Source organism: Zalophus californianus, chromosome 6, assembly GCF_009762305.2.
Source record: "Zalophus californianus isolate mZalCal1 chromosome 6, mZalCal1.pri.v2, whole genome shotgun sequence".
NCBI lineage: Eukaryota > Metazoa > Chordata > Mammalia > Carnivora > Otariidae > Zalophus > Zalophus californianus.
The window spans coordinates 142,304,297-142,795,712 of NC_045600.1; the positions used below are offsets into that span (position 1 = coordinate 142,304,297).

Here is a 491,416-nt window from a genome sequence, read left to right on the forward strand (position 1 = left end):
ATAAAGGCAATAAGAAAACTGGCAAAGTTGTCAGAATCAACTTTTCAGAACCCTGGAAATTAACCAAGGGACTGAAGCAAGCTGGAGAGTTTTTATCAAGAAAAATGGCTAAATCTCAGTAAGAACAGTGAGTTTTGTGGCAATTAAACTTGTTCTATTTCCATCCCCTCTTACCAGCTCTGAGACGCTCTTGGGAACCAATAGTTCCCGTCACAGCCTGGCAGACAATGGGGCAGGATGTGGGAAGAAGTTTGGGGTTTGAGGTCCTTAAAACCTTCATTTGCATAGAACTGTCATTTGTGACCTGTCTGGTGGCATCTTTAAAACTCCACTTGCAAGGCTGTCTTTGTTTTACTAGACTTGGAGTTCATCCAATGTGAAAAAGCTCTTCTCTGGGAGTACTGGTATGAATCTTCAGATTCATACCCTTGTGGATAGACTAAAACCACTATATGGTTGACCCTTGAACCATGGGAGGGTTAGGGGTGCCAACCCTCCATGAAATCGAGAATCCACATATAACCCTTAACTCCCCCCAAAACTTGACTTATTGCCTACTGCCAACTGGAAGCCTTAACTGATAACATCAACAGTCAGTTAACACGTTTTATATGTATATGTATTGTATATATTGTATTCTTACAATAAAGCAAGCTAGAGAAAATATTAAGACAATCCTAAGAAAATACATTTTCAGTTCTGTATGGTAAAAGATCTGCATATAAGGGAACCCACACTGTTCAAACCTGTGTTGTAAATACAAAATGTATTTACACTTTAAAAGGGCACATTTTATGGTATCTGCATTATGTCTCCATTAAAAAAAAAAAAAAGATGTTGTGTCGGGGTGCAGTCAGCCAAAAGCCTGACTGGGGCTGGAGGGTGCACTTCCAAGATGACTTTTTTTCACATTGCTCTACCAGGATGCCTCAGCTCCTCACCAGATGGACCCTCTCAAAACACTGCTCAAGTGTCTTAGCAACAGAGCAGTTGGCTTCTATCAGAACCAGTAATTTGAGAGAGAAAGGAGAAAGTCACAAAGTATTTTTATGACTTTGGCTTAGAAGTTATGATGGTCACTTATGTCAGGTTCTAGGAGTTCTAAGTGAGCCACCAAGTCCAGTCCATTCTCAAGGAGAAGGAAGCAATCTCCAGCTCTTAAAGGGGGTATGACATAATGCATGGACACGCTTTCAAACCCACGACACATATGTAACATCTCCAGGATACACAAGAAACTGACAACAGGGCTCCTCCATGTGGAAAGGGGAACCAGGGGCTCAAAGTCAGGAGCTGGATGGAGGGCAGGCACACACCGTAAACTCATTTGCACGGTTGGAATGGTGAACCATGCGAATGTGCTGCCTGTCCGAATGATTCAAAACAACTTTTGAAAGCTAAAAACAAGAAGTAAATTTGTATTCCTTTAAGAAGGAAAATGGTTTTAATCTGTAATGTGCTTTACTAGCTGAATTTGTTAGGTGAAAGTCCTAAATTGTACTTAATACATAAAAGTTTTAAATATTTATATTCATCCATCCATACACACTTTCTCACTCAGCTCTTAGCCAAATTTTTTTTAAGATTTTATTTATTTATTTGACAGAGACACAGCGAGAGAGGGAACACAAGCAGGGGGAGTGGGAGAGGGAGAAGCAGGCTTCCCACTGAGCAGGGAGCCTGATGTGGGGCTTGATCCCAGGACCCTGGAATCATGACCTGAGCCGAAGGCAGATGCTTAACGACAGCCACCCAGGCGCCCCCTAACAGCCAATTTTTAACAAAAGAAAAAAACTGTACTCTTCTTTGGGCTCTAAAATCTGTTTTTGTATATTCTTATGTACCCATTATGCTTTAGTTTCAAGGTTTGTGATAGAAAATTACAAAAATACCCCAAACTCTAGCAAGCATGAAAATTAAGGAGAGATCACAAATTGTATCACCGAGTAAACAGATTCAGTACTAAGCTCCCCAGTCTCCTTTCTTGGACCTGATGTTTCCTACAGCTGTTAAATCTCCTTGTAACTTCCGGGGGAGAACATCATTTCATCATTAAGTTTCATTGACAAAATCTGTCCACTAGATTCCTGCATCCTAAATGCAAAACCACTTTGTCTTTTCTTTGACTGTTATTTGCTGCTGAAAGTTTCTGATCCGCTCCACCTTAGAGGCAATAGTGCCCATGGGTTAAGCAGGGGCTGGAAGTTTGGCTCAATTCAAACACCGATTATATGGCAACGTAGGAAAACCCTGAACTCACCTCCTGCATGGACACACCAAATCTACACTTACAGAGCAATTTCTCCTGAAGAACTGTGGGCTGATGGAACAGCTTCTGTACAACAGAGAGACCACACAGAGAATGGCAAGAGAGACAGACACGGTAACAAAGGGAACCCCACTTCTGACACCATCAGCTGCAGTGGGAGGGATGGAGCTGAGGGACTGTGAGCAGTTTCATCCGTCCTGAGGCACAGAAAAAAAGCTATGGTTTAAAAGAATTAGAAGGCACCTGGGTGGCTCAGTCAGTTAAGTGTCTGCCTTCAGCTCAGATCATGATCTCAGGGTCCTGGGATCGAGCCCCGCATCAGGCTCCCAGCTCAGCAGGGAGTCTGCTTCTTCCTCGGCCCCACTCCCTCTTGTGTGCTCTCTCACTAATAAATAAATAAAATCCTTAAAAAAATAAATAAAAGAACTGGGATATAAATAATCAAACTTCAATATTCCACCAAATGGCCAGGGAGCTCCTCGAACTATCCCCTGGTTGGAGGGGCTGGTGAGCACCATGGTTTATGTCCCCCTCCACCTTGACAGCACAGACAGGAGCAGGGTCTGGGAACCCTAACTGGCTTACTGCCTCAGTGAGCCCCAGACACCTAGCCCACACCACCCCCAGCACTGTACACAACAGGAAATCCCTGGTCAGGGCTCACTCCAACATATCTCACCAAGGTCACACAGCACAAGCACCCCAGAACATGCCAGGCCCACACTACTTCAGCTCCAGATGACTTGCCAGAGACCCCCAAGGCAGAGAATCCTGGAATAACCCACTTCAGCTTCAGCTGGCCTGCCAGGGTGCCCTCTGTATGGAGAGCCCTGGAATCAACCTGGACCATGCCCACCTTCAGCTCCTGCTGTCCCACCAGGCAGCCCCAGCACAGAATTCCCTGGGACTTCCAGTCTGTACCAGCTACAGCATTAGCAAGCCAGCCAAAGTCACCTGGCACACACAGCCCATACAGGGGACAACCTTATCTTCAAGTTTAGGGGAAGTAGCTGTTCTGCCTAATTCATAGACACAATACAGAAAATCAAGCAAAATGAGGAGACAGAGGAATATGTTCCAAACAAAAGAACATGACAAAACCTCAGAGAAAGACTACATGAGATGGAGATAAGCAATCTACGTGATAAAGAATTCAAAATCATGGTCATTAAGATGCTCACTGGAGACAAGAGTGGATGAACTCAGTAAGAACTTCAACAAAGAGCAGATATTTTTAAAAAGAGTAGAAGAAATGAAAAATACACTAGAGGGAAACGACAATAGATTAGAGGACACAGAAGAACAGACCAGCAATATGAAGGAGAGGATAATGAAAAGCACCCAAGCTGAAAAGCCAAAATTAAAAAGAAATTTAAAATGAGAATAGGTTAAGAGATCTTTTTGACCACATAAAGAAGCAAATATTCAGAGAGGAGTGAGGGGACAGAAAAATTATTCGAAAAATTAATAGCTGAAAATTTCCCCACCCTGGGGAAGGAAACAGACATCCAGATCCAGATCCAAGAAGCACAGAGAGCTCCAAACAAGATGAACCCAAGGAGGTCTCGCCATGACACCTAATAATTAAACTGCCAAATATTAAAGATAAAAGAGAATTTTAAAAGCACCAGGAGAGGGCGCCTGGGTGGCTCAGTTGGTTGGGCGACTGCCTTCGGCTCAGGTCATGATCCTGGAGTCCCGGGATCGCGTCCCGTATCGGGCTCCCTGCTCAGCGGGGAGTCTACTTCTCCCTCTGACCCTCCCCCGTCTCATGCTCTATCTCATTCTCTCTCTCAAATAAGTAAATAAAAAATCTTAAAAAAAAAAAAAAAAAAACGCACCAGGAGAGAACAACTAGTTATATACAGGGGAAACTGCATAAGGTCATCAGCTGATTTTTCAACACAAACTTTGCAGGCCAGACAGAAGTGGCATGACATATTCAAGGTGCTGAAAGGAAAAAACCTACAACCAAGAATACTCTACCTGACAAGGCTATCAATCAGAACAGAAGGAGAGATAAAGAGCTTCCCAGACAAAAGTTAAAAGAGTTCATCACCATTAAGCCAGCCTTGTAAGAAATGTGAAAGTGGCTTCTTTAAAAGGAAAAGAAAAGGCCATAATTAGATGAAAATTATGAAAGGAAAATACTTTGTGAGTAAAAGCAAACATATGGTAAAGGGAGCAGACCAATCACTTATAAAGCTAAAGGAAAGGATAAAATACAAAAGCAGTAAAATTATATCCAAAACCTTAGTTACGGGGCCTCAAGGTAAAAAGATGTAAATTATGAGAACATATGCATAAAATGTGGAGGGGAGGTTAAAATGTAGTTCCTTTACAATGTGTTCAAATTTAAATGACCATCAACTTAATATAGACTGCTATATACTTAGGATGTTATATGTGAACCTCATGGGAACCACAAGCCAAAAACCTATAATAGAAACACAAAAAAAGAGAGAAAGTAAGCCAAGCACAACACTAAAGAAAGTCATCAATCACAAGGAAAGAAAGAGAAGGAACAGAGAAAAGCTACAAAAACAACCAAAAAACAACAAAATAGCAATAGATGCATACCATTCAATCATTACTTTAAATGTAAATCATCTAAATGCTCCAATCAAAATATAGGGTAACTGAATGGATTAAAAACAAGAACATAACACCAATCTGTATGTTGCATACAAGAGACTCATTTCAGACCTAAAGACATGTATAGACTCAAAGTGAAGGCATGGAGAAAGATATTCCATGCAAATGGAAGTGGAAAAAAAAAAGCCTTGGTAGCCATACTTATATCCAACAATATCTACTTTAAAACAGACTGTAGCAAGAAACAGAGAAGGGCACTAGATAATGATGAAGGGATCAACCCAAAAGAGGGTATAACAATTGCAAATAGCTATGCACCCAACATAGGAGCATCTAAATACATAAAAGTAAATATTAACAAACATAAAATGAGAAAATGACAGTAATACAATAATAGTAGGAGAATTTAATGCCACACATGCATCAAGGGAGAAATCATCCAAACAAAAATCATAAAAAAGAGAGAAAATAGTGGCTTTGAGGGCATGTGGGTGACTCAGTCAGTTAAGCATCTGATTCTTGGTTTCAGCTCAGGTAATGACCTCAGGGTCATGGGATCCAGCCCTGCATTGGCTCAGGCTGAGCACAGAGTCTGCTTGGGATTCTTTCCCTCTTCCTCTCCTTCCCCTCTGCCTCTCCCTCACCCCCACCCCCGACTTGCACATGCACATGCAATCTCTCTCTCCCTAATAAATGAATAAAAACTTAAAAAAGATATAGTCGCTTTGAATGACACGTTAGATCAGATGGTAAATCACGTTAGGCCACAAAACAAGACTCAGTAACTACAACTGATAAACCTTCAGCAAGATTTGTCAAGAAAAAGAGAGAGGATCTAAATAAAATCTGAAATTAAAGAGAAGTAACCACAAATACCACAGAAATACAAAGGATTAAAAGAGACTACTATGAAAACTTATATGCCAACAAATTGGACAACCTAGAAGAAACAGGTAACTTCCTAGAAACATACACTCTCCCAAAACTGAATAAAAAATAGAAATTCTGAACATTCATCCGTCAATCAATGGATACTTGGGCTGCTTCCATAATTTGGCTATTGTAGATAATTCTACCATAAATGTAGGGGTGCATGTATCCTTTTGAATTAGTGTTTTTGTATTCTTTGGGTAATACCCACTGTGAATGCTGGATCCTAGGGTAGTGCGATATTTAACTTTTTGAGGAACCTCCGTACTGTTTTGCACAGTGACTGCACAGTTTGCATTCCCACCAACAGTGTAGGAGGGTTCCCCTTTCTCCACATCCTTGCCAGCACCTGTTGTTTCTTGTATTTTGATTTTAGCCATTCTGACAGGTGTGAGGTGATATCTACCAAACATTTAAAGAAGAGTTAATAGCTATTCTTCTCAAACTATTCCAAAAATAGAAGGAAAACTTCCAAATACATTCTATGAGATCAGCATCACCCTGATACCAAAACCAAAGGCAGCACAGTATAGACAATTACTGGTCAATATCTCTGATGAACATAGATGCGAAAATCCTCAAGAAAAGCAAGCTGAATTCAACAGTATGTTAAAAAGTCATTCTCAGGGTGCCTGACTGGCTCAGTGGTAGAACATGTGACTCTTGATCTTGGGATTGTGAGTTCGAGCCCCACACTGGGCATCAAAACTACATACATACATAAAACAAAAAATAAAAACCATGATCATCTCAATAGATGCAGAATAAGCACTGGACAAAATTCAACATCTGTTCATGATGAAAACTCTCAACAAAGTGAATCTAGAGGAAACACACCTCAATATGATAAAGACCATATATAAAAACCCACAGCTACCATCATACTCAGTGGTGAAAAAAAATTTTTCCTCTAAGAATAGGAACAAAACAAGAATGTTCATTCTTACCACTTTTATTCAACTTGTACTGGAAGTCCTAGCCACAGAAATCAGTCAAGAAAAAGAAAAGGCAGGGACACCTGGGTGGCTCATTTGGTGAAGCGTCTGCCTTTGGCTCAGGTCATGATCCCAGGGTCCTGGGATCGAGTCCTGCATCGGGCTTCCTGCTCATCAGAGAGCTTGCTTCTCCCTCTGCCTGCAGCTCCCCATGCTTGTGCTCTTTCTCTCTCTGACAAATAAATAAAAATCTTAAAAAAGAAAAAGAAAAGGCATCCAAATTGGTAAGAAAGAAGTAAAACTGTCACTATTTGCAGAAGATATGATACTAGAAATCCTAAAGACTCCACCAAAAAAACTAAAAGAACTAATAAGTGAATTCCGTAAAGCGGCTGGATATGAAATTAATATGCAGAAATTTGTTGCATTTCTATACATTAATAACAAAGTAGCAGAAAGAGAAATTAAGAAATCAATCCCATTTATAGTTGCATCAAAAAGAATATCTAGAATAAACTTAACCAAGGATGTAATAAACTTGTACTCTAAAATATATAAAACAGGCGCGCCTGGGTAGCTCAGTGGTTGTGTCTGCCTTCGGCTCAGGTCAAGATCCCAGGGTCCTGGGATCGAGCCCCGCATCGGGCTCCCTGCTCGGCGGGAAGCCTGCTTCTCCCTCTCCCACTTCCCCTGCTTGTGTTCCCTCTCTCACTGTGTCTCTCTCTGTCAAATAAATAAAATCTTTAAAAAAATATATAAAACATTGATGAAAGAAATTAAAGATGACACAAACAAATGGAAAGATAAATCACGATAATAGATCAAAACAGTACAGTGCTGGCACAAAAATATAGATCAGTGGAGAATAGAGAGCCCAGAAATAAACCATGCTTATAAGGTCAATTAGTCCATGACAAAGAAAGAATATATAATGAGGAAAAGACACGCTCTTCAATACATGGTGTTGGGAAAACTGGACAGCTACCTGCAAAATGAGACTGGACTACTTTCTTACACCATACACAAAAATAAACTCAAAATGGATGAAAGATCTAAATGTTGAGACCTGAAACCATAAAACTTCTAAAAAAAAAAAAAAAAGCAAAAACAAAAACCAAAAAACATAGGCAGTAATTTCTTTGACATCAGCCTTAGCAACATATTTATGGATATGTCTCAGACATATCAGACAAGGGAAAAAAAAAGCAAAAATAAATTATTGGGGCTACATCAAAATAAGAAGTTTTTCACAGTGAAGAAAACTATCAACAAAATGAAAAGACAACCTACTGAATGGGAGAAGATATGTGTAAATGATATATCTGATAAGGGGTTAATATCTAATATATATAAAGAACGTATACAACTCAACACCAAAAAACAAATAATCTAATTAAAAATGGGCAGAGGACCTGAATAGACATTTTCCCAAAGCAGACAGACCACCAACAGACACATCAAAAGATGCTCATCATTCATCATCAGGGAAATGCAAATCAAAACTACAATGAGATATCACCTCACACCTGTCAGAATGGCTAGAATCATAAACACAAGAAACAACAAGTGTTGGTGAGGATGTGGAGAAAAGGCAACCCCCGTGCACTGTTGGTGGGAGTCTAAGTTGGTGCAGCCATTGTGGCAAACAGTATGGAGGCCCCTCTAAAAATTAAAAAGAACACAATTCAGTAATTCTGGTACTGGGCATTTATTTACCCAAAGAAATCAAAAACACCAATTTGAAAAGATATATGCACCTTTATGTTTACTGCAGCATCATTTACAACAGCCAAGATATGGAAGCAATCTGAGTGTCCATCAATAGTTGAATGGATAAAGAAAACGTGGTGTATATATACAGTGAAATTTTCTCAGCCATGATGAGATCTTGACATTTGCAACAACATGGATGGACCTAGAGAGTATTATGCTAAGTGAGAGAAGTCAGACAGAGAAAGACAAATACCGTATGATTTCACTTATATGTGGAATCTAAAGAAACAAAATAAATGAACACAGAAAGAAAAGAAACAAAGAAAAATAAATACAGAGAACAAACTGGGGGTTGCCAGAGGAAAGGGAGGAGGGGGAGAGCAAATGGGTGAAGGGGAGTGGGAGGTCCAGGCTTGCAGGTGTGGGATGAGTACATCACGGGATGGACGGGACAGCAGAGGGACTACAGTCAAGGGTACTGGCATGGTGTTGCGTGGTGACAGATGGTGGCTACACTTGTGGTGATCACAGTGTCACACACACACTTGTGGAATCACTATGTTGTGCACCTGAAACTAATGTAACACTGTGTGTCAACTATACTTCAATAAATAATAAATACTCATAGGTTTGTTGTGAGGATCAGATGAAATGAGGTGCAGAGCTCACAGTAGCATGCCCAGCACATGGTACACACTCAAATACATGCTCATCGTCATCAGTCAGACTGTATTCCCAGGGTCTTGTACTTAAGAAACAAGAGCTGAAGGAATCATCACAGCTTTAGGTAAAATGAAAACATTGTCATTGGAGAGGCCCGCCTTTGGCTGAGATGTGATGAGCCCCCAGGCCAATGCAGAGTCCTACCTGCGAAGTCAGACACCCCTGAGAAACGGGCCTTTGACTCAGTCTCCCAGTAAATCTCCAGAAAAGTATTAGGGGTTGTGGAGTGAAAGAGATCCCTGGAGGGGAGTGAGCAACAAGGAGAGCTTCACTCATCAGGCACCTGGGTGTGCTCAGCTGCTCTGGCCCTTGCATCCCGTGTGACAATCTGTGTGGCCAGTTCCCTGGCCCTTTAGCTACATTAAAAGGCCCATGTTCCCTTCGCTGTGTGTACTACAGTCTTTCAGGCAATCACTCCTGCTTGAGGACCACCCCACAGCTGACTTTCTGAAAACACCGTCAGCGCTGATGCAGATGAAAACAACACAAATCTGGAAGGTGCGGAGATGCTGTGAGGCCTCTGCTGCACAGGAAGATCATGGGGTCCAAGGACAGTAGGCAGAAAGGAACACTTTGCAAAGATCTATCAACCCAAAGAAACACTGCACCCTGGAAGCTAGAATTTCAAAAAAACTAGTTACTCTCCTCCTCCAAATGAGAACTTGCTGGCTACAATGAACAGAGAAAGAAAAAAATCTATTTTGAGCTAACCCCAACAGATTACATGTCATTATTTAATTATTCATACAGAATGAAGAAACTTTAACTTCTGTTTACAAAGTATTCATCGTGTTTAGATTGTATTTAAAATATTTAAACCATAGGTCCTGAAACCTAAAGAGTGCCCCAGAGGTTTTCAACTGAAAATAAAATTATTAAAATAAACAAGAGAAGGGCACATGGGTGGCTCAGTTGTGGTTAACCACCTGCCTTTGGCTCAGATCATGATCCTGGGGTCCTGGGACCAAGTCCCTGCTTAGCAGGGAGTCTACTTCTTCCTCTTCCTCTGTCCCTCTCCCCACTCATTTTTTTCTCTCTCTCAAATAAATGAATAAAATCTTAAAAAAAAAGATTGAAAAATTTTCCTATAATTTCACAAATGAGACAAGAATGCCTGCTTTTGGGCACGTAGATGGGTCAGTTGGTGAACCATCTGCCTTCAGCTCAGGTCATGATCCCAGGGTCCTGGGATTGAGTCCCGCACTGGACTCCCTGCTCATTGGGAGCCTGATTCTCTCTCTGCTCTTCCTCCCCCCACCCCGCTCGTGTTCTCTCTCTCTCTCTCTCTCGCATGCGTGCATCCATGTAAAAATAAATAAAAATACTTAAAAAAAAAAAAAAAAGAATCCCTGCTTTCACCACTGCTATTTAACATAGCATGGTGTTCTAGCCAGAAGAGCTGGACAAGAAATAGAAGGCATCCAAACTGGAAATAAAAAAGGAAAAATATCTCTATTTGCTGGTGACATAATCCTATACATAGAAAATCCCAAGGAATGCACAAGAAAGCTATGAGAGCTAATAAATTCAGGAAAATTGTGGAGTAAAAGATCATCACACAAAATCAGTTGTATTTCTATACACCATTTATGAACAGTTTTTTAAAAGAAATTAAAGAAGCAATTCCATTTACAGTAACATCCATGGATGAGTTTTCCACACTAACCAATTCTCCAATTCCCCACAGGTAACAACTGGGTGTTGTACAATTTAATTCAATCCTCACACGAACCACTCAGAATTAGCACGGACACCACAGGTGACCAGCTCAGTCCCACAAGGTTTCCCCGACTTCAGATGCCAATCACAAGTAGCAGGGCCCCAGGTTACCCACACTTCTGTCCGACTTGGCTATAAACTGGGGCATCCCATGATCCCCTCCTTAGGTTTAATAATTTGACATAATGATTCATATAACTGGGGAGAAAAACCTTTACTATTATTGTTTTATTATAAAGGATACAAATGAACAGCCAGATGAAGAGGTACATATGGTAAGGTCTGGTAGCGTCCTGAGTACAGCACTTTCTGTTCTGTAGTTTGTTATGTGCCACCCTCCCAGCACATATTCACCAAGCTCTTCCAACCACATCAGTTAGTTTCTGTGGACATTCAATTATGTAGGCACAGTTGATCAAATCATTGACTGTTGGTGATGAACACAATCTCTAGTCCCTCTCCCCTCCCCAGGGGTGGGGCTGAAAGCTCCAATTTCCAAATCACATGATTGGTTCCTCCAGCAACCAGCCCGCAAACTACCTATGAGCCCAAGGGTGACTTCATTAGCATAAACTCAGGTAAGGTTGAAAGAGGCTTATAATGAATAACAAACGATGGTCCTCCCACCCCTAACACTCAGGAAATTTCAAAGATTTTAGAAACTTTTGTGCCAAGAACTGAGGACAAAAACCAAATATATATTTATTACATCACAATATCACAATCTAAAATACCTGGGAATAAATTTAATCAATGAGTAAAAGATTTATCATCTGAAAATTAAAAACATTTCTGAAAAAATTTAAAGACTTAAATAAATGGAAAGACATCCCATGCTCATTGATTGGAAGACTTAATGTCAGTACTACCCAAAGCTATCTACAAATTCAGTGCAACTCCTATTAAAATTCCAATGGCAATTTTTTTTTCCCCAGAAATAGAAAAGCTGATCCTCAAACTCATATGGAATTGCATATGGTCCATGTCTTGGGCTCAACTGTATTCCCCAGAGTTCATATGTTGAAGTCGTGAATGCCCAGTACCTCAAAATGGGACCATATTTGGAGATAGGGTGTTTAAAAAGGTAATTAAGGGGCACCAGGGTGGCTCAGTCAATTCAGCATCTGCCTTCGGCTCAGGTCATGATCACAGGGTCCTGGGATTGAGTCCCACGGCAGGCTCTCTGCTCAGTGGGGAGCCTGCTTCTCCCTCTGCCTCTACCCCTCCCCCTCTGCTTGTGCGCTCTCGCTCTCCCTCTCTCTCTCATGCTCTCAAATAAATTACTTAAAAATAATTTTAAAAAGGTAATTAAGTTACAATGAGGCCATTAGGGTGGGCCCTAGTCTACTCAGACTGGTGTCCTTATAAGAAGAGGTTTGGACACATGCCAGGACACCAGGGATGCACATGCTCAGAGGAAGACTGTGTGAGAACTGTCCTCTGCAAGCCAAGGAGAGAGGTCTTAGGAGAAACCAAACCTGCTAACACTTGGATCTTGGACTTCCAGCCCCTAGATATGCAAGGAAATAAGTATCTGTTTAACCAACCCCTCCCCGGTCTTCGGTATTTTGTTATGGCAGCCCTAGCAAAGTAATACAGCCCAAGCAGCCAAAACAAAACAAACAAAACAAAACAAAACAAAAAAACTAAAAAAGAACAAAGCTGGAAGACTCATACTTCAAAACTTACTACAAGGCTGTGGTAATCAAAATACCGTGGTACTGGCCTAAGGACAGACTTATAGACCAATGGAATAGAACTGAGAGTTCCAAAATAAACCCATACATTTATGGCCAAATGATTTTTGACAAGAGTGCCAACCCCATTCAATGGGGAAAGCATAGTGTCTTCAACAGATGATGCTGGCACAACTAGGTTTCCACACGTAAAAGAATTAAATTGACCCCCTACCTCATATACAAAAATTAACACCAAATGACCAAAGACCAAAATATAAGAGCTAAAAACCATCAAACTCCTGAAAGAAAACATAGGGATGATTCTTCATGACCTTGGATTTGGCAAAGGATTCTTAGGTGTGACACCAAAAGCACAGGTGACAAAAGGAAAAAATAAACTGGACTTCAGTGAAATTTAAAACTTTTGTGTGTTCAAGGACACAATCAACTGAGAGAAAAAGCCACCCACAGAATGGGTGAAAATATTTGTAAATCATATCTGATAAAGGACTAATAACCAGAATATACAAACAACTCCTATAACAAAAAAACCAACAATCCAGTTTTAAAAAAAGGGAAAAGACATGAACAGATGTTTCTCCAAAGAAGATACACAAATGGACAATAGACACATAAAAAGATGTTTGACATCACTAATCAGAGAAATGCAAATCAAAATATAATGAGGAGCACCTGGGTGGCTCAGTCAGTTGAGCAGCCCACTCTTGATTTCAGCTCAGGTCATGATCTCAGGGTCCTGGGATCCAGCCCTGCATCAGGCTCCCCACTTAGAGAGTCTGCTGGAGATTCTCTCTCTCCCTCTGCCCTTCCCCTGGCTTGCTCTCTCTCAAATAAATCTTAAAAAAACACCAAAACACTATAATGAGATACCACTTCACACCCACAAGGATGGTTATTATAAAAACAACAACAGCAACAACACAGAAAATCACAAGTATTGGCAAGGACGTGGAGAAATTAGAACTCATATGCATTGCTGGTGAGAATGTAAAATGAAGGAGTGGCTGCAGAAAACAGTCATGCATTTCCTCAACAGATTAAACATAGAATTACCATATGATCTAGCAATTCCAATCTTTGGTAAATACTCAAAAGAATTGAAAGCAGGTGTTTAAACAGATATCTGTACACCCACGTTCACAGTAGCATTATTCACAATAACCAAAAAACAGAAGCAACCCAACTGTCCATCAATAGATTAAAAAATACATATACACATTCTGTTTATCTGTATAAATATAAAATATCATTTAGTCATAAAAAGGAATGTAATTTCATATATGCTACAACATGGATGGACCATCGATTGATGAATGGATAAAGATGATGTGGTGTATATATACAATGGAATATTACTGAGCCATAAAAAATGAAATCTTGCCATTTGCAACATGGATGGATCTAGCGAGTATAATGCTAAGTGAAATTAGAGACAGATAAATACTCTATGATTTCACTCCTATGTGGACTTTAAGAAACAAAACAAACAAGCAGAAGGAAAGAAAAGACAAACCAAAAATCAGACTCTTAACTCTAGAGAACAAACTGATGATGACCAGAGGGGAGGTGGGTGGGGGAGGGGGGAAATAGGGGATGCAGATGAAGGGGGGCACTTGTCATGATGAGCACCGGGTGAGGTGTGGAAGTGTTGAATCACTATAGTGCTCACCTGAAACTAATATAACACTGTATGTGAACTAACTGGAATTAAAAACTTAAAAAAAAAAAAAAAAAACCTGCCAAAAGGCTTTCGTAATTGAGGATTCACTCCTTTTGGTAGGTTCCTCCTTACCTGGTTAGGGATAAAAGTAAATGAGTCTATGATCAGGAACTTCTCCTTAATTCCTAGTTACTGCCTAATCTGTTGCTTTGACTCTCCAGCCAAAGCTGTTTTGGAGAATAGAACGGTTCTTGCTCAATCCTTTAGCTGTGTAAGGAGGCATCTGTGCTGTGGCTGACACCACCTGCTGTATCTGGATTAACACTTCCAGGGACGTTGAAACTCAATTATATAAGATTACAAAACCAGCCGCTTGGCTTGAAAAAGGCGACTCCTTCCACATGGACTTTCTTTGACTTATTTGATTTTGACTGATTTGGGTCTTGGGGAGCGTGGCTTCAAAGTGCGCTCCAAACACTGGACATTATTCTGTTTAGACTAATCATAATAAGCTCCCCGCTGCCTTATAGTCTCTCAAAATCTTTAAATGCATGTTTGTAGCCGCTAAGTACCAGGCAAACAATCTCTATAAGCCTGGAGCACCAAAAAGGGAACAAAGAGGGTGACCGCCGTAACCTGTAAATACCACCGAGCGGATGACCTGCGGGGCCGCCTGGGGGGTTCAGTCGTGAAGCATCTGCCTTGGGCTCAGGTCATGATGCCAGGGTCCTGGGATCGAGCTCCGCATCGGGCTCCCTGCTCCGCGGGAAGCCTGCTTCTTTCTCCCTCTCCCGCTCCCCCTGCTTGTGTTCCCTCTCTTGCTGTCTTTCTCTGATAGATAGATAAATAAATAAATAAAAATAAATAAATAAATAAATAAATAAAAGCATGACCTGCGGCCGCCATGCAGAGAATCGGCACAAGCTGCAACAGCCAGACTGTTCACCTTGCAGGCTGCAACCACAGAACCTAAGAAGGCAGAGAAAATTTCAGCAGAGAAAATTTCATCTCCCCCACAGTTATCGTGAGGAGGATAGGGTATTGCTGGCTGGGACACCCTGCTCACTTAGGAGGCTGCAGCTGAGATCTTGGGGACACTGGAAAAAAGCCAGGGAAAGGTTCCTAAGACACAGGCCCTCTCTACATGGAGGCAGAGCACCTATGAACAAGCCCTATTCACCAGTCCCTCTATCACTGGGGGTGGGGGTGGGAATGGGCTCCATCCCATGAAGCGAATCATGACTTGAGCCGAAACCAAGAGCAGGATGCTCAACTGACAGAGCCACCCAGGCGCCCCTGATTGCTTTTACTTACAGAGAGAGAGAGAGAGAGAGAGAGAGAGAGAGAGAGAGAGAAAACGAGTGAGCAGGGGGAGGGGCAGAGGGAGAAGCGGACTCCCTGCGGAGCAAGGAGCCTGATGTGGGGCTTGATCCCCAGGATCCTGGGATCATGACCCAAGCCGACGGCAGACAACCGACTGAGTTACCCAGGCACCCTTGACGGCTCTTTTAGACAAAATCCCAGGAAAATGTAACCGTTCTACCATAGTTTCCCCACTTGACCCACTGAAGGCATACTCTGCATCCACCGTAATATCAGCCCAAGCCACTGAACCCACAGCTTCCACGAGAGTTTGCACATTGGCAAAAGGGAACAGTGCCCCCATTTACAACGACGCCAGGTATGCCTTTGGAGTCTACCACATTGTTGGCACAATCTGGAAATCCTGTGGATTTTTTTTTTAAGACTTTATTTATTCATTTGAGACAGAGATACAGAGGGAGAGCAAGAGCATGAGCAGGGGAGAGGCAGAGGGCGAGGGAGAAGCAGGCTCCCCACCGAGCCAGGAGCCAGACGTGGGGCTCAATCCCAGGACCCTGGGATCATGACCCGAGCCGAAGGCAGACACTCAACCATCTGAGCCACCCAGGAGCCCCAAATCCTGTGGATTCTTAACCTCTCTTGATGCTGCTATTGCTGATGAACATCTGATTGTTACTCTCTTACAGTCCATTCATCTTGCTACCAAATTACTATTGCTCATGGTCCAGCCCATACTAAGGAGACTGATACTATATCGCTGGGAACAGGACTGATAACTGCTCAGCTCGAAATGGGTCCACTATCCTTTCTCTACTAATTTATAAACCTGCTTTTATCCCCGATGATGTTATTGACTATCAGGCAAATATCCTGCAATCTGAAAAAGACAAAGTGATATAAAAGAGTGTTATGTACCAGATAGAGTGTGCACTGGGCCAAATGGACATCCTGTACCCCCTCTTCACTTGTTCTTACCTCCCATCAATCAGATGGGACATCTGTACAGATGAGAGAACATTAAGGAACCCGAAGACAGTTTGTCCTCCGAGGCTCACCCTGGACCCAGCAGCACTCCAAGTGGATTTTAAGATTTCCCACCAGCTTCAGGCTGTTTTTCTGTGTGGTTATTGTCTGCATGATTAGTGAATGGATGGAATGCTATCCAATTAGGCATCCTGATGCCACAACATTGGTAAAGAAATTAATAACCTTTTTTTGTCTTAGCCTTCCTTTATGGACTAAATCAGACCACAGAACTCGTTTTATAGCAGAAACTACTTGCTTACAAGAACTCTGAGGCACTCATTGCAATTTCATACCTCACAACATTCTCAGTCATAAAGGCAAGTATAATGTAAAAATCTAGGGCGTTAGAAAAATCTGTGAAGGACTTAAATGGTCAGAAGCATGACCTCTGTCCTCTGTCAAAATCCAGAATACTCTCAATAGGAGACATGGATTAACCCCTTTTGAAATATTTTTCATCATCCTATGCCTACTGGTATCTCTAAAATTTCTGTTCCTAGAATGAGGGAACATCATAGGGACAATTTAATGCTGTGATTAGCTATATGTAAGAGCTAAAAAGTCATCAACAGGTAAAAAAAAAAAAAAAAAAAGACATGGCCTCCACTGACAAGCTTTCCTACCCCTTTCAACTGGGAGACTGGGTATACATGAAGATTTTTAGAAGCATGATCTGTCCCCATACTGGGAAAGAACTTGCAAAATACTTGCTGACCTACCCTGCCATCAAAATTAAAGGAAAATCTGGGGTTCATGTGAGCCACCCCAAGCAAGACCCAGATCACTCCTCTCAGGACAAGTAGATGATCTCAAAGTAAGGATTTCCAGAGCCAATTCCCAGTCCCTGGAAGAAGCACTGCAAAATAGATACATCCCAAGATCACGTCTCGAAAACCTTTGCCTCCACCTACATTTTCCTCCTTTTAAGTGTCTGTTCTCCCTGAAGGGGGAAAAATCATTTAAATTAACCTCACCTTTCTTGCTGTTTACTGAATGACTGCTGGTTATGTCAACGCCTCAATAGCATTGAAGAACCTGAGCTAGTATTTATTGTTGCCAATGTGAACACCTGGTGGACGAGCAGACGGATGAAAGCATAGGATATATCCATGACCGGAAGAACAAGTTCATTCTACTTCTCCTTGAAATGAGTCCACTGGGCTCAGAGAAACCTTTATGGAAACTCAAGGACTGTCCCTTGCTCAGGTAAAGATATCGGGAGAAAACAGAGCTAGCTCTCATTAGCCATACCTAGGTGACGTACCGAAACAACACTGCAATCAAACCCTGTGGTTTGATCCTCAGACCCTTCGCAGAGGTCGTGTTTCAAGCACAGCCTTTTAAGGGACAAACATTTGCCAAATCATCAAATGTTTCAGCTGGTTCACAGGCCATCCTCAAAAAACAACAACAAAAGCAGCATGGGTAGACCATGCTTAGTACAATAAGCCAGTCACCGAAAAGACAAATACTATATGAATCTGCTTATGTGAGGCACCTAGAATACGCAAATTCATAGAGACGGAAAGCAGAATAAAGGTTACCAGGGGCTGGGGTTCGGAAAATGGGAAGTTATTGTTTAATGGGTAGAATTCTTGTTAGAATCGATGAAAAAATTTAGACAGTGATGGTGGTCAAGGTAACATTGCAAAAGTATTTATGCCACTGATTTGTACACTTACGAGTGGTTAAAATGATAAATATTATCTATGTGTTACCATAATTCAAAACAAAATTCATGGAACTGAATGATGGTTAAGTCTGAGAGCAAATGAAATGTATTGTTAACAGTACTGGTTCAAGTACTGTGAGATACTTTCTGCAAAATACCTACTGATGAATAAGGTTTTAAACATTTTAAACATGCAAGCTTTGAAATTTGTCCAAAGAAGCCTTTTTCTGCCCCATATAGATTTCTACCACCACCAGTTGTAACATTAGCTCAGGTTATATTGAATTAGTTACTTCTCATCCTTAAAAGTATTCTCACCTGTAGTCCTTCTAAGTGGACTATTCAGAGGCTAATTCCTCAGTCTCTTCAAACTCAGCATCAACTCCTGCATAAACACCTGAGTGGTATTGATAACATTTTCTGACTCATCAAGATCCAAGGAAAACCATTCAAAATCATTTGCCTTGTTTTTAAATTCTCTGTCACGCCCGCTGTTCTCACCTCTTCAAGCTACCATTTGCAACTCAAAGGCTAATAGTCTTAAAAAGTAAGTTTATATTCTCTGGACGTATTTCCTCCAGAGAAATTCACTCACCATTGATAAGCTTTCCTTGCTTGGCTCACGAATGAGCTACTCCTACCTTGAAAGTACAACACTCAAAGCCCAGTTTTCTCTTTTCAAGGTTGAGTATGCACTAATAATTTTCAGAAAATAAGATGTCTCAGCATGGTGATTAGGTATGACCCTTGGAACACTATTGAGTTATAAACATGTAACTGCGATTTGTTGTGCGAAGTGATGAGTGTCCCGTACTGTGTTGCAACAATTTCAATTCAGCCGTTATAGCAGGGAAATAGGCATATGTAATATGTAAAGGAACGTGGCTGTGTCCCAGTAAAACGTACGGACACATGAATTTCATACAGTTTTCACAGCTCACATTATTGTCCTCCTGTGGTTCTTTTAAGCCACTTCGAAATGTAAAAACCGCTCCTAGCCATTCTAGGCTCACACACAGGCCGCCAGCCACAGTTTGCTGACCCCTGCTGTGGAAAAAGAGAAAATGAGCTTTGGTTACATCCTTCACAACTGAATCGGGTTGTTTTTCTCCAATATCTAATGAGAACAGAGGCACCTCAGATAAAGTAGAAGGGTAAAACTTCAAGTGCTGGTTTTTCGAAACGATAAAATAGTCAAACATCTGACAAGTTTAACTTAGCAAAGAAAGAAAACACAACATTTAAAAAGTAACAGATGGAGGTTTTTCTAATTTTGAGAGAAAACTACGGACTATATACTAATGAAGCGGAAAATCCTGATGGCAGAGACGATACAGAACAACTATGAATTTTCAGAAAGAGAGGGGAAATTTGTTTGAATGCACAGCCACGGATTGTGAGGAGCAATAACCCTTTGGCTTCTGCTTGGGGTTCCAGAGCCGCTGCCCTCCCCCTTCCTGGCCCTGCTACTTACAGCTCTGTAACTTGCAAATACCTGAGAGCAAGCCAAGAATCCTTATCTATAGACGTGCAAATACATAAATTCTGTTGGGTAGGAAGTCAGTTGACTTCACTCCTGTGGAAAAAGTCAGTTTGGTGTCCATTTATAATTCAACATTCCTTGACTCCACATTCGTCCTTCTGTGACTTCTCCTTTGAACTGATAGTGACATGTTCAGTTCCCTCAGAGTTAAAAAAAAAAAAACTTACCTTGTGTTCATTTGATATCTGTAGGAGAGTCATTTCCCTTTTTTTGTGTGTGTTGTAAATTATCCTTTAACACAAATAACCAAGGATGATACAGAAAAATAGGAAAAAATTACCTTTAAATGTTTCTGGAGGGCGCCTGGGTGGCTCAGTTGATTAAGCGACTGCCTTCGGCTCAGGTCATGATCCTGGAGTCCCGGGATCGAGTCCCACATCGGGCTCCCTGCTCAGCAGGGAGTCTGCTTCTCCCTCTGACCCTCTTCCCTCTCGTGCTCTCTATCTCTCATTCTCTCTCTCAAATAAATAAATAAAATCTTAAAAAAAAAAAAAAAAGGTTTCTGGAGCACTGTCCAATCGCGAAGGAGCAGAGTCTCCCTGACACGGGAGGCGAAAGTCTGTCCAGTGCGTTTATGCCGGCTGCATCGTCGGACCCAAGCCCCGAAGAGACCCCGGGCCAACTTGGCTCCCGCCGCCCCCGGAGCTCGCGGGATGCACCTGCGTCGGCCCCGCCCACCTCCGGAAGCGCCAATCCCAGCCCCCGGGGGCGGGGCCTGACCACCTGTTTCCGACAGACGCCGCACGAAGTTGGGAGGAGCACCTGTCCTCCCCTACAGAGGGAGGTACTGAGGCCTAGAGAAGCTCCTCCGCGCGGCGGGAGCCTAAAGCAGCTTCTGCGGGCCGCCCAGCTCCGGTACGTGAGCCCCGACCTACAGTTACCTAGCCTGGTCCCAGGCCAGGAGCAACGGCACCTCAAACGTCACTGGGAGCTGCCCCGCTAACCCGCTTCCCGTTGGGCCCTTCCCTTAACCACCCCCCACACAGAGCCCAACCCTTTCCTCCCCGCGGACCAAAACCCAGGTCGTGTTTAGAAGGCAAGAGTATTTGCTGGGAACGCCAGACCCCACACCAAAAGATGGAAACAAGTTTGCTGTGAGACAAAGCTTCCTCATGGAGTTAAAATAACATTAATCTCCCCACAAGCTTATAATTACAAAGTGGAAAAGTTCACAATGGAGAAACTTGACAGGTGTGCCTTAATTCAAGAGCTCGAAGTAAACATCACAAATGTGACAAGCTGATTCTGCGCCTCTCAATTCGATGCGCCAAGAACAGTATCACTTCTGGGGTCTTCCTACAGTAAAAGGTAAATTAAATCTCACTAAGGAAACATGAAACCACCCAAACTGAAGGACACTCTACAATGTCGGACAATACTTTTCAAAGATGTCATGAAAACACACGGAAAGGAGGCTGGAGGGACATGAACACTAGGTGCAGTCAGTGATTCCGGGTCGGATTCTGGACCAGGGAAAAAGAACTACGAGACATTGGGAAATCGGCAAAAATTGGTATGGTTGCATCAATGTTAAATTTCCTGATTTTGAACATTGTACCGTGGTTTTGTAAAAGAATATCCTTGTTCCTAGGAAAGACTGAAATATTTGGGGCAAGAGGACATGCCTCTAACTTACCTCAATAGACCAGAAAAAAATGCCTATGAACATGCGCGCGCGCACGCACACAGTATAAAGCCACGGGCAAAATTAACAATTGGTAGATCTGAGGATTTGAGTCTGAGTATTTGCAACCTTCCTCCAAGTCTGAAATCCTATCAAAATTGTTACGCATTTTTACATTGTTTGCTGTATCTATCTGGGGCTCTGCCACCTCCTTGCAGAGATCTCGACACCCACGCTTGCAAACATGCCCAGCTTTACCCTGGACAGAAAAGCAGATAAATGTGTGGATCACCAACTGAACAACAGCTCCTTCTCCTCGCTACTCAAGAGCAGGTACCAGCCCTGCCCTGTCTTTGACCCACAGCCTCAGCAGACCCCTGAACTCAGAGCGACTATTGAGGATCCTCCCAGCGAGCATCCCAGTTATACTGACCCACCTCCACTCCCACTTGCATCTCCTACGTGCCAGGTACTAGGCAGACACCACCCATCCTATCTCCCACCTGCAAAGCCCAACCCTCAAACGTGTGAGGACTGTTACCCTTTCAGGGCAGGTTCATTAGCCCAGATTCTATGTTATCTGGGGGAGGCCGAGGATCAAACGCTCAGGGCATGCGGGGCGAGGAGGAAAGCATCTCCTGATTTCCACCTGAAGCCAAGGTTAGTGCTCAGCGCCTGCCAGGACGAGGCAGGGTGGCTCAGGTGTCCAACACACCCACTGTATGGGCACTGCCCAAAGGCCACTTACAGATGCTCCCACTGCAGAGCGCTCTTCAGGATTTCTCCCTGAGAGAGAACTCCTGCCCTTAGCACTGCTGGCACCCAACCCACACAGGACACAGGCAAGGTTGTTGTCCAAGGTTTATTGAAGATATTACAGCACAGCAGAAAGATTCAAACGGCTCCACGTGGTGTTTTGAAATTCATCCCAACTGTAGGCTGAGTGACCTGCAGGTTGGACAGACTGCCAAAGTCCTGGAAAAACAACAAAATAGGTTCAGTGTGGCTATATTGGTGAGATCTGTGCTGAAAGTCCCGGGAGCACTGCCAGGCCATGCCTGTCTGCCTCCCCTAGCTTGGGGTCAGGTTGGCAGGACCCTGCAGAAACACAACAGAGGCCTTCTCCCTGCCCCAGAGCAATAAACTCACAAGGGAGCCTACTTAAGATCTGAAGGCACATACACCCCAACACCCAGACAAGGGTGCTGTCCTGTACACTGTAGGATTTTTAGCAGCATCCCTGGCCTCTATCCATTAATGTCTGCTAGTATTCCAAGCTCTGACAACCAAACGTGTCCGGACATTACCAAATGTCCTGAAGGTCAAAATCTTGTCCTTTGAGAATCACTGCTCTAAGGTCACATACAGTTCCATTTCCTTTCCAGGGCCTGACACAAGTAGGAAGCATCACTAATGCAACTGCCAAGGGCCTGCCACATACCTGGAACTTAACGTCCCTCCCATTTTATCCTCAAAAACCAATTTTATAGTTGAAACTAAAAAGTTGCATTGAAGACTGATTATTTCTGGAGAAAATTATCCACAACAGACTTCAGCTATGCTGGTAATGTTTTTCTTAAACTGGCCGGTGAGTACATTGAAGTTCATTGTTCATTACCTCTCACATTTCATGGTCATAAAGAAGAAAAAATGAAGTTGCTTCAAGTCACTGTGTACTGGACTCTGAAGCCATGCTGCCTTCACCAAACTATGTACCACTGCAGAGAGAAGCCCCATGAAGACAGCTCAACTATCTGGGAAGTATGGGGAAAGCAGAGCACAGTTCTTTGGAGTGGTCAGCATATAGACGCACAAGGAGTGAAGTCCCCGAGTGAAGGCATGAAGAGTGAAATGAAAAGACAATCAGAGCTGGAACCGGGGAGGCAAATGTGAGGAGCAGCCACAGAGGCAGGAAGCAAACAGGAGAGAAGGGAGGAAGGTTGTCCTGGAAGTCATGGGGGAATGGTCATGGCTTCCGGAACTCTCTTCCTGTGGAGGGCCATCTCCACCTTCAACTAGCTAACCCCATTTTGGAGGCAGCCTGTCCAGTGGTTAGCAGTGTAGACGGAATTCCCAACCCTGCCACCCATTAATCTTCAAGTTACATTTCCTCAGGTAGGAAAAGTAGGTAACAGGATGTGCCTCTCGGGACACAGTGAGGACAAAGGAAATGTATGAAGAACGTAGCTCCTGTTACTACAGACAGGAGAAAACTACAGATGGTCCTCGACCAGAGATAAAGTCCTCCTTTAGGAACTCAGGCAACACTTACCAAGAGTTTCAACATTTCCTTAGTGTCAGGGTCTACTTCAATGATCTCCTGATCCAGGGCTGAGACCTAGAAGGAACAGGGCAGGCCCCCAAACAATCGGTGGGTCATCTCTCACTCTCTGCACGCTTCTCCAAGATTCTTCAACGAGAGATAACGGGGTGGCGGCCGACATCCCCCAAGGTGAGCAGTCTGCTTAAGAATTCCAGGTCCCGGGGCGCCTGGGTGGCTCAGTTGGTTAAGCGACTGCCTTCAGCTCAGGTCATGATCCTGGAATCCCGGGATCGAGTCCCGCATCGGGCTCCCTGCTCGGCGGGGAGTCTGCTTCTCCCTCTGACCCTCTTCCCTCTCGTGCTCTCTGTCTCTCATTCTCTCTCTCTCAAATAAATAAATAAAATCTTAAAAAAAAAAAAAAAAAAAAGAATTCCAGGTCCCAGGGATCTGCTCTTCTGCTTCTACCTCTGTAATTCCCTCGTTTACACCCAACCAGTCTGCACAAAACCTCCGCAGGAGGCGAACAACTCAGGAATGCTATGCTAAGGCAAACCATGAAACGCACAGCATCAAGGGCTCCGCTGGGAAGAACCAGAAGGGACCTCAAGGGCCCCAGCAGGGCAGAAGGGTCGATCACACAGGCAGATGAGTTTGGGCACTACAGCTGGCGGGGGCGGGGTGCTCTATGCATAAGAGACCCCCTTCCTCAGACTCGCCAGAGGGACCTCTCAAGGCTCTCAGCACCCTGCTGCTCCACCTTTGAGGATGAGCCAGACCCCGCAAGTTTACCTCGGGCACGTAATTATCCCTCCTTTCTCTCTCCTCCTCCTGCAGCTTGATGGAGATGCCTCGCACCGGGCCCCTCTGAATCCGCTTCATCAGGTGTGTGACATAGCTGCAAAGGACACACGGCCACGAGCACCGTGAGGCCGCGGACGCCGCAGGGACAAGGGCCGGGGCTCCGCCCGGGCGCACAGAGCGGCTCACCGCAGCCCGCCCAAGCCGCGAACCCTCCCACCCCGCCCGGCCGCCTCCCCAAGCCCCCGACGCGGCCGCGCAGGGAAGCCCGCAGCGCGCCCCTCCCGCGCCCCTCTCCGCCAGGCCCGCCAGCTCACCCTGCGATCTTGTTGCGGAGCTTCTTGCTGGGGATGATGGCGATCTCCTCGCACACGCGCTTGTTGGTGTGGAAGTCGTTGCCCAGGCGCGTGTAGTACTTCTCAATGATGACCCGGGCCGCCTTCTTCACGGTTTTGGTGCGGACGCGGCCCTGCGGGTGGGAGAACACAGCGTCACCCGCGAGCCGGGACAGCCCTCCGACGGCGGCGGGGTTCGCGGGCTGTGGCTGAGCCCGGGACGGGAGGAGGGCCGGCCGGGCAGCGCCGGAGCGCGGGGCTCAGCGCGGAGGCCAGCGGCCCGCGGAGGCCGGGGGCGCGGGGCTGCCGCGCCCCTCCTCGAGGGCTGGAGGCCGCGGAAAGCAGAGGATGGAGGACGATTGTAGGAGACCGAGGCCTCGGGCCAAGATACCTACCATGTTGGCGGGTATAGTAAAAGAGGAAACAGGAAACACAAGCGAGGCCTATAAAGCGCGGCCAGAAAGGCGCTTCCGGCTAACCCGGGACAAGCAGAGCCGAAGCGGGTGCTCCACAGCGACCCCTGGCGCGGCGGGGCGGAAGTGCAGGGGGGCCTGCCGTCACCTGGCGGGCGGGGCGAATTCCTGGCCCGCCTCCGCGCCCCCCCCCCCGCCCCCGCCCTGGGCGCAGCTCCCGCTCCCCGCCTCTCCTAGCGTTCTGTCGGCCCGCTTCTTCTGCTTCTTGGTTCTGAGACAGGATCATTCGATGTGCCCTAGACTAGAAGGGATGCACGGAGGGAGGCTTTAGAGTCCTTGGGACGGCGATTCGGGAACGAGGAAAGGTAAGGAGGTAGATGGTGCCCCGCCCAGGACCCCCAGCCTCAGGGACTTGCTTTTCTAGCCTGGGGGAGAAGGGCGCCACTGGGAGACGCTTATCCCGTTTCTTCCAAGTCTTTGCTCCAGCGTCACCTTAGAGGGGCTTTCCCTTCTATCCTTTTTAAGCTGCTTGTCATGGTGACTTGCCTTAGTTTCCTCAACTAAGGGTGAGCTCTACCACAGGAAGGGCCGTTTTGCTTCGCTAGTCCCCCGTGCCCCCGACAAAGCAAGCTCTCAAACGTGGAAGCAGAGGGCCCAGTTCGCCTGCAGCGCTCCCAACCCAGTACTGGGGCACCTCCTCCAGCCAGTACAGGCTTCAGGCTGTTGCTGCCGCACCCATCCCCAAGCCAGGCCTTCTGAAGCCCAGGCTGGACTGGCCACGTTGCAGGGGTTCAGGGGCACAGGGCTGGGCCTCATCCAACTCACTCTGGTCACCTTGGCCAGGGCCATCAGACTTTGAACTGACTGGGAATGGAAGGAGGACAGGAAGCCCTCTACCTGAAAGTGGCCCCTGGACAAGATGGGGACGGAGGGGAGGAGAGACGCCTCTGCAGGAAAAAGGAGAAAAAGCGGAGACCAAAAGGGACGCTCACGCTCCTCTGAGGGAGTTGCAGGAACTTATTTTATCAGCAAACTTCCTGTCCAGCATCTGCCAGCCAGACCTCGAGTAAAAAGATGAGTGAGGCCTCTCCGTCTTGGCTGAAGGACTCCCCCACCCCCTCCAACAGGAGTTCTTACCCCTCTCACCAGAGGGATGCTTTGCTGTGCCACGTTCCCTCTACCTCAGACTCAAGTGGAATCCAAAGGCTCAGTCCGGGCACTGGGCCCAGGCACAACCTACCTGGAAAGAGCATCGTCGGACCCTCTCACAAATCCTGGGAGCCTGTGACAGAATCCAAATTAACAGGGCTCTCTGAAGAGCAGCAAGTAAATTTCTCCCTTAGAAAGGAACTGGCTCAAGCACAGGTGAGTCCAAGGCAATGGAAAGCCTTCCGAGAAAGCTTGGGAGAGCTTGAGAACAAGTGGCCTGAGGAGCTGTGCCTCCAGTTTCTCCAAGCTGCGTCTGGAGCTTTGAGAAGTGTAAGCATGATGGCTTTTTATGCCTGGAGCAAAGCTACCCACCCGCCAGAGAGGCGTCTCTGAGGTGCATTTGACCACAGAAGTGACCAAGAAGTACTGACAGGGGCAGATCTCCCCACGGCCCCACCATCAACCTGGGCTGGAATCCCATCACAGAAAATCCAAGGAAACATGAATTTTTACTCTCAAGTCTTATTACCCTACTGCCCCTTGGCTCCCACACCACAGAGAGAGAGACAGACGACAACTCTGCTGCAACGTGTTTATTATGTGCCAAAAAAACTACACCACAGCTTACTCCACACATCTGTAGGAGAGTGCAGTCTTGCCTGCATATACTACAATGAGGTAGAGACTTCACACACAGCTTCACAAAACCCACAGAGTAGCTGGGATATGCAACAATGCAACGTCAGCTCAGCAGGAGGGAGGGGGGGTTATGACACTGGTTCTTTGGCACACAGCTTCCCAAAGAGGGGCAAGTAGGCTTTTTGTTTTCTTTTTTTTAAAAAAAGAAGAAAGAAAAAGTCAAGTTTTCAAATTCCAGTAGCATTTCAGTGACTGCAACTGTTGCTTCATACACTTCTCAAATGAAAGAAATAAGGGAAGGGTACTTGTCCCCTCTGAGAGAAAGGGCTCCTGTGAGCCTTCATCTGCCCCCACCAAAAAGCAGCCCTTTTTTAGCTCAGTTACAAAAGAAAAAAAAGTCCTGTGACTTTGTGATTAAAAACTTCTATCAACCCTCCCCCCCACATAAGTGCAACTTAAGAAGGTGCAATAAACCATTTAAAACTATATACAGCAGCCGCTCAAATACCGTTTATCCGGTCCAGTTTCAAATCCAAAAAAATTTTTTTATTCTTGGTTGCAAATGCCTTGATTTGCAACTGTGAGAAACAGTGACCAGCAGTCCCCCAGACACAAATTTGCTATAATGTTAAAAGCTGCCAGGAAAGAAAAAAAAATCTCTTGTTCCAAACGACTTAAAAACTGTTTTAAGGAGTGTAAAAAGGAACCGGTAAAAACCCTCGAGCGTAAAATATGAAATATGATTTTGGTTTAAATGAAGAGCAAAGTCTCCTTGTTGTTTACAGTAAAAAACACCAGCTGAACACTCAGTTTATGCCGTTCAGGTGGGGGTTAAATAAATGGAAAGGCACTGTATGGCAACTGCAAGAATGAAACCAACGAGACCTGCGCATCACCACCATCAGTATTGCAAGGAATGTAAAAAAGCGCTTTTAATAAATAAACCTAGATGTAGGCATCGTGTCAATACCTTCTGGACACGTAGTTCTTTTTTGCTTTTCATCGGCAAAATGAGGAACTAAAATCTGGGAAAACTACAGAGTCGCTTGGAGGGTGAGCCAGAGGGTCCTTGCCCTGGCGCACCCCCTGAAAACAAAACCCGACAGAACTCATTGTGCATTAATTAGTGCAGAAACAAAGACAGATTCAGCAAGTGCAAAGGTGACTACGATTTTCCCTTGTCCTTGGGAAGCCAGCTCCCTGGTCGCCAGGGGCAGGAGGGTGCAGGCGGCTGCCTGACCTGCCAGCCTTGGGCGCCACAGGCCACTGGGCACGGCCTGCCCCTCTAGCTGGCGTCTCGGTTCTTCTGGTTCCGCATCAGGGGGCTGTGGTGGCGCAGGCCCTCCATGCTGTGCCGCCAGTGCCAGCAGCTCCGGCAGAAGTATTTGAAGCACACCTGGTTGGGGGAGGAGGAGGAGAGAAGCCATATCCGCGTCAGACCGGAGGGGAGGGGGGCCTGCATGAGCTGCCTGCTCTGCTGGAGAGGGAGCAGGGGTTCCCGGCGGCCTCCGTGCAGTCAGAAGGCATGGTCTTGGGGAACGTCCTCCCTGCTGACAGAGGCCTGACCAGCCGTGGCAAACCCACTATGTGCCCAACTCAAGCAAACGTGAGGGGTTCCTACTGTGCAGAGACGGAGCCAGCTGCCCGCACGCTCTCCTACCACCAGGGCTGCTCGTAGGTCCTGGCTCTTCTCACCTCCTACAGAGCAGCTGCATCAGATGGCTGCTAATTTAGGAGACCATTCAAAGATAGCGGCTACACGTCCTAATGCTGGGCAACACGCCTTCATCTTCACACTAAGTGAGGAGAGGCAATGGGGTATGCCCCACAGTCTGGTCCTACCTCTGGCTGGCCGTGCAACCTCAGCCAGCCCACCAGCCTTTGAACAACTGCCTGAACATGGGGTTCATCTGTGAACAATAGGGACACACAGAAGTCTGCTAGAAGAGGCTCAGCAGAGAGATACCTGTTCTGGGCTTTGCCCAACAACCCAAATTTACTCACACCCTCCCTTTGGAGCCTCCGGTTTAACTTTTACCTACCTGGAGCCTCTGACCCTGAGCAATAAGCACCACTGCAAAAAAAACCAAGCATGGTTGACTGCTAGTGTCTGAACAGGCCCCAAACCTCCCCTAACTCTTGTCCAAGTGTACCAGGCCAGCCACTTGGACACCACTTGGAAACTTGTCAGAAATAAGGAATCTCAGGTTCCACTCCAAACCCACGGAGTCAGAATCTGCATTTAAACATCCTCAAATGTGTGTTTTAACATATGAGAAACACTGCCCAAACACACCCAGAGCCCTGCTCCCACCACCCAGGAACATTCAACAGAAAGCTGCCCACTTCTGACAACTGTGGATAGAAACCAGGTAAAAATATCAAGAGTCCAGAGGCTCACAAGTGAAGAAGAGGTCCTTGAGTAGGGCAAGATCAATGGGGAAAGGCCTGAGTTAGAACTACTGTGCCTGGCTCAGAGGTGCTGCTGACCATACCCACCCAGGTTCCTTCCGTCCACAAAGACATCCTGTTGGCGGTCGTGCCACAAGCAAGGGGAAGGCCAAGGTATCAAGACTTAACAGGCTTTCCCAAGGGCTTGTTTCCCCTGGTCTGACCATCAGGGAACATGACTGCTGCCTCCTTTGTGCTTTCTTAGACAACCCCAAGAGCACCAACCTAGAGACAAATGTGGCATGACAATTTTTAATTGAGGGCGGGGACTTCCTAGACATCTGAAGTGCCCAGGGGACTTACCTGATCTCGACAGAAGAAAGGACCAGGCTGAGAACTGCAGATATGACACAGAGAATCTTCCAGGTAGGGGTCAATCTGAACCTACACAAAGGGAAAAACGAGAGAATGAGTGGCTCTTCCCGCCAGGAGGCCAAATGGGCCAGAAGAGAAGGGACATTACTGAGATATACACAGGAGTGCAGGACATCTCACTGTGAAGAAGATACGGGCAGAGTACAGAGCCCCGAGGGCAGATGCACACACCACGCAAGGCCAGACTGGCAGGCAACAACACACATCACTGCATCTGCATGGGTTTCTCAGCAAATTAGATGCCAGCATTCGATCACCCAGCAAAAGGTAAGTGTTCAGAGGATGCAGGTCAGGTTGGAGAATGGGAATCCAGGGTGCCCAAGCAACGCTGGTCAAACACCCAGTGAGCAGACACCTCACATACTGAAGAGGCTCCACGGTCCCAGCTCCCCTCCACCTCCTTCCTGAGCCTGCCACAGCCAGGCCACGCCCAACCCCAACCTCACTTGGCCCACAAACGGCTCCAACCTCAGGCCCCCCCTGGCTAGTGAAGACCCAGAGTAAGGGTACAGACCAGCGCACTCACCTTCTTGGTGAACTTGGTGGTTTTGATCTCCACAAAAGCAGCGCTAACTGCTTTCAGGTAACTACGTTGGTTATTGAAAGTCACACGACCAGACCCTGGGAACAAGAGAACAAACTTACCCTCTAGCCAAATTCTCCCAAATGCTACTGTCAACACTCAGGAAACTCTGTTTCTAGACCAGGGCTGTCAGATAGAAATGTCATGTGAGATACTTATGTAATTTTAAGTCTTCAAGTAGCCACATTTAAGTGAAAAGAAAGTGGTGGAATTTTTATAATATAATTTACTTAACCCAATATATCCCAATATTACCATTTGAACACATGGCACTAGCCATGTTTTAAGCATTCCGCCGCCCCATTTATTAAACGATGTAGTTATGCAAACTGCGGTGGCACAGACCACTCAGGAGCGGGGGAAGGATTTGCGGAGTGAGATGGGGGCAGGCAGACTCCTCTGGTGCACAGGCAGGGTTAAGAGTGGGAACTAAGATGCACAGAGAACCCCTCTCTGAAGGGAGGGCAGCAGGCAAACCCCTCCTGGCCTGGAGGCACTCCGGAGATCTAGCAGAGAAGCCAAAAGACGACTCATCCTGCCAAACGCTACCTCTGCCCCCCAGCCTCCAGTCCCTGTTCCCAGCCTGCCGTGGAGCACCGATGAGCACATGGTGCTCCTTCCCAACCAGATTCAGTGTGGGTGGGCAGAGTAAGCATTTGGGGAGGTCGGTTAGCCATGCCTTGATCACACAGTTCAGGCTTTGCTCCACCTCCAAACCCCACCACCAAGATTATTCTGCTATGGCTGAGGAATGAACCTTCATTCTCGGGGGGGGGGGGGCGGGGGCTGACCAAAAAGCCCAGCAGTTAGGGCTGCTGACTCCCCTCAGCAAGGATGAGGGCACAGGCCATGACCACACTCTGCTGCCAGAGTCACCTGGCGTCATCCTTCAGCCTAACCTGGTCTCTGGCCCTAGACAGGGCCACTTTTCAAGAACTCTTAATTAGACAACAGGCAAGTTCAGGGAGGTCCTGGCCTTTTAATGAAGTATTATCTGTTGTCATTGGAGACTGGTTTGGCTACAAACTCTGAGCTTCCAACCAAAGTTCTGGTCTCACTTTCACCTCCTATCGCTTCCCATGATCTCCTGTCACTTCCTCCCCCTTCGTGGGAGGTGGTGGGAGAGGGGTGGGTGCAAGGCGCAGTACCAATGGCTTATCTAGAAAACGATGCTATGCTGCTGGTAGATGCTGATCTGCAGACCTGGGTCAGGCCTCCCTCTCCACTCCCGTGGGAAGTATTACAGTCTCGGTCTAGCAAGGTCCCAGGGGCCACCAAGCTTTCCCACAGAAGTGGGACACTTACCAATGGGATACTTGTGCTTATCTGTGTCAATCCCCGCGTACACCACTCCACCAAATAGGTCGTTCAAGATGGCTGCCAGGGCCTCGGCGTTGAGCATCCCGTGCAGAGCACCGACAAACACCGTCCTGCTGGGGTCGAGTCTCTGAGATGGGCTCCGGACAAAGTTGCTGTCAGCCAAGACCCAGGGGATCACCTGCACCTGGAAACCACCCAAAGGTGTGTGAGCCCTGGCAGGGAGCCAGAGAGAGCCAGGCTCTTGTACCGCGAGGCACATGCTCGGGAGGCGCTCCAACTGGGGATACCAAGGCCCATCCAGTGGGGGCATGGGTGTATTGCCCAGTGCCAGGCACACAGGTACTCAGCAGCCACCTCACCCCAACCAGAGCTGGGTTTCACTGAGTCTGTGTAACTGAAATGGGGAAAACAAGTCGAACAGCAGACTCTCCTCCTGGAGAGCAAGTGAAACAGTCCTGACTGTCACACTCAGGAAGCTAGCACTCTACAACCGTCAGCTGGGCTGTTCCAGCAGAGGACCACAGAGCCACAGAGACCATGGCGTCCCTGGGGCAGGAAGGACTCAGAACCTGAAGGGTAAGAACTGGAAGGACAGAGGGTGGGGTTGCTCGAGGTCCCCCAGTGAGACCGTTACTGACCCAGTGTGCGCACGAGTGGGCGTGTGCCAGGGACAGTGGTAGTAACTGGAGACACGCAGGGCGGATGGCTCACAGGGCAGGGGCTCACCATGTCTTTTGCCTCTGAGTCCCCTGAGCCTACAACCAAATCTGGCATAACAGGCAGAAGACTCCACGAGGAAGTGAGCTGACAGATGCCTGGTGTTTTTGGAAAGTTAATCTGTGAAGATCCAGCAACAATGACGACAACAGCAAAAAGTCTCGAAGCAGGAAGAGATCTGAGGCAGAGGCCACAGCTGAGAGGACAGGTGATGAGGACCTGGAGGTCCAGGTGGCGCTGGGCACAGAACAGGCCAAGACCAAGAAGATTCTTCGACAGAGGAGGCTGCACAAGTTAGACCACCTAGGCCTGGCGGGAGAATGAAGAGTCGGGGCTGAGGGGGTCCAGGCCTAGAAGACCCTGGGATGAGCGCCTGATGGCAGTTACCAAAAAAACTCATTTCACGGGAAGATGAAAAAGTCCATTTTGCTTTTCCACCCCCATGGGGAGAATTACCACCATCTTGGTCTACATCCCAGGGGCCAGCAAGCTTTCCAAGCTTTCTCTTACACTAAGCTCAAGAGTCCAGGATGACAGGACATCCCCACAGGAAGGTGGGGCTCAAGGAGGACATGAAGCTGGAGAGGGGAGTGTGGGTCTGAAAGTGAGAGCAGAGCCACAGGAGTGAGTGGCCGAAGTGACGGGGAGAGAAGAGTCCAACACTGATGGCATGGTGGCAGGGAGGGGACACACACAGAAGAGTCTGAGAGGGAGGTCACAACCAGGAGAGCCCAGAGTCAGCGCACCAGAGACAGGCGGGGAATCCCTGCAGGGTGACGGGCTGGGGACAGGAGACAGGGAGGTGCCGGCAGGGGGCACTGAGGAGGGCCAGGGGTCTGGGGTATGGCCGTGGCAGCCTCTCACCACGAAAGCAGGGGACAGGGCGATGGAGCAGGTTAACCAAGTCCTGGAGTGTAATGAGGTGGGAGAGCCACATGAGCCCCACACAGTGAGAAAGGGCAGCCGTGAGGCCGACTTATCCTGCCACTAAGACCGAATGTGAATTAACACCAGGAAACATCTATACAATAAAGAGCCAGCTTTGTTACTTGGATTATTTATTTTATTTTAAATCCAATGTGACCATCTCAGTTTTTTTTCCCCTTTACCCTACAGATTTTAACTGACTTTACTTACTAGAGCAGTTTTAAGTTCACAGAGAAACTGAGCCGCCAGCACCGAGCTCCCACCTTTTCCCTGCTCCAGTGCACACACGGCCTCCCCCACTATGAGCAGCCCTGACCAGAGCGGGGCCTGCGCTGCAATCAGGGAACCTACGCCAGACATCATCAGCACCCGGAGTCCGTGGTTCACTTTAGGGTTTAATCCTGGTGTCTGTTGTACATTCTGTGAGTTTTGACAAATGTGTAATGGCATGATCCCACCACTGGAGCATCACACAGAGTAGTTTCTCAGCCCTAGAAATCCCTTGCTCCACCTATGCATCCCTCCCTCCTCCATAACCCCTGGCAACTGCTGATCTTTTTACTACAATATGCATTGCAAGTCCCCATTTTATAGATGAGGAAACGAAGGTTCAGATATATTAAGTATCTAGTCCAGTATCACAGAAGTGATGTTCTCTGGAACCAGATTTTTAAAAAAACACTGATTCCTGAGCACAAAACTTCCTTTTGACAATTGGTTCTCAGACATCACCCTCCAGGACCATTTGTGGAGCTTGGTCCAAAGCGGAGGTTCTGACGCTCCTCCCAAACTGACTCAGTAAGTCTGAGACAGGACCCAGGAAGGGCCCTGGCAGCCCCAGCAGTGAGGGTCACAGGTGGAGTGACACTGCTAGAGACCCATGATGCTGAGGGCACAGGCACACAAGGCCATGAGCAGAAAAGGCGTAAACACAGAGAAGCATATGGAGGAACGCACATCACTGACGAAGCCCTGGATGGGAGCCAAGAGGTACTCGGTGGACGGTATGGGCTAAGGAAGGATTTACCCACCACAGACTGGGGGGTTGGGAGGCACAACCTGAGGGCAGGACTAGGGAGAAACAGCTGTAGATTGTCAGTTAATTCCAAGTAGAGAAAGCTGCTGTTTTCAATTTCATTTCTGTTTGGGACAGAGGCGTTGGCTAGAATAAGGGCTGGGACATAGTCCGATCTTCACAGGCAGGAGCACACATATACCAGTAAGGCCCCACGGTTTTTTGTTTTTCTACCCTAACTGAGTATTTTGTTGTCCTTACTGTTAACATGGGAGGCGCAGCCTTCTCGTCTCAGGAGGAATGTTCGCCCAAAGCCCGCGTATTCACCCACCCCAGGAAACCCACTGCCTCATGCACCAAGCACCCTGACCCAGAGAGGACATCGTATTAACCCACCTCCTTGCAGCGCATCCTTCGGCTGGACATCTTGAAATAATATTCACTCAAACCATCTGGGCTCAGCGGGTCATGAGAGCAAGCCTGAAGCAAGGCCCGGACAGACTTCTCTAGTTCGAAGACCAGATACACATACCCTATTTCCAGATAAAAGGAGATACAGCATTAACATCCCTGGGGTGGTTACTCCTCAGCCTTGGTTTTGCAGTAGGGAGTTTCTTCCAAGAAAAATGGCCTCGTGTAAGATAAGATACATGTCTGTTCTACTCCTGGAATGTCTTTCTGAACGTAAGCACCTGCCAGGTCAGATGGCTGGGCCAAGCAAGGGAGAAGCATACCATCTCCCACCCAAGGGAGGGAAAGGACAAGGTGGGACACAGGATCCCATCCTAACCACACGGCTCTTCATCCCAGAACACACAGCATGTTCTGGGCAGCAGAGCCAGGCTGTTGTGGGGCAGGGAGGACGGCAGGCCTGTGGCCGGTCTGCTGGGGCACGGAGGTATTGCTTTAAAAGCCTAGTTAGACCACTGGTTCAGTTCATCGGAACATTTTCAGTGAAGATGGGGCAGAGTGAAAATAGCACCTGCTCCTTTCTACAGGGAGGGGATCTCATTTCAGACCAGTGAGGAATCAGATGCTTGGTCCTCATTCCTGCCAACTCCAAAGGGATCTCAGAATTAGGTCAGGCAACAATATAACTGGGCAAGAAAGGCAGGCAAAGGAAAGCTTTCTGAACGCCTCATTTCGAGAGGAAAGTAGCTGCCGGGGTTTGGGTTTGGAGGGAAGTGCACAAGGAAGTTGCACACAGCAAGATTCACAGGCAGCTGACTGCAGTGTAAGTGTGGACAGAAGGAACATTAGCTCAAGGAAGCAGAGGGATGTGCTGGGTTGGAGAGGAGTGCCGACAGCTCAAAGTTCTGTGCTCTGGAGTGCCCAAACCACATTACCAGCATGCAGCTGGGACAGCCCAGCATCCCTCAGTGCAATTATGTACTAGGGAGGGGAAAAAAAAAGCTCCTACCATGTCTGTATTACCTTTAGGCATATTACCTTTGGGAGGACACCGGGGGTGCTTGCCATCCTTACCAGGCCACTCCACACTCAGAGAGCCAAAAACACGGAAGGTGTTAACCAATCCAGCTGCAGGAAGATGGAAAAGAATGGTGGAAACTGAGGGACGTCCCCTGCCCAGAAAGGCGCAAGCACAGAACCACTCTTCTCCCAGACTTCTTTCACCTTGACAAACCACTCAGAATTGACCTTGGGTCTAGTGACAAGCGTCAGCACCAGTCACAGAAGCAATATGGGCGTTTATGAAATGCACCCCTGCCCCCACTCCTGTAACACCCTGTGCCTGGGCCCAGCCTCAGCCCTGGCTTCAAGTCCAAGTTTAATGCTCTTGAGAGACACGCCCACTTTCAGTGCTCAAAGCAGCAGGTCTCAGAGGCAGCTCACCTTCCGTAATATCCCAAGGAACACCTCCTAGGAACACCTTGCAAGAGTAGATAGGATTCTTGTAGTTCCGGGGAGGAAGCTGGCCACTCCAGGTACAGGTGGCTTCATTCACAGCTTTGGTGGACGACAAAGAGAGAAATGGGTCAGAGGATCAACAAAGTCACTGATCTTTTCTGGGATGAACTTATCCAGGAAGAACTAGACAGGACATGGCCCCAGCCTGGCTGCCCGGGAGGACATCCATGAGTATTCTGAAAGGCAAGAAACCTTACCCTTCAACAAACCAGTCAGCCCAGTGTGGCAATTCTAAATCACTAATTCTGCCTCCACTAAAACAGAGAAAAAGAGCAGAGCAGATGTGTAGGGTAAAAATGATCACAACCCAAGCCTTTTTCAAACAGGTGATTGATAAGCTAACCACAAAGCAGCTTTACCTAGTCATGGCTTACAATACTAATTAATTTAAATTTCTAATTACTTTTAAATCAACAAAGCAATTTTGTATACAATGTCCTACAGGCTTTCTGGCCCAAACTGGCCTTCTCCCCAAATGTTCCAATGAGGAACATTCTACTGTTTTCTGGTCTCCACTCTGAACTCAGTCTCAGAAGTCAGAACACTGCCAGCAAGAACCAGCAGGAGCAACCCAACAAGACAAGAATGTCTCCACCGTTCCCCTACTCAGAACCACGTCCCATCACTGCCAGAGCTAGCTTCATAGCACCTGAACAGACACTGGGCCTTCCTTGATGCCAACCCTGTTAAGAGAACAGATTTCCCCGCAACCACCCTGCTTCCTATTTATACCAAATGCAAGTTTGTCTAAACCTACTGTGAAGTTTCTCTGACTCAAACACCTCATTAGGAAACCCTTTCTGCTGTACAGAGTAGAAACCATCTTCTGTTTGGCCATTCTGAAAACTTCTAGAGGCCTCTCTGTTCTTGGCGTCCAGTTTGGCCTTCGGCCCATCTCATCAGTCTGTGCCTTTCCCGATCAGTGGGGACTGACTAGTCCTTGCCCATTTTAGTCCTTCAGCACTGGGGCAGAGAGCCAACGAAACCAACCATCACGTCCATCCAGGACAATGACGTGGAAGCTCATTCCTTAAAAGGCACAGGCCCAATGTATTGCTGTGCCAAGAACTTGGGTACCATCAGCAATATTTTGCGAACAAAAACATAAATCAATATAAGGGCCTCATCCAAAAGCAAGGTAATGTCATTTCTTAGGCAAACAATGGCACTAGTACAAACATGAGTTGCCAAAACCATTAAGTGAACAGGGTGTCAGAAATATCAGGAGAATGAGATCAGGTTCAGCTCTATGATGGGAAAGATAGACAAACTGAAGCCTACAAAAACAAACGGATGGAGAAACTGAACATTCACTTAGTCATCAACTCCAGAACCTTGGAAGAGCAGGCAGTGAGCATCTCCCTGAAGCTTCGGTGTCCCAACTTACTAGTAAGACTCCTTTACTTCCAGGTACCGGTATAAGATGAGGAACAGATTCAATACGTGTTTAGGAGAACTTAAATGACAGAACCTAAGGGTTCCTGAGAGACCAGGACATCCCTTACCTTATAGGCTGACACAGAGACCACCTACCCCACAGCGCATCCCTGAGTAGACCAATCAGAAAGCCTCGGGGAAGAAAGCTCCAGCATGGGTTATGTCTGACAGGTCTCTGAATTAGAAAGGGGAGAGGTAGACAAAATCCTGGGCATCACTTCTAGGGTTTCTCCTGAATACACCCACCCGTGAAAGAACCAAAAGCAACACTCATACACAGCCGACTTCCACGGAAGAGCACAACAGAGAGGTGGGCCCGACCCCGTACGGGCACAGCCTCTTTCCTCTCTGCTCAGCCGCAGAGAAGTTCCTGAGTTTGTCCCATTAGCACACAGAACGGACCACAGACTTCACCACACAACCAACTCCCCTTCTGGACAGTTCACCAGTCTGTGAACTAAAGTCACTTACTCCCTGTGCCCAGAAGGAGGCCTCAGGCCCCAGGCATGGCCACGGCCACACTCACCTGCAGCTTGCCGGTGCAGCCTGGCCTCTCTCTCGATGCTGAAGGGGTCCTTGGGAGCTTCGAGGAGGTCCCAAGATGGCCACACAGAAGCTCCTGGCCATCTCTTGGATGCACTGGTTGGGGAGGGGCTGACCGCAGCAAGAGCAGCTTGCTCTTGGTCCATCCGGGACCCAACCCCCATCTTTAAAGGGTCTCTGGGACCACCCCCCGTCAGAGACAGGAAGGGCAGGGGAGGGGAAATGCGAAGGCTGGACTAGGGGAGGAAAAAGGAAGATACAGGTTTTTAAATGACAGTTTTGTTATAAAAGTAATAATCACATTCTATATAGAAATTATACCATTTAGCTCTGATATTCTTTTATGTATTTTCTTCCTATGCATTTTTATTAGCTGTCCTTATACTAAAATTTAAACAAATCCTTTCCTCCTGAACTCAACATTTTTTTTCATATTTCCCAGTCTTCATGATCATTTTTAATTAATTTATGATAATCTATTTAGGGAACAGGCTACATTTCACTAACCTATTCCCCTACTGTTAAACATTTAGACACATTTCAAGTTTTCAGGATTATAAATACAAACTGTAAGGTATAGCTTTTTCTTACTTTGTGTGGGTTTTTTTGGGTCCAATTCCTAGATGTAAAACACCAAAATGCTTTCTAGGAGGGTTCTGCTTTCTATCAGAAATGTAGGAGAGTGTAGCTTTCGCTATAAGCTTATGTCAAAGCTCTAAATTTTTACTAACTTAGGTGGGTAAAAATGATTCCACATTATCAAAAAAACACAAACTAGTTAGTCAGAATATTTCCTATAAGTTCAAATACTGCCTCTATTTCCCTCTTCTGTGAGCTGTCTACCCTTGGGGTTGGGTACCTAAGAAAATTCTTTCAACAAAATCCCAAAATATCAAAGCTAGTTATGAGGTAAATTTCCAAGACTGAGCCCCATCTGAGTAACATAAGTAGGACCAGAAGCATTTTAGTAAACTGAAGTCCGGAGAATCAAAGGGACCTGCTTGTGGTCCCCCTTCTGGAAACGTGGCCGAAACAGATAAAACCAACAAGCAGTGGGAACACCAACGCCAGGTTTCGTATTCTAGGACAGGCTGACAGGAGACCAGGTGGGTCCTAAAAGGTCATGCAATGGATGAGAAACGAACCACATCCAACGCTACCAGTCCTGGATACAGAAGAGAGGAGGGTAGGAAAAGCTGCCATCGTATTCACTCAGCAGGCGGCTGAGGGGGTTTAGCAGTAGAGAAAGTCAAACCTGAAATTGTATTTTATCTCAGGATGATTTCTCACTGCCATTCCCATGTATTTACTTCTCCTGTCCCCGATCCCTCATCTATTCTAATCCACCCACCAATTCTACTTAGCGCAGGTGCCGCTCCTGTCACACATGGCTGTGGAGAAGGAGCATGTGGCACATAAATTAACTGAGTTCATACATTCATCATGGCCTCACATGGAGAGGTGGCATGGGTCAGTAAAGAGACTAGAGGAGCTACAGTCAGTCTGATCTGGATTAAAATCCTAGCTTTAATAATGACTAACATGTGATTTTTACTTCACTTAGAAATCTTGAGATAACATATGCAGAGGTACATGAACAGTACTGTTTCAAGGCTCAAGAAAACAACCAAACAGATCAAGAAAGAGAACAATGCAGGACTCCCATATTAACTTTTGAAATTATTTCTCAAAGCCCTTGAAGTAACTTGTAAGAGGAGAGTCCGCTGCCTGAGTCCTGAAAGGTACTGCTCAGTGAGTATATAAGGCATCATCTCCTCTATGGTAGGTGAAGGTTCTCTATACCGATTCCGTCATTCCACCTCCCACCGGCACTCTGATGGACACGCTTCCCACGGCACGCTCCCTCACCCTGCCCACCTCACTCCCCGACAAGTTACATACAATCAAATCTGAGAGATGATCCGATCCAGAACTGAAGCCACTGGTGTCCGAGTCAGAGGGGCTGCTAGAACGGGAGTCCAAGATGGGCCGGGTGTCCAGGCGGGATCCTCTAACTGAGGGTGCTGGAAACTTGTCCACCAAGTCAGATCCAAGGGGGTCCAGAGGCAGGAAGCTCAAGGGGGGTTTCCCCAGGACATTGCCCAGTGGGTTGTGAAGCATGCTCAGTACTAGGAAGAAAAAAAAAAAAGAACGAAGTCTCACGACCTCTTCGTTTTCTTCCCAAACAACAGTCCTTCCCTTTCCTCCCACAGCTGCCCGAGAAGATACACAAAGGCACAACCACCGAAGCACAACAGAACCACAGGGAGGGTGTAACGAGGAGACGTCCAACACCGCCCGTGGCCAACTAGGGCCCGTTAGAGGCAGTTCCAGGACGGCTTTCTGAAGACCAGAGTTCTTGCTGCAACAGCAGAACAGCTCTCCGCCACCCAAACTTAAGGGTCAGTGCCAGTATTTGGGGAAACTGTGCCAGCAGGAACGCTGGTCACAGCTACTATCAATGTCTGGATACACACGTCCTGCTGCCTTAGGAGACACCTTCAGCACAATTAGGAAGCCCAAACCACACTCCTTCCTTACTGCCTGCCAACATATTTATTCAAAGAATTCCCACCTTTCTAACACTATCTAGAGCTCCAGGACAGAATTTCATGCCACGCCCCACAAGTCTGATTCAACACAAGCACGCCATCTCCTCTGCAAAGCTCCCTCACACAAAGTGCTTGCAGGTACAGACTCTCTGCTATTCACTCCTGAACTTCAGACACTGAGGGTGGAAGGACAGTGTGGTTAAGCCCACTCTGGCTTAAGACGAACCTGGGCTGGAACCCTAGGTCCGACACCACCTCTCTGTGGCTGTGTGCCCTGCAAAGCTTGTGGAGTCCTCATTTTCTCATAAGGTCTCGAGTGGAATAGCAACTATTTCATAGCTTCATCGGCAGGGTTCAGTAACGAAGACAGCAGATGGACAGTGCTCAGCAGAGCAGTGCCCAGCACACAAATATTTAAATACCAAACATCAAAAAAGAATGAAGCAAAGGGGACGCCTGGCAGGTCATGATCCCAGGATCCTGGGATGGAGCCCCGCATTGGGCTCCCTGCACAGTGGGGAGCCTGCTTCTCCCTCTGCCTCTGCTCTGCCACTCCCCCTGCTTGTGCTCTCTGTCAAATAAATAAAATCTTAAAAAAAAAAAAAAAAAGAGTGAAGCAAAGGCCAGAAGACGTAAGGGAGGTAAAGTGGAAGAAAGGGACATCTTTCCACCCTTGGCCTTGAAGACATAAGGAATCCAAAGGAAAACATGCCTTTCCTCCATGAGGATGAAGAATAAAAGGGCTTTGCCATGCAGCATGGCAGCACAAGGGCTAGGGAAGAAGCGTTCACCTGATAATGTTTTCATCGGAAGACAGGGGAAAATGTCCACCTCAATGGCTGTGAGGTGAAACCAATGTACTGTGCAAAGTACTGTGCGTGTGTGTCTCTGTGCGTGTGCGTCTTTGTGTGTGCGTGTGCAGGTGTGCGTGTGTGCGCACGTGCACAGGTGCTCAGTAAGCAGTGGCCATACCTGGCCCCCCTCCCCAGGTCACTGAGTGACACACAGGTAGTCAGAGCTGGCTTCCTCTCAGGTCCTTCGTCGGTCCGAACGCCAGCTGGGGGCTGTGCTCGGTCCAAAGTGGCAGGAACGAACCCCTCCAGGCCTCCCATGCAGTCACAGTGAAAGCACGCTTCGCAGGGCACACACACACGCCATTTGCGACAGAGCGCATGTGCCAGAGGAGACCAGCCTGTCTCCTGTGACCCAAAGATGAAGAGAGGGTGGGTGTACCTTTAACTTTTTAAGTGCAGGGGATATTGTGGATGTGTGTGTTTATTTTATTCTGGTACATATATCCTGGATTCTTAAAGAAACGGTCACACCGGTTTCCCAAGGGGATGTACCACTTTACATTCCTACTGGCACTGAAGAGAGTCTCCGTCCCCTCCACATCCTGGCCCCCAGCTGGTACGCTCAGTCTTTTTCATTCTAGCCAGTCTGATATGCATGTGTGCTGGGGGGCGGGGGGGGGGGGGGGGGGGCGCTGAACCACCTACGGCAAAGGAGTCTGCTAGTTTATTACTTTGCTTTTTAAGAAAACATTCTTTTCACTGGGGCTTTGAAAGCAATTTTCTAAGCATGGGCCCATAACCCTATGCTCAAAGTAAGCGTCTCTCAATGCTTGGATTCTGACATCCACCAGAAATAATCCTTGTCAAACTTCTCAAATACTCTTTGACAAGCCACTGCCTCAGTGAAGCACAAAATCCAAGGCCCTGAGCTCGTGCTCTGAGAAGGCAGGAGGTGTGAAGATTTATTCAAGGCTTCTTCTTGGTGCTGCAAAACCTGGCATAAAAGTGCTGTGAAAATTAGTGGATCATACATATTGGCCTTAAAATGGTACTAATGCCCTAGAGGGCCTCATCTTCCTTCACATTTTACAGAAGTGTAGGGTGCCGAATAACAAGGTATACAGAGCTTTGAAAATCAAGTTTGGGCGTGCAGACTTCACCGTGAAGGTACTAGGCAGACACCGAAGATCTGCTGTGGGGGTGGCTGAGGCGGCTGACAGGAAGGCCCCCCTGCACCCAGGGCCCAGCTGAGAGACTGTGTCTACGCTCGATGGGCCACTCTCTCCACCGGGACCCACACAGGGCTGTGAAGGAGGAAGTGCGTGTGCGTGACAAGAGCTGACGGGAACAGCCGCAGGGCAGGGGAAGGACAGAAACGGGTCATGCAGTGGACGCAGACGCAAACCAGCCATTTCAGCGTGCTGAGAGCTGCAAGTGGGGTGAGGGACAGACAGAAGAAACGGGAGGTGGCGGGACGGTGAACACTGAGCTCTGAGGATGGCAAGAAGCAGGACTGTGACCAGGAGTGGGCCGACGTGGAATGTATGAGAGGCTGGACAGGACATCCATAAGGAGATGAACGGGACCCATGTAACTGGGCCTGTGGTTAAAACCAACAAACACTGAGATCCTCGGAGAGGGAAAGAACCGAGAAATTGGAAGGAACAAAAGGAATGGCCCTGAGGTAAGTGGTAGATGAGGCCACCTCATCTCCCTCTTGACAAAGCAGCACCATTGGAGAGAAGCCCCCAGCAAGCGCACAAGCCAGAGGGGGCCGCTCCCCAGGAAAAGACAAGACACAGGGCTGTGTGTCAGTCCTAGGAAAAGGTACAGCACTGTAGGGAGCCGAGTTCTCAAGGGAAACAGCATAAAGCAGCAGAAAAAAGCTCAAGAGAGGATGGCTGGCCCAAAGGGCTTGTGTCTGGGGGGCGCCAAAGACAGTAAATATGGGCTACAGTAACTGTCTTCACCCAAGGTTTTGAAAAAAAGTGTATTTGGAAGAGTCAAAAAGCAACTTGGGTGCCACTGCAGACTACTTTTCTCATTCCCATCAGTTTCTGTTCACCACCGTTATTGGTACTTCTGTCTACCAGCCACAAATCCATCCACTTCAACTAACATGCAATTTTTTTTTTTTTTTACCATGCCCACAAAGATATCTTGAGGCTCTGTCAAATTCCTGTGTCAAAGTGAGGAATTATGTCTACAGCACTCCTCTCAATGTGATAATAAGCCTGTCTAAAAAGAAAATGGCATGACAACCCACATTGGCCACTAATGAACTCACTTCCTTAAGTGCCCATGGTTCATGGTCAATCATCTGTTCTACAGTCTGGACCAGGTTCAACCAAGCTCCTACCATTCACTAAGACCAACTTCCACTTACTGCACATAGAGCATGTGCCAGATGCTTTGTCAGAAGCACTTTAGGTAAGTAATCTTCACTAAATCCTAAGCAGTGAGTCCTATTACCCCATCTTAACAAAAGAGAACCCAAGGCTCAAAGGGCAAGCATTGGTATAAGTAACAGCTAGTGAGTGACAGGATGGGACCCAATTCTTTCTGATTCTGAGCTGTATCTTCTGAAACCCACCTTTCCTGGCTACTTTTATTTTTTCCTAATACTCAGGACTTTACATCTTTTTGCCTTCCTGTTCTCAACACCTCTCTTTTGTTCAGATTCCTTTAAGACCATCAGCTACTGACTGACAAAGCTCTTGAGCCTACCAAAGGTCAGTGCCTTGGGATCTAAATCATCCAGGCCTTGAAACTTCTCTAGGGCCTTGCCACTGTAGGAACTCATTAAAAATGCATTATGGGCCCCACTCCAGACCTAGTGCATCAGAACCTGCATTTTGAACAAGATCCCCAGGGGGTTTGTGTGCACATTAAAGTTTGAGAAGCACTCATCTAGAAAAACCTCAGGCTTGCTACATCAAACTTCTCATCAGTTCCCCTCACCACACCCCAAAAACCTTTCATGTCATTATTTCCCTTGACTTAAAAACTGCAGGTTAAACACAGCTCTAGTACAGCATAATAGCAACTAATACCTAAAATAACAAAAGCACGGTGGCTATATAGGACATTTTCCAAAGAGTCCGATGTCTGAAAACATTGGTGGGGTGCGCAGAGGGGAGTGGGGTGGAGAGAGGGAGGGTGATAGTAACAAGGAGCAAAGAATATATAAGATTGGTACAGACTGGGGCGCCCGGGTGGCTCAGTCGTTAAGCGTCTGCCTTTGGCTCAGGTCATGGATGGAGCCCCGGGTCCGGCTCCCTGCTCCACAGGAAGCCTGCTTCTCCCTCTCCCACTCCCCCTGCTTGTGTTCCCTCTCTCGCTGTCTCTGTCAAATAAATAAATTTTAAAAAAATCTTAAAAAAAATGGTACAGACTGTGGTAACAGTTTTGGGAAAAATGTTGACCGGAGCAAGCTGAATGTTGCGAAAAATATTCAAGACAACCAAAAAAAGACTTTGTAAGCTCATACTGGGCAAAAACAAAGGGAGCTAGGACCTACTGCTTGGAGCAGACACCTGTTAAGAGAGAAGGAGAAGCACCACGAAGGACACTGCTGGGTCAGGTGACAAAACTGGACTACGAACAAGTTTAATGAAAAGTATTATATCAACTTTATGTTGACTGGAATTGAGAACGGCTTTGTTATGTAAGAACATCTCTATTCTCAGTGGTTCAGGAAGAACTTATGTAGAGACAGAGAGAAAGAGAACATGCAATTGATAAAGATGAATGTCAACAATAGGAGAATCTGGACAAAAGAAATACAAGCATTCCTTGTATAACTTTATAACTTTAGTAAATCTGAAATTATTCCCAAACAGAAAGTTTCTTTTTAAATGACACGAAGGAAAACTAGTCAATTCCCACTGGACTTTCTCCGCCTCTTTAAAGGTAACTGGATCTAGCCTGAAAAGGAGAATCAAGTACAAGTAATAGGGCCTAGAATCCCCAGCGGGGGTGACAGGGGAGGGGAGGGGGATGATAATAAAGTACCTTTCGAGCCTCTGCCTAGAAGAAGAAATAATCTTCTTTTAAACAAGCTTTTTAAAACCTCAAAAACATTTGTATATCTGCAGGCACACATGTGGACAAAGTTCTGCCTTCTCAACCAAGCATGCCAACCCACTCCAACAGTAATTAGCTCAACATCTGGCAGAGAGCAGGGGATCAGTATCTGCTAAATAGTACTGGAAGGAAGGAGACATCACATCCCTTACAGCCAGTATGCTCACTGAGGCTACACCCTTTCCATCAAGGTTATTCAACTTAAGGACACAATACTTGACTTAGAGGCAACTCGGAACAGGGGGAAAAAATTTCAGTTCATCCCAACCCAGCCCATCACCAAAACAGAGGTTGAGAGAAGTGGTTACTTGCCACATCCAATTTGTGACAATACTCCTTCCGCTGGTTTCCAATACTTTCTTCAAAGAGAACTAAACATATATAGGTACAGGTGGAACACAGCTACTCTGCTTGAGGAAGGGCAAGATGAAAGAGGCACCTCCCTGCCATCTGTTGGGATCCTTGCAGCCATGGATACACACTTCTGTGTTCAAGTACGAAGAGCAGGAAAGAACGCTTCGCTGAACACCATCCCAGCCACATAGAAGAACAGGGGAAAGGCTGTTCTGATGGCTCAGAAAGGGACAATGCCATCTAGCAGACATAAGGTCTGAGTGCCCCGGGATTAATACCACCTGGGTCACATCAGCACCTCCATGCAGTTTCCTGCAAATATTACAGTGGAAGGGGCCAAGAATACAGTAGGAGTTGGACTAGAAGATACAGGGAAGAAAACCTAGTATAAACAGGTCTAGGATTTTCCAGGTATTTTTATATTTCCTTCAACCCACAGAAGGAGCCAGGTTTCTGGAAACTGCCACCCGTGGTCAGATGCCCCGGAATGACCTGACTGCCCCTAAATTGTCAACTCACACAGGGCCTGGCCAGGCAGTTCTTTGAATGTCTACAGACCAAAGGAAAAGCTTCTGGGGAAAGTGGCACCTCATTTCAAGAGATGGAACCTGTCTTGCTCTCGGCTCAGACCCTGAGACCACACTTCCCTTGACGTAAGGTTGCTGGGGGGCCAGCACTGATCCTTAGCAGCTGAGAATCAGGAGGGAAGGAGCCAAAAAGCTAGAATTGATAGGTTTCCCTCTTCCTAACTTGAAGTAGGAAGTGTATTTACTGGAAAAGCTTCATAACCTAAAACAGTGGAAGTGATAGGTCACTTACGCTGCAGGCCAGTAACTTATCTCGAAGTCCACTTCCCATCACAGGGCACAGAGCTTCACCAAGGCCAGATGTCAAGTATTAACCCAGATGGCTTGGGGGGTGGGAAGTGTGGGAGAGAAGTCCATAGTCACCCTTCAATGGGAGCCAAGGCCCTAACCTCTGCGCTCTATTCCTGAACTCCACAACTCGGGGACCATAGGAAGTCTGAGATTTACCAAGTCCCTCCAGCCCCGGTGGCCAAGCGCATGGCACTTGTATCTTCCAAAAGTGACTAAGAAAAGCAGTGTGCTCTTCCTGGGGCAGAGGCACTCATCCCCACTCATATGCTGGCAAGAATCAGCATCAGCTACAGACAGCTCTCAGGGAAGTCACGGAGCGGGGAGGGGAGAGGACCTGGCAGAGGGTTCCATCTCATTAATGCTACCTCAGAGGGTACAGGAGACCAAATCAGCAGTAATATTTTTAGACTGATTGTTAACTTTCTCCACTTTCACCCTTCTATGCCAGCTCCTGTGGGTTTTACAGCTGAGTCACTGTTCGAATTTTCTGAAGCCTTCCCCAAGAGTACAAAGTCACCCAGAGTCTGATGGTGGCAGCAATAATGGCAGCAAGAGCTTGGCACTGGATGTGGGTATTGCAAGACACTGTCTGAGTTTGAGCTCAGCTTGGGGAGAGACTAGGCCCAAGACATCAGAGTCAGATGCCTGCTAGCTACTGGGAGTAGTCATGGAAAAAACCCAAACCAGGGGCCATTATTTCTAGCCTGAGATTTAGGGCCACATACCTGGAACCCTTCCTTCCCTCTCCCAACCCTTGGTTCTAGGCTGTGTGCTCAAAATCCATCTGAAGGCATAGAGGTAGGAAGGGGGAGGGAAGCACTCACTCCAGGTACAACAGACTGCTCTTTGCCTAGAACTCCAACACTGCAACTCTCCACCGCACCCCAACTCCCCACACCCCAACTCTGCACCCTACCCCAGCTCTCCACCGCACCCCAACTCTGCACCCTACCCCAGCTCTCCACCGCACCCCAACTCTGCACCCTACCCCAGCTCTCCACCGCACCCCAACTCTGCACCCTACCCCAGCTCTCCACCACACCCCAACTCTGCACCCTACCTCAACTCTCCACGGCACCCCAACTCTCCACCATACCCTGACTCTCCACCGTACCTCGACTCTCCACCGTACCTCGACTCTCCACCATACCTCGACTCTCCACCATACCTCGACTCTCCACCGTACCTCGACTCTCCACCATACCTCGACTCTCCACCGTACCTCGACTCAGGTGGCAGTCTTCTGAGTGTCAACTGCCTCCACCGACCGTGGATCCCACAGGTCCAAGGTGGTACCCAATATAGCCCTTCTCCCCTGTCTTGCTCACTGGACAAATTTCCTTACCTGAAGAAATGACATAGCCAAGTCCTATGTAAGGTCGGCACACATGCTCTCCTACCCAACTTACTTCTCACCTAGGAGGCACCCTATTGTTTAATGCTTCCCAGGCCCTCCCTCCTCTCTGCACGGAAAGCTATCCCTCAGTAGACTACCTGACTCCATGACAGAATTCACGTTCCAGTGTATGACAAAATTTTCTGTAAATGCGTCTTCATGCCTTAGAAGCTATGGAGGTTCAGAGATACTGATTTTTGAAGAAATCTATCCATCCAGCTGATCAAAACAAGTAGGAGGCAGAAGAATAAGAGAGACCTTGACAGAATTCTACAGTTAAAACTACCCAGGATTAACAACACGGGGGCTTGGCATTCATCGTTCATTCAACAGATCCTTATAAAAAGCCATGAGCCAGGCACTGTGCTGCATGCTGGGGATAAGAGCAGGACAACCTGGATAATGGAGTCAGATCTGCACAACTTGGTTGGGTCTAGGAAGTAAGTCCATGTCCTACAGACAAGAGCCCAACTGTGTTTTGAATGTCACCTCAGAAAGGCTGTTTGGAAGGGCAGCAGTAGCAGAAGCAAAAGCTGATCCAGCCTGCCCACCAACGGGGAGCCTGCAAGTAACACATAACCTGACTGGTTGGTTGGCAGTCAGGGAACAAACCAGAGAAGGTTGACAGGTTAATCCCTGAGGAACTTCTATAGGACAGTGGGAGAAAACAAGACATGGCCTCTGGCATACTCAGACTGAGCATCTGGTCTACCCGCTGGGCTTCAGTACAAGTCATTCATTAGGAGTCCCTGGCTTCCAGGCCCCCCCCAGAGTAGATTCTCAGTCACCCCCCCTTCCTGCTGAATAATGCTGTATGCAAGAGTCCCCAGGGTGGGTCAGGAAGACCGACCCATCCGGTGGTGCTGCTGATGAGCAGACTCAGGTGGAGGGGAGTCAGAACAGTCCACTGCATGCCCTGGCCTTGAGGGGCCTCAGCAAGGGAACACACCACCTCTGGTCGGACAGCCCCAGGGCTGTATGTGGAGACACCTTAACAGAAGTGTTCTTCAACATGTTAGAGTTCCGCTTACAGGAACACAGATGTAACAGAAAGCACAAGAGTTTTGGAACCAAAGAGACCTGGGTAGAATTCTGGCAGTTGTGAGATTTCTGGTACTTCACAACGTTTGTGAGTTTATCTCCTCATCTTTACAACAAAAGTAATGCCTGTACACACTTCACAGGACTGTGGAAGCATTAAAATCACGTGATGGACTTCACGTAGGAAGCAGTCAGTAACTAGTGGTTTTTAGTCATTCCATCCCCCATCCTGAGCTATTGAGGACAGCTTTCAGAGCCCTGCTGTTCCATTACAGGACGTAAGACACTGCCAGGAAGACAAAGGTAGTGCTGGACACAAGACTTGGGGTCTAAGGGAAACACCCACTTCTAACAGTAAAAGGCTTCCTTCCCAGCAAGAGGTGAGGCCTCAGGGTAGGCAGAGTCTAGAGAGCGGGACCCCACAAAGTACCATATCCAAACGAATACTGGCCTTGTGGGCACAAATCTCAAAACCAAATTCCACTCCAGGGTCTTCAAGCAGGCCTCTGAGGCCAATGGAACCCATGCAGCAGAAGGACTCTAGTCCCTTCAGAAAGGTCTCCATGTACCAGCCTCACGCTGAGAACCTGATGAAAGGCTGTCCCTACGCCAAAACAAACAAACAAAAACAAACAAACAAAAAATCCCAAAACCCTTAGGGGAGAAAATGGAAGTATCCATCATAGCAACTATCATGCTGCATTTGATATGCCTTCTCACCTCTTTTCCCTTGATAGCCATGGGGATTTTATTCACTGATGAATCACCTAGTACGTACCTGGCACACAGCTAGGGCTCAATGACTGATAGTCTTGGCTAAATTTATTCAAGCAAAAGCCCTGCTATCTCTACCCTTGCCCCCAACATTGCTAAATACTTAAAAGTGGCAGAAGATGGTCAAACGTAAAGCTATAGCTGCCTGGGGAAATATATCACCAAACAGAGCCCAAGGAACAAGCGTGCACCTTGCGCTCCGCACAGACAGCCCAGTGCCATGCTGTAAGGATAACTCCCAGACTGTACAGAGCTGTTGAAATAGCTCCTCCCCCTGAAGAGAGTGAGCTAGTTGGTCTTCAGATGGGAAGGCAGTGTAGGCATTGGAATGTGGGCTGCATGTTCCCGCATTGCTGGCAGGGGTGCCCAATCTGGCACCGCAGCTGGCTGGTGGGAGGGCTACACCCTACCCCAGTAGGCAGTACCCTCATGTGCGCTTTCCGAGAAGGCCCCGAGCTCAGAGAAAGACGACGGATGGCCATCACCAAAGCTTCAACATTCAAGGACATCATGGATGTTAGGGATGAGTGTGTCCTTAACCCTCAGAAGGGAAGACAGAGCCACACCAACCCTGCCCATAGCCAGATCATACCACTGGGGCAGCCCTCTGGTCCCTGCGAATGCTAGGGCCACAGACTGCAGTCCCTCCCTGATCCACAGAATCATGTAATATTTATCACGAAAGTGCCTGAGATGAAAGGTGGAGAAATAAATCAATCCCCACTTTGGAGACAAATAGCCGTAAGCACAGGACATTCGGTAGCAGGGAAGCCAGAGAAATTTTGGTTGTGTCCAAGCTATTTTTTATAGCCCAATTTCACAGTAACTTTCAGGCCATGTTCTCCAAGGCCCAAGTTGGGTCCTCCTGCAATTCTATGTGCTGTAATACTTTTCAAAAGGACCCCTGTAGCTAAGACAGACCAGAGCCAAAGAAGGGCCACGCCCCAACCTGGTGTCAGTGAAATAGTGCCTTAGTCCAACAGGGATCACACAGACAGGTGCCCACCTCCTCTGTGAGCTCTTCTGTCTTTTGCTCAGATACCCTGGGACTGAGGACAAGGCCAGCTTCACAGGCTATCCAGGTCGACCTCAGAGTACCACGTAAGAGAAGTGACCACGGCCTCCAAGCCAAGATCTCCAGGCACAGGATACACGCTTGCCCAGGGGAACAAGGCACCTACCAACATTTCTGGACAAACCTGAGTCAGCTCAAGGCCAGTACTTCAAGAAATTCTACCTTAACCAGAGGTAGTTACTTAGGGCAAAGCTGTTCCCCATCCTCAATCAAATAAAAAAAAAAATCCAGCCCCCTACCCCCAATCAAATGGGATTTTGCTGAAACAACTGGCCATTAAAATGCCAACAGACACAACAGTCCCAGGCTCTGCAAAGCATTCTAAAAAAAGACCTGCGCCAAACAGGGTGGAGGCCAGAGAAATCAACAAGACAGCACCTTGCTGCCTTGACTGTCAGTTTCTGGAGCAGGGGAGGCGAGGGAAGGATGGCAGGCTCAGTGCATCCCATGGTCAGCACCAACAGCAAATGGCTGCCCCACCCCCACTACCTTTCCATCTTCCCAAAGTATCTGCTGCTGATACTCTCTTTATTAAGACACAATTCACATAAAGAAAAATACATGGATTTTAAGTTCCCTGTCATATTTCCTAAGTTCCCAATTCTTCCCGAATACTCCAAGACTTGGGTCCGGCCAACCCTACACACCACCACCCCCGCCCCGCCATGTACCACAAGAGGGAAATAAACAGGCACTGGGAAGGTCTCATCAGAAGCAGCTCAAGGGGTTGCCAAGAAGCCCCTTCAATCTGTCCCCACCAAATCCTCCCAAGGCAACAAGGAGTCCTAAAGGGGAGTGGCTCTTCATCCATTTGGTTACCCTTCACACAAAGAAAAACAAAGCCTCCGCAGCTTAGAGTTACTCCACCCCAATGACCCTGCCTACCCCTTGCCAGGGTTCAATGCTCTTACCCATATGTTAAGCCAATTCCAATAATCCTAATGTCACCCAGCCTCACCTGAGGTTAAAATTATTCCCTTGCCATGTTTCAGGGACCACCCATCCTCATATACAGGTCCCTAGTTTTAAAAACCACTGAGAAACAGAATCTGGACATCCAGTGATCAGCCCCTTAGGTCCCCTCCCCCACCTAAAAGTGTTTTGCTTCATCATCTCCAAGACAGGCCTGGGCGCTAGGGGGTTAGCTGGATCTTTTCTGCATAAGACTGTCACCTTGGGGACCCTTCTCAGGGCCACCCCAGGTGCAGACTAACAACTCCAGGGAATTTATCAGGGTAAGTGGAAAAGCCATGCCTGCCTTTACAAGCAACCATCTGTCCTGCCACACTAACAGCCAGCATTTCCATCTCTTGCAAAACAGCTCCATGTTGTATTGGGGTGGGGGGGGTGATGCAAAGGGGAAGAGAACAACTGTTGCTGTGGGTGTCTTCGGTCGCCACCCCACGCGTCCCCCTCCCCCAGCCAACTCGTTGCCTGGCACTCACCCGAGTGTGTGCTGCTCTGGGCTGAGGAATCTGAGTCCTGGGTGCTCCAGGGTCGGTCCCAGCCTGTGAGACTGAGGGACTGCAGGCCAAGGCACAAGTCATTTGCATCTGGGAGGCCCCGGGAAGAATCTTGCGCAGAGGTGGGGAAAAGCATCCTGCTTGCAACTGTTTCTTCAGAGTCCTGGAAGTCTGCTTTGGACAGGACGACAGCAGAAACCCCAGAGTTAAGGGCTGTTTTCCCCAGTATCATCGACAATAAGTATTATTAATAGTAGTTTCCCCAAGCCCAAGAAACAGACATCCAAGCTGGCTGGACGCTGCGGCCGCTGCCTCTGCACTTTTGGGGGCGTTAGAGCGAGAGCAGTTGCCATACAGCCCCCCTCCCCACATACACACCCCTATCCCGTCTGCATTACAGACTGGGCCAGCATGTGATCAGGCTGCTGATGCTTCCCGCTGCCAGTGACATCAGCCGGCTGAGCCGTGCAATAGAGAGCGGCATCATCCCTCACAGAATGGGGGAGGAGCAGGAGGGGACGACAGGGAGGAGACTTGCCTCCCCGGGAAAAGATAGCACAACAGCTACTTGGAACAGTCCGGGTGCAGTGCCGGTAAGTCAGGGTTCCGAGGCAGCGCCCTCCGGTCTCCAGCAATGGTGGCCAAGCGGCCCTCAGGCACGACTGAAGTCCTCTCTGCTGACAGCAAAGCCAAAGCAGCCGACTGCCTGCTTGTGGAGCTCTGCCCTCCTGCCCCTCCCTTCCCCTCCCTCTGCTCTCCACCCCCAAACCCAAAAACACTCTAGTCCTGGACTCTCTCCAGCTGCTTGCTCAAGCCCTGGTTTTGCAGCCCAATGCAAAGCTTCACAATCCTGCTAGCAAAAATCTATGTGCTCCAAGTGGCCCTGAGCAGCACCCTGACACAGCAGTGTTTACCACGGAGGAAGAGAATCACCTTCAGAAAAACACGGCACACTGGGACCCTGGGGAACACCACCTGGTGCTCCAGGCTTGTCTGGAGCAGTTTATCACAGAGAAAAGGGGTCAGCTGTGGCAGATGGAAGGGACTCTGTGTTGCTCAGGGGTGTCTCACAGCCCACACGCCCGGGTAAGCTCTGCCCTGACCAGGACAATCCCCGTCCCCAACAGGATGGGCAGTGAGTCATGAGCAGAAAGGTCAGGTCCAGCTCCCCTACCCTCTGGCAACCACAGGGACAGACTGGGGCGACACTGCTAGAACACTGTCAGAGAGACGGAAAGAGGAGAAACGGTCCCAGTTGTAATCTGCCTCGTCAGAGATCAGGAGCTTCCCCCACCCCGCTCTGTTGACACTCTTTCTCCGGCCTTCCAAGAGCACTCAGAGCTACGCTGGCCAGCCGGGTAGTGAGCCGGATGCCTCACTCAGGGGTGCTGCCCGGGACCCAGGCCCTACTTCTGTGACCACTCACAGCTCCAGCAACAAAGTCCAGCTCTGCGCAGAGATTGTGGAACCGCCACCATTTCCTCTTTCCCAACGTGCTCTCCCCCCCCATCAGTCCTTTTCCATCATGACCTGTAGTCACAAGGCTCCCCCCTCAGAAAAGAAGGCAGAGCCAAGTCCCAGTCCCGGCAGGCAGGCCACTCACACCTAGACCAGGCTGGAAGCACGCCACCTTGCTTGCTCTCCTGTGTTCCACGAGCAGTAACCAGATACAGGAAGCAGGCCCACCTGGGACTGCCCGTGACAGGGTCCCAGGCGGGCAGAGGTGGGGATAGTGCTGTTCGCCACAGGAGAAGCTACAGAGCCACCTGCACTATGTCCCCTCGTGTCCTGAGGCACGCGGGCATAGCCGAGAGGGGAGACATGACCAGTCCGTGGGAGGGACTCCTCCCCTTGGAGGTGGTTTTTTTTTTTTTTTTTTTTTTTTTTTTTTTTTTTTTTTTTTAAAGATTTTATTTATTTATTTGAGAGAGAGAGAGAATGAGAGATAGAAAGCACGAGAGGGGAGAGGGTCAGAGGGAGAAGCAGACTCCCTGCTGAGCAGGGAGCCCGATGCGGGACTCGATCCCGGGACTCCAGGATCACGACCTGAGCCGAAGGCAGTCGCTTAACCAACTGAGCCACCCAGGCGCCCGGAGGTGGTTTTTTCTTTTTCTTTTCTTTTTTCTTTTCCCCAGAGCTTTGCTGCTGTGTCATCCAACCACGTTATTCCTGTCTGGCTGTAGGTACTCTGCTCTCTGTCTGTGTTTGTTAAAGCCCTGCTCACCACTGCACCATGCTGTGCTGTCCTCACCCCAGAACACTCCCTCCTGCTTCTCTATGTCTCCACTTCACACAAGCTAAGGGTATACTTTAAAAATAATCTGCATATACTAATTACAAAAATGTAATGCTACCTTTAAAAACATCCATATTTAAGTACCCATTCCCCCCCAAACCACCTTTCCATATAGTCTCTGCTACCCACCGTGAGGCCACCTACGCCTAGAAGCCACTGTCCCTCCCCAACCTCTAAAATGAGGGTTTTGTGTACATGACTACCCCCATGACCCTGACAAAGAGAACCTAATCACTAACCCTACTCTTGCTGCCCAAAGTCCAACGTGGCTTGGGCCACTGGGAGTTTGTTACAAATGCAGAATCTCAGGCCCCCCTGAGACCTACAGAAATGATCTACATTTTAACAGGATTCCCAGTTGCTGTGTAGGCACATGAAAGTTTGAGCGATGTGTCTATACAACTTCCACCACCTTCCCACCCCAAGCTGACTGATCCAGGCCCAAGCAGCAGGGTTGTTTAAGGACACTGATGGCTACGTGCACCCAGAAGCTCCGCGATCTAAACACAACCTGACCTCCACCCCCAGAGTCCCCACTACAGGCATCACCTCCGCTCTTATCCAGATCTTCTCCATTCCACGGGTTCTTCCAGAAAAAGGCTTTCACTACCACTGCAGGATTCCTTCACTAGATCCTAAAAATCAATGGAGCCCATACCCGTTAAATGCTTAATGTAGCGGGTTGGGAAAAATTAAATAGCTTTAAAAGTCTGATAGATCTTGCTTTGCCCACCAGGTCGGCCACTGTCTGATCTCAGACAAGTTACTCAGCCTTCCTGAGCATCTTTTTATCTGTAGGGTGGGAACTGCAGCTACCTTTCAGGATCACATAAAGTGTCTCATACGCTGCCTGACACAAAGTATTTCATCAGTGTTTCACTTTCAGTAGGGTGACCATATAATTTATCATCCAAACCAAGGCATTTTTGAGAGAGAAAGGGGGCAAATTTTAATAATCATACCAGAACAAACATCCGGCTTTAAAGTCAGTCAGTCACAGAGACAAAAAGTACAACATTGGATAAATAGTTAATAATGTTGTAGTAACATATGGGGACAGATGGTGACATTATTTACTGTGCAATGAGTAACAGAACTGTCCAATCGCTAGGCTGTACACCTGAAACTAACGTCACGCTCTATGTTAATGATACTTCAATTAAAACAAAATCGTACCAGGACAGCCAGCTTAAACAGAGACCGGAGGCGAACTGGTAGGCACCGTCACTCTATCCACAGCCAGCTGTGTTCAGAAACATTTCACTCAAGGAACAGACTTTTTTTTTTTTTTTTTTTTTTTAAGTAATCCCTATACCCAATGTGGAGCTCAAACTCACGACCCCGAGATCAAGAGTCACACACTCTACTGACTGTACCAGCCAGGTGCCCCTCCAGAAACCTTTTACTCAAAAAGCCTCTTTTCCAATGGCTGCCTAATCCTCTCTCTCCAAATTTACCATTCTGCTCCACCTCCTTCCTCTGTACTGAAAGAAAGTTTGAGGAGCACACTGTCAACCAGGCCAACATGCAGTGAGGGAAGAGGTCTGAAAGGCAAAGGGTAATTTCACTGAGCAAAAGCTTTTCTTTGCTTCTCAAACTCACCGCGGATGCTGGACAGGAACCTGCCCCTTTTTACTGGACACTATTCATCATCTGTTGCCAAGCACCAACTAAGCACTCTGAAGTACTAAAGCTGGTAACCAGCGCAAGATGAAGTGAAAAATCTCATTCAAAGGCAGTCTATTGAACAATGACTCTCTTAAATGCTTTTTCCTACAACTTTCCTTTATCCATACCTATACAAATACCTATACAAAGCTTCTGATTTAAGTTTCTTAATTTGGTTCAAAATTTTAAAATCATTTCCCTTTGAAAAAATATCAGTTATCTTCTTTACAGTTAATCTCCCAAATTCCTTAGTAGCCATACAACTCAGGGAGATAAGTAAACTGACCCAAAGTTCAAAGTTTGCCACAATCTAAGATACAGCATCCCCTGGCAGACTCAAAATGCAGAGGTGAACCAGGGACCCTGGCTCAGGGGCTTGGAGTGTGGCCTCAACTCTGATCTTTTCCATCTTCTTAGGAACCTGTCCGCCCTCTGATGACTCCTCTGCTGGCAGAACTTAGCACAAAACTGCTCGGGGTCCACTGCAGCCGCCATTCCTGAGCATCTGGGGGGTAGGGGAAGTAAGATGAGAGGAGTGCCAGGAGGCCGTCACCTGTGAAACCATGAAGGCATTCTACAAAGGCAGATGGTGATTGCAAAGTCGGTTGGCTTCACAGAACGGATATATCACAAGGTGATTCTAGGAAAAAGGAGACCTGATTTTGAGGAGGTTACAGGGAAGAAGGTAAGCAAGGTGTGTTTGCATGAGCCCAACCACGGGCCCAAGATGGACCAGACATCAGCCAGGGAGGCCAGGGATGAGAGGGAGACGAGGAGGAAGAAGCTGCAGAGGAGGAAAATGCACTAAATGGCACGAGCAGACTACAAAGTTGCATCTACACCATGAATAGAACAATGTGATGATTCGGTGCGCTGACAGAAATTTTGGTAAAGGAACAGAAGAATACGAACAGTGTATGTGTGAGGTTAGCAGGCTGCTGACGGATGTTCCTTTAGTAACCACATAATTATAACAATACAAAAGTAAGATCTCTCCTCTCCTTCCTTTTCCCTCTTTTGACCTTAAAGCAGCACACTATTAGTTTGTTTAGCAACCACACTTGAGCTCTTTTACAAAAATCTCAACTTCATCCCCAGATTCTGGTCCCTGGGAAAAGCAAAGAAGGACATTGGATCGTTTGTCCCCATTAGATTCTTTCAAATGACTAACTTTATAGTCAGCCGAGTCTACTTAGTCAATGACTTATGGTTCTTAAGGTTTTAACAAGCCTATAAAGCAGCATTTCTAATAATGTATTTCTAAAAAGACTGTCTGAAAGAATCTTCTCCAAAAATCCAGAAAACCAAAATGATGGTTTTGAAAATCCATTTTGGCAACTCTGAACAAATGTGCAAGGAGTCAGACATCTGTCAGGATCATGGCAACTCCTCTGTTTGCACTATGGCCCTTAACCGCTCAAGCCAGGGAGACTGCACGCTTCTCCAGAGCAGGACTCCTCAAACTTTAATGGGCATACAGATGAGCAGGCAATCTTTCTGAATCATGGATTCAGATTCGGTGGGTCTGGGTCAAGCCCAGAACTTGCAATCCTAACAAACCCCCAAATGATGTCAACACTCCCGGGATGCTGGCCACGCTCTGAGGAGTACAAGTTTAAAAGGGTTGTTCTACCCCAGACTGTCTCTTCCAGGTAACTCACCCCAGTCTTAATCAGCACTACTTTCTTCATGGTGTTCGCTCCGCTAAACCAGTACCTTCAACAGCTCCCTGTCGCCTCTCAGATCAAAGCCAATCTCCAGGCCCTGGCTCACTTATTAACTTTCTCTTACACTAGTCACCAAACATTAAAGGTTAAGCTTGAGTTAATCACAACTCCGCAGAAGTTCACACTCTAGAGAATAATTTGTTAACCTGCATGCTAACAAGTGAAACAACAGTTTAGGTGAGCATGCATACACGACGGCTAAGACATTCAGGGAAAGCTTACATATGATTTTGTTATATGTCACTATATATCACGTTACAGATTAAGGTAGGAGAGACAACAACTGATTTACTTTCTATGTCCCACCATAAAAATGGGATCCTTGGCTTATTTTAGCCTTGACACTTTTAAATAATCTTCAAATAAAGTCCACAAATTATTTCCATGATAATAAAAAGTGATTTTTATAAGATATTTCTTAAATGAGTATTAACAATGTTTAGTTTTTAAAGTGTCATGTACCACGTTCACATACTGAAAGATTAAATATTGTTAAAAAGTTAATTCCCACTCAATTGAGCCATGTGGTCAATGCAAGCCCAATAATAAACGTGGTCGTTGAGTAATTCAGTGGGGACAGACCCTTTAACACATGCTGCTGGAACCACCACATATCCACATGGGGAAAAAATGCACCCTGAGCTCACACCATATACAAACATTAATTCAATATGGATCAAAGAGAACTTAAAAAGTTAAAACTAAAGTTTCTCTAAGAAAACAGACTCTCTGTGACTTGGGGTGGGGGAATGGACAGACACAAAGGTTTCCTACGGAGGACAGAGAAAGTAATCATCATTGGAAAAAACTTTGGGGGCACCTGGCTCAGTCAGTTAAGCATCTGCCTTCAGCTCAGGTCATGATCCCAGGGTCCTGGGATTGAGTCCCTGCATCGGGCTCCCTGCTCAGTGGAAAGTCGGCTTCTCCCTCTGCCCCATTCCCCATTCGTGCTCTCTCTCAAGTCAATAAAATCTTTAAAAAATATTGAAGAAAAAACTTTTGATAAACGGAACTCATCAAAGTTAAAAACTTCTGTTTATCAGGACACCATTGAGAAAATAATCGGGACAGCTACAAAGTGGGAGAAAATACCCGCAACCATATTTGATAAATGGCTAGTATGTAAAATGTATAAAGAAACCTTAACTCAAAAGAAAAAAAGTACTTTTCAAAAGAGCACAAAATATTGAAAAGATATTTCACAAAGATATATAATTGGTCAGTAAGCACTTGAAAAAGTGCTCAACATCATTAGTCAAAGAAATGTGAACTGGACCACAAGGAACTACATACACACCCACAAGACAGCTAAAATTAGAAAGACTGGCTCCACATTTTGCCAACATTTAGCGCTGCCCATCAGAACTTCTATGCATTATTATGTGCGGTATGATCACTTTTGCAAAAGTCTGCAGATTTCTTATACAACTAAACAGAACACTATCCTATGACCCACCAATCCCACTCCTCAGTACTCAACCAGGAGGAATGAAAGTATGGGTTTACAAACAGGGCTGTACGTGAATGGCGACAGGAGCTTTATTCATGATCACCAAATTCTGGAGACAGCCCAAGTGACCATCAACGGAGGAATAAAATATGGCATATGTATTGACTGGAATATGACTCAGCAGTCAAAAGGAATAAATGGACAGAGGCAACATGGAGCAATCTTAGAGTAATTACAAAAAGAAGCTTTACATAAATGAAATCATATATATATATAATATATATGCACTCTCGTTTGAAGTTCTAGAAACAGTCAAAACTAATTATGTGGTGAAATCTGGTGGTTGCCTCTGCAGGAGAGGGGGTGGGGAGTGGAGGGAGCTAACCGGAAGAGGCAGGAGGAACCTTTATGAGGGGATGGTAATACGCTACATTCTGATGGGAACTGGGGTTGGGTGTGTGCATTTGTCAGGACGCATCTAGTGATCCATATAGGATTTGTGCATTTCACTGTGTAGAAATTCTACCTCAAAAAATTGTAAACAAATACTGAACATTAGTTAATGACATGCATACTGAAGTATTTAGGAGTGAATTATATCCACGTCTGCAACTTACCTTGAAGTGTGTTATGCAAGTAAGATGTACTTCTAAATGGTTAAGGGGATATATAAATGGGTACATGGTAAAGCAACCTGACCAAAAGGTACTGTAGAATCTAGGTGGTGGGTATGATGGGTGTCCTCTTCATAATTCATTCAGCTTTTCTGTATGTTGGAAAACGTTCATAATAAAATGTTGGGGAAAATTAAGTCTGACTTTTCTGACAAAAGCAAGTCTGATTGAACTAATTGGTTTGACAGTAAGAACTGACTTCATGAGCTTTTATAGCTGACATTTTCCATAAGTACAGCAAGTTAGAATCTAGAGACCCAAGGTTTTGACAGTACATACTTAAAAGTGTAAGATAAAAAGCATTTTAAGATACTTTCTTGGCAAAGATGTATTTTCAAATTGACAGTAATTTTCTCAACCCTTTAGGTAAACAGAGGTAAGCAAGGTCTCTAAGTCAAAGAATGATAAACATAGTAGTTATCTAAAACCTTGATAAAGCACTCTTGATATACTTTCAAAAAAACTGATAAATTCAGTAACTGATGACTTAGATAACAAATCTTTTCACAAATTAGATGGTTTCCAGTTCCTTCTTCATCACAAATATGAAGGAGTGAATGGAACTGTCAACAAGTACAAGACTAAAAATAATGACAGATGTCTGATTTTTTTGCATAGAACTCGAGTTCAAACAACTGAGAGACACTGCTCTAACAACTCCTTCACTTCCCATCTATTTATTTATGTGAATAAGTTTAGTCAGAGCACAGACCTATAAAAACAAAAAATAGGAATATATTTGGTGTTGAAAACCCTGTGTCATTCCAGCAATAAGTGAGTCATCAAAATTACATGGGTTTTTTAAATGTCTCATCTCATTAAGAAGCACTTCCAATAAACAATTATTAAAGAAAATTTTATGAAAATTTGTAACATTGAGATTGTCTTAAACCAACTGTCCTAGCGATCAAAGGCCACAGCAATCCAGAACACTTACGGCCTTTTAGTCACAGAAAATAATTTAAAACTTCAATTTATGTACTGTTTTTGTTGCTGAGAAGTATAACATATCAAGACCCATAACTGTAAAATATTACATGAGGATAAAATTCCATGGGAGAAGTAGACTAGAAATATGAGGAAAGGAGAAGAAGAACAATGAAAAATGTCCTACTGTTAAAGAATGGGTTTATAGGGGCGTCTGGGTGGCTCAGTCGGTTAAGCAGTTGCCTTTGGCTCAGGTCATGATCCCAGAGTCCTGGGATCGAGCCCTGCATCTGGCTCCCTGCTCAGCGGGGAGCCTGCTTCTCCCTCTCCCTCTGCCTGCCACTCTGCCTACTTGTGCTATCTCTCTGTCAAACAGATAAATAAAATCTTTAAAAAAAAAAAAAAAAGAATGGGTTTACATATTTTTCAAATAGATAATAGGTATCAAATAGGTCTATTTTTATTCCACTGGATACATTTTCACTTATGATTAGATATCAAATTACATATGCAAGAAGTACGTTGTATTTTTTAAAATTTTTATTGTGGTAAACTATACATAAAACTTTACCATTCTGGCCATTTTTAAATATATAATACAGAGGCATTAAGTACATTTACATTTTTGTGTGCCTCTTGCCACTGTGTATTGCCAGAACTTTCTCAAATTGAAACACTGTGCCTATTTAAACACTAACTCCCCACAAGCCCCATCTCCAGTCCCTGGTAACCACTTTCTGTCTCTATGGATTCAACTACTTCAGGAACCTCATAGAAGTGAAATCATACATTATCTGTCCTTTGTGTCCAAGGTTCCAGGTTCATCCATGTTGTAGCGTGTACTGGAATGTCCTTCCTAAGGCTGAATAATATTCCAGTGTATTCACCACATTTTGTTTATCCACTCAACTGTCAATGGACATTTGGGTTATTTCTACCTGTTGGCTATTGTGAATAGTACTGCTGTGAACACTGGTGTACAAATATGGGTTCAATTCCTTTGCATATATACCTAGAAATGGAACTGATGGTAATTCTACATTTAATGTTTTATTTTTGGGAAACACCACACAGCTTTCCACAGTGGCAGCACCATTTTACATTCAGCAATGCACACGTGTTCCAAATCCTCCACATTATCACCCACACGGCCTTTCTATTGTTTTGACAATGACCATCCTAATGGGTGTGAACTGACACCTTGGTGGTTGTTTTTTTGATCAATGAGATGTATACAAACAGATGTTTGAAGACTGCTGCTGCCTCATTCATTAATCTCCTAGACCATGTTTTTATAAATCTCCCACACACCAGGATTTTGTTTGAACTATTTTTCTTCCTGTGGCATCCAAGTCGTCCTAAAGGCAAATGCCATCTTCCCATAGGATTCTGCTTCCCTGATCACAGTGACGGTCCACAGGTGAACATGTGACCCAACGTGAGCCACAATAACCCATTCCTAGGACTAGAGAGACCAGTCCAGGTATGGGCACAATTCACAGCAAGCTAACTGGGAGTCCTTTTTGGGATTTTTCTAATTAGATATAGCAGAGGAGGAACAATTTCCTCGCTTCATGATGCTAGAGAATGTGAACATATCTCCTTCCACAGATAATAGGGCAACTGTGCAAAAGGAGAAAATGAAACCCACACTTGGGGAGAGGCTGCAAAGAGACAAGATCTTGACACAATTGAAGGCCTTGGATTCAGCATCCTTGCTTAGTTTTCTAGCCATTTCTTCCTGTTCTGTGAGGTATATACCAAGAGCCTTCCAACACATCTCACATTTTGGTAAGATTAGTTCTAATCAGTGTTTGATCAGTTGCCAATAAGAGTGTTCTGCATAATTCGGGCCCTTTAAGCAGGGATTGACCAAACAAGTAATCACTACCGGAAGAGAATCTCTGGGACCAAAGTCCCTAATGCCCCGCCACCAGATGAGTGTCAGCCACAAAGAAAAGCAGGAAAGGATCCAAAAGACCACTTGGTTAAATCTTTTCACCCCCACTAGAGAGCAAACAAGGCCCAGAGAGGGCCAAAGCGACAAAGCTACCAGGTGGCAGAGGTGGGATCCAAATCCAGGGACCAAGCTATTCTGCCTCTCTCCTACCCTGGGGCACTTTCTCAGGCCAGGTCTGCCTCATACATGTCCCAACTCAGGGTTGTTTTATCTGTAAATTATTAGTGGATTCTCTTTTTTCCACTTAGGTCCCCATGCAGCATTGTACTGAAACCAACCCATCAGGAGTTCAATTCTTTTTTTTTTTTTTTAAGATTTTATGTATTTATTTGAGAGAGAGAGAGAGAGTGAGAGCACAAGCAGGGGGAGTGGCAGGCAGAGGGAGAAGCAGGCTCCCCACGGAGCAGGGAGCCCGACATGGGGCTCAATCCCAGGACCCTGGGATCATGACCCGAGCCGAAGGCAGACGGTTAACAGACTGAGCCACCCGGGCGCCCCAACAGTTCAATTTTTAACACTCACTTCTCTCCCCTCTTATTACCCTCCCCCCAATCTCCCACTTCTTCAGCAAAATGTGAAATTCATATTCTGGGGTTTCCAAGACTCCACTGCCATGTGCGTGCATTATTTTTGAAAGTGACCATTTAACTTCTTCCCCATGGAACTCAAGAGAGGACTTATGATTCAAGTCCAGCTCCACATGATCTATGGCTCCTGGCGTGGCAGCATCTGGAACAGAAGTTCTTGAAGACTCTGGTCCAGGGTCCTGGACTATGATATACTGCCAGAGGCTGAGCCTGAGTTGCATGTAAAACTAGTGTGATCTAAACACAATGACGTGTGATGCTCTACTGTTCAAATTCGGGGTTTGCACAAGTTCCTTAAACATGACACCAAACTGGAGACTCCTTACAGTGCCAAACCACAGCAGATCTAGAGAATATAAAAGCCAGTGATTTTTAAAAGGACTCGGTGCTTTCATATCCTATGGAAAGATGAATCTTGTATGTGTCTGGAAGGTAATCTGACATGTCCATCACTCAAAGCTTTGAAAGATACTTATTTGATAGAGTTTTACTTCAGGAGATTTATTCTATATCTAAATAACCACGTATGTAGCCAAAAGTTTTAACTTTAGGTACTTTCTACTAGTGTTTAAAACAGACACATATGTAAGCAAATGATATCCAATAGTTTGAAATTCTTAACTTTTTAAACCATGAACAATTTGGCAGTCTGCTAAAGCATATTGATACCTTCTAAGAATAATGTTGTTAAATATGTAAAATAGTAATAATTTGGGTTTTTTTTTTTAAAGATTTTATTTGAGAGAGAGCATGTGACTTGGGGCAGGGGGGTGGTGCAGAGAGGGAGAAGCAGCTCCCCGCTGAGCAGGGAGCCTAATGTGTGACTCCATCCCAGGACCCCAGGATCATGACCTGAGCTGAAGGCAGTCGCTTAACCAACTGAGCCACCCAGGTACCCCAGTGATAATTTTGAAGTAAAGATGAGTATAGACAACATTTCAAAATATGTGCAATGACTGTAAAGAAATCAGATACAAAATGTCTGACCATCCTACTGACGATGAGGATTACTGCCAAAGTTATTAGACCCTGCGATTATTGTCATTTGTTGCCAACATTTACAATAGAAAGAAATGCTACATTTCAGGTAGACATTGGTAAAAATAAGGATCTATTCACCTGTCCAAGTTCCTAGACTCCCTGAATTCTATCCATGGATCTGGGTTAAGAATCCCATATTGTGTCTATTTACACAGTAAAATGCTATGTAACTTTGACAGAGACACAGAAAACCAATGACTCTAAAAGATAAAAGGAAGACAAAGAGGCACATCGCTACATAGTGTGTTCAGAAAGCTTCCGCTTTAATAAATATGTGTGTGTGTGTGTGTATATATATATATATATATATATATATATATATATATATGTGTTAGAAAAATACTGGATATGCTAAAACGTTAGTTATCCCTGAGTAGTGGGACTACATAAGATTCTTTTCCTTTTGTCTGTTTTACAATGAACATATTGAAACAAGAAAAACATACAGGTTATTAAACAGGGTAAGGTAACTAAGATTTAATATCCCCTAAATAAACTCAAAAAAATTTCTAAAAATTTTTACAAAGAAAAATCCGTATTAAAAGATTTTAAATTTGACATTAGGAGTTCAATAACAATACAAAATTAGGATTATAATTTAAATACAATAAACCACAGAATATTAAAAATAGAAGGGACTTTATGGGGCCCCTGGGTGGCTCAACGGTTAAGCATCTGCCTTCGGCTCAGGTCATGATCCCAGGGTCCTGGGATCGAGCCCCGCATCGGGCTCCCTGCTCCGCGGGGAGCCTGCTTCTCCCTCTCCCACTCCCCCTGCTTGTGTTCCCTCTCTCGCTGTGTCTCTGTCAAATAAATAAAATCTTTAAAAAAAAAAAAATAGGAGGGACTTTGGAGTCCACTTAGTCCAGGCCCCTCACTTATGGATTCCGGCTTTAACCCTTGACCTCTGCACAGTTGCCTCTCTTCCCATAATTGTACTCATTTCTTCTTTAGTCAAAAATAAAAACACTTACGTTCAGAAGCTGGAAGGCGCACACTGCAGTGGGAGTAACACTACCTGTGATCAAAACACCATCAAGCCTTAGCTTTGAGTGGCAAAGCCCCGACATTCCAGCAGATGGGGATGGTACCACACAGATCAAGGATTTTAGAAATTAAACATCACAGTCCCTGCTTTATAAAGCAAGAAAAAGAGCAGAGTCCTTGGACAGGCTCTGGAACAATCTGCTAAGATGCATTTCCTTTCACAGACTGGAGTCTCAGGGTTGGTCCCCCTCCCACTTTCTACCACAGCCCCTCTATACTGTACTCTCCTCAAGTCCAAGTGTTCTCTGTCCCCCTCTCTACAGACAACCTCATATGGAGCTGGGCTGAGAAAGCCAAAGAGCATGAGGTCAGCAGAGTCGGACACAGTGAGGGACAGACACAAAGATGCTGGCATCCAGCTTCGTGCTTGCTCTCCTGCACTCCACATCTGTGATTCCACCCTATAACAGGCCCCGGAGACAAGAGCAAGCCCAGACCCACCTCCGGGGGCAGTGGCAACAGCTTTCTACCGATCATCCACCGGCTCCCCCTGCAGGCCTGACGCTAGCAGCCAGATCGGTCTCGCCTAGAGTGCCCTGTGAGCCCCGACTGTCCACCTACACCAGTACTTCAAGAGGGCTGTTGAGTGATGCTTCCGTGACCTTTCACCTCCCCACCCAACCCCCCGCCAACAATGTAATCTAAGTCCCATAATATCTAAGTCCTCTAATAAGTTCTCAGAGTCCATAATAACCATCGTGGTTCTGCTTCCTGGTCAAACTCTGAGACTGTCTCATAAGGGGACAGCATATGGAGCAACGAAATCATCCCCACGGTAAACAGGACAGCCAGAAATTTCACTTCGAGAGCCAAGGACATAAGCAAATTTGGATTAGCTGCCAGGCTCAAGAATCCTAAGGTGAACCAGAGAGGACGGATGCCACCCCCTGGCAGGCTCAAGAATCCTAAGGTGAACCAGAGAGGACGGATGCCACCCCCTGGCCTGCCGTACTGTGTCCCACATTCCTTTGGGACTGCCGTGTCCCATTCAGAACACACTAGCTACATGGGGCCACTGGGCACTTAAAAAGTAGCTATTCCAACTAGGGAAGTGAATTAACATTTGAATTAAAAAATGGCAACTGGGGTCTGTTATTGGAACACTTTTAGTATGGTTCAGAACAATGTGAATCTACATTTTCAACTTTATATTTTATAAGATTTAAATACATAAACTATTTTGGATGAAAATTTACAGTTCAAATCAAGATAGGCTGTGAATGTGAAATATAATGTAGGTCATTAGAATAAACTGCATATAATCTTGCAATAAATTCATGTATCAAATCATGTTATACACCTAATACTAACACAATGTTATACGTCAAGTGTATCTCAGTGAAAAATTTTAAACTATGTATTCACTGCATTTTGAAGACTTAGTATGAAAAAAACAATAAAATACCTCCTGTTTATATAAATCACATGTTGAATATTTTGGAATAAAATTATTAAAAATGAAAAAGATAAGAACACACGGAGAAGGCATTAGATCCATTTTGTTAAGTGTTGACACCGAAGCTCAAACGAGGTGAAGCCATGTGACCAAGGTGGCTGGGCTGGCTTAGATGTCAAAGTGACACACCAGCACTCGGGGTGGACGTACACTTTACGTCAAAGACAAAAAAGGTAGTACCTCAAGACAATACACAAGGACAGGGTAAAGTAAACCTCACTTTCATTCCTGCAACACTGCTCATCCTCACTTCTAATCTCCTCTAATAGTTTAAAATAGATTTCTCTTATATCATTTTCTATGCATTTGTGAACACCTTTACCAACACTGGTGTTATCCAACTCTAAGTTCTGCCAATGTGTTAGGTTTAAAAAAAGTACTGAAGTGAGATTCTTATGTGTCAGGCAGCAGCTAATATGATAAGGGAAGAAAAAACAGCTATAGCTCTTGCCTTTAGAGATTTGCAAGTCAGTGACTCCAGTGTGCAGCCGTCCAAAGAATCACACCGATGATGAGCTGCCATGTGAGTGAAGACACAAACTGACAGCACAGTACATAAAGGAAGTTCTTGGCCCTGGGGCACCTGGCTGGCTCAGTCAGTGGAGTATGCTGCTCCTGATCTCGCGGTTGTGAGTTCGAGTGCCACGCTGGCTATAGAGACTACTTAAAAATGAATGTTTAAAAAAAAAAAAAAAAGAGGTTCCTGGCCCCATGGGGGAAGGTAGGTTAGGATTTCCCTGAGGAAGTCTGCTTTCCAAATATCTTGTCTGATTTACAACATCTTTGGTTATTAGATAGTTGAAGCATTTTTTTCCTAACAGAAGAATTAAAAACAGCCAGTAGCTATCAATTTTCAGTTCATAACCCCTGCCCTACTTTCTGTGAGGATGAGATCAGGTGGCCTTTCCATCAATAAGATGGTATTATTTTCTTCTACAAGGTTAAAATAAAAAAAAAAACAATGGGGCGCCTGGGTGGCTCAGTTGTTAAGCATCTGCCTTTGGCTCAGGTCATGGTCCCAGGGTCCTGGGATCGAGCCCTGCATCGGGCTCCCTGCTCAGCGGGAAGCCTGCTTCTCCCTCTCACTCCCCCTGCTTGTGTTCCCTCTCTCGCTGTGTCTCTGTCAAATAAATAAATACAATCTTTTAAAAAAAACAACAACCCAGTTGAGTGTAAGATTTGCCCTTTCTAACAATAAATGTTAGAATAACATAAAATAACAATGAATAAAACAAATAAATCTCTAAAAATTTCTGACTACATTTTCCTAAGCATTTGGTTAAGATTTAAAGCACTTTAAACTATAGCACTGTTTGTAGAGACCCCTACTTTTAAAAATTAATTTCCTTTTAAAAAAAGAAAGGCATGTTAAACAAATTTGATCTCTCTCCTGCTCTCTGAATTTTGGTCAGAACAAAAAGTTACCTAAGTTATATTTCGTCTGAAACAGATGGATTGCTGGTAAAAACCAGAAACTCAACTGATGTGCCTAAGAATGAACACTTAAAAGTTAGTCCGTATCCCGTATTCACTGGGAAAGAATCGAAGGACAGAGGTTCAAGGTGGAGTCACAGCTATTCCAAATCTGGATTCACACCTGCGCGCGCACACGCACACGCACGCACACACACACACACACCCCTTCCTCCACAGGGACACAGAGCTACACAGGTGTGACTCAGGACAAGCCCTATTCCTGGCCATCATTAACATCCCAAAGAGTCAAAACTGCCTGTGAGGAGTGTTTGCCCGTCTAAGCCGATTTTAACACATTTTCCTCACAGGATGTTATTCACAGGAACTAGGTAACAATGAATTAAAAAGCTACATATTTTCTTTTAACTTCACAACAAAGGAAGGAATACAATGGTCTTTCAGGCAGTTTGGTTTTTCCAGAGGGTCTGGTGGCGTTTCCAATCAGAGAGAGAGAGAAGGTCAGTAGGAAATTCAACAAGGGAAAAGATAAAACACTAATGCTGTTAAAAAAAAAAAAAAAAAAAGTTGTTCCACTTTAAAACAAATGGGAATTCAACTAAGAATTCTGCTTACCAAACCAGAAAAATTAAAGGTATAATATGCAGTGGTGAGGAATTATTTTGATAATTTTCTTCTCTGCCTAATACATAAGACAAGCACTCTCAAATTGCTGGAGGGACCATAAAAGGACAGCATTTCCATAAATCATAAGGAGCTTAAAAAATTAAAGCCGTTCAACTCAGTAATTGTACTGCTAAGAATCTCTAAGTAAATACTCATAAATGCAGAGAAATGCCTACCTATAGAGATGTTTGTCACAAAGCTATTAATGGTGAGAAGCTGAAAATAACTATTTTGCTCATTAAGAGGTAGGAACTTAGCCATTAATAATATTCCTGTCTCCACACATGATGGAGGAGAATGCTTAAGTACCTGGGGAAGGAGAATAAACCCTGGAAAGCAGGATTACAACTGCATGAAAATGTCCAGACGTACACAGAAAGGGACTAACAGTCTTCCAAACAACCGAAGTAGACTACAGGCAGGAGGACATATAAATTGGTACTGAATTTTCCAATTCATCTATAGCAAACATAAATCACAAAAAAAATTCAGAAAATGGTTTTAAGAATTTAAAATCTGGGTAAGCTCTCCGACAAAGGAATTTATGGTATTTTAAAATTTATTTTGAGAGAGAGCGCGCGCACACATGCACGGGGCAGAGGCAGAGAGAGAGGGAGAGAATCTTAAGCAGACTCCACAACCAGTGCAGAGCCCGTGTGGGGCTCGATCGCACAACCCTGAGATCATAACCTGAGCTGAAATCAAGAGTCGATGCTCAACCGACTGACCCACCCAGGCACCCTGGAACTCATGATATATTAAAAAACAGTATATTTAAATAAAAATGAGCGGTCTTTTAAGAAAAGAACTTGGTAAACCTTCTGGGATGTTCTTGGTCATAGGTATCGAGTCTCTTTGTGCTTATATCCTGTACAGATGTTAGCAGTCCAGTATTTCTAGAATTCTATCATGAGAATGAGACATGGTCAAAGACTGTCCTCCAGGGAGGTTCACTGCCACATTCAGAGTTAGTGACAGTAGTGTGCACAACTTCCCTTGATCTTAGCCAAAAGGCCAAGAAGTGATGTGCATGACTTCAAATAGGAAAGGAAAATAAAAGTGAGAATTATCTCCTTCCTCAAATTCCCCAGCCTGGAGGTACCTTTAGAAGATTCTTTCATGTGCACAAAGCACGTAAATGCATAGCTTTTAAAAAAAACATACACAAAGGGTCAAATGTAATATTTCACATCTTTTTTCAAATACTGTATTTTGGAGTCAGTTTTGTGACAGTATGGTAGTCCATCCCGTGAGCTTTTGTCACATTTTCACTGATGGACATTCAGGTCTTTCCTAGTAGTTATTTCTTCTTCTACAAACAGTAAGGCAATATACATTCCTCTACATTTACTTTCACTTTCTTAGGGGAACATTCTTGACAAGTGCATATTTCTCATGATCCAGTATGTTTAAAGCTGATAGATGTTGGCCAAAATTGTCCCAAGAGTAATTTCAGTCTGAATTCCCAACTATATGTGGACTATTTCTCCACACCCTTACCAAATTTTACTTTGCATGAATCTAATAGGTAAAACTAGAATCCAGTTGTTTAAATCTGTGGTAAAAATCTTGGACTGAATGGCAAGGGTCTACTTAATGTCTTTACCTTTTATAAGAGTTAGCATTCTTTCATAGCATTCTTTCACTTCCACAGAGTTAACTGTCCCCTTTTTCCTCCTGGTATTCAGAAAATGGATCCACCTAAGTTTGCCAGACAAATTTGATTCTACTCTCCCTCAACCACCACAATCAGCAAGTCCTGTTAAACCTACTTCTGAAATCCACACTGAATCTGTCCACTTACCTACCATACAGTCCAAGCCAACACACTCCTCACCTGGACTACTGAAATCACTTCCTTTTAACTCTGCTTCACCACTTACCACCCTTCCCACCCCTCAACTATACTAATTTCAGACCCATCCCACCTCCCTCAGGACGTTCCTGTTTGTTTTGCCCTGGTATTAAATCACTTCCTCCCTATGGCTGGCTCCTCTTCCCTGGGATCTTCAGCATAAATGCCACTTCTTCAGAGAGAGGATCTCCCTTACCAGTATGTGGGGAAATCATTCATGCAATCACAAACCCTCCCCACACTGCCATTCTCTGCCACGCTCCCTCAGTTCAGATGTTTCCATGTAACTTAGCATAACTGAACTATGTGTCCCTGTTCCCCACAACACTCCTGTAGTTACATGCATACAGTTCACAGCTCTTCTCTACATCTTCTCTACAGAGACACATCTGTTCACATCTGTATTCCCAGCACCGACAGCAGTTTATTGTATGATGACTCAAAGAATAGTCTCTTCATGTGTGTTCAATTTTTTAAAACAGGGTTTAGTCTAATTCATAAGAACACTCTAATTTGAGAAAGTTAATCCTCTGTTACATACTGCAAATATTCCTTTCTCCTTAGTCACATATTCACCCACTAAAAACATGCAGTTCAATGGTTTTTGTATTTCCAGAGTTGTACAATCATGATCACAACCAATTTTAGAATATTCCATCACTGCAAAAAGAAATGAGTACCCTTTAGCACTCAACCACCATTTCCCTCCAACTTTTCCCAGTCCAAAGAAATCCAGTAACTGGGGCGCCTGGGTGGCTCAGTCAGTTAGGTGTCCAACTCTTGGTTTTGGCTCTGGTCATGATTTCAGGGTCATGGGATAGAAACCCGTGTCAGGCTCTGTGCTCAGCAGGGAGTCTGCTTAAGGTTCTCTCTCCCCCTCCCCTTTTGCCCCTCCCCACTGCACGCACACTCTCTCTCTAAATCTTAAAAAAAAAGAGAAGAAGAAGAAGCCCAATAATCCTTCTATAACTACATTATTTGCTCATTCTGGGCATTTCATAGAAATGATGTAACACGGGGTCTTTGGCTTTTCTCACTTTAGCATTTGTTTTCAAAGTTCATCGGTATTTTAGCATGAATTAGGCCTTCATTCCTGTCTATTGCCAAATGATATTTCACTGTATGAATATAACACACACCAGTTTATCCACTCATCAGTTGACATCTGAATCGTTTCCATGTTTGGGATATTATGAATAATAAGTTATAAAGGGTCATATTCAAGTTTTTGTGGGGACACGTTTCCATTTCTCTTAGGTCGACACCCAGGAGCACATTTCTAAGTCATATAGTAAACTCTATGTTTATCCTTCAAAACTGTTAAACTGTTTACAAATCAGCTGTAATATTTTGCAGTAGCAATTTCTGAGGGGTCTGGTTTTTCTACAACTGTTATTGCCTGTTTTTTTTTTTTCTTCTTATAGCCACCCTACTGGGTGTGAGAGCTCAACTGTTCAAAGATTGGACAATCTGAACAAAAACAGATAACTGCAGTGGATCAAGACACATCAAACACATCACATCCATGAGCTCACAATGATAGTGGAAAACAATATACTGGTCAGCTTCTGAGAATGCTAGAGACTCAGCTCAATATTATGAAAAAAAGTAAATGAAAAAAATAATCAAGCATTTATGTGGCTTTACTAAGTGTTTTATTCTTCCACTTAAATAGTTGATGAGTGAAGTTACTTTTATAAAAATCTATGAGCTAATAAAAATAAATGAAAAGTTGTCTTTGGCAGCCCCTAATGCATTACTGCATCCAGGTAAAGAGAAAAGTGGCTGCTACGGCCACTTTCTAGCAGTGCTCACTATCACCTCTGAAGTGCTCTCCCATCCTGAGGGGAGGCTGTAATAAACTTAGATGGTATGTGCACACCCACCTTTCAGGCAATCTCAAATACAATTTGAGATTTAAATTTAAAATGGCTCAAAGGCCATTTTAAAATACAAGTTACAACCAATATTGACCAAATATTTTCAGAAGACCAACAGAATCATGAGGCAGCAAGCTTAACATGAAACCTACACCTAAGGAAATAAAGGCTAATAAAGCCAAGAACAAGCAATTTTGAAATAAATATTCCCAGAAACTACAAAATCCACAGGAAACCTTGAAAGTTAAAATCTGATTACGTAACTAAAACCAATGAATGGTCTGGTTGGTAAAAAGAGCTAAAAAAAAAAAAAACAAAACACTTAAGTGGAAAGACAAAGTAGTTTTCCAAGAATTATATGAAGCAGGAGGACAAAAAAATGTTGAAAAATGAAAGAAAATTGGAAAAATTACTCACTACCATGCAATGGATGCATGCTAGGCTCTTTACATGTGCCATCTCTTATACATTTCTTTACAGCAACCGTTCCCAGTAGGTACCCGTACTAGAGAAGAATTAAAACAAAGGTTAGGGACACCTGGGTGGCTCAGTCGTTAAGCGGCTGCCTTCGGCTCAGGTCATGATCCCAGGGTCCCGGGATCGAGCCCCACGTCGGGCTCCCTGCTCAGTGGGAAGCCTGCTTCTCCCTCTCCCTCTACCTACCGCTCTGCCTACATGTGCTCTCTGTCTCTCTGTTGAATAAATAAAATCTTAAAAAAAAATAAAAATAAAACAAAGGTTAAATCAAAATTTAAAACCATTCAAGTTTCATTTCCAGTTGTGGCTGACAAGGTTATTCAGACTAACTTTCCAGAAAATAAAAAAATGGTGATAAAGACAGACATTATCTGAAAAGCATCTGAGATCATAGAAGACAGTAGAGAACTACAGGTCAGTTCTGAAAGAAAGCAGGAACCCAGAAGAGAAAGCCAAACACGAGAGCACCCAAGTCACTGACCGTCTGATGGTATCTGCACTGCTCAGAGACACTGGGGTTTGGGTCTAAAACCTGGAGGAACAAAGGGAAAGAGGTTACAATGACCCTGCCCAGCAGGGAGTCTAACAGGACACCCTGTCCGCTAGGCTAGGACCCCAAGGGCACCTCAGGGTAAAAATGAACCAGAATGAAGCCAGAGACCAAAACCGCTCACCAAAATACCAGAAATTGGAAACTCCTCAGATAGAGCTTAACAGTAAATGAAGTACAGTACAGGACAAGAAGTGACTAGAACACAGGGCCAAAATGTCCAAAACAAGGTGGAGAGGGGGGAAAAAAAAAGAAAATACTAGAAAGAGGATGAGAGACCAAGGATCAAATGAGTAACTGGAGTCGACGTTTAACTGCAGTCACAGGGAAAAGAGAAAAATGAAGCAGAGGCCATATGTGAATAGACAATGACTGTGAACTGAACAGAGAAAACACCCATCCATACATATAAGAAGCCCAAGAACCCACAAGCAAGAAAAATTTAAAAAAATATATATATCATACACAGACTCAGAGTGAAACACCAGAGAAAACATGGGGACAATGAAAACAAATTGCAAGACATTAAATAACAAGAGATTTCAAAAAAGAGCAACAGATTTCTCAACAAAACCTTAAAAGCCTAAAGATAATGAACATATGTGGAGTGGAATGATAAATGGCAACCAGGAATTCTATAACCAATAAGAATGTCCTAAGAAATGAAAGTTAAATAAAGACATTTTCAGGGAAAATTTTTAAAAAATTGATTGCTGGTAGACTCACACTGAAGAGAACACTGAAGATGTTCCTCTGGCAGCAGAAAAGTGAACCCACATATATTCAGAAAAGAAAAAAAGAGTACATGTGAGCTAAACTAAGTAAATAATAGTTATATAAAGTAATTCTCGAGTTTAAAAATATATATACACGTAGTTAAAATGCATAGTAACAATACCACAGAAACTGCGGGGACAGGGTAATCAGAGTTCTAGCAATTTCCGGCATTTTCCGGGAAGGGATGAAAAAACTAGGGTAGAACAGTAGAAGAATGTTTAATCAAACAACAGAAAAGGGAAGTCTGAATAAAGAATACCTGATTAATCTAAAAGACAGTCACACAGGACATGAAGGACAAAGAGAAGATCCAATAAAGTTGACAGATTAAAGCCTAAGTATATTAACAGATGTTTAAAAACCCCAAAACTGCAATTAAAACACTTATTGGAAGAACTGATTTAAAAAAAAATTCAAAATTTCCACCATCTGCTACTTAACAGAATCAGTTCTTAAAAATATAAGGTCAACAACAGGCTGAAATACACAGTATGAGGCAGGCCATGCCAAAGCTAAGGAAAGAAAGCTGGTATAACTAAACTACTATCAAACTAAACTTTTTTTTAAGATTTTATTTATTTGAGAGAAAGAGAGGTAGACACGACGAGGTGGAGGGAGGGGCAGGCAGGGGGAGAGAGAAAAGCAGATTCCTCCCGCTGAGCAGGGAGCCTGATGTGGAGCTCTATCCCAGGACTCTGAGACCATGACCTGAGCCAAAAGCAGCCGCTAAACCAACTGAGCAGTCCAGGCACCCCTCAAAGCTAACTTTAAGGCAAAAATAAGAGATAAAAAACAGGACATTTCATAAGTATAAAGAAATCAATCCATAAGGAGGCTATAATTCTAAAATTTGATTTACAAAAATCCGTAACAACAAAAAATACATTTCTCTTGGAAACTGGTCAGATAAGCAGACCAAAAATAAAAAAATATAGAAGATGTGAAATGTAAAATCAACAAACCAGACCTTCCAGACATAAAAAGAACAAGGCATGAACATGTGCCCCACACAATTTCTTTACAATGTACACAGAACATTTAACAAACTAGGGCATATGCTAGACCATAAAGAAAGCCTCAACAAATTTCAAGACTGAAATCATATGGAAGATTTTCATCTTCATTCCATTATGATTATAGAACTCCATTACAAAAAGACAACAAGTCCCCAATATTTTGAAGATAAACCACACACTTCTTCAGGGGTTAACAAGACATCCAATGGAAATTAGAAAAGATTTTTAAGTGATAATTAAAAAGACACCACAAGTCATAGAATGCACTAAAACCCATATTTGGAAGGAAACTTACAGCCTTTGATGCACATATTAGAAATAAAAAAAAAAACTGATGATCAGGATGATGTCAGGTAAATGGCCAAGTAAGTACCTCCAAAAATTTTTTCCTCTATAAAAGCAGTGAAAACACTGGCAAAAAACTGTTAGAATGAACTTTTTCAGAGCTCTGGAAATGAAACAAAGGCTTACAGTAATTGGGGAACATCAGCTGGATCCTGGTAAAAACAGTATGCTTTATGGCCTTTTAACTTACAATATTCCATCTCCTCCTCCTTAGCTCTGCAGTCACCCTGAAAATAAACAGCCCACAATCACAGTGAAAATTAGCAGCCTGGCAGCCACTGTAACGGACAGAACAAGGTCAAAACTCAAATCCCATCCTCAGAGATTGTCATTACTTGACCTTTCTGGTCGTTCCCTGCAAGTTCTCATTTCTATTAAGGCTGTCTTTGCTTGACCTGCCCCAGATCTCATCTAGTATTAATAGCCTTTCTCCAGGGGAAGTCTGTCCAACAATCAAAGGCAACTGTGAAACATCTGGTGCCTCAAGTAGTAAATAATAATTTGGGCAAACAACAGATTGCCAAAAAATTCTTATAAGGAAAAGCTAGGGAATGAGATATCTATAGGCGGGTTTAAAAAGCTCAACATAGTTCTGGGCATCTAGAGGGCCACATGCATGCTAAGCCCTAAGAGAGCCCTGAGAGCTCACTTCTGGTTAAGGTTAAGGCTCTGCACAAGCAGTCAACTGAAGGCTACAATACTGTCATAAGCTATATGGCTCAGAATGGAAGGTATGCTGAGCCCCTTAGCAAAGGCTGGAGACTTATTGGTTCCAAGCATGTAAGGAAATCTCTTTGTAGTCATTAGGTGACCAATAAGATAACTAAGTAGAGATTCTACAGAAGAAGTTGAGGAAAGCCCCTGAACAACAAACAGAAAGAACAACAAGCCCTGGGAAGAGGGAAAATCTGATTTCTAGACTTTTCATATTAAATAAGTATCTGCTTTTCAACAAAATGTTTACAAGATCTACAAAGAAACAAGAAAATATGGTCCATCCACAGGGGAAAAAAGGAAATCAAAAGAAATTACCTTACAAAGACTAGACATTCCAAGCACTAGACAAAGACTTCATTCAGCAATTTAAGTATGTTTACATAGCTAAAAGGAAACCACATCTAAGAGATTAAAAGCAAGTATGAGAACAATGTCTCACCAAACAATAAAGAGTTAATATTATAAGAAGGAACCAATTAGAAATTCTGTGGCTGAAAAGTACAATAACAAATGAAAAATTCAGTACAGCATCTCAGGATTTAAATAGAAGAAAGAATGAGCAAACCAAGACATAGGTACATTAAGGTTATCCAGTTTGAGGAAGAAAAAGAAAAAATAACAAAGTAAAGTGAAGGGAGTCTTGGATACCCATGGGATAAATTAAGTGTACTGACAGACATACATTAAAAGTTCCAGAAGGAGAGAAAAAAGAAGAGAGATTATATAAAGAAAAAAATGACAAAAACTTCCCAAATTTGATTAAAAATATCAATCTACACCCTCAAGAAACTCAACAAAGTCTAAGTAGAATTAATACAAAGAAAGTCACACAGAGACATCAGAATCAAACTGTCAAAGCCAGAAGTAAAAAGAATCTTGGAATGTGCGAGTCAAAAGCAACTCTTCACAAGTCATGTACAAGGGATCCTCAAAAAGATTAAGGCAGTGCTGGGGCACCTGGGTGGCTCAGTCAGTTGAGCACCTGCCTTTGGCTCAGGTCGTGGTCTCAGGGTCCTGGGACTGAGCCCCACATCGGGCTCCCTGCTCAGCGGGGGGGGGGGGGGGGGCTGCTTTTCTCTCTCCCTCTTCCTGCCTGTCTGCCTATTTGTGATCTCTCTCTCTCAAATACGTAAGTAAAAATCTTAAAAAAAAAAAAAAAAAAAAAAAAAGATTAAGGCAGTGCTTATTTCTTATCAGCAACCCCATGGAAACCAGAAAGCAATGCGATGAAACATTCAGGGTTTCATCTGGGTTCAAAGAAATAACTCTACCAAGAATTCTATGGACAAGAAAACAATCCTTCAAAAATGGAAGAATTTGGGGCGCCTGGGTGGCTCAGTCGTTAAGCATCTGCCTTGGGCTCAGGTCATGGTCCTGGGGTCCTGGGATCGAGCCCCATATCGGGCTCCCTGCTCGGCAGGAAGCCTGCTTCTCCCTCTCCTACTCCCCCTGCCTGTGTTCCCTCTCTCGCTCTGTCTCTGTCAAATAAATAAAAAATCTTAAAAAAGAAAAATGGAAGAATTTAAGACATTCCCAAATTAAACAAAAACTAAGCATTTATCGTTAGCATACCTGCCCTACATAAATACGAAAGGTAGTCCTTCAGGCTAAAACAAAAGGACACTGAACAGTTACTTTAATACACACAAAGTAACAAAGACACCAAAAAAGTACACAGGTAAATAAAATAGACTATAAATGTGTCTTTGTTTACATTTTTTCTACCTTATTAAAAGATAACTGAATAAAAGCAGTAATTATAAATCTGGATTGATAAGCATACAATGTATAAAGATGTATTCTGTATGACACTATCAGTACAAAAGAGGGAGGGAATTGCAGCAATACTGGAGCCAAGTTTATGTATACTACTGAAATTACATTGGTATTAATATGAACTACATTGTTATAAATTAAAATGCTTTTTGTAACCTCCAGGGCAGCCATCAACAAACTCAAAAAATACAGTAAAAGAAGACAAGGAAATTAAAATGGTACAATAAATATATACTTGACACAAAAGAAGGCAATTAATGAACAAAAAAGGACATAAGAAATATGGTAAATAATAAAATGACAGACGTATATTCTACCTTACCAGTAATTACATTAAATGTAAATGTACTAAATTCTCCAACTAAAAAGGCAGAGATTGGCAAAATGGATTTTTAAGACCCACGAACCAAACATACACTATATAAAAGATACACTTAAGATACAAAGACACAAATAGGTTGAAAGTAAAAAAATATAAGAAGATATACCCTGAAAGCAGTAATCAAAAGAGATGGAGTGGCTATACTAAAATCAGATGAAATAAATCTTAAAACAAAAATTGTCCATGCTAAGGCACCTGGGTGGCTCAGTTGGTTCAGCGTCCGACTCTTAATTTTGGCTCAGATCATGATCTCAGGGTTGTGAGATCAAGCCCTGCATAGGGCACACCCAGTGTAGAGCCTGCTTAAGATTCTCTCTCCCCCCCCCCTCCTTGCCCCTCCCCCCTCTAAAAAATGTGCCTAGAGACAAAGGGAGTTTTATAATGAAAAAAGATTAATACATGAAGCAGATGTAACAATTATAAACATAGGTGAATCTAAGAAAAAAGTACTAAAATATATTAAGTAAAAAATAATTGATGGGATAAAACATATTTCAACAATAGTTGGAAACATAAATACTTCATTTTCGATAATGGACAAAACAAGACAGAAGACCAACAAAACAGAAGATTTGAACATTATCAGCCAACTGGAATTAAAGATATCTGTAGAACACTCTATCCAACAAAAGCAGAATACACAATCTTAAGTGCGTACTGAATATTCTACAAGCCAGAACATATGTAATGCCACAAAGTAAGTCTAAATAAATTTGAAAAGACTGAAATCAAAGTATGTTCTCTGACCATGATGCAATCAGCAATCAATACAAAAGAAAAACTGGAAAATTCACAAATATGTGGAAATGAAGTAAAATAATCAATGGATCAAAGAAGAAATCACACAAGAATTCAAAAATACTTTGAGATGAATGAAAATACATCTACAGCCATACCACCCTGAACATGCCTGATGTCATCTGATGTTGAAATTAGGTAAGCACGGTTGGGCCTGGTTAGTACTTGGATGGGAGATGAAGGAAAAGACAACATACTAAAATATATCACAGGCAGTGAAGGCAGTACTTGGAAGGAAAATTACAGCTGTATTAAAAAAGACCTTAAATCAATAACCTAAGCATTCTGCCTTAAGGAACTAGAAAAAAAGCCAAAACAAAAACCAGGAAAAAGTAAAAAAGATTAAAGGAGAAATAAATGAAATAAAAACTAGAAAAACCATACAGAAAAAAACAACAACGGGGCCCCTGAGTGGTGCAGTCGGTTGAGCATCCAGCTCCTAATTTCAGCTCAGGTCATGGTCTCAGGGTCCTGGGATCGAGCCCCACATGGGGCTCCCTGCTCAGCGGGGAGCTTGCTTCGGATTCTCCTTCCCTCTCTCTCTGCCCCTCCTGCTTGTGCTTTCTCTCAAATAAATCTTAAAAAAAAAAAAAAAAAAATCAACAAAACCCAAAGCTGGTTCTTTGAAAAACATCTGCAAAATTAACAAATCTTGAACTAGACTGACCACAAAAAAGATCACTCAAATTACTAAAATCAGAAATGAAACTGTGGACATTACTACTACCAACCCTACAGAAATAAAAAGGGGAAAACTGCCTACAAATTAGAAAACTTAGGTGAAATGAACAAATTCCTACAAAAACAAACTGTCAAAACTGACACAAAAGAACAATCTGAGTAGATGTATAATGAGGAAAGAACCTGAACTAGTGATCAAAAACTTCCCACAAAGAAAGTCCATGACCAGATGGCTTCACCGGTAAATTCCACCAAAGGCTTAAAAAAGGAAATTATACCAATTCTTCATAAAGTCCTACAAAAAAATGCAAGAGACAACACTTTACAACTCAGTCATAAGGCCAGTACTGCCCTGATACCAAAAGCAGACAAAGACATCACAAGAAAATCATAGGCCTATAGACCTTATCAATATAAATGAAAATCCTCAACAAAATACTAGCAAACCGAATGCAATGGTGCATAAAAAGAATTGCACACACCATGACCAAATGAGACTTTTCCCAAGAATGCAAGGTTGGTTCAACATATAAAACTCGGGCACCTGGGTGGCTCAGTCGTTAAGCATCTGCCTTCGGCTCAGGCCATGATCCCAGGGTCCTGGGATCGAGCCCCACATTGGGCTCCCTGCTCAGCAGGAAGCCCGCTTCTCCCTCTCCCACTCCCCTGCTTGTGTTCCTGCTCTCTGTCATTCTCTCTGTGTCAAATAAATAAATAAATAAAATAAAATAAAATAAACAAAACAGAAAACTCAATTAGTGAAATACACCATATTAATAAAGAACAAAATTTACACGATTATCTTAACAGACACATAAAAAGTATTTGACAAAACTGAACACCCTTTCACGATCAAAATAAAATTTAATAAACTAGCAACAGAAGGGAACAACCTCAACCTGATAAAGGGTTTCTACAAAACCCCATAGCTAACAGGTCATGATTGGTCAAACAATGGTCAAAGACTGAAAGCTTTCCCCATAAGGCTGGAACAAGACAAGAATGTCTACTCTTGTCACTTTTACTCAAAACTGTACAAAGATAGCCAGGGAAACTAGCAGGAAAAAGAAACAAAAACATCAGATTGAAAAGAAAAAAATGCTACTCAAGGAAGACATGATCTTGGACATAAAAAAATCCTAAGGAATCCACACACACAAAACAATTAGGGCTAAAGGAGTTCAGTAAAGTGGCAGGGTACAAGATCAACAAACAAAAATCAATGATATTTTTATACACTAGCAAAGAATAATCTGAAAATGAAATTAACAATTTACAACAGAATCAAGAAAGAATAAACATACTTACAAATACAGGGCAAGATTTGTACAAAGAAAACTACAAAACATTTTTGAAAGAAACGAGACACCTCATATTCACGGATTCAAAGACTTAATATTAAGATGGCAATAGTTTCTAAATTAATCTATAGATTCAAAGGCCCAACTGTCTTCTTTGCATAAACCAACAAGCCGATCTTAAAATTCATATGGAATTGCGAGTGACCAAGAATACCTAAAATGATTTGTGTTAGAAGACTCACACTCCCTAATTTCAAGACTTACTACACAAAGCTACAATAATCAAGGCTGTGTGGTACAGGCTAAAGGACAAACATAGATCAATGGAACAGAACTGAATTCAGAAATAAATCATTACATTTACGGCCAACTGATTTTCTATAAGGATGTTAAGACCATTCAAGGAGAATATAATACTCTTTTCAACAAATAGTTCTTGGACAACTGAATATCTACATGCAAAAAAAAAAAAAAGAATTTAAACCCATACCTGACACCATATGCAAAAATTAATTCAAAATTAATATTAGAGCTAAATGTAATAACTGAAGCAAGAAAGCAAGAAAACCCTGTGCTACAGGGAGAACACTATCAAAAAAGCTGAGACAACCCACAGAATGTACAAAATATTTGCAAATCATATTATCTGATAAGGGTCTAACATGTAGAATATATAAAAAGAACTCATAGTTCAACTTTAAAAGAAAAAAAATTTCCCAATTTTTAGATGAGCAAAGGATTTAAAGAGACATTTGTCCAAAGAAAATATACATGGCCAAAAGTTAATCATCATTAGAGAAATTAAAACCACAATGAAATACAACTTTACTAGCCACTAGTTTGGCTATCATCTAAAAAAATAAAAAGTACTGGGCGCCTGGGTGGCTCAGTTGGTTAAGCGACTGCCTTCGGCTCAGGTCATGATCCCGGAGTCCCGGGATCGAGTCCTGCATCGGACTTCCTGCTCAGCAGGGAGTCTGCTTCTCCCTCTGATCCTCCCCCCTCTTGTGCTCTATCTCATTCTCTCTCTCAAATAAATTCTTTAAAAAAAAAAAAGATTCTCTCAACCTTTTCAAAAAAAAATAAAAATAAAAAATAAAAAGTACTGATAAGAATATGGAAAAAATCCAAACCCTCATACATTGCTGGTGGCAATGTAATATGGTTGCAGCTGCTTTGGAAAACAGTTCCGCAATTTCTCAAGAAGTTAAAACACATGATCCAAAAATTCATTCCTAGGTATATAACTTCCATAATAAATGTTCTTAAAAGTATTATTCATAATAGCCAAGAAAATGTAAACAACCCAAATGTCCACCAACTGATGAATGGATAAAGAATATGTGACATAACTATATAATGGAATATTATTCAGCCAGAAAAAGGAATTATGCACTGATTCATGGTAAATATGGATGCATGTTGAAAATACTATGCTAAGTGAAGAAAGCCAAACATAAAAGACTGCATATTACATCATTCCACTTACATGAAATATCTAAAGTAGGCAAATCCATAGAGACCAAAAGATTAGTAACTGCCAGGGAATGGGGAAATAGTGGCAGGGAGTCATGACTAATGGGTTGTTTTCTTTTTGTGATGATGAAAAGATTCTGGAATTAGTGGTGATGCTTTCACAATTTTGTGAATATACTGAAATCACTAAATTGTAAAAGTTTTAAATGATGGATCTATTATATACAAATTTTATCTCCAAAAAAATTATCAAAGCACTTCTATTTCAAGAAGTTAGAAAAAGAACTGTATATTAAACCAAATAAAACTATAGCAAGAAAAAAAATCAACGACATATAAAAGCAAAGTATAATAGAGTGGGGGGGGAATAATCAAAGTCAAAAGTTCATCTTTTAAAAAAATTAATAAACCTGAAAAAGAACAAGCACAAAATACCAATGTCAAGAGATGTCAATAATTCTATCAACAAAATGAAAAGGCAACCTATTAAATGGGAGAAAGTATTTGAAAATTGTGTATCTGTAAGGGATTAATATCCAAAATATATAAGAACTTGTACAACTCAATAGCAAAAAACCAAATAATCCAATTAAAAACAGGCAGAGGATATGAACAGGTATTTAAAAAAAAAAAAAGACATACAGATGGCCAACAGATCATGAAAAAGATACCTGACCATCACTAAATCATTGGGAAAATGCAAATCAAAACCACAATCAGATTATCTAACCCCATTCAAACTCCATAGCAGTTAGAATGGCTATTGTCAAAAAAAAAAAAAAAAAAAAAAAAAAAAAGAAAGAAAGAAAGAAAGAAAGAAAGAAAAAGAAATAACAATTGCTAGCAAGAATGTGAAGAAAAGGGAACCCCCGTGCACTGTTGGTGGGAGTGCAAACTGATGCAGCCACTATGGAAAATGCAATGAAAGCTCCTCAAAAAATTAAAGGTCGAAATACCGTATGATCCAGCAATTCCACTTGTGGGTATTTACCTGAAGAAAAGGAAAACACTAACTCAAAAAGATATATGCTCCCGGCCCGGACACGGAGCGAGAGGCTGAGAGAGTCGGAGACGCTATCCGCTTCCATCCGTCGCGCAGACCCTGCCGGAGCCGCTGCCGCTATGGATGATCGGGAGGATCTGGTGTACCAGGCGAAGCTGGCCGAGCAGGCTGAGCGATACGACGAAATGGTGGAATCAATGAAGAAAGTAGCAGGGATGGATGTGGAGTTGACAGTTGAAGAAAGAAACCTCCTATCTGTTGCATATAAAAATGTGATTGGAGCCAGAAGAGCTTCCTGGAGAATAATCAGCAGCATTGAACAGAAAGAAGAAAACAAGGGAGGAGAAGACAAACTAAAAATGATTCGGGAATATCGGCAAATGGTTGAGACTGAGCTAAAGTTAATCTGTTGTGACATTCTGGATGTACTGGACAAACACCTCATTCCAGCAGCTAACACTGGCGAGTCCAAGGTTTTCTATTATAAAATGAAAGGGGACTACCACAGGTATCTGGCTGAATTTGCCACAGGAAATGACAGGAAGGAGGCTGCAGAGAACAGCCTAGTGGCTTATAAAGCTGCTAGTGATATTGCAATGACAGAACTTCCACCAACGCATCCAATTCGCTTAGGTCTTGCTCTCAACTTTTCCGTATTCTACTATGAAATTCTTAATTCCCCCGACCGTGCCTGCAGGTTGGCAAAAGCAGCTTTTGATGATGCAATTGCAGAACTGGATACGCTGAGTGAAGAAAGCTATAAGGACTCTACACTTATCATGCAGTTGTTACGTGATAATCTGACACTATGGACTTCAGACATGCAGGGTGATGGTGAAGAGCAGAATAAAGAAGCGCTGCAGGATGTGGAAGATGAAAATCAGTGAGACATAAAAGCCAACAAGAGAAACCATCTCTGACCACCCCATTCCTTCCCATCCCACTCCCATTGGAAATTCCCCCCCATTGTCACTGAGAACCACCAAATCTGACTTTTACATTTGGTCTCAGAATTTAGGTTCCTGCCCTGTTGGTTTTTTTTTTTTTTTAAAACAGTTTTCAAAAGTTCTTAAAGGCAAGAGTGAATTTCTGTGGATTTTACTGGTCCCAGCTTTTAGGTTCTTTAAGACACTAACAGGACTGCGTAGAGGCTTTTTCAGCATTACTGTATTGTCTCCTGCCAGATGTGGCAAGATCACCATTAGAAATGGAAATTACATTCGAAAGCCATTAAACTTCTAGGTGATGCAAGCATCTAAGAGAGGTTAATCACACTATAGAGGCATTGTGGTATCATTTTTCCTTTTTCTAATTGTTTAAATCGAATTTTATACCAATGTTTAAAATTAATTGGGTGTTAGCTTGAAGTGGTTAAAGATTGTTTGGAGAGTTGTTGTAATGGTTTTGCTGTAAAAAGTGTTTCAAACTCTGCTGAAATGTTGCTGAAAAGCATGGTGCTGGTAACAGTTCAACAATCCGTGGCTGCTCATTCTTGCCTACTTTTACTCTCCCTCTAAAGCAGGTTAGCATTGAAGGTGGTATGGAAAAGCCTGCATGCGTGTTCAATTCTTTGTTTCTTCTCCTTCCCTTTCCCCCAGGGCCCCCCCCCCCTTCGCTCGCTCAACCTCTTTTGTTCAGTATGTGTAACTTGAAGCTAATTTGTACTACTGGATATCTGACTGGAGCCACAGATACAGAATCTGTATTGTTCTTACTGAAACACAGCATGGAATTAACATTAAACTTAAATAAAACAAACCTAAATTAAAAATGCCAAATATTAAAAAAAAAAAAAAAAAAAAAAAAAAGATATATGCTCCCATGTTCACTGCAGCACTATCTACAATAGCCAGGACATGGAAACAACCTAAGTGTCCATCAGCGGATGAAGGGATAAAGAACACAGGCTACACAAATATAATGGAGTGTTATCTAGCCATTAAAAGTAACGAAATCTTGCTATTTGCAATAACCTGGACAGAACGTGAGAACATTATGCCAAGTAAGTGAGAGAAAGACAAATACTGTGTGATCTCACTTATGTGTCAAATCTAAGAAAGAAAAACAAAAACAAAACAAAACTCATAAATTTAGAGAACAGTGGTTGCCAGAGGTGGCAGAAAGCGTTAAATGGGTGAAGGGAGTCCAAAGGTACCAACTTCCAGTTATAAAACAACTAAGTCATGGGGATGTAATGTACAGCATAATGACTAGAGTTAATACTGTATTGCAGGGGCGCCTGGGTGGCTCAGTGGTTAAGCGTCTGCCTTTGGCTCACGTCATGGTCCCAGGGTCCTGGGATCAAGCCCCGCATCAGGTTCCCTGCTCTGCTCTCCCACTCCCCCTGCCTGTGTTCCTTCTCTCGCTGTCAAATAAATAAAATCTTTAAAAAAAATTAAAAAATACTGTATTGCACAATTGAAAGTTGCTGAGTAAATCTTAAAAATTCTCTTCACTAGAAAAAAATTCTGTATGTATGGTAATGGAGGTTAACTAGACTTACTGTGATCATTTTGCAGTATGTTCAAATACCAAATCATTATGTTGTATGCCTGACACTAGTATGCTGTACATCAATTGCATCTCAATAGAAAAAGAAAGAATATTGATAATTCTAAAACATTGAGAGGCTATTATACATAAGTTTATGCCAACGAATTTCAAATTTTAAATGAAAATGGAGAAATTCTTAGAAAAACTCAAAAAAAACAAAGTATGAATAATTCTGTATCTGTTAAAGAAACTAAATTCATAATTTAAACCCTTTCCTCAAAAAACAAAACAATACAAACACTTCAAGCCCAGGTGGCTTAACTACTAAATTATACCAAAATTTAAGGAGGCCCACTGTACATTTTATACAAGCTCTTCCAAAGAAAAGGAAAAAAAAAAAAAAAAAACAACTTCCCAGTTTCAAGAGGTTACCATAACCTTGTTACCAAGCATATTTTAAGGAAGGAAAACTACAAACTAATCTCTTACCTGCATGGATACAAAAACCCTAAAGGAAACATTTGCAAACCAAATTCAGCAACATACTAAATGAAATATATTATGACCAAATTGGGTTTATTCTGGGAATGTCAAGTTGGTTTTATGTTGGTATTCTTTCCTGAATGTTCTCCCCATGTTTATATAATAAATGAGAAAAGTCCAATGAATACTGAAGAAAACTAAATTTAAGATCCATTCATGATTTCACACACACACACACACACACACACACACACAGATATCCTCTACCAACTCTGAAATTTCCATCATCAGATAAAAAATAAGTCTCAAAAATGTCTCAAAAATTTCAGATAAAACAATGAAATGCTGAAGATTTCCATTCCTGTAACCCCTTCCACAGAACTAGCAATAATACACACAGGCTTGTTATTATCATTTCTATTCAATACTCTTCTGTGTAATCTAAACCACTGAAATAAGTTATGGGAAAGAAAAGTAGGACTGGAAAGAAAGAACAAAACATTCATAATCTGCAGACAACTGCGTATGCAGAAAATCTACAGGACTCTAAAATGACTAGTATTTTAAAGTAAATTCAGCAAGGTCCATGAATACATTATCAATATACAAAAAGCTATTCTTTCTATGTGCTAGCAAATGATTAATAAAAATTAAAAAAGAAAAATTTATAATTGTTTGATATTATCCACAAATATCAACCAAGACAGCTTCTCAAAGATAACACAAAAAATATCATTTCCTCAAAGAAGATTTCTTAAATACAGCATGAAAATGCTGACAGTAAAGAAAAATCTCAATAAATTGGAACTATCTTAAAATGAAGAACTTACGTTCATCAAAAGACAACACTAGAAGACTAAAACAAAAGCCAGAAAGTTGGAGAGATTAGCAGTGCACAGATCTGACAAAGGACTCCAATGCACAATAAATAATGCCCTACAAATCTGATTCTACCACCCGAAAATAGGTACAAATACCTGCACAAGCACGGTGCAGAATAATATTCAAAATCGCCAATAAAGATCTTGAAAATGCTGAACACCTCAATGAAATCAAGAAGACACAAAAGTTAAAACCACCTGAGCTATTACACTCGGTAGGTAAGAAAACTCCGTGGAAAAGAGTGACAGTATCAATAGTTCATAGGGTGTGAAGGAGCTGCACGGATACATTCTCTGCTGGTGGGGAAGTAAACTGGTACAACCTCTTTGGGAAAGGCTGAGCATTGCTTATTAATTTTGAAGATACTCATTCTTAAATATTAGAGAATCTGTGTACCAGGACTCACCCACAAGAACGTTCAGCAACAACACAAATGTTGAACATCAGAAATGATAAGTTATGAGATTTTTATAATGCTATATATATCCATCAATTTTAACTACAGTTGCACACAACATAGATTAGTTTCATAAACAAGGCTGTCATAAAAGAATACAGTATGGAATAAAGTTCAAAATGTAAATACTTTTTAGGGATATATGCATGGGGATGAAAAACTAGAGAAAAATCACAGGAAGACAATGGTTCTATCTGGGGAAATGGAGATATGATCATTAAAACATGGGGGGCGCCTGGGTGGCTCAGTCGTTAAGCGTCTGCCTTCGGCTCAGGTCATGATCCCAGGGTCCTGGGACCGAGCCCTGCATCAGGCTCCCTGCTCAGCGGGAAGCCTTCTTCTCCCTCTCCCAATTCCCTTGCTTGTGGTTCCCTCTCTCTCTCTCTCTCTGTCAAAAAAATAAAATCTTTAAAAAAAAATAAAACATGGGGAACTTCTGGAGTATTGATAATGTTCTGTTTTTTAAGGATTTATTTATTAGAGAGAGAGAGAGAGAGAATGCAAAGGAGAGCACTCAAGCAAGCAAGGGGAGAGGCAGAGGGAGAGCCCTCAAGAAGAACAGACTTCCCTGCTGAGCACAGAGCCTGACATAGGGCTCGATCCCGGGACCCTGAAATCATGACCCAAATTGAAATTGAGAGTCAGCTGCTTAACCAACTGAGCCACCCAGGCGCCCCAATAACGCTCTATTTCTTGACCTAGGTAAGGGCTATGTGGGTGTTTACTGTATAATTTATTAGAGTAAAACAATGGTTTTAGCAATTTCCTATGTTATGTATGTTATGCTTAATGATTTGAAAAGTCAAGAAAACTAGCCCAAAAATGAACAGTAATCTAAGAAACCAGTAAAAATAAAGTCAAAATAAGTGATGATGTGTAAACATACAAAACTAAAACCCTAGATGCTAGAAAGATTTTCAGAAGATGGAGGTATAGAAAGCACCATTATTTATACTAACACAATCCGTATGATGTAATTTTTCATTTTTTAAATTTTTACTTTTTTTTGAGAGAGAGAGAGAATACATGTGCGTACTGGGGGGGGGGGCAGCACGGAGAGGAAGAGAGAGAATCTTGAGCAGGTTCCACACCTAGCCAAGAGCCAAACTTGGGGCTTGATTTCACGACCCTCAGATCATGATCTGAGCCAAAACCAAGAGTCAGCCGCTTAACTGACTGAGCCACCCAGGCCCCTATGTAACTATTTCACAACTCTGGAGTCTGATGAAGCCTTACAACTTCCAAGGGAAAACCTGAGGGTAAACTGCCTCAATTTGGATCAATTTCAGCTCCCAGCACAGCAGCTACACTCACCCCAGCCACCAGCTATCTGTGCACATGTTCCTGGAGCAGCCTGTATATGGTCTGGAAGAGTTAAGGCAGGCAAAAAGGACCGGTCATCCAAATACTGGGGATATGTGCTCTGAACACTGATCACAGAGGTGCCGACACAGAGACAGTCAGCCATTGCTCCTGCCCCTCCCCCAGCATTGCAAGCCCTAGCCCCTCTCCCTCCAGCTGAAATAGCTTCCAGGGGATTTAAAGGGCAGGTGCCATTTTCCCCCTTCATTTTCCACTTTTTCCCCCTACAGGAGCCAGACACTGGCTAGGACACTCTAAGATAACCACCTATATGGAGAAAATTACAAAGTGCTTGCACATGTCCAGGTAAAGGCTTAGGAAAGACCTGAGAAAACACCTAAGTATAAACATGCCTCAGGCTGATCCTCAACACAGAGACTGCCTACAACAACCAAAAAAACAAAAACGAAAACAATAAAACCACAAACCACAGAACAAAAACTGAACCCAGCAAAAACAGTAACAAGAGAAAACAAAAAACAAAAACAAAAGAAAACGCTGGGAAAGGCAAAGAGTCTGTTTTCCAGAGTTACCATGTTATAATCCAGTGTTCAACAAACAAATCGAAAGGCACACAAAGAAACTAGTATGGCCTATTCAAAGGAAAAGAAAGATCAACAAGACTGTCCCTGAAAAGACCCTGGAAAATATGTTACACAAAGACTTTAAAACAGTGGTTTTAAAGATGATAAAGGAATAAAAGGAAGATGTGGAGTAAGTCAAGAAAACAATGTGTAAACAAAATGGAAATGTCAATAAAGAGACAGAAAACCTACAAAGAAACAAACAAAAAAAAATCTGGAACTGAATAGTCCAATACCTGAAATTGAAGATTTCGCTAAAGAGATTCAAGCAGGCAGAAGAAAGAATCAGTGAACTTTAAGACAGGACAGTGGAAATGATCGAGGCTGAAGAAAGAAATAAAGATTTCAGAGAACAGCTCCTCAGGGACTGACGTGGGACACCATCAGGGAGACTAACATATGCATCATGGGAGTCCCAGGAGAACAGAGTAAAAGGGGCAGAGAGAATATCTGAAGAAATAATGGCCTAAAACTTCTGAAATGTGATGAAAATGAGCATGAACCCTGAAGCAGCACAAAATAACCCCAAGTCAGATGAATTCAGAGACCCACACTGAGGTACGGTATAATCATACTTTCAAAAGACAAAGAGAGGGGCACCTGGGTGGCTCGGCTGGTTAAGCGTCTGCCTTCAGCTCAGGTCATAATCCCAGGGTCCTGGGATTGAGTCCTGTGTGGGGTTCCCTGCTCAGCAGAGAGTCTGCTTCTCCCTCCCCCTCTGCCTGCTGCTCCCCCTGCTTGTGCTCTGTCAAATAAAAAAAAAAAATCTTAAAAAAAAAAAAAAGACAAAGAGAATCTTGAAAGTGGCAGAGAGAAGCCAATCACCATATTCAAGATTGCTCAGTAGGACTGTCAGCAGTGTCTCATCAAAAACTTTTGAGGCCAGAAAACTTGGGCCCATAAGTTCAAAGTGCTAAGAGGAAAAAAAAATACCAACTAAGAATCCTATATCCACAAACAGTGTCCTTCAAAAGTGAGGGAGAAATTAAGACATGTCCAGACAAACAAAAGCTGAGGAAGTTCATGACCATTAAGTATGATCTGCAAACATGCTCAAGGGTGTTCTGCACGGTGAAACGAAAGGACACTCAACTATAACCTGAAGCTTCGTGGAGAAGTGAACATCTCCACAAGAGTAATCATGTGGGCAATTACAAAAGTGTCATTGCAATGGAATACTACTCAGCCATAAGAAAGAATGAAATCTTGCCATTTGCAATGACATGGATGGAACTAGAGAGTATAATGCAAAAGAAGTCAGAGAAAGACAAATACCCTATGATTCCACTCATATGTGGAACTTAAGAAACAATGGAAAAAAAGACTAACAAGAAAACAGACATTTAACCCCAGAGTTACCTCCCATTGGTTTGCCAATGGGAGGTAGTGGGAAAATGGAAGAGATAAAAGGGGACTAATACCACCTTTATCATGATGAGTTCTGAGTAATGCATGGAAGTGCTAAATCACTATACTGTACACCTGAAACTACTATAATACTGTAGGTTAACTATATTGGAATTTTTTAAACAGCAGGGATCACTGTAATAATGGTTTATAACCTTTTTCCATGTGATTTCAAAGACTACCACATTTAAAGAAACAAAATAATTACTGGAAAAGTTAGTATGACTAACTTTGGTTTGTAATTTGAAATCTTGTTTTCTACATAAAGATGTAATCTTGTCACAACAACTGAAAGGGACGAGTAAAGACTTGTAAAGGAGCAAAGGTTTTGTATGTTATTGAAAAATGCTAGTATAAATCCGTATTAGAGTGTTATAACTTTATGATGTCAAATGTAACCACCCCAGAGTAACCAAAAAGAAAAAAGCTATAGGATACACACAAAAGGAAACAAGAGATTTAAACATTTCACCAAAAAAAAAAAATCAACTAAACATAAAAGAAGACATTAATATAAGAAATAAGAAGCAAAAAGAAGCTGTAAGGCATATAGAAAACAATACAATGACAAAAGTCCCTCCTTATAATTAAATGTAAATAGATTAAACTCTCTGATCAAAAGACAGATTGGGGGTTCCTGAGTGGCTCAGTCAGTTAGGTATCCAACTCCTGATCTCAGCTCAGGTCTTGATCCTAGGGTTGTGAGTTCAAGCCCCATGCTGGGCTCCACACTGCACATGGAGCCTACTTAGAAAAAGAGACAGCGACACTGGCAGAATGGATAAAAAAACATGACCCACCTACATGATGTCTACAAAAGACTCAAGATCCAAAGACACAAAGACAGTTTGAAAGTGAAATGACAGAAAAAATGTATCCATGCAAATAGTAATCAAAAGAGAGCAGGGTGGCTATATTAATACCAGATGAAACAGGTTTAAGCCAAAAAAGGTTATAAAAAACAAAAGAAGAATGTTATATATTAATATAAGGTTCAATATATCAAAATACAAAAATTATAAACATTTACATACCTAATGACAGACCATCAAAATGTATGAAACAAATACTGACAGGATTGAGGAGAAATGGTCTACAAGAGTTCAACACTTCAATACCCCAATTCACAATAACAGAGAAAAACCAAAAAGAAGAATTTAAAGAAGGAAATACAAGACTTAACACAATAAACCAACTAGATGTGACAGATATATACAGAACATTCTACCCAACAACAAATACACATTCTCCTCAAGTGCACATAGGACATTTTCTTTGACAGACCATATGTTAGACCACAAATCAAGCCTCAATAGATTTAAAAAGATATATATCATACAAAGTATCTTCTGACTACAACAAATGGTGCTAGAAGTCAATAATAAAAGTAAAACTGGGAAATTCACTATACTGTGGAAATTAAACCTATTTTTTTAAACATGTTTTAAACAACCAATGGATCAAAGTAGAAATCACAAAGAAATTAGAAAATACTTAAGAGACAAATGAAAATGAAAGCACAACATACCCAAACTATGGGACACAGCAAAAGTGGTGCTAAGAGGGAAATTTACAGCTATAAATGCTTTCATCAAAAAAACAAATCTCAAATCAACAACCTAACTTTACAAGGTAAGGAACTAGAAGAATAAACTAAGCCCAAAGCTAGCAGAAGAAGGGAAATAAGAGCAGAGATAAACATAAAAGACAAAAAATAAAAAAAGGAAAAAAATAAAATCAATAAAACCAGAAGTTGGTTCTTTGAAAAGATCAACAAAATGGACAAATCTTTAACTAAATGAACTAAAAGAGAGAATACTGAATTACTAACATCAATAACATATGTGGGGACAGTACTACCTACCCTACAGAAATAGAAAGGATTGTAGGAGAGTACTATGAGCTGTACTTCAAAAATTGAATAATCTAGATGAAATGGGCAAATTCCTAGAAACACAAAACTTACCAAGACTAAATCACAAAGAAATAGACAATCTGAATAGATCTATAACTAGTAAGGATATTGAATCAATAAATAAAAATCTCCCAACAAAGGAAAGCCCTGGATCTGATGGCTTCACTGGTGAACTCTATCAAACATTTAAAGAACTAATACCAACCCTTCTCAAACTTTCCAAAAAAACTGAAGAGCAGAGAACACTTCTCAACTCATTCTGTGAAAGCAGCATAATCCTGATACCAAAGACACTACAAGCAAACTACAGACCAACATCCTTTGTGAACACTGATCAAAACCAAAAATTGGACAAAAACACTCAACAAATACTAGCAAACAGAATTCCACAGTGTGCTGAAAGGATTACACACTGTGTCCAAAGGGGATTTGTTCCTGGAATGTAAGGATGGTTCAACATGCAAAAAAACCTATATGCTCCATCAACAAAAAGAATGGGGGGGGAAAAAACCCAACCATGTTGGTGTTGTACTGTGTTTGTGCTTAGAAAATCTGCATAGTATAATTAAAAGTAAAATACAGTGGAAAAAAAAAAAAAACCGACCACATGACCATTTCACTTGATGCAGAGAAAGTACCTGAGAAGATACTTTCACGATAAAAGCACTCAACAAAATAGGAATAAAAGGAAACATACCTTCACATAATAAAAGCCTTATATTAAAAAAAACCCATAGCAAATATAATACTCAATGGTGGAAGACTAAAAGCTTTTCCTTTAAGATCAGGAAAAAAAAAATAAGGATGCCCACTTTTACCACTTCTATTCGACATAATGAAAGTTCTATCAAGAGTATTTAGTCAAGGAAAATAAAAGGCATCCAAACTGGAAAGGAAGAAGTACAATTATCCCTATTTGTAAATGATATGATTATTATGTTGAAACCCCTAAGGAGTACACAAAAAACTATTAGAATAAATTCAGCTAAGTATCAGGATACAAAGTCAACACAAAAAAATCAGTTGCATTTCTAGACACAATGAACAATCTGAAAAGGAAATTACAAAAACTATTCCATCTACAATAGCATCAAAAAGAATAAAATACTTAGGAACTGACTTAACCAAGAAAGTGAAAGACTTGTGCAATGAAAACTAAGAAACAGTGATAAAATAAGTTAAAGACAACATAAATAAATGGTAACACATCCCATGTCCATTACATGGATAAGAAGACTTAATGCTTTTAAAATGTCAGTACTACCCAAAGCAAACTACAGATTCAATGCAATTCATATCAAAATCCCAATGACAGTGTTGCAGAAATAGAAGAAACCCTGATACCAAAAGCAAAAATAAACACATGGGAATACATTACTAAAACCTTCTAACTATCAACAAAATGAAAAGGTAACCTACCAAATGGGAGAATATTTGAAAATCATGCCTGATAAGGAATTAATAACCAAAATACATAAAGAAAAATCCATCCTAAAATTCATACGGAATCTCAGGTACCCTAAATAACCAAAGCATCTTGGAAAAAAAAAACAACAAAGTTGGAAGACTCATACTTCCTGATTTCAAAACCAATTATAAAGCTACAGTAACCAAAACAGTGTGTTATTGGCATAAAGACAGACATAAACTAATGGAAAATAGAAAGCCCAGAAATAAATTCTTACATATATGTTCAAATGATTTTTTGACAAGGCTGACAGGACTATTCAATGGGGAAAAGGACAGTCTCTTCAACAAATGGTGCTGGGAAAACTGGATATACACATGCAAATAAAGTTGAATGTTTATCTAAAACCACATACAAAAATTAACTCAAAAATGGATTAAGGACCTAAACATAAGATCTTAGAAGAAAACACAGGATAAAAGCTTCATGACACTGGATTTGGCAATGTTTTCTTGGATATGATACCAAAAGTACAAGTAAACAAAAAAATAGGCAAATTAGATCTCATTAAAATTTTAAAGTCCTGTACATCAAAAGGCACTCTCCTGAGTAAAAAGGCAGCCCACAGGGGTGTCTGGGTGGCTCAGTTGGTTAAGTGGCTCCCTTTGGCTCAGGTCATGGTCTCAAGGTCTTGGGATTGAGCCCTGCATCGGGCTCCCGGCTCAGTGGGGAGTCAGTCTGTTTCTACCTCTCCTTCTCCCTCTGCCCCTCCTCCTGCTCATACTCTCTCTCTCAAATAAACAAAGTCTTAAAAAAAAATAAAGTTGTGGGCGCCTGGGTGGCTCAGATGGTTAAGCGTCTGCCTTCGGCTCAGGTCATGATCCCGGGGTCCTGGGATCGAGTCCCGCATCGGGCTCCCTGCTCCTTGGGAGCCTGCTTCTCCCTCTGCTTCTCTCTCTCTCTCCCTCTCTCTCTCTGTCTCTCATGAATAAATAAATAAAATCTTTAAAAAAAAATAAAAAAATAAAAAAATAAAAAAAATAAAGTTGTTAAAAAGGCATCCCACAGTGCTCGCTTCGGCAGCACATATACTAAAAAGGCATCCCACAGAATAGGAGAAAGTCTGTAAATCATGTATTGGATGAGGCATTAATATCTAGAACATAGAGAGAACAGCTAAAATTCAGCAACAAGAACAAAAAACCTGATTAAAAAATGTACAAAGGAATTTGAGTAGATGTTTCTCCAAAGATGATACACAAATAGGCAATAAGCATGTGAAAAGGTGCTAAACATCTCAAATCATTAGGGAAACACAAATCAAAACTAGGATACCACCTCATGCCTATTGGGATGGTACTATCAACAACAAGGTTTGTGAGGGTATGGAGAAACTGGAACCCTTGTGCACTCTTGGTGGGAATGTAAATGGTGCAACTACTGTGGAAAACAGTATGGTGATTCCTCAAAAAATTAAGAATAGAACAGCAATTACCTCTCGATATATACCTGAAAGAAGCAAAAGCACGGTCTTGAAAAGATTTGTACATGCATGTTTATAGTAGCATTATTCAAACTGCTAAAATGTGGAAGCAACCAAGTATCCATCAATGTATGACTGGATAAACAAAATGAGATATATACAGTAACAGAATATTATTCAGACTTAAAATTCTGACAAATGCTACAACATGGACGAACCTTGAGGACATCATGCAAAAGGGAGGGACATAAGCCAGTCACAAATGACAAATACTGTATGCCTCCACTTACATGAGGTACTTAGAATAGTCAGAATCATGAAGACCTAAGGTGTAATGGCGAGTGGCAGGGGGTGGCGGGGAGGGAAGAATGGGGGAGTTGTTGTTCAACATGTACAGGGTTTCAGCTTTACAGGATGAAGAATTATAGGGATGAATGGTGGTAATGGTTGCTCAACTATGTGCATGTATTAAATGTCACTGAACTGCGCATTTAAAAGTGGTTAAGACGGTAAACTTATTTTACCACAATAAAAAAGAAGAAAAATCCTAGACACTAATCAATATAGAATGTGGGGAGAGAACTTATTTGAACATAAAATTAGGGCCTCCTTCAGCTTCAGTACCCAGTTTGTGAGAATGTATATATACATCAATCGTGTAAGGACACCCACCCTGTGCCAGACGCAGTACTGAGGGTCAGGGAACCCAAGGGTGTTTAACACCTGGTCCTTGACAGTCTAAACCAGAAACCAGGAATTCAACTTTCCAACATCATGACCCTACATAAAGCTCTCTCACAACTGCACTGTCTATATCCACACCGTCACAATCAGTACCACCACAGTGTGTATAAGTGCAGTTATGGGCTTTATTCTACAAATTCAACACACATCGCTTATTCAAGCTCCCCCAAAAGCTTGTATATGGGTATGGCTATGACTCCTGTGTTACAGTTCAGGAAACGTAAACTCAGAGTTAGCCATGATTAGAGCAAGTAAGCAGCACAACCAGGGTCTGTTCTCAAGTTAATCTGCATCCAGAGCCTGCACTTTTGTGCAGGTTTATTATGACATGGGCAAACTGAATATGCTTCTTCAAGACTATACCTCATCTTCCCTGTTTTGAGACCACATATATTTACATTTAGAACACCACACAGTGGGGTCAATGAACAGTCTGAAATAGCCAAGAATGATCTCATCACATCTAACAGAGAGAGGCAGGGGAATGTGAGAAAAAGTTCTCAGAGGTGATAACAAAGCTGTTCTTGAAAATGAGAAGGATTTTTCTAGGCAGAGAACATTAAATTTAGTATTCTGCTCAACAGTTCGGCTTTGTAGCAGAACAGCATTTCCTGCATGATTTCATCTAAGCCAGTGATTTTTAATTATGTATAATGGAATCTCAAGAAACACACCAGCATAAAGGAAAAGAACACTGAGGTCCAGTTCTAAAGATCTTTCCTGGGTTGATGCCAGATCATACATGCTACCTGTATTCTTTTAACTGCAAAAAATATTTCTCAATATAGACAAAAACAAAAATAAGTAAGCTTTACACCCAAGGCTGCCTGAAATTTTGAATTATGACAATAAGTGGGTCTACAAAGATGTAGGAAAAAAACTCTCATGAAATTCTGGCAGGATTGTAAACGGATAAATTCACTTTAAGAAAGAAGTTAGCAACTTAACAGTTTGAAGATGGTATATACCCAATCACTCTGCAATTCCCTTCTAGGTATGTAGGCTAGAGAAGTGCTTGTTACATGCACACAAGGAGATATATACAAGGATGTTCACCAAAATACTCTTTATAACAGCAAAAATCACTTACCAATAGAGGATCAGATAAATATTGTAGATATTTACGTAGATTACTATTAAACAGCAATTAAAACATACTGATTTGACTTAAAAATATCAATATGGACACACTGTAAATATGATACATAGAAAAAGGCAAATACAGGCATACCTTGTTTTATTGCGTTTTGCAGATATTGATTTTTAATAAATTGAAGATTTATGGTAACCCCATCTAGCAAGTCTATCAGTGCCATTTTTCCAACAGCATTTGCTCACTTCGTGTCTCTGAGTCACATTTTGGTAATTCTTGCAATATTTTCCAACCTTTTCATTATTATCGTATTTGTTATGATGATCTGTGATCTTTGATGTTACCACTGTTATTGTTTTGGGGCGGCACAAACCATGCCCACACAAGATGGCAAACTTAATTGCTAAATATTGTGTGTGTGCGGACTGTTCCACCAACTAGCTATTCCCCTTCTGTTCCCCCCCTCTCCTTGGGCCTCCCCATTCCCGGAGATACAGTAATATCAAAATTAGGCCAATCAATAACCCGACAATATCCTTTAAGTATCTAAGTGTCCAAGTGAAAGGAAGAGTCACACATCTCTCATTTCAAAAGCTAGAAATGATTAGGCTCAGTGAGAGGAAGGTGTGTTGAAAGTCTAGATAAGCCGAAAGCCAGGCCGCTTGCCCCAAACAGACAAGTTGTGAATGCAAAGGAAGAGTTCTGGAAGGACATTACAAGTGCTATGCCAGTGAACCCACAAATGATAACAAAGTGAAACAGCCTTACTGCTGATATGGACAAAGTTTTAGTGGTCTCGACAGAAGCTCCAACAGCCACAACATTCCCTTAAGCCAAAGCCTAATCCGGAGCAAGGCCTCACTCTCTTCAGTTCTGTGAAGGCAGAGAGAGGGGATGAAGCTGCAGAAGACAAGTCTGAAGCTAGCAGAGTTGGTTCGTGAGGTTTAAGGAAAGACGCCGTCTCCACAACATCAAACTGCAAGGTGAAGCAGCAAGGGCTGATGGAGAAGCAGCAGCGAGGTCTCCGGAAGCTCTAGCGGAGATCATTCATGAAGGTGGTTCCACAACACAACGGATTTTCAGTGTGGACCAACTAGCCTTCTGTCAGAAGATGATGCCATCTAGGACTTTCACAGCCCGAGAGGGAGGGTCAGGGCCTGGCTACAAAGCTTCAAAGGTTGGGCTGACTCTATCGTTAGGGGCTAATGCAGACGCTGACTTTAAGCTGAAGCCTGTGCTCATGTACCGTTCTGAAAATCCTGGGGACCCGAAGAATTATGCTAAATCCACTCTGCCTGGGCTCTGTCAATGGAACAACAAAACCCGGACAGTACGTATGTTTACAACATGGTACACTAAATATTTCAAGCTCACTGTTGAGGCCTACTGCTCAGAAGATTCCTGTCAAGATATTACTGCTCATTGACAATGCACCTGGTCCCCCAGGAGCTCTGACGGAGATGTACGAGGAGACTGATGTTCTTTGCACACCTGCTGATACAACGTTCTGCAGCCCATGGGTCTAGAAGTAATTTCGACTTTCAAGTCTTATTACTGAATAAATTTCATAAGACTATAGCTGCCATAGATAGTGATTCCTCTGCTGGATCTGGACAGAGTAAACCGAAGACCTTCTGGAAGGGATTCACCATTCTGGATGCCATTAAGAACATTCGCGATTTATAGGAAGAGGTCAAAATATCAATATATCAATATTAAGAGAGTTTGGAAGAAGCTGATTCCAACCCTCGTGGATGACTTTGAGGGGTTCATGACGTCTGTGGAGGAAGTCACTGCAGATGTGGTGGAAACAGCAAGAGAACTAGAATTACTAGTGGAGCCTCAGGGTGGGACTGAACTGCTGTGATCTCACGGTCAAACTCGAACGGAGGAGGAGCTGCTTCTTGTGGACGAGCAAAGAAAGTGGTTTCTTGAGATGGGGTCGACTCCTGGTGGAGGCTGTGGGATGATTGTTGGGATGGCAACAAAGGATTTAGAATATTACACACAGTTGCCAATAGGGCAGCGGCAGGGTCTGAGAGGACAGACTCCGATTTTTTTCCACTGTATTTATATTTTTATATTAATTTTATATGTCTCAAAACTGAGAATGTGTGTATATATGGATTAGTATTCTATCTTAATTTCATGCTATATTATGAAGATTTTTATGTAACTGAACATGTAGAAAGCTACTATTCTCGAAAGGTATTATTCTAATAACTACAAAATACTCCATCACTTTAATATACAAACAAATATTTTCCTCTTAGGAGACACTCAGGTTTTTTTGGGTTTTTTTCTTTCCCAAATTTTTAACCACCATAATGATGCTCTAAGTATCCTTCTACATAAATCCTTATTTGCACTGATTATTACTCCTTAGGAGAGAGTCTCAGATCTGGACATAATGAGTCAAAAGAGCATGATGATTTTTAAAGCAAAAAAAGTGATCACTGAGGCCAAGTTGTAAAGAGGCTGCACTGGCAAATACAGGAGCAATGCTAGGAACCTTTCCCAAGCACAAAAAAAAAAAAAAACAACAACAAAAAAAACGATGAGTCGACACTCATTTTCTCCATCATGAGGTGTGGCTTCCATTCTGTCCTCCACCTTTTTGTTGGAGACATGGGTAATCAAGTTTGGAGCACAAACCACTCCTTTAATATCACTGGCCACGGACCTCCAACAACTCTCACAGGAACATCCAGGGGCTTTGTGCAGCCCACGGTACCCGCCCACTCAAGCCCCCCGCCACCCCTGCAGCCATTGTGCGGGACTCCCCCTTCCCTACTCTTCCTTCAGTGCCTCAAACCTGCCAAGCCCTTTCAAAAGCCTTAGTCCAAACTTTTCTGTCTGAAATGTTTCCCTACACTCTTTATGTGATCTAGTGCTTTCTCTTCCTTTAGGACTCCATTTTTAAACATACCTCCTCAGAGTTCCTGCCTAGGTCACTCAAAATGTTATTACTTCATAGTACCTACTAAAACTTGCAATTATTTTATTTCTGTTTATTTCCTTCTGTCTCCCATCCATGATGGGAGAGCAGGTTCTGAGGATACCACATAAAGTCAGGAATCCTTGGAGCCTAACAACAGTGATTGGCATGAAGTAGGCATTCCCTATTTGCTGTTGAATTTCTGGTGAATTTGGCCAACTGTGGCAGGGGGACCAAGTGTAGTAAGAGATATGGAATCTAAAGCCAGATTTTGCAGGGATGGACCTGAACTATAGGTCCAAGGTTGAGTTGATCTGCATTACTTGATGAGGTAGCTGAATGAGGTCTCCAAAGATGTCCCTGTCTTCATCCCTGGAACCTGTGAATGTCTCAGAATGAAATACTGATGTATGTTTGGCCCAAAAGCCAACCAAGGCATCCCAAGGCTGGGGCAGTGTGATCTGGGTGCAAAGGCCAGGGCTCTATGTAGGAAGCACCTGGCTCAGCGGAAATCTGACCTCCAGTAGTCACAGCATCCACTGGAGCCCAAATAAAATCAAGACCGGAACGGACACAGAAGTCGAAGCTGGATGTACACCTGCATACACCTGAAGATGCTCTGTCAGTGGGAGCCGAGAGCTAGGAAGTGGCCTGGTGCCAAACAACGTGCACTGTGACAGCAGACTCTGGTCTGAGTCTGAGATTAGCCACTTCCTGACTAGCTACGTAGCCTCACACAAGTCCTCCAGCTCAGAGGAAATTTGGTTTCCTCATCTGTAACACAGGATTGACTCCCAATTTTGAAAGAAGTTCTACTGTGAGTAAAATGCTATCAAGTCACATTGGCCACTACAGAGAAGTCATTCCGGAAAGAGTTGATCGATGCAGCAAACTTCACTGTTGTCTCATTTTAACAAACTGCCACAGCCACCCCACCTTCAGCAACCACCACCCTCAACAGTCAGCAGCCAGCAGCATCAAGACAAGACCCTCCACCAGTGAAAAGACTAGGGCTTGCTGAAAGTTCATATGATGGCTAGCATTTTTTAGCAATCAAGTATGTTTTAACTGAAGTATGTACCATTTTTCAGACACGCTATTGCACACTTAACAGACTACAGTACGATGTAATAAGCATAACTTTCATATGCACTGGGAAACCAAAAAATTCCTTTGACTCGCTTCATTGCAATATCCACCTTGCTGCGGCGGTTTGGGAGCCAACCCATAATTTCTCCGAGGTGTGCCTGAGTAAGTTCCCAGCATGTCTGAGGCAACCCAGTGAGATTTAAGCCATCGTTGATTGTCATTCATATTGGAATAAAATTCATGCAGTTTTCTCAAAGAAAAACAGAACACGTACGTTGAACCAAGCAGATTTTCTGAGTTTTTAAAAACCTGGCATAAGCTAAAGAACAATCAGGGTTATTAGTTCATGACATACACCAACTAAGAGGAAATCATACACATGTACTTTCTTGGAAGTTTGAGGAGACAAGCCCGACCAGCATTCCTAGCTCCCCTATGCCCTTCTGCCATTTGCCCTGTAGTTAGAAAAACTTAATAGAAATAAATTCTACAGTTACAAGTCAGTCTTGTTTGTAATGAAATCTCTCCTTCAGACGTTTAGCTACTTTATGTTCACATAGACCTGCATCTTTATGGGAATTATTTCCAATGTCAAGGTCAGAAGTAAATCAAAGAATTTATGATGAAAAAACAGCAATTACCGGTCCTTGTTCTGCAAACCCCACTACTGCCAAATTTATCTCAAGGCACATTTAAAAAATTAAAAACATGTTCACTTTCAACTAAAGTAACTCAAACAAGAAACATTCCATCAACATTCTTACAACATGTTGCAACTTCCACAGAAGATTATGAAACACATTTTAGGACTTCCAAGCCTCCTTGTGAAGTACCATCTTCGGGTATGCTATCCTCTCCCCTCCTCTATCCTATGGGAGAGCCTACATATCATCAGAACTAAATGCTTGTTGACTTGCATTCATGGTTAAAAGCGATTAAAATATCCAAGAGATGCACTGTCCAATATAGCAACCACTAGTCACGTGGCCACCAAGCTCCTGAAATGCAGCTAGTTCCAACTGAGCTGCACTGTAAATGTGAAATACACTCACAAAAGAATACGATATCTCATTAACGGTTTCTATATTGACTCTACGGTTACCATACTTTCTATATGTTAGGTTACATAAAATATTAATATCCCTTTTTTAAAAAAAACGTTTTAAATGTGACTACCAGAAAACCTGTAATTACATATGACTCACATCATAATTCTCTATATAAGTAGTCCCGCTACCTCTGACCTATCCTTTTTTATCCAGTCTTTTTATAGGTCATAAAATAGATTTGTACATTATAAATCGAAGGCAGTCTTCATCCAGAGGGAAACCTAGTCCACAAAGTAAGCTACAAAAAGGGGCTAGTATTACCAAAGAGTCAGGGTCATTTTTCGTAGGCCTCACAAGAAAGCTGCCTAGAAACAGGTCTACATACATACATAGTGTATGTACGAAAACATACACTAAAGGTTTCAAATCTAAGTCACCTGGCAAATGATCATGAATTCCTCGGTTTATGGGTGTAGTGCAGACTCTACTGAAATCCAGAGAATTATCCAATATGGCATTTATCCTTCGAAAGATATTGGCATTGCTACACGTGGAGAGCGCAGGTGCTTCCTGGTTGTCCCAGCAATCTTTTATCCTCCCGGCTTCTTCTTCCTAGACATAGAAAAAAGATATTTAGGTTTTCGTCCTAGGAAAGAAAAAAAAAAGATACTTAGGTTTTTCTACAGTCCTTCATGATAAATAACCCCCCTTCTCCCAATCCAACGCTGTGAGTTAGATAAAGTAACAAGGACTTGAATTTCTTGCCTATATATGAAAATACTTGATGAGTCCTATTATGAGCAGGGTTTCCTGAAAGAACGGTAAGAGGGAAAAAGAAAAACACAGAAATACAAGATATTGCCCCAAGAACCTTCTAATCTAATGAGACATGTATAAGAATTCACATGGTGTGGCAGCAGCAGTTTTAGAACCAGAAATCCCTGATTCAAAGTTTGGAGGTAGATCTATGTAACAGGATATTATCGGGAAATTTAAAAAATGAGGCACTCGGGGCGTGTGGGTGGCCCCTTGGTTGAGTGTCTGACTCTTGGTTTTGGTTCAGGTTGTGACCTCAGGGTCCTGGGATCAAGCCCCACATAGGGCTCCCCACTCAGCAGGGAGCCTGCTTCTCACTCTCCCTCTGCCCCTCCCCCCTGCTCTCTCTCTCTCTTAGATAAATCTTTTTTTTTTTTTAAATGAAGCACTGATACGTGCCTCAAGTGGATAAACCTCAAGTACTTGATGCTAAGTGAAAGAAGCCAGTCACAAAAGACCACCTATTATGAGCCCATTTATAGGAAATGCCCAAAACAGACAAATCTAATCTAAATTAGATGAGTTGCCTTCATCCGGGGGTGGAGAGAGACGAAGGTTTGGAGATGGTGGCTAACGAGTACAGGGTTCCTTTCTGAGATAATGAAAATATTCTAAAATTAGATTATGGTGATGATCGCAAAACTATACACTAAAAATCACTGAATTTTATAGAAATGTGAATTATAGCTCTATAGAGTTGTTTAGAAAGTTTGGTTCTGCCCTTTATTGTCAGTTACTCAACCTCTTTGCCTCAGTTTCCCCATCTGTGAAATGGGAAGCGTACCTACCACCCTTTTGACAAGATGTAATAAAGCACTTAACATGGTGCCCGCCATACAGTGGCTGCTATTTCTACAGCGGAAGGCACACTTACAGCAGAACACATGGTAAGCACCGAGAGCGGTACAACACCACCCAAAGGAATTGTTCCAGTGGTACAACTCAACATAGTCATTAGAAGTACAGACAACTCGTCTAAGATCTGAACTTGCACTGCCAGATATACAATCATGAACTGACCCCCCCCCATCAGATCGATTCTCTTGGTATTCTCTAGCTCAGTAGACACCACCACCATCCACCAGGTGTCCAGAAAGAAATCTGGTACCATTCTTCACTCTCCCTCACTCAGCCTGAGTGGTTGCTTACTGTGCCTGACACAGTAAGCAAGGACACAGCGGCTGACAGAGTCATTTCTAAGGGGAGTCTGACTCATCAGCTCTACAATTCCCAATTACCTTGAGGAAAAGAAAGAAAAATCACACCAAGTAAGGAAACTAGCACCTAGGATCTTCCAGCTGGTCACTTCAAAACAAAATTTTAAAAAGCTGGGTGCCTATGTTTAGCCTATTAAAATTCAGGTAAGCATGAGAATGACCAGAAGCACTTGCAGTTTTATCAGCTCTGCAGGATGGCCTTAAAGGAACAAACCTGAGTCCCATATCATTCTCAAGCTCTTGAAAAGACTGGTATCCTCTGCAAGCTGTGAGGAGGACCAGAATACACAGTCCTGCAAGGTCGTTTTCCCAAGCCCTCCAGAGAGCCACCATTGAGAGCAGTTAAACCCACACACACAAGGCCCTTTTCACAACTGTAGATTTCTAAGATGATGCTCAACCTCACTAAGGCAACATCACAAAGGCTAAGATGCAAGCATTTACAATCAAACTGCAGATCTTAAGGCTGCATGCTTCCTCACTCATTCGCTGCCCAATCAACATTAACCAACTGCCTGCTATGTACAGTGAGCACCCAAAGGGTAGGCAGATGAGACAGACTCAACCAAAAGAGATTTCTGAAGTCCAGAAAGGGAACTAAGATCTGATCATGCTGTAAACAGCCACCACACAAGCTACGGTTTGCTGTGATCATACATTGTCCTCTCAGCCAAGGGGGCTCAGAGGAAGACAATGTACCCGAAAGTAACGGTAGGAAGAAAGTCTGACGCACAAAGAGAACAGAGGGGCATTATCAAAAGTGGTCCAATGTGCAGGGCACGGGGTACAAGAGAGCAAACTGGAAAGAAGGCTTCATGCTAGGTTAAGGAGTTAGAATTATCTCCTACATCAGAGGTTTCCAAATTTTAAAAGGCCCCTCTTAATACACAAATACTAATTTGATTTTTATTTACTAGTACAGATGTGCTATAGATCTATGGATTCCCAGATCCTGGCAAGGAGGTAAATACTGTATGTGAGTCTCAGGAGACCTCAAGCAACCATGAAAGAGCACAGGAAGAACCACTGAGGGAAGTGTCACAGACATCCAGGGAAGACACAGGCCCAGAAGCCCTCTGAGAGAAACCTGCTTCCCCAGGAGAAGGGCAAGGTCTAAGAATCTTACCATCTCAAGCAGCCTGAAAAAAACCCAATTTAGAAAAGAATGAAGGGGAGTAAGTCAGAGGGGGAGACGAACCAGGAGAGATGATGGACTCTGAAAAACAAACTGAGGTTTCTGGAGGGGAGGAGGGTGGGGGGATGGGTTAGCCTGGTGATGGGTATTAAAGAGGGCACATTCTGCGTGGAGCACTGGGTGTTATGCACAAACAATGAATCATGGAACACTACATCCAAAACAAATTATGTAATATATGGTGATTAACATAACAATTAAAAAATTAAAAAAATAAAATAAGAAAAAAAAAATACACCTGGCCAATGCTATCCCACTGCAAATCCCATTAGGAACACATACCACAACCTGGGACCTCAAGGCAAATGCAATCTAGAATGCCTCCCTCCCTCCCTCCCTCCCTCCCTTTCAGGTATACCAAACCAGTTATCCAGACGACTCCGGGTAATTAGAACAAAAGGAAATGGAGTGTTTGATTAATATTCCAAACTGCTTAATCACATAAGTACCAATTGTTTGCCTTGAATAACCAATTTGGAAGGTGGGGGGGGGATCAAAGCTAGCGATGCCCGAGGGGAAACAGATCTACCACTTTGCTTACGTGCACGATAGGGACAAAAGTAATACCACGGCCTCATATGGCTTTTTGTGAATTAACACACGTACCATGCTTGGCACAGTCCCTGGCACATAATCACACGCTGAGCAGGTGAATGATGGCTATGGTAGGATCATTACTATTGCAGCAAGGGGTCAGAGGTTACCACAAGGATCCCTGAAGAAAAGACTATTTGCTCATGAAAGGAGAAAACGTACTGAGGACACAAGCCAACTATTCTTTTGAAGACCCCAGGCCCTTCCATGCTGAATTTTCCTAATCCTTTCATTTAGAAAGCTTAATTAAAAGGACTAAAGAGAGGATACAAATTGAACTACCTAAAACGTGTAAATAACAACACAACTTAGTGATCCTTCAAACTCTCCAGCTAAATGAATTCAGTTTCTCATTTTCAAAACACAGACCTTTTATCCACACCCATTACTCTATATTCTATCTTAACTGATCAATGTATAGGTGTGAGTTCATATGTTTCACTATAAAGAAAAAGTCCCCACCCCCTTGGTTATACCACTGTTGTCTGATAATTTTCATGGTTATTTTTGGCATATTTTGCCTTAAAGTGAGATCATTTGCAGGTTTTTATTTAAACCTTTATTTGGTCTTTCACAATGGACAGGAAAGGAGGCTTTAAGAGGATCAGAGACTTGGAATGCAAATCATAATACTATTGAGAACCATGGATCAAAAGAGCAAATTAATTGGCAATGCTAGAAAAGAGAAACAGTAATTCTTACTGTCACTGGCTAAAAATGGTGTCGAGATCAAACTAGTTGTACCAGGGCACGTGGGTGGCTCAGTCATTTAGTGTCTGCCTTCGGCTCAGGTCATGATCCCAGGGTCCTGGGATCGAGCCCCTCATCGAGCTCCCTGCCCGGCGGGAGGCCTGCTTCTCCCTCTCCCACTCCCCCTGCTTGTGTTCCCTCTCTGTCAAATAAACAAATAAAATCTTAAAAAAAAAAACCCACTAGTTGTACCTCCTTATTGTCAGAAAGAACAGTTCATGAGGAATCTCTGCTAATACAAGCTATTTTATAGCAGGTCTCAATGTTCTCCTCTTCAACAGGTAAAAGTTGACATTCCCATCATGACACACTGGTCTCCTACAGCAATAATTCTCAGCTGGGAGGGAGAGGGAGACAACAGTCAGAAAAGAAGCGTTTCCTTTTTCCACAAGGGAAGAATCTTTCCCAAAACTGAATCACTGTTTCACAAAGCAGAATCAACAGAGGCCTTGGAGTATAAATACTAACTCTACCGTTTAAGCATCTTCTATGAGCCTTGGTTGCCTTGGGTATAAAATGGAGTACCATCCACTTTGCAGACTTTGTAGTAATGAGAAATCTATAAAGTGCATGGATAGGCTCATCCCAGTCAATTTCACCAAGAAGCTCATTCACTTGTTTAGCACTTCTAACTGGAGGTTTTTCTGCATTTGTGATTTGAAACGATCACTCTGAACTCTAAAAATCTGAACCCATACCACCTAGCTCTGTTTTCTACTTAAAGACTAAGATCCCCAAATTTTATACTTATTTGTATGCTAGAATTGCCTAATTTGGAAACTCTGGCAAGGCCTTCAGAGACCATACAACCCAGCAACAACATGGTGATGGGATGGCCATTCTTTAGGTCAAAATCCTGGTCTGGGAATATTTAATGGTCATAAATGAATGCCAACTCTACAACCTCTAGGTTGATTATAATTCAGTTTGCCATTAATCAAAAATACAATACCTAGATCACAGGCCCCTTCAAGACTATTCCTGCTAATCATTTACTATGGCTTCATGAAAAGCCAGTTGAGAGATTTATGGAAGACTGTCTGAAAGACACACAGTTTATTCTTCCAGATGGGAGTTTTAACCTGGGTTACATAGACTGGAATTTACTAAGCCTCCAGCAAAACAGTGTTCACACTAAAAAATTTTCTTAGAATAAGATTTTCTAATTAGAAGTTTTTTAGATGAAAGCATTAATCTTGAACATTTAGATTTTTTTTTTAGTTAAGACACACCAACAGTGGGGCATCTGGCTAGCTCAGTTAGGAGAGCATTTGACTCTTGATCTTGGGGTTGTGAGTTTAAGCCCTACCCTGGGTGTAGAGATTACACACACACACACAAAAAAAAAAAAAAAAAAGAAAAGAAAAGAAAAGACAAGACACATCAAGAGAAAGCAATACACTTAGATGCCCCCAAAGAACTGGTTTTGGAGGTGTACTTTGGCAATTTGCTTTTTATAGTAAGTAATAAAGCTGAACAAAACGTCTATAGCATTTATACTCATGATTTTGAAAATACTACTTAACTACAACTTTGAACAGCCCTTCTATGAACATGCACTTAGAAAAATGTCATTCAGACCAAAGACTAGGAAATGCTACAGTTTCACCTGAGGAACTGGTAGGTTTTCTTTACGGAAGAATGTAAATCATCTAGCCAAATTCCCGTGTGTCACCTGGTCATTCAAAGTCAGTTTGTGGTTGGCACTTTACTGACTCCACAAATGTTAAGAAATGCTTCTCTATTTAATTTTCTCCTTGACCCTTACTTGACCATTCTGAACTGAACTTCCACCTCAAGTCTTCTGCACAACACTGTAAGAATTTAAAACTTATTAGGTTGGTCCATACAAAACTGTCAACATTCTACATGTTGCAACCAACAGCAATTTCACACAGTTCAATCTAATATTTCATAAATACTAAAAACCTGTTAGGTTAGATGTTGAGATTACAGATAGATAAAACATAATCTTTGACCTAAGGAGAATTAGTCAAGCAGGAGAAGGAAATCTAGTTAGGTAAGTGGAGATCAAGTAAGTACAAAATGCTACATATAGAAGAGAGAAGTAAATTAAAGTATCTGGAATGGCTTGACAACTCAGACTTTTAAGCTAGAGAAATGAAAAGTCAGAATTTCTCTAAGTGTGGGAAAGGACAGACAAGCAGAGAACATGCACAGATTGGACACAGAACACAGTAAACTCAAAAAAAGGAAGTGGCAGAACAGGGGTGGACAGGGAAGGTCACCAGGAATAAAGGAGAAATGGCTACAGACAAAGTGAATCCGTCACCAGATACAAGACTCAAGATGCCACCCCTTCTTTTTCTTCCTTCATGATCTGACCTTCCTCTTTCCTCTCCACTGGTTCCTTCCCATCAGTCTGTAAGTATGCCCAAGGCACTCTCACCCTAAAAACATAAACACACCTTTCTTGACTTACAACTCCTCCCGAGCCACTGCCTTCTTTCTCTTGGTCTACTACCAGCCTTCTAGAAAATATGCTATACTTACTTCTTAACCTCCTGGGGTCCTCTAAACCCATGATATCCTGCTAGCATGACCCCCTCCCCCCCCACACCCCAAAACCCACTACAGAACTGCTGCTCAATTAATGACTTCACAATTGCCAAACCCAAACAATATTTCAGGTTTATCTTACTTGGTATCTTTGGGGATCTGATCCTTAACTATTCTTCACTCACTGAATTCAGGAACCCCCCTCTCATGGATCTCTCTTTACTTTTCTGGTTAGTTTTCAGTTTCTACAGGGTACATCCAATGCAATACAGACAGACAGACAGACAGACACACACACACACACACACACACACACACACACACACACTCTCTCTCTCTGTCTGGAAAAGGAACTACTACAGTTTCCAAGACAGGTTTATGAGAACATTAAGGGAATATTTAATACCTTGACTGCTCAATATCCAGAACACATGGTCACTGTAACTTAGCTCCTGTCACACTTACCTGTCAAACTGTTAGCTATATGCGCTGTTAGCTCTGTGTCTGATAAATGGTAAGGTCCTCCAAGATCTTTACCTAAGCAGCACTCAGCGTACTACCTGCGGCATTTGCAGGGACTCAATACAGACACCACAGGAGAGACAAACCCGTATCACACCGCTTTCATGGGTATGTTTTACCTCCTCAATCACAACCTCCACCAACGGCAGTGACTCCTTTCTTCAATGCTAAGATCAAAATCAATATTCAGTCACCAAGTCTCTCTCTTCTGCCAAAGCTTTAAGCCACTCACAGTCATTTCAGGATTTGGGCTTTTAAACCCTTGGACCAGACAATTCACATGAACAATAGACAAAGAACTCATAAACAACATAACCTGGTGATCGCAGACCCAAAGGTTATAATTACACTTACTAACTGTATTTGCATCATATGCCAGGAGCCATTCTGGAGACAGAGGGTAAGTAAGACAATCCCTGAATCCCAGGAGTGAGTCTAATGGGAACACAAGCACATAAACAAGCATATGCTGTCCTATAAGCCCAACAATAGAGAAATAACAAGAGTAGTAGGAAGGTGAGAAGATTAAAAGGTTTTGCCAAACAGTCACAGTAGGAGTGGGGAGGGCATTCTAGGCAAAAAGAACAACATGTACAAAAGGCAAGGAGGTATGAAACAGGGATGCTTTTAGGCAACTAGAAGTACACTACTGCTAGGATCTTAAGTGCAAAGGACACTATCCTATGACCCAGCATTGCTCCTGCATATGCAAGAGAAAAGATGGGGCTATAAAAAGGCACGTACAAGAACAGTCACAGCAGATTTGGTTATACTCAAACTCTGAAGACAAACAAAAACCATGCCCATTGTGTTAGTGGTCCCCAAGACCACCCCCGGGTTTGACGATTCACTCGGAGGAATCACAGGACTCAGCACATAGTTGTACTGAGCGCATGTGGCTAACATTTATCACAGCCAGAAGATACGGAGGAAAACCAGCAAAGGGAAAAGGTATATGGGACAAAGTGTGGGGGAAACCAGGTACAAACTTCCAAGGGTCCTCTTCCAAGGGAGTCACACAAGATAAGCTTTATTGCTTAGCTCCCCCAGCAATAAGCTGGGACTACACACAGGAATGGCTGCCAACCAGGGAAGCTTGCTAGAGACTTGGCACCCGGGGTTTTTATGGAGGGGTGGTCACACAGGCAGCCTCTGCCTGGAATATGCCCAAATTCCAAACTCCAGGAGGACAGCAGGTGTTCAGCCTCAATCACACTGTTTGCACAGTTTAGGCGTAAGTCACTCTATTGGTTCTGGGAATGGCGGGACTACAGCAATAAACTTGGACTTCACTGCAACTTCTAGAAATCTCAGATACTAAATTAAGTTGGGGGGAAAAGTCAGACTCCGAAGAGTACATGCTACGGATTTCATTTTAGGTTCAAAAATAGGCAAAACCAACTGAGGACAACAGAAGTCAGTAGGAGTTAATCCCTGGTGGGAGGGAAGGGGGGGGCGGGCAGAGATACTGAGTGAGAAAGGGCACAAGGGAACCTTAGTGAGTACTGGAAATGTCCTGTATCTTCACCAGTGTGGTAGTTACTTAGGTGTATAAAAATAATATAAATATGTAAAAACTGACCACGTTATACACTTAAAATTAGTGCCTTTTACTATATGGATTTACTGTATTTTTATGGTTTTTTTTTTTTTAAGATTTTATTTGAGAGAGAGAGAGCGCGAGCGAGCGCAGGAGCAGGGTGGGGGCAGAGGCAGAAGCAGACTCCCGCTGAGTGGGGAGCCCGATGTGGGACTCGATCCCAGCACCCTGGGATCCTGACCCAAGCCAAAGGCAGATGCTCAACCGATTGGAGCCACGCAGGCGCCCCCCCTCTCAATTTTAAAAAAGTTCAAAGAGGAGACCAGTAGGGATTAAACTCAGCCACTAAACTGAAGCCAGATCCTGATGGGCTTCATGTGCTACCACTAAGGGACCTGGCCTTTACTGTGTGGTGGTAGTTCTCCAGGGAGGTGTTGTGGACCCACGAAGGTCTGCGAGACCATTCCAGAGGTCCACAAAGCCAAAACTACTACCATAATTTTAGACACCAATTTCTTTTCTCACTATGCTGACATTTGCAATGATAGTACAAAAATAATGAGTGGGTAAAACTGGCACCTTAGCAGGAATCAAGGCAATGCCAATCAACTATAGTAAGCAATTACTGTACTCTCTTCATGCTCTGCAATCCCAGGAACAGCCAGGTTCTCTTGCCAAGGTCCTTGAGAAAGCGGTAAAAACATATTTACATCTTGACCCTTGAGTACAGGCCTTCGATATTCTGTGAGACAAACGGGAAGTTAGCATGAAGCCCATCTGCTGCATACTGAAGTATAATAGTTGTCTCAAGAGAAAGTGTTTATGTGACTGAGTTTCAGAAAGAATTAGCCTCTTTTTTTTTTTTTTTTGAAACATCTTTTTTACTTGAAAGAACTGATCTACTATGGTTATCAAACTTTGGGTATTTGGCAAACACTCTCTTGAAAACAAGGTAAGCTAGATGCTTCAAATAAACTACTAACAGTATTTGTTGCCATATATTAAAATTTGAGCTTTGAAGGAAAAAACAGAACTCTGGGAAACCTTCATCTGCCCCTTTCCTCAATACTTTAAGACTTTTCTGATGAGACTGGTGGTGTTATTAACTAGCCTGTCAGCATAGTGTGATGTGTACATATAACACATCACACTATGCAATATTGCACAACAGTGAACCAGTATTTGTCAAATGACTAAAGTATAGTGTTACAAAATCAGGCATGGGGCAATGATCTATCCCAAGTACAAGAGGGATCAATGTGTTTTAATGTAACAGTAAGAACAGTACACCCACATGGCTTCAGATTCCATGTTGCAACTGACCTTTAAGAAGTTAACACTTGTCAAGTTTTGGTGTAGTATCAAAGAGGCATAGCCACAATTAAATGAAAAGGCTATTCAAATATTCCTCCTCTTTCCAACTACATATCCATGCGAGGCCATATTTTCTTCATATATTTCAACAGAAACAACATGCGGCAACAGATTAAATATAGGAACAGACGGAAAAGCCAGCTATCTTCTAATAAATCCGATACTAAAGAGATTTGCAAAAATGTGAAAGAATGCTCTTATTTTCCTGTTTTCAAAAAAATCTAATTGTGTTAATATGTAATGGATTTGTAACTTTAAATGATTAATTTATTTTTCCAGTTTTAATTTCTAACAGATTAGAATTTTTTTTTTTAAAGATTTTATTTATTTATTCATGAGAGACAGAGGGAGAGAGAGAGAGAAGCAGAGGGAGAAGCAGGCTCCCAAGAAGCAGGGAGCCCAATGCGGGACTCGATCCCAGGACCCTGGGATCATGACCTGAACTGAAGGCAGACGCTTAACCATTTGAGCCACCCAGGCGCCCTAGAATTAATTTCTAACAAACTTCTAAGCAAATACCGATAGATACGGTCCACATACACTAAAGCTCTTGCGGTCCTCAGTAACGGAGTCCTGAGATGAATATGTCTGAGAACCTCTGCCCTATGGAGGTGATCAAACTGGCACTTTTCAAAGATCTTACAGGAACATCCAGGCAGAAATGCAAACATCCTGAAAGACTGAAGAAATGCTCCTCAGGGCACAGTGAACTTGGGAAAAAAGAGTCTCAGAAATGCACGTGTGAGAAGGGAGAGGAGCTCTGATGTCAGATCTCAAGGATTTAAGAGATGAGCAAAGGGTGGGCCAGTCCGTATGGGGAGGGAGCCACTCTGTACAAAAGCTTGATGAGAAAAAGCTAAGCAAAGCCAGTGAGGCTGGCTGCCTGAGGGGAGTGCTATACTAAGGTAAGGTCTAAGCACGGGAGAGATGTGATCGTGTTTACGGACAGAGGTGAAAGGTGTGGCAGGAACAACGCACCACAAGGTCCTGAGGGTGTGAGAAAGATGGGCTCCAACGCACAAAACTGTTCTCTGAGTAGGGAGGAGGCCGCTCCTGCAAAAGCCGAAAATAAAGAATGTAATTGGAGCCAAGTCCAATTGGAGAGGGAAAGAACAGGACCTAGATGACCAACTGTGCAGAACCCAGAGGAGCTTTTGGTCCGCACAAGAATATATGAGCCTATGTCAGTCTCACATTCCAAAGAAAAAGATATACTTTGAGAAACTGAAAATCTTGCTCAAAAATCAACCAGTTAACAGAGCACAAGGACTCAAATCAGGATCCCAGACTCCACATCTCTCCTCTGCCTCTGCCTCAAGGCAGCATGAGAAATAGCAGGAGAAGGGATAGAGCAAGACGGCGAACTGCTCTGTGGCAACTCTGAAACCGTATGGGAGGCTCTCACAAGGACAGGGAAATATGGTTTTGTTTCACCTGAAACGTCTGGAAGCCTTGGCACTGAGTGACCTCCCCAAACTCAGGTAGGGCAACATGTGCAGGAAAAGCAGTATGACGGTGGAACAAACATAACCTCCTGACCAGCAGAGCTAAATTCAGCTTTGTGAAGTCCAAAATCCAAGGCAAGCTTGAGTTTCATCTTAAAACTCCTAGACTAACAGGCACCTGGTTGGCTCAGTCAGCTGAGCATCTGACTCTTGATCTCGGCTCAGGTCTTGATCTCACCATCATGAGTTTGAGACCCACGCTGGGCTCTGCGCTGGGCATGAAGCCTACTTAAAAAACAAAACCAAAACCTCCTGGGCTTAAGCAACACCCTCAGTAGTGATTTCTGGAGGCAAGGGGCACAGAGGGATGAGCTAGGGAGACGCACCCAACCAAGGACCAAGGATGAGAAGGACAGATCTGGGCAACAACAGGACCATTACTAGGACAGAGCTCTGCACAGAGTAATAGCTGTGAACAGGCAAAACGACTGAGGAAGAAGGTAGAAAGAGCAGACTGAACACACTCCTCCAAGGGAGACCTCACATAGCGGCAGCATTGTAAAAAAGAGGCAGTGAAAGGATGCAGGGGCCAACGGAGACACACAAAACCATACCAAGGCTTTATAGTTACAGATATTGCGAAGAGGTTTCAAAAGAAAAGCTACAAGTATGCATTCACCTAGCGTCCTTCTGTACTGGGGCCTCCAGTGACTGAAAAAATAAAAAAATAAAAACCGAAACACCCCAAACACAGCTCTTTCCCCCAAGAGAACACTATAGTTGGGGAAAAAAGACTAATTGGGTGGAGGGGATAGAATTAGATTAGCCTCAGGAAATGAGTAGAGGGAAGAAATTGGTTCTGTGTTTAAACCTGCTGGGTTTAACATGCCGCCAACAGACAGAACTCCTTCAGTAGGCCAGTCAGAACCATGGGTTCTGAGAATAAGCAGGGCTAGAGCTCAACCTAAAACTCGGTCCCAGAGAGAGAGAACTAGTGCAGCAGGAATACACAGGCCCTCTGTATAAGGGGAAAGAGGAGCCAACAGAATGAACCACAGGGAATGTGGCATTCTGGGGGAGGAGGCCTGTAAGTACCAGGACAAGAAAGACCTATCAGACAGGAGGAGGGGGGAGCTATAGAGTCTTTCGAGACAAGTGGAAATTTTAAGTAGAAGTAGATAATCCGAGACCAATATAGCAAAGGATGAGGTACATGAATTCTACAAATACCAGTCTGGAAATGAAGAGATCTGTGTTCCAGTTCTGGCTCTACCATCCACTCACTGTATTAAAACAGTCACTTCTCATGCTAAGCTTAGTTCTCTTGTCTGAGAAAAAAAACATCAGAATCTGCGTTTGTTGTCAATTCTGAGTTGTATCTGGGAGACGGGTCTCTGATAGCTTTCGAGCTTCATAACAATTCCAAAATTACAGCTTAAAAAAAGAAAAAGAAAAGAAAGTCTCAAGAGAAAGGACAGACTCAGGAGACCGATGGTATCAGAGCCAGAAGCCAGGAACACAAAGCCAGAATGCAGAGAACACAGGTGTTAAGTAGTAAGAGATTAAGTGTTCTGTCAAAAGACAAAAAAACCCAACCAGCCGTTCAAGGTAACTGCTTTCCCCCAACAGAGAGCTACTCCCACACCTTTATCCAAGGAGACTCTGGACCATGATGCTAAATCGTCAGAATGGTACATATATCTGCATATAATGCTGGCCAAGAATAAAGAAACCAGTAACACTATTATAGTTAAATTACTCCCAGAATCAACAGCTAGGTGCAACTGTGACCCATTTTTCAAGCACAAATCAATCTTTAGACCTGTCCTCTGGGGAGTCTACAATTACCTCAAGGCAAGTCATCACAAAATGCCTTCAAAAAAATCAAAACAAAAGAGTATTAACTCACTGTAATCTAAAGGGTGCTCCAACCATACAGGAATACTAAAAACAAAGTGGAAATCAAAGGTTGTCCGTGCCTAAATGTTCTTCTGTACTACTGGACGCAAAGCTCAACCCCATTTAGTCAGGAATTTTCCCCCCACGCCTGTGTTATTTAAAAATACTCCCGTCATACATTAAAGCAGCAAAATAATCCCTTACAGGAGACTTTTTAAATGCCAATAACAAAACTTAGTGAACATTATGTTTACAATGCAAAATTTGGATACTGATTTTTTATGGAAAGTCAGATAATTTTCCCATGAAAAATACAAAATATTACAAACATGATGTATCTTTTCATTCCATACTTTCAGCAGTTTACTGTAACTGAGATATGCCTTGTTTTCGGGGTCCTATCTTGAACATAAAAACCTTCAGCACTTGGAATCTGTTGTTACAGAAGGGGATGAGCTCTCATGAGCAGGTATAACCAAACCAGGCAGCAACAAAGGCAGGAAACAAAGAGCATTTCCAAAGCTGCAACGTGGGGGGCCAATGAGGCGGGGTCGGCAGTACCCAAAAGACTTAATAAACACTGAAAGGGTGCAATCAATACTTCTTGGCTTTAAACCAAATAACAGAAGCAAAAATTCTTTAACCTCCTCTACTCCAACCTCTGGATAGCCCTTCCTACTCCTCACCCTCTGTCCCCAGGCTTTCTGGCAAGCTCTCCCCAGAGTCAATACAGCTTAGATACTGCCTAGGAAAAGCAGATTTGCAGAACAGGATGGGATTAGCACAGCTCTTCCATAGGAAAGAAAATAATTTGTCATTTGATCCTAGGATTCTTTTACTGACTCCACCACTAGCTACTGAAGACAACAGCCTGCACATTAATATCCAGGTTTGGGATGCCTTCCTGTCCCAAACTTCAAGCCAGAAGTACTAACCCACTAATTAATTTCCACTTTAAACAAGCACATTACTCTAAGGAATGGTCATTTAGCCAAGGGACCTGAAACCAATGAAGAGAAAGTCTACTCAGATATTGCCTACCACGTAAACACTAAAATACCAGCAAGAGGCGCTTTAGTCACTTCACCCTTCCTCCCTACCACCAAATTCACAAATACTTAACTCATAACTGAGTGCTTGAACTAAAAACGTTTGCTAGATAAGCAGCTGGAGACCAGGTAACATTCTAAAGTTTGCATCTTTCCAAAAACTTCCCAGGCCAGAGATTTATTTAAAAAAAAAAAAAAATTATCTAGTTTGTATGTTGAGTCTGCATTTTCACAGAAAAATCCCTTTGGCAAAGGCTCTGAATATGGTTTTGCTGCTTTATGCTTTAAGTCTTTTGGGATAAAATACAGAAATAAAGGTACATAACCCTTTACATCTGCAAGTCAGGCTCTGTACACTGCTGTGAGTCTAAGTTTCTTTTACCCAGAATGAAAACCCAGTCTCTCATTCCTGGCATAGGGCTATTTTAGGTCCTGGAAGCTTATTCCAGAAGATCTTAGCACATACTGCTAAAACCCTTATTAATTCTTCCTGGAAATCTAAGAGGCATGATTATGGGAATTTTAGCTAAGAGAGAAAAGGTGAGATTTAATAAGCCACATTCTACTTTGAGAGGTCTTAAAACAATTATGTAATTTCAAATTTGCCTAAATCTCAGAAGGAGAAAGTTATTGAAATTTTAACTGTCCTGAAAAAGGAAAGGCTTCTGTGCAGAGTTGGGAGGGTCACCCCCCCACACAGTGGGAGGAGCCTGACTTCTCCAGACCTCTGGCTCTCAGGATCAGCTAACTGCTCTGACACACATCGAGGAATGATAGACACAGCACATTCCTCCTGACATCAACACTGCTGCACTAACGCTCAGAAGACCCACGCTGACTTCCACAACAACCAGAGATCCCCTCCAATACAGTTAAGGTGCCTATAAATGGGACAGGCCATAAAGCATTGCATTTCCTAGACAATGTACATCACCAATAACTCCTTGGCCCCTCTGACCTACCAGAACACATGCAATATCATACCTTGAGCTATGGCACCGGAAAGACCTAGGTTTACAATGGGTTTTAACCCTTAACAGCCTTGATAACTTCATTTCTGAGCCGGGTCTCCTCATTTGCAAAATAGGGGGAAAATCTAAAAGGATGAGTTGAAGACTGAGATGCCAAACTAGCCCTCAGCTTGACTCTCATCTTCAGAGACGTGTTACCTTTGATCCTTAAACTGTTCACAATTTTTTAAGCACTACATTTATAAGAGAGACTGGTAGCTTAACTAGGAAAAAAGTCAAAGATCCATCAACTCTGGGCCCACATCTTGGTGTGGCAACAACCAGCTCCTTGCGGCTCCCTTTAGACACAAACTCTATAGCTCAGTAGGCACTACTCTTCTCTCCCCGCTTCCCTCATTTATGTCACTTCAGTTCCCTGCAGAGATCTGAGCACACAACCAGTTTTAAGGATTAAAAACAAAATAAATAGCTTGATGACTCACAAAAATACTTAGTGAGACAGCTAGTATCACGAGCTTACTTGCTAACCAGCGTGCTGTGAAGCCTGGAGTCTTCCTACTTTCACCATCTTCCTCTGCTTTCTGCCTCAAGATCGCTGCCACGGGAGGCGTACCACGGTACAGACCCACCCCTGTATCAGGTGCCTATGGCCCAACCCCAACTGCAAATGTTTCCATGATCGCTGACCACCTGCACCGGCTCTGGCTGTGCAGAGAAGCCCTGCCAGGGGGGAACGCAAGCATTTTTATGTTACCGTGACTGACTTACATGCAGGGTAGCCAACTTCCAAATTCTAGTCCTACAAACTGAATGTGCACGGCCAGGCCACTCAAGTTTCAATTCAATCACTGTGACAAACACCAAACTCTACAGCAATGTGCTCTGGGGACACAGGGCAGCTCAAAGCCAGCTCCACCAGGAACCACAGAAGACCAGGGGTGAGCCCCTCGGCATAATAATGCCGCAGCCCAGAGCTCCCCTGAGCTCCAGAAGCAGAACCTCCTTCACTCCTCTCCTACCTACGACAAAAACCAACCAAGCAAAGAAACAATCACCAACCTGAGGTTTCCAGGGTTTTGTGCTGTTTGGATTTACTCTTATTTTTAACCCAGCGTGCGTCCCCAGGATCAAACGGAGCCTGAGGGTGCAAACTATCCTCAGCAGCCGCACTTGCAGCTGGCACGCTCGGTCACCGGCGGGGGCGGGGGCAGATGAGAGGCCGGCGGCACACCTGGGCCTCCCAGAGAGCCAACTGGCCCACTTGCCCCTTGCCCCGACAGATGACGCAGAGCAGCAGTTTACTCAGGTGCCAGAACAGGGAGAGAGGCGGCGGAGCGGTAGCCAGGGAGACCAGAGACAGTTGCCAGAGAAATGCGGCGCGGAGCGCCGAGGCTGCGGGGTGGAAGGGGGTGCGCGTGGGGGAGGGGAAGAGCCCCCGCTGGGCTTCCAGAAGCGCCCCCCCTGGCTTCCCAGCGCTGTCACGGAGGCCGCGGTGCTGCGGGCCTGCTGCACCATCGCCACGCGGCTGGAGGCACGTGCAGAGGGCCGAGGCCCGCAAGGTGCACCTGGCCAGCCGCCAGCGCCAGGTGTGCTCGCCTCCCGCAGGGCCCTGGGCAGCACTGGGCCCCCTCACGAGGCCTCTGGCCTGGCCCGGGGGACCCCCTGCGACGCGGCTCCAAAGTCAGGGCCGCCTGAACGACAGAGGACACCCGCTCCAGGGAGCGACCCGAGTGACGCAGCCAAAGGTGAGTGACCTGTCCTTGGTCCGGGTCCCCACCACCCCAGCGGAGCGCAGGACCGGCCCAGGCCTTTCTGGCCAGCTGCCCCCTAGCTGCAGCTCCGCCAAACCTGAAGCCGGAGCAAAGTCCGCACCCCTTCCTCCCAAGTTGGTGCACCTGGCCAGGAGCTGGACTGACGAGAGAATGACAAAACCAGGGCCACATGCACGACTGTCCTCTCGCCAGGCCGCAGGGTCAGGAAAGCAAAGGCAGGTGCGGGCTCCCCTCCCTCCACGGCTGCGCAGCCCCCACGTCTGCACGTCCGCCCGCCAGGGTCCGCAGGACCCACCTCAGAGCCGCTGCCTCAGGCCTCCCCCGTGCGAAGCCCTGGTGCACGTGCCCGGGGACCCACCCGCGGGCGACCCGACCTAGCCGACCCCGCCCCCAGAACGCGGCTCCAGCACAGTCGAACGTGTGAAGCCACGTGACCTCCAGGGCAGGGCAAGCAGGGCAGGGCAAGCACGGCCCCCCGCACGAGGGGCCTGATCCCTCCGCCTTAAAGGAGCCGCGCCCGGTGCCGTCGTGGCTCGCTCCACGCAACTTAGCCCCGGCGCGGGGGTCTCCGCCGCCCGGAGCCCCGCCCCGCCCGGGCCACCCACCCCCCCCGCCCACTGGATACGAACGCGACTCGCGGAGGGCGCTGCGAAGCGCGTGAGCTCCCTGCGCCGGCGGCTTCGGGTCTCACGTGCGACGGCTGCGGGAGAAGGAAGTATTCCCGGCGCCAAGGCGCCCCTCCGTCCGGTAGGCTCCCGTCTGGACATACACTCGAGGCCACTGGAGTCAGCAGCGCAACCTGGAGGCCCCACCGGCCGCCCCCGGAGGGCCGCGGCGCCTTTAAGCCCAAAGGCCCTGAGTCACGAGGAGGCTCCCTGCCCCCCTCGCCACACGCCCCTCCACGAGGCCCCACGCCCGCGGGCACGTGACCCGCGCCCCGCCCGAGACTCGCGCTCACGGAGGGGGGGGCGGGGAGGAGGGGACCGCCGAGCCGGCCGAGGCTGCGCGCGGACCGTTAGCTGCCGCTGCCGGGACCGCGCCCCGCCCAGCCCCGCCCCAGCGGGCGGCAGGCGGCGGGCGGCGGGCGGCTCTTACCAGCGGGAGCGCCATGGGGCCGGCGTGGCCCTGCGGGACGGACGGGTCGGCCGGCGGGCGGCGGACCGGCACAGGGAGGAACGCACAGACACGTGGGCACTATTTTTGCAGCGAGCCGCGCACAGCGCTGCGCCCCTGGCCGCTTATAAAGCCCCCGCGGAGCCGTTCCCCCCCCCCCTCCCGCTCGCCCGCCCGCCCGCCCGCCTGCCTGCCTGCCTGCCCCGGCCGGATGCGAAGCACCTGTGTCGGCCCCGCCCGGGCCCCCGCCCCCTCCCGCCCCGCCCCTCCCGGCTGGCCCGGCAGAGGGCTCGGCCGCCCACCCGGAGCTGGGCTCCGGGACGGGGGCGGCTGCAGCCAGCGCCTGGGAGGCCAGAGGCCCACGCCCGAGCGCGCTGCTCAGCTAGTGACCCTGCTCAAGTCACTTATCTCCTCGGGGCCTCACTTTCCCCGCCCCGTACGCCTAGGGCGCGACTTACAAGCCCTTGCGACGCGGCGGCGAGGTGCTTTGTCAGTAGAGCCCCGTGTCCATGCTCCTGTTCTTCCAAGGACCCCTCCAGGGCGGGAGCCAGCCCTGCGCGCCGGTGCCCTAGCCCCTGCTCCTGCCCCGGGGACTCCTAGATCCGCTGCTCCGTATGCTGGAAAGGGGGACGCCCGGGGGATTCCGGAAAGTTCCAAAGACACCAGCGGTCCTCTTTGCACCGCAGTTTCCTGGGGAAACCGCTTCCGACGCTCCTGCCGTACTGTAATAGAAAGCTTCAGGGAGAAGGGACAGGGCGGGGGCCACGGGACAAGAAAGGCCACCGTGGTCCTGGCTGTTGTCAGGAAAGGCGACCTGGGCTGGCTGGTGCAGGAGCGGACCGGAAGCCCCAGGCAAGCGCAGAGGCGGGGATGGCATTCCAGGCGGCAGACCAAGCAAAGGCGGGGAGGGAGGATCGAACAGAGCGGCTCAATCTGACCAGGACGAGGATAATGTGTGCTGATACCACAGGAGGGAAGCCTGGGCCCAGTTTGTGAAGGGCCTTTATATTGCAGACAGCAGGAACTATTAAGAATTGTAAACAGGAGAATGGCAGTATCAGGTCTCATAAGACGTTACTGGAGACTTAGTAGAGGCTGAGAAGAAGCAAGGGACCGGAGCAAGGAAAGGGACCAGCGTTTGTAGAGCATTACTAAGTGTTTTGCATGCGTTAGCTCATCATCATAACACTACTTATAAAGCATTTATTATGCACAAGGCTCGTCCTGGCAGTCGGGAGAACAGGACTGCTGCCTTCCTGGCAGGCCGGTGAGGCTGGCCTGGATCTAATGGCTAGTGCGGGAGTGGGCAGGTAACTGCAGGTTTCTGTGGAAGGAGAGGAAGTCAGTGATCTAACCTACTGTTTCAGGAGGATTAAGAGGAGAAGGTGGCCAGGGAAAGAACGGATGGGAGTAGAAGTCCGTAGGAGGACTCAAAGTGATAATGAAAGTTGGCCGGTCTCCATTCGCAGGTATGTCCTCATGCAGGGAGCTTCCTTGGGTTGCTGGGGTCATGGGCAGAGAGGGTGATGGCTGCAGGGACAGGGCAAAAGGGGGTCCTGGCACCCCCTACCCATCAACTATTCCACCCTCTTCCTGTCTAGCCATCTGCTCCCGTCCTCATGCTGGCTTATTCCAGCCATCCAGAAAACCGTACCTCATGGTTTGTCTTCCCCGGGGACCCTCCTCCAGGGAGTCCTTCCTGGGGCCCTTCCTTCTTGGGGAGCAGCCCACCCCAAGGCCTACTCTGGCCCACAGACAGCATGGGAGAGCTGCCCTGATGTGGTGTATCTTGCTTGTCTTCTTGGATACCGACAGCACAGGAGCCCGGTGAGGGTGAGAGCACAGAGAAGGCCCGGGTGCGTGGAAAAGGGCCATTAGCAGATACAGACCATGCCCACACGAGGCCGCAGTCCAGCCAGATCTTTCACCACAACCTGGGTTGTCTTGGGTTTATTAAAATGTGAAATCTTCCTCATTTTAAATTTGGTCACTAATTCAAATTAAAAGAGCAAAGCCCAGTATATCCAGGGGCCCATGCTGCTCTCTTGCTGCCAACTTGTGTACATCCTTCCTCCTCTTTGATCCAAAGCTGAGCAAGGTAAGAATCTGAAACCTGGAATAGTGCCCAGGGGAGTGGGTATCCGGGAACTCTTCCATATTTTAAAACTTCTAGCCATAAGAAAATGAAGGCATCTTTCAGGTGATTTGGAACAGAAATTGCTGCTGCCTAAAATCCCTCTTCCTTCCCTTCTTGCTCTCACAGTAGTAATGGCTGACCTTCACTGAGCACTTACTACGTGCTTGGCACAGTTCTGAGTGTTTTACCTGTGCTGGATGAGAAAACTGAAGCTCAAAAAAAGTGAAGTACCAAGCCCAGGGTTCCCAGCTAGAAATGGAAGAGTGGGAACTCAAACCCAGACAGTCTTCTTGCTTTGGAGCCTTAACCAGATAAGAACGGAACTTCCAGCACACTTATGTGTGCAGTTACTTCAGACTGACCCCAGAGCTCAATGCAGATGGTGAAGGAAGGAGTGGCTGAGTCAAAATACAGTCATGGCCTCAGGTGTGGTCATGCCCCTTTGCTCCCTGCCCTCACTTGGCCATGCCTGCAGATAGAGCAGGAAGAACAGTACCTCTGACTGGAAGGTGTCCACAGTCCACAGGGTACGGTGTGGAAAGCAGCAGAGGTGGAGATATTAAATGACTCGGTCAAGTCCCCACAGCTGGTCACTGGCAGAAGTAGCAGGAACAAATAGGCAGTATTATCCATTCTGAGTCAACAAACAGCCTTTGAGCCCAGCTATGCCTGGCACCGTCTCTGCAGTCAAGCTCCAGATTTACAATACAGGTTTTAAGTGTAAGGGTAATTGGCTGGACTAAGTTTTAGTCCATGTTTAGCATGTGCTAGGAGGACAGGAGGAACCCTGTAGTCGTTTATATTAAGCTCAGGTGTTCAGGGCTTCCACAGCAGGCAGAGAGCCGAAAAAAGAAAAGACAGTGTGGGGAGGAAGTAATTTTCGTGGTTGAAAAAGATCAGAAGGGGAATTCACTTAGGAACTCAACAAGGTAAAGAAGGCACACAGTCTCTGCTAGACTTTTCCCAAGCTCTGTGCAGAAGAAACCATGTTCTTTGTTTTTTTTTTTTAATGTTTTTTAAAGTGGGATTTAAAAACGTGAATCAGCCCCACCTTTCATCATACACAAATGTAAATTTAAAGTGCATTAAAGATATAAATATGAAAGGCATTACTTGGAAGTGTTTTAGAAGAAAATATCTAAAATATTTTATTACCTCAGAGTATGGGTGAATTTTGTAAATCAGAAACAAAAAGCACAGGACATAAAGGAAGACTGATAAATTTGGCCAAATTGAAATTTAAAACTTCAATTTAACAAAAGATTTTTAAAATTTGAAAAAAACAAGTCATAAACTGGAAGAAGATATTTGCAATGTGAGATCTATAAAGGACTAGTTTCCAGAATACATAAGAACTGCAACCAATGAGGAAAAAGAGACAACCCTATAAAAAAATGGGCAAAAGATGGGAACAGGCAATTGACAGAAACTGAAAACCCAAATGGCCAACAAACATATCACTAGATGTGTACCCTCAGCAATAACCAGGGAAATGCAAATGAAACCATAGGAGAGACAATTCATAACTCTCACACAGACAAAATGAAAAAGATCCAATAGCAGGATCACTGCCAATGAGGGTATAAATTGGCTCCCCCATTTTAGTTTTTTGCTTTTCTACATTTTTTTAATTGAGGGATAACACATATAGTATGGAATGCAAAAATCTTAAGTGTTCAGCTTGATAGCTTGTTACTTATATATATATATCCAGGTAACTCTCACTTACATCAAGGCATAGAACCTTCAGAACCCCATAGGATTCCATCATGCCTCTTCCCACTTTATACCTCCTTCCTTGAGTTAACTATTATTCTTACTCATTTCTGACATTCATTCTGTGTATTGTAGAACTTCATATAAACATTTGGCCTCTTTCATTCAATATGATATCTGTGAAACCCACCCATGTTGTTGCACGTGGCAACAGTTCAGTCCTCTTTCTTGTTAAGTAGTATTCCGTTGTGTGGATGTACCGAATTTGTTTCTCCATTCTCCTGTTGATTGGTATTTGAATTGTTTCCAGTTTGGGGACTCTTGTGAACAAAGGTACTATGAACATTCTTGGTGGGAACTGCAGCTACTCCGGCGATGCCGTTAAGTTGCAGGTGTTTATGCTCTATGACCCGGCAATTCTACTCTTAGGGTAACATGTTAGAGAAACTTTTGCATACGTTAAAGGAGGCCTGAGTAAAAATGCCAATAGCTGTATTATCCACAGTTGCAAAAATAAAATAACAACCTTAAATATCCACCAGCAGGAGAGTGCATTAATAAATTGTGGTATAGTCATACAATGGATACTATATATAAATAAAAGTAAATGAAATAAAGCCAAATTCTATCAACATAGGTGACTCAGAAATAATATTGACTGAAAAAAGCAGGAGGTAGGAGAAGACATACTTAATGACGTCATATATATAAAAATTTAAAACGTGCAGTACACTGCTATCACAAAGTACCAAATTATACACTGTTTAGGGACATATCCATGTTTGGTAAAAGTACAAAAAAAAAAAGATGCATGGCATTGATCAATGGAAAATTCCGAATAGTGATTTACTTCAGGTGAGGCGGGAAGAGCTTGTGAAATGACTACAAAAGGTATTGCCTGAATCGATTAAGTGTTTTAGTCCTTAAGCCTGGGAATCAGCACACTAGTCGTGGTTATGTGATATTCTTTATCACAGTTTTTTAAAGAAATAAGGGACGGAGATCACTAGAGGCAGTGGTGTGCCGGCAGATGTCTGACAATGAGCTGTGGGAAGGGGAGTGATCTGCAGTATTCACCGATTTCTGTGGCGTAAACCCTCCCACCACAGCTGATTGCCAACTACCAGTGTGACTCTACCTGGCCCACAGAATTCCTGGAAGCACGGCCGTGGGCGATCGGCGGTCGGTGCTCTGAGCCAGCGCGAGCCCGCTCCCGCACACCGTTTGCCACTGAATGTGGGAGCCAAGTGCTTGCAAGGCCAGAGCCCGGCGCCCAGGCCCCCTCTGAGGACTTTCCCGCACCGCCCTAGGAGTTGGGTCCAGGGCTGGATTGTATTAATTTGTTGCTGTAACGCTAACCGCAAACTAAACAGCTCGAAACAACACCGCATATCGTCTCGCACAATCTCTGCGAGTCAGGAATCCAAGAAAGACTTTGCTGGGTGGCTCTGGCTTGGGATCCCTCCTGAGGTTGCAGATGGGCTGTGGACCAGAACTGCAGTCATTGGAAGCTTTGCCTGGAGCTGCAGATCTGCTTCTTAGCTCACTCAAGTGGCTCCTGGCAAATCCTCAGTTCTTTGTCCCATGGACCTCTCCATAGGGCTGCTGGCTTTAGCTCAAGACGTGGCACCCGGCCCTCTCCAGAGCAAAAAGATGGAGAAAGAAAGAGACTGGGGTGGAGGTACAGTGACTTTTATAACATCTCAGAAAGCACATCCTGTCACTTCTGCAGTATCCCATTGTTCACGCCCATCAAGCCTGATGAACCGTAGGAGGGGGCCACCCAATGGCGCAAATGGGAAGAAGCAGGGATCCCTGTGTGCGTCCTGGAGGTCAGCTGCCACACTGATCACAATCGAAGCTGAGGGCCGATTGTCCTGAGATGCTGGTAAATGGGTTAGAGATGCCTGGAGCTTCAGCACGAGAACTCAGGAGGCCATGGCCTTTTGTTTCCAGTGAAGGAAACCGACATGTTTCGGAATTTACTTGAGAGAATGCAGCTACTCTTGTCAGGATCCTGGGTCTCAGTCTTGCCTCGTCCTAGGGAGAGCCCCCTCTCCCAACCCCACCTCTCCCTGCCTTCCCTCCGCAGGTGCAGATACTGGGGTTCTGGCCCACAAAAGCCTAGATCAGGGTCACCTTGCCCAGGCCCTCAAGAGTTCCTTCTTCCCCAGAGCTGCTCCCTCACACTCTCCCTCAGTTAAAACAAGAAGACAACCCTGCTTATTTCCACGCACCCCGCCTCTGCTGCAGGGGTTGCTGGTGCCCTAGTGGCCCCAGACAGCAGCACATCCCACCGTGTCCCCATCAGCAGACACAGATCCCACTACCAGTTGGAGTTGGGTGTCAGATGGTTTCAGAGCTCCATGAACTCTGAGCGAAATAAAACACTGCCTCAGACTGGAAGGAAGCAAGAGGGCGGTGTGTCGTCACACTCAGTTTCTTGTTTACGTGGGTGGTTCATGCTATGAAAACTCATCAAGTTGCATACTTGTGATTTGTACAATTTTCTATACGAATATTATACTTTTTTAAATAGTATTTTTTAAAGTCTTATTTTTTTTTAAGATTTTATTTATTTATTTATTTATCTGAGAGAGAGAGCACGAGTGGGGGGCAGGGAGGTTTGCGACTGCGAAGCCCACAGCCTGGGACACGCTCCAGGGAAAGCAGCACAGGGCCGGGACCGAGGTTCCAGCCCCTGGGATTCTCGCCCCCAGGGTTGTAGATCCCAGTGCCCTTTATGAGGGGCTGTGGGAATCTGGGCTGTGAGCAACTTGAGGGAGGTTAGGGGAGATGCCTTACACACTTGTGGTTCCAACAGAGTCCGTTCTGGGGCCTTTGTTGCAAAGTACGGGTTGGCCAAGAATTCTCCGATGGTCCGTGTTCAATGCCTTGGAAAACTGCCCTCACCTTCTTACGCCGCGGGCACTGCTGATTCAGAGACGGGAGTGGGAGCAAGTTGACCACTCCGTCTGCCCTTGACTGGCCGAGCAGTCCCATTGCCCAACCTGCAGTGACAAAAACAGTGATCCCAGGGAGACCACGGGGCTCCAGGGCTCCCCAAGAAACAGCACCTCCAGCTGCTCTCTGGTGCCACGGAGCCCAGCCCGTCCCCAGAGACGAAGGTAGGGATGTCCCCTGACACTGCCTGTGTCCTCCCCCCCTGGGAGGAGGGCACACCTGCTGCACTGTCTCTCCCCTGCGGAGACCTGCTCAGGGACGCCTCAGTAGCAGGGCTGTGGAGAGCTATGGCCAAGGGTCTAGAGTCTCAGTCACGGAGGATAGGAGGCTGAGGCATCACGTCTCCAAACCATCATTTGAGTGTGTTCCTTGTAACCCAGGCAATCAACATGTTCTGGCGGGGGGGGGGAGAGTGGTCCAAAGTCAAAACCAGGTTTGGGTAACACTGTTCCAGCCCCTTAGGGGCAGGGATAGGTCACAATGCAAATTGGCATAGTAAAGGCTCTGAGAAGGCCTGTGGGAAATAAACCTGTTTCATTTAAATCCTTTATTCCTAAACTTGTTGATCATAGACTCTCTCTCGCTTTTTTTTTTTTTTTTTGGTAGAACACATGCTAACGTGTTACTTTTTACACCTTATGGAACCCCTGCTCACTCAGGCTCTTTCCTCATGGGGAAAGGCATCAAGGAGGGCCCTAACCCTCACTGCCACGTCCAGAAGGCTTGTCGCAGCTGCAGAGGCCCTCCTTCGCCACTGCTCAAGGGTGTCCACAGAGCAACAGCATCCGCCACTGGGACTTTGTGAGAAATGCAGGGTCCCAGGCCCCACTGCGGACACTGACTGCAGTTTGCAGGGTAGTAAAATCCCCAGCTGATCTGAGGCGGGGCTGAGAACACTGTTCTACCTCTCCTGTTCTCCCCCCTCCACGATGGCTGGTTGGGTCATCTCCCCAGCCAGCCGGGGGCTCCACTGACGACATATTCTGAACCTCACACCTATGCTGGGGAGTCCCCCACATTAGGGTCTTTCCTGAAGGCCCATGAGGGAAATCAGGGGGACGGATAGTGACCGAAGAGGACTTGCTTTTGCAGAGCCTCATGACAAGGACCAGGGAGCTCTTCGGGTTGGCCTCCCCATCCCTGCCCAGATGGCTCTTCCACAGACAGGCCTGGAGACTCGGGGAGGGTCACCTTGGCATCCAACCAGAGTCACCTACGAGAGTGAGTCACAGCCTTCCCCAAAAAGGCAGCAATGATCATTCACAAGGGTCACACGGTCACTCTGAGCAGCTCCCTCCGGCCCCCGTCAGAACCCCAGAAGGAAGGAAAGCTGAGCCAGCATGTAGGGAGAAGACATTTTATTGGGATTTTGCTACACAAATAGCTGCAGAAGGCTGGGAAGACAGGGGCACAGCTGCCGGCAACCTCTGCACCGGTCACTGTGGAACCCATGGGGAGGGGGTTGTGGGGGGAGCCTGGTAATGACCAGAGGGCAACAGGCCGCCCCCCCCCCGCCCCCAGATGCTATCTGGCATGAGGAATCCGCTAGGAGAGAGAGAAAGAGAAAAGAGAGAGAAAAGGGCGGGGCGGGGGCGGGCTAACAGCCCAGATGCCAGGAAGGAGAGACAAGCGGGGGTCAAAGAGGTCACAGCCCCGGGGGGTCACTGGGTCAGAGCCTGCACCACATCCTTCACCAGCATGGTGCCGATCACCATCTTCTCGCTGTTGATGGTCAGCTGGGCAGCTCCCGTGGGCCGGGCGTCCAGAGTCAGCAGGACCAGGCTCCCGCTGGTCAGCGTCCTGCCCGCAAATCTGAGGTGAGGGCAGAGGCAGGGGCTCAGCCTCGGGGCACGGGACCCTGCTGCAGAGCAGGCCTCCCCATGGCCCATCTCTTCCCCTCTGCTGCTGGCCGATACCTGTACTCATCAGATGCCCCACAAGGGACACGACCCAGGTTGGCAATGGTAGTCACTTTCTGCACCACAATGTGGTCACTCCGACAGGTGTCTGGCAGCGTGAGCTTCTCTGTGACCTCGCTCATGCCTGTCAGCTTTCCTGGGGGCAGAGGTCACGATGAGGGCAGAGGCCATGTTGGGTCCAGAGGCTGGCACCTGAGTCTGTCCACGGAGCATCCTCCACCAAGGTCCCCTCAGGCTGGACAGGTCTCATGCTGAGAGCGGGTCTGAATCTCTCGGGCTTAAGGAGGGGCTACTTCTGTCCTGGACTACACCCTTCTTCAGGAAGCCAGCCTCCCCACCCTACCCCACCCCCCCACCCCGAGCTCTACCCACGCTGTTGACCGAAGGCGGATCGGGCCCTTCCCCACTGTCAGACTTCTGGGCTACCGCCCCTCGGGAGAGAGGGACCAGGGCCCATGGTGGCCAGTCAGCTCAAAGCGGCGTCCTCCACCCCAGCCCCCACACACTCTGGTCTTTCCTGGCTGGCCCTCCAACCCAAGTTCAAATCCCTCCCAGCTCCTGGAAGCTGAGTCCTCACAAACACATCCCTGGCGGCTCTCGGACTCCTGGTCAGGGCACCGGTCCTCACCAGACAGGCCGGAGTGCGGCGGACACAGGAGGCTCTCAGAGGTGGATCTCCCGTTTCACCTGTGGCCTGAGCTGGCCGGGGCTCCTGAAGCCCCCTGGACATTCCCAGCACCCCCACGACCCCTCATGCTGCAGGCCTGAGCTCTCCTCTCCACTCTCACACTCAGGGCCAGCCAGACATCCTCCGTCCGCCCTCCTGCCCCCTTCCCTGCAGCCCCTCCATCCTCCCCCTGCTGCTTCCCCCGTTCTTCTCCTTTTGAGAACAGGCCTCCCTCCCCTGCTGCCCCCATCCCCTTCCCTCCTGACTGGTGACATTTCCTTGCCCCTGTACCTTTACTCTCCCCATGGCCAAGTCTCCAAGTCCTTAAAAAGTCCCCTCTCTCACGCTATTGCCGTGTCTCCCGCCCCAGAGGGCTCCACTGCCTCAAGCCCTGGTCTCCTCCCAACCACTGCGGTTGGCCTCTGTGCCCCCTTTGCAATGACCTGCTCTCCGACGTGGGCAGCCACCTCCTACCTGCTGGAGCAGAAGGTCTTGGGTCACCCTGGCCTAGCGACCCCACCCCAGGGCAGTCTTCTGCCCTCTCTTCTCCCCGGGGTCTCCCTCCGCCTCTCACTCTGTTCATTCTCTTATCCCTCCCCTCTTTCTCTGCAGGCTTTCCTCAAGGACGCTCCCTGGCCTCACCTTCCCACCCGTCTCTCTCCCAAGAGCATCTGACTCATTCACAGCTCCAGCTCTCACGTCCGTGCTCATGACTCCAGCCTAGAGGTGTTTCCGGGGCACAGACCTGCATCTGCAGTTGCTTACTGAAGGCCTCCTCCTGAACTTCCCACATGCACCTCACAATCAGCTGATCTGAAGCCAACCATGATCTTCCCTGCTCCCCGGCCTAGCCCATTCCTCCTTCCGCATCAGGGGTTTGGCAAATTATGGGCTGCAAGCCAAATCCAGCCTACTGGCTGTATGGCCCGCAACACATTTTATATTTTTTAAGTGTCGGGGGGAAAAAATCAAAAGATTAATGTTTCATGACATATGAAAATCACATGAAATTCCAATTACAGTGTCCATAAATAGAATTTTATTGGAACATAACCACACTCATTCATTTATACGTTTATCTGTGACGTATTCAATTGTCGCAGAGACAACATGGCCCACAAAGCCTAAAACATCTGTTTTCTGGCCCATTACAGGAAAAGGCTGCCGACTCACAGAACTGGGTAGAACTGGAAGAACTGCCGTTCTCCCCGCCACCCTGCCATCCTCGAACACCTCTCTCTCCTCCTCCTCAGGGCAGCAAGCGGCCCCCGGCTGCCCCCTTCTCAACACCACGACCCGCCCCAGCCCTGCAATGCCTTTGTTGAGGCGCTCAGCCCAGTCCTCACCATCTCTCACCAGATCTACTGCAATAGCCTTATCCACAGTCACAGGATTTAGGCCAAGGTCACACACCAAGTGAGTGGCAGGGTCAGAATTTCGAGCCAGGACTCACGAAGCCCCGTGCTTCTGCCACCTAAGCTGTCCTGCCTCCTTGCCTGCTGCAGCCTCTCCCATTGTGGTCTTAGCTGCGGGTGCTGCCGGATTGCCCTTGCCGAAGCCGAGGTCTGAACCCGGCCCCTTCCTCAGACACCTTCACGGACCGCTCCGCTGCTAGGAAAATGATAATCTCCCTCACAGTGTTGGTGGGCCGGATAACTCTGGTGACCCCTTCCAGCTCTCAAATTCTGAGATTGAAATCCTTTAGCACAGCAATCAAGGCTTCCAGAAACTAGACCAGACATCTCATTTTCAGCTTTGTTCTGACTACCCCTCTGTGCTGCAGACTCCCGAGCTCCAAACCAAACTCCCCTCTCTTGCTGGAAACTTTCACCGACGCGTGCACATGTTATTTCCCCAAGCTGGAATGCTGGCCTAGAATTTTCTGCCTGGCTGAGTCCCACTCCCTCCAAAGCCTCACTGAAGTGTCCCACCCTCTGTGAAGCCTCTGCTGGAGGCACAAGCTACGAGGCCTCCCTCTGCCTGAAGATGGCGAGGCTCCTCCAGCATGACGGCACTGTGAGCTGACTGAGCCCCAGCGGATGGTGCCGAGCCCCCTCCCTGTCGACCCCAGGAAGCACTCACCCTGTTCCTTCTTGAACTCATTCTCACTCATGAACACGGGAGCCATCAGCTCCCCAACGGGGGGCTGAATGGAGACATAGAACTGCCGGGTTTGGGTACTAGAAAGGGTGGGAGGAGACAGAGGGAGAGGAAATGAGGCCAGCATCTTGCCCCTCACCTCCCACTTTGCCTGGAGGCAACAAGAGTGCAAGAGAAAAGATCTGAGGGCCTGGGATGGCTTTCCGGACCCAGCAGCTCATGATGTATCCCTGCCATTCTGCTCCCTCCTCTCCCCAGCCCCCCACCCCCACCCCACCAGGAACTGGATACACACCACAGCTGGAAGTTGGCCGCCTGGGTTGAGTCACAGAAATTAATGCCCATTACAGCAGTGACAGATTCTCCAGGTGCCAGCGACTCTGTGGGTATGAGGCAGGGAGGGGGGGGGACACCATCACCCAATAGGTCTGGAACCCACCACTGCCAGAGCTGACCACCCCTCCATGCGTTCCTGGCTTTCTGGGCCTTTGGAGATGGTTCCTGGTTTTCTCCTTAAATCTAAACACCCTCCTCCCGCGGTCCCTCACCCCACTGAAGTCCGTCCTGAAATCACCAAGGCCTCAAGCACCTTCTGCCCTGACACGGACTTGCTTGTTTCCTAGTCCATCTTGTCTACCAGGGCGTGATCATATCAGACGCCCTCTCTGTACCCGCACAGCCTGGCCCAGCACAGAGCGGGCATCAGCAGCCACAGAAAGACTGACTGTGCCCAGGAGCCTGCTTCTCCACCATGTCCACGGCCCTCCATACCGATTTCAGGGAATTCCTGGATGCTGATGCCGGCGGGCAGTTTGGGGGTGCCCACGTGCAGGCCCTTGATGGGGGTATCAGAGCTGTTGGAGAAGTGGATGTGCACAGATACCATGTGGGGGTCCCCCGAGAAAGGCTGGCGGCTGAAGGTGTAGTCCACAGCCAGCCCCTCGCCAGCTACACGGTGCAACAGTTCCTGCCTCCCAACACCTGACACTGGACTCAGCAGCTGGAGGGGAGGAGGAGGAGGGCCAGTATGGAAATGAACAAGGAGAGAGCCTGTCCCCGCCTTGTCCTCACCTAGGGTCATCGAGCAATGGGGACTCAATGCTATCCCCCACATCACACCCCCCCACACACACACAAATCCACACTATAGGATGCTCTACAGAGACGTGTCCCTGCCCCGGAAGTCCTGCATCCCACTTACCGAGGGCACCAGTGGGGAGTCTGTGAGCGTCAGGCCCTCCAGGTCAGTAGCCAGACTGGTGGACACAATCGTGGAGGGAGACACAGGCTGGACACTGGGCGGGGTGACTGTGGGAGTAGATGAGGAAGGCTACGATGACGGAGGGGCAACGTGGAGTTGGCTTGGGTTGAGCAGGAAGCCCAGAGCTCAGGGAAGCACACCGTTCAGCACCATGGACAGCGAAGCACAAGGCCGCCTGGGGACTCCAGGCGGGTTTTGCTCCTTGATCCCAACCCCACACCTGGGGAGATTGTCTTGCTGCCCTCTCAACCCAGAAGCGTGTTCTGTCTGCTCCCCCTACCCGGAGTCCTGGGGAACCTAATCCAAGAGCGCCCATGGACCTTCTTACACCCTCCCGAGGTCTCCTGCCCCCTGTGACTTCTACCCCAAACTCACAGTCCTCTAGGTCAAGCAGGGAGATCTCCTTGGCTACCGGGGCACTTTTGCCACTGGGAGGCTGAAAGAGAAAATGGGATGCAGGTGCGGGAGGAGGGCACCTGGCCTGTTTTGGGTTGGGTAGATGATACAATGGTCTATTCCAGATGGTGGGGAGATGACTGGGCCTGGCCTATGAGCCCAGCACCCCCCTCCTGCCCCAAGGCTCTCACTGTTTTTTTCCTCCAAGAAGCAGGTTCCATCTGCTCCCCCTCTGTCTCTGATGTCCTCTCCGACTCCGATGAGCTACTGCTGGAACCACTGCCCTCATCTGAGGATGAACCTTGTCCCTCGGCCACCTTCTTCCTCTTCTTCATCTTCCTCTTCCCACCTTCCTCCTCACTCTGTTCACTGGAGGAGAGGGGCCAAATGGGGCTCAGGCCCAGCCTGGACACCTCTCCTTGCCTCACAGAAGAGCAGAAGCCCAGGAAAGCGAGCCGGAGGAGAGCGGGTCCGAGCCAGAGGAGCCCACACGTGGGCCCCTATGCCTGGGCCCCTGGCCCCAGACTGCTTCTCCACGCTGCCCCCATGAGGGGGCCGGCCCAGCAGAGGCCCCTTGCAGCCAGCCAAAGCAGCCGTCATGGGAGTGCCCTGGGGGTCTGCAGGCCCCATCAGATCAGGAGGAAGCACGGGGGCTCTTAGGAGAGGGGCTAAGGCTGAGCATTCCCCCTTCTTTTCCAGAGGAGACCCCTGAGCGCCCCCCTGGGGTTGGCTGGCTCCACTCTTACCTCTCACTGCTCCCTCCTTTCTCCTCCTCCTGGTCTTCACTCTCAGACTCACTGCTGGACTCCTCGGAGCCACTCTGGTCGCTGCTCTTACTGTCCGAGGCGCTCTCAGACCCGGGGTCTGCGGAGGAACAGTTTCAGGGCCCCTCCCTGTGTGCAGACCTCCTTGGGTCCAGAGCAGGTGCCCGGGGATCCCGCCTTGACTCAGCACTGAAGCTGCACCCCCCTGAGCTGCCCCAGGCCCCAGATGCCACCCGGACCAACCAGGACACAGATGGACTCGTATGGGACGTGCAATCGCTCGGGCCCACCCCCACACGAACAGGTCCACACAAGCAGGTGAGCAACCCCGTGCACACGTGAAACCATGTGAAACAACATGTGGGCAGGGCCACAGAGTCCCCAGCTCTGCTGATCGCCTCACCGCTGTCTGCAGACTCTGTGGGGCCTGACTCCCCCTCAGAGTCCGAGTAGAAGGGTTTCTCCTTCTCCTTCCTTTTCTCTCGATTCGAGCACTTGGTCCATTCAGGTACCTGGAAATGCGGGTGGGGCAAGAGGAGCACTGAATCATGGTTGAGGCAGAGGAAGGAAAGCACGGGGCTTCTACCCTGCACCCTGCCCTACTTGGTCCAGTCTCCAAGGGAGAATAATGGGGGGAGGGGATGCTGCTGACGCAGGAAGCACTGCTAACCAAAGAAGCAGCAGGGCGCAGCACACAAGGGGAAGGGGAGGGGGAGCACGGGGTGGGGGGAGAGAGCACGGCACACGGGCAGGGGGACCTCCGCGTATTCGCCCAGCAGGCCCACGTGGGTCTCGATAAGGGAGAGATCTTCTTCCTGCATGTGGGGAGGGTGTCAGGAGGGCCGGGCCGGCACTGCCCGGGCTCTCTGCTATCTGCCCCCCCACTCTCCCCCCCACACACACACAGCTCAACCCTTCACCCCCGCTGACCTCCACGTTTCGCACAGATGGGTCTGGAGCTTCCTCTGGCCAGTCTGGGAGCTCCTGGTAGCCTGTGGCCTTGGCATTGAGCAGGTGGGACAGTGAGCCCAGCTGGAAGTGGTCCCGGTCTGGGGGCGGGGTTAGAGGCCAGGCCAGGAGGAGGTGTTAGGAACTGCCCTGGGAGAGTTACCTCCCAGATGGGGTGGAGACTCTGGCTGGGACCCCCCCATCCAGGCAGATGAAGGCGGCAGCTGTGCCCTGTTAGGGTTCTCCCACCCTGAAGGCACCCTCAGGGCCACGTGCCGAAGGTAAGGTGGTCTGGCCTGACTAGAGCACGGGCTGAGGGGTGGGGGCAGGTAGGACTGCGGAGGGGGGCTCCAGGCCCAGAGACGCTGCTGGCCCTTCTGCTTGGTTCCGCCCGAAGGGGAGGCAGACCTGGGAGAGTGGCTTCTCTTCCGAGGCAGTGGGGCTGTGTGCCTCGGCCAGGCTGGGGAAGGAGGCCTGGTTGGTATGAGAATAGGGACTGTGAGGAAGAGGCTGACCAGTCTGGGCCAAGTCGGGGAGACATGCCTGGTCAGGCTCTGGACCCCGTGGAGAGGAGTGTGCAGTCTGAATGAGTGGGAAGGCGGCAGGGCCAGAGGTCTAGCCTGTGGTAGCGGAGGGTAACACAGAGTGCGGAGGGTTTCAGGGAGGAGAAAGGGACTTCCTCCTTCCTGGGAGATTTTCAGATCTGTCCCATCCCTCAGAATCTCCCTATTCCTGAGGTCCAGGGAAGAGAAAAAGTAGAACAGAAAGACACCCAGGAAAACCGAGCTTTGTGAAGGCAGCTCCCCTCCTGTGTAGATTCTGAGGTCCAGAGAGCCAGCTGGAGGACCCTCCCCTCCCGGCCTCTCTCCAGGCCCCTGTCACAGGGGATGAGCCCAAGGACAGAGGCAAGGCTGAGGGCCCAGCACCTGGGCTGAGCTCCAGTGACAGCCCCAAGCGCTGGCAACTTCTTCCTCAGGACCCTTACAAACATACACCTCTCCTCTGCACGCTATTTGATTTCCTGCCTTCCTGGGCCCTTGGTATTTAAATCTTGATATAAAGTGACGGCTCAGGGAGGGAGGTGGATGGGGGAGCGGGACAGGAGAGGAGCCAGGAGCCCATGCTGGCTGGGAGGGCAGGGGCTCAGGCAAGAGGATGCTGGTGCTGGTTGTGGGTGAGCAGGTGAGTAAGCCCCAGGTGCTGCAGGACGGGCAGAAGGGGTGGGCTGGGGGTGGGGGGCGGCATTTCTCCAGAAGCACTCCTGATGTCTGGCTAAGACTGGGACCTCAGGGGCATGGCCTGGGGTCCTGGCTAATTCCTCCCCCACCCCCGGGGGGCACCCTTGATTTCAGCTCCCACCTTTGAAGGATGACTCCAAGACGGGGGCTGGTTTGGGTGCCAGGAAGAGCTTCTTGGCATGGCGGCTGAGGGCACCCCCCTGCTCTGACGGGACGATCAGCTGCCGGGTGAAGCGTGCTCGGTCACGGATGTCATAGTTCTGGTCGTACTTGGCCAGACTCAGCACGTACTGGGTGAGCAGCTTAGTCTGGGGGACGAGAGGCGGGACATGGGGGGCGGGGGTCCGTCGCCGACTCGGTAAGCGGACACCTGCCGGCCAGCTGCGTCCACCACTCCCTCCCTCACCTGCTGTTGTACCGCTCTGCATTTCCCCTCACGTCCCTGGCCCCGCGCCTGACCCCGGCTCCAACAACAGCGGTGCCTCGCAGAAGAGGTAGCCCTTTTGGAATCTCCTCCCTCTGGGCGGTGGGCTCCATTCTTCCTCAGGCTGGGGTCCCTGCCGTCCCAGGCCCAGCCCCTACCCCGCCTACTCCAGGCCCCGCCAGCCTCTTTACTGTGGGGTGCCAGGGTGAGTGGAGGTCTGGAACATTCTACTGAAAATCTCACAGTTCCCAGCCTCCACTAGACAGAGGAAACGTAGACAGCAGAAGGTGGGAGAGGACAGGGGGATCCCCCTGGCAGGGGCTGTCCTCATGCCTTGTTGACTCACATGGTACATTCTGAGCAGCCCAGAGTCTCAGAGGCCATGACCTCCCCTAGAAGGTTCTAATGAGATCAGAGCAAACTGCAGCTGCCTATGGGTTTGCTGGAGTCTTGTGGGATCCACTGTCTACAACGGAGGCAGCCACATCCCAGGACCCCAAATCTTGATTGCTGCCTTGATTCTGGCCTACTCTGCCCCTGCGTTCATAGCATGACAGGCAGCAGACGTCATTCATGGAGGCCTTCTAGCACCGTGCGCTGTGTAAGGTGCTTCAACGATCTCATGTCACGTCACAGCCCCTCTGCGAGGTAGGGGCTACTGCCCCCACTTCCAGAGGAGAAGCGGAGTCAGAAGTGACTTCTCTCAGGTTAAGGAGTCAGTCAGCGCTGCTTCTAGGCCTGGGCCTGCCAGCGCCGGCCACCCACCAGCTCCCCCGCACCGCCTCCTGCTGACATAAGGCGGCTGCCCCCACCCAGTTCTCCACCTCTTAGGAGCAAGACAGTCAGAACCACCAAGTACACAGATCTCATGTCCCCACAGCCAGAGTGCCTGGGGCAGCAGGAGCCAGCGGAGGGAGTCCGGAACCCACCCTGGTCTTCCTGCGGTTTAGGGACATCCAGCCGAGGGCGTGGCTGACTCAGGTAACCTAGTGGGAGCGTCAGGAAGATGTCCATGAGGGACAGAGCCCCAGAAGCTGGCCAAGAATCAGAGCTGCTGCCGCGGCGAAGCTAGAGAGCCACTGTGACTCTCTCGTACCCGTGACACAGCCCACAGGGACGTCGGTGGACTCAGCTTCAACTCAGTCCCTTCCAGCAGAAGCAGTGCCTACAACATCGTTACCATCACAGATGAGTACTCTCAGCATCATAAGCCCCCAGGGCACCTTGCAGTGGACTTCATCACAGACCTTCCCCTCCCTGGGCCAGACATCATTTGACTGGGCACGGCTGGTGGATGCCCTTATCAACATGGTCCATTGCGAAGATGCTGCTGATTCCCTTCTACAGACTTCCCAGCTGGCTGATCAGACTCTCTCCCTCCTGCAAGTCCTTGACTAGTTCTGGAAAGAAGTGTTAAGGATTTGGATCCATCTGTCCACAGCCTTAACTGCATAACCACAGCCAACATAGGAAGGGGCTGGTTCACCCTCCTTGTCACTGCAGGATTTGCTTATAACAATTCCTTACGCTTCTCCATCCCAAGGACTCATTCACCAGAAATCCTAGCATCCAGTCTGTACCACCAAGACCCTCACCTCACTCAGCCAGGATGTGCAGGGTTTACGGGCAGCTCAAGAGGGCCTAAGAGACCCGCTTCAGTGCACCAAGAACGGAACAAGGTTCCCACGAACCAGTGGGCTCCAGCTTCCAGGGGGGACTTTTAAGTGGGGAACATGGACTCCTTTTCACGAACCCATGTCAACATACCCACTACCTTGCAGCCACCTGTCAAATCACACTGGGACGCCGGCGCTTCAAAAAGCGAAAACAAAATGCATCCTGACCTCACATATAAAAATAGGCTCCAGATCCGTGTGGCACACAGATTTTAAGGTCCTCCCCCACAATCCTTGCCTCCTGGTGCTTACGCCTTTATGTAATCCTCTTTCTGTGAGTGTGGGCCAGACCTGAAACTCGCTTCTCACCAACAGGCTATGGCAAAGGTGATGGGCTTGTAACATAATCCCGTGATTCAGTTTCATTATGTAAGACTTGCTCTAGAGACATTTTTCCTGGTGGCTTTGAAGAAATAAGCGGTCTCTCGAACTGAGGGCAGACCCCAGCTGACAGCCAGCAAGAAGCCAGGGTCTCAGTCCTATGATCCCAAGGAACTGCATCAAAGCACCCACCATGCCAACTTGGAAGTGAACACTTCCCTGCAGTGCCCCAGATGGGAACACAGCCTTCACCAACATCTCAATGGTAGCCTTGCATACGACCCAAAAAAGCCACGCCTTGACTCTCAACTCACAGAAATTGTGAGAAAATAAGCACATTAAGTCCCTACGTTTATGGCAACTTGTTACACATCAAGAGAAAACTACTACCATGGATTAAAAAATACAAAAATAGAAATCTAGAGGAAATTATAGGTGAAATTTTTAATTGATCTGTTAATGGGGAAACAACTTTCTAAATATGAAGGCTTTGGAGGGAAACAGAAATGAAAAAGTTAAAATATTGAACAAGACACCGATGTGCAACTTTTGGATGACTAAATAGGCACCGGAAATGTTCTGTTTTGTTTTGTTTTTTTCAAAACTAAGGAAATATAAGATTAACAGTGATCTTTTCTAAGTGGTAGACCTATGGCTAATTTAAATTTTTAATTCTTATTTTTCTAGGTTTTCTAAATGTGTTATGATGATCATGCATGACCTTTATGATATTAAAAAAAAGTTACTTTTTTTTTAAATTCTGCAGAACTCTATCAAAATCTTCCATCCGCTGCAGAGACCAGATTTTAGCTCCCACCATGCTCCTAGCAGACCCTCCTCCTACACATCTCACCAGGCATACCAAAAGCAAACTCACTGCTGAAATTCTTCCCAGGTGTCCGACCCCAGGTGCTGTAAGGACCACCTTCACTGCTGCCATCACCCCAAGCCCTCCGTCAGTACATCTATTACCAGGGCTTTTGTGGCCTCTGGCCTGGAACCTGATTATCTGCTGAGCCTTAGCAGGCAGAGCTATGGTCACCCCTCGGCCCGGGCCCGGATCTGGCTTGTGCTGGGGGCCAGTAAGTTAGGAATGGCTGGGATTGCTGTTTTGCATGCACATCCATATGCACATCAAAACCTCCTCCCTCCCGGAATCACTGGATTCCCTTTTCCCCACTACTCTGAGAACAGGCTGGGAAGAAAAAGAAATGGAAAAAGGGAGGGGCAGAGGGAGGAGAAAAGCTCTCTTTATTGACTCAAAGAACCATCCTAAAGGGCCTGTGCCTGGGACCCAGGTTCAGGTGAAGGGCGCTGGAGGTCAGTGTCCGTTTGCCTGAACAGCCTATGCCGGCTGCCGTGATGGGGGCAGGCCCCCCCTGTCCTGTCTGGGAGAGGGAGGGGTTCGGCTGGTCGTACCCACACTCTCTGCGCCAACCCTACTCCAGTTCTTATTGCTGTGTCTTCTACTGCTTCCCCTACTTGGCTGTGAGCATTTGGAGGCCAGTAAACATGTCTCGGTCACTGTCACTATCCCAGGACGTACCACAGCGCCAGGCACTGTGAACACTCGGGAAATCTGTGTTAAATGAAGCAATGAGCAAATGCACGTGTAGCTAACAGTGACAGCTTGGGGCAATGCCGTGGGGACACACCCAGGCTTATGACAACAACCTGACATCACACATCACCGTCCGGGTGCTCAGGAGTCCCGCTGGGTCCTCAGCCCATCTGGGTGGCTCCCCACCCACATAGCTTCATCTTTTCAAATGTTCTTCCCACCTGTTCTTTCCTCCCCTCTGAACAAAGGAGGTCCATAAATATTTGTTCGGTGAGTGCTCTAACTTCTCCCACAGTGCTGACACTCACAGACCCCGTCCGCCCCTCCTGGCTCCCATGCGTGACCGTTGCCTGTTCCAACTCCCGACGAGTGTCCCAGCCCGATGGCCCTGCCTCCCCCCCTTAAGTCCCTGGGGCCCACCAGAGCCACCAGGGATCAAAGGAGCCACTGAAGAAACACAATTGCACCATCCAAGACTTGATGGGATGGCAAGGAGGCCACCTGCAGGCGGGCAGGGACGTCACCACCTCCAGGGTGCAGCCATGCTGCTGACCCCAGCCGCCCGCCCAGATACTCGGCTCTATAGCTCGCCAAACTTTTTCTAGAAGGGGCAGAAATTAACTATTGTAGGCTCTGTGGGCCATATGGGCTCTCACAACTAGTCATCTCTGCTGTTGTAGCACAAAATCATCCATATAACATAACAATAAACATATACTATAAACAAATGAATGAACAGAAAGCTTTATTTACAAACACAGGCAGCAGGCCGATTTGGTCCCCTACCTCACCTAACTGAGAGGGGCAGTGAGTGTGGGAAGTGTCCTAGTGCTTGGCCTCTCCAACACCTTGAAAAGTGCACGTTACACCTCATTCTTAGGAGAATCTCCTGGGACCCCCTCACGGGTTGCTGGACACTCAACAATATCCTAGTTGAGCCATGCCCTTGGCTATGGTATCTCTCATGACCTTTAACCTTGAGAACGACAATGGACTCCAGTACCATCCCAGACCGAGCAGAGACTTGCCCTCATAATCCCTGGCACAGACTGGCCAACCACCGCTAAGCTTTGGGAGGAAGGACAGACCTCCTGTCCTAGGATACACGTCCTCACCCCCCCAGTGCCCGTCATCACGGGCCCCTCCCTCAGCCCTACTCCACTGTGGTTCTTTATGGCCCTAGTGTCCCAAAGGCAGCAGGTAGGGACACTCACGTAGGCAGACTGGAGGTCACAGCCCCACAGGAGGGCCTCTAACCTCGGCCACCATCCCTACCGGCCCTTGGGTCCTCAGAGTAGCTGTGGACACTGGGGGGACACCAGTTACCGAGATACACTAGACACTTGCCCTGAACTCTCTCTTCAGAAAGAGAGGCTGGAGTCCACACCCACCTGGTGAGGACCCACAGCTTACCGCCTGCCCCAATCCCGAGGCCTAGCACGTGTCAGGGGGCATCTCTCAATCCTCACCTGCTTAGAGTTGGTCAGGTAGAGCTTGGCTGCCAGATTGATGACCTGCAGCTTGACAATGTCCTCCTCTGCTGTGAAAGACTTGGCCATTTTCCTCAGGACGTCAGGGGCAATCTTGGGGACATGCTCACAGTACTCGCCGATGAGCCACAGGATGCTGGCTCGGGCCATGGGCACCTGCGGGTGTGCGAGAGGGGTCAGGACTGTGGTACGTGCGGACATGTGGGTGGGCATGTGGCCTGCCAGGGAAATGGCATTCCTCCCATCTGTGCTGGCCCATGAACTGTGGGGTTCTCTGCAAATGGGCCAGGGGGTTGGTGGGAGAGAGATTAAAAGGTGAGCATTTCCTGGGCAGCGTCTCCCTTCTTCCCTAGGGGTTCACTAGCATGGGCAGAACTTTCAAGCCCCAAAGTTAGTTCTGGTTTGGTTTACAAGACTGATTTTCTAGCGTTTTACTTCCAGGTTATTCTTCCTGAATCTTCAAGGAATGCCTTATTTGAATGTTTCAGCTTAGCAGTGCGACAGAAACACACGAGGTTTGTCAATCGGCCGGGCTCAGCCAGAGCTTCAGAGAAAACATGAGTGGTAGTACAGGCCCTGGAGTGCAGCGAGGGACCCTCAAGGGGAAAGTGAATCTTGGGCAACACGTGAGGGTCACCTGATCCCCCCCCTTTCCACCAGCAGACCTCTCAGAGCCAGTATGGAAGGTACGGAAGTTGATTTTATTAAGGCTAGAGTGTTTAATCACAGGGTTTTTAAAATCACAGGGAGGATGCTGGGATGGGAGGGAGAGCCAGGTTACTCCCTCACCTGGATGTTGTCTGTGAGCTTCGCCAGGTGTTTGATGATCTCTCCGTGCTGGGCGGGCTGCATCTGCAGCAGCTTCTTGATGACAACCACGGACTCTGCCACCACAAGCTCTGTGGGGAATGAGCGTGTGGGCCCCGCGGCGGTCAGATGGCCATGCACAGGGGACGCACACACCCACAATGCCCCCAGGCCCTCGGCTCTCTTCCACAGCGCCCCCGCACTTCTCCAGTGGCCCCCAGAGACGTAGCAACACTCAGACGCTAACTGAGGTGGACGGACCGATGACCGTGCATTGTGCCCAGACAGACAGGCAGACGCCCTCGGCTCATCAAAGCTGGACACGCAGACAAACACTGACCGTCACGGTTGGACAGCAGCTGCACCAGGCCGTTGAGGCAGGTGTCACGGACTCGGCCTATGTTAGTTGCACAGCGTCCGATGGCCTGGATCGTGGCTGCTACAAAGTCCTTGTCCATGCTGCGGATGTAGGTCTGTGGGACACAACAGAGTGACCCCCTGCTGGCACTGACCCTCCGTGATTCTGCAGGCTTGGCAGGTGACCTTCCGGGAAGGCTGTCTCCCCTCATTCAATGACCTGTCATGCCAGAAACTAAACTCTGGGAGAGGGAGCAACACCCTTACCCATCATGCAGTGATTCCCTGGCCCAAAGCCAGCAGAAGGCCCTGGGAGGGGGTCTAAGACAACCGTTTCTCTGCTTCCGGCTCTTAAGAGAAGGGTGGCCCATCAGGACGACTGTCACTGAGCACAAGGAGCTGCAGGGCAACTCTCTTGGGTCCCTCTCCTGGAAGCTGGGCCCTGGCCCGTACCTGGAATTCCCGTAGGACAGTAGGGATGTTGGTCTCATTGGCCAGGTTGGTCAACACTTCCAGCTGCAGGGAGGCAGAAAATGGGCAGGGTGGCCAGTGGGCTTTCTGTGCTCTCATAACCCCTCATTCCAAACACACTTCACAGACCGGAAAACAATCCTACACACAGTCCTGAATCATCTTTAAACTGATGAAGAAAATGACAGATTGCGAAGCTTGTCCAAAATGCAGGAGGACCAGTTTGCCGCTTAAGTGGATTCCCTGACAGAGTGCGCTTATAGACAGCATGAGCATGTCACCTCTCCACCTCCACTGAAAACAAAGCCTCCTATTGCTATTAGGATAAAGAGCAACATCCTTACCATGGTCTATAAACCCGCGTATGAGCCGACCCCTGTCTACCTCTGTTCTCACACTGCTCTCCCCCTTGCTCTCCTGCCCCAGTCATACTGGCCTTTTGTCAGACCTCTTCCTGCCTCAGGGCCTTTGCATATACTGTTCCTTCTGTGTGAAGCAGTTCCTGCCATTCCTGTCCCTGCATTTGTCTAGACAATTCACGTTCATTTCTCAGGCCTCAGCTCAAGCCTCACCTCCTGGAGAAAAGCTTCCCTGGTCCCCGACCAGATCAGGGCCTCCTACTCTATGCTCTGACAGTGCTCTGCACTTCTTTTTCTTACCTTATTTCTCAAGTGGGTTTTTACATTTGTTTTGTGATTAGCTCCTCAGTGTCTCCTCCTCATCCCGCTAAACTGTAAGCTCCAAAGGGCAAGGTGTCTGATGAGTTTGCCATCTCTCGTACCCCTAGATCTAGCTGTGACTGATGCATAGTAGATGTTCAGAGTCAGGATTGACTGCTGCTGAATGAAATTACTCAGTAATGAGGAGGCAGAGCAGGAATGGAATGTGGGTAGGGGCTCCTGACACTTCTTCTGTGGGCGTATGTTTGCCTGAAAGCCTGAGGGGGTAGATGTATGGGGAAAAGAACATTGTGGGTGGAAGACAGGAGACCACAGTGGGGGTAAAGGAGGAATTCTGGAGTCAGCAGGACTGACTCTGGGCTAGGGCCTTGGGTCTACATTTTTATAAAATGGAGATAATGTGCGCTTCCTGAGTTTATTATGAAAATCGGGTTACTTCACATGTGAAAAGCGGCAGACGCCCAACACGTTTGAGAAGCCGAGGGCAGTTCCCTTCCCACTCTCACTGGCCCGGCTTCCTGAGCCACAGTGGCCACTGGGGGTATCCGAGGGTCGGGGGGGGGGGCGGTGGGGTGAGGTGGAAGGGCGGCCTGCACGTCTGTCCATCACTCACCTTCAGGATCTTGATCTGGGTCGGGTCGGTTGATCTGATGTAGAAGCTCTTCAGGTAGGGCTCGAACATACCCTGGCAGGAGAGAGGCAGCCCCAGGGAGCTCCATCGCAGCCCTAGACCTGCCTCGTTTCCAGAGGGGCCCCAGCTCTCCTGACGCCAGGCGCAGAATCCTGCCGCAGCGCTGTGCTCCCGCCTCCCTCCCAGAGCTGACCGCGTCTTTCTTCACCGGGTTTTCCTCCCTCAGCGGCCCTCAGGATCCAGGCCCTGCTCATCCCCCTGCGCTTCGGGTACCCCTTTGCCACGCTCTGCGCAGCGAAGGCATTCCCCGCCCTGCCTTTCCCCGGGGCCGCCCACACCCACAGGCGCCGCTCCTCCGACTGCGAGCGCAGGACGTGCTCACCCGGCGCTTGATGGACATGGTGGCCACGTTCTGGAGCACCACGTACTGCACCTCACTACGGAGAGGACAGGTCAGAGGTACCTGGGCCCCTCCACCGGGGCAAGCGGCAGCCAGTGGAGGGAAGGGACGTGGACCAAATAGGAGGGAGGGGAGGGCACCAGTCCGGGGAGGGCAAGAATGGGGTCGGTACGGCGTGGGGGAGGGGGGAGTAGGTGTGGCACAGGATGTGTGCCCCCGAGGTCGGAGAAAAGCGGGGAGGGCCTGCCCACCCCTCCCGAAGTGGGCAGCACCCACTTCGGAGGCAGGTCAGCCCCCCAAGTGTGCGGGCCCGGTCAGCACACCCACCCCTCCCCGTGTGGGCGGGACGGGGAGCCCCCGTGTGAGCAGGGCGGGGCGGGGCAATGCCCCCGTGTGGGCGGGGCGGGGCGGGGCAATGCCCCCCTGTGGGCGGGGCGGGGCGGACGCGCACCTGTGGCTGCGCAGCAGGCGCACCAGCGCCTTGGCGATGACACCCACTTCCGCCTTGGGCGCCAGGTGGAAGTAGAGCTGTGCCACCGCCATGACCACGGCGGCGCTGCGGCTCTGCAGCAGCGGCTTCGTGTTGCGCAGCAGCAGCCGGTGGTCGGGGTCCATGACGTAGGGCTTGCGGGCGGGCAGCGCTGTGGTGGCCGCCTCCTCTGAGCCCGGGCCCTTGGCCTCATCCTCTTCCGAGCCGTAGAAGGCTTTCTCCGGGTTCTCCTCCAGCAGAGATTCCTAGGTGGAGATGGGGAGGTGAGGGGAGGCAGTGGGCGCCTCCGCCCGGCAGCCCTCCCACCCACGCTGCTAGGGCCCGGGCCCACTCACGTTCTGGGTGGGGCTCAGGAACTGCGTGCGCGCGTAGCGGGTGAGCATGCTGATGATGACCACCTGGCCCCACTCCTCCACGTCGATGAGCAGGTTGCAGAGTTTCCGGTAGTTCTTGTGAATCAGGTCGATGCGCTCAGGGCAGACCTCCTCGAAGGCCATCACCACGCTGCCCGCCACCAGCTGGGGAAGGGGCAGTGGCAAGAGAGGGTGAACAGGAAGGGCAGAGGGTCTCTGTGCCGCTCCTTTCCACCACCCATCCGTGTGTGCCCATGTACACACCGTGGTCTTGTCGGCCAGAAGCTTCTCAATGACCTCGATCAGCTGGTCCTTCTGGTCAGAATCCAAACTGAAGTAGAAACGGTTGAGAGGGATTTGCCCCTCCCCCCATCTCCAGCCTTCCCAATATCTGCCCAAACTGTGCTCACCACCCCCACCCCAACCTTATTGGTAAAGAGGTGTGAGCGGCCACCACCACTGTCCTCCATGTCTGTCAGTTCCCCAACCCATCTTAAACCATCCAAAGTATAAAAGAAGGAGGGCAATCTGCAAGACTTAGGTGGGCTGGGGGCTTGGGCACCACCCCCCCGGAGGAGCGAAGGGCTGGGTTGGGGCATACCTGTAGAGTTTAGGGATGGCATGAGCAGCTGTTTTCCGTACGTAGGGTGACATGTCCGAGGCAGCTTCCTTGATGGCCAGCATCATGATGGGAACGATGATGGGCACCCGGATGCTAGAGAGGACGCGCAGGGCACTGGCACGAATCAGCTGGTTGGGGTCCTAGGATCAGAGGTGAAGGCAGAGCCCTGAGAGAGAGCACAGTGGCCTGATGGGAAAGGCCACGCCTACGGAACTTACTGTCTCTAGCTACCAGCAGTTCTTGCCTCCCTGACTCCCTGAACCGTGTGTGAGTGCTAGGGACCTGGGAGGGTCCACTTGAGGGAACTGACTCTTGCCCCCGCCCCCCGCCGCAGAAATCGGACACCGGAACAGTTGTGGCAATGGGTTGCTTCACTTTCAGGAAGAGTAAAAATCTTATAGAATACCTAAAGTTCCTGAAACACCTCTTGGTCCTTGGCGGGGGGGGGGGGGAGTTGGCAGAAGGGGTGTCTTTGTATTCATGCCAGAGGTGACTGCCCGCAAATTCAAACTGGCCTCCTTTCCAGAGTTCATTGTTAACACTCCTTTCCCCAGCAACCTCCCGGAAGTTGCTCTTCTTCCTCTTCCTCCAGTGTTTAGAATAGAGAGGTGCAGAGGCCCCTTCTCTTTGCTCCCGTTGCATCCAATACACATCCAAGAAGAGCCTTAGACACAGTACGTTGCAATCATGGGAGAGCACCAGCACCAGCTGTAAATTGCTGTGAATTTTAGAGAATGGTGGACAACGGGAGAGGTGCTGGCACAAATAACGTGTAGATGACTCCCTGATGTTCTAAAACGGGGAAAGAAGATCCACGAAATGACAGGGCACGATGATGGTAATCCCTGTCCAAATTCTAGAACTGATTTTTAAACACATGGTTTAGAAGCACTTATTTAAAAAGCAGGAGTCTGTGTTTGTTTAGAGTCAAATCATATCCTAGCTACTGCTCTAACCTATTTTTCCCCTTTTATTTGGAAACAATTATGGATTCACAGGAAGTTACTAAAAAACCATTTTCCTTTTTGATAGGGTAACTAGACTGGTCGATATTAACACTGTGGATCTCGATTTCAGCAAGGCATTGGTGAGAGTCTCGTAGCGTTTCCTGGCTGGCCATTTTTGATGCAGGCTTTTTGTTTCACTTAATAGGTAAGCATTTTAAGAGCAGAACTCATGTCCAGTTTGTCTCTGTATCTCCAGAGCCCTTTGCACATGAAAGGTGTTAAGAAATTTTTCTGCTATTGAATAAGATCCTTTCTAACAAGATAAGAAAATGCCAGCTGACTGTATAGTTAGGTTGATCCACAACTTGGTAAAACAGTGTACTTGGGGAAGGTTTATTAGCAGATTGGCATCAGCCTAGAAACATGATACACCATGGGACTCAGTCTGCTGCCCTGGTCTGTGTAGCTTATCAACATTTTGGAGGAAGACACAAAATCAAGAAGATAAGAATTAAAATTTAGAATCACCCGGAGTTGGACGCTGGGCTAAACGAATAAAATGAACTGTAATAGGGTTTCATAGGGGATTCAAGGGACCAACTGCATTAAGACAGCATGGAGGGAGACCTAGATTATCTGACTGCCCACTGGAGGTTTGTCTGAATTGAGGCAACCACATATGTGGGCTGCTAAGAAAGCAAACACAGTCTCAGCCTGGGCTGATAAAAAGGGAGAATCCTTGGTGGAAATGAATGGTTCTCGTGTATAAGCGAGCCCAGAGTCATTAACAATAGAAGGAAAATGAGTTTTAGAGGAACACATATATCATCTGATACCATTTACAAAACAATATTGTATATTATTTAGGAATGCATAAATGAGTAGTAGGAGAATAAATGCATGCACATGAATGATAAACAGGAGAAGATACACAGGGGGCTTTGGCTGTTGATAAATTTTTCATTTCTTATGCTTGGCATATAGATATTCACTATATTGTTCTTTGTGCCTTTTGTGAGTCCAAAATAAATTTTTAAAAATTATAGATATGCAGGTTTTGATAGACTACAATGCGATTGTTGCTAATAGAATATGATGGTTTCAAAAAGAAGTAGTTGCAGCGAAGGAGTGACATCTTGGTCACTGGGGATGGTGGGTCAGATATGTTCTAGAGCAAAGGTTGGGATGCTACAGCCCTCAGGCCAAATCTGTCTCCTGCCTTTTTTTACCAATAAAAACTTACTGGAACCCAGCCAGGCCCACTCATTTATGGTTTCTTACACACTTCAAGGGCAAAGTTGAGTGGTTGCAGGGTTGAGGCTATGTGGCCTACAAAGCCTAAATTAGTGTCTGGCAGTACATAGGAAAAGGTTGCTGACCACTGTTCTAGAGAAATCATTGCATTGATTGGACTAAGGGGGCTCTGGTTTTCTAAAAGGGGAAAAGGGACAGACTGTAAAGACTGCAGGTACATGTGCAAAACTCCTAGAATGATTCTTATAAAATGATTTAACCCTGCTTCAAATCAAAAGATCAGTTGCCCATCTAGATAGATCAATCCTATGGTTTTGACTTTAAAAAATTAGCCTAGCATGATACGCAGCACAGAGATACCCAGGTGTTGCGGGTGTTTGCCAGTGGCCGTGCTTGCTACCCCGTCTCAGAGGAGCAGACCTTGTCGGCTTCTCCTGCTGGCCACAGCACAGTGACCCAGGGCTGAGCCCGGATCTGGGCAGTCAGTTCTCAGGCTGCTCAGCAACGTCCAGAACCAGCTGGACATGACAAGGTGAGCTGGACCCTTTAGGGACGCTCTCACAGGAATGTGAACTAACCATGTGGAAAGACTAGGGGAGTTAATGGTTGTAATCTGTGCTGAGAATGCTGAAAGGAGAGAGAACAGAATGGCAGTGATATTGGCTTCTGCATCCTTGAGATAGACCAGCCAGAAAAGCGCGTGGTGGAGACCAGCACGCATGCATGTCATTTGCAAAACAAAAGGTGACAATATTCAGTTTAAATAGTATGAGGGGATTCAGCCCCTGCCCCATTCTTACTGCCCCTTCCCTTAGGTGACTTCTTTTCTTTTTTTTTTCCCTAGGGAGGGGGAGAAATGGTGGGGGAGGGACAGAGGCAGATGGAGAGAGAGAATCCCAAGCAGGTTCTCCGCTGAGTGCGGAGCCCGACGACGTGGGGCTTGATCTCATGACCTGAAATCACGAGCTGAGCTGAAACCAAGAGTCAGAAGCTCAACTGACTGAGCCACCTAGGCGCCCCTAGGTGACTTCAGTTTCTACATGCCTCCCAGAGCCTTTCAGTACAACAGACGTGATCCAGTCTCTAAGAGTGGGTATTTTGCATTCACTGGGGCATCTAAGACAAGTCAACTACTTCTGGTGCTAAACCGAGGAACTATCAACCTTGGGGCGCCTGGGTGGCACAGTAGGTTAAGCCTCGGACTCTTGGTTTCTGCTCAGATCATAATCAGGGTCCTGGAATCAAGCCCCGCATTGGGCTCCCTGCTCAGCAGGGAGTCTGCTGGAGATGCCCTCTCCTTCTCCCTCCGCCCCTCCCGCTCATGCTCTCTCTCTCTCTAAAAAATAAATAAATCTTAAAAAGAGAAGAAAGGAGAACGATCACCTTGTTTCAACTCTAGAGGAATGACCTGTTGTACTGAACTCCCTGGAAATGGACAGTCATGTGTTTATGGCGTCTGCGCTGACTTTTGAACCCAAACCCCGTGTCTGAGGCAGCTCTCCTACCGGGTAAACTTTGTTGTTTTCCTCTGGGTAGAGCTCATTTGTTTTCAACAAACCCTTTTGTCCTCCGTACCAAGTTCCAAAGTCATTGTTCTCCACAGAAACCCAGACTAGGAGCCCCAGCCGGTGCCAAGGCTGTGACCCGCAGAGGCAAGGAACCAGGTCAGCCGTGCCCTCACAGAGTGCTGTCTTAAGGAGGTGGACTTCTGCCTGGTTGTGGGCCACAATTCCTTTACACCAGTGGGCAAGGGAGCCCAGGGCTCTCCACGTTCAGGGGCTCAAGTGGTTCCTGTTTGCGGCAGCCATTGCCACAGGCTCCTCAGAGGAGGAGGGACATGGTCTCCGGGCCCCCACTCCCTGTCTCATGCCCCTTCTGAGCTGGCCTCCCCCCTCTGAGGGTCCCGCTGGTGCTCTTCTCGACGCGGGCAGACCCTCCCCACTCTAGGCAGGTAGGAACGGGCCTCCAGGCTGTTCCCCCAGGCACCGGCCTCTCCCTGGGCCTGCGGCTCCAACACGCGTCCACAAGCCCCAGGCGCCAGGGAGGCAAACTGCGACCTCTGACCTTGAGGCCTCGTTGGAAGGTGGAGATGGACAGCAGGGCCAGGTCCTGTTGCTCTTCGGCGTAGCGCACCAGGTACACGTAGACAAGCTTCTTCACCTGCGGAGAGCGGCTTTCTCAGCGGGATTGGTGCCCCCCCCATGAGATGAGGTCGCCTGGCTGGCTGTGGTCGCGCGGACGGATGCTTCCAGTGCGGGGAGAGCGTTCCCAGTGTGCCCCGGGTCCTGCACTCAGACCCACGTCTGGTTCAGGGACATACGGTGTTTTCTCCAGAACGGAGGGCATTCTGGGCAAGTCAGGCCCCCGGGGGCTGGACTGTTCTCTTCCTCACCCCAAGCAGCGGGAGTTTATTCCCGATGGAGGTGGGCGTGAGAGATCCCTCCCCGGGGGGTGCTCACCTCTATGTTCTTGCAGGCCACGTTCTTCACCACAGCAGGAAACAGGTCTGAGGCATTCTTTCCCCGGGCGATCATCTGGGTGATGGGGTCGAGGGAGGGGGAGGAAAAAGGAGGAGGCCCACACTTATTAGGGGAAGGTCCACAGGGAGCCAAGGAGAGCTGCTCTTTGACCCCTGCCCACCAGCCCTCCACCCCGAGGACCCCCTTCCCCACTCACCGCCACAATCCTCTTCATGGCCTCCAGCTTGAGGGAATCTTTGTTGGTGTCTAGCATCTCCTTCAGGTCGTCATGCCTGGTGGGTGGGGGAGACAGAGGAGGTCAGCAGAGGGTACGAGCGTGGGGGTGGGGGTATCCATCAGGAGGAGCCAGGCAGAAAACAGTGACATGGGCAGGGGACTTGGGGTCGGGAGAAACGTGGGCCAGCCCATGGTACGGGTTGAACTGGGTCCCCCTCAAAAAAGATAACGTTGAAGTCCTAACCCCTAGGACCTCAGAATGTGACCCTCTTTGGAAACTGAGTTGCGGCAGTTGTAATTAGGAGGAAGTCACCCTGGAGTATGGCTGACATAGTATTTCTGGTGTTCTTCTAAGAAGACAGCCATGCGGAGAGAGAGACACAGGGAGAATGCCAGGTGAAGACGGAGGATTGGAGTGATCCACCTACAAGTCAAGGAACACCAGGGATTGCCAGGAAAACGTCAGAAGCCAGGAAGGGTTGAGGAAGGATCCCCCTACAGGTTGCAGAGGGAGCATGGCCCTGCCGACACCTTGATTTTGGACTTCTAGCCTCTGGCTCTGTGAGACAATACATTTGTCGTCCTAAACCACCCGCTCTGTGGTACTTTGTTACAGCAGCCCTAGGAAACCCGTACAGCTGGGGACCTAGAGCCAGAAGACATGAGGAAAGGTTTGGGATGGGAAAGGTACAGACCCCGCCCAGAAAATGGCCAGTTGGAGAGATGGGAAGGATCTGGATCCAGTGGAAAGGTGTTGGTGTCCAAACAGGAGCAGAATGTCCTTGCCCCAGCCCAGGTGTGTTCCCAGGCCTGGACTCCACAGACTGATCTAACTCCAAGGACTGGGGGGGTCCCAGGCGCTCCAGAATCGACTGAGATGGCCTCACCACAAAAGCCAGAGCTATATCACTCAACATTCAACAGTGACTCCAGGAAGTTGTAAAACCCTCCTGGGAGAAATAAATGAAGATTTGAATACATGACCCCTTGCACACAGCTGAAGGGAACAGAGGTAGTCCTCAGGCCAATACATAAATTTCATGCAATGTCCAATGAAATTTCAATGAAGGCATTTTGTCAGACTTCCTAAAGTGGCAGCAAAATTTGCCTGGAGAAAAAAAAAAAATGAATAGGTTAAGAATTCCAGAGAATAGTTTGGGGAAAGAAGAGAACAATGGAGCAATGACAGACAACTTACCCTCTAGGAGCTCCAAACACCAAACAGACAATGACAAAAACACCCTGATACCAGGTTAAAAATAGAAAGTCAAAGGTCACAGGAGGCAATTTCATAAATGGATCTAAACTGATACATTAGGAACAAGTAACTCGCTAGTGGAAGGAAGAACCCTTTCTTAGAAGGAAGAACCCTTTCTTCCCGTACATAAACGTGGCTGGGACACCTCCTCTGCAGCAAAGGATTGAACTTGTCCACGTGTCTCGGACCAAAATAAACCCCACATCTGCAATTAATCGTGAAATGATTTTTAAATACGGAAGTGGAAGGGGAAATTTTTATTTTCAAGGTCATAAAATTATCAGTAACCACATGGCTAAGGTTTAATTTTTTTTTTAACTTTGGTATATAAAACTAAATTTAAAAAAGAAACAAATAGGGCAACTGTATTTGTTTGCTAGGGCTGCCATAACAAAGTACCACACATCGGGTGGCTTAAACAACCCAAATTTATTTTCTCACAATTTTAGAGGCTAGAAGTCTGAGATGGTGTCAGTGGGCATGGTTTCTTCTAGGGCCTCTGTCCTTGGCTTGTAGAGGGCTGTCTTCCTCTGTCTGCACATGGTCATCCTGTGTCCAAATTTCCTCTTCTTATAAGAACACCAATCAGACTGCTTTAGGGCCCTAATGACCTCATTTTAACATAATCACCTCTTTAAAGACCTCTTCTCCAAATACAATCATATTCTGAGGTACTGGGGATTAGGACTTCCACATAGGAATTTGAAGGGGACACAATCCAACCATAATAGCAACAGAAAGGAAAATATTGGGGATATGGCAAATAAAAATTTAATATTCAAAATAAAGTACTGATATCAACTTAGGGTTTATATCCAGCATTCACTGTCAGGGCTGCTGCAAGCATATCCACCATCTGCTTGCCCCTCCAAGTAGACATAGCCCTGAGCTGTTGCTCCCCATTCCATGAGTGGAGTATAGTCTGGTATTCTTTGGCCAGGTACCCTTGTGCAGTGAACAACCTGCCCAACCATACTCAGAGGTCTAAGGGCTGGTGGTCAAAGAAGTGAACAGAGAACTGTGAATAAACTCATAGAAAAAACGTGTCTATACACAGCTGATACAGCTGTGGGACAACTACAACTGATGTGCTCATGTGTTGCCAAAATGGTTCCAAAATGTGGTGAGCAGCTGTGTGTGGGGTCCTGCACAGTTCTCTCATCTCCCAGATAATACTCTGATAACCCACAGCTTTTGCCCCAGGCAGGAGAACCCAGTCTAGAAAGGTATCACCAATGGTAGAAATTAAAAAGCAGTGAAATGGGGCGCCTGGGTGGCTCAGTCGTTAAGCGTCTGCCTTCGGCTCAGGTCCTGATCCCAGGGTCCTGGGATCGAGCCCCGCATCAGGCTCCCCGCTCTGCGGGAGGCCTGCTTCTCCCTCTCCCACTCCCCCTGCTTGTGTTCCCTGTCTTGCTGTGTCTCTCTCTGTCAAATAAATAAAATCTTTAAAAAATAAAAAATAAATAAAAAATAAAAAAATAAAAAGCAGTGAAACATTTAGAAACAATAGAAAATCAGAAATCAGAGGGAGCAGTGATAGCAGGGATGAGCGTGATGGTGGTCACAGACGGGCAAATGTGAGGCTGATGCTGAGAGATGAGTAAGTGACGAAAGCTCGGAGGAAGAGAAAAACCAACACGGTACACGCCTAGTTCTCGGGCTGCATCCTGCAGAAATGCCCGACACGGTACACGCCTAGTCCTCGGGCTGCATCCTGCAGAAATGCCCGACACGGTACACGCCTAGTCCTCGGGCTGCATCCTGCAGAAAGGCCCGACACGGTACACGCCTAGTCCTCGGGCTGCATCCTGCAGAAATGCCCGACACGGTACACGCCTAGTCCTCGGGCTGCATCCTGCAGAAAGGCCCGACACGGTACACGCCTAGTCCTCGGGCTGCATCCTGCAGAAATGCCCGACACGGTACACGCCTAGTCCTCGGGCTGCATCCTGCAGAAAGGCCCGACACGGTACACGCCTAGTCCTCGGGCTGCATCCTGCAGAAAGGCCCGACACGGTACACGCCTAGTCCTCGGGCTGCATCCTGCAGAAAGGCCCGACACGGTACAAGCCTAGTCCTCGGGCTGCATCCTGCAGAAAGGCCCGAGTGCCTACGTACATTCAGAAAGGACGGGCGCGGTGCCAAGAAATGGATGTTCCAAGGGATTTAGGAAGTGTCTTTCCTGAACAGATTTTCTGATGGAAAGCGAAGTAGAAAGATGATGTTTTCCAGAACGCAGAGGGCTTGCTAGCTGTCACGTGAAGGCAGACGATGTCCAGCCCCAGCCATGTTGATCTAAAATTCTCTCACTTGGGGGATGCCCCCCCAAATCAGAGGATCCTCTCACTCTCCCAAACACAAATCAGGTGGTCAATTCCTAAGGGGCAGAGCTCAGGACAGCGGGGGTATAGAAAGAGGGACAGACCATGCAGCCGGGCCTGGGCAGCACCGGGGCTGCGAGGAGAATGAAGGCCAGGCACCACCATCCCCAGTGGACAAATGCACACCACTGAACTGCCAGGTTCCTCCACACATACACCTCACAGTCAACTCACCTACACACCCCAACACCCCCACCAACACCAGCACCATCCACACGTACCACAGACACTCCCATATCTCCCCCACAGACACACCTGCACTCCAGAGACATCCTCACACCCCCACAGACACACCTGCACCCCAGACATCCTCAGATCCCCACAAACCCACACCCTCACAGATACACCCCATAGATATATCCACCACCCCAGACACATTTGCACCCCCAGACACATACAATCCATATATAAACCCACATATGCCCACAAAAAACCCCTGCAGACACACACCCACAGCCCCCAGAGAAACCAACAGTCACAGACACATACCTCACATTCAGACACTTCCCACAAAAACACTCTCCACACGTAAGCCCACATATCCACCAACACACACCTCATCTACACATCCCTAGACACCCGCAAACCCACACACATCCCCACAAGACCTCTCCGTTCTCCCCCACGCCTTCATCTGGACACGCACAACCCATGCAATGCACCCCCCACACGCACACTCCCCCCCAACACACACCACGTACCCAGATACCCTTTGGACTAAACTGGCACTCTGGTCTCATCCCCCAGTGTCCAATGGACTCCTAGCTGAGATTCTGGAGGATGAATTTAGGCTTCTAGGATCAAATACACGCAGCCTCATGGATCCTCCGGCCTCCTTCTGAGGGGTCTGCCTGCGGTGACCTCACCGGGAGCAGTCGGAGTTTGCCTGTCCTCTTTAACTCTGGGCGTTCTCTAAAGCACACTTCCTCACACCCGGGTGTCCTCACTGCTCCTAGAAATGCCACAGGCCCCTGTCAAATGCACACGCGCCGGGGCGTCGCGGCAGCGCCCGCACTACCCCCACCCTCCCGGCCTGGCGCCTACTCTCCAGGCCCTGCAGGCTCTGGGCCCCGGCACAGCGGAGATGAGAGAGCAGGTGGACTGTGGGGGAACAGTACACAGAGCCCAGGCAGGGTTGTTAAATGCCGCCCCGGGTCCCACGTCTTCACGGCACCAGCTTGTGTGCCCAAGAGCGAGAGGAAGCAGGGGACACACAGTGACGCCCCAAAGCCAGGAAACACTAGCCTCCCGTGGTCAGATCGCCTTACACCGCATTCACTCTGACCCCTGGCCTGGCTGAGGGCCTCTCCAGCAGGCCAGCCAGGGCACGCAACGCGGCACTGAGGCCAGACGTGCTCACCTCCCCCAATCCACACCTTCCTCCCTCTCCTCGCCACCGAATCCCGAACTCTGAGCCTTCGCCCGTCTCCAAACCTCCCCCAGAGCCCACTTACCCAGGACCCGGGAGGCGGATAGGCCAAGATGGGGCCACAACACTATTGTCCTCCCCAGGGAGCTGCTGGAGTTAAGCCCACCCCCCCCATGCCTTCAGCCCCCACACTGTGCCCCGACCTGCCCCCCGGAACCCTAAATCCCAGCCTTGTCCTCCTGAGGAGCTGGGACTTGGAAGAGCCTGAGCTGAGGGCAGCCACTGCCCACTGCTTGTCTTCCCGGCGTTGGGGTGAGGGTCCCTGGGAGCTCCTCTGTACCTTAGCGGCTGGCTCTGGCTCTGGCTCTGGCCAGGCTCTGAGCAAGGTCCTTCCAGAGACGCTTCCGGGGATGTGTCTTCCTCAGGGGCCTGCAGCCACCGCAGCTCCTCCGGCTGCAAGGCCTGGTACCAGGGCGGGGGCCCGCCTTCAGGGGCCAGCACGGGGCTGGTGGCCTCCTGGTCAGCCCCACAGGCCCCTCTGCCCCCTGGCCTCCCCACGGCCCCCGGGAGCTGCAGGAATCTCTGCATGGGGCACCAGGTCCTGCTCTGAGATGAGACTGAGCTGACCGGGGAGCTGGGGATGCCTGTCGCTGTCCTAGATGGCCCGCCCCCGAAACTCAGAAACCAGACACTGGCAGGGAAGGAGGCTCTGGTTTCCTTTGCACTGCTCAGAAACAGGACTCAAGAGGGGATGGAAGGTAGAGACTGGGGACTAAGCCACCCCAATCTCTGGCCAGCGGGCGAGGGGGTCAGGGGAGAGCCGATCCAGACAGAGGTGAGGGACGCCCTCCTCACCTCCACTCTCCGGCCACATCTAGATCTCTGCCTCCCCAGAACTGCTCTTCCTCAGAAATCCGGTACACCTCCTGCCCACTCTGACCCGAACCCAGAGCCAGTTCCTCGATTCCTTCCTTCCTATCAGCCTTCTCTGATCTCTACTTCCTCCCTCCCTGGCCCAGGTCCCCCTGGCCCATCCCTCCAGCCGCTCTCTTACTCACACCTCTGGCCCTACTATCCAGGTTGCCGCTACCCTGCCAGGAGTCGTTGGCTCTATTCGCTGCATTTCAGACCCCCTCCCTGTGCCTCAAATCCCCACCCACAGCCTTGCTCTCCTGCTCTTAGAACTTGGCCACCTGCTTCTCACAGAAAATGAAAGGCCTCAGACAAAATCCCCTGCAGCTCCCAAACACCTGCCTCCCCTCTCCTCCTGCCCTCCACCCCCTGGGCAGCGATCCTCCTCAAAGCCGGCTTGGTCTTCCCACCCAGCTCCATACACCTCCGCCTCCGCCTCCGCCTCCGCCTCCGCCTCCGCCTCCACCTCCGCCTCCGCCTCCGCCTCATCACCCAGGGGGCCCTGCGCCTTCAGTTCCCTTCAGCCTCCCCCACACTGCTGGCTCCTTCCCACCAGCAGGTAGACTTGCTCTTCCATCCTGATAAACAAAAATAACAACACAAATAACACAAACCTTCCTGAACTAATCATCTCCTCCAGCAACTCTTCTTTTATTCTCTCGCCTTTACAAACTTTCGGAAAGCAAATTTCCCATTCGCTGTGTTTTATTTATTCACCTCTTATTTGCTCCTCTACTCACTTTCACCTGGTTTTAGACGCTGATAAGAATTGAGGGCTGAGGGGCCATGATGTCCGCAACTTACATGGTTCAGCCAAAACTATTTATGGCTAGAGGCTTATATAAAACAAATATGGCACAATGTCAACAGTGGTTGGATCTAGGTGGAGGGTATTCATGTATTCCTTGTAGCACACACCCAATTTTTCTGTATGTTTAACACTGTTCATAATAGAATGTTGGGGAAAAATAATCTAGCTCCCCGTCTTCTGACTTTGCCAGACTTGTCCCCCAGGACAGGAGGTGGGGAGTAGAGCAGGGTGGGGTTGACCTGCTCTTTGTCAAACCAACGGTCATGATTTCTTTCCCTTGTTTGAGTTGACCTTGCTGATCACTTCCTCCTTCTCGAAACCACATTTTGTTTTCCTTCTCTCTTTGGTTTACTTTTTTCAGTCACCTCGAAACACTTTCCCTCTGCGTTCTGGTCATCCCTAATGTCTGTGTCTTTAGGGTTCATCTCTGTGAGCTGTCTGAACTCATTTCATACACTCTCCCTGGGTTACCTTAACTTCCTTCTGTGGCTTTGATTAATACACATATGTTAATAATCTCTCCTGGAACCCAAATCCTAAGATCCAGCTACCTCCCAGGCTTGAATATCCCTCAGAGTTTATAATTTCAGCCTGTCAAAAGCAGGGCTCCACATTATTTTCACCAATTTTCTTGTAACCCCTTTATTTCCAATCACTCTGTATGGTGCTACCACCTATCCAGTTACAAGAAATAGTAACCTGAGTATTATCCTTATCTTCTCCCCCCAGGTAATCATCAGGTCTGTGACTTCTACCGCCTCGACCGTCCTCACATCCTCTGCCCCTCCCACGGGCTAAACCACCCCCATGTCTCCCTCCCCCAACTTCAACAACCCCTCCCTTGTCTCCTGCTCAAACCAGCACACCCCCAGTCTCTTCTCCACAATCCAGCCTAGAATCCTTCTAAAATGCAAATCTGCTATCACCTGCTCAGGACCCTTCAGCTCCTTGGCATCTTCCCACCCTCATTTCTGGTCGCTCCAGGGGCTTGCACAGCGATCCGGGCCATATTGTATTATTAGCACCTACAAAACCTGTGACCTGGCTCTCCATCTCCCCACCTCCCTACACGCTCCTTCCTCTTCCTGGAACACCCTCCCTCTCCCCTCTCGCTGGCCTCCAGGACCAGGGACCAGCTGCTCACATTCCTCCGACGCTCCCACAACATGGATTCTCCCTCTGTGCTCCCCTCTAGAGCAACTAGAAGACGAGGACCAAGGGCCGTCTCAGATGCACGCCTGTATTCAGTCACTAGGATGAGAACGGACACAGCAGCCCCTTACAAATGCTTGTTTCAGGATTTACCAATAAACGAAAGGACCAACGAGTGAGCCAAAGGTGGGGGGGGGGTGGGGTGGGGAGAGTGGGAAGTCCAGGTGGGGCTAAACTCCAGGGGCAAGGAGGGAAGCGGGAGTGTGTGAGCGCCGGCCGGATGGGAGATGGGGGCGCGAGCGTGGGGCCAGAATGAGGGAAATGGATTTGTAGGAGGGGCCGGGCCTGGGAGGTTCCGAGGGCACACGCAGGGCCGGCCTTCCCAGACAGGCCCCAGGCTCCAGCTCACCGACGCTGACCCCTCCCCCGCGATCTTCTGGAGCCCGCTCGCCCCGCGCGAAAAAGGCGGGGAACCTGTAGTGCAAACCCACGAACTGCAGGCACGCCCGGGACGGGAGGGTCGCCCCCCCCTCCCCCGCCGGCCTGCAGCCCCTCCCCGGGTCCCGGCTGGGCCCCGGCGCGGGGGACGGGGGAGCCCCGGCCCGGCCGCCGCGGGAGGGGGGGGGGGCAGGGCGGGCTTCCGGTCCGCGAGGCCGGGGCGCTGTCCATGGTGCCGGCGCGCCGCGGCCTCCCTCACCGCTTGTAGTCGGAGGAGAAGATGCCGCCGCTCGCCGGGTCGTGGCCGTACTCGGGCTCCCCGGGGCCGGCGGAGCCGCCCTTGTCCTCGCCGTAGGCGGGGGCGGCCGACATGGGGCGGCCGGGGAGAGCGCTTCGCCGGGCCGGAGGCTGGGGCCGAGGAAGCGAGCGCAGGCCGGGCTCCGCAGAGGCCGCAACCTGCGCGAGCGGAGGCAGGGCGCGGATTTATCAATCAGGGCTGCGTGGAGAGGCTCTTAAAGGCACCGGCGCCTGCGGAGCGGAGGGCGTGTCCGCGGAGGGGGCGGGGCTGCGCTCCAGGGTCTGGCCCCGCCCGCGTCCCTCGGAAATCCCCGCCCCCTGCCCCCTCCCCGTGAGGGATCCTCCTGCCCTTCAGAGGGACCCAGACTCCGGGTCCGGGGGTGGGTGAAGGCCTCTGGACTGAGGGTGGGACAGCCTCCCGGGAGAGGCAGAGCGCCTTTCCTCACCCTCCCGACCACAGGGTCTCAGTGGAAGGGCCTCTAGGGGCACCGCTCGTTCCAGACACAGCCACGGATGCTCCCCCGAGCGGTGGAAGGAAAGCCGGGGACTGAAGAGGGGGCTGTGTTACAGTGCTGGGGGTCCTAGAGCGGGAAGGAGGCACAGCACCCCGGAGACCCGCTTCAGAGACCAAAGACGCTCTCTCTCCCAGCTCCATCTTTCCTACAAAGTCTGGGCCCCTTGGATGATGTCTTGGTTTCTCACCAGGAAGCCAGGGGCCTTCCTGGACGTGACAGAATTTAAGGAGGTTTGGTCCATGGGAGGAGCTTGCAGCAGGCTGCAGGCAGAGAAATGGAGACTGAATAGAAGGGACAGTGAACCCCGAATTCATCTTTACAAAACAGTTTAATGACCATTTCTGAAGCCCCCATGCACACCCAGGAGGACCTAAGATCACACCTAGTCCACAGTCAAATTCACGTCCACCGACACCTAGGGAAGGAAGGGAGAGAGGGAAGAGGCTGGGTTAAGGTCTGGTGTGACAGCCAGGACTCCTGGATCATGTGAGGCCTCCAGCTCAGTTTCCAAGGCCCGAAGTACCCCCAAGGAAAGACGGCCTGGATCTAGAGAGAAAGTCGTGACCAGGTTTTGGGAAAGGGGTGAGATCTAGTTGGGCCCGAGTTTGGGGCATCGGGTTGGATGGCTGCAGTCTTGGCTGGGCTTGGAGGAGGAGGGGAGGAGGGCTTGACTTGGAGAGCCAGAGTTCATAGGCCTGAGAACTGATCTATAGACTAGGATCCCAATGCCTCCAGAACCAGAATTGTTGGGCCTGGGTAAATGGACAGGGCCCAGAAAGATGGCTCCATAGGTAGGTTCCAGTGGGGGAAAGGAATGGGGGTTAACAAGCACCAGGGCAGCGCCTGGGTTTGGAAGTTGGTAGACCGAAGGAAATAGATGTGCCCAAGACCTGTGAACAGGGGCCTTCCTGGAGTGGGCCCAAAAGAGTTTCAGAGAAGTGGAACGTCGAAGAGTTGGCAGGCCTAGTTTGCTTCTGGGTGCTTTGGGTCTGGCAGAGTGAAATGGATCCAGAGTTTGAGGAACAAGGCCTGGGCGGGAAGGGAAAGTATGAATTTTGCAGCACATTGGTTAGCTGCATTTGTTAACTGGCTCCGGAGGCGGAGGCGGAGGCGGGGTGGGAGGTGGGGTGGGGTCGCACATGGGTAACTGAGCCGCACCGAGCTAATAGGACTGCCATCCATTTGCAGGGGGTCCAGGGTGGGCCCGGGGCGGAGCAGACGCAGCGCAAAGTGCACGCAGTTGCTGCGCGTGGGGTGATAGGGGGCGGGTCCGCGTCCATGGCCTCGCGCGCACGGCGCTCCTGAGCCGCGCGGTCAACGCCGCCACCACGTCTACGCAGCAAGACGTGAACGCAGCGAGCGACAGCGCGGCAGCAGGCGCTGCCCCTGTTTGGATACAGTGCCTTCGCAGGAGCACTGAAACGCGCGAGGTCCTTGGCCGGCGACGTTCCTGCCTGCAGGGATGGCCCCAGCGGGTGCAGATCAGAGCCGGGTTAGGTCCTGTGACCCCAGCCCCGTGATCCTGCTTCCCAAATCTCCCAGGACCTGGGAGATGGTGCCCAAGCGCCCTTCTTCAGAGACCCGCACCTCCAGCCTGGGACCTGCAGTTTTCATTCTCTTGTGCCGCACCCACTGGTGGCGCAGGGCTGGGATGGGCAGCCTCTCTTCGCAGATGAGGGCGGGAGTCTCAGCTGGAGATGCTCACCTTCAAAGTGGATGATCTCCCCGTGGCCGCAGTCCAGGCCTACGTGGGCCCTGCACCGGCGTCCAATGGGGCGACAACAGCCTGAACAGGAAGAGGTCTCCTGGCTCAGGCTCCTTGCCCTCCAACTCCACCGCCTCGGAAGTGCTGACCCAGGAACGCCTCAGAGAGGAGGAACTTAATGGTGCTGACTGCCCCCGTCAGGGCCTAAGGGGAAACAGGGACCCGACCCCTGGGCGTTTGCGCAGGCCGGGACGAAGGGGGAGCCAGTTCCTTCCCCTGGGCATCGGGTCAGCTGGGCCTCCCGGGGCTCAAGGAGCCCTGGCCTGGGGCCAGGCTTCACTAGCCCACCCGCGCCTCCGTGTGCTGAACTCCAGAGGCCTGGACATCACGGATAAACCCCGCCTGAGCCACCACTAAGAACCCCTCAGTTCCCAGCAACTGGGACCCCCTTCTCAGCCAACGTTTTCTTCTCATCCTGAATTCCAGCCTTCCCATTCTCTTCCCCTCACCCCCAGCACCCCTTCCTGAACCATCTCCCATCTTGCCATTCCCTGGAGGCAACACCAGGGACTTGCGTGTACCCGAGTTGAGCAGAGTCCTGAAGAAACAGAAACATGAGTGACATCTGGACCCAAGGCAAGCATCTCCTCCCAAGACTGAGTGGACTAAGTCCCCTCCAACAGCCTCGGCAGCAAACATCTATTGAGCAGAGGCTCATGTGATGCTTAATACAATTCTACAAGAGAGGTACAGTATCCCTGTTTGCAGGTTAAGGAAACTGAGGCTGAGGTTCTCCCTTGCCAGAGTGCATGCAGCTCTGGGTCTGGCCACCTTTACCTCCCTTTCCTCTATAAGGAAGCAAGAAGCCCCTTTAGTTCAGGTTTGTACTGTCACTGGGAACAGAGCGCTCTGGGGACTTGGAAAGATGGCCTCCTGGGCCGTGCCGGAGATGTGGTCGGAGACAGTGCCCGGGAAAGAAGGTGAAAATAGGGCCTGTTGAGCACTGACCAACCCCAGGCTGGCAGAGGACCTGGGAGAAAGAAGCGGCCCACGCCCCCCCCCGGGTCTCTGGGTATCTTTGTTGGAAGGGAGGGGCTTGACTCCAGCGGATTTGACAGCAGATGTGCACATGAGGAGCGGGGCTGCCCAAGCCCGAGCGGCAGAGTGCTAACCACTGGGTGCCTGCATCCCTCCCCATCCCTGACACTCGTGTGGCCTTCCTGGCCTTCATCTACAGTCTCCTCTACTTACTCCTGGTGAGTCTTATTTTCCCAGACTGGAAGCTGTGGGAGACTCAGGTGAGTCTCACAGTTTGCCTGGAACTTTCCGGGTTTTAAAATTGAAAGTTGCACATCCTGAACCCAGGAAAGCCTGGATGGTCACCCCCTTCCACGTCCTTCGACGTCAGGAGACCACAGTCATGTGCACAGCCCTTTGGCCTTTGGTCATGCTCTCTGGCAATGCACCAAGTAGGGAGGGCACCTTGCTTCCTGCTTCCTCCCCCCCCCCCCCACTTTATCATTAGGCCAAGTCGTGGTCACAGCTGTACCCTGGGCCTGTTGGGGCAGCAAGCATCCCACCTGGGGAGAAAAGACAAGCTGAGGACTTCTGCTCGTTACCTGGGACGGGAGCTCATCTAGAGAGAAAAGAAACCACAAACCAGCAATCACCACCTGGCTGCTGAGGGGGCAGCGTTCTAGCCCTCGCCCTTCCACCTGTATTGCCCCGGGCTGTGTGCTCTGTGGTGGGGGGGGGGGGGGGGGGGGCTGTCGATGCATGGCTGTGAATTTGTTTGCCCCTGAGTCCGCAGTCCTGAACACAGGACTGGGAGACCGAATCCTGGCTGAGTCACTTCCCTACATGGGAAATCACATAACACCACTTCCTCCCTGTGGCCCTCAACTTCCTCATTTGTGAACTGGGGCCAGTACGCTCCGAAGGCTGGCCATCACAGGCCCGTTGTGAGACACTGAGAGCTCTTTGTGAGCGGGGCAAGGAGAGACGGGCAGTGTTTGTTGCTCTTTGGTCTCTCCTGCATGCAGTTAGGCATCAGGGGAAGAGGGGTGGGGAGAAGGCCTCTTGCCCAGCTCAGAGGAGGAGAACAATGGGCCCTCAGAGGCTGGCTGCCTCCCTGTGACCCCTGCCCCAGAGCTCTGTGGGAATCACCCAGCTGGAAAGGCCCTGGTGAGCAGGACCCCACCCGACTCTTCCTCTGAAAGTTCCCAGTGGTGGTGGGAGTCATGGGGCACTTTGGCCGCCATCAGCCGGGCCCAGGAATTTGAGTCAGGGTCTGGATGAGGTGTCCCTTCGGATAGAGGATCTAGGTCTACATGAGGCGCTCCATCCATAATTATATCTTTTGCCAAAAAACTGTGCTGGAGTCCCATTTGGTGCTGTTATCGTTCCCATTTTACAGACAGGGGAACCAAGGCTTGGAGAGATTACCAAGGTTACAAGCTCGTAGGTGGAGAAATCAGGATTCAACCCCAGGCGGCCTGGTCTAGTGCCCTTGACCTTAACCACTGTACAGTACTGCCTCTCTCATGCTGCTAGCACACGAGTGTCCCCCCTCCCCTGGACCCCACCACCAGGAAGTACGGACCCCTTGTGTCCTTCCTGACCTGGAGAAACAGCCGCCCTTCCCTTTGGCTTTCATTGAACCAAGCCACCATTTTCTTTGTAAGAAAGGAAAAGCTGTGAGCAGCACAGGACACAAAGCACCTGTCTCTTGTCACTGTCCTGCCTACTCTACTCCCCTGGGGCCCTGTCTTGAGCATTAAGGCTCAGAACAGTTTGAGAGCCGCACTCCCTCCTAGCAGCTCTGGGGGTAGGTGGCAGCCAGTGACTGAGGCTGGGGTCCAGGGTGGGTGATTGGTGCCTCCCACCCTCTCTCTCCTTCCTCCTGTTCCGCCCCTACCCCCACAGCTGTGCTTGCTCTCTGAATCCATACTTATGCCCTCACCGGCCCTCTATAGGGTCCCCAAGTGCCTCATCCCCACCCTACTGTGGTCTGAGAAACTCTGTATTCCCTTTAAACGTATTGAGACTTGCTTTATCAACTAACATGTGGTCTTTTTGGGTGAATATACTAAGTGCATTTAAAAATATTTATTTTGCACATTTGTGGTATTCTAGAAATATCAATTGGGTCAACGTGGTTGATAATATTCAGATCATCTATGTCTTTACTGATTTTTTTTGTGTAGTTTTTCTATCAGTTGTTAAGAGAGGAGTATTAAAACTTCCAACGATGATTGAGAGATGGTCTATTTCTCCCTTTCACTTTTTTGAGTTTTGCTCTGTGGATTTTGAAATGGTATTATTAGATACATAAACATTTTATGAGTGTGATGTCTTTCTGATGAGTTGACCTTGTATCGTTATGAAAATGTGCTTCCTTATCTCTGCTACTACATTTTGCATTGAGGTCTATTTCAACTGATGTTCTGCTCCCTTTTGTCACGTTCTTTTACCGTCCTATTCCTTTCAGTCTGTCTCTTTATATTTAAAGTGCAGCTCTTGTAGACAGAATATAGTTAAGTCTTGTTTTATTCATTTTGGCAATCTCTGCCCTTAAGTTAAACTGTTTAGCCTATAGATATTTAATATGATAATTGATATGGTTGGACTTAGGTCTACCATTTTTTTAAAATTCTCCTTTCGATTTTTATTCCTTTGTTCTCCCTTTCCTGTCTTCTTTGAACACATTCAAGTATTTTTTTAAGAATTTCATTCTGTCTACTGATAGTTAGCTCTACCTCTGTCTTAATTTTGAGTAGTGTCTCTAAGTATTGCAATATACCTACTAAACTTTTCAGTTTACTTAGAGATAATATCATACAACTTCACGTAAAATGTAGAAGACTTGTAAACATACGGGCCCATTTACCACTCGCCCCTGCTCTATCCTTTATGCTGTATTTGTTATATATAACTACATACTTTATAAACCACCAGGTAACGTTATAATTTTTGCTTTAAAGGGTCCTATCTTTTAGAGAAAGAAGACAAAAATAGTCTGTTTACCATTTCTGAGCCTCTTCATTTTTTAAAACTGAAGCATGCTTAACATACCATGCTATCTTAGTTTCAGGTGTACAATAAAATGATTTCACAATTCTGTGCATTTCTCAGTGCTCATCAAGGTAAGTGTGCTCTTAATACCCTTCATCTACTCCATCCATCGCTCCAACCCCCTCTTCTCTGGCAATCACCCGTTTGTCGTCTGTATTTTTTTGTTTGTCCTCTGCACTCATTCATGAAGGTCTGATTTTCTCTGATATAATTTCCCCTTAGCCTGAAGAATTTCCTTCAGCATTTCTTGTGCAGGTCTGCTGGCAATAAATTCTTAGATGATTTTTTTATCTGAAAATATCTGTATTTCATCTTCATTCATCCTATTGGATGTAGAATTCTATATTAATGATTTTTTTCTTTCAACACTTTAAAGACACCCCTCCCCCCCGCCAATATCATCTAACTGTCATGGTTTCAGGTGAAAAGTCAATGAAAATGCCAATCATTGTTCTCCAGCATGTCATTTGTTTGTCATCTTTGGCTGCTTTCAATATTTTCTCTTTCTCTCTTTCCAGCAGTTTGATTGTGATGTGCCTCAGAGTGGTTTTGTTCACATTTATCTTCTTGTGGTTCCCCGAGATTTTTAATCTGAATTTTGTCTTTACAAAAGGTAGGGATTTTTGTTGTTGTTGTTGTTGTTGCCATTAATTAATCACATTTTCCTACCCTGTTTTCTCTCTCCTCTCCTTCTGGAACTCCAATTAATGCCATCACCTGAATATTGTTTGATAGGTCATTTTTTTCAATATTTTTTCTCAGTCCCTTGACTGAGATGTCTCTTGATATTTGATTTCACTGACCCTTTGTTTGGACAACATCAATTTGCTGTTAAGCTCACTCACTGAATTTTTTTATTTTCAGTTCTAGAATTTCTACTTTTTAAAATAATTTTCTTTCCTCTGTTAGGATTCCTCATTCATGTATCCATTATAACTTTTTCTTAAACTCTTTTGTAGATATTTATAATAGCTGCTTCAAATTCTCTCCCCACCCCCAACATCTGGGTGGTCTTGGTATTTACTGCCATTGTCTGACTTTTCTATTAATACTGAGTTACATTTGGGGGTGGGGCATGTCTATGATTTTAAAAAATTCTATAATGGATATTGGGGATGACACATTATACAGATTCTGGATTCTTTTATCTTCTGAAGAATGTTGATTTTTGTATTAGCAGGCAGTCAAATTGATAGCTTGAACTTGACCTTGTATTTGTGTAGTTTTGGTTCAACCATTGTTAAGGTGAGTTTAAGTTTCCCCATTATTATTAGAGTGAATGCCTCAGTCCCGGTGTATGGTCTTCCAAGACATGGCCCCTGTGGGATTTCAGTGGACAGTCTAAGACATTTACCAAGCCCCTCTGAGTCTGTGAAAATCAAACTACAAATCCCATCTGTCTTGGAGCAGGCAGCAGCTGAAATATCTCCCCTTTGCTTCCTGCCTTTGAGCTGTTGCTTTCTACTGGACTCCTTGGAGTCTCACCCAGTAGATGTGCATTAAGGGGTCATCCAAGGATTTGAAGGGATTTCATATGCAGATTTAGGGGATTTCCTCTCTGCAGAGGCCTCCTTTCTGGGTATTCTCCTTCAATATCCAACTGCTCCGGCAACACTGAACTTTATCCACTGATAACTTTTTTTTTTTAAAAAAAACTATAGTTACCATGATGTATATTATATTCCCAGGACTTATTTATAACTGGGAGTTTGTGCCTTTTGACCACCTTTGCCCATTTTTCCCACTCTCCCACTAAAATCCACTGCTGTCTTAAGCCAAGAAGTCTGTGGCTTTCTGCATGAGTTCTAGCCACCTACGCTGTGCAGACTGAGGAGTGTCCTAGGGAGAAAGCTTTGTAAAGATAGGTCTCATCCAGTGCAGTTTGCTTCTTTCAAGGATCAAATCTCCAGGTTCTACTGATTCTTAGTTACTCTCCAATTCCTCCAAATCATTTAAAATGTTTATTTTTTTAATTAACATTCAGTAAAATTAACTATTTTTGTTGTACATTTCTATGAATTTTAACACATGTATAGATTAATCATGATCAAGATGCAGAACAGTTTCACGATCCCTAAAAACTAACCCTTTTAAACATATTAGTATGGTCCACTTGGGACAATTAAGGAACCAAAATTGACACATTATTTTTTTTTAAAAGATTTTTTTATTTGAGAGAGAGAGAGCACTAGAGAGAGCACAAGCACAAGCTGGGGGCAGAGGGAGGGGGAGAAGCAGGCTCCCCACTGAGCAGGGAGCCCAACATGGGGCTTGAACCCAGGACCTTGAGATCATGACCTGAGCTGAAGGCAGACCTTAACTGACTGAGCCACCCAGGTGCCCCAACACATTATTATTAACTAAGGTCTATACTTCGTTCAGATTTTCTTACTTTTTTGCTAAGGTCCTTTTCCTGTTTCAGGATTCTATCCCAGATGCCATTAACATTTAGTCATCATATCTCTCTAGGTTCCTATTCTCACAATGGTTTTACTTTGCATTTCCTTAATACATTGAACATATTTTCATGTGCACACTTTTCATCTATATAATCTTGTTGAGGTTCACAATTTTAAAATATACAATTTAGTGGGTTTTAGATTTTCATAAATATGCATAACAATCACCACTACCTAATTGCAGAACATTTCCATCACCCTCAAAAAACACCCCACATCCGTGAAGCACTCATTTTTTTTTTTTTAAGATTTTATTTATTTATTTGACAGAGAGAGACACAGTGAGAGCAGGAACACAAGCAGGGGGAGTGGAAGAGGGAGCAGCAGGCTTCCCGCTGAGCAGGGAGCCCGATGCGGGGCTCGATGAGGGGCTGGATCCCAGGACGCTGGGATCATGACCTGAGCTGAAGGCAGGCGCTTAACGAATGAGCCACCCAGGCGCCCTGAAGCAGTCACTCCTGATCCCCCTCTTTCCCCAATTCCTAGTTACCACTAATCTTTTTGTCTCTATGGATTTGCCTATTCTGGACATTTCATATGAATGGAATTATATAATCCATGACCTTTTGTGTCTGGCTTCTTTCACTTGGCACAACGTTTTCAAGATTCATCCATGCGTAGCATTGGTTTTTATGGTCAAATAATATTGCATTGTATGAATATACCATATTTTGTTTATCCATGCATCAGTTGACGGGCATTTGGGTTGTTCCCACTGTTTGAGTATTATGAGTAACTGTTATGTATATTCATGTACCAGTTTTTGTTGGAACTTATATTTTCAGTTCTCTTGAATATATATCTAGGAGTGGAACTGCTGGGTCATATGGTATTTCTATGTTTAACTTTGTGAGGAACCATCCAACCGCTTTCCAAAGCAAATGCACCATATTACATTCTTATCAGCAATGTTCCAGTTTCTCCACATTCTTACACTTGTATTATCTGTCTTTTTTATTACAGCAATCCTAGTGGGTGTGAAGTTGTATCTCATTGTGGTTTTGATTTGCATTTTCCTAATGACTAGTGATGTTGAGTATCTTTTCATGTGCTTATTGGCCATTAGTATGTCTTCACTGAAGAAATGTCTATTTAATACCTTTGTCCATTTTTAATTTTTTTTTATTTTTAGGTTATAAGAATTCTTTATATGTTCTGGCTACTAGACCTTTATGAAATTAGAGTCTATAAATATTTTCTCCCACTCTCTGGATTGTCTTTTCACTCTTTTGATGTATACATACAAAAAATATATATATACAAAAGTTTTTCACTTTGGTATAGTTCAAATTATCTATTTTTTATTTTGTTGCACAATTGCTGGAAAGTCTTTTCCCCACTGAATAATCTTGGGACTTCTGTTGAAAATCCTTTGGCCATAGTTGTATGAGTTTATTTCTGGACTTTTAACTCTATTCCATTGACCTATATGTTCACCCTTATGCTAGCACCACACTATCTTGATTATTGTAGATTTGCAGTAGGCTTGAAATAGGGAAATGGGAGTCCTCCACCTTTGTTGTTTTTTTTTTTTTTTAAGACTGTTTTGGTTATTTAAGGTCTCTTGCAATTCCATATGAATTTTAGAATCAGCTTGTCCACTTCTTTTTTTTTTTAAAAAAAAAGGCAGTTGGGATTTTGATTGGGATTGTGTTGAACTTGTAGATCAATTTGGGGGAGTACTGCCATCTTGTCTTCCAATCCATGAAAATGGGATGTCTTTCCATTTATTTAAGTCTTCCTTAATTCCTTCCAACAATGTTTTGTGGTTTTCAGTGTACAAGTCATGCACTTCTCTGTAAAAAATAATTCCTAAGTATTCCTTTTTATACTCTTGTAAATGAAACGGTTTTCTAAATTCATTTTCAGGTTGCCCATTGTTAATGTACAGAAATACAACTGATTTTTATGCATTGATCTTATCTTCTGAAACCATCCTGAACTTATTAGCTCTGCTACATTTGTGTGTATTCTTTAGGATGTCCTATATATAAGATCATGTTATCTTTAAATAGAGGCAATTTTATTTTTTCCTTTCCAATCTGGATGCCTTTTACTTTTCTTTCATAATTGCCCTGCCTAGAACCTCCAGTACAATATTGAACAGGGATGGTAAGAACAAACATCCTTGTTTTATTCCTAATCATAAGAGGAAAGCTTTCAGTCTTTCATCATTAAGCATGATGTTAGCTGTGGGTTTGGTTTTTGTGTGTGTGTGGTAAAACATAACACAGAATTTACCATTTTAACCACTAAGCATTAAGTACAATCATAGTGTTGTGCACCCATCACCACCATCCATCTCCAGAACATTTTCATCATCCCAAACTGAAACAACCAACAATCTCTGTCATAGTTCCCACCTTATTTTATGAGGCTATTGTAACAATATAAAAAGCAAAGACAGTCTAATAACAATAACAACAAATGTTATAGGCCAATCTTTCTTATGAACAAAGATGCAGAAACGATCTAAAATATTAGCAGACTGAATATAGAAATGTATTAAAAATCATGATAATTCAGGTTTATTCTGAAAATTCAGGCATGGACTAAAATGGAAAAGCTATTAGAATAAACCACCCACTATCAGATTAAAGAAAAGCCATATATTAAATCTCATTAGGTATATAAAAACATTGAATAAAGGTTAACATCTAAGGAAACAGCTTTTAAGCAAGCTGGAAATGGAAAAGATTTCACTTAATAAAGGTTATCGTGGCAAACACATTTAATAGCAAAGTGTCAGAGCTTCTCATGAGTTGAATTGTGTCCCACAAAAATTATTATGTTGAAGTCCTAACCAGTATCTCAGAATGTGACCTTATTTGGAAATGGGGTCAGTGTAGATGTAATTAGTTAATATGAGGCCATTAGGGTGAGTCCTAATCCAATATAACTGGTATCCTTACAAAGAGAGGAAACGTGGACACAGAGGCAGAACACACACAGTGAAAGCACCATATGAACATGACGGCAGAGGTCAGGGTGATGTGTCTACAGCCTAGTAACACCAAAGGTTGCCAGTAAACCACCAGAAGCTACAGGGGAGGCATGGAACAGTTTCCCCACACGATCTCAGAAGGAACCAATCCTGCTGACACTTTGATCTTGGACTTTTAGCCTCCAGAACTGTGAGACAATAAATTTCTACTATTTAAGCCACCCAATTTGTGGGACTCCATTATAGCAGCCTAGCGAATTAATAGAACTTCCTTTCAAAGTTAGAACAAGACCAGAATGTCTGCTATCACTGCTTCTAGTCAACACTGTACTGAAAATGTTAGTGTAAGGGAAGAAAAAATTCTCCTCTACCCTCTTAGGGTCTCTGGCTGGACCAAAGAATTAAATTGATGGAAGATTAGCAGGAGAAAAGCATAAAAATGTAATTACCTTTCTACATGTACATGGAGTGGGGGTGGGGGCTTCACAAAAGAACGAAGACCTGAAAAAGTGACCAGAGAAGGAAGCCTTTACACCTTTTAGACAAAGAAATACTAAGTTGGCAAGAATTAACAAAAGAGGGATTTGAGCGAAGTGCAGTAAGTGGTGAATGTGAGGATAGAAAAGATATATCCTGGTCTCCGTCCCTGGTTCCTGACACAGCACTCCTAAAATTCTAAATTCCTAATGATAAGAGCACTAGAAGCATCTTTGTTTTAATATTTGGCCTTTGACCTTTTTTTTTCTTTTAAGATTTTACTTATTTATTTGACAGAGAGGCACAGCGAGAGAGGGAACACAAGTAGGGAGAGTGGGAGAGGGAGAAGCAGGCTTCCCGCGGATCGGGGAGCCCGATGCGGGGCTTGATCCCAGGACCCTGGGATCACGACCTGAGCCGAAGGCAGACGCTTAACAGCTGAGCCACCCAGGCGCCCCTTGACCCAGGTTTTGAACAGAGCTCCTAAATCCCTCGGATTCCTTCATAGGTGATAGCAATGTTTTTTGTTCTAATGAAGTTACTCTTCTGTGGGGGCTGGTCACCAGGAAGACCAAGCCATGGTTAGAAGCTTGGAATTTTCAGCCCCATCTCTCATTCTCCACAGAGAGGAAAGGGGCTATAAATGGAGATAATTTTATATATATGAAAAATTTTATATACATAAAATTTTAAAAATATTTATGTTTAATTTAGTCTACATATTTATAATTATTTATAACATTACTATTATATAAATCATACTAGATATATTAAATCCTATGTGTCAGGCATTATACAAACTGAGTGCTTTTAACTGCCTGGGAGGTAGATTGGAAGAAGCCTTATATATCATGGAGAGAATGTGATCCATCTTGTAGTCCCCTAAGGAGGTATGGGAAAAGGAATTTGGCAATTAAATAAATTCTAGAGAATAACTGGTGGCCAGTGTGAAAGATAATGGAAACTGGGAAAGCAGGTTTTTGGGGAGGCCTAGATGAGGGCAAATGAAGTAAGAGATGAATGTGCTAACTAAGGCCATGGGAGGCACAATAAAAAGACAGGGACATAAAGGAGAGATTGAGGTGACTGACACTTGAGAATCCTTTTAATTGGGTTGTGTCCAGACATCCTTTCAAATCTCCCTTCCTAAACAAAGTAGGTTAAGGGTTAAAGTTTCTTCTACTCTAGCTCTTGATTCATGTCCACTGGTAAATAATACCACTTTATACTCTTTCAAAGTGCTAGAACACTAACTTACTTGATTCTTTCAAAGTGGAGACAAGCATGTTAGAGAGAATGATTTTAAAGGGTCTTTTCCAAGGTTCAAAGGACACAACCAGGATGAAACCCCAGACATTCTGGCAGCTGAAGCCCACGGGTAACAACGCAGAGCAGCTACAGTGTCTTTGGCTGATAGGGCTGTTGAGAGAGCAGAACGTACATCCTCATGAGGTTTCAGTCCTGGCTTGTTACAGCTAAAGCTTCATGTCCATCTGTATCCAGGATCATTGCAAGAGAATACATTTAAAGGTCTTCAGATCAGGAAGATCACCACCAATATCTTCCTTGCCTTTCATAATCATATCAGTCTTCCTCAACAGAAGTCAGAGACTTATAGCGTCCAAAGAAAACTGTAGGGTTTGCTTTTGGTTTTTGCTTTTACCAACTGACCCTTCTCACAGCCTAGAAGCAGCACCGAGGATCTATCCCCTGATCTTGATTATGTTACTCTCCTCACCCGACAGTTGGTCCCTCCCTCCAGTGGAATGCCGGGAACACCCCACTGCCCAGCCAAGGAACAGGCTAATGCAACTAAGAACCATTTTTCCTGTAAAACAGTGTTTTATCACAGATAACTGCCATCATCTGGTCTCTTCAAAAGAGCACGAGTTTTTACATGTAACCATGAATGTATGTGAATCCGAATAGACTGACTCATCTGTGTTGAACTTGGGAAAACCTTTAGGGTGCTTCTGTGGAATTCCTGCATTTGCTTTTCCTTGTGGTTCTGAGGTACCCGGAGGAGAGAGAACTCATTACCATCCTCGATCTACCTGCACACATGTATGAGAGCATCTGAAGGCTCAAATTTTGAATATTTAGGATGTGAGTGAAAGGAATAAGGATCCTGGAGTCTGAGAGGTATGTTTTATATTTCTTTAATAAGTTGGTCTCATCTACTTATGGCTCATTAACTATTTATTATCCGCCAGGCTTTACTGGTCAAGCTATTGGAGGGAGGAACAACAGGAGGGGAGTGACCCACTGCAATCCCCAGAGGACAGAGTCGGCATGATTTGTTGATCCAACAGACTCCGACCACCTTTTCACTGGAGACATTCTACACAGGAAACAGTTGGGTCTTACCTGAGCGTGCGTCGGTTACACTCTGGGTGATTCAAAGATTTTACAACTGCGCCACCCCATCATGCTCCAATGTATTTTGGGCCACGTTTATATTTGTCAGATTCTTCTTTGTGATGAAGAACAGACGCAAAATCGTCACAACAATCAGAAGTTGAAAACACCCCTCAAACATACAATGAAGACACAGATAGGTGAGAAATGACCCAAACTAAAAATTTTGAAAGTAACCAGAAAAACCATGTGAATCTGAAATTGAGAACCCTGTAAAAATCTTGAAAGAGACAAGCTTAAGATAAATAAAGAAGCTTATGGGCCACATACACTATTTATTTGAACCGAAGAAGTAGTTTAAGCAGAAATGTTTGCCCCAATCTTATTTGAGGATTATACAACTCACAAATCACAAATTCACCTTTATTTTGCAGAAACTGTCAGACTCTAAAATGTGTATAGAGGAGCAACGAGCCAAGAGCAGCTAAGACACTCTTAAAGAATAAGGTGGGAAGACTCATCCTACCAGACATCAAGTCTTACTATAAAGCTATAGTAATTAAGACAGTGTGGTACTGGTACAAGATTAGACAAAATGACTAACAGAACAGACTGGTGGTCCCAGAAACACTGGTGAACCAATATTTTAAAGTTTGTATTCTAGATAACGTGTCCATTTCATAATTACAGAAAAAGTTAGCTAAAACAATGAAATAAGATTAAGAAAATAAATGTGCCTCCCACCACTATTTATACTCCAGGTCCGGGAAGGGGTGGATATCACCAACAAACTGGTGGCTAAAGTCACAGAAATGATTTTCGAGATGTTTTTGTTCAGTTAAGGAGGTGATGATACCACAGGATGCAATGATCCATATCTTATTCCAAGGAGAAACCAGGAAAAATCGTATCTTAACTCTACCAGTTTTGTAGTGTCGTAAGAACAGCCTGGCTCTTTCTAAATGACAGGTCGTTTTGTTGGAGGGAAAAAAAAAATGCCCATGTAGTTGTCATTGCTGGTGCTCTTCTTTTCTCCAGTAGATCAAGGTTTCCACCTGTTGCTATTTTCCTTGTGCCTGAATGACTTCCTTTAATATTTCTTGTAGGGAGGGGATGCTGCTGATGAATTTTCAGCTTTAATATGTCTGAAAGTCTTTATTTCACCTGTTTTTGAAATAAGGGATAGAATTGGTACAGCATTCTCACCTGACAGGTTTTTTTTTTCTTAGTGTTTAAAGACGTTGCTCTAATACTTCTTACTTGCAATGTTTCCACCAAGTTATCTGCCATCATCTTTACTTTTGTTCTTATGTAATATCTCCTCCTACCGCACCCCCCCCACCCATACGGTTGGTTTTAGATTTTTTTCACTGGTTTAAAAAATTTTGAGTATGATGTGCCTGGTATATTTCTTTCTTATTTCCTGTTCTTGGGTGTTCATTGAGCTTCAGTCTGTAGATCTATAGTATTCATCCATTTGGGAAAATCTTGACCATTATTTCTTCAAATATATCCTCCTCTCTTATCTTTTTTTGGGATTCAAATTACAAGTACATTAGGCCACTTGAAGTTATCTGATAGGTCACTGATACTGTTCATTTGAAAACAAAATTTCTGTATTTCATGTTGGATAGTTTCTATTACTATGTTTCAAAGTCACTAATTTTCTGCAATGTCTAATCTGCTATGAATCCAACCCAGTTTCTCATTTCAGATGCTGTACTTTTCATCTCAAAAAGTTAAACTCGGATTTTAGATCTTCCGTTTCTCTACTTAACTTTTTGAATCTATGGCATACGGTTCTTACAACTTTTAATGTCCTTCTCTGCTAATTCTAGTATCTTTGTTCTGGGTTGGTTTCAATGATTATTCACGCCATTTGGATTGCACTTTTTTTCTTTTTTGCATGCCTGGTATAATCATTGATTAGATGCTAGACATTGTGAATTTTACATTGTTAACTGCTGGCTATTTTTGTATTCCTACAACATTTTTGGAGTGTTGATGTAGCTCTAAGATGTAATTATTTGGAATCTGGCCCTTTCTGGTCTTATTTTTAAGATTTCTTTGGTGGAATGGATATATGACATATATGATTTACTTTTAACCCATATAATAACTACCAATAAAGGTCAATTTCTTTTTCTTAGTAAAAAAAAAAAAAGATTTGTTTGGTGGGATAGAACTATATTTAGGCTAGGGATAACTATTCCCCACTAATGAAGCAGGACTTTTTTTAGTATTCTCCCCAATGTCTAATGAATTATGAGTTTTTCCAGTCTTGGTCTTGGGAATAGGCACTACTTTTGGTGTAAAATTCTTCCAGGTGGTTCTTTTGCTGACAGCAGGTTTCCTCACACAGGAGCTGATCAGTACTCTGGTGAATAGTCCATGTGAACCCAATTTCTATATTGACCTATCCAGCTCTCTCCTCAATGGTACACTGTCCTGTAAACTCTAGCTGCGCCTTGGTCTCCCTGGACTGTCACCTCCATGTCTTCAATTGAGTGAGTCCACTGAAGTACCCCCCCGTACATATTTTACATTGCTTTTATTTCTCCTATCAATACTTTAGTTTGATACAATAGTAGATAGATCTATTGACTTTTATATGAGGAAATTATCTCCCAACTTTTGTGCACCTCTTTTATCCTAATTGGTTCCATTACACAGTTTAGTCATTGTTTCTGTATTTTACACACAGATTCTAAAATTTCAAAGTGAGTATATAGCACTTACAAGATTATATTTCTATAAATATCATTCACTGCGGGACCAAGGAATAAGATTATATTCAAAGAGCAAGAAATGTACTTCTATCACCAGACTTGTGCCACTTCAAGGGTCAAGGTCAAATCCTTTTACACTCTGGTAGTTGCTTACAATCATGCTACATTTTAGTTTTTGCACTTGGACTACCATGTTCTTATAAAACTTTGCTTTCCCTGGCATTTCCAATAACTGCTTTTATTTGACAAAATGAAGCATATACCATTACTTCTTTTGGTGATGATCAGCCCCTTAATTATCCTGTTTAAAAGGAATCTTCTTTTTCTTTCAAGGAATTCTTCTGATCCTTTGGCATCCTGTCTAATGTAGACCCATTATTTTTCAGGCTTGCTGCATAGCTAACATTCTAGGATTTTTTTTTTTTTTTTGGTCTCATTGCATTCCTAGGTTGTAATCTTTTTTACTAGATATTTTATTCTCTCCAAAGAATACTAGATAATTTCATAAAAATGTAGATATGAAGTACAAGTAAATTCTTCCGTAACTGAAATACCTATTTCCATTTTCTATTTAATTGTTTGGGTACAGAATTCTGTATTCAAAAACCTTTCTATTCAGACTTTTGAAGGTCTGCTTCAGTATCTTCTAACATACATTTTTGCTGATGACAAAACAGATGCCAATCTAATTCTCATTTCTCCTTAGGTAACTTCTGTTTTCCTTCTCTGGAAGCTTTTAGGCTATTATCTTTAGTATTCAAAAATCTTTCAAGGGTTTGTAGCGTGTGTGTGAGAAGACACTGTTTAAATTCACTATGCTTAGTATTTTTTCGATAAAAAGACATGTACCTCTGAGTTACCTGAACTATCATTCTTCTTTTATTTTTTTCCTTCTTAAATTCTTTTAGGTATTTAGATTTTTCTAGACTAACGCTGTATCTTTTTTCTAATTATCTTTTTAGGGAAAATGTATTTTTTTATTCCAGTACTATTAAATTTTTATTTTGACAATCATTTTAATTTCTAAGAACTTTCTCATTCTCTCATTCCTTTTCCATGCTAGCCTATTTTTGATTTATGATGCAGAATCTTCAAATCTTTCCATAGACACTAAAATTTTCAGTTACCCTCTCAGGCCAGCTATTTGCTCCTAAGGGGTTTTCTTAACCTGCTGTTGGTTTTCTTCACAAGTAGTAAATCTTCACTGAACCCTTAAGAAAATTTACATAAAAACAAAGGAGCTGGCCTCTGGGTGGCTGGCTGAGTTTCCTCTGCTGCTGGGAGTTCGAATTCTCCAGCTGGCCTCTTTGTGGAATGGGAGGGACAATGTGAACTCTGCACACACAGAGGGCGTGTCAAGTGGGAAACTTCATTTTAGGGCACACAGGCAGAGGGCAGCAAAGAGGACCCTTCCAAACGCCCAAGTGAGAAGGGCTTTCCCACACTGGAAGTGGGAGCCTCCCGAAGCCGAAACAGTTCTCTAGCTTTTGTTTCCAGGTTAGTGATGGCTACAGCTAACCCAGTCACTTCATGCAGGGTTGAGGAGAGCCGCCGCATGAACAGGGGTCGTCTGTCCTGTCAGTTAACCCCTTTGCTGTTAGTCCTATTTCCACTCTCCATTTTCTGCTCTCAGCCTGCAGCCTCCTGGGGGTACTCCTGGGAAGAAAGCCTCCATGCCTGCTAAGTCCTCACTTGTAAACATTCCGGGCTATCGTTTTCTTTACTCTGGTTTATCTGCTAATAAGTTCTCGGCTCATTACCACTGTGGGATAAACAATCAGTCCAGGAGGCAGTGAAGCATCCCGGTGAACATCTCAGGGAGCAGGGGGAAGGAGACCTCAAGGGTCTCTAATCAACAGTCTTCGTAACAAGTGTGTTCATATGTTGCAGTTTTACGGCCTATGTTTAAAATCACCCAACTCCTTCCCTGTTATAAGTAAATGATCATCTAGTTACCCAAAGTTCCAGGTAGATTTTCCTTCCAGAAGAAAATGACTTTAATCACAAATCCCTACATACCAAATGCCAATTCCAAATCTACTCTCCCTTCTATTTACATTCATTTATATTCTAAACTTTTCATGCCTCTCTTGCCAAATTTTTTCATTAAAATCAATTTCTCAAAATCCCCTCTAAAGACTGTAAACCTTGAGCTAATTAGCCTAAATCGAAGGCTGGACCTTACAACTTCGGTGGACAAACCATATCCTCTCTTGGGCCATGGTCTGAGTGGTCAGACTGGCATCCACTGGCCATACATACTGCATATTACCAACACCCTTTCAGAGATAATGTGGTTTTATAGACTATTATATGGATATTTTAAATGAATAGCAATATTGAAATGAGTCATTGAAATAATATTAAGTGAATAAACAAGTGTACAAAATTATTCACATATAGAATAAACAAATAAACCTTAAAGTAGTTGGTATTAACTTAATGAAGTTGTGGGTTGAAATATTTTAATTCCTTTCACAATACCCTAATACCAATTTAGTAACAACAACAAAACAAGCATTTTTTACACAAAAAGAAAACTCTTAAGAATCAGTGGAACTTTGGGGAAGAAAAACTTGTATTATAATGATTATAATGAAGACAAAAGACTTATTCAGAACTCCATTAGAAAAAAAATGAGTCAGGGGCGCCTGGGTGGCTCAGTTCTTGGGCATCTGCCTTCGGCTCGGGTCATGATCCCAGGGTTCTGGGATCGAGTCCCGCATCGGGCTCCCTGCTCCACGGGAGGCCTGCTTCTCCCTCTCCCACTCCCCCTGCTTGTGTTCCTGCTCTCGCTGTGTCTCTCTCTGTCAAATAAATATATAAAATCTTTAAAAAAAAAAAAGAGTCATTTACAATTCAACTTTTCCTTAATAGATACAGGTTCCAGTATTTTCATCCATAACCAGAATCCCTACATACCAAATGCCATATAGAAGGAAAGCTGCAGAACACAGTCTGCATTATATTCTGCATTTTATAGTTAGAATGACTCAAGGCCTCCCACAGAAACTTCATTCCATAATCTTCCACAAAATTAGCCCTTAAATTCAGGTGAATCAAGGTCTTGTTGCTTGGGAAAACAGTTACCAGTTCACTGCTACTCTGTCTTCCCATGATAAACAGTCTAGACAGTAAACAGATATAAGCAAGCATGCATGTCAGTTACTATGTATTCTGTACTTCTACCTGCATCCAAACCCGTCTCATAGTCTATATTCACTGTTCCCCTTTTATTTCTCACCTAGGATTTATTTCTCACCTAGGACTCCGGGCCCCATGCTCAATAACAAAACTGTATGTGTTTTTTTTTTTTTTTTTTTAAGATTTATTTGACAGAGAGAGAGAGAGAGAGAGAGTGCACAAGCAGGGGGAGTGGCAGGCAGAGGGAGAGAAGCATGCTCCCACTGAGCAGGGAGCCTGATGCAGGGCTCGATCCCAGGACCCTGGGATCATGACCTGAACCGAAGGCAGACGCTTGACTGGGCCACCCAGGTGCCGCAAAACTGTATGTTTTAATCAGCTCAGGCTGCCAAAACAAAATACTAATGAACTGTTGGCTTCTCACGGTTCTGCAGTTTGTAAGTCTTAAGATCAGAGTGCCAGCATAGTTGAGTTTTGCTGAAGGGTCTCTTCCTGGCTTGCAGACAGCTGCCTTCTTGCTGGGGAGCAAGAAGGTGGGGAGGAGAGAGTTCTGGTGTTTCTTCTTATAAAGGCACTAATCCCATCAAAAGGTCCCCGTTCTCCTGACCTCATTTAAACCTAAATATCTCCCAAAGGTCCCATCTCCAAATACGATCACATTCAGGGTTAGGGCTTAAAATATAATTTTTTTTTTTTTTTTACAACATATACATTTTTTTTACAGAGGAAGTGAATCACTATGTTGTACACCTGAGGCCAATGTAGAATTGTCAACTATACTCAAATAAAAAAAATTTTTTTAAAACATACACATTTTCAGGGGAGAGGGCACATTTCAGTCCACAGCATTGTACCTACTCAGGAGTGTCCCTTCTTATGATAGTAATGATCAAACTCATAAACAATTTGAGAATTTGTTAAGTGTCACACGCTTATATGGGTAGGTGCACTTATTATATAGGTGAGGGAACTGGGTCTAGCTCATTAACTAGACTCTGGTTACAGCTAGTAAGCTGTCGTAGAGCTAAGATTTTTAGCTCAGGCAGTTTAACTGTAAAGCTCAAACTCCTAATTCTCTCCCTATACTGCCTTAACTGGAGGAAAAATCATTTTGAGATCTGAGGAACCGAGTTCAGGAATTTACTATTTTAGTTGTTACACTTTTGGAACTGGGTAGAGAAGAGTTCCAAACATCAAAGTGATTCTTTTGATAACTACTTATAAGAAAATAAACCAGACCAAAAAAAAAAAAAGGCTGACAACAGAAAGAGCTAAGAGAAAAGCACAACTTTGGAGAGTATACAAACACCAGTTCGAAGGGGGTGACTCTCTGAGTGCCAATCCAATGAGACACACCTTGCAGAAAGCACCTGGAAGTGATGACCCATCCAACTTGCCACGCAGGAACCGAGTAATGATGGATCACTCCCTGGCTCAAGTGAGGGCCTAGGGAACCAGCACTGATTCAGATACTGCTGGTGAGTGTATATCTGCATTCCTCCTGGAGAGGAAATTTGAAAATACCTATTTAAAGCTTCATATGATGTTCTCTTCACCAAATAAATGTAGGTACTTAAAAAGTCAAGATGTACACAAAAGTTATGTGCAAGGACAGTCATGATATTATTTCACAAGTCAATTTAAATATATTCTGGTTATTAAAAACATGCTAATTTTTAAAAAGTTCAGAAGATACAGAGATGTTTAAGGAAACTGAAACAAAGAACTTTGGATATTACCTCTCAGATTTAACCGCTGTTATAATTGGGCTCTCCCCTCAGTCACATGTATGAATCTAGTTTATACTTTTATAACTCGTTGCTTTTTAACTTTTTAAAAACATACTCATCTTGGAGAGTTACTGATGCCAAAAATAGATTCATATCACTTTTAATGAATGCCTAGTATTTGTTGCATGAATAAAGCATCATTTAATCAACTCTTGGTGGACTTTTATTTGTTTTTAATGGTGGAAATCAGAAAGCAGTGGCACCTGGCTGGCTCAGTCAGTAGAGCGTGTGACTCGGGGTCGTGAGTTTGAGCCCCACGCTGCGTGTAAAGATTACTAAATAAAAAACTTAAAAAAAAAAGGAAAATCAGAAAGCAGTGACACAGAATTATTATATTTGCAAGACTGAAAACACTGACTTATCTCACCCTCCTAGAATTTCATTAAAACAGTACTTAAGAGATAAAAAGAGACATAAAGATCAAGACAAGAGAATGGAAAAAAAGGACCATCAGTGGATCAGAGATTTCAAAATACTTGCGAAGACAGGAAGCTGATGAGGAATGAAAACAGCCAGGGGGAAGTAGTAGAAACTGTGGAGGGTGAGATAAAACCAAGGAAGAAACCAATGTGCTCTACAGATTGCTAGAAGGGTCCAGAACCAGGAACCACTGAGTGCGGGGATGAGAGGCAGGGCCAAGAAACCGCATATGAAATAGGTGTCCCTCTCTCCAACCCAGCACAGAATGCCTCACAGCCACATCTACCCCCAGGATGGGAGAAGGAACGGAGAACACTCAGAAATTCTCAACCCACAGATACACAGAAAACACTGAAACGTTATTCTGTACATACATTTAATGGCTCCATAGAAAATACCCTGCATTCAGCCACTTAGGACAAAATGCCAGCACTCCTGCCCCATCATCTTAGAAGCTGACAAGTCTCTCCTGAGTACAGAGAGGTGATAATCCATTCATTACCTCATTCTTAAATATGAACAATCAAGACCCTCAGATATTTGAGGAGGTTTCCAGGATGAAAAGATGGAAGTATCATCTTCCAGTAGAAAGATTAAAAAATAAATAAATAAACAAGAAACCACCCTGATTGTGAAGGGAAGAATTAATTCAGGGAACAGGGGAAAACAGACACATGGAAGAAATTTCACCCTTAAGCCAGTAACAGGATGCTACAAAGGAGTCACAAAGAACAAAAACTCCTGAAAGGTCAAAGTAGGGCTGAAATGAAGTCAATAGAAGGGCATGAAGATAAAAACTGATGCGATCTTCAACTAAATAGCTGAACACGCAAATGGAGAGAGAGACAAGAGACAGAAAATTAACCTGGAACTTCAACCCTGAATTAATAGACATTCCAGGAAGAACGTAAATAATAAAGTGAGGAAATTAGAGAATTTCTCACAATTGAAGGGCAAGAGCCTTCAGGCTGAAAGGCCTTACTGATCACTCAGGACCTGGTGCTGGGGAGAGGGGACCCCTGTGCATGCCGGGGGGGCAGCCGCAGAACAAGCTGGGCGGGTCCCTCCAAAGGTTAAACATACAACTACCACAGGCCCCGTCAACACCACTCCCAGGTATTGTCCCAAAAGGACTGAAGCAGGCATTCGAATGAAAACTTGTACACAAATGTTCACAGCAGCACTATCCACAATAGCCAAAAGGTAGAAAGGACTTGAATGGCTATCAACTGATAGACATGTCCATATAATGGAGCATCAATTGGCCATAAAAAGGAATGAAGTACCTGATAGATGCTAGCACATGAGTGAACCCTGAAAAAACTGTCCTAAGAAGCCAGTGACACAAGAACACTCCATGTACACAAAATGTCCAGAAGATGCAGATCTCCAGCAACAGAATCTTTTGTCTACAAAGTATTCCGATCAGTGGTTGCTTAGGTTGTGAGGAAAGGGGATGACAGCTAAAGGGTAGGGAGCTTCTCTTTGTGGAGATGAAAATGTTCTAAAATAGGCAGTGGTAATTGTTGTGTGCATCTGTGAATACACTGAAAACCACTGAATCGTACACTTTAAGTGGGTAAGTTGTATGGTTGTTAATTATATCTCAATAAAGTTTTTTTAAAGAGAGGGATTAATCACTTCAAATGCCTGAAAGAAATCTAGAGGTAAGTATTCTTTGGATGGGGCTCAGAAGACAAGGTGAGGAAACAAAGTCCAATGAGGATGAGAAGGAGAGGTGGGGCATCGGAGCCCAGAAGAACAAGCGAGTCCCAGATGGGAGAAGACCTCTTCCCTCTGATAGGGTGGAGGTAAGGGTGTGTGCTGAAGCAGTGTAGACAGCAGTGCTCTCCTGAAAACGGAGAGGAGGCAGAGGCTGCCTCTCGCGGTTAGGTGAGGGTGGAGGGGGCGCTTGCAGGGAATCACACGTTCTTCAACATCGCTGGAACACAGCACCCAGCATTTAAGTGACTTGCCTGAGCGCTCTCCCAATGCACTGGCAGCAAGCACCTGCTGTCAGACTGGGTCTCCCTTCTCTCGTCTCCCCTGTTTATGCAAGTTATCTTGAATTCATTTACAAAACATCTTCACACACCAAGCATCCAGGCGTTGTCCCCAGTATTCCTCACACAGAAAACCTGTTTTTACCACCTTTAATCATCCAGGCATCACTCTCGTTCTGAGATTCAACTTCGCATTGAGAGAAATCAGAGTCCGAACACTGATTTAAAATTTACAGGTCACGGATTATGGGAACGCTTTCCACAAAGTTCACACAGTCACAGGGTAGAGGTCATTCTGCTTCTGCTCTGCTGCCTATAAAGCAAGTCTTCCAACCTTGATGCCAAGGCTTCTTTCACAACTCCAAGTCTATCGGCTACAGAGGAGGAAGAAAGGGAGGTGTATCACAGGAACTCAAATCTGACCGTATGATTAGGGAAGGAGGCAGGGCAGTGGAAAGAGAAAAGCGGGGGAAACGAGGTAAGCACCACTGGTCCTAACCTGGAGCCTCTTCAGTGGGAAATTGAGGGAAACTGTGGACAAGGGCCCGTGTGCTTTTGGCCCCAGAACTCCCATCTCCCAACTGGCTGTTGTTGGGAGGACCCAGGGACTAACATGAACGGAGGTGATTTGCTTCCTGTTTTCAAGCCTTCCTGTGTTCACCCTCTCCCCTCTGCGCTTGGAGTAAAAAGAACACCTTTCTCCCCTCCACTGCAAGAGCGCTAGCAGGACCTCTGACCATATTAGCTTCTGATAACTCAGAACTAGTTGGGCAGCGTCGAGGCAGGACGTGAGGACGCAGGCTGATTTCTGGCAGGACAAAAAAAGCGAAAGCAAGGAGGTAGTGGGTCTGGGTTTTAGTCACCTCAGAACCTTTCCAGGACAAATACTTATAAAAGGAAAATAATCTTTACTAATGCAAAGTCTAATCCATAACTTCCTGCAAATCTGCTTGTGATTCCTTAGAATAAAATTAATGACAACTGACAATGGTGATACCACAGTATTGGGAACTACTGTTTCACATCACATAACATTAAGGGTTTTTTTTTTTTTTTTTGCAACATAAAACTATCCAAGCTCTAGGCCTCCATGCATCTGCAGATCCCCTCAGCACGACAGCTGGCTTTCTGCATGGTTACTGCTAAACTTTCCAGGTGAAAAACTAAACCCAGATTGCTCATTTGTTGTATCTATAATTTCTTCTTTTATTAGAAATGAAACTTAAAGTAATATAACAGATTTAAAATAAAGAGGTGAGCTATAAGAAACCAGAGAGGTAAACAAAATAAGGAATGGTAACATTAACATCAGATAAGGGGATATTGGTTAGACGTAAGTTAAAAGCATTAAACAGGATAAAAAGGAACTTAAAAGAAGACAAGGGATAGTCTTTTTTTTTTATGTTATGTTAATCCCCATACTTTACATCATTAGTTTTTGATGCAGTGTTCCATGATTCACTGTTTGCATATAACACCCAGTGCTCCACGCAGAACGTGCCCTCTTTAATACCCATCACCAGGCTAACCCATCCTCCTACCCCCCCTCCCCTCTAGAACCCTCAGTTTGTTTTTCAGAGTCCATCGTCTCTCATGGTCGTCTCCCCCTCCGATTTGCTCTCCTTCATTCTTCCCCACCTGCTATCTTTTTTTTTTCTTAACATATATTGCATTATTTGTTTCAGAAGTACAGATCTGTGATTCAACAGTCTTGCACAATTCACAGCGCTCACCATAGCACATACCCTCCCCAATGTCTATCACCCAGCCACCCCAATCCCTCCCACCCCTCACCACTCCAGCAACCCTCAGTTTGTTTCCTGAGATTAAGAATTCCTCATATCAGTGAGGTCATATGATACATGAAAGAAGACAAGGAATAGTCTTGTGTGAACCACTGACACAGCAGTTAAATATATAAAGGAAACCTTTCAGAAATTCAAGAAAAACTTGTTTAAAAATGGTGGAAATTTTAATCACACCTCTTCTAGAATTAGACTGATCTAGGAAATATATCAGAGAATTGGAACTCTAAAATCAATAAACGTGAATACTAAAACCAGTAAACCTGATGGAACAGAGGCATAGAACTTTTTAATTCCAAGAAGAAAATATACATATTTTAATACCCACGGAATGTGTAATCATTGATTATGTACTTGCCAAAGAGGAAATGCTTAGTTAAAACATATGGAATCTAATTCTCTGATCACAATAAAACTGGAAAATAATACAAACATGATCACCATCATGCAGTGCACTTGACCTTGCAGAGTGATGTATGTCAATACATCTAATCTCTCAATAAAACTGAGAAAAGAAAATGATTGAAAAACTTAACTATTTAAAAAAAATGATATCCAATCCTGAATAACTCTTGGATCACATGAAAAAAAAAATGACAAAATTACAACATATGTAAAAAGCAATGAAAAAGAGAACACTTTATACCAAAAACTATGCAACATAAATACAAGTTGTATTCAGAGGCAAATTACTGCCTTAAGAAGTCTTCATCAAAAATGAAAGATTAAAAATAAAAGAACTTAAAAAAATAAAGGCTCTTAGGTTAATATTAAGAAATTGGAAAAGAACACAAGAGAGTAGGAAGAGGGGAAAACAGAAAACAGTAAGAGCAGAAAACGCCAAAGCCGATTCTCTGAAGCACTCAACAAAAGAGAAAAATCCTCTGTGAGTCTGATTCAAGAAAAAAGAAAACAAAAATATGTAAGGTTAGGAATGAGGAAGTGAACAACTCACGTGCAGAACAGATTTTAAGAATCACAGTAGAATTTCATACACAATACAGTGGACAACTAATTTGGAAAACCTATTGAAAATGGAAGACTTCCAAGCAAAATATAAATTACAGTTGATCCCCCACAAAAGAGAGGAGTTGACTTTTTAAATGATCATAGAGGAGTGTGGACACATCATTTGAAATCCAACATGTAATACTGCATCACATAACAAGAGTTTCACAATTGATTTCTCTCCTTGGCTTTAAAAGAGCAAATAATTCTGAAGTTGCTTAAATTATTTCAGATCATTACCATATAGACCAAAGTAAAATATGAAATGATCCCTACAGTTATTTTAAGGGATCCAGTATAATTTTAAATACCAACATGTGATTAACACAGTACCAAAAAAGCTCCCCTATATATCAGTCTGACTAGTAAGACACACATTCTAAATAAAATACCAATAAATGGCACCCAAGAGTGTATCAAAATATACTCTGACCAAAGAGAATTACTTGGAGATCCCATCAGTATTTTAGTAGGCACTGTATCAAAACCGTTTCTTAATTTATGATAAACTGATATATTTAAAACACTGAATTTCCCATACTGGAACATGGAATCTCCATTTGCCTGTCTTTAATGTCTTTTCATAATTCTTCATATTTCTCATAAAAAGTCTCTTTTGTGCAGTGTCTTCATATTGGGTTCCATTTTTCCCCTGTTTTATAAGTGGTATATAAGAAAAACTTAAGTGTCTGTATGTAATTTATTTAACCACTTTGCTGAACCATTTAATTAGTTCTAATAATTTGTAATTTCATTCTTTTCCATTTTCTAGAAATAAAATCTCATCATCTAAAAATAGTATCTTCACTTCTTTTCTAACATTTTTGTCCTTTACTTGTTTTGGCTAGAAAAGCTAGCACCATGTTGAATATTAGTAGTGAAGGTAAATATTCCATTTCTTTCTGAGTTTAGTGAAATGTTTCTACTGTTTTATCATTAAGTATGAAATTCACTATCAGTTTAAGTGCTTTTATCAAGTTGCTATTTGTCTATTCCCATTTTAAGTGTTTTCGATCAAAGGAGGTATTGAATATTTTCAAAAAACACTTTATCAATTGAGACGATCGTATAGATTTAAACCTCATACAGATTTAAGCTACAATACAGTGATTTATAGAAACAGGCTTTCTAATGTTAAATCATTTCCGGGATAAAACCTTTTTTGTTCCAGATGGAGGGCACGACTGAATTTGCTAATATCTTATTTTAGGGCTTTGTATTTATGGGGGTTTGGTAGTTTTTTCTTCTTGTGCTACCTTTGTCAGGTTTTGGCATTACTGGGATGCAAACATAAAATGATCTGAACTCTCCTTGATGGCAGCACTCCAGAAATAAGGGACAGCATGAGCAGAGACACTAGGATGAAAAATAACAGGGTATGCTCAGAGAATAGGATTTAAGACTTCTTAAAATGGACTAAGTAACACAAAGCAGGTTTGACTCAAGTTGCTAGTTAATCTTCAAAGCACAACTCCTCTGGCAAAACACTTTGATTTACTGCTCATTTTACATACAGAATAGAGTCCAAACTCTTTAGCTTATATTCAAGATCCCTCCTGCTTTACTTCACATTTCAACCTGTGTTTTCTTGTCTGTGATGTTTGTTTGCCTAGAATGCTGGGTATGAGCTATGATGGCACATCCAAATCCTACCCACCTATCAAGGGAATAGCTCAAATGTCCACGAAAACTTCTTGGGTCCAACTGAACTCCGTTTGAATTCCTACGTACTACAGCAAATTCTCAGCTTTTGGCTTGCCAACTTCTTAAGCTCTTTGACAGCTATATGAGGTTGGCCAGTGTCACCCCCGCCCCCCCGCCCCAATTCATGTCCTTCCCAGAACCTTAGAATGCGACTTGATCTGGAAACTGTCATTGCAAATGTAATTACTTAAGATCAGGTTATACTGGAGTAGGGTGGTCCTTTGTCCCGGAGGACTTCGTCCTTTTAAAGAGAGAGAGAGACACACAGAGAAAACACCCTATTGGAGTTAAGAGATCCGAGTGATGCAGCTACAAGCCAAACAACTCCTAGGATGGCTGGACACCACCGGAAACTAGGAAAGGCAAGGAAGCCTTTTTTTACCTAGAGTTTCAGGGGAAGCATGATCCTGCCGACATTTTCATTTCCGACTTCTTGGTTCCAGAACTTTAAGAGAATAAACACGTTGTTTTAAGCCACCCAACTTGGGATACTTCGTTACGACAGCCCTTGGAAACTAAAACAAGGGCAATTTTAATTTGTAATTTCTCTTCCTAACCCCAACAGCGCTATGTCCCTAGTCCAGGTGAGAACTATGGAGATAACTCAAGCACTTGCATGAGTGGACAACAGCAGTAGTCAGGAATTACCAGACGCTCATGAGCTCCTGCTCTGTAAACCACGAACAGCTAATGCTCACTAAGCGGTAACCATTATGACTGCAAGGTATGCGGCTACGCAGATAAACGGAAGGCAGAAATTAAGTAAAATACCGGGCAGCTGGCGGGGGGAAGGACCTCCATCCCCCGAAGGACGCTCAGGAGGGAGTTCTTGAGGAGACGGGAGTCTCCAAGCCGCTCTCCCAGGCCCCGCTGAACAGCTCAGCCCTCTCCCCACTCCCTCCCCCCCCCCCCCCCCCCCCGGGAGCCCAGCAGCAGCGACCTCAGGCCAGGAGTCGCTCCTACCCACCCCCGCCGCCACTGACTCGCATCCGCGCGCTGCCGCGACGGCGCGTCCCGCTGTGATATGCTGTTGCGTGGGGGCGGGACTTCCTCCCCACGCCCGGAAACCGGAAAGGGCTCTTCCACCGGAAGGAGAGAGGAGGAGTCGCCGCGATTAGACGCGGGAGGGCTGGCCTAGGCTGTGGCGTGAAGTGAGGCTACTGTCTGGCCACCGGCGGGGCGGGCGACGGCAGCGTCCTAGTAGGCAGGCTGGCTGGTGTGTCGGGTTTCCGGGAGTATGGCGGGGAACCGGCGTAGAGGTGAGAGGTCGACGTATCTGTCGCGGGGTCCGCATCACCAGCGAGCTGGGTCTTGTTCCTAACTCGTGCTCAGCTTTCTCGTCTAAAAAAACCCAGTTCGCTGGTTCACGGAGCTGTGGTGGGGATATATGTGGAAGGGAGAAATACACGCCCAGAGTAAGGTTTAAGGAAAAATCATGCTGTAGGTGAATTTCACATAAGTGGTGGCCTGTGTCGCTTAAGGGATGTGACGCGAGGGCCTGTACGGAACCAGACGGTTTGAATCGGTGACTCCTGCTTGAGGCAGCAGCACCTGTTGCATTAATTTGAAAACATAAACGCACGGCCGGTCGTTTTTAAGCTTCCTCAATCCGCCGGGAACGTCATTTGGTGTCGGAGGAGGAACTGGGTCATCGCCCCTTGGTTCAGTTTAAATTGAAGCATAGAGGAGGCAGGCTGAAAGTCACCTAGCTCATTAGTGACAGAGCCAGGCCTAGGAGCGAGATTTCTTCATTTCCAGCCTAGCATCCTGTCCTCCAGGTCTTAACTTTTTTGGGGGGTTGCTAAGCCGTCTTTTTCAGGGAGTGAGGACGGTGGGGATGCCCGTTTAGGTGCAGTATGAATCCAACAAAGGCAAAGTCAATATGTGTCAGGAGTTAGAACTGTGTCATTTATTTACGTTCTATTTTTTAAAAGATTTATTTATTTATTTTAGAGGGTGCAGAGGGAGAGAGAAAAATCTCAAGCGGACTTCCCATGGAGCCAGACAAGGGGCTCGATCTCATTCATGGCTTGAGCCGAAATCAAGAGTCAGACGCTCAACCCACTCAGCCACCCAGGCACTCCCATTTATTTACATTTTAGATGCTGTGTAGACGGAGAGGAGTCCGACATGTCCCTTCTGTCACTTCCTATTCAGCATTGTATGTGTAGTAACAAAAGGAAGATGGAACTTGAGGACCTGTTACATACCTTTGCACAGAGAGGCCTGAGTTTGATGGATATGTGCTCACCCTGCAAGACTTGCAGCTAACTATTGTCAGAGTTCTCACTGTGAACACTTGCTGTCACAGCCTGTGGAAATGTTTACCTAGAACGCTATCTGAATCAAACCAGCCACAATGGACTTGTCAGTTCGCCACAAGTCCAGGTGAGATGCTGTAGGGTACCCTGCAGTCAAACCTCCGCTGTCTTAGGTAACACTGCATTTGGTGCTCATGCTGTTTAAATGTATTGTGCATTGTCTCTGTCATCGCTCTCATGTTTGTGAATGGAAATGTCTTGTAAGAAAGCGCATAAGCCTTAGAGGTCTACCAAACAACTTGTACATTAGCAAGTATTGAAAAACGTAGGCGAACTCTTACTACTGAGAAACTCATTCAACTAGATTTTCATTGTGGTGAAGCAATGAATGCTCTGTATATTAAGAACTTTCAAACTTTTTGGCCTCAGGACCCTCCTATAAAATTATTGAGGATTCCAAAGAGCTTTTGTTTATGTGGGATTATACATAAAATCGGTATTTTTAGTGTTAGAGGTTAAAACTGAGAAATGTTCTAAACACAAGAATATACAAGCACACGCTGTTGTCAGTGATGAATGTCTGGTTTAACTCTGTTCTGTACGTTCATGGAATAAGAGTGAAAGGGACAAGTAATGTCTCAGTATTATTATGAAAGTAGTTTTGACCTGACTAACCCTCTGAAAGGGTCAGGGGCCCCCGCAAGAGCCACACCCTGAGAACAACTGCTCTGTGCAAAGGTTCCAAAGAAACTTGAGACGATAAAGACATGATTGCTGTTGCAAGTGATGGTGACATGAGCAGAAGTATTACCTTAAAAATGCAGTAACGAGCACAGTCTTTTATTTCCAGGACACGTATAATTCCAGGCACAAGGAACACATCTTCCATTTCGTTTTCCTTTCCTCCTTTTGATTTGTATAGCGCTTCAGACAGCGGTTCAGACTAACTCCTAGAGAGTCCAGGCTAAGGAGAGCAGACCAGCTGTTGAGTGGATCTGGACACGGACAGGCTGTAGGCCGTTTCTGTTCCCCTCACTCCCCTGGCCATTTCACCCTTGCTCACCTTCTCCACCAGCCACCACAGCAGGTCACAGTCTGCATCCCCCTTCTCTCACTTCCAGAACTCGAGACTTTTCAGTGGATTGGTAATGGCACAGAAACGTACCCACTACTGAGTTCATAATGATTACATAAGTAGGTAATCGGTGTTTAAAATACCCTACAGAAATCCTTGGTAGACAGTTATGTGTGGTTATTTTGGGGAGATTGGCTTGAGATTCTTTGAAGGGCTGGGAACAAAGATTTTTATTTATTTATTTTTGGAGAGAGAGAGAGAGAGAGAGCCCAGGGGGAGAGGGAGAAGCAGACTCCTCACTGAGCAGGGGGCCCGACATGGGTCTCGATCCCACAACCTGGAAATCATGACCTGAGCCCTTAACCGACTGAGCCACCCAGGTGCCCCCAGAGTTTTCCAATTTAAAATAATGAAACCTAGGATCTGAAAATTCCATCACTTTTTAGGAAAGGATGAGATTTCAAGAATAAGAGATGCCTCCATATATGTAGGATTTTCACCCTATGTCTGAAATGTAAGTTTGGCTACAATTTTGGAGGAATGAGGAAGTCTCTCCCATAAAATGATTTTTAAAAGACACTTGACATTTGAGGAGGTATCACCTGTGGTCTTTATATTGCCCTGGGGTTGTTGTTACCTTTACAGCATGTCATTTCTCCATGAAAGTCTTAGATTCTCAGACCAGCAGAGAGTCGTGGTGTGGTGTGCTATCAGATCGGGCTCTGTCAGGGCCTTCACTTCCACTCATCAGCCTCCAAACATACAAACCGAATTGATGTTTCAGAGCTTTTAAAATAAGGGCTCTCTTGGGCGCCTGGGTGGCTCAGTTGGTTAAGCGACTGCCTTCGGCTCAGGTCATGATCCTGGAGTCCCTGGATCGAGTCCCGCATCGGGCTCCCTGCTCAGCAGGGAGTCTGCTTCTCCCTCTGACCCTCCCCCCATCTCATGTGCTTTCTCTCTCATTCTCTCTGTCTCTCAAATAAATAAATAAAAAATCTTTAAAAAAAAAAATAAGGGCTCTCTTAAGAATAGTCAAAACTGCAATAAATATTAAACCTGAGTGTTAGAGATCTCTGGCAGTGATGGGAAGGAAGCATTCTAAACATCTTCCTCACACATCAGATTCTGGTAAGCCCCCTCCCACTCCCTCCAGGTCAGAAGGGGCTCTCACTAATGGGATTATGTGGTAGATCCTTCAGGTGTACTGGGACAGCAGAAAGGCTAAGAATCACACTCTATTTTTTATCTCCCTCTCTTCACCCAACACCTAATTTAAAAGTGCTTTGCTTTCTGATGAAGAGATTTAATTTGGAAGACAATTTGATGTCCCTTACCTCTTTTCAGGTAAATGAGCTCTTGGAAAGCAGCCTGCCGTTGCTTCCGTGTTGTGACATTCAGAGATGAGGAGATGCAGTTCCTGCCCCTGGTTTGCATACAGCCAGGAGGTGCAGGCGTAGGTCGGTAGTTGCTGTGTGCCACTCCAAAAGAGGTGAGTGTGTGGCACCGAACTCAGCCTGGGAGAGGGAGGTATTAGGAAGTGCTTCCAGGAAGTGACCTTTGAGCTCTACAGTCATTAGGTGGACAAGAAAGTGTAGGTCCATTCCAGGTGCCTAGGGATCTGGGGCTTGTTTATCAGGTATCTTCTACCTTTCTTCAGAGGTCTGTCCTCAGGCACTTCTCTTGTTTTCCTTCTCTCTCCCTGTCCGTTTCCCCCTTCATTGGGTGGGTGTTTGGGATATAAAAGAAGTCAGAGGGTAGGAAACTTCCTGAGCGGCAGAATAAGATGACAGGTTTACCAAGAAGCAGTGTATGGACTCTGGAAATCCATCTCTAAAAACTAAGTTCCTGCTTTGTTAAAATGCATAGCGGGGAAACCTCAGTTTTGTTGATTGAGTGCTTTCCTAGCGAATGGATTATATTCTTATCTCCAGTCCCTTCTTCTTGAATTTAAGGGCATCTCTTAAGCCATCTAAGCCTAGGAATGGGCATGGGGGAGACAGCAAAATGAGAATCCAAGTTCCTACTACAAAAGCATTTTTATTGGCTCTGTGTACATGACTGCATGTTGTTTGAGCTCCATGCTGTGTCGCTGAATTGTCATCATTCAGATCAGGGATAGTTTAATTCCACCAGGATTTGAGTAAGGTGAAAACAGAGCAGAAAAACCTGATACTGTCCAAGTCTGGGAGAATGAAGAAAAAGCAATCCCATCAGTGAATGGGGCTTAATTTTTTCCTGGGGTTGGGGGTAGCAGAAGACAAGCAGGGAAGTAGTAGAACATGATCTATGTGACAAGAAATAGCACCTGTGCCGTAGCTGCTCTAAAATAACTACTGCCTTGGGGCATCATGCCCAGCTCATTGTCATGCGCCTTCTAGGAGACTTGCTGACTGGCTGGAGTCTTCTTCCCAAAGCATTGACTCTGATTTTGCATTTAGATTCCTTAACTATTGATTGCAGTGAAGAAAAATCTCTGAAAACTTCATTAAAACTTTATTAAAACAGTTACCTAAAAGTGCTCAATTACCATTCCTTTCGTGTCTTGACACCCTAGAGGACAGTGCTTCAAAAGCTGGACTTGGTCTTCTGGAGACTAAGAAAACAGAGTCCTTGAAGTCAAGCCGACTCTGCTGTTAGCCTCCTAAAGGAAAAGGTAGATAGAACAGGTCTTGTTTGCAAAATAAATTCAAGACCTACTTATCTACCAACAGCAAGTACACACTCTGAGTTGTCTTACTGTGGAAAATAGGAAGAGTAAATTAAGAGATTAGAAAGGGCGGGAGAAGGTAGTGGACCCACGAAACTCTTACTGTACTAACTGATAGGAGGGTGGCTAGAAATTGGAGAAGTTGTTTAGGAAAGTTGAGGAAGACAGGACCTCCTGTGGTGCAGCCTGCAGGGGGTCCAGCAAGTTTTCTGGGAGCTGAGCCTCCTGGGGCAGAGACCAGCACAGACTCAGTTACAGAATGCCGTGGCAGAGTGACTTGTGACTTGTGCTGCGGGCGGCTACCAATGTGTGAGCCATGTGAGCTTCTGCTTCTGACAAATACTGGAGGATGGGAAGTAGTGAGGAAAAGGCCTCGGTGCCCATGTAATGGCTCTGCTTCATACTGACCACCAAGCACGTGCTTCTGAAATATTTTATTGAATGTGTATAAGTGATTGCATATCATTGTCTGAACCAGCAGGAAGTCAATTATTAAACATACACGTTTCCAAATAAAAGGCAATTTAATTTTACCAGAAACCAATGTCATTTTATATCCCAAGTCTTTCACCGACTTTCTAGTCCCATCTCAGGGTGCCTTCACATTGGACTGTTCTGAATTACTAAGCCCATGGTAGTTTACACTCAGATTCTGTGGTTATTTCACATATTTACATACTCCCCTTTGTTGAGGGAAGCCAAAGCTTGTGTTCGTAACTTGCTTAAGGGTTACACAGTGAGACAGGTGAAGCTAGGAAAAGAACAGACTGACATGTTCTGTTTTAACTGCACTGAGTCAGGGATTGTGGCTACAATCGTCTGACTTTTTAAAAATCTTTTTCTTTGTTTTGTTTTTTAACAGATTTATCAGCAGGTTGCAGGTGAACATGGCCTTGAGGTAAATCCTGCCCCTTGCTGAAATGTAGTTTCAGCAGACTATTCATGATATTTTAGGAACTGGAATATTTTACAGAAAAAAATGTTTTGTTCGGTTCTGTTCTAGACTTATTTTTTCTTCTTGTAGAAGAAATATGTTTAAACAAAAGTTCCTTATGCTGAATAATTGTGATGCTTTAAGCTGGTCTTCTGCTTTAAGTGGATTTTAAATGTCAGTGGTCAATGCCAATTGTAGATGTTTTTTTCTTGGTCAAATAAAAATTTCACTCAAACCTTATAGGTGTCGAGTTTTTATCATTTTATCCATGTTCGTATTGCATGTGAAATATTCCATAAAACCTGTTAGAATCCGGAATTCAGACTTGCCTTATCTGTGATGCCCTACTTCCCACCTGGCAGTTTCTGTCTCAGTAGCTGAACAGTGTCGAATACACACATGTGTCTATTTTGTCTATAACATGAACCCTGTCTGTGCTCAAACTGGCTGTACCTTCCTGTTTCAGACCAGTGATCCAGCTTGGCAGAACAGGCATGCGCGCACATGTGTGTGTGTGTAAGGAGCTGGAAGACTGTCAAGGTGAGTTGTTAATTCAGGAATCTGAGCTGCTGTTCATATCAACAGGCAGAGTTTGGAGACAGAGGAGGTGTTCATCGTGTGAGACTTTGAGTGTGCTGGAAAACAAGTTGCGGAGCTTTCACTTCACCCAAAACCTTAGGTGAGGAGATGAGGATCATGTCTGCTTAGAGAGGCATCCACAGGGCAGAATACTAAATTGTCTCTGAGAATTGCTTCGCAGATGGAGTCATTGACTCTGCATCTTGCATCTTAACTTACACGCCGGAAGATGCTGTGTGCAGAGCTTTAAGCGACAACCAGACACCTGGGCTGGAGAACCAAGAATGCAGCCGGTGGGGCCGGGTCCTGTGGTCGCAGGATGGGCAAAGGCATCCAGGCAGGAAGTCCCGGAGTTGCTGGTGAGGAGACCGCTTTGCCCACCAGTGCTCAGCTTGGGTCTTCGTGGGCTGGTGTCTTCTTTTCAGAAACCGCGGTGCATTTGCTGCTCTTGCGTTCATCATTAAATCTCCCAGTCCTATGAAATGGGTACTATTTTTTCTTTGTTTAAGGGAAACAGGAGCTCTTGAAGATAGTGGGACTTTTCTAGGGTTGAAGGCAAAGCAGCTACAGAGTAGTGATCAAGCGTAGGCCTTCTGATTTCAAATCTGATTTTCCTTATGGGACTGTTCTAGGATCAGCTGCCACTAATGTCTGTTTTTTCCCTGCTTACCCCCCCCCTCCCCTCGCCGATGCAGTTAAAGTACCACACTGATGTGGAGGCTGCTGTGTGACACGAAGCATGCAGCGGTGCGGAGGGCTCCATTTCCCCAGTCTTGCCATCAAGCTGCAGGGGCCCTTCTGGGCCTTTATACTGCCTCCCCTCCACGCTGTCTCCATCTCCTGGCCGCGCGTTCTTTGCTGCGCTGTGAAAGAGCCCTGCCATCCCTGACCCCGAGAGCAGGGAGAGCCCAGGAGCAGTGGTGGGGTGAAGAAGATACTAATTTATTCTATATGTGCTGTGTACCACCTGTTCGTTATGTGTTAGCCCTTAGCAGCTGGATGATGAACAAGACAGACACTGTCCCTGCGTTCACGGAATTAGGCGTGGGAACGGGGTGTCACAGAGTGCTCAGCCGGAGATCCCCTCATCACAGTGCCGATAACCGCTGGGAAAACAGGAGAGGGCAAGGCCCTTGGCTTCCCTGCTTCTCTTTGTGGACGGCCCCTCGCCTTCTCAGTTCTGTCCTGGCTGCTGGCGACACGTCACTTAGCATCCCTTCCTTTCCTGTGCCTCTCAGCCCAAGCTCTGCAGGCCTTGGAGATTCAGATACTTTGCCTATAAAGCAATAGACCAGTACAGTCTGACCACTTGAAAGACTTCTGAGTTCATGTTGGCCGAGCCCTCCCGTGACAGCCGGGCCCGGTAATGACTAACCTAACGTCACACGGGCGGCAGTGCGCAGGACTAGACTCCAGGTCCGGTGAAATGAGTGTCAAGCATGCCAGTCGGCCAGAGGTGAACATGAGCCAGAACTGTGCCAGGTGCATGGTGCCTGAATGCCCAGCCCTGCCGGCTGAGAAGTGAGTGGCTTACAGGAGTGGGTACGGGAGAGAGGAAGCCGGGCATCGGAATGGTCTAATAGAAAGAGACGTGCTTTGGCATTGCAATGCCATTCCGTATCTTCAGACAGCCAGGCTTTTCCAAAGAAAAACAGGGATGCACAAATCCGTGGAGCTGACAGCTGAACGTGTAAAGGTGCTGAGAAATGTCCACGTTGAAAAATGACAATTTTGAATTTTCATAGTCTAATAGAACACCAATCTTCCTTGGGGACACTGTTATTCTTATATCTGGAGTCGTCTCGTTGTGCAGGAACTCATACTTATGCCTGAAAATTAAATGTTGATACAACAAAGCTTCGGAAATTCTGTAGATGGGTTATTTACAGAACATCTCATATTCATTTTATTCAAATACTCCTATGGTGGTGGTATTTTTTTTTTATTAACTACCAAAACAGGCCATTTCCAAAATTATATGTCTCTTTTCTAAAATTTGTCCTAAGAGACATATTTTTAAACTCCATTTGTTTTTGAGCAGTCTCTTAACCTAAAAAACTTAAATACAGTAATATAAACCATTGCATCGAAATTTGTGTAGAAATAGATGTTTTAAAACCTTGGATTTTAAGGATCAGACGTATAAAGCCTTTGATTACAAAGACATTTGAAACAGGCAGCCTCGTGATGTTTCATGTAATAAAATGGGCCTTTTGGGAGAGTACTGTGCACGAGTACTCAGGCACAATTCTTAAACCTTCAGCCTTAGCAGGGCCACCTGGGAGCCTGTCACCGTTCACTGCAGTGTAAGCCCAGCACCCTCTCGCCATGCTCTGTAGCTTGTGTGCTTTGAAAAATGGCTGGAACCAAAACCAGCCACAGGGACTTCCTCCCCCTGCTACCCAGACATTTGCAGAGCTCAGTGCCCACACGCTGGTCCGCACACCCGGGAGGAGCACTTGGAATAGTCCCCGAGTGTGGAAGAAAGCCAGCCCGTCTCACCTCGTCTTCCCCTCAGCTCCTTTTCTTAGCTAAGCAGCCCCCAGAAACTTCCCTTCCCTCCACCTTCCTCCCACCACAGCAGAGGAGGCAAGACTAAAGCAAGAAACGTGAGTCAGCTAGGGTACCCAACCCTCGTCCTCCACTCCTAACTCTGTCTCTCGCTCACACATCCTTCCAAGACGGGACTGCACGAGACTGCTCCAGCCCTGGTTCCTGGCTTCTGGCCTGCCTTTTTCATGCTGTCTGTCTGCTGACCTCCCACAGATCCCTACTCCCCCTTCATTCTCCTCTTTCTCTGCCCTTCGTTTCTACCTTTCTAGGAGAGGACGCTGTGATCATTAGTCTGTCTTCAGGCAGAAACCACATAAACTATCTGGCTCAGTGCCCAGTATTTCTTGTATTCCTCAAACTGGGTCTGAGGTATAGTAGAGTCAGTTCTAGTCCAAGTATCTTACAGGGGGAAAGCTGGTCTTCCCACATACGTGCGGGCATGACAGATAGTGTTTAACCATGACAGAGGCTCCCGAGCAGAGAACACTGGATCGAACATTAATAGGATTCAGCAAGCCAGTGAGGGTCAGAGGCCCCAGAGTACAAGAGGTGCTGGGAAAATGGTGTGAAGTTTTACAATTTTTGAAGTGAAGGGAGGTTGCAACAATGGCTTTCCAAGTCTGACAATGTCCACTGGCCTGGGGGCCTCATGGGATTTTCCCAGCTTTTTAGAACCAGTCCATGCGTAGAGGATAGAGTGCTTAGCAGCAGAAGCAAACCAGAGTGAGCCATAACTGTTAAGCCTCTGCCCACTTACAAAGACATAACTGGGGCTTCAAACCAAACTGCATCCATTGAATAACACAAGTTGAACACGAAAAACCAATCACTTAGTGGTGAAGAATGCAGTCTTTGGAGCCAGACTGCCTGGATTTGATTCCAAGCTCTAAAAACCCATGTTGGATGGATTATCCAACTGCTGTGAGGCATAGCTTTCTTATTTTTAAAATGGTATAATAGAATTGTGAGGAGTAAATGGGATAGTTCATCTAAGAGTGTGGAACAGTGCTTGGTGCAGAACAAGCTCTTTGTGAAGTTTAGCTATTTTTATCCCAAAGCTGCTGTTTCTCCTCATCTGGACTTTAGGGAAAAGGGCTAGAAAAGAGCCCTGAAATACCCTAAAATACTTCGTAAGACATACTGTAGGCCTTAATTATTGCTAGCGAAACCTCCTGATCTCTTCTTTCAAAGCAAATTTTAACGCTGGCTGTCTGGATGTTACTTTACCTCGATGATGCAAATCTGTGCCTCATGCACCAAGATAGGCAGTTTGCTCCCAGGTCCTCCTGTTTAGGGACATCTTCAAAGGCCACACCCACCATATAGTCGGCACGCTCGTCCACCTCCACCTCCCAGTAGTGGCGCCCTCGGATTGGAATTAGGTTCCCCATGACGGCAACACACCTGGGTTTAGAAAGAGGGAGCACGTGTGATTTGGGGGTGACGCCAGCCTGGCTGTGACACTGAGTGACACCAGCTGTTGGGGCTGGTCAGCAGGGGGCCGATAAATATGGGGGGAGGGCTTCCGACCGCCTCCCTCGTGAAGCGGCAGCCCTCGGCTCACAAAGCCCGCCTGACCGATGCTGAAATCACAAGAGAATTGTTACCCTGCTGGTAGAAAAGGCTCCGTTTGCGTTTTTAAATGATTGGCCTTTTGAGTAACAAAGGTTTGGTTCACTTGTCGATAAAAAAAAAAAAAAAGAAAGGGACTGAAACCTCACGGGACTCAGCATCGTCGGAAGAACCGTGTGCTCGAGGTTCCGAACCAGCTCGAGGGTCTTCGAGGTGATGCCCACCATGGGGCGGCCCACAAGCAGCAGCCGGGGAGTCGCATCACTGGCGCAGACCCAAGAAGAGCGAAGAGCAAATTCCTCACAGATGATCCGACTCTACCTCCAAGATGCCACCAGGAACAATTACACTTACAAAGGTCAGGGTTAACGTTTTGTTTTACAACAATGCAGCATTCTCCAGAGAAAGGTTCTCGTTGGAAATTGGACCACATCAGTATCTCCAAAATGAATATTCTACCTCTGGCAGGAAATTCCTACATTAGCCAAATTCAAGGTGGCTCCCCAAATCCCTAGGCAGATTTGTTTAGCTGTCATTAACACATGATCTCTACTCTCAAACCCCAAGTTCTCATTTATTTATTTATGTGTTTATTTCTTTGTTTAAAGGCAGACGGCCACATGCAGGGCCTCCTTTGGAGTCTTGGAAGCTTGACTACATACGTTCTCCTACAAATGGACCTTCAGAGCTTGTTTGGAGGTTCTAGAGGGGAGCGCAGCTACTCCTATACCCTTGACCTAAGAACGGTCCTCCTCTATCCAGGAAGGTCGTCCTCTTTGACCCAGTGTGCAGCTTTGGGAGGGACGTGCATGGAGCGGTGAGGGAGGAAGGGGACCGCTGCCCAGCCAGCCAGATCAGCCACATCAACCCCGGCGATCCATGGGGTGACAGATGTCACAGCCAGATCACCCTCACGTTCTCACAGCCCGAGTTCTGAAGGCCACGCAAAGCTTTGGGAAGCAGACTGCGCATGAAGTCACCCCTTCTCTGTAAAACGAAGCCATCTCTACTCCAGGCTCCAGACCCACATGCCCACCCACCTGCTGTCTCTCCTTCAGAATGTCCCAAACAGAACTTACACCTTCCTACCTCTCCCGCCGACCAAACTGTGTTTTGCTTGGGGTGGGGAGGGGTATTTACCCCTCATTTTCTCTCCATTTCCATTAACAGACTTAACTATCTACCTAATAACCCAAGGCAGCAAACTAAGACAGGAGTAATGTAGTGGTTACAAGCTCAGCTTCCGGTTGAATTCTGACCCGAACCCTTACTAGCAGTGTGCTGGTGGGCAAATTCCTTTACTTCTCTGTGCCTCAATTTTCTCATTTGTCAAATTGGACTGATGATGGTTTGGCCCTCACAGGCTGTTGTGATGATTCAATGAGATCATCCACGTAAAGCACCTGGAACGTGTCTGGCACTTGATCAGCACTCCATAGAATTACAGCCCCTGACCCGTCCTGCCCCTGCCCGCCCCTTAACCGGTTGGCCGCTCTCCTCTGGTCTCCTTGTCACCCCCCCCCCACCCCCCCACAACACACACACTTCCCTAGCTCACACTTCTTGGCCAGTGTGATCCTTTTGGAATGTAAATCTGACCCTGTCCCTTACCCTACTTAAATTCTCCACAACCGGAAGGGTAAGATCCAAACCTGTTTTGCACTAGAATGAGTCCATCTCCTGCCTCCTCCCGTTACGGACCCTACGCCCCTGAGACACACAACTGCTCGTGGTTCTCCAAACAGACGGCCTCTCTGGCTTTTGCTGTTTGTACAGGCAGAAGGCACTCAATGTGCCGTCGGCCTGGAGGATTCCCATTCATCCTTCCGGCCCTTGCCCCTGCGGGAAGCCTTCCTCCTTGGGGCTCCTACAATGCTTGTCCATACTCCTAAAAACTTATTTCATAGGTGCGTCTTTGACATCTGCATCTCCCCGACTTGCCAGTCTGAGTCAGGGGGGCAGGGACAGTATCTGTGTCTCTTACCCCCAGCACCCAGTATGGTGTTTTCACAGGGCAACAGATAGACTGGTAACGATACTGAAATGGGGACTAACTCAGCTTGGCTGGGCCCCCAGAAGCCACGAACAGAACACTAAATGGGGAGCTCTCCCGTATTTCCGGGTGAGGTGCTAGACCACCTATGCAGGACTCGGTGGCCAAAAACTGTTTTGCAACTTTGAGTGCAACACCAAAGGGCTGGAGCTGGAGATGCTTGAGGCTCTGTCTGCCGGCAGGGAGCTTTCCTGTGGTTCACACAGAGTGAAGGAGCACCGGCCTGGTCAGAGGTGGGTGCGTTCAGGGGACCTGGCGTGAATGGAATCCACTGCAGGAAAGCTGTCTTCGTTTTGTTCTTGAGAGGATCCTGTCCAAGAGAACTTCCTGGGAGGGCCCAGGAGACCTCGGCAGACCTCGAGCTGTATAACTGGGTGCTGGGGTTGGTGGGTTGGGAGGGGCCGCCACGGGGAGAGGCCTACCTGGGAACTGCCCGAGAGAGACACATCACACTGGTACCAGCCAGGTACCAAACGGGTTGAAAACAGGACAACAGGCCCAAAATGGAGTCCATCATGCTAAGCCCCATGTCACCAAACCGAAACAACCCAGTTACAGTGACAGTTCTCTCAGATCTGGAATCTGAAACTGGTCAACCAGTCATCGCCTGATGAGCACTAGTGAGGTGACGTGCTTGAGAGACCCCGCTGTCCCCTGAAGGAGTTTAGCCTGTCACAACCACCTGCTGCCTACTGTAAGGTCCTTGCTCCTGCTCACTCCGCCCATGGAAGTCTTTCATCTTCTACAGTTCCCTGGAGCTCCTGCCCAGTTCGTACATCAGTGAATAAAGCCAATACGATCTTTAAAATCTACTCCGTTGAATTTTTTTTTAAAACACAAGTAAGACCTTTATCACTTCCTACCCCTCTCCATGCCCCCCAACCCTGGGCTGCCCGGGCAGAGGTGGGCAAGGATAAAGTCATTTTTCCATCGTACCCTGTGCATGCTAACACACATAGTAGGTGCTTAATACACACACAGTAGATACGCCAGCAGGGAGCCAACATCAGAGGAGGAGCCAGCCCCGGGAGAGTTGAGGACCCCAGCAGGGAGGCTGGATACTGTTTGTGTCAGTGGCCCTTGCGGCCCCCATAGGAGAGCCCCTCTTCCTCCTTAGAAGATCCTCCCGACTCTAAATCCAACCCACCACCACCTCTTCTTTTCCTGACTGCCGGGAAGCTGAGAGCCACCCTTCAGTGTAATCCTGGAAATGGAATTCGCTCTAAAACGTAACCTATCTGTTCTTTCTCTCCCATTGCTTTGACTTTTCTGTTTCAGTAGTGCGTATTTGCTCCTGAGTGCAAGTCTGCTTTAAGTATTGGGAAAGAAGGAAGGCATAAAGAAATGGTTTCAACGTGAATGGAGCGCCAAGGTCTGGAAACAGCGACAGAGGTAGACAGACGGCGCCCACCTTTGGGGGACCCCCCCCCTCAGCTCAGGCACTGACGCAATCCCCATCTTCCCCGCCGACTCTGTCTCAGGCTCCATTGTGGGTTTTCATCAGGAGTTTTAAAATAAGGTTTTCGCGGTGCTGGGTGCGGGGCCCAGCCCCGGGACGCCTCCGTCCAGCTCTCCTGCTGCCTGCTGGCGTGACCCCCGGCCTGGCTTCGTGGTCCGACTCCTCCTGCCTGGGACCCGACCTCCGCGGCCACATGTGTCTTCAGCCCGCACCAGCCAGACCCTTTCCCTCCACCTCCCCAGCCTCCCTTCCCCACCAGGCCCCTCGGCCCTCATCCATTTCTGGGACCTCTTTCCCTCTTCAAGACGGCATCTGTCATCACCCACTTCCACCTGCACAACAGCGAGCATTAGGGAGGTTCACAGAATGTTCCAGTGAGAGGCTGATAAAAAGTACCTGGTAAACTGGGTGTTGCCAGGAAGCGGCTCCTTCGCGGGGGTTTTCCTTTCGCTTCGCATGACCGTAAACCCGTCTTCAGAAATGGTCAGCCAGGGAGGGCAGGTGTGCTGGTTCAGGGGAAAGCAGCTGCCTGCGAAGGTGGAAATAGCCCATCACTGCTGCCCCCTCCTCTCGGCAGCCTGGGCCTCGTGGGGTCCTGCCCCTCCTGTTCGTAATGACGGGGGTGGGGGGCAGTTACCCCGCACCAGGGTCCCTGTGCCTAGCTCCCAGGAGCGGTTTGCAAGTCTTCACTCGTTCAGTCTTCACCAACTACCCTTAGAAACAGCGGTTATTATTTTCCCTTGTAGCGGAGAACACTGAGGCACGGGTGGTTAAAAAAAAAAAACAACCGACAAATGACAGAACTCAAATCTGAACCCCCAAGCCCTTCTGATTCCAGAGGCTTTGCTCTCTGAACCGGGAGGCTGTAAACGCCGGCACGGGGACAGGAACCTCTAACCCACCTGCCAGGGGAAGCAGGAATTGAGGAGATTCTTACTGATCCATCTGACAAAGGGAAATGAAATTTAACATTTCAATTAGGGCCGTGGGGGAGAGGGAAGGAGATGACAGCCCTCCCCAAATCATGGTTAAAACAAAGCTCATCACAAAGTGGTACGGAATAGATTGAAGAACAAATTATTTAGTAAAAAAAAAAAAAATCCGTCATTTGAAAGCACAATGACTCATTCTCCACTTCTGTGTCTTATAGCCAAGTTCTGTTTTGCTCAAGTTCCTATCCCTGTTCTCTTCATCTCAAACCTGGGTTCGGGCAGCACCATCTCCGCTCAGGACCCTCAGCTCAACACCTGAGCTGAGATCAAGAGTCCGATGCTTAACCAACTGAGTCGCCCAGGTGCCCCTTTCATAAATACACTCTTAAAAAAATGTATATGAACAAACTAAGTCAGAAATGACTGAATAATCAAGGGCTGGCTGTACCTTTTGCTCTGTTCTCTCTCACTGAAACAGCCTGAATCTGACATTTCAAAACACCAGGTTGGCACAGAAAACGAGGAGGACCAGCCAAGTAAAGGCAGGCCCCGGGCCAACAGAACAGAAAACCCTGAGTCCTAATCCCAGCACGAGCCCGCACCAGCTCTGGGGCTTTCCGTGGCCCCTCAGCTGGTTTTCCCCATCTGTGTGGAAGCAACAGGGTGAGAATTAATCACACAGCTCTCCTGGTGTTGGAAAGGAGGGCAGAATGACACAACGTCCCTCAGGCAACGACCCCAGTCAGAGCCCGGGCTCCGGCTCCCTGCTTCTGCTTCCTACCTGCCTGCTGCCCCGTCGGCCGGCCTGCGCGGGACCGGCTCTGTGAGGGGTCGAAGAGCCGCTGGACCCCAGGGCACGGCGACGAAGCTCAGAGCCCGCAGCTAAGCAGTGCTGGGAGAGCAGAGCTGGGGGATGTTGCTAGCGATGTCTCTGCATGCCCAAGATCTGGGCTTGTGTGACAGGAGGACAGCAAGTGAGAAGGGGCTGGGGCTGGGCTTGGGGGTGCGGCACCCACCAGGGCCAGACAGGGCCTAGGAAGAGGCTGAGCAGCCAGGTCCAAGCTGGGTCTGTGGGTGGGTGGGAGATTCTGGGGCTGACAGCAGAAACAGGAGACCCGCCAAGGCCAAAAGCCCCTGCTGGGAATAACGATGCCATCCCAAGGGTGGTGTGTGGCCTGTGTGAGTGATGAAGTGTCTGGGCCACCCAGGTCCCGGGTGACAAGCCTCTGGCCGACCTGAGGGCATGGAGAAAGACCCCTGGGTTCCCACCAAACTGCTCTATGACTTGGGCCTCCAGTCCCCTGTCTATAAAATGGGACCCCAGGGCCTTGACATCCCCGAACACCTTCCTGGCCTGACTTGCCATATTTTCCAGCGAAGTCATGCAGCTCTGGTCAGCCACAGGGCGGCTCCCTTAGGTCTCTGGGAGTGTGTGGCCCGGGCACTTACCTGTGGTGTGCACTGTCACGGGCTCGCTCCTTGCACTGGGGCCCCCCACGTTGAGGGCTCGTACGTAGATTGTGTAGGTCTGCCTGGGCTGCAGCTGCACCAGGCACTCACAGGATGGGATGCCCACAACCGACCTGCACAAAGACGCAGAGCGGCGGTCACCGCGCGGTGGGGCCAGGCGGCCAGGCCCTGGCACCAGGCCTCCCCTTCAAAGCTGGGACTTTAAACCCAGCCTCGCACCCCCGTCCTCTGACCAACAGCGGCACAGCCAGGAGCGTGTCCTCCCACAGTCCACTTTCCTCGTTCCTTTGTGGCTCCTGGTGTGGGTGGCCCTCTTCCCTCCGGGGTCCCCGCCCTGGGGGCCTGGGCACCTAGCCCCACGCCTGGCATCTAATGCTGTGTCAGTGGAGGTACGCATGCAGTGGGATGAGGTGCGCCCGCCGCTGGCTGACCGGGACTGAGGACCACCTACCTGAGCCCAGCGCCGGGCCCCTAGCAGGCCTCCATCTGTGTTGATGGACAAACAGAAGCCGCCTGGGAAAAACCCAATTTATTTAAATTCTACTGGACACGAATACAGGCTCATAACTGCCATTATCTAGTCCTGCAACTGCTAAAACCCATTTCAGCCCAGGGGAAAAGAGAAGCCTTCGGGGTGATGCCCGCTTCCGGATACCACACCCTCACCTGATGAGGCCTGGGTGTCCAGGTCGTCCTGAAGGCTGCAGCTTCAGGCCAGAGAGGCACATTCCCACATCCTTCAATAAATATTAACCAGGCACCTTAGGTTCCGGGCACTGTAGACGGAGGCTCTGGGGAAAACTAATGTAGTCCCTGGCCTCACAGACCTCACAGTCTGGATGGGTAGCGAGGCACTCCTCAAGCCACCACTGGAGGAAATGTGAGGTGGTGACCATGACATGGTGACGATGTACTACAGAGTGCCTGATGCTGCAGAGGGGACTTTTGAGCTGAGCTCTGAAGAATGACTTGGAAGTCACTGGACGAAACGGGGCAGGAGTCTCCTCCATAGAACAGGCATGTGGCGGGAAGTAGGAGAACTAAATGTAACAGTGTGGCCGGAGCCAGACAGGGAAGAGAAGCTGGTATGGGATGAGCTAGCAGGAAAGGACTAGTGTGTGAGGGATTTTGTCTTTTCTTCAAGATGATTAGACTGGTACTAGGAGAGCGGGTGCTACCCCAGATCACCCAGGTCACCGACCACCCATCGTTGTGGGCTGGTGCTAGATGTCAGGTGCTCCTAAGGTATCAGCACAAGTTGCAAAGGAAATCTGGATCATTCAGGTGGCCAGAGCCATCAGACCACCCCTGCCCCACTCCTGAGTATTTCTAGAATAACCAAGGTCAGCCCTGATATGGCTGTGGACACATGGATTTTACCTGAACAGAGGGTGTGTGGGACAGATGGCCAGGCTCCACCCCGGCATTCAGCAGAGAGGAACCCGTCTTCCCTAAGAGTTGACACCAGCCCCTGCCTCCTCCATTTCTCCAGAGCCAGGTGGATGCACTCTGTGCTCCACAGCTGGGCATCCCCTGGACGTGCTGGCTGTCCTGGGCTGCCTGGCTGGTTCATCCCTCTTCTGTAAACTCTGGGACTGCCTAGTTGTAGGCCAGAGGTGTACCCATGTGTCCTCCACTGCACACAGCTACACACTCGTGGGACCCGCGGGCCCCTGGGGCAGCTGACCCCAGCCTCATGCACTTGTGAACACCTTCAGCTCGGCCAGCCAAGCGTGGGCGTGAGCCTCCAGGCAGCCTCCCGCCACGGACACAAAGTTCTTTGTGGGTGGGGCTCTAACCTCTTTTGTTTTGCCTCAAGATGCTCTCCCTCCCCTTTCAATTCCAGCCAGGTGGGTCTCTCAGTTCCTCCAGCACCTTATGCGTTTGTTTTCTTGTTTTCCGTTTGCCCCCACTTGCCAGTCAGCTCCGTAGGGGAGGAAATTTTTCTGTCTAGTCTCCCAGAGCCTAGGCACAGGACTCGGCACCATCGAGGCCCGCAATACTTGCTGAATGAATGAACGGCAAACCGTTGTCGGGCTGAGAAAGCCAACGCGAGGTTTAAACCATTTATTCACTCATCATGCGCTTTCAGTAATACCATTCCAGCAACTTCTCATGAAAACAAAGTAGCCCCAAATTAAGGTTCCCATGTGTCCCCAACTCTGACTTTCCCTCCGGACCCCATGCATTTCCTGAGCTGTGTCACTGCGTCAGGCATCAAGGCCTCTTGTGCCCAGCAAACAGCCCCGGCGCTCACTCGGTTACGCCCGATGCTTCAGGTGTTTCCGCCTGGGTCAGCTCCACCGTGTACGAGTCCACGGGATTCAGGTTTCCAGACTCCCAGCAGATGAGCGCAGCCTCTTCGCAGCTCCGTATCTCTTTGCTTTTTATGATGGGAGGGGAAGGCGCTGGGCGCAGGACAAAGGGAGAGATGAACAGTCATCCTGCTCACACCCAGCCAGTGTGCCCGGAGCCTGGCCAGACAGCACAAGCACTGTCCTTGCACAAAAGAGATTTGGTGCAAGAAAAAGCAAACCAGGTGCAACAGACGGAGTACCTGTGTCCCCCCGACAACCCTCCCCCCGGCCGAATTCATGTGTTGAAACCTATTCCCCAATGTGATGGTCTGTGGGGTCTCTGGGAGATGAGAAGGAGGATGTCTCTTATAAAAGAGAACCCAAAGAGCTCTCTAGCCCCTTTGTGCTGTGTGAGGACTCAGCCGGAACAGAGCCCGGCGTGCTGAACCAGGAAGGCTTCTCACCAGACACTGAATATACTGGCACTGTGATCTTGGACCCTCCAGGCTCCACAACCATGAGCAATAAATGTCTGTCGTTTATGACTCCCTCGGTCTGGGCTGTTCTGTTACGGCCACCCGGATGGACCAAGACACGGGGCATCCCTTTCCCACGTTCCCGGAGCAGAAGGGGGTTGGAAAGTGCTACAGCACTGTGATTGTGAGCAGGCTTTTTGGTATTCTGAGACCAACTCTGAGCAAATGTCCCTTCCTTTCTAGGAATTCAGATTTGGTGCATTCAGTGAAAGAAGAAGATACAGCTTTTCCTGCCCTGCCAAGTGAAATCGATGGTCCTGCCACATCTAGGAAGCCGTGACTCCTGCATCCCCTGGGGGGAAGGGCCTGCTCCAGACACAAGTGGGCCCCATTACCTGTCATGTACACCGCACGCTCACTGGCGGGGCTGGTGCCCGCCCTGTTCTGAGCTGTGACCCAAAATTCATACTGGGTATTTGGCACAAGATTTGTCACTGAGCAGTAGGTTTCTTTGACAGTCATTGTAAACTCTGAAAAAAAAAAAAAAAAGACAAGACTTCAACCCTAAAAATAGGCCAAGTAGCTCCAAATTAGTTGTGCTGAATCTCCCTGTAGTGGATTACAAAACCGGCCACAGATTCCTCCCAGCCCTGTAGGGGCACTCCTCTGCAATGTGGCTCGGTTTTTCCTGCCATCCCTTGATGGGCTCAGCCGTGGGACTTGCCGTGGCCAATGGGAGAGCAGCAAGCAAGATGCTGTCAGAGGCTCGGGAAATGCCGGCGCACAGAGGCCTGTCTTCTTGCTGCTGGGAACACATCCGTTTCCGTGTGAACAAGCCCGACCCAGCCTCCTGGACAATGAGACCAGGTGCCGTCCGAGTCATCCCATCCGTCACAGCCATGTCCCCAGATCTGTAAGGGAGGCCATCCCAGACCATCCAGCCCGACCCTAGCCGGCCCAGACCAGAAGAATATCTAGCCAACTCACAGAATTATACGAAATAATAAATGTTTGTCATTTTAAGCGACAAGTTGTGTATATATGTGTGGAGTAGGGTGCGGTAGGGTATTGTTACACGGCAAAAGCTAACTGATACACCTCCAAACCTCCCCAAACTCTTGGAAGGCAGTGAAAACTCATGAACCCAGCCTCTGATATCAGTTCCTTTATCACAAAGTGGTCCATTTAAAAAATCTTCACAGATTGCCAGGAACAGCCCCCACACACTGGCTTCTTCTGTGCATATGCCGGGGGTATCAACAGACTGGATTCACGACGAGAGCTGGGCTTACTCAGGTCTGGCTTCCTGGTCCCAGACCTCCCTTCTGAAGCCTTCCTCCTTCCTCTCCCACTGTGCGCTCTTAAGTCTTTGCTCAGACCACCCTCACCATCTGCTCACCTTATTCTGACCTCCCTCAGCATCACTTAAACTTACTTTTCTTAAGAATTCCCCTTCCTGGTATGATGCTAAGTGAAATAAGTCAATCAGAGAAAGATAATTATCATACGATCTCACTTTTATGTGGAATTTAAGAAACAAAACAGGGTCACAGGGAGGGAAAAATAAGACAAAATTAGAGATGGACACAAACCATAAGAGACTCTTAACTCTATGAAACAAACTGAGGGTCGCTGGAGGGGAGGTGGGTGGGGGGATGGGGTCACTGGGGGATGGGCATTAAGGGGGGCCCGTGATGGAATGAGCACTGGGTGTTATATGCAACTGATCAAACACTGAATTCTGCCTCTGAAACTAATAATACACTATATGTTAATTAACTGAATTTAAATTTTTAAAAAAAATCCCCTTGCTTCCTGGTCCCTGGTCAGAAAAACCATCCTCACTTTCGGCACCTAGAACCCTCCACCTGCCTGGCCTGGTACAAGGAACAGAGCTCTGTGCAGGAAGCCTGCAGACTTGACTCTTGCCCTGATTCTGCCATCACCCAGTGTACCCCCACGGACAGCTCATTCCTCCCGGGGTCTCAGGCTCTGCGTCCATAAAGTGGAAATCCCCAAGGCCCTCTCCCCCAACCCCGCTCTGCTTCCATGCACACAGGACAGGCCCTGCTGGCTAGCCTTGGTCCCCCGATTCCTCCAGGGGCTCAGCTGGGGCTCCTCTACTGTCTGATCTGCTCTTCTCAACAGGTAAATGGCTTATCTGTTACGTGGGGTGGGGGGAGGCAGCTACCCCAGACCTAGCCCCACACCAGCCAGCTCCATTTCCCTGGGAAGAGGATGGGCTGCCTACAGTGAGGCTAGGGTCCATTCCCAGGAGCTTGCTTAGCCTGGGAACATGGGTCTGAGCAGCAGTGGCCTGTCCAAGTTGCAGAGGCCCTGCTCAGCCCTCATGAGGGTCTGTGGGCTACCCTTCCGGTCTCTACCAACACAGGGTTGCTCTGAGAAGAGCCAGCCTACCCTCCCTTCACGTGCTAGGCCCATTTGAACCCAGACAGCCCAGCTGGGCCTCCTCAAGGAGGGGTGTCTCCACCCTTCCTGCACACGGTGCAGCCAGGGGCTCATCCCAAGGGCAACTCTGACCTGACAGCTCTATCTACACTCCAGACACCTTAGCCTGGCCTTGTGACTCTCCCCAGACAACCTGCTTTTCTCACCCTTTCTGCCATGCTCACCTGTCTGCATCCCGTCCTCTGGGCAGTTTCTAGATCACGACAGCTCCAAGGAGCTGGATGCACAGATTCATCCCACCTCCGCCCTTCTGATCGCTAGGAAGGCAGGGCCCTGGCCTCTGAGGGCCCTTAGCCATTGAAGAACATGAGTGTGTTCTTGGCAGAGCCTCACCTGCTTGGTCCTTCCCAGGCGAGCTGTCCTGCACTGGCCGGTAGGACAGCTGATAGCTCTCCACGGTGTCATCAGAATATAGGCTCCAGCACACTCGGACGGAGGACCCCGTGGCAGAGTTGGGGGCCTGTGGGTTTATCACTGGAGCAGAAGGAGCTGGACAAGGAAAAGGGAGAAAAACAAACAAGTGAGGAGCCTTACGTAGAGGTGGGATGGCAGTGGCCCCGGGCATAGGACTACTGGTCCCCTGACCCATCTACGGGCTTTGGCAGTGGAAGCAGCGGCCCAGACTGGACAAGGTCAGGAAGGCCAACCCTCCCAACCTTGAGCCTGCGAGCAACAACCAGCATGTCCGTTCCTGCTCTGACAAACCCACACAAGTGTGGGGCGACGGCTCCGTGACAAGGACTCGGGCTGGGGCGTGGTTTGCCAGACCTGCCCTAGGTACGGGTCCTTTGACCCCTTCCACGCCATCCAAAGAGGCAAGACAGCCAGGACCGCAGCGGTGTGGCCGCAACCCTGAAGTGAGCCACGGAGGGATAGAAGTCTTCAACAGGGACACTCTGCTTTCTTTGGGGACCCGTCCAACAGCTATGTCTTCGTTGTAATGAGAGAAGACTGGGTTGGGTGCCATTGTGCTTTTGAGAACCACCATCCTTAGAATCCATCTACTGAGTCAATTCGTTAAATCTCTGTAGGTTAATACTTCTGCCTCCCCACTCCCCTGACTCACACGTAACTAGGAAACACTCCTGGTTTTTCCTCCATGATTCTTCTCCCATGCCAGGACTTCCCTCCAACCCAGGCTTGGTTCAACAACCTTAGCTTCCGATTTTGACAGTGCTCAGGCCAGGCAGGAGCACCACCAAACCCCTCTGGCCAGGGCCCGGGAGGTCCTGACATGACAAAGGAGGGGAGGAAGAGAAAGACCCCCGTATCCCCAACTGACAAAGTCTGGGAGGGACAGCGGGTGTCCTGCTATACCCTGCAAGGAACAGCCCCACAGCAAGAAGAGCAGGAGATGCGGTGAGAAGAGAGATGGCCTGGGGGTTGGAAACCCGCTCAGGAGGCTGCAGATGTGGGCAGGAGGGGGTGGTCTGCACAGGACCTGGACTCAGCGGGGTGAGGTGTCCATGTGTCTCAAGCACTGACTTGGGTGATAGCGCTTTTCTTTCCAAATGCTGGGGCCTGATTATTTGGGCAGCACCATCCCTAGAAGGGGAAAGGATCATCCGATGGACATCATAGCTCAGTGAAATCACCCCTCGAGCCATGAGTCTAAGAATGGCCTCCAAGATTTATAATTAAGGATGTCCATTACAGTGTGGTTTCTAATGGGGAAAAACTAGAAACATCCCAGCATCCAATCCAGCTGAAGATTAAGTAAAGAAATCAAGATATATACTCATTAAAATGATATTAAAGACGAACTTATCAGTGCAAGAAAATATTAATCATAATTTTTTTGATAAAAAAGCAGGTTACAAAAGAAAATAATTCCCTTCTTATTTCAAAATATCTATGTAAAGGGAAAACCTAAAATGATATATACGACATTTTTACAATGTAGTTGGGGATTGGTGAGAAAGAGAAGGTGAGCAGTCAAAAAAAAAAAAAGCTGAATTACAATATTATTCTTAGAAATCAGTAATCACAATAATATTTTTAAGAGCTATCTGGTACCATGTGACATACTATACATATATCACCTCATATGATTGTCACCATATCCCCAGGAGGCATTATTACATCCATTTTGCAGACAAGGAAAGACTCAGAGAAGGTAGTTAAGTTGTCCAGAGTCACATAGCTAGGAAGTGGCAGGCCTGGGATTCTCACCAGCTCCACGGGATCTCAAAGCTCATCTCCTAGCCCCTGTGCTGGTCAAGTAAATAAAATTCGGGCTACTTACTTGGAGTAACTCAGGCAGGTGAACAGGTGTTTGTGAATCTGGGCAAGCTATAAACAAAAAGTATTTCAAGGCTGCCGGGGGCCTGATGTTGGCTCCCTGGAAAGTGAGGTAGGCACCTACCCCGGGGGAGGTCAGCCACTGTTCTCCCCCTTACGAGCCATAGAGACATGAAATTAGAATGAAAGAATACTTGTTTCTAAATCTTTATGATTTTCTTAGCCATCAAAATGTCTAACTCTTGATTAACATAACAATAAAAAATTTAAAAAAATGTCTAACTCGAAGCTCAGGAAACTGGAACTTTGTGGGAAGTGCGCACACAGGTGAAATACGCACCTGGGATGGTGTTAATGGAGCCCATGAGCTCCTCCACGTCAGAGAAGTCCAGAGTCTGGTCTTCAAAGTCAGGCTGTGTAGAGATCTCCACGTCTGTTTCTGTATTCAGGAATCTTCCAAGTCTGTTGGCATAAAAAGATTTGCTAATGAGAATGAAGAGGCATGCTCCTTAGGGTGTGTCTACTGTGCTGGGTCACTAGTAATACACGAGAGGGGCTTCTTTGCTGAATTTTTACTTCTTTATTTTAATATGCTCCTGGCTGCCTTCTGCCATCTGCTTTGGTGACTGACCCAGGGGGTCTCCAGTGGGGTCTCCAATGGGGAAAGGTGGGACTGATCTGTGCATTTGAGGGGAGGGAAGGGGGTCAGCTGGGGGGCATGCACAGGTTTTGATCTGGAAGCTCCCATCCCCACACGCCCCCCCAGGCCCCAAGATGTACAGACTGGGGGCTTCTTCTCCATGGGGCCAAGCGCACTCAACCTGCTGAGGGCGGACAGGGGCTCTGGGCGTCCCTGCCTCCTGGCAGTCAGGGGTTTGTGAGTGGCAGGGGCAGAATTCGAAACCAGGGCTGTCCTTTGCCAGAACCTGTTCTCTTAACCCTTATGTTATCAAGCTTCAGCATTCATGTTGCTTTACAGATGCTGTCTCATTTAATGCCCATAAAACTGTTCTTGTCTGCAGATCAGGAAGGTGGGTCCTAGGCTGGCTGGACTTGCCCAGGGTCCTGGGGGGAGCAGCATTCGAACTCCTGTCTGACTCCACGATGTGCATACTTTCTGCGGTGCTTAGTCTGGGTCCTGGCACAGCTGGGGGATGCTGGGGACACTGGATCCTGGTCCCTCCTGGTGAAAGGAGGGGCTCACGAAGGAGATCCAACCACAGGCTTGCTGGCTGGGCCTGGCCACACACTCCTTTCCAGCCCTGGGATCCTGAGAGTCAGTGCTAGCGGGTCCTTGTGACCCCATCTTCCGTCCAAAGCCAGTGCTATTTGATCTTAGGGGCAGACACAAAACCTGAAACTGGGACCATACACCCAAGGGGAACTACGTCTATTAGAGGAACAGAAAACGAACAGAAGAAGAAAACGTGTTTCAGAACAAAAGTGTTACCTGTCAGCCATGGCCACAGCATCCTAAAGAGGAGGAGGAAAGGGAGAAAATATCAAACTGATTTTGCAAATACATTTCTTTTTCGAACTATATAATGATACAGACACATTTTAAGACTTGGAAATGAGGAAAAAGAAAGGCAGCCGCCATACCGCCCACTCTAACAAGACCACCCCGCCGAGGACCGCGCTCTGGCCCTGAATTGGACGCACTGCGTGAGTGCTCCATGGTATAGATATTCTTCTGTTCCGCCAATCTGAGACTGCACAACAGTTCACTGGAGGGGAACCCCGTTGTTTATGTAGCCATTCCTCTGTTAATGGACGTTTTGGCTATTGCTAAGGTGTCATCATTAGAAACATCGGTGAGAACGCTTTCGCACATACCACGTTCTGCCCATTCGGGGTTACGTCTCTGAGATACAGCGATACTGTGAGACCAGTGGTTCACGAGGTCTGCATACTGGGGGCCCTCATGGAGCCTGCCAACTTGCTTTCCAGCTTCTGTTGCAGGTCCCTTGCCCCGCGGAGGAGTAGGGCAGGAAGGAAGTGCTGCTGGGCTTGGAGGGATCGCCACGGGCCCGGGGGTCAGTGGGGAGGCCCGGGGTCAGTGTGGAGGCTGTATTTGGCAATTGGGAAGCTCTGGTGGCTGAGGGCCCCTCCCTCCCATCCCGGACACCACAACCGCCCAGATTCCTGTGGGATCTTGTGAAGAAAGAGACCCCACCTCTGACTGAGATCGAAATTCCCACAGCCCGGCGGAATGGGGCCTTGAGGTCAGATTTAACTGGATTTCAAGGAAATTAAAAAATGGATTTTTTTTTTTTATGTTTGAGTTTATAAAGATTTAAAATTGGTGCCCTTGTAACTGGAGAGTTGGAGGTGCCTTTTTAGCTCAGACAACCTCCTCCCTGGGGCTCAAAGGGGCCACCTGAGGTGACGAGAAAACTGTCAGAGCACTGATGTTGCTCAGCTCCCGGTGAGGGGACGGGTCTCTAAGAGAGAGAAACTGAGGCTGCTGGAGTCCTGAGCAACAGTGGAGGGAAGGGGTCAGCCGTGTACAGGTCTGCTCAGCCTCTCACGGCAAAGCTGAACAGAGACGTGCGGTGACCTCTTCACCATCGTGAACATCCAGGAACCAAACGGAGGCTGACCACAGTGGTCAACAGCAACACCTCCAGGCAGAGAGGGACACCCTAACCTGCCCAGCCATACTGTCACTTGGGTTCGTGATCTCATGTCACCTCATGACTGACCTTGATGAAGTCAACCTTCTCCTCATGGCACATCTCCTCTATGGTTTCCATGAGTTCCTTACAGGTGTCGAGGTTTTCCCCACAGCTGACCAGCTGTCCGTACAAGGCTTCCAACTTCGCTCTCTTTTTCTCCCCTAGAGCTTGTATTTTTTCTTCATACTTTTGAGCGAGGGTTTCCAAGATCTCGTTGTAATGTGACTCAAAGTTTTGTTCTTGTCTTCCGAAGTTCTCCTGTAAGACAGTTGACCTCAGCACCATCACAGTGGATGTGGTATGTTGGCCATAGAACCACTGGGGGCATGGAAATGTATCCGCCCAGAGATGTTTTAGTCACCTCCCCTGGGTCTTATTACCTCTTGCCAGGATGCTGGGGTGGGCGCAGTGGGAGCTAGGACCAGGAGTCTGTGGCTAGAACCCCTAGGATTATCTCTCTCCTGGCAGCATCTTGCACCCCTCCCCCTGCCCCCCCCCCAGGATGCCCCACCTCCACTGTGCCCACTGCATTCTTGGAGGGTGGTCAGTGAGGAGTCAGCCTGCCACCGCATCCTTGGACCTTAACACGGAGATGTTTGCCCTGGGATACGCCCACTAGCTTTGCCTCCTGAGCCCCCAACATCTCACGACACTCGCCTCCACTCCCTGACACTCGCATCTCACGAACACCAGGATCACACAGACTCTCACATCAACTAAGAGAACGATGACGGGGAAGGGGAGGAAGGGTTGTGGCCAGGTGGTGCGGCCTAGTAGGTGAGGAAGCGCAGGAGGGCAGAGGGAGGCTTGCGGCCGTACTTAATCGTGGGGCACAGCCTGTCAACTACTGGTCCTCTCACTTGGGGTGGAGGCCAAGAGAGCTCTGTGGGTTCTGACTGATGCCAGCCTCAGCAGACACCAGACACACTTCCAAAGAAGAGGCCCTTATGAATGACTCACAGAGTATTTGCCGAGCATCTTCTAGGAGCACAAGGCTTGCTCACAATGGTGCTGGTGTGAGAGGGAAAACTCAGAGCCCTCACTGGGGGGTGACTGGCTTTGATCTGACAGTGAGCTGCCAACGTGAGTGTAGGGAGTTCTGTCCAGGGGGCTGCACACTTCTCTCTCCTACCACTACCTTACGTTCATGCCTTCCCTGTGCCCTGCAGAGGGGATTAGTGCGATGGTCCTCTTCCCGCTTAAGACCGGGGGTGAAGAAGTTCCAGCTTCATGGGAGAGAGGCCTGCGGCTGAGCTAATTCATATGAGGTGCTCCTGTGGACCCAGTCCGAAGCTGTATTATTAACAGAAGCAGAGCATTCGCAGGAAGAGAAGAGAGGTGGAGAGTCTCCTGATCCTCAGTCCTGGTGCACCTGATCTGGATGGCGAGGCTGAGTGCTGGCAACACTGTGGTGTCTTATATACCTGATATCACACTGGGGACTGTGACATGTTTACTGACAGGCACAGATGATGTGTATTGATCTTAGGAGACACAGATAACAGCTGGGGACACGAACAAGGAACGATGGGTGTCTTGCAATGCCTGGTCAAGGCTGGGCCATGAAAGAGCCCCACCTTGCAGCAGGGCTGAGGCTAAAGACAGAGGAGAGCTTCTGTGCAGGAGGGAACGCAGACAGGTCACGGGCTCCATGAGCTACATCCCCGAGGCCCCCTGGGAGACGGGGGGGGGGGGGGGGGGGGGGGGGAGGGGCGGGGAAGTCGGGGCAGAATCTCCCACCCCCAGCCGCAGCCACGGAGCCGGCCACCTGGGGCAGCAGTGTGCGTCTGACGGGTTCACCACGCCTGCTCTTACCTCCACCGTGATGAAAACCTCCTCCAAGTGATTTGCAAAATTCTCCATCTGGATAATCTGCTTTTCCAATTTGAACATGTTTTTGTGAATTTCATCCTAGCGAACAGAGGATCACAAGGAGACGTTAGCGCTTTCTCTCTTCCGTAGAAGGCCTTTGACATTGGTTCGCAGCCTGCCTGCTTGAGACACGCACGCACGATCCACAGCACGGACCGAGGCCACCTGCTTACCTTGGCGCTCTCCAGCGCCTTGCTGAGCGGGGTCACCTCATGCTGTCTGTGTTCGTCCGAAACCTCCACCGCCCTTACCGGAGCTCTGCAGGTGACGCAGAAGACCAGGGCGGCTTCGTCTTCGTCCTCCTCGGGGATGACGTAGCACTCGTACTCCTCGCTGGCTCGGCCGTGTGCGTACCTGTAGGCTTCTCGCAGGTCCCGGCTGGAGCCCGCGGCGCCCCAGCCCGCAAAGACACGGTCCCCGGCCTCGGCCTCCGCCCCCAGTCGCCAGTCCCTCTGCACCCCGTGCAGCCGATGGTCCAAAACCTCCATGTGGGACGCGCTTCCGTCGGCGAGCTCGGCGCCCCACTCGCCAGCACCTCCGAGTGCGGACGAATGGACAAGCTCATCCACATCCTCCTCCAGGTCTCTCTGGGCCTTACCTGGTGCTGCCCCCCCGGGCTCGCCGGCCATTTCGGCGTGGACTTCTCTTCCCGTCCGCGTGGGTTCTTCTGGGAAGAGGTGCAGCCGGTCTTCGGAGTCATACAGATCCATGGGGTAGAAGTGGAAGTCCGGGGAAGCCCCCGCAGCCTCCCCCTCCATGGCGCCTCTGCACCTGCGAGGCTCCTGCCCCGCGGCTCCTAGTGGGCGTCCCGGGGCCTAGGGCACAGGAAGGAGGAGGAACCCCGTTGATGAGAAGTCCATCCCAGTAAATGGTCATTAGATTGGGCTCCACTCACTCACAATTTTTTAAAAAAATCGTCTGAGGAGCTCAGCTATGGTTTTACTTTGAACCATCTGCAGAGCGGTTTACTTTCTCCAGGAAGGAGGGGCTTTCTAAGCTTAAAGGGGACCAGAAATTACCAGAGAAATGTCAATAGGTTCCTCTCCATTAAAACAAACAGAGGCCAAATAATGGGAAGTGTCTCAGGCAAGTATTACTAAATATATAAATTGATAGAAAAAATTAAGATCTCAATAAATTCGTGTGAAGAACAATTCACAAAGTAATCACTTGTGCAAAAACATTTGGGAAATGGTCCATCCTTATGAGTAACAGGGAACAAATAAGTCAGATGCCTTTTTTTTTTTTTTTTTTTTTGCCTTTCCAGCAAGCAAATATTTGAAAATATAAGAAGGTTCCCCAAGGCTGGGTAGGGTACAGTGAAGTGAGTGCTCTCACATGCTGCGGGTTGGGGCATACACTAGCTCCACCTTTCTGGAGGGTAAACTGGCTAACATGGATCAGGAGCCTTACAAATGTTTCCCACTCCTTAAGCTAGTAATCCTCATCAGGACCCTGAAGGGAAATATCCAATACAGAGGGAAAATGTTTCTATATAAAAATATCTATCACAAATACTGGGGGGAGGGAGGGGCAGAGGGAGAGGGCAAGAAAGACTCTTAAGCAGGTTCATGCCCAGGGCAGAGCCCAACACAGGGCTTGATCTCATGACCCTGAGATCATGACCTGAGCCAAAATCAAGAGTCAGATACTCAACCGACTGAGCCACCCAGGTGCCCACAAAAATTTGTATGACAGCGAAAAAAAAAAATTGTAAAGCCCTAATGATTAGGAGAATGGTTAAGTAAGCTAGGATATGCATACTCTATAGAATATAATGCAGACTTTAAAATATTAGGGAGAGCAAATGATCACTTGGAAAAAACTTACAGTATGATATTAAGTAAAACAAACAGATACTCATTACACAGAGACTATGATGTTTACTCTTTAATGGAGGTACATAAAATCTAGAAAGAAATAATAAATGGTAGAAGTAATAAATACCACATCAGGAGCAGCTACTACTTACTGAGCACTTAGTGTGTGCTTTTTCTGTGCTCGGCAGTTTATAGGCATACCCCTGTGTGGTAGGCACTGCTATTATCCCCATTTTACAGATGACAAAACTGTGGCTCAGGGTATCTGGAGCAAGGTCCTACGGTGAGGAAGTTGTTGAGCTGGGATTTGAACCGTAAGTCTGTGCGGCGGCACTGAGACTGTGCCTGACAGATGTCCAGCTACAGGGAGCTCAGGTGACCGGCTGCTCGGTCTGAAACCCATCATCACCTTGCATGGAGGACACACTTCCCATGGGCATCTCCATCCAATGACAGAGTGGATACTAAGGCAGATCCATTTCTGTTTGGCACGAAACCCCTCTGATGGCAGATTTTGGCTGGAGGACTCCTTGACAGCCTTGCCAAACCTTTCTTAGGGTGCAAGGCAGACTGGGGTGACTCCTCCAAACCCTCCTTCCCTCCCTCACTCGGGGCTGGACTTACATCCTGGGCTGATAGCTCTCCCAGCCTTCCCCATCTTCCTCCCCATCTTCTCTCAGACAAGGGTTTCCCTACAGATCCTCGTGTATCAAATCCCGTTTGGTGCCTGCTTCTGGGAGGACCCGGATTACAGAGACTGCCGGACTCCAAAGTCCCAGTCTTCCTCTTGGCTCATAATGGCCATGATTTTAGATTACTTTTTGTAATAGTTTTACGGATACAGAATTCATATACCACGCAGTTCTCCTGTCAGAAATGTATACTTCAAGGGTTTTTAGTCTATTCCCGAAAACAAGCAGCAATTACCACAGTCCATTTTAGACCATTTTCATCCTGTCACAAAGAAACTCTGCGCTCTTTAGCTATCACCACCCACATTCTCTCATTTCTACCAGCCCTAAGCAACCATTAATCTACTTTCTGTCTCTACTGATTTATAAATGGAATCATATAATATCCTGGATTCATATAATGGAATGATATAAATGGGATCATATAATATACTGTGTTTTGTGACTGGCTTCTTTCATAGCATAATGTTTTCAAGATTTGCCCATGTTATAGCATGTGTCAGTACTCAGTGCTTTTTAGAGCTAGATAATATTCCATTGTATGGGTATACCGTATTTTATTTATCCATTCATCAGCTTATTTGCATATTTCCCTTTTTTAAGATTTATTTGAGAGAAAGAGAAAGAGACTGTGCAGGAAGGGGCAGAGGGAGAGGGAGAGAGAAACTTAAGCAGACTCCCCACTGAGCGTGGAGCCCAATGCGGGGCTTGATCTCACAACCCTTAGATCATGACCTGAGCCGAAACCAAGAGTCGGACGCTCAACCGACAGCACCACCCTGGCACCCCTGCATGTTTCTCTGTTCATTTGGGTTGTTTTCGCCTTTTGACTATTATAAGTAATGCTGCTAAAATGTTTGTGTTCAAGTTTTTATATGGATATGTGTTTTCATCTCTCTGGAAGTGAGGTTGCTGGATCATAGGATAACTCTATGTTTAAATTTCTGAGGAACTACCTGACTGTTTTCCAAAGTGGCTGCATCATTTGACATTCCTACCAGCAGTGTATGAAGGCTCTGGTTTCACCACATCCCTGTCAACACTTGTTATTATCTGACTTTTTGATTAGAGCCATCCTGGCAGGTGTGAAATAGTACATCATTGTGGTTTTGATTTGCATATCCCTGATGAATACTGATGTCAGGTACTTTTTCATGCATTTATTGGCCATTTGTATATCTTCTTTGGAGAAATGTCTATTCAAATAGTCTGCCATTTTAACTGGGTTATTTGTAAGATTTCTTTACATATTCTAGAGCCTAGTCCATTATCAGATACCTAATATGCAAATATTTTCTCCCATCTTGTAGGTTGTCTTTCCACTTTGTTATTATTATTGTTAAAGATTTTATTTATTTATTTGACAGAGAGAGAGAGCACAAGCAGGTGGAGTAGCAGGCAGAGGGAGAGGGAGAAGCAGACTCCCCGCTGAGCAAGGAGCCCAATGTGGGGCTCAATCCCAGGACCCCAGGATCATGACCTGAGCCAAAGGTAGACGCTTAACCAACTAAGCCACCCAGGCACCCCCTTTGCAAAAGTTTTTTTTTTTTTTTATTTAAGTAGGCTCCACACTCAACATGGGGCTCGAACTTGTGATCCTGAGATCAAGAATCACACACTCTTTATTAATGGTGTCCTTTGAAGCACAAAAGTTTTTAATTTTGATGAAGTCTAATTGATTTTTTCTTTTGTTACTTGTGGTTTTGGTGTCATATCTAAGAACTTGCCGCCAACTCTGAGGTTAAGCCAAACTTGCATTCCTGGGATAAATCCCACGTGGTCATGGTGTTTAGTTTTTTTATATATACTACTGGGTTCAGTTTGCTGGTATTTTTTGAGGAATTCTGCATTCATATTCCTAAGAAATATTAGCCTGTAGCTTTCTTTTCTTGTAATGTATTTGTCTGGTTTTGGTGTCAGGAAGATACTGGCCTCACAGAATTAAGTTGGGAAATATGCCTTCTCTTCTATTTTTTGGAGGAACTTGTGAAGGACTGGCATTAATTCTTCTTTAAATGTTTGGTAACTCACTAGTGAAGCTACCTGGGCTTTTCTTCATGAATTTTCTCCCCCCTATTATTAATTCAGTCTATTTTTTATAGGCCTATTCACATTGTCAATTTCTTCTTGAGTCTTTTGGTAGTTTGTGTCTTTCCAAAAATTTGTCCATTTCATTTATCTAATTTATTGGGATACAATTGTTCATGGTATACTTTTTAATTCTTTTATTTCTGTAAGGCTGGTAATAATGTTCCTCTCTTTCATTTCTGATTCTAGTGATGTGAGTCTTCTTTTTCTCTTGGACAGTCTAAGTAAAAGCTTGTCAGTTTTGCTGATCTCTTTAAGGAAGCAGCTCTTGGTTTTCTTGGATTTTCTCTATTGTTTTTCTATTCCCTTCTTCATTAATTTCCACTATAACCTTTAGTTTTCCTTCCTTTTGCTTGCTTTATTCAGTTTGCTGTTCTTTCTCCAGTGTTTTAAATGGCAGGTTAGGTTGTTGATTTAAGATCTTCTCTTTAAATACAGACATTTATGGCTATAAATTTCCCTCTAAGCACCACTTTTGCTGCATCCCAATAATGTGGCAAAAACTTCTGGTATGTTTTATCTTTATTTTTATTCATCCGGAACTATTTTCTAATTTCCCTTTTGCTTTCTTCTTCAATACGTTGGTTATTTAGGAATGTATTTTTAATTTCCACATATTTGTGGCTCCCCAAATTTCTCTGTTATTGATTTCTGACCCACTGTGGTCAGAGAACATATTTTTGTATTATTTCTAGCCTGTTAATTTATGGAGGTTTGTTTTAGCATTTGATTTATCCTGGAGAATGTTCTATATGCCTTGAGAAGCATGTGTATTCTGCTGTTGTTGGGTGGAGTGTTCTCTAGATGTCTGTGAAGTCCAGCTGCTTTATAGTACTGAGTGCCCTATTTCCTTGTTGATCTTCTTAGTTCTGTTATTGAAAGTAGAGTACGGAGGTCTCCAACTTATATTGTTGAGTTGTCTCTTTTTCCACTTACATCACTTTTTGCTTTATGTATTTTGGTGCCCTTTTTTTTAGGTGCATATACATTTATTTATTTTTTAAAAAGATTCATTTATTTATTTTAGAGAGAGAGAGAGATGGGGGAGAGGAGCTGAGGGAGAAGGAGAGAAAGTCTTAAGCAGATTCTTTGCTGAGCATGGAACCTGACATGGGGCTTGATCTCATGACCCTGAGATCATGACCTGAGCTGAAACCAAGAATCAGATGCTCACTTGTGGCACCCAGGCGCCCTACATATACATTTATAATTGTTATGTATTCTTGGTGGATTGGCCCCTTTTATCATTATAAAATGCTCCTCTTTATCTCTACTAACATTGATACCAACAGTTCAAATTGTCCTTCCACTTAGCCCACTGGAGGTTTTTATTTTTTTAAAGAGAGAGAGAGAGCCCGAGAGTTGGGGGAAGGGCAGAGGGAGAGAGAGAGAGAGAATCCCGAGCAGGCTTATGGGGGCTCGACCCAGGACCTTGAGATCATGATCTGAGCCAGAACCTAAAGTTGAACGCTTGACCAACTGAGTTGCCCAGATGCCCCCCACTGCAGGTTTTTATATTCCAAGGCCAGGAAATCTTACAGGGCAGTGTAATATTCAGAAGTGAGAGGAGCAGTTTTACTTTTGTAACAGAGGAAGGGATAGTGTGAACACAGAACCTGCATGAAGCCTCAACAGCTGGCCCATTTCAAGAGAGAGAGCTACTCTGGGAAAGATTAAATATTATGTTAAGCCTCTGGAATTTAATACTGTTAAAGTTAACCCTGTCCATGTATCCCTTGGAAACTCTTTATGTACAAATGCTGTAGTCTGAAGATCCATGGTGTAAATGCTACCCCTTGAAGGAGCCCAAATGTGAAAAAAGGAGTGGGAGGGAATGGGAGCAGGAGGGGATGGCCAGGTGGAAAGAAGGAACAGTGTATTATTTGCTGCACAACAAATAACTATTTATCATCTTGCATGGTTTGCGAGGGTCAGGAGAGCAGCTAAGGGATGGATAAGAAACATTCTTTGCAAGCTAGGTGGTTTCCAATTCTTAGCTTTCAGCAAAACTGAAGGAGGATCTAATCAAGTGACATGTGACTAAAAATGATTTTTCACAATAGATCACTGTGTAATTTTTTGCATACATTTCAGAGAGTTCAGAGTTGAACGATATTGCTATAATAATATGATTCATAATATATAATAATTCATACATGAAAACATGAGTTAACTTTTTTAAAAAGAAAAGCCCCATCCAGCTTATCAAGAGATGCATTTCCATTTCACGTTTATTTAATAATTAATAATTATTTGTCAAAATTAGTAACATATGTTGTTTTGCTCACATATGACTACAAATTGTATTGATAAATTAATCCAGAAGAAAGAAGAGGTTACCATTTAGGGTCTTATAGTTCCAGGAAAATAAAAAAATTTAAATCATATGCATATATGTGTGTTTTTTTTTTGTAGAGAAGTCTCATAGATGATCAATAAAAGACTTTCTAAGTATAGAGAAACAATACATTAGGACAAAACTCTTCTGAGAAGTTAAATGTAAACACAAGCTCAAGGAGAAAAAAAGAACAAGGTAAAATTTCTAATGTTATAAAAGAGGATTTTTTAAGATTTATATATTTATTTGAGAGAGAGAGAGAGAATATAAGTGGGAGGGGCAGATGGAAAGGGAGAGAGAATCCCAAGTCGACTCCATGCTGAGCATGGAGCCTGATGCAGGGTTTGATCTCACAACCCTGAGATTACGGCCTGAGCTGAACCAAGAGTTGGATGCTCAACCAACTGAGCCACCCAGGCACCCCGTAAGAATTTTTGTTGCATTTTTTAGCACACTCAGTGAAGGGCATCAAACTGCAATAGTATTTAGAAGTCCATTAAATAAACTTAGGAGTTATAAAATAGTTTTATTTGGAAACATAAACATTTATAATGCCTTTTTTTAAAAGATTTATTTATTTATTTATCTGACACAGAGAGAGCGAGCTAGAGAGGGAACACAAGCAGGGGGAGCGGGAGAGGGAGAAGCAGGCTCCTGGCTGAGGAGGAAGCCCGATGCGGGGCTCGATCCCAGGAGCGACCGGAGCCGAAGGCAGACGCTTAACGACTGAGCCACCCAGGTGCCCCGGAAACGGAAACATTTATAGCATGCCGGAAAGTGTATCTTTTGAAACTATTTGTACTTTTTAAAATAACAGCTTTATTAAGATATAATTTACACACCATAAGGTTCAGCTTTTAAAGTGTACAATTTAGGGGTGCCTGGATGGCTCAGTTGGTTAAGTGTCAGACTCTTGGTTTTGGCTCAGGTCACGATCTCAGGGTTGTGAAATTGAGCCCAGCACTGGGCCTGTGCTGAGCAGAGAGTTTGCTTGAGGTTCTCTCCCTCTATCCTTCTCCCCACTTGTGTGCTCCCTCTCTCTCTCTCAAATAAATATTTTTTAAAAAGTGTACAATTTAGTATTTTCAATAAACTGAAGTTATGGGCTCATCATTGCTATCCAATTCCAGAACACTCATCGCCCCCCAAAAAAACACATACTCATTGGCAGTCACTCCCCATAACCTGCTCCCCCAGCCCCTGATAACTGCCATCTACTTTTTGTCTCTATTTGCCCATTCTGGACATTTCATATAAATGGATGCATACAACATGTGGTCTTTGGTGTTTAGCTTTTTGCCATTGAACATAATATTTTCAAGGTTCATCCATGTTGTACAACGTATCCTTTTTACAGCTGAATAATATTCCAAGGGTAGGAATATAACATAATTTATGTTACAGATAACATATCCATTACAGATAACATATCTGGTTGATGGATATCTGGGTTGTTTCCACTTTTTGACTATTACGAAGAATGCTGCTGTGAATGTTCATGTACAAGTTTCTGTGTGGACATATGTCCTCATTTCCCTTGGGTATATTCTGATGAATGGACTTGCTGGGCCATGTGGTAACTATGTTTAAACTTTTGAGCAACTGCCAAACTCTTTTCCAAAGTGGCTGCACCATTTTGCATTCTCACTGGTTGAGTAGGAGGGTCCCAATTTCTCCATGTCCCAGTCAACACTTGTTATTGTCCATCTTTTTGACTGGAGCCATCCTAGTAGATGTGAGGTGATACCTCATCGCGGTTTTGATTTGCATTTTCCATATGGATAATGATGTCTGCATCTTTTCATGCACTTATTGGCACTTGTTTACTATCTTTGAAGAAATGTTTATTCAAATCCTTTGGCCATTATGATGGTTAATTTTATGTGTCACTTTGGCTGGGCCACGGCGTTCAAGTATCTAGTCAAATATTATTTCGAATGTTTCTGTGAGGGTGTTATTTGGATGAGATTGACTTTTAAGTTGGTGGACTTTGAAGAAATCAGATTGCCCTCCATACTGTGATTGGGTCCTATCTAATCAGTTGTAGAGCTTAACAGAACAAAGGTAGCTCTTTCTCAAGCAAGAAGGAATTCTACCAGCCGATGGCCTTCAGACTTGAACTGCAATGCTGGCTCTTGCCTGGGTCTCCAGACGGCCAGCCCACCCTGCAGATTTTGCACTTGCCAGCATCCATAACTGCATGAGCCCATTCCTTAAGATAAATGTCTCTCTCACATTCTTTATACATGTACATGTACCACCCCCCAAGTGGATTCAGTTTCTCTGGAGAACCTTAATACACCCATTTTCAAATTGGGTTATCCATCTATTTATTGTTGAGTTTTTTTTTTTTTTTTTATTTACTTGAGAGCGAGCGAGAGTGAGCATGACCGGGGGGAAGGGGCAGATGGAGAGGGAGAAGCAGGCTCCATGCTGAGTGGGGAGCCTGACGCAGGGCTTGATCCCAGGACCCTGGGATCATGATCCCAGCCAAAGGCAGGTGTTTGACTGACTGAGCCACCCAGGGGCCCCTATTTATTGTTGAATTATAAGAGTTCTTTACATATTCTGGATACAAGTCCTTTATCAGATGTATGATTTGCAAATATTTTCTCCCACTCTGTAAATTATCTTTTCACTTTCTTGAAGGTGTCCTTTGAAACACAAAAGTTTTTAATTTGGATATAGTCCAATTTATCTATGTTTTCCTTTTAGCTTGTATTTCTGGTATCATGTCTGAGAAACCATCACCTAATACAAGGTTATTTACACTTTTGATAAAAATGTTCAGATAACGTAAATGTTCTGAGGGAGGTCATGAGCAAAAAAAAAAAAAAAAAAAAAAAAATTGAAGACCACTAATCCACACACAAAAAAGAATGACCTCTTTTTTGTTTTAAAGATTTATTTATTATAGAGAGAGCGTGCATGAGCAGGGGGAGGGGCAGAGGGAGAAGGAGAGAGACAGAATCTCAAGGAGACTCCCCACTGAGTGCAGATCCTGATGCAGAGCTTGCTCCCAGAACCCCGAGATCATGACCTGAGTGAAATCAAGAGTCAGACATCCAACTGAATGAGCCACCCAGGCATCCCTTAGAATGACCTTTTTGGTTTAGAGAACCAGTTTTTTGTTTTGGTTTTATTTATTTTTTTTCATTTAACTGTACAAGTCCCAAGCAGGTACAGTTGATGTCCAAATATTGGCTGAAATTTCTAACCACTGAAATGTTCTACCATTCTAATTAATCTATACAAGCACTTTATCAACAACTCATTCCCACATAACACCAGGAATTCTGTGAGCTGCTTAGCTTACTCACTAATCTATTTTGAAAACAAATTTATTGAAATATAATTTACATACCATAAAAATCACCTGTTTTAAGTGCATGATTCAATGGTTTTTAGTAAATTTCTCAAGTTGTATAACCATCCCCACAATCCAGTTCCTAATGCCCCCTGTAACAATAAATTGTGGTAAACCTAATGCCTTTAAAAAAAAAAACTACTATTGGGGCGCCTGGGTGGCTCAGACATTAAGCATCTGCCTTCGGCTCAGGTCATGATCCCAGGGTCCTGGGATCGAGCCCCACGTCGGGCTCCCTGCTCCGCGGGAAGCCTGTTTCTCCCTCTCCCACCCCCCCCCCCACTTGTGTTCCTTCTTTAACTGTGTCTCTCTCTGTCAAATAAATAAAATCTTAAAAAAAAAAAAACTATTATTATGGGGGTGCCTGGGTGGCTCAGTCAGTTAAAGCGTCTGCCTTCGGCTCAGGTCATGATCCTAGGGTCCTGGGATAGAGCCCTGCGTCATCAGGCTCTCTGCTCAGCGGGGAGTCTGCTTGTCCCCCTCCCTTTGCTCGTGTGCACTCTCTGTCTCTCTCTCTCTCTCAAATAAATAAATAAAATCTTTAAAAAAATTAAAATAAGAAAACTACTATCACTAAACTATTCCAACATGGTATATATGCAATACATTTTGGAGGAAAATAACAAAATAAAAAAAAAAACCCTAAAGATACAGGTTAGCACTCCCCCACCATCATAACGTTTATTATGATCCAAACAGCCCCCCTTAATTTCCACTATGGGATCAGAGTCAGTGGGCAGCTGTTTGTCTAACCCCTTGCTCTGCAGGTGCACCTAGGAATCAGGTTCAGCAGCCTCCCCAACCTGCAGTGCTGGTCTTTCTGCAGTGAGGGACTCTGTGACCTCTGCTGACAGACTGTCCTTTTAATAACCACCGTAAAACTATAGGAAAAAATGCCATTCATTGTTCTTTCCATCTTCTCTGGTTTTGATTGCCTTTTTAAAAATACAGTGTTTTCTGCTGGCCTCATTGTGAAATCCATGGACACTGGCCCATGCTCTGCTGGCTGCTCGGTGACATTCGATCCCGTTGACCCCGCTCAGCCTGCCGTCTCCTCTTGGGACGGCCGAACCCTTTCTGAGTCCGCCTGCTGGGCTGCTCCTCACGCCGGCCTTCCCCGGGCTTCCGGCCCTGTTCCCCTCCTCCCTCTCCACTTGCCCCAGGTGACCTCGCCCACCCTCGCGCCTCCATGCCCCCCTCTCTGCCAGGAGCTCCAGATTCTTGTCTCTGGCCCTGACCCCTGCTTCAAGCAGAGGCAGAGGTTTAGAGAAGCCCTAGCCTTCCTGACCACTCCCCTTCTCCCCACACTCGACACCGCCAGGTGGAGCTCACTGCCTCTCACCTTCTCCACTTTGATGTGTGGTGTGACAACACGCGTCCTGTCTCCCGAGCCACAAGCCCGTGATCACCCCCCCACAGGCCACACTGGCAGATGCTTGAAGTCCCAGGGACTTGGCACCCTTCTGGAGAACCCACTCTTCAACCTCTCTGTGCTCTGCCTTTAACGCCTGTGACGTGCTGAACTAACTGTCTGGGTCCTGATCCCCTTCCTGCATACTCCTGCTATATGCCTTCAGCTTCATCTCTGTTCCTCCGCTCTGTCTACAGAGACCAGGGATCACTCAGCTTTTCTACCCACTCTCTCAGGGAAAAGAACTTGGCCCGTGTTCAAGGCTGGTCAGAGAGGACCCTTTGCCCTCGTAAGCCCAGACCTCCCTGCTCACTCCAGGAGACAGCCGCCAGGCTCCTCTTGCTGCCTGCCCCGCCCCCAGGTCTGTCCTGTGAGCCCGGGTAAAGGCTACGGCGGGGTGATGAAGAGCACAGAGGACTGACCCAGTCCCCCACCTGGCCTTACTTCAGGAAGACTCATAGGAGATTCTGGATCCCAGGGATAGAGACCTGCTCTGCCCTTAACCCGGGGAAGCCCCCAGCCATCTCTCTTCATCTGGGCTCTGTCCCAAACGTCACTCTTCCAACTTAATCGGGGCAATAACCCTCCTTGGAGGTCCCTCACACATCCCCCATGGGCTCATCTCAGCTTTGTGCTGATGGCAAGACAAAACACAGCAGCCGATTGGCCTTCTTTGAGCGCGGGGGACAGTGGGGATGGACACACAGGTTCTGCCCTGGTGAGCACCTGGGCATCTTGCCTCTACGCTGCCCCGCTCTGAAGTTCCATATAGGATGCTCTTGTTTCACTTCCTCCGTCAGCACCAGCCAGAGGGGCAGACTTCCAGCAACCGTGAGCGACAAAGACAATGCTCTCTCACCACATACATGCATGCAACTGGTTTCTGGGGTCTGGATCCACATAAGGAAACTTTACTCCCTGGACTCCAGGACCGGGCACGTCACATTAGGGTTCAGGAAAGCTTCAGTCCTGTTCTCGAATGCTCTGTAACTCTTACACAGAAGACAGCGGTGAGCATCAGTAATGTGTGCTGAGGTTGAGGACCATGACAACACAGGACTGAGGCATGAGGTACTAGCTCCACAGTGTCCTGGACCACCAACAGGTCCGCAGGGACCTGGTCTACCCCCTGGGTAGGGGGAGGGGATGAATGAAGGTTGCCCCCAGAGGAAGCATCACAAAGCAAGAGGCTTTGGGGCCAGTAGTTTGCCTCCCTAGCATCTGTGACTTATGAGGATCCCAGAGCCTGGATGTTCTTTGGGGTTACTCATAAGAACCCTGCCCACCTTAGACTCTGGCTGGGGCAGTCCTGGCATCTCCTCACAACATAGCTTGTTTTAGGGATGGGGAAGTGTGGCTTCATGTCAAGTAGGACACAGCTCCCTATGATAGGTCTGCATCCCAGCAAAACTAGCATTGAGATGGACAAAGAATCCTTCCTCTACACCCACACACTCGTGCCAGACCCAAAGACACTCCTGAGTAGCACGTGCATCACCCCTACTTTAGCTCACGTCTCTCTTCTGTGGCTCCCAAGGCCAAAGGGGCCATCCAGCTGTGGAAATGCCACTTTGCCTTCTCCCCTGTCCTGATCCATCCTATGACCCCACATCCCTTACTGGGCAACAAAACAAAACTGGCCTTCTATCCTAAGAGGCTCTGAATACTGCCTTTGCTCTCCCGCAAGTCTGGCCCCCTAGCTAATCAGAATTACCCTGTTGTGGGAAAGGACAGTCTCTTCAGTAAATAGTGCTGGGAAAACTGGATAATCACAAGCAAAAAAAATAAAATTGGACCCCTATTTTATACCACTTACCAAAATTAACTCAAAATATAGATAAAAGGCTTAAATGTAAGATGTGAAACCATAAAACTCCTAGAAGAAAACAAGGGGAAAAGGTCCTCGACATCAGTCTTGGAAACAATTTTTTTGGATGTGACACCAAAAGCACAAGCAACAAGAGCAAGAATAAACAAGCAGGATGGTATCAAACTAAAAATAACTTCCACTGCAAAAGAAACAATCAACAAAATGAGAAGGCAACCTATGGAATAGGAGAAAATAGTTGCAAACTATTTACATGATAGTTGATATCCAAAATATGTAAGGAACTCATACAACTCAATAGCAACCCCCCCATAATCTGATTAAAAATGGACAGAAGATATAAGTAAACATTTTTCTCAAGAAGACATCCAGATGACCAACAGACATGAAAAAATGGTCAACATCACTCATCATCATCAATCATCAAATCAAAACCACAGTGACGGGACGCCTGGGTCACTCAGTTGGTTAAGAACCAACTCTTGATCTCAGTTCAGGTTTCAATCTCAGGGTCGTGGATTCAAGCCCTGTGTTGGGCTCCACGCTGGGTGTGGAGCCTACCTAAAAACAAAACAACAACAACAACAAAAAACCCCAAACCCACAATGAGATAGCACCTCACACCTTGTTAGCATGGCAGTCCCAGAAAGACAGGAGGTAACAAGTGTTGGCAAGGATTTGGGGAAAGGGAACTCTTGTTCACTGTTGGTAGGAATATAAATTGGTACAGCCATTATGAAAAACAGTATGGAAGTTCTTCAAAAAATTGAGAACAGAACTACCATATGCTCTAGCAATCCCCCTTCTGGGTATACATCCAAAGGAAATGAAATCAGAATCTCAAAGAGAGATCTCTACTCCTATGTTCATTGCAGCATTATTCACAGTAGCCAAGACAGAGAAACAACTGAAGTGCCCATCAACAAATGAATGGATAAAGAAGATAAACAATGGAATATTATTCAGCCATAATAAGAAGGAAATCCTGCCATTTCCAACAACCTGGATGGACTTTGAGGGCATTATGCTAAGCGAGATGAGTCAGCAGAGAAAGACCGAGACTGTGATCTCACTCAGGGACGTGGAAGCCAAACAAGCTGAACTCATAGAAACAGAGGCTGGAAGGGTGGTTGCAGGGCCGGCGAGTGGGGGACATGGGGGGACGCTGGTCAAACGTTACAGACTTCCAGTGATAAGATGAGTAAGTTCACAGCGTGGTGACTATGGTTAACAAGACTGCATTGTATACTAAATGTTCTCAGCACACGCCATATAAAGGTAATTCTGTGAGGTGAGGGACCCTACGGCGAACAACCTTGTTGTGGTCACCATCTCACGGTGTAGCCGTGTATCACATCGTCACAGGGTAGACCTTACACCTGCCCGGTGTCAGACGTCAATTATATCTCAGTAAAGCTGCAGAAACATGGGAAATGCCCGTTGCTGCTGCAGGACACCGAGATCTGGGGGGTGTCTGATACGTAGCCTCACTAAAGCAGAAACTGAACGAGTAAAGGCGCAGCCCAGCTCCTGGCACGGGAAGCGCTTGAAGGCGGGGATGGAGGCAGCGTGGCGCAAAGAAGAGCATGGCTTCCGGGGTCAATGCCGTTCTCGCCATATGACCTTGACCACTGAGCCAAGCCAGCTTCTTCATCTGTAAGGGGAGGGCATTTGTTGCGAGGATTAAATAAGCTGATACTGCTACAGCGCTCGGGGCCACACCTGAGTGTCACCTTGTAGGCAGAGATTTCTTAACACCATCTTGTTTCTACAGTCTGCTGGGCGTGTGCCCCACAAGCCCCTTGTGAGCATCCCTGTCCAGAGTACAGCACAGATTCATGTCGCTCTGATTTGGCAGAAGTGATAAGTCCAAATGTCCTGCGTTCTGAGGGCTCCATTACTGGCAAGTCTCAATCGACTCCCCTCCAACGACCATCAGGTACCCTCATGCCCTGGTGGCACCTCCCCAAACAGCCTCACCCCCAGTGGACACCACTGTTCTTTCTGACCAAGCCCAGTGCTCTCTCCCATGCCAAGTCTGACCCTCAAGAGGGCCACTGCATTCTTAACATTCATTAATAACAGCATGACACCCACTCCCTTCAGCACCCAAACCAGAGACCGGGAGCTCACCCTTGACATCACCCAGGTGACTGATGCCCAATTAAGGGTGATTCTGGTTCTATCAATTCAATCTCCAGATAACAGCCCCACCCCACCCTTCACCCCTCTCTGAGGCCACTGCCCTCTGGATTCAGAAAGCTCTATGTTTGCATTCTGTTTCAGCTACTTCTTAGTGGTGTAGCCTTGGGAAAATCACCTCTCTGGGCCTTACTTTCATGAGCCCACGAGATGGGCTTGTTGCTAGTTCCTGCCTCATGAAGTCAGCATTTAGATGAAATAACATAATGTATGTAAAATTTTTTGGATGAAATAATACAATGTTGTGTAAAATGCTTAGCATAGCATGTGGCTCAAAGTCAGTCCTCGGTCTGTGTCAGCTGCTGTCATGAATGTGGGGGTGGCTGCTAGCATCATTATCGGGACCTCGGCCTCTCCCACTGGGGCACTCATGAAGGGTGAGGACCAGGGCCACAAAGTGAAGACTCACAGTGGCCATCATGGGGTGGAGCCACCCGTGGCCACTGTGGGATCATTCTGTCCCTTGAAAACAACTGAAGACAGGAGAAGGCACCAGAGCAGAACAGCCTCACATGCAGGCACAGACATCGGCTGTGAGGTCACTGGTCCTCATGGCAAGGGCTTCCAGGGGGCCCAGGCAGAGGTGTGGAACTCTAGGGATGGAAGGGCCCTTGGACAGCATCTCATTAACGTCCTGATTTTAGGATGGCAAAATGGAGTTTCTGTGAGAAGACAGGGCTTGCCATGCCCAATTTCGTTTAACCAGGGGCAATCTGGGGCTACTCTGTGTCCAGCCCAGTGCTGCATGCTGGACATACAGCCCAGCAGGTAAAGAGTTGGATCCAGACCCAATTTTCCACGAAACCGTACCACCTACAGACCCCGGAGCAGCCTGCTAAAAACAACACACTTCTGTGTGCTACCAAAAGGGAGAAAACCAGAATTCTGTATTACCAATAAATCATGCTGACCAATGCTTTCAGCTGGAAGGTGGAGAGTGAAACACCAAATTGAACTGTTACACAATCAAGAAGACTGGAAAACATTAAGGACAAATCCAATGAGCACAAATTCTTCCATGCCTGCATTTCGCCTTTGGACAGACAAACAAACTGGTCTGGGCGCTCGGCACCGAAGTAGGAGGTTTGCAACACACGCACATAGCTGCTGTGCACTTTCCTCCTCAATGCCCAGACTCCTTCAGTGTCTCACCAAAGTATTCAGAACTGGGGGAGAAAAGGACATTAACAATAAATCGTCATTTTATAAGTGATGAAACTGAACCTTAGAGAAATAAGTAGGTCACAGCCTATAAAGAATACTGTGGCACCTGGGTGGCTCAGTTGGTTAAGCAGCTGCCTCCTGCTCAGGTCGTGATCTCAGGGTCCTGGGATCGAGCCCCACGTCGGGCTCCCTACTCAGTCAGGAGCCTGCTTCTCCCTCTCCCTCTGCCTGCCGCTCTGCCTACTTGTGCTTTCTCTCGCTCTCTGTCAAATAAATAAAATCTTAAAAAAAAAAGAATACAGTAGCTAGATAACTTCTACTCTAGGCCATAGGGCTGCAGAAAAAAAGAAGACTTGCTTAACTGTTATATGAGAAGTATGTGCATTAGTTAGAAAAGTCTCCCACAAAATGATTTTTAGCCTTCTATGGGGCATGAGCACCTCTGGGAATCTACTGAAAGCTGTGAATTCTCTAGCCCATAAGCACACAAACATAGTTTTGCCTGTAATTTCAGAAGCTCACCCATGTAGCCTTTTGCAATTCCTGAGCCACAAATAAAGAAACTTGCTTTAAAGTGTTGGCTGTATAGTGACGCAAAATAGCTCAAATCACCTTTACAAAGTCCAAACCTGAAAGCTTTCTGTGGGAGGAGGGGTTTGTATAACAGGTGAAAAATGCCTATAATCCTGTTTTTCCATATTTCAATCAAAACATGAAATTATGATTTGTCAGGACACACATGCAGATTAAAATAAAATGTGTTTATCAGCCCGCCACCGCAGCCAGAGGATAACACTATATAGGGTTCCAAACAGTTCTAGCAATTGGGCCCCTGCACTAAAAATACTCTAAGGGCGCATTGCGAGAAATCGTCAGCCAGCCTCTCTCGATCTGCCGGGAGGCTTTCATACTCTGTACCAACACCACATTCAGTCAAGGCGAGTCCACGCTACGGGAAAGCACAGAAAGCATCCCCACTGTTGACTGCCATTTACAAGTCCACAATTTAAGATGATATCTCTTTCCCTAAAGGAACGATATTGCATTAACATTGTGGCATTAAGTAACTGAGTTTCTAGTAATACCCTTTGCATTAGAATAGGATTACCCAAAAACTTGCCTGCTGATTTAAGGGTCCACAGGTTCTTCTTTTACCTCCGAGGCCTCTGGAGAAGGGCTAGGAAACAGAGGATTTCCTTCCGGGCTACCTGTGCGAGGCCCAAAGGCTGCCCCTGCCTGGCTTACAGCAGGGGCTCTGCCCCTGGGGCGCGGAAGGTGATGGTAACATGAGCCGGCTCCCGCTGCAAATAGCAACAGGCCTGCCATGTGTGAAAGCCCAAATATAGACCTGCCTAGGCTGTCTTGCACTTCTTACTGCTCAAGTGTCACCAGGAGGGGTCACATGCTGTCCCCAGAGTTTCTTCATTTACTTGGATTTGAGGCCCGTAGCTCCACGGCGCTGCGCGGAGGGCCAGTCGTGTGCAGAGGGCTGGAGGCCATGCAGCCCATGCAGAGAGTGAAGGCATCTGAGAGTCCCCGAGCTGGACAGCTTCCACCTACGCCCATGGTCTTTTCTCAAATTGTTTTGAACAAGCACAGCTCGAAAAGTAATCAAATGCAACTTCATTTGTTTTTTTTCTTCCACCATTCCTTTCACATGTACTCACTGTGGGAATCATTCCCCTCTCTGGATAAAAAAAAAAAAAAAAAAGAAAAGAAAAAGAAAACCAACACACCCATGACTTTCTGCTCCCTCTTAGGTGACATTCAATCCTAGGGTCATTTGAAGGCATAGTCTCCATTCAGTAACTGAAGGTACTGTCCAGAATATTAACGCAAAAGTCAAACTTAGCTTAGCCAGTATCAAAATCTTCTCCCCTACCCAGCCTGGGCCTCTTTAGCTGGAAGTCTGCCCTGGGAAAGGAGGAATGAGGTTGGTCTCTTCTCCCCACACCTCCTCCCTGAGCTGCTGGTGGAATGCCAGGGCGGGAGGCACCAAGGTGATAAGACAGCTCCTAATGGAGTTGATGCCACAGTGGGTGCTAGCTTCAGGCTCTGGGCTGGTAGGTGCTTAGAGCTCTCTATCGTGCACCCTCCTTCCCTCTTTGTCTCTCTCCTTCTCTCCTGGGGAGTTTTTGTACATCTCTGGCATTTCCCATTATGGAGACCTTTCCCTTGAGTTCCCACAAGGCTGAGAACCTTTCTCTTCCAGGGGGTCCCTCGCATTCCCCTTCTAGGCCCTGCTGGACCACCTTCACAATCACTCAAATGAGGTCTCCTTACCCATGCTGTTGACTCTCTTAGGCAGGCTCTGACAATTCCTTGCTGACTCTGTCATTCTGCTGGCTCAGGAGGCAGACCCATTCTTGGTCCCTGCAAACTCTGGGAGACAGGCAGACCCAATGCAGCCACCTCCCCTGGCTCTGCCATCAAAGCAGCCAATCCACTCGCCTCAGGCCACCATTGGCCCATCTGCAGGAGATACAGCAAGCTCTCTGAAGAAGGGTCCCTTTGAAGATCCCTCACTGGGCTTGGGGGTAGAGGACAGGACTTCCAACCATCCCCGTACCCAACGAGTGTTCTCCAGAGAAACTGCTCCACCACTTTCCCTCCTGAGAGCATGAATTGGGTTCTGGACCGTTCCCTTGAAAAGTTTGCTTGTGGTGATTTGATCTCAGAGTTTTACATCCATTGCTTTTTAAATCTCAATCAAAATGTCGTTTGAAAAATATCATTGCTGCCAGGTATCTATAAAATAAAAATATTAGAGGCACAATAAAATATCAAAAGCAAAAAAATTGTAAGAAAAAATTTATGCAAAGAGGTATGTACAAGAATGTTCACCACAGCATTATGTATGTTTGCAGAAAATAGAGATTAATCTATGTCTATCGATATAGAATTTGTTAAATCACAATACAGTCAACTCAATATTGGCAAGTATTAAAATAATCATGTAGATGTCTATCTTTTATGTGGAAAAGACCAACGACATTATCTCTAAGTAGAAAAAGAGTGTAAGGGGCGCCTGGGTGCCTCAGTTGTTAAGCGTCTGCCTTCAGCTCAGGTCATGATCCCCAGGGTCCTGGGATGGAGCCCCGCATCGGGCTCCCTGCTCTGTGGGAAGCCTGCTTCTCCCTCTCCCACTCCCCCTGCTTGTGTTCCTTCTCTCGCTGTGTCTCTCTCTGTCAAATAAATAAATAAAATCTTAAAAAAAAAAGAGTGTAAAATATCATTACAGCATAATCATATATATGTTAGAAACTAAATACATAATATAGGTATATAAACATATTGTATATAACATAATATACAATATAAACATAAAATATATAGTATAATGTATAATACAAATATACAATAATATATGATATTGTATATAATAGTACACATAAAGTGAGAGCAGTTTAACTCTTTTGAGTTATTTTACTTTTTTCTTTACATCTTTGATGGTACCTATTTTAATAACAATTATATATACACCTCTTATTAATTTTTAAAAATATTTTTATTGAAAAATAATATATGGTATTTGGCTTAGAAAAAGGCCAATATTACCCAAGAACCATAAAGTGAATATAAAGCAGGCATGTATGCTGGTAACAACAATTATTAGGTTTGGTGGGTCCTTGCCCTTATTTTTTTCTAAGAATGTACAAACATCCTTCCCTCACACAAAAATAGAAATTACTTTTATAATTAGAAAGCCTGCTAGTGTCATTGTTTAAAAAAGATTTTATTTATTTATTTGTCAGAGAGAGAGAGTGCATGAGCACAAGCAGGGGAGGGGCTGAGGGAGAAGCAGGCTCCAGCTGAGCAAGGAACCCAGTGCAGGACTGGATCCCAGGCCCTTGACATCACCACCTGAGCCAAAGACAGACCCTTCACCAACTGAGCCACCCAGGCGCCCCAGCTAGTGTCATTTTGATAAGGCAAATAAGTTAGAAAGACTACTAAAAAGGATAAAATAATACAAAACAAATACAGTAAAAAGACACACTATAAAAAATATACAAAAAAGATATTAAAACAGACTTAAAGAATTATCAGTAAATCACATGAGTTAAGATAATATATTAAAAATGGTTCAAGGAAAAATAAATCCCTTCAACTAACAGGTTCTCTCTCCAAGAGGACTGCCAAGGGCAGCAGTTCTGAGTCCAAGGCCCCATAGCCCCACACAGGCATTAAAGGGGGTGGGGGGAGCCGAGACAAGCAACTTTAGATCTCAAAGCTACATTCCACAGAGGTTTCTAGATACCCAGGGATCATCTTCAGTGGAGACAGATGCCCTAAGCATTGCACCAGGCTGGCCCTGGTTTCTTGTTGTTTTCCTTTGGGCGGAACAGCAACGGCGAAGCTGATTTCCGGCTTCCCCAGTTCCAAACCTTCAAAAGCTTTCACCGGTTCCTGAATCTAACCCTCTGGAGCCCAGACTCGGGGAAGGGCTCCTCCTCCGGGCTTTCGGGGCATCTCCCCCCACCTCCCTTTCCTGGACAGCCTCCCCACCCCATGCACTCACAGGACAGAAGCTGACCTGCACTGTGTTTCCGGGTGCGCACGGTGCCTTTCCCGCACACAGACCACGGCTGTCTTAGTAACCCTCTAAGTCACATCCCACCCCCACGTGCAAATTAGATTTCCCCATCTCCTTCAACAGGTCTTGGGGAGCCATGTGGTCTTCTTAGCCTGCGTGCGTATGTTAGGACAAGGTTCTTTGTGGGTCTCCGTCTGCTTGGCTGTAAAAAGAAGGGTAGGAACACACTGTATGTAAACATCCGGTCTGGGACCTGGGATGCTTTGAGGACAGAGAGACATCTTTTATGTACGCCCCCAGACCTGGACACAGTAGACACTCCACGAAAGCTTGCTGAATCGGTAACAACAGATGCGTGGCTTTTACCCAGTGGTTGGCGCTTAGAGGCCCTCAGCCAATAACTCCTACGTTTGATTTAACGTTTGGTCTCCAGCTAGTTTGCACCGTCCCTGGGCGCAGGAACCCTCCGGTATCCACGGGCGCCCTAGTGAGCAAGGACCGAATCAGCCGGCCCCGGTTCTCAGGAGTTTCGCAGTTTAGCGCAGGAGGCTAAGACGATAACTCGTTCATGTAAGGAACACTTTTCCTACGTCAGTAGGTACAAAGGTGGAAGAGGTGAGGCAAGAGTGGAAGTTCTCCGGCTCAGGGACAGGGTTGCGACAAGGACTGCTTCCCAGGGCCCGGACGGAGACAGACTTCTGACGTTCTCATTGGCTGCCGAGAACCCGCCCACGCGCTGACAGCCAATCAGAGGCGCCGGGGGGCGGGGGTGAGCCCGACGGGCTCTGACGCGAGCGCAGTCCAGCCAGAATGTCGCGGTCCGCCACCCGCCCCTGGGGGTGCGGAGAGGCCAGGCGCGCGCGAGCCAGGTCCGCGGGCCGCTGAGCCGCAGGCCATGGAGGACGAGCAGCCCGACAGCTTGGAGGGCTGGGTGCCGGTCCGCGAGGACCTCTTCGCCGAGCCCGAGCGGCACCAGCTGCGCTTCCTCGTGGCCTGGAACGACGCGGAGGGCAAGTTCGCGGTGACCTGTCACGACCGCACGGCGCAGCGGCGGCGGCGCGAGGGGAGCCGGCCCGAGCCCGAGCCGGCCGCGTCCCCTCCCAGCTGGGCGGGCCTGCTCTCTGCCGCCGGGCTCCGCGGCGCTCACCGGCAGCTGGCGGCGCTGTGGCCGCCGCTGGAGAGCTGCTTCCCGCCGCTGCCGCCGGAGCTGGACGCACGCGCCGGCGGGGCCTGGGGCCTGGGGCTCGGGCTGTGGGCGCTGGTGTGGCCGGCGCGCACGGGCCTCGGGGACGCGGCGCTGCAGGAGCTGTGCGGGCGCCTGGAGCGCTACCTGGGCGACGCTGCGAGCGGCTGCGGCGGCGCAGCGGTGCGCGACGCGCTCTTCCCCGCCGACGGCGGCGCGCCCGACTGCGAGAGCCTGCGCGACTTCCGGGAGAGGGCCCTGCGCGCGCGGTGGACCGCGGCGGGCGCGCGGCTGCGCCAGGTACGCGCCGGCCCCCTTCCGCCTGGCTGGGCCCGGGCCGCCGCAATGGTGCGGGCGCTATGTGGGTGGGTGGGTGTGCAGTGTTTCCGAGAGCCCGGCTGCCGGCCGGCCGGGCGGCGGTGGGCGTGGACAGGGCAGGGCGCGCGCAGGTGCACAGGTGCCTGTCACCTGTGGGGGAGCTGGGGACGGAGCGGGGGGGCGTGCTCAGGCGGGTCGGCGTGCCTTCTCCGTCTGGAGCCTGCCCCCGACCCCGTTCTCTGAAGACGCTGGCAGAGCCGGCTGTCCTAACAGGATTTGCGAGAGAATAGCGAAAGCAGAACCGGAAACAGCTGTAATACAGGTGGGAAACACCACCACAGACTAGATGTAAACACTTCCCGGTTCTGCGCATGCGGGGACGGGAACAGTGGCGACCACTGCTTTAGAAGATGAAGGGGCCTCTAGGAGACAGGTTTGGAAAGGTAACGCAGACTCGGTCAGATGGAAAGCCGACGGGGTGGAGCTTTATTTATCGATTTGGAATAGCAACAGGAGTGCAATTTTAAGCTTAAAAGAGGTCATGGGGGACGCCGAACAATTCATTCTTTGAGTGATAAACTTACAGAATTTAAGGGGAGGGGGAACGCAAGTTCACAGAAGGGTTTGGGAGAAAAAATACGGCGTGTGTATCCACAATTTACGACGGGTGGCCAAGCTTTAGTGCTCTAACACCCTGGACATGTCTTCTAGCTTGCTCATTCTCATTGTAGGCCCTTCTTAATCTGGATGATTTTTCTGTGCATTCTTTTGAGGAAGGAGAGGGGGGGTGTGGGAGAAGAATTCAGCCACATTTCAAAATCTTAATTACATCGTCTTAAGCTGCATATAGAATGAGCTTTATAAATTACAATGGCTTTATAAAAGGAGTTTGTTAGGGGTGTCACACCATTGAATGATTACAGCAATAACATTCTACCATGGATATAGCATGATTTAATTTAACCATTCTTGTTTTACTGAGCCTTTTGGTTGGAGGACAATAGCATTTTTAAATTTAATCAGTATTTTAAATATTAAAGTTTAGGGCATTAAAGTTTCTTTAGTTTTATTTGTTTGGTATGATCTTATAAATCTGTCCTTACTTGAGCTATACTTACATTCTGTCTTCTAGGTTCTTCAGGGGCACGATAAAGCCCACACCATGGTAGCACTAATGAATGTTTATCGAGAGGAAGATGAAGCATACCAGGAATTAGTTACTGGGGCAACTATGTTCTTCCAGTATCTGCTGAAGCCATTTAGGGATATGAGAGAAGTTGCAACTTTATGTAAGCTTGGTATTTTGGTATGTTTTCTTTATATTTTTTATTTTATCAAATTTATTTGTCACATATTATTTCTTTAGTCCCATTTAAGATTTGGTCTGTTTGCACCTTGGGTTCATCCTTCTGTTTAGATGGTAGGATATATATACTGAATTTATTTTTAAAAACTCATTTTAAAATGAAGGCATTTTACATTGGGCATCTGAATACATCAAGATTTCTGCAGCTTTTCAAGGGTTAAACACGTTCTTTGCTGATGACTTGTTTTTGATGTGATGCTTATTTACTTTAGCCTATCTTCAGCCTCTAAGGACATATGCAGATTTCTAAGAAACAGGATGAAAATATAAATAGCAAGGCCCTGGATCATAATTCAGTAATTTAAGCTTTAGTAAATGTTGCCATCGCTCTTATTTCCTTGAGCTATGGAATAACCCAGTGACCCTAGTTAGAGTAGGCATTCTCCTGTCAGTGTTACAAAGGAACCTAGAGCCCAGAGAGGTTAAATAGCTTTCCCTGGGTCTCAACCAGCTGGAATCAGAAGACATTAGAGAGATCTCTGCCCCCCTGCACTGGGCCAGCCTTCCACACATGTACTCATGGCCCCTGCCAAGCTATCCTACTGTAGAAATTGTGTCCTGTTTGCCACTTAAATTTCCAGAGAAAGTTGTTCTGCTCGTTATTCTGAAAGTTTATTATTTGGATAGTCTTTTCTTCCTATATATATATTTTTCTTTAACAGCTTCACTGAGATATAATTCACAGACCATGCCATTCACTTGTTTAAGGTGTACAATTCAGTGGTTTTTAGTATATTCATTTGAGCAACTATCACCACTCTCTAGCTCCAGAACGTTTTCATCACCCCCAAAAGAAACCCCATGCCCATTAGCAGTCACTCCCCATTCCCCCTCCGACCCTAGGCGACCACCAGTCTACTTTCTGCTTCTGAGCATTTCATCTTGTATGGGATCATACAAGATGTGGCCCTTTGTGTCTGGCTCTTTTCATGTCGCATAATGTTTTCAGGGTCCCTCCATGCTGTAGCATGTACCACAACTCCCTTCCTTTCTATGGTCTTATAGTATTCACTATATGGATATCGCACATTTTACTTAACCACTTAGCAGCTGATGGACATTTGGGTTGTTTCATGGACATTTAGGTTGTTTTCACTTTCTGATTATTAGGAATAATGCTGCTGTGAACATCTGTGTACAAGTTTCTGTGTGGACATATGTTTTCATTTCTCTTGGATATATACCTAGTAGCGGAATTGCTGGGTCATATGATAACTATATGTAGCCCTTCCAAAGAACTGTCAGACTGTTTTCCAGTGCAAACGTGCCATTTTACGTTCCTACCAGCAGTAAATGAGGGTTCCTGTTTGTCCACATTATTGTCAACACTTGTTATTGTCTTTTTGGTTTTAGCCATCCTAGTGGGTGTGAAGTGGCATCCTATAGTTTTGATTTACATTTTCCTGATGGCTAACCTGTAGGTATTTCTTATATTAATAGCTTTGTAGAAGAATTGGATGCTAAATGACTACTAGCATATGTTGTAATTATATGTATAGATTTTACTATCTTTTAGGTTATTGTATTATTTTTGCCCTTCAGAGAAGAATTATTGTATTGAAAAAGTTTCCTGCCACATGCCTAAAAGAAACTAGCAACAGCTAACCCTTGAATGCCGTGTACCAGGCCCTGTGCTAAACGTTCAATGGCACGGGTGTCATTTAAACAATTGCGGGTTTTTTCTAAATTTTTATATATATATTTTTTAAAGATTTTATTTGAGAGAGAGAATGAGAGATAGAGAGCGTGAGAGGGAAGAGGGTCAGAGGGAGAAGCAGACTCCCTGCTGAGCAGGGAGCCCGATGTGGGACTCGATCCCGGGACTCCAGGATCATGACCTGAGCTGAAGGCAGTCGCTTAACCAACTGAGCCACCCAGGCGCCCTAAATTTTTATATTTTTAACATAATCTCTACACCCAACATGGGGCTTGAACTCACAACCCCAAGATCAAGAGTCTCACACTCCACCAGCTGAGCCAGCCAGGTGCCCCTAAACAATTATGTATTAATAGAGAAACATAACTTGAGAGCATTCCTGTCTAGAAAATGTTATTCTAGTAATGCAAAGTAAAAGTAGATTTTTATTTTTCTTCATGCCCCAGAGTATTCCTTTGTCTTCCAGGTGGTGCGTAGCTTAGAGCCTCATTCATACTCAGTAAGGAATTGCTGAATGAATGAAATTTAATTAACTGAGGAGTAGTAATAAAAGTAGTTGAGGTGTGCCTGGGTGGCTCAGTCAGTCAGCTGCCTTCGGCTCAGGTCATGATCCTGGAGTCCCGGGATCAAGTCCTGCATCAGGCTCCCTGCTCAGCAGGGAGTCTGCTTCTCTCTCTCACCCTTTCCCCTCTCGTGCTCTCTCCTCTCTGTCTCTCAAATAAATAAAATCTTAAAAATAAAAGTAGTTGAAATAATCCATGTAACCAATTTCCTTTCAATTTCCTGTGGCTCTGCATTACTGTTCTCTCTTACTAATACAATTTTCCCTTCTTTTGTAGAAATCCTTGGATGAGGATGATTTGGGTCCTAAGAGGATAGTTGCCTTGCAGAAGGAAGCCAAAGAATGGACCAGACAGGCTGAAGAAGCTATAGTCTCTATTCAGGACATTACAGTGAATTATTTTAAAGAAACAGTAAAAGCATTAGCAGGTAACAAATTAAAATTCTATACTAAGATGTGCGTTATTTTCATTTTATACAACAAACATTTGAGTGCCTCTTGACCACGAGGCACTGTGTTTCCTAGGAGCTGAAGATTCAGTGTGAGGATAAGCATTGACAGACACTGTACGGTCTCGTGAGGGGAGAGAGATCTTATGTATTCCTTCAAACACATGAAAGATGGCAGTAGCAGCCGGCCACATGGAGAAGAGAAGTAGGGGGCTCTGAGAGCCACCGAGAGGCCTGAGGCTCCTTCACTAGGTTAGTGAAGGCCTCTGGGAAGTGGCGCCTGCCCGATCTCTGAAGGGTCAGTGGGAGTTGAGAGAGCATCAAAGTGAGGGAAGAGTGTCCCAGGCAGAAGAAACGGCACTCACCAAGTTCCATGGCTGGAGGGAGCTTGGTGAGTGTGAGGAACTTAAAGAAGGGGTGGGGGCTGCAGACAGAAGGGGAAGGGGCACGGGGTGTGAGAGAATGCCGCAGACAGGCAGGGGTGAGTGGGGCCAGCGAAGGACTTCTGTCTGATGGAGTAAGTAAGTCATGGTAGATGATGACCCCAAACAGGAAACCTAATGTCTGTCAGTTAGGTTCCATTCATAAAGTGAAACATCATGTGGCTATGAAGTGTGATTCTCTGTATCTGTTTTTATAAATGGTGAGAGTTCCACAATACATTAAGTGAAATAAATAAGCTACAAAGAAGAATGATGATCTTGTGGGTTTTTTTTTTTAAGATTTTATTCATCTATTTGAGCAAGAGCACAAGCAGGGAGAGGGGCAGAGGGAGAAGCACACTCCCTGCTGAGCAGGGAGTACAACATGGAACTCGATACCCAGGACCCCGGGATCGTGACCCGAGCTGAAGGCAGACACTCAACCAACTGGGCCACCCAGGTGCCCCTTACGGGGTTTTTTGTTTATCTTTTGTTTTTGGTTCAAACTCTCTGTCTAGCTTGACGTAGAAACAGTCTCAATGTATATGCACCAAAATGTAAGAAACATCGCCTCAAGTAGATGAGATTCATGATTATTTTTTTAAATGAAGTATCTAAAATTTTTTGTAAAGATTTTAAGTATTCTCTACACCCAACGTGGGGCTCGAACTCACAACCCCAAGATCAAGTTTCCCACGCTCCACCGACTGAGCCAGCCAGGTTCCCCAAAGTATCTAAAATTTTTATACTGATGTCCATGTAGTTTTTTTGCGACAATAAAAAATCATTAAAATAAAAGTTTTTCTTTTAGAAAGGATGTTTTGCAAGTAACGTGGAAGGCAGTAAACAAATAATTAGCTCGGGATAAATTTTTTCCCTTTTCAATGAGTTGTAAGTATGTTTTATTTTATTAATTACAATCCAACAGGAATGCAGAAACAAATGGAACAGGACAAGAAGAGATTTGGCCAGGCTGCCTGGGCCACAGCAACTCCCAGGTTAGAAAAACTCAAGCTGATGTTAGCCCGAGAGACTCTGCAGCTCACGAGAGCCAGAGAGTTGTGTTTAAATCACAAAAGAGCTGAAATTCAGAGAAAGGTAAGACAAAGATAAATGAAACTTGGATAAAAAAAACACACACACACACTTTTAGGGCACATGGGTGGCTCAGTCGGTTGAGTGTCTGATTCTTGATTTTGGCTCAGTTTGTGATCTCAGTCTTGGGATCAAGCCCCGTGTCAGGCTCCACGCTGGTCGTGGAGCCTGCTTAAGATTCCTTCTCCCTCTGCTTCCTACCCCCCAACTCACGCGCATGCATGTGCACACACACACACACACACACACACACACACACACACACACACACACGAGAGGGAGAGAGAGAGAAAGAGAGAAGAAAGGGAGGGAGGGAGGGAGGGAGGGAGGGAAAACCCTACATCTGTAGGTAGCACCTTTCTTTCCAAGCACAGTTAACAGACCTTTCTTGCTTTACTCATTCCAACATCTTTTACTAGCTGAGAATTTAGACTGTGGAAGGTTGGCCATAAAGCTTCCTTTTGGTCAAGATGCTTTTGAAACATTCTCTTGTAAAATGTTCCTGGTAATAACACTGAGCTCAGTACTGAAGTGGGTAATACACTTAATCAAGCAGTGTTTCAGCACAACTCGAGAGTAATACAAAGGTCCTTCATCCTAGGATCACAGCCACTTAAATTTCTTCCTGTAATGTTACGAGTTTGAAGCAGGAAACACTGCAAATGCCTCACTGGCATTGATTTTTCTCTAAACCTAAATGTTTTCAGATGTTTCAAGGGTAAGTTAAAGTATATGTAACAAGCGTTGAATAAGGCATTTTTGTTTTGTTACTTAAAATGGCAAAATGCTTCTTTTCTGTCTCTTTCTATTTGGTCCTAAGCAGAGAATAGAAAATTGTCCAAAGTGTACTACTTACTTTAACTTGCTCTTATTTTTTTCATGAAAACAAGATGGAAGATCTTCCAGAACAAGAAAAAAATATAGATGTTGTAGATGAATTAGAAATACAATATTATGAAGTCCAGTTAGAGCTGTATGAGGTTAAATTCGAGATATTAAAATATGAAGAAATACTACTTATAACGCAGTTGGACTCAATTAAAAGGCTTATAAAAGGTAAGATTTATATTTAAATGTATACGTTAAAATGTCTAAATCACACCTCCAAGGAGATAGAGGCCACGTTATTCTTATAAGTTGGCTAAAACATCTACTGAAATTTCCTAAAGTTTCCTTTTAGCATTTTTGTTATTCCAGTGATATATTCATAGTTAAACATACAGCAAAACAAAGAGAGGAAAACGGTTATTCCCAGTTCCATCACCTACAGATATGGAGGGAGAACAGTGTGCTGGGGAGCCTCGTTTGTATACTGATGCACATTAAGTAAATACCAATTTTTAAATCAAAACTCTATATCCTGTCTAGTAACCTCATTTAATACATAATAACCACCTTTCCGTTTAAGTAAGAAAAACATCAGACATTTTAATGGCTTCACAGTATTCGATTATACAGATATACCATGATTTCGAGTCTTTCACTATTGCAAACGACAGTGTGGTGAAGAACCTTCCTTTACACACCCTTGCGTGTAGGAGAGATTTTTTTTTTTAATTTTATTTATTTATTTGAGAGAGAGCGTGAGAAAGAGCACAAGCAAGGGGAGTAGCAGGCAGAGGGAGAGGGAGAAGCAGACTCCCCGCTGAGCAGGAAGCCTGATCCCAGGACCCTGGGATCATGACCTGAGCTGGAGGCAGACACTTAACCGACTGAGCCACCCAGGCGCCCAAGATTATTTACTTGGAATAAATTTCCAAAGGTGGAATCGTTGGGTCAGGGACAGTGCAGACTTTGCATGTTGACACATACCTGCTAACACTACAATAATCATCCAATGCACATTTTTTCCTCACCTCTGTTATCTTCTGATTTCCAAATTCCGTACCACATAACGGCCTTCTAGACTGAGGTTGTGCAAAAAGTCACGGCAGATGATGAAAATAGCTGTTTCCCCACACTTATGCCATTCTTTTAAGTTCTTGCCTACTTGATTGAAAACAATGACATCTTGTACTTTTCATGTATTTAATCACAAGCATGGCAGGCACGATTTTGCATGTTTACTGGCCGTCTATATTTATTAACTGTCTGTCCGTGGTCTTTGCCCATTTTTCTTTGGAACGTTCCCTTTCCATACTAAGGCTATTACTCTTATTATCTGTCCTGGGTTGCAAAGAATTTCTCCCCGTCATTTGCTTTTTCTTGCCTTGCAGAAATACTTCATTTTTAGGAAGTCCTATCTGCTTTCTGTGTTTGTTGTTACACCTGGCAAAGGGCTCCTCATCCCCAAACTTATCAATATTTTACTGATATTTTTAGTATGTTTGTGATTAAAAAAAAAAACACCAAACACTTAGCTCTTTAATCCAGGTTAAATTAATTTTGATGTGAGGTAGGAATCTAACCTACCCTCCAAATTGCTAGGTAGTCCCAGTCACTGATTTTGAAAACATTTTCCCCAAGTGCTTTGACTGGCTTCCTGTCTCATATCCAGAATTATTACATTTATTTTTATCTAATTATGCATTATTCTTTTCGCTAGTTCGTGAGTGGCTTCCGGTGCTGGTCCCATATGTTCTTATCACTGTCCTTGGATGTACATTTGAGTGTCTGGACAACAAGCACCTCCCTCAGTACTCTGCTTTTCCTGAGGTTTTCTGACTCTTCTCACTCCTGTATTCTTCCAGACGAACTTTAGAATCATTTTGGCAAGTTCCAAACCAAAAAAAAAAAACACCAAAAAACAAAACAAACCCCCCAAAAAACCAGAACTCCTTGGAATTTTTATTGGGATTATGCTTAAAATTAGAGATTAATTGGGGAGTCATCTTTGCAATTTTGAGTCTTCCCATCCAAGAACATGGTATCCTTTGACTCAAGGCTTTTTTTCCCCCTTCAGGTTTCTCCAAGCATAATGATTTTCTTCATACTGAATCAAAACATTTAATTTAATCCTAGGTATTCAGAAAACTTTACAGTAACTTCAGGTTATAAGTATTTTACATATTTAGGGGAAAATCCTATTTAAAAAGTTAATCTGGGAAGATGCATGCAAAATTGTTCATAATGTTTTCCTCCAGGAATGGGATTCCAAAGGTTTGGGAAAGGAAGAAGAAAATTTCACTTTCTATTTTAATTCAGTTCTGTAGGGCTGGGATGTGTTACAAGCAGCATGTATTTTTAAAAATATGTAATCAAGATTTAGTATCTTTAAGGCATCTTAATGCCACACTGTTGGTAGAATGTAGGTTGCCTTTCTGGAGGGCCACTGAATGCTGATTATCAAGAGCCCTGACATTCATCATCTTCTAAAGAAGTAATAAAAATGTACGCAGAGGGGGCGCCTGGGTGGCTCAGTCGTTAAGCGTCTGCCTTCGGCTCAGGTCATCGTCCCAGGGTCCTGGGATCGAGCCCCGCATCCCTGCTTGGTGGGGGTCTGCTTCTCCCTCTACCCCTCCCTCTGTTTGTGTTCCCTCTCTCGCTGTGTCTCTGTCAAATAAATGAAAATCTTAAAAAAAAAAAATGTACGCAGATTTTATGTTCAGATGTTCATCACCGTGAAATTGATAATAATGGAACCCTGGAATATTCTAACAATGCAGAATGCTCAAATTAAAGAATACTGTGTTGCCATTAAAATTCTATTTCCATCACATGGAAAATGTCTTCTTAGTACTGTGTTATTGATGTGTGTGGCTCTGTGTGTGTGTAGCTGCGTGTACGTGTACACACACATTAATAGTGGCTCTCCCTGGGTGGAATGGTTACAAGTCATCTTTACTTTTTTACATTTAAAGTATTTTTATGTGTTTTTTTTTTTATACCCAACGATGTTTTAAAAACGTCATCAATATGTTTCTAGATAAAGAGGAGGAAGTTGTCTACTACGACCCATGTGAAAGTCCAGAGGAGCTGGGAGCCCTGGATGGCGTGCCAGGGCTGCCGGGGGACAGGGGCGTGCAGGTGAGAGAGCTGAGCCGGCGGTACCAGCGTCTGGAGTCCCAGCGGGGCAGGGTCTGCGCCCGGAGAGCCCGCCTCAGGAACAGACAGGTAGGCGGGCGGGCGGGCGGGCCGGCCTCTCTCTTTCCTTCCCCATCCAGGACAACTCCTATGGAAAATAAAGTATTGAAAATACTTGTATTTTTCAGTACAAGTATTGAAAGGCAGGCTTTCTACCAATACGGTGATTAATTTCTTGTGTGTTTATATGGCTATCAGTGGCTACAAATATATTTACATTTTTTAAAAAAGGATTCTGTTTCTTTTGGGGTCTAAGCATTTACCATAATCTCTAGATTTTGATTAATCCATTCAGCAACTGTTTTGTCGAATGCCTGTTACATACACACGTATTTTAAAGATCATGGTAGGTAGAAACTTCTAATAATCAGCTATAGTACATTCTAAAATTTATTCTATTGTAAATTATTGATTATAGAATATTAGAAATAACGAGGCGCCTGGCTGGCTCAGTCAGTGGAGCGTGCAACTCTTGATCTTGGTGTTGTGAGTTTGAGGCCCATGTTGGGTGTAGAGAGGGCTTAAAAAATTTTTTTAAATCTAAAAAAAGAATATTCAACTCATATCAATCCTTATATTTGGGAGTGATTTTTTCTTAATTTTTAAAAACTCCATGATTACATAAAAGGTAATATACCAAGAATGATTCAGCACGGTTAAAATATAGTTTTTTTTTTTTTTTTTAAGATTTTTATTTATTTATTTGACAGAGAGACACAGCAAGAGAGGGAACACAAGCAGGGGGAGTGGGAGAGGGAGAAGCAGGCTCCCCGCGGAGCAGGGAGCCCGATGTGGGGCTCGATCCCAGGACCCTGGGACCATGACCTGAGCCGAAGGCAGACACTAAACGACTGAGCCACCCAGGCGCCCTAAAATACAGTTTTTAATATAATTTTCTAGGTATTTGTGGGTTGGATATGGTTGTATAGGTATGTTCGGAAATGTAATTACTGTTGTAATATTATGGGGAGATGTGTTTAAAACAATCACATGGAAACAGGTTCCTAGGACACATGCCATTTCAGCACAGGGGATGCCTGTGTGTCCCCTCATTTCCACTTGGGGGCTTCGCTTTTCCATTTTTCACGGCACTGAATCAGCTGTGGTCCTTACCACTGGGTGCCGTCGATCCCCATAAATAGCCTGTCAGCACGGGCCCCGTGACTGAGGGGAGGCAGAACCCTGGAGCCACGCCAGAAACTCCTGAGAATGAATGCCTCACACGACAGCACACAGTGCCTCCTTCTGCTGAACTGCTCTGCTAGAGCCCACGGTAACACTGACAACGTGCAGGTGACTTGTCTTGTTCTCCCAGGATCAGTGCAAAGAGAATCATCGGCTCCGACTGCAGTTGGCTGAAGAAAGTAGGAAACATTTTCATCAGCATCATAGTATCCAGGCGGTAAGTGGTTGAAAAGAACATGTCTTATGTTTGCATCACGTGACACACTGGCTTAAATCTGGACAGTGGAACTCCTCTGCCCTGGATGGGGGCATGCTTGATCCTGGGGAGCCTGCAGCCTGGGGAGGGGGTGCGGGAGTCGGGCTAAGTTGGGGGGCCAGCGTCAGGTCACAGACCCTTTCTTTCTCAAGACTTCTACTTTGAGAAATGTACAAACATATGATTCTTTAAATATAGAAAAGAGACAAAATGAAAGAAGAGGAGCAAAAGAAGAGAGAATGGATAAACCAGGAACGCAAAAAAACGCTCCAGCGGTTGAGAGCATTTAAAGAGGTAAGTTCTAGAAATAGTCACCTCACCTGCATTTTCTGGAGAAATAAATGAAGATCACCCATGCTGGGAGAAGAGTGTCAAGTATTATGAACAGATCATTTGGAACACAAAATGTTCCCCAAACGCCATTATTTTTAGTGTAGGAATAAAAAACAAAAATATGAGAATATTTTTTAAAAGATTTTATTTATTTGAGAGAGAGCGAGTGAGTGCACACGCACAATTGGAGGGAGGGGCAGAGGGAGAGGGTGGAGCGGCCCCCGCTGAGCAGGGAGCCAGTCGTGGGGCTTGATCCCAGGACCCTGAGATCACGACCTGAGCCGAAGGCAGACGCTTAACCGACTGAGCCACCCAGGTGCCCAAAAATCTTAGAAGATTAAGTTTTTGACACTGCTGTGCACCAGGGTTCTTGCTCTCCCCTCCTGCCCCAGTGGTGCTGACTCTGCCCGCCGTGGTGTTGCCCAGCCAGAAAAATTGGGAACAGTTAAACTGGCCTCAACTTTAGCTCGCTTTTTCCTTCCTTGTAACAAAGAATTCTCTCAAATGCAGTTGAGAGCACAGTGACACAGTATGGTTAAGTGCCCTGTGAAAAGTTGAATAGGTTTAAAAAGAAAGTAAATAGCTACTTATTTAAAAACAATGTTAAACATGGTTTAATATAAAAGGCTGACACATAAATTGTTTTCATCACACACCTACAACACACACCTTCACAAAGACCCAAGTCTGTAGCTGCCCCCAAAGGGAGAGCTCACCTGCGCCCAGACAAAATTCTCGAATAAGGTACTGAAGGTGTGCCGTGATTCCAACAAGAAAGGGGACCACTGGGGACCACTGGAGTGATAAATCAGGACACACTGACTGCAGCTTGCTTTCTGATGTGCTTACTACTCTGATCATTAATGAATACCTACTGTATACCGGCCCGGTGCTAACATGTACATTCGTTCTTGTTTACTTCTTAACCCTGCGGCCCCGAACGGCTACACTTAGCTTAAGCTTATATGCCTTCTCCTGCCCGGGCAGCACATCAGAATCAGCTGGGGAGCTTCTGAAAGTCACGAATGCCCAGACCCCACCTCTGGAAGTGGGAAGACCGAGTAGGAGGGATGCCATGTAAAAACCAGATGAAAACCAAGCGACTGTGTGTAGGACAACCAGTCGGTCAGCTCTTACTGGAGGGTGCTGGTGAATGGAGTGCAGTCGGGATGGAGGACGGATCTGGGGGTGCAAGGCTGGCTCTTTAGCCTCGAACTGGCTGATCAGTGACCACTTTTCACACGTGGAGATGGGAGGCATAGACTGATGGAGGGTGACAGAACCAGGCCACCTACGCTCTCAACAGACTGGAACAGGGAGTGAAAATATCAAACCCACTGACCTCACATTCGTCTAAAGTGCAGGTGTTTTTGGTCCTTGGAGGTGTATCCTTCTCCAGAGGGTGGTGGACAGGGGTGCAGAGTGCGTGGGGTCTCAACGCAGGGGAAAGAAGCTTGAGCATTTAGTTTCCTTCAGCCTTCCACCGGTCACTTGTGGTGAAGCTGCAGGAAAGCCTGTGCATTTGTAAGATGCACAAACAGAAGCAGCTCCTGGAGAACAAGGGGGTCCCGTGTTTGCCAAGAAGCGCCACCCTCAAAGGGGACAAAGCCAATTTGACCACATTTGGAAGGAAGGAAGTAGGAGCAGAAGACCGGAAGTGAATCATGTGATACGTGATACTTGTTGAGCCCAGACAGGTTGTTTTTAAATATCTGAGGGGCTGCTAGGAGGTCAAGGGCTGAATTTGTCTTGGGTGAGCCCTGGGGAGACAGACTTCTCAGCAACCTAAGGCAGAACTCAACAGGCCAGAGTCACAGCGACTTGCAGCCGCAGGGATGCCGAGGAAGGGGTCCTGGGGGGTTGGGCATCCCTGCCATCAGGATGGTTGGACGACCCCTGGAGTCTGGCCTGGAGTTCTGTCTATGTCACATAGTCACTACTGACTAGCGACTGCATTGGTGAGGTCTGGGTCTTGCTGCCAGCGCTTTCCTGTTTGCTGTGGGAAGACTTAGAAAAACGTGGGTGGGAGACTGTGCAGGGGTCAGACCACCCCAGGAAAGCGAGGCAAGTGAAGTTTTTGGTGTCCTAGTGCATATAAAAGTGATGTTTATACTATACTGTCATCTGTTAAGTGTGCAATAGCACGATGTCTACAAAAAATGTTCATACCGTCATTTAAAAATACTTCACTGCTCAAAATGCAATCGTCTGAGCCTTCAGCTAGTGGTAGTCTTTCTGCTGGTGGAGGGTCTTGCCCCCATGTCACTGGCTGTTGGCGGCTCAGGGTGGTGGCCACTGAAGGTGGGCTGGGGCCGTTTCCTAGAATAAGACAATGATGAAGTTGACTGTCTTACATGGGCACAGTTTGGGTGCCCCAAAACAGTTGTTCATTGTTAAAGATTGTATTTATTTGGAGAGAGCACGAGAGCACAAGCTGTGGAGACGGAGAAGCAGACTCCCCGCTGAGCAGGGAGCCCGATGCGGGACTCCATCCCAGGACCCTAAGATCACGACCTGAGCCTAAGGCAGACGCTTAACCAACTGAGCCACCCAGGCGCCCCTCCCAAAACAAATGTAATAGTAACATCAAAGATCACTGATCACATATCACCATAACAAACGTAATGATGAAAACATGTGAAATATTGCAAGAATTGCCAAAATGTGATACAGAGACATGAAGTGAGCAAATGCTGTTGGAAAAATGGCCCCGACAGACTTGTCTGACACAGGGTTGCCACATACCTTCAATTTATTAAAAAAAAATGCAATATTTGCAAAGTAAAATAAAGCAAAGTACAGTAAGATGAGGTATGCCTGACTCTTTATCATGAATTACACCTTTGGTATATTACTACTAAGTGTACATTAGTGTTATCACATTACATACAGTCTCTGCCAGTTTTTTTCCACCTTAAATTACATTTTTGAAATGTGTTCATGTTTATATATTATAAATCTAGTTCATTCTAATGGCTACATAGTATTTACATTTTATGTGTTTCATTGGCTAGTTAATGCCTTCATTAGGGACCACCCTCCCACCACTCAAGATTCTTTTTTTTGGTAAGGTTATGTTTTTCTTTATCAAAATAATACCCGAGAGACCAGAATGTTTTAAATTTATATTTTTAGGGGCACCTGTGTGGCTCAGTCAGTTAAGCGTCTGCCTTCAGCTCAGGTCATGATCCTGGGGTGCTGGGATCCCTGCGTTGGGCTCTCTGCTCAGCGGGGAACCTGTTTCTCCCTCTGTCGCTCCCCCTGCTGTGCTCTCTAGATCTCTCGAATAAATAAAATTTAAAAAAATAAATTTACATTTTTAAATTATAAAATCTACTCTAAACCTAAAAACAAGAGACATGTTACACCTGTCACTTTGAGGTCCACTCTGGGGGAATTTTTCATACAGCTGTTGTTTTACAGGGTTATAAATGTAACACTGTACCATCTGTATTTTTTAAGAATGTTTCATCAACTTTGTGTACTGTTTGATTTTTCGCTGCTGTCTAATATTTTAAATAGATTCACCATCATTTTCTCAGCTAACTTCCTATTGTTATTTCGAGTCTTATTTTTGTACTAAAACTATGAATGTTTTCATATATGCATATACTTTCATGTATTTATTTTATTGCAGAGGAAGCATTATATATCAAAGGAATACTTATTCCTTAGAAATTGATTTAGTAGCAAGGGCTGCTGTCCAGAGTGAGAAGGAGCCACGTTGCAAATGAGAACCATCCATGCAGAGATGGGTTGGCGTTTACGTACAGCACATTTCCGCATTCTGACAGTTTGCACTGTGGCAAGTTTCTCACAGCAGTGTTTCCTTTTCAGAGATGTCCAGGTGGGTCTGTACTAAAGACCCCTTGCTCAGAACCTGCAGCTCCACGCCTGCCACGTGGGCCTTCCCCGCAGACCTCTCCGCTGGCCGCCAGAAGCCATCTGTCCTCTGGGGAGGCCCGAAGCGTGCCCCTCTCTGAAGTCAGTAATGCGCAAACCCCCGAGGAGCCACATGGCTCTGGAAATACTGTCCAGAGCTCTGTTGCTGTTGGTGACCAAACACACTGCAGATCCAGCGAGGAGCTGTCACCGCCGCCTCCCCCTCCCCCACCCCCACCCCCTCCCCCGCCCCCTCCCCCACTGCCCCTCTCTGCTCTGCCCTTTTCTTTTTCTCCGTCCACAAATCACCAGAACTTACACTTGAGGACGCTACTAACAGCCGATGAGCCACGTCCCCTGGTGTGCGAATCGTCCGAGCCGTCCGCTGGAAGAGCGCGTTATTCCTCAGCTGGTTTCGCAGGCCCAGGTAACTGCTGGGGTTCTTTGCCCGCTCAGTTCTTGAGTGGCTGGCTGGAGCATTCTCGCTGTAGGAGCAGTCACCTTCAAATCAAAATCTTTTGCAGAATTCTCTATAGTCTTACAGTTCTCCAGCATAGGCTGCCTTAAGTTATCGCTCTCTCATTGCAAAGTTAGCACAGCCTGAATCTGAGTCTGCTAACCGCTAACCCTAACTCATCTGGAGGAAACGATCTCCGTACACTTAATGGTCCCATGACTTGGGGTCGCTGTTAAAGAATCCCCCATTTCAGGTTCTTAAGACACGAGTATGCATTTGATTTCTGCCACTGGAATTTTTCTCAGTATTGCTTAAGCCTACTGTTGCATCTCTGAGTCATTTACAGAATTTAATTGTTGCATCTTAAGCTGAATATTGGTTGGGAATTATTGTCGAGGAACATTAGAATACAGAAGGCTGTTCTGACAGACTGGTGGACTGAGAAACCATATTTTGGAAGATCTTTCTAAAATGAAGTGATCAAAAAAACCAGCAGACCCCGTTTTGCCTTTGCAAGTACAATACACTGAATACACATGAATGAATATTCTTTGTTGAACAGGGCTGTCACTCTGACTTGTAGTTCTAATTATGGCTGATACATTGACTCTTGGGGAGACTGGCTTAAATCCTTCTGCCCAGACTCAGAGCCTGCTGCTTTGGGCAGCAGGGGAGGGGTCAGATAAATCCCAGAAGAATTCTGTGTACATTTGTTACAAAGACTGTGTCCGAGCCCCTCCACCTAGGATGGGCAAGGCTGCTGCCGTAGGCAATGTGAGCCATATAAACAGAACCGTTCCAAACTGTGGTTCCAGTGATTCTGAATTCACAGTCTCCCGTACCCAGAAGCAGGTACAAATGAAAATGTCCACACTCTTACATGTAGATCAACCGGCCCATCTGCACGGGGTTTGCAACAACACAGTGTGAACGAAGAGCAAGAGCACGCACGCCTCGGCCTGCGGTTTGGGTGTGGGCAGACCTCTGGGCGGCGCTCATCCCAGCTCAGGGCTAACGCACACGCGGTGTCGGGAGGCCCTACTCAGCACATGCACAGCGCCTCATTTCACCGCAAAGAATCAGAAGATGTGAGTTAGCCCCCTGAAAATGCCCCAGAGTGTGACACTCTGTCTTCTTACTCCTGGAAGGAAACTATTGTGGATTTAAATCTAAAGTGAAATAGTATTTTGTCAGTCCTAGCCTGGCTTCTCATCCCAAACCAGAAACAACTCCTCCTGCAGGCCACCCCCCCGCCACCACCAGACTCTACATTAGGGGCCACAGCCCCACCCCGTCTCCAGCAGGCGGTCACGGATTTTACCCCCTCGGGGGTCTCAAGGTGCCTGAGTAAAAATGGCTTCTCCTCACCAAGGCCTTGAGACTCTGATCTCATTTGTGTTTTGCCAGCATTTCTCACGCTCCCAGGTAGGAGCTGCGCGTTGGCTCAGGTAACTCCCGTGGGTGGAATGAAGGCGGTGCGTGCAGAGAGGTCCCAGCGCCGCCGCCTCCAGGCTCACTGTCATGGATGAGCTTCCTTTCAGCCTCTGTGTGCAAAGCTCCTCCTGTCACTGTCACAGAACGAGTCACCACTGACATACCCAAGAGTGAAGTCAGAGAAACACGGCGGGTGCACGGGAGGAAAAGATTTTCTTAGAGTAGGAAGCAAACCGGAGGAGATACAATTTCCAGAACCTGTGGCTGCTGTCCCACACACTGGGTCAGATTATCTGTAGCCCAGGCATTCCCCCGGGCTTCGGGATCACACAAAGATAAGCTCCGTGTCTTGAAAAGCAGCCGTTGCGAGGACAGGTGTGCGTGACCGTGCCTCTGAGCCGCCGCGGCTTCGAGGACGGGGCGGCCAGGGGGAGGCAGGAGTGATGACCCTGCGGCCACAGGGTCAACCGACCTTCCTGGCCGGTAACCGAAGCACCTGTGTAACGGAACGCTGATGTGCTCAAGTGGCGTTATTGACTGGTGTGTGACCGAACGTCCTGGCCTCTGGGGCGGAGACGGTATGGTTTCCTGATCGTCCCTGCTCTGTCTGCTCCGTTTCAGGGTCCATGGACGAAGTGCTGGCCTCCCTAAGGGGTGGCACTAGCCCTCTGCGGCGGGTGGACGCGCCCGCTCTGACCCCTCCCCACGCCGCCTTCGACGAGCAGCTTCTGGCTGCCATACGGCGGGGGGTCCAGCTGAAGAAGGTGCGCTCTGGCCTCGGCCTGAGCGCCAGCAGCAAGCCGACCAGCGACCTGGAGGGAAGTATCAAGGCGGCGCTCCAAAGAATCAAGAGAGTGTCCGCCGACTCGGAGGACGAGGACGGCGAGGAGCCGGGCCCCGACGACGAGTGGGACCGCTGAGCCCTCTCCACCGCCGCGGGCTCCCTGCGCTTGAATGAGGTGCCGCAGGCCGAGACCTGGGCTTGAAAAGCCTGTGAACGGGGCTGTCAGCCACGGGACAGCCCGAGAGCCGAGCAGGGCTCGGCGTGAGGTGTGCAACTTTTCTGGAAGGCCGTGGCTCTTGCCATCGGGGCAGGAGGTCGAGGGGTGGTGACTTCCACACGCCAAACTGGAGTTGGGATCTAGGAACCCGCTGTACTGCTGGCGTAAGAGAGTAGCAGTGATGTTTCACCAAGGATTATCTAGAATCATCCCCTTATTCCGAAAAGAAGTTGCTAGCACTATGCTGAGTGGTGCCGTTCCGCCACCGACCGCGTCTTCCTGTTTGTATGCAGTAGCGGCCCCTCCCGTCGGAGTGTGAACACGATTTTAGCGAGAAGCAGAATAAGCTGCTTATAGCCGGAAATAGTTTAACTATTTTAAATAAAATATATTTTATGTATCGAGCGCTATATAAACTCATAATAAAGAACTATTTATAATGCGTCAGCGTCACTCATGAGGACAGGAAACGTTAATACGCGAACACAGCTGTCCCTGCCTGGCGGGGGGCAGGGGTGGTTTAAAGTTTTTAATGAGATTTCAGGCATTTGTTTAAGCAGTTACTAAGGGTGAGGGAGTAATGTTTCCCTCAGGAACCGAAGTCTCATGTTGGGGCCTTTCCTCCTTGCTTTGCGTGGAATTCAGGAAGGGGAAGGGGTCAGCACAAGGCAGTCCGCTCATTCCTCGGACTGTCCGGAGTGTCCCCACTAACCTCAGAAGCTCACCCTTGCCCTGGCCGTCCTGGGTCTCCACAGAACGAGGTGCACTGACCTTCCTCTGTTTCCAAAGAAAAGTTATTTATCAAAACCCTTCCCGCTTCCAGATTCTTCTTAACTAACTCCCTCCTCACAGAGTCAGGCCTGAGGGGCCTCAGCTGGGAGGGACTGGGCACCTTCTTCGGCAGCTGCAGCCTCGACCTCCACGTGTGGCCGCTGTCAGGTCGCCCGCAGGTCTGCCCCGTGTCCTGCCTTCCCCGACCTCAAGGGGGGCCAACCCGAATCCAGCTCCAGTGCGTGAACACGTGCGCTCTGCACCCGGAGCCCAGGCTCCGCTGCCCCCGCTGCCGCCACACGGCTCCCGCACGGGCCCCCGGGGGCGCCGCACAGGGACACCGGCCGCCAGCCACCCGCTGGCCCTCAGCCCCGAACCCGGGGCAAAGCCTCAGGCCTCCTGCCCCAGCACACACAGGCCAGGCTTAGCACGTTTCTGTGGAAAGAACCTGGTATTTAAAAAAATGGCAGAGCCAAAGCTTTGTTGGACTTCCCTACACTTACTCTGCAGTTTGGTATTGTTTTTATTTTAATCATTGTAATTTCAGTATCTTGAGACTTACCCAAGCATGGATAATTCTCAGAATTTGCTTTGTAAGGGCTGCCAAAGACAAGAAGCCCTTGGAAATTGGATCCTTTTCCAGAGAGTTCTCCCAGTTAAACCTCCTCACCAGACTATGCTCTGTGTGCCCCTTCTCTGGAGCCTCCTCCCCCTCATTTCCCCCTTCGCCCCCTGCTTCCAGCCAAGCGTTGAATTCAGCCCAGACTCTGGCCTCAGGGACGAGCGTCCCCTCCCACTGCCCAACTTCCAACCGCCCAGCCTGCTCTCCCTGCGCCCCCGTCACTCTCCACCCGCCTTCCCAGCTCCCCAGCCCCTCAGCGGCCCGCAGGGGACCGGGGGACCGAGTCCTCGAGTCCTCAGGGACCTCGCTGCTGTCCCCGGGGCAGCCGTGCCCCTCCCGCAGTTTGTACTCGGCACCAAGTTGCCCCAGCTGAAGCCCAAGTGCCTGGGATGCCCCCTGCCTCCACGTCCCGGCAAAGGCACACCCATCCTTCAGTGTCAGCCCCATGGGTCTCCCTGGCCCTCCCCTCGGGCCACGGCGCCTCGTCCCTGACACCACTCACGCTGCCTCCCCACCCGCAGCCCTGGCCCACAAGCGCAGCCCACCGAGGCCATGTTTTCTACCTGGGATGGGCCCTCTGGCCAAGGCTGGTCCACGATAGCAGTCCACACGGGCAGCATCCTTGGGGGTGTCCTGCAGGGGAAAAAAGAGGAGCTGAGCCAATCGGGCTTACCTGTTCACGCGTTCGTTCGCTCCCTCTCCAGACTCTGAGCAGGGGGCTCAAGCACGCGGTAGCTGGTGCTAGGATCGAGGGGTCTTCCGTTCACGACCACCCACACGAAACCGCGTAGGCGACTGAACTTACACAGCAGAGCCTCGCGATTCTTAACCACGTAAACTCACGGGAGGAGTGTATTGGTTTTCTGCTGCGGCCGTAACAAACCGCCACAAACCCGGAGACTTCACACGGATGGTCTTACCGTTCTGTAGGTCCCAAGTCCGCGCGGGCCCCACGGCGCTGACCTCAGGGTGTCAGCGGGGCCGTGGTCCTTTCCGGAGGCTCGAGAGGAGAGGCCGTTTCCCTGCCTCTTCCCGTTTCTAGAGGCCACCTGCGTTCACTGGCGGGGGTCTTCGTTTCTCTCCGAAGCCAGCGGTCACTCATCTCTCGGGCTCTCCTTCCACCATCGTGTCTCTTTCTGACCCCAGCCAGGAAAGTGCTCTGTGTTGAAGAACTCATGTGATTAGACTGGGACCCCCCCCCCGCCCAGATAATCCAGGATCATCTCCCCACCTGGAGTTCTGTAACCTGAGTCCCAGCTGCAAGGTTCCTGCTGCCACATAAGGTCATGAATTCCCAGGTTCCAGGAATTGGGACGTGGGCAGCTTTGGGGAGCCACCGTCCTGTCCAGCACAAGGAGCTTGCTAGAATGCACACGGCCAGGCCCAGTCTGCAGGTGCTAATCCGGGAAGTTTTTCTGGGATGGCCTGGAAACCCCAGGTAGCCCCGAAGCATCTGGTCTGCAGACCCCCCCTTTGAAGGCCACCGGCACATCCAGGCAGACCCCAACCTTGGGGCTGTGGTGAGGGAAGCATGAGGCAGGCATACTTAGGGTCACTGCGGGCTCCTTCCCAGGGCAGGGGCCCTGAAGCCTGACGTCTCACAGGTCTGAGGATCTTCCGAGTGGCCTGGGGTCCCCCAGTTGTGGAGAAGCTGGCTGTGCTCTGGCCCCCCGTTCTGGGACCCACAGACTCCCCATCAGCTGCCTTCCATTAGCACCGGAACATACCGTCTCACCTCGCCCCTGGAGGTGCACACCTGTGGAAGCTCTGGGAATCTCACCTTTGCGTTCCCAGGCCGGCAGAGCGGAAGGGTTCCATCCAGGGGAGGTTGAGCAGCAGGAGAACAGCAAGGCCGGGCAGGTGGGGAGGGGCCCTGGGAGGCCTTGTGGGAGTGGGGGGGCGCGGCTAGAACCTGCGGTGTCCGGCCTTGGGAAGAGGCCTCCGGGCAGCTTCACATAAGAGGAACCAGAGGGTGGAGGAGCTCCGGGACAATGGACGCCAGGAGCAGGCAGGGTTGGTCTATCTGCCGAGTGTGGCAGGGGTGAAGAGACTGGACAGCCCGAGGGAGGACCCCGACATCACGAGTCGCTGCACAGGCAGCAAAGATGGGCCAGTGTGGGGGAGAGGGCGGCGGCACCGGAGGATGGGAGCTGAACTGCGGGGGGGGGGGGGCATTGAGACCCAAGCTGGGGGCACGGGCAGCTGCTGATGGAATCAACCGTGGAGGTCCTGAGACAGTTGGGGGACAGAGTGTCAAGGGAAGGTGGCCCAGGCCGGATCCTTGGAGACTCCAACACTCCAAAGCAGGAGAGGAGTGGAGGGGTAGTCAGAGGTAAGACAGGACTGGGAAGGAAAACTTCAGAGTCTTGGGAGGATTATTTCAAGGGCCAGGTCAACATGGCCAAATGCCCTGGAGAGGGAAAGGCAGGACCCGATGTGGTGTGAGGAGGCCCCTCGGGGAGGTGGCTCTCGAAGTGGGCAGGGTCACAGGCTAACCCACAAGGTGGCTGAGGGCCTGCAGCCAACAAGCAGGCATTGGCGGCCACAGAACCGCTTTCACGCTGCAGTGAGCTCCTGCGCCAACGCAGCTGGCCTATCCAGCAGTCCCTTCAAGTTCAGTCACCCTCCACCTGAAACCTTTGCTGTCAAACAGGACGGCCGCAGAGAGATCTCCGGAGCACAGGAACATCTGAGAAGTTCTCGTACTCCCAAGCACGCGAGCAGGACACAGAGGGAGTGGAGTGGGAGACAGAGCAGGGCAGGGGCAGGAACAGAGGACACCTCGGCAGGCACTAGACCTCTCCTCCCAAGACCTTGAAAGATACGTAAACCCCCCCAGAACCTCTGAAGACTCACACTGCAGAGAACGGGGTCCCAGAATTGACCAAGACCAAATTGCATGGGCCCGGAAGAATGGGAACTCGAAACAGAAATTAACTTGAATGAGGGGTAAAGAGAGAAGGTCTTATTTCTTCCACTCCTGAGCCGTGGGTTGAGATTCACACCTCCTATATGTGTTTGGGAAGAGGTGGTTCTCTGCCTGACGCACTTTGTCATGTGAGTATCTGTTCAAACAGCTCTGGAAAAATCTTTTCTCGTAGAATGAGTCTCTGAGATTAACTTTCCCCACAACAGCCAGGAACACAAGCATATACTCTGCTGCCTTCTGCTTAGAACGTTAGACCTGCAGAAGAAACATGCCTCTTGGGTTGAGAATAGCTCTGGTATTGGCCCCATCAAGGCAAAATGTCACCAGCTGAAGGGCAGGTGTTCCCTAAGCATACCCAAGCATGGGGTTGCCTCAAAGCAGGAACTGGAAATGTTGGCATACTCAAAAACTCTCATTCTGTTCCACCAAAAGCACATGGACCTCAACCCACACCGCCATCCTTCCCTCGGCTCAGGAAGCGACCCCAGAGTACGTTAACCTACCCTTGGGGAGATCAAGAGCTTCCAAAATACCTTAAGACACAAAGGATTTTTGAAATCCTGAAAGATTTTTGTTGACTTAAAAATAGACACAAACATTTTACTGAACTATATATTTCTACATAAACAACTGTTACAACAAAATCAGGTAACATTCACAAAGGTATACAAGTCTTCAAAGGGACATATTTTTGCCTTAAATATAAAAAGATAATTTGCCAAATAACACCATACTAAAACACATAAAGCAAAAACCATTAGAAACACAAGAGAAACAGACAGAAATTCAACAGTAGTGGGAGACTCACACACTTTCCTTAGTCTTTAATGGATCAAATAAGTAAAAATTAATGGTCCATAATATTGTAATTAATAAGGTCAAATTAATACAGAGAGACTGAATTTTGTTCCCTTCAGAGAATATATCTTTTTTTCCAGTTTCCTGGGAATACTTTTTTTTTTTCTTTTTAGGCGTTGTAGCAATGCATATCCTGGGAATATTTATTAAAATTGACAAGTTGTTAGGTCCCAAGAAGCTAGCGGTAAGCTCCAAAATGCAGAAAGTGTACAGGCCATACCCTCTTTGACAGCAAAGCAGTTAAGCTCAAAATGTGTAACAAATGTTAAAAACAATAGCAAATATCAAAATATCTGGAAATTTTAAAAAATAATTTCAAATAACTCTCCAGTGAAAATGAAGTTAAATCTGAAATTACAAATTATTTATAACTTCGATCAATCTACTTAAAAATCTGAGGGATATGGACAAAGAAGTATTCAGAAGAGAAGTCACAGCCTTACAATTGCTAGTAACTGCATCCATCATTAAATAAGTAAAACTTAAAATGGCATTCACCTCGAGCAGGTGAAAAAAAATTAAAGAAATACTAAAAACTAACAAAAAAATCATAAAACGGTGAAAGAGTAAATTAGGATTTAAGTTCTTTGAAAAGACTGATAAAATAGACTAATTCTGGGAAAACTAATCAGAATAAAGGGAAAGCACAGGCACACAGCGTTATGAATGAGAAAGGAGAAAACTCTACGCTGGCAAATCTGAAAATCTTCACAGAATCTTTATTAATAAACTTAAATGGCTCCAAACTCACAGAACAGGAAGAAAGCTTGAGGAGACCAATGAGCCTAGAAAACATTTTAAAAAGGTGTCAAAGAATTATTTCCTAAAAAGGCACTAGACTTGGACAGTTTTACACAGATTATAGAAACTTGAAGGAGCAAAAAATTCTATATATTATTTATTATGTTTCCAGGGCATAGAAAAAAAGAGAGCAAGAGCTCCCCAAGTTTTTGTCTTTTTTTTTTTTTTTTTAAAGACGTTAACATAAACCCAACACCAGTACCTGACAAAGCGGGACAAAAAATTACGCAACGATCCATCTTAACATATGAAAAATTCTAAGATATGAGCAAGCCAAATTCAGAATATTTTTCTTATTTTAAAGCTCTTATTATACAAGTAATACACGAGACTTGTGGAAAAATCAGAAAATACAGATAAAAACACAAAATAAAAATCTACCATAAACTAACCCACCATAAATAACCACTGTTAACATTGAGTGGAGATCTATATTAGAAGAATACTATACTGTGACTCAACCAGGTTTTTCTAGAAATGCAGAGGGGGCTTAGACATTAGCAAGTCTATGAAAGTGATTCATCTTAGGTCATGATAAAAAGCATTTGATCATCTTGACAGATGTGAAAAAAGGAATTTAATAAAATTCTAACATCTATTACTGATAAAGCTTTCAGCAAACTAGAAAGACATCATTTTAACATATAAATTGAAATATTAAGAATATCTTACACTAAGAGTAAAATTTATACTTTTAGAGAAACACTAGAAGTATTCTTGCTAAGTAAAAAATACATATATAAAGAATGTACAAGACTGGCACAATTATATGTGTGTTACTTAACATTCTTCCAAAAGTGGCCACTGTGATAAGGAAGTAAAATAAGATCATTAAAAATATGGAGGTAAAAAAAATATGGAGGTAAAATTATCATTACCACCCAGAACCACTGTCTACCTGAGAGAGGCAAAAGAATTAATAACAACAAAACCATTAGAAGAAAAGAAAATTCAGTAATTGGCTAGTTACAAAATGAACCAATTGCCATGTTAAATAAATCAGTTACACACACACTGCTCTCTATGCAGAGTTAAGAATGAGGTAGATTGACGTGTACTGACCCAGGAAGACGCCCGAGATCTATTACCAAATAAAAAATGCAAGTACTGGAGGAGCTGTGGCATATGGTCAGAAGGATAAAAGGGAAAAACATTTTTAGGAAAACAAACGTGAGGAATACGCACCAACTGTTGACTATCTTAGGGCAGAGGGATTTTCATTATGGGGCACTTTCAGTCTCTATGTTTTCCCCTAACATGTACATTTACTCAACTCTTATATAATACTTTAAATAAAAATCAGTGAGTCTAATTTTCACTTAGAAAAAAAGTGCTTTATATGAACAATAAACAGTTGGAAAATACAATAAACAAGAGAGCTCATTTACAATAGGAAGCACAGCTACTAGAAAAAATATACTGGGGAACCTAATATTTTATAAATTTACTGAAATCAAAGTTGAAATATTATAAAGATGTTACTTCTCTCTGAAGAATTATAGGAGTAAGCTATACATTTTTACATGATCCAATTTCCAATTCTTCTAAACATTACAAAATGATCCCAAATTTCTTTTAGAAATCGTAATATACAAAAAGTACTAAAATTTTTTTGAAAACGTTTAATTAATGGAGACGTGTAGTCTAAATGTGTGACAGCTAACAGTGTGGAACAGTGTGGCAGGGCATGCCCCACAGAGAGCTCAGAAGCACACTTAATGATATAGAAGGCTTGGGTATACAGTAAAAATGGAATTTCATATCTGTAGAGAAAGGACAGATTTCCCAATTTAGAAAAAAATTCCAGATGGATCATAGATTTAACATTTTTTTCATTTTATTTTTATTATTTATTTATTGGCCTGTTTATTTTTTAAATTCCAGTATAATTAATACAGTGTGATGTTAGCTTCAGGTGTACAATAGAGTGGTCAAACAATCCTACATCTCACCCAGTGCTCATCATGGTACGTGTGCTCTTAATCCCCGTCGGCTCTTTCACCCAACCCCTACTCACCATAGATTTAACTGCTGAAAAACAAAGTGTAAGGATAAAATCCCGGGGACTATTTATACAATACTGGAATTAGAATCCAAAAGATCTTCATAAGCCAGCAAAGGTAGCAGGCATGAAGGAAAAGATAGATTTGGATAAAAAGAAAAAAAGATGTTTAAATGTCTAAACATTTTAAAAAGCGATACATAATTTTTTTTAAGGTATTTATGGGGAAAGGAAGAACTTCTTAGAAATAAGAGACAGCTACACATCTTATGAGAAAAGTGGTCAGAGGAGATGAATAGGTAAATTACAAAAGAATATTGTCCAATCAATATTTTTTGTTAGTGAGGGTCACACTTGAATCAAACAATGCATACCAAAACTAGCCCCCAGCCCCCACGGTAACACCAGGATTAAAGGCGGAGTAGTACATTCTCACACATTGCTGGTGGGAGTATAATTTGGAATCATCTTGCTGGAAGGCAATTTGAGGCAATATATATTAAAAGTCCTAAAAATATGTGTACCCTTTTCTGTTAGTCAGAATAGGACATGTTACACTGCAGTGACAAACTAACCCTGAAATCCCAGTGACGTGATGTCTGAGGCTTACTGTTTACCCCACACTCCATGTCTGTGCAGGTGGGGAGGGGGGGTGGGTGTCGTGAGGGGAGAAGGGGTTCTTCTGCCGTCCCTCAAGGACCCCAGCTGACAGAAGCCCCCAGGCCGGGACATCACCCCATGCGGAGGCAAGCGTGCAAAAGCCTGGAGAACGGGGTCATGGGTATCTCACAGTCTCGGCCTGGGAGTTTCTCAGGTCTCTTCTGCTCTGGTTTCATTGGCCCGAATGTCACGGGACCCTGCAGAACTTCAAATGAGAGGGCTGGAGCGGAGTCTCCCGTGTGCCCAGGAAGGACAGAAGGAGACATCCACGGAGTAGCATGTGCATTACCCACCACACTTCTGACCTAGCAAGTCCAATTTTAGAAGTGATCGTCAGTAAATCTTCTGAAAAGTTTAAAAAGATGTTAGAACAAAGGATTTCATCATATCCTTGACCATGACCATAAAAAATCGGGAACCATCCAAGTATCCACAGGACAACCTATACAGAGGTTAAAAATGGTAGAATTCACATCTTGAGTGATATATAATCATGATATAATGTCACAAGGGAAAAAAGTTATAAAACAGTTATGTGTAACATAATTGTATTTCATGAAAAAGTAATGAAATGAATACAGATGCATAGGAAAGAGTCTGAAAAAATATATATTAAAATGTTAACAGTGGTTATAATCAGATGGTCTAATAGCAGGTGATTTTTTTCTTTTCACTCATCTGTAGTTTTTTTTTGAAAAATGTGTAAGTTATTTAGGAACTAAAAATGCATTCAAAAAGGGAAAAAAAAACACATCCTAGATCTCCTGGGACAGTCCACTTGACCACCTTGCACTAATCATTAAACTCTTACATTTGATATAAGAAATGCCTAATGGGCTATTATATCACAGGACATTGCTACAACAATTTATCTGAAGTCAGGACTTTATATTCAAAGCGGTACAAGAGGCATGAAGGAAAAACAGTAAAACTGTAAAAACAGTAACACATTCCCCACAGCTGTATATCATCAGACCTGTCAATCATCTGCCAAAATGTCCCACAGTCCGGCCTCCTGCCAGGTGCACCAGGGGTCTGTGTGGCCTGGGGGACCACTTTTCACAAGGCTCTGCATCATCAAAAAGAGTAGGGCACTGTACAATTCCACTCGAAACAAAAGACCCACAAACTTATCTCCTCAGAAACAGATTCCAGAACATATAGCACCACCACCAGGATTATTAAAGACTGCTCTTAGGTATATATATTTTTTATTTAAAACCGTTCCTTATAGTTTCTCCCACTTTTTCCAACACACACACACACACACACACACACACACACACACACAGGTGCACACACGCACACTCCTAAGTTCACTAGAACATTCCATACAGTTGCCAAATTATTACCAAAGTCTCCTTCTTGCCTGACTGGTGTTTAAAGAGGAAAAGCCCATCTCCTTGAGACAGGTGTATGGAAAAGACATGTAAAGAACACACATTTCTGTACAGGATTCCCTCTCCATGATGCCACCCCCACCACCCCCCAAACATGTTTCTTTTGGAGAAACCATGTACTCAGAATTAGGCTCCTTTTAAACCATGCATATCATTTAAAAATATATACGGACATTGATTTGCAAGCTTCTAGTTTATTGATTTGCAAGCTTCTAGTTTAAATTGTCAGCGCTTCAAAAATCTAGTGGCATTTCAAGGAAATAAAAGAGTCGTAACTTTTAGAAGGACCAATGGCACAAGCAACCCAGTTTCAGTGATGAGCAGAGAGCATGGCTGTCTCCATCTTAAAGGGCAGCCCCTTTTGAACACCTATGCTAAAGCCTCCTCACGGCTGCTTTCCTTCTAAGGGTGCACCTGGTGACGTGGGAGGGGCCCCAGTACGGTCCCTGGCATGCCCGGTGGCTGGTTCTCATCCAACATTGCCCCTAACTTCTAGAGAGAAGTAGTCCTTTAGAATGGGCAGACGGCAGTGTTTCCAGGGAGCACCTGAACTATATTCTGTTCTACCCGTGCCTCGATGCTTCATGCCAAATACAGTACATGACCGTCGGGCACCACCATCCTCAAGGCGGAGCTCGTGGGCTGCCCGAGTCTGGAGAAGTCCACGGGGAGCCTGCAGGCTGGAGACCACTGCCCACCTGGACAGTCCTCCTGGGGGTCAAGTCAGGTCCCACTCAACCTGCTCTAACCACAGGGCTGGCCTGCTCCTTCCCCAGGGCTGGCTCCGGTCTGGGCAGGGGGTGGGCAGCGGTCAGACAACCTCCCAGCCGGAACTCGGCTTACCACTCTGCCATCTCAGTTTGTCTTTGGACAAACCGCCACTAAAGCAAGCCATCAACGAAGAACTTGCAACGGTTGTGTTTCGTGGATCTGGCCTCTCAGAGCACGGACAGCATTTTAACCAACACACTCTCAGAAAGGTCCTTGCAAAGCTGGAGACATTCAAAAATGGAGCCTACTGTCTGTAATGACCGTAATGTAATTCTAGTTCGCGCATTTATAAATCACCACCCGCTGTGGACACATATTAAAATAATATAACTGCAGTGTGCTCTCAACAGGATCCCAGAGAACTTTCATCTTGGCACACAAAGGTCACAAAGGGAGAGCAGTGGCATGGCTCCCAGAATGACCCCGGACCGAAGTCCGGAAGAGCCGGATGGGGAGCCCATGAGGCTGCTGGGTGATGGGCATGTCACTGTCTCTGCTTCCTGTCTGCAAAGTGGGGAATGACTCTGCCCAATGCTCTCGCCCACCTGAGTCTAATGTGACAGCACACAGGACCGTGTGCGACTCACGGGCCACCCAAGCTCCAGGTCTCTGTGGATGCTGGCTCGCTCTCCCTTCAAGGCGTGACCACACTGTCCCAACCTGTCACTTGGGGGTTACATTCCCTGGGCACTAGCGAGAATTCTCCCCTCATCCCTCTCAATTTTGTGATGCACCCAGTTGGGTCTTTACTTAGAAGGAACATTATTATGTTTAAAGATTTATTTACTTGAGAGAGACAGTGAGCACGCATGAGCAGGGGGAGGGGCAGAGGCAGAGGGAGAAGCAGACTCCCTACTAAACGGGGAGCCCGCTGCGGGGCTCGATCCCAGGACCCTGAGATCATGACCTGAGCCGAAATCAAGAGTCGGCCACCTAATTGACTGAGCCACCCAGGCACCCCAGAAGGAACATTATTTGTAAGGCCCATTATGATAAAGGGGTTCCACGGTTCACCTCACCTCCTTTGGGCCCCAGTTTCACAGATGCAGGAAAAAAGCTAATCCCTGTTCAGGCGGCCAGCCCCAGACATGTCAGCATCAGGAGACATGACCCGGCAAGGAAGCGGTCCTGGCTCTAGCCGGTCCAGCAGCACGGCCTGGCCGGCGGGTACACGAGTGCCAGGCAGATGTGCTGCCCACGCTCGCGTCGATGCGGACAACCGAAGGACGTCGGTGCGGCTGGCGGTCCCCGTAAGTGAGGGCATGAAACTGGCTCAGGCGGAAAGCGGGATGAACGCACTGGGTCATTTTCATTCTGTGGAGCCCACCCCCACGGTGCCAGGGGCTGCCAGATGGGGTAGTCTCTTCACAGACCCTCCAGCTTGCCCCCGGGCCAATTTTTCTTTTTTTTTTTAAACAAAGTCCATGAAGAAGCACTAAGATCTTCAGAGAAAAGCAGAAGGAAGTGAAAGGCCAGTGCTTTCCTACAGCTATGGTGCTTTCCCCGCTGAACCCATCCTCCCTTAGGAGCGCCCCTCCTGCTCTTGGCTCCTGGGCCGCAACACCCGACGCCACACCGTGCATCCTACCCCCTGGCAAGGTGCTGGCCAAACCCCCCAGGGACGGGTGAGCAGGGATCATGGGTCCTGACCACAGAGGGACACGGCAGCCCACCAGTCATGGCACTACCTCTGCAATGTTTCCCAGTGCCCCAGCTGCGGAACTCACAAACGGCTGTGGCCGCTCTACCTTCCTCTGTGTATGCCACCTGAGTGTGCTCCAGTCGGTCAAGAAGGCTCCTTCCAGATCCGTAAGTCACCCAACACACAGGGGTGGCAGGCATCAGAAGACCCAAGCGGAGGTCTTGGAATCCCAGGAGGCACTGCTCCCAGGCAGCCCCAGGCCCCACCTGAGGGACAGGTGGTCTCACCTGGCCTGAGAAGAACCCCCTCGAGCCACTGCTGGGCCACGGGGCCGAATCGTGGCCAGCCCAGCTCTCTGCTCTCCCGATTGCCCTGAGAGCTATCCGGGGGGTTCTGGGGAAAGGGCGGGCCAACAGCACCCTATCTCAAGTCACCAAGAGGGCTGCCCATGCTTTCCACTTTGTCTGCCACGAGCCCAGTATGCTCAAGCAGAGCCACCCCCCTCAGCCTGCAGGACCCCCGTGCCCCCGTCCCCGCCCCTGCCACAAGGTGCCTTGGTGCTCCAGACGACTGACCTTCCCTCCCTCATCCCAATAAGAGCTCTCTGCTCAGAGACATGGTCCCAATAGCAGGATTCATCCCAGGGCCCGGGCCACATCTGTGTGTGTCCCACCTGCCTCCTCAGGCTGTTTTATTGTTCATCCAAATTCCCCAGGGAGAAATTCTAGAAACTCTTTCTAGAAGGAGATGTTCTCTTGGTGGTTCCCAAAGCAGGCAAGGGGAGTAAGGAGGCACCAAATCCTCCACCACCCCGAAAGGCATTTAGAGATGCCCGTGGCCAGGGATTCAAACCATCTTGCCACATGCAGGGTGCCCAGACCTTCCCTGGCCCCGCTGAGAAACTCAGTAAGAGAGGAGAGCTTTATGGCTCTGGTCCTTTCCTTAGCAGGCACGGAGAGAGGCCAGAGGTGCTAAGGCCACGGCTCAGCCAGTATGACTGGCCTCTCCCTCATGGGCCTGTGTGATTTCTTTCTTAGTTGTCCAGTCCCAACATAGGGTCCTCTCCTAGATCCCCACCCTAGAGAAGAAGGGTGGTCCCAGTTCAAAGGCACTCAGGGGCCGAGCGCCGTGGATGGGCTATGAGCGGCCTCAGACCAGCTCCTGCTGCCTCCAAGTCACCCAGTCCTGCCCCGGGGGCCCCTGGAGCCCACCCAGAGCTTGACCACACACAGTCAGTCGAATTCCTGTCCAGCACAGCAAGATGATGGGCCGTCCAACAGGGTCCAATGGACTCTGCTGGGGGGTTGATTAAAACACTAAGTGCTGTAAGTTTAATTGAACAAATATTTATTAAGCACCTACTTTGTGCCAGGCACCCTCACTGCGCTCTGCCCCCACAGCACAGCAACCTGCTCAGAAATGAAAGCCCAGGAAAGGAACGTTGTGGCAACCCTACAAACTGGAGGTGGGAGGAAGCGGGCAGAGCGGATGCAGGCCATCCCCGTGCGCCCACCAGAGACCTGTTCTCTTTCTCTGGACGAGTCTCTACTCAGACCGCTTGAAAGCATCTTGGTTCTGACGGCGAGGGAAGCTGTCCCCCCCCACCCCGCCCCGGGACCCCCACACTGGTGCCCGGCGGACGCTCAAATACTCTGACCGCTCTTACGAAAAAGGAGGTGTAAAGGGTGTTTGTATCTGGATTAGAAAACGCTTTGTCCGGTTGGTGTGGTTGCAACAGCCCTTGAGAAAGATACAAACATCCCTGCCCTGACTGCGTAAACGCGTAAGGGGGAGCTGGCGCGGGGTTCCTGAGTCGGCGGCGTCCCGGGGTCCGCAGCCTGGCCAGGCGGGGAGGTGAGGTTGGACGGCGCCACCGGTGCGCAAACACGACCGACCGCACGCGCGCGGAGGGGAGCGACGCCCACGGGAGGCCGCCCCCGCTCCATCCCCCTCCCCCTGCAGCCCACCCCCCACCCCCCGCGGCCCCTAGTTGTCAGCCGCCAGCTTGGAGAGGCCGCGGCGGAAGTCGTGCAGGTCGTCGATCTTGCCGTCCAGCACCTCTAGGAAGCTCTTCACCTCTACCTTCAGGTGGCGCTGACGGTACTTACTCTCCTCAATGTCCGTCTTGAGGGAACGCACCTTCTCCTCCAGGTTCTGATTGTCTCTCTCTGCCGCCTGAAGCAACACAAGCGGGAGGAGGGCCTGGAGCAGAGCCAAGGGGGCCCGTCTGCCGAGACCCGCAACAGCCCAGCTGTCCCCTCTCCCCGGCCTGCGAAGCCCCCAGCACGCAAGTCTGTGACCGGGGCCATCAGCGCAGAATGTGGGGTGTGCCGGTGCGCCCCGCTCTCCTGCCTGCTCCCGGGCGCAGGTGCTAACAGGCAGAGTGCATGACCCACCTCGGGCCTGATTAAAGGACGGCCCTACACGGAATGCAGAGCTCGGGTCCTGTCTGGGGGAGCCCGAGGCAAGTGGGCCCCTTCACAAAGCGCCCGGCAGAGAAAGTCCGCAGGCCCAGCACAAGGGATCTTCGGCCCTGGTCCCAGAAGGGTCTGCAGAGGCCACATGTGAGTTCCATTCCGGGAGAGAGAAATGGGACAAACGGGGCAGTGACTTATTTCCCCGGTTCCACCGAGAGGCCGAGGCCTCCCTGGCTTCAGTGAGGCAGGACGGGCTCCAGGATCAGGCGGTGTGGCCAGGGAGCCGGTCGAGCTCCTCCTAAGCTCAGAGTGGCTGTGAGTCCGTAAACGAGGGGCAGGCCTGTTCTCCCCACATCCAGTGAGCGCCTGACTTTCTGGGTATACAGGAACCAGTGACTAATACTGGGGACGTACACCTGAATAGAGCACTCCTGAAGTGGGGGGAAGTGAAAGAAGCTGTGATCAGGAATCTGAGGCCAGTGAGGGGGCGCTGCCCAAGGTCGTGTTCAAGGTCACTGGCTGGGGTGTGGCAAGGTGGCCTCACTCCGGGTCTTACGCTCTCCGCCCTCCCTTCGGCCAGCTTCTCACTGCCCTATGGCTCTGTGGAGACTTCTGTGAGCGGGACACAGCCCCTGCACTATGGCTACGCACAGGACACCTTGGCAAAGGTGGAGAGAGCAGAAACACTGCTGCGTCTGCAGCCGGGGGGCAGAGACGGCAACTGGCATGCAGGTCCTGCTGGCTTCTCATGGCGAGAACCTCACTCTGCTTTACCAGGGGAGCTGGGAGAGGGGGCCGCCCCCCAGAGAAACGCATCGCACCCGAATTCCTTCTGGTCGGAGCCAAGATGGATGCGCCCCCACCACCCTTACCTCTAACTTCTCAGAGACGTATTCACACTCTGACACGAGCTGAGGTATGATTTCACTTTGTTTGCGGAGGTCTTTCAACTCCTAAGGGGACAGAAGTTTGAAAAAGGATGGGAAAGTCAGATAGAAAGCCTTCTTGAAAGCCCACGATCTGTGTGCACATTAGCGGAAGCAGCTCTTGACGTCCTCGACAGTAACAAAGGCGGTGGAGTTAATACGCAGCACATGGGCAATCCTGTTACGTGCATTATTGTAGCCTGATGTCTGCGCGCCGCCACAAAGAGACGGATTCTTAGCATCCCCATCTTCTGGACAGGGAAACGGAGGCTGGGACTTTGGCGGCTTGCCCACAGTCTCCAGCATCTGCGCACTTAGTGGTCCTGCCGCCCCCCCGAAAACAAACGCCCGCACGGTGGGGGCTCTCGCTGCGTTAGCCCGACAGCACAACTCTACTTGTGACAGCAGCTCACCTATAAACGTTTCCGACTGTTTCGTCAACACCCGGCTCCCCCTCGGGCCCCAGCCTCTGGGCAGCTCTTGGCTGGCCCCCGTGCTGACATCTAGGCAGCTGTCCCCCAGGGCTGGTCACGTTGCCCCCACCCCCCGCCGACACCTGCCGTGTCCTGGGCGCACAGCGCCCACAGGCGCCTCCACTCACTGTCTCCTTCTCCTGTAGTTCTGACTCCAGCTCCTCGATTCTCCTCTTGAGCTGCGTGTTCCTCTCCTTCTCTCTGGTTATCTCGCCGCACTGCTCCTCCAGCTCGTCAATCTGTAACAAACACCACAGGCTGGAGCAGGGAGGCTCGTTTACTTGGGTCACGGAGCAAAGACCACCGCGGCCACTGAGGCTGTCTTTTACAATGAACCGTCAATTGCGAACAGACCCCGTGTGCCTCCCCCGCGGGGCTGTCCGCCCTGCCTAATGCCGGCAGAGCCGCGGCAGACACGAAAACTGGCCACGGGACACGCTGGGCCTCCGGTTTGCTCTCACCGCCCCGGGACAGGAATGGCAGGTTTGCTTTAAAGGACTCGTACCGAGTAGGGGCCAGATGTCCCACGAGTCTATCCGCTTCTCCCCATAATGATTTTTCACACCATTTGATCGTGTCCTGAATTATTCTATTTCATCTCAAAGGTTTAAGACAGCAAGGAAGAGAATCAATTAACGCTGTGGGACAGTGGCCCCCAAATGAGAGGCAATGACATTTCAAACATTTTAAACCAGGGTGACCTTTCCTTACTGACGCACGCCGGAAGGGCCTGGCCTGTGAGCGAGCCTCCTCTGGGAGAGCTGAAAGGTGCAGACTGGACTGGCAAGTCTCCAGAGTGCACTCTTCTCCCCTTCCCAGGCCTGACCTCTCAGACGGGGTTCAAAGGCCTCACAGCCTTGGCCTGGCCGTCCGACGCCGAGTGCTTCCCAGCGGCCAGAGCGTGTGTGCAGAGAGCGTGATGGAAGGGAGCCAACGGTAACACAAAGCATCACACTGATGGGGTCCCACAAGCAGGCGGCAGCCCTCGAGGGGAAGGGCACCGGGCGGTCAGGATGACGACACTTTCGGAGGCAACTGCACGCCAGCCCCCGGAGTCTGAACCCCCAGCCCCAGGAGCCCCCGGGGACTCCACTAACTGCTACCTTGTGCCCTAGAAATCAAGTTCCCAGTGCTTCCCGTTGAGGAAGCAAACTCTAAGGGGTGTACTTCCTCTCCTCCCCCCGTTACACTCGCACGAGGGGCGAGAGCCAGCTCTCTGCTTGGGAAGAGAAGGGTGGGCAATCGGTCCTGCAGGCAGACGGACCGGCCAGGCCCTGGGAGGAAACGCACACAGTCAGCACTTGGCCTGGTGCCCTCACGGTCAGCACTTGAGGCACTGAAATGAATAAACGACACGAGGCAGTTTTATGTCATCTGTAGCAAAGTGAGATGGGCGAGCAGGGGAGTGACCTCTGGTGGCTCCACTCAGGCCGGTGGGCAGGTTACCAATGGGGGGCCGGGGGCGTGAAGACCCGTCTCAGGGTGATGTGTCCCCCTGAAATCCCACACTTACACGGCAGCCGCTGTCCACGGCCTGCCTGATAAACGTGCTGAGCATCAAAACATGGCCACACAGAGACCCCTGGGGTCTCAACTGGGGATTTTTCGGGCCTCCCCACAACTACCTCATCGACTCAGCCCCACCACGAAGAGCGTGAGCGACTAATCACAGGAAAGGCTGCAGATGACATGCTCGGATCACTCAGCTCACACTTCAGGTGCCGTATTCCTTTGCCCACTTCCCAATTCATATTCTTAGACACAGTGATTTGCATGGAAGTAGGCTTGCTGAGTGAACGCTCCTCGCAGTTTCCCAAATCTATTTTCCTCGTTCACCCTCTGGACGGTGAACACGGTGCGTTGATCTTCGGTAGAGAAATGTGCCAAGGGAAGGCCGCCCCCAACTAGCATCAGAGGGACAAGGCTGGAGTCTCCCGTGGGTTCGTCGTCTTTGCAACAGCAGCTGTGAAACCTGGCTCGCTCACTCGTGTTCCTCCTCAGGAAAGTGGGGAGGTGAGGGGGGTCTCCAAGGGGAGCGACAGCGAGTCTTCTTCCCGCCACGGGGAGGGGGGGCAAGTGAGGGCGGCGGGAAGAGAGAAGCGGAACGGGGACCCCCATCCCCGGGGCACCCCCGGCACCCACCTTGTTCCGGAGCCGGTCGTTCTCATCGCGGCAGATGGAGAACTGCCTCTTCCACTGCTCCACGCTGGCGGCCGACTCCTGCAGCGCCGTGGTCAGCCGGGCGTTGCTCTCCCGCAGGGTCTGCAGTTCCATCTCCCATTTCTTCACGTTGGCGGCACTGCGGGTGGGCCCAGGCGGTAACCCGGATGCCGGGTGCCATCCACCCCGCTCTACCCCACCTGCCACCCCCCGCCTGCCTCTGGGGCCACACCCTGGGCCCCCGGCGGGCCGGCCAGGAGGATCAGGTGCCAAGAAGGGCTGGCGCCTCTCTAGTGCCAACAGGTCACCTTGCCGGGCTATCACTTTAGGAAAGAACAAAACTCTTGGAGAAGGAGGAGCCGAAGCTAAGAAGGAAGCCACGGAGTGTGGGGAGGACCCCCTCACTCCACTCCCTACTGAGCCCCTGCCCCAGAACCCTCTGTCCCATCCCCTCCTGAAGCGAGCCCCAAAGCCACAGGCTCTGAGGCGGGTCTCTGAGAGTCTCACGAGTCCCCGACACCCCAGGACCCTGGTGTGACAGGCAGACAGGCTCCAGATGATAACCTGTACCCCCTCCAAGCCTGCAGGGGAATCCAGAGCCAATGACCAGAGGGCAGAGGGGACAGTGATAGCGTGTGTCCCCCTCAGGGGCGGGGGAGGACCACAGGTCTGCAGGACGCCTCCAGGGGACCAAAACAACCTCGTGTTTGTCTTTCATCCTACATGCTCCACAAGGAAGTAGTTTCAAGAAACAAACTGGAATCAGGCTCCCCTCAGAGGCTGTTGGCTTTCATGTTCCTTCTGTCTCCTGGCTTTGCAGCCCACACGAGTGCGAGTGCGGAGCTGCAGGTGCCCCGAGGCCAGAGCTGTGCAGGATGCACAGGACCCACGGGACATGCGGGGTGTGCCCCGCTCAAAGTGTCCAGCTTCTAATCAATCCTGCTGGCTGAAGTCACTTCTGTCTCGAAAGGCCTTTTGGGGGGCTGGGTGGGGGGTAAGAAATAGGACTGCATCTCAATAATCTGGTTATCTTCCATCCCACAGCCTCAAGGACGTAGGAAATGTGACTAGAAATTCAAGCTTTCAGTTTCAAGCACCACAGGCAAAAAAAAAAAAAAAAAAAAAAAAAAAAAGTAAAATGGAATCTGATTAATTTCAGAGTTGATGATTGAAAATTTAAGCTGATTTGGGGAAATGGCTTCACACCCATTCCTGTAATGCACTTGTTCATTAAGCTGGGATTTAAAAACCTGTGTTTTTAGGGGTGAAACGTTTTCATCCAAGAAGCATCTTGTGTCTTAAACAACAAAAGAGTGAAAAGCAGGCAGGATGGTGGAGAACTTGACTAGCCATGTGACCTTAGGCAAGGACTCACTTTACCACTGGGACTCAGTTTCCTCATCTGTAAAATGGAGTTAGTATGACCCAGCTTTTCAATGAGACAAGTCTGGGGAGAGCAGCTTCCCAGCCACAGAAGGGCTGGGAGAAGCTGGCCAAGCCCCCGCCCGGGGCGGGGACAGGAGTATTGCCAAGAACCACAGCTCTGAGCGAGCTCAGCGTGCTCACGGGGCCAGCCCCGCCGTCGGGGAATGGGCCACACTCTCAAGGGAGGAGAACTGTAAGCGCGGCCTGTGTAGTCATTAAAAATTAAAATCGTGTTATGTATCGTATGACCTCACTGATATGAGGAGTTCTTAATCTCAGGAAACAAACTGAGGGTTGCTGGAGTGGTGGGGGGTGGGAGGGAGGGGGTGGCTGGGTGACAGACATTGGGGAGGGTATGTGCTATGGTGAGCGCTGGGAATTGTGCAAGACTGTTGCATCACGGATCTGTACCTCTGAAACAAATAATACATTATGTTTAAAAAGATAATAGGAAGGGAAAAAGGAAGGGGGGGAAATCGGAGGCGGAGACCAACCATGAGAGACGATGGACTCTGAGAAACAAACTGAGGGTTCTAGAGGGGAGGGGGTGGGGGGATGGGTTAGCCTGGTGATGGGTATTAAAGAGGGCACGTTCTGCGTGGAGCACTGCGTGTTAGACGCAAACAATGAATCATGGAACACTACATCCAAAACTAATGATGTAATAATGTATGGTGATTAACATAATAAAATAAAATAAAACAAAAAAATTAAAATCATGTTGATATTATTATGGGGACTGTTAAATTTATATATCAATTTAGGGGGAATGGATTCTTTTTAAAATATGAAGGCATTTCTACCACCTCCCAATAGAATATATCTTTCTATTTAATTATTCATTTATGGTCCTCAAAATCATTTTACAACTTTCTTCACAGAGATACTGTACCCTTAAGTTTTCTGTATTTTATGTGTCTAGTTCACGTAATTGATGGTATAGTTCGTATTGTAAGGGAAATCTCTCCTTCAAATACATATTCTAAGTGATGTTTGTACATAGAAAAGCTATTGATTTTTGTGTAAGGTTGTATTATTTTAAACAGGTTTTTAGAGGTTTTTCTTGAATGTTCGAGATTCAGTCTTATGCTATACAAATAAATGATACATTTGGCTCCTCAAAAAGCCAAAACAAAACACAAGCACAGGGACACGTCTCTCTCACACACATACACACATACACACACACACATCTTCCACATGCTGTGTACTCTCGCACACACGCAGGCCGACACAGAACAGCCACGTTGTTGTTGGTCGGCCAGGTCTGGTCTGGTTGGCCAGACAGAGAACAACCATGAAGCCAGCTGGCGTTCCTTTGGCCCACAGACAAGACCAGACACTCTGAGCAGGACCCAGTCTCCTCGTGAAACCCCGCCTGGCGGGAAAGGCCGCGGGGAGGCACTGACCTTGGAGAAAATGCCATCTGGATTTTAAATACCCGTACCTCTGTGTCAAGGCGATCTTCAGCTTGTCATTCTCAGACTTGAGGTGTGTGTCAGCAGGACCCACATGAGAGGCCTTTTCATCGTCTGTCCCGTTGACACTGGACACCTGAGGAGAAGACAGGGTTTCACACCCAGATTCCTGGCCAAAGTGAGTTACCTTCACACACTATTGCTCACAGCAGCGGCAAATCAGGCGTAATGAGAAAGTGTGTTTGTGAGCCAGAGAGAACAAACTCATCAGACCAGAACGCGGCAAAGACTAGCACGAAAGGCTGTTAATCACTAAATTCTACCTCTGAAACTTAAAAAAAAAAAAAAAAAAAAAGAACCATGGAAAAGGCCCAGAGGAGTCCAGGGGAATCTGAGAAAGTCTGTGAACTTTATTGACAAGAGCGCACCTGGGGCCCTGGGGCCATCTTGTTACTCAGCTTTACAGGTAACACTTGGCAAGCTTGCGTACCTGGTCTCCCTTATTTAACACAGAAGCCACGGATGAGAGGGGGAGCGGGGGTTTACGAGAGGAAACAAGAAACAGTGAATGAGGAAAAGAGAAAAAGTATTAGAAGCAAGGACAACTTACAGGCCCTGGGGCCAGAGAGGAAGACGCACAAAACAACCAGGGATCAGATATGGATGTGCGCATGGCCTCCAACGGTTCGTTAGATTATGAATATTCTGAAATATTTTCTGTAATAAGTCATACCACAGGGAGGTGAAATCTCATCTGCTCTTGGATAAGATCTTCGATCTTATTTAGCCTCCACTGAGCATAAAGGCAAAGGAAGGAACCATGAAGGGAATGATGCATACATTTGACTAACACTAAATTTCTGCACTGTAAAAAAAAAAAAGTCATAAACAAAATAAAAAATGCACAAAAACCTGGGGAAAATATCTGCTGCTGAGCATTTGCATATATGAAAAACAAGATGTTAATACCTTTCCTATATTGAAAAACTCTTAGAGGCCTTGTCTTTTAGAGCCACACGCTGACATATTTATGGATGAAATAAGATGTTCGAGATTTGCTTAAAATTTAGCGGGAGGGGGAAGGGGGCACGATGAAACAATTGATCATAAATTCCTAATTGTTAAAGCTGACCTGTGTGTCCCATGGAGGTTCATTATACAACTCTGCTTACCTTTGAATATGTTAAAAAATATCTGTGTTAAAAAATAAAGTTCTTAGAAATCAACACAAACAGCGGGCGCCTGGGTGGCTCAGTCAGTTAAGTGCCTGCCTTCAGCTCAGATCATGATCCCGGGGTCCTGGGACTGAGCCCCGTGTCAGGCTCCCTGCTCAGCGAGGAGCTGCTTCTCCCTCTCTCTCTGCACCACCCCCCAATCCTATCCCCGCTCGCTCATGTTCACGCTCTCTCTTTCAAATAAATACAATCTTAAAAAAAAAAAATCAACACAAAATGATGAACACTTTAATCTTTTAAAAAAGGAAAAAAATACACAACTGACATTTACAGAAGAAGAAATGGATAGAATCAATAGACACAAAAAATACTTAATCCACTGGTAAAGAAATGCAAAATGAAAAAAGCCAACAGAATACATTTTTCTTCTGTCAAGTCAACACAGCTTTGTTGGTGAGAGTGTGGGAGGAAAAGAATCGCTCTCAGTCACTGCTGGTGGGAGGTAGAATCACACATTTCTGTAGGTTAAGTTGGCAGTATTTACCAAAAGCTTTTAAAATGTCCCTATCTTTTAATTCAATACTTGCACTTCAAGAATTTATCCTGCAGAAATTACCAAATGCACAGAGATGTACAAGGACGGTGATCACAGTGTCATTTATATTAATGAAAATTAGAAACCCCATTGATATCTCAAAGTGTTAGGTTAATGGAATAAGTTGCAATACAGACAAATACTAGCCATTAAGACAGTTTTGAAAAGGGATATTTGAAAACACAGGGGAATGATCATGAAATATAAAGTAAAAAGGTTAGGGGCGCCTGGGTGGCTCAGTCGTTAAGCGTCTGCCTTCGGCTCAGGTCATGGTCCCAGAGTCCTGGGATCGAGCCCCGCATCGGGCTCCCTGCTCCGTGGGAAGTCTGCTTCTCCCTCTGCCCCTCCCCCCTATTCATGCGCGCGCGCTCTCTCTCAAATAAATAAATGAAATCTTAAAAAAATAAATAAAAGTGAGGTCTGGGGCTCGCCTGAGCGGCTTAGTCAGTTAAGCGTCTGCTTTCGGCTCAGGGTGTGGTTTCAGGGTCCTGGGATCGAGCCCCGCGTCGGGCTCCCTGCTCCGCGGGAAGCCTGCTTCCCCCTCTCCGACTCCCCCTGCCTGTGTTCCCTCTCTTGCTGTGTCTCTCTCTGTCAAATAAATACATAAAATCTTTAGGAAAAAAAATAAAGTAAAAAGGTTAAAAAGAATGATATAAAAATATACTAGAAAAGTGTATCAGGAAGATAAACACTGAAACATTAACAATATCTTTGTGTGGGGAGAAAGCAGGTCGTTCTTCTTCTCTTCCTTAGACTATAGCATAGTTTTGATTTCTGCGGTAAATACCCATTGCTTTTACATTTACATTATGTTACATACATAAGACCCATATAAAATGTTTAAGATCTTCCAATATTTGGAAAACTTGGCCAAAGTGTTCATTCCCTAAGAGATTCAGGAAAGCAAGCAATTGTATGATTTCTAATAAAAATGCAAAGAAAAATGTACAATGATCTCTACCTCTGGGGAAACATCAGGAAGATAAATAAAAACTAAAGCTTGGAGACAAAAAATTGATATGTAATTAATACACATATATAAAATAGCACCTTATGGGTATAGTTGATTTTTTTTTAAGGCTTAAAATACTTTTGGGGGGGTTGCCTGGGTGGCTCAATTAAGCATCCAACTCTTGGTTTCAGCTCAGGTCATGATCTCAGGGTCGTGAGACAGAGCCCCATGGCGGGCTCCATGCTCAGCAGGGAACCTGCTTGAGATTCTCCCTCTCCCTCTGCTCCTCCCTCCATGCCCATGCTCGTTCTCAAATAAATCTTTAAAAAATAAAATAAAATACCTTTTTTTGGAAAAACAAACATTAAAACAGAAACCTTATATAAAGAACTTCTGATTATTGAAGTTTAAAGATATTGCTATAACGTGTAGTATTCAGAAAAAGATTGTTTATTAGAAACTCTAGATTACGGTCCATTGCTGGGTCCAACTTTAAAGGTCCTCAGTGATTACTCAGTACGGTAATTAGTATATGAAATTAACAGTATCACTCAGATTACATTAAAGATTCTTTGAAAAGATTCAGGAAAGTTCCTGTCCACCTGAAGCCTAAAACACATTCCATAAATTCACACAGGGCATCTTTTATATGCTGAGCCAGGACAGGCGCTGGGAAACCCTGGGTCTGCAGGTCCAGCCCCAGCAGCGGACAAACCCAGAGCCCTCTGCTCTGCAGCAAGGACAGGCTGAGTGTGCTCCTGCCTCGGGTTCAGTGATGGGGAGAGCTCTCCTTCTTGGCAGTCTTCACTTGCTCTCTTCCCACAGCTGGGTGCATTTCCCCAGGCTCTAGCTTTACCCTCTTCTCCCCACTGCTGCTGCTTTTTTTTTTTTTTTTAAAGATTTTATTTATTTATTTGCCAAAGAGAGAGAGAACACAAGCCCGGGGAGCGGCAGGGAGAGGGAGAAGCAGACTCCCTGCTGAGCAGAAAGCCTGATGTGGGACTCGATCCCAGGACCCTGGGATCATGACCTGAGCTGAAGGTAGACGCTTCACCGACTGAGGCACCGAGGCGCCCCCCCCACACACACTGCTTCCTCTTTACCGTCCCTTCCTCTTTACCCCCCGTGGCTGTGTCCTTGACAGTCTACCTGCTGTCTGGTGGTTCCCTGACTTCCTCACCACCTCATGTCAATTCCAGAGAAGAAGTCATGCAACACCTCCAAGGTCTGCCCAAGCTCCCCAATAACAATTAAATAAATAATACTTAATAAACTAGTAATGAAGAATTCCAGGTCTTCTGCAGAATCTCCAAGTGTATCTCTCATTCCTCCCACAGCGCACCTCGCTCTCGGCCGGGAGTCTGCTGCACCATGCTTATTCCTAACCCTGAACCTTCCCCCCGCCCCCTGATGTCTCCTTTTCCCTGTCTCTATGCATAGAACCTTACCACTCGGTCAAGCCTTCTGCCCACCATTACATACACCAAACCAGACATCAAGAATGTAGGTATTTTTACTTTGGGTTAAAATAGATTCCTTTCAGTCAATCATCACACTTTTAAGTAGACAGAATGAATACTCAATTTCTGGCAAAGGGGTATCTCCTTTGCTAATCCAGAGCTGTTAACAATACCATCTCCCATCTGACTTTGTTAAAACATGGAGATAGAGACAGGGGTTCTCTAGCATCAGCCAAGTTTTCTGTCTCGAGAGCACAAGGTACCCGTATTCGTCAATGCACATCCTTCACGTAGGCTCACACACTGCCTTGTCTCTGGTATTGAAACACAGTGACAAAGAATGCCTCTTAGGAGCCAGGGGCACGCAGCAATTCTAATCTCATCAACTGCTTTCTGTCAAAAATACATCAGCACATATGGAAAATTCAAGAGTCTCATACAAACATGTCATATCACCTCAGTGGGAGCAGGCTAACAGTCAAAAAAAGCCTTCAAAATGCCCTCCTGCTAGAAGTCCCTATTTCTCGTCAAAAGTGATAAGGAACAAAGAGTCCCAATTACTGATCACACTCAGATTTATTTTGTACACCCATTACTTACCTGGGAATGATTGCTCGAGGTCTCAATTTTCTCCTGGGACTTGTCTCTGGCTAGTTTGGCAGCTTCTCTCACCTCCTGAAATTTCTCTGCAAACTGAACATGAACAAGAGTTACTGTGGTTGTTCTCAACCTCACACATGGCTGGTCTTCAGAACCCACCTTTGTTGCTTTGCATTCATTTTAAGTCAAAAAACTCTGTATAAATCCAGAAAGATAATTTTGAGATTAAAAAGAAATGAACATAAGGAATGCTTCTTCCAGTAAACTACCAGCCCAGGTCAGATCTGAATCTTTTTTTTTTTTTTTTTAAGATTTATTTATTTGAGAGAGAGAGAGAGAGAGAGAGAGAGTGCATGCGCATGGGGGAGAGGCGGAAGGAGAGAGAATCTCAAGCCAACTCCCCGCTGAGCACAGAGACTGACACGGGGCTCGATCCCAGGACCCTGAGATCATGACCTGAGCTGAAACCAAGAGTGGGCTGCTTAACTGAGCCACCCAGGCGCCTTTGATCTGAATCATTTCTAAGCTGCTGAAGCTAGTTTAATAATGAAGTACTAAAAACAAACACCTCCAGTGAACTGTAACTCATAGAAATGCAGGAACATAAGTATAGCTGTCCCACAGAAGGGATCCACGAAAAACTTCGTCATCTCTATGGAAAGATCCAAGAACTTCTACAATATGACAGAAACCAACAAGATCCCAAGAGTTGGGGAGAAGGAACTGTTCTAGATTTTAAAAGCTTAAGATATAAAATAGCAAAATGCAAAACAGCAAAAGGCAACATGCAGCCTATGACCGTATCCTGTGCTGAACAGACCATCTGTAATTGGGGGGCATTTGGGGCACCTGGGTAGCTCAGTTGGTTGAGCGTCTGGCTCTTGGTTTCAGCTCAGGTCAAGATCTCAGGGTCGTGGGATCAAGCCCCACCTCTGGCTCTGTGTTCAGTGCGGAGTCTGCTTCAGATTCTCTCTCCCTCTGCCCCTCCCTACACATGCTCACTCTCTAAAATGAATAAATAAAATCTTAAAAAAAAAATGCCAATGATGTCATGGTCATGAGGTAAAATGTCATTATTTAGAGATAGATACTGAAATGCCTTGATGTCTGCGATGTACTTGAAAATACTTCAACAACAATCAAATAAATGAAGAAATGTGGCGAACGTTAACAACGGTTAAGTCTAGTGATATGTATATGGATGTTTATTATATGATGCTCTCTACTTAAAAAAAAAGTTTCTAATATTTTCATAATAAAAAAAAAATCTTCAAATGCCAGAGCAATCAAATCAATCACGGGCTTACACACCCTGACAACTGATTTTAATTAGCAAATACATTGTTGGAGCAGAGAACATTCTGTGATGGATGATGCTGGCATTACAAAGCAAGAGAGAGCTACATGCGGTTGCTGAGGAACACAAAGAGCTGGCAAGGTGCAAGGCTACCCACAATTCTACGGCTTTTGCTGAGAACGCATTAATTTCGGAGCGTGGGCTACCCTCTCAGTATCTTCACGACGCAGGCAACAGTGGTCCGCTTTGGGAAACCACGCCAGATGACAGACACCGCTGAACAAGGCGCCCTGGCTGGAGCAGAGAAGGTCAGCCCTTCCGTTCCGGCCCGCGTTGCTCCTGCACGACCATAAATAAAGCCAGAGCCATGGGGCTTCGTATTTAACCATCCCACAGCTGCTGGAGGAAAATCACGTTACTTGTTTAACACATGTGAGGTCCGGCAGGGAGGGACAGAGCCCCTCCCCACCCGGCTTCCTTTTAGGGGGCCCTTAAAGTGAACACATTGTGTCAGAAACTCCTTGATGGCAGGCTCCGTGCCTTTTCTCTCAGCATCCTTGCCAACACCTGCAGGAAGCAGGCACAAATCCGTTTGTTCGGTGAATGACAGAACTCTGGGTTCTAGACCCATACCCCCCCCCCACCCCCGGCCGCTTGAGAGACAACTCACATCAAAGGCTTGGGTCTAGTCTAAGGATGGCGCAGCTCTTCTTTTGCTGGACAAATGAGAAAGTGCTCGGTGAGGAACTGTGGTTCAGGGTCTGGGAGTATTCTGCCCCTCCTTCTGCTTCCTGAGCTTACCTGACCGGATCCACCCAGGAATAAGGCAGGGCATCCCTCGGAACATGAACACTATCCGAGAAGAGGTTTTGTGCAGCCACCATAAAGACCTTTCAATGTTATTAAGACATTAAAAGATTGGATTTGGGACGCCTGGGTGGCTCCGTCGTTAAGCGTGTGCCTTCGGCTCAGGTCATGAACCCAGGGTGCTGGGATCGAGTCCTGCATCGGGCTCCCTGCTCTGCGGGGAGCCGCTTCTCCCTGTCTCATTTCCCCTGCTTGTGTTCCCTCTCTTGCTGTCTCTCTCTCTCTGTCAAATAAATAAATAAAATCTTTACAAAAAATAAAAATAAAAGATTGGATTTTTAAAGGTCTTATTTTCAACGTTTTTGTGCCCAGTATCAATTAAAAGTCAAATGTGATTTGAAGAAAACTGTAACAGACACCCTTACTAACTGAGTCTCAGCCATGCTGTTCTCAGTAAGGAGGGGGATGACTCTCTCCCCGCGAGCATCTCCACGTTTTGCCAGGCTACCCAACCAAAAGTGCTCTCTTTTTCACAGATCCTTCTTGTCCTTGTCAGGGTCCCTTTCTCTCATGGGTCTTATTTGAAGTTGCTTTTAAACTAGGTTGGAAATGTCATTAACCAGTGTCACGCTCATTCAGTCAGCAAACATGGTCCAGGTACCACTCACTCCTTCAGTGAACAAATGTTTCCACCGTCCCTGAGCCGGGCTGTGCACGCAGCTGGGTGCGGGGGCGAGTACACCGTGCAACTATCAGATACGGCTTTGTCTCCCAGGAGGACAAGAGTTGAGTAGAAGAAGACACTGGCAACCAAGTCAGTACATAAAATTCTGCCAGGCTTTGACAGAGCAAGTCACTTCCGGACAGAGCTTGGGGCCTCCGTCCCCTACTTCAACCCTGAACATCCCTACCTGGTGAAGGTCTTAGTTCTACTCTTGGAGACTCTTAGCCTAGGATATAAACCTTCAGCTCCAATGGCTTCTTCTTCTTTGTCCCCGGACACCCCTTCATGGCCCCACCCTGCTCCCCTGGACCCTCAGGACAACCACATCATATGTTAACAAGTTTAACGGCTTCTTAACACACATTCTCTCTTTGGCTCCTCACCACCATTCTGTAGGACAGGGGTTCTCATCTATGGTGTCCAAATAAGAAAGTGCAGCCTTAGAGAGGTGGGTCAAGCCCATGGTCACACAGCTAATAAATGGTAAACCTGAACTTGGGCCCAGATCCGTCTTCCACATACCCGGTTACCATCTTCTGCCAACAAGGATACTGAGAGTCTTGCCCATAGCAGTTGCTAAGTATTTACCGATTTGATTTTCCATTTGCAAAGAGAAGCTGCATAACTTTACAATGTAAAACAGAATTGTACTCGCTCCCTCTTTAAAAGAAAATTACTTACCAAGGCTTCAACTCAAAACAGGCCACGGGGAACTTTATGGCCAAGACAAGGCCCGAGGCACAGAATACCAGATATGGATTGGGGCCCCAACTAGTTCTGATTCCTCTCCTCAGCTCCATCAAGTAACTGTCCTTCTCGGTTATACAAGGGAGACTGCAAAGAACTGTCACACGAATCCCTACAGGACTGCAAAGTGATGGTGTCATTATCAGTAATACCAGCCTAGAACACCTCAGCAAAGGGGAAAGGACACATATTCTTGGCTCACAGGGACAAGAAGAAAAGAGCAGCTGGAGTGTCTAGTCTCACTAGGCACTCCCAGCCACCCTCGGGTGCTCGGTATACAGATGGAGACAGATGGGTCTCCTAACTGCCAACGTCACACAGGCCATCGGACACCAACACCGGACACTACGGTGTCCTGAGACCTACCTGCTTAACAGCTAGCTTAGGTAAGCTGCTCGACTCTGACCCTTATCAGCCTTCCAAACGCAGGCCACTGAACCACGCTGAGTCTCGGCCTCCTCATCTATACAATGGGGGCAATAATATACCTCCGTGGATCACTGGAGAAGACATGGGGCTTTGCTGGGTGTGTGGCAGGGGTTCAACAAAGGGAACGCTGGTGTCTCTGGCCTTCATTTGATCAGTTTCTTCAAGTAAAATAAAAGCGAAAGCCTGGAAACCACAACTTTTAGTAAGAGCGCACCATAAGAGGGTGACTTCATTCACTCAGAAATAGGAACCAGTTATGGCTACGTGCCAGGGTCTGTGCTGGGGACACCGAAAGCCTTAAGATTTGGTTTCTGTCCCCAGAGAAACTCTGAGTTTGCAGAGGATTTGGTTTTACATTCCAATGGGTGAGAATCAGACAAAAAATTTCCAAAAATAAGCTTAAAACGCAATGAAGTAGGATAAACCTTATCAGATAAATTTTAGATAGTCATTCTAAAAGATGTGCTATATCAGTAGACGCATGATGGAAACAGGCCCTGCCATTTATATCAACATTAGCTGGGGACTAAGGAGGAACCTTACACGGATGGGAAAGATGATTCAACACAGGAGTGATACAACTTCAGTAAACAGATGGAAATGAGTTTCAATCCTTACTACAAACGAGGAGCATGATACACTTTCAATGAGGTAAAGGGCTACGTATGTTTTTCAAAAATCTGGATGCATGGGGCACCTGGGCCGCTCAGTCGTTAAGTGTCTGCCTTCAGGTCAGGTCATGATCCCAGGGTCCTGGGATCGAGCCCCGTGTCGGGCTCCCTGCTCAGTGGGGAGCCTGCTTCTCCCTCTGCTGCTCCCCCTGCTTGCGTGCGCTTTCTATCAAATAAGTAAATGAAATCTCTTAAAAAATAAATAAAAAATAAAAATCTGGATACAAACGGAATTGAACATTTATCAAACTTCTGCTTGAAGTGAGAGGGTAATTATCTAAACTTGGAAGAAATAAAAGAAAAATCACAGGAGTGACAGACTTGAATACACAATCTTGTAGAGCTTTTGAACAGAAAAGGGAAAAAACACGAAATCAGAAGAGAAACAACCACTGGGGGCGGGGGGCGGTTATCCATAGCTAGGGTTGTACCACAGAGAAAGGGCCATTATCTTTTAGCAGAGAAAGAGTTTGTACACACTGAAAAGGAAAATATGAAAAACCCAATAGATAAATGGCAAAATTCACAAATTAAAAAAACACAGTAAGTCAGCAACTGATAAAAACGATTGTTCAGTCCCGCTGGAAATGCAAACCAAAATAATGAGGTACTATTCTTTGCTTGTTAAATTAGCAAACATTAAATACAATTAGAATACCCAGTGTGGGCAAGATATTTCTAGGCCATTGTGTGGTGGTGCAGTCCCACCGAGAAGCAATTTGGAAATGTGGATCATCAGTGAAAAAAGCATTCATACCCACTGACCTAGTGATATCACTTCTGGGAAAAGATTCTATGAAAAAAATTGAGAATATTAAAAAAAAAAAGGCTTCAATACAAAGATGCTAATCCTAGCATTATCTACAATAATGGAAACATAGTAGCAACGAAGGGGCACCAGAGGATTATCCTTAGGTGAAAAATCCCCTGACTCCAAGTCTTCAGTTTTCTAATCTTCCCCCTTATTCTAAAAAAGCACATATGCTTGTGAATTTAGAAAGGGTAGCTTAGAAAAAAATATCTTTCAAACCTATAGTCCTATCACCCAGCAATACACACTGACCACATATACTTCCAATAGCTTCCTATCTGTGTATATGTATCCACTACACATATTTTTTTAAAAGATTTTATTTATTCAGAGAGAGAAAGAGAGCACGTGCGTGGGGGGGAGGGGCAGAGGGAGAGAGAGAATCCTAAGCAGTCTCTGCACTGAATGCAGAGCTCAACATGGGGCTTGATCTCATGACCTGGAGATCATGACCTGAGCTGAAATCCAGGGTCAGATGCTCAATGGACTGAGCCACCCAGGGGCCCCATTACACATATTTCAAAAATAGAACGATATACCTCATTTTATAGCCACTTTTGCAATTAACAGTATGACATTAATATTTCCATGCAATTATATGACTCTCTATTATAGCATCTGAATTGCCATGCAGCATACTACCCTGAAGGATATACTGGGGTTTATTTCACCTGAATTCTTTTTTTTTTTTTTTAAGACTTTATTTATTTGACAGAAAGACAGCGAGAGAGGGAACACAAGCAGGGAGAGTGGGAGAGGGAGAAGCAGGCCCCCTGCCAAGCAAGGAGCCCGATGCGGGACTTGATCCCAGGACCCTGGGATCATGACCTGAGCCGAAGGCAGCTGCTTAATGACTGAGCCACCCAGGTGCCCCTATTTCACCTGAATTCTTACTGCTGGACATTTGGATGGTGTTTTTGGGGTTTTTTTGTTTTGTTTTGTTTTTTGTTTTGCTTTGCTATTACAAATGATGCTGCAAGGAAAATTCTTACAGCTAAATCTGTGCTCAGTTATAATTATTTCCTTAGAATAGATGCCAATAAATGGAACCAACAGATTAAAGGATATTCAAAGCATACAGGTTTCTGAAATGTATGCCAAATTTTCATGTCTTTACTTATTAGGATCATTTTCTGCAATTATTAAACTTGTAGTAATAATCTGTAAAAAAAATTAAAATCATCTTTTTTATCATTATCATGCTAGAAAATGATAGACTGTTGTTTGCTAGAAAATGAAAGACTACTGTTTTATTTTTGGCCTTGGCCATTGAAGACCCTGTGGCAGACACTATTTGCTTATTCAGAAACCATTTCTTGTTTTCTCTTGGCTTAACAAAATCTCAAATTTGACTGCAGCAGGAAATTTCCTAGGTGGGAGAGAATGAGAACCAGTCTAAGCTGGTCATGGCAACTTAATTCTCACTCTCTTCCCCTCCTTCACCCCTCATCTCCCCATGGGAAGGTGGCCTAGGAACCCAACACTGACTGTTGGACCCAAGGAGAAGTCGGCCAAGGGCAGTCACAGGGAAGCTGTTGTGGTACCACCCTTCTGCCTTCTCCCTGTTGCCATGAATGCAGATGTGATGGACAGAGCTTGAGAAGCCATCTTATTAGCATCACGAGGAAAAGGCCAATAAAAGAAACAATCATGCAGAGCCCTCACACCCAACATTCTGGGGCCACCGTATCAATGCTGGCAATGGCCTGCCTCAGGACTTCTGTTTTGTATGAAAAGAATAGCTCTATTTGTTTCAGCCCTGTTACTTGCAGCCCAAAGCATTCTCACTACAACATATCAAAAGAATGATTAATATCCCCCACTTTAAAACAACGACCCTTAAATCAGAAAGGGAGAAGACAGAGCAATGTTCTTCCAGCTACACGAACTTGATGAGGTGAACCTGACCATACAAATTTGAATTACAGATGAAATCATTAAAATGGGTCAACAGCAAACGCCGTGTGTGTGTGTGTGTGTGTGTGTGTGTGTGTGTGTGTGTGTGTGTGTGTGTGTGTGTGTGTGTGTGTGTGTGTGTGTGTGTGTGTGTGTGTGTGTGTGTGTGTGTGTGTGTGTGTGTATCAATCACAGAACACTAGCAACCCCATCCTGGATCACCACCTTTGTGGCAGGATGTGCTTCCTTCTCTCTGTGATAGGTGACCTGGAACCAAACTCAGGACAATGACGTCTCAAGGTCAGCTGCCAGAAAGCACCTTCACTTTAAGCACTAGTTCACTCCTACATGTGGATCTCCTTCCTTTTGTCTCCATTCAGCAGCTCTTCCTTTCAACAGCATGTGCAAGCCCCTCCAACGGTCTTCAGGAGGCCGAGGTACCACGTCCCATCCGGTGGGTGGACAGACGAGCCCCGGTTTACCTCTGGGAATGTGCAGTAGCTGTTATTTTTGGAGAGCCTGTCTCAAGAGCAGAAAGTGTCCCTGTCACACTTCTGGGGACTGTGGTGTGAAGGGGTCCGTAGGGTGGGAGCAGCGAAGACCAGGGTATCTATTTTCCTTCGGGGGGGCGGTAGAGAGAGATGTGTGTATAAAGTGTGCTTAAGTGGAAGTAGCCACACCGGCGGCGTTCCTTCATCTAGCCTCGTTACAGGGTGTGATTACCGACCCTCCTCCAGGACGTGGGTGGCTGCTCTGTGGAGTCAGGAATAGGCAGCCACAGCTGTCCCCTCAGCCACACGCCTTGGGGGCCCTCAGGCCCGAGTTCCTCTCTGCCAGCTAACTGCCACGTGTCAAGACTGCCAGCCTCACTTGATGGTAATTTACCGGTGTGAGGCTAATCGTTCCCTTCACAGAGGGGGAAGAAGCTGACTCGAAACATCTTGAACAAAGGAGACATGGGCTACGCCTTGGTGACAATGGCAGGTCACGGGGCGCAGCACGGACACTCCAGCACTGCCAGAGAAGCCAGAGTGGCTCGGGAGGACAGGGCCCTCCTCCTTAATGACAGCACATTTTCCTCTGCCTGGGAAAAATGAGGAGTGGCCGCTCGGGGAGGCAGGCATGGCCTGAGGTCTCCCCGGGTCTCAGGGGCACAAGGAAGTGAACTTTAACAATTTGTTCTGATTTTTGTTTTGAGTTCTCCCTGCTTTCGATTCTTTTCACTAAAAATGTTCCCCGTTTATGTCTCCTAGCTCTTCTGATTCCTCCAAAGATTGAAGAAGTTCTTCCAGGCAGCGGAGAGTGATTCTGTCAGACTGTCTGGGCTTCTGGAAGGCCTGGAGCCTCGGGCGGGGTCGGGCATGCAACCTCACAGCCCGCTGGGGCCCTGCCTCCCACGGGAGCCTCTGCGTCTCCATGGGCTTTCCCAGAGCTGTGAGGCCACCAGCCAGTGGGGGAGGGGGTCCCCCCACCCCTGTCCCCGCCAGGCACTCCTTCAGAGGGAGAAGGCACCCAATCCCTGCTGCCCACTTCGGGCAGGGGTGCCAGTACCAGCTGTTCAACAAATCACCATCATACTTGCTTCCACGTCACATAAATTCTCTGATTCTCACAACCCTTGCTCTTCCTCGTTTCAGAAAACGGCAGCTCCATCCGTCCATCCGTCAGTTTGTCCTCATCTCAGAGCCCCTGCCGCCCACCGTCCACTCACCAAGTCCCACCAGTTCAGCTCTTCGGTAGTTCCCAAGTCTCTCCAGCTCCTACTCAGGCCCTCGTCATCCGTGATCTGCACCAGAACAACCTGGTCGGCCAGGAAAATCTACCTACGATGCCAAGCTGATCAATCTGATCATTTTCCTTCTTGGCCTGAAATCCTTCACAGGCCACAGTCTCAAGTCCAGAGCTGGCCTCTGGCCACAGCCTTGCCCACCCCAAAACCCATACGCCCTGTTCACAGCCGCCCTCCTGGGGTGTCATGACTTTGCTCATGCTGCTGCTGTTACGTGGAGGATGATGGAGAAGGGACATCCTCCTCTGGGGGTATGACTTGGACTGGCTCCTTGTCCAGCGCGCTCGAGGCAGGTGGCCTGGGGTCAGGATCTGCACTGAACCCTGCGGAAATGGCCAGGGGCCTCGGTGCCTGGGCAGGGACTGGGAAGAAAGCAAGCTGGAAGGTTAGTGACAAACAGATTTGGGAATAGGGACATCGGTGGAACCCGGGGGCCCAAGGGAACCGGAGTCTGAAAATACCCACATTCCACGTGAATGCTTGCAACTGGCTGAAAGTCTGTGTCCCCTTCAAATTCTCATGTTGGAATCCTAAGCCCCAATGTGATGGATTAGGAGGTGGAGCCGCTGAGAGGTGATGAGGTCACGAGGGGGGGAGCCCTCATCAATGGGATTGGCACCCTTATAAGAGACCCCATAGAGCTCACTTGCTCTCTTTCCAGCATGTGAGGGCACTGTGAGAAGTTGTGGGCCCCCCCGGCAGCTGACGGTGCTGACACCCTCCCTGATCTCAGCCTTCCAGCCCCCAGAGCTCTGAGAAACCAGCTCCTGTTGTGTATAAGCTATTCGGTGTGTGGCGTTTTGTTATAACAGCCCGAACGGGGCGCCTGGGAGGCTCAGTCATTAAGCGTCTGCCTTCGGCTCAGGTCATGGTCCCGGCGTCCTGGGATCGAGCCCTCCATCGGGCTCCCTGCTCCGTGGGAAGCCTGCTTCTCCCTCTCCCACTCCCCCTGCTTGTGTTCCTGCTCTCACTGTCTCTCTCTCTAATAAATAAATAAAATCTTAAAAAAAAACAAAAACAAAACAAAAACCATAGCCCGAACGGACTAAGACAATGCTCCCCTGAACTCCCCACCTCCACACCAAAGGGATTCCTTAAAACCAGGGGGCAGGAAGGGCCGATCTGTGGACACCCAGTCATTCTCCTCCTGCAGGCAGCCTAGGGCCTGGGGGCCCATGTGGCCTTGACCACACCTGCTCTCCAGGCCACCCCAACCTCTGACCTGCGGAGGGCCCACTGCCAACCACAGTGATCCAGCTTGAGGCCCCCGTTCTGCATCGCACCCCTAAGTGACCAGCCAGCTGCTTGGTGAAAAGCTGACTGCATTGGGCCCCCTCATGCAGAGCAAACAGTGACTCATCCTCACGTGACAGACACTACCGTCTGTCAAGGCTACGCCGGCCCCGCTGCTCAGAGACCTGCTTAAGGTCGTCTATACCACACAGCACTGCCTCAAACCAGCAAACTCGCTTCTCCGCAAACGAAATGAAGCCAAGAATTCTTGGCCCTCCCACCTCAGAGAACTCTGCGGGGTCGCCTGCTGGGACACACGCTTTCCAGCGTCGTGGGACATGGTGCTTCTCCTCGGAGGGGAATTATACTCACAATCATACCCAATGACCTAGACTCGAGAATTTTGCTTCCTTCCCTGTGTGTCAGGGCCCTGGTGAACTGCAGGGGAGGTTTTATTTATTATTAGTTTTTGAAGATTGTATGTATTTGAGAGACGGTGAGAGAGCACGAGCAGGGGGAGCGGCAGAGGGAGAAGCAGACTCCCTGCTGAGCAGCGAGCTGGACTCGGGGCTCGATCCCAGGACCCCAGGATCATGACCTGAGCCGAAGGCAGACGCTTAACCAACTGAGCCACCCAGGTGCCCCTGGAGGGGAGGTTTTGGTACCTAGGAAAAGAATGCTTCTGTGAGCAGGTGGGCACGAGAGGGATGCTCAGAGTGCCACCAGGCCATTTTGAGTCTCTGGGGCTCCTTAGGGAGTGGCATCCCCATGGAAGTACGTGGAGATGCAGAAGAGGACCGTCTGTGGGGTGTCCTCCATCAGGGGCTCATTTCTGGCTGGAGGTAGGATGGCTGCATCTGCGGGCTGGGGCCTCCTTAGAAATGTGCGTGTGTGCATAAGTGTGTACATGCGTGTGTGCACACAGCACATGCTCACGTGCTGGACAGATGCGAGGTGCAAATCTGAGGGCCCCTGCACAGTGGCTTCCTGACTTGTCTTCATCCCCCTTCTCTGAAAGCTGTCTTCAGTATACACAGGGAACCCAAGCAGCCAGGTCCATACTAAGTGACCCACTCAAGTCCCCTGGAATCTGGAATTTTGTAAACGCCTCAGGGGACGGACTACAGTCTGCATCCTCGGCACCTAGCACCGTGTTGGCCCAGCCAGAGTTCAGTAAATATGTTCACGGCAACCGTCTAGAGAGAAACAAGTCCTGAAACCGAGCTTTCTGAAGGCAGCCCGGCTCCAGCCCTTCTCTTCCCACTCTCCCTCGGATTCTCTGAGACCCTCTGACATCCTTCCCATAAGTTCCCAGGTCCTGGAAAGCAGCCAATCTTGCTTTCGAGCAATGCCTTGTCCACACCCGCACAGGCTCTTCCAGCAGCCTACAAGGAAACCCACTCGCTCAGACAAGCCCTGGCCCCGCCAATCAGAGGCGCTCGGTCTGTTCCTGCAGACCTTGGGGTTCTCCAAGCCCGGGTTGGTCATGATCCGCTCCTCAACACCTTTCTGACGGTCCACAGAGTGTGTCCCAAGCCACTCAGAGAATCGAATCAAAGCTATGAATCCTTTCCCCAGAAAAAAAAAGCGACCCACACTCCAAACACTGTGTGACGTCGTAAGGGGTGCAGGGACTCCAGGGCGGGAGCTGCTTGCTGTAAGCATTCAGCAGCACCTCCCTCTGCTACCGGGCACACGCGGGGCACAGGGATCAGGGGGGCCCCACGTGGGAAAGGAACCACCGGCAGAGCGGTTTGCTGGGGCTGCGACCTCGGGCTCTGCAGGAACACGTGTCACGTGAGCTTTCCTTCCCCAAAGACGCCTCCACTTCGACGGACCTGGGGTCTCTAAAAGGTCATCTGGTCGGGCAGCCCTGCGGCGCCGGAAGGGCTAAAATCAAAGACTGGAGAGGAATCCTGCTCGGCAGCGGCGCCGCTCAGACCCCCGGCATCCAGGGACCACGTTACCTTTGTCAGCTGCTGCTCCGAGGAGAACCCCAGGCCAAACACCGTGTTGGCTCTGCTGTCAGCCCACTGCCCGAACTTCTGCGACGTCTTGGTGAAGGTCATATTGGGTGTGATGGTGCTGTTTATAATCACCTGCAGGAAAGAGCCAGAAGAACAGGAGGTAAACACTGGATCTGACACGGACGGAGTGCCTTACAAAGTCTTGGGCTGGTGCAGCTAGTGCCCAACATGCGCAGCCCCCTCTGCCGCACCTGGCCCTAGGTCCTCCCAGCACAGCCCATGCTGACTCAGACACACAACCACGGTAAGCGGTAATTTCAGAGACTCGAAAACAGACAGTCGCTCTGAAATAAGATCTCACAGTCAGGAGGAGAAAGTCTGCCCTAAGGAGAGAATAGTATCCCAAACTGCTGTTTATTTCCTCAAAGCTTGCGCACATCAACGGCCCTTATGGCCACTAGCCACGCCGCCCACTCTCGGAGGAACTGCGCTGTGCACTTTTTTAAGCACCTGGAGCCACCGTGTGCAGCCTGAACAACTTAGAACCTCCGTCAGCGATGGGGGCTCGCTGTTTCCCGACAAGAAGGAGAAGGTATGCTCCCATCGGGATAATCTGTGGAGGGTTAATTGACAAAGAAAGTGACGGTAGAGGTCAGAGCTGGGTACAGAGAAGCTGTCGGCCGTGGTGCAGGGACTGGGTGCTAAACGTTGCCCCCTCCTTGGCCTAAAAGGATGGGGGGAGGAAGAGGTTACAGGCTGGAAGGCCAGAGCCACGGACAGCAGGCTGTCTAGACATACCATCTACGCACGGCATCCCACCGGTGGGGAGCCAGCGGAACAGATACCCTCGCTTCTCCCCCGTGGTCTCCTGCCACCAACCAGCCCCAACCAGAAGCCAGAGGCCCCGTGGACCCAGGGCTGGAGTCTGCAGATTCAGCCTCTCGGAGACCAGAGCAGAGTGGCAAGGGCACAGAATGAAGCTGGAGGCGTAAAAAGAGAATATCCAGCACGTGGCGTGTTCACGCATCAATATCTACTGAGCATCCCTCTCCCTGTCAGGCGGTCTGTTAACCAAAGACAAGAGATGGATGAGTCAGGGCTCCCGATCCTCCCGTTGCAGGAAGTCAGGGAGAGGGCAGAGACATGTCAATAAATAATCCCCGAACGACTGATAAGTGTTAGTAAATAATCAACGACAGGCTCACTCTGGCAGAAACCCTTCGAAGCGCCACTGATAATTGCATTTTTTTTTTTTACAAACTGAAGGTTTGTGGCAACTCTGCGTCAAGCAAGTCTGTTGGCGCCATTGTCCCAACAGCATTCGCTCAGTTCGTGTCTTGGCGTCACATTTGGACTATTCTTGTAATATTTCAAACATTTTCAATTAGTGCGCTTGTGATGGTGATCTGTGATCGCTAACTGCAACTCACCAAAAGCTCAGGGGACAGTTAGCATTTTTTTGCGATGAAGCATTTTTTTAGTGAAGGTGTGTACTTTTCTCAAACGTCATACTATTGCACGCTCAGCACCCAGCAGCAGGGTGTAAACATACAATTATACTTCCTCGGGAAACCACAACACTCACTGGACGCGCTTTATTGTGACATTTACTTTATTGCAGTGGTCTGGAACCGAAGCCACAGTATCTCTGAGGTGTGCCTGTAAACATTCTAAAGGATGAATCTACTAGAAGTTTTACTTATTAAGGAAATGTGTGTTCTCAACAGTCAACTCTGGACACTTACAACTGATAAAACAGGGAAGAGAAAACGCTGACTAGCATGGCCTGGCTTTCCATGGTAGGAACTTCAATTATTTTGCTGAAGGACAGACCTTCTGGACACAGATTCTTACCTTAACTAATAAAGAGAGCCAGGCAGGGAGTTACAGTCACCTCTAGAAACAGAGGTATCATTGCTATGTGCACATGAAAACACCCGTTTTTGTTTCTTTTTTTAAAGATTTTATTTATTTGAGAGAAACAGTGAAAGAGAGAGCATAAGCAGGGGGAGAGGTGGATGGAGAGGGAGAAGGAGACTCCCCGCAGAGCAGGGAGCCCGATGCGGGACTCGATCCCAGGACCCTGGGATCATGACCTGAGCCAAAGGCAGACGCTTCGCCAACTGAGCCACCCAGGCGCCCCCCTACTGAGTTTTCTAAGAAGGCATTAGCTCAAGTATAAACCTTGTTTATGTGGCAAAATAACTTCTGGAAGTTAATACTAAAAGCAGCAATTACTATTTATTGAGCACGTCTTGAGTGCTTTACTTGTATCAGCCCACGTGAGCCTGTGAGGCGGGACTATCCCCTCCATGTCACCGAAGAAGAAAAGGACCTGGTAAGGAGCAGAGCCTAGAGAGAAAACTCGGAACCTCTATACAACGTGCTTCTTGTTCTGTACCAGACGACCTCCCTCGGTCCCCACCCGGGAGAGTTCGGGACGCCTCCACTGCACTCCGGGTTCTTTCCCTCTGACCGTGATAACTCCTGGAAGACCAAAGTCCACGTGAGTGAAGACATGTGATCAAGCATTTTTCAGATAACTGGATGCAAGCAGGGCGGGTCCAGAGCTCTGCCCGAGTCACCTGACACTATCAGAGAGAGGGGCGGGGGGAGTGGGGCGTGGAAAATGTGACCTAAACCAGGGGCAAGCGTAAAGGAATGCTTCAGGGACCACGGAGGTTGGCTGGGGTCTGGCTCAGCTCCCAGGCGGGACTGAAACGGTGGAATCAAAGCAGGCCTAGGGCAGGCGTTGTGGCGGGCGCTGGATCAGAGTAGATCACGCGATCCCAGAGAGCCAACCCCGGTCAGCTCCGAGTTACCAGAATCCTGGGAGGGCAAAGCAATCACCAGACTCATTCAGAAACCTGGATTCATTCTAGATCTTTGTGCTCCTGTGCCTCTAGGTCAGCCTCCACATCCCCTCCCCAAAGCCCTCTTGAAAGGCAGAGGACAGAGATGGCGCAGAGTATAGGACACAACTCTGAAGCCCGCCCCAAACACGCTGTCCTGGGGTCAGTCAGGCTGGAATAATAAAGGCGAGGGCCCCTGGTATTTCTTTGCAATGAATACCTCCTAGGGCACTTTTTCACACAGTCTTCTATCTCATCCCCATTTTTACAGATGGGAAAACTAAGGCTCAACAAAGTCAAACGACATGTTCAAGGTCACACAACTAATAAGTGGTTAAAAGGAAAATAATGTACGTACTACTTACAAAGCGATGATGAACTGGTTTCAAGAGCTAAATCTGTATCCTGTTTGGGGGTTCATTCAGCTTCTCAAATCTGTAGACTGGATTTTCTTTTTTTTGGAAAATTCTCAACCATTCTACGAATATTGCTTCTGCTCCGTCTTCTCGCCTCTCCTCTGGGACTCCAAGTACTCAAATGGTAGACCTCCTGAGTGCATCCAACACGGTTTATGTTCTTACCAGTTTTTCACCCTGATTCTTGGTTCTGTTTTGATCTGGTTATGTTCTATCGGTCTGTCCTCCAGCACACTAATCCTGGCTACTGATATATCCCATCTGCTGCTAAACCGAGTCATTGAACTCTTAATTTTAGACTTTGCATTTTTTTAGTTCTAGAATGTCCATTTGATTCTTAAAAAAAAAAAACAAAACATTTGAAGTCTTGGGGGGATATCCTCCTTCCTGTCACCTACTTTGTCCATTTTTCCCTCTATTTCCTTGACTCTATTAATTAATCGTAGTTCTTCAGAAATCCTTGATGCTGACTCTATTGTCTGGATTATTTTGGAACCTGCTCCTACTAATCTGGGTTTTGCTTCTCTTGATTCTACGCATATGGTCTTGCCTTTCTGGGGGTCCAGTCCTTTTTCACTGTACGGTGGGAGATGGGTATGAAAGAACTTGTTAGGATTCCACGTAACATTATTGCCTGTAAAAGAAAGTTTCCCCCTTTTGTCCGCAGGGAAGTAGGGAATATAGGAAATCCCTATTTCGCTCGGGGACGGAGCTGGGTCAGGGCCCGGTTTCCGTTCTGGTGAGGCTCACTGGGCCTCTGCCTCACCTCTGTTTTTAGAGCAGGCCCATGAGGGCTTTCAGTTGGGAGCCTGGCAGGTCTTTATCTCCTCTTCCCCGAAAGACTTTAGGAGATTCCGTTCTGTCCATCAGAGCTCCTCAGCTTTGCTCTGTAGCCTCCCAAATTTTAACCTCCAAATTCGGCAAACCTTCGAAGGAGAAACTGCCCATGTGTCTGGGGCCACTCATCCCCAATTCTGTCACTCAAGCTCCAAAATCCCTGTTGATCTGTATTTTCCCAAGGGCCAAGCATGGGTTTTCAGCCTTCAGCTCCTCCCACATTGGCGAGCGCCCTCCCCAGGGGAGGGGGCAGAGAGAGGCCCAGCGTCGGTTCCCCACTCTCTCTGGGGCTTTCATGCCTTTGCTGTTCTTTTCCAGACCCCTTGGCAAGGTCTTCGCTTTCTAAGCACTGTAAATGTGAGGGAAATTTTACTCGACCTTTCAGAAACATTCAGCCTGTCCCTTTGGACCGGCGTGCACCTGCCGTTCGGCCACTGTCTTGCGGGGAAGCCAGCCGTGGTCTGAAGCCCCTCTGGCCTCCACTGCTGCTTGCTCTGGGGGCTTCTCTCCTCCCCCAGCAGCGCCCGTCAGCAGCCAGGCCTAGCAAATGCTCCCGGCAGAAAAGAGCTGCCAACTGCCATTGTCGTTGTCATTTCTAGCAGTCCTCACCTCTCTGGAATTTTAGTCCCTCGTGTCCATGGTGTTTCTACGGTTTTCTTAATGCCTGCCTGCCTTCCTTCCTTCCTTTCTTCTTTTAAGATTTTACTTCTTTGAGAGAGAGAGACAAAGAAAGAGCATGAGTGATGGGGGCAGAGGGCAGAGGGAGAAGCAGACTCCCCACTGAGCAGGAAGCCTGACCTGGGAACTCGATCCCAGGACCCCGGGATCATGACCTGAGCCGAAGGCAGATGCTTCACCGACTGAGCCACCCAGGCGCCCCTCTCCAACACCTTTCGACTGTCGTTGTCTGGGTTCTGCTCTCAGCTGCCAGAAGGACCGCTGCGTGCTGGAATGTATAATTTACTCAAAAGTGGAAGTGCTGACTCTGGGAAAGTTCAAAGAGATGCAATTTACTACGTGTCTCAGGTGACATTTTCTGCTGTGGGAAGCATGCAACCTCGCACAGGTTGCTATTTATATCAAGAAGCAAAACTGTACTGCGAGGCACCAATCTGGCTTGTTAGTATGACTTCCAGTGGGTGGCTCTGATCAGCTGCAGACATTCCTCAGAACCCCCAGCACCCACTCCGGGCAAAGATCCCAGACCCCTAATCAACTGCCCAGCTCAGTCCTCCCCTTCTGTCACCCATGCACAAGTGTGTCAGTGGGGAGGTGTCAGAACACCCAGCCCGTGATTTAGTTCCTGACACTCCCCCCAACCTTATTCTCTTGTCTCATAAGAGAAGGGTCCAGAATTCAGCCACCCCAGATGCCTTCCTCACCCCCACCTCCAGAGGCTCCTCCTACCCACACACCTGCCCTGGGCACTCACTACCACAGACCAAGGGCAGACAGAAGGTCTATTTACTCCTAGAACATAAATTTCTGCTCCTCCAGGAACTCTTCATCAGAATATTGCAGAGGGGGAGCACAAAGTCCCCTCACTGCCTACTGACAGGCCTGCTCTGCTGTAGGATTGCTTTGACTCTGGTTACCCTCCCTCTTTCACTAGCATCAAGGGGTCTGGGCGTTTACGGAACACGGCCTACCGCGTCCCCCAAGCTGGGGGTCAAGCCCACCCCCCCCACCCCCACCGTGCTGCTCTTGCAATCCCTCAGGCTGGTTCCCTGCACCATGAAACACCTTGGCTGCCTCCTGACAGCTTACCAGAGGCTCTGGGGCTTCTAGAACTTTCTAGATTCAGAACAGAGGAAGACAGGGGAAGGAAAGACATCATGTACATCTACGTTACCCATTATGTTGCCAGAGCTCACCAGAGGTAGCTGGTCTAAACCATCTCCAGGCCACACTGGCCAGCCCGTCTCTATAATCAGAGAGTCAACGGGCCTGTTATCGTCCCACGACATCTGGCGCACTGACCTTCTCAAAAGCAGCAAGACTGACAGTGGGAGCAATCGAGCTGTCAAACGTGATCAAGCCCAGAGCCTCCTGCCTTCATTTCCCACCAACATGGGAACCTCATCCTGTGCTGACCAGGCTCCTGGGTAGACGGAGGCTTCCAAGGATATGCTCCTTCTGGGTATGTTTCTCCCAGGCGCCCAGATCCTTTCTGGCTACCTGCTCTTGTACCTGGAACCCACCTAATGCTTCTGTTTCTCTTGAGACTCTTTCATTCTCCCCCACCTGCATGAGGGAGCGAAAGAAGGCAGACCCCCGTGAAAAGCTCTTCTGTCTGCTCTGGGGAGTGCCTGGTGCAGCTATGCAGGAGGGACATCCTGGGGTGCAGGGAGGACATGGCTCCCAAGGGAGGCTCAGCTCAGCTCTGGGCTGATGAATGGAGGCCTCTCTTGTGAGCCTGGAGAGAATGAGGTAGGGTGAGTCTGATGGGACAAAAGTTTCAACTCAATTTCACTGGTAATATGGAAACTGCACTGCCATTAGCATTCTATACTCACCAAACTCAGGGTCGGTCTGATGACACCAAGACTGGGGCAAGGGTAGGGAACAACGGGAGCTCTCAGAGATTGGTAAAGTCACTTCGAAAAACAATGTGGCTTTCTCTGATAAAGTTAGAGATGCGCATTCCCTACCACCCAGCAATTCCACCACTAAGTACACACTGAAGAGAAATCTTTGCAGAGGTGTATCAGGAGAAATAAACCAGAATGTTCTCAGTGGCGGTGTTTGCAAAAACAAATGCCCCCCCCCCCCCAGCGGAATGGGTACACTGGTATACTCATACAACGAAATACTATCCTGCAGCAAAAACGGACCAAGGCCGCAGCCATCAACATGCACGAATCACAAAAACAGTGTTGGCAGGTGGTCGAAGGTACAAAGGTCCTGCTGTGAGATAAATAAATATTCGGGATGGAGTGTACAACACGAGGGCTACAGCTAACGCTCACCTGTGCTAGATGGGCCGGTTGTCCAGGGTAGATCCTACGAAGGCTCATCACAAGGAGAAACTCTTCCTTTATGTTGTATCTATATGGATGGTGGCTGAACCCACTGAGGAACCCATTTCACAATATATGAAAATCAAACCATCATGCCATACGCCTTAAGCTTAGTGATGTAGATCAATGATCTCTCAATAAAACTGGGGGGAAAAAAACCAACATTAAGCAAAAAAATTAAAAAGGAAGTCACAAAAGGAGATACACAGTATGGGTCACCAGTGGGGCTGTATTTATATAAACGTCAAAAACAGGCAAAACTAAATAATATATTATTTAGGGCAAGAGTCAACAAACTCTAGCCCACAGGCCAAAGCCAGCCTGTATTCTATTTTTGTAAATAAAGCTTTATTGGCACACAGCCACACCCATTCCTTTCCATATTGGTCTACGGCTGTTTTCTTGCCACAAGAGAAAAGCTGAATAGCTAGACAGAGACTGTGCAGTTCATTAAAAAAAATTACTCTAAGGCCCTTTAGAGAAAAATGTTGCCAGCCTCTGGTTTAGGAATACACACAGGCGGCAAAACCATAAAGAAAATGAAAGGACCACTTAATACAAATTTCAAGAGAGTGGGATCCTCTTGAGGGGCATAAAATTAGGGACAGGCCTAATTAGAGACATGGGGCAGGCAGACAGAGGAGCGCACGCTTTACTATCAGGCATTAAACAGTAAGGATGCTGCATGTAAACATCCTGGGGAACAGGCTTCAGTGGGAGCTCCTGTCTCCTATACACACCTCCTGCCTCTTTTGTGAGTGATCTCGGGAACTTGCACAGAGGAAAAGCAGAAGACTCCCTAGTCGAAGCCCCAGCTCCCACAGGCCCCTGGGACCAAGTTCTCAGAAAATGCGCACGTGTGTCAGCAAGAGCTTCATGGAAGAAGTCAGAGCTCGGCCCCTCCAGTCTCCAGCCCCGGCTCTGGACTCAGAGGAAGCTGCTCGGCACAAGATGGGAGATATCCCTGGATTCCTCTCCAAGGAAAAGTTGTTCCCAAACCCGGGGGGATGCAAGATGGAAAACCCTAAAATTTTCTACAAGACGTTGGGACTGAGGGACAGATATGTTGCCTGCTTCCAGAGCAGCAATTCATGGGTGCTTTTTTTCTTGTTTTCTTTTACACCACAATCAGGGAAGAAAAGAAACCAACATCCACTGAAAACCTACTGTGTGCCGAGACCCTTCCATATGTTGGCTCCCTTAACAGAAGGTGCTCTGCTTGATCCGAAAGAGGAAACTGTAAGGACGAGGGGGAGGAGGGGGCCTGGCTGTGCGCTTGAAAGCAATTGCACGTTCCCAGAAGGAAATACCGAGTCAGGGTTTCAGACGCTTCCATCCTGCAAACAGTCCCGATTCGGCGGTCCTGGCTCCACAGCACGGGCGGCTAAGTATGTGCAGAATGGATGACCTCAGAGGGCTCTTCCCACAGAGGTTTCTGTGATCCTATAAATAACAGACGCAAGGGCAGCAGAGCCGTCCAGAGCCCTGGGGAGAAACACCTGCTCTGGGGGAGTGGCAACCGCAGGCGAGGGGCGCTCTCACCCGAGGAGGGCCGCGCTGAGCTCAGTCTGCAGATGCCAACAGCGCAATGCAACCAAGGCCCCCGGAGGCTCAGTGAACAAATGCTCTGGGAAGGCAGTGTGCCTTCACGGCGGGGTTGGCTGTTCTGCCCAAAAACTCGCCACAAATCATCCGGCTGTTGGCATGAGGCTGGTGGCGATGGCATGGCTCACGCCTATGCTCTGGGAAGCTGGGAGCTGTGACGTGCCCTTGAGGGGCTCCCACCTGGCCACGCACGGGTGACATTCTGAGGTTTGGGTCCTGGGTCCCTCTTGGCGTGGACCCGACCCATGCCCACTGTCCTGGGGCCACGGCACAGCTGCCGCAGGGCTAGGGAGGGCATGCCCGGGTCTGGCCTGGTCACCCAGCGCCTAGCCCTCGCCCTTCTGCAATGCAGCCCAGTCTGGCGTGGGGCTGCAATTCCAGCGATGAGCCGGGCCTGGGCCCCAGTCCTCAGAGAGTGCAGGGCCCTGGCGCCTCATGCACAGAAATGGATCCACATAACCCGCCCCCCCGCCCGAGTTGGAGCGACTCCCGCCCAGCCATGCCTTTAGCAGCAGGTGGGACGGACACCGAAGTCTTTTCCCTGAGAAGAAGAAAATGCCTCGTGTTTCAAGAATGAAGAACAGGTCTGTGTACAGGTTTCTCCTCTGATGAACAGCACCGATTGCTCTTAGGGGAAGGACAGGCCTTCTGCATCCTTCTGCAAGCAGAGCGTGACAAATGCTTGGATGGGGCCTGGGAACTTGCTGTGCCCTGGAGTGGGGCGACAGCTGCCGGGGCTGCTGGCTCGCCTCCTCCCTGGATGGGGAGCCCGCGTGCCGCGCGCAGCCTGTGGTTGACTCAGCGGCTGAGGCTGCTGTGGTCGCTGCTCCCGGTGACCTCCAAGACCCCTGCACACCAGCAGCTTATGACTGAAGCACATCCCCTTCTTCATGTGGGAGGGGCAGCTGGCTGAGGGGCACTAAGAAGAGGCTCAAGGCTGAAAGGGGAACCCTCCTACGCTGTTGGCGGGAATGCAAGCTGGGGCAGCCACTCTGGAGAACAGTATGGAGGTTCCTCAAAAAGTTGAAAATAGGGCTACCCTACAACCCAGCAATTGCACTATTGGGTATTTACCCCAAAGACACAGATGTAGTGATCCGAAGGGGCACATGCACCCCGATGTTTATAGCAGCAATGTTAATAGCCAAACTATGGAAAGAGTGAAGATGTCTATATATGTGTGTATACACACACACACACACACACACACACACACACACACAATGGAATATTATGCAGCCATCGAAAAATGAAATCTTGCCATTTGCAACGACGTGGATGGAACTAGAGGGTATTATGCTAAGCGAAATAAGTCAATCAGAGAAAGACAAGTATCATATGATCTCACTGATATGAGGAATTTGAGAAACAAGACAGAGCATCATAGGGGAAGGGAGGGAAAAATGAAACAAGATGAAACCAGAGAGGGAGACAAACCGTAAGAGACTCTTAATCTCAGGAAACAAACTGAGGGTTGCTGGAGTGGTGGGGGGTGGGAGGGATGGGGTGGCTGGGTGATGGACACTGGGGAGGGTATGTGCTACGGTGAGCGCTGTGAATTGTGCAAGACTGTTGAATCACAGACCTGTACCCCTGAAACAAATAATACATTATATGTTTAAAAAAAAAGAGAAGATAGTAGGAAGGGAAAAATGAAGGGGGGGACATCGGAAGGGAGGACAAACCACGAGAGACGATGGACTCTGAGAAACAAACTGAGGGTTCTAGAGGGGAGGGGGTGGGGGATGGGTTAGCCCGGTGATGGGTATTAAAGAGGGCACAGATTGCATGGAGCACTGGGTTTTATATGCAAACAATGAATCATGGAACACTATATCAAAAACTAATGATGTAATGTATGGTGACTAACATAATGAAATAAAATTGAAAAAAAAAGAAAAAAGTAAGAATGAAGAATAAGTATTTCTTGAGGCAACTGCTAACTCCATTTTAAAGATGAGCTTTCATCTGATTAATTATATAAGAAAACAGAAGACAATAGACTCATTTAACTTGAATTTGTTTAAATAGTTGGACTGGCATAAGATTTAATGAGGCCCCTTTTTGAGGAGTATTTAAAATTATAATTTTTGTTAAAAGAATATTTGTTGAGGTCCAATAAATCTGTTGCATACAAAAAAAAAAAGAAGAAGAAGAAGAAGAGGCTCAAGGCCATGGACTTGATTTGGCCAGGCCAATGGAGAGAGGCAGGACCCAGGCCCGAGACCTGCCCAAGGTCAGAGGTACAAGTCCCGTGCCAAAAGAGCTCCAAAGGCTAAAGACATCTGACCATCGGCCACCTCAGTTCAGATCAACATTTGGGATCGAAGTCCTAAGACAAAGCGGTGACCACTGTCTGGTGTTCTGTGCTCTGGTTCTCACAGCAGGAAACTTGCCCACCCACCCACCCTTGCCCTGAGCGTCAGTCATGGTAATTCAGTGACAAAGGTCCCGACATCCCCACCATGCTGGACCTCCTGCTCCCTCACAGGCACCTCCTTTTGCAGGACTAGGGCCCTGTCACAGCCCCTGTGCCACAGCAGTAAGGTTGGAACCCTGGGCGGGCTCCAGGGGTGCCAGGAGGGGTGGACAAGATCCTCGGGCTCCATCTCTGAATTCCAGTGGCTCCCCTGGTGAGGTTCCCACTCTGTAAGTAAGTGACTCTATAACTCGACAGGTCCCCCACACTGATCCTGAATTGGCTCTGTTCTGCAGCTCCGGGGTCAGCCCCTGCCTACACACACACACACATCCATCTGATTTCTCTTAGCTGGCTCATTTGGCTCGCACCCCAACTGTCACAGCCTTCAGAAACTGCAGAGCTGGACGATACAGCGGCTGACACTTTGACACATTACTAAAAGCCCAGCTAACAGGACTAAAGCACTTTCTCGAAGAAAATCATTTTATCTATATTTAAGCCCAATATATCCTTGGATAACTCAACTGACGAAAGTGCAAACCCAGCTCAAGGACAGCAGATGAAGTGACAGCTTCTAAAGATAAAAGAAAGCAGGTCAGCTTGATGCACCACCCCTATCAGAACATCCTGGCAAGAGGCAAGGCGATTCCAGCTCAGAAGCAGAGAAGGGAAGAGGTAATTCAACTGTGGTATCACCATGTCTCCCAGAAGAAAATGATGATGATGATGATGATGATGATGATGATGATGATGGCCACCTTGGAGATATTCACTCATCAAACCTGAGCTGCCTACCTACTAGGTGCCAGGCACTTTCACACTTGCTCCGCACTCACCAGAACCCTGCCACGTCTCATCCTGCTTGCTTGGAGGAGAAAACCAGCCCCTGCCTCTCCCTAGACATATTTGCAGACCAGCTATTGCTATCTGAACACGGAAGAAGATCACACTGCTTGTGTGACGTCGTGTCAGGACAGCTCCTCTACCAGCCGGGGGCAGCCGGCTCCAACCCAAGTGCTAGGAAGCTGCTGTCCTAGGGACTGGCCACAGGAACTGGCCTGCCAAGCCTCAATGGCACTGTGAGTTTGCCCGGGCGACTGCCTATCCTTGACCTCAACTGTGAAATGAGGACTTCTGGGCTCCCTTCCTGCACAGAAGGAAGGGTTGTAGCAACTGGAAGCAAGAGACAGAGGATCGAGGGGCCCAGCCAACTTTATCTGCAGTTTTCGCTACGCTGAGAGAACACAGCCGGAAGGGGGAATTTTGTTTTAAGACAAGGAGCCTCGTCAAGAGATCAGGAGGCACCAGCAGGCTCTCACAGCTTCCCTAGACGACATTCCAAGGGAGGCTTCTCTGTGCCTTCTGCTCTGTGGCCCGAGAGAAGCAAGAAGCCTCCAACCAGGCCCCATTCTACTGCCCAACGCCCCACTCCCCTGCTTCTGACAGCCTCGGGATGCTGGCCTACAGGCAGGAGGGGGGGAGCCGGTCAGAAAGCTACTAAAAGCTTTGAGCAAATGAAAAAGTGCTCAACATCCCTCCTCATCAGCAAAATGCAAGTTGAAACCACAGTGAGATAGCACCTCACACCTGTCAGATCGGCTAGTACTAAAAAGACAAGAGGGGCACCTGGGTGGCTCAGTCCGTGAAGCACCTGACTCTTAGTTTCGGCTCAGGTCATGATCTCAGGGTCGTGGGTTGGAGCCCCATGTTGGGCTCCGTGCTCAGTGGGGAGTCTGCCTGGGATTCTCCTCCTCTGCCCCCGCCCCCACCCTGCTCATGCGCTCGCTCTCTCTCTCTCTCATAAATAAACCTTAAAAAAAAAAAAGACGGGAAAAAACAGGTGTTGGCGAGGATGTGGGGAAAAGGGGACCCTCGTGCACTGCTGGTGGGAAGGTAAATTGGTGCGGCTACTGTGGAAAACAGTATGGAGTTTCCTCAAAAAATTAAAACTAGAACTACCCTATGATCCAGTAATCCACTACTAGGTCTTTACCCAAAGAAAACAAAAACACTAATTCAAAAAGATACACACGCCTATGTTTATTGAGCATTATTTACAGTAGCCAATGTATGGGAAGCAACCCAAGTGCGCACCCCCCCACAGATGAATGGATAAAGAGCATGTGCATATATGCACAACGGAATATCACTCAGGCATAAAAAAGAATGAGATCTCACTATCTGTGACAACATGGATGGACCTAGAGGGTATTATGCTAAGTAAAACAAGTCAGACAAAGGCAAATACCGTATGATTTCACTCACATGTGGAATCTGAAAGACAAACGAACAAACAAAAAAACAGAACAAACTGATGGTTGTCAGAGGGGAGGCAGGTGGGAGGGATGGCTGAAATATATAAGGGCCATTAGGAGGTACAAACTTACAGTTTTAAGATAAGTAAGTCATGCGGATGAAAAGTACAGCACAGGGAATATAGTCAATAATATTGTAAAAATGTTCAGTGACAGATGGTGACTACACTTATGATGAGCACTGGGTGAAGTACGGAATTGCTGAGTACACTGTGCACCTGAAGCTAATATAACACTGCATGTTAATTATACTTCAATTTAAAGAAAAAAACTTTCAGGACAAGTTATGGTCTTAAAACAAAACATTAGGCATAAGTGTGAGGCATTTCAAAAGCAGGCTCACTGACCAACTAAAAAGGGAATGAATTTGTGCTTTTCCTTTTTTTTTTTTTTAAGCCCAAACTGATAGGGAATGAAAATGGGGAGGTGGTTTAGGGGGCAAATAGGGGAATTCAGCTTCAGATACCCTGAATTTCATTTTCTTTTTTTATAAGTGACTTTGTTTATTTATCCAATTATTTTAAGTAAACTACCTCCAAATTGGGGCTTGAACTCATGATCCCAAGATTTTTTTTTTAAAGATTTATTTATTTATTTGAGAGAGCGAGAATGAGAGAGACAGAGAGCACATGAGAGGGGGGAGGGTCAGAGGGAGAAGCAGACTCCCTGCCGAGCAAGGAGCCCGAAGCGGGATTCGATCCCCGGACTCCAGGATCATGACCTGAGCCGAAGGCAGTCGCTTAACCAACTGAGCCACCCAGGCGCCCCCTCATGATCCCAAGATTAAGAGTCATGCTCCACCAATTGAGCGGCCAGGTGCCCCAGATACACTGAATTTCTGGTGACAGCAGATAATGTAAATTGTAAAACTGTCCAGCTGGATGAACACCAATTAAAGACAGAAAAATTATACTGCATCAAATCTTTCTTTTTTTTTTGTTAACTTGATGATACTTCTGTTGACATCCCTTCTTTATTCTGCCCCCATAGCAACGAGGCAAAAATATCAAGGAAGACGGCAGAATAATACAAGTACCTGGAAAAAAATGTATTTCAACAAATTCTCCAAAATCTTCTAATCAAGTTTGATTTTCAGGAATAACAACACCAAACCAGACTAGATATAATACTCAGTGCTGGGAAGAGTGTAACACACCGGCATTCTCACGCACGCTAGATAAACAGACTCTTCAGGGAGCAACTTGGTCACATCCATCACATGCCATGAATAAACAGTTACTATCTCGGCCTACAGTGTTTGATTAATTCCAGGAATCAATCCTAAGGAAATACCCAAAAGAAAGCAATAGGTATGTGATGAATGAATGGGAGTATTCGTTGTATAAAGATGCTCATTACCTAGAACAGGAAAAAACTGGAAGCCACTGACAAATGCAACCATGAGGGGAGAGATTAAGAACATTATAGGCCCTCAGTGGAACAGTTACACGGGCATTAAAATACTAGTTACGAAGACAACGTGGTAACAGGGAAATCTTTTTTCCCCCATTTGCCGTAATTTTAAGTGAAAAAAAAAAAAAAGCAGGGTGTGTCATTATACCAACCAACGTCATGATTGTAAGAGTAACATCTGTGTTAAAGCGGCAGGATTTGGGTACATCCTTTGCCCACCACTTTGAAATATATCGTACTGATTTTTTTTTTTTTTTGGAAGATTTTATTTCAGAGAGTGAGCGGGAGGGAGAGGGAGAGAGAATCTGAAGCAGACTCTGCACTGAGTGCAGAGCCCGACGCGGGGCTCGATCCCAGGACCCTGAGATCATGACCTGAGCTGAAATCAAGAGTCAGACGCTTAACGGACTGAGCCACGCAGGTGCCCCTGTATCATACGGCTCTTGGTGAGAAGGCGGCAACTGGGAATGTTAACCTCAGCCTCTGGGGTGGTACCTTGGCTCCATCCACGCTGATGATGCGATAGCTATTCCTGGTGACATCGTAGAAGTAGGAAACGGTGACTGCCTGCTTGCTAGCAGGCACCCAGTTCTTCTTGGTGCTGGGGTCGATCTGGAAGACGTGCGCCCGCGTAGTGAAGATGGGCTGTTCTCTGCAGGAGGAGAGAAGGCTGCGTGAGCCGACAGAACAGGACTTCGTGTATCGTGTATGACTTCTCGCCCCACCCCCTGCTGTCCCCAAAGATCTTAATAGCTTATTGAGAGAGATACATATGCATGAGGACAATTAAAATAAGAAAAGGGGAAGAAGAGACTCCAGCACAGGAGTTACGGACACCCAATCCACCCCGGCTGTGGGCAACTGGCTTAATGAGCGATTTGCTCTTAATGCTGCTCTTCGTCCAGTGTCCTTGCGTCCTGTCAAGCATCCTGGTCCCGTTCTGACATCCTGCTGGCATTCTCGGGCTTTTGCGATACATTTATTTTGGGGGATTCTGCCACAATTTTAGGATTTTGCAATCCATTTGCAACTTCGTCATTATATTTCTAGTAAGTACTTCTCAAATTCGCAGCACTTTACCAAGGACGCGTTCATTTGTCATTGACTGAGGCTTAAAGTTTTATGTTTCCAACTTATAAACCTTTTGAGGTTTAGGAGTTTAATTCGGGAAATCCATCTCTTTTAGCTATTCCTGCCTCTGTATGGTTGTTGCTCTTTTGCTCTGCAAAAGAGCTGTAAATTCTTAATGTGATTGTGGGCCAAATGGGCACACTATCCAGGTTTCTTCTAGAAAGCAGAGAATTATTTCGATCTTGACAATAAGCATCAAGAAATAAGGCAGATGGATAAAAAACTGAAGTGGATTACAGTGCATTTCACACTCTAAGGTATCTACCTCACAAAGGAACATAAAATGAAACACAAACTCGTTACAAAATAGACTTAATTTTAAAGAAAAGGTCTTCAGGCAGACTGGCTCAAAAATCCTTCAAGTGTTCCAAATACGATAACATGGTCAGGGGGAAGCCCCCAGGATGTAAAAGTGGCCCCATCGTTCACTAAATGCTACGGATTTAATAAGCATTTATTAGAGATAAAAACGAAACCAAAAGGTAACTCAAATTAAAAGTTTGCTTATCCCTAGTCAGGAAACTCTACCGATGTCAAAAGGGGTGACATAAAAGAATGGGGACACCCATGTGGATAGAAAAAAAAAAATCAAAGGGAAAAAGTGAATTTTAAGTGTTCTGGTCTCTAGATGGAGTGGTTTTAGGCAAAGCAGTCTTTGAACCCGTTCTGCCTAGAGAAGGCTCATTACTGGAAAGAAAGCTCTTTCTTAGGAGAGAAACTTCTTCCTAGAAAAGCAATTTACTATTTGAGCCTCATGCAAAGAATACGGAGTATCGCAATGAATATCAGCATCAAGCATCAATTGTGGCTGCAGACAAGTGCAGAAACCCTTTCATGACTACTCTTCCAGGAGACTAAAAGCCAAGGACATGCTATTCGCGCTAACTCAGTGAAGCAGGTTCAAGGGGCCAGCCTTCCAGAAGAACCAACAGAAGCATTCCTTGCCACCCCCCCCCCCCACCGAAACTTCCCTCCTAGATCCCAGAACAGGACAAGGGCCTCTGGGGATGTGGGTTACTTAGGACGCCTGTCTTCCCTCGACCGTGATTAGGTTCACCCACCCGCCTGATCCTAAACTGACAGCCTTCCAGCCGCAGGGTGACAGGCTGTAGAAACGAAAGGAACATTCTCACTGCGATTTCCCTGCATCTGCTGTCACCAGGGGCCAGCCTGTGGGGGAGCGTGTGTGCACAGGACTGCAAGCGCTCCTAATCAAATCCACGTGGGGACGTCTGGCATCTGGATCCCCCAGCTGTGCTACCGCCAGCCCAGGCACCATAGTTTGCTAATCATCCAAGTACAAGCACCATAAAGGAAAACACTTGCTCACATGGAATTCTCCTGCTGATGCAAGAGAAGGCACTGATTGAAAGGACAGTAACTACAGAAAAGACTTTTAGAGAAATTCTGCAATGTATACAAATACGAAATCATGCTGTGTACCTAAAACTAACATGATGTTATATGCCAATTATACCTCGATAAAAAAAGTAATAATTGCATTGTGCTAAAGTCTGTCTGCCTCTCTCGTACAGAGCACTAACAGGTGGGGTCCACGGGTCAGGCAGGAGCCCTTGCTGGGGAAGGGGCCTGGCTTTCACACTTGCCCTCACGTCCTCCACACTGAGCAAGAGGGATTGGGCCTGGGGTTTGGCGCCCTTAGACCAGTGTTTCCGAAACCTCTGATGGAAATTAGCTGGGGCACTTCTTAAAAATACAAGTTTCTGGGCCCCAATCTACTCCCCCCCACCTAGGAAAACTTAGCTCTCCAGGGAGGGGCCTGGGGAGCTCTGTTTTTAACAAGAGCTCCAGGTGATTTTGATCCTCAAAGAAGCTTGGGAGATACCCACATGAGACATTATCAGATGATCTAGAAAAAAGATATAAGTGAGCCTATAGCCCGCATCTCTCCTCCAGAAAGACACAGCTAACTTTTACTCCAGAACCTCCTCCCACAGCCAGAAGGGGACTACGGTGAAACCATGAACAGGATTTTGGGGTGCAAAGAGTGGGGAGGCAAAGTGCTCTGGGTAGAGGCTGGGGGCGGGAAGCCTGTGTGACCAAGCACAGACTTCAAGCACTCTGTGTCCCTGAGCCTTGTGGGAGAGAGGAAGTAAGGGAAGCGGAGGGACCAGAGACAGGGCAGGAAGGACAGGGAGACGGCAGACAGTAGAGTTTCCTGACCAGGGATAAGCAAAGGCCAAGAGTCATTTGCATGGCATGACTCAGGTCAAGGTGACCATAGAGACATGAAGACACTCCATCTCCAAACCTGCCTGCTCGGCTCTAGGGATGGACCAAAGCTATTGTGGGTCGCCCTGGGGACCCCAGCCCGAATGCAAGGATGTCCTTAGAGCACCGTGAGCCCAGCTGGCCACACCTTCAGGGGCTGCAGCCCGGGTCGCCAGGGTCAGGCCCCATTACCCCTTCTGAGGACGAGCACCAAGGGAGACCAAAGACCTGCATTCCTCAGTCCTGGGCAAGCCAGGGCCAGTCCGATCGCAGCTTTGTGCCCAGGAAACTGCTCACAATATTGAGATTTCCACATGAATAACCATGTCTGAGGCCAGTGGGGAGTTCTAATTAATTCTTCTAAAATTCAAAAATCTAATGGTATTTAAAGAGCAGGGGGGAAAAGGGTTAAAAAAAAAAAAGGCCAGTAGTTAATATTTACTGACTACTTACCATCTGCCAGGTTTTACACATGACCTCTCCTTTAGGATCAGAAAGATCCTTTGGGGGAGGTGTACAGGTGGGGAAATGGGGGCTCAGAGAGGCCAAGGACCTGCCTTGGGTTACACAGTAAGTGGCATGTGGGATGTGAAAGCAGTTCCAAGTGACAGTCCCTCTTAATCATTATGCTACACTCTCTTTCTGAAAGAATAGCTGTAAGAGGCAGCTTTTGATGTTGTTCCCAACGACCCCCACCTCCTGGTAATTATGCCCTTATGCAATCCTCTCCCCTTGAGCATGGTGATGGTGGTGGTGGAGGGACCTGTGACTTGCTTTAACCAAAAGAACACGGCAAAGGTGATGGGATGTCATTGTGCAAGTAAGTTACACAGGACTGTAACGTCTGTCTTGCTGGCAGATTCTCTGGACTCTCTTGATGGCTTTGATGAGGCGTGCTGCCATGCTGGGGAGACCCACACTTGCAGGAACTGAGAGTGGCCTCTAGCCAAGAGCCAGAGGGAAACTGAGGCCCTCCGCCCAACACCCCCTGGGGAACTGAAATTCTCCCAACGACCACTTGGAAACTTGGGGGCCAGATCTCTCCACGGTTGAGACCTCAGATGAGATCCCAGCCCTCGTTGAGACCTTAATGACTCCTCGTAAGAGACCCAGAAGCAGAGGATCCAGCTAAGCCATGCCCAGACTCCCGACCCAGAGAAAGTGTTTCGTTTTAAGTTGTTAAGTTTGTGGCGATTTATTACCCAGCAAAAGAGAACTAATACCTTGACCTTCACAGAAAGTTTTACTATGTACCACAAGTCCTCACATCGTGATGAGCAAAATCAGAGAAGTCTATTAAACCTCACCACAAAATTCAGAAATGCAGACCCCAGCTCTGAGAGGTCATCTTGCCTCACCTGAAAAAGCAAAAATGCTGGAACTAGGACACAGGAGTCAGTTCCTCTAAGTGTACAAATCAGTATAAATAGAAAAATTCAAGAGAAGCAGAACTTTCCAACCCAGGAGGCCGCCTTTCCCTCCCAGCAGGGAAAAGCTGAAGAGAGTGTGTATCAGAGAACAGAAACTACCTTCATACCCAATTTTATTCTCCTTTCTTTGGTGTTCGATGCTTAGGGAGTGTATTTCAAAAATACTCCCATTCCTTCTCCAGTGCTTTAAATAGAAAGCAGATGTTTCCGGATGGCAAAACGTTTCTTTAGGCAGACAATATAACCTACTGTTCCCTCGCATAGTCTTCTTAGAGCTGAATAAACACCAATTGCTGCTCATTGAACACATTTTGGAACCTGACAGTAATTGTCCCCAAGAATAATTAGACACTCTGTGCAACATATGTATGTTTGGAATATGAAACCCACTCAGCAGAGACACCACTCCTGCTCGGAACAATTTCTGGCTCCGTGTAAGAGAATTCTGCAAAGAACTGGCATGATTACTTTTTGCAAGGAAAAAAAGAAAAATGATGTTTTAATTTATCATAATCCTTCACTTGCAATGGCAATGCTCAGCCCCAGGCTTTTTCTGCTATGAATCTGTGAAACCTCACAATTCTTATTATTCTGACTTCTGTTTGACTTGAATGAAAACAAACCATCCAGACATTATTTTATAGCTATTTAAACAGTATTTCAGAGTCTCATAGGATGCCCTAACTAGTTCATCTACCTTGGGTCTTGAACCCCTCCAAACATCGATCACACAGCGCCAAGAGAAACGCTTGGCCCCAGGCTCGATAGGCGGTAAGGCACGGTCCACCCATCGCAAAGACCTTCCCTGGCTCTGTCCCCCATCAGACGCACTCCAGGTGTGTTAGAATGTTCCACCAGCCCGGACCACCTGGCTCTGCTCCTCACCAGAGGGCGCCCTGCTGTTTTCCTGTCAGCACGTCCAAATCACCTGCATGTCCACATGCCCATGGGGCGTGCCCTGCCTCGAGCCTAAACATCCTCCCCCTTCGCTCCCTGGAAGACTCCCTGTTCGTCCTTCAAGTGTTGTCACAGCATCCTGAGGTGTCTAATCCGTGCCCTCCAGGACACAGGCCCTGTACTGTCACAGAGACCAGCAATATGGGCTCACCTGGCTCCAAGCCCTTGCTCTGGATGGTTAATAAGGCCCTCAGCTGGCAGGGTCAAATCTCCAAAGCCTAGGACACAGCGAGGGTAAAGAAGGAGATAACCGACAAAAGGTCCCTCCGGTACATTCTCCATGCAAAGAATCTAACTCATGGCTGTACTGAGGCTCTCCTTTCATACCAATCCCCATAATAAATATAACATAAAGTTATTGTTACTGGCAGATAATATGATTGCACACCTACAACGCCCAGGAGAATCAACTGAAAAAGTGAACACGAGTAATAAAATTCAGTAAGATGACTAGTTACAAAATTAACAAAAAATAAAATCAACAGCCTTCCTATATACGCAAACAACCTCACAGGTGACATAATGGATTTTTAAAGATCCCATTGATAGCAGCAACCAAAAAGATAACATTTCTAGAAATCTATTGAAGAAGTGTGCAAGACCTGCATTAAAAACATTAAGAATGTCTAAAGAAAAAAAGCATTCCTAAAGGCACAGAAAAGCAAGCTTTAATAAATAAGACACATTCTGTTCTTAAATAGGAAAAGTCAATATAAAGATATCGAATACCCCTGGGGCGCCTGGGTGGCTCAGTCGGTTAAGCGTCTGCCTTTGGTTCAGGTCATGATCTCAGGGTCCTGGGATCGAGCCCCGCATCAGGCTCCCTCTCACTGGGAAGTCTGCTCTCTCTCTCCCTCTCACTTTCTCTCTGTGTATGCTCTCTCTTTCTTTCAAATAAATAAATACAATATTTAAAAAAAAAGATGTCGAGTACCCCTAAATTAATACATACATTTGTCACAACATCAACAGGAATATCTTCAGAACTAGATAGGGCTATTCGTGTGGAAAACTCACCCTATGAAGACAGCCAAGAAAATTCTGAAAATGAAGAGCAATGAGTTTCAAACCTGTTAAATAATGAAATACTTAATTGTAGAGTTACAACACATGGAGCAAGGAGATATTGAGCAAAGAAGTAAATTAATGGAACAGAACAACAGAGTTAGAAACAGAAGCCCGAGGAATTAAGCACATGATGTAGGTGGTACTGCTCATCCACGGGGGGCACAGGAGTCGCCCCACATACCATGTTACAACAAAGGGTTAGCAACTCTCTGGGGAAAGCCTGCACCTACTGGACCCTAGCCAGAAGTCTGTCTCCTTGCCTGGTCTGAGTGCTGCCAACTGGGTCACGGCGGACCCATTCTATTAAAGTTATTTCTGCCTGCCCCCAAACTTCCCAGATTAACACAACCGATAAACGGGAGATCTCGTGTAAGTCACATCTGTCACAAACCCCCCGTGGACTGGGGATTCCCTTTTCGGGTCACATTTACATCAGAGAATGGAACGAGGCAAGTGACCCTGATGAATGCTGATGGGCTTTCTTAATGACACTGCCTTAGAGCCCAGAAGGCTTGACAGTTGCTCAGGAGCTCCCCGCACACATTCTCAGGGGGTCCTCCTGTGACGTGGGGTTGACTAAGTTCTGGGACTGGGTCACAGGCTGCAGGGCTGCCCCAGAAGGACTACCAGATCCACTTCCTTGTGCTTTGGGAAAGGGTCAAGAGTCTCTAAGAGGGGTGGTGGTCCCCAGCAGTGGGTGGGAATCCTGACAGTGGGGAGGGGAAGACAGATTTCCAGAAAAGCAAAGCTGATATGGAAGGCAAATACTCGTGTGGGGTCAGGTGGGGGGCTCCTCTGAGGATGAGAGACAAGGAAACAAATTATGGGAGGACAAGACAAAGGGCAGAGTCAAGAGAGAAAATAAAACAAAACTCACCAGGGAGACAACTTAAAGGGACATGAGGGAAACTTCTGGAGTACCAGTGCTGTTCTAACACTTTCGTCTGGGTGGTGTTCACTTTGTGAAAACTCACTGAGCCGTACACGCATAATTTATGTATGCACTTATCTGTATATGTGTTATAACTGAAAAAATTTCCTTTAAAAATATATCTTATGCAAAATCAACAAAAATGATGATACACCAGAAATAAATCTGGTTAAAGAACTGTTTTAAAAAAAAAAACAACAACCCACCTCTCTGAAAACTATAAAACACTGATGAAAGAAATTGAAATTATCACAAAGAAATGGAGACATTCCATGCTGATGGATTGGAAGAACAAATATTGTTAAAATGTCTATATTATCTAAAGCAATCTATACATTTAATGGACTCCCTATCAGAATACCACCAGCATTTTTCACAGAGCTAGAACAAATAATCCTGAAATCTGTATGGAACCACAAAAGACTCTGAATGGTCAAAGCAATCCTGAAAAAGAAAAGCAAAGCTGGAGGCATCACGTTCCTGACTTCATGCTCTATTACAAAGCTGTCATCATCAAGACAGTATGTACTGGCACAAAAACAGACACATGGATCAGTGGACCAGAATAGAGAGCCCAGAAATGGACCCTCAACTCTATGGTCAACTCATCTTTGACAAAGCAGGAAAGAATGTCCAATGGAAAAAAGAGAGTCTCTTCAACAAATGGTGTTGGGAAAACTGGACAACAACATGCAAAAGAATGAAACTGGACCACTGTTCTCTTTTGCCACACACAAAAATAAACTGAAAATGGATTAAAGACCTAAATGTGAGACCCGAAACCATAAAAATCCTAGAAGGGGGCACAGGCAGTAACTTCTCTGACATCAGCTGTAGCAACATTTCTCTAGATCTGTCTCCTGAGGTAAGGGAAACAAAAGCAAAAATAAACTATTGGGACGACATCAACATACAAAACTTCTGCACAGCAGAGGAAATATTCAACAAAACTAAAAGGCAACCTACTGAATGGGAGAAGATATTTGCCCATGGCATATCTGATAAAGGGTTAGTATCCAAACTCTATAAAGAACTTACAAAAACTCACTACCCCAAAAATGAATAATCCAATCAACAAATGGGCAGAAGACATGAGCAGACATTTCTTCAAAGATGACATCTAAATGGTCAACAGACTCAACATCACTCATCATCAGGAAAACGTAAATCAAGTAACAATGAGATACTACCTCGTACCTGTCAGAATGGCTAAAATCAACAACATAAGAAACAAAAGGCGTTGGTGAGGATGTGGAGAAAGGGGAACCCTCATGCACTGTTGGTGGGAATGCAAACTGGTACAGCCACTCTGGAAAACAGTATGGAGGTTCCTCAAAAAGTTAAAAACAGAACTATCCTATGACCCAGCCATCACGCTACTGGGTATTTACTCAAAGAACACAAAAACACTAGTTCAAAGGGATACATGCATCCTGATGTTTATAGCAGCATTATTTACAATAGCCAAATTATGGAAACAGCCCAAGTGTCCACTGATTGATAAATGGATGAAGAAGATGTGATATATATACACAATGGAGTATTACTCAGTTGTAAAAAAAAAAAAAGAATGAAATCTTCTCATTTGCAATGACAAGGATGGAGCCAGACAGTATTATGCTAAGTGAAATAAGTCAGTCGGAGATAGACAAATACCATATGATTTCACTCATATATGGAATTTAAGAAAACAAAGGAAAAAAAAGAGATGAACCAAGAAACAGACTCTTAAATCTAGAGAACACACTGATGGTGACCAGAGGTGGGCGGGGGGAGGGGGGAACAGGTGATGGGGATGAAGGAGGACACCTGTCCTGATGAGCACCGGGCAGTGTATGGAAGTGCTGAATCACTGTATTGTACACCTGAAGCTAATATTACACTGTATGTTAACTGGAATTTAAATAAAAACTTTAAAAAAAAAGCCACCTCACCAGCAATACTGCAATGTCACCCCATCTTCATATGGCCCCCCCTCTATCCCTGTCCAGAGCCTCTCTCCCTCCTCTACACATACATCCTCCTCTGCCCCCACCACCTTCTGGGTTTGGCAGGTGAGGGGGATGTGACTCTCCAGATGCAGCAGGTGTGTTCGGAGACAAGCCAGCACCACCACGTGTGTGGCTATGGGAGACGGGACAAGAGACGAGGCAGAGGGTGGGCCCACGCTGGATACCCATGGACTCAATGCCACACTAAGGAAATCAGTCTCTACCTTGGAGGCTACCATCTCCCAGCTGGGCTCCATGGAAAGTTTAAGTCAAAGCTATTTTCTCTTTAAATACATTCCAAGAGACACATATGTAGGAAAAATATTAAATGCATCCGGATAGTTGTTTTCTTCATCATGTGATATCACCTTTAAGAGATGGCATTCTCGGGGCACCTGGGTGGCTCAGTCGGTTAAACATCTGACTTCAGCTCCGGTCGTGATCTCGGAGTCCTGGGATCGAGCCCATGTCAGGCTAAGTGCTCCGTGGGGAGCCTGCTTCTCCCTCTTCCTCTGCCCCCTCCCTCTGCTTGTGCTCACTCTCTCTCTCAAATAAACAAATAAAATCTTAAAAAAAAAAAAAAAGAAAAGGAAAGGAAAACAAATGGTATTCTCTACCCAAGACTGCTGGAAGTCACCTGGGAGCTGTTTGGAGTTTGCACACCAGCGTGTGATCTCCACACACAAACTGGCCATCACCTCGATGGGCACCTTCTGCTCACGGTTCGTCTGTGGAAGGTATACTGTCTTAGGATTTTAACATGTATTTGTGATTTTATTCCGCATGTGGCATATTGAGCATTTATGCCATCAAAACTCATTCCATCCAAATCTATGGTGAAAAAAAAGGGAGTTTTAAACAAAAAAGCAGAGTTTTATGATTCATGCACCGTGAACACCAAGCCAAGAATCAGAATATATCCAAGTGATGGTTTCTAAAAAGCCAGGTGGTGGGCTGCCCAAGTCATAACGACTAATGAGTCCTGGGACAGCTAATTCAGGAGAACACAAAATATTGCTGGAGGAGCAGTTTGTGCTCTTTCTTTTGCTGTAACACATCTGCGCACAGGGTTTCATATTATACTGCAGTGAAAACAAAATATAGAAGATTGTATACCACACCTGGGATGAGAATATGACTTGGCAACATCTGCCCCGCAGACGTGATGTTCTTAAAGGACTGGAAAAATGATGCTCTCAATGTTAAATGCTGAGGGCTTTTGTATTCGTCTATAGTAAAAATGGGGAGAATGCACAGTGACTGCTAATGGGTTCTGGGTTTCTTGGAGGAGGGATCAAAATGTTCTAAAATGAGATTGTGTTGATGGTCGCACAAGTTCTGAATATTAAAAAAAAATCAATGAATTGCGTATTTTATTTTTTTTAAAGATTTTATTTATTTATTTGAGAGAGAGAGAGAATGAGAGATAGAGAGCATGAGAGGGAAGAGGGTCAGAGGGAGAAGCTGACTCCCCGCTGAGCAGGGAGCCCGATGTGGGACTCGATGCCGGGACTCCAGGATCATGACCTGAGCCGAAGGCAGTCGCTTAACCAACTCAGCCACCCAGGCGCCCCTGAATTGCGTATTTTATAAAACTGAGTTGTACCATACCTGAGTTAAATCGCAATAAACGACTTTGGTGTTTGTTTTGCTTTGTTTTGTTTAAAGATCAAATGTGGATAAGAATAGGGAGAAAAAAGACACAGTGGCTGGGTTTTCGGGGCAGTTGAGAGGAAGTCTGCATCGTGCTGAGCGTGCCTTGTCTACGGACCATCCAGCAGAGATGCAGGAAGGCAGACGGGATTCCTTTTCTGGGGTGACTACCGTGAGGAGCCCACTGGGTCGATGACACCACTCAGAGAGCCCACAGGGAGCAAGGAGGAGACAGACAACCGAGCCAGGGAGGCGCCCAGCACAGGGGCGGGAAGAGGAGCAAGGAACAGTCCTGAAACTCAAGAAAGTCCTCAGGGTCACTCAGGCTGAAAACCAGGTGGCTTCAGATCCTATTGGAAGGCTACCATGTTGCTCTACCTTTTCTGGGAAGGGAAAACAAAGTGACAGCAGAACGATGGACTAACAAGATTTAACAGTCCTCCTTCGTCTCAGAGACATGAAGTGGAGGGACTTCTTGAAGGGTCAGGGAGGAACCAGGTCAGAGCTCTGGAGTAGCGGAAGCTCGCCCTGCCTGTGTGACCTGGGGCAAGTCACCTCACTCTGAGTATCACCAGCCCAAGCGACTGTGTGCAAAATGCTTGTTATTAACAGCAACCTGTTAAAGGAATGTTATAATATGCTAATTATAGGCAGAGATGCCACTGCAGGGAAGACCATCCCTTTTCCACTTTAGACGCTCAACTCGCCCAGACGAAATCGAGCTGTCTCTCCTTTGATCATCAACTTAAAAAGAATCTTCAAAAAGAGTAACTGTGTGTGTTCATAATTTAAAATTTTTTTTTCAAAGTTTAAAAGATTCAGTAGTCTGAGACTTGTTTTCTCCTTTACGGATCAGTTAGTACTAGTCGTGGCTAATTGGTTTCATGGTTCATTCTTCCCTTTTAGGTTCCTGGGTGGCCGCTGGCAGATTCTAGTACCAGTTCGAGAAGCCAACCCTCGTTAAGTGCATGGCTACCACTCTGAAGTTAGGTTTTGGAGGAGAAAAGCTGTTTTTGTTTTCCCAGGACTTACTCTTGTTCAAAATGAAAAATGTGCGGTGTGAAGAGTCTGGTAACTTGCCAAGTCAATTGCAAAAGGTGTAAAACACAAAACCAAAGCTGCAGACATACCTCCAAAGGGTGCCTGTGATGTTCTCATTTACGCTATCAATTGGTCTCTTGGGCTATTTGATTTTTTATGTATTATAAAAAAACTTTATTTCCAAAAGTAGGTGGAGATTATAGAGTTGCCAGATTTGGCGTGCGCGCGCGTGCGCGCACACACACACACACACACACACACTATACGGGATTTCTGGCTAAACTTAAATTTCATATCAACCATGGATAGTTTTTACATTATTGAGTTATAATTCAGCTACCACAAAAACCCCCCTTGTGAAGTACACAATTCTGTGAGTTTTAGTTTATTCACAGAACTGTGCAGCATCACCATTATCTAATCTCAGAGCATTTTCATCATCCCCCAAATCCCATACTCATAGTGCTCACTCCCACTTCCCCTCTGCCTGCTCCAGGTAACCACCGATGGACGTCCTGTCTCCCTGGACCTGTCTGCTCTGGACACTTCACATAAACGCAATCATACAGCACGCAGCGTTCTGTGCCTGGCTGTTTTCACTGAACACAGCATCTTCAAGGGTCATCTGTGTTGTGGCGTGTCTCAATATTTCATGGGGTTTTGTGGCTGAACATCAGTCCACTGTACGGATACACTACATTTTGTCTCTCCATCCATCAGGAGATGGACATCCGTATGGTTTCCACATTCTGGCTATGACAAAGAATGCTGCTATGAATTATTTGTGTCCTACCTTTACACGGACATGTGTTTCCTTGGCTCTCGGGTACATACGTAGGAGCGGAATTGCTGGGTCACGGGCCAGCTCTGTTGAGGGGCTGCCAGGCTGATTTCCAAGAGGCTGCACCACTCTGCGTTCCTACCAGCCAGTTCTGGAGGGTTCTGACTTGGCCACATGCTCCCCAACACCTGTTACCGCCTTTCTGACTATAGCCATCCTAGTGGGTGTGACGTGGATGCTAACAGATACTTAGCACACTCTAGAGGGGTGCTCATGGACCTAACTGAAGGGGACCCACACCCCAGGTAGACAAAATGTGTGCCTCCTCTGAGTTTCCACTACCTTCCTTGGTAGCTGCTGCCGAAGGAAGGAACGAGACCGCTTATTTCAAAATCTTTTATTAACAGAATTTTTTTCATGCTTGTAGAAATACAGAAAACACAGAGAGGTGGGGTTTAGAGAGAGGCAAGAAAGGAACTTGGTAAACAGTGCAGCCAATGGTTTTTATGTAAGGCAACCTTGGAAGACGCAAGCAAACCTGTAGACTACGGGTGGGCCACATTTCAAGGCTAGGATGATGTCCTTCTGGGTTCTTCCCTTCTCTGTTTGTCTAGAGTGACCTGGACAGTTACAGCTCTGCATCCCTGTGCCCTGGAGCGGTGTGGGGGGGAGGCTTATAAAAGCCCCCAATGCCCAGGGAGCACCTCCATTTTTCTTACTTTGCCTCTAAGTTACATTGACCATCCTGCAGAGGCTTGAACTGCAAGGAGAGGAGAGCTCCAGATCCTTCTAGAATCTTTGTGTAGCTGGAAACGTCCTGGCTGCTGCTGGCCACTCCTGGCCAGTGGTACCTGCCAGCAGGGGCCTCACAGTCTGACCTTGTACCCCGCAGCCCAGAGTACACGGCCCTCCTGCCCCCAGATCTCAGCCACTGTCCTCACTTCTGGTATCTCATCCCAACAAGGAGCATGTGGGGCCACCTTCCGAGACTTGTACGCCCATGTTCACAGCAGCATGGCTCACAAGAGCCAGAAGGCTGACCCAGCCCAAGTGTCTACCGACAGACGAGTGGGTAGACATATAATGGAACAGTATTGAGACATAAAAGGGATGACATTTGGATACACCTTACAACACAGGAGAACCCTGAAAATATTATGCTAAGTGAGATAAGCCAGATACAAAAGGAGAAAAACTGTATGATTCCACTTCCGTGAATCAAATTTATAGAGACAGAAAGTAGAAGGGTGATTATCCAGGGCTGGGGGGAGTGGGGAATGGGGTGGTACTGCTTAGTGGGGACAGAGTTTCTATTTGGGAAGATGAAGAGGATCTGGAGGTGGATGGTGGCGACAGGTGCACAGCACTATGAAAGTTCTCGATGCCAGTGAATTGTGAATATATTTAGAAATCGTTAAAATGGAGAACTTTATGTTGCGAATATTTTGCCCGGCAGCAGAGTGGCTGGAGAACTTGAATGTCACTCAAAATCTTTTGCTTCAGAGAAAACAAAACAAACAAACAACAAAAAAAGAAAGGAAGGAAGGAAGGAAGGAAGGAAGGAAAGGGGGGGGAACTTATAGGTTCCAGAATTCCCACAAAACCTAGCCAATACTAGGGCTGCAGACGTTAAGGACAGGGCATTAAGAGAAAAGATAAGGTTACAAAATAGCATCATGCTATGCTCCCATTCTTATAAATATGTATACTGATACAGATAGATACATACTTAACAAACATTTACTAGCAGCTACATGAGAGGGCTGAACGGGGCACTAAAAACACCCCAGGAAATAAGCCACAGCCACTGCCACTGCCATTGCCCCAGGATCCAGGGAGCTCCCTACCTGTGTTGGGGCACGTGTGTATGCACAGGGGACCGAGTGTGGAATGGTGACCGTGCAGCTGGGCTTTTTTTCTGGCAGGAGAGAGAACAGGCTTATCGAATGCGTGCATTGTGGAGTGCTATCTGGGCAAGGGAGAGGCCCCTGTCTCTTGCTTCCTAAGCTGAAGGTCAAATGCACAACCATGTGGATCAAACAAGACAGGTGTGAGAGGGCCCCAACACCACAGCAGACAGAGGGAGAGAGGCCGGTGCTCTCAAGAACTTTCTACAGCATGGTGCCTCTAGTTAACAATATGACACTGTTTACTTAGCAACTTGCAAGAGGGTAAATCTTACAGTAAGTGTTCTGTGCACGTGCACGTGCACGTGCACACACACAAATAATAATAATGATGAAGAGGGCAGGAAGAAGCTTTTAGGGAGAATGCAAAGGTTTATGGCATAGACTGTGGTGACGGATTCATGGGTATGTACGTATCTCCAAACTCATTAAATATGTACAGTTTCTTGTAGGTCAATTATACCTCCATAGAGTGACTAAAAAAAAAAAAAACCAGTTTAGATAGCGAGGGGACAGAAATGACAGAAGCCGGATGGGGATTTGGCACCGAAGGACCTGAGCCCACCAGGTGCCCTCTGAGCGCCCGGGTACTTGGCTGGATCTCCAAACCAGGGGCTGCTCTAGAAAAAGCCAGAGCCATCACTTTGAGTTATTATTCGGGTTTGATTCCACCTCACAGTTAACCCACTGGTTTCCAACCTCGTGACCAGGAAGTAATTTATTTTTTGTATCTTCCCTGCGGACCCCATTTATTGAAAGATTGTGGCCTTCTGGGTGATATTTATGAAAGAATAATTTGTTTTCTCTTTTCTTTATTGATCAAAGTCACATAGACCTGCCAAATAGCTTTCTAATCAGCAGGATTTCACCAAGGTGGCCTCAAGAACTGATAGGATTTCAGCCAAAGACGAAGGTACATTAGTTGCTAGCTCAAGCCATCTAAGAGCCAAACAGCCGCCCTTTGCCTGTGGAAAGAATGAAGTAGCGTGGACACCTGTCCCTGCTCTCCAGGCCCCTGGGTGGGGACAGCCAGAAAGCCACTTCCCTTTGCACCCAAGGACACGGTACATGACACCAAAGGCCGGTGCAGGACGTGCGAGCACTGGGGGATCTGCCCCGCGGGGGCAGCAACGGAGCCTGGCGCACACAGAAGGGAGAAGTGACGCGTTCAGAATTTAACATCACGAGGCCAAAGCACTGGATGTCTCGAGGGAAGGAAACCTAGTAAATAAAAATAAGCCCACTGCTCTAGAGCCACCTGAGTTTACCCCGACACATGGAAACAGTGCACCTCTTACCAGCCCTTTATTTGCTGTAGGCCCATGCACACAGTAGGTCCAAAATATTTGCTAAACTAAGTTATTCGGCTTTGATGTAACATGGAAATTCTACCACTTGTGCCCAGCAAGGCAAAACAACTGTCACTTCCCACGATTGTCAAGGGCAAAAGTGTAAACCAGCTCGTCTGGTTCAAAAGGGCAGGGGTGGGGCCCCCAAACAGGCCTCCCTCAGTCCCTGGGGGCACCCCTGGGACAGCTGCTGAGGCCTGAGCCCTGCAAGGATGGGGCCAGCCTGGTCCCAGGTGGGCCATACACTCTGTGGGGCAGCTCAGCCCCGACAGGAAACGGGGGGCCGGGAGCCGGTAGGGCTGCCGGAGCCCCACGTCATCCACACATCCAACTCCAGCCCTCTGTCTGCACTCATCAGAGCCCTTCAAAAGTCCGACACTTGGCGCCAGGGGCAGAGATGGATGCGGTACCACCCTCCCCAACTGCACCCACTGGCAGGAACAGCCAGCGAGCGCTGAGCAGAGGGGGGGCACCTGAGGGTGCAGGTCCGGGGCTCAGGTAAGGCAGCCAGCAGGTCTCTGCCAGGGATGCTCCAGGGCAGCGCGATCCTGCGGGGCGGGACACCACAGTGCGCTGAGTCCCCTCCGACGGGGCCTCATTTCCATCGGACTCAAGTACTAGGCCCCACCTTAGCAGGGGCTCCCTTGTTCGTGGTTCTTCTCCAGGAACTCTTTCTACGCACTCACTTCCACAGCGTCAAGAGCCATCTCTCCCTGGGGACCCCCGATGTGTACCTGCAGCCCAGGTGCTTGCGCTGAACTCAGCGCCTGCACCTCGCCTCCCCACAGGCTCTCCCTGCAGCCCTAGCCCAGTGACTCCCGCCATCAGCTCATCAGCGAACCAGAAACCCGGGGAGCTCATGCACCTCACCGCCCGGGCCCTTAGTCTCCTTGCAGGCAGCGTCCTCAAACGGGCCACCGGTGTGCTGAGCTGACCTGCAAATGGCTGCACAGCAATCTGAGGATGACCATCTCCTGGTGCTCATAAAAGATCTGCAGACTTCTGTCCAGTATCGGGCACGTGGCAGGTATCTGGAGAAAGGAGCCTCTTTTTCTCAATTGCACAGATGTCTTTGGGCTGGGAGCAAATAGCCTATTGACAAGAGGATCTCCTCGAGCTTCTGGGTGCAGAGCCGAGGCTGGGGCAACTGGAGTGCCCGGCGGGTCACTTCTGACCATGAGTGGTCTCGTCCATTTACCCGGGTGCCATACAAAAATGTGCTCTGTGTCCACGACATTAAAAAAGATTGGGAACCGCCAAACTTGATTATAATACCCTCTCTCTGCGTCTGGATCCTTCCTGTCAGTACATACACAAGCTCGGGTTTCTCCCATTTGTACCCAACCTGCGAGTCAGTCTGCCCCTCCCCCCCGCCGCAACATGCCCTCCTGCCTACAGGCACCTGCTCAGGGAAGCAGCCCCAGGCTGCTTGGTGGTACAGGAGCTGGGAGGCCCACGGGGCAGGCCGGCCTGCTGCCCGGCACCATAACGGGGTTGGTCTAGATGAGCCACCTCTCTTCAGTGGTGAACTGGGTCACCACTCCTGCACGTGAGGCCTCTGGCCCCTCCATACATAACTATACATCACTAGGGTAACGATTCACTTCTCCAGCCCTTCCAACGAAGAGGCTTCACAGACCAGATGGACCTCAGATTCCAGCATGACTTACAAAAAGGTCAACCAGAAATTAAATGGAATGTCCAGTACCAGGAAGAGTTAAGAAAGTTAACACACGAGTACTGTGTAACCACCTAAGAAAGAGAACATTATTATGACTATACAAACATTGTTCCCTGCAGAGCCAGGAAACGTGCCAGGATCCTATTTCTTTCTGGACCTTTCCAATGTCCAGAGCCAAGTGCTCCTCAAAGAAAAAAAGCTCATGGCATCGAGGTCAGAGAGAAGCTTCTGGTTAGTGCTCTCCCAACTGTTCAAAAAGCAGCAAGTATAGGGACGCCTGGCTGGCCCAATGGGCAGAGCCTGTGACTCTTGATCTTGGAGACATGAGTTTGAGCCCCACGTTGGACACAGAGTTTACTTCAAAAAAAGTTAAAAAAAAAAAATAAAAGCAGGTGGTATCTTACTGTGTCTCATATTTGGAATATGATGTGCTTGTGATTGTTTCTATTTTTTTGTGGAGTTTTTCTGTTGCCTTCTTTTGCCGACTTGAGAAAAGGAAACACAGCCCATCCCCCCCACCCCCCTAGTGTCTTCCAGCTTCTTGTTCGTTCCGTCCATCGTCTGGAATCCATTCCAGCTTCTGTCCTGAAGATATTATTCTTGGAACCAGTGACTCTCAGTTCTAATTGGCACTGGGTGGCCCGCTCATGGCCATCTGTCTGGGAGTTCTTTTCTTTGGACTCCTGGAAGACACCCCTTCTCTCTTTGCCCCCAGCTGTCTCCTTCAGAGTTTGCACCCTTGTCTTACTGGTGTGGACCCTCAAAATGAGTGGGAGGTCACCCTTAAGGACCTATCTGTAACTGCCTTTTCGCCGGACTGGTTTGGCGAGGTGCGTGTTTCCTAGGGCTACTGTGACAAATGCCTGCGGACTTGGGGGCTTTTAAACAACAGCGCTGTGCTCTCTCACACTGCAGAGGCCAGAAGCGTGCCGTCAGTGCCACTGGGCTGAAACCCCGGGGCCAGTCCTGTGCTCCCTCCAGAGGCTCTAGGGAAGAATCCACCCCTGGCCTCCTGGACTTCAAAGCCAGCAGCTCGGCATCTTCAAATCACTCTTTCTGCTGAGGTCCCAACATCTTCTGTCTTCCGCCTCTGACCCATCAGGACACCTGTAATTGCATGTAGGGCCCACGGGGATCATTCAGGAGAATCTCCCCGTCTCAAGACCCTTGCTTTAATCACATCACAAAGACCCTTTTACCCCATACACGGTCACATTTGCAGGTTGCAGAGATTTGGAACCGAATATCTAAGGGGGGCATTTTTCAGTTGACCACACTGGATATGAAATTTTTTTCAATGGTTAACAAACGATTTCCCCTCTAAGCCTTGCTTTACTACTGTCCTGCATCCGTTTTATCTGATGAGAGGCTTACTTTGCTGGTTGTTCTTCTCCCTGACTCCTCAATGCTCTGAGCCCTCCATATTTTTGCCCCGGCTGATCACACCTAGTACCATGGCTTCAAACACCTTCCACCCACACCGGGTCCCTGCCAGACCAGCACAGACTTTATTCTACAATGCTGACCGCCGGCCCCCCTGCCCCGACTCCCAGCCTCGCCTCTGCCAGTTAAGTTCACGTGCCCTCTGTTTCTCCTAATAAACACAGCCTTCCTAGTTCAAGTAAAGTTCTAGCTTTTAGCCCCGCTTCTCAGGCCTGCCCTGGGCTGGACCTGTGGGCTGGATCAGGAGGCTCTCCAGAGGGCCGCAGGGCAGACTGGCCCCCACTGCCTCCCCACCCCCAGCCCCTCCGCCGCACTCTGGGCTCGTCTGACACATTGTTGGCCTCACCATTTCCCTGCCTGCTTTCTCTCATCTGGAAATTTGCTGTAATCTCTCAGCTGCTGATAGTTTCCTCCCATTCACCGTGTACCTTGCTGTCATAGAATTATGCCCTTAGTAATCGCATTATTATCATTTTAATGGGTTCTGGGGAGGGAAGGCATAAATAAGCATATATGCTGAGTCGTCCATCTTGGACTCTCCGTTACTCTCACATTAATTTTTCAGTTGCAGCTTGCATATGCTGAAGAGACAGCAGACATTCTCTTCTAAGCCCCCTGTCCAAGGCTCCTCTTGGTGGGAGTTGGGGCAGGTACGTTGGCAGGGCTCAGACTTACAGCCTACCTTGTCCCACCTAGGACACATGCGGACGCCCCCCCCTTGTCTGAGCGCGGCTGCTCAGGACACAGATCTGCCCACACATGCTAAGGAAGTGGCAAACTGCCTGTAGGTTTCCTCTTTCCAGGATTTTGTTTAAAAAGCAAAGGACTTCTGTGGCCTTCCGCAGAATGCCGAATACATGCACTGAGGCATTAAATGAAAAGCAGGGACAACTTTCTATCGAGAACATCTTTTGCTGGTCCCATTAGTCTGAGAGAACCTTTTTACTCAAAAGCAAAGCCTGCATGATACATCCCGGCTTTACAAAGGCTCTGGTTTAAAAATAAACAGAGGCATTTGAAGACACACAAATATAGTCTGCTCCCGCAGAGCCACAGAGCCTTACAACACGGGGCCTATGCTGGCTCGGAAGGAGCGAGAGGCCACAGTCCGTGGAAGGTTAGCCCCTTGCAGACCTCAAACGGGTGGCGCAAATTGAAGGGAGCCTTTTTTGCGCCTGATCCCCTTGTACTACACTGTGTCAGCCACACCCCCATTCAAACCAACCACAGGCGTCCACCCTGTCCAGCTATTCACAAACGGGCTCTGAGGGTGGCCCCCGGAGCTGAAACTCAAGTCCCTCACCCAGGCTTTGTCTCCACCTGACTTTGTGGTCTCCTCCCCGTCAATCCCTGTACCCAACCTCCAGGCTTCACAGAAGTCCCTGCTCACCCCCTACCTGTGCTTTCAGGAAGGCTGTGCCCTCTACCTGAAATGCCTCTTGCTCAGGCCCAGCCCCCACTGGGCAGAATCCTACATCCTTCAAGGCAAGGTGCAGACCAGTCAGCTCTTCTGTCAGAGGCACCTGGTTCCACCACCAGACGGCATTCTCTCCCTGGAGCCCAGCTCTCCATCCCTCCTTTGGGTACCTATGGGTGTCCTGTGCCCCCCAAAGTGGGGAATAAGCCCCCTGGGGCAGGGATCTGTCTTCATCTCCAGAGCTCCCCCGGGGCCTTGGTGGAGGATGTGCTCCAAGCTGAAGCCAGAACCTCTGCGTGAACTCGAGTGGCAGAGAGCCCAGGGTGACAAGCTGCCAGCCGGTGGGGTCCTCGCAGTCCCACAGGGCGCGCGAGCAGACCCTCGTCGGACTGGAGACTCTCTCTGCCGCAGAGCTGCCGGGTGATGCTTTCTTCCAGGGCGCACACGTGCATGGGCCCGCTGGGACGCACGCACCCTCCTAGCACCAGGCTGCACCGGGACAGCCCCGGAGGCTCGGCTTATGGCTCCCCCACTAGCCTCCTCTTCCCTCTACCTCTTCCCTCTACCCCACTGTGCTGCATGAACGACTTTTCCCCACGTGCCCTGCCTGGCCTGAAAGCATGACTCAGCCACCGTGAGCTCGAGGGCCCCGGACTGCCTCTTCTGCGCCCTGTCACAGCCAGAGCCTGGACCCGGTAAACGCACCTCAACAAAGGAGTGAGAGGGTGGGGTGCACGGAGAGGTAGCAACAGGGGATGGGAGCCAACACCGTCCTCAGGTTTGGGAGGACAATGTACAGAGCACCGGCAGGTCTGCAACGGACGGAAATAAAAGCCTTAGGGAAGACGGCCGTGTTCTCCCGTCAACTCCGTGGAAGGCTCTGGCGGCTGTGTGGCTTCCCGGTTATAATGCATCAAATGTGGGACTACAGTACTGGCTCTTCCATGGCTTCTTCTCTCTTTCAGAAAAGGTCTGACGCTGGGCTTTGCACAGAACGAGGCAGCCGGCAGGTGCCAGACAGCTGGGGCCCGTGTGTGCGGCCCGGAGTCTGGCCCCAGAATAGCCCCAGCTTGTTCTCTGCACCAAGGACACATCGCCCGTCTCCTCCAAGGGGCCAGATGGCTGTGTGTAGACTTCTCCCCACTTCATTTTTATCTTCTCCAAGATTTGCGGGTTTCTGCGCACATTTCCATCGCGAGTGACATTCACACTCCCCTCCTGTATCTGTTTTCTCAATAGGAAATGCCTCTCCATGGTCCTTCCATGCCAGCCCCCGACCCGTCTCAGCAGTCCCTCTGAAAAGGTCCCTCCTGCAGGTTTTAGCATGTGTGGGTCCGCAGCTGTGTGCTGCCACCCTGCTGGGCACTGACATCCGTCTCTCACCTGATTTTCCCACCAACCTTGAGAAATCAGCATCTGAGTCTCCATTTCACAGAGGAAAACAAAGGGGAAAAGAGATAAAGTGAAGTGCCCAAGGTCATGGCCATTAAGTGACAGTCACCTAAGCCACCTGAGCCCACAACATAGTGCTTCAGGTGCTCTTCACGCTGATCCATTCTGCAGGCCCCCAGAGATGTCCCCCACCCGTGCTCTACCGACCCCCTCCCTACACCCCTCTCCCCTCTCCCCTCTCCAATCACCATGGTCAGGCCGAGGCTCTCCTGAGGAGCTTGGCAGGTTTCCGAGCAAACCGGCTCAACCCTAACCCATCTCCCACGGAGGCTGTCTTCATGCTGCATCCCCAAAGCTCTTCCCAAACTCCCAACAGTTAGAGGAAAGTCCAGAAAATTCTGAGTTCCCCAAACCTCCAAGTTTCTGTCCAAGGACTCACGGCCCCAAATGGTACTTCTCAGGCCTGTTTGTACCATGTTGATCAACCACTAGATCAGTAAGATGGGGCTCCCCTGGCATTTCTGCCTGGCCTGCCTCCTGGGTGGCCACAGAAAACCTCCTTCTGCCCCCTCCCCCCCCCCCAGGACCTCTCTGCAGCCTCCAACTACCAACACAGGTCTCTTCCTCCCGGGGCACTAAACAAATACCTTGGGAAACCCCCTCGTCTCCCTGCTCCATGCCCCCACTGCCCCCCACCCATGGGAAGCAGGCCTCCTCCTGCGTGTAGCCCTAGAAAGTTCCTGTCCCCCGCTGACCGCCTTTGGACCACACCCACTCACCTGCCACCCTCTCAGATGGCACCTCCTCAGGGAAGCTAAGATGTTGCACCCAATTCTAATGTGTTGTTTCCCCCTCACACCACCAAGCGATTCTCTGAGACAACCAGGTGGATGTCCTCCAATTCAACTCAGCCCTCACACCGTCTACCTGGAGCCAGCATCAGATCCCGCAGGTTAAGCGCTCCGGCCCACAAGACGGCCCCCTTGCTCCTACTTCTGACACCAGCTGCAAATCCAGGTCCCCTGTGCTTCTGACTCCCAACTAGACATCCCAGGTTCCCTCCTTGGGTTCCTTTAGTCTGCTAGAGCAGCTCACCGAACTCAGAGAAACACTGTACTTACTAGATCCCCAGTTTATTATGAAAGGACGTAACTCAGGAACAGCCGGATGGAAGAGATGCACAGGGCGAGGGATGGGGACGGGCTGTGGAGCTTCCTCACCCTCTAAGTGTGTCACGCTCCCCCAATCTCCACATGTTTACCAACCTAGAAGCTCTCCGAACTGTCCTTTTGGAGTTTTATGGAGGCTTCATTCTGTAGACATAATTGACTAAATCTTTGGCTACTGGCAACTGATTCAAACTCCAGCCCTTCTCCCCTCCACGGAGGGGGCTGGGACTGAAAGTTCCAACCCTCTAATCACAGAGCTGGCATCCCAGGCAACCAGCCCCCTTCCTCTGGTGCCTTCCAAAAGCCACCTCGTTAACATAACAAAAGACACCTTTCTGGTTCTCAGGAAATTCCAAAGGTTCTACGAGCTCTGTGCCAAGAATGGAATGAAGACCAAATACGTATGGATCATAAGATACAGTAACCCAGCAGCTATCTCGGGCCTGTCCATCCCAGACCGACAGCCCCACCGTGCGCCCTGTAACTCCCCTCCCGAGCGCTTCGCACCTCTGGACCACGGGTTCCTCACTGCCCCTCCGGACAACTCTCTTCCCTCCCCCCGAAAACTCCCCAGCTTTCAATCACTTGTCATCAGACCGTCATCCACTAACCCTAGCTGCTGCCGTCAACCCGTGTCACTCCCCCTCATTTCTTGATGATTTTAGCTCCCATGCTACGGTCCCTCCCTCCTACACGACTCCTGTCTTGATTCTCAATCATTTCAATACACAACAGGGATGATCCTCCCCCACCCCCAGGTGCTCAGACTTCTCTCTCCCCTCAGCCCTCCAACCCTCTGTCATAACCTGTCATTGATTTGTAACTCCAACCTATCCGTAATCTTCATGTCATGCGTCCCCCTCTGCAACTGACCCCCCCATACTTCCAATCACCTTTACCTGCCTGTTTCCCACAGCACTTACCACCTTCAGGCATGCCACGGACGGGGAGCACAATTTGCCACACCAAAATATAACAGTTTGGCATACTGATTATCTTGAATTAAAGTTACTTCAGAAACAGCAGCTGCAAGAACAATATTCTGACTCTCCTCGGTCCCCCTGAAAGCAGGAGGTAAATAAATCATCCCATGAGAAGGTATCCTTCCTGGACCAGGAGGGCAGAGGGCATCCTTATCATCAGACAGGGAATTCAAAGCTGAGAAGGGTGTATAACCAAACCCTGGTTTGGTTGAGCATACCAAGCCCAAACCTGTCTTTCCAATTCTTCACAAGTTTATTGTTTCTTTGTCTAAAAGGTGAAAAAGCTGCCTGCTTTGGTCACTTCCTTGAGCCTCCTATCTTTAGGGCTCCTGTACGGAGCAGAATTAACTCTTGTTAATCTGTTCTGTGTACATTTAATTATTAGACCAGCCAAAGAACCAAAAAGAGAAGAAAGGAAAAGTTCTCCTCCCCTACACTCTAAACTTTACTTATTTGTTATATTTTAATTTGTTATGTGTGTCATTTGAATATAAGCATCATGAAGGAAGGCAGGGATTCCTGTCTGTCTGGTTACTGACATCCCCCATACCTGAACGGCTCCGGGTGCAAATACGGACGCTAAGCAAACACTTGTTCAATGAATGAGTGAATTATAATCAACACCCATTTTCCCTGCTGTACCACAAGCTCTACAAGGACAGGGCCAAATCTGTCTTAGTCATCCCGGGAGGTACTCAGTACATGTGGCTTAAGTGAGTGAGTGGGGGAGCAGAGGTAGGGTGTAAGACGTGCACCGCTGGGCTGACTCTGCTGAGGGCAAGGTAACCTCCACCTGGAATTCAGCCCCCCCCACCCCCACCCCCCTGGCTGCAACCTTGGCACAGCCCAGGCATTGACTCCGATAAGCCCAAGCACACAACACCAGAAGCCCTTGGACACAGACATACAGGGGTTTCTGCTTCTGCCATGCAAACATGTGATCCTACAGATGAGCGGAGACTGATGTGACCTGTTACCAACCACTTGAAAATTTTCATTCCAAAAGCAGATGACCTAGAAGACCCTCAACCGTGAACTTCTTCCAGCAAAAAACACGCAACAAGGTCCCGTCCAGGTTTCTGATCATCATTCCAGCCTGAGACTTCCTCTTCAAGCTGCACTCATCATTCACCAGGCTAATTTAACCATTAGGGGGTAAGAGATTGGCTCCAGGGAAAGGGACATCTAAATAACCCAAACAATTTTTATAAGATGCATGGAGAGCACCAAATTTCACTACCTCAGACTCAGTCTGACCCCTTACCTAGGATGAAGGGGCTTGAAACCCTCAACTTCTATGGAGATAAAATGCGGCTTGATCGGCAAAGCACTCCTGAAAACCACATCACTAAGGTGCCTGTGCACTTCTCCACTGAGGTTCCTAACGGGCAAGTCCTGTTATAGGCAGGAGAGCCCCCGCTACGACAATGCAGCCAGAACCCTTGACGGGAAGAGAAGGGGAAGGGGGGGGAGAGGGGGGGAGAGGAGGGGAGGGAAAAAGGAAAAGAGCTCTCATGCATCTTTGAGGCAAACAATGCAAGCAACCCCCTAAAGTGCAAACCACTGACAAATATGAGGGATTCTGAGTCATTGCCAAGAAGAGGGTGAGCAACCTGGGCTTTGGAGAGCTTACAGCCCTGCTCCCGTCAAGATTAATATTGCTATCACTGATCAGATGTAGACCCAGACTAACAGGTTTACTTATCGGAGATTTAGATTCCTACTGCATGATCTGAATAATGTCCCAGTAGATGTGATCGCAATGTGCAGTTCAACGAGACTGAAGAATTAAGTCATCCTGAGAACCTCTACTGAAACCTGAGAGAGAGACAGAAGGATGAGGAAGAAAAGACAACAGAACGGCTCAGGAGATTGTGGGCGGAAGAAATCTGTGGACCGCCCAGACAGATGTGTGAACAGCCGTGCGCACATCAGAGCAAATCCCTGCTTTGAGCCCCTCCCTTTTAAAGGTGGACTGACAGAACTTCCCTGAGGCACGTCTTTCTCAGCGACAGTTTAGATCACAAACTGTACTTTTGAAACAAACGTCATTTTTCTCATGGAACTGTAGAAGTCTTGCAGATTGTGAACCTCGGAGCCGGACCACACAGATGACGGCCGCCAGCCCCTCTGTGTCCTGGAGGCATCACCCTATAACCGAGTAACTCACCCTCTCGGAACGCCCGTTTCCTCAACGGGAAATCATAAGTTCCAACGAAATGATACATATCAGTAATCGATACATAGTTCTCTTTCCCCTGGCTCAACTCACATTTCTACAGAAACACAGGAAGACAGCATAATGACCGTCTGGCATGACCCCATGTCTGTCCGGCACCTGCATGCTCAGGGACAAGGATCCTGGTAATCACGGAACGGGCAGGCGGGCAGGTGGCTGGGAAACGACTGGCCTGGCCTGAGAGGACACCAGGGTTCCTGGCCAGAAGACAGAGTAGCCTTCCCTCCCCTACACACATTCTCCAGGAACTTCTACCAAGTACATACAGAAATCAGTGCCAATACTATAGCGGTTGCGAGGATACAGACTTGGCCTGCGGCCACTGTCATCACTCGTGGGCAGTCACGTGGCAGTGAGGGGACAAATAAGACCCACTCCGAGTTCACGGGGCTAATGCAAACAACGGATGGAGGCGGCCTCCCGGAGGAAGGCTTGCGTTCTAGCACATTCCACCTTCCTCCTCTTTCATGACATTTCCGGGGTTGCGCCAATTTCACAAATGCTTGTCTGAAGCCGCGATTTTCCTGAGGATAACCTCCTCGGGCACCCACCCAAGCTCTCCCCTGGAGGAAGAGGCCCCCAGAGGCCACAGTGTGACCAGACCTGGGTGATACCCCGCTCTCAGTATACTCTACTTAATTATTTAAGGAATGAGACATTGTTTCCTTTGTGGGCAACATTTTCAGAACATTTAAAATTCATGGGAGAAGCCAAGAGAGTGGCTTTTTTTAGCTCCCTCCCTTAAAGCAAGTGATATGGCTTTCAATCAGACTGTGGGATTCCAATTCCAGTCTTCCAGAATATTCCAACCTTGGTGAGGCGTGCCTGCTTTTAGAGAAAAGATTGAGAGAAAACAAAACATTAAAAAAAAAAAAAAAAAAAAGAGGAAGTTCTGACAGAGCCAAACTCGGTTAATCATCACTTTTGTCTCAGGGGAGTCACTTTTAAATTTAGCGGACCTGATTCTGTTGGTACCAAAGTAAGGTAGGAGCCCAACCATCCCTCGAACGCACTGGGTGCGGGGGGCATAGGCGGGCGCCCCTAAGAGAGAAAGTTGTGCTCAACCCCGGCCCAGGAGCCCCACGAAGCTCCACAGGGTGGAAGGGAGCCCAGGGCCACAGACCACATAGCGGGCGACGGAGGGCCCATGAGGCGGGCTCACCACCCTGAATGAGACGTCGGGAGGAGCTAAGGTGATGACATAAGGAACCTACTTCCCCCATCACAGAGGAGTCAACTGAGGCCCCCAGGCAGGCAGAGGGCCCACTCCCCAAGTTGGTATTTAATCCTCAGTCTCCAGAAAGGCAGGCAGGTTTCCCAGGGCCCCTGTAGCCCAGAGCTTCGCCCCTGAGCATCCGCGGGGGGCTTCGCCTCAGAGACACTCTCCCTGAGGACCGAGAAAGCCCGGCAACACCCCAAGTTGGTTACTCCTCAGAACAAGAACATCGGGACAAAGTTCCTGCTGGCATCACAGGCTTCCCGGTTCTGTCACCTGCCCTGTGCACACCCCACCTGTAACCGGTGCTTGCAGGTTCCCTCAGACGCCCACAGAGTCAAACCCACCCAACACCACATGACAGCTGGTCACCTGCATGGAACCCACTCTTCCTTCCCCCACCCACACCTCTTGACCCCAGCTCTCCCTCTCCAGCTAAATGCACCCCCAAGTCTTAACAGTGGTTCTCATCTCATTTGGGTCAGAGACCCCTTTGAAAACCTGATAAAAACTATGGATATCTTGAGACGCTCGGGTGGCTCAGTGGGTTAAGCGTCTGCCTTCGGGGCTCAGGTCATGATCCTGGGCTCCTGGGATCGACCCCTGCATCGGGCTCCCCGCTCAGTGGGAAGTCTCCCTCTCTCTCTGCCTGCCACTCCCCCTGCTTTTGCTCTAACAAATAAATAAGTAAATAAATAATCTTTAAAAAAAAAAAAAAAAACTATGGGTATCTCCCCAGAAAAGCACATGCATAGGATGCACCATGCAGTTTGGGGGAGTGGTGTTCACAGACCCCTGAATTGCAAAGAGAAACCACCCTTCACAGAGTTGGGAGTAAGGTGCCTGACTGGCTCAGTTGGTAGAGCCTGCGACTCTTGAGCTCAGGGTTGTGAGTTCGAGCTGCACGTTGGAGGTAGAGATTAATTAAATATTATAAAAACAAAAACAAGACCAGAAAAAAAGCCACCCTCACAGAATGTGTCCAGACCCCTCCCACTCTGCTGCCCTCCTCCAGACAGCCTTTCACACATCTAATTTTGGATGAACTCTGGGCCAGAATCAAATGTTCTAGCTGCACAGGGAAGCAGACCCATCACCTCCTTCATTATAACTGTTACATGCTTCGACGAAGGTCTTTCGATGTTTCCGTTGGCATTTGGGACGGACACATCGCCAGGGCTGACTCACACGGAGCTCACCTTCAACTAGAAGGGCCCGAGTCTCTCACATGCTCAGGAAGATCTGCCCCATCACCACACCCCAAGACATGAACACTTCCCACCCCTTCTTGGGAGAGCCAAAAGACCACACCTTCCTGGTCTCGGGCTCCACTCAGGCTCCAGGCTCTTCCCTGCGCTGTCCACTCCTCCAGGGTCTCGCTGACACCTGTCCTGAGATCCACAGACACCAGCAGCCCAGCCGGGGTGTTCCCTTCACCTTCACACCTTCCCTGAAACCGGGCCGCTCCCTGAGGACTGCACACAGCTCTGCTCCTCTTCCCTCGCACATAGGCAGAACACCAGGGGAGACAGACGATGGTGTCCCCGTGGCCCCAGCAGGTGGCTCTCGCCAGGCCCGCGGAAGTGAGGCCATCCCAGCCATCTGCCTTCCGCCCGTGCTCACCAGCCCCCAAGTCATCTCCTGCCACTGATCAGGGGCTTCGGTTCCGGGCCCAGCTTCGCTCTCTGCCTACTTCCTGTCACGGTCACCAAGCACCTGGATACCCCCCAATGCCCTGGACTCAGTTCCTTGTCCTCCGCTGCAATGCCTCCTTCCCTTGCACCCCTTCGGTGGTGCTCTCCCACAGCCATGCGTGGGACCCCTAGTCTCCAGGAAAGCACCCCTCAGAATGTGACTTTCGCGTCCCTGGCTTCCTGCCCACACGGCCCATCCTTCTAGCCCACTTGCTTATGTACTTCCCACCTCACAGACGCCTCCAATCCACGAACCTACTCACTCTCCACCAGCCACCTCCCGGCTTCCCCCTTGTCCTCCGCGGCCCCTACCCAGCCCATGGGTCCATCATTGCTGCCAATCTCGTGTGAACGCCCGACCTCCCCAGCCTGGCGAAACTCCAGCCGGGTGCACCCTGCCATCAGTACCCCCCACCCCGAGGCTCACACCCAAGCCACTGAGCAACATCACAAAACTGGGTGGACAAGTTTCACTCTAAATTCATGTTCTCTGACCTCAAACCGTCACTCTGCAGTAGCCCACAAGCTTGGGGTTCCCTAGCAGGCTTGCCACCCACTCCCAGCCAATCCACACCTTCTTCTGCTCAAACTTCCCACACCCTGCCCTCCACCCTGGCTCTCGACTTGTGACCCTGCCCCATACTTCTTGGAGAAAACAGGAGCCATGACCAGAGCTCCTGCACCTTCCACCACACCCAGACCTGCCTGTATCTGCCCCTCCTGGGGCCTCCCTCCCATGACAGGGTGACTCCCTCCCCTCTCCAAGGGACAGCCCTTCCCCTGGTGCTGAACCCCACCTCTGTCATCCCCTGTGGGTCTTGGGTCCTCCATCATCCACCTTTTCTCAGCAGCACCCCCGTCCGCATCCATGGGCGCTGGGGTCTTCCTGCCTTAAGCACACCTTCCCTTCGCCAGCCGCTTCTCCCGTTCTTGTCCTACTTTCTGCTCCCTCCCTGCTTCCCAGCCTCCCCTCACTGTCAGCCACGTGGCCCGTGGTCCCACCTCACCACTGACCCAGCTCACGGGAGGGCCGCCAGCGGGTGCCACTGCCCCCTGGTCGTAGGCCACTCCTCAGTAGCGCAACACGGCTGCCCAAGCAAGCCCTCCTCCCGAGACGCTTCTCTGTCGGCCACGCCGGTGCCATCAGCCCGGCTCCTCCTTCCTCCCCGCCACTCCGCCCCCCTCTTCTTGGCTGGCTCCTTGTCCTGTACCGCCGTGGATGACCCCCAGCGCTCTCCTCCGCTGCCCACCATCTCTCCATCATGACCTTGCCCTATCTCCAGTCCGACCTCTGCTGAGCCGCGCACGCATATACTTAACTGCCTTCTCCCCACCCCACTCACCGCCTCGAGCGGGACATGTGGGTTCCTCACCTTGATGCCCCAGCCCCGCTCCTGAGCTGCTCCTCCCCCGGGCTTCCCCACAGCCACTGGGTGCTTACGCCAGAGACCAAAGCGGGGCTCCAATCCCCCCGGCCCCGTAGCCCACATCTAGTCCCTGTGAAAGTCCTGGCGAACCCATCTCCAGCCCTAAGGAATCCGCCCATTCCGCTCCCTCTCCTCCTCGACCTTCTTAGCCTCGGACAGCATCTCAGACGGTCACCCGGACCCCGGCACCTTGCCCCTGCTGCAGTACTTGTCCCCTTTCTCTCCAGCTCCACAGAGAGAGCACAGGGCTCATCTTCCTAAAACTCGAGGAGGAGTGTGTCACATCCCTGGTGAAACCCTTCAGTCCTACTGATCTCAATTTCTCAAACACTCCAGGCAGCTCCTTCCCACTCTCCGCTGTGCGCCTGCTCCTCCCTCTACCTGGAATGTTCCACTCCCATTCTTCACACGAGGCAGCGGCTTCGATGTCTCCGAGCCGCGCGTTGTGAAGTCCGTCTCAGCCCTTGCTTTGTTCCCTCAGGGCACTGAGTCCAACCTGCAGGTCATTCTGTTTGTGACTCCATTTACAGTCAGGTGTAGGGAGGAGACAAGTGGAATCTGTCTCCTTCACTAAAATGTAAATTCCGTGGTGGGAGGGACCGTGTCTGATTTACTCATTACTGATTACACGTTGAAACCATGGTATTTCAGATACACTGGCTTCAAACACATTAAAACTTATTTCACCTGTTTCTTTTTGCCTTTTTAATGAGAACATGAGCACATGAAAAATTCCATACGTGGCACTGACATTTCCATTGGGCTGGCTGGTCTGGTTGGCGAGGATCGGGGAGAGGCGGATGATGATAGGTTGACATAACACTGCATTAGAACGAAATGTTCGAGGTGATCAGCAACATACAGGGGCAGAGGCCACGTGCTCAGAGTACCCGGAAGACAGGCCCGTCAGGCTAGGTTACGGCACGCTTGAAATGCCAAACGAATGAGGCTGAAGTCACAGGTCATTGCTATTGAGCTGGATGCCCTGCAAGTAGCTTCTGTCTACTGTTTGACACGTGTGCACATGTGAAGACCAACACTGGGAAGACAGAGGATGTGTTTCAACACGGTCGGGGAGCAAGTATCCTAACGCCCACACCACCTCGAGCAGCTTCCCAGGCCACTGCGAAGGAACACACCGTCTAGGTATTCTTGTCTGCACACGACTCAATGTCCCCATCCCCCCCACCCTTCTGAAAGAATTAGGCTCATCTAGAGAGACAGGGCTTTGTTGTGACTTGGTCTCTCTGGCCAGCTCGACTCTGGGCCGCCGACGGGCTGCCGCCACGCCGCCTCTGCCCTCAGGTCGGCGCAGAAACGTTCATCCCTCCAAGAGATTATCTGCTCCCATGGAGCAGGGAAACCCACGTCTCACAGAGGTTAATAAACTTACAGATCTCATTACTCAAAGAGGTCATGCTGGCAAGAATTTTAATGCATTTTTGAGAAAGCATCTGGAAGAATTATTAAAACAGAACAATGACTGGCCCCTCAGAGGAGTGAGGGCAGAACGGGGACTGATGGGGATGGAGCAGGCTCCCCTTCCTCCTCCCGCAACGGCGTCCCCCAGCTGCAGATGGCACAGCACTCGGGGTCCAGCCCACCCCATCTCTGTATGCCCACCGTCAGGGTCTGGGACCACTTGCCTCTGCTCCCGCTCCCAGGTCCCTTGGCGTGCTGCCGAGCTTTCCAGGTGTGGCGACTGGCACCTCCACAAACTCCTGCTCTTGGACCTCCAACTGGGCCGAGGTTACTCGCCAGTGCGTACCTGCCCCCAGCTAACTCCCTGCCCCAACCTCCACAACCAGATGCACCAAACCATTTATTTCTTTCTGACCTTCCCCTGCTCCTCAGATCAGTTCTTTAGCTCACGCTGAGAAGGAAGAGCCAGCCCAGCCAGCTCCTCGTTCCCCTTCCCCCACAGCCTCAGAACGCCTCCATTCGGACAACCTCCCCTAGCCTCAGAGGATGACCCCCCGGGCGCCCTGGAGGCCCATTCCTCCCCGGAGGCTCTGGCCTCTCACTTTCTCTAGTATCGTCAATCTCCTTCCTTTCTTTGCCCTCAGCTCCCAACATGCTCAATTTATGAGACAAGGTCAACCCTCCTTCCACCCTGACTCACCTGCCAGCTCACCTTCATCTTTAGCAAGACTGTCTGCTCCTCACCACATACCCACTCCCTGACAGGCCTTAAATGGGTTGGAGCTTTACACTGGGCTAGAGCTCCCCTTAAAACCCACCCACGCCCTAACATCTGCCCCACACTGTGGTATTTGGGGTGCACCTTGGGTCCCCACCTTTCTCCAAGCTTTCTGAGGCCACGGCCCCAAGAGCAGCCACTCGCTCTGCCTCCTCTCCTCTGGCTCCCATGACATCTCTCACCTCTGCTTTCCTCAGACTCTTCTGGCCTCTGTCTCATCCACTGACTTCTTCTCAATCCCTTCAACTGTCACCCCTACCCAGAGCTGCACTGTCATCTTCCTGACCTGTCCTCTCCTTGGGAGACCGAATCCAGAGGTGATGGCTCCCAGATCCATACCTCTGGCTCTATTCTGACTGCGGAGTGCCAGAGCCGAATTTCCACTTACAGAGGTCACCCCATGGAAGATCCACCACAGAAGGAGATTCATCAGATCCACCCAAAACTGAGCTCTCCTAACTGCGCCCCCCCAAAAAAAACTGCACCTCCCCTTACGATCCCGACCTCAGCCAATGGCACCAGCCACGCAGAGGATGTGTTTCAACACGGTCGGGGAGCAAGTATCCTAACGCCCACACCACCTCGAGCAGCTTCCCAGGCCACCGCGAAGGAACACACCGTCTAGGTATTCTGAAACGGTTGGCGACCCGGCATCTTCCTTCCCCTCATCCCCCTAGCAAGAGCTGTGGGTCCGCTGGCCACATGGCTTGCACGGGGGATGTGGCCCCACGAAGTGCATCTGAAGAACATGGGTTTTGCTCCCAGACTCAAGCTGGATTCCCAAACTCTGCCCCGTCCTGTGGGAACCTGCGCAGATCACTGAGTCTCCCCAGGCCAGTTTCCCCAACCACAAAAGTGGGGGCTGTGAGAGTTAAGTGAGATACTGTACAGACACAGTAACCCCAATCCGCTAATGTCTCGTGAAGTGACGGCTTCATTTGTGTCCCAATTTAGTGACATTATAGGAAAGACTCGCCAGCCCTCCCAGCGGGGTACGAGGCACCTGTGAGGTGCTGGACATGTACCGTCTGTTTTCTTGGAGTTCGAGTATTCCCGGAGGCTGCCTTGGCTCCCTTACTGAACAGGGCGAGGTTTACACCATATACACCTGCACGTGTCTTCTGTCTCCCCTCTGCCCCGACACGGTCCACTCACTCTCCACGCTGCCCGCCCCCCACAACTGCCTCTGGAAGACCTTTCTTGCTCCCAGTATTACTCTCATCTTCAAGCCCGAAAATGTTCTCTCCTGGCCTGCAGACCGAAGTCCAAACTCCCGGTAGACAGTACACGTCTGCCTCCCACCCTGTCTTTTCCTGCTCCCCGAGCTCACCGCCTGCCACTGCCCCAGCCAGGCCTCACTCTTTGGTCCCAGGACCGCCTGCTCCCCCCTCTGCAGCCTCACCTCTGGGGGGCTCCCGGCCACCCACAGGACTCAGTCCCAGCACCGTGGTGCAGAGGCGGCCTATACCTTCCCGACCTTCTGCGCTCCTGAGCCGGCCGTGCACCTCCCTCACCTCCCTGCCCATTACTCACAGCTAAGGCACATCAAAATGTGCGTTTCCTCGGGGCGCCTGGGTGGCTCAGTCGTAGGCATCTGCCTTCGGCTCAGGTCATGGTCCCAGGGTCCTGGGATCGAGCCGGCATCGGGCTCCCTGCTCGGCGGGAAGCCTGCTTCTCCCTCTCCCACTCCCCCTGCTTGTGTTCCCGCTCTCCCTGTCTCTCTGTCAAAAAATAAATAAAATCTCTAAAAAAAAAAAAAAATGCATTTCCTCGACTCCTCATGACAACCCTATGACATCAGCACTATTATTGTTCCCATTTCACAGATGAGGACATTGAAGTTCAAAGGAGATCAGTGTCTTGCTCCAGGTCACGCAGCCAGGTGGACGGGAAGACCCCGGAAGCCAGGACTAATTCCGGGGTCTCTGTGCTCAAGCTCCATGCTTCACTTCCTGTGGGCCTGGGCAGTGCTCTGTGTCTAAACGTCTCCCTCCCACCCCGCCCAAACTCCTCATCTGCCTGGGAAACTCCTATGCATCCTTCAAGACCCAGTTTGAAGGTCACCTCCTTCAAGAAGCCTCCTCACACCTCTTACAGGAGACAGCACTTTAGCCTTGCTCCTGTTTCAACAACAGGGCCTGTCCCATTGCCCTCATGACCTGCTCACCATCCCCCTCCCTCAGGAGGGCAGGGACCCTGTTCTACAGCCTCTGTCTTCCTGGTTCCTGGCCCAGAGATGGCGCTCAACGGCCAGGTGGTGGTCATTGGTCAGAGGCTCAAGAAAGGTACAGGAGCTGAGGAAGAGATGAGGGGTGATGAGAAAGGAGTTCAGACCCCTAGGAGTGGGTGAGGGCCCTGAAACCTACTGGTACCCAGTCCACACGGCCCCTGGCCCCATATTCCCCGGGCTGATCAATGAGATAGTGTCTGTTTGGAGTCCACCTTCCCCACTGGACTGTAAGCCTCAGGGGGCCACAGACACAGATGGTCTCTTGAATTTCTTTTTTTTTTTTAATATTTTATTTATTTGACAGAGAGACAGCGAGAGAGGGAACACAAGCAGGGGGAGGGGCAGAGGGAGAAGCAGGCTCCTTACTGAGCAGGGAGCCCGATGCAGGGCTCGATCCCAGGACCCCGGGATCATGCCCTGAGCCGAAGGCAGACGCTTAACGACTGAGCCGAGCCGAAAGCAGACGCTTAACGACTGAGCCACCCAGGCGCCCGGTCTCTTGAATTTCTTGAATGAGTGAATGAATATATGAATAATCAAATGAAGGGTTCTCTGACCAGCAACATTAATCCTTAGTCTGATGCCCAGAACAGGGAGAAACCCCTCATTTTGTCGTCCACACTTACGCCTCCCCATGAAAACCACTGGTCGGCAGACGTGGGCGGGCTCTCCTGACCTTCCCCATCCTCTGGCCAGTGACCGTCCTGCACCCAGACCACCGGAGAGGCTGCGTGCTATGAGCAAGGCTGCAGAAGGCAAACTTCATGTTGTCAGGGCTGCCCGATGACAGGGGGCCGACCCTGGCACTGCTCGGGACTGGGAGCAAGCAGCTAAGGACCAAGGTGGGGGTGGGGCGATGCCCAAGAGGATCCAAGATGAGGGAAGGGACATCCCTGACCACATATTCCAAAAGGTTCCTCAGGGCTCACCGGCCAAACCCCACCCAACGTAGAAACGATGGTGATGACAATGACAAGGGTGATAAACCTGGCCACCATGTATTGAGTACTTATGTGCTGGGCACTGTTCTAAATGCTTTATACACACATCCCCTTGCTCAGTCACCTCCCTGCGCATTTAACAGACGAAGACAGTGATGTCAGAGAGAGAAAATGACTGGTTCAAGCACACACAGCCGCGGGGCTGGGTTTGTACTTTACTTGACCATCCTCCTGGCCCCCTGACGAATGGCCCTCAGTGACCAGGACAGGAGCCACTGGGTGAGACGGCCAGTTCTCTCTTCAGTCACTCAGGCGTCAGAGAGTTCTTCCTCAGACCGCAGAAGCTGAGACCAGCCTCAAAGCCAGCTGTATGGGAGCTCCTCCTCCACTCCTTTGGAGCCTCCCAGAACAGGCTCCATTCCTCTTCCCCATGAGGACCTTCCCGGTCCCCTCCTTCCCCAGGGCAACAGAAGTCAAAGCAACTCTCCTTCCCTCCATGTACCGGAACAACTGCATTAAAAGCTTTCCCAATTAAAGATCCCAGAAGGAGTCCAGTGCCCAGATGGCAGGGTCTATGATATTCCTCACTAATTGGGTCCCTGTGGATACCCCGGACCCAATAATCCACAGACGAGAGTACCCCCTAGAGCCAGGGGACAAAGAACCTCAGCCGTCCTAATTTGTGACCTCCCCAGGGCAAGGCAAAAAGAAAGGGGCCTGCCAGAGCCCCTCCCTCAGCTGGGAGCTGGCTTTGATTTGGCTGGGAGACACCTGTATACCGAGAGGTTCTTAAGGCACACCTCTCAGGCTAACCACCTTGGCTGGTGGCGATGCCACAGTCCCCAAGTCCCCAGAGCAACAATAACAGGACTATCAACCGGGCTTGTGAATAAAAAAAAAAATTTTCCTTAAATCTCTCTAGTCGTTGACAAATGTCTAAATGTGTTCCCCACAAGCATATTTTTATTCTAACAAGCTAATTTGAAATATAATTTAAATAAATTCTCTCCGAACGATACCATATGACGAACAGCGCCCGGCGGCAGAACTGCTGGAAACTTCGTGGCGGTTTAGTGGGGGCTCCCAACCTGCCACTTCCCACGCAAGCGAGCGCACCCCGCTCAGAAACCGGCCCAGGATGCCGGTGCTCACCTCCAAACCCAGAAACGCTGCACCATATCTAGAAATGCAGACACACTGGGGAAACAAAGTCTAACTCTCAAGATCTAGAAGGGCAGGACCTGGCACCTGAAATTTCTAATATTCTGAAAAATGCTTTTTCTCTATTGCAAATCTGTTTTTGGACTGCTGTTCACGTTTGTTTCTTGTTTTTTTTTTTATATTGTTAAAAAAAATTATCGAAACCTAATTGACATACAATGTCATAGGAGTTTCATGATCACTGCTCTTCTGAGAAAGGTGGAGAAAAGTTTTTCTTTTCCAGGGCTTCTTATCCCCACTCCATGGACCAAAGGGAAGAAGTCTTTTTCCAAAGGTTTTAGATGCCTATGCTGGCTGAGGTGACACATCACAGGATTTATCCAGGTTTTGTGTGTGTGTGTGTGTGTGTGTGTGTGTGTGTGTGTGTGTGTTTTAATTGCCTGACAATGAAAGCAGGGAATATAATGTGTGTGTGTGTGTGTGTGTGTGTGTGTGTGTGTGTGTGTGTGTTTTAATTGCCTGACAATGAAAGCAGGGAATATAATGTCCTTCCCATATATATGTCCCTGCCAACCCCATTGCCAAGGGAATTCTCCGAAGGAGGGGCTGTGGTGCCCACCAGTCAAAGGGCTTTGAAGCAGAAGAGGTGCTCAGGTGGGCACGGGTGCTTTCTGCTTGCAGAGAACCTTCTCGTCCAGGTCTGAAAGGAGAATCACTCTGCCCTGATATTTCCAAACAAGCAGAAACAATTCGAGCAGCTGGGTCCCAGTCCACCAACCACCCTTAGCAACAACGATGAATCCTTGATGTTCTTACCAAGATTCACTAAGGAGCAGTGACTCACCCAAAATTACACAGTTACCGCAAATTACCCAATGTTAATTGTGACAGTGCTTTCCCTACCATTTCTTTCCCTGGTAATTCATTTAGAGCAACCTATTGCTTTAAGGAATTGTCAAAATGTCTCCCCCCCCCCCCAAAAAACGCTGCCTTGTTCTAGAGAGCTTTCAAACAACTTTACAAAGATATGTAAAATGTAACAAAACGACAACTTAGAAGTAGGTGTGGATTTAAAGGCTGACGTATATTTATAGTTACTGGCATGAAAAGATGTCCACTCAAGGTATTTCAAGTTGCAAAACTTATGTTACAAAACAGATGTAGGATATGATTCCATTTTGTTAAAAATACATTTGTTCCAAGTAGACCTACATCTAGACACAGAGACACAGATACACGGGAAGAAGTCTGCAAAGACAGACATCTGATTGCTGACGGAGGTCATCTCTGAGACGTGGGATGACAAGTAATTTTCACTTCCTTCTTTATGCTGTTATGTTTTAGTATGAACATGTAGCATTTTTATAATTAGAAAAAAGCAAAGCTATTTTCATTTTGTTAAAAAGAAAAAAAAACAAAGAAGTGGTAGATGAGCAGGAGTGAAGGCAAACAAGGGTAGGCCCCTAACAAAGAGCAAGGAATAAAGGTGATGGATGAGGTCTGATAAACTTGCTACGTGTGACCACACATTTAACTCTAAGTTCCCCAGGAGCCGCTACAGAAAAGAAAGCTAATGATTTACACAAATCACAACGTCCACCTGACAAAAACCAACCACCTGCTCAGCTCTGAGTCCTTCAAGGGACTGTGTGGGAGCAGTCAATGTGCCCCTGGCTCGGTCGTCAAACCCTCAAGGGTAAGGGGTTTCAGGGCTGTTTCCCACAAGAATGATGGCATCTCCCCAAAGTAAAAGTCAACCCAAAGAGTATTCACTCATTTCCATTCATTCATTCATTCATTCATGCCATACATACCTATTAGTGCCCCTCCCCACATTCCAAACACTGTTTTTTTCCAACTCCGGCGCAGAAGGTGAACACTAAGGGCTGCCTACATAATGAGGGTGATCCTTAATGCTAACACCCCCCTGGCGCTCCCTATAGCATACTGGGGCATCTGGTGTCCTAAGTGCCCCAAATAGGCTGGCACTGCCTCTGACACCCTTCGGATGACAACATTTTGTTTGAACTCACACATAAAACTAGTACTTCTCCACATGGCTTATCTCTGCTTTGAAAATACAAAGTCCATAAGGGCAGGAAAGACCTAGTAGGTCTGCTCATCCCGCATCCCCAACAGACCCTCCAAATGCCTTACAGATGAACAGACAGAACAAACCTTAGGAAGTGAAGTTTCAAAAACCCAAGACAGGACCAAGAAAGACAAGTTCCCTCAATGTATCTGAGAGACAATATCTGTTTTAGTCAACACGAACCCCAGAGCAAAGCCCATACTTTGCAGGAGGAATGGAAAATTAGAGGGGAAGGAATGAACAGCAACAGAAAGCTATCCAGTATAGATTACCGAAAGAAAGCCCAAGGTGTCAGATAACCACGATCGTGCCGGCCGCACACTGCAACGTAATCTTGGCTTGACAAAATAAATGAGTGTAAACTGAAGCCAAACAAAACCACAGTAGATCTTGTTTGTAAACACGGGCAAAATCAGCTAAAAGTCACAACAGCAGGCAAGTCGGCTTCTCTGTTACCTTTTGCGGGCAGGTGAAAAGATAACTTATAACCCCAATGCTCGGATGACAGCTGACAGCCCGAAAATTAACCCAAGTCATAATAAAAGCTAAATGGCTTGCTTTAGCATTAAAAGAAAATTGCATCCAAATGTAATTTCTTTCTCTCTTGGCCCTTGCAACCTTCAATTAAGCAAGCTATATAAAAGGTAATCCAAAAATTATCACAACTTCTAGGCCAGCATCCAAGCAAGGCCACCCACCGCAGTCAAGCACTGACTCAATCAAAAAATCCTGGGGGCCTACTAGGTGCCTGTCACTGTGCTAGGTGTTGAGAGACGTTGGTGAAAAAGCTAAGACTCTATCCTTGTGGGATGCTACTGGGGAAGACAGACTATAAATAGGTAAACAAAGCCCCAATGATTGCCGGTGTGCTGTGGTGAGCACTTGTAGACAAAAAGGTGTGGCTATGTTAGCAAGCAATGGCGGTGCTCAGGAAAGACTCTGCAGGTGACCCTGATGTCGGAATTGGAAGCATGAGAAGGAGGAAGGTATTTGCAGAGTATCTGCAAGAGCATCCCAAGCAGAGGGAAGAGCAAGTTCAAAGATCCCCAGGCGCAGCAAGAACAGAAATGAGGCTCACGTTAGCAGAAGGCAGTGAGGGACGGCCAGAGTGACAGGGAAGCTGGGGATGAGGCACAGGCCAGCCCCCTGCGGCTGAAGGGTGTTCAAGAAAGAGGGTGATGTGATCCGATCCCTGATTTTAAAAGCCAGTCACTTGGGCTCCTGTCTGGAGAACGGACTGGAGATACCCAGGGTGGAAGCTGGGGGACCTGTTAGGATGTTGGTCCAGGAAGGAGGCAGCGGTGGCCAGGACCAGAGTGGGAGCTATGATCGTGAGGACAGGTGGATGCCAGATAATATTCTGGAGGTGGAACCATGAGACCCACTGATTGCATGGATGTGGAGGGCGGGGGAGAGGACAAGCAAGGACAACTCTTGGCAAGTGGGTGGACGGTGGGGCCACGGCCTGGGATGGCGAAGACGAAGGGAAGGAGAGAGCTGGAAGGGGTATCAGGAGCTCCATTCAGGGACTAGAGTTGGAAGCCCCCAGAAGGGCTGTGTTGGAAATAAAAACATGGGGGTCACCAGCAGGGGTGGGGTCGGGGGGTGGATAACATTATAGGAAGAGAGTGTTGAGGGCACAGAGGAAGCAGGTCCAGTCCCTAGGTAGCCCCATCATTCAGAGGTCAGAGGAGCAAGAGTGGGGAGACTGAAGAGGAACCATCAGGAAGGGGAGAAAACCAGGGGAGTGTGGGGGCCAGAAGCCGGAGGGCAGCCGGAGCATGGGGGGTGGGGGAGTTGTTCCAGGGGGGAGGGCGTGGCCACTGGCGAGGAACCCCGCCAAGGGGCTAACAGCACAAGGACAGAGATCTGGCAGCACGCTGGTTACCAGGGACCCCGCAGCCGGGGTGGGACTGCAGAGCGTGGCGGGTCAGGAATGGTAGAAGAAGGCCAATGGAGAGGGTGGGTTTGGGACTCATCTTCTGAGATGTTTTCAGGTGAAGGGGAGCAAAGAAGCAAGAGAGAAGATGACAGAAGCGAAAGCTGCGCTCTCCAATATGGCAGCCACTACCCACATGTGGCTATTTCAATTTCAATTAAATTAAAAATTCAGGTCCTCGGTCACACTAGACACATGCAGCTGGGGGCAGCCGTCCTGGGCCATGCACACACAGCACATTCCTGTCAGTGTGAAAAGTCTACTGGACAGCACTGAACCAAAGCCCGCATGTATAGGGATCAGACAGACCCTGGAGGGAGGTGGCTTGACGAGGCGAGAGGGGACGGGACGGACGGTCCTGGGTGGAGGACCAGAGGAGCGCCTGGCCAGCCGCTGAGACAGGTGGCAAGAAAGCCACCAGGGCAGCCACCCGCGGGACTGCAGGCGGCAGGGACGCGAGGCGTTCCTCGGTCTGCTGCTCCCAGCTTCATTTGTCAGTGAAGGTGTGTGCGGGGAGAGGAGACAGGACTGAGGAGGGAAGGTAGGAAACAGCGGCCTCGGACAGAGAAAACACAAACTTACTGGGGAAACCACACGCTTAATGCAAAACACTTCACAGAAGAGAAGCGGAAACAGTGAATGTCTGAAAGAGGAAAAGCATCTTAAGTGGGGAAGAAGTAAACTCAGATTTTTTTTCCCATAAGTCTTGGCCACGTCCGCACAGTCGAGCTGTAGCAGGGCAATAGGACCACAGGGAGGTTCTCTACGGACTGCCCTTTTGTTCTCCAACCCCCCCCCCCCCCATCCTACTCAACTCTCGGAAAGGATGACATTGGTTCTATTTTCGGTGAAAATGGCTCCCTCCACCCTCCTCTGTCTGAACTGCTTATCCAGCCTTAGCTCCATCTCAATTTACAGCCACGGTTTGCAGGCTCACATACATTACAGAAGAAGTGGATAGATTGAAACTGACAGAAGTAGGCAGGAGTTACAAACCAGCCCTCACCTGCAAGAAGTGAGTAAGACATGTACTGAATGATGTTCAAAGTCCAGGAAAGTCACGTTCCACTTCAACACGATCCCCAAGATACTCCACCCTGATGCTCCACAAACAAAAATTACCTCCTGACATTTTCTTTAAGCTTTTATGAGTAAACATTTTCATTTCCACAGAACTATTTGATCTCAACCACAAAGTTTCAATATTTGTTTCTGATCATACAAGTGTGTTGAGTTGGTTTTGTGCGTGCTGCCTGAGGGGGGAGGGACAGAGAGAGTTAAAATTACCAGATCCCTTTTATCTTCCATCTTGAGACCTACATTTGCCAACTCCTTTTCACCCCCGTACATTTTTTTTTTTAAGTATGAAATCTGAGAACCTCAAAGGTTCCCGCTGCACAAAGAGCAGCCCTTTCATAGTCTACCGGGAGATCACTGGAAATATTACAGAAAACCTGCTTCCCCACCAGTGCCCCTCTGGCATAATCACCCCCAGTTTCTCTATGTATGAAATCTCCTGGGTTGGCACCAATGTCTTGAGCAAATCTCTTGGCCCCTTTCTCTCCCCTCTATCCTGTTCATGGAGGTCTGGAGCCCTCCCACTTCCCTTCATCAAAATTCCTCTCCGCCTGCCTCTGGTTCCTCCCAACACGTTGCAGACCCCACAGATAACGTTCACTGGGTAAGTTTCACTCCAGAAACTTACCTGGAGTGAGGTGCCATAGAGCCACTGACCGGTGGGAGCTAGATCAGGCCACCAGGACAGTCTCGCCCCTTTCCACTCCTCCCCAACCCCATAGAGAAAAGCCCGATCTCTAAACCCAGCCAGCAAAAGTCTTAGGGTCATAAGAAGGGCTGTTTGAAGGGCACTAAGCATAACAGCAGGGGACACAGAGATTCAGGAACTCTGGTTCGCTGACCCACACCCCCACACCCCTGTGGTCGCTGTCAGGCTGTGGCTTCCCCTCTGCAGATTCACAAAATGTCCTTCTACAAATGCTCATCAGCTGCCCAACCTGGGGACAGTCACCTAACCACTTAAGGCATCAGTTTCCTCATCTGTAAAATGGGCATAATAACTGTTCCCGGAATAAGGAGGGCGAACCTCACCATGTGCTCCCGCAGGGTGAGCAGATGTAAGGAGTTAATCGTGTTAGCACAGCGGCTCCCTGACTCACAAGCGCCTACTGCTCAGAGACGCCAAGGAGAAATCAATCCTGCTTTTTAAATTACTTTATATACTCACAAGCATTAGTCACTTGGACAGAGTATTTCAACTTCTCCCCTGAGCATCTTACTCCGTTGTGTCGAAGACTGGAGCCTCACCCCGGCTCCTTCCAGACTTCATCACCCTCATCTGTCTCAAAGCAGAGTCAAAGTCCACTATTCCTACCTCGGGGAGCGTGGTGGGGGTGGGGGGTCACGATTATTTCGTCTGTTCCCTTTACAGGAAAACTTCTATTTCCATTCTGCTTGTAATAAACCCAGTCGTGGAGGACGACAAACTGCTTCTCACACTCACAAACACAGGCCCGGGAGTTGATCGCGCCCGGGACCGCCGTCCCCGCGGCTGCGGCGCGCCCGGGCCGGCTCGGAGGCGGAGGGCCCCGGGCGTGCGGCCGAAAGTCCGCGCCCAGGCCGGGCTGGCCCTGCCGGGGAGGGGGTGACGGCGCGGGGTCGGCGACCCCCGGGCTGGCAGACGCCGGCCGCGCGCTCGTCCCCCGGCCCCCGGCCGCCGGTGCGGGGAGAGGGCGCGAGGGGCAGAGGGCGCCGGCCCCCCGGGGGGCTCCGAGCCAGGGACGCGTCGCGGCCCCTCCGGCGGGCGCCGGCTCACTCACCCCATCTCCGGCGCTGCTCCGGCGGCCGCTCCGACGGGCCCTCTGGCGCTCGTTCCCCGCGCGCTCCGCAGCCGCTCCCCGCGCGGCACATGCGGCGGCCCGTGCGCGCCCGGCTCAGCCCCGGCGCCGCTCCATTCCGCGGGGCTGCGCGGCTGCCGCTGCTGTTGCCGCCGCCGGTGCCGCCGCCGCCGCCGCCAGGCGCGGGCGGGCGGGGGCTGGGCCGGCGGGGGCTGGGCGGCCGCGCTCCGGCCCCGCCCCGCCCCGCCCCGCTCCCCGCGCCGGCTCCTTACGTAACCTCGGGGCCCCCGGCCGCGGCGTCCGGCCAAGGGCGGGGGGCGCGGCCGCGCGGGGGCCGTTCCCCGGCGCCGCCGCGCGCTCGCCGCCGGCCTTCCGCGCGGCCCCTTTCCCGCGGCGGGCGGCGTGGGTGCGCCCCGGCCCCTGGCCCGCCCGGGGGGCTTGGCGCAGTGCCTCCGGGCGTGCATCCCGCCTGCTGGACCGAGAGTCGCGCTCGCAGCTGGAGGGATTTTGGGGCCACCCTACGATTGCGGAGGAGGGAACTGAGGCCCCCGCGGTGGAAGTGAGTTGCCCAAGGTCACATTTTCAGACCCGAGCTCAGGTCTCCAGAATCTGAGATGGGCACGGTCATGCCCTTCCTTGAAGCCCACCTTCATTTCTTGTCCATTGCCGGGCTTGGTGGCTCAGGGTAGCCGCCGCCATGAAATTCCGGGAAGCCAACGTGGCAGGAAGGATCCTGCACCTGCAGCAGGTGTTCTGGGCTCTTCCCCGGGTAAAGATGGGGCTGGGCTCCCAATTAGCGTAATAGCTTTTAATGGGGCTTAATTAAGTTTGGTTTTATTCTTAGAGCAAGGGAAATTGAGATGGCACAAAGAGGAACTTAAAGAAGAGCAGTCCCTGAATCCCCTGTCCACACATCATGTTCTGATTCCCTACCAAAGGCTGGCACTAAGACTAAGCTAACCTTCTGCCCCTGAGGGCCTCCCACCAGATCATCTTCTGCTGAGAACACACTGCCCACATAAACCTGCCATTTCAGACCAGTTAAAAAAAAAAAAAAGTAAAGGAACAAGCATATGAAGTAGGGCCACCATCTCAAACCTACCCTCATCTCTTCTGGGACCACAAGTTTACCTGCTAACCACCAAGGTCTCCTCAGGGGGCACCCATCCCCTGTACTTCACACTGTGGTAATTTTCTCAATTACAAATCTGATCATATCACTCTTCTTAAAATCCTTCAGTGGCTACCTTCTCACTGTCCTTAGGATAAAGACCAAGATACCAAACATGCCTCAAGCCCCTGCCCCATGGTGCCTCCACTGCCCTCTCCAGCTTTTTCTTTCTCCTTCTCCTCTTCCTGCCCTTAGCCAACTGACCATCCCCCTTTCAGCCCCAGGACCTTTGCACATGCTACTCTCGCCCTCTGGGAAGATTTTCTCCTCTCCTGTCACCCCTAGTCAATTCCTACTCATTCTTCATATCTCAGTTAAACTGTCACTTCCTTGTGGAACCTTTATTAATGCCCTAGACAAACTGTGAACTCCCACACTCCCATATTGCACTTATTATTTGCAGTATAAATTTTTGAAATTACCAGTTTAATATTCGTCTCCCAGGCACATTTGGAAACTCTGTGAAGCCATGTCTTTTTGTTCATCATTGTATCTCCGGTGCCTAAAGCTGTGCCTGAAAATCCTCCATAAATACCTGTTGAATGAATGAATTAGCATAGGCCAGGCCACACACACACACAAAATTCGCCAGGGTCTGTAAGCACAAGTGAGTCTGTTCAGAGCCAAATACCAGCACTGGTATTTGGTCCTGGAGGAGACATAACTATCACCAGCTGAGTTCCAAAGACCAGGGGTGGGGGTGGGGGTGAGGGCTGTCCTCAGCAGTGTCGAAGGCAGAAGTCAGCATTGGGGAATAATGACAGAGGCCAGCTCAGCTGGAGTGGGGGTATCAGAACACAGACTCATGATGCAGCAGGGCTAAGCCGTCTCCCAAATCATGAACAAGAATATCTTTTGGTTCCACTGATGGGAAGGGCACACCCACTTACCTTGGGAGGATGCAGTGAGGGGAAACGGGAGGAGCTTGTGAATCACTGAATGTGGGAAGCAGGGCGGTGCTGGAGGTGTGAGCCCACGGAAGGCTCGACGTTCCATGAGTAAAGTGGCTGTCCCCCTGGGCAAAGGCCCTCCCTACAGGGTGAGGGTAAAAAGAAAAAGCATGGACCAGACAAGATTTGGAAACAGATGCCCCTTGCTTGCACCAACTTTGGAGGACCTGTGGGGAGTGGCTTCCCTCCTCTCCTTCAACCCCAACTCCAGGCCCAGATGGGGTGCTGCCTCTTGGGAGCCTTCCCAGACAAGCCAGAGCCTGGGGCAGCACTTCATCACCATGGGATCTGCCTGAGGGTGGGGCCACTCAATGTCCCTATCCGCCCCTCCCACTGCATCAAAACCAGTTGTCACCCCTTTTGTGGGAAATATTTCCCAGCGACTTGCTCCGTGTGGCCCAGTTGTCAAGGAAAAGGAACGGCTGAGTGTCCTCTTTCAAGAGGCCTGAGGGGATGGGAGAGAGGTGCTGTGCTGGCTGGAGGCTGGCGCAGGGACAGGAGACTTGAGGATCCTTTTAAGGCCAAGCAACAGGGGCCAGTGGGGGGCACCAGACCAAAGACAGGGGTGGGGAGAGCACAGGGTCCAGCCCCAGGCAGAGGCGTGAGCCTCGGAGAGGAGAAACCTGACAGAGAGGGTGGGGTTACATTCTTCTCCAGGAAGCAAGGGCACCCACTGGACGTGCACCAGCGAGAGCCGGTGCGGTGAAAGCCAACTCTGCAACATCAGCCTCAGGAAGGTCAAAGGGGATGTTTGGCTAGATCCAGAGTTGGGAGTGGGTGGGGCAGAGATACCCCCAGAAGTCTGGGAAGCCAGACCTTGACTGGCACAAACTCAGGCACTTGGAATTCCTGCCATTCTGTGTGGGTAGGAGAGCCTTCCAGAATCGGATCGCCAGCAACAGACAATCAGCCTGAGGAACGTTTTGCACTCTGACCAGGGCAGATCAGACAATGGTGGGGGGCTAACCAGAGAGCTGCAGGTGAAGAGAACTGAGGAACCGTGGGAACAGGGAGCAGCTTCCCATGCGCCCCCTCCTCTGCATGGCCTGCAAACCCCGCAGCCCCCCAGCTGCCTTGGCTAAGGAGAGTACTAGAAAAAAACACCAGGATGGGGACACAGGAGCCACTGAAAGAGCTCCCAATGGCCAGAGCTGGAACACTTTGAGCATTAAGGTAAATGACACTGATTAGGATTATGATGCAAAATAAGAAACAAATATACATCAGCCCAGACTTAAATAAATTATTAAGGGGGCACCAGGGTGGCTCAGTTGGGTAAGCACCTGCCTTCGGCTCAGGTCATGATCCCAGGGTCCTGGGATCGAGCCCCAAGTCAGGCTCCCTGCTCAGCGAGGAGTCTGCTTCTCCCTCTCCCTCTCCTTCTGTGCTCTCTCTCTCTCAAATACATAAATAAATCTTTAAAAAAAATAAATTATTAAGTAAGTGAAGAGGCGAATCTTCCCTACAGAAGATTTCCAAATGAGTTGTGTACATACTCCCCGCTCCAGGAGATAGAGTGTGACACGCCCCACCCCCTACTCTCTTGAGAGTAGATCTTAGTGTCTTAGTGATTTGCCTCGAAAGAACAGAGTACAGACAGGGAAAAATGGTAACTTCACAGGGGAGGAACCCAGCAGACCCCATCTTGACCAAGTGATCAAGTTTAACATCACCAGTGATTGAGCTATGTTGGTATCTCGTGCCCTCTGATAGGGTGTGACAAGACATGCATTTCACCTGCATGATGTTTTTTTTTCCCCTAAACCCATAACCCCCCAACGAATCATGAGAAACACACCAGACAAATCCACATTCAGGAACATTCTACAAAATACCTAACTAGGACTCCTCCATCAAGGTCACGACAAAGAAGGAAAGACCAAGAAACCGTCACAGACCGGAGGAGACCCAGGAGACGTGATGACTGAATGCATCCAAGATCCTGGACTCGGTCCTGGAAGAGAAAGAAGAAAACCTGGTGAATATATATATACCGAAGAAAGTCTGGAGTTCAGTGACTAGCAACACACTAGTGAGGGTTCCTTGGGCCGCACGTCCTGTGGTAACGTAAGACGCTGATGGTGGGGGGGAGCCCGGTGAGGGGTGTGCAAGAGCTCTAGGCTTTATCTTTACCACTTCTCTGTACATCGAAAATTGGTTCAAAATAAAAAGTTTATTGAAAAAGAAAGTAGCCTTGGGGGTCTCCTGTTTGCCAAATCCTGCACGCCCTCTCGCCATCGGCCACGGCGGGAAGGTGAGCGTGCGGGGCTCTGAGCCAGTACCCCAGCTAGTGATACCTGGGGCCTGACATGGGTGCAAGACTCCCAAAGCCAGCCACCCGTCTCCGTGCTTTTCCATGCAACTCGCAGTGAGAAATACATCTGACACCACAACCCAGGCCCACTTCGACGTTCTCCACAGATACCTATCTATGTAAAATGAAAACAAAGGTTTTATATATATATATATATATATATATATATATATGAAAGTTATACAGAACAATTCTTATCCTCTCACCCGCAAAGCATTTAACATTGCCCCTTCTGTTCTATTTTTAAAAGTAGTACTGCCCACAACCCACTCCATTGATTTCGAAACCTGTAATCTATATATATTTTTCTCTCAACAGCAAGATTAGGCTTAGCGTGTACATGGCTGATGTTATTATTAGTGTGTTCAGACTTCTGATACTGCTGATCCAGGGACTTTAAACATTTTTTTCTTCTGACCCTACAAAGTCAGTTCTTGACATAGGCAACAAATGTTTCACGAAAGCCCTTAATTAAATGGAGAACTACCAGGTGCTCTGCAGCTACTAGATGATATCTATGAAGCCCATATAGTAACATAGAAAAATACTTATTCTTTCGGCAAATATTGATCACCTGCTTGGTGTCTGACGCTGTGCTGGGCATGAGGGATAAAGTGCTCAGCCAGAGAGACACCATCCTTCCATCCCAATATTATAACATTGGGTGAAAAATAGGAGTCAAATAATCACACAATATATAAACTGTGATCTGTGTGACTAGAAGAGTTCTAATGTAAGTTGAGAAGGGTGGGCGGGAACGGCCTCTGAGGAGGGGCTGGCTGGGGATGGTGTGGAGCCAGAAGTCCCTCCCGGGCGGAGGGGGCAATGAGCCCTGAGCTGGGGGAGAGGTGGGAAGTTCGGAGGAGCCGGAAAGTCAGGATGGTTCAAATGTGGTAAGTTTCATGAGGCACAGGGATCCAGGGGCCTGAGGCCTGGCTCAGGATCTGGGATTTGTCCAAGTGCACTGGTGGAGTGGGGTGGGGGGGGGGGGAGATCATTTACCTTTTTCAAAGATCAGTCTGGTTCCGGGAGGAGAGGCAAGAAGGAGGCAGGAGTAAAGACATGGAGACTGGTTAAGAAGCTCAGCTGAAGCCCAGACGGAAACTAAGGGTGGAGCTGAAGGAAGGTGGATTACTGATCAGACATGTATCTGGGGGTAGACTCCGCAGGACCAGGTGAGGGACCGGGGCTGTGTTTTGATATGAAGTTGAGTCCGGACAGCAATCTAGGTTTCCATTCTCACTGTGTCGGGACTCTGGTTAGCTAAAAACTATTAGTGTGTGTGGCCAAGGCCCGGACGTACAGAACATGAAAAGTCTGGCTCACGGGACAGCAGAAGGAATATGGGGGGAAAGCACCAACACCAGAGTCAGGCAGAGCTGGGCCCCGCACTGGCTGTGCCGTGGACCATCTCGGTGACGGTGAGCAAGCTTTCCAGCCTCTCTGTTCACCCACCTGCCAAGGCGGGGAGACCTCACTGGACCGTTAGCTTGCTCCCCTGTGGCCCTCCCAAGAAAGTCTTTCGAAAGCTTAAGTGAGATAATACATGGAAAATGCTTAGCTCAGTCCCTGGAGCGGTACCTTCTTAATACATTATAAGTACCGTTATTATTACTGGCTTTCATGGTGGAACCAGGGTGAAATTTTCATTCTTTATTGTAACTGAATGAATACTGATCTAATGCTATTTATATAAGCAACATATTACAATTTAGTAGAGTCGGCTTGAGGAGTCTGAGAATGTGTGAAACAGCTCACGCACTTCCCGCCTGGGAACGCTTTGCAAACCTATGTCCCAAACTCTCCGTGGTGTCAAGATTCCTCTGCAGGGCACCCGAGGGTCCAAGAAGATGAGGGGCCGGCTCTTTAAGATGACACCAGAGGGCTACAGGACCGCCAGCGCCAGTCGCTTCTGTTTCCAATCTAGCCGAGGACCTGCTCTTAGGAAGGCCCTCTGTCACATCCAGGGCTCTCTCCTAAGTCTGTCTGTCCTTAGCTGCTGCGCCGATTCTGAAAGCATTCATTAATTCACTTAACCTTAACTGAGCACCTTTTCCAAACAACCTAATACGCAAAGTGTAACTGAGGTACGAACAAAGTTCCATGAGATACTGACTTTGCCTGGCTGAGGCTTCAAAACGGGGACATCCCAGCTGGATCATGAAGGAGGTATGGGCGAGAAAGCCGATTCCTGCAAATAGACGGGCACCAGGGCATGACCCACACCGGGAACGATAGCAATGTGCACGTGGTTGGCTCAGTAATGCGTGGTAGGAAGTGGCCAGCCCTGAGAGGTAAGGTGGGCCTGCACCGAACCATCTCGGGGACACATGAAGGAGTTTGGGCTTGATTCTGAGGGCCACAGGGAGTGAGTACAAGTTCTGAAGCAGGATCAGATTCGCATCTTAGATCCTCTGGCAGCCGGAGGGAGAATGGCCTAGAGAGGGCAGAATTTTGTTAGGACAGGTTTCAGCCAAGGCTGGGAAGGGAGAAGAGGCGTCTTGATCAGCCTCCAGGAAGGGATGGGAGCCTGAAATAAGAGGGGGGACCAGGGAGTTCTTGTGGCGCTGGAAAGCGACAGCTTCTGGGCAGAGGGGTCAGTCATCCAGCAGTCCAACAAGCTTGAGGAGAGGCCGGACCTCCCTGGCTGTCTCCCAGAAGAGTTCAGCTACAACAGGTAAAACTGGAAATGAGCAGATGAGCAGCCCAGCCAACTGCGAGCACCCCGGGGCTGTCCGGGTTCTGCTGCTGCGCTGCCCTGAGCTAGCCCCCTATCACCTCTACTGTGCCTTTGGGATGATTCAGCAGCTGAGTCTCCCCGTAAGGCAGTGATCTTTGAGGGCAGGGTCCCTCCCTTGGTCTTCTTTGCTGGGCTCTGTTCTTAGATAGGCTTTCTTCCCAGCACTGGTCCCACCATCCCATGTAGCAAGACAAGAGTAAATTCCCTAATGATTCAAACCGCAGTCCTACAGTTGAGCTGCACGGTGTCTGACTGGCATGCCTGGGGGCTCGGGCCCGTCCCTGAGCCCACCCCTGTGGCCAGGTGGATGACATGCCCTGATGGGCTTAGTCGGGGTCACAGGCAGCCCCGAGTGAGGTGCGGAGGCAGCTTCTCACAGAGGACCGTGGGCTGGGGTCAGGACTGAAGCAGACACCCAGAGGAAAATCAAGGGTTGGGACAATCAAAGTAAACAGGTGTGGGGGATCAGCCGAAGACAATAGACGCCCCCCATGAACACACAGTTATATTTGTTTCCCAGTGCCACGCACAGAGTAGATGGATGAATTGATACATGAAAGTCAAAGATATGATAGAATCATTCCAAGTTAAGCTATTCCTGGAGAAGAACTTGCAAGACCCAGTCTGGGGAGCTGGAGAATGCACAATTCTGAGACACTCCCCCCTCCAAGACAGAGTGGAAAGACATGCTGTAAACCAGTGGTTCTCAACCTTAGCTGACGATTGAAATCACCTAGAGAGCCTTGACAAAATGCCAACACCTGCACCCTACCTCCAGAGAGGATGACTTAATTGGCCTGGGCGGTGCCCAGGCCTCCGTCACCCCATAAACTCCCCAAGCGATCCCACTGTGCAGCCAGGGGTGCGAACCACCCTCTAAGCCTCGTGATGGCCAAAGAGCGGTACACGCGGAGATCCAGGAGTTCTGGAACTGGGAGGGAGGAAAAGGACATATCCTAGCTCATCGGCTGGGCTTTCTTGAGACTTAGGGCTCCGGAGGGGAGCTAAGAAACCCAAGAAAAACTGTGGGGCCAAGGAGGTGCAAGTCTCCTCTGAGCACAGGGCAGAAGGAATTAATCCTAAAGCCTGCTCGCTCGCTCTGAGGGCAGCAGTCCCGGAACCGAGAGGCATCTAGAACAGCTCGGACGGGGCAGGCTCCCACAGGTGAGGTGGGACTCCAGAGCCATGTCTGAGACGGGCTCAACAGGACTGAGAATGAGTTAAAAAGGTTTCTAGCTGGAGCCACCCTGTAGATGGTGATGCCTCTCCGGGGTACAGGGAAGCCCGGAGGGAGGCAGGCAGCCGCAGAACAGAGAGCAGAGGTGGTGGGTGCAATTTTGGATCTGCTGAGATGCAGGGTACCGAGGGATGTGCAAGAGGAGATGTTCAGTGGGCAGTCAGAGACGGCAGGTATGAAGTGTGGAAGGGGGACTCAGGGCCATCCCCAAGACAGGACTCTAAGGGGAGCACGCATAGGCTGATGGAGCAGAGGTGGGGCTGGGGAAGGCATAGGCCGAATCACCGAGGGGGGGGGGGAGCCTGGAGGATGCAAGAGTGGCCCTCGGCACCCGGGGGGGGCCCCTGTTCTAGATGTGGGTCAACCCCCTTCAGCTTAATTTAGCTGAATCAAATATCTTAAATTTAAAAAAAAATAGAAGCAACTCTTTACTAGAAAACGAAGAACAAAACGAAAACAAACAAAAAGCAAGTCCTACAAAATAGAAACGAGTGGGTTGGCAATTCATTTCAATGTAGCAAAAAGTCACCAAACACCTACTACGTGTCAGACCAGCCACAGATGGCTCGGCTGGCCTGGGGAGCCGGTCAGACGCACAGCCCCACCCCTCATCCCTTCTCCAGCGCCATCTGGGAGGCCACAGTGGCTCGGGTTCCTAGCATCTCCGCCTCCGATAAAGCTTAGCTCATCCACCAGTTGTCCTAAGTGAGCCCCCCCCCTTGCAAATCTGGGGTCCTTGTGATAAGTAACACCTTTCCTGAAAGGCTCCTGTTTCCCATGGCTGCCCAGTGGGTTTTGCCTCTGAGTTCCACAAAGCTCTTGCCTGTGCTGGGCTCCCGGCAAGAGTTGGCTTCCGTTCCAAGGCCCACCTCCAGCTCTTTCCCACGCTGCGCAGGGCAGAGATGCACGATCCCGCAGTTGGTCCAGAAAGGAGTACAGCTTTTCTGGAAATCTCTAACCATCTCTCCAACCGCTCTCCCCTGGGGGGGGGGGGGGGGGGGGGTGGAGGGGTTTCCAGAGTTTCCTTCCCCTAATGTCAGCGTTGTAATGCCAGAAAGCAGAAAATCCCTTCAAATCAAGACAATACCTCTCTACTCCGTTGAAGCAAGAGGCCACCTGGCCAAGGAGACTTCCCCTCATCGTTCCCTTTCATTCCCCAGCAAACACTTCCCGGACCCAGGCTGGTGGGTAGTATGTGGGCTGCCTCTGTGACGGAGCCTCCCCTTTTAGAAATTCCGTTTCTATTCTGTGTGAACTCTTTCACTTGCAACATTTCCCAGTCTGGAGACATTCCCCAGTTAGGAGATTAACATTCCCCAGTTAGGAGATTAACATTCCCCAGTTAGGAGATTCCTAACCTCCTTCAAAACCGACACAAAAGCTGCCTGAGTGGTTTTCTTTACTCAAGTATCCCTTTAAATTCACGGGCTTCTTTACATTTACTGGTTTATCACTTTGGAAACGTCCTCTCTAGTTGTTTCTTGGGTATATAGTCTCCTGAGCAAGTTGGTTTTTTTTTTTTTCGAATTGTGGCAAAATATATGTCACATAAAATTTACCATTTTAATCATTTTTAAGTGTACAGTTTCAGTGAAATTAAGAACATTCACAGTGTCACAAAACTATCACCCCTATCCGTCTCCAGAACTTTTTCATTATTCGAAATCCAAACAGTTTTTCAATGCCCAGAGGGTAGGGACATGCTTAATTTAGTTTTTATTCCTTGTTCTACACGTAATATGTGCTCTATAAATACTCTTGGCTACCTGACGCAGACTAGAGGTTTAATAGAAAAGACACCAAACGGGCACCGAGAGCTCATCAAACCACATCTCCCAAAATCACTTCTTACTAAAGCAAGAGGGGGAAGACTGACCCCCGGAGAGGGAGAAAACTTCTAGACGGGGCCTGACATCAGGCTATGCGTTGGCCCTGGCCAGAGGGGCTGGGTGTCCGAGACCCGCCCCCCCCCAGAGGATGAGGGGGAGGGGGACGAGGAGGCCCTGGTCCTCTCTTCTGAGAGAATGTGAGACCCTTGTGGCCCAAAGATGAACAGACGGCAAACAAAATCACTTGGGAGGCATGGACCGAGCCATTACTCCTGAGTAGGATCCCTTGACAACTAGAGGAATATTTCCCCAAACTGGCCTCATCACACAGGTCTCTCAGAACATTCATTAAACAGATCGAATCAGTACATCCTGGGGGTGGGGTATGGGAATCTGCGTATTTAATAAGTACCTGCAGTGATTCTTATGAAAGACAAATTTGGGAAAGAATGAACGAGAATGTTCCACCAGCAAGGTGGGGCCAACCTAGCCACCTGGGGCTGTGAAGATAAAGGCTCCCAGCCAGACTGACTTTATGCTCCCAAGAGCTACTCAGATCAGTGAGCTGCTTTGCCAAGCCCTCCTCGGCCTCCTGGGCCCGAAGACTCCCTTGGGCCTGCTGCCTCTGCACGCCTGGCCCTTCCTATTCCAACATCCTGAACGCAGGGCCTGTATATTGCCTCTCATTTCTTCCTCTGTGCCGCAGGCCTTGGATGATCCCAAGTTCTGGCAGCCCATCCCCCTGGCTCGGTTCCCCGTAGTTGAGGGATGACAATGAGATATAGTCCTAATTTAGAACAAAAGAGCCAGGTAGTCCTGGCCAGGTATTAATTAGGGAATGACTACAGATAGCTGGTGACATCATACTCTACCTTTAGATCCAGCTGGGTCATTACATGGAAATAAGTCTGGAAGCTTATATCTACCAAATCTGAGGTCAGTGTTTACAGAGAGAGACACTGCACACCAACTATATCATCACAGCTGAAATTTCACCCGGGGGCCCTTCTGACGCAAGCCAGCCTACGGAAGCCCGAAGCCCAAGCGGGAGGCTGACTCACATTCAGGTTGCTCTAGTGGGGGCCTCCGGGCCTATGAGCGCTGCAGAAACAGGACCCCCACCCCCACAACCACTCCAGGGTACAGTGGGTCAGAGTGGGTTATGGCAAAACAGGTTAGAAATTCTGAAGTGTCTTCCTTTTAATAAAGCCAGGAAGGGCTTTGTTTTCATGAAAACAAATTAGAGAAAGGACAACAAAATTTCTGAAACAGCTCCGTGTTGACCTGCACTCCAGAGAGTTTACATAAAGCAGTGTTTCCGTGGGATGTCAATAGGTGTTATGCAGCTGGGAAAGTTTCCGTCCTCCATAGGTGTGGACGAAACGGAAATAGGTTTCTTTACCGGTCTCTCTCTTTTGAGAACCTGTACTGTGTCAGCATAGACAGGAAACTCCAAGAATGAATGCAATATACTATCTTTTCTAAATTAAGTCAATTTATTGACAACAAAACCTTAAGTTTTCCGGAGGGGACACATTTTGGGAAATGCTAAAACAAAGGATACTATCACCCAGAGCCAACTTGACTTATACGAAATAAGCAGTTGCTACTGTGTTTGCTCTCGGGTGAAAACCAAATCCCTCTGATGTGCCCTCCTCTGTAACCACAAAAATCACTCCTTAGGGTTAAGCAACAGAGCACGGTAGTTAGGTGAGCAGGCTGTCTGGATTCTGACCTGGGCTCCCCCACCCCCGGCCCCCGTTATTAGGCTCAGGCGTGTTCTCCAACCTCCTTAGGCCTCAGGTTTGTCATCTGTAGAAAGGGCAGCATCGGCACCTGAGCTAGGGCTGTCCCGCCACAGAGGCGTGGTCTCCTGAAGGAGGGGGGGGGGTCCTCTGGCCCACTTCCGGGCTTGACGGTCCTGCAGATAAGCCAGTGGTCACTCTGGAAGGCACAGCACATTGGGAGGAGAGTACAGTTGAGGGGTGAAGGAAGGGGATAAGAATTAACCGGAGACAGCCGTCATGCTAAAACTCAGAGCATCTGGGTGGGATGAAGGGAAATGTCACTTACGTGGGCCCACCAATGCGTTATAAGCACAAAAAAGAGGGGGGGAAAGTAGAGGAGAAAAAAAGGAAAGAGTCAAACCTCCAAATTTCTTTTTAGATGGCTTCAGCTGTAACTTGGGATGATGCCTCGAGTGCCCATCGCCCCTGTCTTAGGCGGCTGACAACCGACGAGGGCAGTCTGGGTGGTGTGGGGAGGGGAGTGCTGTGGAGGAGTCCCCAGAGGGAGAAAGACGGTCATCCAGAACTACATTCAGCAAAGATGGGGAGAAGTTAAGATACAGTAGTCCCCCCCCCCCCCGCCACACACACACCCACTATTCACTTTCTGGGGTTTTGCTTACCTGCAGTCAAGCCGAGGTCTGCAAGCAGATGATGCTGGTCCTGACGCATCCCCAGGTCACCAGCAGCCTAATGCTACGTCGCAGACACATGCCCTCGTCCCCTACCTCATGTCCTCTCCTCCTGTAGGCGCTTTCTCATCATCTCACATCCTCACGGGAAGAAGAAGAAATATCACAATAAGGTATTTTGACGGAGAGGCCACACTGACGTAACTTTTGTTACAGTGCATTGTTATAATTGTTCTATTTTAGGACGAGTTATTGTTTTCATCTCCTGCTGTGTCTAACTTATACGTAGGTATGCATGATCCTAGGTGTGCATGTGCAGGAAAACACATCGTCTGCATGGGGTGGGTACTCTCTGTGGATCCAGGCATCCGCTGGGGGGGCTTGGGACACGTCCCCCTCGGACAAGGAAGTGTGGCTGCTATTCCAATAACCAAGAGGGAGAATGGAGACGCTCTTGTTGGTGAGTTCCAGCACTGAAGTGGAGCCTCTCAAATTAGGATTTCAATCAGCTCACTGGCATTTCAGGACTGACGTTCATCACCACACAGCGACGGGGGTCACAGAAGGCAAGGGGGCTCCTCAGAAACCCTCCAGAAAATATCTGAGCAGGAATGGAACTTTAAGAGCAACCTGCCTGATTTCAGTCATTCTCAGATGAAGAAACTTTAACTTCTTTAAGATCTCATTGTGGCTGAGAATGAACTTATCAGGTCAGTTCTGGGGAAAGCCGTTTGGTCTCTTTAAAACCACAAAGCAATGAATCAACTCTAAAAAGGGTATCTGCAAGGCAAATTTAATTTTGAAATTTAAACACTGCCCTTTGATGATATTAAGGAACAACCTAATTTTTTAGAGATGATAATGCATCGTAAATAAGTTTTTTAAGAAGAGTCCTTATCTATTAGAGATCCACACTGCAATAGCTATAATTTGCTTCAAAATAATCTAGGAGGTGTAGAGAAGAGGGTCAGTGTATCAGTGGAGTTGGACTGGCCACGAATTGCTAATTGTTGAAGCTGGGGGTGGGGTAAGTAAGTGGGGCCCACTATACCGTCCTGCTTTTGTGTGTGCTTGGAATTTCCCATTAAAACCTCTACAAAGCAGGGGCTCCTGGCTGGCTCAGTTGGTAGAGCTTGAGACTCCTGATCTTGGGGTCATGAGTTGGAGCCCTACAATGGGTATAGAGATTACTTAAAAAAAATTTTTTTAATAAAAAAAAAAACTACAAAGCAGGGACATTTCATTACATAAAGAGGCCAGCTAACGTAAGTCTGTAATTTTATTCATTCATTCATTTGCTCATTCAAAAATATAATTATATATAATATGTAAATTATATATGTATAATTACGGCAGAATTCACGTAACACGAAATTCACCGTCTTAACCATTTTCAAGTGAGCATTATGTCAATTATACCTCAATAAAAGGCAAAGTGCACAACTCAGTGGCATTTTGTACATTCACAATGTCGTGCGACCATCATCACCATCCAGCTTCAGGATATTTCTCTCACCCCAAAAGGACACCCCGTACCCCGTTAAGCAGTCACTCCCCATTCCCTCTTACTCTTAGCCCCTGGCTACCACTAATCTGCTTTCTGTTTCTACAGATTTACCTATTCTGCATATTTTAAATAAAGTTGAGGTGTATTTTTTAAATTTAAATTTTATTTCTTTTTATTACTAAAACATTCAACAGGGTTTAAAATTGAAAAAGTAGGGTTTGGTATATGGGTTTGCTGTGCAAAGCTTCCCTCCAACCTCTCTGCGCGCAGCACACAGTTCCCTTTCCAGAGGCATCCGGTTTCTTAGGCACCCTTCCAGAGATCGAAACTTCCCTTCCCCCTGGCTTACGCGAATGGTACCATCCCATACACACTGCTTTGCAGTTGGCCTTTTCCCACTTAACTTACCTTGGGGTTCATTCAATGACAGAACAAAAAGAACTCCTTTTCCCACCTGCTAGTATTCCGTGATGCCAGGCTGGAATTCACACCCTGTGGTAAATGCTTTGCGGTTACGGAAATGAATAAAACGAGGTCCTTTCCCCGGGCAGCTCCAAGTCTAAAAAGTACTTTCTTTTGAGAAGAGGGAAATAGAGACAAACTAGAGGCTTCTGCTTCAAGGCCGCTCATCATCTCATCTGTTTTCACAGCCGGGCACTTGGAAGGGAAAAGACAGCCAATCTGGAGGGTTCTGGGGAATCTGCAGGGACCTGCCAGGGGTTGCACCTTCCACCTTCTCCTCTACGACATAACTGATCATGTCACCTGTGTCCTCCCTTCTTTCCTGATTAGGAAAGAAAGGAATTCTCCTTGGGGAAATTTAGAAGTGCATAGAGAGACAGGATTGACCCAAAGTTGTTTGTAAGCATTTTTAATAGCTGCTTAAAACTGCATTGCATTGAGGGGCGCCTGGGTGGCTCAGTCAGTTAAGCAGTCGACTCTTGATTTCGGCTCAGGTCATGATCTCGGGGTCATGGGATCGAGACCCACGTCAGGCATGGAGCCTGCTTGAGATTCTCCCTCTGCATCCCCACCACCCTGCTCTCATGCACACACACACTCTCTCTCTCTCTCAAATAATAAATGACTTAAGTCTTTTTAAAAAACTGCATTGCACTGATACACTGTAACCTACTAAATTATCTCTGTGTTCACTCCTGCATTTTAGAGATCCAGGAACCAAAGCCATAGCAGATGTTTATTTTAAGGAGACAGAGAAACATCTAAATTCATATACCAAACGAGACAGGTAAGACAGTTGGAACCAGATATGTATCTGTGAACATTATCTCTGTGAAACAGAAACTGTATTAATGAATCATCTCAGGAAGGATGCAGGGCTAGGAAGAGGAGGAGAGTAGCAGATGGCTAAGACTTCAGGGATTCCAACAGTTATTGGATAGTAAAATTATACGAAAAGTCCTGCGAATTAAACAGAGGAGCATGTATTTCAATAGACTAGGACCCTGCGATACGTGTTCGTCTGGACGGAGCAGGCCGCGGGACGGAGGGAAGAGCATTCGTGGACAGCACACGCGTAGGCCCAACCCGTGGCTGAGCCGCAGAGGCTCCAGCATCTGGGGGTGGTGGAAGCCACAGGAACAGACGCAGTTCCCAGGAAGAGCGTGGAGGATGGGGTCAGGGGTAGAGCCCCGGGCACGGAGACCCCGGGGGGCGTGTCAAAGCTGCCGAGAGCTCTGAGCAAGACCTCCTCAACAACCCACCCCAGAAACTCTTCCTGCCTGACCTGGGGGGTGGCCAGAGTTTGTCAGGGGGGCTTGGGCACCTTTACAGGTGTCTGGATCAGCAGGGGATTGGAGAGGGGAGGGGAGGGGAGGGTAGAAGGGGAAAACCGTTTGAGGGCCTGAAAAAGAGCTCCCTACCACCAGGGACTTCATCACCAGGGCGCTGACAAAGGGACAGGAGTCTTCCTTCCCTAACAATACAGTTTTCCCTGAAAATGGACCTAATAATAGGCCTCACACTACTACCAAGGCTAAATTGGACTCCACTGACTCATAAGTCTTTTTATGTCTTCAGTTCTGATCCCTGCTTCCCATACAACTCGGTAAATGACAATGCCGTTGTTCTGCGACTCAACAATCTATTTCAGGGATGGGCAGCGGACGGCCCATAGCTGTGTGTGCTATTATTACCTACATCTTTTACAGCATTCATTTCAAACAGAAAGGAAAAGAGAGAACACAGAGTGAAGTGGACTGCTTTCTTGCTAGGTAAATCCTCTGAGAGGAATTTGCTTTATAATGAAGTCAGCCGTGTGGGGGGAGAAAATCCAGACCAATGGCCAATTTGGTAAATCTTGCCATACAGTGTTTGCATGGATCCTTGTGGGTTAGAAACAGTGTTTGACTCAGAAAATACATTGAGTAAAACATCTCTAGCTCCTGTTTGACCAAAAATGGCAAAAGATAAACAACTCTTATCCCTGGCAAAATTTCAGCTCAGTTTGGCCAATATTTGCCAAGCACCAGCTGTGTTCCAAGGACGCAGAGGTGGAAAGCCGCAGTCCGTGGACCCTAGCAGCAGCCAGATGCTCGGACGCCAGGAAAGAGGCACTCTAAGTCATCGACGGGAAGGAAGTAGTCCATCAGAAAGAAGGTGTATTTCTCATTGTAAATTAATAAACTGACATCTGGTTTACTGAGACACCGGTATGCTAGCGTGGTTACACAAGCCAAGAGCAAGCAATTCTGATTTCTGGATGTTTTCAGCGGAGGCCTGGGCTCTGGATCGTGCCACAGGTGCAGGTAATTAAGATCATCTGGGGGGGTTAGAGGAGGCTCACTTGCCCCTTCCTGCCGCCCAGCTCCCTGGCGTGCACTAGCGCACGGTGCTTCTTCCTAACCCTGGAGACTGATTCTTCTCTCAGATGGGCACCAAGTGGGGGAACAGGTGGTGGTCAAAGGCAGGGGATGGAGGGGTGGGTGGATGTGGAGAGAGACAGACAGACACACACACAGAGGGAGATGGACAGATGCTGCTGCGGAGGAAGAGCCACTAAGGGTATATATATATATATATATATTTTTTTTTTGCTTTGACACCCTTTTCAAATTTTAGTGATTGTGGCACTGAGAATGTCTCACCCTGACATTTCTCTTCAGATGCAACAACTCTTACCATGGAGAATTCATTTAAAAACTCAAGACGGATTTTAAAGGATTCCTGGAAGCAAGAAACTATGGCTCTGGCTATTCATCTCTGACTCTGCTAAGGTCAGTTCACTTCTGGACCAGGCCCTCAAAACGCTCCCTCTCTGTGGAAGGAGAGAGCTGAAGGTGGGGGGGTGGCGCGGGGAGGGAACCAGACATTTCTGTCAGAGGCATTATTATTATGATGGTTGGGGCGCCTGGGCGGCCCAGTCGGTTAAGCCTCCGACTCTTGATTTTGGCTCAGGTCATGATCTCAGGGTTGTGGGACTGAGCCCCGACTTGGGCTCTGCGCTCAGCAGGGAGCCTGCTTGAGACTCTCCCTCGTCCTTTCCCTCCCCTACTCGCATGCTCTCCTGCTCTCTCTCTAAAATAAATAAATCTTTTTTTTTCAAAGATTTTATTTATCCGAGAGAGAGAGAGAGAGAGAACACACAAACAGGGGGGGCGGCAGGCAGAGGGAGAAGCAGGCTTCCCGCTGAGCAGGGAGCCCGATGCGGGACTCAACCCCAGGACCCTGAGATCATGACCTGAGCCGAAGGCAGACGCTCAACTGACTGAGCCACCCAGGCATCCCCCTAAAATAAATAAATCTTTTAAAAATATATATTACAAGTGTCATCTTTCCAAGGAGGCAGACTACTCAAGGTTGGATGCTGGACACTAAGATTCTAATGATTTGCTCCTGCTCTTAATACTTTCTAGGCCCGAATCTTCTCTTCTATGGTCTGTGTCTGTTACGCTGGGGTTTCACTGAAGTGCTTCCACCTATTCAAGCAGATCCAGGGCTGCTCCTCTCTCCCTCCCTCCCTCCCTCTCTCTCGTATAATTTACACAGCACAAAATGCACCACTGTCCACGTATGGTTCGAGATTTGTAGTAAAGTTACGGAGTTGTGCAGCCATCACCACCACTATCCGGCTTCAGGATGTCTCCGCGACCCCCGGCCCCCAAAGGCTCCTGCACTGCCATTTGTAGTCTGTCCTTCTCTGCCACCCAAACCCGGGCCATCACTGATTAGCTCTCTGTCTCTGTCAGAGCCTCTTTTTGGACACAATTTTGGCTGCAGCCATCCATAAACTCTTACACCTCTGCCTGAGGATGCGGTGGCCCTCTGGGCAAGGATACAAACTGCATTCTTCAGTTTCTACACTAGAACGTGACTCCGTGCTTGTGTGGCTGCAGCAGGCCGGGCCAGGCCTGCCCACAGAAAGCACCCCGGTGGACACAAGTGGGCACAAATGGAAAACTGTTAGGCCTTGCCGTGTACGTGCAGGGAAAGGGAGGTTGCTGCCCCTTCTAGCACACACGACAGGAAGGTCAAGGCCTAGGATGTGGCTCTCAGGCCCAGGTGATGTGGCCTTCTGAGCGGCCGACTGATGGCTCTCCATGGAGGTCCACGTCGTTACGGGTGATAAGCGGCACACACAGTTCCATACGCTTCGGACCTGGCGGGCATCTCACTTCGCGTGGGCTCGCTAGACACACTAGAGCGTGTGCACACCTCCCTGAGATCCAGAAGCGGCAGGCGTCAGAGAGCTCCCCGCACTCCTTGCCCCATTCACATCCCTGGTGTCGCTTTTCCCCTGCTTCAAAGACAAACCAAAGTCAAAGTAACCATGAACTGAGTCACAGCTGCCTTGAAACCTGACAGACTCCATGTCCCGGCTTGAGCAGTGTTTCACCTGAAAGCCAATGGCGCCTGCCTCACCAACGCCACGAACATCCGGGTTCTCACTTCCCAACCACAGAGGGCAACCCTGACTAGCCTAGTTCTCAAACCTCCAGCTCGGATGTGTTGTTCTTTAGGTTCTCTGGTGTCCCTTCTCCGGGGAGAAGAGAGTAGATTCAGATCTCACTTCTGCTCGCCTGTGTAACCCTGGGCAAGTTACCTCTCATCTGCAAGCCCTGTTTGTCCAAGACAGACACATACCGAGGTGGTTGTTACGAGCGCAAAGGAGAGAATGTGGCTGTAAAGCATCGCCCAGCGCCTGGCATATAGTCAGCGCTCAGCAGACCACACTGGTGGTGTTTGGACGTGACTGTTTTCACAGGGCTACTGCAAAAGGTTTGCATCAGAACCTCCCCCTGCTCAGACCAGCCAAGTCAGAGTGTGGTGTGTTGGTTTGCAAAACGGTGAGCAAGGAGACAAGGGGGACCAACCAACATTTCGTAAGCCTTATAATCCTAATCTCGGCAGTGGAAAATAGTAATCATGATCATCTCATTTTAGAAATAAGGAAACCGAGCCTCATTCTTGGCTAAAGTTGCACAGGCTGGCCTGCACCACCTAAAAATGCTAAGGATCCCTTGGCAGCAAAAGCTCTCCACCCACCTGTGGGAGGGGGCAGGCTCTCACCTGCTGGGAGGGAGACCGGAGTCAACCCTCAACAATGTCTAACTGGAATATGCCGAAGTCAAGGAGAGACATGCATTGCCCCGTATCAGTAGAGGTCACGGCTCACATTCCAAAGAGGACAGGGGGGGATGTTACGCAGCAGGTCTGGAGGGGGGGCGGTGTCTGGGGAGAGACAGCAGTAGGGAGCTCTGTGAGTGGGCCTGAAGCGCAGCAGTCTTGGGGTCTTTCTCTGAAGAGTATTCCACAAAGAGTGGCCAGTGTCCGTCCGCCACACCCCAAACCCAGATCCCTTACAGGGGCTTGCTTCTGGCAATCTGTACTTGGGGTGTGTGCACGCGTGTGTGTGTTTGTGTGTGTGAATGTGCCACCTGCCCTAAATTCCTTCTGCTTAAGTCCACTTTGCTCTGAGTTTTTCCTCAGCCTCGAGTCTATCTACACTTAGGTACCTCGCTGGAATCACCTTTCTCTGCACTCAATGGGGTCACCTGGTGCTGTTCTATATAATGCGCTACATCATGACGATCATCTGTTTGACTCTTCGCTTAGATCCTAAGATTTGTGTTCCACATTTTCTCACTCCTGTCCATTGCCCCCAACATTCAACCTAGAAATATGCTGGATATGGATACATGCTATGGAAGGGGGAAAAATAAGCAAGGTCACAAGCCCCAAAAAGTCTTTAGATTAGGGTTTTCTCTGGAGTTCTATCTGAGCAGAAATAAAATGTTAAATAAATGACTAAACTTTGTGTTCGAGTTTACAAAAATGAGGAAATTAAAGCAAAATGCTAAAGGAAAAGAAAAAGTAATTTCTGCTGCAGAGAAATAATGTGCTTTCAGCTCATTCCTAGCCAGTGGGGTTTAGTCAGAGGGAAGTTGTCAAACACCTTTCTGAGAAGCTCTCAAGGCCCACGGATCACCGGAGGGAACATATGGAACCCACCACCGGGTGCAAAGGGCCGCCTTGTGACCACGTGGACACACTGTTTTGCCAATGCTCCCCTCCCATTGGAGGATTTACCTTCATTCTGACTCACTGTCTTCACTGTTTACCATTGTAGCTGCCAACTGTTTGAATCGGTGTTTCAACTGTTTTGACCATCTGCTGGGAGAAAACTTGCAGATTATGACACAGTTTTCAGAACCCTGAATCATAGTTTTGGAGTTGGAGGACTTAGAAATCAGCAAGCCTAACTCCTTTATTTGTAGGCTCACAAACGCTTCCCTGCCTGGAGTGTTGGCCCCGGCGCTTAGGTGCCCAGGAGGCACAGACAGCACACGGGGTCCCGGGGCTCCTGGCACCTACGCTCCAGCAGAGACCACAGAGAGCTGCCACAAGGCGACGTGGGTGCCCAGGGGACACACATGCTGTGCACAGGAGGGGGGCAGAGTCTTTCTACATGGTTGGGGAGAAAGTACGTGGGAAAAGATTACTCAAATATAAAATAGGAAAGGAAGGTAGGTGCCGGATCAATGAACATTTCCTGAGCACCAGCTATGTATCAGGTCACCAGACTCTATGCTAACTGTCAAAGATGTAAGATACAGCTTTGCCCTCAAGGAATCTGTAATTTAGGCAGATGTGGCTATATATGTTAAAGATATACAGGAAGGAATCATCGGTTCTCCTTGGAGGTGGGGAGAGAAAGGGGTATCACTGAAGGCCACCCGAAAGTGACAAAATAGGCTAAGATTTACCAAGTAGACCAGAGTGGGAAGGGCATCGCAAACAGAAGGAACAGCATGTATACAACACAACACAAAGTCTTTCAGGAACTTGGAATAGTTTGCAATGGCTGTGCATTTAGTTCACTTGGGGAGAGTGGCAGATGAAGCTGGATAGGACAGGGGTGCCTGGGGGGCTCAGGTCATGGTCCCAGGGTCCTGGGATCGAGCCCCGCGTCGGGCTCCCTGCTCCGCGGGAAGCCTGCTTCTCCCTCTCCCGCTCCCCCTGCTTGTGTTCCCTCTCTCGCTGTGTCTCTCTCCGTCAAATAAATAAAATATAAAATCTTAAAAAAAAAAAAAAAAAGGCTAGATAGGACCGAACTAATTCTTCCCGGGCTGGAATTCCACACTCAGCAGCCTCGAGTGTATGCTAGAAGTAATTAGGAACCCCTGAGAGGTGGGTCCATCAAGTGAGCTGAGGTCCACAGGACACGGGGAGGAACCGGGTGTGTGGGGTAAGGGACGGGGAGAGGTCCAGGATGAGTGCCAGCTTCTGGTGTGGGTAACTGGAAGGACACACTCCCTGAAAATGAAGACAGAGCGGATGAACGGGTCCAGAAAGGAAGATGAACTCACCCGTGGACATGTGCTGGAGATGTTGGCCAGACCTGCAGAGAGAAATTTCTAGTGGGCAGTATTTATGAGTCTAGAGCTCAGATAGGAAGGCTGGCTGGAGATCCACCGCTGAGTCGTCAGCACAGGGCTGGAAGCTGGAGCCACAGGAGAAACTGAGAGTGCAGGGGTGACACTAGGAGAGTACAGATGGGGTCATGGGACACCAACATTTAGGGATGAGCAGGGGACTGAGGAGTCGGCCAAGGCGATCGAGGTAGAGATGTGACAGTGACCTGGGGCCAAGGAGGATCATGAGAAACTTGGAAACTAGGGGACAGCAAGGTGTAAGGGAGCAAGGAGAGGACAGCGTCGAATGCTGCACAGATACAAAATAAACTGAAGATCTTAGACACCCAGTCATTGCATTTGGCCCCAGGTCAACGTTGTCCTGGCGAAGTCTGCCGGAGTGATTTCGGCGGCCTGTCTGGGGGCAGAAGAGGGGTCAGTGCAATGCTGCAGGTGTGCAGGGCTCTTTGTGAGGGGCTCACTGTGTGGGGAAAGCAGACCCGAGGTGTTCAGAGGAGGACACAGGACTGAGGGCAGGGTATCAGTCTTGTTTGAGACTGAGAAACTTGAGCAAGTTTGCGTGGTGGGGGTGTGAGGGTGGGAAGAGCTGAAAACAGAGGAGACAGAAGGAATGACTGCAGGAGCACAGACCAGAAGAGCAGGGTGCACACTGACCCAAGACACAGCGGCCCCAAGACCCTGGAAGACAAATGGGGGGAAGGGGCGGGACGCGGGCACACTGTAGGTCTGGGATTGGGAAGTCGAGGGAATTGAACCGGAAGCCTCAACTCTATCTGTGAAACAGGGAGCAAGGTGAGGAAGGTGAGGCCCAGGGATGTGGTGACTTGCAGGACGACCACTGGTTTGCAAACTGTCTTCCTGACACTGAAGACAGGGAGAGACCAAAGAAAGGGGCGGGCCACTCCAGATCGGTGGGCGGCGGCCTTAATAAACAAGGGAACTTACATTTGAGGCTTGTCTTGGGCAGCCACAAGACAAGTAGATTTCCACACTGCCTGCCAGACTCTTAGACGTTTACTAGAGGCCTCCACTGGGTTAGGTCTCAACATCTTCTCTCTCAAGGCTGCATCCTTGAAAACAGCTCTGGCTGTGGGAATGGTGGCCAGGACGAACACTAAAAGGTTGAGGGAGAGGTGAGGAGCCTGATTGCTCCGGTCCACCTCAAGGGTCAACTGGTGGTCACACCCTCTCTATGACCTCCTGCAACAATAAGGCACAGGGAGCAAGATTTTAACTCAGAGTCTTGACTCCTCCCCTGGTCCTCTCTTCCCTACGTCACACTCACTTAGGTTGAAGACACTTGCATCACATAAAGCCCCCTGTTAAAAGGGGGCTTTCCGTACCTTTCTTTTGAAAGATTGGTAGATAAGGCACTTCACACAAGGGCGGGACAGACCACTTTGTCATCAAAGACAGGAAGCTTGCCAAGATCCTGGATTGAGACCTTCTTAAAGTGGGGCAGTTAGCAGAAGTTCACCCTCAGATAAGGATCCTGACTTACTCACGCCACTTCCAAGTGCTTATAAAATGCTTATAACACTTAAACTGTGATGATGACCTCAATGAAAGAGATTCTGGAAAATTACCTGGAGGACAGAATATGGTGGCATGGAAGAAGGAGCGGTTGAGAGTAAATTCTGGACAAGTCTCTTGGCCTCTCTGCACGTTTCCAAGGTCCCCTCTAAGAGAAATGGGCATATTTGATGAAGAGGTAGACGGGAACAAGACATTGGAAGTAGATTATGAGAACTGGCCTTTGGAGCATGCAGAGAAAGCAGCCACGAAAAGCGAAGGAAGGACACTAAAGACAAGAGCCATCACAGGGCCTTGAGTGGGCCCTGCCAAATGGAGCAGAATCAGGCAGATACCGGACAACTTGAATCCAAATCACCTCCACTTAGAAAACACAGACTTGCCATTATTTACATGACAAACATTAGGAAAGGGAGAGTAAAACCCCTCATATCACAATCATGGAGTTTAGAACGGGAAGAGACTTTAGTTCCAACCCACTAAACCCAATTCATAGCTTTTTCTGCCCCCAAATTGCTCTTCTTTCCTTCTGTGATCTCTTCAATGACACCAACTGGCTTCTATGGTAAATAGTAAAACTCGGGTAGCAAACTAACTAGCACTGGCTTGCTTCCTACCCTTTCCTGGAAAAAGCCCCCTACACAAAGGACTCCTCATGTGGGAGAATGACACTGAGTGGTGGAACTGGATTAGGATCTTGAAATCTCTGATTAAAACAATTCTTTGTAATTAAAAGTCACAGGAGTACAGATGTGAATCTAAACCGATGCCTCGGGGCACCTGGATGGCTCAATTGGTTGAGCCTCCGACTTCGGCTCGGCTCAGGTCACGCTCTCAGGGTCTAGAGATCAAGCCCCACACTGGGCTCCCTGCTCAGCAGGGAGTATGCTGGAGATTCTCGCTCCCTCCGCGCCTCCCCTCAGTGGTGCATGCACACGCATGTTCTCTCTCTCTCTCCAAAATAAATACATAAATAAATCTTTGAAAAAGAAAATTCTCTAAACTGATGCCTCATATAACCTGACATGTTCTCATGCCACTTAAATATTTATGTAACATATAATAACTAATTATCATTAGCATCTGCATAACATCTTTGCTCACTTGAGCATAAAGCACTTTATATATGCAATAATTAATTCTCATAATAACCTTATGAGGCAGAGAAGTAGCGAGGATTATTATTCCCATTTTGCAGAAGATAAAATTAGGGCAGGGAAACATGTTGACATTTGCCCAGGTCAGAAAAAGTGAGTGGAAGGCTGCTGTATTTTAATTCTTGTCTAGGAAATTATTAAGTGCCAGCCATGTGCTTGGCTCTGTGGAAAATGGTCAGTATGTTTATGGAAGGGGTGGGGAGGCGGGGGTGGGGAACGTGGTTTAAGTAACACAATATAAAGACAGAAAGACAATTTGCGAGACTGTAATTCCAACTCAAGCTATAGGCACAGAAGTTCAATCTTGCCACGGGGCACAGTCTAAGACCAACAAAGTAAGCCACGTCTGCTTTGTCCCAGGAATGGAAGAGCTATTCCTCTATTCACTTTGAAGGGAACGGATGTTAAAGATACAACAGTATTCCATTTTTATATTCCTGATAGAGGAAAGTGTGAGGAACTCCACCTTACGAGGAAAAGGGCTGAGATGAAAACCATGCACTCCCACATTCCCTGAGGACAAGCTCCAAAGTGGCAACGCATTACCCTGTGTCCTCTTGCCTTGCAGAATCACTCTTCATAGTCATTTTTTCAGCCGACCATCTTCCCCACTAGAATGGAAGCTCCCCGAGGGCAGGGCTTTTTAACCTCATTCTCTGATGTTTTCGGGGCCTAGAACAGTACCTGGCATCTAACAGGTTCAAAAGACATCCGTTAAATTGTGAAGTGTGCCTGAAGGTTCCAGTTCCAGGTCTGCCACTGACCAATTCTGTGACCTTGGAAAAGTCATTTCATCTCCTGTGGCATTAGTTTAAAAAAAAAGTAGCGACTCCTGGGGGGCTCAGTTGGTTAAGCATCTGCCTTGGGCTCAGGTCCTGATCCCGGAGACCTGGGCTCAGCCCTTGCACGGGGCTCCCTGCTCAGTGGGGAGCCTGCTTCTCCCTCTGCCTCCGTCCCCCCGCTCTGCCCTGCTTGTGCGTTCTCTCTCTCTCGCAAATAAATAAAATCTTTCAAAAACAATAAAAATAAATGAAAAATAAAGTGTTCAATCAGATAATCCCTTTCAGTGCTTCAATATTGTGATTTTACGTATGCTAGGAACCATAACCATAACACAAGGCAAAATGGGTAAGTCATAAACCAGAGCGCAGTGGGTAACTCTCACGTTTCCTGTCTGCCAACGTCTTTTGAATATCCTTCTTCTGTTTAGAAGATTTGCCACCTTATGAGTCCTGCCTCTCCCAAGAAGAAACTAAAAGCTCACTTGCCCAGCCTTCCTTCAGTTGGGGATCAGCCCTCTGACTTGGGTCCTGCCTGTGAGATACACCTTTGAGAAATTCTTTCAAAGGTGGGGAATGTGAGGCAACAGGTAGGTTGTCCTGGCTGCACATTTTGGTGGGGAGGCTGCAGGGGAGGAGTTCCTGCCTTCTGGGTTCCACATCAGCCCCGGGTCCGGGGAGTCTGGGCTGTGTGGCTCGCTCAGGACGTGTGGGGTATGGAAGGAAAAGGGGGAAACACTGTTCCACTGTGGAAAGAGCAAGGCCTTGTGGAAGTAACACAGACTTGATCCAAATCCTGCTGCCACTTACCAGCTGGGCCCTTGAAACAACTGCATAACCTCTTGAACCTCAGTTTCACCATCTGTAAAGTGGTCATTGTCCAAGGTCACTCACGGCCTCTCAAAGTAGGAGTCTTTAGCTGCCAGGATTCCTCAGGGATGTCTGCTGGTATGTTTTGCCTCTAGATCACTGGGTTGACGTGAGGCTTGAAATTATGGGTAAATTAGGTTAATTTACAGAGTTGCTTGAAGATAAACACTGAAATATAATATTAGTAACTGAGACAAGAAAGTAAACTAACATAAGGCAATCTTTTCCAGATGTATCCACAGGCCCAAGGACATGACTATCGAGTCGACTCTTGGTTTCAGCTCAGGTCATGATGTCCTGGTGGTGGGATCTAGCCCTGCATTGGGCTCCGTGCTCAGTGGGGAGTCTGCTTCAGATTCTCTCCCTCTGTCCGTCCCTCCCCAACCTCCCTCATCACCACCCACCCAACCTGCTCTCTCTCTCTAGGATGGGTAAATAAATCCTTTATTTTTTTGAAGACTGTATTTATTTATTTGAGAGAGAGAGAGAGATAGCAAGAGAAAGCATGACTGGGGGGTAGTGAGAGGGAAAAGCAGACTCCCCGCTGAGCAGGGAGCCCGAAATGGGGCTCGATCCCAGGACCCGGGGATCATGACCTCAGCCAAAGGCAGACGCTTAACTGACTGAGCCACCCAGGTGCCCCAATAAATCTTTTAAAAAAAAAAAACTAATGGGCAGAAACAGTTTCATTTGAAAATTGGTTTGAATACCTAGAGTTCTTCACAGAAACTCTCAGAAGCCTAGGAGCTCCTAAGTACTTATGGAATTAAAGAAATATACCCTTTACTGTGCAAGTCCTCATAACCTGGAAATAATGCCACAGTAAAGTCACAAGGAGGGGCGCCTGGGTGGCTCAGTCGTTAAGCGTCTGCCTTCGGCTCAGGTCACGATGCCAGGGTCCTGGGATCGAGCCCCGCATCGGGCTCCCTGCTCAGCGGGAGGCCCTGCTTCTCCCTCTCCCACTCCCCCTGCTTGTGTTCCCTCTCTCGCTGCGTCTCTATCAAATAAATAAATAAAGTCTTAAAAAAAAAAAGTCACAAGGAAGTCAGCAAACTGGTCTTCAACCACTCTCCTCTTTCCAACTATCCTCCCCGACTCCTGACACCAGGTAGGGAAGCATTTTTCTGAGTTTTTCAACTGTTACACTGCTGCCACGTATTTATTCTAATCTCCTCTTCAAGTTTATATTTCCTATTCCTGCCTCCTAAATATGGGTATTTCCTGAGGCGTAGGCCTTGGCCTTCTGCTCTTCTCTATAAATACTTTCTCCTTTGGAAAGATCATATACGCTGATGATTTCAACTGTTGTTTCTTCACGGATGACTCACACATTTACATACTTAGGCATAACCTCTCTTTCTTCAGCTTTAGTCCTGTATTCCTAACATGCCATCTAAGATTCTACAAATCTTTTTGAGCGCTGAGCTCATTTCCGCTTTAAATTAACTCACCCTAGGGGGTGCCTGGGTGCCTGCCTGGGTGGCTCAGTCAGTTAAGCCTCCAACTCTTGGTTTCAACTCAGGTCGTGATCTCAGGGTTGTGGGATTGAGCCCCGTGTCAGGCTCTGAGCTTGCATAGAGTTGGCTTGGGTTGGAATTCTCTCTCCCTCCCTCCCTCTGCCCCTCCCCCGCTCTCTCTCTCTCAATAATAAATCTTAAATAAAAAATAAAACCAACTGACCCTATGGCTATCCCTTCTCAGTCCCAATTTCCCAGGCTTACAGGGGTGGAGTCTTCCCTGCTTCCTCCTAATCCTTTCCCCCCACCATCCACTCTGTTACTAAGGAGAGTGTTACTCAAGTTACTGTAACCTTGCTCTTTCCCCACTTACCTCTACTGTCCAACCCCGACAGGACCGGGGCTCCTCATTCATACTGTCCTATTCACTTTTGCTGGCTTGGTGTTTCTAAACATGGCTTGGAATGTTCACAGTTCCACATTTATTGAGTGCAGAGCCCAACATTACACATCCCAGGATGCAGAAATGATAAAGGTCTATTTACAGTCTAGTAAGGGGAAGAGTTGTACACAATTTTAGTTCAAAATTAGAAAGTGGTACTACCTGAATGAATGCATGAAGAATGGTTCAGAAAGTAGGATGGACATTCAGTAGCAAAGAAAATTTATTTCTAGATGGAGAAGTCACTTCACCTGGCTTTAAAGAATGGACAGAATCTCGACATCCCAAGAAGCTGGGGAGGGAAGGGTATTCCAAAGAGAAAGAGACAGGAGCAGTCCTTAGAAAGGCAATGGGTTATTCGTGCAGGAGGTGGTCTGGTTTGCCACGGGAAAGGGAGAACGAAAGGGGGAACAGCAGGAAACAAAGTTGAGAGTTTTGAATTCAAGTTAATAAATTTGGCCTTTAACCTACAGGCAACAGGGAGCCAGTGAAGGTTTTTGATCACAGCTGCGTTTTAAAGATGACTGTAGCAGCTCTGTCAGCTGGGCTGGCAGGCGAGTGATGCTAAAGGAAGGGTATCTAAGAGAAAAGCAGTGCATTTACCCTGTTCAGGGGACAGTAATGAGAAATTCGAGTGGACCTAGTAGGTAAGGAGGGTGGATGGATGCCGGAATTGCTGCAGAGGTAGAATCGACAGAACTTGTCAATTGACGGAAGTCAGTAAAGGGGAAAAAGATGGCATCAATTGGGGACATCTAAGTTTCTAAGTGAAATCCAGTGGTGATGCTAACAAAAGGGGGTGCACCGTCTGGAAAGCCGTTTGGGAGGGCGAGGGCCGAGTTACGTTTGGAAGCCCCGCGCTGGTACAACCGCAGAACCCCCAAGAAGAAACGGGCAAGACGCTTGGAGGCAGCAGGACGCTGACGACTTCAGCGGGTGCGGGGGGGGAGGTGTTTCGGCAAAAACGGATAAAGAACGGACTACGGACACCCAGCTAGCGCGGCCCGCCCGGCCAGGGGTGAGAGATGTGGCACCGCTGAGGCCCTCCGCTCGTGCCCACCGTCCACCGCAGCCCTCGTCTCGCCGGAAGTGGCCTCCCCACCCCCCCGCCCTGCAAATTTCCTGAACGCCCGTCCCCACCCGTCACCGGCGCCCAGCCAGGGGGGCACTTCACACACACAGCGACATTGTGTCCTGCCCGGGGAGCGCGAGCTGAGCGTGCAAGCAGGGCATCGCCCCCTTCGACGCGCCGCTCGCCCCGGTCCGCGGGTCGCCCCGTCGCTCGAACGACCGGCAAGAAGCCTCACGGCGAGCCCGCGATCTCGCGATACCTGGCAGGCCCGCCCCCGCGCCTGCCCGCCGGAAGCGGAAGTCAGGCGAATGTCGGCTTGCCGCTCCAGGGGCTCCGTTACCTTGGAGAGCTCAGTGGTGGGCGATCCTTTGGCCGCGGTGTGGGCCGGAGGTGGGTGTTCCTGCGTGTGCGGCGGGTGGGGTGCGGCCCGAGCCGGATGGACGCAGCCCTCGGCTGGCCGGTCGCCCTTTTGGGGGGGCCACGCGGAGCGGGGAGCCGGGCGGGCCGAGCCGAGGGGCCGCACGGAGCGGGCACCCCACTCGGCCTCCACCGGCAGTCGCGTCTGGGGCGTTGAGGTGCCCCGGGAGGGAGCCGACCTGTCAGAGCCGTGGTGGGCAAGCCCCGCCGGGCCCTGGTGGCGGCCTAGGTCCGTCTCCCGGGCAGCGAAGGCCCAGTGCGGGCAGTCATGTGCGGCGTCAGTCGCCTGCACCCGAGTTGCGTGTGATGTTACTTATAAAGACACTAGTGGTGTTGGAGGGCGAGTCTGAAGGGCTGACCCCTTCCTTCCACGAAGAGAACGTAGCTTGTTCTCTTTAGTGCTCGGACTAGCGTACTGGTTTAGGAGGCCCAGCGGGGCGCTTGTAACCGGCCCCTCCCCCCCAACACCTTTTGAGGGTTTCCTTCGAGGGAATCAGGCGGTTTTCTCCCCCCTCCCACAGATCGAAACAACATAAACATTAAACATTGCAGCTGCCTCAGACTGCTGGGGTAAGTAAAGCTCAGATCCATCAGAAGTCTATTTAAATCGCATTCTCATGAGTGCTGATAAAGATATTTGTTCACTTGTGGGAGGGGGACCGTGGGAGTAGCATTTTTACCTTGCCTTATAATTTTTACTTCCCGCCTGGTGGGATACGGGCCCTTTTCCTGGAGATTTCTGTGATTCCTCTAGAAATCCAGGCACGATTTTCCTCAGCTGAACTTAACGACAAATCATCCCTTGGATTTGAGAGTTTGACATCAGTTTGCCAATCCCAGACACACTGAAAGTCTATGAGAGCAGTAGCCTGGAAGAGAAAACGTCTGGGTATTGCTGCTTGCATCCACACAATGGTCTTGGTTTAATTTTGTTGGGATAAGGGCAGTAGTATAAATACTGGCGTGAGTTTTGAGGGATCTGGAGGAAAAACAAACTAAGGACGTTCTCTTCCACCATCACGTGTTTTTGTCAAAGGCTTTTGTAAGTTGAAGTAATACAGGAAGAAAAATAATTTTAGGATGTCAGGCAAGAGGGAGAGATTCGGTTTTAAAGTTTTAGCATGATGTTACATACATCCCAAATCACAGAACAGGTTTTAGGAATCTTGAGGCAGAGAGTAGAAAGATGAAGCTTGGGTTAGGGAAGGCAAGAGACGGGAGTACTGACCACTGCTTGGCCAAGGAAGACTGGGAAGTGGGGGCTGCCTACAGAATACTGACTGGGCTTCCAGGTCTTGGAAAAGATGAAAAGAAGTGAACTCTTGGTCCCCTGACTTCTCAAGGATGAGGCCTCTTGTGGCCTAAGCCAAATCTTTTCTCAGAGGTAGAGGGCTCTCTGAAAATGTGGGTGCAGAAATATTACTTGAATTAATCCACACTTGGCCCGGGGAACCCAGCTGATAAAAGGTTTCAGGTGTTTTTTAGCTGTTAGATAGTACCTATCGTATTTTTCATTTTGTCACAGAATAAGCCTTTATAAAGTACCCTAGACTTGAGTAGCTGTTCATTTAAATGCTTATTTGCCTTTCCATTTTCATGTCTCTCCTGTATTTTCAATTTCTCTTTCTTATTGGTTTTCTTTTCCTATAAACAGCCTCAGGGACACTGTCCTGGGAAAAACTAGAGGTAATCTTCCAGTAACCCCTTTGCTACTGCCCTTTTTTCTCTTGTGTTCAGTGAAGTTTCTTGAAAGCTTAGTCTGTAATCCGTGTAGATTTCTAGTTCCTTAGCTTCCAGTTCTCAATAAACAGCAGTCCTGCTTCAATCCCTAGTACTCTGACGTAATCACCTCCTAATGGCTAAATCCAATTAATTTTCTCTTCTTGGTTCTATCATTGTGCCATTCAACACTGAGAACCATTCACTCTGTTCTTGCCTTCTGTGAGAAGCTGTTCTGGTTCTTATCTGTGTGTGTTCCCCTCTGATCCCTTCTTTATCTCCAACTTCCTTACAGGTCATTGTTCTCCAGGATTCTGTTCCTTGATACTCTTCTTATTCCACAGTCTTCCTGAGGAATCTCATCCACTCTCACAGCATTAACCACCAACAAAACTGTTGATGTCTCCCGTATTTATCATCACCTAGTTCTCAGTCCCACATAGGTAACTGGGAGCTGACTCTCCATGTGGATGTACACATCATAACTAACTTCGAACTCCGTATCCTCACCCACCCTTTTTCCTGTGGTTCCTGTGGCACCACAGCCCATCTGGTCATTTGGCTAGAAGCCTGGAAGTTATCCTTTATTCCCCCCTCTTCTCCCAACATCTAGTTAGTGGTTAATTTCTTCTGGAATTCTTAACAAACTGTGCTCACAGTTGCTGCCTCAGATTGAGTCCTCCAGGCTTGCAGTAATCTGCTTTTGGTCTGTCCTCACTAATCTCTTCCCTACCCTGTTAGCAAAGTGGTCCTTCTAAATAGTCAGTTTGCCCCCGAGGCTTCCCTGCTTAAACCACTTAGGTTCCTAAGACTCCCCCTTTCCTACCAGAATGAGTGCAAAGTTGTTTGCCTTGAACACAGTTTGGTCCCTGCCCATTTTTCCAGCTTTGTTTCTTGACATTCACTATTCCTCCCTTTGTATTTACACCATGTCTGTCTCTTACACTAGACTGAGAGCTCTTTGGAGGGTAGAGACCATGATAAATTGTTCATCTTTGTACCCCAGGCACCAGTTAACACAATGCCTATGGTACAGAAATCAAGAAATACTAAGTTGAATGTCTAAAACCATCTTAAGTTTAAAAGTATACAAAGACTTTTACGAGTACCTTGCCTAAAATTGTTCATTTCTTGGTTTTTCACTATCTGGTGAGACAGTATTTTTTTAAAAAATTCTCATAGAAACATATTAAAAACTACAGAATTTCAGGATGACAGACACTTCTGAAGCTGTTCCCAATTTTGAAGAGATGTTTGCCAGTAGATTCACAGAAGATGACAAGGAGTACCAGGAATACCTGAAACGCCCTCCTGAGTCCCCTCCAATCGTTGAGGAATGGAATAGCAGAGCTGGTGGGAACCAGAGAAATAGGGGCAATCGGTATGTATTACTTCTGGAGACATGCATGTGGCTGATGTGGGAGAGGACAGCTTTACTCCGCGGGCCTATAAGGCCAGTGAGGGCAGGACCAGTGTTCCTGTTCAGTGTGGTATACCTCATGCCTGGTCACTGCCTGCACACAGTGAGTGGCTGGTAAATATTTGCTTTAATATTAAAATTTTGTCAGCACCATGTATTTTTTCCTTGCTCTTCAACTGTGTATGTGTTTTAATGTTCTTTTTAAAAATGTTCTTCCTGTGGACTTCTGCAAATATACTTTACAAACCTAGAGTCTTCTACAAAACTTTGTGCTAGATTATATAAAGAAGGCGTTGTCTTTGGTTTTACTTTAGAAAGTTATACAATGGAAATTCCATCTATTTAATAATTCAAAATAGATAAAAGGAATAAATGACCATACTGCTCTTGTACAATCGAATAGACTTTAGCTTGATTCAGAACTATCCCATTGTTGTGGGTTTTGTGTTGTGGTCTGCCTATTTCTCTGCAAAGTGTATCCAGTATATTACTGGAAGAATGATTTAAATTTTAGGAAAGTTTTGAATAACTGGTGCTATATATAACATTCTGCAGAGAAAAATGTTTTTTACTCTCGTTTACAGAGTATTAGATTGAGAAATAAAATGCACCAGGATAGATTTGTCATTTGTGTTTTTTAAAAGGGAAGTATAAAAATCTTTTTGTTTTGTTGTAGGTTGCAAGATAACAGACAGTTTAGAGGTAGGGATAGCAGACGGGGGTGGCCAAGTGACAATCGATCCAATCAGTGGCATGGACGATCCTGGGGTAACAATTACCCGCAGCACAGACAAGAACCTTACTACCCCCATCAATACGGACACTATGGTTACAACCAGCGGCCTCCCTATGGTTACTACTGATGGAAACGTCAGCAGCTTTTAGTAAAACCATTTCCTCTGTTAACATGACAAAAGTTTGTGTGTATCTTCTGTTGGTCATAGTTTTACATCTGAATTCAGAGAGTGGATTATTAATTTTTTGGAACTTGCGACTTTTTTAAAAAAATGAGCTCTTGCTAGAGATGTGATGGTTCAGTGTGCCCCTAAAAAGGTTGTGGATTATATTGCCTGACTTCTACCTCAGATTCTTCTTTGTTTCATGACTTAATAGTGCTTTGAACTTGGTGTCTGTTTTCCTTGTTTGACCTACATGGGGTTCTGTCTTTGTTTTACACAGAAATAAAAATTTTACAGTAGAAAATGCTCGATTTGACTTTGTAAGATAAGGAAGTATCCATATACTCAGATGTGCTCATTCCGAAATTTTTACAGAGGTTAGTACAGTCAACTCCTGAATGCACAACGATGCTTACTTGTAACGTATTGTACGTGACATCAGCAGTTAAAGGTAAAACAATTGTAGATGCTTGTTTTGGCTTTTGTTATGTCCGTGGTACTTTATCATTACTCCAGGTATGAGTCAGTTCCACAATCGCTTTGGTCTCTTTTTAAAGGGATGTCAAGAATAAAGCCATAAACTGGGGAAGGGACCTTCTCAGTTTCAGTGGTGGTCAGATTGGGGCACACAGTCATTTCATTACGAACTGTGAGGCTTTTTGCTAACTTAAACAAAGCTGATCAAAACTCAACGTTATAAAAAAGTTTAACTGTGTAAATGTTCCCCTTACCTTTTCAATAGTATGTATATAATGCTGCATTCTGACTACTTACTTTTATGGTATTTAATGTGAATTGATTGTACAATGTTATACAATGTTATATTCACTTCTGAATGTGCACCTTGCTGCTTCCTCTGGTATAAATACAGTGATGCTATAACTTCCTTTTAGACTGATGAGTTTATTCCAGATTTAATGGCCATTTCAGTGGTTTTACTCAAATAAACTACTTACAAGATTAAGCAATTTCTCAAGTTTTGGCAGTTAGTCCATTCATTAATGTGATGAACCTTTTGGTTTTTTATTGTTCTTTCCTTTATATCTGTTGAAAAGGCTTATTTGGCTTAAGAGTAGAAGTTTCATCATAGGGAAAAGGAATATAAAGGCAACTCCCTAAATGTGCCTTCTGCTGCCTTCTCTCTTAGCACTCCACTCTAGGCCCCTGAGGTTGACTTCTCCAGGCACTACTTCTCCATGCTCTGGATCCAACTCTCCCTTCCACGCCCCTTCCTGAAGAGCCATCCTTTCAGGTAACTGTTTGATTGGAAAGGATCTAATAAATCAGGTCTTCACACTCAGACAAGATTTTAACAATAAGGTAAGGGTTTTCCCTATATCCCTCTAATTACATCAATAGGCACAGTGCTGTTACATCTTTATCTTGGTACTACAGATATGTAGCCTAGAGAGTTAAGAACGGCCTCACTGCACACCAAGATCTTCTCTAAAGGCAGATGGGTTATTAAAAATATCTGTCAACTGATAAAGCACAGGCACTGACTCACTGACTCATTGGGTCACTAAAGCCACAGCTTTAGAACAGGATCCTGAAGGCCCTTGCCGTGCCAGCTACTGGCACTAATTAGGGAGACCTCTGGGTCCATGGGGCAGGGTCGGAGTGAGGGATGGGTTTCAGGAACCTCAAAGGAAAGGTTATTTTCCAATAGTATTTAAATATTCACAGATGGCCTGAGTATCAGCCCTGCTTGAAAATATTGTAAGAGTCCTTTTAACATGAATTATATTTTTGCATTCTGCATGAGAAGCCTATGTGGCGGTGGTTTTTCTTTTCTTTTTTTAAACAGCAGTTGCCACTAGACTACCCTATATGCTTAAAACGGGAAATAAAAGTCATGGTTTCTGCTTCATGTGGGAGAGACAGAAAATAACATGAAAAAAATTAAGGATAATTCAGAGAATTATCTGAAGAAAATTAAAATAGTGTCAAACGGAATTAATCTCAAATAGTCTGTTACAATAACCAAAACATTAAGCGTAAGGAGTCCTGGCTTCCAGTCCTGTCCTTACAAGGTGAATGACCTTGAGAAAAATCAGTTAAACCTGGAGCTTATGTGCTCACCTGTAAAAATGAGGATAATACCCTGCCACTCTTCACAGGGTCGTCATAAAATAAGTGACCAAACATACAAGAGCTTAAGATAGAAACTAGAGCTTATGACCATTAAACCCCCCACTGGCACATAAATGGTGCTGTATAAACGTTTGAATCAATGGGAGGGAAGTATTTGGTAAATGGTAAAGCATAGTGTTGATCTAAAGGATACAGAGTAACTGATAGAAGATAAGGTAGAGCAGGAGACTTACGGAGAGTAAAGATTTGTGATTCTTATGTGAGTTAGTATATGAAATAGCAAAAGAAGAAATTCTGTCCTTCAGAATATAACAAATTTCAAATATCAAAGAAAATTTATGTAAATATTGAGCTAAAATTAGTAGCATTTGCTGTTTGAAATTGACGCTGATTTTAAAATGTCAAATGCTGATTATGGAAACATACCAGATTAATATCCTTTTGAGACCAGCTTGCTGGAGACTTGAGATAGGAGGGTTTTGGTTTTTTTTTCCTTTCTTGAGTACTAGAAGGATCTGAGGTTATCCAGAGTCATAACCATGGGTCACAGCTCTGAGGATAGTTTGAACTCTTGAAACCAGATAGGAAAAAGACATCTGGTGAGATTTCTAGCATGGTTTTGGTTTTCAGAGCTGCATTACTTATAATGCTCAACAGACAGGATGTACTTTTCCCTTTGTAATTTATTTGCCTAAAGGAAAATCTAGAATTTTATAATAGAATTAAGAGTAATGAAATGTCAGTTTTAAGTTTAGAATACTAAAATGGAAGGAAATTATCTCTTGCTCTGAAGATTACGGATAACACTAATAAAAGCACCACACCTTGTTTCTAAAGACAGTTATTTTAACACCTTAAAATTTTTCCTAGACCTACTCCCTTTGATTCATTCAACCCAAACACAGATTTGGCTGTGTATGGAAACCTATGCCCCTGGCCTATGACTTCTTTTATTTAGTGCTATTGCTTATAGTGAAAGGCAATTTTTTTTTTTCATTAGAAAATGTAGGAAATATACTCCCCACTCATGGCAACTTGTAATACCATTTAATAACTTCAGTTAGCTTGAAAGATGACTTGTGAAAGTGCTTACTTTGGTAATGTTAGACAAATTGAGGTATTACAAACCATTCACTGAGAAGTTTATTTGGGATTTGTCTTTATCTCGTATTTTGACCACAGGAGCATATTTGAGATATAAATGAGGATTTTGAAGTACTAAATAGACTTTAGCTAATTCTGTGTGAAAAACCCAATTATATAGTTCACTGTGTCATTCCTGTGTTTATTTATAAATTTAGAAATGTGTGCTTTTACAATCCTCTGGCCTTTAATTTAGAATGAATTAAAGCCAACAGGAGTAAATACTCTTGACATCAGTAGGAGTTATGTTAATTTTTAGATTTCTGCTTCAGAATTCAGATATATTCTTTGTGCTATGTTCTGTATTATCTAAAAGATTTTGCTTGGCTTCTGGTAAATTATTATGCAGCCAAATCAATAACTAGATTCAAATAGATTATACCATTGGACTCCAAGGTAGCCTTGAGCAATATCTCCTCCTTTTCAGAAGTCTAGACCTCTACTAGGACCAGCTTTTGAGGAAAATAGGGACAGTAGCAGAGATCCCTTAACCCATGGACATTCTGGGAAAGAATGGCCTGGAACAAGCTGGCTGCATGGGGCCCATCAGTAGGGCTACACGCTATCAGGACGTGCCAGAGCTGAAGTAGCTTCAGCTCCTGTACCACTGCGGAGGCTGCTAGGTGCCCAAGAAACGCTCTTATCTGAGGAGCTGGTTACCAATGCCCTCAGACTGGGAAAGTGGAGATAAGCTGTGGATAATAACCCCCAGATTTTAAGATTTCAGGACGGTATGGGAGAAGCAAGTTAAGAGGACAGGCCTTCCATCAAAACTGCTAACATGTACTCTGACTGCCGCCTTGCAGGATTAAGTGAAAGCATTTACAGAAAGTATGCATCATGGGGCTGGGGACACAAAAGGTTGCAGGTCCGTATCAGCTGTGAGTGTCCAGAAGTAGAGTGGGATGTGGGGTACATCTAGGCTGACCTGGGTGCAAGGAAGGCAGCTCACAAGTCTTTACCAAGGTCTCCATGGGCTGATGGGCTAATTCAGTTGGTGTTTTCATTCCTGTCCCTAAGGGACACACAGAGCCCCATGTATTAATTACCAGTTAGGTTTTCTCTGGGTTTCAGTGACTTCTCCTGAGACAGCTGTAGGGGAGGATGTGATGATGATCTCATGGTTTTTTTCCACTGCCAGTGCCTTTAACTCCCTAACAGATCTCCAGCCTTTGTCTGAATTAAATAAATAAAGCTTCTCTAATTGCTAAAGGCCAGAGCTTTTTCATTTGAGTGTTTTCTCATTTTAAAATTTTCTTCACTATATATGTTTGGTGTGTATACAAAATAATAAACGTTATAAAAAAGTGAACCATCACCAATCGGTGCACTCATCCAGCGATTATGGGCTGTTGTGCATGTTCTCTTTTACCATGCCCACACAAATATGTGTAAATTTGATATATATTTTTCCGCTTACTAAAGTGAGATTGTGTATATATATACACACACGTGTATTACTCTTTGTTCATGCAACATAATAGACATGACTCCAGTAACTATAGATTAAAAATTAACAGTCTAATACTCCATAGTATGGATTTTCTGTTGATTATATGATTATTCTCCTGTAGGTAGACACTTAGATTGTTTCCTCTTTTTTGCCCATATATTCTTTGGCATTTTTATTTTTATGTGTTCTATGAGGTATTCTCCAAAGTAGGGTTAAAACACCTGTATTTTTATTAAGTGCCACATTTTCTAAAACACTGTAGCAATTCACATTCCCATTAGCAACATATGAATGTACATATATGTCTCCCCCTCCCTTCCTAGGACTTCAACTTTTTGGCTAGATGGCCACCAGCATTTTTGTTTTTGAAATCAGAGAACTTTACTAGGTTTTATCTCCCTGTCAACCATTCTTCATCAGTGTTTCCCCTGCTGCACCTTTTATTTCTTAAAATCATTTTTTTCAATATTTTCTTGATTATATCTTGAAATCTTTGTTCTGTTCCACTTTTTGGGTTCTTTTTCAGGACCCCCATTATGTCTGTGTTGACTTCCCTTTGCCGAAATTCTAGATCTGTCATTTTCCTTTCTTTGCTCACCTTTCTCTATCCTGCCTTCCAAATTCTGTGCCCTATTCTCTGTTGCCTCTTCTCTGTTGTTTCCAACATGGCCTTTTTTTCATGATGCTTTTATTTTTTTTTTAAAATCTGATTAGCCACCTTTCAAGTGCTCAGTAACCACATGCGCCTAGCAGCTACCATACTGACAGCATAGTTTTGGAACAGGAATAAAGGCTTGGAGTTCTGTTGACTTGACTCACTCCCTTACTTAAGTCTCCAGTTCTCCAACCCCCAAGGTCTCTCTAGGGAAACATAAGGCTCTGACACAATTTGAAAGCCAATGTGATAGTAAAACCATCTCATAGAGGAGTTTCATGTAGAAATGACCACTGAGTCTCTTAAGTTTGGGGGTTCCCCCCTGTCCAGACTCTAGTATCAAGGGGACTAGATGGACCCTGTGGCACACAGCCAGAAAAGGATTACAAAATGCTGAGAACCTTATCAACTGAATTTTAAGGATTGTCAGAGGAAAGCCTATCTGGGCAGAAGTAGGTGGTCTTCTCAGAGTCTAGAAAAGGGGAGCTCCTGTGCCAGGAAGTGTCAGTGTGCAGTGTTGTCCCAGGAGAGGCGCTAAGATATAATTGGTCTCTCTCTGATGGTCAGAGCTCCCCTGCCCATCCCCTAATTCCCTTGGTTCTGATCCCAAGCTCTCCAAGCAGTCTTCAAATGACTGGCTTCTTGAAGAGATTTCCCAAAATAACAGATCCTCACTAGAGGATCCCACTAGCCTACTATTTGGCAGGTGTGTTCTTCACTCAAATTAATAAACTGGCATCGTGTTTAGAAATGAATTCCTTGCCAATTTCCCAGCCCAACTCCATTTTCAAAAACACCCAACTAAATTGGGATTTCTGAAAGCTGCAAAATGAAGGGAGACACTTGGGGCCATGCTGACTCCACTGAGGTACTGAGCTGGGACTTCTGAGTACCCAGCCAAGGAAGTTAACACCACACTCTGGCCCGAACTGAACTCAAGGAATGTAGGGGATAAGCCTATGAAATGTCTCCAAGACCAGACAAGATCAGTGTGTGACACTGGTAGGCGCTACAGAAGACATTTCCTGCTAGTACTGCTCACTTCAAGGAATTATCAGTCCCTTCAAATTCTGTGTGGCTTTCTGCTGAATTATGGTGCCACCTCTTGGATGTAGATTGAAAATCTAGCTTAAAATTTTTAGTCTCTAGTCACATGCATTTTAGAAAATCTATAGTGGGGGTCACAGTATGTTTTTAAATTTGTATTTTGCATTACAGTTAAGGAACTACTTAACCAAATCCCTTACTACAAATCCCTGGCCGGGGTGGGGGCGGGATTCCTGGCAGCCCATAGCCCAGAGAAAACCTGCCTCCCGAAGTCTGAATTTTTAGTTGTTTGTAACTTTAAACATTACAAAGGTGCCATCTACATCCTCTGGTTCTCTCCCCCCATTCCCTAGATACAAAGGAGTGGGGAGAAGCTGAGAACTTTTGGAAAATACCAGAGCTCTTCTGAGTGGCCTCTTTTCCTGCTGGAGAGGGTGGTATGGGGACGTGAAGCCTAGAGCTGTTGCCTTTTTGCCTCCATGAAGGAAGTGGGCCTAAGGATGAAGCTGGCACTGCTAGCTAGCATGAGGCAGGGGAAGGAAAGAAAGTGGGTCCTTTATGACATCGCTGAGCTGCTGCATCAGACTAAGCCCTAAGTAAACCCTGCCCTGGACTTTCCAGGTACTGGGCTAACAAATGCCTTTCTTGTGTAAGCCAGATAGAGTTTGGTTTCTGTTACCTGTCAAGGAAAGCATCCTAACAGTGATCCATGTAAAAAACCCTAAGTAAAATGCCTTTAGAGCGCACACTGAAATGTATGGGAAGACAGGGAAAAGAGTAGGAAAAGTTCTGAAGCCAAGACCAGGTACAGCAGAAGCACTTTGGAGGCAGTATGGCTTCGAGAAGGCAGCTGAGCATAACTCATGTTCTGCATTTATTAGCTGTGGTCCCGGGTCATCCAAGTGACTCTTGTCCTTGGTTCCTAGCCACAGAATAAGCGTTGTACCAGATGACTATTTCTCAGCTCTTTCATCATCAATAATTTTTATTATTGGTCCTTCTTGGGGATTTTGTAGTTTTAAACGTTTTGTCTACCAATATATTTTCTCAGGTACTTAGACAAAAGCACACAACTGCTTTGATTCTGATCAGCAAAGGTAATGAACTTATTTACCTGACCAAATCACTATAACTTGCATTGGATATTTAAAAATAAGGTATTTATTATTAGCTTTTGAAGCTTTAATGTAGATATGATTTCTGATAGGCTTTTACAAATACTGAAAGTAGCTTCCAGGCCCTCTTCTTTTAAGGATCTTTGGAGATTCATAGGAACTACCAGATTTGAAGACTGCACCATCCAACGAAGACAAAAATTCAGTGACTTCCCCAAAATAATTAACAGTAAATTACAAGTCCCGATTACTCTTATTTACTTTTTCACAAAATGCTCCATAGTTTTCAAAAGACACAAAAAGCATTTTTGTAGATAAGCCTTTTAAAATATAAAGACCACAAAGCAGTGTGACAGGTTTTCTTCTGTCACTTGTAAACTCTAGAGAAGGCAATCCTCAGAACCCTAGAGTGCTGTGGAAACATCTTCATTTACAATCAGGATAAACTGCATCCAACCAGGAGCCCTGGGTTCTAGCTGCCATCCGGCATGGTGTGATCCTGAACAAGTCTCTCAACTTCTGGATAGCAGAAGCCCCATCACAGGATGAAAGGGGCTGACTGAGGTCATCCGGAAAATCTCTTCCAGCTCTGTTATTTTGTAATGCGATGAAATCGGACTAACGTGTTCCAAACTGTTTGGATGTCAGAACCTACATTGAACGTACAGTACTTTTAAAATTCCTACTTCTTTTTTGAGTCCTGTTCTTAAATTTTTTTTCATGTTCTTCAGTGCACTGAAATACATTTTCCTATTTAACAGCCTCTTCATGAATAGCAATTAAAAAGCTTCTCAAGGATGTACTTCTCATAACTTGCTTCTATTTTTTTTCGACTTGCTGCTTTAATTTCTCCAAGATCTCTTCTGCAGTTGTGGACACTAATAGCTTCACCACTTTTTCACGAGATTTACCACCCTGGACCAAAAGGAAAAAATGGTGTGAGGATGGCTCACTGAGCATTCTAGTGCTATTAGAGAGAGCAGGGCTCAGCTGCAGCCATCAAAGCTGAGTCCTCGGTGCTGCCGCTGGTGGGCTGCAGCTTTCCTGACAGCCGAGCTAGCGCGTTCTCTCGCGTTCTCTCGCTCATCTCTGGATTTCTGGTCTAACCGGCAACTGTATCCTAGATTCCACCGTACTACAAATGTTTACAACTCTCCAGGGTTTTTACCTTCATACATCAATTTCTGTAATAATAAAAACTGGCATTAAAATTTCAAAATGAATGGAGTCCAGATGTAGAATATTGTGTTTTTAAGTAACTTCTTTGTTTAAATTAAAAGTGAAAATTATTTTTTAAATTACCAAATACTGCAATTTTATATAAACCTTGTACAAAAATAATTCCAAATATAGAACTGTTGTTACACATTTCTGAAAATTCAAAAAAAAAAAAAAAAGCAAATCCTCTAATTTCACAACCGAGCCAAGGGTTTCATTTTGAAACATCCTTTAAAGGTAAAATCAGCCGGGATTATCTATCGGGGGAGAAGAGTGGGAAGTGCCTTTCAGGCCCATGTCAGAGCGTGCGCACCGACAAATCCGAAATGACCTGCCACAGGTGGAAGATATATCAAGGGAAGTGGTCTGATGGGAGAGATTTTTAGATGCAGCCTATTAACCAAAGACTCTGAATGCCAGCTAGAACCTGGATCTAGAGAGTATATCACTAGAAGCATGGTTGGGTCTCACTCCTGCAAATTCTATTTCAGTAAGTCTTGAGGGGTGCCTGGGTGGCTCAGTTGTTAAGCGTCTGCCTTCGGCTCAGGTCATGATCCCAGGGTCCTGGGATCGAGCCCCGCATCAGGCTCCCTGCTCGGTGGGAGGCCTGCTTCTCCCTCTCCCACTTCCCCTGCTTGTGTTCCCTCTCTCACTGTCTTTCTCTGTCAAATAAATAAATAAAATCTTAAAAAAAAAGTCTTGAGTGATGCCCAGAAATGTGTATTCTAGATATCACTCACACGTGATTCTGATACCCAGCCCCAGAGCAAACCCATGATATTAATGACTTCATCTGGCACTCTCTCTTCTTGATGAGCTTCTCCCGGGAGTCAGGATAACGTGGGGGACCAGAAACACGTTGATGGACTCACTAAGGGACCCCTTTCAGATTTGTTAGTATGGTGATGATTTAAAGGAAAAGATAAAATCAGTCTGACAGCAGGTACAGGAATACATGTAGAAAGGAGAAAATGCTCGAAATGGTGGCAACTAAGGAATACACGTATAGAGCGCGGTCAGAGTAAGGATCAAGGCAGGAATGAAGGAGACTACATAGAATTCACACATTTTAGTGATTAAATGGATGAGAGTTTAAAAAAACCTAGCTTTTCAATTACTTGGAAAAGAAAGAACCCATATTTATAAAATAATGACTGATGTGTAATCATCAAAGCTGTTTCCAGGGAGAGAGACCTACCTTATCCAAAACCACGTCACTCTTCCTGAGCTCCAAGACTTTGGAGAGGTACCGACAGAGCTCGGCATTAGCCTCTCCCTCCGATGGGGCGGCTGCTATGGCCACGCTCACAGCTTCCACTGTCACGTCTGCAATGAAATCAGCACGGACTGTATCCTTAAGGAGCGAGGATATTCTGTAAAAGGGTTTGCATTTCCCTGGCAGAGTGGGTTTTCCATCAATAACTACTGCATGAAGAAATGAGCGAGTAAACTACTCACACTTGAGGGAACATAAACATGATAAATACGCCTCTGCCGTTTCAGGAAAGAAATCCAGAGAAAACTGACATTTCCCCTGTCCTGTGGACCAAGATGGGCCCAGAGTCCTGGGCAGTGTCCTGGGCCTCAAGCAACTGGAAACTGCCCGAGTGGTACGAAGAGCCCCAAGGCAGGATCAGGAGCTGGGTGTGAACGAGCCAGCTCACGGTTCCGTCATTGAGAAAATGAGATTCAGCTCATGTGAAATGCCTCTTTTGGTTTTTAAAATGCAGCATTTAAACATTTACACAGCACTTGTATACACTAATTCGATGGCACACAAACATGTTTCAGGGACTTCACAAATATTAACTTGTTCAATCCTCACTATAGCTTTATGAAGAAGATATTAATGCCATTTTGATCTCCAGTTTACAAATGAGGAAACAAATCCAGATGTGCCCAAAGGCACATGGCTATAAAGCTATGTTGTAAGTCAAAGTTAATTTGAATGCATGCTTTGACATCCTGGGACAAAGAACGTTGCTTTTGAAGAGTGCTCCTGCCTCCCGGGTCAATACAGCCTTTATAAAGTGCACCGGCCCCTAGTCCTCCACAGTTATTCGGAGTGAGAAATATTTACTCAAAGGAGTTTGCAAGTGAGCTTAAGTTGGTCCCCACCTGGGGTTATGCAGGCATTTTTCACACACTTACACCTTGCCCGTGCGAACGACGTGGCCACAGAATCCACAAGCACAAAGTGGCGCAACAACCCACCTCCTGTCCTGTCACTGATTGGGATTCTAAGGTGTGCCCTTGTCTGCATTTTAGTACCTTTCAAATCTAGATGCGTCTCACAATAGATGGCAAAGAAAGTATTCACATGGATTCTGTGTTGCTGGTACACAGAATTACTTGTGTACCTTCTAGTGGATGGCCATCTCAGATCTGAAGACACGTGGTGTGCCGAGAGTGGACTGTCCACGGCGACTACTCAGAAAAGGCTGGCCACGGTGGGTGCGGCCCACACACAGCCAAGCTAACTAGGCCACTAGCACAAACCACGTCCAGCACTCCAGTTCTGAGGTCTTGTTTTCAAAGTGTAAAAAGAAAAGGAATAAAGAGCTTTGGAGGTGAAAAAGACCTTCACAGTAATTCAGATGAATGGTTCTCAAACTTTTTTCCCCACCAAGAATACCCCGCCCACCTGCCCCCATACAAGTTCCCCTGGACTCCCAACATTCACAATAAATGAAAACACAGCTCCTCAGGAGCCCTGCCTGCTGCCCCCTCACGCCCCGTGTCCACCTAAGAGATCCATGAGGCACCTTTTGGGCTCCAGGGAATCGCCTGAAAGCCTCTTAGTCCAATACCCCATCCCACAGAGAAAAAGCACTGGGCCCAGAAAAGTTTTGTATTGTTTTAACTTAAAACAAGGTTGCACAGGAGCTGAAGACCAGAGCTCTCAGACACCAGGTCTTCTCTTCCTCCTTGGTCATTAGACTCAATCAAAATGTCTCCTTTCTTTCTCTGACCAATGTCTCCACTTCTGAAATAAGGACAAACTAATAATTCTAGGCTACCTACATGTGTCCTTTCTAAAATACCGTATTTTGGGGGCGCCTGGGTGGCTCAGTTGGTTAAGCGACTGCCTTCGGCTCAGGTCATGATCCCGGAGTCCTGGGACCGAGTCCCACATCGGGCTCCCTGCTCGGCGGGGAGCCTGCTTCTCCCTCTGACCCTCTCCCCTCTCGTGCTGTTTCTCTCTCTCAAATAAAATATAAAAAAAAAAAAAAATTAAAAAAAATAAAATACCGTATTTTTAAGAGGGAAAATATACAGTGGCTTTGTCATCGAACTTGGCATGCTGTAAATACCGTATAGTCACTTCGACACTGGATTTACACCTTCACATTATTAGAATCTAGTAAACGGGGAAGCCTCTAATCGCAGATTCGACAACTACACCGACTGTACAGGATCAACTTTCAGCTAACCAAGGCGAAGGGAGGATGGAGGGGGGCCGCCTCCCCCCCCCCATGACTCCCACCTCAGTGTCCACATATACCTGTTACAGCGTTTCGTTTGGACCCGGGTTTGGCACGGACGGCTATGGTGACACAACCCTTAGGATCAACGGCCACGGGGCCCAAGGGAGGAAGTGGTCCCTCTGGTTCCTTGCTCTGGTTCTTACCCTAAAACGACAACAACCAACGACAACTTTACAGGCTATCACATACGTCCCCACACCTTTGAGCCTTCCACTACTCCCTTTCACCTTTAACTAAGACGAGCTCGTCGCGCTCAGGCATTTCCGGCCACCCGGAAGGGTTTTCCAAGTATTCCGAACCAATCCTTGCACGAAGCCCTCCCATCAGCCCACCCGAGTGTTCTTCTCCTGCGCCGGGAAGACGGGACTCTGGCTCCCACACCTCAGCGCTGGGCCCTAGCCCAGCCGCAGGGGCCGCTTCTTACTCATCCTGGCACCTCCGGCGGCGCGAGCTGACAAACGTCTGTGCGCAACTAGGCTGGAAGGGTGTGTACTTGGGGGAGAGGAAGGGACGGCGGCGGCAGCGGAGGCCTGCTCCTGTGACGGAAGCTGCTGCCGAACCCCGCGCGCAGGGCAGCGGGCAGCGCGGCGGCACGAGCACAGAGGGTGCGCACAGAGCGGCGAGGACGCGCTGCGCGCACCGGCGGCCCGGGGGCGGGGAGGGCGCTGGCCCCACGGGGACCCTGCCGTCCGGACAGAGGAGGAGCGGCAGAAGGCCGCGGGAGCCCCGGGTCTTGGGGGCCACCAGCCGCCGGCTGCGCTTCCCCGCCTCTCTCCCGCGCGCCGCCCACCCTCCCCCTGCCACGGGGCTTGCCACTGGCCTTGTTCGTCGCACCAGCTTTCTTGGGCATTTCAGCGCCTAAGGCCCGGGCAGAGGCTCCGGCCCCGCGTCCCGACAGGAGCTGCTTCAGCCCGCCGCACGGCCGCAGCATCCCCGCCGGGAAGCCGGGCGGAGGCGAGCCGGCGCCGGAAGAGCGCTCCGCGCCTGCGCAAGCGGGCGGGAGCGGCCCTGCAGGCCCGCGTCTCCGCTCCGGCCCCAGGGCGACCCCTCCCGGCCGGCGGGAGCATGACCCACCCCGTCCTGGAAAGTAGCCCGGGAAGACTGGGGTAGAGAGCTGGGATTGAATCCCGTGGTGACGGCCCTCGACCGTCACACACACCCACACCCCAGGGAGGAAGGCTGTGTTACCGCTGGTCTTCTTTCCTCCTGGAAACAAAGGAGTGCAGCGAGCGGCAAGGCGGGCACAGGGCCAGGTGGCGGCCGACTCCTGCTGCCCACCAGCGGGTGCGGACGCTGCTCCCCATGGCCCACAGGTGGTTGTGGAGCCTCGTGCAGCCTCAGCCCTCGGGCACCTTCCACGTGTTGTGCCAGGCGCTGAGGATTCCACAATGTAAAAGGAGAGGAGATAATATTCGGACGTGCGATGTGGCAAGAGATGAAACTGGAGGTGGGCAGAAGCAAGGGACTGGCGCAGCCCCATGTGTTGTTTGGAAAAGATCACTGGCTGCAGCGTGGCCAGCAGAGCAGAGGCCGGTAGACCTGCCGCTCAGACGGAAGATGGTGGCCTGAGCCAGGATGATGGCAGTGGGGCACTGAGCGGAGAGTGCATCATCTCGGGGATATTCAGGAGCTGCAGCGTGGGAGGGAGGCCTGGGATTACATTCTGCCTCCCCCTGACGGACCTTCAGAAACATGAAATCTCTGCGTGTGAAGTGGGTTTTAGAACAGTACTTAACTCACGCTGATGTGAGGCACGGATGAGAATGTGTCAGCTACTTAGTGCAGAGCCCGGCACAAAGCGATCGCTCTGGTAGCTATTATTAACACCAAACAACCCTAACAGAGTAAATAACGAGAAGAGTCTTCATTCTCCCACCTCCTGAGATGAGAACAAGGGAGAAAAACCGGAGGCCACAAAAAAGGATCAAGCAGCAGATAGATGGCAGGAGTGATTACTGCTAAGGCAGCAGCGAAGCACTCTTACTTCGTGTTGCATTACTTCCATAAATTAAAAATAAGGTTAAACCTCAATTAACTAGAATCCTTGTCCCAAAATGGTGTCTTGTACTCAACTTCCAGGGGAAAAAAAAGACAAATGACAAAAAAATAAAAGGATAATATTTATTTTTTTAAAAATTCCAGGGGACATCCCATATCAGCGAACAGTTCCGTTTCTTATCCCTTCTATAGTTACCTTCAGTTACAATCATTGTTCAGTGCAACATACTTGAAAAGCATTTGAAATGCCTCAAATGTCAAAAAAACATTAACTTACTAACCCAGGGCATACCATACTTTACAAGGTAGAAGTACTTTCCATAATGGTTACTACAGGGTATTTGCTGGTTAATCTTTAGTCAACCAGAACCACACACATTTCATAGATATTCCAGTTAACTGAGGTTTACATCCGTAAGACACCAGAGATAGAAAAATGTCCCTTCTTCAGCAATTTTGAGACCTCTGCCACCAACACACCTCACTACCTTCTTAAAAATATAAAATGAAGTGCTATTTTAGATGAAAAATTTTTGTCCTAATTACTATTTAGAAAACCTCAATTCTTAAGTTGTTACTTAAAAGAATTGTGATTTTTAACCATCTTCCAAAACTATTTGATATATCTTAAACTTAATTACACATAAGCTTTTTTTTTTAACAAGATAATCACTTTTGAGGGAAAAAGAGAATGTTATTTATATAAAAATTTTGCTTTATAAAAAAGTATACAAATGTTGTTCTACCAGGTATACTTCCTATCCCCTCCTAATACAGCTGTACCTGTGACATGAGTGAGGTCATAAATATGAAACATATCTTACTTCTTGGGTAGAACTGTGTAGGTGACAGAAAGTATACTTTTCAGCAGGAGTGATTCTGTTGGTTATCTTTAAAATTTCAAAGTAGTTGTTAGAAAAGTCAGTATTTTATTCAGTTTCTTGTTATGTAAGATTATCGCCCCAATGTTGAACTGATGCTGGTTGGCCGGTCGCCACCAGCTGCGCCATCTCAATCTCGGGCATTCTCAGGAGTGTTCCCCATACAGACACACGAGTACAGTGGTGCAGATTAGTGATAAAGAATCCGGTCTCAGACTCTACCTTTAGACCCTCCGTTTATGTCACATTATTGTGAATCTGTACAAACTCCATTTATAGTTTAAAACTGTACTATGTAACATGACTATATACTGTTACAAAATATCCTTTTTTGTAAATACATTGAGAATGTTCTTGGGCATTTATTAGGCCTACTTCTAGCAATATTCTGAATGCTAACAACCAGATACTTCAAAACTCCAAATACAAGGTCAGTTTTCTTTGAAATTAGTTATGTGAATTAATGGGAATTCTTTAGGAATACTGACCCATCTCATCTCATGTAACCTTCAGAATAGATAAGCCTGTAAGTCCAACTCATCTAACCTTCACAACAGTTAAAACAACATCAACAACAAAACCAGCTGTCTGAAACAAAAATCTTTCTATGAAACTGTGGAAAGACCATGAGTCAGCTGATCTATGAAATTATACAAGATAAAGCTTAAAGACCTGCGTTTTTTTTTTTTTCTTTTTAAATAGTTAACGCCCAGTTCTCTTTTCCCCTAAGGTTATAAGAAAATGGAAAATCTGCTTTTAAACCATGCAGGGATTTAAATCAACATTCTTTATCTCCTCTAAGAAACTAAAATGTTTCTTATCTTAAAACTTTAAATATTCATGACAAACTATTTTTTGTGGCCAGTTTTTTATGCCTTTGAGACTAGATGGTATGGTACTATTTAGCCAAGATGTATCAGAATGCTGAATTATGTATAAAATATTATTTCTGGTATTTGTCCATCTTCTATTGAAGTGCCATTATTATTGCCAGGGGAACTGAAAAAGAAAAAAACAGTCTTGCTAGCAGTAGGTGTCTCATGCACGACTTTCTTCAATCCTTTTGTGCCATAGTGGGAATCTGGACCCTAAATGAGAACAAAAGGTTCATGAGTAATTTTCATTTAATAAGCACTCAATTTAATGTGGTGTTTTAATTAGATTAACGATCTATTATATTTCATTATAGTTCTTATATGAAACTTTATGTTAAACCATTTCATGAAAAATGAAGTTTTTTGCTACAAAGCCAGTTAATGATTAAAAATACTGAATGTAGAAGTCAGCTTTTAGACAACAGTTAAATGGTTTTAATAAAATAATTATTTTACCTTCTGTCAAACATTCAAACTCCTACTCAAGCAAAGGGCTACTTCTTGTGAAGAACATTTCAGAATAGAGCTGTGCTGAGAAGCACTTCTTTGTCAAAGCAGTGGGGAGTACTTTAACTCTCAGCTTCCTTCTTTCCCCCTCTTCCTAAAGGCTTTATTGGCAGGGACTCTCAGCTTCTATGGAAAACCACTCTGTAACATGCAAGAGGAAACCCACCAGTTCACCCTCTGGAACAGTCTGGAAGACTTACTTTGAGTGTCGCGCATGCTGTGTAGCACACGTTGGGCAGGATCTCTATAGGTTCTTTGAACATGACCCTGAATGTGTTAGCAGTCCCATCACAACTGAATCCAGTATCATTTTGTCCCAGGGTTTGTTTTTTTTCATATTCAATGATCTGTAATTTTTCAAAGAGAAGTTAAACTTCAGTTACATCAACTGAAGCCAGGTTTCACAGAAAGGAATATGGAGCCCTGAGGAATAGCGACTGCATCTCTGTTGTGTAATTCTTCTGGACTTACCTCTAACCCCCCGAGATGTCTCTAATAGGCTGTCAATGGCAGGGAGGATGCCAGCTAACTGGGGCTCGGCGGCAGGACAGAGGGGCTTCCACAGAAGACACACGGCTCGGGTTACTGGTTTTTAGAGCCCCCGGATTTTAGATACTGAGGAAAATGGGCCTTTACTCCTTGCTAGCCTGTGTCTTGCCACTAGAAAATTCTCACAGCATTTCCTACGTCTAAATGTTATTTACTGAAATTAAAATGACCTGATATGCAATATTCAGATACACAGATATGGAAAATGTGAAAATCCTGTGTCTTCAATTTAGTCCCATAATCTGTGCCAGGCAGAGGAGGACACACTCTCAAGGAGCTTTTCGTCCCTAGGCGTGTGTGCAGTGACAATTCAGTACAGTGCTTGCAGTAAGAGCTACACGTAAGGTGAGGCTGCTCAATGGAGGAGAATTTTATTTTGTCAGAAAGGGGTGAGGCTGCACAGAGAACTTTAAAAGCTCCAGAGCTTACCAGGTTACAAAGGTCCACGCGAGGGAACAGCACATGCAGAGGCTGAGGCTCAGAGACCTGCCTTTTCATTTACATCCGATAAACACAGGAGAGTGGTCACCTCTGCAGGGCTAGTGACCGGAAAGATCACAAGAGGACTCCCGGGGCACCTGATGTCCTGTTCCTTGATCTGGCTGCTGGCTGCACAACTGTGTTCAGTGTGTGAAAAGCGAGCCACATGTACCACTTAGAAATATGTGTACCTTTCTAAATGTTTATCACAGTTCCATAAAAAACTTAAAACTGGGGTGCCTGGGTGGCTCAGTCTGTTAAGCATCTGCCTTCGGCTCAGGTCATGATCTCCTGGGATCGTGCCCCGCATCAGGCTCCCTGCTCAGCGGGAAGCCTGCTTCTCCCTCTGCCTCTCTCTGCTTGCGCTCTGTCAAATAAATAAATAAGATCTTTACAAAAAAACAAAACAAAACAAAAACACTTAAAACTGTGGCATGCTGGTGTCCCGGGGTCAAGCAGTAGGCCCCAGGATCTGGTGGTGGGCAGCAGTATAATCCACAACAACCGCGCACTTCTCTGAGCCCCAGTTTTATTGTTTCACTTGCGGGAATCTTTCTTTGCCTTCTTTCTAAGGCTGCTGTGAGAATACCATTAGAAATTCCAGCAATACCAGCGAAAGACCACGTGGCAAACACTTCACACGCATCCCCTCTCACAAAGCTGTACGGTGGGCAACACGGCTGCCACCGCAGACAAGGAAACTGAGGCTGGGGGACACTATATAACTTGCCCACCATCACACCTCGAGGCGGTGGAGCTGAGACCCAGACCCAGGACGGTCTATCTGGTGGTGGATCTGGAGGGTGTGTGACGCTAGCCACTGGGGGAAGAAAGTAAAGACAAGTCCTATTTCTACTCATTTTACTTAGAGTTTTTATATTTTTCCATTTCAATATAATACCTATATCCCTGATGCCCTCTCTCAGGTCTGAAGATTATTCAGCCTGCTTAACTGGGTTCATGGATCCTACTGGGATAGGATCTTAATACTCCTTACAAAGTGAAATGAGGAGTTATCATGAAAAGCTTTTATACCCCTCAGAGGTTTGCTGTGGTTTTACTGCATTTAACACACAAAAAATAACATTTTCTAACCTTTAAAATCTTTCAAATAAACAATTTCAATGCATTTGGAACCTATTTGTTAAAAATATCACTTTCTGGGGTGACTGGGTGGCTCAGTCGGTTAAGTGTCTGCCTTCAGCTCAGGTCACAGTCCCAGGGTCCTGGGATCGAGCCCCATGTCAGGCTCCCTGTTCAAGAGAGTCTGCTTCTCCCTCTGCTCCTGCCCCTGCTCATGCTCTCTCTCTCAAATAAATAAATCTTAAAAAAAAAAAGGTCACTTTCTAATTGGTTTGTAAGAGTGACAAATTGACACAACTGATGTAAATTTATCAGCTGATTTCGTTTTTTTAAAGTATTTATTTATTTATTCTCTACACCCGAGGGGCTCGAATGCATAGCTCCAAGATCAAGAGGTGCATACTCTTCTGACTGAGCCAGCCAGGGGACCATCAGCTAAAATTTTTTTTAATATTTATTTGTTTATTCGAGAGAGAGAGAGAGAATGAGTGGGAAGGACAGAGAGGGAGAATCCCAAGCAGACTCCACACTGAGCGCAGAGCCCAACACGGGGCTCCATCTCACAACCCAAGCCAAAACCAAGAGTCGGGGGCCTGACTGCACCACCCAGGCGCCCCAGCTGAATTTCAATATAACTTTAGTAGACAGGATTAGACAATGAGCATGATGTCATGAGCAGAGACAATAATATGATTCTTCCTTTTGAAGCAAGGGATCTTTGTGAGGTAGTGAGGAATCTCTTTCAACTGTCATCAAATCAGACCTTTGAATTGTTCCATATTTTGAAAACTAATGATGCATTTTGAACATAAAGTTCACCAAGGTTTTTACTATTAAAACTAATATATTAATAACATTTTAGAGAATTTTTTTAAAGGTTTTATTTATTTATTTGACAGAGAGACACACAGTAAGAGAGGGAACACAAGCAGGGGGAGTGGGAGAGGGAGAAGCAGGCCTCCCACTGAGCAGGGAGCCCAATGCGGGGCTCGATCCCAGGACCCTGGGATCGTGACCTGAGCCGAAGGCAGATGCTTAAATGACTGACTGAGCCACCCAGGCACCCCGAGAAAGTTATTTTCTACAGATAAAAGTTTTCACTGTTTACTTCCTTTTCTCATTTCTATACTTTGTTTTAACTTATGCATAATATCAAAGTACAGTATTACACGTGCATAGTTTGTAAATACAAGTCCAGCATAGATGTGTTTCGAAAACAATTTTACTAACTGGGGTGTGTAATCACAATAGTGGGAAAACACTGGTTTACTGGAAGGGAATGTGAGAGGTATTTAACTTTCTTCTGGATTAAGAACTGAGATGGAGCAGATCTAAAGCTTGAGGCAGGGTCTAGTCAGACAATCAGGAATCAGAAGGTGTTCATAGTTTTGAGAAATTAAACAGTTTCAAGCCCTGGTGTTCGAAGTGCCATGGAAAAAGCTGGCGGATGTTTTAAGACAGCCAATGCACAGCAGGAATGACCGACAGAAGTGTTCCCTGGAGAAAGGAGAGCTCCCCTTCTATGCTAATGGTTCTGTGAAGGACCCCAGGACCCCAATTCTCTGAAACCACGCCTTTTTTTTTTAAAAGATTTTATTTATTTATTTATTTGAGAGTGAGAATGAGACAGAGAGAGCATGAGAGGGGGGAGGGTCAAAGGGAGAAGCAGACTCTCCGCCGAGCAGGGAGCCCAATGCGGGACTCGATCCCGGGACTCCAGGATCATGACCTGAGCTGAAGGCAGTCGCCTAACCAACTGAGCCACCCAGGCGCCCTCTGAAACCACTCTTGATCGGTTGTAAAACAGAACTCTCTAGGCTTTCTGATACCTTTGATAATTACATTGAAATCTGGATTTTGTCAAAATGAGATCTTATTGTAAAATTACGTTTGTTATATTTCAAGATTATATATAGTGAGGAAGAAAGCATACCTGTATATTCACTTGATAATCCGTGGGACCATGAATAGATCCATATAAACCAAATCCGACTATAGAGATTCTTCTATTAACTGTGAACCTGAGAATGAAATCAAATATAAAATAATACACATAATTCAATAAGTATTCATATTCTGACGGCTTATAAAACTTTTAAGTGTTACCTGGAATAACTAATTTTGCTCATAAAAAGGAAAACTGTCATAAATTTGATATCCTTGGAGGTGTTATCTGTTTACCAAAAAACTCTTTTCTAGAGTAAATTTTAACTTAATGCTAACTTAAGTAGAATTTGTTTCCTGTACTATACATTTTTGAGAGTCAAAGGAAATTATTTAACCTAAACACCCACTTTTGTTGTAATGATAATTTTAATGATGTATTAGTCCAAATATGTTTGCCCATCTCCTTCATGATCACAAATGTGTCAGCCATTAGGCCCGAAACCCAGCGGCCCAAACGAGAACAACTTCTCAGCTTGATGAATACTTACTCAGGGCCTGTCAGATTTAGATCCTGGGCCTGGCACCAGGGAAATAATGGTCAACAAGCTAGTCTACCCACACTGCACCTGTAGCCAAATGGAGGTCGCTAGTAACAGGCAAGTAAGCAAAGGAATCAGTAATTCCAGGCTGTGATCAGAGCTGTGAAGGAAGCGGCTGCCATAACAGAACTCGGTGTGCAGCGCGGGGTCAGGACCTGATTTACACAGGTGGATCAGAATGAGATCTCATACTACAACAATTAGCAAGTCCAGTTTGGTCATAACAGTTAAGAATTAGAACCACCTTACTCCATTTTATGAATGTACAAAAACTGACAGTAAGCACAAGCAGCACTGAGAGACCGTATGACCAGCGAGCATCTGTGACATAAAGCAGGGACCCTCGGCCTCTTCAGTGGCAGCATCAATACTCACTACTCCAGCACAGTGAGCACCAGGACACCGAGTCCTGCCTGGGCCAGGTGCTGGCCTTCAAGATTTTACATCAGTTATTTCCTTTAATCATCATAACAGCTCTATAAACTCAACAAGGCAGTACTGCTTTTATTATCCTCAGTGTTGACAGCTGAAGAAACTGAGGTTTAGAGAAATTAGCTTGCCTGGGTCACAAAGCGTGGCATTGCTGGGACACGACTGCAGGTCTGCTTGGGCCAAAACGCCCATGCTCTTACCCACTACAGTCCAGGGCCAGGACCGCCTTAAGAGTTTTAAATATATTGTTCATAATATGGGTTTTTACTTATTTTAAAAAAGTAATATATTCTCTGTAAAAAAAAAATTAGGAAATGCAGCTAAACAAACAAGGACAATTTTAAAGTATCTCTAAATCTACTATCCAGAGATAGCCCCCATTTATCCTCTGGTGCATTCTCTTCTCAGACTTTAAGTTCTATTTTTTAACAATGGGAAAATAAGACTTGTTTTCTATGAACACATTACTTTAAAAATCATCTCAGAATACACACACACACACACACACACACACACACACACACATATATTTTTTGCAGCTTCTTTTTCGTTTAAAAAGGTAAATGATTACTACTGGTCCACTATATTTAACTAATTTCTCATTGTTGGATAATCTAGGTTACTTGTGATTTTGTTATTATACGACAGTGCCATTGATGAATAATCTTGTAGGGCCTTAATTATGTCCTTAGAATAAATTCCTACAAGTAGAATTGCTGAGGAAAATGAAAGGCATGTTCTTAAGGCTTTAGATAAACATTATCAAATTACTTTCTGGAAAGACTAGTACACTTTCCACCCCGCAGGGAACAAAAATCGATTCTATCTCATGCTCCACAATCCTGAGTATTTTCATGTCTTTGTGCCACTGAGAAACTGATGACTGACAAATTCTATTTATATTTCTTTGATTAGTGATGAGTTAAAACATTTGATCATATGCTTACCATCTACTGGATTTTCTCTTTAATGAAATACTCATGTTCTTTTCCCACTTTTCTCTGCTGATGAATGTCCTTCTCATGTGGATTTGAAAGGCCACGTTATATAGCTTTATCAGTAAATATCCATTACGGAAAGTACCTGTTTGTCATTTACTTATTAACTTTATGGTGGCTTTGGGAGTAAAAATGTTGGATTATCTGTAGTCAAATTATGATCTCTGCCAAGCTTAAAGAGGCCTCTCTCACCCCATCGTAACATTTACCTCCTCTAGCACTCTCATGATTTCATTTTTTTAATGTTAAAATTTAACTTTATACCAATAGTTGTAGATGGGATCAGAAAGGATCTAACTTTATTTTCCCAGCGGTTAATCCTTTCTTCCCCTTCTAAATTTCCTCCCTTATATTCTAAATGCTCATCTATGTTAGGTTCCATACAACACTTATTTCCACTTTACAATACTTTTCACTTTCGATCCATGCTGCTCTTTTAAAAAGAGAAACATCTAGTCTTCCAGATTAAATTTAGAATAACTTTGCCAAGCCACTCCTCCGTACCAAACACATGTGACTTCTGAAAGGAATTGCATAACATACAGGGGTTAGTTTGGAAAGACACTGACTCCAGTCGAAGCTCTCTAGTTCTTCATAAAGGTACTACACTGTGTGTTTCTTAATGGATTTATTCCTGCTCCTTTATGTTGTCACTATGATAAGTGGGATATTTTTTACTTAATATTTTAACTGAAAATCTAAGTATTCTTAAATTTCATTTTTTTATTGTGCCAAAATATACAACAAAATATACCATCTTAGCCATTTTTAAGTGCGCACTTCAGTGGCACTGAGCACATTCAACCCTTGCCACCATCCATCTCTGTAACTGAATTCTGATGACACATAGGAACATCATTGGTTTTTGCATATACATTTCACAAGTGGCCACTATTCTCTTCCACTGGTTCTAACAGATTTTTACTGATCCTGAGGTTTATCCAGATGGACCCACTGTTCTCAAAAGGAGTTCCGTCCTCAAGAAGGCCAAGCTCTGTTTTCACAAAGGATTAGGGGCACTACTGGAAGGAGCCAGCAATGATTAGGACAGTCTCCCAAAACAAAGAATCTCAATCACCTTTCAAGTGTCCTATCAGAATTCATGTAGGTGACAAATTCATTTATAACTACAAGAGTTCAACCTAATTCTACTTTATTTACAAACCAAAGATTTTTGCTTGTTGTTGTTATAAAGCAAGACCACTTCTGCAGAGAGGATGTGTCTTATGTCTGTGCAAAGGAAGGAATTAGGGGATTATCTCCAGCCCTCTGTTCTCTTTGCAGAGTGGGGTCTTCAAGTCCCCAGCATCACACAGTGTTTCAAAGATTTTTTTATGACAATTTTAATATTCACTGACCTTTATAAGAGATGATTAATATATAGCGGAAATATTACACAGTCAATTCTTGTTATTTGTAGTAATCATATTCTATAAAGTTGCCACAAATACTACAAACCACTGCTCCTGGGGGGAACGTGTGTGTACACACACACACATACACAAACACAGACACATCTCCCATGGGTTATAATCCTAAAAACAGCTCATCCTAGTAGATTCCATTTTCTTTATTTTATAAAAGAGAAAACAAAGGTTCAGAAGTGTTTAGTGACTTGCCGGAGGCCACCCACCAACAGGTGCAGAGTTAGGATTCACATGCCCACAGGTGTGACCTCAAATAGGTACACACTTCCTGGCAACGAAAATCTTTCCTGTGACTTAAGAAAGCACTGCAAGTATTGATTTGGGGAGTACAAATAAATTTTAGTGAGTCAGAGAGCTGCAATCTGGAAACTAAATAAATAGGATTGACTGTTCTTTGTTTTATCTGAAACCTTTAAAAAAAATGACATGATTGGCAGCAACACTGCTCCTGGTTTTTGACACATTAGTATGGTACACCCGTCCCCTGCAAACGTAGCTGTCTCAGCACGCTAGTGCGCACGGACAGACTGCTTCCGTCTGTCTTCTAGTGTGTCCTGCTCTAGTGCCTACATCCTGAAGTACGTATTTTATTTGATCTCAGTTATATTTACTGCTCCATTACAATTAGGTCATTATGGTAATTAAAAACAATGTGTGAAGTATACAGTCTATGAATTTCTTCAGGTTATTAAAGAGGGAATATAAAATATTTTATTACAAAAAAGGGAGAACTGGTACTAATGTAGATAATGTCATCTGCAAATAATGACAAAGACTTCTTCCTTTCCCGTACTCAAGGCTCTAATTTCCTTATCCTTTATGACAATCATAAATAAATCACATCACCGAGAATTAGAAGAATACGGCTGAAACACAGCAAGGCTAGCCAGCATTGCTATCTTGAGGTTTTGATAGTCTATCACGTTAAAGAATTTTTCTAGACCAAGTCTATTAACAGTTACATCTGGAAGGAAGGTGAAAAATTTTTTTTTAAAGATTTTATTTATTTATTTGAGACAGAGAGAATGAGAGAGACAGAAAGCACATGGGGGGGGGGAGGGTCAGAGGGAGAAGCAGACTCCCTGCCAAGCAGGGAGCCCGATGCAGGACTCGATCCCGGGACTCCAGGATCATGACCTGAGCTGAAGGCAGTCGCTTAACCAACTGAGCCACCCAGGCGCCCAGAAGGTGAAATTTTATCAAGTCTTTTTGACACCTACTGAAACAATCAAATTCCTTTTCTTCTTTGATATGCTACTGTGGTGAATGGATATTTAATATATTTCCTAATACTGAGCCATTTTTTCAGTCTTCAAATAAACGCTGTTTGCTCATACAGTACTATCTTTCTGAGGTATTGCTAGATTTAAGCCACTGATATCTTATGTAGAAGTTCTTCTGTATCAATGAGACTGATCTAGAAATGTTTTTGTCTCATCAGACTACTGTATAAGGGTTACGCTTCTTTCAATAATTAACCAAGAAGTACTTTCTTCTTTTAATGCTCAAGGAAATGACCTGTTCCTTGAAGGTTTGATAAAACTCACCTGTAAAAACCACCTTGTGAAGGGACAGTTCTTTGATAACTTTTAATTCCTTCCACTGGTAAATTGGTCTATTCAGGCTTTCTTCTTCAGTCAATTTTGATAATTTATATTGGCCTATAAAATGATCCATTCCATCAAGATGTTCAATTTATTAGCACAGAGTAAACTCAGAATTAAAATAAAAATTGCCTTAGTCTATGATTATATCCCCATTATTATTTCTAAACGTATGTTTTCTGCTTTTACTATTTTTTGAGGTTTATTTATTTTGTTGATTTTAAGGAACCAGCTTACGGATTTCTTAATTCTAGTTTTAAATTCATTAATTTCTACATTTATCTATTTCCCTTCTCTTTTCTATTGTTCTTTTGCTATTCATTTCCTAGCTACTTGAGTTGAATGCTTAAGTCATTGACTTTTACTCTATTTATTAAAAGTAGATCATTATTACTGTCCTTTTGTGTGACGCTTTGGCCTCATCTCATAAATTTTCACATATAATATTCTCACCGTGAATGATTATTAAATAGTAAACAAATGCATTTACTTCTATTTTCACCCCAAATTTATGAGTCCTCCCCCTTGGAATTCTGTTTTTTAACAAATGTATTACTAGTTCCTAGTTTGATACTAAAGTGCCATTAAATAAGTAAAAATCCAAAAGGTCTATTTCATGAAAACTGGTACTTACTCTATTTTGATATTTAACCTAAAGAAAAGAGAAAACGGCAAGATAAATTCCTCAACAGGGTTACATCCGTGCGTCTTTCAAGACTCGATCGTTCTCCCCACTCAGGCTTTTGTAACTGGACACAGAGCTGTGTCCCGTGCAAAGAGGAAGCTCATGTGGAACGCTGAAGAGCAAGCGTTTGCTGAGTTCAGGTGCAGAGCCTGCTGGCCCGCCGTGGCAGTCCAAACAGAACCCAGGCCGCAGAAACCCTCCCCGAGCCTTTCTACCTTCTCTCGTTTCCCGAGAGGCCCTCTCACTCACGGTCCCGCGAGGAGACGTCTGGCTGTACCTCCCTGACTCCTGGCTGCTGTCCTAACTCCGAAATGTATCAGACAAAGACGGAAAGAAAACCCGGTCAGCGATCTCCTGCAACACGAGGAGAGGAGAGCCCGCGCTGGTGGCGAGGCAGCTACCTGATGCGGTCGCTCGTGCCGCTGTAGCCCCAGCGGCTCTCCACCTGCTGGAACCTGTTGATGCAGCACTCCTTCCCCCGCAGGCAACACCGGGGCCGGTCGATGTAGTCCACTCGGGGCTTAGGATTGACCGTAAAATGAAGAAACAGATTGACCACTTCACGGTCGGACAAAATTCCAGACTGAGCAGGACCTGCAGAAATAAAAACACACCCTCAGGAAAAGCACCTGGACTTCAATTCCTAACTTTGTAATACTTCACATAATAATGTGAATTCAAATCCAGAAGATGTAAAATAACAGTGAGGTAGAAAAATTTTAGTATGTATTTAATTTTAGAGATTTCTAAATCCATTTGAGGTTAATCTAATAGAACGTTAAGTGTTAATAGTGCTCTCAAATAAATAAAAAAATCTTTAAAACAACAACAAACAAATAAAATCTTCCACAAAGAAAACTCTAGATCCAGATAACCTCACTGGTGAATTTTCCTAAACATTTAAGGAAAAAACAACACCAATCTTACACAAACCCTTGAACACTGAAAAAAGAAACATTAACTTTTGTATGCGACCAGCATAAACTTGGTAATCAAAATCTCACAATTTCATTCCAAGAAAGGAAAATTATAGACTAACTTCTCTCATGAAGTAGTCATAAAAATATTTTTAAAAGTTTAGCAAACTGGATTTGGTAACATAGGATAAAGAATGACAACTAAGTCTGGCTTATATAAGGAATCCAAAGTAGGTGGGTTTTTTTGTTTGTTTGTTTTAGATTTATTTGAGAGAGAGAGAGAATGAGAGAGAGAGCACATGAGAGGGGAGAGATCAGAGGGAGAAGCAGACTCCCCGCTGAGCAGGGAGCCTGACGCGGGGCTCGACCCTGGGACTCCAGGATCATGACCTGAGCTGAAGGCAGACACTTAACAAACTGAGCCACCCGGGCGCCCCCCAAAGTAGGTTTAATTTGGAAAATCAGTGTAGTTCACCATATTAAGAAAATATAGCAAAGAGCATCTCTCTACTTGCTAGATGGGATGCTGCCCAATTCATGCATTGCTTAATAAAGTCAATTACATATTTGAAAAAATAAAAATAAAGGGGAAAACGACTGTATCACTATCTGAAAAGAAGAGAAGCAGTTGATGAAGTTAATGATAAAACTCTCAGCAGACTAGTAATATTATAAAAATATTGTAAATATTATTAGTGACTAGTAATACTATAAAAATGTCAATTATCTCCACACCAATCTACAGATTCAATGCAATTCCAATCAAAATCCCATGAATTTTTGGGGGGTGGAAATTGACAAGCTGAGTAAAAAATTTATTTATGTGAAAATGCAAAAAAGACCAAAAACAGCCAACATAATCTTGAAGAAGAACAAAGCTGGAGAATTTTCACTACCAGATTTCAAGATCTGGTGTAAAACTATGCAGAATTGGTGCAAGAATAAACAAATGTAACAGTGGGACAGAACACTCCAGAAACAGATTTAATTAAAATTCCTGATTTACAACCAAGTTGGCCCTGCAATGTATGGGGCAAGGATAGTTTTTTAATATATAGCTACATGGGGAAAAAAAATGAATCTTAACTTCTACCTCATACCATATACAAGTGTGAGAAAACAATACAAAAAGCCAAAAAGCCAATTGGTTTATAGATCTAAATGTTACATGTAAAATATTAAAACTCCTTGAAGAGAACTTCAGAGAGTATCTTAATAACCTTGAGAATGGCAAATTTCTTCAAGAACACACAGAAAGCCTTCACCTTACTAAAGAAAAAGATGGATAAATTAACTTCATTAAAACTAAGATTTTCTATTTATCAAAAGCCAAGATACAGAAGCAACCCAAGGATCCAATGACAGACAAAAGGATAAGATGTGGTCTATATTATGACCATAGAATATTACTCAGCCACTACAAAAAAAAAAAAAATGAGATCTTGCCATTTGCAACAACATGGATGGGCCGAGAAGGTATTCTACTAAGTAAAATAAGCCAAAGACAAATACCATATGATTTCACTTATGTGGACTCTAAAAAACTAATGAACAAACACAAAAGTAAATAGGCTCTTTTTTCTTTTTTCAAAGATTTTATGTATTTATTTGAGAGAGAAAGAGAATGAGCACGAGAGAGAGCACAAGCCAGGGGACGAGGCAGAGGGAGAAGCAGACGCCCCGCTGAGCAGGGAGCCCCATGCGGGGCTCGATCCCACACCTCAAGATCCTGACCTGAGCTGAAGGCAGACGCTTAACTGACTGAGCCACGCAGGCATCCCTAAAAAGGCTTTTAAATACAGAAAACAAACTGCTGTTGCCAGAGGGGAGAGGTCAGAGGGGATGAGCAAAATGGGTGGAGGAGATTAAGATGTACAAACTTCCAGTTATAAAATAAGTAAGTCACAGTGATGAGAAGAACAGCATAGAGAATATAGTCAATAATATTATAACATTGCATGGTGACAGATGGTGGCTATACTTGTCAGGATGAGCACTGAGTAATGTACAGAATTGTTGAATCACTATGTTGTACACCTGAAACTAATATAGCACTGTGCATCTACTATACTTCAAATGATAAATTTAAAAAAAGACAGCATTAATAAAAAGGCAATCCACATGAGCAATACAAAATATCTGACAGAAAACTTGTATCCAGAATATATAAAACTCTTAAAAATCAACAAAGAAACTAAGGACGTGAATAGGGATATCCACTTATTGGCACATTCAACATCATTAACTGTCAGAGACACAAAATTAAAACCACAATAAAGTATGTCCTCATCCCACCAAATGACTAAAACTACAAAAACAGACAATACCAAATTTTGGAGAGGATGTGGGGCAACTAGAATAACTCTCTTAACTCGGCAGTTGAGCATGAACTGTTACAATCACTCTGGGCAACATCTGGCCGGATCTACTAATGCTGAACATAATGACCTAACAATTCCACTCGTATAATACTCAACAGAAATGTTTACATGTGTACCCTGAGTGACAAGTACAAGAATGTTCTTAATGGCCTCCAAAAAGAAACAACTCAGATGTTCAAGAGTAAAAAGCATAAATAAATCATGACACATTCATACAACACATTATACAGCAATGAAAAAGAATGAGCAGAGTCGCCCCGACGCCCCACCCTCGGCGGCCCGGGCTCCCCGCCCACAGACCGCCCGCAGGCAGCTTCGCGGGGCCGCAGGCCGGTGGCGCGCGTGACTCTCGTCGGCCATGCGAGGGGTGTGCCTCCCGCGGCCCAGGGCTCGGAAGGGGCACGCCCCGGGCTCGGGGCCACTGCTCTCCCTTTCTCGTTGTCTCAGACGCCCTCCCGGGGGGCCGCAACCGGCGCAATGAGTGCCAGCGAGGACCAAGAGATGGAACTGGAAGCTCTACGTCCTATTTATGAAGGAGATGAAAGCTTCCGGGAATTAAGTCCAGTGTCATTTCAATACAGGATAGGTGAAAATGGTGATCCCAAAGCCTTCTTAATAGAGATTTCCTGGACAGAAACATATCCCCAAACACCTCCAATTATATCTATGAATGCTTTTTTTAACAACACCATACCATCGGCTGTAAAGCAGAGCACATTAGCCAAGTTACAGGAAGCAGTGGAGGTCAATCTCGGGACCGCCATGACCTACACATTGTTTGAATATGCCAAGGACAATAAGGAGCATTCATGGAGACTCATCAGCCCGTGAATTCTACGATACCCATAAGCAGTATCATCTCCGTTGAAACTCCTAATACAGCCCCATCGAGTAAGAAAAAAGAAAAGAAAGAACAGCTTTCAAAAGCACAGAAATGTAAGCTGGCAGATAAAACAGATCACAAAGGAGAACTGCCTCGAGAATGGAACTGGGTTGATGTGGTGATGAAGCATTTAAGCAAAACTGGCGCTGAAGATGATGAACAGTACTTGGAATTGAAGACAAGGGAAGAACATCCTTTAAGAAGTAAACTGGGTTCAAAATCCTTCATTACTCTTTTCTGGTATTGAGGTGGCTTTTTATAAAACAGAATTTTTTTGTATGTTTATGTAAAAAACGTTTTAAGCTGAAAGTTCATGAAGAGATCTGTTTGTATTAAATTATTTTCACAAACTTGCCTTAATAAAAGGTGAAATGTTACTGTTTAGTATACATTATGAAGATGGTTGAGCTTTGTAAATGGACAAAATGGGAAATAATAAATAATCAATGTGAATTTATATGACCTTATTCTAGTGGATGTGATATTTTTTAAAGGAGTAGGAAGCCCTTTTGAAACTCTCACCCCAGTGGATCAGAATACTGAGTAAACAGTTACTCTGCGGCACGATCCATATTAATAGACTTCTCGTCTTAATAAAGTCTTCATCTCTTCTTTCTCTTAATTACTGAAGCATAAATTGCTCCAGAGAAATTTAAATACTAATATTTGAACTTTTACATAATATTCTTTGTAGTTCCTTTTTATTTTTCAAGGGTGAACCGCTTCTTTTTAGTAAATGAGTATCTGTTCATCCTGTTCCTTTGGGTCATGGTATTTGCCCATGAGTTTTCAGCCATATGTGGAATAGGAGAATATAAAAATAAATTTGACAAATACATTCAAAAGCATTTGAATAGAAGTGCTGGTTCCTACTGAAAACATTTCTCTTTGCTGCATATACCAAGATGGGAGTAAAAGATGCCTTAATATTTAATTTTTGTATTGTTGGAGACAATGGTTTTAATAAATTCCTGTTTATCTGCTAAAAAAAAAAGAATGAGCAACTCCCACACACAACCACAGGAATGAATTTACATGTTAAGAGAAAAAGCCATACACCAAAGAACACATACTGTATGTATCATTTCCTTTATATTAAGGTTCAAAAACAGAAGACATGAACAGACATTTCTCCAAAGACGACATACAGATGCCCAACAGACACGTGAAAAGATGCTCAACATCACTCTTCATCAGGGAAATGCAAATCAAACCTACAGTGAGATTCCTATCTGTCGGAATGGCTAAAATCAACAACACAAGAAACAACAGGTGTTGGTGAGGATGTGGAGAAAGGGGAACCCTCTTGCATTGTTGGTGGGAATGCAAATTGGTGCAGCCACTCTGGAAAACAGTATGGAGGTTCCTCAAAAAGTTAAAAATAGAGCTACCCTACAATCCAGCAAATCACACTACTGGGTATTTACCCAAAGAATACAAAAACACTAATTCAAAGGGAAAGATGCACCCCTATGTATATAGGAGCGTTATCTACACTACCCAAGATGTGGAAGCAGCCCAAGTGTCTGTAAACTGATGAATGGATAAAGACGACGTGGTACACACACACACACACACACACACACACACACACACACACACACAGAGGAATACTACTCAGCCATAAAAAAGAATGACGACGTGGTACACACACACACACACACACACACACACACACACACACACACACACACAGAGGAATACTACTCAGCCATAAAAAAGAATGAAATCTTACCATTTGCAATGACCTCGATGGAGCTAGACAGTATAATGTTAAGTGAAATAAGTCAAGTCAGAGAAAGACAATTACCGTATGATTTCACTCATATGTGGAATTTGAGAAACAAAACAAATGATCATGGGGGGAAAAAGGAGAGAGGCAAACCAAGAAACAGACTCTTAACTATAGAGAACTGATGGTGACCAGAGGGAGGTGGGGGAGGTGGGTGAAATAGGTGATGGGGACTAAGGAGTACATTTGTAGTGATAAGCACCAGGTGATTAAAATAAAAACTTAAAGAAAAAAAGTTCAAAAACAGACAAAACTAATTTATAGAGGCCAGAAAACAGTCGCCTTTGGGAGGGAGATCAGGGACTTGGAGGAGCATGACGAAGGCTCTAGGGTACTGGTAACATACCATAACCTGATGGCAAGTGTGGTTCTATAGGTGTGTTCACTTTATCACTTGGCTGTTCTACGTCAATAAAAAAGTTTGAAGAAAAAAACACTGATTCCAACAAAAACAAATTGGGAGAAAATAAGAACATTTATGATAAATCCTTAAGAAAAATTTGAATACCCAATAGAAAAAACAAAAGTCATAAATGTTAAGAAAAAATACAAATGGCTAGTAAATAGTTTTTTCTCTTTAAATTTTTTATTGTTATGTTAATCACCATACATTACATCATTAGTTTTTTTTGTCTTTTTTTTTTTAAGATTTTATTTATTTGAGAGAGAGAATGAGAGAGAGCACACATGAGAGGAGGGAGGGTCAGAGGGAGAAGCAGACTCCCTGCTGAGCAGGGAGCCCGATGTGGGACTCGATCCCCCCACATCCCGGGACTCCAGGATCATGACCTGAGCTGAAGGCAGTCGCTTAACCGACTGAGCCACCCAGGCGCCCACATCATTAGTTTTGGATGCAGTGTTCCATGATTCATTGTTTGTGCATAACACCCAGTGCTCCACGCAGAACGTGCCCTCTTTAATACCCATCACCAGGCTAACCCATCCCCCCACCCCCCTCCCCTCTAGAACCCTCAGTTTGTTTTTCAGAGTCCATCGTCTCTCATGGTTCGTCTCCCCCTTCATTCTTCCCTTCCTGCTATCTTCTTCTTTTTTCTTAACATATATTGCATTATTTGTTTCAGTGGTACAGATCTGTGATTCAACAGTCTTGCACAATTCACAGCGCTCACCATACACATACCCTCCCCAGTGTCTGTCACCCAGTCGCCCCATCCCTCCCACCCCCCCACCACTCCAGCAACCCTCAGTTTGTTTCCTGAGATTAAGAATTCCTCATATCAGTGAGGTCATATGATACATGTCTTTCTCTGATTGACTTATTTCACTCAGCATAACACCCTCCATTTCCATCCACGTCGTTGCAAATGGCAAGATCTCATTCCTTTTGATCGCTGCATAATATTCCATTGTGTATATATATACCACATCTGCTTTATCCATTCATCTGTCGATGGACATCTTGGCTCTTTCCACAGTGTGGCTATTGTGGACATTGCTGCTATAAACATTGGGGTGCACGTACCCCTTCGAATCCCTACATTTGTATCTTTGGGGTAAATACCCAGTAGTGCAATTGCTGGGTTGTAGGGTAGCTCTATTTTCAACTGTTTGAGGAACCACCATACTGTTTTCCAGAGTGGTTGCACCAGTCTGCATTCCCACCAACAGTGTAGGAGGGTTCCCCTTTCTCCGCATCCCTGCCAACATCTGTCGTTTCCTGACTTGTTAATTTTAGCCATTATGACTGGTGTGAGGTGGTATCTCATGGAGGTTTTGATTTGGATTTGCCGAGTGATGTGGAGCACTTTTTCATGTGTCTGTTGGCCATTTGGATGTCTTCTTGGGAAAAATGTCTGTTCATGTCTTCTGCCCATTTCTTCATTGGATTATTTGTTCTTTGGGTGTTGAGTTGGATAAGTTCTTTATAGATTTTGGGTACTAGCCCTTTATCTGATATGTCATTTGCAAATATCTTCTCCGATTCTGTCAGTTGTCTTTTGGTTTTGTGGACTGTTTCTTTTGCTGTGCAAAAGCTTTTTATCTTGATGAAGTCCCAATAGTTCATTTCTGCCCTTGCTTCCTTTGCCTTTGGCGATGTTTCTAGGAAGAAGTTGCTGCGGCTGAGGTCGAAGAGGTTGCTGCCTGTGTTCTCCTTCAGGATTTTGATGGACTGCTGTCTTACGTTTAGGTCTTTCAACCATTTGGAGTCTATTTTTGTTTGTGGTGTAAGGAAATGGTCCAGTTTCATTCTTGTGCATGTGCCTGTCCAATTTTCCCAACACCATTTGTTGAAGAGACTGTCTTTTTGCCATTGGACATTCTTTCCTGCTTTGTCAAAGATTAGCTGACCACAGAGTTGAGGGTCCATTTCTGGGCTCTCTATTCTGTTCCACTGATCTATGTGTCTGTTTTTGTGCCAGTACCATACTGTCTTGATGATGACAGCTTTGTAACAGAGCTGGAAGTCCGGAATCGTGATGCCGCCAGCTTTGCTTTTCTTTTTCAACATTCCTCTGGCTATTCGGGGTCTCTTCTGGTTCCATACAAGTTTTAGGATTATTTGTTCCGTTTCTTTGAAAAAAGTGGATGGTATTTTGATGGGGATTGCATTGAATGTGTAGATAATATAGTTTTAAACAATAATGAGATTTCTTTTTTCCTTTAAACCAACCTGGCCATGACTTAAAAGCAGGTAATACTCAATGTCAATATAGATAAGGAGAATGGGTCACAGAACGAAGATTCAAAACTAGGTATGTCTGATTTTATTTATTTTATTTATTTTTAAGATTTTTATTTATTTGAGAGAGAGAGCACAAGCAGCGGGGAGAGGCAGAGGAAGAGAAAGAGAGAGCAGCAGACCCCCCGCCGAGCAGGAAGCCCTACTCATCAGGGCTCGAACCCAGGACCCAGGATCATGACCTGAGCCGAAGGCAGATATTTAACCGAGCCACCAGTTTCCCTGGGTCTCTCTGATTTTACATCAGAAGTGTCGATTGGGGGCACCTGGGTTTGAGTCCCGAGTGGGGGCTCCCTGCTTCGCGGGGAGCCTGCTTCTCCCTCTCCCCTCTGCCCTTCCTGCCTCCCAACCCCTCCCCCGTTCGCGCTTGCCTGTTTTTTCTCTCTCTCTCTCTCTCGCTCGCTCTTTCTCCCTCTAATAAATAAAATCTTTAAAAAAAAAAAAGAAGCATCAATCTTAAGAATCAGAAAGATCTATCATTGGGTGCCTGGGTGGCTCCGTCGTTAAGCGTCTGCCTTCGGCTCAGGTCATGGTCCCAGGGTCCGAGGATCGAGTCCTGCATCAGGCTCCCTGCTCGGCAGGGAGTCTGCTTCTCCCTCTGACCTTCCTCCCTCTCATGCTCTCTCTCTACCATTCTCTCTCTTAATAAAAAAAAAAAAAAAATCTTAAAAAAAAAATTCATTATAACCTTGAGCAAGACACTTAATACCTCTCAGGTTCAGTTCTCTAATCTATAAAAATATGATTTTATATACATAGTATTTTAAAAATATAACCTAGGGGGGGCCTGGGTGGTTCAGTCGTTAAGCATCTGCCTTTGGCTCAGGTCATGATCCCAGGGTCCTGGGATCGAGCCCTGCATCGGGCTCCCTGCTCAGCGGGAAGCCTGCTGCTCCCTCTTCCACTCCCTCTGCTTGTGTTCCTGCTCTCACTGTGTCTTTCTCTGTCAAATAAATAAATAAAATCTTTAAAAAAAAAATATATATATATAACCTATATTCACTCGTATGTGTGGAATCTAAAAAAACAAAATAAAAGCAAATGAATAAACAAAAAAGGATCAGACCCATAAATACAGAGAACAAACTGATGGCTGCCAGAGGGGAGGTTGGGGAGGGGGGACAGGCAAAATGCGTGAAGCGGAGTAGGAGGTCCGGATTTCCAGTTACGGGATGAATAAGTCATGGGGATGAAAGGCTCAGCACAGGGAATAGAGTCAATGATTCCGTAATGGCGCTGCATGGTGACAGACGGCTACACTGGTGGTGAGCACATAACCGTGTCAAAAAGAATCTTGTTGTACACCTGAAAATAATGGAATCTGTGTGCAACTATACTCAAAAAAAAAAAAAAAAAAAGAAGAAGCTAATGCACAGATCAAAATAAATAACCTATAAACGTTATCTTGGAGGGCTTCCAGGAGAAGTAAATGAACTTACACACACACACACACACACACACACACACACACACTCCTGTATCATGTGACTAGAACTCACTATCAGGGGCTCCTCTCACACAGGGAGGCTGGCTGACTGCTGGGTTCACCCAGACTTTGGTCAAGTTATAGCCCTACCTGCTGCAAACTCCTCAATGGTCATCAGTGGAAACCGGATCAAGGACAGTGCTTTTCCTAGAACTTTCTGTTTATTTCCAAAAGTCACAGGCAACTGCTGTCTTTGACATTCCGCTTCTGCCCATCGCACAACAGCTCCAAAAAGTCGACTTTCTCTGATACTAAGTGTGTCTCTTTCCAGAACTGCACAGAGTGTGTCTACAAGTAAAATACAAAAATAAATCAAATTAGGAATATTTTGCTCTTTACCAAAACAATACCGACAAACAGGCTTATGTTAAGTTTTCACATTTCACAGGTCAGATACTTAAAACTATAGACTCTGTACTTAAAAATATTAAAGAGTGAAAGGAATTGAACAGCAAAGTTTTCTTTAAAAAATTGCTCTAAGGTTAACATTCAACTTATTCCTTATCATACATGGAAGCTTAGGCAGAGTATCTCCTTGTATATCCGTGCCATTTATCAAGCAAACTCAAATATCCAGAGTAAGATTAATAGTGAGTCAGTCAGAGAAAATGGCTTCAAATTAGTAACATACATAAATTCATAAAGTCTACAGATAACCATGTACCCATTCCCCAAAGATTCCTTATTGGGCACTCTTTAATGTGTCAGGCACTATTCTAGATGCTGAGGATACATCACTGAACAAAAAAGTTAAACATCTGCCTTCATGGAGCTTATATCCTAATGGGGGTAAACATTATTATGTTAGATGACGAGTGTAGGACAAAGAGCAGAGTGAGGGGAATCATTAAGTGCAGTTTAAAATAGGATGGCTTGGGTGGCTCACCTGAGCTAAGACTTGATTGGGGGCAGGGGGAGTCAGCCAAACCGAGGCCTGACCAGAAGGACTGTTCCAGGATGGCCAGCGTGAGGCCCTCCATGAAAGGGTGCCTGGCAAGTCTGAGGACTGGCCAGGAGGCCAGGTTGGCTGCAGTGCAGTGAGCAGGAAGGAAAAGTGCTAGGCGATGAGGCCAGAAAGAGGGGGAAATGGCGGTGTCATCCTATAGTGCCCTGTAGATCATCTGGGTTTTGGAAAGGGGAACAAACCCCTGGAGGCTCTGGGGCTGTGACACTGTAGGTTGTGAAAGGATCATGCTGGCAGCCATGCTGAGAAGAGACCCAGTGGAGGTAAGAGCGGAAATGAGATCAGTTTCGTCTCTGATCCGGGTCAGGGGTGATAATGGCCAGGACCATAAAGAAGGAGTGAAGAACAATCAGCTTCAGCACACATTCTGGAGGATGATTCCATGTGACGTCCTCACAGACTGAATACAGAGGGTCACAGAGAGGGGTCAAGGATAATTCCCAGGTTTATAGTCTAAGCAACAGACAGATGACAGGAACAGTGACTGAGATGGGAAAGCCTACGCAGGAGGCCTTGGGGGATGGTGGGAGGCGAGATCTGGAGTTTAATTTGGGACATCTTAAGTTTGAACTCCCTATCTGACCTCCCATAAATGTCATGCCCAGAACTCAGGCCCTCACCGGAATCCTTCTCCTTTTATCAGAGGCAAAATTTTAAAAAAATTAGCTCAGGGGCGCCTGGGTGGCTCAGTCGTTGGGCATCTGCCTTCAGCTCAGGTCACAATCCCAGGGTCCTGGGATCGAGCCCCGCATCGGGCTCCCTGCTCAGCGGGAAGCCTGCTTCTCCCTCTCCCACTCCCCCTGCTTGTGTTCCCTCTCTCACTGTCTCTTTCTCTGTCAAATAAATAAAATCTAAAAAAGAAAAAAAGAAAAAAAATTAGCTCAGATTCTCTACAGTAGATCAAAAGCAGAAGTCAGAGAAGGGGCCTGAGAGGCCAACAGACTAGACAGAACGATAGGCTGCACACAAACAGGGGCAGGGAAGAGAGGAAATCTGAAAAGTAGATGTAGGTGCCTGAAAAGAGTCTTTATACAAAGAAGATTAAAAGAACAAACACACAGGGGGCACCTGGGTGGCTCAGTTGGTTGAGCATCCAACTCTTAGTTTCAGCTCAGGTCGTGATCTCGGGGTCATGGAATTGAGCCATGAGTCAGGCTCTGTGCTCAGTGGGGATTGAGGATTCTCTCCCTCTGCCCCTCCCCCTCTAAAATAAATAAATAAATATTTAAAAACAAAACAAAAGCACACACAAAAAAACACTTCAGAGGCCTGAGGGCTTCACTATACAATAACTGATATTCACAATAATGAGCACTAATAACCACAAGATTCAAATAAAAATGAGGATGCCATATACAGCAGAAATCAATGAAGACATTAAATATGCTTAAATTACCCAGTATTACACATCTAAGAAAATTTTATTTTAGAAAAATTACATTCGGGGCACCTGGGTGGCTCAGTTGTTAAGCATCTGCCTTTGGCTCAGGTCATGATCCCAGGGTCCTGGGATCAAGCCCCGCATCGGGCTTCCTGCTCAGCGGGAAGCCTGCTTCTCCCTCTCCCACTCCCCCTGCTTGCGTTCCATGCTCTCACTATGTCTTTCTCTGTCAAATAAATAAATAAAATCTTTAAAAAAAAATTTACATTCTATAACGGTCTACACATTCATACTACATCCAAATATTTGGTCAATATCAAACCACAGCTATGATTCCAGCAAAGATGTCTCAGTCCCCAGAACACAATAGGGGCGCAACGATATGTTAAAAATGAATAGGTTATATACATCATTTTTTTTTTAAAAATCATGTTTTTCCTTCTCTTGTAGCTGAGCAGATGAATACAAACTAAGGCTCCATAAAACTTTTTCACAGATAAATGAATGTAAACCAATATGCCTCAAAACTTAAAAGGATTAGGAATATACACTGAGCATAACTGATCATTCATGGGAAAACAGACAACCTTGGATCTACAAATCTCTACTCTGTATACTAGTAAACTTCAGTAAAGATAAACACAAAAACTTAAAATATCAGCAAGGGGGAAAAAGAAAGCACATTATACTGCCTTTAGCATAATGTAAATTTGCTTTTTTTCCTATCAGTGTGACATATTATCTTCTTCCCTTAGCAAAAAGCTCTAAGAGAGAAACGGTCTCTCTCTACTTGGAAAATAGTAAGCACATTCCCTCCAGAACATATATTCAAATCCCAGAGGAGAAAAAGCTTCCCCAGAATCTAAAACTATAAACTGTGCCAAGAGCTCCCGAAGCCTGGCCCAGCTTTCTCTCAACTCCTAGACTTCTCTTTCAATTGCAAGTTTTAACAAGCGCATTTGAGGCAAACTAGACCGTGGTGTGGAAACACACAGGTCTTCTACTGGCAGCTGAGAGCCTAATAAAGATCATAAAAACATCTAAGATTATGTTTTATAAACATAATGCAAGGCTAGATTTTAATATAAGCAGCTGTGAGTCAAATCAAATCAACAAATATTTAGAGAGTATTTACCGTGTACAAGGCACCTCCTTCAAGAATTCCAGGTTCCAATGGCATGCCTAACATAGGGGTTATTTACAAAACAACTTCCAGGAGGAAGTCATCCAGATGCAAACAGTATTATTTCAAATATAGACTGAAGTACAAATGGAGTACTTGACAATCCTTAAGGGGAAGAAAATTAGGATGAAGCAATGTTTCCTTAGCAATGTGGGCAGTGCTTGGGGCTCTCAAACATCCAGTCAATGGTCTATTACGTATACTGGGGAGGAATCTAGCCCCTGCCCTTCAGGAGAATTAATGCAAAATGAGTATAAATCCTTCCCAAGGTACTGTGCAACAGACAGGCACACTATCGATGGGATGTTGTTAGAAGAGAATACACTAAATGTTATGGAAGAGGGTGGGATGTCAGCTCTCTAGAAAGGAGTCACTGCAGAAGTAGAATTTGAGCCAAGACATTAAGACTGAGAACTAGCCAAGGTGGGAAGGAAAGGCAACATTCTAGACAGTCCAGTTGGTGAGCAAGTATTAACTGAAGAGGCACTATGTTCTACTGTCTTCAGTGCTAGAAATACAGTGGTAAACAAGACAAAGTCCCTGACTTTAAAGAGTTTACAATAGGAGTGCCTGGCTGGCTCAGTCGGTAAGCACATGACTCTTGATCTTGGGGTTGTAAGGTCAAGCCCCAAGTTGGGTGTAAGAATTATTGAGAAATAAAGTCTTTAAAAAAAAAAAAGTTTACAATCTAGGTGGGGAAGCTAGACAATCATCATAAACATACACAGACAAATATCTACTTAAGAATTTCAAATAGTAAAACGTATCATGAGGAAAATCAACCAGAGTAACAGCACAGGGATTGTTCAGGGGAACGTGGTATCTGCTGTGACTAAGGTCTGAGGTGGTCTGTCTTCGGTCTCATTTAACTTGGTATCAGAATAATATAAAGGAGGAAGCCACACACAGACTCGGGGCGGGGGGGAAGGATTCTAATCAATGGAATAGTAAATACAAAGGCTTAAAAGAGAAATAACCCTGGCCAGTGTGTATGAAAGGCAGGGAGTGATGGGGAGGACAGCAGGAGACTAGGTCACAGGTGCAGAAAGAGGAGGCAGCCGGTGCCATTCTCTGTCCTTCCTGACCTTCCTCTGAAGTCACGTGGGATCATGAGACTGAATTTGAGACAATGAAGGGTAAAGACGCAGGTGCCACCTCAAGGCCAAAGCTTTCCAGATGGGCGTGTTCTCCCTTCCCATACTTTTTCCCGTCTGCTGGCAAGATAGATAATAACACAATCCTAGATACCTAATATACATTTTGTGTTCATCATGGTGAAGACAGTATTTCAGGCCACAGCCTGGGTCAGCTCTGCTCTCCTACAGCACAAGTCACAGTCCTTAGCCTCAGCCGGCCCTGCGCAGCCAGGCTCTCATTTGCCGCACGCCCCTCCCCCTCCCCCACCCACTTCTTCCTGTGGTTACACCTGCCTCCCGTGCCGCCGTCCGCATTGTCCAAACACGACCCATTCTTCACAGCCCAGATCAGAATCTCCCGTCAAGACTTCCCTAACGCTACTCAATTTGAGGTAATCGTTCCATGTTTTGGATTTGCATAGTGGTTATTTTCTATACATTTAGCTCGGAAAAGGCAAAATCACATGTTGCTGTATGCTACCCAGAATTTTCTGTTAGTGTCTTAACTCTTAATTTTCACAAATGTGTTCCTTGATTCTCCAGTTAGATCACATTTTCCTTAAGAAAAACCACATCTTACTCTTCGTATTTCTTCAATGGCCCTACTATAATGCCAGGCACATGGTGTGCAGTCAATGAATTGGACATTTTTCCAAAAGGTGATGAAGTAGTTAGGACTTTTAGAACTGTATCACCAAAATAAAGCAAAACTCTCAAGAAGTAGACTTGCCGAGTTTGGACAAGGCACTCCTTCATACTGCAGCCTGTGCGGCCAGAGGCCGATGAGTGAGGCCTCACTGCGCGCGGCGAGCCCCGCACGCCAGCGGACTTACCAATGTCGACGTCGGTAAAGCCCTCTGCGCCTATTGCGTCCAAGGTGCTTTTGTCTATGGTGTCCAGACAAAGACTGGCAAGCTGAGGTTCATCAAACAATCGAGCCTAAACAGACAGGAAGAGTTATTTTGTTTTCATTGTTGTTCTACTTTCAGTCTTTACATGTTCAAAGTTAACACCGTCACCAGTTATAATTGCTCATCAGGTAAAGACACCTACCTTAAATACCATCATGATGTGTATATATTCTTAAAACTTCCCATTCCGCAACCGGAAATGAAAAGCTTCAAAAGCACAAATGCCTTGCTTAGGTAACAACAAGTGCGCATCACCACTGACAACCCTGTTACCTTTCATACATACACACTGCCTGGTTCTTATACTTATTTTGATCCTTAACAAACCCTCTAGGTGAGATGAGGCAGACATCATTACCCCATTTTCAAGATGTGGAAACAGGCTCAGAAAGGTGTACTGACTCGCCTAATATGATCTAACTAGTTATGTTGTAAAGCCATTACTTAAATCCAAGTTTTAGGATATTTTTACTAAACGATATCAACTGTCAAGCATACCAGTACAAACAGATCTCTTTTTTTTTTCCATTTTCTGTCTTGACTGTGGGGAGAGAATGAAGTACCAGAATTTTAGAGCATGAAAGCTCTGGGCACCTAAGCAAAAATTAGGCCCAACAACAGAAAAGCAAATAGTCACAGGACTGAATACTATATAAGAGTGATCTACAACTACACATAATAATATGAATGAATCCCACAAACATAATGATAAGCAAAAGAAGCCACAGCATAAATTGAGCAAAAGTATACTATAGGGCTTCTCTGGGCTCAGACCTAGTTTGTGGCAACATGGCTAAACACACCAAAAAGGTGAGAATCGTGGGTAAATACGGGACCCGTCAGGGTGCCTCCCTCAAGAAAATGGTGAAGAAGATGGTAATGAGCCAGCACGCAAGTACACTTGCTCCTTCTGTGGCAAAACCAAGATGAAAAGACGAGCTGTGGGGATCTGGCACTGTGGCTCCTGCATGAAAACCATCACTGGTGGTGCCTGGACCAATAGCACCACCACTTCTGCCTTCCCGGTAAAGCCTGCCATCAGACGACTGAAGGACTTGAAAGGCCAGTAGAAGCTCCACCATTTGAAACATTGTTAGCCTATAATAAATGGGTTACTTTATGTAACAACAACAAAAGTATACTGTAGGATTTCAATAAAGCTAATGTAGGCTTTAAGAAGTCAGAAGTCAAGGAACACCTGGGTGGCTCAGTCAGTTAAGCGTCTGCCTTCGGCTCAGGTCATGATCCCGGGGTCCTGGGATTGAGTCCTGCATCGGGCTCCCTGCTCTGCGGGGAGCCTGCTTCTCCTTCTGCCTGCCGCTCCCCCTGCTTGTGCTCTCTCTCTCTCTCTGTCTCAAATAAATATAAAATCTTAAAAAAAAAAAAAGTCAGAAGTCAAGCTTATAATATGTGGTTAATCAGGATACATATTATAATTAAAAAAAAAAAGTTTAGGGGCACCTGGGTGGCTCAGTTAAGTGTCTGACTCTTGATTTCAGCTCAGGTCATGATCTCAGGGTTGTGAGGTCGAGCCCCGCAGTGGGCTCTGTGCTAAGCACAGAGCCTGCTTAAGATTCTTTCTCTTCTCCCCCCTATCCTGGGTCGCTCTCTCTTTAAAAAATAAGATAAAATAGGGGCGCCTGAGTGGCTCAGTCATTAAGCGTCTGCCTTCGGCTCAGGTCATGATCTCAGGGTCCTGGGATCAAGCCCCGCACTGGGCTCCCTGCTCAGCAGGAAGCCTGCTTCTCCCTCTCCCACTCCCCCTGCTTGTGTTCCTGCTCTCGCTGTGTCTCTCTGTCAAGTAAACAAATACTTTAAAAAAAAATAAAATAAAAATAAAAACAAAAACACAAAAACAAGTTTAAAAGCCAGTCGTGGAGGAAAGGGATGGAAAATCCAAACTCAAGATTTAGAAAACCATAACACTGGGGCGGCCTGTGTGGCTCAGGTTAAATGTCTGCCTTGGGCTTAGGTCATGATCCTGAAGTCCCGGGATCAAGCCCCCCATTGGGCTCCCTGCCTAGCAAGGAGCCTGCTTCTCCCTTTGCCCCTCACTCCGCTCGTGCTCTCTCTCTCAAATAAATAAAATCTTAAAAAATAATAATAATAACGCTAAAAAAAAGATGTGATGATAGTTATGCCAATGACCAAGCTTTCACCCTGGCCTCGGGTCAGGTCTATTTACATTTAACAGTATGGACAAATACAAAACGCACAGAAGTATTCCATGCTGGGTCATGCAGAAACCTGCTGAGAATACTGGCCAACTAATTGACCATTATCTGGCATGGCTGATGACTCATTTATTTGTAAAATAAAATTCATTTTCAAGGGATTCAGTAACTCAGATGCTATTGAACAAATAATAAACGTCCCTAAACAGCTATCTTGTGTTTTAGGAGAGAAGAGAGCTATAAACACACTGGATTAAATTTAAAATAGATATATATAGGGGCACCCAGGTGGCTCAGTCGGTTAAGAGCCCAACTCTTGATTTCAGTTCAGGTCACAATCTCAGTGTCCTGAGACTGAGCCCCACATCGGGCTCTGCACTTGGTGGGGAGTCTGCCTGAGATTCTCTCTCTCCATCTCCCTCTGCCACCCCCCTCCTGCTCACTCTCTCTCTCTAAAATAAATAAAATCTCTATAAAAAAAGATATATAATACATGATATATATTTATATAAAAAACATGTATGTATTTTAAGTCAGTAAAATATTTCTTAAAATTATAGAATACTCAAACAGGTTTGAAAACGCTCTTCTTAGATCATATGTTGGCCTTATATTAATTTGCTTAGTCAAATTTTTCCACAAAAAATATAAAATCTGATTTAGTAGCATAAAATTAACTCTAGTCCTTGTAATTTTCTCTTAAAATTTTTAAATTTAGAAATACTTGGGGTGCCTGGGTGGCTCAGTCAGCTAAGCGTCTGCCTTTGGCTCACGTCATGATCTTGGGGTCCTGGAATCAAGCCCCATGTCAGGCTCCCTGCTCAGCTGGGAGCCTGCTTCTCCCTCTCCCACTCCCCCTGCTTGTGCTCTCTCTCTCTCAAATAAATAAATTAAAAAAATAAATTTAAAAATACTTTTAAAAAAAGTCCAAATACAGAAAAGTTGCAAGTGAAAAGAACACTCATAACACCCTTTACCCAGATTTACCCATCTAAATATTAGTTACCTAACATTTCACCTGTTTTATCATTTGCACTCTCTCTATACACACACACAAGCACATAGACAGGTTTTACACACACACACACACACACACACACACACACACACACACAAATAGGATAATAATATATAAGAAAATAGGCAATGTATAGTGTTTGCCTGTGTATTTGAGGTGAACTATTCAGGAATAAATTACACACATTGTTGCCCTTACCCTTAAATACTTCAGTATGTATTTCCTAAGAATAATAATATTCTCTTATATAACCCATGGTGATTAACTTTGGCAAATAACCTTATAATATTTTTATCTAATCTAAAACTGTATTTCAGTTTTGCCAACTGACCCAATTTTTTTTTTTTAAAGAGAGCGAGCGAGCGTGCATGCATGTGCGCAGGAACAGGGCAGGTGGGCAGAGGGAGAGGGAGAGGGAGAAAGAAACTTAAGCAGACTCTGCGCTGAGCACGGAGCTGGCCCAGGGCTCAATCTCATGACCCTGAGATCATGACCTGAGCCGAAACCAAGAGTCAATCGGTTGCTTAACTAACTGCACCACCCACGCGCCCTGAACCAATGTTTTTTATAACACTTTTCCTTCTGGAAATCCATTCTAGAAATCCATTCTAGGATCATAGTTCATGTATTTTTAAAATATGAAAAGCAGTACATTTTTATCAAGTGAAATTCTAATAATAAGTGTTTTAACGGGCCAACTCAACTATATTTTTAGTGTTTACGCAAAAATTGGTTTCAATTTTTTGTAAAAATTGTTTTATTCAGAATAGCAATATTGCAGTTACTCCTCAGGTTACACAGGCAATATCAAGTTTCCTATGGGATCTATTGTTGCTAGTTAGAATAAAATACATTTTCCCAAAATTTAGTTTGAGTCTGGCATTATCTCCGAAAAAAATATCACTACGATTGTATGACTTCATAAAAAGTGTTTCCCTGTGTAACTCATGCTGGTACAGCATACTGGCCCTCTGTGTTAGCATGAAGCTGGCACAGGTCCTCTCAAATAAATGAACATGTTCAGTTCAAATGACTCACTTGGCAGGAATAAGAAGTTCACATGACAATTTGTGGGCTAATTCACATGACCCCACCAATGAAAAATGTGGAATAATATTGGGTTCTCAGACCAACAGGGCACTGAAAAGTTCCTTTTTGTTCTCATAGTGACATGTGTTAACCCTTACGACTCAAAGTTGGTACAGAAGCACAGGGGTCATCTGAAAGCCCGTGAGAAATACAGATTCTCAGGTCCCACCTTGGACCTGAACTAGAAACTGTACTTTGTCACAGTTTAATTTATTGGTTTCTGAATTTTTCACTAAAGTTTCAAAATAAAAGTAATTAAGTGATCCTTTCCACATACCTTAAAACCCTTGGATAATAAAGAATCTTATGAATATCAATTCCCATATTAGATTTTCATCACAAATTCAAGAGGAAAAAATGCAGGGTGACATTGCCTAATAGTTCTATGACCTTGGTTAAGTTATTTCACGTCTCTCTGCCTCTATCTCCTCAACTATAAAATGGGGACCATAAGAAAACTTTCACCAGAACACCTATGCCTCCCAAAGTTATTGTAGAAGACCGCACACAAAGTGCTGGTGCACCGTCATCACTCAGTATGTTCTGCTATTATCACACCATCAATACCACCAACACCTTAACAATAACTGGTTGAAGGTTGGGATCTTAGTTTTACCACTTGCTGTCTAATGTTAAATAAGATACTTCCCTGAGTTTTCAAGTTTCTTCATCTTTAAAATGGGGATAACAGTAAATAACATCACAGAGCTGTACGCGTGTAATTGTGATAATTATATCACTTATTGTGATAAGTAAACGTGATAATACGTGCAAAGCGACTAGCTTAGTGTCAGTGATACTACAGACAGACATAGGTTCTGTGATTATGTCCACATGTCAGCATGTTCTTTCTTCCATAATTACAAATATTTGATGATAGAAGACAGAAAAAACCCCAACAATAAAAGGTGCCATCAGACATTCTCCATATGACAGAGTAGATGCAGGGCTGGAAAATCTGAGCTCGAGGCTCTAGCCCCAGCTAGCCTGTTGTGAGCCTTTGGGCAGGTAGTTCATCAGCCCAGGCTTTAGTTTTTCCATTTGGAAAATGAAAGGAAAATGAAAGGGGGCGCCTGGGTGGCTCAGTTGGTTAGGCGACTGCTTTCGGCTCAGGTCATGATCCCGGAGTCCCGGGATCGAGTCCCGCATCGGGCTCCCTGCTCAGCGGGGAGTCTGCTTCTCCCTCTAACCCTACCCCCTCTTGGGCTCTCTCTCTCTCACTCTCAAATAAATAAATAAATCTTAAAAAAAAAAAAGAAAATTAAAGGGCTGAGCTAGGGGGGACATTTGTGAGTGGGTCCAGTACTAATACTCAATAGGATTATATATTATCAGCTTAGAATTTTTTTTGTCCTCATTTTAACTTGCTTACCTCTGTAAAGACCCTATCTCCAAATAAGATCACATTCTGAGGTACTGGGAATTATCAACACATATATTTTCAAGACATAATTCAATCCTTAACAAATGTCTAGAGGCTGGCTCAGAGTTTTTAAAACAATTCATAGAAGGGTATTATAACTTTGCCTAAAAAGAAAAACAGTGATTTATTTATATCTAAAGCACAAAGCTCACATTACAGGCATCTAATAAATGCCAAATAATATGGTAAAGACTAGTTAATGGTTCCGTAGATGCGTTCAGTTTGTAAAAATCCATCAGACTGTGTACTTACAATAATGTGTACTTTTCTGTACGTAAACTGTATTTAGTAAAAACGTTTAAATATCAGAGAAAGAATATTTCATATAAACCTTAAATTCTAACTCCTCCAAGCTTTCAGATTAGGTCCAAAGATAGTAAATCTTGGAACTTTTCTGGACTTGAAAACAAAATCTTTATTCCAGATCCAACAAAAATTGAGACCAAAGATGTCCAGAAAACCTCATGCTGTTATCATACTCTCAAATCATACCAGGAACAATGGATGCTAATTCCAACTCCAATCATAAGGAACTGTATCTCTGAGTCTCTAAATAAAGCTTCAGTCTCTTCACCCAGGATGTTGTATGTACTCTAATTGGCTTTTCTCTTCTAAAAGTACATGAATCTGATATATTTCCCTGAATGGTACTATAAAAATAATTACATATACTTTAGGTTAATGATCTAGAACTAATTCTCCGGGAAATATGTAATACTCACATGGAGTTATACTCAATTTTTAAAACTACGACGATACACTCCTTAGCTACATTTACTTACCTGAGTAAGTAACATAAAGGCATTATCTGCCCGAAGATGTTTGGTGAGAAATTCCACACAATGTGCTTCCAGGGCTGGGACTGCATATTTCTTAGCAGTATAAAGAGTGGTCATAACTGTCTCTGGGCCAATTTGAACTTCATCTGAATACAGAAATCTGGAAAGCAATTCAGAAATTACAGAGATGGCCATTAGTATTTTAGATAAGCAATCCATCAGAGCAAAACCTCTGAGGAATATTTTAAAAGGTAACGAGCAAACTGAAAAACAACGTGAAATTGGTATCAGACTTTGCAGGGCGACAGGGCATTTGCACATACATCATCTCATTTATTCTTACTCGGTCCTCAGAGGTGAGTAGTGTCTCCATTTTACCAAGGAAACTGAAGTTAAGTGAAGATCACAAGCCAGACCTCTCTCTCGTAAGCCAAATTTTCAGGGGTCTTTTAGCACCGCACCGCAGCTCAGGACAGCAGTGGTTCACTTACGTCTCCTTCATCAAAGGATGTTCATTTAAACAAATGTACAGGTAGCTTAAGTTTGCATCTCTAGATGTCAAAACATTCATTTATTTGCTGATAATGGTGTCTTGTTATTCTGGGCATCTTTTAACTTTTGTTACTCCCAAACTAGCATAATGCCCAAAGACTAGCGTACTGAGTCTTTGGAGGAATAAACAATTTAATAATATCTGAAATGACCCATGTCGTTTTGTGTTTTTGGGTATTTAGGTCTAATTTTCTCTCAAAATACTATCAGTCCAATACTGCCTCCTCCCAGTTCACTGCTTCTAACTGCTAGATTGCTAGATACATCAGCTTCATAGAACTGCAAATAAGACATAAGATTCTCAGTGAAAGCCTGGGCAGTTCTTGTTGAACTATCTTTTGCATATCAACTTTAGGCCTCTTTTGTGGCTCCTCAGAGACCCTGTGTGTACTGCCCAGTTCTCAACTATATACAAGAACACCAAGGAGGGTAGTGAAGGATGGTATGAAGAACAAGAACTGCATTTTAGTGGGGTGCCTGAGTGGCTCAGCTGGTTGAGCATCTGACTCTTGATTCTGGCTCAGGTCATGAGACTGAGCCGCGCATTGGGCTCTGTGCTGAGCGTTCAGCGGGGAGTCTGCTTAAGATTCTCTCTCTCTCTAAAAGAAATAAATCTTTAAAAAAATTGCATTTTAGTGATACTAAAGACATTAGAATAATTATATGTATATTCCTAGGGCTCAAGTCATAGAGTAAGAAAACCCATTAACATCTCTCAGGACCCTCTATTACACTGCAGTGAGTGAAGAAAGGAAGTTCTATTTCACGTCCCTTCCCTCTACTGGTCCACTTCCTCTTCTTTCATTCCTGTGTCCATTATCACCACCCAAGACGAAACCCTAGCCCATGACATCCTCCAACCTGTCGCCCTAACCAAATAATATCACTGTGCTTAAAACTATCTCTAGTGGAGACTGCTCATTCTCATTCTCCTCCTCTACAGCTCAGACTTCAAAGTGAGGGCGGCTAATTTTCAGGATCACACCATTTTAAAATATTTTTTTTCCCCAAAACCTCTTTTCAGAGAGTCAAGTCAACCATCTGTATTACCCTCATAATATTTGCCTTAAAGTTATGTGTCACACTTTGTGGTAAGTACAGGGAATTAAAAACCAAGTAAGGTGCCATCACTTATAGTCAGGGGGAGGGGGATGAACAAAGAGCAAATCAACGCTTGTTGAGTGCACACCATGCGACCAATGCCAGTTCACCGAACCCTCCCACAAGGAAGGCAGGTGCTATTACCCTGCATGGAGAAGGTGGGGAAACACATAGCTGTCTACCATAGAACACACCATTTCCGCGCCTGGGCCTGCTTCCAGGGCTAGACTGGCAAGCCAACCAGGTGAGGGCTGTTGTCATGTGTGTGGTCTCAGGAAGACATGGCTTGGGTTGGAGCCTGCTCCATCACTGCCCACTCTGGGACTTTAACAAGCTATCATCATTGTATTCCTTTCTGAAAAGAGAGTAACAGCATCTCTTTCATCATGCTCTCGTGAGGATTAGGATAAACTGAAACACATGAAGTGTTTTGAATAGTGCCTGACAAGTATTTAGCCTCCCGCAAATGTTGGCTGTTTATTTTTATATTGCTTCATTTCTTTCTCGCTGTTTTCCTCTATGTTTTAAAAGATGTCCGTGCTGTTGTCTTCTGGCCTTCTATTTCTCTCCCCAGCAACACATGCTAACATTTCTAAGAATTCTCGCTTCTTTCTTAGTCATTCCTTTTCTCCTCCACAGCACCATGTCTCAGTTTTATGGGATGTACTCAAGTCTCCAAGATGATATTAACTGAAGTTTTAAAGGTTCCTTTTTGTTCCCTGAATTATCTATTTCCTTGAGGATCAGCTACTCTTGCTCTTTGTCATTCATGCTCTCACTCCTTAACCAGCTCTTGCAATCTATAAGCAAGCTTTAAATTAACTCCTACGTGGGGCCGCCTGGGTGGCTCAGTTAGTTAAGCATCTGCCTTTGGCTGAGGTCTTGATCCCAGAGTCCTGGGACTGCCCCCAGGTGGGGCTCCCCGCTCAGTGGGGAGTCTGCTTCTCACTCTGCCCCTCCCCCTCTGCTCAAGCGCGATCTCTTGCTCTCCCTCAAATAAATAAAATCTTAATAAAAAATTTAACTCCCACATTTTAGCTCCACCTTCTCATTTCACCCACCTCCCTACCAATCCTGGCCTAGAACCTCTGCTGGGGGTGGAGGGGGTGGTTCTGCCAGGGAAGCCGGCTGCAGTTCCCTGAGCTCTGGATTCTGGGCTCCCCTCTCATCCCCTCCCTTTCATTATCAGCACACTGTCAACTGCTCTGTCCCTTTTCCACACTGTTGGCTTCCACCCCATCTCCCTTTTCCCCTTCACTTTATCAGATTTATTCTCTTCTGTATTTTCTTATGGTCACTTGAATTGGAAGAGAGAGAAAGCTTACTACATGCTCAGTTCCCTTCTTGAATTAGAAACCTATGACATTTCAATTTAAAGGGCAAGGTAGGAAGAATCTTTACATCTGCCCTTTTTTTTTTCCAGGCAAAATACTAGAGTTATAAAATAAAGAGCAGAAATGTGGGGCCTTTATCACCATTTGCCTTTGTATGTGAGGAGACAAGGAGACAAATGCCGAAGTTGAAGGACATGGTCCTACAAGCATCTATAACTGGGGGCTTTGTCAGGGAAATCTGCAAAAACATCCTAGAGAAATGTCTACTTGTGATAAGACTAAAGGATGACAAGAGGGTGAAAAGAACACGCCAGGAACAAGAGAGAATTGTATTTTTAGGCTCTTCTATTTGAGACACACATACATACCCATTCAAACTGCTTTTATTAAATTACATTTTGGTAATGTACTTTTAGCTTATATCAAGGAATATTTTAAAGGAATATTTTAAAGAAACTTTTATATCTAAAGACAGATTGAGGATACTGCTCATTTCAGTAATGCCTTCTTTATGAGGAAAACTCACCAGGAATTTTTTCATTGATCTGATTATCAGATAGTTATGCATTCACTAAGCAGGTGGTTTCTTTTGTTTCTAATCTGACAAACACTATGAATTATAACTAACTAGCTAGGTTTCTCTTTCTGCGTTAGCTGCTAAAACAATTAAAATTAAATTTGTAGGGGTGCCTGGATGGCTCAGTTGGTTAGGTATCTGCCTTTGGCTCAGGTCATGATCCCGGAGTCCTGGGATCGAGCCTTGCATTGGGGTCCCTGCTCAGTGGGGAGCCTGCTTCTCCCTCTCTCTGCTGATCCCACTTGTTTGCTCTGTCAAATAAATAAAATCTTAAAAAAAAATTAAATATGTAGCTTACCTACAGCATGCATATTTCTATTAGCTTCATCTTGGCTTTATTTCTTACCATTGTGTTTTTTTTTTTAAGATTTTATTTATTTATTTGAGAGAGAGAAAGAGAGAGAGCGCACAAGAGGGGGGAGGGTCAGAGGGAGAAGCAGACTCCCTGCTGAGCAGGGAGCCCGATGCGGGACTCGATTCCAGGACTCCAGGATCATGACCTGAGCCGAAGGCAGTCGCTTAACCAACTGAGCCACCCAGGTGCCCCTTACCATTGTGTTTTTTATAAGACATTTTAAATTCTCTTTGGAGCAATGCAAGTTATAAATAAGTATTGTTCTACGAACAATAAGAAATGGAACTCTGTGTTTCCTATACTTTTTGTGTGCATCTTTTCTACAATACCAGGCACAGTGTGGGCACATGGCTAAACATTAATCAATACATGTTAAGTGACTAGACAATTCAGTACAAGTTTCTATGTAACACAACTGAGAAACCATATTCACTTCTAATGAGAAAACAGACTACTTAAAAATCCAGAAACCAGGGACACCTGGGTGGCTCAGTCGTTAGGCGTCTGCCTTCGGTTCAGGTCATCATCCCAGGGTCTTGGGATGGAGCCCCACATCGGGCTCCCTGCTCTGCAGGAAGCCTGCTTCTCCCTCTCCCATGCCCCCTGCTTGTGTTCCCTCTCTCGCTGTGTCTCTCTCTGTCAAATAAATAAATAAAATCTTAAAAAAAAAAAAATCCAGGAACCATCTTGGTTCATATTTTACTTGTTTTCTTACCTTCTACTTAATAAAATTGCTACAATAAAAAAAGCCAAAGTTTATAAAATATAATTAAAATTAATATTACCACAGTTCTTTTCATTTTTTAAAAATATCCATTCATTTGAGAGAGAGAGAGAGAGAGAGAGAGCGTGCACACGTGCATGGTGAAGGGCAGAGGGCGATGGAGAGAGAGAGCACCCCAAGCAGAACCCCCCACCGAGCACAGAGCCCAATGCTTGGGCTGATCCCAAGACCCTGAGATCACAATCTGAGCTGATATCAAGAGTCAGATGCTCAGGGGCGCCTGGGTGGCTCAGTCGTTAAGCGTCTGCCTTCAGCTTAGGTCATGATCCCAGGGTCCTGGGATCGAGCCCCACATCCCATCTGCTCTGCGGGAAGCCTGCTTCTCCCTCTCCCACTCCCCCTGTTTATGTTCCCTCTCTTACTGTGTCTCTCTGTCAAATAAATAAATAAAATCTTAAAAAAAAAAAAAAAGAGAGTCAGATGCTCAACCAACTGAGCCACCCTGGCGCCTCGATTCTTTGTATTTTAAAATGAACCTTTCAGCCCTCATTTACTACCTTTAAGGACAAGAGCACAAGAGAAATGATATGTCATTGAACTATTCCTATTCCCCCCCACCCCAAAGATTAATGGTTTTCCAAAAAGATAAAACTTAGGTTATATTTGAGTAAAAATTTTAAAAAGCTATGGTGAAAACAAGATCATGCATAAGAACCTTTGTATCACTACTGACTCATTCATTTTCCTCAAAAACATGTATTGAATGTGTGTGTGTGCCGTGTGTGTGTGTGCATGTGTGTGTGAGAGTGTGAGTGTGCGTGTGTAATACAAGACACTGTGACGGGTGTGAGAAATACCAACTATGGGTAAGAGAGCTCTGCCCACTGAAAGCTTACGGTTTGGTAGTGAAATGATTAAAAAGTAATGTCACAATTATACCAGAATTATATATTAGGCACAGTGTGATAACTAATCTCTAAAGATGGCCCCAACCAATCATGCCTTCTATGATGCATGGCCTTAGATAGATCTGTCCCATAAGTCTGGGCTAGCCCTGTGTGACTCCCTTTAACCAAGAGAATGTGGCAGGAGTGACACCAGGCCAGTCTGGGGCCGAATCTCTGAGGATGCCTGGCAGCTTCCCCTTTTGTGCTCTCAGAAGCCATGAGCTGCTATTCGAGGAGAAGTCAACCGACTCGGCCGGTAAGATCAACTGGAGAAGCCCCCCAGAGAGCAGGGGAAGGGCTCAGTCATCCCAGAACCTGACTCAAACCTCCAGATGCCCCAGCCCAACTGCTGACTAGGACTGCAGTGAGACCTAAAGGAAATGGCACACATAGAACCACAGAGCTGACCTCAGTCAGCCCACACAACTGTGAAAGGTAATAAAACTATGTTTGAGCCACCAAGTAAGTGTTGCAGTGTTTTGTTCTACAGCAAGATACAAAACTTGCTGTGAGACTGGATGAGGCTGCACAATTCTGCCTGCTGGTGGAATTAAGTGATGTTTTACAGAAGAGGTAAAGCCTGAACTGTAACTGAAGAGCAGGAATTAAGGGTGGAGATGTTCTAGCAGAAAGAGAAGTACAAAGGCAAGGGGGCCCTAGAAGGCAGACATTTGAAATAAGAAAAAGGCCCTGAGTGATTAGAGGTGGGGCACTGAGCAGAGAGGAACTGGAAGATACAGAGACCACAACCCAGAGTTCTGTATGCCTGCTAAGGTGTTTAGACTCCATCCCATAGGAAAAAAGAAGCCACTAAAAGACTCAGGGCAATCGTATGATAATATATATTAGAGAACTGTGCTAACAATACGGAAAGTGAGGACAGCTAAGACTAGAGGTGCCGTCTAGTTGAAGCCAAGCAGGAAAACAAATTAAAAGAAGGAAGTAGAACCCTCAGAAATGGTCCTAAAGGATGGGAAATACATGGAACAGACTGGAACAACACTACAGCTTGGAGCCAAGCCCACCTGAGTCAACTCCCAACGGGTGCACAGAGCGAGAACAGTCATGAGCAAGAATAAATGACTGGGGCGTCTGGGTGGCTCAGTCGTTAAGCGTCTGCCTTCGGCTCAGGTCATGATCCCAGGGTCCTGGGATCGAGCCCTGCATCGGGTCCCTGCTCTGCGGGAAGCCTGCTTCTCCCTCTTCTACTCCCCCTGCTTGTTTGTGTTCCCTCTCGCTGTGTCTCTCTCTGTCAAATAAATAAAATCTTTAAAAAAGAAAAAAAAAGAATAAATGAAGTCCCCAAATTTTCAGGTGCTTTATAGCATTTCTGTGGCAAAAGGTGACTGATAAAGATTGTAATAATAGGAGTGCCTGCTCAGGGCGCCTGGCTGGCTCAGTCAGTGGAGCATGTGACTCTTGATCTCGGGGTTGTGAGTTTGAGCTCTACACCCACTCTGGTGTAGAGATTACTTAAAAAAAAAAAACAAAAAACTACATTAATAAGAGTGCCTGCTCAAAGACTATGGTAATTTAAGTGCACATAAGGTACTTAAGGAACAGTAAGTGACACTCATTAAATGTTTTAAACATTAAACATTATTTTTCTTATTTACATGTTCACCTCTATGGATACTAGACTTTCATTTGTGAATGTCCAACTGGAAGTTGAGTTCTAAAACCAAGTGGAGGGGCACCTGGGAGGCTCAGTCGGTTAAGTGTCTGCCTTCAGCTCAGGTCATGATCCTGGCGGATCGAGCCCCTCGTTGGGTTCCCTGCTCAGCGGGGAGCCTGCTTCTCCCTCTGCCTGCCGCTCCCCCTGCTTGTGCGCTCCCTGTCTCTCTCTCTCTCTCTCTGACAAATAAATAAATAAATAAAATCTTTAAAAAAAAAAAGAAACTGAATGAGGTATATAACAAGATGCAATTTATGTAAGTTAAAAATACAAAACAATCCAAGAAATGGGCCAAAGACATGAACAGACATTTCACCAAAGAAGAGATATGGGCGGTGGGGTGCCTGGGTGACTCAGTCAGTTAAGCATCTGTCTTCAGCTCAGTTCCCGATCCCAGGGTCCTGGTATCGAGCCCCTGGAGCCCCAAGTTGGGTTCCCTGCTCAGCGGGGAGCCTGCTTCTCCCTCTCCCTGCCCTTCCCCCCCACTCATGCTTGCTCTGTCGCTTGCTAATAAATAAATAAATCATCTTAAAAAAATTATGATAAAACCAAGTGGAAGTCTGGCAATATAGCTAGGGGAGTATGTAAGGCCATGAGTTAACAGGAGAAAGGAAAAAGGCAGCTGAGGACAGAATCCTGCGGAACAGTTCATGATGTCTCCCTCCACCACTCCATTTCTGTTCCTTTCTGCAACACACCTGCTACACAAAGAACTGTTTTCATTAGCTGTCTCCCTTTCCTCACCTCCTATTTTGTCCCCAAGCTACTCTAATCCATTTGCTAAAATGACGCTTGCCAAGGTTATCAATAGCCTCATTTTACCCAACTCTCAGCAGCATTTAACACAGCTGACAACTCCCTCTTGGTTGAAACGCTTTAACTTGACTTTCAAGATCCCAGGCTCCTTGCTTTCCAGTCTAATTCCACTGAGAGCTGTGTCTCAGTGTCATTTTATTCTGCTCCTTTGCTACATCTCCACACGGTGGAGGCCCCCAGGGCTCATCCTGGTACCTCTTTTCACAATCCGCATTCCCAACCTAGGTAATCTCATTTGGTCTCATGGTTTAAAGACCATTCATTCACCCTTAGCTTTCAAATTTATGTTCAGTAAGAAGCTCTGTCCTAAACTCCAGGTTCGTATTTCTGGCTGTACTCTATAGCCCTCTTTCAATGTCTTAGAAATCTTCTTGGTGCTACCTTTACAAAATACAGTTGACCCTTGAACAACGCTGCAGTTAGGGGCATGGCCTCCACTCCCCATCCCCCTCCCTCCACACAGCTGAAAACCTGCATATAACTTTTCACTCCCTAAAATTTTTTAGGGAGTGAAACAGACCAGAAACAGACCAGAAGACATACTGATAACAGTCAACACATTATTTTTATGTTGAATTATTATATACTGTATTCTTATAATTGAGTGAGCTAGAGGAAAAAAATGTTATCAAGAAAATAAAAAGGAAGAAGGGGTGCCTGGGTGGCTCAGTTGGTTAAGCATCTGCCTTCGGCTCAGGTCATGATCCCAGGATCCTGGGATTGAGCCCCGCATCGGGCTCCCCGCTCAGCGAGGAGTCTGCTTCTCCTTTTCCCTCTGCACCTATCCCCGTTTGTGTGCGCTCTCTCCCTCCTCTCTCAAATAAGTAAATAAAATCTTTAAAAAAAATTTTTTTAAATAAATGCACTGGGGCGCCTGGGTGGCTCAGTAAGTTAAGCGTTCGACTCTTGGTTTCGACTCGGGTCATGATCTCAGTGGTTGTGGCACTGAGCCCCAGGTCGGGCTCTGTGCTCAGGGTGGAGTATGCTTCAGCTTCTCTCTCCCTCACCCACATCTTCTCTCTCTCTCAAATAAATCAATAAAATCTTTAAAATCATAAGGAAAATACATTTACAGTACTATATTTGTTGAAAAAAATCTGTATACGTGTGCCCGCGTAGCTCAAACTCATGTTGTTCAAAGGTCAATCATATATGCACAGTCTGACCACGCTTTGCTCCATCTATCACTCCCACGGTGGTATATATAACCAGTATCATGGCTCTTGCCTGGACTACTGCAAAAGCCTCTTAATTCAACTTCCCGCTGCCCATTTTACTTCCTCTCCAGTCTAAACTCCAAACAACTGCCAGAATGAGTTTTTAAAAATGTAAATCAGGTCATATCGTGCCCCCCCTGCAAACTCGCCCAAGGCTCCCCACCCCGCACCGAAGCCCTTCCACAGGCTTCCCAGCCCCCGCAGCCTTGTCCAGCCGGTCCTTTTGATCTCATTCTCTACCACTTTCCCTCATTCATTCCGCTCAAATCACACCGTAAGTTTATTCTTGCATTTCCTCCAACAGGAGAAATTTAGGACCTTAGACACATTTTGCCTAGCTCTGAATGCTCCTTCCCTCACAGCTTGATCATTTTTCTTTAATTTATCAGTACTTGACATTATCTCTTTGTTTCTCCTTACTAGATTATACACAACTTTTTCTTGTTCACTGTTGTATCCAACATCTAAAACACGGACAGGCACGGTGTTCCTCAAATGAACTGAAGACTATCACTTCAAGGCCAGGCAGATCAAAACAAGCAGTTTTTTATAAATGTTAACTAATTTGTAAACATAATAAAAACAGGCCGAACCTAACCTGTTTTCCCCACTCAGCAAGTGCTAACTATGAGACATCTGTTTGTCACACAATAATAAGGACAGCATCTATGCTTCACAGCCAGCCAATACCTTTCAGTCCAGACATCATGTAACAATCAGTCCAGATATCATTTCAGAATAGAACAATGACTGGAATCTGAAGAAGGACAAATACCATGACCACAATGAACACAGGAAAAATTTAAAATTGATTTACTTATTTTTTATTGACAGGAAAAGATTGAGTAATTAACAGCTTCAGTGAAAATATCCCTCTACATTTTTATTCTACCAATCTCTAATTTTAAAGGAAAAAACTCGACATTTTTAGATCAGTGGCTCTAGGATTTAGCTGGTATTATTAGTATTTACGGAGAGTACTTAAAATGCTCTCAAGGTCCCACCTCCGAAGGTACAATATTTCGAAGAGGGAGGAAGGGATCTACAAATTTAACAAGCACTCCAGGAGATAACAATGCAGGTAGAGCAACAAATCACTTTAAAATACTTGTAGCCTAGAAAATCTAAATAAGCTATAACCAATCCTGTCAACCTCAAACCAAAACCAAAATGACCTAGATCCTAGCTTTTGAGCTGGGTTTTTTTGTCTTTATAAACGTAACTTAACTAAATTGCAGAAAATGTGGGAAACAAAGAGAAAAGAAAAAAAAAAGGCACTATCATCTTACCACTCCAACACAACTTTGGTTAGCATTTTGGTGCTTCCTTTTATCCATATTAGGTATGTTTGTTCTGTTCCTGTCACAGTTTTAATCACAGCACACACAGTTTCAAGCGCTGTTTATTATACACATTTCCCATGTTCATATTATTACCTAGTCTTCATCAGTATCACGCTCAGTAGCATTACACTGCACCTAATGTACCTATCATTGTTTATCTAACCATTTCCCCCAGCTGACTACTTCCTCACTACTATAAATAATCCAGCTGTAAATATTTTTATACACAACATTTTTTTCAGTACTTGAATACTTGGGGGGAATCTATACTGCCAAACTATTTTACCACCACCTTTATCAGAGAGGGCTTTTCCAATATTAACTTTAAAATACCGGGAGGAGGGGCAGCTGGGTGGCTCAGTCGTTAAGCGTCTGCCTTCGGCTCAGGTCATGGTCCCAGGGTCCTGGGATCGAGCCCCACATCGGGCTCCCTGCTCGGCGGGAAGCCTGCTTCTCCCTCTCCCTCTCCCCCTGCTTGTGTTCCCTCTTTCACTGTCTCTGTCAAATAAATAAAATCTTAAAAAAAAAAAAAAATACTGGGAGGAAAAATGCTTTGCTTTTAATCTCCACTTCTTTAGTTACTGAGGTTAAACATTCTTTGTTAATTAGCTGTATTTTTTCTTTACCTATCTATCCTGCCCTTTCTCCATTTATTTATGGGATCTCGGCATTTCTTTTCTACTTGTGTTAACTTTATTGAGTTTCCCACTGATCTTCCTGGTTGAGCTGTGAGCCTTTGTGGACTATGTTTCTGTTCACTGACCTGTTTATTGCCTCTATACCAACCAAGACTGTGTTACTTTGGTAACATCAGGCCGCTAAAACCCTCTAGATGTAATGAAGCACGGTCCTCCTTATGAGGTTGCTGTCACCTTGGCCAGTCACTTGACTTTTCTGGGCCCCAATCCCATTTGTAAAAGTGTGGAAAACAATGCCTATAGTTCCCCAACTGGACTTTTGTCAGTACAAGCTAATAATGCCAAAGGATTAATTCCCTTCCACTAACTAAAATTAATCAGAAGTCAATGTATAATCCTCAAACAAGCCAAAAGCAAACTCTTGACACCGGCGGCTGCATTCACTTTTAAGCAAATGTGACCTTGTCTGCAGAAACGCCGAGGCAGGTAAAGCCACACCTACTTGTTTTGGTACTCCCCTTCCCTGGGTGCCCACAACTAGTACTCCTAACGAAAACGGAGCCCGAATTTAAAACACACACAAAAAGGCCCTCGGTCTTACGAGATTTTTCCGCTCTCCCCCTCTCCCCAGCAAAAACACAAAACTTTGTAAACAGGCCCTCGGGACAAGCTGGTCCACACCATAGCCCCACCACTTCTCCAATCCCGAAGGCAGGACGACAATCCCGGACTGGACCGGGAAAGCGCTCGCTGAGCGGACGCAGACAAGGGACGGTGCCCCTGACCGCCGGCGGCCAGGGAGGAAACTGAGGCCGGGGACGCGCGGCGGAGGCTCGCGCGCAAGGTCAGCGGGGAGCCGCTCACCTCAGCAGCGCCAAGAAGGCGGCTGGCTCCACGTCGGGCAGCTCGATCTCGGCCGAGGTGGTGGCCATGCCGCCGTTGAACATGGCGTCGAAGACGGCGCTGCCGGCCGCCAGCACAAAGCGGTGCGCGGGGATGCGCTGCGGGCCCCCGGCGGCCGTGCCGCCGCGGCCCTTGCCCAGCACGAAGCGCACATCGCTCAGCAGCTCCGAGTTGAAAAGGAAGGCGAAGCGCTCCTTCAGCGACGCCTTGGTCGCCTGCCAGTTGTATAGCGGCTCCCGCTGCAGGGGGAGCAGGGGCCCCAGAGAGGACGACGGCGGCGGTGGCGGTGGCGGCGGAGGCCCCGCGGCGCCCGGCTCCGCCTCGGCCCCCGGGACCTGCTCGCCCACAGCGGCCGGCCCAAGCGAGGCCATCCTCCAGCGACACGGCTTCTCTGGCTAGGCACAGAGCACCCGCCTACCAGCCGCCATCGCCGAGGCCGCCCCCGGAGGCCGGCGCCGCCTCGGTGCCTTCCGGGAAAGGGGCTTCCGGCGGTCGCGCGCCTCCCCGGCCCCGCCCCCGGCCCCGGTCCCGGCCCCGCCCCGGCCCCGGCCTCGGCCCCGCCCCGCCCGCGTCTGCCCGGCGCGCGCCCCCGCCACGCGGGGATGCGGGGGCGCGCGCGGCCGCCCGAGAGGGGCCGACGTCGTTCGGGGTCCTTCGCGGCGGGCGGGGCTTCGTCCCCGGCGCCCTGTGCACCCCTCCCGGGGAGGGACGACGTACAATCCCCCGCGCCTCCCTGGACCCGCGGCGCCCGCCTTTGCCTCGGACCCTCCTCACCTGCTGCAGCTCCTCCCACGTATCCCAGGGGCGGGTTCCTAGGCTGTCCCTCCAGGAGTTTCCCCGCCTGGAAATGGGGGGCGCCGAGGACAAGGCCAAGGGAGCGCGTGGGAGGGGACAACAAGACCCCCTTGCCCAGTAATGTCCAAGTCACCGCTCCGGAGCTTGGACCCCTCTACATCCAGCAGCCCACATTCTTCCGCTCCCCGTCTCTGTATTACTGTGGACTCATAGAATTACGTTTTAACGTCTTTAGGGCAACCCTTCCGGGCCCCCTCCCTCCTTGGGAGCTTTGTACTATCACTTTGCTATGGCTCAATAAACCTTGCTTTGCTGCTCACCAAAAAAAAAAAAAATATATATATATATATATATATATATATCTCTAAAAAAAAAATAACCTCACAGACACTCAAGTGTACCAGAGCAAAAATAGTAGAAGCCGCATTACCTGGTACCCAGCAATAATCATAATTTAATAGCGAAAATATGAGGACACGGCATATGAAAACTTGTGGAATGCAATCAAAGCTGAGTTAGTTCAAGCTAAAGTATAGCCAAAAACACTCCTGCAAAACTGGAAATAATAAAATTAAACTAAATGAAGTAGAGGATTCTGGGAAGGTGGCAGAGGAGGAAGCCCCAGGAATCTGTCTCCCCTCCTAGGCAGCTGCTGCTGGCGGGATCTGTCTGATGTGGCTATCTTGGAGTTCCGGAGCCTGTTGAAAGCAGTAACGTCTAGGGGAAGACTTGGACTATACAGTGCTGTTAATTTCTGTCAATTTCAGCTCTGCACAGAAGCAGCTACCGTCTCTCCTCCCCAGTCACGTGGAAGGAAGACAGCTAGCCATACACAGCCTGTGGGAGTCACGGTGGACGAAGGGAACCTGTCCTCCAAATATCTGGGTTCTGGGCGCTGATTCCTGCTTCTAATCCCAGAGCCCAAAGAGGCAGGCAGCATGTTGTTGAACTTCCCCCTTTGTTGTAAGCATTTCCTTCCTCCAGCTGAAGTGTCTTCCACTGTATTTAAAGGACCAGCACCCAATTCACCGCCTTCATTTTCTTACCTTTTCCCCTTTGGGGAGCTAGACATTAAAGACTAGTCCAATAAAAAAAAAAAAAGAGCAACTGCATATTGGGGCAAATTAGAAAATGACCATCCATACCCAAGGAAAGGCTGAGAGAAGACCTAGGAAGACCTTAAGTTGGCATAGAGACAATAATCCTACAGCAATCAAGAAACAAAACAATAAAAAACAGCAAAGGATTTTGGGGGAAATCCTGGGGAATCTCCTGGGGAAGCAAGAGAATATGATTTCCTGAGTTACCACATTACTAGATTCAAATATCCCATGTTCAACAAAAAGTCACAAGGCATACAAGGAAATAGGAAAGTATGGTCTGTTCAAAGGGAAGAAATAAACAGAAACAGTCCTTGAAAAAGACCTAATGGCAGATATACTAGGCAAACTTTAAAATAACTGTCTTAAAATTGTTCAGAGAACTTAAGGAAGAGGTGGAGTTGAAAAAGTACAATAGCTAAGTGAAAAATGCACGAGGGGGCTTCAAAGGCAAATTTAAGCAGACAGAAGAAGGAATCTGCAAACTTGAAGATAAGACAATAGCAATTACTGGGCGCCTGGGTGGCTCAGATGGTTGAGCGTCTGCCTTCAGCTCAGGTCATGATCCCAGAGTCCTGGGATCGGGTCCTGCATTGGGCTCCCAGCTCCTTGGGAGCCTGCTTCTCCCTCTGCCTCTCTCGCTCTCTGTCTCTCATGAATAAATAAATAAAATCTTTAAAAGAAAAAAGACAATAGCAATTACTGAGGCAGAGAACAGAATGAAGAAACAGAGGAAAAGCAAACAGAGCCTAAGGGAGCTACTGGACACCGTAAGACAGACCAACCTACACATTGTGAGGGTCCTGGAAGAAGAGCGAGAGAAAGGGGCAGAGAGAATATTTGAAGAAATAATAGCTGAAAACTTACAAAGCAAAAACCGATGGAATTACAGGGAGAAATTAGACAGTTCCATAATAACGGTTGAAGATTTCAAACGATAATGGATAGAACAACCAGACAGAAGATAAATAAGGAACTAGAGGACTTAATACAACAAACCACCAAGGTCCTATAAACATAACAGCTCACTCTACGGAACAACAGCATACACATTCTTGCCAAGGGCACATGGGACATTTTCTAGGATAGACGATATGATAGAACACAGATTAAGTCCCAGTAGATTTAAATAGGTGTTATTCAAAACATCATCTGGGGCCACAACGGGATGAAGTTAGAAATCATTAACAAAAGGAAAACTGGAAAACACAAAATTGTGGAAATTAAACAACGTACTTTTAAACAACCACTGGGTCAAAGAAGAAATCACCAGGGAAATTAGAAAATACTTAGAGACAAATGAAAATGAAAACACAATCTACCAAAACTTATGGGACACAGTGAAAGCAGTGCTCAGGGGGAAATTTATAGCCATAAATGTTTATGTTAAAAAAACATGAGAGATCTCAAATCAACAACCTAACTTTACAATTAAAGAACAAGAAGAAGAAGAAGAAACTAACCCTAAAGCTAGCAGAAGGAAGGAAATACTAAATGTTAGAACACAGATAAACGAAATAGAGAGTAGGAAAACAGGATGGAAAATCAGTAAAACCAAAGATTGTTCTTTGAAAAGATCAACAAAATTGATAAACCTCTAGCTAGATGGACTGAAAAAGAGAGAGAAGACTTAAATTACTAAAATCAGAAATGAAAGCGGGGATGTTACAACCCATGTTACAGAAGTAAAAAAGGGTTAAAGAGAGTACTATGGACAAACCGTAAGAGACACTTCACTGTGGGAAACAAACTGAGGGTTGCTGGAAAGGAGGTGGGTGGGAGGGTGGGGTAACGGGGTGATGAGCACGTGCTGGAATGAGCACTGGGTGTTATATGCAACTGACGAATCACTGAACTCTACCTCTGAAACTAATAATACGCTATATGTTAATTAATTGAATAGCAAATTTTAAAAAAGTAAAAAAAAATTGTGTTATATTTAAAAAGAGAGAGAGAGTACTATGAACAATTGTATGCCCCCCAAATTGGATTACCTAGATGAAATGGACAAATTCCTAGAAATAGAGAACGAAAACTTTTTTTTTTTTTTAACACTTGTTAAATTGGTTGAAGACTTCATTCAAGTCTGTTGCAATAGGGGAGAGTAATCAGACTCCCCTCTGAGGGCGCTAATAACAGCTGGGGATTTGCGGCCAACCAGCCAAGTGCTGGGTTGGGGGCGGGGCAGTGGATAGAAAATGGCCAAGAGGAGACATCAAGGCAGGGGCATTCTTGCTCAACAAACTCAGGATTCTTGCCGAAGGCAAGACATACCAACGGTGGGGGACAAGGAGCTTGATCAGATATGGAGAGTAACCAGATAAAGGGTGAGGGTATTCTCACTAAACTAACTTAGCAGGATTCTTGCTGAGACTTGAGTTAGGCAGACCAAAATAGCGCTGGGGCCAAGGTTGAGGCCCAGTTGAGAAGAACACTCAGAAGAAAGCTCTGACTGAAGTTTGGTCAGGGGCAGTCTTTGTCAGCATTAAAGAATAAATAATACAGGCAAGACTTGAGGGACTAGCGTCCTTAAGAGAAACAGGGGAAACACCTGAGATTGACTCCTGCTTTTTCCCTGAGGACATTTTCTCATTCGTCGCTTGTTTCTCAATCAGAAACAACTCAGGTGACAGTATGAGATTGCCAAAATAGCTGGGCAAAGCCCTGGAAAGAAGGGAGCTACAGAGAAGTAAGTGAACCCCCAAATCTTCCTACAAATTAGCTTCATGCTACTGGATACTTTCTAAGTGGCACATGAGCAAAGAGAAACACCAGCATCAGGAAGCTAGGAGAGATCTAGAGACTTCACGCACGCTGCACATCTCTGGGGACACTGAGCTTTTAGTTTAGGTCCCACAAAGATGGAGGAGCCTTAGTAAACACAAGGGACTTTTGGTTGAGATACCAAAGGGTCATGCCTTAGAAGTAGGGTTACACACTGGTAGTAAGGAAAAAAAATTATTTAGCTATAACCAATCTTTGACAGCTTCAAGGTGCTCTGTACAAGCTGCCAGAAGGAGACTAAATCATATTCATCAAGATATATCATCCAGAAACGCAACATTCTTTTCTCCTACAGTGTTGTCAGGGAAAAAATAAAAACTATGAGGCATGGTAAAAAGGCAGGAGAGACAGAGAAAGACCAAGAATAGACAAGAGAATCAGATCTATGGATGGTTCAGATACTGGATTTATCAGAGAAGGACTTTAAAACAACCGTGCTTGATATGATGAGGCAAATAGAAGAAAGATGGAGAATTTCACCAGAGACTCAGAATCCATGAAAAGGGGACAAATGGAGGCTCTTAACCTGAAAAAATACTATGAACAAATTAATACCTAAATAATTTGTGTTTAATAGCAAATCAGAGCAGAGCAGATGATTACTATAACTAGAACACAAGTCCGTAGATGTCCAAGTTGAAACACAGTTAGGAAAAAGGGCAGAAAATACAGAAAAGAATACATGTCTGTTAATCATATGAGAAAGGACTAACAGATGTATAATGCAGTAGTAGAAAGGGAACAGAGAATGAGGTCGAACAGCACGTGAAAAACACCAGCTAGACATTTCCCAGAGCAAGTGTCCCAAGAAAACCAGGTAGAACTGCGTGACCCTTTTGGATATAGCCTGGAAGTCATACAAGGTCATATCCACTGCATTCCATTAGGTACAAATGAGTCACTAAGGCCTGTCCAGATTCCAAGGGTGGGGGTACTCTGCCCTACCTCTTGATACAGGAGTATCAAAGAATTTGTGGACAGGTTTTAAAACCACCACACTACGAAAGCTCTAGCTGTTGAACTCCTGTTGAACTCCCAACAAAAACTAAGACTTACGCCCACCCGAAGAAAGTGTGGGAGTGTGCATAGCAGCTTTACTCATAATAAATGGCCAGGTGATTCTCAATAGTAGAATGGATAAATGCTGGTGGTATATTCATACGATGAACAAAAAAGAACAAACCTAATCCTGAAACAATATGGATTAATTTCATAACCTATTGCCAGACACAAAAATACATCACGATTCCATTTATATGAAACTTCACAATAGGCAAAACTAAGACATGATGCTAGGGGTCAGAATAGCAATTACTTTCCACTGGGTGGTTGACTGGGAGGGTGCATGAGGGAAACTTCTGGGGTAACAGAAACTTTCTTTATCTAGAACTGGTGGTAGTTCCACAGGTGTTATTCAGGGTATACATTACTGTGTAGGAAACCAGCCCCAAAGCCAGCAGTTTGAAACAATTAGTTGTTTTTCTCATGAATCCGCAATGTGGGCAGGGCTTGGCAGGGAATGCTCATGTCTGCTTCACCCAGAATCATCTGGGGTGGCTTGACTGGGGGCTAGAAGATCCCTTTCCAAGGCTCATGCCTGTAGCTGGCAAATTGGTGCTGGCTGTTGGCTGGGAGCTCAGTTGGAGTTGAGGACCCAGAACCTTGGTTTCTCTCCACATGAGCCTCTCCATGTGACTGGGCTTCCTCACAGCATGGCAGCTCCAAGGGCACATGGTGGCCTGAGAGAGAGAGAGCGAGCGAGCGAGAGAGAGAGAGCACACCAGGAAGAGGTTCCATCTCCTTCTATGAGCTGGCCTTGACAGTCACACAGCATATCACCGCCACACTGAGGTGGTCACAAAGCCCTGCCCAGGTTCAAAAGGAAGGGACATAGATTCTACCCCTGATGGGGGAGTGGCCAGCCACATTGTGAGAGAGCCACAAGGCACCGAAGATCTTGTTAGGTCATCTTTAGCAAATCCACTGGGCGGTAAGTATTCCCATATGCAAACTTGTTTGGCTTTCTACTTGGGACTTGTGTCCTTTCCTATATGTAAGTTGTACCTCCAGAGGAAAGTAAAATGTGAAAAACCTGTAAAAGAATATATAGAGATCAAGGTAAAGACTGACAGTTCTTGCTCCTCTTTCTTGTGCAACCACGCAGCAGGGATCACTATCCATCATTATCTGTTTGATATGTACACTTTTAAACTTTTTCTCGTATACCAAGAACATTGTCTGTCTGTCTACCTATCTATCTAAACACACACATACCCGTAAATACAATTAAAAAAAAAATAGAAACGGTATCATACTATACATATTGTTTCTGAAACTTGATTTTTTTTTTCACTTAATACATTGTGAAATAGATCCTCCCGGGCTAAGCAGTTTGGGAGCAGAATGCCTTCAAATGTTCAAAGAGTAGCTGCTAAATAAACTATCGAGAGCTTAGATGATGGATTCCAAATTCATATTATGAAGTTAACTCTGATACTAAAACCTGACTAAGAAAGCTCGCAGAAAGGAAGTGATAAGTAGACAAATAGACATCAACCAAACACACATATGAATATAATATGGAGACCTCAAATACAGTAATAGCAAATCACATTTGGCACTAAGGAAGAGCATAATTAACCACGACTAAGTAAAATTTATGCAAATAATTCAAAGCTAGTAGAATAGAAAGAGATGGTACTGGTAATTATTACCTCCAATATGGACATCTTGACCCAAGTATATTCTTTTTTTTTTTAAAGGTTTTATTTATTTATTCGAGAGAGAGAGAATGAGAGATAGAGAGCACGAGAGGGAAGAGGGTCAGAGGGAGAGGCAGACTCCCCGCTGAGCGGGGAGCCCGATGCGGGACTCGATCCTGGGACTCCAGGATCATGACCTGAGCCGAAGGCAGTCGCTTAACCAACTGAGCCACCCAGGCGCCCCCCAAGTATATTCTTTGACACAATAGTTTCCCTCTTGGATATTTATCTGATTTAAATATATTCACATCTTGGTGAAATGACATAAGTACATGGATATCACAACAGTTTTATTTGTAAAAAAGAAGATTGTAATTTTCATCTTTTTGGGTGGCTCAGTCAGTTGAGTGTCCATCTCTTCATTTCAGCTCAGGTCATGATCTCAGGGTCGTGAGATCCAGCCCCGCATCAGGCTCCACGCTCAGCAGGGCGTCTGCTTCTCCCTCTCCCTCTGCTCCTCCCACTGCTCATTCTCTCTCTCTCAAATAAATAAAATCTTTAAAACAAATAAAATAAAATAAAATAAGCTATACAGCTGAAATAATGCAAAATTTAATAGGTCATCAGAGTGTGTCGCAATGCTCCTATGTGATAATGTATTATTCAGAGGAGTTTTGTACAACTGAAGCGCCCTGAATCTTAAGCTTCATTAGTTTCATGATAAATCTGCCTCTGCATAGACTTGACGTGACAGTTAACTGAATTAATATATGGGAAACAGAACAGCCTGGCAAGAAGGTAAGTGATCAACAAATATTATCTATTATACATTACTGATACAGAAATAAACAGACAAATACAGCAGACTAAGAAGTCCAGAAACAGGCCCAAATATATATATATATTACTGGACTTAGATTATATTTCACTTGTACATGAAAATATATATCTGAAAGAATAAATCTATATATAAAAGATGACAATAACAAAGAAGAAAAAGAACAACAACAAGACGTAAAAGAACCAAAACAAAGTGCAAGTGAAATGATCGGGTTTTGAGGTGGGGAGCTTTCTCTCTTTTTTTTTTTTTTATTTGAGGTGGGGAACTTTCTAGACAGAACACCAAAGACTAAATCCATAAAATAAAAATACTGGCAGATTTGACTACATAAAAATGTTAAAGTTCTGTTCATCTACAAATAAAGCATAATATTCTTAGAAGTAAAAAAACAAACCAGGAAAAATGATTGTATGATTTATGATTTTATGAAAAGGGACGTATCCTTCACATATAAAGAACCCTTACAAATCAATAAGACAAATACCACCCATCTCCTTTTTTTAACAAAGGACATGAACATGGAATGCATAGAACTATAACCTTTTTTTTAAAAAAAAGATTTTAGTTATTTATTTGGCAGAGAGAGCGCAGCGAGAGAGGGAACACAAGCAGGGAGAGTGGGAGAGGGAGAAGCAGGCTTCCCGCGGAGCGGGGAACCCGATGAGGGGCTCGAACCCAGGACCCCGAGATCGTGACCTGAGCCAAAGGCAGATGCTTAACGACTGAGCCACCCAGGCGCCCCGAACTATAACCTTTCTTAAGAGTGATTCAGGAGGGGTGCCTGGCTCAGTTGGTTAAGTGTCTGCCTTTGGCTCAGGTCATGACCTCCGGGTCCTGGAAGTGAGCCCTGCATCAGGCTCCCTGCTCAGTGGGGAGTCTGCTTCACCCTCCGCCTCACCCCCCCACCCTGCTCTGCTCACGCTCTCTCTCTCAAATAAATAAGTACAATCTTAAAAAAAATAAAGAGTGATTCAGAAATGTGTGTCCATAAGTTTAAATCTACATATCTTTTGTTTCAACAATTCCACCTACGGCAGTATATTTTGAAGAAATAAGAGCTGGGTACAGAATTTAAAAACAACAACAAGGATCAAAACATTATATTTTCTAAAAATGAAAACACCCTAGACAGATGATTGGTTAAGTGAATTATTGAACAATCAATCATGTAATAGGGCAATAAATACCTATTGAAGAGTGTTTACAGATATAAGAGAATGTTCTCAACCCATAATGCTGAGTGGAAAAGCAGGCTACAGAACAAGGTGTGCAATATCCCATTTTGCCCTATGGGCTCAGAGTACACCATCTTGTTTAAATGTCTGAATTGTGTATATAAAAGACTGGAGGCTTATAACCACTGTTATTAATGTGGTATTTTGCAGTGTGATGGGATTGTGAGTGATTTCTCTCCCTACTTTTTTTTTTTATTTGAGGGTAAGAAAGTGTCATTTTTTGCGGTCAAAATATTGTGATATGTGACTACATACGATTTTTTAAAAAGAGATTTTATTTATTTATTTGGCAGAGAGAGAGAGCCCAAGCAGGGGGAGCAGCAGAGGGAGAGGGAGAAGCAGGCTCCCCGCGGAGCAGAGAGCCGGATGTTTGTGCTGGATCCCGGGAGCCCAGATCATGACCTGAGCCGAAGGCAGACGCTTAACCAACTGAGCCACCCAGGCGCCCCTACACACGATTTTTGAGCTAGCTGACTGGTAAGCCATGGCAAGGACAGTAGCATGCCCAAGCCATAAGATGATTTCTTTCTTTGACTTTCTCTGAGCTGCTATTAGGTTGACTAAATGCAACTAAATTCAGATCCACATTCACAGCATGCCCCTGGGTGCAAGGCACTCGACCTGAGATTGCAAAGATAACTAGAACATATTACTTGCCCCAGAGAAAGTTAATAATTTAGTAGGAGGGGAAACCCACTGGGACCTGCTCAGCTAGAAATAAAACTTCTTTTTTGGATTTAAAAACATGCAGCAGCAAAGGCAATTTGCCATGCCCACGACTAAATTCAGCTTACTTATGGAGCTCTTCTTTCTTTGCTTGTCATTGCTTTCTGGAATTCAGCCTAGGAAAGTAATATATGTCATCATGTGTGCTAGTTTATAATTAGAACAAATGTGAGGACTTATAAGAAAAAGACCTATTGGCAAAAAAACATTTAGTAAAACTCTAGAAAGGCAGGCAGGAGAAAGGAGGAAGAGATCTATTTTGGAAATTCATTTAATGCCAAAGGAAGAGAAGACATTTAAAAAATATAAAAGGCAATTATTATGTCCTGAGGATTTTTATATTCTAGGAGAGCACAAAAATGTAGCTGCTATTGGATTACCCTCGATTTGAAAGGATGAGCATTGTAGGTATAAATAGAAGCTAAGGTCAAGAAGCTCAAGGCAGAAAAAGACTCACGTGTCCTGCAGAGACTGATAAGCATGTGAAATCATACCCTCGGCTCATAAGGCTGCAACTATGCCTATGACCCAAGTTTGAGCTCCGGGGAAGAAGGGGCGGGGGGGTAGGATTTAGAAGAACCCAAGGTTGCCCTTCTTGTAAATCTCAAACCAGTCCCAACCTTCAACAAACTTCACTCTAGCTCTGTGTTGGTACACAGAGCAGAGAATTAGGTCTAAGATCTCTGACCTGACATAGTAATTTTCTTCCCATGCTTTACCTGTTTCCAATTGAGCATCAACACATTTCAAGAAAGGTGCGGTTGACCTAGGCCCTAAAAACCCAGACGAGGGTCAGTGTTTCCTGGAGACTTTCCTGAGAAGACTTTTCTGGAAGCATGCCCCCAGGAATTAAAGAGCAGACAGGTAGAAGGTCATCCCTAGTCCAAAGCAGTTGCTTTTCTACCATCTTTCCATACCCTGGCCCCTCATTATGCTGACCTCCCCTGTCCCAGATTCCCTACGGTTTGGTCTCCCCGCTCGGACAGATCAGGGCTGTTTAGCTTTCCTCTTTCTCTGTCCTGTCTGCTTTGGGGTCTCCTTAGCTTCCAGCAGGACGTTTCCCTGAGGCCCTCCTCTCCCCTGCCACCTGGGCCATCCCCTCCGTCTTGGGCTCCGAGTGGGGGTGGGCTACCTGGATGCTCCGTGGGTTGTCTCTCTCTTCTTTATGTTCTGACCCCCCTCACTCGATGTCAGACGGTTCTTTAGGAAGAGGAGAGAGAGGCCACAGCTCTTCCTCAGACACACCTTGTCGCCGAGGTGTGAAAGAATGTTTTCTTCTGACTTTGCCTACGAGTCATTCTTCTGGACCTGAATGAGAATTGAATGACCGATACACACTTTTAATCTGTGTCCCACATGGGAGAGGGGACAGGTCTACTCACCCCAGACTCCTGACACTAAGGTATTTGGCTCCTGGCCGAGGACCTCTCCGATCTCCAAGGTCCCCTCAGGCAGTAACATTCCTTTGATCCAGCTTTCTGGGAGAGGAATATGGGAAAGCTATTGTTTGTAATTTCAAATAGCCCTGGTTTCTTAACTCCCAACATCCGTCACACTGGCTGGCCCCAGGGCCCAATGCACGGTTTATCTTTATTGCTTTCCCACCATTTTTCCTAGGAACCCCAGATCCTACAAAACTCTCATGGACTCCCTGAACCCATCATCTTATGTCAAAACTTCACCCCCTTCCTCTGAGTCCATTAGAGCATGCATTATTCTAGGCCAGTAGAACAGAACTAGATGTTAGGTTTTTAGTTGACTAATGTACAGGGGGTTGTTCAATAAAGAGGAGTGTATAGGGAAGCTTGATTTGTTAATCAAGTAGAAATCAAAGATGGGACACTCTGAGGGCAGCTTATGTAGATGCTGCAATAATTGTTCTAATGATAACTTTATATATCTAGTATGAACTTTTTATAAGAACTTCTTTTTTAAACCTTGGCCTATTGTTCTTAGATACATGTCTTTTCTCTCTTTTACAAATGGTGGACCTCACATGATCCCAAAAAATCCACTCCAGATCTAAATGTGAAAGGCCCCCTCCAAAAAAATCTTACAGTAAAAAACATAGGAGAACATATTGGAACAGACAGAAATGTCACAAAAAGGAAATAAAGAGCATTTCACTCTCCAAAGAAAAATGAATAAGTTGGATTATAGTAAAATTAAGAACCCCTGTTTATCAAAAGATGCCAATAAAGAGAATAAAAAGGCAAGTCATAAATTAGGAAAATATATTTGCAATACATATATCTGACAAAGGACTATCAACCCAAGTGTGTAAACGGATAAGAGAAAGGAAGCTAACTGAATACAAAATGGGCAAGAGATTTTGGATAGGCACTTCATTAATGAGGTAATGCAAAAGGTCAAAAGCACATGAAAAGCTTTTCAACCTCACCATCATTAGGGAAATGTAAACTAAAACTACAGTAAGATACCACTACCCCAGGACCACAATGGCAAAAAATTAAATGGCTGATGATAACAAGTGTTGGCAAGGATGTAGAACAATCAGAATGCTCATACTATCCTGATGGGCATATAAATCGATGCAATCATTTTGGAAAACTATTTGACATTATTTCCCAAAGATGAATACACCTATAAGCTATGACCTAGAGATTTGACACCTAGGGATAATTCCAACAGAAATATGTATACATGGTCACCAAAAGACATGCCCAGAAATGTTCACAGAAGTACTATTTGTAATAAAAACTAGAGGCTTGTGTTCATCTTCAGTAGAACAGAAATATAAATTGTGGCATACTCATACAATGAAAATCTACACAAGGGCACCTGGGTGGCTCAGTCGTTAAGCATCTGCCTTTGGCTCAGGTCATGATCCCAGGGTCCTGAGATCGAGTACAGCATCAAGCTCCCTGCTCAGCGGGGAGCCTGCTTCTCCCTCTCACACTCCCCCTGCCTGTGTCCCCTCTCTCGCTGTTTCTCTGTCAAATAAATTAAAAAAATAAATAAAATAAAAAAAAAAAAAAGAAATTAATCTTTGGTGTGAGAAGCCAAGCAATGGAAATGGCATGAGGTGGGCTTCTGGTGCTGTTGACGTTCTGTTTCTAGATCTGGGTGTTACTAAAGGGGTGTAGAACCCATTTTGAAAATTCACCGAACTAGGGCGCCTGGGTGGCTCAGTTGGTTAAGCGGCTGCCTTCGGCTCAGGTCATGATCCCGGGGTCCTGGGATCGAGCCCCATGTCGGGCTCCCAGCTCCATGGAGAGTCTGCTTCTCCCTCTCCCTCTGCCTGCCTCTCTGCTTACTTGTGCTATCTCTCCGTCAAATAAAATAAATAAAATCTTAAAAAAAAAAAGAAAAAGAAAATTCACTGAACTACACACTTAGGATTTGTACAGGTTTCAGTGAAGACTAGACTTCCTTAGGGTTTTCCAAAAAAATGTTGGAGATCTGTTCTCCAAATGCTTGCGTTTCTTTGGGATGGTTTAGTCAAGAAGTTTTCCTTAGGCTCTTCCTGCCTTTTATTGTCATTTTCCTTAGATTAGTTTTTGTTTGCCTGAGAATTGGTGACAATGTTTTGCACACAATAAGTAGTTGTGTTTTATTTCCCTCTTACATAATGTTCCCTCCTAGCCTCCTCCCTCCTAAACAGGAAGCTTATCTTCCCAGAGCAGGAAAGGGTGAATGTTTGGCCTCTTTAGCAAGGTGAATGGTTTAAAATTAGGGTGGCTAGGGAGAAGATGCGGTGTTCACTCCTGAGCTTCTTTTAGCCCCCAGGAATGCAGGATTGAGAGCTAGCGGCTCTGCCATGGATCTAAAGGGATGAGGGTAAGGTGACCCCACTGTCTGGACCTCCTGGTCAGGGGCCAGATGAACAATGTGGTAGTGATTCAGTGGAGCCCATAGGTGAGTGAAAGCCAAGGTGAGGTAGGGCCAACTGGAGAGCAACCCTCAGGCTCCAACCAAGAGAAACAAAACTGGACTACAGGTGATAGCAACCACAGGGGTCAGCTGTGGACACCAGAAGCCAGGGCCCAGGCCAGTTACACTTCAGTGGTCATGAGCCCACCTATACCCAAGGGCCAGCATGAAGCGGCAATATCTTGAGGTCACACGGGACCCCTTCTCAGAACCCAAATGCTACCAGAGATAAGCTGGAGAGGGGGGTGGGTGATGGACTGAGTCATTTTGCCTCTGAAGTAGCCTGACTTAGAGGGATCGATCACATTCCTGGCTTGGACTAATTCTGTTGGAATAGACTAGAATACATTTGTCTCCTTGTCATCTGATCAGTTGGCCCTGGAAAGATCAGATGACTTAAAAATAAATAAAGGAGCTGTATTTCTTTTTTTTTTTTTTAAGATTTTATTTATTTATTTGACAGAGAGACACAGCGGGAGAGGGAACACAAGCAGGGGGAGTGAGAGAGGGAGAAGCAGGCTTCCCGCTGAGCAGGGAGCCTGATGTGGGGCTCTATCCCAGGACCCTGGGATCATGACCTGAGCCGAAGGCAGATGCTTAATGACAAAACCAACCAGGCGCCCCAAGGAGCTGTATTTCTGTAGCACTTTTGATTGTAGTTTGACTAAATTTGCAGCTCCCTTCTCCTCTTTTGTTCATTTTTCTTTGAATTTTTTCAACTCGTAAACTTTGCTGCTGAAAATAGTTTGTTTTAGGAATTTTTCTAGGTATTTGAATAGAATTTAAGAAGAAATCTCCTGGCACTGCAACTCCCCACCATCATCCCTTTGTTCATTAGTAAAACAATTTAATTGCTTCTCTTACTTTGTCAATTTCTTCATCATCTGACCATCTATCTAACCCACCCAAACAATAACTATGTGCCAGGTTTTGATCTAGAAGATGAACGGCAATCTTGGGATGGCTTAGTCGGTTCAGTGTCCAACTCTTGGTTCTGGCTCTGGTCATGATCTCAGGGTCATGAGACTGAATGCCACATTGGGTTCCAGGCTCAGCAACGGACTCTGCTTAAGACTCTCTCTCCCTGGGCGCCTGGGTGGCTCAGTTGGTTAAGCGACTGCCTTCGGCTCAGGTCATGATCCTGGAGTCCCAGGATCGAGTCCCGCGTCGGGCTTCCTGCTCGGCGGGGAGTCTGCTTCTCCCTCTGACCCTCTTCCCTCTCGTGCTCTCTATCTCTCATTCTCTCGCTCTCAAATAAATAAATAAAAATCTTTAAAAAAAAAAAACTCTCTCTCCCTCTGCCCTCCCCCACTAAAATAAATAAATAAATCTTAGAAGATGAACGACAGTCCTTGCCATCAAATTTCAAATACAGAAGGTATGCAGACAACCAACTCTGTTCCATGGTCACCTTTCCACCTGTCCCCGCCAGCTTGTTGTCACTTCTGGTGTCTAGGCATTTTCGTTGTCAGCCAGTCATTGCTTAAAGGGCCGGGTTTCTGAATCATAGAACATGAGGACAGTAGTCTTGGAGAGCTTCCTTACTCTGGAGTATTGGCTGCCCCAGACCTGAAATCAGCCTTTTCTCTAAGGAACCTCTGTTCCCTTTAGTGAGAAATATATTTAGAAACCAGAATCTGGCCTCTAAGGAAGCTCACTTATTCTGGGTTGGCTACTATTTCTAGTTCTCTTCAGTGGACAGAGATGAGAAAAAGAAACTCAGGAGAGGAGCAGATTTTGGAAGGGAAAGGAAAAAGTATTTTTTCTCAGTGATTTTTAGATTCTATTTTTATTATAATAAGAAATACAGCTAAGTGCCTTTATTTGTAGCTTTTTTCCCCTTTGAATTTATTTGCTCAGGATAATTTACTTTTGTAACTTTATTAGGACAGAGGGCAGGAACACTCAGGTGTCTTCTTAATTATTTCCTCAGAGACTATATACAGGACCCACTACATAATTTGTGGCCCCCTAAAAAATGAAAATGCAGGCCCTGGTTCAAAAAGCAGTAATAAGTACCACTAAGGTACTCAAATTGAAAGCTTTTTTATTTTTTCCACTGTCTCTCCCTCTTACCCCCTCTTGACTTGTCCTGGTGTTTCCTATTTGCTATTGAATTTAATGAACCTATCCCTAGGCACAAGGATACTGGCAGGCTGAGTGCCCACCTCACAGGTGGCCCCAGGGCCTGTCCCCCGGCAGCATGTAAGGACCATACCTTCTGCCAGCGTCCCCCCTCCCGCCACCCACCTGAGTGGTGCCAGGGATGTTCCTCTCCCATAGACCTGCTGCCCCAAGCCATCAGGATGGGCACCCAAGGGCACTGCAACCTTCGTGCCAGGACTTGGTAGTTACTAGGTCTGGGGATGGGTGAGGGATTTGCCCTGTCAATTGTCTGCTGAATGCACCACAGCATTTTTACTCCTTGGTGAGGTCAGGCGCCGCCAGGCCTTGCCCTGAATCAGCACAGGGTATATGTGCCTGACTTGGGTCCTTCCCGTTCTAAGCCAAGGCCCCCACCATAGATGAGGGTGACGGTGGTTGCTGGGCAGGAGCAGGGAGGGGAGGCCAGGTAAGGCCCAGGGCACCAGGGGGAGGAACAGGTGACTTGAGTTGGTCCCTGGGAAGCAGGAAGGCAGCAGGAGGGAACAGTGCATGAGTGAAGGCTCCGAGCCTCGGTGCATGCCCCATTGTCCCAACGGACTTCACCTACAAAACATAAATTCAAAGATAAAATTCTTAGGAATTTAAAGATGGGGACTGCAGAGCATAAAGCCCCAAACTTAGGGCTCTCCAAGCATAGGGTCTTGTGTGACTGCACTGGCCTATGCCCATGAAGTTGTCCCTTCCCATACAGTATTCAGCAGCTGGTTTTAAAATATGATCGGGGCCCGCTGGGGTTCCTGGGGCTCCAGGGGTTCTGTGAGGTCAAAACTACTTTCACAGTAACACAAAGACAAATTTACCTTCTTCACACTCATTGTCTCAGGAGCACATGCTGAGGTTCTCCTAAAGCTGCCTGACAGTGGAGTATTTTAACAGGTTGAATGTAGAAGAGAGAATCCTGCTGTCTTCTATTAAGCCAGGCATTCAAGAGGTTTTTAAAAATGTAAAGCAACACCACTTTTTTTCACTAATCTCTCTTGTGGAAAATATAGCTATTTTCCATAAAAGCATTTTGCTCTTATTTTAAAATTTTACATATTTATTTCTATATATTCGTTTTTGTTCTTATTTTAAAACGAATGCCTAAAGATATTTTAGATTTCCGAGGTTTGATTCCTAGCACAACAAATATTGATAGATATAACCCATGTAAGAAAAAGCTTGTGTGCATCCTCAATACTTTCTTAAATGAATTCATTTTAAAAACTGAGGTGAAATTCATGTAACATAAAATTAACCATTTTAAAGTGCACAAATTGGCAGCGGTTAGCACAGTCGCTCTATTGTGCGACCATCCTCTCTTTCTAGTTTTTTTTTTTTTAAAGATTTTATTTATTTATTTGAGAGAGAGAGAATGAGAGATAGAGAGCACGAGAAGGAAGAAGGTCAGAGGGAGAAGCAGACTCCCTGCCGAGCAGGGAGCCCGATGCGGGACTCGATCCCAGGACTCCAGGATCATGACCTGAGCCGAAGGCAGTCGCTTAACCAACTGAGCCACCCAGGCGCCCCCCTCTCTTTCTAGTTTTGACATTTCATCATCCCAGAGGGAAACTCCATGTGCATTAAGCAGTCACTCCCATTCCTCCCTCCCCTGAGCCCCTAGTAACCGATGGATCCTCAGCATTCTGTCTCTATGGATCTGCCCACTCTGTGACTTTTCTTTCACTTAGCACAATGTTTTTGAGGTTCATCCACATGGTAGCACGTATCAGTACTTCATTCCTTTTTATATTCCATTGTACGATCGATAAAGCCATATTTTCTTTATCCATTCATCAGTGGATGGACATTGGGGTTGGTTCTACCCTTTAGCTACTGTGAGCAGTGATGCTTGGAACACTTGCGTGCAAGTATCTGTTGGGATATGTGTTTTGAGTTCTTCGAAGTATGATACTTAGGAGAAGGATTATTGGCTCATATGATAATTCTACACTTAATTTTTTTGTTGGTTTAGAGAGAGACAAAGAGCGAGTGTGCACATGAGCAGAGAGGAGAGGCAGAGGGTTAGCAAGAGAGAGACCCTTAAGCAGGTTCATGCCCAGGGCAGAGCCCAACATGGGGCTCTAGCTCAGGACCCTGAGATCTTGACCTGAGCCCAAATCAAGAGTTGGTTGCTTAACCAACTGAGCCACCCAGGCGTCCCTCTACGTTTCATTTTTTGGGGAAGTGACAAACTATTTTCCAGAGGAGCTGCATCATCTTACAGTCCCACCAGCGATGTAGGATGGATCCAGTTTCTCCACATCCTCCTGTTGCTTCCCTTTTTTTTTTTTACTGTAGTCCCATCCTAGTGGGTGTGAAGTGGCATCTTATTTGTGGTTTTGATTTGCATTTCCCTAATGATTAGTGATGAGCATCTTTTCATGTGCTTAGTGGCCATTTGTATGTCTATTCAAATCCTCTGCTCATTTTTAAATTGGGTTGCCTTTTTGTTGTAGAGGCGGGTTGTCTTTTTGTTATAGAGTTGTAACAGTTTTCTATATTCCAGATACCAGACCTTTATCAGATATATGATTTACAAATATATTTCCCAATTTTATAGGTTGTCATCTTACTTTCTTGGTAGTGTCTTTTTTTTTTAAAGATTTTATTTATTTAGAAAGACAGCGAGAGAGGGAACACAAGCAGGGGGAGTGGGAGAGGGAGAAGCAGGCTTCCCGCGGAGCAGGGAGCCCGATGCGGGGCTCGATCTCAGGACCCTGGGATCATGACCTGAGCCGAAGGCAGACGCTAACCACTGAACCACCCAGTAGCCCCTTGGTAATGTCTTCTGATGCACAAAAGTTTTAATTTTGATTAAGTCCATTGGTTTGGTTTCTCTTTTGTCACTTGCGGTTTTGGTGTCATTTCTGGGAATATCTTGCCAAATGCAAACTCATGAAGATTCACTCCTATGTTTTCTTCTGAGAGTTTTTAGTTTTAGCTTTCATCTTTAGGTCTATGATCCATTTTGAGTTACTTTTTGTATGTTGTGTGTGGTGGAGGTATAACTCCATTCTTTTGCATGTGGATATCCAGTTGTCCCAGCACCATTTATTAAAGAAACTTCTTTTCTCCACTGAATGGTCTTGACACTTCTGTTGAAAATCAATTGACCGGAGATTTTTGGGCTTATTTCTGGACTCTCAATACTATTCCAGTGATCTTTTTTTCTGTTCTTATTCCAATACCAAGCTGTCTTGATTCCTTTTTTTTTTTTTAAGATTTTATTTATTTATTTGGGAGAGAGAGAGAGAATGAGCACAAGCAGGGGTGAGGGGAGGAGGGCGGGGCAGAAGTAGAGAGAGAAGCAGACTCCCCACTGAGCAGGGAGCCTGATGCGGGGCTCGATCCCAGGACCTGGGATCATGACCTGAGCCGAAGGCAGACGCTTAACTAACTGGGCCACCCAGGTGCCCTGTCTTGATTCCTACAGCTTTGAAATTGGGAAATGTGAGTCCTCCGGAGAGCTTTGTTTTTCCTTTTCAAGATTATTTTGGTTATTTAGGGCCCCTTGTAATTCCTTATGAATTTTACAATCACCTTGTCAATTTCTGGAAAAAAGAGCATTGGGATCTTCGTAGAGCTTTTATTGAATCTGTAGATTACAAGGGGCATCTTTTTTTTTTTTTAAGATTTTATGTATTTATTTGAGAGAGAGCAAGAATAAGAGAGAGAGCAAGCACGAACAGGGGGGAGGGACAGAGGCAGAGGGAGAAGCAAACTCCCTGCTGAGCAGGGAGCCTGATGCTGGACTTGATCCCAGGACTCTGGGATCATGACCTAAGCCAAAGGCAGACGCTTAACCAACTGAGCCACCCAAGCACCCCCAGGATTGCCATCTTAGCAGTATTAAGTCTTGTAATCCATGAACCCAGAATGTCTTTTCCCTGTATTTAGATCTTTATTTTCTTTCAGCAGTGTTTTATGGTGTTCAGTGCACAAGTCTTAATACCAACTTGGCTGAATTGATTCCTGAGTACTTTATTCTTTCTGATGTTATTATAACTGGAATTGTTTTTTTTTTAATTTTTTTTAAAGATTTTATTTATTTGACACACACAGAGAGAGAGAGAGAGAGAGAGAGAGAGAGAGATAGCAAGAGCAGGAACACAAGCAGAGGGAGTGGGAGAAGGAGAAGCAGGCTTCCCGCCAAGCCCCGATGTGGGGCTTGATCCCTGAGCTGAAGGCAGACGCTTAATGACCGAGCCACCCAAGCGTCCCTGGAATTGGTTTTTTAAAAAAATTTATTTTCAGATTGTTTTTCGCTAGTATATAGAAATACAACTGATTTCTGTGTGTCGATATATATGATGATTTTGCTGAATCCATTAATTAGCTCTAATAGGTTTTTTTATGGGTGTCTTCTTTGGGATATTCTATATATGATGCTATCTGTTACTAAAGATAATTTTACTGGGGCGCCTGGGTGGCGCAGTTAAGTGTCTGACTCTTGTTTTGTTTTGTTTTTTCCAAAGATTTTATTTGACAGAGAGAGAGAGACAGCGAGGGAGGGAACACAAGCAGGGGGAGTGAGAGAGGGAGAAGCAGACTCCCCGCGGAGCAGGGAGCCCAATGCGGGGCTCGATCCCAGGACCCTGGGATCATGACCTGAGCCGAAGGCAGACGCTTAACGACTGTGTCACCCGGGCGCCCCTGACTCTTGGTTTTAACTCAGGTCGTGATCTCAGGGTGGTGAGATCCAGCCCTGCATCGGGCTCCGTGCTCAGCATGGAGTCTGCTTGAGATTCCCTCTTCCTCTCCCTCTGCACACCACCCCCACTTGCACACACTCTCTGTCTCTCTCTCTAAAATAAATAAATAGGGGCGCCCGGGTGGCCCAGTCGTTGGGCATCTGCCTTCGGCTCAGGTCATGGTCCCAGGGTCCTGGGATCGAGCCCCGCATCGGGCTCCCTGCTCCGCGGGAAGCCTGCTTCTCTCTCTCCCACTCCCCCTGCTTGTGTTCCCTCTCTCGCTGTGTCTCTCTGTGTCAAATAAATAAAATCTTAAAAAAAAAAATAAAATAAATAGATCTTTTAAAAATAATTTTACTTCCTCCTTTCCTTTTATTTCCTCTTCCCCCCTCCCTCCTAATTTGGATGCCTTTATTTCTTTTTCTTGCGTAATTGCTCTGCCTGGGACTTCCTGTACAATGTTGTTGACTAGCAATGGTGAAAGTAGGAATCCTTGTCTTGTTCCTGATTTTAGGGGTAAAGCTTTAATCATTTATTGTTGAGTATATTAGCTTTGGGTCTGTTGAGTGTTTTTATCATGAAAGGCTCGCTAATCTTTAAGAATGTAAAGGGGTCGTGCTGATATATAGAGTATTAGTTAAGAACAAGGGCTTTGGAATCCAGCTGCCTGGTTTCAGTCACAGCTTGGTCACTTCCTTGCTTCATGACCTCAGACAACTTGCTGAACTCTTCTGTTTGGAAAAGTTTCCTTATTTGGAAAATCAAGATGACAATAGGGACATAATCTACTTCAGAGAGTTAAGTGAAGATTGGATGAAGACACATCAGAACCGTGTCTGATGCGGAGTAAATGCTCAGTAAACAGTAGCAATTATTCAAAGAACTGAACCAATTTAAATGTTCCCTGGCACTTTCTGTATTGCTATTTTCCTAAAGTCTACCCGACATAGATTTGATCATTCACCTTTGCTTTTGATTATTTAATAGAAGGTGCCTCATTTTTCAAGTCGCATTTACATTCCTGTAATTACCGTGGAACGCTAGTTTTCAAATTTTTGTCACCGTTGCAGCTTTTTTTTTCCCTTTTCAATCTGTTTCAACTGTCCCGTCGTGCCCTCCTTATCAGCTGTCTCACATACTATGCTGATGCCATCAAGAATAAGATAAATAACTAAAATTAGTCCAGTGTATACCCCCATTATCAAAGCTGTTGCCATGTTCATAAAAATAGTATCAGGGCTCCAAGGACATTCAGGAGCCGGAATGATCTGCCCCACATGTTCTGAGCCTTTGAGAGAAGCCACAGACCTGAGCAATGGCTGAGACTGCTGCAGGATCTAAATATGACCTTCCACGACAAAGCAGGTCATGGTCAGAAATGCAATTCAAAACAGCAGGCTGGGTTTCAGAGTCCACATCCCTAGGACATGCCGCCTCTCTGGTTACAGGAAAGTAAATATAGACTAGCCTGGTGATGTGAACATATTTCATTTAACATTGCCCATCTCTACTCATTTCCCAGCAGCAGAAATGAGATTAACCCAGTTCTAAGTAGGTCTGCTTCTTATGTCCCCATCCGCCTCTGCAACGGACCTTCTTTTACGAGGCTGATTTTTCTGCCCTTGCTCTCGAGGTCATTCCCTCGCTATCTTGCCCTACCATCTCTTCTTTCTGGTGACTTCAACGTCTCCCTTCCTACTGGCACTTTCTCCTGGTACCCACAAATATTTATGTGTGTCCCCTAACAGAAAAGACGTCCTCAACCCTATGTCAGCCTCGAACTGGCCCCCTTTCTTCCTCCTTCCTATCACAGAATCTTCACTGCACGTCTTTATCTCTTGCTACGACAGTCTGACTTTGGCCAGCACTCTGCCGAGCGCCTCAAGTCCATTGACTGGTCATCTTCTAACTGCCAAGTCCAGTGAGTCTTTCCCACCATTTCATCTGACCTCGCTGGGCGTGATGGGTGACCACCCCCCTTTGCCTGGGTTTTGTGCTGCAGTTTTGTGATTTTTTTTTTTTTTTTCAGACCTCTCTAACCTTTCCTTTTCAGTTTTTTGCATGAGGAGCTCCTCGTCTGTTCCCGGCCGTAAGCTTTGGTACTACTCAGAGCTCCATCCTTAGCTCCCTTCTTTTTTTTTCTCCTCTCCAAACTCACTCTCTGCACAACCTCATCTGTTCCCATGATTTCAGCCAATGACGGCGATTCCTCCCTCTGTGTCTTTATCCCTGATCATTCTTCTTAGCACAACCCTTGTTTTGGATATTCGAATGTCCACCAGAAATGTGCCTACTGGAGTCCTGCAAGCACGTCAGAGAGAGCCAATGACGTCTCCTTCCCTGGAACCTCCTTCAACACCTTCTAAAGTAAATTGCGGCTACCTGGTTTAAAAAAAAAAGAAAATCCAGCTGAAATCCTGGTAATCAAGTGGGAAGAATGTCTGGCTGTTTGACTTTAGCCTGTGGCCTCAATAGATCAACTGATGTCCGAGTGCAAGAGAATTGTGTTCTGTATGTCGTAAAACTGTGTTCAGAGCCGAGGGAAGCCATGTGCTCACACCCCTGTCCCGGGGTCAGCCGCGTGCTCTGGCTGAAGTCCATGAGCCCTGCTTCCTGTCCTGGTCTGCTCATTGCTAGCGAGGTGAGTGTGGGCAAGCTGCCATTTCTTCATCTCTCAAACGATAACAATATAGCAGCTCACTTACCTGAGATAACACAGAAAGTCGGGATTTTTCCACCAGAAATCAGAGATCTTGTCCAGTATTGGCTATTTCTAGTAATTCCAAAGATACGGGAGACTTTGAGACTTGAGACACGAAGAAGTCTGGGACGCCCAGTGTGGCTCCAGATCCTCATCACGCACAGGTGCACCCTGGCCCAGAATGAACATTAGCCCTCATGAGTGCTGCATGTGGGGCACTCGTACACAAAGGGCGCAGTAAACAGTTTCATTTTATACTCCGGTAATGACCCAGCTGATGCTCATGTTTTCCCGTAGGCGAGGCCCCACGAAGTCGTCCCTTCCTGGCATGTTTTCCATAAGGAAATTAAATAGACCAGTTATATCCTGGCAAGTGCCTTGCATAGATAAGGCCTTTTTGTTTTCCTTCCCATGGCAAATTCTATCAAGAGGTGTTTAGGAGGAAGCTGACTTGGGTCATTTCTTTTTGTCTTTTTGTCCTCCCTCTGCCTGGGTCTTGAAGGCAGGAAATATGACTTAAGACCCCAACCTACCTCTTTTCTTTCTAGTCTGCAAGACCCGGTTTTATTTGGGTAGCAACCCTTACAAGGAAGGGACCAGGCCTCAGAGAAAAACTGTAATGGGATGAAGTCTCGCCGTTCCCCTGTTAGCGATCGGTTCTGAAATGAGCACACGACCAGCTTGGCCAATGGGATGGAAGAAGTCTGGGAGCAGGCTCTTGGGAAGCATTTTGCAGCCCAGTCAAAAATAAAAGCCAAGAGGGGCGCCTGACTGGCTCAGTCGGTAAGAACCTGGGGCTCTTGATCTCGGAGTTGTGAATTCGAGCCCCAGGTTGGGTGTAGGGATGACTTAAAAATAAAAACATAAATCTAGGGGCGCCTGGGTGGCTCAGTCGGTTAGGCGTCTGCCTTCAGCTCAGGTCATGATCTCAAGGTCCTGAGATCGAGCCCCACATCAGGCTCCATGGTCAGAGGGTGGTCTGCTTCTCCCTCTCCTTCTGCCGCTGCCCCCCCGACTCGCGCTCGCTCTCTCTCGCAAATAAATAAATAAAATCTTTTAAAAATAAATCAAAATAAATAAATCTAAAAACATAGAAAATAAAAGCCAAGAGAGGAAAGAGCTGTGTGTTGACCAGCTTAAGGGGGGAAAAGCTACCAGGCTGAAGAGAAGACACAAAGTGGCTGGGTCCTCAGTGACATCCTTGAGCTACTGCAGCTAACCAGAAAGCTTCTTTCTCCAGGATTCTTGTTATGGCAGATTTTCAAACGTCTTCATGGCTTAGGGCCAGTGTGAGTTATAGTCTGTTACTTGCAACTCAAAGTGCTCCTAACAGCCCTGCAAGGCGGTCCCGGTTCTTTCTTTCCTAGTTTCTAAAACTTGGTTTTATTTGGGCAGCAGCAAGCACCAGGGAGGAGGACCATCTTCGAGCCTTAGAGGAGGACCCCAGTAGGTTTCACTCTGTTATAACCTCAGCGTTCCCTGTCCCTTTCCTTCTCCCCATCCAGCTGCCGTTCCTAAATTCTCCTCTGGTCCCTGCCCTTCACATCCAAGTAGCCACAAGCCCTGAGGATTCAAGTCCTAATTAGCTTCTCCTTTCTACCGTCACCCTATCTGCCCTGATTCCAGACCCCTTTGTTTTTGGGCTTCAATCACTTCTCCTCTCCTCCATCTGCCCCCCGTGTCCTCCCCTCACCTCCATCTCTGCACCTCTCTCAGGGTAAACTTCTAAAATAGCCAAACAGAACATGTCCCTCTCCAGCTTAAAATTGTCCCTAATTCTCCTTCTCCCCCCGCAAACCGGGGGCGGGGTGGCTGGTAGTTCTAGATTGTGCTACTGTGTTTTAGTCTCTGTTCCATATAGTCTAGGGAACTTCTTTCTGAGATCCTCTCTCTGCCTTGGTCCTTCAGAGATCACTTCCCCTGAGAAGGCTTCTCCGACTTGCCTGCATTCCTGGCTAAATTAATGACTCCCTCCCTTATACGCCTTTGAACCTTATTATTTCTGTCCTTCTCAAGTACGATTTTGTGATCATTGGCTTACAGGGCTGAGTCACTTATAGATTGTGAATGGGTTGGTAACCTGTTCAGACTTTCCATTTTTATAACCACAGTGCCTATTACAGCGTGTAGCACACTGTATTCATTCAATAAATAAACGCGTATCGAATGAATGTGTTTCACATTTGGTCTTTTGCACAGGCACTCAGCTAGCTCGCCAGGGCTTGGAGCTGGTTGTAAAATGTACCAATGAGTGAGCCGTGAATGTGATCGTTAGGGCAGTTTTTTACCACAAACAGAATTCTTATGGAGTATTCATTATTCAAGACCCCACAGTTTGAGTTTACATAAAGTGGCAAAACTCATCAACCCTCAGCATGTTCACTAATGAACTGGTACAGTGTGAAAAAATGGTCCTCACTGGACTAGCCTCAAAGTCTATTTCTGCCCATCGCGTCAATGGCTTTTATTCCTAGCAGTCAGTCTGCCTCTCCTGGATTGTTGTGTTGCGGGATTACATAAAGCTGATGAAAGCGATGTTGGAGAAGGGCTTATTCGCAAGTGAGAATTTGATCATAAAACCAATTAACAAATGAAGAACAAAGTGGCAACGATGAAGACATGATGCGTGCCTCGAAGATGGTGATCCGAACATCAAAGGATTGAGAGCTGCCTTTGGAAAACTGAGTAATCTCTTGAACGCTTACGCAGAGATACCTGTCTTGGATCTTGCTGCAAAACTCAACAATGAAATGAATGTTGTGTCTTATGCTATCATACCCATTCTATTTACTTATTTATTTTTATCAAAGTTATACGTGTAGTGAATGAAAGTAGACTTACAAGGCTTGATATGAAGGCAGGAGTCCCTTACCCTACTTTCCCACCCTTGATTTCTGCCTCCAAAGGCAACATCCTCCAATGCTTGCTTTTGTTTGCATATTTCCAAGTAACACATTGACACTGTTATGTGATTTTTTCAGGTTTCGATGTTATTTATTGACTTTCTACTACGGGGAAATGAGTCGGTGTGCTTAGTTTCGACTTCCTCTCACTACTTCACCTTCAAACTCTGTTGTTTCTGCTCTCTAAGTGCCTTCACGCAAAACACTTGGTCACCTAACGATTCCGTCATTTTCTAGAGACGGCTCTCCTGGGGTTGTCTTCCTCCTGCCCTAAGCTGAGCTGCTTGTTCTCCAGGCTCCACAGCCGCTACCCCTCATCCCGGGGAACCCCTGGCCCCATTCATGGGCTGGAGCTTCTGTTTCTGAATCCCACATCTTCCTCTGCGTTGGACACTTCCCTGTATGAGTGGAACACGTTCTCCAGTAGCTTTCTGAGATAAAGCTTAAAGGAGGTTGATTTTTTGAGAACTTGCACTTCTGAAAACACCCTTTTTTGGGGGCACCTGTTACTTGATAGTTTAATTTTTTCAAGTTAAAGTCCTGAGCTATCCAGACCAAATCGTCTGCAAACTCTCCCACTAAAAAAACACCTGAAAATACTCACATATAATTCGTATAACAGAATCACTTAAGCACATGGCCAGACCTGCACAAATGTAAGTGAAACCCCCAGACGCTGAGAGGAAACCAAACTTGGGGGCCTGGAGTCTGTGAGTGATAAGGTGCTTGCAGCTCTAGGGAAGTTGTCGTTTCAATAACCTGGAAACTTGGTTTTTATGCCTATACTAGGTTGGGAGACCTGGCTTTGAATTCACTGGATTCAGAAGGTTGAAACTGACATCCTTGAAGACAGCTGGGACCTTTAAGGAGATATATACCTGTGATAAAAGGGTGAACCAGCAAAACATTTCCCATCATAGAAGAGTTAAAAATGAAGCTTATGTGTTGTGGCTTGAACTCAGAGTAGGGGGGAAATGCTCCCTTGTAAAACTATAGCCATTCTATACCGACTGCTGTTTGAGATCTGAATTTCTGCTACCAGCATGTTCTGGGGGAAATGACTGACTTTCTCGTCGGATTCCTCTGATGATCAGTCACACCTCTTCCCGATGCCTGATTTAGGTTTGCAGGTGTCGTCTGTCTCCAGCCATGGATTAGGACAGTGTTTCTGAGAATGCAGACTGGAGCAACTTGCTTGTTTTCCAGGCTCCGCTGTTGTTAATGTTAGATGACAGTTCTGTTTCTCATCCTTTTGTAGGAAACCCCAAAGATTCTAGGATTTCCTGTTTATATTTGGAATTAATGAAATTTTACCAGGATTTGTCTGTCTAGATTTTTACTCAATTCAAAACAAATATTTACTCATGCCTACTAGATGGCAGGTGCCAGGCTTCACTGAACAAGGAACAAATCAAGCAAAGATTCTTGTCCCCCTGGAGCTCACAATTTAGCGGGGAGAGCCAGGTCATAGCCTATATGCATAATGGGTAAGGAAGTTGTATGGCACGCTAGTTGGCGGAAAGTGCTCTGGGAAAAGGGAATGAGTAGATCAGGGTAAGGGAGGTTGGTAAAGCTTAGTGGGGAGAGTTTAGTCTTTTTTTCTTTAATTTTGTTTAGTGGGCTTTCTCAGTCTTGAATACTCATGTATTTCTTGAGCTTAAGAAAATATTGTTGTTCCTTCTCTGGTTTTATTTTCTCTCCTTACTTTCTCTATTCTTTTCTAATTAGACTGATGCTGGACTTCTTGGGTTCTTCTCCACACTCTTATACTGTCTGCCTCTTTATTTTTCTTGCTGTACGTTCTTTAAGATTCTATGATTCTAGATTAACTGCTTGGCCTTTAGCTGCATCCAAATTATTATTCAGCCCATTAACTGAAATTTTCCTGTTGCAATCCCATTTTTAATTTCCAAGAACTTTCTCTTGTTCTCTGTTCCCTTCTGATGGCCACTCCTTCCCCTTTCTCAGCTAACACACCTCAAGTTTCTCTAAGGATATTAACTGCAATTTTGATAAAGTCCTCTCTTCTTTCCTAAATTGCTTCTGTATCTTCCAAGGTCAGTTTTTCTATTGGTTCAACTTGAGCCTCCTCTTCCAGGCTACGGATTTTCCTAATATATTTAGCAACCTTGTTTTTCTGTTTATAGACATGACTGAAGGGCTGTGTGAATTAGCAGGCATAGCTTTCGTGAGTGCCTTTGCAGATTTGTTGGCCCCCATGCGGCCTCTCCCTTGGCTGACGGAGCCGTCCGAGGGGTCTACGCCCATGGAGTTCCAGAACATAGAAATCTTTTCCCGTACTGGGACAAGAGACAAGTAGTCAAGCTAGAGATTCTCACAGCTGTCCCAGCGGGGTCTGTTTCATTCCCGGGCCCGCCTCAGACATTCTTGAAGCAGACTGCGCACCTTCTCCAGGGAGCAGGCTCCTGGGTAATGCTGCATGTGGATGCCCTTGCTTCTGGCTACTCCATGTTCTTGCCTGGAGACAGAGAAGGACCGACTGACCGAGCCGTCCTCGGTGCTGCCCCTCCCTCCTCCATCTCTGCTTTGTCCGCTGCTGCATAACCAAACTTCAGTGCTTAAAACCCCAAAAATGTGTTATTTTTTTACGATTCTGTGGGCTGACCATGCAGTTGTTTTGCTTCATGGGGTGTTGATGTTGGGAGGGTAAGGGCGTCTGAACCAACCTTCTTCCATGTGGATGCTGGCTATTGGCTGGGATCTCAGCTCAGGCTGTCAGTCAGGGCCCTTGGTTTTTTTCCCATGTCCGCCTCTCCACGTGGCTGCTTGGGCCTCCTCACTGCAGAGGACACATTCTAACGTGTAAGCTCTGTTTCTATAATGCTCTCTAAGGTCCCATTGGCCAAAGCAAGCCAGCCACATGCCAAGTCCAGAGTCCGGGTGGTAGGGACCTACCATTGGGCATGAACAGAGGCAAGTGTGGCTCATGGGGCCACCAAAGCTAAAGCCACCACAATCTTCTGGGTATCTTTCAAATTTCTGGTCGACCAGGAGTACCCTTTCCTGTTTCAAGCACTGGATTATTTCTTCTTTCTCAAAAAAATATAGTTATTGGGGCACGTTGGCGGCACAGTCGGTTGAGCCTCCAAGTCTTGGTTTTGCCTGGGGTCCTGATCTCAGGGTCATGAGATGGAGCCCTGTGTCGGGCTCTGCAATCAGTATGGCATCTGCTCGGGATTCTCTCTCCCTCTGCCCCTGCCCACTGCATGCACGTAGATGTGCTCTCTCTCTCTCAAATAAATAAATAAATAAATAAATAAATAAATAAAGATTTTAAAGATTTTATTTATTTATTTGAGAGAGAGACAGCACGAGTTGGGGAGGAAGGGCAGAGGGAGAAGGAGAAGCACAGTCCCCACTGTGCAGGGAGCCTGACCCGGGACTAACCTAAGCTGAAGGCAGATGCTTAACTGATGAAGCCACCCAAGTGTCCCCTGCAAATATATATATATATATATATATATATACAAATGTGTATATGTGTGTGTGTGTGTGTGTGTGTGTGTGTGTGTGTGTGTATGTATATATATCTACATATATGCATTTATTGGTCAGTTAATTGTGTTAATTAATCTATGTTATCTATTATGTCACCTCTTGGATCAGAGGTTCAAAAGGCATCTAGAGTGGAGGAGCAACTGTCCAGGAAGCCCCTCTCCCTCCTCTCCAAGCACTTCTGTCCAACCCAAACTGTAGCATACGAGGTCTTTCTGTTATCCCTCAGAAGCAGTCTGAATACCACAGCAACCTTGGGTTTGGATTTAGGTCTTGTCCAAGCGCTCAGCCCTTTCACGCAGGAATGTCCAGTTGCCCCCCGTTTGCCTGTGCAACCATAATGTTCTGTTCTTACTGAACAACGTAGACTATTTCTTCTTTCTTGCCAGCCCCTATGATGTCAAATTCCCTATTGCCTCGTTTGATGGAAACATTATCATATGAAATGATATTCCTGGAGCATTGCCTGAAGGATATTCCTGCACAGCCTTTGATCTGAGCTGGAGACGGATTCAGGTTGGGCAGGTCAGAAGAGCCTGCTGGTGTGTTGAGAAGGTCTGTGAGGCGGTGCTCAATCTCTGTGGGAGAGAGTTCAGTGATCACGGGTGATGTCTGCCCTGGGAGCGATGGTGTGCCTGTCAGGAAGGTATTCCCCAACTATGCCCCCAAATATAAAATGTACCGCGGCCAAACCTTCAGAGAGTTGCTTATCTGTGTGAAATTCTTTTGGGCTCCTTGAGTGTACTGAGTGGGTCTTGGTGCCATGCCAATCACCTGCACGGAGGACGTACTAAAAGACAACTGTTCTGAATTTGAGTCTATATTTATTGTAGGAATGTTGCTAAGGACAGCCTGTATGACACAGTGTTCCCTTTAAGAGGAGCCGTGGAAGAGTTCTTCTGAACAACTGATCTGTTTTTATCCTATGGATACTGTGAATGTTATTATGTTTCCCTCCTTGCTTTGGTTGCTAGGAAACCCAGGGCAGTGGTACAGACCTCATCTGGCAACTGCCCTAGACCTTTTGACAAACACTTTATATCCTAACTTCATCTCTCCTTTCATTTTATTTTCTTATCACTTTCCGACAGGCTTTTGTCCTTCCCTCTCCCTCTAGCTCTTCACCTCCTTTTTTTTTTAAGCCCTACCCTCCCTTCTTCCTCTCCCCTTTTTCTCTTCAGTTAACATTTATTGGGCATCAGCTCTACGCCTGGCACTGTATTATATGCTGGACAGACAGCTGTCATCACCCCAAAATATCCACATCACTAACTGCAGCCCTCGTCAGGGCACTCACGGTTACCAAAGAAAGATCGAGTGTTTAGTGGGACTTAGTGTTTAGAGTAGCTTAGTGTTTCTCTGAGGGGCCTCATCACTGTCTGGTGCCTTCTCTGGACAGGATCCTAGTGATCTACCCACTAGGGCACAGCAGACTTACCCTGGTCACTCTCAGGTTATTTGCCCTGCCCCTATCCACTCCACAAATCGGTTTGATCGCCCCTTGCACATTCATCTAGAGCGTACAGTCTTTCATAAAAACATGAACACAACGTTTACGGGAAGGATTACAAAGGGCAAAACTGAAGCATGTGAAGAGCAAGAGCTCTGGGACCGGGGGCCCAACAGACCTATGGGCTGCCTTCTACTTTACTCTTTTAGAAGAGTTATTCTGTGCTACCCTCAGCCCCAGCCCGCGACATTCTTTCTTAGTTCCTAGGGACCAAGTTCCCTCATGTTCTGCTTTCACTTCCCCTCCGTGGCAGAAGTGGGCATGGTGAGGGCTGCTTCAATTGAATTCCTGGTCTGTCAATTATTCTGAATCAATCTGACGCTCCAGAGAACAGTACGTACCTCCATGGGTCTATTTTTGCTTGCTTTCAGGAAGCTTGGAGTCAAATTTCATAGCTACGGTGTTAGTCTTCATGGCTTGCAAGATTGATGCTCCTAAAAAGCACACACATAAACAAACCCACAACAAACTAAAAAAACCAAACTACTTTATTGTCCGAATACCTCTTAAGTCGTATCCAACTCTTTTTCAAGATTAGAATTTAATACTTACTGATCGGCATGGAATAGAACTCCAGACCTCAGCTTCCCGAGCAAGGAGTCAACTGGTTAAATCTGTAGTGTGTCCATCTGCCATTTCTAAGGCGTCCAACGTGGTGCTTGGTTAGCTGTGGCATCATGGGTATAGTGACCTAGAGTCAGTCACTGGGTATATATTCATGGGTTTAGTGACTGAATTCAGGTTCACCCTCTCTCTTAGCCTTTTGACCTTGGGCAAGTCATGCCCCCTCTTTGAGCCTCAGTTTCTCCATCCATAAAGGCCTCTCTCTATTCTTCAAAGAGCTGCTATGAAGGTTAAAAGAGATAATATCAACGGAAATACCCTTGACCCTTGAACAACACGCATTTGGACTGCATGGATCCACTTATACGTGGATTTCTCTGTTGATAAATACAGTCCAGTTCTGTAAATGTATTTTCTCTTCCTTATGATTTTCTTAACATTTTCTTTTCCCTAGCTTATTTTATTATTATAAGAAAACAGTGTAGATGGGGTGCCTGGGTGGCTCAGTTGTTAAGGGTCTGCCTTCGGCTCAGGTCATGATCCCGGGGTCCTGGGATCGAGCCCCACATCAGGTTCCCTGCTCAGTGGGAAGCCTGCTTCTCCCTCTCCCTCTGCTGCTCCCCCTGCTTGTGTTCCCTCTCTCTCTCTCTCTCTCTCTTGCTGTGTCTCTCTCTGTCAAATAAACAAATAAAATCTTAAAAAAAAAGAAAACAGTATAGAATACATATAACATACAAAATATGCATTAATCAACTGTTTATGTTATTGGTCAACAGTAGGCTATCAGGATTACATTTCTGGGGGGTGAAAAGTTATATGCAGAGATTTTGACTTCATGGGGGGCGGGGCTACCCCACCCCCACCCCCGGCATTGTTCAAGGGTTAACTACACTTCGGAGTCTACACAGTACAGTACTGTTGTGGAATGAGATTATTTTCACTGGGTTTGTGCAGGTTTCTGGGGAGGGTTCTTATCAAACAGGCTCCTCGACTACAAGTGTTCCGACCACTCATATTTTCAGATTAAGAGAAATTGTTACCAAGAAAATCATAAAATCTCCAATATGTATATCACAGCACCCAAAGCTTTGCCTTGGGCCTTTGGTCTCTTGCAGACCCTGAGGGAACAGCTCCTGGGGTTGGGATATTGCATGCTTCTGCCGTTGCACTTAGACGCCCTTGGGCTACTCTGCTGGTGTCAGAGCTCATCAATCACGCTCTGGCGGTGTCTGTTACTATTCTCTTTGTCTCTACCCTCTTCCTGGGACAGGGGATTCATCTCCTTGCTATTCAGCCACACCTCCAGGCTCATGACCCCCCAGATCTGTATCTGCAAGTTGTGTCTCTCTTGGTGTCATAGGCTAGCATCCCCAGTAGCCTATGAGACAGTGTCTCCTGGGAGCCCCATGGATACTGACAACCCAACATGTCCAAAACCAAACCTGTGCTCAGTCCCTGCCTCCCGACTTTCCCCCATACGATTCCTATCCAGATCTTTCTCATGTGCCCCCTTTCTTCCCTCGCATTGCTTTGGTTCCGGTCCTCCCCATCTCTTGCTGGACCCTTGTCCTAGCTTCCTAGTTGGCCTTCCTGCCTCCTGTCTCTTCTCTTTCTAAACTGTGGTCCACACCAGCTGCCAGGCAGGGCTCTGAAGATGGTACTCTGTCCCACTCGTAAATCTTAAATGCTCCCTGCACTTGAGGTCTTCCGAGATCGAGGCCCGGGTCACCTGTCCATCTTTACCTCCTGCCAGCCCCTCGGTGCATGACGTCCCAGTATTTTCAACCAGAGCAAATGACTTTTAAGTTCACCACGTGACATGCGCCCACCCACTTCTGCCTTTCACAAGTGCTGTCTCCACTGCCTGGAAGCCGCACCCCTTCCTCGTCTGCTCAGCTAGCTTCTACTTGTTCTTCACGTCTGGGCGTAAGCCTCACCTCCTCTCTGAAGCTTTTCTTGACTCCTCCAGACAGAACTGGTGGTTCCTACAGCAATCTGTACATACATCTTTTACGCCTTTTATGGAAATTGTTTACATATCCCTTTCTCACACCAGATTGTGGTCTTCTTGGGCAAGATGTGTTTATAATTCATCTTTGTGTGACCACTTCTTAGAACAATGCTAGAAACATGGTAGACTCTCTGAGGACATTTGAAAAAGCTTATAAGTGACTTAATATCACACCCATTTTTACAGTAGCTAACAGAGAGCATGACTAGAACCAGGTCAGTGTGAGAGGAGGAGTTAAGTCTAGAACCATGAATCCAATATAGATGCCACTTGTGATGTGTGGCTGTTGAGTGCTTGAAATGTGACTAGTCTGAAACAGAATATACTGTTAAGTGTAAAATACTTAAAATTTCCAAGACTTAGTATAAAAAAGTAAAATATCTCAATATCTTTGACATTGATGACTTGTTGCAACAATAATCTTTTAGACATATGGCTTAAATAGAATATATCATGAAAATTAATTTCACCTGTGTCCTTTTACTTTTGTAATGTGGCTACTGAAAAATTTAAGATTACAGGGGCAGCCAGCTGGCTCAGTCGGTAGAGGGTGTGACTCTTGATCTCGGGGTCTTAAGTTCAAGCCTCATGTTGAGTGTAGAGTTTACCTAAAAAAAAAGAATAATTAAGATTACACATGTGGCTCACATTAGATTTCCATTGGACAATGATGACCTGAGCATTCATTCACTGAACAAAGATTTCTTGAGCACCTCCTCTGCTAATAGAAATGATGGGAATAGAATTATAAACAAGATGGGTAAGTTCCTGACCTCGAGGAGCTTACATCATAACGGAGAGAGAGACGCAGAGATGCAGAACAGAAAGCAGACATGTAAGCAAGATAGTCTTGGACAGTATAAGTGCTGCGAAGAAGGCAAGGCTTGATGGAGAGGGTGAGGGAGGCCCAGGAGGGTGGTCAGGTGAGGTCTTCTAGGGTTGGTGGGATCAGAACCAGAGAGATGAGGGAGGGGGTAGGACATGGGAGACGGTACAGACCTGAACAGACAGTGGGGGTGCAGACTTGAGAAGTATTTGGGAAGGAACATGGGGAGCACTACTGTAACCAGAGGAATTGGGGATTGGTCAGAACTGAGGTGGATTCCCAGATCTCTGGGTTGGACAGTCAGGTGAGTGCTGGTGCCACCAGATGAGAGAAAGCTGGCATGGTCTCGTGGCAGATGAGGAAGTCCATTTTGGCCACGTTGACTGTGAGGTGTGTGTGGGATGCCCATGTGGCAGCGCGGAGGGGAGAGGCCAGCGCGAGGGACCGTAATTTGGGACCTCTCAGCATAAGCACGGGCATTAAAAGGGAGCGTGGATGAGAAAGGAGAGAGAAGGTGGCACACGGAGAGGAGCCTGTGGCCCAGGGAGCACATTTCTACATCAGAACATAGTTGTGAGTGTGCCTACGTTGAGGGGAAGGACACAGGGCAGCCAGAGGGGTTCAAGATAAGAGAGAGAAGGCAAAACTCATGCAGCCGGGTTTGGGTGGTGATGGAGGGGCTGGCCTGGCCTCAGGGATGGGCTGGGAGGAGAGAAAGAGGGTCAGAGGAGGTCTTTGTTGTCTGGAGGAAGAGTTTAAGGAGAGTGATGAAGACTAGGAGTAGTTGCGGAAGAGGGTGACATCCAGGTCAGAGGTTAAGGACATCGCTTGGGAAAACTTTGGCTGTGTCACAATTTGGGCCAAGGTTTTATCATTATGTCCTCAGAGTTAGACATAAGCCTCCCGGAAGCACCCAGATAGGGGATTAGGAGAGCTGGCTTGGGAAAAGTGGAGTGGTCCCAGAGCAGGGAGGTCACAGCCTCCGTGTGGCTCATTTTCCTCATCTCTAAAATGAGCCGAATGATGTCGTCAGCTCCCAGGCAGGTGAAGGCTTAGTACACTAAGTCCATCTCACCTCTCTGGGTTGCTAGGGTCGAGGGCCGCTCTGTCTGAAACTCACTGTCCTTCCCTTTCCAGGACAGTAGACCCATCCAGGCTCAGCCCCAGGGGGCTTTCTGAGCCCTCGCCCCCGGCATGGTCAAGCCCGTCTTCTCTATAACCAGTGGGCGTCTGTCTGACGGTGGTCCGAGCGCAGAGCGCTTGCCTTCCAGTCCTTGTTCCCTGTGTAGGGCCCCGTGCCTCCTGTTCCGCAGTAACCTGGCCTCCAGGGACGCTACCTGGAATAGAAATGAATGGCGCTCTGGTCTCTTAAATCATAGCATTTCTCCCAGGGTCAGTTTCCATCCCCCAAAATGGGAATTGCAGGAGACAGCAGTGTGCCGAGCAGCGCAGGGTGAGCAATTCATGCACACCAGCTCAGCTAATCCCACCACACACTGCCGTGCGTTATCCCCATTTGACACAAGGGAAAAGACCGAAGAGTTAAGTAACTTGA

At 46.6% G+C, this 491,416-nt stretch overlaps 11 protein-coding genes, 1 non-coding gene and 1 pseudogene across 42 annotated transcripts; 6 read left to right on the forward strand and 7 right to left on the reverse strand.

Moving 5' to 3' along the window:
- Window positions 1-22,279: 22,279 nt before the first annotated feature.
- RPS17 (ribosomal protein S17) lies at window positions 22,280-25,373 on the reverse strand. Its single transcript, XM_027570801.1, has 5 exons — window positions 25,224-25,373; window positions 24,811-24,962; window positions 24,485-24,590; window positions 23,705-23,770; window positions 22,280-22,407 (listed from the first exon to the last, which is right to left on the reverse strand). Exons 1-5 carry the CDS (start codon window positions 25,224-25,226, stop codon window positions 22,327-22,329), a joined length of 408 nt encoding a protein of 135 aa, XP_027426602.1. The 5' UTR covers window positions 25,227-25,373; the 3' UTR covers window positions 22,280-22,326.
- Window positions 25,374-27,219: 1,846 nt separating this feature from the next.
- Window positions 27,220-123,453, reverse strand: CPEB1 (cytoplasmic polyadenylation element binding protein 1). 13 transcript variants are annotated; one of them, XM_027569619.1, is made up of 13 exons: window positions 122,387-122,513; window positions 108,858-109,002; window positions 104,531-104,705; window positions 52,722-52,910; window positions 40,229-40,455; window positions 38,310-38,562; window positions 36,272-36,385; window positions 35,852-35,956; window positions 34,814-34,950; window positions 31,744-31,942; window positions 30,382-30,476; window positions 29,784-29,864; window positions 27,220-28,425 (listed from the first exon to the last, which is right to left on the reverse strand). In XM_027569619.1, the coding sequence occupies exons 4-13, from the start codon at window positions 52,873-52,875 to the stop codon at window positions 28,315-28,317; spliced, it is 1,476 nt and encodes a 491-aa protein (XP_027425420.1). In that variant the 5' UTR covers window positions 52,876-52,910; window positions 104,531-104,705; window positions 108,858-109,002; window positions 122,387-122,513; the 3' UTR covers window positions 27,220-28,314. The 13 variants fall into 13 exon arrangements, with proteins under 13 accessions (XP_027425420.1, XP_027425427.1, XP_027425419.1 ...); XM_027569626.1 differs by lacking the exons at window positions 108,858-109,002; window positions 122,387-122,513 and adding an exon at window positions 123,329-123,453 and having other exon boundaries at window positions 52,722-52,913; XM_027569618.1 differs by lacking the exons at window positions 108,858-109,002; window positions 122,387-122,513 and adding an exon at window positions 122,853-122,984 and having other exon boundaries at window positions 52,722-52,913.
- LOC118357039 (14-3-3 protein epsilon) lies at window positions 84,745-86,484 on the forward strand. Its single transcript, XM_035727875.1, has one exon. It carries the CDS (start codon window positions 84,826-84,828, stop codon window positions 85,591-85,593), a length of 768 nt encoding a protein of 255 aa, XP_035583768.1. The 5' UTR covers window positions 84,745-84,825; the 3' UTR covers window positions 85,594-86,484.
- LOC113909153 lies at window positions 123,082-124,774 on the forward strand. The gene is made up of 3 exons (XM_027570298.1): window positions 123,082-123,722; window positions 124,238-124,339; window positions 124,686-124,774. The coding sequence occupies exons 1-3, from the start codon at window positions 123,082-123,084 to the stop codon at window positions 124,699-124,701; spliced, it is 759 nt and encodes a 252-aa protein (XP_027426099.1). The 3' UTR covers window positions 124,702-124,774.
- Window positions 124,775-131,038: 6,264 nt separating this feature from the next.
- AP3B2 (adaptor related protein complex 3 subunit beta 2) lies at window positions 131,039-192,794 on the reverse strand. 5 transcript variants are annotated; one of them, XM_027569610.1, is made up of 26 exons: window positions 192,685-192,794; window positions 154,141-154,216; window positions 153,924-153,998; window positions 153,529-153,624; window positions 149,243-149,403; window positions 148,906-148,972; window positions 148,624-148,806; window positions 148,250-148,533; window positions 147,781-147,835; window positions 147,381-147,452; window positions 146,070-146,132; window positions 145,600-145,732; window positions 145,242-145,351; window positions 144,432-144,608; window positions 139,102-139,288; window positions 137,725-137,843; window positions 137,198-137,306; window positions 136,777-136,894; window positions 136,222-136,399; window positions 136,010-136,070; window positions 135,575-135,681; window positions 135,145-135,373; window positions 134,669-134,753; window positions 134,356-134,453; window positions 131,604-131,742; window positions 131,039-131,499 (listed from the first exon to the last, which is right to left on the reverse strand). In XM_027569610.1, exons 2-26 carry the CDS (start codon window positions 154,195-154,197, stop codon window positions 131,349-131,351), a joined length of 3,114 nt encoding a protein of 1,037 aa, XP_027425411.1. In that variant the 5' UTR covers window positions 154,198-154,216; window positions 192,685-192,794; the 3' UTR covers window positions 131,039-131,348. The 5 variants fall into 5 exon arrangements, with proteins under 5 accessions (XP_027425411.1, XP_027425409.1, XP_027425412.1 ...); XM_027569608.1 differs by lacking the exon at window positions 192,685-192,794 and adding an exon at window positions 162,741-162,986; XM_027569611.1 differs by lacking the exon at window positions 192,685-192,794 and adding an exon at window positions 162,453-162,469.
- Window positions 192,795-197,835: 5,041 nt separating this feature from the next.
- Window positions 197,836-197,962, forward strand: LOC113910792. Its single transcript, XR_003516278.1, has one exon.
- A 3,057-nt stretch (window positions 197,963-201,019) lies between these two features.
- Window positions 201,020-243,478, reverse strand: FSD2 (fibronectin type III and SPRY domain containing 2). 5 transcript variants are annotated; one of them, XM_027572801.1, is made up of 16 exons: window positions 242,989-243,127; window positions 241,021-241,199; window positions 240,735-240,923; window positions 239,572-240,138; window positions 221,715-222,356; window positions 221,485-221,580; window positions 219,697-219,927; window positions 218,442-218,464; window positions 217,332-217,453; window positions 215,084-215,239; window positions 212,677-212,811; window positions 211,766-211,916; window positions 209,488-209,621; window positions 207,503-207,635; window positions 203,250-203,426; window positions 201,020-201,298 (listed from the first exon to the last, which is right to left on the reverse strand). In XM_027572801.1, exons 5-16 carry the CDS (start codon window positions 222,297-222,299, stop codon window positions 201,046-201,048), a joined length of 2,196 nt encoding a protein of 731 aa, XP_027428602.1. In that variant the 5' UTR covers window positions 222,300-222,356; window positions 239,572-240,138; window positions 240,735-240,923; window positions 241,021-241,199; window positions 242,989-243,127; the 3' UTR covers window positions 201,020-201,045. The 5 variants fall into 5 exon arrangements, with proteins under 5 accessions (XP_027428602.1, XP_027428604.1, XP_027428603.1 ...); XM_027572803.1 differs by lacking the exon at window positions 242,989-243,127 and adding an exon at window positions 243,355-243,478 and having other exon boundaries at window positions 240,735-241,199; XM_027572802.1 differs by lacking the exon at window positions 242,989-243,127 and adding an exon at window positions 243,291-243,415 and having other exon boundaries at window positions 240,735-241,199.
- Window positions 243,479-243,752: 274 nt separating this feature from the next.
- On the forward strand, window positions 243,753-262,530 carry WHAMM (WASP homolog associated with actin, golgi membranes and microtubules). Of its 2 annotated transcripts, XR_003516077.2 has the most exons (11): window positions 243,753-244,471; window positions 245,622-245,795; window positions 248,352-248,502; window positions 249,874-250,043; window positions 250,931-251,096; window positions 253,906-254,093; window positions 255,379-255,465; window positions 255,703-255,798; window positions 259,675-260,146; window positions 261,063-261,264; window positions 262,232-262,356. XR_003516077.2 is itself a non-coding variant. In XM_027572798.2 (10 exons), the coding sequence occupies exons 1-10, from the start codon at window positions 243,884-243,886 to the stop codon at window positions 262,528-262,530; spliced, it is 2,391 nt and encodes a 796-aa protein (XP_027428599.1). The 2 variants fall into 2 exon arrangements, 1 of the variants encoding a protein (XP_027428599.1); XM_027572798.2 differs by lacking the exon at window positions 261,063-261,264 and having other exon boundaries at window positions 243,884-244,471; window positions 262,232-262,530.
- Window positions 262,531-275,584: 13,054 nt separating this feature from the next.
- On the reverse strand, window positions 275,585-364,544 carry HOMER2 (homer scaffold protein 2). 4 transcript variants are annotated; one of them, XM_027569153.2, is made up of 11 exons: window positions 364,426-364,544; window positions 362,531-362,672; window positions 362,063-362,175; window positions 316,415-316,571; window positions 301,040-301,171; window positions 288,669-288,761; window positions 283,916-284,022; window positions 281,026-281,182; window positions 279,012-279,122; window positions 278,357-278,437; window positions 275,585-277,242 (listed from the first exon to the last, which is right to left on the reverse strand). In XM_027569153.2, the coding sequence occupies exons 5-11, from the start codon at window positions 301,139-301,141 to the stop codon at window positions 277,054-277,056; spliced, it is 840 nt and encodes a 279-aa protein (XP_027424954.1). In that variant the 5' UTR covers window positions 301,142-301,171; window positions 316,415-316,571; window positions 362,063-362,175; window positions 362,531-362,672; window positions 364,426-364,544; the 3' UTR covers window positions 275,585-277,053. The 4 variants fall into 4 exon arrangements, with proteins under 4 accessions (XP_027424954.1, XP_027424957.1, XP_027424953.1 ...); XM_027569156.2 differs by lacking the exons at window positions 362,063-362,175; window positions 364,426-364,544 and having other exon boundaries at window positions 362,531-362,663; XM_027569152.2 differs by lacking the exons at window positions 362,063-362,175; window positions 362,531-362,672; window positions 364,426-364,544 and adding an exon at window positions 360,452-360,637.
- Window positions 364,545-390,079: 25,535 nt separating this feature from the next.
- On the forward strand, window positions 390,080-395,391 carry RAMAC (RNA guanine-7 methyltransferase activating subunit). Of its 4 annotated transcripts, none has more exons than XM_035727892.1 (4): window positions 390,127-390,231; window positions 390,780-390,828; window positions 393,180-393,358; window positions 394,074-395,390. In XM_035727892.1, exons 3-4 carry the CDS (start codon window positions 393,189-393,191, stop codon window positions 394,258-394,260), a joined length of 357 nt encoding a protein of 118 aa, XP_035583785.1. In that variant the 5' UTR covers window positions 390,127-390,231; window positions 390,780-390,828; window positions 393,180-393,188; the 3' UTR covers window positions 394,261-395,390. The 4 variants fall into 4 exon arrangements, with proteins under 4 accessions (XP_027424958.1, XP_035583785.1, XP_035583786.1 ...); XM_035727893.1 differs by having other exon boundaries at window positions 390,146-390,231; window positions 393,160-393,358; window positions 394,074-395,391; XM_027569157.2 differs by lacking the exon at window positions 390,780-390,828 and having other exon boundaries at window positions 390,080-390,231; window positions 394,074-395,389.
- On the reverse strand, window positions 390,873-408,457 carry C6H15orf40 (chromosome 6 C15orf40 homolog). 4 transcript variants are annotated; one of them, XM_027569150.2, is made up of 5 exons: window positions 407,330-408,457; window positions 406,527-406,653; window positions 404,220-404,347; window positions 402,972-402,987; window positions 401,656-402,718 (listed from the first exon to the last, which is right to left on the reverse strand). In XM_027569150.2, the coding sequence occupies exons 1-5, from the start codon at window positions 407,987-407,989 to the stop codon at window positions 402,711-402,713; spliced, it is 939 nt and encodes a 312-aa protein (XP_027424951.2). In that variant the 5' UTR covers window positions 407,990-408,457; the 3' UTR covers window positions 401,656-402,710. The 4 variants fall into 4 exon arrangements, with proteins under 4 accessions (XP_027424948.2, XP_027424951.2, XP_027424949.2 ...); XM_027569147.2 differs by lacking the exons at window positions 401,656-402,718; window positions 402,972-402,987 and adding an exon at window positions 390,873-391,127; XM_027569148.2 differs by lacking the exon at window positions 402,972-402,987.
- Window positions 408,458-408,622: 165 nt separating this feature from the next.
- BTBD1 (BTB domain containing 1) lies at window positions 408,623-455,398 on the reverse strand. Its single transcript, XM_027569146.2, has 8 exons — window positions 454,876-455,398; window positions 442,736-442,892; window positions 436,172-436,277; window positions 430,765-430,962; window positions 420,916-421,108; window positions 414,816-414,903; window positions 410,971-411,117; window positions 408,623-410,476 (listed from the first exon to the last, which is right to left on the reverse strand). The coding sequence occupies exons 1-8, from the start codon at window positions 455,283-455,285 to the stop codon at window positions 410,318-410,320; spliced, it is 1,458 nt and encodes a 485-aa protein (XP_027424947.1). The 5' UTR covers window positions 455,286-455,398; the 3' UTR covers window positions 408,623-410,317.
- Window positions 424,287-425,119, forward strand: LOC113908756 (annotated as a pseudogene).
- Window positions 455,399-491,416: the final 36,018 nt, after the last annotated feature.

Bases quoted from the DNA above. Each gene is read 5' to 3' on its own strand.
- RPS17 (XM_027570801.1), bottom strand. The intron at 24,591-24,810 runs GTGAGCTGGCGG...TGTCCTTTGCAG, and splicing joins CTCCGCAACAAGATCGCAGG to CTATGTCACACACCTGATGA. The intron at 22,408-23,704 runs GTAAGTGTTGCC...TTGTTTTTCCAG, and splicing joins AGGAAATGTTGAAACTCTTG to GACTTTGGCAGTCTGTCCAA.
- LOC118357039 (XM_035727875.1), top strand. From the start codon at position 84,826: ATGGATGATCGGGAGGATCTGGTGTACCAGGCGAAGCTGGCCGAGCAG.
- CPEB1 (XM_027569613.1), bottom strand. From the start codon at position 122,524: ATGTCCAGACGGGAGCCTACCGGACGGAGGGGCGCCTTGGCGCCGGGA. The intron at 52,914-104,530 runs GTGACTTAGATT...TCCTGTCCAAAG, and splicing joins AATTCATGATCATTTGCCAG to CAGACTTCCAGGACTCTGAA. The intron at 36,386-38,309 runs GTGAGTGTGGCC...CGTCCACCAAAG, and splicing joins GCTGCACCGGCAAGCTGCAG to CTGTGAATGAAGCCACCTGT.
- LOC113909153 (XM_027570298.1), top strand. From the start codon at position 123,082: ATGCGAAGCACCTGTGTCGGCCCCGCCCGGGCCCCCGCCCCCTCCCGC. The intron at 123,723-124,237 runs GCAAGCGCAGAG...CTACTGTTTCAG, and splicing joins GAGCGGACCGGAAGCCCCAG to GAGGATTAAGAGGAGAAGGT.
- AP3B2 (XM_027569607.2), bottom strand. From the start codon at position 159,756: ATGCAGAGATTCCTGCAGCTCCCGGGGGCCGTGGGGAGGCCAGGGGGC. The intron at 154,217-159,508 runs GTACAGAGGAGC...CCCACCCACCAG, and splicing joins AGCCAGAGCCAGCCGCTAAG to GCATGACGACCTGAAGGAGA. The intron at 131,743-134,355 runs GTGAGTGCTTCC...CTCTGCCCCCAG, and splicing joins TGAGTTCAAGAAGGAACAGG to GAAAGCTGACAGGCATGAGC.
- FSD2 (XM_027572803.1), bottom strand. From the start codon at position 222,299: ATGGAGGGGGAGGCTGCGGGGGCTTCCCCGGACTTCCACTTCTACCCC. The intron at 203,427-207,502 runs GTACTTTTTATC...TTCTAAACCCAG, and splicing joins GGCAACACCCAGTTTACCAG to GTGTGTTGCCGTCATGGGGA. The intron at 201,299-203,249 runs GTAAAGTAACAT...TTTAATTTTCAG, and splicing joins CACAGATTTGCATCATCGAG to GCATAAGTATGAGTTCCTGC.
- WHAMM (XM_027572798.2), top strand. From the start codon at position 243,884: ATGGAGGACGAGCAGCCCGACAGCTTGGAGGGCTGGGTGCCGGTCCGC. The intron at 250,044-250,930 runs GTAAGACAAAGA...CATGAAAACAAG, and splicing joins GAGCTGAAATTCAGAGAAAG to ATGGAAGATCTTCCAGAACA. The intron at 260,147-262,231 runs GTAACTGCTGGG...GCTCCGTTTCAG, and splicing joins AGCTGGTTTCGCAGGCCCAG to GGTCCATGGACGAAGTGCTG.
- HOMER2 (XM_027569152.2), bottom strand. The intron at 278,438-279,011 runs GTGAGTGGAGGC...CTGTCCCCTTAG, and splicing joins AACTACAGGAGAAGGAGACA to GAGTTGAAAGACCTCCGCAA. The intron at 277,243-278,356 runs GTAAGGGTGGTG...GTGTTGCTTCAG, and splicing joins ACGTCTCTGAGAAGTTAGAG to GCGGCAGAGAGAGACAATCA.
- RAMAC (XM_027569157.2), top strand. From the start codon at position 393,189: ATGACAGACACTTCTGAAGCTGTTCCCAATTTTGAAGAGATGTTTGCC. The intron at 393,359-394,073 runs GTATGTATTACT...GTTTTGTTGTAG, and splicing joins CAGAGAAATAGGGGCAATCG to GTTGCAAGATAACAGACAGT.
- C6H15orf40 (XM_027569147.2), bottom strand. From the start codon at position 407,989: ATGGGGCTGCGCCAGTCCCTTGCTTCTGCCCACCTCCAGTTTCATCTC. The intron at 406,654-407,329 runs GCCAGTGGCAAG...TTGTCGTTTTAG, and splicing joins AAGCTGGTGCGACGAACAAG to GGTAAGAACCAGAGCAAGGA. The intron at 391,128-404,219 runs GTAGGTCTCTCT...TTTCTCTTCCAG, and splicing joins GTGACGTGGTTTTGGATAAG to GCTACTGCTCTCATAGACTT.
- BTBD1 (XM_027569146.2), bottom strand. From the start codon at position 455,285: ATGGCCTCGCTTGGGCCGGCCGCTGTGGGCGAGCAGGTCCCGGGGGCC. The intron at 436,278-442,735 runs GTAAGTAAATGT...CTGTCTGTTTAG, and splicing joins CCTTTATGTTACTTACTCAG to GCTCGATTGTTTGATGAACC. The intron at 430,963-436,171 runs GTAAGTCCGCTG...TTTTACTTGTAG, and splicing joins CTTTACCGACGTCGACATTG to ACACACTCTGTGCAGTTCTG.